Source organism: Symphalangus syndactylus, chromosome 20, assembly GCF_028878055.3.
Source record: "Symphalangus syndactylus isolate Jambi chromosome 20, NHGRI_mSymSyn1-v2.1_pri, whole genome shotgun sequence".
Taxonomy (NCBI): Eukaryota; Metazoa; Chordata; class Mammalia; order Primates; family Hylobatidae; genus Symphalangus; species Symphalangus syndactylus.
This window is the reverse complement of record NC_072442.2, coordinates 46,845,828-47,327,336: the sequence shown is the minus strand read 5'-3', so window position 1 is coordinate 47,327,336 and position 481,509 is coordinate 46,845,828. Positions and strand designations below refer to the sequence as shown.

The following is a 481,509-nucleotide window of genomic DNA, read 5'->3' as shown; positions in this document are numbered from 1 at the left end:
CCTTCCTTTTTTCCTTCCTTCCCTCCCTCCCTCCCGCCTCTTTCTCTCTCCTCTTGCAAAAAAGAGTAAGCAAAGACATAATATCAATATATTCATTTACCTCAAGGACTGAGAATAATCAATTTAGTTCATGCAACTGTGATTCTTCTTGTCATTTATTCAAGAAACTTTGAGATTCATTCCCATTATAGCTAAACATTCTTGACACTGGAAATATAAATATAAATAACTCACAGTCCCCACCCTCAAAGGTTTATAATAGAGTAGGAGAAGAGAAACAGTAAACAAAAGTTTTTAAGTATGACATAGTGAAATATATATATTTGGTCTTTGATCTCATTTCCTCGTATACACTTAGAATCTCCAAAGTGATATCTTCTTGTATGCAAACAAATTGACCGGTAGCTTCAGGATGGGGGCTGGCAGCAAAAGACCAAAGCAGGATTAGAGGGTTGGGACTTTTCATCGCCACCCCCCAAACTCCCAGGAGGTAGGAGGAGCTGAAGATTAAGTTCAGGGACAGAAAAAGCTGTACTCGAAAATTCAAGGCCTTGAAAATGCAGAATTAAGCTTGAATATGAAAGGGAATAATAGACCCAGTGCTTTGGGAGGCTGAAGCAGGAGGATCCTTTCAAGCCAGGAGTTCAAGACCAGCCTGGGCAAGGTAGGGATGCCCCGTCTCTATAAAAAAAAATAGAAAAATTAGCTGGGCATGGTGGCACATGCCTTTAATCCCAGCTACTTGAGAGGCTAAGCTGGGAGAATCATCTGAGCCGGGGGAGGTTGAGGCTACAGTGAGCCATGATTGCACCATTGCACTTCAGCCTGAGTGACAGACCCAGCACTTTGGGAGGCCAAGGCGGGTAGAACGCGAGGTCAGGAGTTCAAGACCAGCCTGGCCAAGATGGTGAAACCCCATCTCTACTAAAAATACAGAAAATAGCCAGGAGTGGTGGCAGGTGCCTGTAATCCCAGCTACTTGGGAGGCTGAGGCAAAGAATTGCTTGAATCTGGAAGGCAGAGGTTGCAGCGAGCCAAGATCATGCCGCTGCACTCCAGCCTGGGCGACAGAGTGAGACTTCGTCTCAAAAAAAAAAAAAAAAAGAATAGGTTTCCTGTGACCAATTTCGGTATTATTTATTTTTAGCCAAACTTACTGACCCCGAATGACCAGTTTAGATAAATCGTGGTCCTGGGATGGAACACAAAAAAGTGGAATTTTACTAGAAAAGGAGAAGGGGGATGGCTATTGAACGTTGATGTTGTGTTCAATATAGTAAGGGTTTTTCATTTTTTTCATTTTGTTTTTTGAGACAGGGTCTCAGGGTCTTGCTCCGTCTCCCAGGCTGGAGTGCAGTGCAGTGGCATGATCATAACACTGTAGCCTTGAACTCTTCAGGCTCAAGTGACCTTCCCACCTCAGCCTCCCGAGTAGCCAGGACTACAGGCATGCACTGCCACACCCGGCTCATTTTTCAATTTTTTGTAGAGATGCGATCTCATTATGTTGCCCTGGCTTGTCTCAAACTCCTGGGCTCAAGCAGTCCTCTGACCTTAGCCTCCCAAATCACTGGGATTACAGAGGCAAGCCACTACACCTAGCCTGAACTTTCTTATTCTAAGGATTTGCAGAGTTTCTGTTTAAGCCATTATCTTCAAATAATTGTTTTAATTTCTTTTTAATCCTTATGTAAAATATCTTATTTATTTTCTTTCTTTCTTTTTTTTTTTTTTTTGAGACGGAGTTTCGCTCTTGTTGCCCAGGCTGGAGTGCAATGGCACGATCTTGGCTCACCACAACCTCTACCTCCCAGGTTCAAGCGATTCTCCTGCCTCAGCCTCCCGAGTAGCTGGGATTACAGGTATGTGCCACCACGACCTGCTAATACTGTATTTTTAGTAGAGATGGGGTTTCTCCATGTTGGTCAGGCTGGTCGCGAACTCCCAATCTCAGGTGATCTGTCCATCTTGGCCTCCCAAAGTGCTGGGATTACAGGCATGAGCCATCGTGCCTAGCCCTATTATTCTTTTTTTTAATTTTTAAAAAATTGAGATGGGATTTTGCCATGTTACCTAGGCTGGTCTCAAACTCCTGAGCTCAAGCAATCCTGCCACCTCTTTCTCCCAACGTGTGGGATTACAGGTGTGAGCCAGCGTGCTCGTCTCTTTATTTTATTTTATTTTATTTTATTTTATTTTAATTTTTTGAGAGAGAGTCTTGCTCTGTTACCCAGGCTGGAGTGCAGTGGTGTGATCTCGGCTCACTACAACCTCGACCTCCCAGGTTCAAGCGATTCTCCTGCCTCCCTCTCAAATAGCTGGGATTACAGGTGCCCACCACCACGCCTGGCTAATTTTTGTAGTTTTAGTAGAGATGCGGTTTTACCATGTTGGCCAGGCTGGTCTTGAACTCCTGACCTCAGGTGATCTGCCCACCTTTGCCTCCCAAAGTGCTGGGAGGGCGTGAGCCACGGTGCCCAGCCTTGTATTTTGTTTTTCTTTTTAATCTGTCTTGATTTTGCTTCCTTCCTAAACAGTTTTGGCTTCGTGATCACGTAAACCAAGAGTCACAAACTGAAATGCCATCAAGGGGCCAAGCAGTTAACAAAATTCAAGTCATACAGGCTCAATGTCTTAGTCACCCCAGGCCACAACAGAATACCATAGACTGGGTAGCCTAATAATACAGATCATTTTCTCATGGTTCTAGAGGCTAGAAAGTCCAAGATCGAGGTTCCCAAAGGGTTAAGTTTCTGGTGTTGATGCAGGGCAGGTAAGTCCCAAAACTGGGGCTTAGACTAAGAAGGTTCTTGGCTTCACCCAGGAAATAATTCAAGGGCAAACCGAAGGTGTTAGAGGCCAACTTTTTTTTTTTTCGAGACAGGGTCTCAATCTGTCACCCAGGCTGGAGTGCAGTGGCTCACTGCAGACTCTGCCTCCTGGGTTCAAGTGATTCTCCTGCCTCAACCTCCTGAGTAGCTGGGAGTACATGTGTGCGCCAAAACACCCAATTAATTTTTTTTGTATTTTTAGTAGAGATGGGGTTTTACCATGTTGACCAGGCTGGTCTCGAACTCCTGGCCTCAAGTGATCCACCCGCCTCAGCCTCCTAGAGTGCTGGGATTATAGGCATTACCCACCGCACCTGGCCTAGATGCCAACTTTTATTGAAGCGGTAGCCTATAGAAACAGCAGAGGGACTGCTCCTTGCAGAGCAGGGCTACCCTATAGGCAGTGTGACCAGAGTAGCAGGTCAGGGCAGTTCTGCAGTCATATTTACATTGACCTTTAATTATATGCAAATTAAGGGGTGGACTATACAGATGTTTCTAGAAAAAGGCTGATAACTTCTGGGTTGTCAAGTTGTTGCCATTGAAAGCGGTGGTAGGCTGAGCACAGTGGCTCATGCCTGTAATTCCAGCACTTTGGGAGGCCAAGACAGGTGGATCATGAGGTCAAAAGTTCAAGACCAGCCTGGCCAAGATGGTGAAACACTGTCTCTACTAAAAATATGAAAATTAGTTTGGAGCGGTGGCAGGCGCCTGTAATCCCAGCTACTCGGGAGGCTGAGGGAGGAGAATTGCTTGAACCCGGGGGGCAGGGCTTGCAGTGAGCCAAGACTGCGCCACTGCACTCCAGCCTGGGCGACAGAGTGAGACTCCGTCTGAAAAAAAAAAAGGCAGGTGGTGGTGGTAACTCTGGGTTCTGCCATGGAAACGGTAAACTGACATGACGCACGGGTGAGCATGTCTTATGGAAAGCTGCTTTCACCCTGTCCCTGTTTCAGCTAGTCATCAATTTGGTCTGGTGTCCAAGCCCCATCTCTGGAGTCCAGTTCCACCTCCTACCTCAGCGTGGGCTTTATTACCTGGCTTGCCTTCTTGACGTGGCCTCATGTGGCAGAGAGAAACCTAGGGAGCTCTCTGGGTTCTCGTCTCATAAAGACACTAATTCTATTAGATCAATGCCCAGCTTTATGACCTCATTTGACCTTAATTACTTCCCATAAATCCCTTTTTTTTCGAGACAGAGTCTTACTCTGACACCCTGGCTGGAGTGCAGTGGCATGATCTCGACTCACTGCAACCTCTGCCTTCCAGGTTCAAGCAATTCTCCTTCCTCAGCCTCCTGAGTACCTGGGAGTACAGGTGCGCACCACCATGCCTGGCTAATTTTCGTTTGTTTTTTTTTTTGAGATGGAGTCTTGCTCTGTTGCTCAGGCTGGAGTGCAGTGGTGCAATCTTGGCTAACTGCAACCTCCGTCACCTGGGTTCAAGTGATTCTTCTGCCTCAGCTTCCCGAGTAGCTGAGATTACAGGCATGCGCCACCATGCCCTGCTAATTTTTGTATTTTTAGTAGAGACAGGGTTTCCCCAAGTTGGTCAGGCTGGTCTCAAACTCCTGACCTCAGGTGATCTACCTGTCTTGGCCTCCCAAAGTGCTGGGATTGCAGGCATAAGCCACCATGCCCAGCCCAAATTTATTCTTGAAATAACATTTTAAATGAATAAAATAAAGGATGTATACTCAACAAATTAGGAACAGAAGGAAACTTCCTCAACCTAAATAAAGAGCATCTATTAACAACTCATGGCTAATAGTTCTTTTTTTTTTTTTTTTTTTGAGAATGAGTCTCACTCTGTCGCCCAGGCTGGAGTACAGTGGTGTGATCTCCACTCACTGCAAGCTCCGCCTCCCGGGTTCACGCCATTCTCCTGCCTCAGCCTCCCGAGTAGCTGGGACTACAGGTGCCCACCACCCACATCTGTCTAATGTTTTGTATTTTTAGTAGAGATGGGGTTTCACCATGTTAGCCAAGATGGTCTCAATCTCCTGACCTCGTGATCCGCCTGCCTCAGCCTCCCAAAGTTCTGTGATTACAGGCATGAGCCACCGTGCCTGGCCGGCTAATAGTTCTTTTTTATGAGACAGAGTCTCACTCTGTCACCCAGACTGGAGTGCAGTGGTGTGATGTCTGCTCACTGCAACCTCTGCTTCCCAGGCTTAAGCAATTCTCTTGCCTCAGTCTCCCAAGTAGCTGGGATTATAGGCTCATGCCACTAGCACCAGCTAATTTTTGTATTTTTTTGTTTGTTTTGTTTGTTCGTTTGTTTGTTTCTGAGATGGAGTCTCGCTCTGTCGCCCAGGCTGGAGTGCACTGGTGTGATCTTGGCTCACTGCAACCTTCGCCTCCTGGGTTCAAGTGATTCTCCTGCCTCAGCCTCCCAAGTAGCTGGGACTACAGGCATGTGCCACCACACCTGGCTAATTTTTTTTTTTTTGTATTTTTAGTAGAGATGGGGTTTCACTGTGCTAGCCAGGATGGTCTTGATCTCCTGACCTCGTAATCTGCCCGCCTCGGCCTCCCAAAGTGGTGAGATTACAGGTGTGAGCCACTGCACCCAGCCTAATTTTTATATTTTAAGTAGAGATGTTTTTATTAGAGGTGGGGTTTCACCATATTGGCCAGGCCGGTCTTGAACTACTGACCTTAAATGATCCACCTGCCTTGGCCTCCCAAGGTGCTGGGATTACAGGCTTGAGCCATTGCATCTGGCCCCACAGGTAATACTTAATGATGAAAGACTGTAAGTGTTTCTCCTAAGATCAGGAAGAAGACAAGGATATTCACTCTTGCCACCTCTACTCAACATTATACTTAAATTTCTAGCCAGGAAATTAGCAAGAAAAAGAAATAAAACCATGCAAATTGGAAAGGAAGAAATAAAACCATCTGTGTTTGCATATGACATGATCTTGTATGTAGGAAATTCTAAGGAATCCACAAAACCGTTAGAACAAGTAAACAAATTCAGCAAAGTTGCAGGTGTAAGAGTGATATAAAAAAAATTGACCTGGCGCTGTGGCTCACGCCTGTAATCCCAGCACTTTGGGAGGCCTAGGTGGGCAGATCATGAGGTCAAGAGTTTGAGACCAGCCTGACCAACATGGTGAAAACCCATCTCTACTAAAAATACAAAAATTAGCTGGGTGTGGTGGCGTGCACCTGTAATCACAGCTATTCGGGAGACTGAGGCAAGAGAATCGCTTGAACCCGGGAGGCAGAGGTTGCAGTGAGCCGAGATCACACCACTGTACTCCAGCCTGGGCAACAGAGAGAGACTGTCTCAAAAAAAAAAAGTAAATAAATAAATAAATAAATTGTATTTCTGTACAGTAACAATTAGCAAGCTGAAAATGAAACTAAGAAAATTCATTTACAATATCGTTTACAAACACACACTTAGGAATAAATTTGACCAAAGTGCTAGACCTTTTTCTTATTTATTTATCTTTTGGTTCCTAAAGAATCCACACCAAAAACAAAATAAAGCAAAATCTTAATAGTAATAAATTAATTTTGCAAAGTTGGAGGATACAAGATCAACGTACAAAAATCAGTTGTTTATTTATTTTTTAAGAGACAAGGCCACACTATGTTGCTGAGGCTAGAATGCAGTGATCATTTACAGGCAAAATTACAATGCACTATAGCCTCAAACTTATGGCCTGAAGCAATCCTCTTGACTCAGCCTCCCAAGTAGCTGGGACTACAGGTGGTGCACCACTACACCTGGCTCAGTTGAATTTCTATACACTAGAAATGAATAATCCAAAAATGAAATTAATAAAACAATTCCATTTATAATGGCACAAAAAAAACCCACTTAGGAATAAATTTAACCAAGGAAGTGCAAACTACAAAACATTATTGAAATTAAACTTAAATACATGAAAAGACATTGTGTGTTCATGGATTGAAAGACTTACTACTCTTCACATAGCAATGCTTCCCAAATTGATCTACAGACTCAACACAATCTCTATCAAAATCCCAACTATGTTTTTTGCAAAAATGGACAAGCTGATTCTAAATTCACATTAAATTGTAAGGAACTTCAAATAGACAAAACAATCTTGAAAAATAAGAACAAAATTGGAAGACTCACACTTCTTGATTCAAAATCTAATTCAAAGTACCCATAGTTGAGCCCCTGGGCACTGGCATAAGGATTGACATATAGATCAATGGAATAGAATTGAAAGTCCAGAAATGAGTGCTCACATTATGGTCAACTGATTTTTTTTTTTTTTTTTTTTGAGACAGGGTCTCACTCTGTCACCCAGGCTGGAGTGCAGTGACCAAGGCTCACTGCAGCCTCCATCTCCCGATCCCCCTGCCTCAGCCTCCTAAGTCACTAGGACCACAGGCATGTGCCACCACGCCCAGCTAATCTTCTTCTTCTTTTTTTTTTTGAGACAGAGTTTCATTCTTGTTGCCCAGGCTGGAGTGCAATGGCGCAATCTCGGCTCACCACAACCTCCGCCTTCTGGGTTCAAGCGATTCTTCTGCCTCAGCCTCCCTAGTAGCTGGAATTACAGGCATGAGTCACCACGCCAGGCTAATTTTGTATTTTTAGTAGAAATGGAGTTTCTCCATGTTGGTCAGGCTGGTCTCGAACTCCCGACCTCAGGTGATCCACCTGCCTTGGCCTCCCAAAGTGTTGGGATTACAGGCATGAGCCACCATATCTGGCCGGCCCAGCTAATCTTTTCAATTATTATTTTTAGAAATGGAGTGTCCCTATATTGCCCAGGCTGGTTTTGAACTCCTGGGCTCAAATGGTCTTCTTACCTTGGCCTCCCAAAATACTGGGATTACAGGCGTGAACCACGGTGCCCAGCCAAGGTCAACTGATTTTTAACAAATATGCCAAGACAATTCAATGAGAGAAAGTGTAGAAAAAAGAGTCTTTTCAAACAATGATCCTGGGACAACTGGATACCCACACACAATAGAATGAAGTTGAACCCTCACCTCATATTATCTACAAAAATTAACTCAAAATATAACAAAGCCTTTGTTTATAAAACATTTGTTAGACTGAAAAGTAGAAAATTCTTTTTTTTTTTTTTTTTTTTTAGATGGAGTCTTGCTCTGTTGCTCTGTTGCCAGGCTGGAGTGCAGTGGCGTGATCCCAGCTCACTGCTGCAACCTCCACCTCCCGGGTTCAAGCCATTCCCCTGCCTCAGCCTCTGGAGTAGCTGTAACTACAGGTGCGCACCACCACGCCCAACTAATTTTTTGTATTTTTTTTTTTTTTTTTGAGACCGAGCTTTGCTCTTGTTTCCCAGGCTGGAGTGCAATGGTGCGGTCTTGGCTCACCACAACCTCTGCCTCCCGGGTTCAAGTGATTCTCCTGCCTCAGCCTCCCAAGTAGCTGAGATTACAGGCATGTGCCACCATGCCCAGCTAATTTTTTTGTATTTTTAGTAAAGACGGGGTTTCTCCATGTTGATCAGGCTGGCCTCGAACTCCTGACCTTAGGTGATCCACCCACCTTGGCCTCCCAAAGTGCTGGGATTATAGGCGTGAGCCACCGTGCCCAGCCCAATTTTTTGTATTTTTTTAAATAGAGACGGTGTTTCACCATGTTGGCCTTAGAGGAAAACATAGACATACATCTTTATGACCTTTGGATTAGGCAAGTTTTCTTAGATATGACACAAATGTTTAACACAGAGCTCCCATATGACCCAGTAATTCCATTCCTAGGTATATATGCAAGATAAATGAAAACGGAAAAACTTAAAACACACACACATACGGCGAAACCCTATCTCTACTAAAAATTCAAAAAATTTGCTGGTGTGGTGGCTTACGCCTGTAATCCCAGCACTTTGGCAGGCTGAAGAAGGTGGATCATTTGAGGTCAGGAGTTTGAGATCAGCCTGGACAACATGGTGAAACCCCATCTCTACTAAAAATACAAAAATTAGCTTGGTGTGGTGGCACATGCCTGTAATCCCAGCTACTCGGGAGGCTGAGGTAGGAGAATCTCTTGAACCCAGGAGGTGGAGCTTGCAGTGAGCCGAGATCACACCACTGCACTCCATCCTGGGCAACAGAGACTCTATCTCAAAAAAAAAAAAAAAAAAAAAGAAAAAGAAAAATTAGCCGGGCATGGTGACAGGTGCCTGTAATCCCAGCTACTTGGGAGATTGAAGTGGGAGGATCAGTTGAACCTGGGAAGCAGAGGTTGCAGCGAGCCGGGATCGTGCCACTGCACTCCAGCCTGGGCGACAGAGTGAGACACCGTCTCAAAAAATAAAAATAAAAATAATACACACACACATATACACATACACCTCTTTATTTCTTCAGCGAGACCTGAAGATATATATCCATAAGAACAGGATGCTATAAAAAATGAACAATAAGAAAACAAGAAAACTATCGTAAATTAGAAATATGATAGCCAAGGCTGGGTGCAGTGGCTCACACCTGTAATCTCAGCACCTTGGGAGGCTGAGGCGTGTGGATCACTTGAGGCCAGGAGTTTGAGACCAGCCTGGCCAATATGGTGAAACCCTGTCTCTACTGAAAATACAAAAATAAGCTGGGCATGGTGGCCCGCGCCTGCAATCCCAGCTACTCAGGAGGCTGAGGCAGGAGAATCACTTGAACCCAGGAGGCGGAGGTTGCAGTGAGCCGAGATCAAGCCACTGCATTCCAACCTGGTTGACAGAGTGAGAACCTGTCTCAAAAAAAAAAAAAAAAAAAGCCAAAATTAAAAATTCAATAAAAAATTTGAAGGTTGAAGAAATCTCTTAGAATGTAGTATTTAAATTCTTTCTTTTTCTTTTGAGACAAGGTCTTGCTCTGTCTCCCAAGCTGCTGTGCTGTGGTGCCATTCTAGCTTACTGCAAGCCTCAAACTCCTGGCCTCAAGCAAGTCTCATATCTCAGTCTCTCAAAGTGCTGAATTATAGACATGAGCCACTGCAGCTGGCCAGAATGTAGAATTTAAAAGGTGTTGAAAAATAGAAAAAAATCAGAAAATTGGAGGATTGAGGCTGGTTGAAGGCAGAGGCAGGAGAATAGCTTGAGCCCAGGAGCTTGAGTATAGCCTGGGAAACACAGAAACCCCATCTCTACAAAAAAAAAAAAATTACTTTTTTTTTTTTTTAAGAGAGAGTCTTGCTCTGTCACCCAGGCTGGACTGCAGTGGTGCGATCTTGGCTCACTGCAACCTCCACCTTCTGGGTTCAAGCAATTCTCATGCCTCAGCCTCCCATGTAGCTGAGATTATAGGCATGTGCCACCACACCCAGCTAATTTTTGTATTTTTAGTAGAGACAGGGTGTGGGGGGGTGTTGGGGGAGATGGGGCATGGCAGGGAGGGGATGGCAGCTTTCACCATGGTGGCCAGGCTGGTCTTGAGCTCCTGGCTTCAGGTGATCCTCCCACCTCAGCCTGTAAAAGTGGGATTACAGATGTGAGCCACCTCACCCAGCATTTTTTTTTTTTTTTTTTTTTTTTTAGACAGTGTTGCTGTGTCCCCCAAGCTGGAGTGCAGTGGCACAATCTTGGCTCACTGCAACCTCTGCCTCCTGGGCTCCGGCGATTGTCATGCCTCAGCCCCCCAAGTAGCTGGGATTACAGGTGCACACCATCATGCCTGGCTAACTGTATTTTAGTAGAGATGGGGTTTCACCATGTTGGCCAGGCTGCTCTCAAACTCCTGGCCTCAAGTGATCCACCTGTCTCAGCCTCCCACAGTGCTGGGATTACAGGCCTGAGCCACTGCACCAAGCCCCAGCTCCAGATTGTGAGTTTCAGAGCCAGGCTAGATAGGATTCAGACTCAGATCTATGAGATTTCTGCTGCTCAGGCTGTTAACCAGTGACTCGTGGTCATTTTTTTTTTTTTTTTTTTTAGGCAGAGTTTTGCTCTTGTTGCCCAGGCTGGAGTGCAATGGCTCAATCCTGGCTCATTGCAACCTCCACCTCCCAGGTTGAAGCGATTCTCCTGCCTCAGCCTCAGCCTCCTGAGTAGCTGGGATTACAGGTGCCCACCACCATGCCCGGCTAATTTTTGAATTTTTAGTAGAGACGGGGTTTCACCATGTTGGCCAGGCTGGTCTCGGGCTCCTGACTTCACGATCCGCCCACCTCGGCCTCCCAAAGTGCTGGAATTACAAGCGTGAGCCTCTGCACCCGGCCTGACTTGGGGTCTTTTGAGATTATTTCTGATGTCCCATAGACATTTCAAAAGCAAAATGTCAAAAGCTACACTTGCCTCTCAAACCTTCATTCTCTCAGTGTTATAGACACCCTCCTTCCCATCTTCCTTCGCTTCCACGGGTCACTCAAAGCTGAAGACCTGCAAGCCATCTCAGGATCCTGTCCTGTATCCCATCAACACTCACCACACCCTCTCAATTCTGGCTCCTAAATACCCCTTGGATTTGGCCTCTCCTCCCCATTCCCCACTGGCATTGTTTTATTTCAGGTCTTTATGATTTCTTGCTTGGGTTTCTGCAGCAGCCTCCTAACTGCTCTCCCTGACTCCAGTCTTGCCCTCTCTGTTCCATTTTTCATATTGCACACAGGGTGATTTTTCTAGAATGTAAATGTGACCACATCTCTTGCAGGCTTAAAACCCCTCAAAGGTTCTTCACCTGCTCAAGGCTGCAGCACACACCTCCCAGCGCAGCTCTGCAAGTTGACCCCGCCCTTCTTCTCCATCAGTGGTTCTCAGAGTGTAGCCCTCCAAGCAGCAGCATTCTGACCCGCTGCATCAAGATCTCTAGGCTTGGAGCTTGGGGGACTATGTAAACAAGGCCAGTTTTTTGTTCGTTTGTTTGTTTGTTTTTTGGAGACAGGGTCTCGCTGTGTCACACGGGCTGAAGTGCAGTGGCTTGATTTTGGCTTACTCAATCTCCACCTCCCAGGTTCAAGTGATTCTCCCGCCTCAACCTCCTGAGCAGCTGGGACTATAGGTGTGCACCACCACACCCAGCTAATTTTTGCATTTTTAGTAGAAATGAGGTTTCACCACATTGGCCAGGCTAGTTTCCAACTCCTAACCTCAAGTGATCCGCCCGCCTCAGCCTCCCAAAGTGCTTGGATTACCTGTGTGAGTCACCACGCCCAGCCAACAAGGCCAGTTTTTATGCACATTTAAGTTTGAGAACCACATTGCAGTTAATCTCATCTGGTTTCCTTTCTTGAACTCCATGCTTTAGCCTCATTGAACCATCAGTTTCTGGAAAGTGGTATATTACCCCTCACCTTCTAGAATTTGCACATGCTATTCTCTGCCCTTATCCCATGGCAATGGCTTTGTCTGCTTTTATCCATATTCCCCACCTCTGTGGAAACCAGAAGGCAGGGGCACCACCTTATTCATCTTTACATCTTTAGGGTCTTGGACCTGACATACAGTAGGTGCTCAATAACTATTTGATTTTTCTCTCTCTCTTTTTTTTTTAGAGACGGGGTCTCACTCTGTCACCCAGGCTGGAGTGCAGTGGCTCAATTATGGCTCACCTCCCCCTCAACCTCCTGGGCTCAAGCAATCCTCCTGCCTCAGCCTCCCAAGTAGCTGAGACTACAGGCACTCACCACCATGGCCAGTTAATTTTTAAGTTTTTGCAGAGATGGGGGTCCTGTTATGTTGCCCTAGCTGGTCTCCAAATATTGGCCTTAAGTGATCCTTCCACCTCAGCCTCCCAAAAGCGCCACTGCACTCCAGCCTGGGCGACAGAGTAAGATTCCATCTCGAAAAATAAAAATAAAAATAATACACACACACATATACACATACACCTCTTTATTTCTTCAGCGAGATCTGAAAATATATATCTATAACACAAGAACAGGATGCTGCCGGGCGCGGTGGCTCACGCGTGTAATCCCAGCACTTTGGGAGGCCAAGGCGGGTGGATCACGAGGTCAGGAGATCGAGACCACAGTGAAACCCCGTCTCTGCTAAAAATACAAAAAAATTGGCCGGGCGTGGTGGCGGGCACCTGTAGTCCCAGCTACTCAGAGAGGCTGAGGCAGGAGAATGGCGTGAACTCGGGAGGCGGAGCTTGCAGTGAGCCGAGGTTGCGCCACTGCACTCCAGCCTGGGCGACAGAGCGAGACTCCGTCTCAAAAAAAAAAAAAAAAAAAATAAATAAATAAATAAAAATAAAAATTAGCCGGGCATGGTGGCGGGCGTCTGTAGTCCCAGCTACTCGGAGAGGCTGAGGCAGGCGAATGGCGTGACTCTGGGAGGCGGAGTTTGCAGTGAGCCGAGATTGCGCCACTGCACTCCAGCCTGGGCGACAGAGCGAGACTCCGTCTCAAAAAAAAAAAAACAAGATGCTATAAAAAATGAACAATAAGAAAACAAGAAAAACTATTATAAATTAGAAATATGATAGCCAAGGCTGGGTGCAGTGTCTCACGCCTGTAATCTATTACAGGCATGAGCCAGTGAGCCTGGACATTCAATAACTATTTTCTTAATGAACATTGAGGGTGAGATGAGCAGAAACCTAACTGCTGAAAGCAGGCGACATTCAGCTACCAGGATTTATGAGGGAGAACACAGCAAACTGTGCTATTACTTAGGAATACCTAGAGTCAATGTATATTTATTTTCATTTTACTCTAGCCCCACTGGTGATCTCTGCCCAGTAATCTAACCAAATTGATGACAGTGGGAATGAAAGGAAATCATAGATATGTATTATTGTAAAGGAAAATAAATGCAAATGAATGGGTACGGGGACAGTCTGTACAATTCAAGATCTCATCTCTTTGTGTATATATATATATATATATATTTTTTTTTTTTTTCAAGACAGGATCTTAGCACCTACTATTTGCAAGACTCCCCCTATGTTAACCTTTATAGCAACTCTGGGAGGGATGTTTTGTTATTGAGAGAACTGAGAGACAGAGGTCATTAAATATTTGTCCAAGATCCTACAGCTGCAACATGGTAAATGCACTGCTATTGGAACTTCCTGTTAAGTGAGTTCCATGGCCCCAAACTGCATGCCCACCCATGTTGCTCACAGATTGGTCACAATGTGGCTCACAGTCATAGACACAGGTGAATGGATCAACCATTATTTTTGATAATGATTCTGGGGTATCATCTTTGACTCAAAAACACAAACTGTTATTATTATCTATGCAGTCTACAGCCCTCTGCTCTACCAGCTGAGCTATCAAAGAGTGCACAAGCTGTTATTATATCACAAGATTTTTTTTTTTTTCTTGAGACAGGGTCTTATTCTGTGGCCCAGGCTGAAGTAAAGTGGCTCGATGGCGGCTCACTGCAGCCTTGAACTCCTGGGGTCAAGCGATCCTCCTACCTCAGCTTCCCAAGTAGCTGAAACTATAGGCATGCACCACTATGCCTGGCTGACTTTTGTATTTTTTGTAGAGACGGGGTTTCGCCATGTTGCCAGGCTGATCTGCAACTCCTGGGCTCAAGCAGTCTGCCCACTTCACCCTCCCAAAGTGCTGGGATTTCAGGCTTGAGCCACCGTGCCCAGCCCACAAGATCTAAACGCTACTGTTGAAGCAAAAAGACCTGAAGACAGAATTTGCCCTCCTAATATAAGCCCATGGTAACCTGAAGCTCCGTCACCCTAACTCTCATCACAGTGTATTGTAATTACTTGTTGAAGATGAAATTTGATTTTCCTTTTTGATGTTACTTCTCCAGCACAGTACCTGGTATGTGGAAGGCACTCAAACTAGGGCCAACCTGGTGCCAGCTAACCTGGGACTAGTGCAAGCTCCTGAAATTCACCTGGTCAAGGGACACATGTTCACAGGATCTCCTGGGGTTGTGTCACCAAAAAAAAAATAAAATAAATAAATTCACCTGGTGTCTCTAGTCACCAAGATTTTCTCTAAAATGCCACACAGAATTCTATGTATGGAATTTTTTTCTTTTCTTCTTTCTTTCTTTCTTTCCTTCTTTTTTTTTTTGAGACAGTCTGTCACCAGTCTGGAGTGCAGTGGAGTGACCTCGGCTCACTGCAATCTCCGCCTCCCGGGTTCAAGCGATTCTCCTGCCTCAGCCTCCCGAGTAGCTAGGACTACAGGTCCGTGCCGCCACGCCCAGCAAATTTTTGTATTTTTAGTGGAGACGGGGTTTCACCATGTTGGCAAGGATGGTCTCGATCTCTTGACCTTGTGATCCGCCCGCCTCAGCCTCCCAAAGTGCTGGGATTACAGGCGTGAGCCACCGCGTGTGGCTAAGATTTTTTTAAAATAAGGAAAGTTCAAGTTTACTTTAGATACCATAGTTTAGAATTTAAACTCTTGTCCTTACTTTGGAATGTCATTTTAGATACCTATGTGATTGAGGAAAAAGACATTGTAACTGATCTTATCCCCTTTAAAAAAAAACCAGCTAACCATTATTCATTTAGTCTTCTGTACATTGTGTGAAATAAAATATAGAAGACTAGGGGACAGTTTCTGCCCTCAAGGAGCTTTATGTGTTTTTTTACATGCGTTTTTTTTTTGTTGTTGTTGTTTTGTTTTGTTTTTTTGTTTGTTTGTTTTGACAGGTTCTTACACTGTCACCCAGGCTGAAATGCAGTGGTGAGATCTCAACTCACTGCAACCTCTGCCTCCCAGGCTCAAGTGACCCTCACCTCAGTCTCCTGAGTAGCTGGGACTACAGGCATGCACCATCATGCCCAGCTAATTTTTTTGTGTGTGTTTTTGTAGAGACGAGGTCTCGCCATATTGCCCAGGCTGGTCTCGAACTCCTGGCTTCAAGTGATTCACCTGTCTCAGCCTCTCAAAGTGCTGCGATTACAGTCACGAGCCACCTCACCCAGCCAGTCAGGCTCTTAAAAAATCCATCATACGGGCTGGGCGCCATGGCTCATGCCTGTAATCTCAGCACTTTGGGAGGCCGAGTCGGGTGGATGACGAGGTCAGGAGATCGAGACCATCCTGGCTAACACGGTGAAACCCCGTATCTACTAAAATAACAAAAAATTAGCCGGGCGTGTTGGCGGGCGCCTGTAGTCCCAGCTACTCGGGAGGCTGAGGCAGGAGAATGGCGTGAACCCGGGAGGCGGAGCTTGCAGTGAGCCGAGATCGTGCCACTCACTGCAGGCTGGGCGACAGAGTGAGACTGCGTCTCAAAAAAAAAGAAAAAAGAAAAAAAAAATCCATCATATGTATGCACTAATTTAATCTTCACAACAACTCTAAGGGGTAGGAACTATTTTTTTGCCCCATTTTACAGATATGAAATGAGGGCCTGTGTTGAAGGTGTTTTCTGGGGTTGATTTAAATAGACTTAATAAATTCAGAAAAAAGATTCTTAATTGATAAAGGTTTTTTATTTTTTTTGAGTCGGAGTCTCGCTCTGTCGTCCAGGCTGGAGTTCAGTGGCGTGATATCGGCTCACTGGAACCTCTGACTCCCTGGTTCAAGCAATTCTCCTGCCTCAGCCTCCCGAGTAGCTGGGATTACAGGCACGTGCCACCATGCCCGTGGTTTCACCATGTTGGCCAGGATGGTCTTGATCTCCTGACCTCGTGATCTGCCCGCCTTGGCCTCCCAAAATGCTGGGATTACAAGCGTAAGCCACCGTGCCCGGCCTTGGCTTTCATTCTTACTGTCCCATGGTTACCAGAGCCTAAAGAGTTAAGACCTATGAGGCTCTCATAGTTTTTTTTTTTTTTTTGAAACAGGGTCTCGCTCTGTCGCCCAGGCTGGAGTGCAGTGGCGTGATCTTGGCTCACTGCAGCCTCCGCCTCCCGGTTCAAGCAATTCTCTCACCTCAGCCTTTCCAGTAGCTGGGATTACAGAGGCGCACCACGAGCTCGGCTAATTTTTTTTGCTTTTCTATTAGAGATCTGGTTTTACCAACCTGCGCAGGCTGGTCTCGAACTCCTGACCTCAGGTGATCCACTCGCCTTGGCCTCCCAAAGTGCTGGGATTACAGGCGTGAGCCACCATGCCCGGCCTCTCTCATAGTTTTATTATTCTATTTTCCACAGACCCTTCCTCCCTTAATTTTCATGCCTCTTTAATATTCTTTTCTTTTATCTCACTGACCTTCTTTTTCGTCCTCCTACCTTTTACTGTGGGTGTCTTATTACCCTTCTTTGGGAGTTTATCCTTTAGCATGTCATAGACCACTATCTTTAGGCAGAGGACCCTGCATCTTCTCTAGTCCTGATTGTCTACCCTTTCTCAAGTTCCATCACTTCAGTTGCCTCTGGGACACTTTCACTGGGTTTTACAAAACCCTATTACCTGGAACTGAACATATTAAAAGCTAAGATTCCTTCCCAAATCTGCATGTTGCGCCAATTTTCCTGCCCAATTATCTTGTCTGTCCCCTGGTTTTGCGACCTTATTTAAAGATTTAAATCTTTTTTTTTAAATTGGAATCTTGATGAATGGTGCAAAAATCAATGGATACAAAGGATACGCCGAGATATCTGAGTCTTCCGCCCGCTGGTTCTCTAGGCACTCAGTTCCCCTCCCAGGAGGTAACCACTGTTGCCAGCTCTTAGAGTGATTTTTGATTCCTTCTTCTACCGGCTCTATCTCGAGTCCTTCCCTGTCTGTGAGATGTGTGCCCTTTCCTTTCCAGGCCCTAGTGAACTGATATCTGGTTGAGTTTATATATAAATATTTATATGTGTATATTTTATATACATATATAACATCTTTCCCTATGGCCTTCCGGCCTGGAGTTTTCATCACGTCGCTTCCTGGATGAAGGAACCTCGAGGGGTGAGGGGCAGAGGTCGGGGGTGATGGAGAAGAGAACCTAAAGAGGACTTAGGTAGGGGGTTCAGAGTGGCCAACTGGCGTGACGCTCTGTCAGGATTCCTATTCCTATTCCTCCCACCTCAGGCCCCCTTCTAGTCCTCTCATCCAAAAGCCTCTCATTTCCAAGGGCCGAGACGGAGACAGAGACAGCGAGATACACAGAGACAGAGACGCCGAGGCACCAGCATCCCTCTCCCCCTTCTGTCCCGCCCCATCGCCCTGACGGACACCATGGCTCAGCCAATGGCGCTCACGATATGCCCCTGAAGGGCCAATGAACGCCAGAGGAGGGCGGAAGATTCCCCGCCCCCACTTCTAGGCTTGGTTGAACCGTGCAGGTAGGTCCGGGGCTGGGGGAGCTGCCTTTGGCGCTGGTGCCCCTGGGGGTGGGAGCACGAGTGGGCAAAGGTGATGGTGAGGTAGAGGAGGCGGCCCCGACCCGACAAGCTCGAGGGAGCGGCCCGGCTGGGAGGCGGGGGGCCGCGGGGCCCGGGGAGCGGGCGCCGCCGAGGGCCCTGGAAGCGGCGGGGCTTGGGGAGAGGGGACGCGTGTGTGGGGCATGGGGACCCCCGCCCTGCGCCCACTCGTAGGCCTGGGCCGCGGGCTGCCGGCCGAGTGGCCAGGGGGCCTGGCTGCCCGGGGGGCGGGCCGGGGCCGCGGCCGGGGGCGCGGAGCGGAGCTCGGGGCGCCAGGCCGAGCCGAGGTGGGACGGACCGACGCGGAGAGGAAGGGAAGCCGCATCCCGCGGGCCGCCCCTCCTGAAGGGAGCCGGGCAACGGCCGCGGGCGCCCCTGCCCTGAGCCCACCCCGCGGTCTCCCCTCCCTAACAATGGGAATGGGGCAGAAGGAGGCGCCCCACTGCGGGGAGGTGAGGCGTAGGTTTGGGACTGGGGTCCGCGGTGGGGGGAGGTGCGATCTCGGGCTCTCGCCTCTCCGCTCCCTCTGGCTCTGGAGTTGGGGGCCCCTGTGGGGCTCTGAAGCCCGCCTGAGACTTGGGTCAAGAGTCAAACTGCCGCCCCCCGCTCCTCCCCCAAAATCCGGTGAGCGGTAAGGAAAGTGATGCCAAGTCTTCGAAACCTCAGTGACAAACGCATAGCAAGAACACATCCACTCCAGAGGTGTTTATTTTTTATTTTATTTAAATAAGGGTACTTTTCGACATTTATTTTTAACGAAGTGGGTGCTGTTATTTTTGTCCCTACGCGGGCAAGCCTCCATTTTAAGCGAAGCAGTAACTGGTTAAGCTGGAATTATATACAGGCCTAGGACTTGAACGAGGATCCTACCAGAGGTCATTTAGTCCATCCTCCTGCCTCCAGGCAAATTTACCTTCCTCTCACCCTCAAAATTAAGTTGCTCGGTCTGCTTTTAACGATCTCTGGGGAAGAAGGGTCTTTTATTTGTTTCTAGTACTTCAGTCAAGAATAGGTTTTACTTTTCATGTGGAATTGACTCTGAAACTTAAGCATAATCTTGGGACAGTCGGGATGATTAGAGAGGTTTTACTTTACTAGATATAATTAAATGTGGCAAGGGTCTTTTTTTAGATGGTTAGTTAACAAATCACGTTTAGTGTTTATGAAGTACCCTGGAAAATTACTTTATTCTCTCTGGGATTTTGGCTAATTGTTTGATAAGCAATTTTACATTGTCTAAAATACGTGTTACATATTTATTTATCTTCTTATGTAAAGTATGTTTCTACACATATATATGGAGACACACATTTGCCCTTTTCTAAAGGGGACTGTATTTTCTATACTTTTTTAGTGCGATGAGGCAAATAGTACTTCAAAATCCCTGCCCAGGTAGCTTAAACTATTTGCATTGTCTTGATTATTTTTTAGTCTAAATGAAAATCCTCTCTTTCAGATACCTTCTCGAAACAAAAGGTTTTCCTACCTGCTTATACTTGGTAACCGAGGGAATTACTAAGATTTCTTACTCATTTCTGAGTATTGTCTTTATATCCTGACACTATGAATGCTATTTGGATGACTCTTAAGGTAAGATGTGTTATTTTTTCATTACCAGCCTCATTTTATTCATTTTTCTTTAGAATTGGGAATATTGTAATTTTTGAATTTGCTATTCTTCACTTCCTTTACCTGCCATTTCTCTTGCCTCTTGTGTTTGCTTCCTAGGATTGATTGGCTATATCTTACTTTGTATTGCTACTGTTCTTTGATTATCGGTGTGAACGTTTTAATGAAGTTCTCAAATTAACTTCCATTATAATGAAAGGCAGTGATCTTTTTAACTTTAAATTATGGCAAGTTACATAGTTGTAAAATTATGTTCCAATCTTAGGATGGGTTGGCAATGCAAACATCTAGGTCCACTTTTCAAACAGGTACTTTAGAGTCATAGGTACTAGGGTGTGTCCCATTCTTGCAAATCAGTAGCTGATTCATGTGTTACAAAAGATGTGTCATTAACCATTTGTTTACTCTGAAACTTCATATAGTATATTAGAACATTCTAAGACCTGCTGGTTTACACGTCTGACTCTTTCAGAGTCCTCCTGCTGCACCCCAGTCCTTTGTGTGACATTTCATACTATTTTTCTCAGCAGGTAGCACACCAAGTTTTATTTCACAGGGTAAACCTCATTTGGACAGTGTGAACAGATGACCTTTAGATGAAAAAGCTCCCATTGATGTGGTTCTCCAGTCTCTTTGGCTCCTCTAATCTCTTGTACATAGATGGCCAAAGAACTCTCCATTAGGACTAAGCAAAGGGCAGAGCTTAAGACTTAAGTTGGTGGCCTCTTTGATTTTCTTGTGACTAAAAATACATTTAAAAAATAAAATTAAATAAAAACAAACAGAAAAGATGTAAGTAGGGGATGGGAGGAAGGACAGAGAAGGATAAGGAGTCTTGGAAACCCTCCACCAGCTTTGCCTTTCTTCAGAGTTGGATACTAGCTTAGTTAAGATTGTTGTGTGCTAATCTGCCCTGTGGACTTCCAGATTGATGCAGAGGAGAAATCAGACAATAATGCAGTGTGTGTAACCTAAATATCTGGACTTGTGGGAAATCTTAGGTCATGTAGACTGAGTTCTCATCTTCATTTATGTTTCAGCTGCTATTGCTGGATAATGAGTGCTTATATTAATATACAGGAAGCCAAAGTGACACAGTTTTTCCAGCATTCTCCCTGTAGAGTTGGAGGGGTTGCATGGGGAATGCAACCAGAAGTTCTGAACCCGTTAAGAATCGGAGGACCTGTGTAAGAGTGTTTTGACTTAGCAAGTGTTGGGTACCAGTGTTGGTGGCCTCTGTCCTCTTTAGGAAGCAGGCAAGGGGATTGAGATCAATATATTGGATTTCATTTTATAGTTTCCTAGGTTTTAACGAATGTATTTGGTACACAAAGCCCTACTTTTAAAGATATTTCCAATGTTTAAGGTTTTACCTCTAAATCTCTCTGAACCTGGGTTATAATACAGTAACCTCAGAAGTTCTACTAGAGGTCTCTGGCATGGCAGGAATAGAGAAAGGAAATCAGCTCCATACTGTGAGTTACCACCTGTTACTACTTAAGAATGCAGTTAGGTGGCTGCCTTAATTTTATGTTCCTTACCAATCCTTTGCTCAATGGGAAACATCTTCTAAGTGTAAACCAATTTTTGGGGGTAATGTTTTCTTCCTATTTTTATTACTTAGAAACCTTAAAAATTACAGTATTCATCTGATCAGAAAAAAAGGTACTTTTTGCAGGGAGGATAGCATTGAGTTTGTGGGCTGGAAAATAAAAGCGGGGAGAGGGATCTTTATTCTCTTTTTCATTGGTGAATATCCTTAAAACATTTCTAAGATGTAGTTTCAGATTGGAGCTACTTAATTTAAGTAAAAAGAAATGATAGGTTAATTAAAGTGCATATTTTGAAGCCCAAATGTTTATTTTATATAGCTCTTATATTTTGTTTCCAATTATCTTATTGTAGAATGAACTCTGTTGTTCTGTCAGTCATTGCTTAAATGTTAGACTGAGTATGTGCTTGTTTCCATGCGTATAGAAAATAGCGTCACACTCACGCACTCTTCACAAACCAAAATGCCAGAGGAGGCAAGTAACAAGGAAGAATAACTCCAAACCAAAACTCCTCAATTTAAGGCACTTTTGTTAATTAGAAGTTCTCATGGAAATTATTATTTATCCCTTTTTCTCTATGTTAGGAGTCTGTACCTTTTTAAAGCCTGAATATTTCTAGCCACGACTAAGCAATGTCAGTGATGTTACTGGGGTCTAGTTGTCAGGGTTAGGGCTAAGGAGTGGGTGAGATGGGAGAGGAGTAGGGAAAGGAAGGAGAATTGAGTGAGTTGGAGAAAAGAGTGAAATTAAGATGAGGAGGAGAGAAAAGATACAGGGTCTTTAGTGTGTAGCATGGAGCCATCATCAGTTGTCTCAGGTAGTTCTTAGGGCTGCTGAGTGCCTTGTGTGCTAGACTGAACTATGGTGAAATCAAGTAAAAACTTCTTGACAAGCAAAACGAGAGAATTAAAACATAATCTAATATGATATAGAAAGATCTGCAAGGCAGACAGTTAAGTGATAAAAGCAAGATGCAGAAGAGTATGTATGATTTGATACCCTTTGTGTTTTTTGGAAAAAAAAAAAGAGAAAAAGATAATTTGCACTGGTGTATGTATGCAAAAAAAAAAAAAGATCTTCAGGGCTGGGCGCGGTGGCTCACACGTGTAATCCCAGCACTTTGGGAGGCCAAGGTGGGTGGATTACCTGAGGTCAGGAGTTTGAGACCAGCCTGGCCAATATGGTGAAATCCCGTCTCTACTGAAAATACAAAAACTAGCTGGGGCGTGGTGGCACACGCCTGTAATCCCAGCTACTCGGGAGGCTGAGGTAGGAGAATTGCTTGAGCCCGGGAGACAGAGCTTGCAGTGAGCCAAGATCATGCCACCGCACTCCAGCCTGGCCGACCGAGCGAGACTCTGTCTCAAACAACAACAACAATAACAACAACAACAACAACACCACCACAAACCTTTAGAAGAATAAATAAGAAAATGGTGGCACTGGTTACCTGTTAGGTCTAGGAATTGTTCAGGTAGAGGACAGAGTGGGAAGGAGACTTCTCATTGCATTATATCTTTTTACACTTTCTGATGTTTGTATCAGATTTTAAAAATTAAATAGAAAATTAAAAATTTTAAAGAACAGCATCTCAATCCTTCCTTTTCTTCTCTTTCTGTGTTTGGAAGTCAGAGAAATGGCAAGGGTTCTAACTGAGAGAGAATAGTTTTTTTTTTTGTTTTAAGACGGAGTCTCGCTCTGTCACCCAGGCTGGAGTGCAGTGGCGCAATCTCGGCTCACTGCAAACTGCGCCTCCTGGGTTCACGCCATTCTCCTGCCTCAGCCTCCCGAGTAGCTGGGACCACAGGCACCCGCCACCACGCCCGGCTAATTTTTTTGTATTTTTTTTTTTTTGGTAGAGACGGGGTTTCACTGTGGTCTTGATCTCCTGACCTCGTGATCCGCCCTCCTCGGCCTCCCAAAGTGCTGGGATTACAAGCCTGAGCCACCGCGCCCGGCCTAATTTTTTGTATTTTTAGTAGAGACGGGGTTTCACCGTGTTAGCCAGGATGGTCTCGATCTCCTGACCTCGTGATCCGCCCGACTCGGCCTCCCAAAGTGCTGGGATTACAGGCATGAGCCACCTTGCCCAGCCGAGAGAATAGTTCTTGAACAGTGGTTGAGGGGATATTCAAAAGGGCCCATAATCTAGGACATGTGTTCTCTTGGGATCTTCAAGAATTTTGAATTTATAGATGTATATTTCTAGTATTGAACTGCAAAGTCAGGCATTAAAAAATTTAACTTGGTCAGGCACGATGGTTCATGCCTGTAATCCTAGCACTTTGGGAGGCTGAACAGGCAGATCGCTGGAGCACACGAGTTTGAGACCAGCCTGGGCAACATGGCAAAACCCCGTCTCTACTAAAAATACAAAAGAAAATTAGCCAGGCATGGTGGTGTGCACCTGTAGTTGCAGCTACTTGAGAGGCTGAGGTGGGAGGATGGCTCGAGCCTGGGAGGTGGAGGTTGCAGTGAGCTGTGATTGGGCCCCTGCAATCCAGCCTGGGTGATAGAGCCAGACCTTGCCTCTTGTCTCATTAAAGAAAAAAAAAAAAAAAATTAAAATTAACTTGCTCTTAAAGTTTTAGTAAAAAAAGGTTTTCATTGTATATCCCCTTAAGTTAGCAATTACATATAATCTCAGCATTCTTCCTTTTTTTTTTTTTTTTTTTTTTAATGAGACAGAGTCTCACTTTGTTGTCCAGGTGATCTTGGCGCACTGCAACCTCCACTTCCTGGGTTCAAGTGATTCTCCTGCCTCAGCCTCCCGAGTAGCTGGGATTACAGGCGCCTGTCACCATGGCCAGCTAATTTTTTTTTTTTTTATTTTTAGTAGAGATGGGGTTTCACCAGCTTGGCCAGGCTGGTCTTAAACTCCTGACCTCAGGTGATCCACCCGCCTCGGCCTCCCAAAGTGCTGGGATTACAGGCATGAGCCACCGTGCTCGGCCTAATCTCAGCACTCTTAACCGTGTGACTTTGGGTGATTTTCTTAATCTCTCTGAGATTTGGGTTCCTCCTTCATACTGGAAATAATAACACTTACTTCAGAGGACTTTTGTATTATATCTGTAAAGGACATAGGGCAGTGTTTGGCTTAGTGAACTACTACTGTTCTTATCATGATTACTAATTTTTTTTTTTTTTTTTTGAGACGGAATATTGCTCTGTCGCCCAAGCTGGAGTTCAGTGGCACGATCTCGGCTCACTGCAACCTGCGTCTCCCAAGTTCAAGCAATTCTCCTGCCTCAGCCTCTCAAGTAGCTGGGATTACAGGCGCATGCCAGCATGCCCAGCTAATTTTTGTATTTTTAGTAGAGACGGGGTTTCACTATGTTGGCCAGGCTGGTCTCAAACTCCTGGCCTCAAGTGATCCACCCGCCTTGGCCTCCTAAAGTGCTGAGATTACAGGCGTGAGCCACCACGCCAGCTCTTATTGTAATTACTATTAATAATAGCTCCTCATAGCCTAGTAGTGAGAGAGAGGGCTCTGGCTATGTGATATGGGGTAAGTTCATTAACCTCTTAGAACCTTGGTGTCCACACCGTAAAAAGGGTATAATGATAGTACCTAGATCCTAGAGTGGACTTTATAAGGATTAAATGAGTTTTTTGATGCAGAGTGTTTAGAACAGCACCTGGTAGGTACTTAGTAAACCTGAGCTGCGAATTTTCTTGTGACATCTGTTTGCTAAGGCTGCTGCCACAGAGTGACATACGCCGAGTGGCTTAAATAACAGAAATTTATTGTCTCACTGTTCTGGAGGCTAGAAATCTAAGGGCAGAGGCATGCTTCCTCTGAAGCAACTGGGACAGGATCTGTTTCAAGCCTCTCTTCTAGCTTCTGGTGGCAGCATAACTCCAGTCCTTATGTAGAGTTCTCCCTGTGTGTATTTCTTTTGTTTTTTAAAACCGAGTCTTGCTCTGTTGCCCAGGCTGGAGTGCAGTGGCATAATATTGGTTCACTGCAACCTCTGCCTCTCAGATTCAGGTGATTCTCCTTCCTTAGCCTCCTAAGTAGCTGGGATTACAGGCACGTCTCACCATGCCCAGTTAATTTTTTGTATTTTTTGTAGAAACAGGGTTTCACCATGTTGCCCAGGCCAGTCTTGAACTCCTGACCTCAGGTGATCTGCCTATCTTGGCCTCCCAAAGTGCTGGGATTATAGGCATGAGCCACAGCACCCAGCCTAAATTTTGTATTTTTTGTAGAGACAGGGCTGCATCTTGTTGCCCAGGCTGGTCTCAAACTCCTGACCTTAAGTGATCTGCCCGCCTCAGCCTCCTAAAGTGCTGGGATTGCAGGCATGAGCCACTGCGCCCAGCTTCCCTGTGTGTATTTCTCTGTGTCCACAATTTCCCCTTTTTTATAAGGACAAGTCATACTGGGATTAGAGTCCTCCCTGATGACCTCATTTTGACTTTATGACCTCTTTGAAGATCCTATCTCGGTTTTTTTTTCAGAGTTTCTCTTTGTTGCCCAGGCTGGAGTGTAGTGGTGTGATCTCAGCTCACTGCAACCTCCTCCTCCTAGGTTCAAGTGATTCTTCTGCCTCAGCCTCCCAAGTAGCTGGAGTTACAGGTGCTCGCCACCATGCCTATCTAATTTTTACATTTTTGGTAGAGACGGGGTTTCACCACATTGGCCAGGCTGGTCTTGAACTCCTGACCTCAAGTGATCCACCCCCCCTCGGCCACTGAAAGTGCTGAGATTACAGGCGTGAGCTACCGCACCTGGTCTGAAGATCCCGTCTCTAAAATCACATTCTGAGGTACTGAATGTTAGGAGTACTACATATCTTTTTTTTTTTTTTTTTTTTTTTTTTTTTTTTTTTTTTTTTGAGACAGGGTCTCCCTTTGTCATTCAGGCTGGAGTGTGGTGGCACTTGGATCACTGCAACCTCCAGCCCCGTAACCCCCGGGCTCAAGCCATCCTCCCACCTCAGCTTCCCGAGTAGCTGGGACTACAGGTGAGTGCACTACCACATCTGGCTATTTTTTTTTTTTTTGAGCTGGAGTCTTGCTCTGTCGCCCAGGCTGGGGTGCAGTGGCGCATACTCAGCTCCCTGCAAGCTCTGCCTCCTGGGTTCATGTCGATCTCCTGACCTCGTGATCCACCCGCCTCGGCCTCCCAAAGTGCTAGGATTACAGGCGTGAGACACCGCACCCGGCCCACATCTGGCTATTTTTTAGTATTTTTGGTAAAGACGGATCTTGCCACGTTGCCCAGGCTGATCTTGAACTCCTGAGCTCAAGCGATCCTGTGGCCTTGGCCTCCCAAAGTGCTGGGATTACAGGAATGTGCCACTGTGCCCAGCCCCCTGCAGTGCTACATATCTCTTTTGGGGAACACAATTCAGCCCAGAACAGGTGTATGTCATTTATCATGGGTACTAGACCTTCAACACCTACACATAGGAAATGAAAATTTTGGTGCAAATTGATAGCATGACTTAAAGAAGTAGATTATTTCTTTAGCTTCTTATGTATTCATCTTTAACAAGATTTTTGTTTTATCTTTGAAACTTTTTTTTTTTCGAGACAGAGTCTTGCTTTTTTGCCCAGGCTGGAGTGCAGTGGCGCGATCTCGGCTCACTGCAACCTCCGTCTCATGGGTTCAAGCCATTCTCCTGCCTCAGTTTTCCCAGTAGCTGGGATTACAGGTGCCCGCCACCACATCTGGCTAATTTTTGTAGTTTTACTGGAGACAGGCTTCACCATGTTGGCCAGGCTGGTCTCGAACTCCTGACCTCAGGTGATCCGCCTGCCTCGGCCTCCCAAAGTGTATGAGTCACTGAGCCTGGCCTATACTCTTGGTTTTCTTTGCAAACTTTTTTCCTCTTTTGCTTCTAAAAACATTAGTATTTGCCTTCCCTTGACCCTTCCTCTCACCCTGTGCAGTTTCTGAGGAATGCCCTGGATAAACTTGTGCCTCACTTGCCGTCCATATGCCGATGATTTGCAAATGTGTGTTTTTCCAGCTCTGACTAGTTTTCTGATCTCCAATCCCATATATACAGTTGCTTCCTGGACAGCTCTACTTGGATGTCCTATGGGCATTTTATTTTATTTTTATTATTATTACTATTGAGACGGAGTCTCGCTCTATCACCCAGGCTGGAGTGCAGTGTCACGGTCTCGGCTCATGGCAGCCTCTACCTCCCAGGTTCCAGCGATTCTCCTGCCTCAGCCTCCGGGTAGCTGGGATTACAGATGTGCGCCACCACGTCCGGCCAGTTTTTGTATTTTTAGTAGAGATGGGGTTTCACCATGTTGGCCAGGCTGGGCTCGAACTGACCTCAGGTGATCCACCTGCCTCAGCCTGCCAAAGTGCTGGGATTACAGGCATGAGCCACTGCATCCGGCCATCCTATGGGCATTTTAAAATGATCTTATTCACTTCCCCAAGTCCAACGTCTTCCTATCTTCATATCTTAGTGAGCGGTAGTGTCACCCAGCCAGTCACTCAAATCAGGGATTTGAGAGGCCTTTGGATTCCTTCTTGTGCCATTCTAGTCAACACATTCTTGAGATCCTAGCTCATAATGTTTTCCTAGTCATCCTACTTCTCCTTTTTGAGTCCAGACCTTCGTCGCCCTTTTGGCTGCATGATCTTCTGTTGCCTTGTAATCATTCTCCTTGACTGCTTTCTCTCTTCCAAGTCGCTGCCAACATGATCCTTGTAAAATGCATGTCCAAGCATATGATCATATCCCTCTTCCACCATGGCTCTCCTAGCTTTGAAGGTAGAGTTGAAATGTTTTGCCAAGTCATCGCTCCACGTCTTCCTGAGCATCCTGTATGCAGTAGTACAGACTGCTTGTGCCCAGTTCCTTCTGTGTACCCTGTTGTTCCTTGCCTCTGGGTCTTCACACAAGCAGTTACCTCTGCTTAAGATGGACTCTACCCTGTTCTGGAAACTTCCTTCCCCTAGTCTTTAATAACAGTAGTGGCTGGTCCAAGTATAGTGGTGTTTACTATTAATTGATCACAGCCAGTTACAGATTTCTTTGTTCCTTCTCTACTCCCACTGCTTCACTTGATTAGCCTTAAAAAAAAATAACAGTAGTGATAATAGTAATAACAGTAGTGATAATAGTAATAACAGTAGCTGACACTGAGTGCTTCCTCTGGACCCAGGTATTATCACTTTATGATCGGAGTTCATAAAGAAATACAAATGACCAAGAAGCATATGAGAAACATTTTTATTCTGATAAGTAATCAAAGGAATGCAGATTAAATGACATACTATTTTTTTACCTATCAGATTTGCAGTTGACTGTGCTGTCAAAGGTGGTAAGGGGACAATCTCTGAAACTGTTAGTGTGTGTGCATGTGTGTGTGCATATGCAGACCTAGCACTTCTATTGTACTGATTGCTGGTTTGCTCCACTTTGATCCCAGCTAGTCTCTAGGTTCTTTGAGAGTGAGGACTGGCTCTTGTCTTTTATCCTCACTGCTTGCTGTTTTTTTTTTTTTTTTTTTTTTTTGTTTTGTTTTTTTTTGAGACGGAGTCTCGCTCTGTCACCCAGGCTGGAGTGCAGTGGCGCAATCTCGGCTCACTGCAAGCTCCGCCTCCCGGGTTCACGCCATTCTCCTGCCTCAGCCTCTCCGAGTAGCTGGGACTACAGGCGCCCGCCACCACGCCCGGCTAATTTTTTGTATTTTTAGTAGAGACGGGGTTTCACCGTGGTCTCGATCTCCTGACCTCGTGATCCGCCCGCCTCGGCCTCCCAAAGTGCTGGGATTACAAGCGTGAGCCACCGCGCCCGGCTTTGTTTCTTTTTTTGTTTTTGTGACGGAGTTTCGCTCTTTGTTGCCCAGGCTGGAGAGCAATGGCGCAATCTCGGCTCACTGCAACCTCCGCCTCCCAGGTTGAAGTGATTCTCCTGCCTCAGCCTCCCAAGTAGCTGGGATTATAGGCGCCTGCCACCACGCCCAGCTAATTTTTGTATTTTTAGTAGAGACAGGTGTCACCATGTTGGTCAGGCTGGTCGCGAACTCCTGACCTCAGGTGATCCACCCCCCTCAGCCTCCCAAAGTGCTGGGATTACAGGCGTGAGCCACCATACCTGGCCATCACTGCTTGCTCTTGATGGCACTTAGTAAATGAGTGTTAAAGACTGTATTGCTGGACTTGGGACACGCATCTTTAGGAGGGTATCAGTGGAAAAGCTGAGAGTCACATGCATTTGCCAATCGTGGCCTTACCCTTTGGATCTATTGGTCCCAGTCTGATAAGTGCAAGCAACTTTGGAATAAGGATTGCCAAGAATTAAGATTTTTAATAATCTTTCTTTGAATGTTAAAGGGCAGAGGTGTTTTTGTTGTTTTTGCTTTTGGAAAAAGAACTAGTTTGCTGACCACCCAGTGTCATTTGGTAATTTAGAATGTTTTCACATAGTTAAAGTATAGGGAAATGAATATTTAGGCCTGTGGTGTTTATATATTTAGGCCTGTGATGTTTATATATGCCAGGTAGTATATTTGGCAGGGAATTAATTTCTAGAATTGTTTGTGACATTAGTTCTTACATATTAGTTTTTTTTTTTTTAGATGGAGTCTCACTCTATCGCCCAGGCTGGAGTGCAGTTTTGCAGTCTCAGCTCACTGCAACCTCCACCTCCTGGGTTCAAGCAATCCTCCTTCCTCAGCCTCCTGAGTAGCTGGGACTACAGGCACGTGTCACCACGCCCGGCTAATTTTTTTTTTTTTTTTTTTTTTTTTTTTTTTTTTTTTGAGACCGAGTCTCGCTCTGTCCCCCAGGCTGGAGTGCGGTGGTGCGATCTCGGCTCACTGCAAGCTCCGCCTCCCGGGTTCATGCCATTCTCCTGCCTCAGCCTCCCGAGTAGCTAGGACTACAGGTGCCCGCCAACACGCCCGGCTAATTTTTTGTATTTTTAGTAGAGACGGGGTTTCACCGTGTTAGCCAGGATGGTCTCGATCTCCTGACCTCGTGATCCGCCCGCCTCGGCCTCCCAAAGTGCTGGGATTACAGGCTTGAGCCACCGCACCCGGCCTAATTTTTATATTTTTAGTAGAAACAGGGTTTCACCATGTTGGCCAGGCTGATCTTGAACTCCTGACCTCAGATGATCCACCCATCTCGGCCTCCGCAAAGTACTGGGATTACAGGCATGAGCCACTGCGCCCCGCCTAGTTCCTGCACATTAGAAAACGTTTGGGCCGGGCACAGTGGCTCACGCCTGTAATCCCAGCACTTTGGGAGTCCGAGGCGGGCCGATCATGAGGTCAGGAGATTGAGACCATCCTGGCTAACACGATGAAACCCCGTCTCTACTAAAAATACAAAAAAAAAAATTAGCCGGGCGTGGTGGTGGGTGCCTGTAGTCCCAGCTACTCGGGAGGCTGAGGCAGGAGAATGGTGTGAACCCGGGAGGCGGAGCTTGCAGTGAGCCGAGATCGTGCCACTGCACTCCAGCCTGGGCGACAGAGCGAGACTCTGTCTCAAAAAAAAAACAAAAAAAACAAAAACAAATAAAGAAAACGCTTGTCTCTCTTGCCTTCTCCATGACAGCTCTGTTAAGTATGAGTTTAGATACACAGTATTTTCTTTTTTTATTACCGTGTATAATTTGTATTTGTACTGGCCGGGCGCGGTGGCTCAGGCTTGTAATCCCAGCACTTTGGGAGGCCGAGGCGGGCGGATCACGATGTCAGGAGATCGAGACTACGGTGAAACCCCGTCTCTACTAAAAAATACAAAAAATTAGCCGGGCGTAGTGGCGGGCGCCTGTAGTCCCAGCTACTTGGAGAGGCTGAGGCAGGAGAATGGCGTGACCCCGGGAGGCGGAGCTTGCAGTGACCCGAGATTGCGCCACTGCACTCCAGCCTGGGCGACAGAGCGAGACTCCGTCTCAAAAAAAAAAAAAAAAAAAGTTTGTATTTGTAGCAAATTTGCAGCCCAGAAGACAGGCAAGCGTATAGTTCTAGCCCACGTTTTATTTTTACTGGGCACTTGATGGTGGTGGTAATTTATCGGTCAGCAGGGGGAGCTGCAGTTGCTGATATTTAAGTGATTCCATCTCAACTGGTTTTCCACAGTTTGTCAGCCAAGAGAAAGAAAAGTTTTGCTGGCAAGGAACATGATCAGAGTTGATAAGGAAGAAATACAAATGACCAAGAAACATATGAGAAACATTTTTATTCTGATAAGTAATCAAAGGAATGCAGATTAAATGACATACTATTTTTTAACCTATCAGATTTACAGTTGACTGTGCTGTCAAAGGTGGTGAGGGGACAATCTCTGAAACTGCTAGTGGAGTGTGCATTGGGCCTAGTTTTTTTGGAAGATATTTTGGCAACATATATTGGCAAAGTTAAAAACGTTCTTTAATTCAGTAATTGCGCATCTAGGAATTTATCCTAAGGGGGAAAAATTAAGATATATAGAAAGATTCGTGAACAAAGGTGTTCATTGTAACATTATTCATATTAGTGAGAATTGAGAATAAACCTAAATGAGCAGCAAGATTTATAGGAAAATAAATCATGGTATATTTAAGGATGAACATTTACAACCCTGGAATAGTATTTGAAAGAATTTTTCTGGCCGGGTGTGGTGGCTCATGCCTGTAATCTCAGCACTTTGGGAGGCCGAGGCGGGCAGATTATGAGGTCAGGAGATCGAGACCATCCTGGCCAACATGGTGAAACCCCATCTCTACTAAAAATACAAAAATTAGCTGGGCATGGTGGCACGTGCCTGAAATCCCAGCTACACAGGAGGCTGAGGCAGGAGAATTGCTTGAACCAGGGAGTTGGAGGTTGCAGTGAGCTGAGATGGTGCCACTGCACTCCAGCCTAGTGACAGAGCAAGTCTCTGTCTAAAAAAAAAAAAGAATTTTTAATGTCTTAGGATGTTGAGTAAATGATAAATGAAAAATTCAGGGTGCAGAGCTATATAAGGAGCATTCGAAGTGTATAAAGATAAGGAATGTATATATGTTCTTGTATAATATGTATGTATATATTACACACACATACATACCGAGGTAAAAGAATGGAAGGAAGTCTATACCAACCAGCCTCCTTGAGTCTGTCTGTCAGGGGTCCATCCAACCAATTGTTCTATCTAAATTGGCACCAAGTGATGTTTTCAGGTGAAATATTGTTATCTGTTAAGATGTTAACCTCAGAAATTTAGGGCCTCACGTCTGATAGCACTTCTATCCTGTAGGACCTGAATGGACCTAATATACATACATTTATCCATGCACTTGAATCTATTTTTAACTTGTAGATTGTGGTAACACAATCCACAAGTTTCTTTTATCTGTTATAGAAAGACTTTTCAAGCATAAAAGGTGAATAAATTAGTATTTACCGTATTGATACGTTTTCTGATTTTGATCACATTGCCCCTTTGCTTTTATGTTTCTCAATTGAAGATGCTTGACTTTTTAATTTAATCTCCAGTGAAACTTCCTTCCTGGATCTTTGTCAGCATTGCTTTCCCTTTCTGGATTTATGATAACTACTCAGAACTGCATTTTAGTTATAACTACACTGTGATTTGGTAGAAGGATAAGCAAATATGTTCTATTTACAGCAAGCTTGTCCAACCCATGACCCACAGGCCGCATGCGGCCCAGGACAGCTTTGAATGTGGCCCAACACAAATCTGTAAACTTTCATAAAATATTATGAGATTTTTTTTGTGATTTTGTTTTTTAGCTCATCAGCTATTGTTAGTTTAGTGTATTTCATGTGTGGCCCAAGACAGCTCTTCTTCCAGTGTGGCTCAGGGAAGCCAAAAGATTGGGCACCCTTGATTTACAGTTTTTTCCTAGTAGGATTTGGTCCTCCCTCCCTCCCTTTTCTTTTTCTTTCCTTTTTTTTTTTTTTTTTCACATAGAACATCACATTGTCTTTAGGGAATATTCTATAATTATTCAAAAATTCCTTTTTTGACTGGAAGGCATGAGTCTTTTAAGTATAGCTTAGATTTTTTTCCTGTAACCTTTTCATTTGTCCATGCTGTAACATACCTGCAATTTCCTCCCATGTAATGTTTTAACTCTCATATCTCAGTGGGCTCTTAGAGGTAATCCAAGGTAAGAACCACCATTTTAGTTAGGTCTGATGGTTAGAAAGCTTGAGTTGAAACGTGCCCTTCTGGAATTGCCACTTTGGGCCCAATTTTGTCTACACAGGAACTGCTTAGAGCAAGTCTGGTTTGTCTTCTGCTAGATAACCCTTCACATATTTAGACAGCTTTTATACTTGCCAAAGCATTCTCTAAGCTGAATATGAATCTTAGTTTTTGCAAATGTTTCTCATTTCATATATTTAGAAACCCTTTCCATCTCTCCGTTCCCTTATTTTTCCAACTCGTGTGGTATTTCATTATTAGGAATCTCATCATCCCATCTGCAAAATGGGGAATTCTCTGTATATTTTTTGTACAATATATTAAAATGTTAAATATAGCATTTCTAAAAAATTTTTCAATCTTCTGTTTATACTTCTTCATTTGGGGAAGTACCTCAGCATCTACCTATAATTTTCTGTGTCTCAGTTATGTCCAGTCTATAGTAAATGTTCTCATCCTGTGACCACTCAGGTCTTTAAAAAAAAACTTTAATTTAGAATCTTATCAAGAGTTTTGTGAAAGCTCACATAAATTATATTCACATATTTATTTTCTTTTTCTTTTTTTTTTTTTTAGACGGAGTCTCACTCCGTCGCCCAGGCTGGAGTGCAGTGGTGTGATCTCGGCTCACTACAACCTCCGCCTCCCGGGTTCAAGCGTTTCTCCTGCCTCAGCCTCCTGAGTAGCTATGACTACAGGCGCACACCACCACAACCAGCTAACTTTTGTATTTTTAGTAGAGACGGGGTTTCACCATGTTGGCTAGGATGGTCTCGATCTCCTGACCTCATGATCCACCTGCCTCAGCTTCCCAAAGTGCTGGGATTACAGGCATGAGCCACCGTCACCCAGCCACACATATTTATTTTCTCAGAGAATTTGGGTGAACTGGTGTGGTGTGATTTCCACTTTTAGAATCCATGTTGTCTTTTCCTCAGAAGGTTATTCATGCTGATATGTCTTCTGAGCCCATCTTTATTAGAGATTTGCCAGTTTGGGCAGTTTGAAGTTGCAGCCTACTTGAGTGGATGGGAGTTACTTTGATGACAGCATTTTTTTGTTCATTTTGGTTCAGAACATACTTATTGAGTACCTAATATGCCAGAAGTTGAGCAAGGAAAATGTTGATAAAGGAAAAGTGGATTCTATCCTCCTGGGATTTAGAGAAGGTCACTCATATGACCGTCAGCTAATATGTTCTGCCCTGCAGTTTAATAATTTATACTTAAATGCCTTTAAAACACAGAGAAGGGGCCAGGCATGGTGGCTAACGCCTGAAATCCCAGCACTTTGGGAGGCCGAGTTGGGTGGATCACTTGAGGTCAGGAGTTTGAGAACAGCCTGGCCAACACAGTGAAACCCTGTCTCTACTAAAAATACAAAAATTAGCTGAATGTGGTGGCACACGCCTGTAATCCCAGCTACTTGGGAGGCTGAGGTGGGAGAATGGCTTGAACCCTGGAGACAGAGGTTGCAGTGAGTCGAGATGGTGCCACTGCACTCCGGCCTGGGCAACAGAGCGAGACTCTGTCTCAAAAAAACAACAGAAAACCCGTAGAGACTATTTTGGGTCTTCATGACTACCTGACATCTGACATATCAGTTTGAGGAATTTAGTATATTTAATGATGCATTTGATTCACTATTAGCGATTTGTATGCTTTAGAGAGTAATTTAGATAGCTTTTCCCCTCTACCTTCCCCAGTAAATATTGAAGTAAATAAGAATTATATCATATCAGCTGTCTTGCTTTTTATCAATCCCATTTATCAGGTGACTCATCCAGTTTTATTTGGCATCTAGCTTTTTATATATTTAAACTGTCTCTTAGGTGACTTTGCATTTTCTTTTTTTTTTGAGATGGAGTTTTGCTCTTGTCACTCAGGCTGGAGTGCAATGGTGCAATCTTGGCTCACTGCAACCTCCGACTCCCGGGTTCAAGCAATTCTCCTGCCTTAGCCTCCCAAGCAGCTGAGACTGCAGGCATGCGCCATCATGCCTGGCTAATTTCTGTAGTTTTTGTTTTTTTTTTTAGTTGAGATAGGATTTCACGATGTTGGCCAGGCTGGTCTCAAACTCCTGACCTCAAATGATCCGCCCCACTTGGCCTCCCAAAGTGCTGGGATTACAGGCGTGAGCCACTGCGCCCGGCCTGCATCATTTTGTTGTAAGGTTTTTTTTTTTTTGAGACAGAGTCTTGCTGTGTCGCCCAGGCTGGAGTGCACTTGCAGGATCTCAGCTTCCTGCACCCTCTGCCTCCAGGTTCCTGTACCCTCCGTCTCCGGTGGGCTGAGCCGAGGTGGGACAGACTGACGCGGAGAGGAAGGGAAGCCGCCTGGCCTGAAGATCCCGTCTCTAAGATCACATTCTGAGGTGCTGAATGTTAGGAGCACTACATATCTTTTTCTTTTTCTTTTTTTTTTTTTTTGAGACAGGGTCTCCCTCTGTCATCCAGGCTGGAGTGCGGTGGCACTTGGATCACTGCAACCTCCAGCCCCCTAAACCCCAGGCTCAAGCAATCCTCCCACCTCAGCTTCCCGGGTAGCTGGGACTACAGTTGCGCACTACCACACCTGGCTATTTTTTAATATTTTTAGTAGAGACGGGGTCTTGCCATGTTGCCCAGGCTGATATTGAATTCCTGAGCTCAAGCGATGCTGTGGCCTTGGCCTCCCAAAGTGCTGGGATTACAGGCATGTGCCACTGTGCCCAGCCCCTTGGAGTACTACATATCTCTTTTGGGGAACAAAAGTCAGCCCAGAACAGGTGTATGTCATTCATCATGGGTACAAGATCCTCAACACCTACACATAGGAAATGAAAATTTTGGTGCAAATTGATAGCATGACTTAAAGAAGTAGATTATTTCTTTAGTGTCTCATGTATTTAACAAGATTTTTGTTTTATCTTTGAAACTTTTTTTTTTTTTTGAGATGGACTCTTGCTCTTTCACCCAGGTTGGAGTGCAGTGGTGCGATCTCGGCTCACTGCAACCTCCGCCTTCTGGGTTCAAGCGATTCTCCTGCCTCAGCTTCCCCAGTAGCTGGGATTACAGGCGCCTACCACCACATCTGGCTAATTTTTGTCTTTTCAGTAGAGACAGGGTTTCACCATTTTGGCCAGGCTGGTCTCAAACTCTTGACATCAGGTGATCTGCCTGCCTCAGCCTCCCAAAGTGCTGGGATTAAAGGCATGAGCCACTGTACCTGGCCTTTTTGTATTTTTGTAGAGATGGGGTTTTGCCATGTTGTCCAGGCTGGTCTCAAACTCCTTAGCTCAAGCAGTGCCCCCACCTTGGCCTCCCAAAGTGTTGGGATTACAGGCCTGATCCCCTGTGCTCAACCTGATGAGATCTTTTCATGTGCTTATTGGCCATTCATATATCTTCTTTGGAGAAATGTCTATTTAAATTCTCTGCACATTTTAATTTTATTTTTATACACCTATTGTTTTTTAGGCAAGGTCTTACTCTGTCACTACGGCTAGAGTGCAGTGGCCAATCGTAGTTTTCTTTTTTTTTTTTTTTTTTTGAGATGGAGTCTTGCTCTGTCACCCAGGCTGGAGTTCAGTGGCGCTATCTTGGCTTACTGCAATCTCCACCTCCCAGGTTCAAGTAATTCTCTGCCTCAGCCTTCTGAATAGCTGGGATTACAGGCACCCGCCACCACGCCTGGCTAATTTTTGTATTTTTAGTAGAGATGGGGTTTCACCATCTTGGCCAGGTTGGTCTTGAACTCCTGACTTCGTGATCCACCCGCCTTGGACTCCCAAAGTGCTGGGATTACAGGCGTGAGCCACCACGCCCGGCCCAATCATAGTTTTCCATAACCTCAAACTCCTGGACTCAAGGGTTCCTTCTGCCTCAAGCTCCTGAGTAGCTAGGACTACAGGTGTGTGCCACCATGTCTGGCTAATTGTTTTTTTTTTTCTTTTTTTTAATTTATTTTGTAGAGACAGGATCTTGCTATATTGCTCTGGCAGGTCTCAAAATCCTTGCCTCAAGGGATCCTCTCCTTCTGGTGTGAGCCACCGTGCTCAGCTTTTGCGCATTTTAAAATTGGATTCTCTTTTTATTGTTGAGTTGTAAGAGTTCTTTAAATATAGTAGATACAAATCCCTTGTGAGATACATGATTTGCAAATATTTTCTCCCACTTATGCGTTGTGTTTTCAATTTCTTGATGGTGTCCTTTAATGTACAAAATGTTATAATTCTGATGAAGCCCAATTTACTTGTATTTTCCTTTGTTGCATGTGGTTTTGAAGTCAAGCCACCAAATGAAATGAAGATTAGCTTTTGTTTTTGTCTAGGAATTTTATTGTTTTAGCTATTACATTTAGGTCTATAATCCAGGTTTAAATTTAATTAGAATTTTTGTGTATGGTGTTAGATACAGTGGTCCAACTTCATTCTACTGCATGTGAATATTCAGTTGTCCCAGCATGGTTTGTTGAAAAGACCATTGTTTGTTTCTTGTAGAGATGGGGTCTTGCTTTGTTGCCTTGGCTAGTCTCGAACTCCTGGCCTCAAGCAATTCTCCTGTCTCGGCCTCCCCAAATGCTGGGATTACAGGTGTCAGCCACAGCACTTGGCTTAAAAAGACCATTCTTTTTTTTTTTTTTTTGAGACGGAGTCTCACTCTGTCGCCCAGGCTGCAGTGCAGTGGCGCAATCTCGGCTCACTGCTAGCTCTGCCTCCCGGGTTCACGCCATTCTCCTGCCTCAGCCTCTCCGAGTAGCTGGGACTACAGGCGCCCGCCACCACGCCCGGCTAATTTTTTTTTGTATTTAAAAAGACCATTCTTTCCTCCACTGAATTGTCTTGGCATTCTTATCGAAAAATCAATTGACTGTCAGCGTAAAGGTTTACTTCTGAACCCACACTTATATTCCATTGATCTGTATGTTTATCCTTATGCCACTACCACACTGTCTTGATTTCTGTAGCTTTGAATTATGTTTTCAAATCAGGAAGTGTGAGTCCCCCAACTTTGTTTTTCCTATTCAAATTTCTTTTGGGTATGCTGGGATCACATTGATTCTGTAGATCAATTTAGGGAATATTGCCATTTTAACAGTGTTATATCTTCTGATCTATTCTCATCCATGAACATGGGATGTCTTTCCTTTTTTTTTTTTTTGGAGACACAGTCTTGCTCTGTCATCCAGGCTGGAGTGAAGTACAGTAATGCAATCACGGCTCACTGCAGCTGTAACCTACTAGGCTCAAGTGATCTTCTTTCCTCAGCCCCCCAGGCAGCTAGGACTACAGGTGCATGCCACCACATCTAGCTCATTTTTGTATTTTTGTAGAGACTAGGTCTTGCCGTGTTGCCTAGTCAGATGCTGAACTTCTGGGCTCAAGCAGTCCACCCACTTCAGTCTACCAAAGTGCTGGGATTACAGGTGTGAGCCATCACACCTGGCCTTTCCATTTAGTTAGGATTTCTTTAACTTCTTTTGGCAATTTTTATATATCTCAGAGTATAAGATTGTCACTGCTTTTGTTAAATTTATTTCTAAGTGTTTTTTTTTTTTTGAGACAGTGTCTCATTTTGTCACCCAGGCTAAAGTGCAGTGGTGCGATCTCGGCTGATTGCAACCTCCGCCTCCCGGGTTCAAGTGATTCCGCTGCCTCAGCTTCCTGAGTAGCTGGGATTACAGGCATCCACCACCACACCCAACTAATTTTCATATTTTAGTAGAGACAGGGTTTCACCATGTTGGCTAGGCTAGTCTCAAACTCCTGACCTCAAGTAATCTGCCCACCTCAGCCTCCCACAGTGTTGGGATTACAGGTGTGAGCCATCGTGCTTGGCTTTCTAAGTCTTTTTTTTTTTTTTTTTTTTTGGGATGCTGTTGTAATTGGCATTTTTAAAAACTTTTAATGTTCAGGTTACTTATGGCTTGTGTATAGAAATACGATTACTACTTATATATTGAGCTTGTATCCTGTAACTGTGTTGGATGTGTTTATTGGCTCTAATAGTTTATTTGTGGGATTTTCTTAGGATTTTCTACATACAAGATTATATCATCTGCAAATAAAGGTAGTTTTACTTCTTTTTTTTTAAGCCTGAGTGATTTTTATTTCTTTTTCTTGCCTATTTGCCCTGGCCAGAACCTTCAGTGCAGTGTTGAACAGAGTGGTAAGAGCGGATATCCTTGTTTTGTTCTTGACCTGAGGGAGAAAGCATTCAAGCTTTCTCCATTAAGTATGATTTTAGCTATGGGGTTTTTGTAGGTATTCTTTTTTGTCCCCCATGGGTATTTTTTATTAGGTTGAAGATGTTTTCTTCAATTCCTATTTTGTTGAGTGTTTTTATCATGAAAGCATGTTGGATTTTGTCAAGTACTTTTTCTGCATCTATTCAAATGATCATGTGGTTTGTATCCTTTATTAATACCGTGTATTACATGAATTGATTTTCAGAAGTTAAGCCAACCTTGAATCCCTGGGATTAAGTCATACTTAGCAATGGTGTATAAGCCTTTTTATATGTTGCTGGATTCATTTTGCTTTGTTGAGGACTTTTACATCTGTATTCATAAGATATATTGGTCTGTAGTTGTCTTATGATATCTTTGTCTGGTTTTGGCATCAGAGTAATAATGGCTTTATTGAATGAGTTGAGATGTGTTCTTGGCTTCATCTTGAACTAATTTTGGTTTAACTTTGAACATTCATTTAGCAAGAGTAAATTCTAATTGCCTAATTACTGAATGAAGATAAAATTAAAGGTATAACTGTTTTTTTGTTTTTTTGAGATGGAGTCTCACTCTGTTGCCCAGGCTGGAGTGCAGTGGTGTGATCTCAGCTCACTGCAACCTCCACTTCCCAGGTTCAAATGATTCTCATGCCTTAGCCTCCCAAGTAGCTAGGATTACAGGCCCCTGCCACCACACTCAGCTAATTTTTGTTTTTAGTAGACTAAAAATACAAAAATTTTATCATGTTGGTCAGGCTGGTCTTGAACTCCTGACTTCAAGTGATCCTCCCAACTCGGCCTCCTCAAGTGCTGGGATTACAGGTGTAAGCCACCATGCCCGGCCTTTTTGTTTATGTTTGTTTTAGAGATAGAGTCTTCCTATGTTGCCTAGGCTGGAGTACAGTGGCCTATGGTTTCAAGCACTCCTCCTGCCTCAGCCTCCCAAGTAGCTGGGACTAGAGGCACATGGCACACCCAGCTTGGTTGCCTTCCCCCCACTCCCCAACCCGTGAGACAGGGTCTTGCTATTTGTCCAGACTAGTCTAGAACTCTTAGGCTCAAGTAGTCTCTCCACCTCAGCCTCCCAAGTAGCTAGGATTACAGGCACATGCCACCACACTTGGCAGTCAACTGTTTAAAAAACATCTATTATTTAACATTCGGGGTAGAGGTTCCAAGTATAGAACTTTAGATCCTTACTGCCTGCTTGGTTCCCTGGATTTTTTCTCCTAGTTTTATTTGGGATACTTACTTCATTATTTCATTTTGGTTATGCCATAAATAACACCCAATTTTAGCATTCCTGGGATGATTTAGCCAAGCTTCAGAAAAGAGGCCAGAAGTAAATGGAATTGGAAGCATAAAGCCACTAAAATTTTTTCATTGTTCTCTGATCATTTTTTAGCTTTGGATTTTTTGATCATTTAACGTATCAATGAGTAGAAAGGATTTTTCTTGACTACCACATAGCTTATAAAGTGACCAAGTATTCTTTCCTTAGAGATTCTGCAGTGTTTAACATTCATTAGGTACTCAGTATGTTTATGAATGAATATATATTAATGGTAGGGCTTTTATAGGGTCTTATTTTACTGAAAATTGAAGATAATCATTCACATTTGGATTACAAGTGTTTGTGTTATGTTATAAACATTTAATGCCCTAGCCCAAATATTAGCAAGCATGGTCATATTTTGGTATTGCCACGGTAGGTATTCTGGGAAGTGTGAGTAGTTGTTTTTTCCTACCCTCTGTGCTGAAGGATTTCTTTCTTTTTTTTTGAGACAGAGTCTTGCTCTGTCGTTCAAGCTGGAGTGCGGTGGCACGATCTCAGCTCACTGACACTGCAACCTCTACCTCCCGCCGGGTTCAAGCAATTCTCCTGCTTCAGCCTCCCGAGTAGCTGGGACTACAGGCGCATGCCACCACGCCTGGCTAATTTTTTGTATTTTAGTAGAGACGGGTTTTCACCATGTTGCCCAGGCTGGTCTCGAACTCCTGAGCTCTAGCAATCCACTGGCCTCGGCCTCCCAAAGTGCTAGTATTAGAGGTGTGAGCCACCACGTCTGGCCTGAAGGACTTCTTATACCAAAGAAGATACAGTTTCATTTAACTATTTTATTTTATTTTTTCTGATGCTGGTTAAAGTTGGTTCATTTGGGACACATTTCATTAGATAAATTTGTGTCTAAATGTGATTGTGAGAATTTGGAATATGGTGGAAAATATTGAATATTAGATTCTACAATTTTTGTCAGTCTAATTCAGAAACAAAAAAGATTGCGGTTGAGAAAATCATAGATGATTTCTTTGTAAATGAGTTACAGAGATAAGACAGGACCTTTAGCATTTCCTGAATTCCAGTCATGTTGTCAGTAACTTACGGTCTCTTTTATAATATTGTACCCATGACAATTTATACGTTAGATTTCCGGTTTTATCTTCTGCCTGGAAGGATTACATTCAGGGGTTTTAGCCATGCATATTTATCTATAAATGGTCTAAACCAGTGCCTCTTTATCTTTCCTTAAAGTACTTTTCAGGGTCTAGGGCTGTTTGGAGCAGTTTGTTACAAGCAGGACATATCTCTCTGAGGACTCCTTTTCTATCTTGAAACAGTGAGAATTTTGCATTTTGCTCTGTATGCATTCCATATCCCATATCCGAAATGCTTGGGACCAGAAGTTTTTTGGATTTCAAATTTTTCAGATTTTGGGATGTTTGCATGTACATAATGTACTATCTTGGAGATGGGATCCAAATCTAAACATGAAATTCTGTTTCATATACACATTATGCACATAGCCTGAAGATAATTTCTTTTTTTACCTTTTTCTTTAAGAGTTGATGTCTCATACTGTTTGTTGCCCAGGCTGGAGTGCAGTAGCATGATCCTACTCACAGCAGCCTAGAACTCCTGGGCTCAAGTCATTCTCCTGCCTCAGCCTCCCAGGTAGCTGGTACTAGCTGGTACAGTTGCACGGTGCCAAGCCCAGCTAATTTTTTTGTTTGTTTGAGATGGGGTCTGATTCTGTTACCCAGGTTGGAGTGCAGTAGCGCCATCTCTGCTCGCTGTAGCCTCCACCTTCCAGGCTCAAGCGATTCTCCCACCTTGGCTTCCTGTGTAGCTGGGACTACAGGTGCATGCCACCATGCCTGGCTAACTTTTTGTATTTTTGGTAGAGAGAGGTTTTGCTACATTGCCCAGGCTGGTCTTGAACTCCAGAGCTCAAGCGATTCACCTGCCATGGCTTTCCAGTGTTGGGATTACAGGCTTGAGCCACTGCAATTGGCCTTAATTTTTTTTTTTTTTTTCAGAGATAGGGTCTCACTGTGTTGCCCAGGCTGGTCTTGAACTCCAGGGCTCAAATGATCCTCCCATCTTGGTCTCCCAAAGTGTTAGGATTACAGGCATGAGCTACCACAACCTACCAGTTTTATACAAAATTGAAAATAATTTTGTTCTTAAAATAAACAGTGTTTCTGATGGTTCAGAGAACCATCAGAAGCAAAGGTGTCACGTGTGGAATTTTCCATTTGAGGTGTCATGTTGGCACTCAAAAAGTTTCAGATTTTGGAGGGTTTTGAATTTTCAGATTAGGGATGGTCAACCTGTAATATATTTGTGTTTATTTTAACAAAAGTACATCTGATTTTACTACAATCCTTGATTAAATTGATACTCCAAAAAAGTTGCTCCTGTATATATTCAGTGGCCTTGGTTACTCCCCATTTGTAGCTGTATGTTCTTGAGCGTACATAGAAACAAGTTCAAGAATCCAAGAATTAGTGGGTTAAAAATAATGTTCTAGGCTGGGCGTGGTGGCTGACACCTGTAATCCCAGCACTTTGGGAGGCTGAGACGGGCGGATCAGCTGAGGTCAGGATTTTGAGACCAGCCTGGCCAATATGGCGAAACTCCGTCTCTACTAAAAATACAAAGATTAGCCGGGCATGGTGGTGCGTGCCTGTAGTCCCACCTACTTGGGTGGCTGAGGTAGGAGAATCGCTTGAACCCAGGAGGTGGAGGTTGCGGTGAGCCCAAATTGTGCCATGCACTCCAGCCTGGCAGCCTGAGCAGAGCGAGGCTGTGTCTCAAAAAAAAAAAGTAATTCCAAGAATGGTATGCCACTTCATTGGAGGAAACAGGTCTGCCATCTTCCAAAGTCCCTAGGTTTGCCATGCCATCAGAATAAGATTTTACAAGTTGCATCATAACTTAGAATCGGCAACTGATGTAAAATAAGTAAATAAATACATATATACATATATATATATATATATTTTTTTTTTTTGAGACAGAGTTTCACTCTGTCGCCCAGGCTGGAGTGCAGTGGTGCGATCTTGGCTCGCTGCAAGCTCTGCCTCACGGGTTCATGCCATTCTGCTGCCTCAGCCTCCCGAGTAGCTGGGACTACAGGTGCCCCCCACCATGCCTGGCTAATTTTTTATATTTTTAGTAGAGACGGAGTTTCACCATGTTGGCCAGGATGGTCTCGATCTCCTTATCTCGTGATCTGCCTGCCTTGGCCTCCCAAAGTGCTGGGACTACAGGCATGAGCCACCGCACCCAGCCTGTAAAAACATTTTTTAAGGTGTGTTTTGCCTTGTACACCTGCTGCCTCCTTTTCTCTTTGAACATGTTTCCTTCTGACTCAGTTTTATCAGGCCCTCCACAACTTGGCTACTCACAGCTGCCTTGAAGTTCTGCATATTTACCTTTATGTTTCCTTTGGAAAAGAACTCAGGTAGTTTCTTGGTACATTTTGGCCAAATTCTGACACTCAACTTTATTATCTGATAAAACGTTTGGGTCCTGCGTAGATTGCTTAATCTGCAAAATCAGTATATTAGAATACTCCTTCTATGTTTGGTCATTGAACTTTCAGGGTTAACCACACATTCTAGTTATTTGAGAATTTTAAAATATTCTAAACTAAAGTTAAAAGCATTAGAATTAACTAAAATTCACCAAAATAATCAGGGTGTGTGTGTGTGTGTGTGTGTGTGTGTGTGTGTGTAAACTCATTGAGGAACTTTATTAAAATGTTCGTATAAAATCCTGGTTAAACTGCTTGCACTAGAAATGAGTGCTGGTAGCTGCTATTAAATCCACCACTGTGGAGAAGAAGACCAACAATCTTGGGTGCTAGATTTTAACAATAGCTGATGGCCTGAGAGAACCTGACTTGTTTCTTTCAGTGATATAATTGTATTCAGTTGAGCTTTAATGTTGTCTTCTGAATTATCCAAAAGTAAATTATTTCTAGACTTACTAGTACATTTAGGTTTAACCTACAACAGTATTGTTCTCATTACTAACACAGTTAAATCAGGAGGCTGCCTAATAATTAGTTTTTCTTTTGTATAAATTATTGGGTCAGTTCTGTGGTGAGATGGTAAAATAATATCTTTATGTAAATCCTGCAGTTTGTATCAGTAGTATGAGGAGGAAAATATCTTGTTAGGTTGGATTGAAATGAAGGAATGCTATGCATTCTTGTAATACTTTGCCATTTATGAAATGCTTTTGTTTAATCTTACTGAAAGTTTGTTTCTACTGGATTCAGTCAGTACATAAAAATACTGTATATTTTGAATCAGTTAAGGCCTCCATTTAATGAAAATAATCTTGATTTCTGAGCTTTGTAGTCATTGTAATCAGTATGAGGATTTTCTTCTACTTGCATTTGGCTAAATCTTTATACTTGTGACACTGTGAAATAGGTAGTATTGTTTAGGTTTAATGCCTTTAGCATGTTTGCACGTCCAGTTCACCAAGTGAGTAGCACTGGTGAATTAGAAGCGGGAAAAGTGAGAATTGAAGACTGAGAGACCCTGATCCCAGCTTTGACGCTTTGGCAGTCTCTTAACTGGCTTCTTTCTGTTGGCCTCATTTTCACACTAATAAAATGTGGTGGCTGAACATATTCCTTCTACATCCTAAATTTTTTGACTTAAATTTCTTAACTTTGGTTTAGTTTACTCTGGCTTTCTATTTAATATTTAGCTGGTTAAATATTAATGTGAGAACATGCCTCAGTTTCAGCTTAAAGATGTTTCTTTCATAATTTTAATATGGGTTTTTACATAGTTTTATGTGTTCATTTCTGTGATATCTAGAATAAATTCTTGAGCTTAATAGGTACTCACTAGATTTTTGTTGAATTAAATGTATTTTAAGTATTTAATGTGGCATTAGATTTATGATTGTAAATAATCGTTCTCAGAATATGTTTTTAGGGAGCTAAAAGTATTTTTATATATAGTGTTATCTAAGTTCATGAATGAAAACATTGTTTGCTAGACTCTAGACAGGGATTTTTTTTTTTTTGAAACAGAGTCCCGCTCTGTCACTCAGGTTGGAGTGCAGTGGTGCGATCTTGGCTCACTGCATCTTCCACCTTGTGGGTTCAAGAGATTCTCCTGCCTCAGCTTCCCAAGTAGCTAGGACTATAGGCATGTGCCACAATGCCAGGCTAATTTTTGTATTTTTAGTTGAGACAGGGTTTCACCATGTTGCCCAGGCTGGTCTCAGACTCCAGGCCTCAGGTGATCCACTTGCTTCGGTCTCCCAAAGTGCTAGAATTACAGGTGTGAGTCACATCCAGGCTTTGTTTTTTTTTTTTAATTAGGTCCAAGTCCTAAGTAGATAGGTATTTGAGTTTTGAATTAGGAAAGAGGTGCTGATTTTTGCTTCACTCAGATTTTAAACTTTAAAGTTTAGAACTGTGGAAAATAGCTTCATTCACTAATAATAATAGTTAAACTTAATAGGTAGGTGGTATTACTATCTCCATTTTACAGAACAGAATACGTACTTTGCCCAAAGTAACACAAAGAATAAGTGAGGGAGGCAGGATTAGAATCTGGGGCTACCTAGGTCCTGTGTGCTTAAGTACTACATTCTACCTTTTTCATTCAGTCAGTTCTTATGATGTGTCTCTTTTGTGCCAGGCCCTGGGCTAGGTCCTAGGTAAGTAACCAAAAAAATGGGTCCCTGTGCTTTTGAAACTAAATGGCCTAGGCTTTAGGACTTGTCCTGAGTTAATATATAATAATTGCTTTTTCTTAAGTGCAAAAAAAGTTATTCATTGTCCTTTTGAGATTAGTTTGGACATATGAGATACTGAATTTGTGAGAGATTATTCCGTTTAGGAATTTCTGGCTTGTTTAGAAAGTCTGCGGTAGGGAAGGTAGAGAGTGCCTTTTTGGAATACGTTTATTATCTATAGATGAGAGTTACAGATCTTAAATTAGAACAACCACAGTTCCTGCCTGCAAGGGCTTTCAGGCTGGCTTGAGGTGGCAAGACTGGTATATGAAAACAACCTCAGAGGAATTACAGAGAGCATTTAACCAAGGGTAATGTAGTGCCAACTCTGTACATTATTGGTTCTTTTTTTGAGACAGAGTCTCCTTCTGTCGCCTAGGCTGGAGTGCAGTGGTGTGATCTTGGCTCACTGCAACCTCTGCCTTCGGGGCTCAAGTGATTCTCATGCCTCAGCCTCCCGAGTAGGTGGACTACAGGTGTGCACCACCATGCTTGGCTACTTTTTGTATTTTTAGTAGAGACGGGGTTTCACCATGTTGGCCAGGCTGGTCTCAAATTCCTGGCCTCAGGTGATCTGCCTGCCTTGGCCTTCTGGAGTCCTGGGATTACAGGCATGAGCCACCGCGCCCAGCCTACATTATTGTCAAGTGAAATGAGTAGATGATAACAGTGGTGTGGTGGAATATAAGAGGATAATATGAGTTGTAGGTGGATTGGAGAGTAATTAACAAGGAATGGTGGTAACGAGGGATGGTCCTCTTTTTCTAGGTAGAGAGAACACAGACAAAGATGGATGGGTACAGAGCTGTGTGTAAGAGGGAATACCTTTTCCTTTTTTCTTTCTTTCCTTCCCCCCTTCCTTTCTTTTTCTTTTTTCTGAGATAGGGTGTTGCTCTGTTGCCCAGGCTGGTTTGCAGTGGCGTGATCATGGTTCACTGCAGCCTTGACCTCCTGGGCTCAAGTGATCCTCCTGCCTCAGCCTCTGAGTAGCTTGGACTACAGGCATATGCCGCCACCCCTGGCTAAATTTTTTTATTATTTATTTTTTGAAGAGATGAGGTTTTGCTGTTTTGCCCGGGCTGTTCTCAAACTCCTGGGCTCAAGCAATACTCTCACATTGGCCTCTCAAAGTGCTAATTATTTAGGTGTGAGCCACCATGCCTAGCCATGGAATGTTTTTTCTGAGGAAGAAATAATAAGATTAGTTATATAAAATATTGTAATCATAAAGTAAGATACAAATACTAAAAAACATTAGAACTCAATCATTGTTTTTTAACTTCATTTATTATATAAGGAACCTAACTCAAATTGGCTTAAACAATTAATAAATGTTTATTGTTACATTGTTCTAATGTGGCTGGAAATCCAGAAGTCATACAAATTGTCAGGATTGGTTGATACAGTGGCTTAATGCTATCACCAAGGACCAACTCTCTATTCCCTTTGATGTTGGTGGCATCTTCAGGCTTGCTGCAAAGGTGACTGTAGCAGTTTGAGGTGTCACTGTCTGAGGAAGAGGGACTGTTTTTTCCTCCATCATTTTTAGGATTGAAGAACCTTTTCTCACAGTTCTCTTTTTGGAGGGTGTCCAGGGGACTTCTACTCACATCTTATGGCCATTCCTAACCAATCATTGGCAAAGAGAATGGGGTAAAACTAATCAGAATAGAGTAGGTATTGGAGAGTCAACATGACTATTCCAAGAGTGATTTGAAATGTGTTGGTGTTTTTATTTTTTTTATCACTTTTCATTTTGAGACAGTCTCGCTCTGTTGCCCAGGTTGGACTACAATGGCATGATCATGACTCACTGCAGCCTTGACCTCCCAGGCTCAAGCAATCCCCTCAGCCTCTGGAGTAGCTGGGACTGTAGGCACATGCTACCACACTTGGCTAATTAAAAATTTTTTTTGTGGAGATAAGGTCTCACTCTGTTGCCCAGGCTGGTCTCCAACTTGCGAGCTCAAGTGATCCTCCCACCTCACCCTCCCACAGTGCTGGGATTACAGGAGTGAGCTGCTGCACCAGGCCTTTTTTTTAAAATCTTTTTTTATTTGTTTATTTTGTATGTAGGTGTTTTCAATCAGCCTTTTGGACATCCACTATTTTTTGGGGGGAAATTTAAAAAAATTTATTTCTCTTCATAAGATTTTTGTGCGGTGGCTCATGCCTGTAATGCCAGCAGTCGAGTCCAGGAGTTCGAGACCAGCCTGGGCAACATAGGGAGACTCCGTATCTATCAAAACAAACAAATAAAAAGAAATGAAAAAAAATAGCTGGGCATGGCGGCATATGCCTGTAGTGCCAGCTACTCAAGAGGCTGAGGTAGGATCACCTGAGCCTGGGAGGCTGCAGTGAGTTGTGATTGCACCACTGCACTCCAGCCTGGGCGACCGAGCAGGACCCTGTCAAAAAAAGAAAAGTAAAAGTTGGTGCCTAGGAAGAAAGATGTCTGATTTTAGATAAGAATATACAACAGGTTGACTGATTTAAGTGCCATAAACCCTGTGAACTCTTGACTCTTGCACTAAGCAATGAGAGAAAGGGGAAGCTGGAATTTATAGTTCCCCCAAATACATGGTTTTAAAAATGAGCATTTTCCAGTTTTCTCCTAATCCATTAGAAAAATATATTTCATATAATCTTGCTTATTTGGTTGCCTAATTAAATCTGACAGTTGGGTCTTAAAAATTTGGAGGAGCAGTAAGATTATTTTGTTATGGTGTGTCTGAATTTAATATTTAAGTATACGCTGCAAAGGGCTTTGCCTTATTTGGTGTTTTTCATTCTGCTAATTTAGATTTCAGAAGCCTCAGATTGGGGCTCTAGTTCGCCATCTATTGGTCCAATACCCTTCTACTGTATTTTGTGGAATTACTATTTATGTGTGTATGTGTGTACAATAAAAAAGTCAAAGTTTTTTCCCAGGGTTGTAAATTAAAAATCCACGACTAAAGACCTCTTTTGGATGTGTATACAAATATTAGTTTATTCTTTGTGTAATTTGACCCTATGACTCCAAACTGCCTGCTTTTGATATTTGAGAACCATGACTATGCTTGAGAGTGTGATTTTAGGAGTATAAATGGAAACTCGCAGAAACCTAGGTGCAGATGTTGCAGGGGCAGGTGAGTTAGTGTAACTTTGTGGGAAGACTAAAACCGTTCTGTAACGACTGTGAGGGTGTTTTTTGATAAGCAGAAGTGACGTATAATACCGGATATTGGTTCTGGTAAGCCACAAAAAAGTGTGAAGCATTTTGCGTCTTCCTTTTTGGTAGTAGAGCATACGTACCCTTATCTGCCTAATTTGATGATTTAATGATTTGAACGATTTTTTCTTCAGTCATTTAAGCTAGTTTTGATGAATCCTAGATTAGTCTTTTAAATCTCAAGATACTGCACTCATCTTTTGGCAACTTTAAAGGGTGGTAGAATTACACTTTGTGTGACACTTTGTATTACATTATGTTTCTGAATTCTTTAAGTCTAGGAAAGGTTCCATTATTTTAAGGTTCTATTTTGGGGACAATATAAAGTTCTGTACTGATAAACTGGTCATGAGAAATGATAAAGTGCCACCACTTTAAACCAACTCTGGTAAGGAGGTGGGAAGTTGGCTTTTTGTTGTGAGATTTGTGTTTCTTTGTAGAGTTCTTTGTTATAAACTTTTAGCATGGCAGTGAAATTCCTTTTGGTGGCGGCAGGAAGCATAAATACTCATTGTGTAATGCCATTTGCCTGTTTTGGCGGATCCGCCAAGCCATGACACCCAAAACAAGACGCGTGTTTCTTCACGAAAACTACAGTTCCCAGCGGGCCCGGCGCCGGCGGGGCCATCACTTCTCCTCTGGCTCCCGGCTGCCCCTTCCCGGGCTGGCCTGGCGCGGGCCCTGGCTGGGGCCTGCGCAGTGACTACGTGCACCAGCCCCCCCCCGCCCCACACCCCGCCCAACTCTGGTGGCTGCGGAGCGCGGTGCTGGGGCTAGTGCCCAGCCGTGCTGCAGTGTATAGAGACTGGCTGCTAGGGACAAAGGGCGGGCGGCGGAAGCCGCTTCACTGGTCAGGGAGCTTTCTGCAGGGTTAGCCCTGGAATAGTATGGTGCCGACGGCCTTACCCTCTTTACTACACAGTGCAAACAGTTCCTCGCTCACGTCCTCTCGCTCCGCGGCGCCGGCCCGCCCTGCCCCTCAACCGGCGAGCCGCACCGCCGGCCCCAGCACGGAGGGAATGTGACGGCATCAGTGCCTCAGGTTAGACTCACCTCGGCCGCAGCGAGGGCTGGCTTCCCCCTGCCGCAGTGCTGCGTGCCGTCGCTGCACGTCCGGGGTAGCTGGGGCCGGGCGCCGCGGCCTCCGCAGATGGAGGTACAAAAACATCGGCCACGGCGAGGAGCCATGACTGAGGCGGCGGCGGCCGCGCCTCCTGGCGGCCCGCGGGGGCGGTGCGGCGGGCGCCCCCTGGCGGCGCGCCGGGGTGGAGCGGCCCTTCGCCGCCGCAGCCGCAGCCGGCGGAGGCGCTGCTGTCCCTCCTCCCCGTGTCCCCGGCGCTCGCCCGCTCGCTCGCTCGCTCCATTCTCCCTCCGCTTCAGATTAAAGGGGGGGAGGGAAAAGGAGCTCGGCCGCCATTTTCCCAGTGCCGCCGCCACCGCCGCCACCGCTTGCCGAGCCGGCGGGAGAACCGAGCACCGTAGCGAAGCCGACTCGTCTCGCCGCGGCGGCGCGGGGGGCGGCTGAAGCGCGCTCCCGGGCTGGAAAGAGGCGGCCGGGGGTGGCGGCCTGGGTGCGGGTTCGGGCTGCAGACGGCGGTGCTTGTTTGTGCGGGGCGGGGGGGCGGCTTCACTCTCTGCCCCCGCCCGCCCGCCCTCCCGGCCGGGCTGCGGTCTCCGGTCGTGCTCGGGCCCCGTCGGTGCGGAGGAAGGCCGGGAAAGGGCCCGAAAGAGAAGAAAAAGCAGCCGCTCCCCGCCGCCGCCTTCCCCTCCCCCTCCGCCTCGCCCCCCCCGCCCGGAAAGTCAGGGCGGCTCCGGGCGTCGGGGGGAGGAGAGCGGCGGGCCCGGGCCGGAGCCGCCGCCGCGCGCCCCCGCCCGCCGCTGGCCCTCGGCGCCCAGGCCGGGGGGCTGTTTGCAAACTGCGCCCATTTTGTGGGGCTGAATCCGCCCGGGCTACGCTCCTCCATCACGTGGTAGGTGCTGCTGCTGCTCCTCTCCTCCTCCTCCTGCTGCCCTTTCTCCTTCTCCTCGCTCTCCCTGTGGCTCCCATTTCTCTCTCTCTTTGTTAGTTGTAACTAGAAAGGCAGGGCAGGGTAGAAAAAACCCCCGGAACTTTAAATGGCCTCTCCGGGCTTCCCCGCTGCGGGTCCGGGCTGGGAGTCGCCCCAAGGGCGGGGGTGTACGGGGGCCCTTCCCCAGCAGCTGCCGCCTCGTTCGCCAGCTTTTCCTTTGGCGTTCTATTTAAAAAGGCGGCCTGGAGAACATGATTTATTCCCGTAAAAGAACCCCCCAAGCAAACTCTGGCTCTCGCCTTGAACTTCTCTTGACTGCAAAAGGCCTTTCTCTGCTCGAAACACACATCTTGGCGCGTTGCACGGTTTGTATCACAACTCTGATTGTTTCATTTATTATTTTTGTTGCCTGTAAATTCAGGTCACTTACGTTTTCAGATGTAGTCTCCCTCAGACGGACTTTTTTTTTTTTAACTAAAGAGGAAGAGGCATTTATTTGCTTTTAAGTGAGTTGGAATCTTAACTGCCTTTTGGGGGGCCTGTTTTCCGGCTGACGGTCTTTTGATTCTTAGCAAATAGTTTGTTTTCCATACGATAAACAACCCTACTCCCGTGTTTTACTTAAAAATCCTCTTGTTTTCCAATGTTGGAATCTCAATGTGGATTTATAGAGAAACGTGTTACTTAACTATTGCTTATTGATTGCTTTAGGGGAGAAGGGGTGACATGATGGCGCCACTTTAAATTGCTCTCTTTCCTTTTCCTCGGTCCCCCCCACCCCCCTTTATCCTGGAGGTCACTGGAGCATTTTCTGTGACTTATTAATAAAACTGTACTTGAGGGTGTTAGAAGCACAACTCGTAGGGGCTGGAGTTTAGCCCTAGGGTCGGCAGACCGACTCCTGCGGTCCCCAAAGTTCCGAGACATCTCTCTTCCTCCAGCCTCGCCTCCCTCCTCTCCATTCACAATCCTGGTGTTGCCATCTCCTTTGTCACGTGGCTAGCAATCATTGTGTTTTTTTGTTTGTTTTGGGGTGTGTGTTTATATTTTTAAATTGCAGCTCAGAGGAACCTTTCCTCTTCGCTTTGGAGAGATCAAAACGTTTTACTTGTTTTAGTTTTAGAGTCGGAGAACATTTTAAAATAAACGATAAAATTACATAATCTTTGCCTTGCATAATCATGATATAGTTATAGATTGCTACTGAACTTCGTCTTGAAAGTCATTTCAAGTATGGAAACTAGTACGTTAGAATATGTTTTCCATTTGTCGGGATGGTCTGTAATTTGTATTTTCTCTGCTTTTTGGGTCAGTTAAAGGACCACTATTTACAAAGGCTTAAGTGGGTGTGTTTTCCCTTTCCCCTTTCCTATAGGCTCTACTTGGTTCCTTTTCTAGCATGCTGTCTGACCAATTTAGAAAATTTCAATTGTCTACAGGCGTTGTCAGTTAAAACTATTTTTTTAACCTATCAACAGTGAATACTTTTGAGTAGTAACTGTTTTCTGCCTAATGCTAAGTGTATTTATTAGCATTTCGGTTTTGATCTAGAAAATTTTTACTTTTAATCCTGTAGTTTTAGAAGTATGTTTATTCCTTTATCTGTTTCTTTTTATCAGTTTTTCCCATAATTGGGTAAATTCCTATTTTATAAAATACAAAGTACATTTCTGGTTTTTTCTACATAGTTTATTAGACATTTTTTCAATTTAAAAAACATTGTGAACTAAGAAACTTATTTTTTTAAAGTAAATATGAAATGTGGTTCTTGAGTATGCATTGATCCTGATTTACCATGTACATTGTCAATGGTTTGGACCATTTTCTTTGCTAACAGTTACATCATGTCATGTGATATGTGCAGTGTGATGTGTAGTTCTAAAAATAAGGCAAGGTAAAAATGCTCATCCCTTGGGAATTTAAAAAATGTATTATAAATGTGGAATAACTACCTTCAGTCATGAAATTCTGAACTGTATTTCCACTAGGTTTATGCAACAAAGTGTGCCGTTCCTTTGACCTTTAGCATATTTGGCGTATTTGTTAGTACCTCATAATTTGAGGTGATTGATTATTTTTTGAACTACTTGGAGGGAAACATTGTTACAAAGTTTCTTAATGTCTGTATTATGGTGAAGGTGCTTGTCACTGATGACCACCTTATTTGAGTATATACCAGTGTCTGTGATTGTGATTGTGACCAGCTAAAAGGATGATCAGTTAAGAATTATTAGAGCCTTTGTGGTAGGGTGGGATTTTCTGTCTTTCCACCTATATGAATCTACTGAAGTATTTTAGAAGTTTTCTTGCATCTTTTCTGAAAGCCGTGTTCAGAACATTCGTATTTGACTTTGGTGCTTTACCAACGTGAGATGTTAAATTTTTGTCTGATTTTCTTTCTTCCTGCCTACACATGTTATTTCTCTGGTTAAACCTGCAGAGCACTTTTTGTTAGGTGAGTGTTTCCTGCTGAGGAAAATTCTGGAAGTTAGAAAATGATTAGGCCTTAGTTCACTTGTGAACTTATATCAAGGTGAGAAGAAAGTGAAGTAACTATACTAAACTTTTTTCTTCACTGTCACTAAGGCTACTCTTCCATCTCTAGTAATGCTACATTGTAACCAGTGTATCTACGTCTTCTGTAGAGTATTGAGTTGACCACAGATTTTAATTGCATTTTAAAGTGAATAAGAAGTTTTAGGTTTGTTCTGTTTGTTATGACCTGATTTGTGTAGTATGTAAACATAGGGGTGTTGTGGTTTGAGAAGGTATTTTAGTATTGAGAGGCTCTGATTAGGCCCCTTTGCGAATAAAGCTTAGTTACCTTGTTATATCAGGCAAGCAATTTTTATTTTTTTTTTTTGAGACAGGGTCTCGTTCTGTCGCCCATGCTGGAGTGCAGTGGTGCCATCTCAGCTCATTGCAGTCTCCGCCTCCCAGGTTCAAGCGATTCTCATGCCTCAGCCGCCTGAGTAGCAGGGACTACAGGCATGTGCCATTGGGACTACAGGTGTGTGCCACCACGCCCAGCTAAGTTTTTTATTTTTAGTAGAGACGGGGGTTTCACTGTGTTGGCCAGGCTGGTCTCAAACTCCTGACCTCAAGTGATCCACCTGCCTCGGCCTCCCAAAAGTGCTGGAATTACAGGCATGAGCCACTACGCCTAGCCTAGACAAGCAATTTTTAAAATGTGCTATAAAACACCAAACTAATCCACACTGGGTTTTCTAAACATAGTAATAGTAAACGCCATGTTTAAAGAGTAATGCTTATTCCTTTTATGTTTTTTCAGCTTGTGGGGAGATGGGTAGGGGCTATTTTTTTCTTCTTAGTGAGTCCATTAAGGCACAGAAATAAGCCGACTTTCTTTCTAGATAGATGTATATAGTTTTACGTTTTATTGTCCCTCTCCACCCCCCAACAAAGGACCTCTCCGTTCCATTCCTTGAGTTTAGAGGGGAGGGACTAGGGTAAACTGAATATGTGGTTGTCTGTTGATTGCCCCAGAGTAAATCTTACTGAGTGGTTTAGAGATTTTGTTTCTTTTTCATTTTAGAGACCAGGTCTCGGGGTCTAGCTGTGATTCCCAGGCTGGCCTGCATAGACGTAATCATTGTGCGCTACAGTTTAGAGTGCCTGAACTCTGGGGCTCAAGTGATCTTCCTGCCTTAGCCTCCTGAGTAGCTTGAGCAACCGGAGCATATAACCTTGGTTGTCTTTTTTTTTTTTTTTTTTTTTTTGAGACAGAATCTTTGCTCTGTTACCCAGTCTGGAGTGCAGTGGCGCGATCTCGGCTCACTGCAACCTCCACCCCTAGGGTTCTAGCGATTCTTCTACCTCAGCCTCCTGAGTAGCTGGCATTACAGGTGCCCACCACCACGCCTGGCTAATTTTTTTCTATTTTTATTAGAGATGGAGTTTTGCCGTGTTGGCCAGGCTGGTGTTGAACTCCTGACCTCAGGTGATCCACCCGCCTCAGCCTCCCAAAGTGCTAGGATTATAGGCGTGAGCCACCAGGCCTGGCCACTTGCTTTTCTTATTTAGAGTTTTAAAGCAGCTTTCGTTGTACTCTTTCTTCATTTTAAATGTTCCCACCTTGATTGATTTGATTATTCTACGTCTTGGGAAGCATATTTTACCTTAGTGCGTCTTTACTTACTTACCTTAAGAAAGGAGTACAGGGCAGGTTCTTAAGTAAAATGGCCCCAGACACCTGGCTTGCCTACTGTGTCAGTGCAAAGAACACTTGGATCATATCTTTTTCCTAAAATTGGACTTCATAACTATTGCTTGGAAGTCTATTTTAAGATTTTTTTTTAGTTCTCATGTTGCTTCTGAAGATGTATGTTTAAATTACAGTTTATATGCTGATAAGTTGCTTATACACCTCTGGGCATACTAAAAGTTGTGCAGAACAATAGTTTATAACACAAGATAAGATTCCCTCATCAGTACTTCCCATTTCCTGAAATGTGAGGTCAAAACTCAGTTGAACCACACTATGGCTGTAGAAGACAGTATGAATTAGAAAAGACAAATATCCACTGTACTAGAGTTCACCAGCGTTTGAAGGCTATCAGAAGATATAGGAGGTAAGTGATATCCTTGGGTGTCACTTGCAGATTGAGGGGAGGATTGTGGGTCATAGGAGATGACTAGTATGGCAGGGGATAACTATTATTATTTGTTTCTTTTTTAAGCCATGCGCCTTTTAGGATGTAGAACAAAATACATAGGAGAAAATAAGCCAAATGGTGTGATTTACCAAAATACCTGGACTCCGAAAAGAGCTGCAATATATATTTTTATTAAGCATTTTCTTGTCTTTGGTAGAATAAAGGTAAAGCTAAAATAGAGTGCGGAAACTGACTTGACCAAAGTAGAAAACACAGTTCATGTTTATGAATCAAAAACAAATGAGTTTGGGCAGTCTGAAAGAAAAAATTAAACATTTTATATGAAGATTTTAAACCTTTATGCAAAGAATCCCTTTAAGATGGAAGAGACCTTTTAAATAGAGGAGACCTTCCCCATTTAGTAGCACAATGCAGCAAAATAGTTGTTTAATAAATGTTACTTTCTGCAGGCCTTGCTTTTCCAAGATTTTAAGCTGCTTCCACAGAGTGTTAACATTTGAAAGCCCTCTACCAGGAAATTATTTAGCTGTGTATTTTATTGTTGCTGACTGTGAACTTGCCCTTTTTTTTCCTGGCTGTAATTTTTTTAGAATTAAAGTTTCTTTACAAGATTTTGAGGGTCAGGAAATGTAAAGTGCAGGTAGATTGAGTGCAGTTTTATGTAAATGTTATTTTAAAAACTTTGGTTCTTGTAACTTGAACCAGGAATCCAAAATGAGATCTTACTCTGAATTTTAATTACAGCAGATTCTGCTCTTATTTGGAAAAAGTTGCTTGAGTGACATCAAACTTAATGGAGTCCCTCGCCTTTTAATTCCTTTTTAAAAAGGGGACAGCTTAAGGTTAGACTTGGTTAAATTCAGTTGGAAGGTAAGTATTAGGGAATAAAAAAGATGAATAGCAATTTTGTTGTTAGGATGTTAAACCCAAAATTGCTAAGAACTCATATCCAGACTTTCCTCTTGCTGCCTGTTATTTGGCCTTTGTGACTGTTTGTTAGCACCTCCACCAGAGGGTGTGAAGGGAAAGAGGCTCAAAGCTAAGTACTGTAGCTAGTTTCTGGTTTCTAGTATAGGAGAGACACTTCATAGAAATACCAGCCTGGGCTGGGCGCGGTGGCTCATGCCTGTAATCCCAGCACCTTGGGAGGCCGAGGCGGATCACCTGAGTTCAGGAGTTTGAGACCAGCCTGGCTAACATGGTGAAACTCTCTACTGAAAAACAAAAACAAAAAAAAACCAGAAAAAATTAGCTGGACGTGGTGGCGCATGCCTGTAGTCCCAGCTACTCAAGAGGCTGAGGCAGGAGAATTGCTTGAACCTGGGAGGCGGAGGTTGTAGTGAGCCGAGATTGCACCACTGCACCTGCCTTCCTGATAGGAAAGTTTCATTAAACTCTCCATATGTTACCATGGAGAACTGAAGCTCTTTGAAGACCTTAAGCATGTCTCCAAATAATTGGACTGTATTTTTTTGCATTTAGTGATTTACTCCTTACCCCTTGCCTCCCAAGAGAATGAAAAATGGATATTAGTATTGACTTAACATTTTATTGGCATTGGAAAAATGTACTTTTAAAAGTCATTAATTGACTTTTCTCTAAAGATATAAGGTAGGTTTTAGTGGGAACTCAGGAATTTGGCCATGGACCCTCCCAGAATAACCTGTTTCCTTTAGAATTCTTTTTTTTTTTGAGACACAGTCTCACTCTGTCCCCCAGGCTGGAGTGCAGTGGTGTGATCTCAGCTCACTGCAAGCTCCACCTCCCGGGCTCACGCCATTCTCCTGCCTCAGCCTCCCGAGTAGCTGGAACTACAGGTGCCCGCCATGACGCCCGGCTAATTTTTTTTTTTATTTTTATTTTTAGTGGAGACGGTTTCACCGTGTTAGCCAGGATGGTCTCGATCTCCTGACCTTGTGATCCACCTGTCTCGGCCTCCCAAAGTGCTGGGATTACAGGCAGGAGCCACCGCTCCTGGCCTCCTTTAGAATTCTTAAAATCTTCCAGAAGTCGCGGATTTTAGGATTGTTCAGGAGCACTTACACCAACCATTAGGGCTTGTTGGAAAGAGATATGATAAAAAGTACGATTTGTTTTCCTCTTTGTCTGTTGTCAGCTAAGGACTGGTAGGAAATTTGCATTCATTGCTAGCATAGAAATAGGATAAACACCATTAATAGTTTGATATCTAGACATCCTTCAGAAAAAAATACCATCTTGAGATGATATCTTGCTATGTTGTCCAGGCTGGTCTTGAATTCCTGGGCTCAAGCAGTCCTCCCACCTTGACTTCTAGAGTAGCTGGTATTACAGGCATGAGCCATGGTGCCTAGCCTATCTGTGTGTGTGTGTGTATTTAATGGGATCATACTTGTTATATGGCTTGATCTTTTTAATTAGGGTTTTTTTTGTATTACAGTTCTTTAGTGAAAGCATTATGTATACATCTTTGAGTACCTATGAGAATATTTCTGTTGGATAGATTTCTAGAAGTGCGGTTGCTGGGTAAAAGTTTGAGCAATTACATTTGTGATTTTGATGGCCATTACCTTTATAATGCTGTGTAACCAAATTTAGTAATAGCTTAAAAAGTGTAGTTAAAAAGTTTCCTAGTCTGGGTACAGGTGCTTGGTCAAGTAAATAACTGGAACTTGTGGTGGGTGAAGTCTATTCTAGGTTCAGTTGATGCCTCTTCTTGTTAGGTGGTTGATCACTTCAGACATCCCCATTAACATCCTAATGGATCTTCATCTGATGGGTTTGGCATAGAATGCTCAGGTTGCTTAACGTGTGTTGGTCTGCTGTCTGCCAGGCATTGTGCTGCTTGTAGGGGACAGAGATAAAACAAGCTATAACCCTCCTTTTTAAGAAGTACATGGTCAGCCAGGTGTGGCGGCTCATGCCTGTAATCCCAGCGCTTTGGGAGGCTGAGGCTGGCGAATCACGATGTCAGGCCTGGCCAACATGGTGAAACCCTGTCTCTACTAAAAAAGACAAAAAATTAGCTGGACGTGGTGGTGGGTGCCTGTAATCCCAGCTACTCAGGAGGCTGAGGAAGGAGAATCGCTTGAATTCAGGAGGCGGAGGTTGCAGTGAGCCAATATTGTGCTGCTGCACTCCAGCCCCGGTGACAATTAGAGGCTCTGTCTCAAAAAAAAAAAAAAAAAAAAAGTACATAGTCTAGGGAAGAAAGAGACAAGACAAAATTGTGAGTTTATATTGTACCATGAGCAATAGCCAGGGTGTCGTGGGGGTGCAGGTAAGAGCCTAGAGGGAGGGACCCCCACCTCAACCTGGGAGTAATGGGGAATGCTTGAAAGAGCATGTGTAACCTTGAGCTGAACCGTGAAAGAGTAGCATGAGTAAAGGTGCAGGGGCATAGAAGAGGCAGGAAACATATGTTTCAGGTGGCTATAGTGAGGACAGGCTGGAGATGAGGTCAAATGTAAAAAGGGGACAGATAATGGTGTGTGGGGAATTTGGACTCATCCTTATTGTAGAGTCAGTGAAAGATTTTAAACGATTAGATTTAGGTTTACCCCCTCCTTTCCTTTTTTCTTCCCTTTCTAATAATCATTTTGGTAGTGGACGCTAGATTAGAGGCTTGCTGAGACAGGAAGAAGGAAGAATAGTTGGGAGATTATTATTGCCTGAATTACTATAGTACATAGTGAAGTTCCGCACTAGGGCATTGGCACTAAGGATGGGATGAATGTGCCTATCATTCTGTGTGTTGCCAACCCTCACCCTCTGTGCACGACCTCACCTTTCAAAATTCAGTCAGTATGTCATCTTTTCTAGAAGCTTCCTTGACCCCTTCAGGTGAAATACAGTACTTTATCAATCTAGGCTACCTTCACACCTAATTTATATTTTACTATCTTGTATCTGGCATTTAGTAGGTGTTTAAATTAAATATTTATGGTAAAAAGTAAGTTGGTGATTTGAGGTCATGATTCACTCAAATAGACAATGTTGAGGAGCAGGAGGAAGTTTTGGATTTGGTGTTGGGGCAGGGAATGGGTTTTGAATATGGGATACTTGAAGTAGTTGTATAGGCAATGCCGAATTCTACTCATTTCTTTCTTTCTTTTTGTTTTTTTGGAGACAGTCTCATTCTGTCGCCTAAGCTGGAGTGCAGTGGTGCCATCTCAGCTCACTGCAGCCTCTGCCTCCTGGATTAAAGTGATTCTCGTACCTCAGCCTTCTGAATAGCTGGGATTACAGGCAAAGACGGGGTTTCGCTGTGTTGGCCAGGCTGGTCTCAAACTCCTGACCTTAAGTGATCTTCCTGCCTTGGCCTCCCAAAGTGCTGGAATTACAGGCGTGAGCCACCTCTCCCAGCCCTACTCCCTCCCTTCCTCCCCTCCCTCCCTCCTTCTTTCCCTCCTTTTCTTCTCTCCCCTCCTCTCCTCTCTCCCCTGTCTCCTCTCTCCTCTCACCTCCCCTCCCCTCTCCTCTTTTGCTTCTTTTGAGACAGAATCTCGCTCTGTAACCTAGGCTGGAATGCAGTGGTGTGATCACAGCTCACTGCAACCTCCACCCGCCAGGCTCAAGTGACCCTCCCACTATGCCCAGCTAATTATTATTTTTTTTAGAGACGGTCTCAGTGCGTTGTCTAGGCTGGTCTCAAACTCCTCCTGGGCTCAGGCGATCCTCCTGCCTTGGCCTCTCAAGGTGCTGGGCTTATAAGTGTGAGCCACTATGCTAGGCCATCATTTAAAAAAAAAAAATTAGTGTTTGGGTGGCTTTTTTAGATGGGGGCTGTGTTGCCTAGGCTGGCCTTGAACTCCTTGCCTGAAGCCATCCTCTTGCCTCCTGAGTAACTGGAAATACAGGCACCTGCCACTGCACCCAGCTCCTACTCATTCTTTAGGTTTCAGCCTAGATGTTCTTTTTTCTGAAAAGCATTTTCTGACTCCACCTACTTCTCAGCCGATATGAGGATTGCCTCCCTTCCCCAAATCACACAGTAGTGTCTGTCTTTACTGCTGCTTGTCATCCTTGTATGTACTTACTGTGGTGCTTTGAATACTCTAGGCATTTTAATATTTATTGGAGATACTCAGTAGGTAGTTGGTGTTCTTTGACTGACTTTCCTCTAAAGACTAAAATTCAGAATTTACTGTCAGGCAGTTAAGACCCTGTCAATTTAAGCCTTAAACTATCTAGTGTAGTAGTTAAAAGCATCGGCTTTAGCATTATGGATCCTGCCCCTGCAACTTCATAGTTGTGTGATCATGGGCAAATTACTTAACTTCTCTGAGCATCTATAAAATGAGGACAGTAGTACTTACCTTACATTGTGATTGTGAAGATTAAATAAGAGAATATATACTTAGCATAGTGGTTGACATAGTAAAAGGCTAATTAATGTTAGTGAACAACATTTGTAATAACCTATCCTGCACTCAGGAATGATTCCTTTAGTAATATAAAGGTTTTTCAGTTAAGAAGCCCTGTTGGCCAAGGAAATTGATAATGGTCTTGTAGGTGACACACATTATCTCTTTGTTTTATAGTAAAAATTTTGTCTGTCCTTCCCCATTGTATTCCACAACAAATCTACTTTTATGTGTAAAATAAATACTTTGCAGTGCATTCCATAATGTAGCTTGCAGTACTTCATCACAGATCACTGTATAGCTGTTCTTTTCCTCTTTCTCTTGAGAAGCTGTACATATACCACCTGATTCATGGAAGTTGTTTTGCGGATCATGCCCCACGTCTTTCCCATTATTTTGATTGTGTCAATTTTTTGATTCGTGTTTCCTCCTTTTTCTCTTCTTAGTAAAATCTTACACTTGAGGGCAACCCCCACGAGGCCTTTTTGACTTCTCTAGTCCAGTCATTTAGGGCTTACAGCGCCATGTACCAAGTTCTCAATAAAGTTAGCACGCTAAAGAAGGGTGCTGTTAAGGAATTTTGCTTGTCTTGGAAATAGAATTAGTTAACAATTAGGGAAAATTCAGATAATTTGAACTGAATGACAGCGATTTTAAGTGCATTATACAATTCAAGCAGGAAGAAAGTGATATGAATTGGAAAAGTCTAAGAAGTTTTTGTGGAGATGCTATGTATTGAAAAATTAGTAAGTTTGGGGACAAAAAAAAATAGAAGAAGGACCTTCCAGGTAGAGGTAGTAACATAGGCAAAGATATGGAGTTGGGAATCTGTGGGGAATTCTGAGTCCGTATCAATTGGTGTACTTGCCCTGACGTTATTTTAAGTTTCATCTTGAAGAATTCGAACTCATTAAAAAGGTGTGAGGGGCCGGGTGTGGTGGGTCACGCCTGTAATTCCAGCACTTTGGGAGGCCGAGGCGGGTGGATCACCTGAGGTCAGGAGTTCGAAACCAGCCTGGCCAACGTGGTGAAACCCCGTCTCTACTAAAATTACAAAAAAATTAGCTGGGTGTGGTGGCAGGCACCTGTAATCCCAGCTGTTCGGGAGGCTGTGGTAGGAGAATCGCTTGAACCTGGGAGGCAGAGGTTGCAGTGAGCTGAGATCGCGCCATCGCACTCCAGCCTGGGGGACAAGAGCAAGACTTCGTCTCAAAAAAAAAAAAAAAAAAAAAAAAAAAAGGTGTGAGGAACTCGTTCAGAGTAGGAAAGAGATGATAAAAAGGTAAAGGATAGTTTGGGGCACTGAGGCACTAGTTAGGAGGCTGTTGTGATAATCTAGACAGGAGCTGATGAGGACCTGGGCTAGATTGATAGTGTTAGAAATATAGAGAGGATATACCAAACCTGAAAAGCTTTGTGAGAAACGAAGGATTTCATCAGAAAGGAGATGAAATTATGAAGGAAAAGAGAGCTTTCTTTCCATTTTTTATAAGCCATCACGTTTTTGTTTGTCATATATTTGGCCTTTTTGTTAAACTTTGGCCCCTTCACATTTCTGGATTTAAGCTTTGGTAGAGACTTTGACTATTACTTTCTGGTTGAAGTTCTCATTGCATCCTATCTGGGTTATTGTGGTAGCTTCTTTATTGGTCTTTACCATCTATAGATGCCTTTTTACTTACTTTTAATCCATCCTACCCAACTGGTCTCTCTAAAGCACAGTCTGATGTTTCACTCCCATTTAAAAAGTGTTTAATGATACTCTGCTGTCATTATTTTTTTTTTGCTGTCATTATTTTATATATACGTGTGTGTGTGTGTGTGTGTGTGTGTGTGTGTGTGTGTATGTGTATATATATATAATTTTTATTTTTCAGAGACTCAATCTCGCTATGTTGACCAGGCTGGTCTCAAACTCCTGGCCTCAAGCAATCCTTTTGCCTTGGCCTCCCAGAGTGCTGGGATTACATGTCTGAGCCGCTGCACCTGGCCTCTGCTGTCTTTGTTTGTTTGTTTTTGTTTTTGAGACAGGGCCTCTCTTTGTCGCCCCGGCTGAAGTGCAGTGGCTCAATCTCAGCTCATTGCAGCCTCTGCCTCCCGGGTTCAAGTGATTCTTGTGCCTCAGCCTCTCTAGTAGCTGGGACTACAGGCACCTGCCATCATGCCCGGCTAATTTTTTTATTTTTATTTGTATTATTTGTTTATTTGAGGTGGAGTCTCGATTTTGTCACCCAGGCTGGAGTGCAATGGTGCGATCTTGGCTCACTGCAACCTCCGCCGCTCGGGTTCAAGTGATTCTCCTACCACAGCTTCGCAGAGCAGCAGGGATTACAGGTGCCCGCCACCACACCCAGCTAATTTTTTTGTATTTTTAGTAGAGGCAGGGTTTCATCACATTGGCCAGGCTGGTTTCGAACTCCTGACCTCAGGTGATCCGCCTTGGCCTCCCAAAGTGCTGGGATTGCAGGCGTGAGCCACTGTGCCTGGCCCCTCCACTGTCTTTAAGTCTGAATTAAGGCTATTTAAGGCTGTCCATTAAGGATCTGGCTTCAAACTGCCTTTCTACCTTCATTCTACTATTTCCTCTATTAAAATGTGCTTTATGTTTTAAGCAAATTGTTAATTTTTTTTTTTTTTGAGGTGGAGTCTCGCTCTTGTTACCCAGGCTGGAGTGCAGTGGCCTGATCTCGGCTCACTGCAACCTCCGCCTCCTGGGTTCAAGCAATTATCCTGTCTCAGCCTTCCATGTAGCTGGGAGTACAGGCGCCCGCCACCACACCAGGCTAATTTTTGGTAATTTTAGTAGAGACGGGGTTTCACCATGTTGGCCAGGCTGGTCTCCTGATCTCCGGTGATCTACCCACCTCGGCCTCCCAAAGTCCTGGGATTATAGACATGAGTCAGTGCGCCCGGCCCAAATTGTTCATTTCTTTTAACCTTCAGAATGTCGCCTTTTCCCACACAGCCTTGCCTTTTCTTATGCCATTTCCTCTCACTAGAATGCCACATTACCATTCTCTTGTCCTAGCCTTTTACATAATGACATTTTAGCTAATTTTCAAGTGTCAGCTAAAATTGCGGCAACTTCATGGACACTTCCCTAATCATCCTTCCTGCTGTTTCTTCCTTTGTGTAGAGTAATGAGGTAATGGCGAAGGAAGAGGTTAGTAGAAGCCACATTATGGGCAAACTTTTCTTCCCCATCTGATTTTTGCTTTTGCTTTCAGTGCAAGTGTGGTTGTAATACTTGTCTTCTTGGCCACCCAGATGACCTATCCCTTCCCCTTTGTTCTCTGAAGCTAAATATTTTTGCAAGGTGGATGCTTCCAGGTTATTCTTGTGTATCTGGAGTCTTGTCTTGGGAATTTACTGGGAATAAATGAGGTTTGCATTTGTGGGTGTGGAGTTAGTTCTGACTTACAGTATTTGAAGCAGCTGGATACGTTTTGCTTTTGAAAGAGTATATATATGTGTGTGTATAATCTTTATCTCTAGGATATGGTTCTCTGTTGGGAGGTGTGATGTTGAAACCCCTAACTCCCATATTTGACATGTCTGGAGACATTTTTGATTGTCATAATTTTCAGAAGGGCACTACTAGCATCTAGTGGGTGGAAACCAGAGATGTTGCTAAACATGCTGCTGCCAGGATAGCCCCCTGTGACAGATTACTCATCGTGAGATGTCAGTAGTGCTTAGGTTGAGAAATTCTATCCTGGAAGTATATTTTTGCTTCACAAGTGCCACTTGTGTTAGGTAGAAGTTTGTCCTTGGACTGATAGTGCAATTTAGAATAATAGAATTAACATAGGAAGGGACCCTAGAGGTCACATATTTGAACTTTATCCCAACTTATATTTCTCACAATGATGTTTCTGCTTGATATTAATAGATGTAATGGGAAAAGGTGCTTGTTAAAAAAGTTTGGTAAAGGTAAACATTTGCATATTCAGTATGATGCAATACATTGTGAGTCTCCATCTGGGAAGTTTTTCCTAAATGTGTTTGCTTGCTGAGTGCATTTAACATCTTCCAGACCCTAAAATATTTCCTTGACACTGAGAGAGAAACTATTGATTATCTAGCCCAACCTTTTATAGCTAAATGACCTTGAATAGGTAGCCTTTTATCTATACAAGCTTACTGCAGAATCTCAATTTGTGTGAGTGACAGCAGGTGTAGCAGCTCCATCTGTATTGATTTGTCAGATTATAGTTTACTAACTGAATGAACTAAAAATTGGGTTATTTGGGGCTTGAATTTTTATTCGGAATATACAGTCTGACTTTATCCCCACTGGTAAATTAGAAATTATAATCTCAGTCCTAATTCTACTGCCCAAGTTGTTATGAGGATTAATCAGTTAATTATAGCTTTTAAGGCTTTGTATTCTTTGGAGAAAGATGATTTATCAAATAGGCTGTTGTGCTGTTTGTTTAGAACTGTTTCCTTTTTTTTGTTTTTTTGTTTTTTTTTCCTTTAGCCCTGAGCTTGCTTCTCTTAAGAACTGCTTAGATTTGACAGTCTTTCCCTGCTTTACATTGTCGAAGATTGAAGCTTTTTGAATTTTGTAGGGGTCAAGTGGGATAGGAATCATTGTTTTGCTCCGTATATTAAATTTAAGAATGTTACTATGGGCTGGGCGCGGTGGCTCATGCCTGTAATCCCAGCATTTTGGGAGGCCAAGGTGGGTGGATCACGAGGTCAGGAAATCGAGACCATCTTGGCTAACATGGTGAAACCCTGTCTCTACTGAAAATACAAAAAATTAGCCGGGCGTGGTGGCGGATGCCTGTAGTTCCAGCTACTCGGGAGGCTGAGGCAGGAGAATGGCGTGAACCCAGGAGGCAGAGCTTGCAGTGAGCTGAGATCACGCCACTGCACACCAGCCTGGGTGACAGAGTGAGACTCTGTCTCAAAAAAAAAAAAAAAAAAAAAAAAAAAAGTTACTGTGATTTTGTTTTACTTGGTTATTGGCTCTTTAAGAATTTCCATTGTTTTCTTTTTGTTTATCTCCATTTTATTGTAGAAGTAATACATGTTTATGGTGGAGACTTTACATAAGCCAAGAAACAAAAGACAAAAGAATCTTACCAATGACTTTTTAAAGCAAAATTGAGATGATACTGTGTTTTGTTTTGTAACTTTTTTTCATTTAATAATGAAGCAAGCACTTTTCCATGTTAGTAAATATAGCTGTGCAATACTACGGTTGCGCAGTATTCCATTGTATGGATATTTAATAATTTAACCGAGTTTTTGGCATTCAGTTTTCTTTTTATTATAAACAACGTCATGAAATATTAAAAGTAAGTCTAGACATAACAGGGAAAAGAGTAAAGTACTAAACTTAGATGGTGGTTTATGGCAATTGTAGCTAATTGCAAACTAGGTGCATTTTTTCTGTGCATTAAAAAGCCATGGAAATTTATTCCTTCTATGTTAGCTTTTTGTTTCCAGTGTAATAAAAGTGCAAATAATACTGGGTGGTTGCGCCAGGTATGTACGTGGCCAAGTAATTGAAAGTGTCTTATTTCATCATCATAGCATCCTTGTGGGGAAGGCTCTGTTACTTGTAGATGAGGAGACTTAAAGAACAGAATAGATAAGTAACCTACAGGAGATGGAGCCAGGATGGGAACTGAGATTTGCTCACTTGAGCCAGTGCTCCTCTTACTTATGAATGTCTTTGGGAGTAACGTTGAATCTTAGCATAGTATTTCAAGTCAATAAAGGGAGAGGGATATGGAGTTAAGTCTTTTTTTTTTTTTTTCTTCACAATGATATTTCTGTGGTATAGAAATCTCAAGATTTAGGAGTTAGGAATGGGAATTTTTTCTGAAAAAGTGGTCACTTTTTCCTGTTCTCTGCAATCTCTCCCCTCCCCCACCCCCTTATTTAGACGATTGTTTTAGTAACTACACTATGCTCTGTATCCTATGGGGATATTGAGACCAAGGAGAAAGTGGAGATCAAATAAACTATTGTCTTTGAAGTGTATATGTTAATGTCAAGTTCATAGACATCATTTCAGAGAAGTCTTGGAGTAGATGGGATTTTTTTTTTTTTTTTTTTAAGGTGGTGTCTTGCCCTTGTTGCCCCAGCTGGAGTGCAGTGGTACAGTCTTGGCTCATTGCAACCGCTGCTGCCTGGGTTCAGGTGATTCTCATGTCTCAGCCTCCCAAGTAGCTGGGATTACAGGCGCTTGCCACCACACTCAGCTGATTTTTGTATTTTTAGTAGAGACAGGGTTTCACCATGTTGACCAGGCTGGTCTTGAACTCCTGACCTCAGGTGATCCGCCTGCCTCGGCCTCCCAAAATGCTGGGATTACAGGCGTGAGCCACTGTGCCCAGCCGGAGTAGATGAGATTTAAGCCGGCATTTTTCTTAAAGTTGTAAGCTTTAAATAATTGAATAATCTCAGAATAACTTTGAGAAGTTTACTACGTAAGCACCTTCTGTGATATGATGTTAATTATGACCCTCTTTTTCATTTGTGCTGGAGTGAGCCTGGGTTTTCCTAAGTTTTATGTAAGTCATAAAGCATATTTGGGCCCTTGCCTGGGTCCTCAGAGGGAAGCTGTTTCCTGCCCTTGCTAAGTCTTACTGTAGTGCTGTCAGGCAGTAGGGTACAATTACTCTTCACATGTTGTATTAATCATCTGGCACTGATAATATGCCTCCTTGCATTGCTCATATCAACTACATATTGACATTCAAAAGAGGAGGAGATTGAATTGATGGGAAATATCTGGTAGTGATTTTTGTTTGTCCATGGGAAAAACCCTTTGCATATTATAAAAGTGACTCAAAATATTTTGAACAACTATATTGGTCCAGCTGTCAACTGGTCTGTAACACAATGTTTAATAACAGGAATTAGTACTGTCAACTGGTCTGTAACACAATGTTTAATAATATATTAGGAATTAGTATTATATTTAAAATTAGAAATGGGAAAAGACAACATAGAATAATTTGTGCCACACAGAATGCTATATGCCAGAAAGCCCACAGGAGAAAACTCCATAAGCCCTGAAAATCTAGTTCATAAAGAATGTTGGTTAAAATACAACCCTGGAACAAGAAATTTTTGGTATTAATAATTATATGAGGCCAGGCACAGTGGCTCACACCTGTAATCCTAGCACTTTGGGATGCTGAGGCAAGCGGATCACCTGAGGTCAGGAGTTCGAGACCAGCTTGGCCAACATGGTGAAACTCCGTCTCCATTAAAAATACAAAAATTATCTGGGCATGGTGACACATGCCTGAAGTCCCAGCTACTTGGGAGGCTGAAGCCGGAGAATCACTCGAACACAGGAGGTGGAGGTTGCAGTGAGCAGAGATCGTGCCACTGCACTCCAGCCTGGGCGACAGAGCGAGACTACATCTCAAAAAAACAAACAAACAAACAAAAACACACACACACAGAGCAAGACAGATTCGACCCATATGTGTATTGGTGCTTTTTGTTTTTTGAGATGGAGTCTCGCTCTGTCACCCAGGCTGGAGTGCAGTGGCGTGATCTCGGCTCACTGCAAGCTCCGCCTCCCGGGTTCACGCCATTCTCCTGTCTCAGCCTCCAGAGTAGCTAGGACTACAGGCGCCCGCCACCGTGCCCGGCTAATTTTTTGTATTTTTAGTAGAGACGGGGTTTCACCGTGGTCTCGATTTCCTGACCTCGTGATCCACCTGCCTCAGCCTCCCAAAGTGCTAGGATTACAGGTGTGAGCCACCGCGCCCGGCATATTGGTGCTTTTATGAATAATGTTTTCTCAGCCATTTATTTGAATATCTTTATGTTAATGATTCAAATTGTCATACTATAAAGAAGCTTACTGTGGTCCTGTAGGGCCTACCATCCTATGTTGGTATTGCTCCAAAGATAAACATTTTTGATTAAATTGGAGATTGCCCTCATTTGGGGCAGGGAGGGTGTGCTTAGTCCAGTGATTTCACAAGCATTTTGGTTTCAGGACTCTTTTTTCACTCTTAAAATTTGTTGAGAACAGCAAATAACTTGTTTTTCTTATAAACTTTGAGAAATTTAAAAAATATTTAATAAGTAATTCAGGCTGGGCATGGCGGCTCATGCCTGTAATCCCAGGAGTTTGGAAGGCTGAAGCCGGGAGTTTGATAGCAGCCTGGGCAACAAAATGAAATTCCATCTCTACAAAAATTCAAAAAATTAGCCGGGCATGGTGGCACGCACCTATAGTCCCAGCTACTGGGAGGCTGAAGCAGGAGGATCACTTGAGCCCAGGAGGTTGAGGCTTCAGTGAGCCAGGATTGTGCCACTGCACTCTAGCTTGGGTGACAGAGCTAGACCCTGTTTCAAAATAATAGCAACAAATGATCTGTCTTGCATTTAAACTTTTTACCCATGCATGATTTCCTGACATTCACTGGACATTTTATTGAACAACTATATTGGGTTATGCAGATCTTCCAAATGTTACACATTACATTATATGGAATCAAAAATTCACATTCATTAATATCGTCACGAGTCTGTTAAATCAGAAATGGCTTTTAAAATATTCAGAAAGTCTGAGTGTGGCAGCTCATGCCTGTAACCCCAGCACTTTGGAAGGCTGAGGTGGGCAGATCATGAGGTCAGGAGATTGCGACCATCCTGGCCAACATGGTGAAACCCCGTCTCTACTAAAAATACAAAAATTAGCCAGGTGTGGTGGCGTGTGCCTGTAGTCCCAGCTACTTGGGAGGCTGAGGCAGGAGAATCACTTGAACCCGGGAGGCAGAGGTTTCAGTGAGCTGAGATCGCACCACTGCACTCCAGCGTGGCGACAGAGCGAGACTCTGTTACACACACACACACACCCCAAATAAAATATTGGGAAAATGTTTAAGTTCATGATTGTTGATACAAGTTTTCAAAAACACTAATCTTTGCTTAAAAAATTCAGATTTTATTATTGGCAGCAAATATCGTCAGTGGTTTTCCTTGAAGTGACAAGTTCACTTTGTTCATTTGCAAGGAAATGTCTGCTAGTGAAGCAGGTTTCAAATAATGTTTGTCAGTAGTTCTGCCAAGTAAAAATCGTGTTCCATGAACAAAGCTCTAGTTCATTTTGCAACTCAGTTGTACTGTGCTTTTTCCTGAAAGTTCATAAAGCAGCAGTGCTTTATGCATACTTTCCCTTTCATCACGAAGAATACTTTTTAAAAATGCACTAAAGGCTCAAGATAATTCATAATTTTTGCTGTTTCATCAAGGACATCTTAAATGGAACTCCCTTAAAAAAAGAAAAACTGAGTGGAGAGTATAATGACTATTAGTATAGTTTGGTGCCTCTGCCTTGATTTGTGCTAATAATGTACCAGCAGTTTTGTTCACCTTTGTACTCTGATTGTAAATGTCAACACAGTGTAAAAGGCAGATAATATTCTAGTATTGCTATGAAAATACCTTGCATTTCACGAACCTCCAAAATAGCCTGTGAGATCCCCAGAAGTCCAGAGACTGCACTTTAAAGAACAGCTGGCTTAGTTCTTTACGTATGTTTCCTTTGGCTCCCAGACCACACAGATCAAGGGGGATCAAACAGAGGCAAATGACTGAGGTTTTTAGCTTGGTTACTAAATAAAAGCAGTGCCGTTGCTTAAGGTAATGAAACAGGATGCAGAATAGTGTGCTGGAAGGAGAAAATGAATTCTGAGCTTCAAGGGGCTTGAGGAACATAGAGGTATGGGAATCTTGATTAGTGCAGCTCAGAAGTTTTTCTTAGGGTTAGGAAGCCTCACCATGCTAGTGGTTGTTGAGAGAGAAGAGGGCAGAAGGGACCTTGTGCAGCACCAGCATTTAAGGGTCCAGGAGGAAGAGAAGAGGAGGATAGTAGAAGGACATTAGGAAAGAATTAGAAGGAGGTCGGTATTGTCCAGTGCTTCAGAGAAGTCAGATAGAATGGGGACTGAGGCTTGACCATTGGATTTGATAATAAGATTACTGGTGACCTTTGCCAGAAGAGTAGGGGGTGAAATCCAGATTATGGAAGAGTGAAGAGTGCAGAGACAGTTATTTATACTATTCTTAGTTTTGGGGTAAAGGGAAAGAGAGATGTTGGGCAATTAAATATGAGAGAGAGGCTGTACTGAGGGCAGAAGATACTTGAGTAAATTCCTAGGCTGAGAGGAAGAAGCCAGTAGAGAAGATATTGATGAGCACTTTGATCTGGAAGAAAAGAAAACTGATGAAACAAGTTGGTATTACAGATGTGGTACAGTTAGCTTTGTAGTATAATCTGTACTTCTAGAGAAGTGAGAAGCTGATGAAAACTGGATTCCCTGGCCAGAAAAATGCACAGACCTGTGATATTTGGCATACTTTTTTTAGTGAACATGGGAATTCCTTACTAATTTTTTTCTGTTTAATTATTGTTTAGTTTGATGTGTCTTGCTTTAAATCCATTTATTTCAACAAGCTTAAAGAGATTTTTTTTAATGCAGATGATTTAATTTTAACAATCTGTGATTTTGTCTGAATCGAACTTGTGTTTTGGCAACTTTCAATCTGTGGTAACAAATGACAAGAAGGGTGCAATTCTTCCTTCTCTTGTGCAGGGATTTTGCCTCCCGCTTTCTCCCAGATGAAAGATATTTGGGTCTCTAGAATAACTGTGGTACAGTTAGCTCCAGAGTGTTTTCTTTCTAGAGGCAGTTTAGACAACCTCAGGTAGTGCTTTTGTTAAAAATATACATGTTTTTAAATGTGCTTGTATTTCTAACATTCTTTTCTTCTTTCTCTTCTAGTCTGTTCTCTGGGGAGGCAGTAAGGGGCCGTGGAGCTGGCCTCGGCCTCGGCATCGGGAGAGGCTGGACTTCCTGTCTCTCTGTGCTGAATGGCTGCGATGGCGCCCGCTCTCACTGACGCAGCAGCTGAAGCACACCATATCCGGTTCAAACTGGCTCCCCCATCCTCTACCTTGTCCCCTGGCAGTGCCGAAAATAACGGCAACGCCAACATCCTTATTGCTGCCAACGGAACCAAAAGAAAAGCCATTGCTGCAGAGGATCCCAGCCTAGATTTCCGAAATAATCCTACCAAGGAAGACTTGGGAAAGCTGCAACCACTGGTGGCATCTTATCTCTGCTCTGATGTAACATCTGTTCCCTCAAAGGAGTCTTTGAAGTTGCAGGGGGTCTTCAGCAAGCAGACAGTCCTTAAATCTCATCCTCTCTTATCTCAGTCCTATGAACTCCGAGCTGAGCTGTTGGGGAGACAGCCAGTTTTGGAGTTTTCCTTAGAAAATCTTAGAACCATGAATACGAGTGGTCAGACAGCTCTGCCACAAGCACCTGTAAATGGGTTGGCTAAGAAATTGACTAAAAGTTCAACACATTCTGATCATGACAATTCCACTTCCCTCAATGGGGGAAAACGGGCTCTCACTTCATCTGCTCTTCATGGGGGTGAAATGGGAGGATCTGAATCTGGGGACTTGAAGGGGGGTATGACCAATTGCACTCTTCCACATAGAAGCCTTGATGTAGAACACACAACTTTGTATAGCAATAATAGCACTGCAAACAAATCTTCTGTCAATTCCATGGAACAGCCGGCACTTCAAGGAAGCAGTAGGTTATCACCTGGTACAGACTCCAGCTCTAACTTGGGGGGTGTCAAATTAGAGGGTAAAAAGTCTCCCCTGTCTTCCATTCTTTTCAGTGCTTTAGATTCTGACACAAGGATAACAGCTTTACTGCGGCGACAGGCTGACATTGAGAGCCGTGCCCGCAGATTACAAAAGCGCTTACAGGTTGTGCAAGCCAAGCAGGTTGAGAGGCATATACAACATCAGCTGGGTGGATTTTTGGAGAAGACTTTGAGCAAACTGCCAAACTTGGAATCCTTGAGACCACGGAGCCAGTTGATGCTGACTCGAAAGGCTGAAGCTGCCTTGAGAAAAGCTGCCAATGAGACCACCACTTCAGAGGGACTTAGCAACTTTCTGAAAAGCAATTCAATTTCAGAAGAATTGGAGAGATTTACAGCTAGTGGCATAGCCAACTTGAGGTGCAGTGAACAAGCATTTGATTCAGATGTCACTGACAGTAGTTCAGGGGGGGAGTCTGATATTGAAGAGGAAGAACTGACCAGAGCTGATCCTGAGCAGCGCCATGTACCCCTGTGAGTAGACCTCATGCATGATAGCATTCTTGAGAAATGTTGGTACAAGGAAGGATGAATGAATCCCCATTATGGAGAGAATGTGATTCTTTGTACATAGGTGTCTAGGTTCCATTTGTTTTTTCCCTGATGTTGGGTAGGTGAGTGCATATACATGCTAGTGAAGAAAGGGAAGATATTTTTGCTGTAGTGTTGTGGTGTTGTAGTCTAAATGGTGGTAATTTCCTTTTGAAGTCTTATTAAGAAAAATAACTAGGAGACATCTTATGTGTAAAATTGTACTAGTACCTCTTTAAGAGTGAATTTAGATTTCTTTTGAAACTATATATAAGACATGATAAGTTAATGGCCTGATTGTTTAGATTTTGTTGTTTCCAGTAAGCAGGGACAAATGCTGAGTTGACCTAGTTACCTTTGTAGGAAATTACAGTTGCTTTTGATTGAACTTTCAGCAGAGAGCATACCCAGTCTTCAATTTTAACACTTGAGATTTTCTTACATTTTAAGGACTGACAATTAGAAAATGCTTCAGAATATTTAATACACAGTCCATTTTCACAACCTGTCTTCCTATTAAAAAAAAAAGCCCATTTTAATCAGATTTGTTAAGCTGAGTTAAATGTATTGATACATTTGGAATAAATTCTTACTGGTTTTTTTTGTTGTTTGTTTGTTTGTTTTTATTTTTATTTATTTATTATTTTTTTTTTGAGACAGTTCTGCTCTGTCACCCAGGCTGGAGTGCAGTAGTGCGATCTCAGCTCAGTGAAGCCTCTGGCTCCTGGGTTCAGGCGATTCTCGGGCCTCAGCCTCCCTGAGTAGCTGAGATTACAGGCACCTGCCACCACGTCAGGCTAATTTTTTTCTCTTTTATAAGTAGAGACAGAGTTTCACCATGTCGACCAGGCTGGCCTCGAACTCCTGACCTTGTGATCTGCCCACCTCGTCTTACTGGTTTTTCTAAATCTGTTGCTTTGAGAAAATTTTACATAAGCTTTTTATGGGTGGCGCTCCAGATTGGCATGGTGGAGACAGACGTTTCACTCCTGTCACTCCCAATTCAGCATCTATGTATTTAAATAAAGCAGTACTATATTATAACATACTTAAAGATAAATGTTAAATAAGTGCATCTATCTCCATAGGAATATCAGACTTGACAGATAGCATGAGGAGTTGGAAAAGGGGGGCAGGATAATTGACTAGTAGATCTTCTTTCATTTCCTCTTTGCTAGAGGCTGGCTTACTAGAGAAGGCTGAAAAGGATGAATATGTGGGAAGAATTGGTGTTTCCTTGACTGTATTAAAAGGTGATTAAGATTTTCACTGGAGTGTTTGGTTGTTGAGACAGCTGTGATTTTTAAAAGTAAATTTTCTGGTTTCCCAATTTTGTTTATATTATCTGCATGGATATTGTATCTGAAATGAAACTTTGTTTTTTTTTATATTTTGAAGGAAGAAATGGATAATTTTTGCTGAATTTCTTCCTTGTAGACCTAGCTCCATTTTCATTTGTTAGTTCACTGTGCTCAAGTTCACATCTGTATTTAGATTTAAAGCAAATGTTTCAGAGGCTTGCTTCTTCCGTAACCCATCTTTCTTTAAATGGATTAGTTGCTTAATTCAGCTTGCTAATATTCATGGCATTATCCCCACTAACTTTGCTGTTTAAATCACTGCTTTAAAAATATCTTGGGTAATGTTAAATATTTTGTGCTTAGAGGTATAATAAACACTGTAGTTAAAGGATTTTAAATTGCATGTACTTATTTTGAGTAACAGAAGAGCACCCAGACTCTATAAGCTTATTGTTTTCAGGATACATTGCATTGAAAACATTTCTGAGTTTTGGTACTGTTGTAGGTAAGTGTTACAAACCAATGAAATAAAAATACCTGAGAATTTTTCTTATTCTATAGGGTAATTCAATGACTTGGAAAAATCTTAAGGCCATTCATTCACTACTTAGTTCTGAGCATTCTTCTCACATAATGGTTTATGGTTTGGAAGGATGTGAAGTGTACAAGAACAGCCAAAGGATGGCTTTTAGGAAACATTTTGGGATCAGTTGAATCCTCTTGCAATTAAATCAACTGAATGATACTTTAAAAAGTTGAATTTTCATGCGTTAGATTATATTTGGGTACCGAAAGTACTCTGAAGTAAATGCTCTCTTTGCACATTGTAATTGTATTTAGGGCCAGGCACGGTGGCTCACTCCTGTAATCCCACCCAGCACTTTGGGAGGCTGAGGCAGGCGGATCACTTGAGGTTGGGAGTTCGAGACCAATTTGACCAACATGGAGAAACCCTGTCTCTACTAAAAATACAAAATTAGCTGGGCGTGGTGGCACATGCCTCTACTCCCAGCTACTCTGGAGGTTGAGGCAGGAGAATCGCTTGAACCTGAGAGGCAGAGGTTGCGGTGAGCCGAGATCACACCATTGCACTCCAGCCTGGGCAAGAAGAGCGAAACTCTGTCTCAAAAAAAAAAAAAATTGTCTTTAAACCAAAACCACCAGTAAAGCATAAATACTTTAAAGTTCTTGTTGAGCAAGATCACCGGGTTGACTCTTAAGGCTGGTATTTATTTAGCCAAGTGTTTGTTGATCTTCTGAGTGTTTTAAAGGTTTTCAGCAGTTGACCAGACAATGAGAATGGAGGCATTGCTTTAATTTAAAAAGAAGAAAAAGTTGTTCTTTGATGCTGAGAAATGAATCCTAGAATGTAGTTAGTTAATTCTTCAGGAACTTGACCCAGCTGGTGAATTTTGGCTCCCCCCACCCCGCCCCCCCCACCCTTCCAGTAGCTGGTCTGTATTTTACTCTTTTGCCCAAGATAAGAGTGGTGGGCTGGGTTTCGTCTAGGCAGCCCTGATGAAAATATTTAGTAGAGGAGACTGTTGGAATGAGCTGTTGTTAAATGATGTTGCTTAAATTACAAGTGGATAGTTCTGTGGAAATTACAATCTCTTTCTTCACTAAGAATTCAGTTGTTTTTTTCTTTCCCACCTCTCAGAGGAGAAACAGTGATCCATTCTGTGTACAGCTAGCTATAGAATGATTAATTTTTCTGTGTTGTTGAATGTTCAGCAAATTGTATGTTTATCATTGTATTATGCTTGACAGTAAACTATATTGCTAAATGAAACTTTAGAGTTTTTTAAATTAATTTTTATGGTTGACTGATTTTATGTCTGGTTTAAAACTCTTACCCTTTTTGTTTTATACTCTTTTTGGAAAATTTTCATGAAATATTTCACATATCTTCCTTTCTTGGTACAGTGGACATATAACTGCTTTGAAAATTCTGCAGTACGTTGGGTTTGATATGATGTCACTAAACAATGATATGTCATCACTGTGGAAAGTGCAGGAATTTAAACTTTATCTCCTTGATTATGAGATTAAGAAGGAAGCTGCGTGCTTCCATAAATATCTTAATGTTTAATTTTTAATTGTAGATGTAGAAATAAAAGCATTTAATTATCATATGTATGTAATGTACTTGCTGAGTTGTGCTTGCTCTTCTTTTATATTCTTTGTTTTTCCCTCTTAGAGTTGTTTTTTTTTCCCTGCAATTTTGTTTAATTTCTGGACCCATTCCACATTTTGCCAAATTTGGTTTTCGTTTTCTGGGTCCTGTGCTTATAAACTTCTATATAGTAAGTACTTGTTGTTAAAATAATATTTTTTTTCCAGAAATTCTCTTAATTGTGCTCTTAAATCAGCAGTGTTCTGGGTACCTGGACCACATTATGTAGGTCTCTCTCTCCTAAGTTTTTTTTTTTTTTCCTTGTTTTTTTTCTCTCCCCGAAGTTTTTTTTTTTTTTTCTTTTTTTTCTCCCAACTGTTAACTCTAGGCTTATCTTGAAGTTCAGTATGAAAATAACCTCGTAAAACATTTCATTGTGATTACTGAAATATTGTTGAGGATATTCTCTGTATTCTGCAATGCCTTCTTTATAAGGACCTCAGCGAGAAAGATGTGCAGCCAAGAATAATTGTATGTTTGTCTAAGCTTTTAGTCTGTTTTTATTACCTGGGTGCTGTAATTGTTCACTAGGTTTCTGTTTTCCTATTGACACCTGGAAGTTTAGAGCTAAGCTTGTACCTTTTTAATAGCTTCATTTTGTTTCCCTATTTTCATGTTTTTATTTCTGGTTGAATTTATGCTAACCTGTGTTTTGTCTAATAGTCTTCCTGAAGTCTGTTTCAGATCAGGGTTGGGTAAAAATAAACTATAGATGCAGTCCAGTGACACTAAAGCGCTTATTTGAATTTTGGATGGTCTTGATTGCAGTGAGTTTTCTCACCCTCGGGAGTTTTTTTTTTTTTTTTTTTTTGAGATGGAGTCTTGCTCTTTTTGCCCAGGCTGGGGTGCAGTGGTGCGATCTTGGCTCACTGCAACCTCTGCCTCCCAGGTTCAAGCGATTCTGCTGCTTCAGCCTTTTGAGTAGCTGGAATTACAGGTGCCTGTCACCACGCCCGGCTAATTTTTGTACTTTTAGTAGAGGCGGGGTTTCGCCATGTTGCTCATGCTGGTCTCGAACTCCTGACCTCAGGTGATCCACCCGCCTTGGCCTCCCAGAGTGCTGTGATTACAGGTGTAAGTCACTGTGCCCAGCTTTTTTTTTTTTTTTTTTTTTTTTTTTAGACAGAGTCTCACTCTTGTCGCCCAGGCTAGAGTACAGTGGCATGATCTCGGCTCACTGCAACCTCCACCTCCTGGGCTCAAGCAAGTCTTCTGCCTCAGCCTCCTGAGTAAGCTGGGATTACAGGCGCCCACCACCATGCCTGGCTAATTTTTGTGTTTTTAGTAGAGACAGGGTTTCACCATGTTGCCTGGGCTGGTCTCAGAACTCCCTACCTCAGGTAATCCACCCACTTTGGCCTACCAAAGTGCTGGGATTGCAGGCAAGAGCCACCGTGCCTAGCCCCTCCTGGGGAATTTTATCCTGGAGTTTATAAAGACCTCATGGTAAAATGAATTACTAGTGTGCTTATAGGTTTTGCTTTTTAGATACTCTGGAATGTTCTATATTGTTGCTCTTGGTCGGGCTTGGTGGCTCATGTCTGTAATCCCAGCACTTTGGGAGGCCAAGGCAGGTGGATCACTTGAGGTCAGGAGTTGGAGACCAGCCTGGCCAACGTGATGAAACCCCATCTCTACCAAAAATTCAAAAATTAGCCAGGCGTGGTGGTGCACGCCTTTAATCCCAGGTACTTGGTAGGTTGAAGCACGAGAATCACTTGAACCCGGGAGGCGGGAGTTGCAGTGAGTCGAAATCTCAGTGCTGCACTCCATCCTGGGCGCAGAGTGAAACTGTCTCTCAAAAAAAAATAAAAATATCTGTAATCCCAGCACTTTGGGAGGCTGAGGTGGGCGGATCACGAGTTCAGGAGATCGAGACCATTCTGGCTAACAGGGTGAAACGCCGTCTCTACTAAAAATACAAAAAATTAGCTGGGCGTGGTGGCGGTCCCCTGTAGTCCCAGCTACTCGGGAGGCTGAGGCAGGAGAATGGCCAGAACCCGGGAGGCGGAGCTTGCAGTGAGCCGAGATCGCACCACCGCACTCCAGCCTGGGCGACAGAGTGAGACTCCATTTCAAATAAATAAATAAGTAAAAATAAAAATAAAAAAATTGTAACTCTTGCTTGAATTTATTAAGAACACACAGATGATGTTGCCAAAGTGGCAATCAAATTGGTTTGTAATTTTTTTACTTTTTATGTATGTTTGTATGTATGTATATATTTGAGAGAGAGTCTCGTTCTGTCACTCAGGCTGGAGTGCAGTGGCGTGATGTAGCTCATTGCAGTCTCTGCTTCCCAGGTTCAAGTGATCTTCCAGCCTCAGCCTCCGGAGTAGCTGAGGCATGCACCAAACGCCCAGTTATCATTTTTCTACTCTTTATCATTTCATAGAGTGGTGGGTTGGGAGGAACATCAGCCAGGATACCCAAGTCTTCTCAGCTAAACCCTTCTCTGCTAAAAACTAGCTATAGGACTAATCATGTAACCATTTTTCTGATTAAAGTGAGGGAGCTGACCCTACGTGACCTTTAGGTCTCAAACTACTTTGAAATGTGACTGTTTATCTTTAACATGAATGGAGCTATTCTCATCACCATTTTTTTGCACTGGGGGAAGCTGAGGCAAAGGACCTAGCAAAGCACTGGTATAAGTTGAAACAAAACAGGTTTCTTGACTTGTGACTTAAAGCTTTGGTTCTTCTAATGCCTTCATTCATTTCTTTGGTTGATTTACTTTTCATAGTCCATTAAAGTGCTTATCTTATTTCTTGATGTATGGGATAGAAATGTGGGAATAATTTGATTGTATTCTTACAGAATTTACTTCAGAGCTGAGTAAACTTTATTTGTTGAACACCTTTCATTTAATGCCCCTTGGCTTTTCTCCTAATCTGCACATGACGTCAAGTGGCAGAAATAGGAACTTGTGTTTTTTTCTTCTATTCCCTTCTCATTTTTTTCCTGAGAAGATATGTAGTTAGTGAAAATCATTCTTAGTGCTTGTTGTGGGATTCTGAAGAAAGGAACTTAGGCATCAGGAATTTGGGGGTTGCCCATCTACCGTAGATATAGTTGCTATAGTGTTTTCTGCCACCTTGTGATTGTTGTTTTTGTTCTGTGAAGTGAACGTACTGTTTTATGGTAATGTTAAAGTAGTCATATAATAAGTACTTACTGAGTGGGTAAATGTGTAAGACACAAGAGATAAAAGATGAATAAGCTAAGTTTGTATCCTCAAGAAGTTTAAAGAGTGAAGGGAGTGAAGAACTTAGTAAGACAAAGATGAATGTTTAGAACAGTGCCTGGCACTTAGTAATGTTAGAAATGAGCCTTGAAGGTTGGCAAAGATTTTGATAGACAGTTTTCTTTTGGTTCTGACCTACTGAGAGGTCAGTATAGGCAGAAGGCACAGGGCACACGGAGAAGACAAGTTGAAAGGTATAGGGCTTTGGTGGCCCCATGGAAATGGGATATGTTGAAGACATAGTATTATAGGTACAGATGATAAATGTAATGTGAGAAGAAAAAGAGATAATTCCAGAAATGATGTAGAGGTAAATTGAATGGGACTTAATAACTGTGATGTGTGGGGGCAATGACGGGAGGGATCATCATAGGTGATTGAAGTTTCAAGCCTGGCTGACTATAGCAGTAGATGGTTACCAGAAGCATTTCAGTACTCAGTTTGCAAAATAATCTTAATAGCTCATGAGAGTCCAGGTTCTTTACTAGAATCTTAAAAATGAAGGTTTCTGTATTCCTTACAAGTTCCAGCAAGTGTTAAAAATGAGGAAATGGCTGGGTGCAGTGGTTTCAGCCTGTAATCCCAGCTCTCAGGAAGTTGAGACAGGAAGATGGGTTGAGCCTAGGAGTTCAAGGCTTGGGTAAGCTATGATTGTGCCACTAAACTCCAGCATGGGTGACAAAGTGAGACCCTGTCTCTCAAAAAATAAAAAACAGTGAGGAAATAAGCTTCCAAATAATCTTCTATAAACGGGGGAGGAGTTGATACGTACAGAGACCCGAAAACCTTCATTGGAGAAGTTTGGATTTGATTAATTCATTCATTAACTCTACATTGAATGCCTGCTACATGCTGGGATGCTAGGGATACAGTGGTAAGAAAGATACAATCCTTGTCTTCCCTCATGGGGAATATAGATTAGAGAGAGATTAATATTTAAGCAGGTAATTACATAGATGATATATTTATGATTGTTGTGGTTGCTACAGGAACAAAGTTCAGAGTGATCTGAGGGTGCATATTGGATATATCTAGTCAGCATGTGGTGGGGATGTGATGGTGAGTCTTCTGAAGGAAGTGACATGTAAGCTGAGACCTGAAGGATAAGAGGGAATTGGTGAATGAGAAGGGGCTTTGCTGCTGATTGAGGAAACAAGACATGCTAAGGTCCTGGAAATGGAAGGTGCTTGACTCTCAAAGAACAGAGCAAAGTGTAGTGTATTTTACAAGTAGTGAGAAATGAGACCAGAGAGGTAGCTAGTTGCCAGATCATACAGATGGCCTTGTTGATTATATAAAGTTAAAATTTTTATTGTGAAGCCATTGACATGGCTTACATGATTTGTATTTTTCAGACCCTGCTTGTGTGGAGAAGGGGAATAGAGGTGAATTTAGGCTAACCAGTTAGCTGAGTGGTGGACTCAGCCTTTGGCAGGAAAGATTTAAGAGAATTGATTATTGGAAGTAGGGGTGATGAGGGCTTGTGACTGATTGCATGTGGTGAGCAAAAGGGAAGAGGTGCCATGGGTGATTCCCAGATTTTTGTTTGGCAGGGGTAACTACATTGGATGGATATGTCAAGATGGAGAAGGAGCAGATGAGGTAGGCATTCATTAATTTTTATTTAAATATTTTCCTTTGTTGGGTATAACTGGAGTGTCCTTTGCAGAGCCCCCGCTTAGGCTCTGTCAGTGTGATAAAACGAACAGTTTTAACTAGAAAAGGGAAAGCATGGGTCCACATTCTGTTATAAATGGATGGTACTTCAATTCATTTCCCCACCTCCCTAAACATGGACCAAAATGGACTAGATTATTTTGCAAGCTGGGTAGAAATTCATGCCTAAGGTCATATCCTTTCATGTTTAGCAGTGAATTATCTTTTTCCAATTTTCTATTGTGCATCTGGGAAAATTATGCTTACATATCCAATGTAAAGAAAACATTGAGTTTATATAGATTTGAAACCAAGGGGGTTTAGTATATAGTAAACATAAGAATAAATCTTACCAGTTTTGATTCTCATTAGTTAAGGCTTTGTGGCAACTGTATCCTGTTTGATTTTATATTTCTCTAAGTGTGAAGAAAGGTTTCTTGCACCATGGTAGACAAAATTGCTTTGAAATTATTTTAAGCCTGATGAAAGTTTCTGTAGGGTCTGCTCTGCAAACAATATACTGAAAATTTGCTATTAAATTGTGAATGTTGTGGTTTGCTCTAGCAGCCTATTTAGTAGCATTGTAGTAATCATGTAGATTATATTCAGAACTCAGGTAAGAGGAATTGTAGAGAAAATTGTTTTGGGGGTGGGGGAAATGGGGAGATTGGGGAATGGCAACCACAGAGAGGTGTCCTAGTTCATTTAAAATCATGTTCTTATAAGTTGTTCTACTTAGGCCTAATAGAATAGAGGACATGTGCCAGGGAATTGAACACCCTTGTATATGTAGTGCCATTTCCTTGCTCTCCCTTTAATTGCTGTTTCCTGTTTGTTTCTCTGGTACTTACGAGAGATGTATCCTGGGAAGAAACAGGGTGGCAGAGTTTAGGGCCTTTGGGACTAAATTAGTCTGAAACCTGAGAACCCAGGAGGATTTTGACCAAACTGATTTGGGTGAGCTAGGAAACAAGGTTTTTTTTTTCTTTTTTGAGACAGAGTTTTGCTCTGTTGCCCAGGCTGGAGTGCAGTGGCACGATCTGGGCTCACTGCAAGCTCCAACTTCCGGGTTCACGCCATTCTCCTGCCTCAGCCTCCCACGTAGCTGGGACTACAGGACTACAGGCGTCTGCCACCACACCCGGCTAATTTTTTGTATTTTTTGTATTTTTTTTTTTTTTTTTTTTTTTTTTTTAGTAGAGATGGAGTTTCATCATGTTGGCCAGGATGGTCTCGAGCTCCTGACCTCGTGATCCGCCTGCCTCGGCCTCCCAAAGTGCTGGGATTATAGATGTGAGCCACTGCGCCCTGCCGGGAACAGCGTTTTTAACCAACTTTGCCTAATCAGACAACAGAGTTGAGACATCCTGGTAGAGAAATAATAGCCTGCATTTGTTGAATTGTTTTTAGCTCTTTAGTTATAAAGAGCGTTTTACAAATTAATTTATGTAATCCTCCAACAGTACAATGAGATAGATAATTTTAATTTTACAGACTCAAACTGCAGAATGGAAAGTTTAAGTAACTTAATGTCAAACAGCTAATAAGAGATCAAGATAATAATCTAGGCTCTTTACCTATCTCCTGGGCATAAGCACTAGCTTTTTTAGTGGAAACAGAATCAAATTGTTCATTAGATTTGGTTGATGAAAAGAGGTCTACCAACCATCATGTAAAATATGGCGTTTATGTTTATATTCAGAAGACTATTATAAATTAATTTGGTAATACATATTTTTTGAGGAAAGGTATAATGGCCATATGTATCTTAACCAGATACATCCTTAAGCCTACAATACCCTATTACTCATTTTCTTTTGTGGAGTAGAAGTTGGATGGGTTATATGGGCGTGGTGCCTCTCTCCTGTAATTCCAGCACTTGGGGAGGCCAAGGCGAGCAGATCCCTTGAGCCCAGGAGTTCTAAAGCAGCCCGGGTAACATGGCGAAACCCCTTCTCTACAAAAAAATAGCCAGGCGTGGTGGCATGCGCCTATAGTCCCAGCTTACATGGGAGGCTGAGGTAGGAGGATTGCTTTGAGCCTGGGAGGTGGAGGTTGCAGTGAGTTGAGATTGCACCACTGCACTCCAGCGTGAGCAGCAGAGTGAGATCTTGTCTTAAAAGAAGTTGGATGGGTAGAGGAGGGACATTTTGCTAGGGCAGACTAACATCTAGGAAGTGGTCGAAGTTATTTTTTTAAAAAAGGAAGAAAAGAAAGGAATTAGTATTTATTGATCACACCTTTCTGTACGTTAGGTGGTTGAGGTTTGGTGTCTTTAAATCTTCCATATGATGGTGATACCCCATTTTACAGTTGAGACCCAAGACTACAGATATGTTAAATAATTTGCTTGTGGTCATACACGTTCTATCTTCTGAATAGAAGATAACTCCTGGAACTGATAGGGAGAGGGCAGAAAAAGGATTCTATTTTGAGAAATGGAGCAACCCGAAGGCCCATAGCTTTGCTGTTTGCTGTAACTCCTTTAGACAGCTCTCTGACCACCCAGTACGTGGGTGGACACCAGCATTGACCAGGCGGGATGGTGAGAAGTTTATATAGTTTTCCTTTACTGTAATAAACACTCTAGAGAAGTGAACTATCAAAGGTTTTTCCCCATCAAATGGCTAAATTAAACATTTTTGACATTCAAAAGGGATGATTTATATCTTATGTGGAAAAGCCCCAAACAACTATTTCCCCAGTTGCTGGAAAAAGAGCTCTTTTGAGATATGAAGGTATTTTATGTTCTTTCTCCATTATTCTTACCTTGTGCTTACAGGTGAATTGTAAGCATGTGCTTTGTGTTTAGTATTTTCCTCAAGAAAACTCTTGCTGGTAAATCTAGTTACCATAGAACTTGAAAGGATATTGAAAGAATAGTTGAGGACTATCCTGATTGGTTTTCATCTGCTTAGTCTGGATTTGTGTCATTTCAGTGTCTGAGTAGGTGGTTTGTGATTAACATTTCACATGTTATTTTTATTGATTTGGCAAGTACCAGAAAACTTGAAGGATGAACTAGACGTTATTTTTCTTAGCATTTGTGGTATTAGTACTAAAAGGGGAGTAATAGAATAGAAAGAATTCTGGACAACTATTGAGAATTGTTACATTTTGTCTTCCTAGGCTCGAGTTCCTCACTTTTAAAATTAGGACTGTACTTTTTGGAAAAATATTGCTTGTTTTGTGGTGGGACCAGGCTGTGATGGGAAAGGCTATCGTCATAGGCATAGGCAGGGCTTTTGCTTTGCTGAGGTATAGTGAGCAGCCCGGTGACCCTCCATGTAGCCTGCATTGCATGCAGTTTCCATAGGGTCCATAGAGGTAGTGCAGAGCTCCAGCAGGCCCACTCACCTGCTTTTCTCATGAGGCAACCTGGGACCAGTGTGTCCCTGTAGTAACTGTAATTTTTTGTTGTGTTCACTTATTGCAGTGAAAAAAAAAATCTGAGCGTAAGGTTCTGAGTGGACCTGGAAAGGGGTGGGTGTTGTAGTGAGAGACTGAAGACAAAGGCCTGTAACAGATGGGTATCTTTTTAGCTTAATCAAGCTATTGCTGGAGTGTTATGCTTCAGAAATAAGTCTCTTGGCCGGGTGTGGTGGCTCATGCCTGTAATCCCAGCACTTTGTGAGGCCAAGGCAGGCAGATCACTTGAGGTTAGGAGTTTTGAGACCAGCCTGGCCAACATGGTGAAACCTTGTCTCTACTAAAAATACAAAAATGAGGCGGGTGTGGTGGCGGGCGCCTGTAATCCCAGCTACTCGGGACGCTGAGGCAGGAGAATCGCTTGAACCCGGGTGGTGGAGGTTGCAGTGAGCTGAGATTGCGCCACTGCACTCCAGCCTGGGCGATAGAGGGAGACTCAGTCTCAAAAACAAACAAAAGAAAAAATACAAAAATTAGCCGGGTGTGGTGACACATGCCCGTAATCCCAGCTACTTGGAAGCTGAGGTGCAAGAATCGCTTGAACCTGGGAGGCGGATGTTGCAGTGAGCTGAGATCAGTCATGCCACTGCACTCCTGCTGGGCGACTGAGCGAGACTGTCTCAAAAAAAAAAAAAAAAAAAAAAAGTCTCTAGTGGAAAACAAAAATTTATCCCAATTCCCCCAACCCCTCCCTCCCTAAAAGCAAAACAATAAAGAAGTTTTGTTATTCTTGCTTTTTTAAAAAGCAAAATAAAATGCTTTCATTATTTCCCAGAAAAGTTGATTTAAAAACTATTGCAGATTATAAAGTTCATTTATGTAGAACAAATAAGGTACTTAATGCCTTTTGCACTGTCAAATATCAAAGGCAGAATTTCAGTTATTGCTTTTTAGGTGCATAAAATTAGCATAGTTGATTGAAGCAATGAAGCATACTTCATTGATTCATTTAGTTGCCTTTCATAGAATTTTACTCCAATAACAAAAAGATCTGGGGTTTTTCTAAAATTTTCTTCTGATCTTGAGAGTTTTCAGCTGAATTGCTACAACTATTCTTTCTCTAGATTTCCAACTGGGTGAAAATGTTTTTCTTTTTAAATTGGCACTCTCCCAGCAGATTTTTCCAGCAAGTATTCTTTGGGCACACCCTGTGCATAGTGAATTTTTCAAGATCCTTTTTCAAAAGGCTGGGAGGACAGGCCAGTCTTCTCTTTGTAAGATGAAAACAGAATGAAGCTTGCTTAAGACTCATTTTGCTTCTGCCCAGCTGTATATGAAATTGATCTCACGCAAATACACTCGAGCATTATCAGAAGTAATTTGACTTGATAGTGTAAGTAGAAAGGCTAATTTTGTATTTGCAGGCAGTTTGATTAGTGCAACAGGTGACCTCCCAATTGAGAATTCTTAATTTGTTCTCGATGATAACTTGATAGTAAGCAGGTCTCAGGTCCAAGAGTTGAGAAATGTGAGGTGACTTTGAAATTTTCAAGGTAATTGTACATTCAAGACATTGACATGATATGTATATATTTGGTTTTACATTTTATTAGGTGCTGAGGTTGTCATTTCTATAATGTCCAAAGCAATGTCAGATTATTTAAGCTTCCATGGTTTACTGTTGGTATTACTAGATGAGATAAATGCCTTTAATTTCATCCTTGAATGGTAAGATTGGCTGACTAATTTATGGAAGGATAAGGTACAGAATTGCTCTTGTGTGTTTCCTAGCAGGCCGGCCTTCCAAAAGCAATAGCTTAATGTTTGTTCCTTTAATAAATAGTACTTAAACAGTGATCAGGGAATTACCATAGTTGGTAATCTGAATGGAAACTAAAATGTGTCATCATTGAGGATAGTCAAAAGTGTCCTTGTGGCAGTCCTAGAAAAGGAGTTCCAGAATTTTCTGAGCAGAGAAAAATATAAACATTTTCAAGGTTCTAATTATTTGGAGACTAGCCTTTCAGGATCATTTATCACCAAAATTAACCTTGCCACCAAAGGGCAAGGAAGCACTTCTCTAGTGGTTAGATCAGGAATGATGAAAACACTTAAGAATTGAAAACTTGGTTCCTGTCTTCAATGAGTAATTTATGTGATTGAATTTTTTTTTTTTTTTTTTTTTTTAATTGAGATAGAGTCTCACTCTGTCACCCAGGCTGGCGTACAGTGGTGTGATCTCGGCTCGGTGCAGCCTCCACCTCCCTGGTTCAAGCGATTCACCTGCCTCAGCCTTCTGAGTAGCTGGGATTTCAGGTGTGAGCCACCACTCCTAGCCTTCCCCTCCACTTTCAAGTAAAAGAGGAAGCATTAGAATTAGATATTGTGGGCCGAGCTCCTTGGGAGGATCCCTTGAGCCCAGGAGTTCTAGACCAGAATAGGCATCATAGCGAGACCCCGTCTCTGTTTCGTTTTAGTATTTTAAATAAAAATTAAAAAACAAGAATTAGGCATTGTGTACTAAGTATTAGATACATGGTACAGGCATTAAATGCTGAAATCTTAGGAGGAAGGAGTGGTTAGAGGGAAGGATTGACTGCTGTGGGGTGAGGTGATAGGAAGACCTGAGAAGAGATGGATCTAGAATTAGGAGTTTACATTCTAGTGCGGGAGTTCTCCATATAAACACTATCAGATACTGACTTTCTGGATGATCTGGAGTATTCTTTGTTAATGTTTTTTTGAAACAGCATCTCGGTCTGTCACCCAGGCTGGAGTACAGTGGTGCCATCTCGGCTCACTGCAACCTCTGCCTCCTGGGTTCAAGGGTTTCTCCTGCCTCAGCCTTCCAAGTGGCTGGGATTACAGGCATGAACTACCATGCCTGGCTAATTTTGTATTCTTAGTAGAGACGGGGTTTCACCACGTTGGTCAGGCTGGTCTCAAACTTTTGACCTCAAGTGATCCACCCACCTTGGGTTCCCAAAAGTGTTGGCATTACAAGTGTGAGCCACTGTGCTTGGCTATCTGCATATTTTTAAACTACTTAGGAGGAGAAGCTTTTTTCTGATATTTACAAGATTTTTTCCCCCAACTTTTGTCATTTGAGTAATAGCTATCAAAAGAAAGGATTGTTCTTAGACTATCTTTTCTTTTTAGAGATGGAGTTTCACTCTATCACCCAGGTTGGGGTGCAGTGGTGTGATCATAGCTTACTACAGTCTAAGACTCCTGGGCTTAAGTAATCCTCCTGCGTCAGCCTCCCAAAGTGTTGATATTATAGGTGTGAGCCACTGCACTTAGCCTGTAATATCTTTTAAATAGTTTTTTTTTTTTTTTAATAGACTGGAACTAGAGTGTGTTATTCTCCTGTTCTGTGTTTATGTGGTTTTTCCAAAAATGAATGTTTTTTAGGCAGGTTTTCTTAACAGAGGCACCATTAACCTTTTGGGCCTAATAATTATTTGCCATGGGAAGCTATTCTGTGCGCTGTAAGGATGTCTGATGGCGTCTCTGGCCTCTATCCCCTAAATGCCAGTAGGACCTTCCCTCACCCTAGTTGAGACAACAGAATGTTTCCAGACTTTATTATATGTGCTCTTTTGGGGGTTGGGGTAAGGTCAAAATAATCCCCAATGCTGGGAGCAGCGGTTCACACCTGTAATCTCAGCACTTTGGGAGGCTGAGGTGGGCGAATCATTTGAGGCCAGGAGTTCAAGACCAGCCTGGCCAACATGGCGAAATCCTGTCTCTACTAAAAATACAAAAATTACCCGGGCATGGTCGCACACGCCTGAAGTCCCAGCTACTTGGGAAGTTGAGGCAGGAGAATGGCTTGAACCGGGAGGTGGAGGTTGCTGTGAGCCGAGATCGCGACACTACAGCCTGGGCAATAGAGCAAGACTCCATCTCAAAAAAAAAAAAAAAAAAAAAAAAAAAAAAGAAATCCCTGGCTGAGAACTATTGGATTAGGGCCTCCTGTACCTATCTTTGAGGGGGCAAGGATGCTACCATCAACTTTTCTGAATGCCAGGAATGCCTTTTTGTATAGTTATTTCACTTACTATTTTGTAACATATTTTAATTGTATAGTAAGCATTGTGTCTGTTTTATGGTAAGGAAACTAAAATTGAGAGATTAGGCTGCCCGTGGTGGCTTAAACTTGTAATCCCAGTACTTTAGGAGGCCAGGACTTTGAGGCCAGTGTGGTCAACATAGCAAGACCCCATCTCCATTAAAATAATCATAAAATAATAAAAGGGAAAGATTAAACCTGGAGATGTACATATAAACCATGTACAATATGGGTTACTTCTGCTCTGATTGTTTACTCCTTCCCCCCACCACACCCTCTTACTTCTTTGTCCCAGCTCTAAGAAAAGCATACAATATCCTTTTCCTGTATTCTAGTACGGTTTAAGGCTTTGCAGTGAAGATGGTTTGGTGAGTCAGACCACCTTTAAAGAGGAAATTCTACCCTTCCCTTCATTCTCTGTCTTTTCATAAATTTTGGTGAGAGCCCGGGCACAGTGGCTTAGGCCTGTAATCCCAGTGCTTTGGGAGGCCGAGGCAGGGGGATCACTTGAGCTCAAGGAGTTCGAGACCAGCCTGGGCAACGTGGTGACACCCATCTGTACAGTAAACCACAAGAGATGAGCTAGATGTTTTGGTTCACACCTGTAGTCCCAGCTACTCAGGAAGCTGAGATGGGAGGATCACTTGAGACTGGGAGGTCGAGGCTACAGTGAGCATTGCAAGTAGAAATTCTTAAAGTGCAACCATGAGGGGGGAATATCCTCCCTCATTTGTCAAGGGACAGATCAGAATGTTAGCATTTCCCCACCTCCCTCATTGCCAGTAACGTATAATTTAAGCATGTGGATTTGCCAGTCAGCTTTCCACAGCTTAGCTGGGGTAGAGAGAGGTGTGCGAACCAGTGCTTTGTTCTTTCTTGTCTTTTTCCCCTTCCTTTTGTACTCCCACTCCTGCCAAACTAGACATCGTTTTATCCTGGTGTGTTCATTAACCTCTACTCCAAAAGTTAAGTGTGGTTAAGGGAGTGAGGTCGATTTCAAAATGCTGCATCTGTTTTAGAGGGGGGTATAGTTGAGTGAAGAACTAGGCACTGAAGCATGAGGGGAGTGTTTTCTCTATAAAGCCCTTACATATCGAGGCATCTGGTGTTCATGAAATAGTCTCTTGTGCTGTTCAACTTTTTTGCTCTTTTCTTACCTGACTTAGACAATTAACTCCTAGGGCTGGGTTTTCCCTCCACATTGCAATTCCTTCAGGGTCAGATTGTCTTAGTTTCTCTTCTTTGTATTGATACTTTGTTTTTTTTGGTGATTCTCATTTCTCCAAATGTAATGAAGTGAGGAGACTCAGACTTTTTCTGGTTTGGTAATCTAGTGTATAAATGACCTGGTCTTTTGATGGTTCATGAAGTCTTTAACTCCGTCATCTCTAAGTAGCCAGCCCTTCCATGTAGTCTTCATTTCCTAGTGTTCCGTTCCTATTACATAAAAGTCATGTACACGAAACGTTTTGTAAACAGCCAGTGGGGTTTTGTATCCCGTGCTGTTCTGTTTTCATTTCTAGCCCACATTTTGGGAATATGTTTCTGTGGCTTTATTTATATATTTACTAGTTAATCCCAGAACATTTATTTCCACAGGCTTTTGATAAAAGATAAAGTTACTAATAAGAGTGTACTATTGTACCGAGTAAAACGACATAGAAAGCTAAAGATTTCCTTGTGCCCATCTTTCTAGAAGGGAAATTTAAAGAGGGCTCTTCCAACTCTAATAGTTTTATGATTATTCATGTCTCCTAAGCCTGATATCTCCCCAAACTAAAATGCGTTGATGAGCTGTGTGCCTGCATGTATGTCTTTGTTTGCACTTTCTTAGTAAATTAACTTACTCAACAAGGGAACTGAATAATACTTAAAAAAAATATCCTTGCAATATGACTAGGAAGTCAAGCCACAGAGCTTCATAGCTAGGAGTATGGCTTTCTTCCCTAAGCCCTTTAGATTTTAAAAAATACTGCTTTAAGTTTGTAATGTTTTATGTCAGATATGCTCATGACCTGGTGCTTCTGTGTCAGCAGATATCTCCATACAGCCAAGAATAAAGAAAGAAAGGGATAGATGGAATGAGTTCCATAGTGATTCTAAGTATCCAGGAATAATTTAAAATTATTTATCACTATGGATTTAAGCATCTGGATTTATTTATTTTACAAATACTTAGCATTTTGTTGTTTTGCTCTCTATCTTGCTAGTCACTTTTTTAAAAGGGCTATTTGGATGAAGGTATAAAAACCGGTAACTTATGAAACCCTAGGTTGGTATCAGTGAATTGGCTTATTACTCAATGTTTGCTTGTTTGACTTCAAAAAGAAAATAATTTACCACCTGTGTCAGTCTGACACCTGCTCTTTTCAAACCCTTTTGGCATGATCTAAATAAATCTCTGAAATTCCCCCCCTCTCCTCTCTCCTTTGTGTCTGTTGTCAGTATTAGTTTCACCTAAATTCAGGGCCTGTCATCCTGTGTAACAGTTGAGGCTAAATAAGGACATTAATTGGTGGAAATGTGTTGCTTCAAAGGCATTTTTAGCAATAAAACTACAAAGAGCTTCATAGTTGTAATATGGCTCTTGATTCGTCTTCAAAAAGTATTCTGTTGTTTTCTTGATAGTTTTAGGTTTTTATAAGTTATTAAGAAGTGAATGTTTGAAATACGTTATTTTAAGTGAAAGATGTTATTTGTGTTCTGAGAGTAAGCTTTAAAATCTCAATGTCAGGTTAGTATTTAAGTGGAGGTAGAGCTACTAGCTTTTGTTTAAAATGTTTTTATGATATAGAATTACTCAGGAACTTGTATATTGATCTGTTTGCCAGCAATGCCAAGTCCCTCAAAATTAGTAGTTTTCAATTTTTGTTTTCTTCTCACTGTAAGTACCTTTGAGGACTCTCACCCAGTTAACATTTGTTGTGTTCAAATTGCATGGTTCTCAACTTTTGCTATACACTAGAATCACCTGGGTAATTTTTTAGACGTCCTGTGGTTGTACCACAGATGAGAAAAAATACACCCTCTGGGATGGGATCCAAGCATCTGTATGTTTAAAATTCACCAGGAGATTCCATGGTGTAGCCAAAGTCATAAATCACTGGTCTAGGATGTTTTTGAGATTAGGGACCGTTTAAAGAAAAGCTGTAGATTTTCCTTCCAGAAACATGGATATTAATGATTCCCTAAAGCCCCAAATTAAGAATCCCTGTTCTAGGAGTAGCTCAACATCCTAGATTTAATTGTAAGCAGTTGGTTTAAGAAATTATGTAAGTTGCAATAATGAATATTCCTCGTCACTCACAAATGTTATTCATCAATTTAAAAATTAGTATGTATCAAGTACTCAGTGTGTTCCAGGCATGATTTTAGTTACAAGGAGTACAGCAGCCAATAAGAAATTACAGTTTTCAGGGAGTTTTATCCTAATAGGGAAGACAGATAACAAGTAAATAATGACCGAAGGCTAGTTAACAAGTGCTATAAAGAGATATAAAAAGGAAAGAGCCTAAGGAGATTGAAAGTGATGGTTATGGGAGAGAGATGTCTATACTAAATAGGGTGGTCAGGGAAAGCCTCTCTGAGGAGGTGACAGTTTGAACGAGATCTGTATGAAGTGTGTGAGCAAGACCTGTGAAGATCTTGAGGAAGAGCATTCAAGGTATAGAGAACACTTGCAAAGGCCCTAAGATGGGACTGAGCCCGGTTTGTTGGATTTTCATCAGGAAGCCCAGGGTGGCAGGAGCATGCATGGTGATCCAGGTATAGAATGAGTGCTAGGAGATGAGATTAGGAGCTCTGTAAGCTGTTGTAAGCATTGATGTTTTAATTTGGTAGAAACTTAGTTATAACTCATTCTTAAATATTTAGCTTTATGCTTAAAATAATTTAGAAATAACCTTGGACTTCCATCTTTTTAGAAATAGCTGGAAGGTTAGCACTCCGTATGTTGTATTACTTCTCTGTGAAAGGATCTACAGTAGACTGAACTTGTCTATGTTATGAGACCACTCATGTCTTTATTCTTTATATTCATAATGCTGAACACAAGATGCTCAACAGTTTTTTTTTTTTTTTTTGACAGAATAGGGATCTTGCAGTTAACTTAGCTGTTCTTAAATTTCTATTTATAAAAGCCATAATGCATAATAATTTACTGTAGTAGTTATTCCTAGTTTTCCCAGGTAGGCAGTGGTAACATCTATTTCACAAGATAAGGAAGGAAGCAGAAATTTAACAACAATGGCAGAATCAGGATGTCAATCTTGTCCTTTTTTCCTTTTCCCACTTTGCCTTGCTGCCCTCTGGGTAATAAGATGGAGACTAATTTTTGAAGGCTTAATTTGTTGAGCCAGTGTCATCAGTTTTTAGGTAACATTTTAATACAGAAAAGTGTGTCTTGGGCTTATTAACAGTGCTGTGTTATGTAAAGGAATTTAGTTGTAGGAATATTTTCTTAGAAACAATAATACCTGTTTTTTTATCTCTTGATTGTAAAGTGCTGTGGGAAATCTAGAGATGACTTGTAAATAAATTCTGCCCACAGGCTCAGGGGATCTAAGATACAATTCACTGTGGTAAAAGATACAAAGCAATCATTGTCACAAAAGATAGAGATTAAGTGCCATAGAAGTTCTGTTGAAGAAGAATTTCTGGGTAAAGGGAAGGAGACTTCTTAGAGGATAGATGGAATTTAGTTCTAGGTGGTAGTGTGGGAAGCAAGGGAGATGTAGGTGTTTAGAGGGAAAGAAGGAAGGACATTCTCTATACAAATTGAGCAAAGGTTTGGAATTAGAGCAGTATAAGGAGCCATAATCATGGAATACAATTTGGAATCTAGTATGGGAAAAAGGAAATGACCAAGGATAATGAAGATTATACTCATGGAGGAAGCCTTTGAGTATCAGGCCAAAGAATGTTGCGTTCTATTTTTTTTTTTTTTTGGTAAGGAAAGTGACTCTTTTTTTTTTAAAATTTTTTTAAATTTTTTTTTTTTTTTTGAGATGGAGTCTCGCACTGTCACCCAGGCTGGAGTGCAGTGGTGCGGTCTCAGCTCACTGCAAGCTCTGCATCCTGGGTTCATGCCATTCTCCTGCCTCAGCCTCCCTAGTAGCTGGGACTACAGGCGCCCGCCACCACGCCCGGCTAATTTTTTTTTTTTGTATTTTTAGTAGAGATGGGGTTTCACCGTGTTAGCCGGGATGGTTTCCATCTCCTGACCTCGTGATCCACCCTCCTTGGCCTCCCGAAGTGCTGGGATTACAGGCGTGAGCCACCGTGCCCAGCCAAGGAAAGTGACTTTTAAATCAGAAATCACATGATCTGTGATGGAATTTAGGAAAGTTGATATTAGTTGGTTGGATTAGCACAATCAACAGACTATGCCCTGTAGGCCAAATGCAGTCTAAGGCAAGTTTTTGTAAGTAAAGTTTTATTGGAACACAGTCATACTCATTCACTTGAATATTGTTTGTGGCTGCTTTAGTACTATAATGGCAAGAGTTATATAGTTGAGACGGAGACTGTCTGGCCTGCAAAGCCTAAATATTTGCCATCTGGCCCTTTACAGAAAAAGTTTGCCAACCCCTGGATTAGAGGAGTGGAGGCAGAAATCCTGTTCGTTGTTGTTCTGGTTAGGGTATAAACCCGTGCCTTCCTGTCAAATGAAATGAAGGCCAGAATTGTGATAGTCCTAGTAGAAAAAAAGAGGCAAGAATGGTTGAGATAAAATATTTTTTTTGAATCTGGTAACTTGATTAGGTTAGGAGTCTAGGGAGAGGGGAGGAATTTTTTTTTTTTTTTTTTAAGTATAAGCAACAGGCCAGATACGGTGGTTCATGCCTGTAATCCCAGCACTTTGGGAAGCTGATTTGGTGAGATTACTTGAGATCAGGAGTTCCAGACCAGCCTGGCCAACATGGTAAAACCCCATCGCTACTAAAAATACAAAAAAAAAAAAAAACCTAGCAAGGCATGGTGTGTGCTTGTACCTAGCTGGTCAGGAGGCTGAGGCAGGAGAATCAATTGAACCCGGGAGGTAGAGGTTGCAGTGAGCTGAGATTGTGCCACTATACTTCAGCCTGGGCGACAGAGGGAGACTCCCATCTCAAAAAAAAAAAAAAAAAAGTGAGTGAAGGAGGATGGTGATTTGGGTTAGAAGAGGCTTTTAATTGTAAGCCATTCAGTGTGCGAACTCGTTAAAAAGACCTTATGTTAAATAATTGGTTCAGAGCGCTGATCTTCAGAGATAGGAATGTTTCCTGTTTTTGATAAACGATAAATTACCCTTGTTTATGATTAGGGGTGGGTTTTTGTCATGGTCCAACCAGGTGATAGTTATGTATGTGAGCATATTAAAATTTTTTAATGTTTAAATTCTAATCCTTAAAATGTGACACAACTGATTTATGTTCCTCCTCTCCCAGTTCTCTTGAAATCATGAGAGTGGCCCTCCTAAAAACTGCTTTCTTTTGGGGGAGCGGTTGTTGAGAAGAATCATGTAACTATGTAAAAAGCTTGTCTGTTTGGTACACTATTTGCTAATGTCAGAAGTGTTAAATAGAAATAAAATTTCCACCATAGTAGCTAATTATTGTTTACTGAGTGTCAAAACTGTGTGCTAATCACTTTTTATAAACCATCGCCTTTAAAGTCTTAAAACTTTTCTATGAAGTAGGACGTTTGTGTTCCTACCTCCTCTGTTTTACCATTGGGAAAACCAGGGCCCAGAGCAAGTAACCACACAAGTTCCACAGCTACCAAGGTCAAGGTTATTTCTACGCTAAACACACATCTTTAAATTTTATATTCATCAACAACCTAGTACTTAAAAATTCAGATTCCTAGGCCTTTGAAGAGTTTTGCCTGTGATTCTATTTTTGATCTTTGTACCACACTTCGAGAAAATACCATCATATAGTCTTCTGTTAACAGCAGTTGCCTTGTGGAGAACACCTAAATTTTACTTACAACTCCTTCCAATGCTGACCCATTTTGATTTTTATAAACATTTTGAAATATTTGTTAAGTTGGTCAAGCAAGAGATAATGTGATTACATAGTATCTTATCAGTTGAGATCTTTCTTTCTCTCTCTCGCTCTCTTTTTTTTTTTTTTTTTTTAAAAAAAGAGTCTCACTCTGTCACCCAGGCTGGAGGGGTTAGTGGTATGATCTCTGCCCACTACACCGTCCGCCTCCTGGTCTCAAGCAATTCTTCTGTCTGAGCCTCCCGAGTAGCTGGTACTACAGGTGCATGCTACCACGTCTGGCTAATTTTTGTATTTTTTGTAGAGACAGGATCTTGCCACCTTGCCCACACTGGCCGTGAACTCCTGAACTCAAGTGATCCGCCCACCTTGGCCTTCCGAAGTGCTGGGATTACAGGCATGAGCCACCACCCCAGTCTGGTTGACGTTTTTCACCTCCTCTTTACAGCATATTCAGAAATTTTAAACCAGTAATACGAAATACATATATTGGTTGATTTTTCTGTTGTATTTTAAGCATATTCACTTTTTAAATCGGATCATATTTTTGCATGCAAGTACTATGGCTTTTTGAGGTCATTCTGATTTGAAACAACACATTTCTTAGTCAATTCATTGGATCTTTACCCCTTTTTAAAATTTTTCATTTTTTGTATGATTTATTTATTATTTTTAGTGATGGAGTCTCACTGTGTTGCTCAGGCTGGGCTCAAGCAGTTCTCCTGCCTCAGCCTCCTGTGTAGCTGGGACTACCTAAGGATGTGCACCACTGTGCCCAGCCAGATCTTCACCTTTTTCAAAAAAAGAAACATCTAAATGTGAAACCTTTTAGGCCTGTCAACTTCTTGTGATAGACGCATACAGAATTTTTCAGCTACTGTCTGCCTATGGGGTAGCCCTACCTTGCAGGAGCAGTCCAAAAAAAATTTTTTTTTTCAATTTAGGATCAGTGTAGAGGAAAGAGCCCTGGACTGTCATAAGACTGAGTACCGGCTTGGCCAGTTAGTCACTTTGTGACCTTGATTAAGGTATGTAACCTATTCAAATTGATTTCCCTCTCTGTAAATAGAGCTGATAAGATGGCTTGCTCTGTTTCCTGTGGTTTTTAAAGAGGATCAAATGAGTGCATGAAAGTTCTCATGAAAACTAGACGCCTATTCAAACATGAGGTGGTGGTATTCTCAGAAGGTCATAGATGAATGGTGCATTTATTTTAGTGCTTTTCACAGTTTAGTCTCAATACCAAGTGCTTACTGAGGGGTTATATGGAGGCACACTAGTTGTCTCTTTAGGAGATGTCTTTAGCTGCTAGAGTAGAGAACAAAAGAATGAGTAAAGAGGCTTCAGAAAAGCTAGTATGGGCTGGTGCAGTGGCTCACACCTGTAATCCCAGCACTTTGAGGGGGCCAAGGTGGGAGGATCACTTGAGGTCAGGAGTTTGAGACCAGCCTAGCCAACATGGTGAAACCCTGTCTCTACTAAAATTACAAAAAAATAGCTGAGTGTCATGGTGGGCACCTGTAATCCCGGCTACTCGGGAGTCTGAGGCAGGAGAATCCCTTGAACTCAGGAGGTGGAGGTTGAAGTGAACCAGGATTGCATCACTACACTCCAGCCTGGGTGACAGAGAGTCACTCCTCTCAAGAAAAAAACAAGGAAAAGCTAGTATGGATGAAGCACCTCCATGCTCATTTCTTAGAGCTTATGTTTTGTTGTTTGATTTCCTAGTTCATAACAGAAGGGGTTTTGTAAGCTGTCCTAGCTTGACAATTCTTTTTGTTTTTTTTTTGTTTTAAAAATGATCTTATAAAATTATTTAGTGAAGGAAAATGTAGACCCCAGTAGCTGCTTAGCTCTTGAGAAAAGGCTGTGTTTCAGTTTAGCACAACAGTGTTTTCAGGAAGATAACTGTTCTTGATAGCTCTCTTTTTTCCAAAATTCTTGATTAAGGTTTGGGGAATTTAGAATTATCTCCAGCTATTAAATTATCAAATTGGTTAAGTAGAGGTAGAAAGTTTATTGCATAAATCAGTAGATTTGTCTTCCAAAGAAGCTTATGAAATAGGGCCAGGAGGTATACCTGTAGTTGAAATATGGGATGGGCCCATAGAGAGTGAGTTGGAAAATGACAGTAAGTGGTTGAACATGGACTTAAAAGCATGGCATACTCTGAAGTCGTATTAGAAAAGTCCTTTGCTTTCATGCAAAACCAGTCTCTGTGGCTTTTCATTGTGTAGATTGGGTTAAAAGCAGAATATAAGAAGCAAGTTTTTGGATGAGATGATAGAACTTATGTAGTACTTGTCTGTCAATCCTAAAAGAATTATTTGTGGCCAAATCCTTTCCTCTAATCACCAAATAAGGAGCTTGACTTCATTCTCACTGTTAAGAATGAGAAACCCAATTTAGAATATCCAACTTCTGGTGAACTTTTAAAAATTAATATATATCTTGATATTTTATCATCTATTGTGTGGCATCCAACTAATGTGAGGTAATCTGGGGAGTTAGAAATGCCTTCCATTTTGTGTGGAAAAGGTGTAGTTGTAAGTTTGGCCTGGGAAGGTTAGTACTGTCTTTGCACATAGAAAGCTAAGGGCAGTATCATCATCATTCGTTTGTGAGGAGGGGACTGCAAAAGCAAAATCATCACCACTAGCCTATTCTAAAGGATCTTAATCCCATTCCATTTTTCAGATTTTTTTAAATTGTGTAGTATCCCCTGGATATAATCTTTTTGGTGAAGGGGGATGTCTCTAATTTCCACATGGTACACCCTGTCATATACAGGTTATGTATCTGGCAGTCTACACCTGCAATTCATGGCTGTTTATAAAATTTCACCAGAACTTGTCCTGACGTCCTTTTACTTTTGTAAATGATTAGAAAAAATGCTGAGCCTGAGTATGTATTTCTGTATTAGGAGTTCATTTAGAGAGTCCCAGAAATTGGCAGAGTTGGTTCAGCTTTCTGTGGTTTAAATTTGAATATGCAATTAGTAGACTGCTGGTATTTCAGAAGTTTGTTGTTGCAGGCCTCTTGTACTGAGGAGGAAATCTGGAATTTCTTTTTCTATTTTAAATTAGCGTTTGTTCATTCAACAAACATTTTTTGATTATCCCTAGAGTTTTGGCACGCGATAGGAAGTCTAGAAGTGTGCATTCTCACCTGGTCTCGCAAGTAATGAGAATTTTGAAACTATACAGGACTTAGAAGGTATACCTTCACTTCCTTCAAAATGATAGCAGTAGTATAGTTATATCCTTCCTTGACCTAATTAAATTTTTTCGTTTTTCCCCCCAATGACAAAGTAATAAAAACTTGTAAAAAAGCAAAGAGCCACAGACATGTGAAACTTGTTTTACCTCTAATGTTACTTGGTCTGTTGTAATGCCACTGTAGAAAATATTCCCGTTGTTTGGGGTAGCATAGGAAACATGTGATTTGGAATCAGACTCCTTTCTAGCTCCATAATTTTACTAGCTCTGTGGTCCTGGGATATCACTCAACCAATCTGGACCTCAAATTTTCTCATCTCTTCTACTGGGAAGATAACAACTTCTTTTTTTTTTTTTTTTTTGAGATGGAGTCTTGCTCTGTCGCCCAGTCTGGAGTGCAGTGGCGTGATCTCGGCTCACTGCAAGCTCTGCCTCCCGGGTTCACGCCATTCTCCTGCCTCAGCCTCCCGAGTGGCTGGGACTACAGGCCTGCCACAATGCCCAGCTAATTTTTTGTATTTTTAGTAGAGACAGGGTTTCACCGTGTTAGCCAGGATGGCCTCAATCTCCTGACATTGTGATCTACCCGTCTCAGCCTCCCAAAGTGCTGAGATTACAGGTGTGAGCAACTGTGCCCGGTCTTTTTATTTATTTATTTATTTATTTATTTATTTATTTATTTATTTATTTTTTGAGACGAAGTTTTGTTTTTGTTGCCCAGGCTGGAGCACAATGGCGCGATCTCAGCTCACCGCAACCTCCGCCTCGCGGGTTTAAGTGATTCTCCTGCCTCAGCTTTCTGAGTAGCTGGGATTACAGGCGCCTGCCACCACACCTGGCTAATTTTGGTATATTTAGTAGAGACGGGGTTTCACCATGTTGGCCAGGCTGGTCTTGAACTCCTCCTGACTTCAGGTGATCCACCTGCCTTAGCCTCCCAAAGCAGATAATGACTTCTACAGAACTGCTGAATGGGTACATATATGTAAATATTCTCACCTGACTTCTGCTTTTGCCTTTATTTCACTGGGAGGTATTATATTTTTGGTGTATCTTACGACCTTTGAGGACTTCTTAGTTTGAGTATATTTTAGCTGTGTGCATAAATGTCTTTACAGTGTACTTAAGGAGTTGGATTTTTAGAAACTTGCCATATTTAGAAATCTATTGGATTGAACATAGTATGAAAAGCAAAGTATAAGTTAATTCCTTTACTATATACTTGTACTATTCTTTTCAAGGACTTTCTGATGCTTGCTGTTTGTGCACATAGGCTTTGCTTTTTGTATTTATTTATATTGTATGAATCTAAGAATAAAAGAGAGTGTGAACAATTCAGAAGACTACAGATATATCTTGTTAGGTTGCTTTCCAAAAGGTTCTCAGTTGTAGTCATACCAGCAGTGTAACTAACAGGTTTTTTGTTTAACCACACTCCAGTTAGCATGGAGGATCCTTTAAAAATATTTAAATTCTATCTTATCCTTTAAAATATTTGCTAAACTGACAGAAAGTACTATCTTTACTTAAATTTGCATTGGGAAAGTATTAGTGAAGTTGAACATTCTCATATGTTGTAATATTTTGTTTTGTTTTGATACAGTCTGTTGATCTTTTGCCTTTAGCTTTCTTTCTCAACCTAAAATAGTAGAAATTCTTCATCCTTCCAGACACTAATAGGAGAATTTTAAATTTCCTTGTACATGTTTTTATGTTTGGAAACTACGCTTTCACCAATATAGTGAAACCTTGTCTCTACTAAAATACAAAAAAATTAGCCAGGTGTGGTGGCACACACCTGTAATCCCAGCTGCTTGGGAGGCTGAGGCAGGAGAATCGCTTGAACCTGGTAGGTGGTGGTTGCAGTGAGCCAAGGTCGTGCCACTGCACTCCAGCCTGGGCACGCAGAGTGAGACTTGTCTGAAAAATAAAGAAAGAAAGAAACTACCCTTTTAATTCTTCAGAGCATTTTTTGTTTCATAATACAAGGAAGTAAGTAAGTCCTCTCTAACCCTCTTTCCCAAAAAGCTGACTAGTATCTCAAAACCACTTAATTTTGTATTACTTTCTTTGGGACTTTGGAAGTTGCATAAGACATACGGGTTAACTTGTAAAGAATATCTTTCCAGAATGTGAGTTGCTGAATTTTTACTATATTCATTTAGGTATTTTTTGTTGAGGATATTACATTCTTGGGCATTTTGTACTTTTTAATTCCTTTTATGAGTATACGCTCTCTCATTGTCTTTTCTTATTTCACACCCAGATTTTCTACAGTAGCTCAGTGGAATATTTTGAGCTTAGTGTAAGATAGACCCTTTGTAAATAAATGTAAAGTATTGCATACAAGAATTTATTTGTCTCAGACCCTTAAGCAGCCCCTATGCTCCCCCAGTGAAGTTGATTTAGATGTGTAGACAACCTTGAGGAAAGTGAAGGGCTCTTAAGCTGTTCTCCTGTTTCCAAGTTTATCTAAATCTAGGGTTCTGTGAAATGATTTAGTCTTCAGTGTGGATTTTGCTCTGTGGGATAGCCTCTGAGTGTAAATGCTTCCTGTCCTGAGACCTACTGGGTTTAATGCATTTGCTTCACCTTGTTTTGTACACTCACAGGTGGGAATATAAAAGGATTTTCAGTTCAAAGAACCAGATGAACAATTTTCAATTTAAAATGTTTAGTTCTTACATAACTTTTTTGTAAAGAGAAATACAAGTACTTTAGTTAATTGTTAAGTACATTGTCTTTTTTTTTTTTTTTAAACAGACACTCAGGATCAATCACTGTTCTGGGAATGCTTTATCTGAATTTCTGATCCTTTATGCATCCTCAGCATTTAACACATAGAGTAGCCCTTGTGTTTAACTTTTTGAGGAACTGCCTGTTTTCCATTTTATATTACCATTTTATATTACCATGAGCAATATATGCAGGTTCCATTCTCTCCACATTCTTGCCAATACTTCTAATTGTCTTTTTAATTATAGCCTTGCTAGTCAGTGTGAAGTGATATCTCATTGTGGTTTTGATTTTAATTTCTCTAATGGCTAATGATGCTGATAATCGTTTCAGGTGCTTAATTGGTCATTTGTATATCTTCTTTGGAGAAATATCTATTTAGATCCTTTGCTCATTTCTAAAGTTATTTGGTTTTTAAAAATTGTTGAATTGTGTTTTTTGTATATATTCTGGAGACCAGTCTTTTGTCAAATAGATGATTTTCATATATTTTCTTCCATTCTGTGGATTGTATTCTCATTTTCTTGATTATTATTTACAGAACTTTTAAATTTTGATATAGTCCAATTTATGTTTTTTTCTTTGTTTCTTTTGCTTTTTGTGTCACAGCATAAGAAATCATTGCCTAACCCAAATTCATGAAGAATTTACTCCTATGCTTTTTTCCAGGAGTTTTATAGTTTCAGTGCTTACATTTAAGTAGGGCTTTGATCCACTTTAAGTTAATTTTCTGTGTGGTGTGAGGCAGGAATCCAATTTTATTTTGCCTGTGGATAGTGGATATTCAGTTGTCCTTGTACCATATTTATTGTAAAGACCTTTTTTTCTCCATCATGTGTTTTAGAATGTAAATTTAGTTGTGGAAACTTATTTGTGGCTTAAAATTTTTTACGGTTGTATAGGTTTTATATTTTTCTTCTTTATGCTACTCTTTATTTTCCAGATATCTGCAGTAAAATTTTGGCAACAAAAATATATATGTATGTATGTGTATGTGCACACCAGAGTGCTAACAATGATTATTTCTGAGGGATGGGATGGGTTGGGATGGAGGAAGGGGGGAAGAGATTACTTTCATTTATTATTTAATACTTTTAAATTTTATTATGAGCTTTTTTGGTGTAGTGAAAAATAGAAAAAGTTTTTGTCTCTCTGGATTATGCTAATTTACTTGAATTATTGTGGTGGCTTGTAGACCAGGACCGAAAGTATTTTTTAAAATATTTGCCTTTTCCCTTCCCTCTCTCCTTTTTCTTCTCTTTTCTTTCCCTTCATTCCTTCCTCTTTTTTTAAGGACAGTGTATTCTGAGAATGCTTTCAGTTGCTGGAGGGTTAGTTTCCAAAGTCAGGGTGCTATTGTAGGAGAGGGAAGGAAACTAACAATCACTTAGTGCCTATTTTTGGTATTATGCTTTTATGTACATAATAATCCTTCACATTTTTACAGTTAGGAAACTGGAGTACTAGACATAATGATTGACTTCCCAAGGTCACAAGGCTTAGTAATTGGTTAAAAGCAAGAAGTAGAGTCAGGTTCATATCACTCCAAAGGCTGGATTTCCTCTGCTTCTCCATGCTGACTAGTACATAATAAGCAATTCATTGAATGCTTGAGTACACATGTGCACATTTAGATGGATGAGTAGTGGCACAGGTGGAGGAAATCTGGTGGAAAAATTGATGTTAGAAATAATGGAAAATGAGTAACTTCACCTTGAGGGAACTAAAAATTTTGAATTCAGTGAGAGCAAGTATTTAATTATATTTGTCATGGTATTTAAAGCATGTTAGTTATTATATACTTTTTTTTTTTTTTTTTTTTTTTTTGCCTAGAAAGATTTTAAACTTGGTTCCAAAATGTGGTCAAATGCCCAAAATGTGATCAAATGCCCTATGAGGATGAGAAAATGATGTCAATACTATGAGTTCACTTTAATAAAGGCTAAGAGGTAAATAGACATTGGTTTCCTGTGATGTCCTAGGTATTGTTCTAGGTTACGGGGATAGAGCATCAATGAAAGACTTCTGGTTTTCCATTTTTCTGCCTTCCTTTTTAATGAATTGACACTAGTTTCTTCCTCAAAACCCAAGACTTCTTAGCAGATTAGAAATTTGTAATGGTAATAGTCTTGTGTCTGATGCCTTTAGGATTGATTCATAAGCCACTGGGGGTAGTTGAGTGAGAATAGGTTTAATGAATTCTATCACAGGATTCCTGGTTAGAGGTGAAATTTGTGTGTGCCTGTATGTATGTTACTTCATGACTTCTAATATTGTGAACTGTACCTATGTTGTTGGGTTACAGTGATGATCCTTTGACTCCAGTTCTTGCTGTCAGGTGCGACCCCTGGATCAGGTGAGGAATACTATCTCATCTTTGTCTTGGACTTAATATTTTTAAAGTACTTTGAACCTTAGCCACATATGTATTCACAAAACTAGATGTGCTGTTGATTTACAGAACTGAAAGCCATTACAGGTGGAGTCTCTGATCTGAAATGTTTGGGACCAGAGGTGTTTTGGATTTTTGAATCTTTGCATTATACAGTTATCCCTCAGTGTTCTTGGATGACTTGTTCCACAAACTTCTGCAGATACCAAATCTGACAGTGCCCGAATCCCTGATATAAGATGGGATAGTATTTGTGTATAACGTATGTACATCCTCCTGTATACTTTGTCATCTCTAGATTACTTATAACACCTAATATAGTGTAAATGCTATGTAAATAGTTGTTACACTGTATTGCTTAGGGAATAATGAGAAGAAAAAGTCTGTATATATTCAGTACAGACATTGTTTTTTTAAATATTTTTGCTGTTTGATTGATTGAATCCACGGATACAGAGGGTCAGCTGTACTTACCAGTTGAACATCCCAAATCTGGAAACCCAAAATGCTCCAATAAATGTTACCTTTGAATGTCATGTTGACACTCAGAAAGTTTTCGATTTGGGGAACTTTTTGGATCTTGGGTTTGGGATGCTGAACTTGTATTTGCATGTGCGGAAAGAGATCAGGAGTCAAGGCAGGAGTCAGGAAATGTGGCTTCTGTTCTTGGCTAACTTGACTGGTGTAGGGCAGATCACTTCACTAGCCTAAGCTGCAGTTTGCTACTGTTCACTCCTGAGGGCAGCTCGAGAGGCTTGAGAACAAATTTTAACACACTACATAGTGCAGACGCCTTTTCATCTGAATTTTTCCTTTGAAGGATGAGTCATTCTTATGAAACAGTTTTGTCTTTTTTTTTTTTTTTTTTTTTTTTTTTTTTTTTGAGACAGAGTCTCGCTCTGTTGCCCAGACTGGAGTGCAGTGGCATGATTTTGGCTCACTGCAAGCTCCACCTCCCGGGTTCACGCCATTCTCCTGCCTCAGCCTCCTGAGTAGCTGGGACTACAGGCGCCTGCCACCACGCCTGGCCAATTTTTTGTATTTTTTTAGTAGAGACGGGGTTTCACCGTGGTCTCGATCTCCTGACCTTGTGATCCGCCCGCCTCGGCCTCCCAAAGTGCTGGGATTACAGGCATGAGCCACTGCGCCTGGCAAAACAGTTTTCAAAACAGAAAGATGGAAGTGACATTATCAAATTAAGTGCACACTGAAAACTTTTATGACAATTGTATCAAGGGGGTACATGTATTTTTCAAGAGATATTGATTGGCTGCTACAGTAAGGATTTTTGCTGGGCTCTGAGGATCATTTTCTAAGTTTGAGGATGCTAACTAAATCATACATAAGTTGTATGTGATAAATATGGGGCAGAAATAGGTATGCACTGTAAAAGTAGTAATAGCTTCTGGTTTAAAGAAGTGGGAGATCATAGCAAGTTGGAATATCTGGAAATATTTAAGAAAATCCTTTAGCATGAAGTACTATTTTGACTATCATTTCAGAGAATGAGGATGAATAGAGAATAAGTGAGTAGGGTAGAAAGGGACAAGGTAAGAGGGCCAAGGGGCAGAATTAAAATTAAGCCAGGGGAATAAGTGTGAATAGGAGTCTGGAAGAGATAAACAATTTTGGGGAGAAGGGTTTGATGCTCTTAGTGCACTTGCTATTTCTGTGTTATACTGTACTCCAGCTCTGCCCTACACTCACCCCAAAGAACAGCAGAAACACGTGTTCGAGAGAAGTGTTTTAATCTGGAAATAATTAGGGAATTACGATTTTTTTTTTGAGGTTTAGCTGCTGTTTGTGGGACTCAGTTCCCGACCCTGAAAGTAAAAGTAACCATGAACATTTTGTTTTGTTTTTTAATTTATATACATTCCAGGAAATACTATTTTAGTATAAGTTGGTTCATAATGGCAGTTAAATTGCCCTTGTGTTTTGCCACCTTGGACAAAAGTGCTTTTGTCTTTCTGGTTTTCTTCTTTTGGTTTTATTTAATTTTGAACCCTGGGAAGAAGGATACTATGTAAATTTAATAAAATGAGTTTTCCTCCCTTTTTGTTTTTTCCTGAATCTTCATGGAACTTTTCTGGAAATGTGGAACCTAGGTGGGACGGGTGACGAGAAAGGCCTGAGAAATGCCAGGAAGACATGAGGACAGATTGGCCTTTGGGCATCCAGTCTACCTAATGTGTTTATGTCATGTATGTTACCGTTGAGGAAGTCAATGCTGATTATGCCAAATTTCTACTTTTTCTGGATCATTTTACTCCTTAGCATTTGTAGGGGAAGACATTTATTTGAGCAGAAGAGGGTAACGATATGGTTCTTCTCTGTATACTACTGAGAAGGATGATTATGGGTATGTGAACATGTGCATGCGTATGTAAAATGAAACCTAATCCAAGCCTTGTGGTGAAAATACTCTGACAGGCTTCAGAGAAGTAAGAGTTTTGATCAAGGAAGGTACATCAACCTATATACCCCTAGATTTTTTAAAGAATGTGTAGATTAGGAATTCTCATTTTAAAATTAAGGTCTTTTTGTGACTTTTACCATGGATTATTATTTTCCCAAATACATGACCCTGTTTGATTAGCATATAGAGTTTTGACCCAGGGAGAGCATGCAGTGCCCAGCTTCTCAATGGTTAACAGCTGTTCAGCCTAGTGCATATCAGAATGTATGTGGGTGTTGAATGATTTTTTTAAACTAGTGTAGGAACACTTGATACCTTCTCAGTAGTTATGTGCATGTTTCTGTAGTTTCCCAAGCTAATATGAGAGATCTTCAAAATGATGAAATTTTATTGAAATCAAATAGATATGTTAAGAAATGGAAATGCTGAATAGAGCCTAGTTTGCTCTACCTGCTCTTTGGCGAATTGTTGGGTCACTGAGACATTTTAAGATAACAATATAGGCCAGGTGCAGTGGTTCACACCTATAATCCAGCACTTTGGGAGGCTGAGGCTTGAGCCCAGGAGGTCGAGACCAGCCTGGGCAACATAGCAGGCCCCTGTCACTACCAAAAAAATAAAAAGCCAGGCATGGTGGGGCATGCCTGTAGTCCCAGCTGCTTGGGAGGCTCGCTTGAGCCAGTAAAGTCAAGGCTGAAATGAGCCATGATTATGGCTCTGTACTCCAGTCTGGGCAACAGAGTTGAGACTCTGTCTCAAAAAAAAAAAAAGTATAGTTGACGGGAAAAAAAACTTTCACCTTTAAAGTCTTGGTATAACTGAATCTTTTAGAATGTCTGCATCAAACCTGTGGATCCTTGGTTGTATCTCTTGTTAATCTGGGTAAGATGGAGAGGTTTCTCATGGACTAGTGTTTGCCAACCTTCCATACTATGTTTTATGTTTTATTGTGGAATATTCAGACCAGTGCAGTGAACCTTCCCATGTGTGCATTGCCCAACTGTAACAGGTGTCTACTCAGAGCTGTTCTTTTTTTTATCTAGACCACCCCTTACTTTGATTATTTTGAAGCCAATTCTGTACAACGTATTATTTCATCTGTAAATATTTAGAATCTGTTTCTAAAAGATAGGCTTTTTTTTTTTTCCCAAGTTATTTCTCCCTGTGCTTCTTCAAAAAAGATTTGTAGTAGAGGCTGTATAGAGGACACAAAAGAGCAGAAATTAAGCACAAGTGATACTGACTTCCAGAAGAGACTATCAGGTAGACCCAGATCCATAAGGGGACAGCAATGAGAATTCATTATTGGAAGATGTCATACTCCAACCCCTACTGGTCTCTACAAGATTTCCAGACCCCCTTACGCTTTGAATACTAAAAGTACCTCAGGATTTAGTTCTCACCATCCTCCTCTTTCCTATCTCTGTTCTTCCTGACCCATCTTCTGCCCTGCCTTTGTTTTTTTTTTTTTGGAGACTGAGTCTCACTCTGTTGCCCAGGCTGGAGTGCAGTGGTGCCATCTTAGCTCACTGCAGCTTCTGCCTCCCAGATTGAAGTGATTCTCCTGTCTCAGCCTCCTGAGTAGCTGGGCAGACAGATGCATGCCACCATGCTCGATTAATTTTTGTATTTTTTTTTTAGTAGAGGTAGGGTTTCACCATGTTGGCCAGGCTGGTCTTGAACTCCTGACCTCAAGTGATCCACCTGCCTTGGCCTCCCAAAGTGCTGTGATTACAGGCATGAGCCACCACGCATGGCCTCCCCGTCTTTTAAGTAACATCCGTATAACAATAGTTCATAATTTATATTTTCAGGTCAGCTCTATCTCCTTTCTGAAGTTCAGACTTAGTATCTGATTGTTAGTCTTGTAAATACATTATAAATGTTTAATGTGTTTATTTTATTTTTTATTTTTTGAGACAGAGTTTTGTTCTTGTTGCCCAGGCTGTAGTGCAGTGGTGTGATCTCGGCTCACTGCAGCCTCCACCTCCAGGGTCCAAGCGATTCTCCCGCCTCAGCCTCCCGAGTAGCTGGGGTTACAGGCACCCGCCACCACACTCAGCTAGTTTTGTATTTTTAGTAGAGACAAGGTTTCTCAATGTTGGTCAGGCTGGTCTCAAACTCCCAACCTCAGGTGATCCGCCCGCCTCAGCCTCCCAAAGTGCTGGGATTACAGGCGTGAGCCACCACGCCATGCCATTTAATGTGTTTGTAATGGAGCTCTTGATTCCTTTTGCTAAAACCCAGCTTATTCCACTGTACCCTTCCATCCCCATCCTTCCTCATGACAGTGTGCAGTAAGTCTAGAAGTCTTCCTTCATTCCTGTCTGGTCACTCCCATTCCTAGTCTTCTACAATATTCTCTAAAATATATCTTGGATCTGTTGATTTCACTCATATCCACAGCCACCATCATCTCTCCTTGAACCAATATAGTAACCTAATTAATTGATAATTGATATCCTTGTATTGACATTTTCCTCCAAAATCTGTTATTTTATATTGCAACAGAAGTGGCCATTTAAAAATGTATCAAGGCTGGGCGCGGTGGCTCACGCTTGTAATCCCAGCACTTTGGGAGGCCGAGGCGGGCGGATTACGAGGTCAGGAGATCGAGACCACGGTGAAACCCCGTCTCTACTAAAAATACAAAAAAAATTAGCCAGGCGTGGTGGCGGGCGCCTGTAGTCCCAGCTACTCGGAGAGGCTGAGGCAGGAGAATGGCGTGAACCCGGGAGGCGGAGCTTGCAGCGAGCCGAGATCGCGCCACTGCACTCCAGCCTGGGCGACAGAGCGAGACTTCGTCTCAAAAAAAAAAAAAAAAAAAGTATCAAATCATTTCTTTGGCTAAAAAACTCCTTCATGAGTTGCCCCCCTGTGCTCCACTTTCAGTTACCTGAAATGTTTCCTTAAAATTTTTAGAATCAAACTTTTAACAACTATTTTATAATAAAGATACCTTGTTATTGTCCTTGAGCTTTTATAAATCTGGAGCCACCTTATTGAGCTGAAAACTATACAAAAGCACTAGGCTCTTGGGAGTAGAGAACGGGAAGATTGGATAGCAAATTGTTTTCTTTCACTTATGTGGTTGCAAAATTACCTAGTCTATATCCATATCTCCATGCCTTGACGTGTGCTTTTTCCTGCCTCATAGCTTTTTTCATAGTATGTTGTCATTTTTTCCTTTCTAGTTGGAGTGAAGAATAGTTTACCACCTGTCTTCTGAGAGTTGCTTTAAAGTGCTAATTTCTGGTTATGTTTCATGGTAAAATCATTGCAGCTAAGGTGGTATGATAGAATGAAAAGAACGATGCCCTTGGGTGGGGAAGTCTGGGCGTGTTCTTGGTATCGTTCCCTCAGAACACTCGGTGGTCCTGGTTTCAGTAAGGTTTGGGATCACATACTACTTGGATTTGAATGTTGATTTTGCCCATTAAAAATTAAGCAGCCTTTGACAAATTACTCCATCCATCTTACACCTGAACCTCAGTTTTTCTTCTGTTAATTGGGGCCCAGCTGGGCTGTTGTGAGGACCTGATGTTACAAGAGTAAAAAGTGGTCACTCTGGTACTTGGCATATAATGGACCCTAAACAAATAGTCTCCATGCTTGTGGTTTTGAGCAGGTCATTTTGTCTCTTCAGGTTTCCATCTGCTTACTTTTATTTGTTTTTTTTTTTTGAGACATGGTCTTTCTGTGTCGCGCAAGCTGAAAGTCCAGTGATATGATCATGGCTCACTGTAGCCTCGACCTCCCAGGCTCAAGTGATCCTTCTGCCTCAGCCTCCCGAGCAGCTAGGACTACAGGCACATGCCCATGCCCAGCTAATTCTTGTATTCTTTACAGAGACAGGGTCTCACTATATTACGTGGTCTCAAACTCCTGGACTCAAGTGGTTCTCCCACCTCGGCCTCTCAAAATGTCGGGATTGCAGGCAAGAGCCACTGAACCTGGCCTCCATTTTCTTTATACGTAAAATTAGAGTGTTTAATTAGGGCAGCAGTTCTCTAACATTAATGGTCATCACAATCACCTGGAGTGCTGTTAAAACACAGATTACTGGGCGCAGACTTGATAATTTATGATTCAGTGGGTCTGGAGTGGAGCCCTAGAGTGTGGGCTTCTAACAATTTCCCAAATGATGCTGATGGTAACTACACCCTGAGAACTATTCGACTGGAAAATTGGATTATTGAAAGGCCCCTGCCAACACTAGGATTTTACTGTTTCTAACTGTAATGATAATAGGCAGTATTTGAGACTATGTGCCAGGCATTGTGCAAAGTGCATTATATACGCTATCTCATTTGGTTCTCCTGGTAATTAGTAGGTATTATCTTCCTTTAAAGGGTTAGGTAAATTGTTGAAAGTCACACAGCTAAATAAATGGGAAGGTTGAAACTGCCCTGACCTTTCTCTTGACCAAATGAATTGCTTCCTTTGGTTTCTCAAGTTTTTAGGACTCCTGTATACTCATTTTCTATTTTTTTTTGTTTGTTTGTTTGAGATGGAGTTTCGCTGTTTTGGCCCAGGCAGGAGTGCAGTGGCACGATCTCAACTCACTGCAACCTCCGCCTTCCAGGTTCAAGTGATTCTCCTACCTCACCCTCCCGAGTAGTTGGGATTACAGGCAAGCACCGTCATGCCCAGCTAATTTTTGTATTTTTAGTAGAGACGGAGTTTCACCATGTTGTCCAGGATGGTCTCAATCTCTTGAGTTTGTGATCTGCCCGCCTTGGCCTCCCAAAGTGCTGGGATTACAGGCATGAGCCGCTGTGCCTAGCCTACTCATTTTACTTTTTACTTATTTGGGTTGGCAAGGGTGGTGGTGGTGGTGGTGTTGCTATCTATGTCTGAGACTGCAAACTGGGAACTGGTATTCAAAACTTAGTTTGTACTGCCTGATTTAGGCCCTTATTATGTGTTTTATTGCTATCTTGCCTATCAGCCCTATCTCCTCGGTCAAATTTGTAAGCTTCTTGAGGATGCGGAGCTTATCTTTTGATTACTGTATAGTGCTCAGCAGAATACTCTTCACATTGCAATAATTCCTATGATGAAGACGATGGATTGTCATTGTAATCATTTTGGCAGGTTCACAGTAGGCACTCAGGTTTCAGGCATAGGGTGTACCAGTTATTTTTGAATAATCATGCCATAGCATTCAAGTTCTTTAGCAGTTTGCAGCTTTTGCACAATTAAGGTATGACAAACGTAATTTTATTGAGGGAAATGCTTACTCAGTGAGCTGAACTTTAATGTAAATTTGAAATGAAAAGGTCCTGTGTTCTGATTTCAGATTTTCAGAAACTGGATGTTAGATGGAAATCATGTTAGCCTTAATACTATGCCTTAAAGTGCTACCCATATTTTATTTGTATTCCCATTCACCCATTGATTTGAACAACCATTTTTATTCATTGTAGAAGGCACTTAAATAAGTATAAAAACCAGGCAAAATTTCTTCTCTTTTATAATACATCCTTGATCATAGATAGAAATTTTGTCACTTCTCTGATATTTAAAAATAAGACGGGTGGCAGTTTGAATATCTATAATGAGGTGAAGATCAGATTGTGCTTGAAAACCAGGACAGAGGGTTTCAAAGTGTAATTGAAAAAGACTGTGGCAGTCTTCTTCATGTGCTGGGTGAATGGGAACATTTGTCAGTTTACTAAGGTTTTGCTTTACTCTTGTGCTTTATAGAATTTCTTAAAGAAATGTGTTTATTTTGCAGTGAGGACTGGTAATTTCATTCCTCTGTACCCCTGTAAGTGGTACAGTGAACCACAGATGTGTTCAAAGTTAGCTGTTGATATGTGATGAGGGAGGGGGAAGAGGAGGGACAAACTGGGGTATTATTTTCTATCTTCTATGTGGAGATTTCCTTGGCTGGAGATGTATTTAGCTGTGCAGCAGTAACTGCTGTTCTGTAGAGTTCTAAGGCAGCATTACAGGGAGAAGCCGTCTTGAACTGACTCTCTAGGTTTGTTGCTATTGTAGTGTTGGGTTAAAAAAAATTCAAGCCATTGGGAAGGAATGTGGTGGAGTCAGTCAAGGTTTCTTGTTTTTGTTTTCGTTCTATCCTTTCCTGAGCTGTTTGAGTATGTATGAAACAACCTTTTACAATTCCAAACCAGGTCCTTTTATCTGTGCTCCAAAATGCCCACTGTGACCCCCATGTGTTAACATGAAGGCTCAAGTTTGTTGATTCTGAAAGTGTTGTTTCTTTAAAAGATTTTTATGTAAATCCTCTACTTTAAATTTTATTGCTGTAAATTGGTGATTCTCAACTTGGGCTGCACATTCAGATCATGTGGGAAACACTTAAAGGGAAAATCCCAGGACCCACCCCTGATTAAATTTTGATTTAATTTATCTGGTGTGGGTCTCCAGCATTCATGTTTTAAAAGCCTCCCTAGTTGATTTTTTTTTTTTTTTTTTTTTTTTTGGAGACAGGATCGCATTGAGTTCAATAGCACCATCTCAGCTCACTGCACCCTCTGCCTTTCTGGGCACAAGTGATTCTCCCGTCTCAGCCTGCTGAGCATCTGGGACTACAGGCACACACCACCATACCTGGCTAATTTTTGTATTTTTAGTAGAGATGGGATTTCACCATGTTGCCCAGGCTGGTCTTGATGTCCTGGGCTCAAATGATCTGCCTGCGTCAGCCTCCCAAAGTGCTAGAATTACAGGTGTGAGCCACTGTGCCCAGCCCTCCCTAGATGATTCTAATGTATGGTCACTATTAAGGAGTACTGCCCTAAGTTCTGCTTTTGGAGAGTCCTATAAATTTCTTAGTAGAAAACAGGTCCACCCCCACCCCTACCCTCTCCCACAAGGGAGAGTTGAGATTGTCCAATCTGAATCTTATTCAAAAGCACAGAAGTATAATCTTATAATTTTGCAAATACTTAGAGTAGGCTTTGAGTTATGTTTACAGTGATCTCCAATCTTCCCTTTAACAGACTTTGCTTGCTAAATATATTTTGTCTGTGTTTTTAAAACACTCCACACTCTGTATGACTGATTTATCAGATTGCTGATACCAGTACCACAAGGACCCAGGGACCTCTAGCTGTGTTTGGTGAGGCAGGTCTTTGTCAATTTAAGTAATCCTGTCAGATGGTGTAGCCCATCTTGTAACTCACGACAAAGCACTGTTGCTCAGATACTGTGAATTATTTTCCTTAATGAGCAGTTTTTATATATGTTCCATTTTCAGACAGGTGGTGCTTTGAGTTGAATTTGCAAGTTCGGTGAAACATGGATCTCTTTTTTTCTTAACTCCCTTTTCTTCTCCTAAGGTGCTTAATTTCCATGCTTGACATCGTACCAGTATTTGCCAGCCAAAATAAATGCCAATATTGTGATTCTGTAGGGAAAGAAGTAGGTCATTTATTAATTCAACTAGAACATACTGCACTGTTCCTTTGTTCAAGGACCTGAATAGGACAAACATGGCCTTTGCTTTCATGGTGGTCAGGTACCTTCTCTGAGGGGATACAGAGATGATTAGATTTTTTCGTTTCATCTCTACATTCTATTCCATTGGCAAATCTTGGCTCCACCTTCAGATTACATTCTGAAAATAAATAACATTCCTCATTTGACTGCTATCATCACCCTAGTCCAAGGTATTATCATCCTTTGCCTGGACAACCTTTGCAGCCTCCCAGTTGGTCTCCTTGCTTCTGAAGTTATTGGTCATTTATAGTGTGTCGATAACACATCCATGTCCCTCCTCAAATTTCTTCAAAGGCTTCCTGTCACACGTAGACTAAAATTCAAACTCCATATCGTGAGCTGCAGGCTCTAGATGATCCAAGTTCTGTCTGCTTTTATTTACCTCTTTGGTGTTGTCTTTATCACCTCTCTTTTGGCTCCCTGTGCTCCAGCCATACTGTTTCTTTTGCTCAACAAGCTAAGTATATTCCTGCCTATCTATTTTCGATTCCTTCTGCCTGGAAAGCTTTAATCCAGATCTCCTGTCAGCTTGGCTCTGTTCTTCACCCTGTTCAGGTCTCTACTACTGTTAAAAGAGGTGTTATTCACTGTCAGCTGTACAAGGACAACTTCACTATCTGTCCTCTTACTGTGTTTTTTTTTTTTTCTTTGCAACACTTGTCACAGTGACATTTCGTATGCACACATATATGCATAACACACTTTTTCTTTGGCTTTTTAATTCTCTTCTTACCTCTGGAATGTGAATTTCCTCCTGTTAGGGGCTTTGCCTTGTTCACTGCTATAACAAATGTACCTTGAAACATATGAGGCATCCAAAAAATGCTTGAATCAAGTGAATAAGATTGTAACTGACAAGTACGGCAAGACACAAAGTTCTGAGAGGGCCTATCATTGAACTCTCCTTTGGTCTCTGCCAGTGTGGCTAGAGCCACAGAGAAAGCAGAGGCTTTGAGTCTGTTTACTAGAGATACTTATGATATAGCAGGGGCCAAGATCAAGCAGAACCTTTTGTGGGACATGTTAAGAATTAGGGAAGCGACCAGGCACAGTGGTTCACGCTCGTAACCCCAGCACTTTGGAAAGCCCAGGCAGGAACATCACTTGAGCCCAGGAGTTTGAGATCCACCTGGGCAATATAGCGAGACTTTGTACCAAAAAAAAAAATTAGGGAAGGGGTGTTTGGGTATCTTTGTAGTTATTGTGATGTTCTATTTTAAATTCATACATATATGAGGGTGAAGTATTAAGTTGCTCTCAAGTCTTACTAGGTGCTGTCACTGGTAACTGGTGTGGGAAATGCTTTATCATAGTGAAGAATTTACAGAGAATTGTGTTCTATTCAGTCATCAGCATTTAACTTTTTATTTTTTGAGACAGGGTCTCGCTCTGTTGCCCAGGCTGGAGTGCACTGGCATGATCTCGGCTCACTGTACCCTTGCCATCCTGGGCTCAAGCGGTCCTCCCACCTCAGCCTCCCAAGTAGCTGGGACTACAGGAGTGTGCCACCACCATGCCTGGCATTTTTTGGTATTTTTTTGTAGAGGCAGAGGTTTACCATGTTGCGCAGGCTGGTCTCAGACTCTTGTGCTCAAAAGCAATCTGCATGCCTTGGCCTCCCAAAGTGTTGGGATTGCAGGTGTGAGCCACCACGCCCATAAAACTGTTTAAAACTGTTTCTTTTTTTGTTGTTGCCGGAGCGGGATCTGGTAAAAAACAGAAAACCTGCCAGATTGTAAAGGAGTTGTAACGTTGCTTTAAAACTATTTCTAACTTGATGTTGTTTTGAAGATGATGAATGTAGGTTTTCCAGCTCATTTTTTATTGTTCTTTTTTTCCTTTGAGTTTGATTTATAAGTGAAATTTAATATCCCCATTATTGGGAAAGGAAGGTCCTGAAGAGAACACAGAATTCAATTTCTTTTCAGAAAATTTTGCTGCTTCAAGCTGTGCTTGGGCTTCTTATCCTTACTGTAATTGTGAGGGGTGAAAATAGTCCTTTGAACTTTTTATGAGGAAAGTGGTGGTGTTCTGTAAAGGACATTTGTTTAAATATGATTGTTATTGGCTTCCATAATCCCTCATTTCATCTGACCTCGGATTAGACCCAGTCTGCCAGTCTGATGAGAGCCAGTTGTAAATTACCTGTTGAATTTCCTGTGGATCCCCTCTGTTGTTCTTTATTAGCTCTATAGTCCAGCTGGATGTTACTGGTTACAGTTTGGCTAATGATCATGACCAGTTTTTGAAGAAGGGATTCCTTATTGGTGGGCAAATTTTGTTGAGTGGTACAGCCAGAAACATTTTTACATTATTCTTTCCTACTTCAGGAGTTAAACATGCAGGCTGTTTATGTATTTGTTTTTAGGGTAATCAAATTTTTTCTTTATAACACTTGTCACACTGACATTTCCTATGCACACATAAAGAGTAACCAGCTATTACACTGTATATTTTGGAGGAAAGTGTTCTGGAAGACCTAGGCGTAAAACTCATTTAATAATGAAGTTGGGGAAATAGATTACGGTTCTTATTAAGAAAAAAAAATTTCATGTTTTAAAGCCTCCCTTTATTTGCCAAAATATTCCAAAATAGAATATCTCCTTGACATGTTATCCAGAACCCAATATGCCTTACCTGTTTGTCATAAAGATTGATTGAGAAAAGCAGTGTGGTCTAGTGGAAAGATGCAGACTTTTACTTTTTTTTTGAGACGTAGTTTTACTCTTGTCACTCAGGCTGGAGTGCAATGGCGTGATCTCCACTCACTGCAACCTCCGCCTCCTGGATTTGAGTGATTCTCCTGCCTCAGCTTCCCGAGTAGCTGGGATTACAGGCGCCCATCACCACACCCAGCTAATTTTTGTATTTTTAGTAGAGACCACGTTTCACCACGTTGGCCAGGCTGGTCTCGAACTCGTGACCTCAGGTGATCTGCCTGACTCGGCCTCCCAAAGTGCTGGGATTACACTGTGCCCGGCCGACTTTTACTTTTTCAACAGCTTTATTGAGGTATATTTTAGAATGCAGACTGTTGAGTCAGACCTGAGTTTGAATTCCTACTGGTACTGATAAGCTGTGTGACTTCAGTCTCTAATATGTAATAGGGTTGAAATAACAGTATTTGCTTTATTGAGTTCATATAAAGATTAGAAAATGATATATGTCAAGTACCAGGCCCTTCAGGTTTCAATAAGAGGTAACTATTTTTAGTATTACTAATACTAGCCTGTAGTATCTCTTTCTGTCCTTTTGGGGTTTTAAAGCTTGGGAATGGAAATGAAATGGACAACAATGATGGTAGAATCTGTTACTACTCAACATAATCATGCTAATTGATCAAAAGAGTACTCTGACATAAGAGTTGGCTTTGTTTTGTTAATGAGCAAGGAGTCCTTATTCTGCCTATTTTATGTTTCCTTTGAATGTAGCTGTCTTGAATAAAGAGTAACCAGATATTACACTGTATATATGATTTGGTATGGCTGGAGATAGGATCCATACACCCCTTTGGTCTTGGGAGTGGTACCCCCTATATGGACAGATGTATTTGGGATCTAGACTCTAGATTTAGGGGGAGTGCCTTTATTTGTATGAAAATAAAAGCCATACCTCAGAGATATCACAAGTTCATTTCTAGATGACCACAGTATTGCAATAAAGTGAATATCACACTAAAGTGAGAGACATGGGCTTTTTCTGTTTCCTATTGTATATAAAAGTTACATTTACGCTATACTGTAGTCTGTTAAGTATGCAGTAGGCTTATGTCATAATAAACAATGGACTACCTTAATTTTAAAATACTTATTGCTAAAAGAAATACCAGCGATCATCTGAGCCTTCATGAAGTGAGCCATAATCTTTTTTGCTGGTGGAAGGTCTTATCTCCATGTTGATGGCAGCTGACTGGCCAGGGTAGTGGCTGCTGAAGGTTAGGGAAACTGTGGCAATTTCTTTCTCTCTCTGTCTCTCTCTTTCTTTCTCTCTTGCTTTCTTGCTTTTTTGCTTTCTTGCTTTCTTCCTTTCTTCCCTTCCCTTTGTTCCCTTTCCTTCCTTTCCTTCCAATTCTCGATTTCTAATTCTAGTTATCTTGCTGTTTCTTCCACATCTGCAGTTACTTTTTCGACCTATGTCTTGAACCTTTCAGTTATCCATGAGAATCAGAGTAAACTTAACTCTGCATCTGTTTCAGTTTTATCACGAGATTGCAGTTCAGTCACATCTTCAGGCACTATTTCTAATTCTAATTATCTTGCTGTTTCTTCCACATTTGCAGTTACTTTTTCGACCAATGTCTTGAACCTCTCGATTATCCATGAGAGTTGGAGTCAACTTCTTCCAAACTCCTGTTGGGGTTGATATTTTGAACTCCTCCCATGAATCATGAGTGACTCAATAGAATGATGAATCCTTTCCAGAATAATTTTCAATTTACTTAGCCCAGATTCATCAGAAGAATCACTATCTATGGCAGCTATAGCCTTACAGAATGTATTTTTTAAATTATAAGGCTTAGAAGTGGAAATTACTGCTTGATCTGTGGGCTGCACAATGGATGTTGTGTTAACAGGCATGATAACAGGATTTATATCCTTGTACATCTCTTTCAGACCTCTCGGGCAATGGTGCATTGTCAGTGAGAAGTAATATTTTGAAAGGAATCTTTCTGAGCATGAGGTCTCAATAGTGGACTTAAAATATTCAGTAAACCATGCTGTCAACAGATGTGCTGACATCCTGGCTTTGTTGTTTCATTTATAGAGCATAGGCAGAGTAAATGTAGCATAATTTGTTTTTATTTGATTTGATGTGATGTGATGTGATTTAAGAGATGGGGTCTTGCTGTGTTGCCCAGGCTGGTCTCCAACTAATGGGCTCAAGCAGTTCTCCCTCCTTGGCCTCCCAAAGTGCTGGGATTACAGGCATGAGCCACTGCACCTGGCTGATGCAGTGTAATTCTTAAGGGCCTTAGATTTTCAAAATGATCAAGGAGCATTGGCCTTCACCTAAAATCACCAGCTGCATTAGCTCCTAACAAGAGAGGCTGTCCTTTGAAGCTTTGAAGTCAAGCATTCTCCTCTCTTTGAAGCCAGGATTTCTCCTTTCTCCTCTCTAGCCACAAAAGTTTAGGATTGCGTCTTCCAATAGAATGCTGTTTTTTCTGCATTGCTGACATGTTGTTTAATGGAGCCATCTTCATTGATGATCTTAGCTAGATCTTCTGGATAACATGCCACAGCTTCTCCATCAGCACTTGTTGCTTCACCTTGCACTTTTAGGTTATTGGAGATGGCTTATTTCCTTAAACTTCGTAAACCAGCCTCCGTCAACTTCAAACTTTGCTTCTGCAGCTTCCTCACCTCTCTCAGTCTTCATGGAATTGAAGAGAATTAGGGTCTTGTTCTGGATTAGGCTTTCAGTTTAATGGAATGTTGTGGCTGGTTTGATCTATACAGACCACTAAAACTTTGTCCACATCAGCAATAAAACTGCTTCTCTTGCTTACTATTTGTGTGTTTACTGGAGTAGCACTTTTTAAATTTTCTCCAAGAACTTTTGCATTTACAAGTTTGCTAACTGGTGCAAGAGGCCTTACTTTCAGCCTGTGTTGGCTTTCAACATACCTTTCTCACAAGCTTAATCACTTCTAGCTGTTAAAAAATATATATTCTTTTTCTTTTTTGAGATGGAGTCTCGCTCTGCCGCCCAGGCTGGAGTGCCGTGGCACGATCTTGGCTCACTGCAACCTCTGCCTCCTGGGCTCAAGTGATTCTCCTGTCTCAGCCTCCTGAGTAGCTAGGACTACAAGCGCGCAATGCCACACCCACATAATTTTTGTATTTTTAGTAGAGACGGGGTTTCGTCATGTTGGCCAGGCTGGTCTCAAACTCTTGACCTCAGGTGATCCGCCTGCCTCCGCCTCCCAAAGTGCTGGGATTACAGGCATGAGCCACTGCACCCGCTCTCTAAAAAAATATTCTTTTCTTTCAGCTATTTTACCAGAAAACATCCGCAAGTGTCTATTTCTAGCTTTTGATTTAAAGTGAGAGCTGTAGACTCTTCCACTTGAACACTTAAAGGCCATTGTGGCGTTACTAATTGGCCTAATTTCAATATTGTTGTGTTTCAGGGAATAGGGAAACGAGGAGAGGGAGAGATGGGAATGGCCAGTCAGTGGAGTGGTGAGAACACACATTTTTATCAGTTAAGTTTTCCGTCTTTTATGGGCACGGTTCATGGTACCTCCAGAAATTACAATGGCAGTGTCAGAGATCATTGATCACAGACCATCATAACAGATAATGAAAACATTTGGACTATTGTGAGAATTACCCAAATGTGTCACATGGACATGAAGTGAGTGCACGCTGTTGGAAGAATGACGCTGACAGACTTGCTTGATGCAGGGTTGCCATAAACATTGAATTTGTTTTTTTGTTTTTTTTTTTTTTAAACAGCATCTGCAAAGTGCGGTGAAGTGAAGCTTTACTTGCTTGATGAGCATAGATTAGTTCAGTTTCTAACCCACTTTTGTAGTTGATAGGAGACCACCCCTAGTATTTCTCAGCCAGTTAATTTCGTGGTACTTTTGTTAGGAATATGATTAAAAGTGTTTCATATTTCCAGTATGAATACTTGTTTAAGTATTTATGGCTGAATGCATCTTTGTCTTTATGATAGAAGCCTAAATATGCTTGTGTCCTACCCATAGATCTGTTCCTAAGTGTGGTATGCTTTGTGGCTGTGTTAGTGGCTAGAAAATAGATGGGGACATCCCGAAGGCAGCAGGCTAGTCTCCTCAAACTGTAGACTTTTTTTTCTGATAGAAGGGCTTGAAGCCTTTAAGAGAGTCAAGGAACTTCTGTGTTTCCAGAATCAGTTACTGATTTGTTGAGAATTGGGGCTTTATTTTTTTAGACTGTAGTTGCTAGCACCTGTATGTCACCTTTAGGAACCTTGACAGATGGTCCCCAACTTACTGTAGTTCAAATTATGGTTTTTCAACTTTATTATCGTGTGAAAACTGGAAACTGTACTTTGAGTACCACAACCGTCGTTTTCACTTTCAGTACAGTCTTCAGCAAATGAGTTATTCATGCTTTGTTATAAAATAGGCTTTGTGTTAGATGATTTTGCCCAACTGTAGGATAATGTATGTGTTCTGAGCACGTTAAGGTAGGCCCAGCTAAGCTTTGATGTTCAGTAGGTTAAGTGTGTTAAATGCATTTCCATCTTACGACATTTTCAAATTATGATGGGTTTATTGGGACAAAATCCCCGTTGTAAGTTGAGGAGAATCTGTACACCATAGTTTATTCATTCAACAAAGTGCTTGTTAAGTCCAGAAACTTCAGTTGCTGCGTTTATTTTCTCGTGGGGTGGGGGGGTCAATAAAATAACAGTAGAATATATATTTGGTTGCAGCAAATGCTATGCAGAAAAAAAGCAGGTAAGAGGGATAAGGAGTACAGAGGAAAACAATGCAGTGATAAATAGGGTCATCAGGGAAGGCCTAACTATGAAAGTGATATTTGTGTCAGGATGTGAAGTCAGCTGTGTGAGCATTTGTGGAAGATATTTTGGACAAAAAGAACAGCCAGTGCCAAAACTTTAAGGACAGAGACTGCCTGGAGGAATCCGGCAAGCAAGCCAGCGTAGCTTCAACAGCAAGTGGTGAAGAGGACACAGGAGGTGAAGTCATAGACATAAAAGGGAACTGAGGTAGGTGGAGACAGGTTGTGTGGAACCTAGTAGGCCTGTTGTGAGGATTGTAGCTCTTGCTCTAAGGTAGAAAGCCATTTCCTGCTTTGAGTAGATGAGTGACATGATCTGATTAGTTTGTGGACAGAAGCAAAAAAAAAGAGTTAGGGGGCTACTATAATAACCTAGTGAGAGAATGGTGTCTTGGGTTCCAGTGGTGGTGGTAGAGTGTGAGAATTAAGGTTCAATTCTGGATATATTTTGAAGTCAGAGCAGGTAGGATTTGCTGATGGGCTGGATGTATGGGTTATAAAGGAGGAAGGAATTTTTGGTCTGAGCAAGTAGATGGAAGGTATTGCTCTTTACTGAGGTGGGAAGACTGGGAAAACTAGGTGGGAGCAGGGGAGAAGATCGGAGTTCAGTTTATGTTACTATGATAAAGATAATGAGATGCTGAAACATTCTCTCTTTGAATCTAGCTGTATTTTTTGGTATTGCATATTTTAAAATTTCATCGTAAGTACATGTTTTACATTTGTCATAATTCAAAACAAAGCGAATCTTGATGTAAATAGACTTTGGTTAATAAGAATATGTAAGTATTGGCTCATTAAGTATAATAAATGTGCAAAGGAAATGGAAGGGAGTGTATGTGGGTACTCTTTCTACTCAGTTCATTAAACCTCAACTTACTTTAAAATATGGTCTATTAATTTAAAAAATTAATCATGTTAACTTACACTGTCATGTTTTCTTTGATCGTTGAGGTCATTTCTGGGGGTCTGTCTTTTATTTAGTGACAGCATGTTGACTTGCCCCTTGCTCCCACTTGTTTCTGACATAATTTCATACCAAGTATATATCCACAGTAGACCTCCTTTCATTCATGGAAATGCACAGCTTATATAAATATATTGTAGAAAATTGTGCTGCTTTTACTTAGACTAAAAGACACAAGAGTCCCCTGTAACAAACAGCTTGAATTTCACTGAGGTTTGTGCAGGGTTCCTGAAACTGTCCTGTTTCAAGAGCTGCCAGATAACCTGATCCTAGAGTGAAACTCACTTTGGCATTCAGATTTTGTCTATGTTGGTATACCTCAACAGTTTAAGATTCTTTTTTAACTTGCATGACTCCATGAAAAAGGTATTTGATGTTTCAGTGTTCGGTTTTGGTAGCTATTAATTATCCCTTGCAGCCTTCCACTCAGAAGTGATACTTTCAGATTGAACATTGTTTCTTAAGTTTTTTCCTTTCCACCCCTCTCTCTCCTTCTTCAGAAATAAAGAAAGCTCTGCATGTGTGTTGGTGTGTTTTAAGTATAATTTTTAATCTGTTTGTGGAACCACAGTAATAGATCCAAGAGGTAGGTAAGATCTTAAATTGAATTTGGTGTTAAATAAGCTGGCCTTTGACCCATAGGCAATGAGTGAGGAGCACCGTTAGGTGTAAGACTAGAAGCAGAAATACTAGGCATTTTAGAGGCCAGGTGAAGGGTGAATAAGGACATTTAGGTCAATTGAAATAGAAAAAGACAGATGTGAAGTGTAAAAGGACTTAATTATGGTAGGAACTTAGTGATTTTGAGCCTGACAGCCTGAGTAGGAAGGTGAGAACATTGACAATAGGCAAGTTTAGAGGAAGAGCTAGTTTTAGATGAAAGATTGGAATTTGTACAAGTTGAATTTTAGATGATGAAGTGTAGTGGTTAAAATTCAGGACTCTGGGCTGGGTGTGGTGGCTCACGCCTGTAATCCCAGCGCTTTTGGAGGCCGAGGTGGGCAGCTCTCTTGAGGTCAGGAGTTTGAGAGCAGCCTGGCCAACATGGTGAAACCTCGTCTCTACTAAAAATACAAAAATTAGCCGGATGTGGTGGTGTGCACCTGTAATTCTGGTTACTCGGGAGGCTGAGGTACGAGATCATTTGAACCTGGGAAGCAGAGGTTGCAATGCACCAAGATTGCGCCTAGGCAACTGAGCGAGACTCCCCATCTCAAAAAAAAAAAAAAAAAAAAAAAAAATTGAGGACTCTGGAGCCAGATTACCTGTATACAGATGTAGATTTTACCTGTGCTTGCTTCTCTGACAAATGACCTAACCCCTTGGTGCCTCTTTTTCTCCATCTGCAGTATGGGGATAGTAGGCACTGCTTTATAGAGTTGTTATAATGATGAAATGACGAAAAGTCATGTAATGTTGTATCACAGTGCCCAGAACAAAGGAAGCATTCAGCAAAAGCTACTATATATAGGATCCAGCTGGAGAAAGCAAATTCATTAGAAAATATTAAGGCTGGTGATACACATTTGGTAGTCATAAAATATTGGAGCTATGTGGGATCTTTTACCACAATTTTTGTTTACCCCTATTATTTTATCCATGAAGTGTAGAAGAGATCATTAAACCTTGAGAAATGGATAAGGCCCACGAGAAGGAATGAAGAATAGAAAATTTGGATTAGCAACTTAATCTAGGATTATTCTTAAATTTAGTGTAGGGCAATGGTTTTCCACCTCTGATAGAGAGAAGCAGTGCACTGACTATTGGTTGTTTATCCATCGGCTTTTCTACTCTTTCTTGCCTCCCTCCCCCATTAATGGAATCTCTAATATTGTTTAACTGTCCTGTAATTGTGTAATTCAAAGGATGCTAGGCCTCTCTCTGGCTTCAGCAAGGAAACTTCATCAAAATGTGGTCCCGAGATCACTAAAGTGTAGTCTTTGGACCATTACCTAGAAATCTGTTAGAAATGTAAATTCTGGGACCGTATTTCAGATGTCCCGAGTCAGAAACTCTGGGGGTGGGGCCCACCAATCAGTGTTTAGCAAGCCTTGCATGCTTAAAGTTTGACCTCTAGTGTAGGGCTTCCAACTGAGATAACTTTAGAATATAAAGCGTCTAATGTAAATGAACTAAGCTCTCAGATTAGGGATGATTTTGAACTGTGGATCATGTGCCATATCTGAAGGGATTGGCTACTGTTTAGCTAATAGTCATTAAGAGGCTTGCAGACCCGGTGCTGGCAGATCTTGAGTTTGTGTGCAGTAGATTTTAAAATGCTGCCAACTTACTGAATTTTTTTGACACACTTGTGAAGGCCAAAGAAAACCCAACTACAAGCAAATAAAACTAACGTCGGGAACATGACCCTCAGTTAGTGCTCTTTTATGTGAGAGTTTAAAAACATTGCGTGTAAAGCTTGCTTCATATCATAGATTATTACCTTAGGTAAAATTTCTAGATGTGGACTTTTTTTGGGGGGGGGGGGGGGGGGGCGGTCATGGGATAATGACAATTTTAAGGCTTTCAAGAAATGTTATGTTCTCCAGAATGAAACTGCTGTTTTGTCGGCAGTGTTCTAAAGCCTAACAGTTAGTAGTTTTTAAAGAATTTCCAATTTAATAGACAAAAAAGACATCCTTGGAATATTTTATTTGGTTGATTTAGTAGTGTATTTCTTTTGTATTTGTCACTTTTTTATATAAAGAAATCTGTAATTCTTTGTGTCTTTTTGAGTTATTCGAAAGGGTTTTTTTGCATTTTAAAAGCATAATTTATTAAAATGCAGATTGTTTTCCCTCGCTTTTTATTTATTTACGTTTTAATTTTTGTGGTTTTTGAATGATAGAAGTTTTAAATTTCTTTAGTCAGCTCCATCAGTCTTTGTAAAATACCCTTTTAAAAGCCCGGGCTTTTCATTGGAATTAGATAGACTCTCTGAAGATCTTTGGATGCTTTGCCAGGCATGCACATGGTTACTGCTGTGAACTATCATGAATAGGATATCCCTTCCTCCACCTGCCACTGCCACCATCACTAATATCTATTTAACAGACATTTATTGAATGTTTACTGCATATATAAAAGGAAACTGTTAAAATGGTGTGGATACATCAGTGAATAAAACAAAGACGAATTCCTACTTTATTGGAATTTACGTTACTGGAAGGAGAGTCAATACACAAATTTCTGAGATCGTTTCTTCACCCAGAAGTCTGGCAGCTTTTAAGGAATGGCTAGAAAGCTTTACTTGGCTGGGTTGCTTCGTCAAGTGCTGTGTGCACATGGCTGTTCAACATGGAAGTCTCAGGGTTATAATATCTCTTACATGAAGTCTCTGTGCTCAGTTGAAGCTGTATGCCCATTTATAACCTGTCCTGGAAAGTCATCTAGTACCACATCCACCATATTCTGTTGAAAGTCATCTAGTACCACATCCACCATATTCTTTTGGTCACAAGCTCCCTCAGATTTGAGGGGGAATTGACAGAAATCTGCCTCTCATTGGGAGAAGTGTCAAATAATTTGTAACCCTTTTTAAAAACATTCCCTCATATATGTTTTTTTCTTCACTTGTAATATAACTTTATACTTTATAAAAATGTAATTTTCAAATATTACTTCAGTATTACTGTTGATTACTGAGATGATTATTATTATTATTTTTTTGAGACGGAGTCTCGCTCTGTCGCCCGGGCTGGAGCGCAGTGGTGCAATCTCGGCTCACCGCAAGCTCCACCTCCCGGGTTCACGCCATTCTCCTGCCTCAGCCTCTCCGAGTAGCTGGGACTACAGGTGCCTGCCACCACGCCCGGCTAATTTTTTGTATTTTTAGTAGAGACAGGGTTTCACCGTGGTCTCGATCTCCTGACCTCGTGATCCGCCCACCTCGGCCTCCCAAAGTGCTGGGATTACAAGTGTGAGCCACCGTGCCCGGCCTTACTGAGATTATTTTGCCATTTAAAATATATTTTCAAACACTCTTTTGGAAGCTACAGATTTATAGATTTTTGTTGTACATTTAAAATAATTCCCTGCCAACAAGCTGTGAAAGGGAAAAGTAATGCAACTTTTATTCACTGTTGGAAAAGTTCTTGAGCTGTATTGGAAAACTGATAAGAAATTGGAGGACTCTAAATGAGGAGTTTTTAAGAGTTAAGGTTAAAGATTGCATTGCACTTAAAAGTAAAGGGAGCCACTGGAAGAGACGGGACAGAAGAGTCACAGGGTTGATAATGAATTGATTTATTATTCCTTCCTGATCTGCTTTTAATATTTTGTGTCTTGATAGAAAACATTATTATAGTTTAATAATGTGTTGTTGTTGTTGTTGTTGGTTTTTGTTTTTTGAGACGGAGTCTCGCTCTGTTGCCCAGGCTGGAGTGCATTGGCGCCATCTCGGCTCACTGCAGGCTCCGCCTCCCGAGTTCACACCATTCTCCTGCCTCATCATGCCGAGTAGCTGGGAGTACAGGCACGCATCACCACACCCGGCTAATTTTTTGTGTTTTTAGTAGAGACGGGGTTTCACTGTGTTAGCCAGGATGGTCTTGATCTTCTGACCTCGTGATCCGCCTGCCTTGGCCTCCCAAAGTGCTAGGATTACAGGCGTGAGCTACTGCGCCCTGCAGTAATGGTTTTTTTGACTGAATGTCTGTTTCCTTTGAGGACTTTACGTGGTGAGCTATTTCTAATAAAATCTAAATTACTAACTATTTAATTTTTGTGAAGTATAAAATCCTATCTCAGTTTGAAGTTGGGTCTAGTTTTCACTCCGCCGTTAAGTTTTTCAGGTCAGTTGACTTATTTATAAGAGGCTTGGTTCTGGGGATTCTTCTCGTGTATGATTCTATAGTTAGTAACATGAGTTATAAAACCAATCAGAAAATGTGCCATAAATGAAAACGTTTCCACCGTGGTTTCCAACTCTGAATGCTCCTTATCCTCTGCTTTGTCACATTGGTAACTACTGTGGTGATAACTTACTGTCCAGCAGTTATGGGGCATTTGCCTGGTGTCTGTATGCAGCTTAAGCATTTTGTGGTTACCCTCTGTGATGACCCTAGGGATCCCTGGGGTAAATGTTAAAAGCGGTCTGTGTATGTTTTTTAAATGCGTTAGTATTTCTGCCTGATTGCAAAGATTTATCTGTTGGCTTTCCTAAAGTTGTTGGATTGTTTAAGCATACTTTTTGAGTAGAGTCAAAGTATCCTGTAGTTTGAAATCACATATAGTTTGCTGAAAACGCATGTATGCATCATGTAATACATATCTAAAGTTATCTTCACTCCTTGAATGTATACTTTCCTTGGGATTTCTGTTTAGCTTTCAGGAGCAGTACAGTGGGGGTGGGGACGGGGGTAATATAGAACTGTTGACACTCTCGATAGCTTTATACTATTTTCTCATCCATAGTAAGGAGACAGAAAATCTGCACTTTCTTTTTGCTCTTTAAAAATTCTTGCTTTACAGGCTGGACACAGTGTCTCACGTCTGTATTCCCAGTACTTTGGGAGGCCGAGATGGGTGGATCACCTGAGGTCAGCAGTGTGAGACCAGCCTGGCCAACATGGCAAAACCCCATCTCTACTAAAAATAAAAAAATTAGCTGAGCGTGGTGGCGGGCGCCTGTAATCCCAGCTTACTGGGAAGGCTGAGGCAGGAAAATCGCTTGAACTCAGGAGGTGGAGGTTGCAGTGAGCCAAGATTGCGCATTGCACTCCTGCCTGCATGACAAGAGCTTAACCCCATCTCAAAATAAATAAATAAATAAGTTTTGGCTTTACAAAAATACCTGTTTGCAAAAGAAAAAATGAAAAAAATTCGTGGACTTTAGTACAAAATTTCAGTGAAATGGACCTAAATCTGGACAGATCTTTAGAGTGTCTAAATCAAAAGGAGAAACTGTTAAAAGAAAAATTGTTCTAAACCTCATCTAAACAGAATCTGTGTGATATAATTCATAACCTCCTTCTGAGAAGAAATGAACATTTCTGTTATACAGTTGTCTGATAAACCTTAATGGGATTAAGGCTTCTGCTGGGGAACCAGTTACCTCCCCACTCAGATGACTGTCATAGTCTAATAACTTTTAACAAGATATTGTCATTTTTAAAAAAATCTATGAATTAGCCATTGCCATTTCCTAATACAGCTCTATCAAGAGTGTATATGTCTTTAAATTAGTATATCAGAGACCTTCTTTCTTGCTTAAAAGATTGTAATAAAATACTGACATGTGGTCCTAACTAAACTGGGAAAAATATTGTAAGCTGTTATCAGCAATGTAGAACTCCTAGGGAGAATTTGATAGTAGTCTAAGAACATTAGAATGAAGTTTTTCTAGTTTTAGTTCCGCATGTTAAAGAATCTTTACCCTTCTTCCTCTTCAGATATTTAAGATTATTTTGATACTTACGCAGCCTGATTCAGTTAGATGTTTTAGTTTTTTTGTTTTTGTTTTTGTTTGAGAGGGAGTCTCGCTGTTGCCCAGGCTGGAGTGCAATGGCGCGATCTCGGCTCACTGCAACCTCTGCCTCCTCTGGGTTCAAGCGATTCTCCTGCCTCAGCCTCCCGAGTAGCTGGGACAACAGGTGCCTGCCACCATGCCCAGCTAATTTTTGTATTTTTAGTAGAGACGGGGTTTCACCATATTGGCCACGCTGGTCTAGAACTCCTGACCTTGTGATCTGCCCTACTTGGCCTCCCATTGTGCTGGGATTACAGGCGTGAGCCTACATACCTGGCCCTGAGCATCTTTTTCTTACCAGTTTGCTTTAACGGTTTGACAGTCTTGACTTGGCTTATGACTCTGGGCAAATCATTTAATCCTTTGGGCCCCATTTTGGGCTCATTTTACTCATTTAAAAATTAAGATGCTTAGAGATAGATAATTTCTAATGTTTCTTTTGGTTTTAAGGTTTTTGGCACTTTCTGAGTGGGTGATTTAGATTCAGATTTGGCCTCATGGCTTAATCAAGATCTTACAAAGTCTATGTGAGTGTTATTGACTAAGGAGTTCTCTTGAAACATCTAAAATGAATTGAGCCTTTCAGGTGTCTACCTATAAGGACTGTACCCCCTCCCACGTAGGTTACATCTGTACATACAGGGTATACTTCATGCAGATGATCATAAATTCATTGACATTTTATAAAGAAAGTGCCTCATAGGTTTTTTGTTTTTTTTTTTAGTCCAACTCATGAGTTTTTTGGATGAGAGAGCTGAGGAGTATCTTGAATGACTTTCTTTGAGCATGATCTACAGTACGATAAACAGTTTGCCCCACTTCTTATACCTGCAGGTAAATTTGAAAGACACACAGGCTTGCATATGCCTAACTTTAACAAAAGTTACTTTTCCCACATACTCTGCATACTACATACTCTTAATTAGTTTTCTGTTGTATTCTTTTCCATTATTTTTTAAATGTTGGGTCACAGCTTAAACTTCTCTCTTGCCATTCATTTGATTGTTAACAGACTGTAACAGCTATTTGGTGGCTTAGCCAAAGAACCTGCAAACACATGGGGCCATGATGGGGCTGAAAGGAAAGATTGACCTTGGAAAGCTTTTATTCTTATCAGTGGTTCATATACAGCAAGGTTTCTTAATGTCAGCTTTACTGACATTTTCTTGTAGGAAACTGTCCTGTGTTGTAGTACGGTTAACGGCATCTCTGGCCTGTACCAAGTACCACCCCCCCCCGTTGTGACAATGAAAAATGTGTTCAGGCATTGCTAGTTTCTTTGTATTCTTTGTAGTCTTCTTCCCACTTAAATTGATGTCTAAAATTATCTGTCCCGGCCGGGCGTGGTGGCTCACGCCTGTAATCCCAACACTTTGGGAGGCCGAGGTGGGTGGATCACCTGAGGTCGGGAGTTCAAGGCCACCCTGACCAACATGGAGAAACCCTGTCTCTACCAAAAATACGAAATAGCCCGGTGTGATGGCGCATGCCTGTAATCCCACCTACTTGAGAGGCTAAGGCAGGAGAATCACTTGAACTTGGGAGGCGGAGGTTGTGGTGAGCCAAGATTGTGCCATTGCACTCCAGCCTAGGCAACAAGAGTGACACTCCATCTCAAAAAATAATAATAATAATAATAATAAATTTATCTGCCCAGTTTACTTTTTTTTTTATTTTTGGAGACAATGTCTCACTGTCACCCAGGATGGAATGCAGTAGTGCGATCTTGGCTCACTGCAACCTCTGCCTCCCGGGTTCAAGCGATTCTCCCACCTCAGCCTCCTGAGTAGCTGACACTACAGGCACGCACCACCATGCCCGGCTAATTTTTGTATTTTTAGTAGAGATGGGGTTTTACCATGTTGGCCAGGCTGGTCTCGAATTCCTGACCTCAGGTAATCTGCTTGCCTCAGCCTCCCAAAGTGCTGGGATTACAAGCGTGAGCCACCACTCCCGGTCTGGTTTTTTTTTTTTTTTTTTTTTTTTTTTTTTTTTTTTTTTTTTTTTTTTGAGACAGAGTTTCACTCTTTTCACCCAGGCTGGAGTGCAATGACTTGATCTTGGCTCACTGCAACCTTCACCTCCTGGGTTCAAGCGATTTTCTTACCTTAGCCTCCCAAGTAGCTAGGACTACAGGTGCACCCCACCATGCCCGGCTAATTTTTGTATTTTTAGTAGAGATGGGGTTTCACCATGTTGGTCAGGCTGGTCTTGAACTCGTGACCTCAGGCGATCCACCCGCCTTGACCTCCCCAAGCCGTGGGATTACAGGTATGCGCCACCGTGCCTGTCTTCATTCTTAATGATTATATAACACTCCCTATAGAGGTGTACAATAATATACTCAGCCGTTCTCCTTTGGGAAATGTAATTGCTTTCAGTTACCTTGATAGTAAACATTATTGTATCGGTGCTCTCGTTTCGGTGGGATCGAATCTTGAAAAGTGGATCAGAGGGCATGAGAATTTTTAATAAGATAATTTTCCGAAAAATAAACTTTTCTGGTTTCTGCTTTTCTTCTGTTCTTTAAGAATGACTCCCAATGCAGTGATTATGCTAGTCTTTACCACACTTTAGATTTATTTTTGTGTGTAGTGTAAGATAGGAATTTCCTCTCCCTTCTTCCCAAATGTGTAGTTGGTTATATCAGTATCAATAATTAAATACAACATTCTTTCCTCTGAGAATTGAGATGTCATCTTTGCATATTACGTTGCTGTGTATACTTGGATGTATATGTTGTATTTTGTGGTCTGCTGATCTCTTTAGTCTAGTTCAAATACCATCCGTATCTGTTGATTATACTTGTTGTATAATGGCAATTTTAATAATTGGTTGGGCAGAGTCTTCCTTAATACTCTCTTTCGGTTGGGCACGGTGGCTCACGCCTGTAATCCCAGCACTTTGTGAGGTGGAGGCAGGGGGATCATCTGAGGTCAGGAGTTTGAGACCAGCCTGGCCAACATGGTGAAACCCCATCTCTACTAAAAATACAAAAAATTAGCTGGGCTTGGCAGCACATGCCTGTAGTCCTATCTCCCTGCGAGGCTGAGGCAGGAGAATGGCTTGAACCCGGGAGGCGGAGGTTGCAGTAAGCCGAGATCACGCCATTGCACTCCAGCCTGGACGACAGAGTGAAACTCCATCTTTAAAAATTATCTTTCAGTGTTTTCTTGGCAATGTTTGAACACTCATTCACATGAACTCAAATTATTGTGTCAAATTTATCATCACGTATTCTGTACCCTTTAAAACCACTTAAGAAATGCATCAGACGTAAAATAACTGCTCCAACTTAATAATTTAAGGGAAAAAAACTACAATTATGATAGGTAGTTATCACAACCAAGAATATGACATGTTCTTGTTATTTGTTTCACTATAGTTTTAATTATTTTTATGTTCTCTTTAGTTATGCATTGAGTGCCTGATACCTAGTGGCACTGCTGTTTTTATAATACTATTTCTACCTATTACTACTGCTTTGTATCTAGGACATAGCTTTTTACTTTCCTGACTGTGCATTTTTATTCATGCTCTATTCGCTGCTTGACCTGCTTTCCCCACCTCCCACCCCAACCTTATTTCTCTCCTTCTTTCAGAACTCAGCACAAATACTTGTGATTCGTTTCTTGCCCACAGTATTCTTTACCATTAGTATTTCTAAATAGCATATATTTGACAATCAAATACTCTTTTTATTTGTTTCAGCATCTTTTCACAGAACCTTAGTGAATTCAGAGGGTCATCTCCCCCCTTCCTCCACTTTGACTTATTTTTGAGAAAATTGATTTGGCAGTAATATTTGTAAATCTGTATATTCCAACTGTTAACAAAAACTCTGGCCGAGAGCACCTATGTCAAGTCTTGGCTCTGCTTGTTAGTAGTGTGATCTTAGACAAGTTACTTAGCCTTATTGTCTTAGTTTCCTTATTATAAAATGGGGCAGTGATGATCATAGTACCCACTTGACAGAGTTTTAATGAGGATGACATGAATTAATATCTGTAATGTGCCAGACCAGTGTTTTGCGTGGAGTAAGCACTTCATTTGTGATTCCTATAATTTCTGTTATTTAATTCTCATGAGGAAACACTAGTAAAATGAAGTAAAACATAAACCTTCTTATTATATGACCACTGTGCTTTCTCTCATTAGACCAGTTAAAAATCTAAGCCTTTAGCATAACTGTATTACCCTTATTCAAGCACATAAAAGATTTTTCCTACACGCTAGGTTTTTTTGAAGGCAAGTATTGCCAGAAAGCTTTTTACGACTTAAGATGAGCAGTTACTGTGGTCACTTGCTCCTGTCAGTAGTCCTAAATTTAGGATGAGTTTATCATCATCACTGTTCTACAGTTGAGGCACTACTGCAGAATAATCTCCCATTGAAGCAGTCTCCCTAGTCACTCTGTCACCCCTCCACATGCACTTTGCTGTGCATGCTGGAACCTGATTCAGAACAAAATGTACTTGGGTCTCCGGTTCCTGTTTCTCAAGTGTGTTTAAGGAGTATACGTTTTTCAAAACAAATATTTGTCATTAGATGTAAGGGCATAGAGTACCTTGTGGTAACGGAGTTAGTTCAACCAGGTATGGTAGTCAGAAGCTGGTAAGAGCAGCAGCAACTTCCCATTTACTGAGCACTTACAGTAGAATGCTAGACTTTAAAAATGTTATGTCACTGAAATCACACAGCAACCCTGGGAGTGATATCTTCCAATTTTTAGGATGGTAAAAATGTCCACCTTTGTGCCCTCAGTCATTCTTTAACTGCAAACTAGCTCGACCTTTGAGGTCTATGTCATTAAAAATTATTTCTTAAGGGTTTTTTTTTGGCGGGGGAGTGGTTTTTGAGGGAGGCAGATTTATATAATATATAATGATGAACATGACAGAATATTTTTTCAATTTGATGTGGAATCGAAATCTGCCAGTAAAACTTAACTATCTTATGTGTATCATATAATTCACGATTCTGTTAGTGGTTTGCAAAAGCATAGAAACTGAGATGTGAGAATTTTGTATTTTACCGTGTGTAAAAGCGGAAACGTTTTTACTCTGGAACATCTGTAGTACCCTCAGCAAGTTTCCATTCAAGTTGTGTATGGTTGGGATTAGACTGGGTGCAGTGGCTCACGCCTATAATCCCAACATTTTGGAAGGCCGAGGCAGGAGAATTACCTGAGCCTAGGAGTTTGAGACCAGCCTGGGCAACATCATGAGACTCCATTTCTATGAAAAAATAAAATTAGCTGGGCGTGGTGGCACACATCTGAGGTCCCAGCTACTGCAGAGACTGAGGTGAGAGTGGTTGCTTGAGCTCAGGTAATTGAGGCTGTAGTGTGCTATGATTGCACCACTGCCCTTTAGCCCGGATGACAGTGCAAGATCCTATCTCCAAAAAAAGAAAAGCTCTCAAATATCTTGTTGGTAGTTTTCACTTTGTGATATAGCTTTATTTTCCCTGGTTTGAGTATACTTGGACTAAAGAGTGTGGACTATAATCGCTTGACTCCCGCTTTCAGCATTAGAGGCCAGAGTTAGTTTTATGAGGTCTGTTGGCACCAAATGAGAAAAGGGGTTAGCTTCAGTCTGGAATTACTTTGGTTTTAATCTTTTGTAAGGAAAGGTTAGGATCATAGTTCCAACCTGTTATCCTGCTTCCTTCCTTCCCTTTGAACAAATATTTGAGTACCTGCCATTTGCTAGGCATTATTCCAAGCACCCAGAGATATTATGGTGAACAAGACAAAAATCTGTTTTCCGGATATGATTCTAGTGGGGGAAACAGACAGTAAGAAAGATAGATAATTAAAAATAATTTTCATGAAGGTTCTATTAATAAAGCCAGGAAGCGGGAAAGAAAGGTGTGTAGGGGGTGTTTGGAGAGGGGTTGCAATTTTATAGGATAGTTAAGGGAAGGCCTTAATAAAGTGTCATGTAAGGAAATGACCTGAAGAAATTGAGGATATCTGCATTAGGAATAGCAAATAAAAGGTCCTGTGGGTGACAACTTGCCTAACATGTTCAGCAAACAGCGGTGACTGGAATGGAATGAGCCAGGAGGAGAACAGGAGATGAGGCCAGAGAGGTAGCAGGGATTGGGTGATAGAGGCTCTCTGAGGCCTTCCAGGGTCGTTGTCAGGACTTGGGTTTTTAGAGATGGTAAACAACTAGGCGAGGTTTTGGGTAGAGGAGTGACATGATCGAACTTATCCTTTTATACAATACTAAGCTGGCTGCTGTGTTCATGATAGTATCCTGAAAGTGGTCAAGGGTGAGAGCTAGAAGCCCGTTTAGGAGGCTCTTGGACTCACCTAGAAAGATTCAACCAAAGTACTAACAATGAAGTGGCAAGAAGTGGCCGAATACTGTATATATTTGAAGACAGTGCCAGTAAGATTTGCCCATTGATTGTGTTTATGAGAGAGAGAGAGAGGTGATGGGGGCTGAAATTAAGGATTACATGGAGGTTTTTGACCTGAACAGATCCATCTAGTTGAAGCAGGTTTGGGATGGCATATAGGAGTTGGGGAGGGGAAAGTATCAACTTCATTTTGATCATGTAATGTTTGAGACACTTTTTAGACATTCAAATAGAAGTGTTGAGTAGGCAGGTAGAAATAGGAATCTGGAGTTGAGGGGAGTGATTTCAGCTGGAGGTGGGAATTTGGGAGTCAGAAACATAGTTGGATACTTAAAGTCATGAGTTTGGGTAAGATCACCTAGGAAGGAAAGAAGATTTAGTGATTTCGCATATGCAGTCTTAAAAGGAATTCAAAAAGACAATAGAAAAGCCAGGTTAGTATGTCTTAAAAGAGAAGTGAAAAAAGTATTTGAAGGAGGGAGTAATCACCTGTGTTGCATACTGCCAATGGATCAAGGGTGGTAAGGACTGAAATGTGGACATTGGATTTAGTACAGTGGAGGTCATTGGTGACTTTGACCAGCAGTTTTGGTGCAATAGTGGGTTGAAACCCTCTGTTAAATAATGAGAAGAGACAAATTAGACATAATGAGTATTTGCCGTAAAAAGAAATTGAGAAATGGGGCAATAACGTTTCCTCTGGCTTCCTATTATTAGCAGACCTCCTGATCCATCCCCATTGCTGTTGCTGCAGTGCTTCCCTGATATTGAAGAAAATACTTCCCTTCCATGGAGGCAGGGAATGAGCCTGTCTGAGATGCTCTTTATTGCTCTCTTGGAAGCCAGGAAATGCCAAACTTGGGTTACCTTCTTTCGATTGGATAGTGTTTATTAGATGCTTTTGTCACTGTGTTGTTCCTTTAGTCCTGGGGCCCTTAACTAGTTTGCCTTTCCTTTTCTACCTTTCAGAGTTTTCCTTTGATTGCCTCTTGTGTTATTTGCAGGATTTATAATTGTGCTTAGAACAAGGATGAGCTGGGAGAAAGAATGAAGTCTACACCACCTTGCCTGTACCAGGGTTTCTTCTATTTATTCACTTTTTTGTTTGTTTTGTTTCCATATCTCCTCAATTCCTTTTTACCACATTTATTTTTAAGAACTAATAAGTTTATTAACAAATTAATTTTTGGTTCAACTCATTTTCTTGAAGATGGGTTCTGTTGCTAAACCTCAGTGTCTTTAAGGACTATTTCTGAAAATATGGTCTCAGCTGGGCGCATTGGCTCACATCTGTATTTCCAGCACTTTGGGAGACCGAGGTGGGTAGATCACCTGAGGTCAGGAGTTTGAGACCAGCCTGGCTGACATGGTGAAACCCCGTCTCTACTAAAAATACAAAAATTAGCCAGGCGTGGTGGCGGGTGCCCATAATCCCAGCTACTCGGGAGGCTGAGGCAGGAGAATTGCTTGAACCTGGGAGGCGGAGGTTGCAGTGAGCTGAGATCGCGCCACTGTACTCCAGCCTGGGCGAAAGAGCGAGACTCCGTCTCAAAAACAAAACAGAACAAAAAAGAAAAGTATGGTCTTGTACATATCTTACGTAAGAACTAAGAGGCTTTTTCTTCATAAAGGTACGTGAGACTTAACTCTCTCAGGCAATTCTTACACTTACTAAAGTTGGAGCATTATTCCTGGAGATTGTACATTGGAACTTTTTTGATTTCTCAATAGCTGACTGGGGGCTCAATGATAATAGCTAGCTAAGCGATGGGGCCAGGATTTGGAATTCAGTGTTCACTGACTCCAGACACCATACTCTTTTCCAATAAACCGTATTTTCAGAGTGAGAAAGAAGATGTTTTTCTATTGGATTTAGTATTAAAATTCTCTCATTCTTTTAGAGATAGCTGGAGGCAAGTTCTCCCTATGGAATATGTGGGACTGGGGTAGGGATGAAAGGGGGACCTTGTCTCAATACACTGTACTTTTCTGCTCCTTCACCCTTCTGTTTTTTGTTTGTTTGTTTTTATGGCAAGGTCTTGCTATGCTGCCCAGGCTGGAGTACAGTGGCGCAGTCTCGACTCACTGCAGCCTTGACCTCCCAGGCTCAAGCGATCCTCCCTCCTCAGCCTACTGAGTAGCTGGGATCCTAGGCTTGCACCACCATTCCTGGCTAATTTTTGTATTTTTTTTGTAGAAATGGGGTTTCACCTGTTGCCCAGGCTGGTCTTGAACTCCTGAGCTTAAGTGATCTTTTTGGTTTTTTGTTTTTGTTTTTTTTTGAGACGGGGTTTCACTCTTGTCACCCAGGCTGGAGTGCAATGGCGTGATCTCACTCACTGCAGCCTCTGCCTCTCGGGTTCAAGCAGTTCTCCTGCCTCAGCCTCCCAAGTAGCTGGAATTACAGGCACCCACCACCATTCCCTACTAATTTTCGTATTTTTAGTAGAGACAGGGTTTCACCATGTTGGTCAGGCTGGTCTTGAACTCCTGACCTCAAGTTATCTGCCCGCCTCAGCCTCCCAAAGTGCTGGGATTACAGGCGTGAGCCACCATGCCCAGCCTCAAGCGATCTCTTTGAAAGAGAAATTAGTATCACATACAGAATTTGAACATTATAACCTCAGTTTGACTTTTGAAAGGAAGAAAAGTAGACAGAAAATTAATTCACTCTGGAGGAGCTATTCTGGAATGGCAGTACTTTGAATAACTGAGAGCCTTTCACTATTTGTCATTTGCTTTATTCTTGAAACATAACAGTCTTATTCTCTAAAAAAGACACAGTAGGCCGTGTGCGGTTGCTCACGCCCGTAATTCCAGCACTTTGGGAAGCCGAGGTGGGTGGATCACCTGAGGTCAGGAGTTTTGAGACCAGCCTGTCCAAGTGAAACCTTGTTTCTACTAAAAATACAAAAAATTAGCAAGGCTTGGTGGCAGGCACCTGTAATCCCAGCTACTTGGGAGGCTGAGGCAGGAGAATCGCTTGAACCCGGGAAGCGGAGGTTGCAGTGAGCCGAGATCGCACCATTGCTCCAGCCTGGGCGACAAGAACAAAACTTTGTCTAGAAAAAAAGAAAAAAGACAGTAACTAGCCTAGTATTTTGCTCAAAATCTTCATGCTCAAATTCCATGTTCAGTCCTACAGGCAGTCAAGAACTGTGAGCCATTTCCATACTTCTTTGTCATGCCATTTTTTCCTCCATTAGAACACTTCAGTTAAGTGTTTTTAAAATATAAGCATTTGAGAATTAAACAGTATAAGGCATCAGCTAAAACTCTCTCATATTGTTTATATTTTTTGCAAATTTACTTGTAAACTACATGTGCGCAGACATCATTAAAAATTGTCGTACAGTTAAAACACATGGTAGTTCCCATAAGGAGGCATGGATAATCTAGTTGGAGACCAGTTATGTATATGACATGACTTGGAAATAATAGCACATACAAATAACAAAATAAGAGGATCCAACTAAGCTTGAAGAGGACAAAGAGTGAATCGTGAGGTACGATGCACAAGGAAAACTTTCCTGGAGAGACGTGGGTTTTAGTGTTAGAAGATGCTTCTGGGTATTTTCCGGTTGGAAATTTGCATAGGGTATGACAAACAATTGCATTTCTTTTATTGTGTTAGGCAGAGTATATAATATGTATATGTTTACCATGTTTGATGAAAATCTGACTGACGGGTATTGAAAGGAGTTTAAAGTACCTTAAATGATTTTTAAAAGATTGAGTGTATTTTAAAACATACCTCAGTCTTAAACATGTAAAAATTTAATGTACAAAAAAAGTTTATCAGCTGACCTACAGAAAATGAAATGTATCAAACTACTAAAGGTTGTTTGTTTGTTTATTTTTGAGACAGAGTCTCACTCTGTCTCCCAGGCTAGAGTGCAGTGGCGTGATCTCGGCTCACTGCAACCTCTGCCTCCTGGGTTCAAGCAATTCTCCTGCCTCAGCCTCCCATGTAGCTGGAACTACAGGCCCAGGCCACCACGCCCGGCCAATTTTTTTGTATTTTTAGTAGAGACAGTGTTTCACCATGTTGGTCAGGCTGGTCTCGAACTCCTGACCTCAAATGATCTACCCACCTCAGCCTCCCAAAGTGCTGAGATTACAGGCATGGGCCAGCACGGCCGGCCTAGAGATGTCAAATTATCAAGTTTAGAAGTATGGGCTTTGTGTTAAAGGCACAGTCAGTAAAATCCACAATGGAAGAAATTCCAAAGGACAGATAGTGCTGTCTCTTCCACAAATTGTGAGGACAGAAAATGAGGAGGAGCATATTATGAGCTTGCCATGTATTAACTAAATGAATTGTGTGGATCTTATTTGACTCTGATTTGGAGAAAACTGAGACAATCCAGGAAATTTAACCAGTAACTGGATATTTAACATTAAGGAATTATTGTTTTTTAGATTATAAAATATATTGGTATATATTCTTAAAGACCTTACATTTTAGAAACATACCGAAATATTTAGAGGTAATGATGGGATGTTGGGAATTGGCTTAAAAATAATTCATAGGGATGGGAGATAGATGGATGTTATAGATGAGGTAGGATTCGCCAAAAGTTGATAGTTGAAATTAGCTGATGGTTTTGTGGGAGTTTATTATCTTTTAGCTTGTATTTGTAAATTTTCATTCAAACAGGGTCTGAGATAAATAAAAGCGTGAGGGAAGATGAGGATTGCTTATATTGTTTTATAAGATTAACATGGATTGCCAGGTTCTGTGTGACCTGGCCCTGTCTACCTGTATCCATTGTCAAGTTGAATGCATTCTTTTCGTTGTTCACTGTTGGAGCTCTAACCACATAACCGTTGTATACATGTTGTTTCTTTGTGACACACCGCAGTTCCACCTAGTATCTTCTGCTCCACATCCCCAAGCCCTACCAGTTTGTGCATCCAAGTCCTAATTTATGCTTTGGAGGTCTGTTTAAATATTTATATCACAAGTCTTTCTAGATCCCCCAGTCTAAATCTGACATTGTTAGGATCTCTTATATTTTATATGATTATTAACATCTCTCTGCCCCATTAAATTGTAAACTTGAGCCATAGTTCTTGTTTTTGCATCCCTAACCTAGTCTAATTCTTGGTAACTAATAGTTGCTTAAATATTTGTTAAATGGAAGGAAGAAAGATAGAGTGAGTTCATGGTGGGCTAAATGCTTGGCTGAAATAAACTACCAAAATACACAAATTTCATTTAAATATTAGAGGTATCTAGTTCAAGCAGTAAGACAAAAGTGCTGTGTTCAATTTCAAGGGTCTGTCAGAATGAATTGGCAGTTTAGATAGAATTGGCTCTGGGGCTGGGTGCTGTGGCCCACACCTGTAACTGCAGCACTTTGGGAGGCTGAGGCAGGTGGATCACTTGAGGTCAGGAGTTCGAGACCAGCCTGGCCAACATGGCAAAACCCCCTCTCTACTAAAAACACAAAAATTAGCCAGGCATGGTGACAGGCACCTGTAATCCCAGCTACTCAGGAGGCTGAGGCAGGAGAATCACTTGAACCCGAGAGGCAGAGGTTGCAGTGAGCTGAGATCGTGCCTCTGCACTCCAGCCTGTGTGACAGAGTGAGATTCCATCTCAAAAAAAAAAAAAAAAAAAAAAAGTATTGGTTCTGGTACATTTGTTCCACATTACTACAGATATCTGTAGAAAGCCGATACAACCTAGGTCATGTGACAGATGAGAATCGGTTAAGACGAAGTATGTATCCGAGTTTTTTCCTGGGTTTTACTTTACAACTAAAATGTGGGATAGTTAACTCTGGACAGTTTGGTTCTCTTCTTTTTTCCTTGTGCTTTATTACCTCCATCTTCTTAAATTTGGGGCTAATGTCATTGATAATGCAATGTCTATTCTAATAGACTACTTTGATTTTTCTGTTTAGAGTGGAACTTTCAGATGACTCTAAAGTTGAAAGCTCAAGAAACTCTCAGAATATGGCTTGTTGCTAACTGAAAACACTTCTGTTTCTTGAATTTATCTGAGAGGTTTTTCTTTAATCTTATTCTATTTTTCTTCCTTTTTTGTACCTTTTTGATATGGAATTTAAATCCATGGTTATAATGACTAAATTGTTGTTCCTGTTTTTTTGTTTGTTTGTTTTTGTTTTTTGTTTTTTTTTTTGTAGACAGAGTCTTGCTCTGTCCCCCAGGCTGGGGTGCAGTGGCACGATCTCGACACACTGTAACCTCTGCCTCTCGGGTTCCAGTGATTCTCCTGCCTCAGCCTCCTGAGTAGCTGGGATTAGAGGCGCATGCTACTAAGCCCGGCTATTTTTTTTTTTTTTTTTTTGGTATTTTTAGTAGAGACGGGATTTCACTATGTTGCTCAGGCTGATCTCAAACTCCTTACCTCGTGATCTGCCCACCTCGGCCTCCCAAAGTGCTGGGATTACAGGCCTGAGCCACCGTGCCCGGCTGACTAAATTGTTATTCTTATCTAATACATACATTTTAGGTTGCACTTAGGATTACCATTATTGTATGGCTATCACAACTTTGTGAAGCAGGTGTTATTATTTCCAGAGGTCAATTTATATGTTTAGGATCACATAAAGTAAGTAAAAGTGAGAACTTGTCTCTTGATCTTTCCTCTGTTTCACACTGCTTTTGAGCTAGGTAGTGAGTACTTGTGAGTGGTTTTTTGTTGTTGTTTTTTCACGTGACTCAGCAATTTTAAGATTTCTCATTCCTGTCCCACAGTGACCCTAACTCTTACCCTGAAAACTGTTAATCTGGCAATTGTACGCTCTGGGATGATCTCAGTTTTATTTGAATCTTTGGGTTTTTAAAAGTTATCTAAATAACCTGGAGATTTCAGAACTTAGATGTCTCAGGATTTCCTGCACACTTGGAAGTAGCACATAATCCTTTGTCAGTTTATCTACCAGTTTGAATGTAGCACTGTGTAGCTCGCTGTGAACAGTCATTTTACTTTAGTTGGCTAATAGAACCTTTGTTTCATTAAAAGGAAAGAATTGAGATGGGACTGCAATCAGAATCAAAGTTGAAATTACCACCATTCAGGTTTTTCTGGCATATTTGTTGCCTTAATGAGATTTTTAAAAATTTATGTTAATACATCAGGGAAGAGAAGCATAATCCACCAGCCCTGTTCTACTGGATTTACATACAAATTTCCCATCTTAGAATAGAATTAGGTGAGTTAATCAGAGACACTAGGCCTGGTAGTTAACATGTGGTGTTCCATGTGGTTCAATGTCTAGCTTTTGGTGTTACTTATCTAATAAATACAAAAGAGTTGATCTATTGATAATCCCTTTTAAACCCATTGACTATTAATAACTTTAAAGAACTAAAAACAAATTAATTTTTAGCCAACATGTAAGCTGAACCCTGAATTTGCAAGGAAAAAAAAAAAAGTACTTTTACTGTGTGGTTTCAGTGTGCTTATAAAGGGTGCTTTTTTTTTTTTTTTTTTGGAGATGGAGTCTCACTCTGTTGCACAGGCTGAAGGGCAGTGTGATCTCGGCCCACGGCAGCCTCCGCCACCTCCTGGGTTTAAGCAATTATCCTGCCTCAGCCTCCCATGTAGCTGGGATTACAGGCGTGCACGACCATGCCTGGCTAATTTTTGTATTTTTAGTAGAGATGGGGTTTCACCATAGATTTCATCAGTGAGAAATCTTAAAATTGTTGAGTCACGTGAAAAAAACAACAAAAAACCACTCACAGGTACTCACTACCTAGCTCAAAAGCAGTGTGAAACACAGGAAAGATCTATATTCTTCTTTTTTTTTTTTTTTAATGAGACGGAGTCTTGCTCTGTCACCCAGGCTGGAGTGCAGTGGCACGATCTCCACTCACTGCAAGCTTTTAGTAGAGACGGGGTTTCACCGTGGTCTCGATCTCCTGACCTCGTGATCCGCCCACCTCGGCCTCCCAAAGTGCTGGGATTACAAGCATGAGCCACCGCGCCCGGCCAAGATCTATATTCTTAGAGTCAACAGAGCATTCTGAATTCTCTGTGGTAATAGTCTAACTGTGTTAAAAGAACTATTAAAGTATAAGTTCATAGCTAATGAAACATTTATGTACAAGAAATATTTCTTATGTAAACCAATACTAGCACATAGCTGGTTAACATTAAGATGTACTATTCATGTGATGTCACAAAAACAAATATTGATACTGCATTTAGGTAACCGAAAAGTAATTCATCGTGTAACATTTTAATGAATTTTTGTATAGCATATGCAGACAAAGCCACTTTTACCAATAAAAAGTTTATAAAAGCAAGGAGCAAAATACGAGTTGAAAAGAATTCCCACTCAGATGATAACTACAGTTATATATAGTGCGTATTTTTGTATGGACTAGGATTTTACTGTGTAGTAAAATCAAACGTTCTAAGGCATTCTAGTGTCCTACTCAGACACATAGTTAAAACAGTTATTTCACTAATAGCACAGAAACAAGCAACAGGAATGAGTTGACTTATCAGTGTTAGAATCATGTGATTTTCTTCGTTATTGATAATGACTATATTAGAAACCAAGTCCTCATTGTATTTAAAGTATCATTCTGCAACCTTAGTCCTGTGTTCTTTCCTGAAGTCTGTATGGTATAACATTAAACATGTCCCTAATGTTCAATCTGTGTCCCTTGTTTTGAGCTGTAAATCGTCAGAGTGATAAATTTACACTTTGAATATTGAGGAGGAAGTCTATCTTTACCTCTGATAAGCTGAGTTTATATAGCTTGTTTTTGTTAAGGAACAAAAGATGTGAAGCTCTTATTCTTGTGTTACTGTTTTGTGGTGCTCTGCTCTGCCCTGCCACTGGAGTATGGTAACATCTTCATATCTTATCCAGACTTGTTAACTGTACACATCTCACGCTTAATAACAGCTTAGCTTTCTGCTCATATTGCTGGTATTTTGAACACAAGATACTTTTTGGACGCTTGAGTTGAGGTTTTCCATTTTTCATTGGAGATGATCAGAGTTTGAGCAGCATTATGGAAGAACAATGTTGTAACAGCTTTCTCCTGGAAATCACTTCGAGTTCTAAACCATCATATCACAGATACACTTGTAAAATGAAACTTGTTCATAAATTGGGAATTGTTAGTATTCCTTAGTGCTGCTTTGCCTTTCTTTAATTAGTTTATTAACCATATTATCCAAAACATATTATCAGGAGGCTCACTTTGTATTGTTATTTAGGTAAATACCTGTGTAGGGGACATAAGACTTTCATTAATATCCAAGAAAAAGTGTATTTATCAAAGTTCTTGTGAACTAAAATGTTTTAAGTAATTTTCCTTTGTATTTTCAAACAAAGGAGCTGCGTGGTTCCTTAAACATTAGAATGCCAGGATGAAAAAGGTTTGAGGGGAGTTGATTGAGGAAAAGTAGTATGATTGACTGGTGTTGGGAGGAGCAGTTAAGGAGGCTGTTGGGGTTGCCCAGTGGTGATAGGTGGGGACCCGGTGTGGTGGTAGTTTTAGGAATGAAAGGAATCTATAAATCCAAAAGATTTTGCAGGATAGAAAGGTGGTAAGCCTTGAAGAGTAAGAAAAGGTGGGAATGAAATATGAGGGTTAACTAGTTTTGTCTCTTTGTGGGTAGGGGGCATTTTTCTTGTTCAAGAATGATCCCTAGGTTGTTATTGATCTCTTGAGATCATTTCCTGGATTTAGGGTAGAGCTAGACCTGCAGCCAACATTGAAGCAGATAACTGTACTTTAAAAGTATCTTTTTATCTTGAAGTGGTTCCATCAAAATTAGGGAACTGTAAAATGTCTTCTTTCTAAAAGAAGAGACATAATTGATAATTATCACAGTGGTTGATTTGAATGGTTTATGTTTGGTCCATACAAAAGTTAAAATACCATTGCTATCCTTGGTCTTAATTATTATGGTATGATTATTAATTCATGTCTTACTCTGTCATGGTCAGATTTGTTCTTTTTTATTTTTGACATTTTGTATTTTGCCCCTGTGGGAGACTGTGTTCAAGTTCACCTATAGTCATAAGTTTTAGTAGTGAGTGTGTGTATCCTGATGGGAAGCGGGGCTGAGGGCAGTGTGACTGCTGCTGCTTTCTGGGAAAATAGTTTTGTGGTAGATTATGAAATATTTAGAGTACAGAATATAGTAGACACCATGTATCCCCAATCTAATATTTAAACAATGTTGTCACATTTCCATCTTTGTTTTTTTACGTGAGAAGTCAAACATTATAGGTAGAGCTAAAATCCAACTTCTCCATCCACTTTCTAGAGATAATGAGGAGCTTGATTGTAAATTTGTTGTGTATCAGTTTTATGCATTTTAAAATATATTCATCACTTACCTGTATTGGTAACAATCCTTATTAATGTTTATTTGTTTATTTGTTTTCGTGCAGCTTTTGCATTCCCCATTGTTGAGATTAGGTCATGTTGATACATACAGTAAATAAATCGCTAGATAGTATTTCATCAAATTCCTTTACTACTTGTGTGTACTTAATCTTGTTTAGTTTTTTTGTAGTTGTTTCATTCAACATTATGTTCTTAGATTTAATCATATTGATAAATGCAGATGTCGTTAATTTTATTTTTATTACTATAGAACTATTAAATGAATAAATTATAGTTTATTTACCAATTTCAGCAGAATTAGAATATAATTAGTTTTTATCTATTACAGACTCTCCTCCAGTGAACCTGTTTCCTCATGCAGTGGAATGTGTAGCTTATGTTCTCAGAAACAGAATTTCATGGCTGGGCGTAGTGGCTCATGTCTTTGGGAAGCTAAAGGTCAGGAGTTTGAGAACAACCTGGACACCATAGCAAGACCCCATCTCTACAACATTTTTTATTAAAAATTAGCCAGTGGGGCTAGGCTCAGTGGCTCATGCCTGTAATCCCAGCACTTTGGGAGGCCGAGGCGAGTGGATTGTGAGGTCAGGAGATCGAGACCATCCTGGCTAACACAGTGAAACCCCGTCTCTACTAAAAATACAAAAATTAGCCAGGCATGGTGGTGTGCGCCTGTAGTCCCAGTTACTCAGGAGGCTGAGGCAGGAGAATGGCGTAAACCTGGGAGGCAGAGCTTGCAGTGAGCCGATATCGTGCCACTGTACTCCAGCCTGGGCGACAGAGCAAGACCTCGTCTCAAAAAAAAAAAAAAAGTTAATCAGGGCTGGGTGCAGTGGCTCATGTCTGTAATCCCAGCACTTTGGGAGGTCGAGGTGGGTGATCCCCTGAGGTTAGGAGTTTGAGACCAGCCTGACCAACATGGAGAAACCCCGTCTCTACTAAAAATACAAAATTAGCCAGGTGTGGTGGCGCATGCTTGTAATCCCAGCTACTTGGGAGGCTGAGGCAGGAGAATCACTTGAACCCGGGAGGCGAAGGTTGTGGTGAGCCGAGATTGCGCCATTGCACTCCAGCCTGGGCAACCAGAGTGAAAGAAACTCTGTCTCAAAAAAAAAAAAAAAAAAAAAGCCAGGTATGTAGTATGCTCCTGATCCTAGCTGCTTGGGAGACTGAGGTGGGAGGATAGCGTAAGCAAAGGAACTCTAGGTTACAGTGAGCTGTGATTGCACCACCATAATCCAGCCTCAGTGATAGAGTGTGAGACCCTGCCTCTCAGAGAAAAAAAAAAAAGAAAAAATCATGATGGGTATACACATTTTACACCTCGCCAAGTATTTTCAAATTATTTTTCAAAAATGGTGGTTCCAATTTTAACTGTTACCAGCAACATATTAATTGCTCTTTTCCATTTCTCACCACCTGTTGGCTTTATCAGACTATGTGTTTTCCCATCCAGATTTCAAACAGCATCTTAATGTTTTACCTAATATTTATATTTTAACCAAATTTTAATGAGATGACACATTTTTATATATTTATTATTTGCCTTTTATGTGAATTTCCTGTTTCTGTTAAGACTGTCTTTTTTTCTTTTAACCCATTTCTGAGAGTTCTGTTACATATTCTGATGTTTCATCATCAGTTATATGTGTTAGATATCTTCCACCAAAATGTAGTTTGCCTTTTAACTTTATTAGATTTTCTATTGTGTATTGAAAAGTAGGTGATATCTTTGTGTCTTATCTAAGAAATGTGCTCCCTGCTCTGAGTCCCGAAGATATTCTTTTAAGTTTGGCTGTTCATATTTAGCAATTTGAAATGTCAAAATTTTGTAATTATATCATGAAGAAGGGAACTAATTTTACTTTTTCTTTTAAAGAACTGGCCAGTTTAGTACTATTTATTGAGTAGTTTAATCTTTTCTGCACTGATCTGATTTTTTAAAAATTTCCCGGTATCTTTTATGTATCTAGTTCTACGTTTTGAGGCTCTCTATAGTTTTGCAGCAAATCTGGCTATCTGGTAATGTGTATTTGCATCATGCCTTCTTCTTCCAAATTTCCTGCTGTTGGTCCTTTATTCCATGTGAACTTTTGGATCTGTTTCTCAGCTTTCATTAAAAATACTGTAGGCAATTTGATTGGAATTTCTTTGGATTTATAGATGTTCATGAGAATCGCCATCCTAAAAAAATGTATCCTACCATTTGTATAGATCTTTATGCTTTCAGGTGTTATTTTCTCTGTAAAGATATTTAATATATCATTAGTTTTGTTGGTGTTATGAATGGTACTTAAAAAATGAATATTTTCTACTTTATTAGTTTTTAAATATTCTTTACTGAACACTTTTGCTGAATTCTTTATTAGTTTTAATAATTCTTAGTGTCAGTTGGATTTCTTGTATAGATTATTCTTAATGTATGTTTATTTTGCATGGACAATTGTTTTATCTCTAGAGAAATTAATGGGATTTCAGAGAAACTGTGTGCCACAGGATCAGGATGCTAGAAGGCACTTCCACTTAATTTGGGAAATACCTATTTGGAAGTTTATATCCATGTGCATCCTGAGGAGCGGGAGGTGTCTGTCTCTCTCTTGGGTTTTTCTTGACACTAGAGTTAGTCTCTGCAAGGGCCTTTAAAAGTTAAATTCCACTCCCCCCCCCCAATCTGGTGTAGATATTACTGCTACTCTTGGATTTCACTCAATTTATTTCCTTTTAGGAGACGCAGGTCAGAATGGAAATGGGCTGCAGACCGGGCAGCTATTGTCAGCCGCTGGAACTGGCTTCAGGCTCATGTTTCTGACTTGGAATATCGAATTCGTCAGCAAACAGACATTTACAAACAGATACGTGCTAATAAGGTAAGGGATAAGTATCTGGTGTTTTTAAATGCTGCTGAAAACTATCAATATCGCTTTTCTCACATCCCCTCCCACCTGGTAACCCCTGTAACCCACTTCTTAACTATTGCAAAGTAAATGGTTTAATGACCTGATATAGTGGTTTAATTTGTTTAAGAACCTGATGTGGCTGCGCGTGGTGGCTCACTCCTGTGATCCCAGCACTTTAGGAGGCCAAGGCAGGAGGATCATTTGAGCTCAGGAGTTCGAGACCAGCCTGGGCAACATAGTGAGACCTTGTCTTTACAAAAAATACAAAAATTAGCTGAGCATGATAGCATGTGCCTGTAGTCCCAGCTACTTAGGAGGCTGTAGTGGGAGGATCGCTTGAGCCCATGAAGTGGAGGTTGCAGTGAGCCAAGATTGTGCCACCACACTCCAGCCTGGATAACTAAGAAAGACCTGTCTCATAAAAAGGAAAACACTATTAGAATATAATGGTTAATTGAACGTGTATTTAGAACAAAACTATGTGGGTATCTGAGCTAACAGGAAACAAGGGGAAAACAGACTGAATAATGCAAGCAAGCCATTGATGTTAACTGTCATATTTGTTAGATTTATATCTGTTAGTTCCCTGTTATAAAAACTGCCACATTTCATAGAACTTAAGATGCTATTGATTGTAAGATGTACCATTATTTTAAGTGCTTACTATTTCAGCAGTGTTCTCCATAGTAGGGTCACAATAGTGAACAAAAATCCTACCTTCACGAAGCTTACATTCTTGCAAAGTATTTCTTATATTAGCTTGGTGTGGCTGAGCTCTATCTTTGTCTAGACCCATGTCTAGAAAAAGTCTATTGCTACTAAAAATAAGGGTCAAAATGCCTTTTTGACCTTAGTACTAGTCAAAGCCTTAAGAAAATGGCTTTACTGTGAACAGTATCCATTAAATTAATTAGTAGGCCAAAAGTTAAAGGTTGATCAACTGATAAAATGAACAGAATGATCAGGGTTTGAAGTAAAAGTTCTGTGGGCTGTCTAATCATTTAAACTTTTATTCTAAAAATGTCACTGCAGACGTTAGCTTCTTTCCAGATTGGAGATACATATATATATATATATATATATATTTATATTTCCCCCTCCCCCCCAAAAGTTCAGTAGAGCATACTTTAATTGAGGACACAGTCCAGAGGGCTCACTTTTTTATTCTTACTAGTTTGTTCCCTTAGGGTAGCATACAAATTAAATCCTGATTTACTTATTTAAAAATTAGCTAGAACAAAACTAATAAACATTCTAGATTTGGTGAATATTTTGCTTTCCCAACTCTTCACAAAGGAAATTTTAAAGTGAGATTTGTAGAACTTGAACTGAAATGGTGACTAAGAATAACTAGGAGGTGACTGGATATGCCTATACTGAGGAGAAAAACACAGTCTTTATCAGAGACACCTCTTCAGTGTCTGTTTCTAGGTTTTTATAGCCAGTAGTTAAGTGGGAATTTCTATATTTGAGAACTAGAGTCTCTTAGTAACAACTGAGATTAGTACAATAGTAGTCATAAGTGTTGCTTCATCTTTTTATATACATTCATAAATATATTATGTGGGTTTATATATGTGTATATGTTATATCATCTTAGTTCCCTGTTATAAAACTGCCACATTTCATAGAACTTAAGATGCTATTGATTGTAAGATGTACCATTATTTTAAGTACAACAAAGAAATTATTTCAGTTAAATTAGGGCATAACAGAAATTGTAAAATGCATCTTGATTTAAAAGTTGTTGACATGTGGGGAGAGTACCTCTTAGAATTGATGAAATACTGTGTATCAATTCTCAGGAAACTTTGAAATTACACAGAAGTATAAAAGACACCCACCCTCCCACCCACCCCCCCAAAAAAACAAAAAACAAACAAAAAAACAAAAACCCAACAGCTCAAAATTATCTCGCTACCAACATTATGGTACATTTTCCTAGCACATAAGTAATTTGTTCAAATACAGTCATGTTGTGTATGTGCCCTGAATATTTCCCAGTTGGTTTTTGGAAAACATTTTTAATGGCTGCATGCTATTGGCTTTCTTTGTTGACTATTTAAGTTAGTTTATTATTAAAATTAAGTATGCCATGATAAATATCTTTGTCTCAGTCAAAGGTATGAATGCTCTTTTATGTTCTTAATGCATACTTTAGAGAAGTATTTTGGCAGCGTCAGTTTATAGTCTCACTAGCTGTGTATAAGAAGATACTCACCTCATTTGGTTCATGCTTTATTCTTCAGCTCATCACTCAGAAGTAATGACAGAGCAGTTTTCAGAAACTTTCAGATATCAAAATATCTGAAAAGTATTTCTAAATATCTGGAAAATAATCTGGAGTTTTGTGTATACCATCACACATTGCTTAACGAAAGGGAAACTGAGAAATGTGTTGTTAGGTGATTTCATTGGTGTGTGGACATCATAAAGTGCACTTAAATACAAGCTGAGGGCTGTGCGCGGTGGCTTACGCCTGTAATCTCAGCACTTTGGGAGGCCGAGGCATGGGAGGCCAAGGTGGGTGGGTCACCTGAGGTCAGGAGTTGGAGACTAGCCTCGCCAACGTGGTGAAACCTCCATCTCTATGAAAAATACAAAAAAATTAGCCAGGTGTGGTGGCGGGTGCCTGTAATCCCAGCTACTTGGGAGGCTGAGACAGGAGAATCACTTGAACCCGGGAGACGGAGGGTGCAGTGAGCTGAGATCGTGACACTGCACTCCAGCCTGGGCAAGGCAGAACAAGTCTCTGTCTCAAATACATACATACTTACATACATACCTACTTAATACATACAAGCTGAGGTAGTATGGCCTACTATTCACTTAGACAATATGGTATATAGCCTATTGCTCCTAGGGTATAAACCAGTACATCATGCTACTATACTGAATACTGTAGGCAATTAGTGGTAAAGGTTTATGTTTTTAAACATATCTAAACATAAAAAAATACAGTAAAAATATAGTAGAAAAGATAAAAATGGTACACCTGTATAGGGCACTTACCATGAATGGAGTTTGCAGGACTGGAAGTTGCTCTGGGTGAGTCGGTGGTGAAGGGCAACTGAATGTGAAAGGCCTGGGACGTGACTGTACACTACTATAAACTTTATAAACACTGTACACCGAGGCTACACTACATTTATTTTAAATATTTTTTTCAATAATAAATTAACCTTAGCTTACTGTAACTTTTTGCTTTATAAACTTTTAAGTTTTTAAAACTTTTTGACTCTTTTGTAATAACACTTAGCCTAAAACACACATTGTAATTGTACAAAAATATTTTCTTCACACCTTATTATCAACTATTATATTCTTAGAGTACATAATTGAATGTGGTATACTTTTTTTTTTTTTAAAGACAATCTTGCTCTGTCGCCCAGGCTGGAGTGCAATGGTGCAATCTCGGCTCACTGCAAGCTCCGCCTCCCGGGTTCACGCCATTCTCCTGCCTCAGCCTCCTGAGCAGCTGGGACTACAGGCGCCCGCCGCCACGCCCGGCTAATTTTTTGTATTTTTAGTAGAGACGGAGTCTCACCGTGTTAGCCAGGATGGTCTTGATCTCCTGACCTCATGATCCTCCCGCCTCAGCCTCCCAAAGTGTTGGGATTACAGGCGTGAGCCACCGCACCCGGCCTGTATGTGGTATATTTCTAATAGCGGCACTGTAGGTTTCTTTACACCAGCATCACCACAAACACAGGAGTAGTGCTTTGTGCTAAGACAGGTATTCTTCAGCTGTATTAAAATCTTATAAGACCATCATTGTATATGTGGTCTGTCATTGACAATAATGTTATTTGGCACATGAATGTATGTTGATTATCCAAGAGTTTAATCATTCAAAGCATATCGTATTAAGCACCATACTTGGACTTGGTAAATTTTTGCTTCTAGTCATGGCTTTGCTACCAGCTGCCTACATGAACCTTCAGAAGAAAAGTCACTTAACATTTCTGAGCTTCAGATTCTTGGTCTGTAAAATACAACATCATAGATAATCTTTTACTTCTCAGAGTTCCGATAGGAAGAATAAAACTAGGTTGATAGTTCCAATAAGTAATGCATCAAGAAAATTCACAGCTTTACTTGTCGTATTTACACATTTCTTCTTCAACAAATGGATTAGTTTCCTAGACTGCCATAACAAACTATCACAAATGGGATGGCTTAAAAAATCAGAAATGTGTTCTCTCACCGTTCTGGAGGCCAGAAGTCTGAAATCGTGGTGTCAAAAGGGCCATGGTCTCTCTGGAGGTTCTAGGGAAGAATCCTTCCTTGTCTTTTTTCAGCTTCTGATACTGTGCTAGTCCTTGGTGTTCCTTGGCCTGTAGCTACATCATTGCAGTTGCTGCCTCCATCTTCACATGACCATCTTTCTCTTTGCATCTGTGTCTAGATTTCCATGTTAGGACACCAGTCATATTGAATTTAGGGCCCACACTAAATGGCTCTTCATAACTTGATTACATCTGCAAAGACCCTTTTTCCAAACAAGGTCATATTCACAGGTTCTGGGTGAACATAAATTTAGAAGAGACAATATTCAACTCGCTCTAACAAGCCATGGAATTTTCCCCCAATGATATATTCACATGCATTTAGTCTTTATGTAACACTATAATTAACAGAAGGTTTTGAGCACTTGTGATATGTCAGGCACTGTGCTAAGCATTTTACTCTCATTCACGATTTTCAAGATAAACAATGGAAGGTCAGAGCAGTCAAGTAGTTTGTTCATGGTTACGCATCCAAGTGAGTGCAGAGCTGAGATTTGAGTATCAGGCTGCAGAGCTGTTGCTCAAGTTAGTAATCACTTTAAGTGCTTGGGTGTTTTTTTTTTTTTGGTTTTTTTTTTTTTTTTTTTTTAGTTACTGAAATGGAAGAAATTTTTTCCTATGTGTTTTGGTTAAGTGGGTTGGTGTTCATGTTTTCTGTGCTGCACCAAGATTTCCCAGTGCTTCCTGGGTTGTGCAGGCCTTTTTTTTTTTTTGAGATGAACCTAGGTGATAGGCTGAATCTTGGTGATAGGCTATTGAGTTGTAATTTGTCTTTGGGTGGGAGATTGGAGGGATGGTGGGGCTTTTCTTTTTCTTTTTAAGGATTTACTTCGTTGCTTGTTAACATTAATTTTATTTGAGTGGCGTATTACCAAAAAAAAAAAAAAAAAAGGTATTTGTGAGTACTGCTAGGTGATTCTAGAATCCAGACACCAGTTTCTGTTCTGTCAGAAGGTAGGTATTACCTTCCAAGCTGTGAAGTGAGTAGCGTCCCTTTTCGGAATAATGTTGCTCTCTGGAGAAAGAATATAACTTCTGGGAACTCCTCTGTACTACTTCTGCATGCTGTTGTGCTCTTTTAATTTTCATAGTTTGTCAGCTTGTTTTTTAAAAAGAAACTCTTCCATGCTTTAGAAGGAGAAAGGAAAACTATATGTACCTTGAGTGTATACTCATTAAAGGTTTACTCATGTATGTTTGTTTAATGATCAGAATAAATCTTCAGAGGCTTGTAAAAGGCAGTGCTAAATTTAAACTCAGGACTTTTTATCTGATTCCAAAGCATTTTTTTTTTCTAACATACTTTGCTGTTGTGTCCTTTTCATCATTTCACTAAAACATGTTTATTGAAATTGCACACCTGGGAAATAAGGGGAAAGAATAGGGACTGAACAGGTTTTAAGAGGCAGGGTCTTGCTCTGTTGCCCACGCTGAGGTGCAATGGCCAGATCATGGTTCCCTGTAACCTGAAACTCCTGGGCTCAAGCTATCCTCCTACCTTAGCCTTGCAAGTACAAGCAGCTGGGACCATAGGCAAGTCCCACCATGCTTGGCTAATTGTTAAAGGGTTTTTGTTTTTTTTTTTAAAGGATGGGATCTCACCATGTTGTCCAGGCTGGTCTCAAACTCTTGACCTCAAGTGATCCTCCTTGCCTTGGCCTCCCAGAAGCACTGGCTTGACTCTGACGTTGTTTTTTAAAATCTCCTCTTCTGACTACTCTTTGAGATTGCACAGCTGTAGCTGAGGATGGAAATGTTATTGAGGATGGGAGGTGGAAGAGCATTGAAACTTTTGAATAGGGAAGGAGTTGAATGGGAACTGCAGAAGCTTAGAACACCTTTCTCTTCAAAATTTTCGTAAAGCTGTTGAGGTTCTCATCTTAATAGGGTTTTTAAAGCGCTTTAGACAACTTATCTTTTCCAGGTAGCCCAGGGTGATTCTTGTGGAACTGGTCTGCAGTGGGGTCACTGGCTTATCTTGAGATGCATGGGGAAGATTGACCTGATAGAGTGATGTAAGGAAGTATGTGAAATTGCCTTTTAGCTGTATTGCAAATGCAGTTAAGAGAGGGTTCATTCACAGAGGAATCACTTAGGAGGTATTAAGGCTGCATGTAACTGTGACCCATTCCAGTTCCTTTGGTCCTTGTGTAAAGCAGAAGCTTGCTTCACTCTTGGAGTTTTCTAGGCCTGTGCAGCCTAAGCGTGATCCTGGCTCTGACTCGGGACATGGTGAAGGAAAAAGAGACTCTTGACCTTTTTCTTCGGCTTCTGCCGGTTGCTGTTTCATAGTACAGTAGCCCTAAGTTTATTGCCACCAGGCTAATGCCACAGCTATTCAACATTGATCCAGTTTAAACCTGGAATGTTAGGGAAGCCCATGTTGGGGTAGCCATGACAGGTGTGGAATAGAACATTATGAAGTTTTCTCAGCTAATGCTAACCTTTCTTTTCATGGTTATTAAACATGAGTAAACTTTATCCCAAATAAATGTTATTGTGGCATATGAAACATTGTATACAGAAAAGGGCAAAGTCATTAAGTGTATAGTTAATGAATAAGTATAGCTCAAAATATATTAAATATATTTCGGGGAATGTTAAGTAATTATGTAGACCTCTGTAAAGCCTCACTTTCATCAGTCTCTTCAGTTAGGTTCTTTTCTCTTCTGGCATCACCTTCTCTCAACTTCTGTTATAGTACTGTCATAATACTTTGACTCTTTGTCTGTTCAAGGCTAGATGAACATAAGCTCCTTATGGTAGATTCTGTTTTTATTTTATTAGTGTGTTTTCACACTACCTTGCACTTGGTAGCCACTCAATAGATGCTACCTGCATGAATGACTCTTACCTACTTGGATGCTTTTTATTTGCTCAGCCTCTTTTTAGCTGTTTTCATCCTTTTTGGTGTGAGGTACGATATTAAATTAGAGGATCCAGTGTTTGGTTTTGAATGCCGTAGTGAACTTACATGTCTTGGGGGCAATGGACAGTGTATGGATAATTGTTGGTTGCTTCAGTGTAACACTTGAGCACATATTTTCAAAAATAGGTTTAATTAAAACTAATGTATATTTAAATGTCCTCTGAACAAATTAAGAGGAGTTCCATTCTTCTGGTTGTGGAAGCTAGAAACCTTGGCAGTGTCTCTTGACTCTTTTCTCTCCTACCTTGTAAGCACATTGGCATAGCTGGTTGATTCTGTCTTTAAATAAACATTCAAGCAGGGGCACAGTGGCTCATGCTTGCAACCCGGCACTTTGGGAGGCCAGGGCGGGTAGATCTCTTGGCCCCAAGAGTTTGCAACCAGCCTTGGCAACATGGTGAAACCCCTTCTCTACTAAAAATGTAAAAAACTAGCCAGGCGTGGTGGCATGCACCTGTAGTACCCCCTCCCACTTGTATCTCTCTCTCTCTCCTGGGCTTAAGTGGTCCTCCTGAATATCTGGAACTACAGGTGTGACATTACACCAGGCTAATTTTTATTATTTTTTTGTGTGTGGAGACAGGGTTTTACCATGTTGCTCAGGCTGGTCCTGAACTCTTGGCCTCAAGCAGTCCTCCTGCATTGGCTTCCCAAAGTGCTGGAATTACAGGCATGAGCCGTCACAACCAACCCCACCATTTCCACTTCTTAATCTCCTCACTATCCTATATTTTGTTATCTTTAGCATTTAATACCTTCTAATGTAGTACATAACATTTACCTATTTACATTGTTTTTCTTTGCCCCAGTATTAGAATGTAATAAGCACTTTGAAGGATGGGTTAGGGGAGAGGGATAGGTCTCTCATTTTTTCTTGTATCCTTAGCACCTAACAAATGCTGATGAGTGGATAAATGATTGATTTAAATGAACAAAAGAGAAATGAAATATTAGTTAGATCCAGCTTTTTGCCCCAGTTCTGCCATGTATTGGCCTGTAGAGACATAAGCTTTGACCTACAACCTCTGTGGGTCTGTAAAATTATGTCGATGAATAGATGGTCCCTACCAAGTTTTATTATACTCTCTTAGGAGAAGGTGTCTTCATAATCTATCTGAGGGTTGTGTTTAGAAATTATTCTGTAGTTTAAGGAAAAATTCTTCCCTTTGGAAAATACTGACTGTGTCCTTACTTTCATCTAACTGAAAAAGAAAAATTGAAGGAGTAATTTTATATCTGATTGTTAGATTTATTTATCTTCTGGCTATAATTATTATAAAGTTAATATTTTCCTGTTAGGAAAAAAATTATACAACTCAACAAATATTTGCTATGCATTTATTTTCTTGGTGTATGACTCTGCTAAGGGACATGGGGCATTTAAATATATTTGTATTTCGTCCACATCTTCAATAAACTAACATTAGTTAACAATTAAAGGCTGGGTGCAGCGGCTTGCACATGTAATCCCAGCACTTTGAGAGGCCGAGGCAGGTGGATTGCTTGAGTCTAGGAGTTTGAGACGAGCCTGGGCAACATGGTGAAATTCCATCTCTACCAAAAAATAGAATAATTAGCTGGGTGTGGTGGCTTGCACCTGTTATCCCAGCACTTTGGGAGTTTGAGGCAAGTGCATTACTTGAGTCCAAGAGTTCGAGACCAGCCTGAGCAACTTGGTGAAACCCCATCTCTACCAAAAAAAATACAAAAATTAGCTGGATGTGGTGGCATGCACCTGTTATCCCAGCTATCTATGGGGTTGAGGTGGGAGGATCACTTGAGCCCGGGAGGGGGAGGTTACAGTGATTCATGACCACACCACTGCACTCCAGTGTGGGTGATAGAGCTTGACCCTGTCTCAACAAACAAGAAACTGAGGCAATAATAAGTGAAATAAATAATGTGGCATAAGATTATGAATGCTCTGGAAATGAGATTTAAATACACAGAATGTAAGATAAAATCACCATGCTTTAGGAGGTCTGGCAGTGTGGATAAAGCAAGTAGGAACTCATTAACCCAGGACATTTTCTTCGAAGGAGGTGGGACTTGTTGAAAATCTCTTTGGAAGGACGAACGGCAATTTGGACTGATAAAATATAAAAATCGGTATGAATAAAGATGAACAGCTCATGCATTAACCTTTAATTCAGTTTTTTTTAACCTTCTACTGACTAATAACCCCTACCTCCAGCAGCAGCAACAGCTTCACATACATTGAAACATTTGTCTAGGAGATGATGAGATTGGTATAACACTAACAGAAATATTTGGGGAAAGTAGTTGGGAATTGATCTTTTAAAAAGTTAGGAACCGGTTATGGGAAAATTTGAATAATAAAATGATTTTTGGCTTGCTTTGTACAGGAAGCAGGAAGGCAGTTTGGGCCCTTAAGCAGGGAATATCTGTTGAATACAACGTTTTGAGAAGGCAGTGGTGTACAAGATAGCTATCTTTTGCAAATAGTTTTTACTTGGACGTGATAAAGTTTGTAAGGTATATTTTATGCTTTTGATTTAGGGAAGAAAATATTTTGAAGCAGAAGTTCTTTTAACCAGAGAAACCTCATTTTAAAGGCTAGGGTTAATGTTTCTTGCTTACTAGTTAATGGCCTTTCTCTTGTTTCTGAGGGGACTCCAATTCTTTTTTTTTTTTTTTTTTTTTAATTTTGGGGTGGAGTTTCGCTCTTGTTGCTCAGGCTGGAGTGCAATGGCGCAGTCTTGGCTCACTGCAACCTACACCTCCCAGGTTCAAGCGATTCTCCTGCCTCGGCCTCCCAAGTAGCTGGGATTGCAGGGGCTCACCACCACGCCCAGCTATTTTTTGTATTTTTACTGGAGGCAGGGTTTCACTGTGTTGGCCAGGCTGGTCTCACACTCCTAACCTCAGCCTCCCAAAGTGCTAGGATTACAGGTGTGAGCTACCACACCCAGCCTCCAGTTCATTGTTGTTGTTGTTGTTGTTGTTGTTGTTGTTGGAGATAGAGTGTTGGTCTGTCGCCCAGGCTAGTGTGCAATGGCGCGATCTTGGCTCACTGCAACCTCTGCCTCCTGAGTTCAAGCGATTCTCCTTCTTCAGCCTTCCAAGTAGCTGGGACTACAGGCATGTGCCACGACGCCTGGGCAATTTTTGTATTTTTAGTAGAGATGGAGTTTCACCATGTCGGCCAGGCTGATCTTGAACTCCTGACGACCTCAGGTGATCCATCTGCCTCAGCTTCCCAAAGTGCTGGGATTACAGGTGTGAGCCACCGTGCTGGGACTCTCCAATTCATTTTTGTTTTGGGCTAAGTGTAGTCATATTCCAGAATAGGTAGGCAGTGCTTGTTTTGCTTCAAGAGAAAAAGAGATACATACTTCTTTTTAAAAAACTGAAATAAAATTCCATTTTTCTTTCTTAATGTTTCCCCCCCCCTTTTCTGCAGCTCGTATTTCTTATTGGTTTTTTAGTTACAGGGACCCCAGGGATGGATCATCTGGTTTAATGGCTCATAAGAGTCTGTTGTATGGCCTAGAGAGCTCAGACTAATAGTCACAATCCCTGGTCCCCCAAATCTATACTTTAGGATGTTCTTTGAGCCCAAACTAATCAAGTCTAGTGTTTTTCAACTTTACGAGTTTAGGACTTACCAGGGGAGCTTTTAAAGAATAGTAGAATATCCACCTCTGGGCATGGTGGTAGGCACCTGTAATCCCAGCTACTCCAGAGGCTGAGGTGGGAGGATTGCTGGAGCCCAGGAGTTTGAGATCAGCCTCGGTAACATAGTGGGGTGGGCGGGGTGGGGGAGTAGAGAGAGAAAGACACCCACCTCCATGTACCCACCATGCCCTGCACCTCTTCCCCCTTAAAAAGGTAGACTACCTGGCCCCACCCCCAGAGGTACTGAGTAGATATTGGACCTAAGCCAGTATAGGTTGATAAGGTTCCCCAGGTGATTCTGATATAAAATTTCCATTAAGAGCTTCTTAATCTAGTTAGATCTCTATTTTTTAGACCAGAGAAAGAGATTGGGAACCCTGATCACTTGCATCCCAGTCTTTCGGTTATATGGTGTCATAGCCTTATTTTTGTCACCTCTTCTTGTATACATGGTGGGATTCATGTGTAGTATTTTGTTTTTTTCATAATAAGGTAACTTCTGCCTTTACCCATCCTGGCTCATTATACCTACAATGGGGAGGACTTGTGGGTTCATTTTTAATTTCTTTTTATGTAAATTGTTTCCTGGAATGAATTTCCAAAGGTCTGAATTTGAAATTCTCAAGCAGGAACTTAATCTGAAGTAATCTTTATGCTTATGAAAAGCAGGTTCCTTTGGGCCAGCTTTTAAGAAGCTCTTGGTTTCTGATAAATTGTAGGGAACTGTTCCACATTTGTTTCATTCAGTTTTGTTTGTGCAGGTATAGTTGGTGGAGTACATGATTAAGAATAGTAGCATTTTCAGCTTAGTCATAAACTGCATTTGTTGGCTACAAAAACTGCATTTGCTGGCTACAAAAACTGCACTGCTGCTGTTAATCTAGTGGAGTCTAGTAATATGGTATAAAATGCCATAATCTGGTAAAGATTTCATATCTGAAAGATATGAATAAAGATGCTAAATGGTTGATGAGCCATGTAGGTCAGAGCAGTCAAGTGGCAGAGAGGGGAGCCTGGGTCCGCCTCTTATTGAAATAACTCTTTGGGAAAACAAAGCTGCTGCTGGTGTAGTTTGTTTCTGAACCATAGGATAAGGAAGAGGGGGCCTCTAGTACACCAATAGTCCTTTTGAGACTAACTCCTAAATTAAATTTGAAATTTATACTGCTCACTTACGCTATTTTTCTCCTCTCTATCCTGCAGGGGTTGATAGTTCTTGGGGAGGTACCTCCCCCAGAGCATACAACAGACTTATTTCTTCCACTTAGTTCTGAGGTGAAGACAGATCATGGGACTGATAAATTGGTAAGTATAAAAGATAGAAAGGGTGAAATGCGTGAGAATTAAGGGTGTTTTGGCACACCGTTTCTTCTCTGTAACTAGGATCCTTGCATTGGCTGAAGGAGGGGAACTGTATCTACTTTTATCACTTTCGGCATTTTAAGATCTGAATTCCTGAATAGGGAACCTTGGGCCCCTCCTGCAGCTGTGTAGCTGACCATAGGATTAAAAGCAGCTCCAACTCTCAAGACGCTACAGCCAGAGCAAGTAGGGCATTAGGGAGTATCATTGGGAATCAGCAGACCTGGGTGTGGCTCTGACACCTGAGACATAAGGTCACCTTTCTGGGCCACTCTAATATATTATAGCCTTTTCATTAAAAGGTTAGACTAGAGGTTAAATTCACAAGAACATTGAAAATGGTCTCTATGGGTGACTCACTCTTATTCTATAATGAGCATTAAACTGTCATTTTCTGTTTTCCTGCTGTATCCTAGCTCTACTGTGATTCCTTCTCTTTCCTGGTTTCTCCCAATACCATAGTTAATTTTCTTTCTGAATTCCAAGAGCACTTGTTCTTTCACTTTTTTACTTTGCCTAAAAGGTTACTGGGTTTTATGAATATTCATATTTCTTGATTTAAGTCTCCATAACTTAATTATAAATTCCAAAGTCCCACAACAATAGTTTATTATTTTGATTATGCTTCAGATAATAAAGCTAGCATGAAGTGATGGCTTTTTAAATGGTGAGTTAAGCAAGCTGTTCTTGTATCTGCAAATAAACTAACCTTTAAGTTATTAATGAAACTTTTAGTGAATGGTCTAATCAGGGTAAAAATTGTTAAATGAGAAAGGAAACATAGATAAATTGGTGTTATGGGTACAGGAAACATGAAACATGAGGCATATGTGATAGAGGAGTAAGTTCTATCTGTATATAGAATTTAGGGATTCCAAACTTTTTTGAGTAATCTCCCTATAGTCATGTTTTCTCTCACCTCAGCACTTCTGAAGGACAGGGCATAACAGTCCTCCATTGTGTTACTGATTCTCATTGTCTTAAAAAATCCACAGTGATTGTGAGATAGTTTGTACAGATTCACTTGTACACATACACTCTTTAGGAGCTTGTTCCTTTCCCTACCCTTCATTCATTTACTTGTGTGTTAAATTGTAAGATTCCTGTGTGTGTATTAAATTGTAGGATTCTTGAAGGTCAAGACTATCTTTCCCTTTGTGTTGGCCATACTAGTTTCTACACTGCAATAGAATGCTTTTTGGATTGAGTAAAATAAATAATGAAAACAACTAAGTATACACTATCACTATTTTGTCAAGGAGAGATTAGCCCTTCGTGAATTATCTACCCTTTATGAGTATATCCATGCTTTCTGAAAAGCGTTCAGAAAGTGTTAGAGAAGACAGGGGCTGGGGGGTGGGGTGGGGGGAGCAGGGACAGTACATTTCCATTGTTTATTATTAGTAGAATGGGCTGCAGAGCATATGTTTCTTAAAAGCTATTGACTTAAATTTTTAAAATACCAAATATTTGCAAAGCTGTGCCTGTGTCAATTGCCAGGCAGTTTTTCTGTATAAGAAGGCAGTATTTAACTTTGCTTGTTTATTCCCCAGGTTTTTTTGTTTTGTTTTAAGTTTTAGGAAAGCGACTTTTCTCAGTTTTGCTTAAAAAAAAAAAAAAAAAATTAGGTTTCCCAGGACAGAGGGCAGCTGTAAGTTTTCATACCCACATGTAACCAGCCTGTTTTCCATTTTGTTAAATTTTTCCCTAAATGGAGGTAGGTGTGTTTATTCCTTTTTTTTTTTTTTTTTTTTTTTTTTTTTTTTTTTTTTTTTTAAAGACAGGCTCTTGCTCTGTCACTCAGGCTGGAGTGTAATGGCACAATCATAGCTCACTTCAGCCTCAAACTCCTGGACTGCCCTTGTTTATTACCCAAAAATATATTTGAAGACTTGTAGTTTAAAAATAATAATGTCAGAGGTATTTTCTGCTATGTTTAATTTTTGTATTCTCATTTCTGAAACTCAGGTGGAATTAACAAAAAAATCAGTATCTTTAGAATTGTCAAAATATAGTTTCAAAACATTAGATATAATTCTTTTCTTTTTTTCTTTCTCTCTCTCTCCTCTGTCTCCTCTCTCTCCTCTCCTCTCTCTCTCTTCTTTTCTCTTTCTTTCCATCTTTTTAGACAGGGTCTTACCTTGTCACCCAGGCTGGAGTACAGTGGTGTGACCTTGGCTCACTGCAGCCTCTACCTCCCAGGTTCAAGCGATCCTCCCACCTCAGCTTCCCAAGTAGCTGGGACTACAGGCATGTGCCACCGTGTCTGGCTAATTTTTGTATTTTTTGTAGAGATGGGGTTTTACCAAGTTGCCCAGGCAGGTCTCAAACTCCTGAGCACAAGCAATCCGCTGGCCTTGGCCTCCAAAACTGCTGGGATTACAGGTGTGAACCACTGCACCAGCCTAGACATAATTCCTAAATATATAGTGATTTACTGAATGACGAGGGAATCATGATGGTGGCCAAACTGTTAGCAGTATTTTAATACCAGATAAAAAGGAAGAATGTAGGAATATGATTACTCAGTAGCATACAAAAGTTATTAATATCCTATAGGACAATAAAGCTGTAACTTTGGACATTGTTTTCAACAAGATGCAAACCAACTTTAACTTGTCAGCGTTTTAAAATAAACATCCAGTAAGACTTCTGGGCCCTAATCAATTATAGATAGTAGGTAAAACAAAGTTAAATAATTTATGGAGAGTCAGATGATTCCTAGGTGGGCTTGTTAGGTAATGTCCCAGTGGTACACTGCAAGGATACATAGTCTTTTTGCTTTATTTCCAAACAGGATGATTGTTTATTGACAGAACCAGTATATATCTGCTTGGGTCTTGAATACAGTACAGATATTACTGAACTAAGTTGTTCTAAAAGGACCCAACCTATGAGCAAAGAACTGGAGACTGAATGCATGGGTGAACCTTTTTTGAGTCATAGAGCAAATCAAGGAATATTTTCTGGGTTAGGTGGCTAATGCCTGTAATCCTAGCACTTTGGGAGGCAGAGGTGTAATGCCACTTATGTAATCTTTTTCAGAAGTTTTATGGCAGAGGTGGGTGGATCACCTGAGGACAGAAGTTGGAGACCAGCCTGGCCAACATGGTGAAACCCCATCTCTACTAAAAATACAAAAATTAGCCAGGTGTGGTGGTGTGTGCCTGTAATCCTAGCTACTCGGGAGGCTGAGGCACAAGAATCACTTGAACCCAGGAGGCGGAGGTTGCAATGAGCCAAGATTGTGCCACTGCATTCCAGCCTGGTCAGAAAGAAAGAGTGTGTATGTTGAAATAGTAGTACAGTCTCCGTATAATTTTCACCCACCTTTCCCCAATCTTAACACATCTTGTCACAATAATCATTAATTATCAGAACCACGAAATTAACATTGAAATTAACATTGAACTTATACAAAGTAATAGACATACTTTATTTGAATTTCTGTATTATTAGTTTTCTTATTACTGTCCTTGCTGTTGTCCAGAATCTGTCATTGCTTTTAGTTTTGGCGTCTCTAAGTGTCCTTCAATATGTGAGAGTTCTCAGTTTTTGTCTTTCATTACTTGGATACAAGATTTCTGGTCAGTTATTTTGTATAGCGTTCCACAAATTGGTGTTTTCTCATTATTAGAGGTTACGCATTGTTTTACAGGAATGCCACAGAAGATATTGTACCCTTCTCTACACCACAGGGGGTTCATGATGTTGACTTGTCTTTCTAATAGTGATGATAGGTTTGTTCCCTTGGTTAAGGTGGTGCCTGACAGGTTTCTCCTCTGTAAAATTAGCATTTTTCCCTTTGTAATAAGCGACAATAGAGAGATAGATTTATTTATTTATTTATTTATTTAGAGATAGGGTCTCACTCTGTCACCTAGGCTGGAGTGCAGTGTCACAGTCACCACTTCAGCCTTCACCTCCCTGGCTCAGCTATCCTCCCATCTCTCAGCCTCCCAAGTAGCTGGGATCACAGGCATGTGCCACCATGCCTGGCAAATTTTTATGTTTTTTGTAGTGACAAGGTTTTGCCATTTTGCCCCGGCTGGAATAAATGACTGTCTTATAGGGAGACACTGTGTAAATATTCTGTTGCTCATTATATTTTTACCCATAATTTTATTGTTCACTGATGGCTTTTTCCTACAGCAGTTATTGCTGTGTTGTTTACTAAAGGGTGATTGTTCTACTTCCTACCTGTATTAAATGGAATTCTGTTAGGAAGAGATGTCTTCCCCCCTCATTTATTTACTCATTCATTCATTCACTCAGTTGTGAATATTAGGATGGATCCATGGATATTTATTTTATTTAATAGATTATAACCTATTACTGTTATACAGTTGCTCAAGTTATCTCAACTTTGGGTGTTGGGCACTCTTTCAGATTGGCTCCTGTGTCCTTTTAGCATGTACCGTTTATATTTTGAAATACTTTCTACTACTAGATGTTCCAGGTTCCTCTTGTATTTTGCCTACTTCAGCTCAGGTTCCTTTTATTAGAAACTAAAATCTGAGTACTAGTTGTGCTCATTGTTATTTCGTAAGTGTCACTGCTTCTAGGATGTCTCAAAAGGCAAAGCAAGGAACCATATGTATCTATGCTCACACATGCATACACACACATCTATATTTCTGTATCTACTTAACCTGTATGTATGTATATATAAAAAACCGTAAGTTCATACCAGTTCAGCACAGCAGGCTTCCCCCTTCCTTATTGATGCTCGTTTAATCCTAGTACCCGTATAGTCTCACAATTGTCATCTAATACCCCTGTGAAAACACATTTACTAACTAGAGTACAATATTTTTGTACAGTATGTTAACTGTTACACAGTCAAAATACAGTTTTCTGAAGTTACGTAGGTTAGTTATTTCCTTCCATCAAATCTTTCAGTATGGTTATGTTGTTTTGTAATACAGTTAGGTTCGTTTGTTACTACAATATTCAATTCTAGCCTTCCCTGTTTTCCCCACCCCGCATTGTTGATTTTTATTTCTGTATGGGAAACATTACTGTGGTTCTAAAAAGCTATACATTCTTCTTTATATCCTTTTCTCACTCAACCTCCTGTAGGTTAGCAATTTCAGTACGTTTTGGATTATCTTTCCTGTATTTTTTTGCACCGATGAGCAGCAGACACGTGTATATATTTTTTAAAATCTTCTTGGATATTTTTTAAAATACTAGGTTTGACGTTAAGGAGGGTTTTGTTTAGCCGAAAGCATTGCTTCTATGGCAATTAACAAGTAACACATTATTTGTGTGTTAGTTTCTGTTTGTAAAATGATCCTGCTCCTTTACCCGTTCCTTACTCATCCTACTTTACAGAAGTGATGAGAAAAACAAGTGTACTATTAAGTGAAGAGCTAATGCTTTCTCCGAAGAAAGGCACGCTAAAAATGTAAGCTATTGCTGTTTCTTTTTACACAGTCCAAGATACATCTTCATTCCATTGGTTTAAGTAGGAATACTCTTCCCTTCTTTGAAGTTTTGCAGTCACTAGGGACAGTGAGTGGTTCATTGGCCTGACAAGGGTTTTGGGATAGAAGGTAAAGGGGTAGATATTGGCCGAGAAATATTTGACCCACAGTGTTAGAAAACACTGACAAGTTAGGTCTTTTATAATAAATTGGGCTATGGATAAATAAGTTGAACAATAAGAAGATGCATTTTTGCATTTGCTATATTTCTTTAAATTCTAGATAGTTATTTTCAAGTGTTGGTAAACATAAATCTTAGGTTTAGGAACCATTGGATTAGTAACAGCATTATGCTAATCAAAACTTTAAAAAAATGAGTTCAAAAGTGTTCTCATGTAATTGTATAGATTTTCTTCTTTTCTCAACCTGCAGAAGCAGGAAAGTGAGGCACATAGCCCCACATAGGCAGAAATTAAAGCCTAGGCAATAACTTGGTGAAAATGGAATTTTCAGAACATTCCACTCCTTGTTTAGTACAATTTTATGGCCATGGTGCTAGCTAATGGACTATTTATAGGCCAGCAATATTTTGGTGAATTTAAGCGAAACTATACTCAGTATCATTGAAATGGGGGTGGGGTGGGCTTGAGACATGAAATCAATCATACAAAGTCAAAAACTATTTTAAGCCAGGAATAAAAGTTAAATTCCTGTCACCCAGTTAGCATTTTCTTTCCATTTTAATGTTTGTCAGAAAGGGAATAAGTAACCAAAACTGAACTGTCGACTTTTCTAGCCAAACGAATGTAATACATTTAAAAAATGACATTGCAAGAAGGTGTGACATGGTATTAATTGAATAAAGTAAAAATACATATTTGCAGGTAGAGTTTAATTTTATTGTGCGCCTTTAAGTGTGTGGCTCTCTGTTTTTACCCCTTAACCCTCTCTACTTTTTGGTAAAACAAATCTAGTAGACATTGGTTCTTAGACCCTAGAAAAAACCACCCCCATAAAAACTATTTAGTCTTAGCTTTTCTTTCGTTCAAGGCCTCTTTGTCACGCTTACTTGATCTGGCCCAGAGAGTGGAGTAATGAATCAGATGCCTGCTTTATGTGAATAACAAATTTGAATCCCATTGCTGTGTTAGTAATTTTATGCTGTACACCTGGCCCTTTCAATCGGGGCGGGGTGGGGGGAACAATTCGGCAACCCTCCTTGCTACCTTTAACTGTAAGATTACTCCAAAAGATAATCCCCTTAGGGCCCTGCTTTGGAGAGGAGGAGATTACAGAGGTACTCTGTCTACCACTTTAGCTTTTCTACTCTTTTCTTTCTGGCTGTGGGATGCGTAAACCCTGAGTTCATCTGAACATCAAATAAAATTCAAATGGAAGCTTCAATGATAATCCCTATTTTCTAGGTAGGAGAGTCTTAAGTTCTTTCATCCTTTTTGCAGTTGCCTATGGGATAGCGGATATCTCAGTCATGCTTTAGTTTTCTAAAAACACTAATGATGTAAACCACTGCAGTAGTAATAATGAAGCTGAAATTAGTATGCGGATTTAATATTTCTGAAGTGTTTGTTAATGTTTCTCTATCCTCTGCGTTTGCAGCCTTTTAGACCTACAGGATAGGAAGTGTTCATTTTTTCTCAAGGGAGAGTGCGTGCGTTTAAGGAGCTAGGTGAAATTACATGTGTTTGTGTGTTACGTTTTTCTTTTTCCAAATGGAACACTATGATTGGGATTAATATTTTAAGCTCTTTGCATTGATGATGGGTTGCAGGACATGTCCAAATGCCTGCTTTTGGATACTAGCTTGATTACAGAATTTCCCAAGATCTTGAGTAGATCCTTCCTGAGTATCCAGTGCTTCCTTTTGTGTGGCTGGGAATGCAGGCCAGCCACAGTCCCTTTCTGATGTTTATGCTCTTGATCTCTGTATACTTCTGTGTTCTTGACAACATCTCCATGTTAATAAGGTGTTCCCTGTTGACTTCAATTTTGATTTGGGGGCTGAATTACTCCAGGAAGATTCAGGTTTCTATAAGAAAATCAATAACATTCATGTTAAAGCTGAATAGCATTTAAGTATATACACCCGAAGACATGAGAAACAAGACAGGCTGTTATAGCAGTAGTAGTTAGCTATATGGATGGTGACATTACTGGTGATTTTACTTTACATATTCTTCTTTAGACTTTCTACAAGAAAGATAAATGTTTTGAAATGAGATTTTGTTAGAGAATGGCAACATTTTATCTTGACAAGTGTCCTTGCAGTTAAATCTTATAATCCCTACCAGAAAAACTTAATCAAATGGAGAGTCAGTCAACCCATTACTTAAACGTAGTGCCTTCTAGAACACGTGGATATATAAATCAAATCACTGCCATAATTTAATGCCAAAATAAAAACAAACAGCATTTTTAAACAGCGTTTTTCTGTTGAAAGGAAACTTTTTCATCTGAACCAGAACTTCTGAAATCTAGAAAACCTGTAACATGCCTGAAGTTATACATCTGTTAGTTAATATCAACCTGAATCTTAAATTCTTTTGATTTTTCTTGTTCTTTGTCATACCATATTTGTTTAGCCTTTTTCAGGTTTCCCCTGTGTAATAAATCCTTACTAGCATTCAGGAGGGTATTTGGTTTTATGGGGGTTTATTTTTAAATAAAACTATTACCTAAAATGTAAAGAAAATTTCAGAATAGTTTTACAACCGTAACACTCTTTGTCTTGTTGTTATCTGTGTATGTATATTTTTAGTCACTACAACTGTATTAAACTGTATTTTTTTCTCTTGAAATCTCTTCTTGCGTAAGAGAAGAAATATCCTTTATGGTTCTTTCTAATATTTTGATTTGGTGTACCACAACTGATAACTATAGTTATAATGCTTATAACTATTGAGCGTGTTTAGATTATTGATAGATATCATTGCAGTGACCACCTTTGTGAATAAGATTTTTGGGGGTGTGTTTGTTGTGTTACTCCTTTAGGGTAGATTTTTAAAAATTGGTTAGAAGATTTTGTCAGAAGATAGGAATATCCTTATAGCTCTTGCTGCTTAATACCGTGTTGCTTTCCAAGAGAAATCTGCAGAGCTTAAGGCAATGTGTCTATACCAGATTTACTATAATTTTTGATAGCATTGACAATTGTTCAAGATGTTTGTGATATCTTAGTAGATGTACAGGATATCCAACAAAAAAGACAGCCTTTTCTCAGTGTTCACTCATTGTAGCATACTTATATGACTTGTCTGTGTATATAGTTTGATCTGTATTTTAGGATAATTTGTATTAAAACTTTTAGATTATCTTCCCAATCTGTTTTTTTTGTTTGTTTTTTGTTTTGTTTTGATTTGGAGACAGTCTCTCTGTCTCCCAGGCTGCAGTGCAGTGGTGTGATTTGGCTCACTGCAACCTCCGCTTCCTGGGTTCACGTGATTCTCGTGCCTCAGCCTCCCGGAGGAGCTGGGATTACAGACAGGCGCCACCATACCCAGCTAATTTTGTATTTTTAGTAGAAATGGGATTTTACCGTGTTGGCCAGGTTGGTCTCGAACTCCTGACCTCAGGTGATCTGCCTGCTTCAGCCTCCCAAAGTGCTGGGATTACAGGCATGAGCCACCACACCCAACCTCAATCTGTTCTTTTTTGATGCTTGTCTAGGACTACTTTCAGGTTCAGTCCTTTGGTGTTTTCTCCTTGGGAGTATAAAGACAAAAAAAAAATCAATATTGAAAAATAGAATTTCAGCCTCAAAATATTTACCTTGGAAGCATTTATAGGAATATTTACCTTGAAAGCTTTTATAGGAAAGAGAACTTCAGCGTGCCCCAGAGTCAGTTCAAGTGTAAGGAGACAGGTTAGGTGTGGTGGCTCACACGCCTGTAATCCCAGCATTTTGGGAGGCCGAGGAGAGCAGATCAGTTGAGGTCAGAAGTTCAAGACCAGCCTGGCCAACATGGTGAAACCCCGTCTCTACTAAAAATACAAAAATTACATGGGCATGGTAGTGTGTGCCTGTAATCCCAGCTACTCAGGAGGCCAAAGCAGGAGAATTGCTTGAACCAGGGAGGTGGAGGCTACGGTGAGCTAATATCATGCCACTGCACTCCAGCTTGGGCGGGAGAGCGAGACATCATCTCAAAAAAATAAAGTAAGGAGTCAAAGACCCATAGCCTTTCTGGGATATTTCAACAATTGCTAGAACTGAGGGACAGCTGCATCTGTTGCTTTATTGCCTTACCTCAGAGGTGCCATATGACTGGCATTCATACTGTTCCTATCCCTTTTGAGCCTAGTAAATATATAATTTGTTTTGAATACTGCAAATCAAACTTTTCATATTCTTTCTCATCTGTTATTTCATTTTATATTCTAAACATATTTGATTTGAATACTCTAAAGACAATAGTTAGTATCTGATAGCATCAGATAATTAGATTCATTGAGATTTTATTAACTTTGTTTTCTGTCAGGGAAAAATGTGTGTATGTGTTTATTTATTTATTTATTCATTGAGACAGGGTCTCACTCTGTCACCCAGGCTGGAGTGCAGTGGCATGATCATGGCTCACTGCAGCCTCTGCCTCCCAGCTCAGGTGATCCTCCTCCCACCTCAGCCTCCTGAGTAGCTTGGACTACATGCACGCACCACCATGCCCAGCTAATTTTGTATTTTTTTGTAGAGATGGGGTTTTGTCATGTTGCCCAGGCTGGTCTTGAACTCCTGGGCTCAAGAGCTCTTCCTACCTTTGCCTCCCAAAATACTGGGGTTACAGTCATGAGCCACCATCCCCGGCCTGTGTGTATATTTTTAAACAAAGCATAGTTTTTAGAAAACAAGCTTCTAGCTTACCCTGTTAGAGTTAAGCAGATATTAACTACATTTAAATTTCCTCTTAGTCATCTTGATACTGATGTTAGTATATCCTTCTTAATCATTAGTTGAAGGCTTATGTTACTGTGTAATTGTTTTGCCAAGCTTCTGTTCCATAGAATTGTTGAGGTCATTTTCCTGTCAATAGGTGCTTACTTTTACTCTGTACATTTGGATTCCTCATCCCTCTTTCCCCCAAAGCAAAAGCTAACGTCATATTCTCCTTCCCTCTGTCAGCGTCTCTCTTTCTCTCTCTCTCTCTCTCTCTCTTTTTAATTAGAGATGAGATCTCGCTATGTTGCCCAGGCTGGTCTCAAAACTCCTGGTCTCAAGCGATCCTCCTGCCTTGGCCTCCCAAAGTGCTGCAATTATAGTTGCGAGCCACCATACCTGACCACTGATTCTCTTACTTTCTTTTTCCTCAGTCATTCAAGTTTTGTTTTTCAAATTGATCATCAGAAGTTTTAGGTGCTTTGTGCAAATGAAGTGGCGGTGCTTTTCAGGCAGGGGTGCTGTTGGGTACATGTTAATTTTTTTTTTCCTTTTTCTTACCTAGATTGAGTCTGTTTCTCAGCCATTGGAAAACCATGGTGCCCCTATTATTGGTCATATTTCAGAGTCACTGTCTACCAAATCATGTGGAGCACTCAGACCTGTCAATGGAGTTATTAACACGTAAGTTTTAGCTCTTCTACTTCCTACACTTAGTAGACTTGTAAAGGTGTTTTGGAGCTCTTAGTTCTCTTTAGCCAGGACTGACCCTGGTTTAAAGAAGTGGAGGCCTTATCAGTAACATTTTTAATCTTCACTGTATAATGAAGCAGTGCATTTTAATTAATTGTGTATTTTCCTTTTACCTACTAAAATGGAGTGGGCATGGAGTAAAATAAAAGACACTACAGTTACTGTGAATTATTATTGTTTTAATCTTGCAGAAATTCCTCAGAAGTGTTTATATTAACCCCCTCTGCTCTAGGACAGATTAGATCTCCAAGGGCTATGTTTGTAAATCTGTATTTATGAAGATTCAAGGGAGAAAACAAAAGATTCAGGGAGATCCTGTACAAGTGAATGATGTGTACAACACCCTTAAAATTCAGGTTTCATAGAACTGATTCTAAGGAAGCCCATTAACATTTGCAGAATTCATCATTTTCTAACCAATTGTAGTTCTCTAGACTTTATTTACTCATATGTTTGATGTAGAGGAGAACTCAGTCACTAGAACTTGAGTTTATTTACTGACTTTTTTATCTTTCAGACGTGATGTAGTTAATGTGCACCAAGAACCTTACAAAAATAAGCACACACAGGTAGATTAGCAGACATCAAGAGGAGACCTGCTTCTGCTCTAGAATGCTTCTTTGTGTCTGAACGTTAGCAAATAGAGTTTGAACCAGTATAAGAGGCTTTGTTTCTTTGTGTTTTCTTGTTGTTGTTTGTTTGTTTCTTTGTGTGTTCTGAGAATACTCTTCCTTCCCCTTGTATAGTCTTCAGCCTGTCTTGGCAGACCACATTCCAGGTGACAGCTCTGATGCTGAGGAACAATTACATAAGAAGCAACGACTGAATCTTGTCTCTTCGTCATCTGATGGCACCTGTGTGGCAGCCCGGACACGTCCTGTACTGAGCTGTAAGAAACGGAGGCTTGTTCGACCCAACAGCATCGTTCCTCTTTCCAAGAAGGTCGGTACAGATGAGAGTTGGTCATTGTCAAGCAGTGAGCCAGATGCTCAGATAGTCTCTTGCCAACTTTAGTGTTTTCTAAACTTGGCTAACCACCACGGTCTTCTGGGGAGCTTTATAAAATACTAGCTTCCTGGGCCCTGTTTGCTCTGGAGTTGGGTGTTGGAATCTTGTTTTCAGAAAACACAAAGCTCCTAGGTGACTCTGCAGCTAGTTTTGAAAACCATTGTCTTGAGCTTTTTAATAGAAATGGGAGAGATTGAAAGTTTTAAGTACTGCCATTAACACTTTGAAGGAGAGTAGTGTGCCCTCTCACCTTCACTGTTGTCACTGAAAATGGCAGTATAGAATCCTTTGCCCTAAAAAAGAATCTTGGCCATGTGCAGTGGCTCAGGCTTATAATCCCAACACTTTGGGAGGCCAAGGTGGGAAGATTGCTTGAGCCTAGGAATTGAATACCAGCCTGGGCAATATAGTGAGACCTTCATCTCTACGAAGTATTTAAAAATTAAGCATGGTGGTGCACACCTGTAGTCCAGCTACTCAGGAGGCTGAGGCAGGAGGATTGCTTGAACCCATAAGGTTGAGGCTGCTTTGAGCTGTATTTGCGCCACTGTACTTAAGCTTGAGTGACAGAGTGAGGCCCTGCCTGAGAAAAAAAGGAATCTTCACTAAAGTTTTTAAATTGATATTACTAAAAAAAAGTTTGTCTTCACAAAGGAAATGGAGATTAATTCACAACTGCAGGGAATTTTAGATTGCTGACTCTTCAAATAGCAGTTGGCTTTATTCCAAAACTAATGAAATAATAATATTCCAGTAAAATTGGTACTATGCAGGAATTAAGAGCATTATCTTTGAAGATGATAAACTTGGGTTTGAATCATGGTACTACCACTTAGTAGTTTGGTAACTTGGTGCATGTTAACCACCCTGACTTCCACTCCTCTCCAAAGCCTCAGAGATCTCACAGGGTTGTTTGAGGATTAAATGAAATATATGTAACATGCTTATTGAGATGTCTGGTTGATAAGTTCCTAGTACAAAGTGGCTGTTACTGTCACCACTTTTGTTGTTGTTCATTCATTCTTTCAACAAATATTTATTGGCTTCCTGCAACAAGCTAAATCTGTGTAGTCACTGGGTATACAACACTAAACAAAACAGACAAAAGTGCTTACCCTATGAAATATTCTAGTTGTTAGAGAAAGAAAATAACAAATGAACTCTGCAGTGTGTCCTATAGCATTAAATCTTGGAGAGAGGCTAGGCACAGTGGCTCATACCTGTAATCCTGGCACTCTGGGAGGCTGAGGGAGGAGGATCACTTGAGTTCAGGAGTTTGAGACCAGTCTGGGCAACATAGTGAGACCCCATGTCTTAAAAAAAAAAAAAAAAAGCCTGCTGTGGTGGCGAGCGCATGTAGTCCATCTGCCCAGGAGGCTGAGGTGGGAGGATCATTTGAGCCCACCAGGTTGATGCTGCAGTGAGCCATGGTTGTGCCACTGCACTCCAGCCTGGGCGACAGAGTGAGTGAGACTCTGTCTTTAAAAAATATATATATATCCTGGAGAGAGAAATGCAATAGAGGAGGGAATAGAGAGTGCTGGAGAGCTCATATAAAGAAGAGGTATATGGATTAGCCCTTTAATGTATTCCAGAGCTTAGGTATTCCTCCTCATTCCTGTGAAAGATGAGGAAAGGATTGGGAAGGGAGTGACCAATAAAGTAGAAGAAAAACCAAGAGTGTTTGGTATATGAAAGGCAAGGGGAGAAAGTGTTTTGGAGAAGGAGGAGGAGGAGGGGTTGTCTGTGTCAGTTGTTACAGACAGGATCAGTAAGATGAAGGCTGAGAATTGAGACCATTGAATTTAGTGGGACGGGGTTGTTGCAGACATTGGTGAGCAGTTTTGGTAGAGGGAAAAAGGTGAATGAAAGCATGGTTGGAGTGGTTTCAGGAGAGAAGGCCACAGAAGGAATTGAGGGAACCATTGTAGATAACACTTTCAAAGAATGTTGCTGTAAAAGAGAGCAGAGAATGGATTTTTTTCTTAAGAGAGCCACTAGCAACATATTTGCTAATGACAAATAAGGGAGATGAGAGAATTGCTGGAACAATTAGTATTTGCATGGTGAATTTTCAGTACTTTCCTTGTTTTATTCTAGTATGCAGTTGTACTGTGTAAGTTTGCCATGTTCTCTTTAAAGAATTGTTAGAATTGACTGTCAGGCGATACCATTTCTTCCTGTCTATTTCTCGGACTCTACCTGAAATATCAAAATAGCAGAAATAGAAAAGAATAGAGTATTTGGCAGGGTTTTCATATTGACATTTCAGTCTTTCTTTTTTTTTTTTTTTAACTAATAGTCGTATATCTCTAAAAGATTTTCAGAGGAGTTGATAACAGGAATGTCAGAAAACAGTATATTACTGTCAAGTGTAGGAAAGTAGCTTTTTGTCAACTCCTTGATGAATTTAACACAGAATGCTTTTACATAAAAAAACAACAACAACAACAAAAAAAAACACCACCTCATGAAAATAAAGCACGCTTCCTCTGTTTTGGCAGTTTACCAGCCACTATGGCATGACATCTAGGAGTCGTATAAAAATTTTCTGAAGTATGTGGTGGCCTCCTGGATTTTGTTCTTTAATATGTGAAGTAGCCAACCTTCTTTTGATCCATGCCTAAGAACGAATGTAGTTTTGAATGTACATCTAAAATTATAAAAGGTAGCTTAGGCAAGAGGCATAAAACTGAATATCCTTTTGTTCCAATGCCAGTTTCTAAAACAGAATTATCCTGACACAAAAGTAAGCTGCATGAAAAATAAGACAGAGAAATTAGTTGACTTTGGGGAATATACCATGTACTAGATCTAGCAGAAAGCTGGAGTTCTTCCAGAGTTGGAGACACACCCCATTCCTTCTGTCTAGGTTGCTTTCTGTGTCTCACATGGCTCCTCACTCATGACATGACCTCAGTGGTATTTGCTGATGAGCAAGCATCTTGTCTTCTGTCATCTTGAATTGCTCGGTTTTCCAGGCAGATTTATTCAACAGCATTTTTGAATGCCCACCGTATTATTCAGAGCAGCCAGATTGCATTGGTAAGGAAAACAAAGCCCTTACCTTCATGGAGCTTACTTTCTAATGACAGCAAAGAAGTTAACAGGTAAATTATGTTCTAATACTGTTAGATGACAGTGAGTTCACTTTATTGTGAGTACAGAGTACAGAACACACAAAGCAAGTGATTAATATTTTTTCCTTACCTGCATCTTAAATGATCTCTACTGCATTCCAGAACCAAATAAAACATACTTGAGGGAACTCACTGAGGATTTTTTTTGTTTTGTTTTTTCTTTGAGATGGAGTCTTGCTCTGTTGCTCAGGCTGGAATGCAATGGCGCGATCTCGGCTCACTGCAACCTCCTCCTCCCGGGTTCAAGCGATTCTCCTGCCTCATTCTCCCGAGTAGCTGGGGTTAGAAGCATATGCCACCACGCCCAGCTATTTTTTGTATTTTTAGTGGAGATGAGGTTCCACCATGTTGGCCAGACTGGTCTCGAACTCCTGACCTCAAGTGATCCACCCGCCTCGGCCTCCCAAACTGCTGGGATTACAAGCATGAGCCACTGCACCCGGCCCAATTACTGTGGGTTTTGGTTTTTTTTTTTTTTTTTTTTGACGGAGTCTCCCTGTTTTGCTCAGGCTGGAGTGCAGTGGCGTGATCTCGGCTCACTGCAACCTCCGCCTCCCAGGTTCAATCAATTATCCTGCCTCAGCCTCCCAAGTAGCTGAGATTACAGACAGTCATGCACCACCGCAGTTGGCTAATTGCTGTATTTTTAGTAGACACAGGATTTCACCATGTTGGCCAGGCTGGTCTCAAACTCCTGACCTCAGGTGATTCGCCTGCCTCGGCCTCCCAAAACGCTGGGATTACAGGCGTGAGCCACTGCACCCAGCCCAATTACTGTGTTTTTAAAGGGCTGTCAGCTTAGTTGAATTATGGCTGGAATATGTCTTAAAATTGAGATGCACATTTAGTGTGGTAACTCTTTTGCCCTTAAAAAGGCTAGCCAGGCATGGTGGCTCATGCCTGTAATCCCAGAACTTTGGGAGGCCAAGGTGGGCAGATCACGAGGTCAGGAGATCAAGACCACCCTGGCCAACATGATGAAACCCCATCTCTACTAAAAATACAAAAATTAGCTGGGCGTGGTGGCACATGCCTGTAATCCCAGCTACTCGAGAGGCCGAGGCAGGAGAATCGCTTGAACCAAGAAGTCAGAGGTTGCAGTGAGCTGAGATCTCGCCACAGCACTCCAGCCTGGCGACAGAGCGAGAGTCCGTCTAAAAAAAAAAGAGGCTGTTGTTATATCACTTGTACTTCTTAAAATCAGTGGCTAAAACAAAGAGTTCAGTAAGTTAAACTTGTTGGGAATAAACAGAAATGAGATCTATCAGTAAATAATAGGAAGCCTTGAATGCCCAAACTGATGATTTGGGTTTCAGTCTATAAGTTTTAATGTTTTGAGCAGAGAAGTGTTGTAAGGTATTTTGGGGGAGATAAATCTGTAACTTTTTTTTGTTTGTTTGTTTGTTTGTTTTTTTGAGTCGGAGTCTTGCTCTGTCACCCAGGCTGGAGTGCAGTGGCACAATCTCAGCTTACTGCAGCCTCCGCCTCCTGGGTTCAAGCAATTTTCCTGCCTCAGCCTCCTGAGTAGCTGGGATTACAGGCACCCACGATGATGCCTGGCTAATATTTGTATTTTTAGTAGAGACGAGGTTTCACCACGTTGGCCAGGCTGGTCTCGAACTCCTGACTTCAGCTTATCCATCCGCCTCGGCCTCCCAAAGTGCTGGGATTACAGGCGTGAGCCACCGCACCCGGCCAATCTGTAACTATTATGTTTGGGATGGATTGGCACAAGAGACTGGAGGTGGAAAGACAGACTAATAGTAGTAATCCTGGAGGAGATAATAGTCTAAGGCCTCTACAACTCTGAATGTGGAATATTTTAAATGTAATCTAAGGAATAACCACTAGGGTCTGGTAAGTGAATATCATAGTAAGGCTCATGGAGAACATGGAGTACTTCCTAAATCATAATTTTATTATAAAATGACGGAATTACTAGTTGTAATTACTAAACAGCCTATATTGCTATTTATTGTGTGTTTCATCACTTTAGGGGTCTAGTATGGTGGATGTTAGTAATTATCTAAGTGAATGAAGAAGCATTCCAGTGGAAAGTTCTTATATGCCATTATGTTCTTTTCCTGGCCCAGTGCCTAAGTGAAGTAGGTGTTTATAACTTAACCTAAACGTACTAAGATTTCAGATTAATAAAGTTATTTCAATAAAATTGGTACCAGCCAATTTTCAAATAGGGTTGCTTTTTATTTTTTAAGTAAAATTATGTTTATAATTAAACCATAAGACAAATAGTATTTTTTTTAAAAAAAAGGAATGTGGTTTTATTAATAATTTACTGCATTGTTCTCATTCTCAATTTACTGTGGACCATTAGAAACTCGTGTGTAGTCTGGCAGCGGAAACCATCAGTGTTTGGAAATGAATGGTTGAAAAGGCTGGGTTTTTTTGTACTAATAACCAGTAGAATAGGTAATAGCTACATTTATTACTAACATACCCTTGAAATTTTTATTGCCCTTTATAGCATTTCTTTTCAATTTTTTTAAAAGTAGCAATTTCCTAACTAATTGACAATGTAGTGGCATCATTGTAGAATTTTGTAGTCCGTGTTATCATAGGGGCATTGCTCTGGGCTAAATTTTAAAGCTGGCTTCCGTAGAATTCCGAGTAGTCCTCCTCTTCTTCCCATTGTATCACACTTGAAGAGTGGCATTTTTGTACAGGGCATTCTCCTATGACTATGACCAGGTTTCGTGTAGACATCAGGGTAAATAAAGGTGTTAATATATAATTCTAGGCCTCCTAGTTTTGATTCCACCTATTTAAATCCAGTTTCATAACACCATGATTGAGGACTAATGAACTAGAATATGAATCAGTATTAAAAGTTAATAATTTGGTATGTTCTTCCTTGACAGAGTGCAATAGACCTTGGAGGCCCAACCAACTTTTTCATACTAGGTAGACATTTGGAAGGGAGCAAGCGTGCCATGTAGAAAATTGTACCTTAGGACATAAAGCTACTAAAAGAATACTCAGAAATCACTCTGTGCTTGGAACAGTTACCTCTAAACTGTTATTAGGGTGATTTATATATACATTATAAAACACATACAAAATAAATTTTGAAAGACTGAGATAAAATAGAAGCTTACACGTTTTATTTCTTCACTCTGGTGGATCTTCAAGAGCCAGTTGTGGGATACGCTTGATTGTGATAGAGTTGCCAAACCTATGAAAATCTTTCCAAATGTTAACAGTGGATGAGTTAGATAACAAATATCAAATGCAAAGCAAAAGCAAATGATTATAACCTGTCCTTGAGCCAAAAGAATTTTTTTAGTGTTGTGGACGAATATGCTATGATTAACAGAAAATGGTGAATAGAGTTTTACTTTGGTATTAATTCCTTCATAAGTATTAAATTGAGTATTTCTTGGGAGTTCCTTCAAAGAGAATTGATAGCATTACAGTATTAATTAAGGGAACACAGGAATTTCTTCATGTATCAAGTATTTTATCTCTATTTTACTATTTTATTGAGATGGAGGTCTCACTGTGTTGCACAGGCTGATTTGTTGTTGTTGTTGTTGTTGTTGTTTGTTTTTTGTTTTTTGTCCCCCTCCCCTCCCCCAAGATAGAGTCTCGCTCTGTCGCCAGGCTGGAGTGCAGTGGTGCAGTCTCTTCATCTCAAAAAAAAAAAAAAAAAGCCAGCTGTGGTGGCAGCTACACAGGTGGCTGAGGCAGGAGAATGGTTTGAATCTGGGAGGCAGAGGTTGCAGTGAGTCAAGATCAAGCTACTGCACTCCAGTCTGGGCAGCAGAGCTAGACTCTGTCTCAAAAAGATAACAATCTGTTTCTCTCTCTTAGTTCCAGCTGAGAACATATGTTGATCAGTTTCCTTTTCTCTCTCTTTTTTTTTTTTTTTTTTTGAGTCAGAGCCTCGCCTCGCTCTGTCACCCAGGCTGAAGTGCAAATGGCATGATCTTGGCTCACTGCAATGTCTGCCTCCTGGGTTCATATGATTCTTCTTCCTGCCTCAGCCTCCCAAGTAGCTGGGACTGCAGGCGCATGCTACCATGCCCAGCTAATTTTTGTATTTTTAGTAGAGACGGGGTTTCACCATGTTGGCCAGGCTGGTTTCAAACTCCTGACCTTAGGTGATCTGCCCACCTCAGCCTCCCAAAGTGCTGGGATTACAGGTGTGAGCCACTGTGCCCAGCCTCCTTTCCTCCTCTTAGCATATCCTGAGTTCTAATTCTAGTCTCCTCACGAGACTGCCAGAAGCATCTCTGTCCTTTTCAGAGACTTTCCACTTAGCTTTGTAGCCTCCTACCATTCACAGCTTCAGCGTTTTCTTTGGGAGAGTGAGTACTTGGAAATGTGTCATGCTTAGTTCCCTGTCCTCTCTTTTTATTGATAATTTGACATTTCAAGTCTCTAGTGTTATCCATTCAGCCCTACAAGACCACCAAAAGCTCTGCTCTTTTTTCTTTTCTTTTCTTTTCTTTTCTTTTCTTTTCTTTTCTTTTCTTTTCTTTTCTTTTCTTTTCTTTTCTTTTCGAGATGGAGTCTCGCTGTTGCCCAGGCTGGAGTGCAGTGGCACATCCTTGGCTCACTGAAACCTCCATCTCCCAGGTTCAAGCGATTCTCCTGCCTCTGCAAGTAGCTGAGATTACAGACACGTGCCACCATGCCTAGCTAATTTTTGTGTTTTTAGTAGAGACGGGTTTTTTGCCATGTTGGCCAGGTTCTTTTCCTCTCTGGAATCTTAGCTTTCAATATTGTCATTATGTCAGCGTTTTTCTTATGTTTTGAGAGAGAGAGAGTGAGAGAGAGTGTGTGTGTGTGTGTGTGTGTGTGTGTTTTAAATCTGGCTTTTCCAATTACTGAGAGTGTTGGTTTGATATAAGCTATTCATACTAGGTGATTTATTTGTTGAGAAAACTTCATTTATCTGATACCTTAGTTTCCCACAGCCTACTTTCTTTTAAAAATTTTATCCCTGTAGCATTATTTTCTTGCCTCTTGGCATATCTAACAATGTTTTATTTATGTTTTAAGCTGAAAATCCAATTAATAATTTTCCCTGCTTGTAGCATGTGGATTATGCCATCTTCCTTTAAAGAGGCTTTGTTTTGCTGGCAGGTAAATTCCTTGTCATTTGTTAGGTCAGGTGAGGAGTTGGACACCTTAGTAGTTTGGCTCCACAACTAAAGCAGGATCTTCTGTCTTGAATTCTCTATGCAACTTTGGCTGGTCACAGTTTAAAAGCCTCTCAGGCTTGTGTTAGCTGTGGAAACCATTTCAGATCACAGCTGCCTAGTTGCTCTTGCCTGGCCTGATAGTTTCACCCTTTGCATGCACCTTTTAATATTTAGCAAACACTCAGAGGGATCTAATGAAGATTTCTAGGGCTCTTTTTTCTGTAAAGCTTCCTCCTCTCAAGAATTCTGCCTTGCAATTTTCAGTTTCCTTAGTCTCTTAATTCTGGTCTAGTGAGAATTTGCTTCCTCAACTCAGTGAAGCTATTATACTCTGCTTCAGATCCTCTCCCTGCCCTGCAGTCTAGAATGTACTTCCAGGCAGAAAACCAGGGCAGTCTTAGAGACCACCCCATTTGTTTCTCAGTGTTATACTGCCTGTTGTCCAGTTTTCTGGTTTATGACTGAAAGGTAAATCTGATCACTATTACTCTGCTAGAAGCAGAAGTCCTGTGGTGTCACTGTTTTCTTTTCCAAATTTTGTTATGAAATTATTCAGATACGAAGTTGAATGAATTTTACAGTGAACACCGATGTAGCTACTCCCTAGATTCTACCACTAACATTTTAGCATACAATCATCTTTCCATTTATTAATCCATCTTATTTTTAGTGCATTTAAAAAACACTGATGTTTTTCTGTCCCTTGTGTTTCTTGAAAACTAGTAGAAACTTGAATAAGTCCAGTTTTAGTTTTGTGAGAAAACACAGGGTGGCCTTATTATGCTTGTATCGGAAGACACGTAATGACTAAACTGTTTGTTATCAACCACTGGACTCATTGTTAAATTGGAAGTTGAAGAATGGTGATACTCTACTTGTATCATTTCTGTTTTTCTTTTATTAGCCAGAATATGTTTATAAAGGGAAAACTGTCCTTTTCAACTATTTGTTTACCCTGAGGTACAGTTTGTACAGAAGAAAGCATGATTTGTTTTTTTTGATTTACCAATTTTCAAAATAACAAATTAGTTTTCTACTATCCTCTAAGGACAGTCACTGAAGTTTTTCATGAAGGGGCTGTGAGTCATTGATTGAAACATATTTGAGGTATTTCAAGCCATTGTAGTCTTTTCTTTATGATGCTAACGTTATCTGATCTTTGGTAGTGGAAGCTCTCTTCAGGCTTGTTCTTGAGTCCTTTTGCTTTGACTGCAGTAGTCTTTGAGAGCTTTGTTCTCACTATTCATTTTTTTTGTTTTCATTTTTTACTGAGTCCTATGTTTACTGTGACTCACTACTAATATTTAATGGGAGCCTGTGCTTTGAATTTTTCTAGAAGGGATGACCGTAATTTGAACCTCATGGTTCTCAATTATTTTGTCCTCACAGGAGACATTTGGCAATGTCTGTAGTAATTATTGATTTTCACAAATTGGGGGAGTAGGGAGGCACATGCACCATGAGGACAGAGATGCTGCTAGATATCTACAGTGCACAAGACTGTCCCCCACAACAAGAAGTGCCAGCTGTTGAGAAATCATGCGGTATACTAATTTAGCTAACATTTGTGTAATGTTTTAACAGTTACAGAGTCATTTGATCTTTCCTACAATCCCATGAAATTGGTATTATCAGTCCTTTTTAACAAGTGAGAAAATTTAAGGATGTCATGTGACTTATCAGTGATCATGTTATATAGTGTTAAGCTAGAATTTTGAAATCAAGATCTTTGATGGTAAATGTTCTATCAAGTTCTCTCCTTAAATATAAATAGCTATACTTACAGTTTTACAAAAGTGATTAAGAGTCGAGAGCCAGACACTATTGTGAGCTATTTATCTTTAAAACAACTCTATCAGGTACTCTCCTGTTAGTAAAGATGAAGACACAGTAACTTGTCTAAGGCCACACAGCTAGTAAGTGGCAGAGTCAAGGTTCAGACCCAGGCAGTCTGGCTCCATAGCTCATACTGTTAACCACTATATATTTCTTCACAATTTTTTTTTTTTTAGATTTGAGTATATTTGTTTTTATATTTAAATCTTTATTTGGGGCCAGGCACGGTGGCTCACACTTGTTATTCCGCACTTTGGGAGGCCAAGGTGGGTGGATTACCTGAGGTCAGGAGTTTGAGACCAACCTTGCCAGCATGGCAAAACCCTGTCTCTACTAAAAATACAAAAATTAGCCAGGCTTGGTGGCGGGCGCCTGTAATCCCACCTACTCAGGAGGCTAAGGCAGGAGAATCACTTGAACCTGGAGATGGAGGTTGCAGTGAGCTGAGATCGCACCATTGCACTCTAGCCTGGGCAACAGAGCAAGACTCTGTATCAAAAAAATAAAAATGAAAATGAATAAATCTTTATTTAGAATTAATTTTGGTGTGAGGCGGAAATCCAGCCGTTTTCTTCTGTATGACCTCTTGATTTTCCTGATTCATTTGTTGAAAAAGTAATATTTCTTTTTTTTTTTTTTTTAACTGATTTAAAAGTATTATTTAGTTAAACAATAAACTCATATATACTTTGGTCAATTTTTGTTTTTATTTCGTTTTTCTGTTTCTTAACTAAGGGCAGATTATTTTAATTACTGTAACTGTAAAACATGTAATAGGCCAGATCACTCCCATGTATTTTTGCTTATCAGAAATTTTGGGGAATGGTTCCTCACATTCTTTCAGTTGTATCTTTTAGATTATTTGTTTAAATCCCCTTTGCCTTGTCTCCCCTCCCCCCTCAAGTCTATTAAGATTCTGCATTAATTTGTAGAATATCAATATCTTTAAACTTTGTGCTTAAGTTTCTTGTTAAACTTATTCCAGGGCATTTTTCGTTGTTACAGTCAAAAATATAATCTTTTTTCCCTTTTATTTTATTTTTTTATTTTTTTGAGAGGGAGTTTTGCTCTTGTCGTCCAGTCTGGAGTGCAATGGTGCGATCTCAGCTCACTGCAACCTCCACCTCCTGGGTTCAAGCGATTCTTCTGCCTCAGCCTCCCGAGTAGCTGGGATTACAGGCGCCCGCCACCACGCCTGGCTAATTTTTTGTATTTTTAGTAGAGACGAGGTTTCACCATGTTGGTCAGGCTGGTCTTGAACTCCTAACCTCAGGTGATCCACCTGCCTTGGCCTCCCAAAGTGCTGGGAATACAGGCGTGAGCCACCGCGCCTGGCCTTTCACTTGTGTTTCTAAATAAAAGTTACTTTGGGCCGGACACGGTGGCTCACGTCTGTAATCCCAGCACTTTGGAAAGCTGTGGCAGGCGGATCACGAGGTCAGGAGATCAAGACCATCCTGGCTAACACGGTGAAACCCCGTCTCTACTAAAAATATAAACATTAGCCAGGTGTTGTGGCAGACGCCTATAGTCCCAGCTACTCGGGAGGCTGCGACAGAATGGCGTGAACCTGGGAGGCGGAGCTTGCAGTGAGCTGAGATCTCACCACTGCATTCCAGCCTGGGTGACAGAGCGAGACTCCGCCTCAAAAAAAAAAAAGTTACTTTGCATACTGACATTTAAAGAAAAAGACATGATGTGAGAGAATGACCTTGGAATTAGTGGTTGAAGAGCCAAGTGCAGAGGCCTGTGATCTGGAAGGTTGCCTGCTATCTTGGAGAAATATATCAAGGAAATCAGAGTAACTGGTAGTGTCAGCTAGGAGAGTAACAAAAAAATGAGGTGAAGTCAGAGAGAGGGGAGAGAGGCGACAAATACTGTAGGACCTTGTGGGAGCCATGCAAGAAGTTTGGTTTCTATTCCTCGTGAGGTGAGAAGTCATTTGGAAGATTATGAGGTTGGTATGATGTGATTGAGATTTTAAAACAAGATTTACACTGATTACTGTGTTGATTGATTTGGAAGTAAGAGCCAGTAGGAGGAGGATCAGTTAGGGGGCTTGAAGAAACCCATTTGAGAAAAGATAGTGACTTGGACCAGATTGAGTGTAGTTGAGGTGGTATGAAGTGGTTGGATTCTGCCAATAGGATTTCATGATTGGGGCCGGTCGCGGTGGCTCACACCTGTAATCCCAGCACTTTGGGAAGCTGATATGGGTGGATCATCTGAGGTCAGGAGTTTGAGACCAGCCTGGCCAACATGGTGAAACCCTGTCTCTGCTAAAGATACGAAAAATTAGCTGGGCGTGGTGGTGCACGCCTGCAATCCCAGCTACTCTGCAGGCTAAGGCAGAAGAATCTCTTTAGCCCAGGAAATCCTTGTTTTTTTTTTTTTTCTTTTAAGAGACTGACTCACTCTGTGTTCCACGCTGGAGTGCAGTGGACATGATCACTATAGCTCCTTACTCCTGGGCTCAAGTGAGCCGCCTCAGCCTCCCAAATAGCTAGGGCTACACGTGCATACCACCTGTTGTGATATTTTTAAAAATTTGTTTTCTTATTGTAAAACGCAATATTGTGTGTGTTCTTGTTGTTTTTAACTTAAATGAATTCGTGCAGATGATTTGGCATCTTGTTTCAGTGAAAGAGTATGCGTGTGTACCCTTAAGTTTGTCTGCAGGATAGATTCTTGGTGTGGATTTGTGCAACATAGGTATGAATTCAAGTTTTCTTTCAAAAATTTTCCAAAATGGCGAGGCACAGTGGCTCACTCTTGTAATCCCAGCACTTTGGGAGGCCGAAGCGGGCGGATCACAAGGTCAGGAGATCGAGACCACGGTGAAACCCCGTCTCTACTAAAAAAATACAAAAAATTAGCTGGGCGTGGTGGCGGGCACCTGTAGTCCCAGCTACTCGGAGAGGCTGAAGCAGGAGAGGCTGAGGCAGGAGAATGGCATGAACCCGGGAGGCGGAGTTTGCAGTGAGCCGAGATTGCGCCACTGCACTCTAGCCTGGGTGACAGAGCAAGACTCCGTCTCAAAAAAAAAAAAATTTCCAAAATGTTTCCTTTAACAGGTATTAAATATATTTTTGACTGGGTGCAGTGGCTCATGCCTATAATCCCAGCATTTGGGAGGCCGAGGCAGGCGGATCACGAGGTCAGAAGAATCAAGACCATCCTGGCTAACAATGGTGAAACCCTGTCTCTACTAAAAAAAATACAAAAAAATTAGCCGGGCGTGGTGGCGGGTGCCTGTAGTCCCAGCTACTTGGGAGGCTGAGGCAGGAAAATGGCGTGAACCTGGAAGGCAGACTTGCACCACTACACTCCAGCCTGGGTGACAGAGCAAGACTCCGTCTCAAAAAAAATAAATAAATAAGTATTAAACATATTTTTATTTACTCCTCGGGTTTTATTAGTACTTTACAGTTTTTAATTTAAAAATGAGATTACTGTTTAAGTTACATGTGTACACATTACCCTTTTGTCAAGTTATAAGTAGGATTTCTACCCTTTATTTTATTTTTTTAAATTTTTAAATTTTTTTGGAGGCGGAGTTTTGCTCTTGTTGCCCAGGCTGGAGTGCAGTGGTGCAATCTTGGCTCACTGCAACCTCTGCCTCCCAAGTTCAAGTGATTCTCTTACCAGCCTCTCGAGTAGCTGGGATTACAGGTGCCCACCACCATGCCCAGTTTTTTGTATTTTTAGTAGAGACGGAGTTTCACCATGTTGGCCAGGCTGGTCTCGAACTCCTGACATCAGGTTATCCACCCACCTTGGCTTCCCAAAGTGCTGGGATTACAGGCGTGAGCCACCATGCCTAGCCTTTTTTTTTTTTTTTAATTTTTTTGAGACAGGATCTTCCTCTTTTTCCCAGGCTGCAGTGCAGTGGTGTGATCATGGCTCACTATAACCTGAAATCCTGGGCTTAAGTGATTCTTCTCCCTCAGCCTCCTGAGTAGCTGGGCCTAAAGGCATGCAATACCATGCTGGGCTAAATTTTTTTTTTTTTTTTTTTTTAATTTTTAATTTTATTTTAAGAGATGGAGTCTTACTGTGTTGCCCAGGCTAGTCTCAGACTCCTGGCTTCAAGCAGTCCTCTCCCACTTCAGAGTTTTGGGATTACAGTTGTGAGCCACCACGCCTAGCCACATCTATTGAGTTTTTTTTGTTGTTGTTTTGTTTTTTTGTTTGTTTGTCTTTGGACTTAGTCTCATTCTGTCACCCAGGCTGGAGTGCAGTGATGTGATCTCGGCTCACTGCAACCTCTGCCTCCCAGATTCAAGCAATTCTCCTGCCTCAGCCTCTCGAGTAGCTGAGATTACAGGCTCCCACCACCACGCCCAGCTGACGTTTCTATTTTCAGTAGAGTCGGGGTTTCACCATATTGGCCAGGCTAGTCTCAAACTCCTGACCTCAAGTGATCCACCCGCCTTGGCCTCCCAATATTGACTTTGACTTAAGTGATACACTCTAGCCATAAAATGTAGTGTTGTTAAATGTTCCATATGGAGAGCTAGTTGATGTCATGGGTCAGTTTCTAGTCTCTCTCTTTTTATTTTTAATTTGCTATACCTACTGGAGTGAGATAATCTCTTTTGAATATTGAAAGTTTCAGTGTAATTTTTGGATCCTAACCAATTTTCCTAAATCCTCCCACTCACCCACTGTGTGATCTCATTTTCATCTCTACCTACTTATTTCTCTTTACCTCAAAATGTCATCCTCTCCAGAAAGCCAGCTCTGATTACATAGATACAGGGATTTTTTTTTTTTTTTTCCCAAAACAGTACCAGTTAATGTTGTCTACACAAAAGTAGCATGCCTAGTTGGTATCACTCCCTTTCAGTGGCTTCTAGTTCTGTGTGATTTGCCCAGTCTAACCTTTAAAAGACCTTATTTGCGTGCCACCTCTCTATATGGTTGCGATAGAATGTCGGGGGAATGTTGATAAAGACCACATTGTTCTTATGTGTATCTTTTTCTTACACAAATCCATAAAAGGCTTTCGAGATGTCTCTGCTGAAAATAAATGGAGCTGTAGTAAATGTTAGAGTTTTTACTAGTAGAGTTTTGATGCTTTTTGTCTTTGTTCTACTACTGAGCTTGCTCCTAGGATGCCTTCTTATAGTGCCATTCAACATGCAAGTTTCTTTTTCCGGGGCTGTGTGTCCAGGTGACTTTATGAGTTAGGCTTTGGCAAATGCCAGACTTGTTCATCCTAACACTAGGGATCCTGCATTCAGCATGACCTGAAGTTTGCTCAAAGTATAAAATTGTAGATGTTCAGTTTTTTTACAGAATTCAATCTTTTGAAGACTTAAATTAGTTCATATTTAACTCTGGACTTACCTAGAGAGGTTATCAGTTATTCTGCCCACATGTGCACAAAGGAAGTTCAATGGAAATAATTTCTATCCCTTTGGAATTAATCTAACATGAAGACTATGAAAGTGAGCATTTGCTGTACAAAATGTTATTTCATTACTTAGGTATGAGCTTTGTAACAGTGGATTTTAGGCCAGGTTAAAGAGTAGTTAATAAGTTACTTTTAAGTTACAAGCTTCAAGGAAGCTTGCCACCTGGCTTGAGACCACCTGAAAGTCTTTTGAAGCGGAGATGTGAAGAGAAGAGGTGTGGTTGGTAATTGAAGGCTCCTAGGTGGATAAATTTGCTGAAGAAAGCATGTCTCACCTGGGAATCAGGAACCAACTGCGTCTTAGCGGACCATCAAGGTCATGAAAGCATGCAGATTTTATAAACTGTTCTCAGAAAGCACAGTTTTAGTATCTTTTTAAACTGTCAGAAGTTTGATACCTAGGTAAGCATTTAGAGCTTCAAGTAGTTAGATTTCATCAATAAAAAGGAAGCAAGTTTCCTTACCCACTTTGAGGGTCAGTGTGTTAGACAAATGGAAATCTTTTAACAAACTAATCAAACATCCTTTTAGTAGTGTCACACAAGTATCTAGAAAGGTCTTCTCAATAACAAATGGGGAGCTAACTTCTCAATAACAAGTGGGGAGCTGGCTTTATATCAGATGCTGAATTGTCAGTTTTGTTTGGCTTTTTTCACAGGTTCACCGGAACAGCACAATCCGCCCTGGCTGTGATGTGAATCCCTCCTGTGCACTGTGTGGTTCAGGCAGCATCAACACCATGCCTCCCGAAATTCACTATGAAGCCCCTCTGTTTGAACGTCTTTCCCAGTTGGACTCTTGTGTTCACCCTGTTCTAGCATTTCCAGATGGTAAGAAAGACCACAGACTAGAAAGTCTAATGAAAGAGACTTGAGAGACTTCTAGGTGAAAGAAAATCAGCCAAGGTCCAGTTACAACTCAGATACTTTCAAGGTACAACTTTTGTCAACCAAGTCTTCGCTTAGAATTTTGCAAAAAGACTGCAACAGATCCACCAAACCAGAAGGTGCCACTAAAAGGTTGCAACTTAATATGAGATTTCCTTCTAACTCTTCAAGTAGCTAGGAGGGATCTGGGCTCAGTTGCCTCTAGCCACAGTAATCTGGTCCAAAATACGCTTAGTATATCTTTAAAAATGTTTTGTCTGGGCCAGGCTTGGTGGCTCACGCCTGTAAACCCAGTACTTTGGGAGGCTGAGGTGGGCGGATCACCTGAGGTCAGGAGTTCTAGACCAGCCTGACCAACATGGTGAAACCGCCGTCTCTACTAAATACAAAAAATTAGCCAGTCGTGGTTGTGCCTGCCTGTAATCCCAGCTACTTGGGAGGCTAAGGCAGGAGAATTTCTTGAACCTGGGAGGCAGAGGTTGCAGTGAGCCAAGATTTCACCATTGCACTCTAGCCTGGATAACAGAGCAAGACTGTGTCTCAAAAAAAAAAAAAAAAGTTTTCTCTGTGCGTGCCATGATACAATGTAGGATAGACGGCAGTGTTCTAGGAGAATATCTTCATACTGGCATTTATGTGGTAATGTGACAGCTTTACAGGGTGTAGATAAGCACAAATCTTCGTTGTTAGCCTGTACTGCCTTTCTAAAGTTTGCCTCCCCTGTTAAATCTCTGTGTCTGACAGCCCTCCTTTCCCACCTCCCTTCCCATACCTGTACCTCTCCCACTTGACAAAAGAAGAGCATTCCTTTTGGCCATATTGAGTCCCACTATGGGTCTTGCCCCAGAGTGTAAAAATCTTGAGGCTGGGTGTCGTGGCCCACGTCTTTAATCCCGTCACTTTGGGAGACCGAGGCAGGCAGATCACTTGAGGTCAGGAGTTCGAGACCAGGTGCAGTGGCTCACGCTTGTAATCCCAGCACTTTGGGAGGCCAAGACGGCAGATCATGAGGTCAGGAGTTCGAGACGAGCCTGGCCAACATGGTGAAACCCCATCTCTACTAAAAATACAAAAATTAGCGGGGCGTGGTGGCACATGTCTGTAATCCCAGTTATTTGGAAGGAGAATCGCTTAAACCCGGAGGCAAGAGGTTGCAGTGAGTCAAGATCACACCACTGCACTCCAGCCTGGGCGACAGAGCAAGACTGTCTCAAAAAAAAAAAAAAAAAAAAAAAAAAAAAAAAAAATCTTGGATGGTGGGGACAACAAATAAAGAGATCATTTCTAAGAGTTCTCAGCACCTGAAGGAGAATCTCCCAGGTATTAAGCAAAAGTTTCCAATTTTAAAAATAAAATAGAGATAACTCAGGAGTTCTATCAACCAAGTCTTCTCTTAGAATTCTCCAAAAAGACTGCAACAGATCTACCAAACCAGAGGGTGCCACTAAAAGATTGCAACTAAGAGATTTCCCTCTAACTCTTCAAGTGGCTAGGATGGGTCTGAGCTCAGTTACATGGTTCTGTTCCTTGTCTGTCTTAGAATAAATACTGAGTTAATATCTAAAGTCTGATTAGCTAAATAAGTTTAAAAGAAGTTATTTTTTCAATTAATGAAGCTAAATATATTTACATGCCAAAGTTTTGATAAAAATGTTTTTAAAGCATATGTAGTATTCAAGCAAATATAATCTTTACAACTATCTGAAATTATGATTTTTAAAAAATTACATATCAAATGGGGGTGCATGAGCAAAAACATTTTAAAACCACTATTCTAGGTGGAAGCCAGCGCTTTCATAATCTGAATTGGTTTCATTGAATTTTCACGTAATCTCATGATCTGTGCCCAGCCTACAGAAGGTAGGAATTGCCTCTCAAATCACTGTGGTGGGTTTTTGTTGTTGTTGTTTTTTTGTTTTGAGACGGAGTCTCACTTTTGTTGCCCAGGCTGGAGTGCAGTGGTGTGATGTTGGCTCACTGCAACCCCCACTTCCTGGGTTCAAGCAGTTCTCCTGTCTCAGCCTCCCAAGTAGCTGGGACTACAGTCGCATGCCACCACGCCTAGCTAATTTTTTTGTGTTTTTAGTAGAGATGGGGTTTCACCATGTTGGCCAGGCTGGTCTCCAACTCCTGACCTCAGGTGATCCACCCGCCTTGGCCTCCCTAAAATGCTGGGATTACAGTCATGAGCCACTGCGCCTACCCTCTTGTGTTATATCAATATGTTAATGAATTATGTTATGGCTGTTTGTGTATTTGCTTTCTGTTATTTAAATTTTAGGGACCAGGCACAGTGGCTCACACCTGTAATCCCGGCACTTTTGGAGGTCATGGCGGGTTCATCATCTGAGGTCAGGAGTTTGAGACCATCCTGGGCAACATGGCAAAACCCTATCTCTACTAAAAATACAAAAATTAACTGGGCGTGGTGGCACACGCCTGTCGTCCCAGCTACTCAAGAGGCTGAGGTGGGAGGTTCAGCTGAGCCCAGGAAGTCTTGGCTGCAGTGAGCCATGATTGAGCCAATGCACTGCAGCCTGGGGAACGGTAGTGAGACCCTGTCTTGGCGGCAGCGGGGTGGGGAAGGGATGGGATGTAATCTCCCTGAGGATAAGGGCTCCATGCTGTTCTTCATAATATCTCCCAGGTAGTGTGTAATATTTTTTTTTTTTTTTAGATACAGGGTCTTGCTCGGTGCTCTAAGCTGGAGTTCAGTGGAGTGATCACAGCTCACTGCAACCTTGACTTCCTGGGCTCTAAGTGATCCTCCCACTTCAGCCTCCTAAGTATCTGGGACTACAAGTGTGCACCACCACAACCTGCTTCCCCACCTCCCACCCCCCACAAAGATGGGATCTTGCCATTATTGCCCAGGCTGGTTTTGAACTGAGCTCAAGTGCTCCACCCATCTTGGCCTCCCAAAGTGCTGGGATTACAGGTGTAAGCCACCACATCCGGCCTGAACTTTTTCTTCAAGGGCCATGTGGTGAATACCTTAGGCTTTGCAAGCCATATAGTTGATGTCAGTTCATGTCACAACTGCTCAACCCTGTCATTGTAGCACAAAAGCAGCCATAGACAATATGTGAACAAATGAACCTGATTGTGTTGCAACAAAAGTTTATTTATAAAAACAGTCATTGCTAACCCTTGAGAGAATCCTTCTAGTTGACAGTTGATCAAACATTAGATAACTATAATCCCCTGTTCTGCATCTGTTCTTCAAATGATTGCATTTCTGGCCACCTAAATCCAGTAGATACCGGGATTTTTGGCTTTTGTTACCAAAACCCCCCTGACTGTGATAAGGATGTGGTGTAATATTCCTGCGGCCATGTGATTTCTTGTAAGAGAAAGGAAACAGAAAACCTGGAACATGTGGATAGTTGGGAGTTGGTGGAGCAATAAATAAACTTGAACACAATGAGTGGAAAACACTAAAACATTTTCCTCTGTGCTTCAGATTCCAGAGTCACTGACTTTTTTTTTTTTTTTTTTTTTTTTTTTTTATGAGACGGAGTCTTGCTCTGTCACCCAGGCTGGAGTGCAGTGGCGCGATCTCGGCTCACTGCAAGCTCCGCCTCCCAGGTTCACGCCATTCTCCTGCCTCAGCCTCGCCGAGTAGCTGGGACTACAGGAGCCCGCCACCACGCCCGGCTAATTTTTTGTATTTTTTTTAGTAGAGACGGAGTTTCACTGTGGTCTCGATCTCCTGACCTCGTGATCCGCCCGCCTCGGCCTCCCAAAGTATTGGGATTACAAGCGTGAGCCACTGCGCCCGGCCAGAGTCACTGACTTTTACCTTCCCTTGCCATTGGACTTACAGCCCATGTAACTGCAGTTACTATTTGTATAGCATTTTACAGTTTGTAGTACTCTTCTCATATTTGTCTCATTTGCTGCTTTCAAAATTCTTTTTTTTTTTTTTTTTTTTTTTTTTTTTTTTTGAGACAGTTTTCACTCTGTTGCCCAGGCCGGAGTGCAGTCATGCAATCTCGGATCACTGCAGCCTCCGCCTCCCAAGTTCAAGCAATTCTCCTGCCTCAGCCTCCTGAGTAGCTGAGACCACAGTCGCATGTCACCACGCCCGGCTAATTTTTGTACTTTTAGTAGAGGCGGGGGTTTCACCATATTGGCCAGGAGGGTCTCGAACTCATGATCCACCCGTCTTGGCCTCCCAAAGTGCTGGGATTACAAGCGTGAGCCACCGCACCTGGCTTTTTTTTTTTTTTTTTTTTTTTTTTTTTTTTTTTTTGACAGAGTCTCACTCTGTGATTCAGGCTGGAATGCAGTGGTGTGGTTTTTGGCTCATTGCAGCATCGGCCTCCCAGGATCAGGTGATTCTCCCACTTCAGTGGGAATACAGGTGCATGCCACCATACCTGGCTAATTTTTTGCATTTTTAGTAGAGAAGAGGTTTCCCCATGTTGCCCATGCTGGTCTCAAACTCTTGGGCTCAAGCAATCTACCCATCTTGGCTTCCTAAAGTGCTAGGATTATAGGCATGAGCCACCATGCCTGGTCCAGAAATTTTGTAAGGTGTTACTTCAGTTTTAGCTCTCAAGGAACAGGCTTGGTAAAACATTGTGGCTTATCTAAAACTATATGGCTAATGGGTTTGAATGCCTTCACAGTTCAGACCCAGATTATCTGATGCCTGTCCTTCCTTTTGCTATATTTCAAGTTCCTTTCCAGACAGATTATTAAGAGGAGGCAGATTTTTACCCTTTTTGGGATTCTGGCTACAGACAGCGCCACCAGGAAGACTTAGGAATGTTTGTTGGGTTACTCTCTGAATTAACTGTTGAATTGTATAGTCTCATACTTGAAGAAGGACAGGAAGCCTGGACACTTAAGCACACTCATTGGATATCAGCTGCTAAACACAACAGTCATTTCTTTGTCAACAGCATTACCACATACAGTTGCAAATAATCTCCCCCACCCTCAAATATACCCAGACTGTGTGTCTGTCAGCTCCTGTTCCATCATTCAGCATGTCTACTAAGAGGTTCTATTTCCTTTGAACATTTTCTGTCCTGCCGACTGCAGGACACTGTAGATCTGACATGAATGCTGCCCTGCCGCATACCTTACACCTCCCACACCATCATTAAAAGCAACTACAGGCAGCAATGAGGGGGAATGGAAAGAAAGATAGGGAACACTCCTCCTTTTCTGGTCTTAATGATTTTATTTTCCTGCATCTAATCCTATTTGTTTTTCTGTCTATGTCTCACACACATACAAAGAGCTTCTAGCTATGGCTCTGGGGTTTGGATGAAAAATTTGGTCATTAAATTCTCCTTATGAGACTATGGAGATATATATATATATATATATATATATATATATATATTTTTTTTTTTTTTTTTTTTACATGTAGGCTCTATTAACTACTGTATTTGCCTATGGATTAATTACACCTCAGTTGGTTGACCTGAAGACCTGATTACCATATCTAATATTATTCCTGTTGGAGTAATTTTGCTTTGACCCAAACAACTGCCACATTCAGAATGCAGTCCATTTGGAAATTGGAAGATTCTCATGGTTGCAGAGATAGCCAACTCCAAAGGGCACAATTCACATAATATCCTGTGTAAATAACACACCCCCTGAAGTATTGGGATTCTCTGTACATCATTGTATAGCAGTAAGTAACAGTGAAGGCTAGCAGCTTGGCATACTACTGTGTGGGTGAAACATTTGTGTGGTAGATTTTACTACTGGGCCACCCTTTACAGCCTCTTCTCTAGAAGAGGTTTTAAAGTGGCAGGATTTCCAACTTTTTTTTTTATAACAAGGTTAAAAATGATTTTGACTCATTAATTCCATATAGTTACATTTATACTAGACATAAAGGCAGAAAATTGTTTGAATGTGATACTTAGCTGTTTTCTGGCCCCATATGACAGATTTTTTGTAAGTAGTTTTAATGCTGTTTCCTAACCAGTTTGTGTAGTTTGTTAGAATGACAACAACCAACTGCTGCTTTTCATCCTGGAGTTGTGCCTTGCACCTTGACTGTACCTCGACTGTACCTCAGCCTCTCTCATTAAGTGTGTGTGGGTGATAGAAATTGAGGGACTGTGTTATAGCCAACTCTGCGCCTGGCCGTGGAAGGTGGAGAGACTAGGGTATAATAACCTGTTAGTGTTCCAGCAGGAAGGGGGCTTTGTTTTATCAAGTCCAGTTAATCCTTAGTTGGAAATGTAGAGGATATATAACCTTGGAGAAAAGCTTGTTAACTTTGTAAAAGGGGCTTAATAAGAGCACCACCTGCTGGCCATGAAGATCTGTGGTATTTTGAGAGAGCTTGCCAAACCCTGCACATGAGGCTACAGCAACTTCCCAGCAGGAGGAAGAAGTGAGCATTACAAAACACCCGGAAAAAGTGTGCCTGAGAAAATGGTGGAAAGTAAGGAGCCAGACAGCCAGGTGAATCATGGAATGTCAGACCCTAGTCATCCTGAAGTCACAGTCTTCTCATTCATCTTTCATTTTGTTTGAGGAAACAATAACTTAAGGATGACATTAGTAATTCATCTTTTTTTCCTGTTATTTACCTGATAAGGGTCTGCACCCTTTTCTCTGAAAACAGCAGTTTACCTATGTGGGTATGGAATGTAGGAGACCTCTGGCTGAATGGATCTCTGATGTGTTCTCTTCCATTTCATATCCCTTTTTTTTGCTTACTTTCAGGTCCTGTATCCAGTCTATTTTAGATTTTTAACTCTTTACAGAACCTAGGTATTATCACTTACTAGTTAGTATGTGAACTCGACCAGCAATTCCTAAGAGATCTCTTTTTTGAACAAGAATCTAACTGGGTTCCTGTTCACTCTTAACATGGAAGCAATTAAAAGGCAACACAGCAAACTTCTAACAAAGTCTAACAGCTGGAGTTTCTTAAACTGTTTATACTGGGTTTAAAGAGGAATTGCTCTTGATTCCACTTAATACATCAACTGGAGAGCACAAGGTAGTGTTCCATGACTTGGGTTCTACAATGTGCCAACTTGCACTTAAGAGCATTTAGTTGAGGGGAAGCGTTTAGGAGTGGAGTTCCAGTTGAAGAGTCATTGACTCAACATGTTAGAGTTGAGAGACTCATAGCAGTCATATAATCTAGCAGTAATAAATAGATGTCCTTTCTTGTGCCTATTCAAATGAATTGATAGTAACTCTCTGGAGTTATTTAATGTATTGTTTGGGAAGAATCTGAGGTCTCTAGTACTACAGGAAAGACAGCTGTGTTTGGAGCGGACGGTTAGAGAATGAATGCTAGAATGTCGCCAGCCCTGATGACTGCCCCACTGCCTCATTTCATAGGTGGAACTAAAGCCCAGCCGAATGATTTGTTCTTGCTCTCTCCTTCTACTCAGAGATAGAACCAGGACCTGAATCCAGGCCTACTTGTTTCTAGTCATTGCTGTTTTCACTATAACCAGGTCTCTCATTTCCCTGTCCATTTTTTTTTCTTGGCTTCATTTTCAGATTTGGGAGAACGATGGGGGAAAATAAAAGGAAAAAATAAAATCTATGCTTTTTGGAGTTCCATTAAATATATATGCAAAATATACACAGCCTTTGCCAAGTGGGAGTAACTCTTCTGCTGACAAAGGGGTATTGTAGGATGGACAGAAGTGACCTCCTCTCCTTTCTTGAGCCTCTTTTATACATTCCAGCTCAGCCCAGCTTCCAGATTGTTCTACAGGGCTGAGTGCTTCTAGACAATGCTTTATTTCCTAGGATTTAGTATAGCTGAGTTTGTTTTTAAGTGTGGAAAAGAGTGATTATGAAAAATGAGAAGACAGCACTGTCCTCAGAGATTGTGTCTTTACACTTGGACAGGTAGCAAATGTTTGTTTTCATTAAAACTTTAATAGTTTTCCTAATTTGTTTCACTGTCATAAAGCCCAGCAGTCTATTCTTAGAGAAGTCATGGAGCTGAGGCTGCTTACCCACTGGGAAAAATCATCCCTGAGAATATTAGCTTTTTTTTGTTTTCCAACTCAGATTTTTATTCCTGTCCTGGAAGGCCTGACATTCAGTGTCATGAAATTCATCATCTATACGATAGGCAGGAGTGGCTAAATTTCTTTTACTCTGCAGAACTGGCTTGGAAAATATTTTGTACTGTTTCTTGGGAGTAATTTGAGAAATAATTGACTTTACTACAGAATCCTCTCCATCCTCTGGATCAGTGAGTAGCCTCAAGGTATATTGTCTAAGAGTATGGGCTTTAGGGTTGTATAATCCTGAGTTTGAAAGTTGGTTGTTACTCGTTAAACTGTGTAACCTTGGACATAGTTAATGTACCTTTCTGCACCTGTTGCCTATCTTTAAAATAAGCATAATGGTGCTTGCCTCATGGAACTGTTAAAAAGATTAAGTGGCACATGCATGATGATAAACACACAGTGCCTGGCAGATAATAATGGGTTCAGTAATGTTAATTTAGACGTCTCTTCCCTGCCTTCTTACCCCCAGTTCAGATTGAGCATATCCTCTGTGCTCTATGGGAGCCAAAACCTCATAAGCTTTTAGAAAATATATTAAACAGGCCGGGCGCAGTGGCTCACACCTGTAATTCCAGCACTTTGGGAGGCTGAGGCAGGCGGATCACGAGGTCAGGAGATCGAAACCATCCTGGCTAACATGGTGAAACCCCGTCTCTACTAAAAATACAAAAAATTAGCCAGGCGAGGTGGCGGGCGCCTGTATCCCAGCTACTCGGGAGGCTGAGGCAGGAGAATGGCATGAACCTGGGAGGCGGAGCTTGCAGTGAGCCAAGATAGCGCCACTGCACTCCAGCCTGAGTGACAGCGAGACTCCGTCTCAAAAAAAAAAAAAAAAAAAAAAAAAAGGTATAAATTTCTAATAGTTCTAGAAGACATGCTATCAGTGACTGGAATTTGTAATTATTTTTGAAAGATGGATAAAGACAAGATAACTGTGGAGAAATAAATAGAAAGATGGCCCAAAGCACATGCCAGGAGTAAGTTGCTGTGGGGTGGGAACTGATTAGAGGAGGTTTTTGACCCAGAATTAAAGGGCAGAAGGAGTAGTGATAGGACCTGGGCATTTGTCTGGGTGATAAATTTGGACTCATTTTGGAATAGCTGGATTAGATTTTCCTTTCCTGTCCTCTTACCCCACCAGAGCCTTCTTCCTTGAAGTAGTGGTGTTTCATTCTATTCTGAAGCAGTGGATAGGGACTCTGGCGGGAACTTCTGAGCATGCCCCAAGTGGTTACCGATTCCCAGGAGGAACTGGGAGGTGAGGAAAAATGTGCTGGCCTTTAGATTTAAATATCCCCGGAAAGCTTTGCAGAAGCCTGAAAACAGACTCACACCGCTATCCATGGTGGTGAAATGTCAGAATGTTGAAAACATAAAAAGGAAAATCTAAAAGTTATACATCAGCACCAGAGGTTCTAGTCAGAGTAATAGGCAAGAAGTAAAAAAGGAATACAGATTGGAAAGAAAAGGTAAAACAGTCTCCATTTGTAGATGACATACTTATGTCTATAGAAAATCCTACTGAATAAACAAGAAAAAGTTTATAACGAAGTGGTTTCACAGGCTACAAGGTCATTATATAGCAGTTTATTGTACTTCTATATACTAGTAATGAAGAACTGAAATTGAAATTTTAAAAGGTACTGTCTTTAATCATTTCCATCTGAGACTTTGTCAGCCTGGCCTTCACTGTCCATATTTCTATCAGTATTTTGGTCAAAACCATTTAACAAGTCTCTAAGAAGTTCCAAACTTTCCCTCATCTTCCTGTCTTCTTCTGAACCCTGCAAACTCTTCCAACTTCTGCCCATCAGAAAACATTAATTCTTAGGAATAAACTTAACAAATTGTATTTAAGACCGGTATGTCAAAAATAACTAAACACTGTCGAGAGAAAATCAAGACAAACGTAAATAGATGGAGAGAGAGATACCACGTCAGTCGATTGAAAGATTCAGTATTGGTGGTGGAACAGATGGAAGTTCTCCCCAAATTGATCTATAGAGTCAGTGTAATACCACAAGTTTGTTGTTGTTGTTTTGCAAAAGCTTAAAAGGCAAAAACCAGACCACCTACAAGTAAGAAAGAATCCGATTCCCTCTTAAATACAGCACCGGATATTAGAATACACAGAAGAACTGAATAGCTTTAAATGTTTGAGAGGAAAATGGTTTAAATCTAGAAATTCCTTTTCTAAAGGAATTGCTCAAGGATATATTCTTGGGAAAAATCGAAGATAATGGAAAGATAAGAAACAGCATAAAAAATTCAGTCCAAAAGATGTTGATTTGTGATATTGAACATTAACCAGTCAGCTAAAAATCCCCGATAATCTCATGATGGGAATTGGTGGAGCCGCAGAGGAAGGAAGGAGAATGGTATGTAGTTCTTATTTGGAGAGAGTATGTAGTACTCAGTACAGTGCCTGATAACATAGATAATGAATATTGTTGAATAATTGCATCCTGATTAACTCTATATTGATAGAAAAGAAGTAGGCTTAAATATGCCTTTAGATCTCTAGAATAGAAACAGGATGTTTTCAAACAGTAAATTCAACAAACAAGGATACAAGAACAAGAACTCCATCAACCAAAACAAAAAGGTGTTTTGTTTTGTTTTGTTTTGTTTCCCCTTGGAACTTGAAAGTAAAAAGCTAAAGTGACCTGCTTGCAAATAGAAGAATGACCTTCAGTAATGTTCACATAAACAGATCTTCCATATGACAGCACTTGCCCTGCCAAGTGTCAGGCCACTGGGCAAATAAAAGGAGGGTGGAGTGTAGGTCTTGAACACTAGAGAGGCCAGATGTTTGGACTAACCTGTAGCATTTTATGCTTCTTGCAGATGTTCCCACGAGCCTGCATTTCCAGAGCATGCTGAAATCTCAGTGGCAGAACAAGCCTTTTGACAAAATCAAACCTCCCAAAAAGTTATCGCTTAAGCACAGAGCACCCATGCCAGGCAGTCTGCCAGATCCAGCTCGTAAGGACAGGCACAAATTGGTCAGCTCCTTCCTAACAACAGCCAGTAAGTGTCAGGGAGCCGGGAAGTCCCCCAGAGTACCAGTGACTTTTCATTCCTTTTATATTCTCAAATTTGTAGTTTGCGTGCATGTTGGGGTTGGGAGAGGCAGTTGACTGATACAAATTCAGCTCACAGTGACTGCTTCTGCTTGTCTTGGATGCTCTCAGATGGACTTCGGGAGCTATTCTAGACACCATGGATCTTGGAGCAAGACCCAAAATGCTCAGTGAACGGCCAGCAATGGCATGGCATTGAGTTCATCTACGGGCAGGTGTCTTCTGTATCCTGGTGACATGTTTCTCTGGTTGTTCTGGGCTCCCTGTGCCTATCCTCGCCATTGTGCAAATTACTAGAAACTTCAGTCCTGAAGGACTGTCCTGCTGCCCTGGGTATACAGCGTTGGCCTAGAGAGAACTCGAGAGCTTGGAACTCGAATAAGAAAATATTTGAGAGGACATATTTCACAGCTCTTTTTCTGTTCCCCTCTTCAGAGCTGTCCCATCACCAAACCCGGCCTGACAGGACCCACAGGCAGCACTTAGACGATGTGGGGGCCGTGCCCATGGTGGAGCGAGTGACAGCGCCAAAAGCAGAGCGCTTGCTCAACCCACCGCCACCCGTGCATGACCCAAACCACAGCAAAATGAGATTGCGAGACCATTCATCTGAGAGAAGTGAAGGTAGGGCCAGGCCCATGGCACCTCTACCTGCAACTGCACCTGCTCAGGGCTTTCTGGGGCAGCCTAGGCTTCTCTTAATTGCCCCCAGCTTTGTTCTTCACTTTCTAGGAAGGCAGAGTAGAGGGACGCTACTGCTTCTAAATGGAGGTCACTTCTTAACTGCTACAGCAACCTCTGCCCTGCCCCTACTTCCCACAACTAGTGTGCTTCACCTTTTTATCTTCTAGGCATAGAAAACATTTTTGCCTTTAGTATGTATTGCTGCCATTCCAAGCTTGTGTTAGAAGTGACACTGGTTAAGATAGCCATGTATTCTCTCTTTTCTGTTGACTTCTGCAGTGTTGAAGCATCACACAGACATGAGCAGTTCGAGCTACTTGGCAGCCACCCACCATCCTCCACACAGTCCCTTGGTGCGACAGCTCTCCACCTCCTCAGACTCCCCTGCACCCGCAAGCTCTAGCTCACAGGTTACAGCCAGCACATCGGTAAGTACCTGTGTGGGGTTGGCCGGACACTCCCTCTGCAGGTCACAGCTCACTCAAATGGCTCCAGAGGACAGTGTGAGGGTGGGTTATAAAGCCCAGGGCATTTATAGGAACTCAGCTCATCGTGACGTATGTATGTATGTCTGTACCATTTTTAAGTCAAAGTCATGGTACTTAACCTTCTCTTGTTTTTCTTGAGTTGTTTTTCATAGCAGAGATGGATTTATGCTGAGCCATCCATAGAAAGCTTGATGCAGGGACAAACTCTTAAGGTGATCTGTGACTATTCAAGATCTGTTGGACTAAGTTTCACACAGGACTCAACAATTCCATGGCCCTAATCCTGTTGGCCCAAGAAGTGAACAAGAGAGGAGGGTTAGAGGGGAGATTCCCATGGGCGTTGGAAGCAGTGTTTGATTTCCTTGGTTTTACTCTCCGAGTGAGTGGAGGTGAAGTACTGAGAATAAACACTAGGCGTGAGGGTACCAGAAGAGAAGGGAAGGGAGAAGGCAGAGTCCATGCTTTTTAGGTATACAGAGCAGAATTACAGATCCAGCAGGCCTCCATGGCAGGACATTTGGCATGCACACACCAGATTTTACGATACCACACTCCATCTGGAAGCAGTTTGCACAGCTATTCCAGACACATTTCCTTTAATTTCATTCTAATATTTTAATTCCTCAAGTGTGCCCTCTTGGAACATACATACCTGTAGCTGCTATGTACCTACTCAGAGGGTCCTTTTTGTATAATTATAATGTAATGGTAAATGTAAAACTCTACAACTGTAATGTTTATTGAACACTTACCGCATGCCAGTGATCAGTGATTTACATGTGTTACATGTTATAATGCCTTTTGAGATGTAGGTTGGTACTGTGGGTTTCATTTTATATGCATGAAAACTGTCAAGGCAACTTGTGAGGGTTATAATTATGATTCAAACTCAGGCAGCCTGACTGTAGAGCCACCTCTTCTACCATTACACTACACAGGCTAAGCCTGGGTAAGGGTATTGCAGAGGCAACTTAGGAAGTTCCTTCAAGAGCCTAGATCAGGAAACTTCCAAGCTCATAAAATGGACTCACTAGGCTCCTGTGATCAGGTGGGAATTCACATTGTTCTCTCTTTGCTGTTACAAATCAATCTTTTCCAAATGGTCTCTTTGCTCTTCCTCTTTCTTTACCCCCCTCACCCACAAATTTTATCTAAATAGGTGTGTAGTGTTCCTATCACATACTCAGTTATCCAGCAGCAAAGGGTTTCAGATAACCAAAGTATTTATAAAAAAGAGTCTAAACTAATTCTGATAGAAAATCTGAACTCAGAGATTCAGGACTTGGTGAGCACTTCAATATTTCTGTGTCTGGAGAATGTTAACTTAGGCCTGGATCACTTGAAATTTTTACCATTTATTGAGTAAAAATTTTGTGTATAGCACTATGCTAACCCCTGAGGCTCTCATTGCCAAGTTTTTTCAAATAAAGACTCTGGATTTATGTAAAAGAAGATAGGCCAGACGCAGTGGCTCACACCTATAATCCCAGCACTTGGGGAGGCGGCTGAGGCACGTGGATCACTTGAGGTCAGGAGTTCGAGACCATCCTGGCCAATAAGGTGAAACTCTATCCCTACTAAAAATACAAAAATTAACTGGGCGTGGTGGCATGTGCCTGTAGTCCTAGCTACTTTGAGGCAGGAGAATCACTTGAACCGGGAAGCGGAGGTTCCAGTGAGCAGAGATCAAGCCATTGCACTCAAGCCTGGGCATTGCAGCAAGACTGCTCTCAAAAAAAAAAGAAAGAAGATAGGCCACATACAGCAGGCTCTCAGTATCTGCGGTGGAGATTGGTTCCAGGACCTCCCATAGATAGCAAAATCTATAGTTTCTCATGTCCCTAATATAAAATGGCATAGTATTTGCATATAACCTATGTGTATGCTTTAAATCCCGTATACTTTAAATCATCTCCAGATTACTGTTAATACCTAATGCAATGTAAATGCTATAAAAATAGTATGCTGTATTGTTTAGGGAATAATGAAAAGAAAAATCTGTACCTTTTCAGTACAGACACAAATTTTTCCCCCCAAATATTTTCAATCCACAATTGGTTGAACCCATGGATACAAAGGGCCAGCTGTCCTTGAAATCAAGTAAAGAAGCCAGAGGACACTGGAGAAAGGTAGGGAGGAGAGCGAGTGTTTCTGTCAATGCTTCCCAAAGGCCAGTAGCTGCATCAGAATCACCTCAGCAGCTTTAAAACACAAAACCAACCAACCAAACACTTCTAAACATCTGATTTGTTGCTGGCTGTGATACTGCATGCCTGTAGCTCCAGCTACTCAGGAAGATCTCTTCAGCCCAGGAGATTGAGTCCAGCCTGGGCAACATAGTGAGACCTCATCTCTTAAACAAACAAACAAATTCTGATTTTATAAAAGAGCGGGAGGAGTCCTAGAACCTTTTTTTTTTTTAAATACTCCTTAATGTTGCTTCTGATAATACAACCAAGTTTGGGAACCAGTTTTATTCTCATCACCTGCTATCTCTGGCTCTAAATAGGAGGTAGTAGTTAATTTAGACCTAATGAGTAGCTGACAGAATAGGGGGTGTGTCTAGGTGGAAGATGAGGTACAGAGCCCGTTGAACCATCCCACAACCTGCTCCAGTATCTTTTTCTCGAAGGTACTAACAACAAGCCCAAGAAGTTTCAGGGAAAGCGTATACCTGTTTCTGCCAGCAGTTTCACATTTATTCTTGACCAAGATACTGGGAAGGCTATCTCTCTTGAGGCTTTCTTAAGATGCATTTCTTGTAGTGGGATGTATAATTTCAGCAGATATCTGGCAGTGGCAGAGGTCTCTGTGTATGAGATCACTAATCCTCAGCTACAGAACTCAGGCAAGATCCCCAAAAGTCTGTTTAACCATTTTGGTTAACCAGATATCCTAAATTTCTGAGGTCAATGGCAGTCATCTGATTTGATAGAGAAAGAAATTGAAGTGAAAGGGCATTGTGGTCATCTGAAGTTATAAATGACAGTGACTGAAACTCTGGCCCAGGAAGTGCTGACTTTTAACATTCTCTGAGAATGTCCTAAGATGATAGGATGAATAAATGGTATCTCACTGTCCAGGAACAGAGGATAGAGGGGTTAGTTGTAGGGGACTTCTTCCTCCACCAATCCCTTCCTTGTGGACTGACCACACTTGGTGGTTTAGGTGTAAATGCAGCCTCTTAGGTGTTTTCCAGCTGTTTTGTTGCCATGGCAGCGTGTTTGTTATGCCACTGTTTCCCTCTGGCCTCTCACAGCTCAGTTGCTAGTCTCTGTTTCAGGATAGGGTATTAACTATCTGGGCAGCAGCAGCTAGTAGACTTTTTCCTCCATCCAAGGGACTAAGCCATTTAGTTCCCTAGTCTCCCAGCTACTGTAGATGCTTACCTCTGCCTCTGATATTCGATCCTTGGAAGTCTTACTTTTCCAAGAGTTTGGTCTTCTCAACTTCCTATAGAAGCAAATTTCCTTTCACCAGGAATGTGAGGTATAGTCAGGTTCTCCTCTTCAGTTTCCCTCCATTCATCTCCTTTGATACAGCTAGAAAGCTCTCAGCTCTTTCCCCAACAATCATCAAAAGAGGGGAAATCACATAAAGACTGGGCAGCTGGTGGGTGCACATTTAGCTGAAGAGTTCCAATCTTTGAGAAGGAGGTGCATTCATGACAACCAAGGTTAGATATCTATTGAGATGGGCCTATCCTTTGGGCCTCTTTCAGGATAAGCTTTCAAGCATTGCTTTTAGGGGAGGGGCCATTATGAGTCTTAAGTCATAAACGGGGATAAAGGAAGGAAATGAGGATTGTAAAAGGAGAGGAGGTTAATAGAGGTGTATATAGAGTAGGAACCCCAACAGTTAAGATCCCAGGTACCCACCCCTATGAAATTTACACACGAGCCCTTGAAGGAAGAGGGTGACCAGTGAGACTTATGAATGGGAATAACTCCTCATGACCACCTAGTATTTCTCTGTGAGGTTTTTTGCTGTTGAAGACTGACTCCTAGGTGGGAGCAGCTGCTATGGTCATTACTCAGCTTCAACCCAAGGACCCAGATGCCTAGTTATTGGTGATCCTGTTTTAAGTCTTAGATGAATGATTTGATGTCTGTAAAATTGTACCTCCCTTTTAAACTTAATTTTTATCTTACAGCAGCAGCCAGTAAGGAGGAGAAGAGGAGAGAGCTCATTCGATATTAACAACATTGTCATCCCAATGTCTGTTGCTGCAACAACTCGCGTAGAGAAACTGCAATACAAGGAAATCCTTACTCCCAGGTAGAAGCTCAGAATAGTTGGCTCCTCTCCCCATTCTTCCTGCTATTGCCCTTTTTCCCTCTTGTCTTCTGACCAAGACTTGGGCCCTAGTCTTTGGTTCTGTCTTCTCATTAAGAGAAATTCTTACCTGATAAGAACGAAATTATTTCTGTATATAGTTCTCTCTCATTCCATTATAGGAATACACCAAACGAACCAGCAGTCACAGCCTGGTAGGCCACTCACTTACTGGTCTAGAGACCGGTTTTGTCAACACATACAGTATGTTTTAAAATACTGAATTTGTTGTCAACATCAAAGCAGGATTTCACATAAAAATCTTTGTTTCCAGCTTTTGTTGCCAAACAGAAGATTAGGCAACCCTGGGTATGCATTTCCATATGGGAGCAATCAGCTGGTCCTGAACAGTGGTGGTCCCCTTTAAACAGGTTTCTTTTCTTGTGTTTGTCACAGTCTCTCAGCCTCGGCCCTACCCTAGGCCACTTCTCTCATTTCTGGCCTTCGTGGGCATTTGAGTAGGTGGCCAATTTCACAGGCCTTGACAGGGTAAGGAGACTGGGCCGTGATAGGGCAGAGCCTACCCGGCAGGGAGCAGTGTCACCCACAGGTGCAGTATTCTCATCCTTGCATGGACACTTTGACTCTGCCCCCAGTTTTAGCCTGCTTACCATCTCATAATTGTCTGTTCTTGGTTTTGCAGCTGGCGGGAGGTTGATCTTCAGTCTCTGAAGGGGAGTCCTGATGAGGAGAATGAGGAGGTAATGGCCTGGTTCTTCTGTTAGAAGAACATGTGTGTACACATGCACACACACATATGAGTGCACACACCCTAAATGGCCTGAAGACTTGTGGGTGTCAAGTGCAAGCTCCTTGTATTCCTTTTGTGACCGGGAAGAACCTAGAATGGGGTGGGACTGGTTCTTAACTCCTGGAGAAAAGAGGGGATCTCTGAAGCTGCTCTATTGCAGATTGAGGACCTATCCGACGCAGCCTTCGCCGCCCTGCATGCCAAATGTGAGGAGATGGAGAGGGCACGGTGGCTGTGGACCACGAGTGTGCCACCCCAGCGGCGGGGCAGCAGGTGATGGGGCAGGCTTGGGTCCCCAGGGCCTGTGGAGAGAGGGTGGACAGGGAGTTTGGGCCCTACTTGAGTCTGTGGAATTGCTACTGCCTCTTGGTTGCTCATCATACCCATCTACTGGCAGTGGCAAAGAGCTCAGAAGTTCCATGGTGTTTGTTGGAACTAGTGGAGATATATGGAACTAGTGGAGACATAAGGAGCCAAGTGCTAGATCCTTGCTGAGAGGTCACTGTTCAATTCTGAATTCCCATGATCTGTGTGGCATTTGGAAGACAGTTGGGGGGCGGTCATGGTGATTCAACCAGGGGAGCTTGGAAGGCCTCACTACAAGTTAACCTTCCTTTGGACAGTGGCTTTGTGATGCCACTTGAAGAAACTGCCCCCCCCCCCCCCTTAACGTCCATCACTACCCTGTCTCCATTTATTGTTAACAGTGGCAGAAACCCTTGGGATTCTCAAGCAGAAAGTTTTGGGAGCTCTTACTTATACTTTTTTTTCTTTGACTACAGTTTTCAAAGTCTACACGAATCTCCCTAACCTCCTGAATTCACTAGGCACTTTGCTATGGACTCACCCCTGGCATTGTTCAGCCATGCTTTTTTCTTGGGATGGTAGATGTTGTATACCTACCCCTCCAAAGAGTAGTGGGAAGAAATGAGAGTTGCTGGATCCTAAGGAAAATCTGTTGGTCTTTGTTTGCCTCAACTCCTCCAGTGGAGATGCTTTTTTCATGCCCTCTACCCCCATAAGTAAACATTTCCCAGGCACTCAGATTTGCATTCCTTGGTGTGCAGGTCCTACAGGTCATCAGACGGCCGGACAACCCCCCAGCTGGGCAGTGCCAACCCCTCCACCCCCCAGCCTGCCTCCCCTGATGTCAGCAGTAGCCACTCTTTGTCAGAATACTCCCATGGTCAGTCCCCTAGGAGTCCCATTAGCCCGGAACTGCACTCAGCACCCCTCACCCCTGTGGCTCGGGACACTCTGCGACACTTAGCCAGTGAGGATACCCGTTGTTCCACGCCAGAGCTGGGGCTGGATGAACAGGTAAGGGACGCAGCCTTTGGGTGGGATTGGCATGGTTGGGGGATGGAACCAGGAAGGGATAGCATCTGCCGAAGAGGGACCTAGCCATCCCCTCCCCCTTTTGAAGGGACAAAGGGCTGCACTTAAATTGATCTCCTCAACGTTCAGTGGAACTGTATTGATCATTGCTAAATGATCAGTACATTTGTCTGGGTACACCCTAGGAGGGGTGTTCTCAGACTGTCCCAGGAACACTAGATAGACTGGTCCTAGGCTCCAGGCCACAAGGTTTGTGGCAGGGCCTTGGAGCAGGAAGCAGGCTGGCTGGGACTGGGTCCTCAAAGAGCAACTTGTCTGCCTACAGTCTGTCCAGCCCTGGGAACGGCGGACCTTCCCCCTGGCACACAGTCCCCAGGCGGAGTGTGAGGACCAGCTGGATGCACAGGAGCGAGCAGCCCGCTGCACTCGACGCACCTCAGGCAGCAAGACTGGCCGGGAGACAGAGGCAGCGCCCACCTCGCCTCCCACTGTCCCCCTCAAGAGTCGGCATCTGGTGGCAGCAGCCACAGCTCAGCGCCCGACTCACAGATGAGCGGGAGACAGGCATCTAAACAGACTCACTAACTATTGGCATTAAAGCTTCAGAAATCTCTGCGTTTGATATTCAAACATCATATGCCGGAAATTTTCACAGTTTTTAGTGAACTTAAGGAATTTAGATCCTACTTTGGTATTTTTTTTTTCTTGTTTTAATTTTTGTTTTGTTTTTGTTTCCATGTTTTCTTGTCACACACCTGAGCACTTCCTCCTGTTGGCAAACAAGTTCAGGATGAGACCCTGCTGGCCTGGTCCTGGCACATCCTCTGCACTGTTGAATCACTGGACTTACCGATCTTAGATGACCACCCCCTCCCTCACACCTGTGGGCAGGGCAGAACAGCCTGGCGGGCAGAGGGCTGCAGTTGAGCATGGCCTTCTTGAGCTAGGGTGGAATGGGGCAGGGTGCTCTGGACTCTTACCCCCTCCCCTCCCATCTGTGGCTTGGCTCCGCTGTGGCCCTCCTGGCTGGGTCCCCTTGGTTTTTTGTGCTGGAACATCCCCACCAGAGCCTCTCTGCCGTAACTGCCAGCTGCTCTCCCCAAGTGCTCAGCCGGCAGAACAGCTTTCCTTTCTCGCCCAGAACTTAAGACCGATTTTTTGTTTCATCTGCATTTGGTCTTCTCTGTTTTGACTCTTTCACTGCAGTAACCTGGCTGTGGCTGCTCAGGTGCCCCTCATCATGCCCCTTGGTACCCTTCCCTGTCTGCTCTCCCATGCCATGTACACACCCACAACCCGTCCTTCCACTTGGAATGTTTTTACCACCTGTCCTGATCTTTGAAGGTAGGGTTAGGACTACTTAACCTCTATTCCCACTCCCCTGCAAACGGGGGATTGTGGGAAGTGAGCAGCCATTTCCCTGTGTCATTTTTTTTTTTTTTTCTCTGATTCACTTTGCCATGTTTCCTTCACATCCAGATCCCTGTCGATGTTAGTTCCACTTTTGGTCTTTCACGCTCCCCTTGCCTGTGGAACATTGTCTGGTCCTAGCTGTGGTTCCCATTGTTCCCCCTTCACTCTTCTCTGTTAACCTTCTGCCTGTCTCCTGTATGATCACGTCACCAAAAAGGGGGAGGGGGGAGAAGACTCTTTTTTTTTTTGGCCATTTTGTAATCGTATAAAAATAGTAGACAACTGCTTAATGGTTGGGGTTTTTTCACAATTTTCAACATGAGTGATTTTTTTTTTCTGTTTGCAAGTTAAAGGGTTTGTCATTGTTTCTTTAAAAAAAAATACAATAATGCACCATATCCCTATGCATAAAGTGCTTCTTCTATTTATAAGGTTGAAAATTCTGAATAACCCTTTTAGCATTGAAAAAAAAAAAACAAAAACAAAAAATGAAAAAAAAAAACCTTGTATTTTGTAAATATTTTCTTTTCCTGCTTTGGAGCTGTGTAATGGCAGCGAAACATGTAGCTGTCTTTGTTCTATAGAAATGCTTTTCTTCAGAGAAGCTGATCTTTGTTAATGTCTTGATTCTGTTCGCAAAGCACAGACTAGTGCTTAAAAAAAAAAAAGAAGGAAAAATTGAAAAAAATAAAAAAAAAAGTTACAGAATGCTGTGTACCAGGCCTTTCGTGACTTACTGAACTGTGTATGCGTGGTAGTGTTGGCAGTTTTGGAGCTGGCTCTCTGGTACCGTTCTTTGGGGTACTCTGACTTGCTCTATACCTTGGAAAATCTCCATTCTGTCTTGTAGGAATGCTGCACGTTCATCTGATGGCCACCAGAGAGAGAATGGTGGTGGCTTTTCATTGAGGATAAGGGCTGCCAGGAGGAGAGGGGATCTGCATTGATCATCTCCTTTTTCTTTTTGTTGAGTGAAAGCAGTTGATCACCTTCTCTCTAGTGAAGTCAGCTGTATGATATTTTCTATCTGTTCTAAGTTGCTCTTTAAAGGAGATTTTGCTTCTCACCGTTAAGTTTTTCTGAGGTTTGGTGGGGGTCAGTGAGATACATAATTTGCTTAGAGCCTGGATTGGTTCTTGCCTGCTGCCTGAGATATAGCATCTTTCTTCTGAGGAGGTTACATGCTTTTCTTTTTCTTTTTTTTATTTTTTGAGATGGGATCTTGCTCGATTGTCCAGACTGGAGTGCAGTGGTGCAATCTTGGCTCACTGCAGCCTGGATCTCCTGGGCTCAAGAGATCCTCCCACCACAGCCTCACCAGTAGCTGGGACTGTAGGCATGTGCCACTATACTCAGCTAATTTTCGTGGGTTTTTTGTGGAGATAGTGTCTCACTATGTAGCCTAGGCTGGTAGGTGCTTTTCTTTGTACAAGATGAATAAGTGGGTGGGGCTGGTTCTCCCTCTGCTCTCTTCTTTGCATGGCAGTCAAGCTGAAACAGCCAGTGAGGCTATCTCTTGTGGCTCTGAAAGCCATGCTTTCTGAGATAGCACTTCTCTTTTGCTGTTGCTGCTTTTGTAGCTGCAGTTAAAATCTGTTTTACTTAAACATCTGCCTGCAGTGGCAAACACATCAGGAAGAGCAAAGAAAAGTAGTAGTTTGAAACAATCTGAGGATTCAGTATCATGACCTTGGCATAGTTACTAAGGAATAATATGATGGATTACTGTTTTGTTTTTGTATTCCTTTGTGGCATTGCTAGGAAGACGCTATCTGGTATCCCTATCTTGGTTTAGCAGAAATAACTCCTCAATCTATAATAAGGTACCAAAGGAAAGAAGAAGGCAGCTCTGTAAACCTAGCAGGAATCTAAGCCATTCATTAAGCTGAGTGGCTTGGTGTTCTGCTCCAGCCCCAGGCCTCTGGACTAAATTTCCAGGGACGAAAGATCCCATAGCCTCATCCCCAACCTTCTCAGGTTTGCATACACTGGTATCGGCCTTGCAAACTGAGTGCTGCATCGTGAGGTCAGCCACAAGGCTTTGTATTGCCCTTTGAATTGGACTAGGATGATTTGCCAGCATCACATTGAGAAGCAACTGCAAATGAGCAGGTCTGAGAACTTTCACCTTCAGGGCCCCAGAGAGAGCTGTTAATCCTGATGGCCAGCTTTTAATAATACTGTCATTTCCTGTTCTGAGCTAAATTCTCTAAGGGTGGGTGGGAAAGAACTTAAAAAATAGACATTCTATATCGCTTTCTTGTCCTTGGAATCCGTGAATGGAGACCTTATTTAATCAGAGTAATAACTTTATTTCCAAATTCACTTTTACAGCAACAGTCAGTGTAAATCGTTTGTTAAAACACACAGATACACTATATAGACATTCACAGACAGAAAGCTAAGCTAAGATGATTTCATGTCCCTCCCCCCACCCTCACAATTACCAAAGAAATCATGGGACTTGCAAGTGCCAGAAATTGTCCTGCTCAACATGGCAAACTCATGGGGCTAAGTCTATTAGGAGGTGAGACTCTAGGCCAGTGCCCAGGGTAACCCTTTTCAAAGCTGAAGAGAAATCAGAAGTCCTATGAAGCCACAGGTCTGTAGATGGGACACGCTGGTGATCACCTCTGCCCTCGCCCCGACCTCGTGGCTTTACTTGGAGAACAAAGATGAGGAGGGTGAAGCGAGTGATATCAGCTGCCAGAAGCACAGGCTGTGTGTCTGGAGCCAGTGAGAGAGGTGGCACAGAGGTGCCAACAGCTTAGAGGGAAGGATGCCAGGGTCTTAGGGAGGCATGATTGTGGGCTTAGGACCCCTGAAAGAGGGCAGCAGGCCAAAGCAACCAGATGTCCATATTCCTACGCCTGCACCCGGCTGGGGAGGGAATGGGGAACTAACTAGCTGCCTGGGAAAGCCTGTCAGTGGAAAAGAGAAACCCCAAGGGCCTCTAACCCCGTGGCTGCTCCCTCCCTCTAGCAAATGTGGTTGAAATCATGAAAAGGGTTACGAGGCAGTTTAAGTGCTGCACCCCAAGATCTCCCTTTGCCCATGTTAACTATCTTACACATTCCTCCCCCCTCCCCCCATAGCACAACAAGCAATAGCAAACAGGATACAGTCTCACCATTGAAGTCAATTTAAATGGAACTATTGATAAAGTGAGTCAACAGCTTGAAGGAGCCGGCATACAGTATATCCTATCTAGCCCACCCAAGGACACTGGCTCTGCAGGTGGGAGAAGTGAGGGAAGGGGAGGAGTGCCCAGCCCTGGGGGGATTGTCCTCATTTAAGGTCACAAGCCAGCGTGCCTTTGCAATTTATCTGCCAGCACTGATCACCCTAAACCATGATCTTAGGCTGGCCCCAAGAGCCTGCCCCACAAGGGGGAGATCCCAGAGCCTTCCGTATAAGGCCCATGGTGCTGAAGAGCAGGGCACAAGAACTTCAGGAAGAGGAACCGAGGTGCATGAAGAAATGCGGCCGAAACTGTTGGCAGTAATGAGGGGGGCATATCTCTAACCACCACCAAATCTCTACCCCACATTTCCTTCTCCTCAGATCCCTTCAACTTAGGAGAATTGCTGGGACTCAGCGAACAGCAGGGAGGTTCTTGGTGGAGAGTTCTGGGCCCAGAGACTTCCTTGCAGGGAAAGCTCTAGCTGCACACTAAGCTGCCAGCCCTAGGGGAGGCCCTGGATTTCCACTGCCAAGTCCCTCAGGGTTGCCTTTAACTGTACCCAAACCAGAAGTGGCAGAATTGAGCCTGAGGCTGCTGAGTTTCTTTAGGCAGCAATGTTTTGCAAAGGCGGCTTCCCTTTTCTCATGGCAGCAGATGGAGTTTGTGCAAGGTCAGCGGGCTGAGGTGCTCTGGTCAAGGCTTTGGGAACAGTGTCTCCTGACTTGTCATCCTTCTTCAGGCAGGCAGCTCGGGCCTCTAGAGCAGATCCAGGACAGGCAATTCATCCCAATCCCTGCTGTGGTCGCAGGGCCCTTGGTGGGAGGCTGGGCTGCCCCTCCAGTGGGTGAGCTTAGAGAGGAACCCAGTCTGAGGGGTGGGCTGAGGCTCACGGAGCTTCTGGGAGCTACAGGTCCCCCCAGCTGGCACTGGCTTCCTTTTTCTTGTGATGCAGGAGTTGTAAGCCTCCTTTGGGACTGCTGTGAGACTTCGGGCTATGACCAGAGAGAACCATCCTCGTGCTGCAAGCCAGACCAGCCACAAGACCTACTCTGTGCCCTGACACAGGGAGCCCCAAGGGGAAGTAGGGAAGGGGACATCATCGCTTCAGTCCTAATCCGGTGCTTCAGGCCTTCTTCACAGCTGAATGGCCTCCTTAGCTGCTAGAATCTGGTCTCTGTTGGGTCCCAGATGCTGAGGAAAGCCTTTCAAAACTTGGGAGGCCCCAGCAGGGTGGCGCCACACAGGCCACATGAGTCCCAGCGTGGGGGTGAGAGACACCTCGTGAGGGTGGGTTAGAAACCTCTTTACAAGCATTTCAAGATACATGCGTCCTTTTTTTTTTTTTTTTTTTTTTTTTTTTTTTTCTTTTCACTATCATAGTCACTCTGGTGAATCCAAGCATAAACAGACAAATCCAACTACAACTCAACAGGGTGCAGATGGGGAGGGCAGGGCAACATCTATGTATATGTTCAGCTGCTCCAGCAGAACAGACAGCATGGCTTCCAGCTGGGACTGGGGGGAAAGAACCATTTCCAAGGGGGTGTGTTCCCCTTTGTCGGGTGCGGAGGGCTGATTCTATGCATGTGGAGCTGAGCAGCGGGCTGGGCTGTCTGGGAGGCTGGCAGCTACAAGCAAGGGTGGAAGTGGGGGACAGCGGGACTGTGGGCCTGCCCTGGGTGCCTTGCCCTTCCATCCTGGTGCCATCACTGACAACCAAGACACCCAGCCTCCTGCTGCGGGCTCAGCACAGGAAGGGGTCAGGCCTTCTCAGGAGAAAGGGCTCTCTCCATGTCAACAAGGCAGAAACACCTAGGGTCACAGCTGAGCAGTGCCCTGGCTCACATCTGTGACGGGAGGAGGAGGCAGGGAACTGAATCAGGTCATGAGATTCGTGGTGAGGGTCCCAGTTGGATGAGTGGAACTGAGAGTGAGAGGCTGGGGTCCCACTCTAGTGCCTTGACTTTGCCTTCCCTTAATTTCGCCCTCACTATGGAGTAGGTGCCTCCCGCAGCCAACCAGGGTCATTACTGAGAAGAGGGGTGGTGAGGCTGGGAATTCGGGACATTGTGACGTGATGAGGGGTATAGGCAGTGACTGGGCTCTCATGGCAGACAACAGCGCAGCGGGGCAGACAGGCGTGACTGCAGTGGCCGTGGGAAGGACAGGGGGCTCGGGACCCACCTCCCAGACCCCCACACACTCCAGAGATGCCGGTGGCCCAGGCTTGGAAACGGGTGGACGTCTCCCAAGAGGCACAAGTCCTTACAAAGAGAACTGATTAGCCCTAAAGTCCCAGGTCTGCAAAGTGGCCAAAATCATGGCGGCAGTTCCAACCTTCAGAACTCAATAAAACAGGGATTCTGTGGAGCAGAGGGAAGCCCCTCAGCTCAGGCCCCCTACCCTGCAGGGAGGGAGGAAGAGGCCAACGCTCTCAGACATCAAGGTCAGTCTTTTCCAAGGAGGTCATCCACGGGGTGCCACCCTCCTGCCAGCTTGCCTTCTCTTTTTACCTGCTGTCCCTTCTCCCACAGGCTGCCCTGCAGAGGGTGGCACACTGACCCACAGCAGCCTCCCTCCGCCCCCCCCCACCCCCGGCCACCAAGGACAGGCGGCCGCTCAGATGCTGCAAGTGGCATAGGCCTTGGCCCTCCCAGCAGCACGGAGGGGGACGTCTACTCTCCAGCATGTGGCTTCCTCTCCCACTCCCACTTCTTGTCCTTCCTCTCCCCTCTGCTCAGCCCCTGCCTTGGCTTCCCCCGTGGCCTCCCGCCCCACCCCAACCCCCATCTCACACACACAAGGTTGACATCGTCTGCCTGTGGCTCCACGAACACACCAAGTTTCAAATCCTTTGTTGCTGCCACTGCCCCTGTGACACCCCCACAACGGAGCCAGAGGTGGTGGGCACCCCCAGTCCCTTGAAATCCCCCAGAAGCAGCTTTCAGAGCCTCTCCTTCTCCCTCTTCTACATGGAGGGGGGAAAAAAAAAGAATCAAAAGGAATTGCCTGAGGAAATGTTGGGTGTGGCCATGTTTTTGAATTTTTTTTTTTTTTAATATTTTATTACTAGCCCACCCATCAATTTGGAAAGATGAAATTTGCTCTTATTCCCATCACTGATTTTGAAGTCCCGAGCCAAAGCCGAGCGACAAAAGCAGGTTAAGTGATTAACCGATTAACCGAACTGCGAGGAGCAGCTGGGGGCAGAGGGCGGGGGCCGGGTCATTATTCTTTTTTTTTCCACACTCTCTCACTCTCTCCTCTGCACGATTATTGACCGCCCCGGGGGGCCTGATCACAAACCCTGCTTGGCCAGGGAGGCAGACACCTCGTCGGCTAGCGTGGCGAGCTGGGGCGAGTCTACCATGTCAATGCTGCCGGTGGAGGAGACATTGCTGAGATGCCGTGGAGACGTGTCCCCAGACACCACTGGCGACTTGTACACGATTTCCGCCCCGTGGTCTGTCTTGGCTTTGGCGTTCTCGCGGAAGGTCAGCTTGTGGGTTTCAATCTGCAAGAAGAGGAAGGGAGGGAGGGTGAGATGAAGTGCCATAGAAAGACCAGCCCTGCCAACTGCCCTGCCAGGCCTGGCCCAGAGTGCCAGGGACTGTTTTTTGTTTGTTTTTGAGACAGGGTCTTGCTCTATCGCCCAGGCTAGGGTGCAGTGGCACAATCTCACCTCATTGCAGCTTCAACCTCCCGGGCTCAGGTGATTCTCCCACCTCAGCCTCCCGAGTAGCTGGGATTACAGTTGCATGCCACCACACCTGGCTAATTTTTTGTATTTTTAATAGAAACAGGGTTTCACTATGTTGCTCAGGCTGGTCTCGAACTCCTGGACGCAAGCAATCCGCCTGCCTTGGCCTCTCAGAGTGCTGCCATTACAGGCATGAGCCACTGCGCCTGGCCAGGAGCTATTGTTTTTATTGTCTTCCAATTGCTAATACCTGTGCCCACTCCTTCCCTGACCTGCCTCCCAGGCACCCAGGTACCCTCCCCAGAGACAGTGATCATTTTAAGTTTCTTGTGTACCCTCCAGAGATATTCCACACATAAACAAACACGTGTGAGTGTATATATCACAGGCTGCTTAGTATTCCATCACCACGGATGTACCAAAAGGCATCTACTCCTCTGTGGATGGATGTGTAGGCTGCTCCCGCCTTTAGTGATTACAGGCAATGGTGTGTATGAACAACCTCAGATAAATAACCCTGTATGAACATCATGTCACACACGTGTTAAGTGGGTCCTAGAAGTGGAGCTCTTAGGTCAAAAGTCATGCGCATTTTATTTTGATAGATATTGCCAGATTGCAAAGGAAAATGTGGAAGGAGAAGCTGGAGAAGATCAAGGATGTCTCCCACAGCCACTGATGCCCAGACATGAGCCACACACATTCCTCCTGTTTGCCAGTGACTGATGAGTTTGGAGGGGCAGCAACTGTGGGCAGCACTGGCAGGTGGGCCACAAAACATGACGTGACAAAGGCCTTTTTATGTGTGGATGGGTGGATGGATGACTGTCTAGCGACTTATCTATCTATCATCTATCTATCTATCTATCTATCATCTATCATCATCTATCTATCATCTGTGTATCTATCAATCATCTACCTATCTGCTTGCCCAGGCTGGCCTCAAATTCCTGGGCTCAAGCAATCTTCCCACCTTAACCTCTGGAGTAGCTGGGACTACAGGCTCATGCCACCGTGCCTGGCTGAAGCCCTTTTGAAAGTAGAGAAACACATGACCTAGCCAGGAGTGCCAAAGGATACCAGGAAACGCAGAAGCAGAAAGTGTTCACTGGAGAAGCGAGCAGTGCACAGTAATTCCTGATGACCCTGAAGTGGTCGACACGGTCATTCTCAGCCCTTTTTGGGTCCTAGGCTCTTTGAGCATCTGGTAAAGCCAAAAATATGTGTGCACATGTCCATCCACACTCACTCACAGCCATTTTCCATATAATTTTAGGAGTCCATGGATCCGGGGTGAAGGGCCCCTATTGCAGGGGGCTTGAATGGGCGTAGAGAAAACCAGGCTCCCATTTAAGCTAGATGCATATTTTGTTCATTTGGGGTCACTACTTTGAAAAAAGGATTGTTCTCTATTACTGTATACTGTATTTTCTTTATCTTTTCTTTTTTTTTTTTTTCTTTTTTGAGACAAAGTTTCACTCTTGTCACCCACGCTGGAGTGCAGTGGCACGATCTCGGCTCACTGCAACCTCCGCCTCTGGGATCAAGCAATTCTCCTGCCTCGGCCTCCCAAGTAGCTGGGACTACAGGTGTGTGCCACCACACCCAGCTAATTTTTGTATTTTTTGTAGAGATGGGATTCGGCTGTGTTGGCCAGGTTGGTTTCGAACTCCTGATTTCAGGTGATCTGCCTGCCTTGGCCTCCCGAAGTGCTGGGGTCACAGGCGTGAGCCACCATGCCTGGCCTGTTACTGTATTTTCTTGAAAGACCATTTAATACAGGCTTTGATAAAAATATTTATATTAATGTTTTTTGAAGTGTTTTTTTGAAGTGTTTTTTTGAAAAGACATTCCTGGGAATGTCCAAAAATCCGCAAACTGAAAGCAACCCAGGAGGCTGGTGGTGTGCCCCACTGCTTGTTAGCAATTTTTCTCAATACACTGGGAAAACGGGACTAACGCTGCGGGGATACCCGGGACCAGGATGGTATTTTCTGAGTAGGGGGCAGGGCCCTGCCCACCCTTCTTGAGCCATCACATGGACGAGTTCGAAACAGAAGGAGTCAAGAAGCTGAGACTCAGCGTGGCTCTAACTCAGGTTCTTAGAGGACTGCAACGCACCAGGAACCTTCCAGAACGTTGTCTTTTTTGGGTCTCACAACCACCCCGGGACGTAGGTACAGCATTTCCATTTCATCTTGCTGAAGGAGAAACTGAGGCTGAGAGGATTTGTGGATCTTGACTGTCCAAGCAGAGTCAAGCCCAGAGCTTTTCCTAACACAGAGAAGCTTCCAGAGACTGTGGGGGGCCTCCCTTCACCCAAGAAATCACTAATGTCCAGGCCCTATCCAGACCCACTCAGTCAGACTATGGGGACGGGGCCAGGCCCAGATATCTTTAAAGTGCCCCGAGGCTGGGAGGCCCTGCCTTAGACCAGGGGAGGCCCTTGGGGGTAGAAACAGCAGAGAAGCTTACTGCTGCCCCAGAAAACTGGGCCTGGCCCCCACATCCCTTGAGGTGGACAGCCTCCTGGTCCCTCCTTGTTTTCTCACTTTGGATAGCGACCCAGCCACTGAAAAGTATCCCTGTGTCCTGAGTTGCACAACCTGAGAGCTCTCGGCCAGCTACGGGCCAGTGCCCTCCCCTGCCTCAGGGCCTGTCTGGAGGTAAGGTCTGCCCCAGGCCACAGTTTGCAGCATCTGCAGCAACGCTGTATCAGCAAACCCTTCTCACAAAACTACATTGTTAGACATTTATCACAAATACAAGATGAGGGTGCCCATCTGTTCAGAACCAGATGCAGTGGCAAGAGGGGAGGGTGGGGACTGGCCAGGGCAGGGGTCTGTCAGCTGCCACTTGAGTGGCCTGGTGGAAAGACGGCCTGGCTGCCACTTCCACCCAACTGGGCCACCACGAGAAGCATACTTTCTCATGCCGACTTGGGTCTCAGATCCTACACCCTTTCTGGGACACCCCTGATATGGTTTGGCTGTGTCCCCACCCAAATCTCATCTTGAATTGTAGTTCCCACAATTCCTACATGTTGTGGGAGGGACCCAGTGGGAGGTAATTGAATCATAGAGGAGGGTCTTTCCCGTGCTGTTCTCATGATAGTGAATACGTCTCCCGAGATCTGTGGAGTTCCCGTGCACAAGCTCTCTTCTCGTCTGCCACCATGTGAGACAAGCCTTTCACCTTCCACCACGATTGTCAGGCCTCCCCACTCACGTGGAACTGTGAGTCCATCAGACCTCTTTCTTTTAAATTGCCCAGTGTCGGGTATGTCTTCATCAGCAGCGTGAAAACGGACTCATACAATCTCTTTTCCCTCCACCACTCCCCAGTCAGCTGCCGGGAGACCCTGAAGGTTGGAGAGTGAGCCACTCCCAGAACTTCAGGTTGGGTGTGGGCGGGAAACCCCAGAGGGTGCTCGGCTGCGCTTCTGCAGAAGAGAAGCAGCAGCTACCAGACCGCATCCTGTGCCAGGCCTAGACAGAGCTCGCCCAGCGCCACACACACCCTCACTGCACAGACACCCACAGCAAGACCTAGAGACTAGAAATTGCTGGGGACACCAAGGCCCCAGCAGCCTCGTGTGGACACTTCCACGACAGGCAGGCAGAGGCTTTGCTAAAATCAGGATTTCAGCATCATTGTTTTGCTCTAAGTGCCTGGTAACCCATTTAGAAAATTAGGTTATGTTCCCATGACTTGTTCTTGGTGCGCCACAGCTGACTGGGGATGTCCACTTCCTTTTTTAGTTGCCTGCAAACATCAGGGCCTAGGACAGTGGTTCTCGCTTTTTTTTTTTTTGAGATGGAATCTTACTCTGTTGCCCAGGCTGGAGTGCAGTGGCACGATCTCAGCTCACTACAACCTCTGTCCCCCGGGTTCAAGCAATTCCCATGCCTCAGCCTCCCAAGTAGCTGGGATTACAGGCATGCACCACCACGCCCAGCTAACTTTTGTATTTTTAGTAGAGATGGGGTTTTACCATGTTGGCCAGGCTGGTCTTGAACTCCTGACCTCAAGCCATCTGCCCACCTTGGCCTCCCAAGGTGCTGGGATTACAGGCATGAGCCACCGCACCCAGCCAGTTCTCACTTTTGACTGCACTGAAGAATCACCTGGGAGCTTTAAAAACTGCAGCGACTTAGGCCGAGCACTGTGGCTCACACCTGTAATCCCAGCACCTTGGGAGGCCAAGGTGGGCATATTGCTTGACCTCAGGAGTTCAAGACCAGCCTGGGCAACATGGCAAAACCTTGTCTCCACAGGAAATACAAAATATTTAGCCAGGCATAGTGGCAGGTACCTGCAGTTCCAGCTACTTGGGAGGCTGAGGTGGGAGGATCACCTGACCCAGGGAGGTAGAGGCTGCAGTGAGCCGAGATCATGCCAGTGCACTCCAGCCTGGATGACAGAGGGAGATTGATATGGTTTGGCTGTGTCCCCACCCAAATCTCATCTTGAATTGCAGCTCCCATAATTCCATGTGTCATGGGAGGGACCCAGTGGGAGGTAACTGAATCATGGGGGCGGGTCTTTCCCATGCCGTTCTCATGATAGTGAATAAGTCTCATGAGGTCTGATGGTTTTATAAATGGGAGTTCCCCTGCACACGCTCTCTTGCCTGCCGCCATGTAAGACATGCCTTTGCTTCTCCTGTGCCTTCTGCCATGATTTTGAGGCCTCCCCAGCCATGTGGAACTGTGAGTCTATTAAACCTCTCTCCTTTATAAATTACCCAGTCTTGGGTATGTCTTTATTAGCAGTGTGAGAATGGACTAATATAGAGACCCTGCCTTAAATACATAAAAATAAATAAAAACAAAAACTCCAGCAACCGAGCTGCACCTGAGACCAATTGGTCAGCCTCTCCAGGTTGGGGCCCAGGTGTGAAACATGCTGAAGCTCCAGGTGATTGAGACAGGCAGTCGAGACCCACTGGATGCTGCTGAGGGCCCACATCCAGCCAGTCAACACAGAAGCCTCTGTTTTCCTCCTCTGGGAACTGGGCCAGCCTTTGTCCACTCAACTTGATTAATGCCCATATACCCAAGGGCAGCATCCAACCCGCCCTGCCCCCTTTACCTTTTTATTTCCTCCGCCAGGGACGTGGGTGATATTGTCCAGGGACCCAATCTTCGACTGGACTCTGTCCTTGAAGTCAAGCTTCTCAGATTTTACTTCTACCTGGCCACCTCCTAGAACACAACACACACAAGAGCATCTTGCCATCATCTTCCGTGGTTCCGTGGACTTAACATACATTACATGAGGTCTGCAGTCTACAGGGCAAAGTGCCAGGGGCTGCTGGGGCACAGCAAAAATTAGATTGGGTGCCATTGCTCTGGAGGGAAGAAGACAATGACAGGACTTCTAGGTTTGCAGCAGGACTTGAACCAGGGCCAAGCAAGTGGTTCCAAGTAGAGACCAGCCTTTAGAAGTAGATAAGACTCTCCTTTAGAATGGTGTTTGGATACAAGTAAGTCCTTGCAAAGCTCTTGAAAATAGTTTGCTTCATCTTTCTAATCAAAGTGTGCATCAAATATTTACACTGTAAACTCTTCTTCTTGAGATACTGCAAAGGTAAATGACAGCTCAGTCCAGGAAAAATTATTCTAAATATACATTGGTTGGCTTCCAGTAAGTAAAGTCTTTTTTTTTTTTTTTTCTTGAGACAGTCTTGCTCTGTCGCCCAGGCTGGAGTGCAGTGGCACGGTCTCTGCTCACTGCAAGCTCTGCCTCCTGGGTTCATGCCATTCTCCTGCCTCAGCCTCCCGAGTAGCTGGGACTACAGGTGCCCACCACCACGTCTGGCTAATTTTTTGTATTTTCAGTAGAGACAGGGTTTCACTGTGTTAGCCAGGACGGTCTCAATCTCCTGACCTCCTGATCTGCCTGCCTCGGCCTCCCAAAGTGCTGGGATTACAGATGTGAGCCACTGCGCCCAGCCCAGTAAGTGAAGTCTTTTCTATATCAACATCCTGTAAACCATGACCCCACAAGACCTTGGAATTAAATTGAATGTCAAAATGCACACTAAATAAGAATGCTTTCAGGCCGGGCATGGTGGCTCATGCCTGTAATCCTAGCACTTTGGGAGGCCGAGGCAGGTGGATCACCTGAGGTCAGGAGTTTGAGACCAGTCTGACCGACATGGTGAAAACCCATCTCTACTAAAAAAAAATACAAAAATTAGCTGAGCATGGTGGCAGGCGCCTGTAATCCCAGCTTGGGAAGCTGAGACAGGAGAATTGCTTGAACCCAGGAAGTGGAGGTTGCAGTGAGCCAAGATCATGCCATTACACTCCAGCCTGGGCAACGAGAGTGAAACTCCATCTCAAAAAAAAAAAAAAAAAAATAGCCGGGCATGTTGGCATGTGCCTGTAATCTCAGCTAGTCGGGATGCTGAGGCAGGAGAATCACTTGAACCCAGGAGGTGGAGGTTGCAGTGAGCCGAGATTGCACCACTGCACTTCAGCCTGGGAACAGAAGAAGGCTCCATCTCTAAATAAATAAATAAGGACCCTTTCTCCCTCCTGACGCTTGACACCATGCCCAAGCATGGGACAAGGCATGAGGAAGAGACAGCCCACAGGACTTTCCAGGGAAAGATGACAAAAGCAGCTCCCAGCCACTCTCACAGCTGGGGTAGTGGCACCATTTGTGGAATACTTTCCACTGGGAGACTAAATCCCACAAAGTGTCCAAGGGAGCCAGAAAATAAGGAGTCACATTCTAGACTGAACTTCTCATGGCCTTCTCTTCCCACAGTAAGGGTTCAAGTAAAAACCAGCCCCGAATAGGGCCTAAGGCAGAAATCCCTGCTCTGGACTCTCGGGGTGGGGTGACAGAATCTATAGCTGTGTCGTCCAATATGGCAGCCACTCTTCCCCAACTGCACCAGCCATGTTTCAAGTGCCACATGTAGCTAGTGGCTACCATGCTGGACAGCACAGATACAGAATATTTCCATCACTGCAGAAAGATGTATACACAGCACTGATTTCTTTCTTTCTTTTTTTTTTTTTTTTTTTTTGAGGCTGAGTCTCACTCTGTCTCCCAGGCTGGAGTGCAGTGGTGCGATCTTGGCTCACTGCAAGCTCCGCCTCCCGGGTTCATGTCATTCTCCTGCCTCAGCCTCCCAAGTAGTTGGGACTACAGGTGCCCGCCACCATGCCCGGCTAATTTTTTCTATTTTTAGTAGAGACGGGGTTTCACTGTGTTAGCCAGGATGGTCTTGATCTCCTGACCTCGTGGTCCGCCTGCCTTGGCCTCCCAAAGTGCTGTGATTACAGGCGTGAGCCACCGCACCCGGCCGACAGCACTGATTTCTACACAGTGTGAGGTGGGGAGGGGAGTAAGCATGGTTCCAGTAGGATCATTTTCTTTTCTTTTTCTTTCTTTTTTTTTTAGATGGAGTCTCACTCCCTCACCCAGGCTGGAGTGCACTGGCGCGATCTCGGCTCACTCAGCCTCTGCCTCCTGGGTTCAAGTGATTCTCCTGCCTCAGCCTCCCAAGTAGCTGGGATTACAGGCGCCTGCCACCATGCCTGGCTAATTTTTGCATTTTTAGTAGACACGGGGGTTCGCCATGTTGGCCAGGCTGATCTCCAACTTCTGATCTCTGGCAATCTGCCCACCTCTGCCTCCCAAGGTGCTGGGATTATAGGCGTGGGCCACCACAGCTGGCCCAGAGCATCATTTTCTATTTAAACAAAGTCACAGAGGGGACATGGCAGTGACCCAGGGTTCCTGTGCTGTAGCTGCTGCCGATGGTGAAGTGTCCCCCATGTTGGCTGGGGACCAAGCTCATACATCCATATAGCTGCACCTCGAGCCTGAGAGGCCCTGTGGACAGCTTGCCGGGAGAACAACGGGTTAGGGCGTAAGGCCAGCATCTCGCCTCCCTCTTCACCTTGAAAAATATATTTTTTTAATTTTTGTGGGTACATAGTTAGGTGTATATATTTATGGGGTTCATGAGATGTTTTGATACAGACACACAATGTGTAATAATCACATCATGGAAAATGGGGTATCCATCCCCTCAAACATTTGTCCTTTGTGTTACAAACAATCCATTTATATTCTTTTAGGTTTTTTTTTTGTTTTTGTTTTTGTTTTTGAGACAGAGTCTCGCTCTGTCGCCCAGGCTGGAGTGCAGTGGCACAATCTCAGCTCACTGCAAGCTCCGCCTCCCGGGTTCATGCCATTCTCCTGCCTCAGCCTTGTGAGTAGCTGGGACTATAGGTGCCCGCCACCACGCCTGGCTAATTTTTTGTATTTTTGGTAGAGACGGGGTTTCACCGCGTTAGCCAGGATGGTCTCGATCTCCTGACCTTGTGATCCGCCCGCCTCGGCCTCCCAAAGTGCTGGGATTACAGGCGTGAGCCACTGTGCCCGGCCGTATTTTTATTTTTATCTTTGAGACGGAGTTTCACTCTGTCACCCAGGCTGGAGTGCAGTGGCAAGATCTCAGCTCACTGCAACCTCTGCCTCCCAGGTTCAAGTGATTCTCCTGCCTCAGCCTCTCGAGTAGCTGGGATTACAGGCGCCCGCCACCATGCCTGGCTAATTTTTGTATTTTTAGTAGAGATGGGGTTTCACCATGTTGGCCAGGCTGGTCTCAAACGCCCACTTCGGCCTCCCAAAGTGCTGGGATTACAGACGTAAGCCACTGCACCTGGCTATCTTTTAGTTATTTTTAAATGTACAATTAAATTATTATTTACTATAGACACCCTGTTGCACTATCAAATACTAGGTCTTATTCTATTTTTTTTGTACCCATTAACCATCCCCCCACCATCCCCTCACTACCCTTCCCAGCCTCTGGTAACCATCCTTCTATTCTCTATCTCCTGGATCCCACAAATAAGCGAGAACATGTGCTTTTTCTTTTCTTTTTTTTTTTTTTTTTTTTGAGACGGAGTCTCGCTCTGCCGCCCAGGCTGGAGTGCAGTGGCGCGATCTCGGCTCACTGCAAGCTCTGCCTCCTGGGTTCACGCCATTCTCCTGCCTCAGCCTCCCGAGTAGCTGGGACTATAGGCGCCCGCCACCACGCCTGGCTAATTTTTTGTATTTTTAGTAGAGACGGGGTTTCACTGTGTTAGCCAGGATGGTCCCGATCTCCTGACCTCGTGATCCATCCACCTTGGCCTCCCAAAGTGCTGGGATTACAGGCGTGAGCCACCGTGCCCGGCCGAGAACACGTGCTTTCTTTCTGTGCCTGCCTTATTTCACTTCACTCCCGCCTCGCCTTGTCTTGGGCAGCATGGCCTGGGCAGGAGCGAGCTGGAGCCACCACGCCTCCTGGGCTCCTGCAAGTTTCACACTCAACACTCTCTTTGATGTAGGTCTACCTAAAAAATCCTTTCCAGCCCCTTCAGAAGTCTGGGGCAGTTCCAGCCTCACCAGGACTCCTCCGCCCCCTGCACCTTCCCGTCCCAACGCTCGCCTTCCACAGGGCTACCTGGTTTATGATGGATGTTGCCTAATGAGCCACACTTGGAGGTCACCTTGCTCAGGTCAACTGGTTTGTAGACTATTTGCACCTGGAGATGAGAGAGGAGGAGAGAGAAGAGGAAAGGCAGAGAGAGAGGAAGACAGAGAGACAAAGAGGATAAAATGGGATTATTTGATTAAGGGCGTAACGCAATGAGAAGCAGCTGTGTAAGCCCAGGCCCTGATTGGACAGTGGTTCCCAGCTGCCATGAGGAGCACACCCTAGTCAGGGTGGAAAAATGTGTTGTCGAAATTCTGCCAACACTGCCCCAGGGGAGCTGGGGACTGTGGGATTGGAGTGTCTTCAATCCCTGCAGAACAAAAGAGCCTCTGGGAAAAACAGGGACCCATTGTCATTATGCAAGACCCAGACATTTGCTCAGCAAACGGGTAAGTGTAAAAAAGTCACTCCCTTTCCTGACATGAAATTGACAGATCACAATCAGACATGAAGGAAAAAGTGATCAATAAGATGAGTATGCACAGCATCTGAAAAATCTTGCTGGAAAGGCAGAACTGCGGTATCTGCTGGGCCTCAAAGAGGAGAGGCGCTGTGAGGGTCGATGGGTGGGCTTTATTCCAGGAAAAGCTTCCACGGACCCTGGAAAGCCCTAGAGCAAAGACCATCAGTAAGCAGGACCCAGCGGAGTTAAGCAGCTCGGATGTGAGAGCCAGCAGGCACCTGCACACTCAGTGTCCTGGACATTCCTGTCTTTAGCAACAGGAACAAAGCAACACCAACAGGGTGGGTAGGTGGCACAGCAGAAACCAACAGATTTAGTGTCTCAGCAAGCTTGAGCGGACGCAGACACACATGAGGAGGCCTGTGGCCTCCAGAGCACCACTCCCTCGGGGAATGATGGCCCTGAGCTGCCAGCTGATCTCAGTCCAAGAACCAGCTCCCCTGGGGTGGGGGGCACGCTGTAGGGACTCCACAGTGGCAGACAGACAGGTCCCCTGGAGGCAGACTTCTATGAAGCCATGGCTGTGTGGGGCCTTGGGGGCGGGTCACTGACTGACATTCCTGGAGTCCCCAGGGCCTCCAGCAGTGGCCTTGTGTGGGGTCACCTGAGGGTGCAAGGGGGCAGCCACCTCACACCTATCAGTCAGCTCCCAAGGAAGCCCTGCCCTGGAGCTTCCTGGGAGACAGCTGGCTTCATGGCTGAAGATGGTTTATCAAGGTCACCAAAAAACAAGGTGCAGGGTGGGCGGTGGTTTCTCCTTCTACTTAGGTCTAAACTGGAACCATCCTGAATTATTTTGGTGTCAGCTGGCATGTGCTCTTTATGGATGGGGAGTTAACTGGGGCAGAGATGGCTGAGGCCCATGTGTGTCAGGGCAGACATGATCTGTGGCAAGGACGTGGGGGGACAGGAAGGGTGGACGGCGCGCGGCCTGGCTTGGAGAGAGCTGTGCTCTGAAGCTGGCGCCGAGGGGGTGGGCCAGGGCCGAGGGAGGTGGGAGGACGTGCTGGTATGACCAGGGCCTCCTTCCCTCTTCCCTCTGGCTTGGGTGAGGTAACTGGTGAGAGGGGGAGGGGGGCTGGGACAGGGACCAGGAAACGGCCAGAAAGGAGTGGATGGCAGTGGGAGCCAGGGCGGTGGTCAGGATACCTGGAGGCCAGGGACGGGGACAGCAGGCCCTGCAGAGCTTCCAGGGTCCAGCCAGGAGGCAGAAGGGTCCCAGGTAGAGAAGGAGCAGGGCCAGCCCACTGGGAAGGGGCCCCCAGGCTGGGGAGAGGCTAGGGCCCAGGCCAGGGATCCAGTGCCCCCAGATGCCAGGGGCTGGCATCTCTTCTCACCAGGAGAAGGGCTTCCAGTGAAGGTGCTCAGAGGGCAGTGCTCAGCCCGGGACATCTGGTGGCTCTCTGCCAGGTCACAGGCTAGACCGCAGACAAGCACAGCGCGGGACACAGGCTAGCCCGCAGGCGAGCACAGCGCGGGTCACAGGCTAGCCCGCAGATGAGCACAGCGCGGGACACACAGGCGGGCCCCAGGGAGGTCCTGGATGTCCTGGGCACTGCAGCATCTTTGGGCATCAGCTACCAGAGGGGTTGGCCACGCAGCCCGTGTGCGCTCTCTCCCCAGCTCTGCCTCAGCAGCACAGCCTCCACCAGGCCACCAGACTCGACTTCAACCGGAAAGCACATGGCCTTCCTCCTCTGGCCAAGCCCACCTTGAGGAAGCCAGAGAACCAGGATCAAAGCTCAAACAGCTGAAAACAGCAATCCCAGGAACAAGGGCCTGGGCGGGGGTGGGGGCGGCACACACCTCTTCTGTCCCCTCACAGCAGACAAACTGCGGGGACAGGAGAGCAGGGCGTGGGAGACAGGAGACACTTAGCAGACACTGGTGAGGAAGCGTTAGTAAGCCCCATGCAGCAGCCGAAGGGCAAGCGCTTGCTACTTGTGGGACTCAAGGGGCCTCAGGGCAGAAGCCGGGATCCAGGTGCTCAGGGCAGGAAGCAGCAGCACATTGCAAGAATAAACCCTCTGGGCTGGATGCGGGTGGCTGCCTCAGGCCAGGCATTTTCTGGAGACAGCCCTCCCCGGAGCCACAGCAGTGTCCGGTACTGCCAGCCAGGGCCAGGTGATTGCTCTCAAAAATCAACGCCTCCCTTGGGGTGGACCCCAAGGGTCTCATACCTCCAGCTCCCCAGGGTGTTAACAGTTTGCTTTCAGCTGACCAAGAGAGCTGGTGGGAGAGGAGCCTCGGGCACCCAGTGGACATAGACCGGCCAGGGGATGATGAAGCCTCAGCTTATCGGGTGGGTCAGTTGCACTTGAGGATCTGAGTCCCGAATCTCACGGAGACACTCCACAGAAGACGCACGGAGTCCTCGGGGACAATTAGAGGGAGCCAAATCTATTTATTTTGAAATTATTATATTATTGTTTTTTGAGACAAAGTCTCACTCTGTTGCCTAGGTTGAAGTGCAGTGGCGCGAACATGGCTCCTTGCAACTTCCGCCAACGGGACTCAGGCGATCCTCCCACCTCAGCCTCCCAAGTAGCTGGGACTAGAGGTGCGTGCCACCACACCTGGCTAATTTTATTTTATTTTTGTAGACACAGGGGTCTCAGTGTTGCCCAGGCTGGTCTTGAACTCCTGGGCTCAAGTGAACCTCCCACCTTAGTCTCTCAAAGTGCTGGGATTACAGGCACGAGCCACCGCTCCTGGCCAGAGGCAGCCAAATCTAAAAGGGCCAAAAGCAGCATTTCTCTGCCACACCTCAACGCTGGGCAGAGGGACCTGTTGCACTTTGGTTTGGCTCTTTGCATCTGGAGTCTCTGCCAGAGGGTGACACAGGCTAAGCATAAGCTGGAGGCTTAGGAATCGGCTCCTGCCTTGAATATGTAGGAGGCGCAGCTGAGCAGGACAATAAGACCTTGGTGTCCACTCATCAGAACAAACGGGTCACCTGTCCACAGTGGAGCCACTCAATGTCAACCTGCCCAGGTGCCGGGGGAGGAGGCGGCAGCCCAGTCTCAGGTGCCACCACCTTCAGCCCAACTTCCAATGGGCTATGGGGCTCCTGGGGACAGGGCTGGGCGTGAGTGGAGGGAGACTTTGATGGGTATTCTCAGCTTCCCAGGCAGCGGCCAGAGAGAGGGTCCATCATCTGCCCTATTCTGTCCACGCAGCCTGAGCAGGCTGGGGGACCCAGAAATGCTGGGACACCCCTTCCTAGAATATGAGGAAGGGGCTTCTGGGAATAGTGGACCATATGGGGGAATGTGGGGAGCCAGGCTACATTCACCCAGGGGGTGCAGCCAGATCCTGAGAGCCCAAGAAGGATTTATTCTATGCAGTGTCTCGCAAGTGTACGCACTCACGCCACTTCCTAATAATTCAAGCCACAGCACGGCGCACGGGACGTGTGAAGGTACTCACACTGCCGCCTCCCGGGACGTGTTTGATATTATCCTTTGAGCCACACTTGGACTGGACGTTGCTAAGATCCAGCTTCTTATTAATTATCTGCACCTTTGGTAGCCAGAAAAAAGGATGAGTGACACGCCACCCTGGACCCGCCTGCTTGCTCGCAAGGATGCCTCCACTTTTGGACTTGGCAGAGGCAGTCTGGGGAGTGACGGGAGGTCGAGTCACACCCCAGGGGAGCTGAAGGGACAGAGAGAGAGCTGCTCTGAAGGCATCCCAGAACTGTGAGTGATTCCCAGCGGGCTTTACGAAGCTGGGATTGCAGGTCCTCAGGGGCAGGGACTCACTTCACAAAAGGATGGCATCATGAGGCCTGAACCCCAGAGGGGAGCGTTCACCAGCCTGGGGTCAAGTGAAAAACGTGTTCGGCCACACTGACGAGTGAGTAATAGGAAGTTCCCCGGCATCTCCACTCACACCTGGCTAGACCCACCGGCACATTCCCAGAGAACTTCCTGCAGGTGTTCTCAAGCCTGTCGGGCATCAGAATCACCTGTGGATTTTTAAAAATATCTCAGACCCCAGCCCTGACCTAGAATTAGAATCTGGAGGAGTCTGGCTTCAGTCTCTCTAGTTTTGAAAAGTTCCCCTGGTGATTCTGACACACAGCCAGGTTTGAGAAGCCCTGACCCCGTAGGCAGGACACAGGCAGCTTTGTGGGGAAGACAAATGTGGGGTGTCCCTTCTCTACGAAGGCTCTGTCCCTGCAAGAGGGGGCAGTGCCTTCTCCTTCCATCCACCCACCAGCCCTCTCCCACCCACGATGCCACCAGGTGCGTAACGGAAGCTGAGCAAATGCTCCCGTGGGGCTTTTTCTCAGCTCTTCCATAAGCGGGGGTGGCCTGGATGGGTCTCCCATGATTGCATTTCTGGAAGGTTCTTTCTGCAGACACCAGGGAGGTGTGAAAATTCAGCATTTTGATGAGAAATGATTTTTACCAATTTGCCTAAAAACTATGAAATAGAAAACCATGGTTTAGGGATTTGGAAAAACTCGACATTTTGTCTGCCAGATCAGTGAGAACGCCTTCCTCACCCGGTGACCTTCCCCTCAGGAACTCTGGAAACAGTGGAAACAGTGTGCTTTGGGTTTTTTGTTTTCTTTTTTTTTCTTTGTGAGATAGAGTCTCACTTTGTCACCCAGGCTGGAGTGCAGTGACACTGTCATGGCTCAGTGCAGCCTCGACTTCCCCGGGCTCAGGGGATTCTCCTACTTCAGCCTCCCAAGTAGCTGGGACCACAGGCACATGCCACCACACCTGGCAAATTTTTTGTATTTTTTGTAGAGATGAGGTCATGCTATGTTGTCCAGGATGGTTTGAAACTCCTGGACTCGAGCAATCAGCCCACCTCGGCTTCCCAAAGTGCTGGGATTACAAGCGTGAGCCACCATGCCTGTAATCTCAGCACTCTGGTTTTTATTCGTCTCAGATGTAAATAATTGCCAAGTGGTGATCCCAGTGAAGGACCAGCCGTGCCAAGGCCGTTTCCAAAATCTTGAAAATGGCACCGAGACCTTGGTGGCTCTTTTGAGAATGCTGGGTGGAGACCACTGCCCTGGAGGTCCCATCAGCCTGGGCTGTTGGGTCTGGGGTTGGAACTCCAGCCTGACTTCTGGTTCATCCTGTTTTCTTCCCCTTAATTTTACTTGTCTGAATCTTCAATATGAATCAATATCTAACTCATTTCCTCATAATCTTTTATGTTCCTTCAAAAGACTATGTATTTTTATTAGAAAATATAACGATTTTAAAAAACAGAGCTCATCAAAGCAAAAACCGTTTTCTTACCACCGTAACACAATCATGATTGCATTTTGTTGTATTTCCTTGAAGCCTCATTTATATATAACTACCCCTGTATACCTATACTTGGTAGAATTATTGTGCACATGCAATTTTGTATCTTGCTCTAAGAAGTGATATCATATCCTAGTCTGGGTGCGGTGGTTCACGCCTGTAATCCTAGCACTTTGGGAGGTCAAGGCGGGTGGATCACCTGACGTCAGGAGTTCGAGAACAGCCTGGCCAACATGGTGAAACCCTGTCTGTACTAAAAATACAAAAGTTAGCCGGGCATGGTGGCACGCAACCTAGCTACTCGGGAAGTTGAGGCAGGAGAATCGCTTGAACCTGGGAGATGGAGGTTGCAGTGAGCTGAGATCGCGCCACTGAACTCCAGCCTGGGTGACAGAATGAGACTTCGTCTCAAAAAACAAAAAACAACAAAAGAAGTGATATCATATCCTAAGCATTCTCTATGGTCTACGGTCATCAGAAGCACTATGTTTAATAATATGTCCCATTCCATTTTGTGAATATTGTTCCCCTGCTATCCAACATTTGTATTGATTCCACTTTGTACTTCAATAATACAAACAGGCCGGGCGCGGTGGCTCACGCTTGTAATCCCAGCACTTTGGGAGGCCGAGGCGGGTGGATCACGAGGTCAGGAGATCGAGACCATGGTGAAACCCCGTCTCTACTAAAAATACAAAAAATTAGCAGGGCGTGGTGGCAGGCGCCTGTAGTCCCAGCTACTCGGAGAGGCTGAGGCAGGAGAATGGCGTGAACCCGGGAGGCGGAGCTTGCAGTGAGCCGAGATGGCGCCACTGCACTCCAGCCTGGGCGACAGAGCGAGACTCCGTCTCAAAAAAAAATAATAATAATAATAATAATAATGATAATACAAACAGTCCTGCAGGAGCTGGATTTGATGCAAAGAAAAAAAAAATACAAACAGCCTCCCATGAACCTCTTTCTGAAAGGAGTTTTTTCCATATGATGGGTTATTTTCATAACACAGAGTCCTAGAATAGAATTTCTGGGTCAAAGTTATAAATATTCTAAAACCTCTCGGTACAACTCTCCACATGGCTTTCTAAAAGGGTTGCATGAGTTTTCGCTGTGAGCCCTGGTGAGAGAGCCAGCCTCACCACATTGCTGCCAGCACTGGGTGTTTACAATATTGTTTTGCTTATTTTTTTGACCAAAATAAAAGAAACTGCATTGCTGGCTTATTCTACATCTCTCCAATCATGACTGAAATCGCTCCTTTAAACCCCTTTTTGCTGATGGGTGTATTTTTTCTAACATACAAATATTTACATTTTATTTTTATTCTTTTTATTATTTTTAAAATAGAGACAAGGTCTCACTCTGTCGCCCAGGCTGGAATGCAGTGGCGCCAACGTAGCTCACTGAAGCCTTAAACTCCTGGGCTCAAGCAATCCTCCTGCCTCAGTCTCCCAAGCAGCTGGAACTACCGGTATGTGCTACCACGCCCAGCTAATTTTAAAAAATTCTTTGTGATGATGGGGTCTCGCTATGTCACCCAGGCCGGTTTCAAACTCCTGTGCTCAAGTGATTCTCTCACCTCAGCCTCACAAAGTACTAGGATTACAGGCGTGAACCACGGTGTCCAGCCTACATTTACTTATTTATTTTTGTTTTATAAATTTTTAATTTTAAATTTATATGGGTACATAGTAGGTGTATATACTTGTGGGGTACATGAGATATTTAGATACAGACATACATTGTGCAATAATCACATCAGGGTGAATGGGGTATCTATCACCTCAAGCATTTATCATTTCTTGTGTTATAAACATTCCAATTATACTATTTTTTATTTTATTATTTTATTTTATTATTTTTTTGAGACAGAGTCTTGCCTTGTCGCCCAGGCTGGAGTGCAGTGGCGAGATCTCGGCTCACTGAAAGCTCCACCTCCCGGGTTCACGCCATTCTCCTGCCTCAGCCGCCCGAGTAGCTGGGACTACAGGTGCCCGCCAACATGCCCGGCTAATTTTTTTGTCTTTTTAATAGAGACGAGTTTTCACCGTGTTAGCCAGAATGGTCTCGATCTCCTGACCTCGTGATCCACCTGCCTCGGCCTCCCAAAGTGCTGGGATTACAGGCGTGAGCCACCATGCCCAGCCGCGGATTATTTTTTAAATAAAAAAAATAGTTTTAATGGAGATAGGGTCTTGCTATGTTGCCCAGCCCAGGTCTCAAATTCCTGGGCTCAAGTGGTCCTCTGGCCTCAGCCTCTGGAGTAGCCTTAGCACCTGTAGGCTTGACGGTCATTTTTTATTCATAACTTTTCACTGAATAAGTCTTAGAAGATTTGCCTGCTTTCAGAAAGGAGTGGGAACGGCTTAGAATTAGAAAACACACACAATAATAAAACAGGAAAATGTAAACAGTAACATTAGAAGAAGGGAAGGGCATCAACACTGACAATTACAAGAGTGATCATTACATTTAACTTTGAGCTTCCTGGAAGCCGAGGCAAAAAGGGAAATGTCATGGGTTACGTAACTCTCCTTATCTGACAAAGAAAACTTACCAGTTTTTCAAGGAAGAGAACTTTGTTTTCTGTACTAATCCATTAAAGAAATTAAACAAATGAATCGAAGGACATTAAGCAATAACTCAGTATCTGCCACATACTTAGAAATGTTTTTTTCAGGCCAGGCACGGTGGCTCACGCCTGTAATCCCAGCACTTTGGGAGGCCGAGGCAGGCAGATGATAAGGTCAGGAGATTGAGACCATTCTGGCTAACACGGTGAAAACCCGTCTCTACTAAAAATACAAAAAAGTTAGCCAGGTGTGGTGGCGGGCACCTGTAGTTCCAGCTACTTGGGAGGCTGAGACAGGAGAATAGCATGAACCTGGGAGGTGGAGCTTGCAGAGGGCGGAGATTGCACCACTGCACTCCAGCCTGGGTGACAGAGCGAGACTCCGTCTCAAAAAAACAAACAAACAAACAAACAAAAACAAAAAAGAAATGTTTTTTTCCATGTGGCTTTTTCTTGTTCTAACCCCACAAAAAAGGCAACAAGCCTTTGTGAGATTTTGCAATAGACACAAGGGTATTTACAAAGCAGACCTGAACTACTGCCAATTGTCACATTAAGTCAACACCCTTTATAGAATCTTAGATTTACAGAAGGGAGAGAAAAGAGGAATGGTTGTCATTATGAAATCAGAATCCTGAAATTTAATTTCTCAGCTACAGTAACATATATATTACACTTCAGCTCTGGATAGACACTGACAAAAACCATCAAGGGAGAGAATGATGTGTTGCAAGCTCCCAATTTTGATCCAGGGAACTCCTAGTCAGGGGAGAAATGTCTGTGGTCAGAGTTTGACCCTGAAGGAGAGGCTGTGGTGAGGTGGGGCTGGGGGTGTGTGTCCACTTGGTTTAATCAATTTCCTGGAGCACCCAAAGCAGCCCTAAGCTCTCCCTAGACCTTGATCTGATTTTGTTTGGGTTCAGGTCTCTCAAGGCTGTTCCAAAGAGCCCAGCCCTCCCTCCCTGGCCCCAAGCCTGCAGCCCCACAGCCCCACAGCCCCGTGCCTCACAGTTGGCTCCCAGGCTGGCCCAGGCTTGGCCTGTCTCCAGCACTGCCTGGTGCTTGCTGTGCTGCGCTTTGCCTCACCAGGCTCAGCAGGCCCAGTGCAATACTCTGCTGGGAATTTAACCCGGGGTGCGCACGGGATGCCCACACAAGCCTTCTCTTCAAGTCCAAGGTGATCAGCTTGGGAACTGACACAGGAAAACCTGTCTATGTCCTGTCAAGTCAGCTGGCCAAGGAAGAGATCAAATAACAGGGTAAAGTCACCTTCAGCATTATTTACACTGTCCTTTAAACAGTGATGAACCCAAGCTCCTTTAAAATGATTTGATTTACACAAGATTTTTCAGAAGCACTGATGTACAGGGAAAGATGCCTGGAGGGTCTCAGAGTTACAGAGCTGTCCTAGAGGAAGGTCCCAGCTTGGCTCTGCCCCCCACTTACTGTGGGGTCTGACATCTCAGCCCAAGCTCACCTGCATCCCTGGCCCTGATCGAGGAGAGGCAAATGATTCCACGTACAAATTCACTGTATTTATTCCACATAAATGCTCTACATAGACGCTTTTTAAAGACACAACTGGGGCTTTGCTATTAAATATAATGTATTTTTAAGGCCGGGTGTGGTGGCTCACACCTGTAATCCCAGCAATTTGGGAGGCCGAGGCAGGAAGATCACTTGAGCCCAGGAGTTCAAGACCATCCTGGGCAACACAGTGAAACCCCATCTCTACAAAAAATATAAGAAATTAGCTGGGCACTGTGGTGCAAGCCTGTGGTCCCAGCTACTCAGGAGGCTGAGGTGGAAGGATCTCTTGAGCTCAGGACTTCAAGGTTGCAGTGAGCTATGATTGCACCACTGCACTCCAGCCTGGGCAACCCAGCAAGACCCCATCTCAAAAAAGAGAAACAAATCAATACACACAGGGAAGGAAGCAGCCACCCAGGCTGCGGCCCAGAACCAAGAAACAGTTACAGCATTCTATCGCCATCTTGTGACCATCTTGAATATTGCACCCCCAAGGCTTTCAAAGCCCCACTGCTCAGGTAGGTTTCTGTCCATCCTGGGCTTCCAGGCTCTGTGCTGCTTCAGGTCTTCACATCCCAACTACTGGCCTGGACATCCTCCGAGAAAGTGACTTTAGCTCCATCTTCTCAGATCCAACCAGGCCCCCCCATGCTCGGGCCCCTGGGCCCTTCCCTGGCCGTGATCCTGCACACCCCCTTCTCCCCGCTGGCAGCCACAGGGTCCCCAGTTCTCCTGATCCTGCAGCCTGGGCCCCACATGAGCAACTTCTCTCTCGCCCTACGTGGCCCCTGGGACTCCTTGCTTCTTCAGCTCTCCTCTGTGTTTCCCAGCGACCCCCCAAGAAGGGCTGCTGAGGCTGGGCCCTCACCCCTGCTTAACCCTCCCCAGCAGATGCCAACAGCCCGCCTGCTTCAGCACTCCCATGGCCACTGCCAGCTGAACTGAGCCTCTCTTCGGGGCCACCCTCCACCACCCTCTGTCCTATCAGATGATGTCCGGCGGCTTGCAGCTGCCCCAACCTCTCTTCTGCCAGTGTGAACTCTCCTAGCACTCAAGCTTCACACCCCTTAGCGCTGAACACACGCCCTCTGCTGCCCCAGCCGCCCCCAGTTCTTTATTTTGCTTTTGCTCTGAAGAGCTCCACGTTGCAGTGTTCCACTATCCTCCTTCAGCTCCTGCACCTAGCACTCTGGGTGGGGGCTGTCCTTTCAAAGGCCACTGAACAGGTCCCAAACAAGGGTCTGCCTGTCTTCTCTGGCTTGCTGACTTGTGCGGGCTGCTCCCCCTCCATGTCCTTCCCTGGCCAAGCTCTCCATCCTACATTCCTCCTGCTGCTGTGACTGGCCCTTTCTCTGCTCACCTGCCCCTGTCCCTGGCCTGGACCCTGGGGGCAAAAGCTCTGAGCACAGAGCCTGGTGCTCAGAGGTGCCCCATAAATGTTGTCTGAATGAATAAAGGAATGAAATAAGGAAGGAACCAGCATTTTTTTTTTTTTTTTTTTAATAGAGTCTCAGTCTCGCTCTGTTGCCCAGGCTAGGGTGTAGTGGTATGATCATAGCTCACTGCAACCTTGAACTCCTGGTCTCAAGTGATCCTCCAGCATCGGCCTCCCAAAGTGTTGGGATTACAGGCATGCACCACCGCGCCCAGCCAGGAGCCAGCTTTTGATGCTGTTATATGTTGTTTTACTGGTTGTGTTTTCTTCATTTTTTTTTTTAAGTTAGGAGTGCAAGGTTGTGTTTTCTGGTTTATTTCTGCTTTCATCTTTGTTTCTAGATTCTTATTTCTTTTCTTGTATTCTTTTTCCCCTCCATTAAGAACCTAATTTATATGCTGCAGTCATTTATTTTTTTAAATAACAAAAGTATTTAAAACTATGAAATCCTTCTAAGTACAATTTGGGGCACCTTAATATAATGTACAGGATTCATTTTACTTTTTTTGATACAGGGTCTCGCCCAGGCCGGCGTTTAGTGGTGTGAACATGGCTCATTGCAGCCCCGACCTCCCAGGCTCAAGCGGTCCTCCTACCTCAGCCTCTGGAGTAGCTGGAACTAAAGGAGAGTGCCAACAGGCCCAGCTAATTAAAAAAAAAAAATTGTAGAGACAGGGTCTCCCTATGTTGCCCAGGCTGGTCTCGAACTCCTGGACTCAAGTGATCCTTCTGCCTTGGCCTCCCCAAGTGTTGGGATTAGGTGTGAGCCACCACACGTGGCCCCAACAAAATGTTTTAAAAGCTGGTCCTTTGTCTCTGTGTCTGGACACACTCCCACTCCCGCAGGCCAAACAGGGCGGGGATGAGCTTGGCAAAGGGGATGTGGGACCCAGGGGCTGGCCTGGCTGGGTCTGAGCTGACGGAGGAGCCAGGCGCTTGGAAACTGCAAATAGGGATAGAGCTGGGACTGAAAGTGGAAAATGAGTCACTGGATCAGGGTGCACAGGAGGCTGCAGTGGTTGAGGTTGAGGGTAGGTGTCAGCAGTAAGAATCCAGGGCCACTGAGTCTCAGCCAGGCTGCACACTAGAGTCACCCAGGGGAGGCCCACCCCAAGATGACAACAGGTCCAGGAAGCTTGGGCACTGGAATGATGTTTAAAAGAATTCCCTCTTCCCACCAGGTGCTCCCTTTTATAGTCAGGATGGAACACTGCCGCCCACGACTCCCGCAAGATCGGCGGGGCCTACGGGCTCTTCCTGCCTGGCACCCCACCCAGCTCTTCCTCCTTCCCTGCAATCTCCACCCCTACCCAGCTGGTGCTCCAGTGCGGCCACCTGATTATCTGCATTTTCCTTTCACAATAATTCCATTTGGGGCCCCAAAGCAATATATGTTCACTGTAGCAAATCCTGAAAACAGAGAAAAGCACAAAGGAGAAAACAGAGAAAAGCACAAAGGGGAAAACAGACGTTTTCCGTTTTTCCCCCGATGATTTGCAGCAATCTGCGGCAGTTTTCAGCCTCTGCAGGTTCCCAAACGTGACTTGGCTCCTGCTCTTTTCCCTTCGGTGTGAGCATCTGTTCCGGCAGGATTGAGCGATTCTTCAGACTCCGCCAGCTTTGCCTCTTTTGTAGCCAAACATTTATTGAGCACTTACTACATGCTGGGCACTACATGAGGCCACAGGGACCCAAAGGTCTCAGCAAAACCTCGTGGAGCCTTCAGGCCAGTCCAGGAGGAGGAGGCCTGACACCCTTCAGCGGGTCATTTTAAAGGCTCTTGTGCGTGGACCCCGTATGACATTTTTCTTTTTCTTTTTTTCCTGGATATTCATGTGTTGGTCTTTGTTATGGCTGAGGTTTGATTTCAGACAATTTTTCTAGGCTTTCCTGGCATTTAAGGGAGGCTGTGACTGTGTCCTCTGCCACTTTTCCACACTTCGTCCCCCAAAATATCTTAAGAAAAGTAAAGTCACCCTTTCTCCTTTAACCCTTTAGTAGATTTGGACGTGCTGTCTCCGCCCAGCGTAGTGACGTCGTAACCTGGAGCCCCGTCTGCCCCTTTCTGCACTTGGCATGAGGTCGCCTGACTCTCACCCCTCATGGGCAGAGGCAGGGCAGCCGCAGGGTGGGAGGGACAGTTCTGGCCCTGAAAAGGGTCTTCGATGGAAAGTTGTCTTCCCTGCCCAGCCCCATTCCTGCTGCTCTCTTCAGAGCTGTAAGAACTGGGCCAAATGGTGCCCACACCTTCCAAGCCAACCTCAGATGAACTCAGGGTCAACAGGGAAGCTACCTCCCATGCTAAGCTGAGGGTTCTGTCTCTGGCAACCTGAATCATCCACTCACACAGAGGCTGAGTTAAATTAACCCCGTATTCAATGAGGGCCAGCCACCTGCACAGTCTCGTGGGGGCTGCAAAAATGCATGAGACTCGGCCTCCACCCTCAGTCATGGCCCAGACTAGGGAGCGGCAGACACATGTTCAGTGTGGTCAGGGTTTACAGGGGCTTTAAGAAGAGAGGGGAATCCAGGAAGACTTCCTGGAGGAGATGGCAACTGAACTTGGGTTTAAGGGAAGGGAAGAGATAAGGAGAGAAGGACGTTCCCCACCGTGGGACACAGGGCAGGGTGTGGCAGAACCCAGGGGCCCCCGGGGGTGCATGGGCAGGGAACCCCAGACGGGGAGCAGCAGATTCAGGCTGGGGGGAAGGGAGCACCTTGTGGGTGCTGCCTGTTATGTGACTTGAGGAGATCCTGGGTGTGCCTGGATGGCAGTCTGGGTGCTGAAGCAGGATGGGGGTGCATGGGTGGGCAATGGGAGAAAAGGCAGGAAAGGCCAGTGAGGGCCCCTCTGGGGTCTTGGGCAGCAGCAAGGCCAGGCACCCTGAAGAATGAAGGTCACAGTGGTCCCAAGATGGGGCTTCTGGAGGCGACTTTCGAGAACTGAATGAGGACTGGAAAGTCTGGAGATGAGGGAGGGCATTGTCCCCAGTGGACGCGCGGGACAGTTTCCCTCAGCTGTGGTACAGGACAGAGGCCCCGGGTCGCCTGTGAGTTGTTTCCCCAAGGTCTCTAACCAGGCCATTGTGGTGGGTGAGGGTCCAGAGAGCCTCTTCCACTACAAGCTCCACATGCCTGAGCAGGGAGAGGCCGGACCTTAATTTAACCCGGATCGTTTGCCATCTCAGGAGGGAGATCCTGAGATGCTCTCTTCCTTCCCTCCCTCCGGTGTTCCAGGGAGCTCTGCCCTTGTCCCCACAGCCACAGGGGAGCCACCGTCTGTCCTTTCCTCGATGAGAGGAGGTGCTCCAGGGCACAGCTGAGTCTTCTCCACCTCTGTGCATGGCCTGGCACGCAGGGGCTCTCAAAAGAGGCTTGATGCACAGAGGCAGGGTCTACACATGCGTCCCCTTTAACCCTACCGTCCATTTCCATCCCAACGGGATGTGACACTGCACTCACAAGCTTGTTCGGGGGCAGGGGGGCTCCTGCATCCGATCCTGGGTGGGGGGAGGTGGCAGGGTTTGAGGCAAGGTGCCCACGTGCACTGGTGGCCACCCTCCCTCCACATGCCCCAGGCTCAGGCCCAAGAGATAAGAAATTCAGAGGTGTGGAGAGCGCCTGGGTGGGGGAGGCAAGCTGACACATAGGCCCAGGGTTCCGGAAAGCCCCTTAGCTCCCCGAGGCCCAGTGCCCAGAAGGCCCAGCACACCTGCAGCCTCAGAGTGAGCCGTGGTCCTTCTCACCCCCAGCCTCCTCTTCACCCTTCCCCAGCTCCCCCAGTGCTGGGTGGCGGGAGTGGGGTCCTGGGCTGAACTGTGGTCCCCGCAAATTCATATGTTGAAGCCCTAGCCCCCCGCCCCTGTACCTTAGAAGGTGACTCTATTTGGAGACAGGGCCTTTAGAGAGGTGATTAAGTGAAAAATGAGGTCATCAGGCTGGGCCCTAAGCCATGGTGGGTTTTTTTTGTTTGTTTGTTTGTTTTGAGACAGAGTCTCGCTCTGTTGCTCAGACTGGAGTGCAGTGGCACTATCTTGGCTCACTGCAACCTCTGCCTACTGGGTTCAAGCGATTCTCCTGCCTCAGCCTCCTGAGTAGCTGGGATTACAGGCACGCACCACCACCATGCCCAGGTATTTTTGTATTTTTAGTAGAGACGAGGTTTCACCCTGTTGGTCAGGTTGGTCTCGAACTCCTGACCTCGTGATCTGCCCGCCTCGGCCTCCCAAAGTGCTGGGATTACAGGCGTGAGGCACTGTGCCCGGCCGCCATGGTGTTCTTACAAGATGAGCATGCGCAGAGCTACCAGGAGCACACACAGAGGGAAGACCGCAGCGGTGCAAGGCAGAGGTGGCTACCCACGGCCACAGAGAGGCCTTGGAGGAAACCCACCCGCCCACACCTGGCTAGTGAGGAAGCATACTGCTGTTCTTTCACTGTGGTGCTTTGTATGTCAGCCCTAACGCACCCAGATGAAGGGCACAGGGACAGGAACGGGGAAAGGGATCCAGGCCAGGCTCCCGAAGTCCGTGCTTCTCCACCTTTAGGAAGCTGGAGAGCTCGCGAGCACCCACTTGCCCCCAGAAGAATCAGCTGATCAAAACAGAACCCCCAATCTCCCCAGAATCCAGAGGAACCCAACCTAAGCAGATGGCCCACGAGTAGAGATGCCCACCTATGGGTGGCAGTGTGTTCTGCCCAGAAGGCAGGTGGGGAACCGCTGTGGGTGCCCCGACTATGAGAGCCTCCGGCCGTGGAGACACAGCCCTGCCATCTCTGTCCGATTAACAGGGGCTGAAGGGCAAGAGAAGAGCCAGAACGTTCTCTCGCCTGAGGAGGGCACTCGCAGTGTAGTGGAGAGCCCAATAAAGAACTGAACTTCCTTGAAGAGGGTCCAGAGGGGACTGTGGTGTTATGCAGGGGTGCTCAGGTGCGGGGAACCCCACACCTCCAGGCGCAGCCCCACAGCTCCAGGCACAGCCGCGCACCTCCATGCGCAGCCCCACGACTCCACGCTCAGCCGCAGCCCTACCCCTCCATGCGCAGCCCTACCCCTCCAGAGGCAGCCCCCCACACCTCCACGCGCAGCCCCCCACACCTCCACGCGCAGCCAGCCACTCTTACCTTCCCGCCTCCCGGCTGGTGCTTCAGGTTCTCAGTGGAGCCGATCTTGGACTTGACGTTCTTCAGGTCTGGCATGGGCACGGGGGCTGTCTGCAGGCGGCTCTTGGCGGAAGATGGCGACTTGGGTGGAGTACGGACCACCGCCACCTTCTTGGGCTCCCGGGTGGGTGGGGTTGGAAGGGACGGGGTGCGGGAGCGGCTGCCGGGAGTGCCTGGGGAGCCGGGGCTGCTGTAGCCGCTGCGATCCCCTGATTTTGGAGGTTCACCTGGGAAGGAAGGAAGGGAGTGAAGCCGGGACTCGGGTGGGTGGGGTCAGAAAAGGCCCTGGGGGCTGCCTGTCCCGCGGGTCCATTCCCAGGCTCACCACTGGGTTAGGCAGGTGGAAGCCAGGTTGGAAGCGCAGCTACAGCAGGTGGCTGCCCTGGAGAAGCATCTCTTCCCCCATGCCTTTTTGCTTAGGGACAGAGACACCCCTTTCCCAGGAAAGCAATGGAAAACCATCAACCACCATCCAATACCCGCTCCCAGAGAGGTGGCCAACTTGGCCCCACGGTCTTTGGGTCAAGAGATGGGCTCCAACAAGCTGTGTGGCCTCTGACAAGTCACTTCCCCTCTCTGAGCTCAGAGGCCTTAATTTGAAAATGGAAATAATTATAATCCCTGCGGCCAGGGTGGCTCCAGGAGGTGGTAGATATGCTTTGCCAACCTCTAATGCAATTCTTCAGGGCCTTTATCCTAAATAAAGGTGACGCAGTGATGGGACCCAGCTGTGCCCTCAAGCCTGGACGCTTCTGACCCTTTCCCCACAGGGTGAATGTTCAGCTGTTCAGCTAGTTCAGGGCTCCTGCCAGCTCCCTGGCTCCTCTGTGGGATATGGGCTTCAGAACAGGATGCCTGCTCCACGCCTGCCTGTCCCTAGCTGTCCACATGAGCCATGCCGCTTCATGCTGCTGTGCCCTGCCGTACAGTTCCTCACCTGCCATGCATAGCAGTTACTAGCGCACCCTTCCAACACCCCGGAAGCTGCTGGGGGGTCTCCTCTCCTCTCCATGCAGATGCTGTCCCTCCCTCCTCTCGGTGTCCTTTACCCTCAAACTTGCTTCTGTTACTGCACTTCCCAGGCCTCTGTTACACTTCACCACTCTGCTATTCTGTCTCATGGGTCCGTGTTTTCCAAAGTGTGGCTCACGGAACCCTGCGTCAGAATCTCCGGATCTTTCAAGGAGGAAAGCGGGACTTGCAAAATGCAAATTTCTCGATCCCCATCAAGAGTGGACAGAGCAGAATCTCTATGGGTGGGGCCTGTAAAGCCTCATTTTTCTCCAGCTCCACAAAGACTGAAGTCTGAGAACCGCAGGCCTCACCCTGTGCCGAGGTGTGCTTAGCTCCCCTGCAGTCTGAGAACTTAGCTTTCCTGCAAGTCCAGAAGCTTCCCGCAGCAATGGCCCTGCCGCTGCCCCAGGCATTTGCTGTAACACATACCTGCTGGCCAGACCTGGAGAAGGGCAGCTCTTTGAAGCACCCATCTAGCCAATGGGCAGCTTGGCCAGTGACGAATAAGCACTAGTTTTCTTTTGTTGTTGTTTTGTTCTTTTGGGGTTTTTTTTGAGACGGAGTCTCATTCTGACACCGAGGCTGGAGTGCAATGGCGTGATCTCGGCTCACTGCAACCTCCGCCTCCCAGGATCAAGCAATTCTCCTGCCTCAGTCTCCCAAGTAGATGATATTACAGGCGTGCAGCACCATGCCTGGCTAATTTTTGTATTTTTAGTAGAGACTTATTTTAGTAGAGACTGGATTTTTGTATTTTTAGTAAAGACTTCTTTAGTAGAGGTTTTACCATGTTGGCCAGGCTGGTCTTGAACTCCTGACCTCAGGTGATCCACCCGCCTCGGCCTCCCAAAGCACTAGGATTACAGGCATGAGCCACTGCGCCCAGCCAGCACCAGTTTTTAGAATTTGACTTCCATGTCTTTTTTTTAAATAATGTTTTTTATAGAGACGGGGTCTGACTATGTTGCCCAGGCTGGTCTTGAACTTCTGGCCTCAAGCGATTCTCCCACCTCAACCTCCCAAAGTGCCGGGATTATAGATGTGAGCCACCGTGCCCTGCCGATTTCCACGTCTTGGATGTTCCTGAAGTAGTAAGCTCTGTGGCAATAGGACAAATGAAGCCTCTTCTTTTCCACATAAGGAAACAACAGATGGGGCCTCGGCCAGGGCCTCCAGGCTCAGCCTCTCTGCCTCCTCAGACCTCCCATCCTCCTGCCTCCCTGACTTCAGAGACCCAGGGTGACCAATGGGCTTGGTGGTGGCGGCTCCAAATCCTTTTCATGCCTCTTACTTACAGAGTGGTCGTGGGCAAGTCACCTGACCTCCTTAAGCCTATGTCTTCATCTGAAAAATAGGGAGACAGCCAGGCATGGTGGCTCATGCCTGTAATGCCATTGTCCCTGAAGTCAAGGAGAGCAGACAGGATTAGAAAGCCCATCAGACAAACACAGCTGCGCAAACTGCACAGGGAAGAGAATTCGGACTGCTCCGTCTTCAGGCTGCGAACCCCGTGTGAACCCTGCATTGCAGAAAAGGGTCCTCCCGGCTCTAGAAACACAAGCCAGTGAACGGCCACACACGCAAACGGAGGCTGCTCCCAGCGAAGCAGGCTCCCAAGTACCTCTCTCAGATTTGGGCCCTACAGGGGGTGGTCTTCTCTGGACTTGCTTGGTCGCTTAAAGAGAAAAATCCACAAAAGCCTCATTATCATCAGGCTTAAACAGGGCCTTAATGAGTCCTTCACGTGGCAGGCACCCACAGCCGGCCCAGCAATGGCCCCATTCTGAAACAAGGTCGAGGGGGCCCAAGGGGGAGGGTCTCTCCACCTGCAGGCAGCCACTGAAGAGCAGGTAAGACCCAAAGGGAAATGCATGACCTTGTTTAAGGTTGTTACAAAGTGTGAGTCCCCTGTAATCCCAGCACTTTGGGAGGCCGAGGTGGGCGGATCACTTGAGGTCAGGAGTTTGAGACTAGGCTGGCCAACATGGTGAAACCCTGTATTTACTAAAAATACAAAAATTAGCAGGGCGTGGTGGCCTGTGCCTGTAGTCCCAGCTACTCAGGAGGCTGAGGCAGGAGAACTGCTTGAATCTGGGAAGCAGAGGTTGCAGTATGCCAAGATCGTGCCACTGCACTTCAGTCTGGGTGACACAGTGAGACTCCGTCTCAAAAAAACAACAACAAAAAACAGAGTGTGAGTCAACTGGCCCAATGTTAAGTGAAAAAAACAGGAGGATACAAACGCTACTTAAAATCCCGTCAACATTCTGGGAATTATCCCTGGATCACATGTATATGATAAAAACACCAGGCCAGAAAACACGAAGCAAAAAGACAAAAACAATGGGCCTTAGTGAACGGCCATCCTTGGGGGTGCCACTGCACGGCATGTGTGCGAGAAATGACACCGCAAAGACACGCAGCAGGTGGTGGGCAGGCTCTGGGCAGCTCCCTCAGGCCAGGGAGAAGCAGAGTCACCAAGATCCAGGCCAGGCTTTGGCCACAGCCCGCAACAAGAGCCATAGGCTGCCCGTGCCACCAAGGAGCAAGTGCAGGTCAGACACCCCTACATGGTGCAGAGTCTAAACCCAGTGGCCTGGAATACTTCACTGGGGCAATGGGAGAGAGAAGTGCTCAGGCAGGCTGTCCCTAATCCCCAAAGAGGACAACTGTTTTTTTTTTGAGACGGAATCTCACTTTTGTTATCCAGGCTGGAGTGCAATGGAACGATCTCAGCTCACTGCAACCTCTGCCTCCCGGGTTCAAGTGATTCTCCTTCCTTAGCCTCCTCAGAAGCTGGGATTACAGGCGCCTGCCACCACACCCAGCTAATTTTTTTGTATTTTTAGTAGAGAGAGGGTTTCGCCATGTTGGCCAGGCTGGTCTGGAACTCCTGACCTCAGGTGATCCACCCACCTTGGCCTCCCAAAGTGCTGGGATTACAGGCATGAGCCACCACACCCAGCCGCGACTGTTCTTAATAGCACCCCTGGCTGCAAAATAACTCGATGGATGCCTTACTGGGTACTCAAAACTGACTGGGTTTTACTCACAGGAGCCCAGGGCAACGGGCCCAGCCTGCGACTGCTCAGCTAAGACCCTCAGGTTTTGCAGCAGACTCCTAAAGTCCCTAGCAAGTTAAGCTGCCCAGGGGTTGAGCCCTGAGTGACGTCACCCATTGTGACTTATCCAGGCTGCTGCTCTGTCTCCAGAGACATTTGTCTCCAGAGTCTCATTTGGGGACTGAAAACATGCCATGCTGGGGCTGCCTCTATGGAACCCTGGACTTGGGGCCAGAGAGGCTCCGAGAGCTGCCACTTGGTAGTCATGTGACTGCATTTTCTTCGGGTTTAAAATGAGCTGGTTAGACTCAGTCAAGCAAACTCTCAGAGGCTCGATTTCTTTCTTTCTTTTTTTTCCTTTTTCTGTATTTTTTTTTTATCATGCTGCAGAATCAGCCTCAATTTCTTCATTGATAAAAAGTGAGGATTCAGGCCGGGAGTGGTGGCTCACGCCTGTAATCCCAGCACTTTGGGAGGCTGAGGCAGGTGGATCACCTGAGGTCAGGAGTTTGAGACCAGCCTGGCCAACATGGTGAAACCCTGTCTCTACTAAAAATACAAAAAATCAGCCAGGCATAGTGGCAGGTGCCTGTAATCCCAGCTACTAGGGAGGCTGAGGTAGGAGAATTGCTTGAACCCGGGAGGTGGAGGATGCAGTGAGCTGAGATCACACCACTGCACTCCAGCATGGATAACAAACGCGAAACTCTGTCTCAAAAAAAAAAAAAAAAAAAAAAAGGTAGGGATTCAACATTTGCCTCAGAAATCAAAAGGACTGAGAAGGAAATGAAGACTCCAGTGCTTAGTAAACTGCAAGCTGCTGACCAGCTGCCAGGGGTTGTTCATTCTCAGTGGCCTAAGGCCTCCTAAAATGAAGGCTGTACCTCTGAGAGCTTCAGCTTCCTCTAAGATTCAAGAGAACATTCTTCTTACCAGAGCTGGGTGGTGTCTTTGGAGCAGGCGGGGTTTTTGCTGGAATCCTGGTGGCGTTGGCCTGGCCCTTCTGGCCTGGAGGGGCTGCTCCCCGCGGTGTGGCGATCTTCGTTTTACCATCAGCCCCCTGTAAATGAAACATGGTAGAGGGGTTTTTCACCATTGGGAAAAGTTACTGCCACCAAGAGTCAACACCAGCCCCACTCCGCCACCTTGACTCAAAATGTGGCTAAGACTGGGGTGACCCTTTGCCTCCTAGATGCCACAAGTGTCTGCTACAACCACGAAGGCTTGCTGGGCACACAAACCCACGGCCCCACCCAAACTCCAAGTTCCCTGAGGACATCTCCTCCCAGAGAAACTGTGTGCCTCAGTTATCAGCATGAGTTGTGCCAAGGCCAGCAGAGCTTACAGCAATGATCAGGTCACTCTCCACTCCATGTCAATCATCGGCAGGACATTATTGCACTATGCATATGCAGACATCCATTTTCTGACTCTAATTATGGATTTATTTGGCTGATGGTGGTTGGCTCCACCAGAGGCCCCTGGAGGCAGTGTCGAACCTGACCAAGGATGCTAAAGAGGGCGAGGTCGTGTTCTTTCATTCTCTCGCAAACAACCCTAAGGCCTCAGGAACTCCTTGGGTGTGCTCAGAGCAGGTGAGCACCTGAGGAGGCGAGCACCAGCATCACTGACAAAGCTGGCAGAGTCGGGCATGGCACAGTCTAGGGACTAGGGCAGTCCCTGGGTTCAGTTACCTAGCAGATGACCCTTAGACATAACACAAACTCAAAAAAGAAACTGACATTAACCAAGGACCACAAGCTAGTTGAGGGGGGAGTGAGCTCACGGGGCAGTGTTGCTATGGCGTGATGCTGTCCTACCCAGATCAGGGCAATCTGGAAGCATTTCTCTTGCCAAAAGCAGGAATGGGCAAAGGAACCCAATGAGAGTAGCAATTTTGGGTTTGTTTTTTTAAAATTTTTTGTGACAGGGTCTTGCTCTGTCACCCAAGCTGGAGCTAACTACAACCTCTGCCTCTGGGGTTCAAGCAATCCTTGTGCCTCAGCCTCCCGAGTAGCTGCGATTACAGGTGCATACCACCACGCCTGGCTAATTTTTGTATTTTTAGTAGAGACAGGGTTTTGCCATGTTGCCCAGGCTGGTCTCGAACTCCTGATCTCAGGTGATCCACCCTCCTCGGCCTCCCAAAGAGCTGGGATTACAGGTGTGAGCCACTGCGCTCAGCCTTAGAGTAGCGATTTCGAAACCAAGGTCCCACCAGGTGTCTTAGGGGCTGCTGCTATGAGAGCCTGTGGGGTGCTGAGAGGGATGGCCCCCAACTCTCTTTTCCCCTTTGCCCAGAATTCTAACTATTTTACACGGTGCTTCTATGTCAGAGCTCATTTGAAGAAAGGTCTTTGAGGCTAAAAAACAAACAACAAACAAACCCCACATTTGCAAACCACAGCAGAGCAGCCTGGTTCTTTTCAAAGGTGGTTTCCTTACCTTGAGTTTCATCTCCTTTGCTCCAGAACTGCCAGTTCGGGGAGTGACAGAAGAGACGTATTTAGGAGAGGAAGGTGGCTCTGGGCACACGGCAGGGCTGGAGGGTTGGATCAGAGGGTCTGAGCTACCAGGAGTGGGGTGTTTGGGGCTAAGGCAAGGCCTATTTTTCAAGGTTTTAGCAGAGGATCGTGTGGATGTCTTAAACATAAACATAAATAAAATCAAAATAAAAGTCAGCACATGGAGGAGGGAAACAAACTGAAAAAAGGACAGTAACTAAAAATAAATAAGGCGGGTAATGGTTGAAAGCAGTGATCTCCAGGCTGTTTGAATCAGGTACCCTTAACATCCCTTTTGATCAGTAAGAACAGGAAAGTGACCGTCCTCCCCAATCATAGTTATTTTTTCTTTTTTTTGAGACAGAGTCTCGCTCTGTCGCCCAGGCTGGAGTGCAGTGGCGCAATCTCGGCTCACTGCAAGCTCTGCCTCTCGGGTTCACGCCATTCTCCCGCCTCAGCCTCCCGAGTAGCTGGGACTACAGGCGCCCGCCACCACGCCCGGCTAATGTTTTTGTATTTTTAGTAGAGACGGGGTTTCATTATATTAGCTAGGTTGGTCTCGATCTGACCCGCCTGCCCCGACCTCCCAAAGTGCTGGGATTACAGGCGTGAGCCACCGCGCCCGGCCCAATCATAGTTCTTACACGACCGACTTACTCAACTCACATCTGACAAAGCCTTTAGAAGAGGACATGAAAAAGGAATGGAAGTTCTAGTATGTTCTTTCTCCAGCCTGTTAGATGTTACTGTGCCCCTGAATTTGGAGACCACTGGTTTAAAGGTGCTTCACATGAATAAGTTGATGGAGATCATCAAGGTACATGAATCTTAGGATGTTACTCAAGAAAGTGTCCCGAAGTGTGTCATGGGGTCTGAAGGGCCTTACTTTCTACTCAACCAAGCAAGGTGCTTTTTTGCCTGCCCATTAACCCATGGCCTCTTCCACCACACTGACAGACTCATATGGCTACAATTAGGAGTGTGCCCACCCCAAGTTGGAAAGATTCTACCTGACTTAGGTTACACCTACCCCCACCACATATGTGCTTTCTGATTAAAGTCTCAAATCAAACTAATATTAACACAATCTGGTGAATCCTAATCTGGCCAGTGTTAACTCTTTTTTGTTTGTTTGTTTGTTTGCTTGTTTTAGAGACAGGGTCTCCCTCTGTTGCCCTGGCTGGAGTGCAGTGGTGCCATCACGTCTCACTGCAGCCTCCACCTTTTGGGCTCAAGTGATCCTCCCACCTCCGCCTGGCCAATTAAATTTTTTTTGAGATGGGGTCTTGCTATGTTGCCCAGGCTGGTCTAGAACTCTTGGGCTCGAGAGATCCTCTCACCTTAACCTCCCAAAGTGCTGGGATTACAGGCATGAGCCACTGTGCAAAGCCTCCAATGTTATCTCTTTTTCTTTTTTCAGTTTGCCAGTGTAAACAACACTGCTAACTTTTGAACCCATTCCACATGAGGAAGCAGCCAGGGACGGGTGTCTGGACGCCTGTCCCCATGGAGGCGGGGCTGGGGTGGGGGGCCTGGAACTGGGATGCAGGATAGATGGTGACTGACACCCACAGTTCGTCCTGCCCATGGGGGATTTCGACAGGTGGGCATGGCCCCGGAGGAGAAGCGGGTGTTTGGAGGGGAAGAGGTTGCACTCTCAGGAAACGAAGTGGGGAGGCTAAGCCTTGAAATGTTTCCGAGAGTGAGTCAGAGCTCAGAGAAGGGTCCTGACCTAGACTTCATTGGGCTTCTAGGGGTGTTATCTTATCGCTTTCCAATTCCCCATGGAAGCGGCCGAGGCCCTCTGTGTGGTCAGGCTTGGTAAGGAGGACCCAGGAGATGAAGTAGCAATGGGAGAGGAGGGACACAGGCTGGGGCTCTGGGGCTGATGACAAGAAAGCAAAGCTGGGGTGGGGGTATTGACGACTCCTCCTTCCCTCGCTGCACACGGCCCCTCTCTACCAGCAGCACTCCCCAACTGGCCGAGGCCCAGGGTAATAGATCTTTCCCCTCCCTAGACTCTGGGCAACTCCAGGGCAGGGATGTTGTACCCATGTGTACTGAATGAATGAATGAAGGAACAAATGAATGCATGCATGCATGAGGCTGGTATTCCCTGCCCCCTGCCCCCGGCACTAAATGTGCACCGTGATTGACAAGCAGCTGTCACTATCACTTTCGGGACCCAGGCCAGCTCTCCAAATCCCCACAGGCCCTTCCGCTGCCTCACTAGATGAGGCTGGGGAGCCCTGACTCTGCAGGCACTTCCGGGAGCAGCCCTCAACACACCACCGAATGCTCAGAGCTATGTGGCAACTGGAGATGCCCTCCGGGCTCCAGTACTGATTAAAATTCAGGTGTTTCAGACAGAATTTATGATGGAAATTTTAGATACCTTTAAGAAAAACAGGTCTTACCTAGAGCCATGGTGGGATTTTCCAGGAAAAATGCCACTGTGCAATTATAGCAGCATTTCCCCAGACACCAAGTCACTGAGAGAGTAAACAATGGGTGAGGTGAAATACTGAGAAGGATGGGCAAAGATCTGGGTGCAGTTTATGCAGTGAGAAGATGCCTTCATTTACTGTCCTAGGGCTGGTTTTCAAACACACCTTCATTTACTGTCCTGGGGTTGGTTTTCAGACACACCTTCTTTTACTGTCAGGGTCTCACTGAAAGTACACTAAGAAAGCTGGAATTAGGAGCATGACTTCATGAACCTGCCTACTGCTCTTCCCTGGGGTAAGTATCAAAACTAATAAATGCTGGACTTTTTACAAGCCTGCCCCAAAATACAAAGCACTTCAAATGACAGCTGTACTTTAGTGACAAATACTCCCCACATTATATATGAGAATGAATCAGACATAAAGCGCAGCTTCTCTGTAAACTTGACCAGCAGAGCTCCGTGGCATCGTCAGCTTACCTTGGCTTTTTTGTCATCGCTTCCAGTCCCGTCTTTGCTTTTACTGACCATGCGAGCTGATAAAATATAAAATAAGAATGCTTGTCACATTCCATTTTCACCGTTCACAGAAAGAGCCAGCTGTGGTGAAGTTGGATTTCTCCGGGATAGGTCCATGTTTGTTTAGTTGGGTCTGGTGGAAACCCAGTTCGTTCTCTTTTCCCTTGAATCTGCTAGACCTCACATTGTTAGTATCAACACAGCACACTGGGGTCATTGATTAGAGCAACCTGGCTAGAGGGGGCGGCAGGCTGGCCGAGGGTGGGACCATGCAGAAGGGATGCAGCAGAAACTGTCACGGGGACATGATGGCATGGAGGCTATCTAAGGAAGGTGCAGTCTCCCTAACCCACAGGCTCCTGCCCTGTTTTTGCCATGGTCAGCCTCACCCCACTGGGACCAGCCCCACTCCACGGATGGGTGTTTTAAAAGCCTCAGGGCCATGGATGTTGGTAGCTCAGCGAGGACCCAGCCTCCTGCAAGATCCAAGGACAGGGGTGGGTGCATTGTCTCCACGCTGCAGCCAGGCTTGGCCCTGGTTCCCTGCGAGGTGCCTGTTCACCCTCTTGGCCTTGGAAACGGCCTGAAGCCACCCGGCTCCCCTGCCCATGTGGCTAGATTGCCAGCAGTCCTGATTCCCACTTTCCTGGCCATCTTACGCTGACCACCCCATCTCCATTCCTGGTCACATGCCTCTAGAATTAGGAGAGCCTGGCAGGGTTGTCTTTGTCCCCTAGTTGCTGATTGTACCCCCAGGGCCTGCCCCTCGCTAATGGTGGCTTTGGCCACCAGCCCCAGCTGCTCTGAGATGAGCCAAGCCCAGCCCAGCCCTGAGCCAGGCCTGGTGGGTTTCTTGCCACTTGCTGGTCTTCGAAGGGCACAAATTCTCACCGCTTTCCCCAATTAGCTACAAACCAGTTACCATCATACATTCCCACAGACAACATCAGCCTTCATCACGCTCCTTGGTGAAACCAACCCACTGACTTGTCTGCCAGCATCAGCGCTAACTCACCCTTCTCCTTCTCTTGACAGTCACTGCTGAAAACTGATCATAGATTTTCTTCTTTGGTTTCAATATCATATTCCCTCTACTCCACGGACAATCAGGTCTCTTGGAGCTTCTCATTGGCTATTGTCACCTGGATTTCTAGAGGGACCAGCAATGAGTATGCCCAGAGATTTTCCAACTATACTATGTGGCAGAATCACCTGCTAAAAGACTCCCAGGCTTACCCCACAACTGGGTCTGTAAGCCTAAAGTGGCACCTGGGAACCTGCACTTTAATAAGAGCCCCAGGCGGATCTGACTCACGTGTTCTTTGTTCTGCCCACATCAACCAGCACCATCCATGGCACAACAAAAGAATCTGCTAAATCTGCTAAATCTGCATTTCCCAAACTTCCTCCAGGAAATGTTAGCAGGTAGAATCAAGTAAGTTTGGGAAACCCACTCTGTGACCTTCTCAGAGGGTCACAATGGCCATTAGTACACTGAAGGCTCTGACAAGTCCTGCGGCAGAAAAGCCTGTTTAACTTAGTTTAGTCTTTTATTTTCTTCCCCCAGTCACTGGGCCATGGAACTCTTTTTCAACCCAAACACACCTATGAACCTCTAGTAGGCCAGCATTCAAGAAAACATCATTTCAGGAAATACTGTAGTAACCTGTCAAGTCAGTTATTTGTTCCCTACTGTTTTGGAATTTAAAAAAGGATATAGGATATATTTTTTTCTCTCTTAACTTTATTTTATTTTTTGAGACAGAGTCTTGCTCTGTCGCCCAAGTAGGGGTACAGTGGTGTGATCTTGGCTCACTGTAACCTCTGCCTCCTGGGTTCAAGCACTTCTCCTGCTTCAGCCTCCCCAGTAGCTGGGACTACAGGTGCCCGCCACCATGCCCAGCTAATTTTTTGTATTTTTAGTAGAGACAGGGTCTCACCATGTTGGCCAGGCTGGTCTCGCACTCCTAACCTCAAGTGATCCACCTGCCTTGGCTTCCCAAAGTGCTGAGATTACAGGCGTGAGCCACCGCGCCCAGCCTCTGTCTTAACTTTTAAACACAGGCTTCTTTATAGCATTTCAAAGTTTTCTCTGAAAGTAAAATCTCATAAAAATTTAACAGATGCTTGCAACTGTGAGCTTCAGTAACATCCATTTCTGGGCTCTGCAAATAACTGTGAAATGCTAAGGGTCCCAAATTTATGAACAAGCTCGCCTTGTGGCTATGAGGTCTCCCGTGGAACACCAACTCTCCTCTCCCTGATACTTGGGACTCTCCTCCCACCAATCCCACCCTGCAGGGCTGCTGTGGTCGTGCCTCCGAGGGCTCGAGGTGGGCCCTGCTCAACCCCCTCCAATGCCAGCAGGAGGATCCCCTTGTCCTCTGCGGAGGGAGGTGGCAGCATGTGGACCAGGGAGATCTTGTGTCTGCTCCTTGTCTTCCTGCCACAAGGCAGAGCAGGTGGGGGCAGGGCGCTGGGCCAAAGGCACAGCATGGGCTCTGGGCCACCTCTGGATGCTGTGTGTCGCCTGCTGTGTGTGCCCTGCACATCTCTGTGTTAGGAGTCCACACTCCAGCACCTCCTGGGAGGTATTGTGGGATGCGGGACAGGCGTGTCTTTCAGAGCCAACCTACCTGGATCCCAAACCTAGCTCTGTCACTTACTACTCATTGGCCTTCGGCAAGTTACTGTACTTCTCTGAGCCTCCGTTTCCTCATCTGCAAAGTGGGGCTGCTTATGCCTACATGGGAGGGTTGGAGAGTTCTAGACACCATGAGGGCAGCCGTCATCCTGTCGGTGGAGGGCACCCACCAACCTCCTGTGGGCTGATGGGCCCTTGTGGACAAATCAAGTGGCCAGAGAGTCAAACAAGGTGGGGAGCATGGGGCAGGGGTGCTGGTGACATGCAGAGTGGCGGGCAAGCGTGAGGCGTGCGTGCGGCCACAGCCTGAGCATGGGAGGAGGCCGAGGGAGTGGAGCAGCTGCACCCAGGTGTCGGTTTAGTGGCGTCCTAGGAACGTCGAAAGCAGCAGGAGTCGGGAGGCCTGGAAGCTCAGTGGCAGTGCCCGCAGCCTGGGAGGCCTGGGAGGCCTGGGAGGTCCCCAAGGAAGGAGCGAAGAAGCTCAAGACACAGACCTTTGAGTTGAGGGACCCGGCTGACGGGCTTCCCCCGCGGAGCAGCAGCAGGCTGCTTTTCAGAGGGCTCTGGAAGGTCAGCCTCTTTTGTGTCCTCTCCCAAAGAGGGGCCCCGGGCCTCTGGCCCCTCTCCAGGGGCCCCTGGAAATGCAGCCCTTCCCAAATGCTCCTCCGAGTGCGCCTGCTCCTTCTGCACGTTGGGTGTGATTTCCACGTGAAACGTGAACTCGGGGGGCGCATCCTGCCCTTCGGCCCGCCCTGCACTGGGCCCGTCGGGCTCTGAAGCTGGGATCTCTGTGGAAACTTTGGAGAGGAAATCCACAGGGAGGGGGATGGCACCCTCCGCTGGGAAGCCTGGGATGCTGGTGGCTTCTCTGGCGGCTGTCTGGGGAGGCCGCCCATCGTGGGCTGGGGGGACCTTGGAGGGAGGGGAGTCTTGTGGGGAGGACTCATCGACGTCACGGTCTTCATCCACCTCCTCCTTGCTCCCCGGCCTCTCTTTGCCCCCTGCCCCCTTCAGCGGCGGCCCCTCCTGGTGCAGGTCTCCCAGAAGCTGGTGCTTGAGCAGCTCAGGGGCGTGGCGGCCGCCCTCTGTGTCCTCAGGTCCTGTCCCCGAAGGCTGGCGTGTGGCCTCTCTGGGGCCCTCAGGCAGGAGAGGAGCCCCAGGCATGCCGGACACGAGCTGGTGGCTCAGACTTGGGGGGCCTGGCTCTCCGAGGAAGCCTTCCCAGACCACCTTACCACTTTCAGGCTCTGTGTGGAGATATGCAGGGGTGGCGGGCTTCGGAAAGGCCGGCCCCTTCTCGGCCCAGTCCCCACCTTTTGGTCCCCACTCCAGGGAGGGCTCCTGAGGGCCTCCTGTTGGAGGAGGCGCTGGGCAAACGGGACGGTGCTGAGGAAGGCTCGCGGTCAGCGGGACGGGAGCTTCTGGCTCTCTCTCCCAGAGGCACGGCTCAGAGACCCCAGAGGCCTCTCCGCAGGGTCCAGGCTGGACGTGAGCGCTAATCTCATTGGCCAGGGGCCTTTCAGGCGCCTTCCTCTGCTGGCCCGGAACTCTCAACTCCTCTGGTTTGAAGAGGCAGCGACAGCAAAAGGTTAGCAAGGGCGCATTAATCGCTTAAGAGAGGGAGCATCATCCTGGACAAAACGACAGTGAGAGGGCATCCCAGGCCCCCTAACAAAGAGATGGGAGCACAGCTCTGGGCTCATCTCATTGCCTTTGCTTGCTTGGAATGACAGGTCTCCTGGTCTAGTCGCCACCAGCTCGCTGGGTGGCTCTCCCCTCTGTGGGCCTCAGTTTCCTCATCTGTAAAGAGGGTTCTTGGACGTGGTGACCTCTGAGGGCCCTTCTGGTGTGGTTGTTATTCCTCTGCCTATGATGGGCTCTGGTTGGGCACAGAGCATGTCACACATCTGGAGCCACCCTGGGCTTAATCTACTGGGAAAGCGGGAGGGCTACAGAAGCTTCTCCTGCTTTCTAGGGAATTTAAGCCTCCCAAAGATTCTAGCCTCTAGATGGTACCTGGTTTGGGTGTAGCGAGAATCCCCTTTCCTCTGCCTACCTCTCACTGTTCCCCGGCCCTCCCGCCCTTTTTTTTTTTTTTTTTGAGACAGAGTCTCACTCTGTCACCCAGGCTGGAGTGCAGTGGTACAATCTCAGCTCACTGCAACCTCCAACTCCCTGGTTCAAGCGATTCTCCTGCCTCAGCCTCCCGAGTAACTGGGATTACAGGCACGTGCCACCACACCTGGCTAATTTTTGTATTTTTAGTAGAAACGGGGTTTCACCATGTTGGCCAGGATGGTCTTGATCTCCTGACCTCGTGATCTGTCCACCCCCATCCCCAAAGTGCTGGGATTACAGGCATGAGTTTTTTTTTCCCTTTTTTCTTTTCTTTTTTTTTTTTTTTTTTTTTGAGACAGGGTCTCGCTCTGTCACCCAGGCTAGAGTGCAGTGGTGCAATCACAGCTCATTGCAACTTTGACTCCAGGGCTCAAACAATCCTCCCATCTCACCCTCCCGAGTAGCTGGGACCACAGATGCATGCCACCACGTCTGACTAAAATGTTATTTTTTATTTTTGTAGAGACGGGGTCTCCTTATGTTGCTCAGGCTGGTCTCGAACTCCTGGGCTCAAGCAATTCTCCTGCCTCTGTGATTACAGGGATGAGCCACCATACTTGACTTCTGCCCCCCTTTTTGGTAAATGAAACCAGTGAAACTAGTGCCCACAAACTCTGCCTCAAGCCCATTCTCTGACAGATTTGGAAAATCCAAAATGTGTGATCATCAAGAATGGAGTCTTTACTGATAGACCTGCCATAAGACTCCTCGAAAAAGAAGCCCCATTCAGATCTATCCAGGTCACTGACCACAGACAAGCCCCTTGCACAGGTGAGGTAGGCCCCCGTGGGAGGAAGGGCTCTGCACGGCAGACAGTGATGGCCCTCAGGACCACTGCTGTCCCCTGGTCACACAGCTTGCTGCACACCAACCCAGCTGATCAAGGGCACACTTCATTTTTTTCTGGTTCATTCATGTGACATTCATTAACCTGGCTGCATATTAAGAACAGGAGAATTACACTCCTTGGTTCTCCTAGTAAGTACCCTTTATGTTTTTTAACTCCTAACTCTTTGAACACCCCATCTAGTCCCAACACAACAACTACGCAACTCACCAGCTCTGCTTTAAACAAAACCTGCAGCCCTGAAGGATTCGGGGGCTTGGAAAAGAAAGAGATTTGGATGAGGTCGGGAAGGAAGGTGTGGTCATGGACACACAAAGGTAACATGTGGGCCCAACCCCACTGGAGGCAGGGTGGTTGCCATGGGCTCATCCCCAAGAGGCCCGGTCACAGCGCAGCAGCACCTCCAGCCTGATACTGGCCATGCTCATGGGCTCCTCCAGTTCCTGTTCCTGGCATCGACAACAGTGCATGCCACACAGCAGGTGGTTAAATCAATGGATCCTGCACAGATCAACTGGTGTCAGGAAAACACTGACTTTGGCTTTTCACAGGCTCTGCAGGTGCCTTATGGGAGCCCTTGGTCAGTCTCTGGAAAGAGCAGCCCAGAGGCAACCCTGAGCCTGAGTGCCAGAACTGACCACAGGCAGGGGCTGCCCCTATGCCGCCCCAACAGGACGGGTCTCCACTGCCTTCCGGTAGGCGCCTTCCTCCTAGAGCTTACTAGAGTGCTCTTGACTGGGGTGTTACTGTACTATGATATAATACAAGACTTTAAGAAACACTATTAAAAAAGAGAAAAGGACCTCAAATGTAAATAGTAAACATACCTTGAAAAGTAATGGATACAGGATTGTACTCTGTGTGTTTGTGTGTGTGTATCAATGAGGAAACTGACATGATTAATTACACCCCTGGAGGAAGAAGCCAGGTTATGAGAATGTTCTTTTTTTTTTTTTTTTGAGACAGAGTCTCACTCACTCTGTTGCCCAGGCTGGAGTGCAGTGGCATGATCTCGGCTCACAGCAACCTCCACCTCCCAGGTTCAAGCAATTCTCCTGCCTCAGTAGCAATTCTCCTGCCTCCTATTCCTCCCCACGTAGCTGGGATTACAGGTGTGTATCACCATGCCTGGCTAACTTTTGTATTTCTAGTAGAGACAGGGTTTCACCATGTCAGCCAGGCTAGTCTCGCACTCCTGGCCTCAAGGGATCTGCCTACCTTGGCCTCCCAAAGTGCTGGGATTATAGACATGAGCCACTGCACCCAGCCTGGTTGGGAGAATGTTCTATTGATTCCCTAGGATGCTAGGAAGTACTCAGCAAATATTAAATGTAGCAATTCTCAGGGGTTAGGAGGAGATCGAGATAAATGAGTATTGTAAACATAGTAGTCCAGGTAAGTTAAGCCCCCATGCCCTCTTCAGGAGGCCTGGTCTGTGGACGCTTACAGAAGAAAAGTGCACCCCTCATACACAGGCCTTCCCATAGCTTACTCTCAACACACTGCAGCTCCATCCTGAAACACCTTTTTCCATCTTACTAATAGGTACTTTATCCCTCCATGATTCCAGGCTGCTGTCAGAAAGCTTAAAATTCAGTGAGCACAAAAGTCAAGTTCCCAGCAAAGATGGTGACCTGGGCTTTTTTTGTTGCATGGAATACGTTCTGGGGGCATGTAGACATCGCCTGCACTAACAATCAGTAGAAAAAACTCAAACCCACTTCTATTTATGAAAAGCAATGATTTCTAGAGGTCATACTTTATCAAAGCCTCTAGTTTTACCTAAGCTGAAAAACATGACCTAAAAGAAACAGGAGCCAGTTTCTAGTTAATTTCACACATCGACTGAGGTTCTTCTCTTATAGCCACTGTCCCTTCTAATAGTTTTTGAAGCTCTTTGTTAGCCTGAGAACGAAAATGTGCCTTTCTGTGCCATGTGAGATGAGAAACGTCAGCCTGCTATAGGCTGTGACCTCTCTGGGGGCAGGAATGTGTAGTTAGGCCTCAAAATATCCTCAATGAGGCAGAGTCTCCTACAATCAGATGGCCTCAGAGGCAGATCCCATCACTTGGGAGAAAAGAATAGCGTCTTTGCAGCCCTTTTGCAATCTAGAAGCTTCCACATTTTACAGTAGGCTCTCAAGTTCATTTATCTAGCAAATGACAGAAAACAAGCCCAGCCCACGTTATATCAGTACCACAGGTCTCCCATTTCCTAAAGTTAGGAATCTCTAGGATTTTTGAAGTTCTCAAGATATTTATGATAAATGATCACACAAAGCTGTCTTTCTTGAACATAGCAGTTTGGTTCCTGAGAAGAAAATCATAATAAGGGTTGAAGGCTGCACAGAAGAAAGTTTACAAGCAATCGCTTGGGGATGACATGGTTAAGGCCTTGCTCCTGGATCGGCCAGAGGGCAGCCTGCAGCAAGAATCACCTGTCGCATATATTTGAGTTTCTTTTTTTTTTGAGACAGACTTTCGCTCTTGTTGCCCAGGCTGGAGTGCAATGGCGCGATCTCGGCTCGCTGCAACGTCCACCTCCTGGGTTCGAGCGATTGTCCTGCCTCAGCCTCCTGAGTAGCTGGGATTACAGGCACCCACCACCACGCCCGGCTAATTTTTTTATTTGTAGTGAAACAGGATTTCACCATGTTGGCCAGGCTGGTCTCAAACTCCTGACCTCAGGTGATCTGCCCACCTGGGTCTCCCAAAGTGCTGGGATTAGAGGCGTGAGCCACCGCGCCCAGCCTAGAGTTTCTGTTAGACATTCATTCTTAACTCTCAGGCTGGACAAGGCTAGCATCTTTCAGAACACTAAATGCCTTAGGAATTGCCCAGAAATGGTATTAGAAAAAAACCACTAGGGCTCTTTCTGTATCTGAGTAGCCAACCTTTGATAAGAACCAACTCCCTAAAATCTCCTGAACTTGTGAATTAGGGCTCAGGTCCAAATGATCTTTTCAGGGCAGAGCCCACCCCATGTCCCTCCTCCCAACCCCCAAGTCATGGCAGGTAATTCCAGTTCACTGACCTTGGGTCACGTGACCAGCAGCTTCGTCTTCCAGGCTGGGGGTGTCTCCAATGCCTGCTTCTTCAGCTGGTGTATGTGTCAGCAAATGAAGCGGGGTAAAAGTAAGACAGTTATTGTTTACTAGAAACCAAGATCTCTGTATCTTTGAGTATTTTCCCTAAAACATTCAGGAAAGTCACATCCCAAGAATACCAAGGTGCCTCAGCTCTGGCTTCTCTGCAAATGTCATTGCTGAGGGTGCTGGTGATAAAAGTTCACTAAACAAAATGCACAGCACCCACATGCAGGTGTAGCTATGACCTAGTAGGAAAGACTTTCTCCACTTTGGGACCGGGGTCCTGAATGCCACATTCAACAAGGACACACAGGCTGAGTGAGGTCAGAGAAGCAATTTGCTGCTGAGCCATGGTCGTGGAGGCTGTGTCTAAACAGTGGCTGCTGGGAAGTTCAAGGAAAGACTTTGCCTGGGTTGCGGAGTCAGGCAGATGGGGTTCATATCTAGGCATCAGCATTCATTCAACCTCTCTGAGCCTCCATTTCCTCATCTAGAACCCCAAGATGAAGATACTAGTTTGTCTTGTAGAAGGATGGTGAGGGTTAGTAAGAGAATTTGTGTGAACACGTTTGGCCTGGTGCCTGGCATATGGTAGGTGCCCCAAAATGTTACATTTTCTTCCTCCCAACTTCTGGGCAAATGCCTTTCACAGAATGCCCTGAATGGGTGCTACTTGGTAAGAGGGAGGCTGGCAGTGCTGGTGAGCAGCTTTTGGGGTTGTCTTGGGTTCCTGTTTAGGAAGCCACAGCTCACCCCAAACAAGAAAGACTGAGAAAGTTCCTGACCACATTAATAGTACCAAAATCAATAGGCTTTAAAAACACCTATTTCTGCAACATAAACAACAGGACACTGTTACAGGACAATGCACGCAATTGTCCAGAAGAAAAGTTTATAAGGCAAGTTGGCCACGTTGACATGCATTGACCTCAGGCCACCAGAATCACCAGCATTTCCTGAGGACAATGACAGAGGCCACTGCCTCTGAGAAATGCGTACATCTTGCTGGCTAGGCCATCAGTCTTATCTCCCAGGCCTGCAATGAGTCAGTCACTCTCTGCACCTAAGACAGGAATGCCGGATCCCCACCGCTGGCCAGCACAGGCCTGTGTGAAGGGTGTAGGCAAGGGAGAGAAAGGTTCTCGAGTTTCCTGGCAGCCACGTGGTAGCTTCAGAAACACCCAGGCCATTGGCTGTCCCCAGGCAGCTGCTGAGGGGATGGGAGGGCGGGCAATGGGCTCATGGGGCTCCCATCACTAGCACTAGCATGACACAGACACCCTCCGGGTCCATCCAGCCAACACTGCGCTGCCCACGAGGCCCAGTGGCGACAGTGCCTTGTCATGTGACAGTATCGCTGAGCAAGTGTTGGCTCAAATGCCTGGGCACAACTCTGAGTGCAGATTCGGCCTGAGTTTCTGACAAGGTGATGGCAATGGCAGAAAGGCTCAGAGCGACAGCAAGTTCAGCTAAATGCCAGAGTCCTTGAGACAGAGGGCGTGAGGAGGCTTCCCCAGACACGGTCACTGCCGCGGCACTGGGTGAGTCGCCTTGCTGTCACACACAGTGCAGAGCTGCGATAGCCAGGCCTGGCATGAGTCAGAAATTGGAGGCTGTGCTGTCTTTGCCACCCCTTGACCCCAGAGAGGGAGCTGCTTGGAAACACCATGGAGGGAAGGAGGGCATGGTGGAGGTTGGGCCTCATATCACTGCTGGCCTCTCTGTACCCTGGGGAGTGTTTTACAAGAGCCAGGAGGGCCCTGTGCCCTCCAGCAAGGCAGGATCCTGCAAGGGGGTGGCCACACTGCACCCCAACTGGATGGCCCATGGGGAGTTTCACTGGAGCGCCAAGAATATAGCAAACAGGATAGGCCAGAGCGAGGTGCCAACTAAGGTCTGCATTGGCAGTAGCTGAAGACACATGCACCCAACTCTAGAATCTCCCCACCACACGGAGGGTGTAAAGCGATCTTTAGGAGGATTTCCTTGGAGAGAGTGGCTACATGGCCACCCCCCATCATAGTCCCAGCACAACTGTTTCAAGGCAATACATTGAGGACACCTAGTATGTGTCCCCTCTGGTTAGGGACCTGGTGGACTGTGGTCAGGTCCCCACCAAGGAACACTAGAGGATGGAAGATGGGCTGGCTTTGCCTTGGGGGCAGAGCAAAGGACAAATGCTGCAGCCCTGAGAACCGTCCGCACACCCACAGCTTGCTTGCCAGCGTATTTCCCGTGGGCCCCATGGGGGCAGAGGTCAGAGTGCGTGGGAGCCTCAGATCATATCTAAGAGGTGGCAGCCCGCAGGACCTCAGAGGTGAGGCTGCAGCCAGATCTTCAGACTCCCACGGGGCCGAGGAGATGACATGGCCACCAGAGTCCAGCGCAGCAGAAGGGCTCTTCAGGGGAGGATAGCTGGAGATGGCAGGCTGGGGGAAGAGTCTAGAAGAATTCAAATAAGGTCCCCATGGAGAGAGAGAGAAAGAGAGTCTCCTTGAAACCTCTGCAGGGAGTGTGACGCAGCTCACACCAGGACCAACTCAGTAAGAACATTCCTGTTTCTCTTACCCCTCCCCTCCCCGCCAGCCCCCGAGGGGAATGGCTGCAACTTTGAATGGAGTTAGAAGCTTTGACTGTCATGTGGGACTGGGTGTTCTAATTATTTAGCCTTTGCACACTGTTTTGCCACTGTGGAGACTAATGTACTTTCAACTACTTTGGAGTGATGGAAAAGTCAAGAGTTGGCTAGAGTTTTCATTCTGGGCAGGGGAGGGATTTCCCTCAGTGAAATAACTGTGAAGGGAGAGGAGGAGAGAAACTCAAGTTCCCTGTGATCTCATCCCGTGATCATGCCACAGTCTTCAAACGTCCTTCACGTTCAACGATGAGGCTCTGCCCCAGCTTCGAGGACATCCCCTCTGCCCATCTCAGGGGATCTCACGGATCAAGTCACAAAGCAGAAATGCACTCAGAAGGGGCAAGGGTGGGGCTGCTCTCAACACACAGAGCCCTAGAGAACGCTGCAGGCTTCCCCAGTAGCTGCAGGGAGCAGCATCTTTAGGAAGGAAAGGAAACTCTTTTCTGGGCACATCTTCCCTGCTCTCCACTGCTGGTGAAATCCTGTCTAGGCCTCTTCTGCATTTCTTGTTGGGCAACTGGGTACCCTCCAAATCACCAAACCAATGGCTGGCATCTTTACGTAAGTGCAGTGAAGAAGACATGAAGGAAATGACTCCAGGAGCTCCAGGCTGTGCAGGCATTTCCTAGGGCCTGGTGGGCTGAGCCACTCTTGGGTGACTGTAGCCTTGAGCCCAGCGCCCTGTCTGATTGATTCCCCATCACCCATGTTGACAAGGCATTCCCGTCATGCCTGTTCTACACGAATACGTTTGAAAAGGAGACAAGAGTCCCAGAACTGGATGCTAGATCACATGTCTCAGCTCCTCTGGGACCACCTCATTAAGATCACCAAAAGGTGTGGTCATCTGCACCCTCTGTGTGCTCAGATGATCTTAGGGTCCACCCCTTGGGAGGTGACCCTGTGCTGGGCAGTCTGAGCAGGAGGGTGGACTGACCTCAGGTGTCAAGAAGGCATGGTTCTGCCACCACCTGCCCCAGAAAACCCTGCAGAGAACTCTCTGGAACTGATGCGCTGACTGAGGCAAGATGAGGAGCATCTAGAAGAAGTCCACAAAGCCCTAAATGCTCTGAGAGGCTGGCAGGCAGCCAGGGAGGTAACCGGGCACCAAGGCATCGAGCTGCTCACAACCCAAGATTCACAGGAGCCAGAATCCACCCATGTTCCTGCCCCACAGGAGGATAAACACGCAAAGCGCCCTCACTTCTGTCGCAGGTCAGCTGGGGCACCCAGCAGGGCCTTGACTGTCTGGGGGTCTCTGGGGCTCACCCTCACCTGTGGTTCCTTCTGGGATCTCCGTGTGGGGCTGGGCGGCAGCCTGCTCACCGGGAGCTCTCTCATCCACTAAGGGCGCTGTCACATCTAGAAACCACCGAGAACCACCTTAGATGGGCCAGAACGAGCCACACCCAGCCCCTCACCTTTGCTTCTTGCGCAGGAGCAATGCAGGGAGGAGGAGTGAGGAGGGGATCAGCCATATGCCAGAAAGCAGCCCTGAAGCAGGGCCCGGAGCCCCTGCTGCCAGCTCCCCAGGAAGCACACTGACATGCTGCTGAGTGGTTCTGGCTCATGAACCGCCCAGCCCATCCACCAGGAAAGCCCGGCAGCCCTGTGTAAACGCTGCGGTGAAACAGACTGCTTATGGCCCCAGGTATTTTAAAAGAAGAAATACTGAAAACCAGATGATTGCTCACAACTATTTGATCCTTAAGGTGAGAATTACGACTAAGACAGCACAGGGACTCCGGGTTAGTGCGGGGGCCTACAGTTTTGCTGTGAGGCTTTGGGCAAGTCCTTGGTCCATTTTGATTGGACGGTTTCCTCATCTGCAAAATGGCAGTGTCATCTCTAGGTGATTTCCAAGACTTCTCCCAGCTCTAACCCCTAAATCCAAGCCCATGACCCACAATTCAAAAGTGCAGAGTCCCTTGCATGGCAATAAATAGGTCCGGTCCTGTCCAGAGTCAGGCATTTGACTGTCAGATGGGTCCACCTTCACAGCAGAGGCAGGAGGGAAAGCTCAGCTACCAGGAGCTGCTGTCAGTCTCTCATCAGGTAAACACTTCCAAATCAGCGTTCCTCCCAAGCAATGCCCTGGCACACTCCCAGGCCTTTCCGGGTACCCGTAAGGAGTTGTCAGCTTTGAAGGCTTTCCAAGTTCAATGAAGGACATTTTAATTATGGTTGTCTTGGGTGCAGGCGGAGCAACCAGGCAAGATCCCAGCCCCAGCAGGGCTCCCTCCACCAGGGGTGGGAGCCAATGCTCTTGAGTCTCATGCCTGCACAGGGTCCAGACGGCATTGAGACTTGTTTGGGAGATTCTTCTAGAATCCTGTTGAGGGAGCACTGAGAGCCAAGGCTTGGGAAGCTGGCATGAGGTCTGGCATCGTTTTGTAGATTTTCTCAGGAGGGCAGGCAACTTGTAAAACCGTCCCAACAAGATAAGCAGGAAGTGTCTTGCGTCACTGGCTCTAAGAAGGAGCCAAGAGAATCTGATCTGGATATTCTCATGAGGCTAAGAACCTCAGCGGCAAGGCCCCCGCCTGCTGCGTCCTCTAAAGCTGTAGCATTATACCAAGCAAGAGGCGGGCACTTGACAGCCACCGTCCAAATTAATCCAAAGGTGGATGCTTGGGGAGACACTTGGGCCAGTTTTTCACCCCAAGACACAAGATCTGAATGAATGTGCAGAGCCTGAAGAAGTGCTGAGAAAGGAACCTTGAACCTCCATGGGGAGGATGGAAAGATAGAGGGGCAGATACTGCCAACTAGTGACTCAAAAGCCATTATTAACGTTCTTCTCCCTTGGTTTATTCTGCTAAAGAGGCTGGAAGGCAAAATGCTCAATGTCCCAGCCTTGCTTGCAGCAAGGGGTGGCCGTAAGACCCAGCTCTGGCCGATGAGACATAAGTGGAAGATTGCCACTTGCAAGAAAACTTCTGCTTTCCTAAGGGGACACATTTAGTTTCAGGGCCCTTTTGGCCACTTTACTTTGCAACTTGTTCCTGCTTCAAAGGCAGGTGTGATACCTGGAAGTGCAGCAGCCACTTTGTAACCATGAGGCAACAATCCACCCACTAAAGATGACAGAAAATAAAGACAGGAGAGCATCAATGACCCTTGAGGTGCTGGCCAAGTCCAGACATCTGATTATATGAGAAAAGTAAACCTCTTCATGTAAATGCCACAGTTAGTTGGGGTTTCTGTTTCTTACAGCCAAATGCAGTCTTGACTGACACAGATGGGAAGCAAGAGAAGATGGTCAAAATCAGGACTGAGGAGCACGTCAGGAAGTATGTGAGGTGCTAATAAGCTAGATGCCAAGTGTCTGGAAAGGACAGGTTAGGAGAAGGGCTGGAACAAACACCGTGGCCAAAGTCCAGAGGCCCAGGCCACACCCAGAGCCCCCAAAATGAATGATACTAAACCAAGATCAGATGTGCACTGACCTGCCCCTTCCCTCAGCCAAATGGCTGCTCTGGGACCTACTGGCCCCTGAAGAAAGAGAGAGGAGGAGGCTTTTGAAGGGGGTGCGGGAGGACAATCGTATGGAGCGGGGCTTTGTGGAGCTGTGCGCGGGACTCTCCAAGGGTGGCTGCCTCCAGAACACATACAGGATGAAGGTGCCCACACTCAGCACCAGCAAGCAAGGCATCGAAGCAGGGCTCAGCTCCCGCCACACTGTCCTGCAAAGCACCGAACGAGTGAGCACATCTTTCAGCCAGGGGGAGCAGCAGATGCAGCCAGGAGGGAGGCTCAAAGCACGGCTAAGCGCAGGCTGGAGGCATGGAGGGGGCGTCTGAAGGGGGGCCCACCTTCCGCTGTTGGAGTGCTCTTAGCATCAGAGGTTTCAGAGCCCGGTTCCTCAGATCCGTCCTCAGCGGGGGTCTGCAGGGGAGATTCTGGAACACACACAATGAGCCCTCAGAACGGCGGCCTCTCTCCAGTGCCCCCTTTTGATCTCAGGAGGAACTGGGGAGCAGTGTCTTGTGGAGTTGAAAATCGCTCCCCGTGGAAACAGCTGGAACACGGCCTTGCGACAAACCCACAAAGGGGACCAACCCCACCTCCCTCCCTGCCAACACGACTGTGCCCCACACCAGGGCCATCAGACGAGGACACAGGTGATGTGCGTTTGCTCCTGGGTGAGAGGAGAAAGTGCCTCTTAACCCGCTAATTGTGCCACCTGAGGCAAAGATTTATCTTCCATTGGTCAACGGGCAGCAAATACCAGAAAGCCGAGCTACGCATGAACCTTCTGCTTTGTCATTGCTATTAATTAACAACAAGTAGACACCTGGAAAAACACTCAGCGATCCAACCCCTTCCTTGGAAAAGGAGCCAGCTCAGGGCAGACATGGTGCTTACTTCTAAGTGGACATTGGGTGGTGTTTGGACGCCACCAAGCTCCTTTCATAGAAAGATCTCCAAGGACTGATGGACAAGCTGTGAGTTACACTTGAAATGGCAGCCATCGGTACCTACAAGAAAACTGTCCTTTCAGAATGGGAAGCCTGGGCAAGAGAGGCCCAAATGATCACAGTGGTTGACAGTCACACCCTCCACCAAGAATGTCCTTAGTAAGGCAGCTTTTGTTGGTTTAATAGAAAGGAGAAAACTACCTCCTCCTCCTAGAAGGGCTGAATTGTCCCTTCCCTGTGGCACTTTGGCCACTGGGAGTCCATCTGTCCTGGTTATTTTATGGGCTTATCTATCAATGCATCATGCAGTATCCAGGGCTGAGCAGGTCAAGGCCTTACACTCTGGAAGGTTGAGACTTCTTGAGAGCCGGATGTATACAGAGCTGAGTGCTAGGTACTGGGAAGGGACAAAATGCTCAGAAGATACAGCCTGTGCTCTGGGAGCACACACTCTCCTGAGGGAGGAAGGATGGCCACACAGAGTAAAAGACTCCAGGGCAGGCCCATGGCCAGCCAATAGGGTCCTCCTGGAGATGCCCCACCAGGAAGCAGGAGTTACAGGCTAGAGAGCATGGGACCAAGGGGCAAGATGGCTGGGTTCAAGTCCCAGTTCCACTTCTTTCTGGTCAGGTGGCCTTGGACCTGCCTCTCAGGGCCTCCATTTCCTCATCTGTAAAATGGGTGAGATGACCTCAACTCTACCTGCCTCCTCCTAGAGCTGCTGGGAGAATCCCATGAGTGAATGTTGGTAAAAGCACCTTCAAGTCATGAGGATTTATACATGTGGATCTAGTTCTCATTGATGTAAAGGAGGCAAATGTTTATGGGGGCAGCCCTGGCCTTCCCTTCAGTTCTGTTCCACCTGGGCTGTCCACAGGGGACCATCGTGGTAAATCATGGCTCAAACCATGATGGGTGGATGGATGGATGGACGGATGGATGAATGGGTGGATGGATGGGTGGATGATTGGATGAATGTATTATTGTATAGATGACTGGATGGATGGGTGAATTACTGAATGATCAGATGGATATATAATTGGATGTATAGTTATATGGATGGATATAGAATTAATAATTTATTAGGTGGATGTATGAATGTATAATTGGATGGAGTTATAATTGGATGTATAATTATATGGATGTGTATATGTATAATTGAATGATTAGATGCATGTATGAATGTATAATTGGATGGATGTGTAATTGGATATATGACTGGATGATTAGATGGATGGATGGATGGATGGATGATGGATGGATGGATGGATGGATGGGTGGATAGATGAATGGATGGATAGATGGATGGATGGGTGATGTGTAGATGATTGGATGTATGTATGATTGACTGGATGAAGATATGGGTGGATGGATAGATGGATGAATGGATGGATGGATGGATGGATGGATGGATGAATGAATGGATGATGTATAGATGATGTATGTATAATCAAATGGGTAATGGGATGGATGGATAATTGGATGAATCGATGGAAGAATGAATGATGTAGAGATGTATGGTTAGATGTATGTATGATGGATGATTGATGGATGGAAGGAAGGACGGATGGATAAATGGATAGATGGATGAGCTGGTGATGTGCAGATGTATGAATGGATATATGTATGATTGGATGGATGATAGGAAGGATGAAGGAAGGGATGGGTGGATGGATGGATGAACGGAGGGAAGAATGGATGATGTACAGATATATGATTGGATGTATGTATAACTGGATGGATGATGGGATGGATGAAGGGATGGATGGATGGATGGGTGGGTGCGTGGGTGGTGTATAGATGACTGGATGTATGCATGATTGGGTGGATGGAGGAAGATATGGGTGGATGGATGGGTGGATAGATGGATGGATGTGATGGTAACATGTAAAGCTTCCATCAGAATTTCTGAATTCTTTGCCAGTACCTCTTAGTCATCTTCCCTCAGCTCCTCCTGTGCCTGGCACTGCATGCCCAGAAAAGCCTCTCCAGTCTTCCCAGTGGTGTCTCAGCCATCACATCAATGGTTCCTCAGCTCTCAGCTCAGTGAATTCACTCCCCTCTGTATGACAGAAATTCCTTACTCTTCATGCACATGGTGTCTGAATGGGTTTCCTCTGCTGTCAAATTGTCCTATTCATGGCTTAGACTCAACTCTGGAAGACTGGAAGATAGAGCCTCTAGAGAGTCAGGCAGATGGGGCCCAAATCCTGGCTCCACCACCTATTGGTTGTGTGAGGCTGAGTGAATTACCTAACCTCTCTCTGCCTCAGTTTTCTCCCCCATATAATGGGCATAGTAGTAGCTCCACTGGCTCACAGGGCTTCTGTCAGCATGAAACTGTTGAATGCTTATTTAAAGCACTTTGTACCACGCCTGGCAGATGAGAAACCCCCGATAAGTGGCAGTGATTATTTTCAGTCATTATCATGTCACCTTGGTTGAAGGGCCCAGTGTACCACTGCTCATGCTCACCAGCAGGAACTTGAGTATTTTATTTTATTTGGTGCCAGTGGTGGTGATGCAGATATGGAATTGACTGCGAATCCTGGAGGGCCCCTAGCAGATAGCTGACATTGCACCACATGGACAAAGTGGCTCTGGTCATATGAGGAAAAGTCAAGCATCACGCTGTAGTCACATACCCCATCAAGCACATGGGGACTTTTAGTCTGGAAATTGCAAACACTCCCTCTGTGGCACAGACTGCTGAGGGTCCACCTGGTGTCCATTCTCTCTACCCTCCTTGGGAACAGAGCCCTGATATGATATAGGACAGAGCTGTGCCCAGTTAAAAGGCCACATCTTCCAGCCTCCTGGGCAGACAGGGGTGGCTGATGAGAAGCTAAGGGAAGTCATTGGATAGGAAGTCCAGGAAAATGTCTGGATGGGAGGAGCTCAGCTGAGAGGGTCTCCCTTTGTGTCCAGCTCCCCTTCCTCCTTTTCCAGGGGCCTTTCTGAACATGAGACATCTTGAACATGGAAGTCACATGCTCAGAATGGTAGTTGTGTTTTTTTTTTTTCTGGCTGTATGAAAAGATCATTATCAGTTCACTGGCTGTGCAAAACAGGCTGGGTACCAGAATTGGCTTGTGGGTCATAGTTTGTGGTGCCCTGCTTTAAGGAATGGCTCTGGGGCCTCAGTGGGGGACAGGATGAAGGGCAGAGGGTGTAAAGGTCTCAGGGCTGCTGTTGCAAAACCAAGGTTTGTGGTGAGGAGGTCTGTGTCGGATGGAATGGAGGTGAGGTCCCTGGGTGCTGTGGAAGGTTGTGGGAGGAACTGGCCAGGGTCATGATGGACAAGTTGATGGTGGTGCCACCAACAGCAGTAGAGAAACCAGGAATGGCCCAGAATGGGGGAGTACAGAGTTTGGTTTTTACTTGTTAGGTTTTGGGTGTGGCTTGGGCATTCAGTGGAGTTGTCCCTTGGGCGACAGGAAGGCTCTGTTGAACTCCGAGAAAGGCACTCCACCTGGTGGGGGAGTCATTTAGAGTCAGTTTCAGGATGGGGCTGGTTCTGTGCATGAAGCAGAATGAGAAGATCAAAAAAAGGCAAGTGGAGTTCAAGTGCACTGTGCGATCAGACATCTCACGCCCTTTGTTAAAACACTGTCCCTGGACACCTGGCCCTGGCTGCACCCATCCCACAAAGAACAGCTAATCCTGAACAAGCTTCCAGCACGAACATAGCTCCTTGGTCCTGGAGCTTTTGCAAAAGCCTGCAAACTGCCGCAAGAAGGCTTTGGACAAATGGTGAGGCAGTATCACACAGACTTCTGGGTTTTGTTATTTTTCAGCAGCCTTGACTGCCAGGGCACAGGGGCATCTATATGGGCATGATGGTCCCCCTTTCCCCAATCTGTCCCCAGCTTGAGCCCTACAGTCCTTATCATTTGCATTGGTCTCCTTGTTAAATTCCTTGGAAGTAGTGAAGGAGGAAGAAGCCCCATTTGCATGTCTTATCTGGAAGGCATAACAAGTTAACTCATCAACACCTTTTAATTCATTAGGGTGCGCTAGTTTATAGGTAACCAACTTTCATCTACTTTTCAGCTCTCTTGGGCAGGTATCCAGCCATATTTCAACTCTTAGCATCCACTTAGACACTCTTTGTTCTGGTATTTAACGTGTAGTTTCTTGTCTTCTGTCACTTATTTAAAATGTTGTTAGTAAAGTGACACCTTCTGCCAAGTCAAACCTGTCATACCCGACATCAAAACAGCTCCTTGTAAGCTTTCAGTAGCAAGAATTAATTTGATGAGGATTATGAACACCTTAAGTATTACTTGCTTTCTTGGAAAGTATATTCTTTGGGTAAGCAAATTATCTTCAAATGCTTTCCTTTCAGAGCAATTTCAAAAAGGTTGGCAATTTAGATTTTGCATTTTTATATACAGTATATATAGTGCATATATATATACACACACACATATGTTTTGGCATAGAACTTCTGATCATGTTTTATGTGAAAGCTTTGAATAGTTTTAGCAAACATATTTTAGGCAACTCAAACACTAACTTGGTGAACTTGTCCTCACTTTACACATTAAATTTAGTTTTCTCTTCAGAAAATAAGAGTGGTAAAACCCACTTCTTTCCTGGACTTTATTTCATTTTTGTTTTTTGAGACAGGGTCTCGCTCTGTTGCCCAGGTTGGAGTGCAGTGGTACAATCACAGCTCACTGGAGCCTCAAACTCCTGGGCTCAGATGATTCTCCCACCTCAGCCTCGCAAGTAGCTGGGGCTACAGGAGTGTGCCACCACACCTGGCTAATTTTTGTATTTTTTGTAGAGACGAGATTTCACCATGTGGCCCAGGCTCATCTCAAACTCCTGGGCTCAAGCAATCCACCTGCCTCAGCCTTCCAAAGTGCTGGGATTATAGGCATTAGCCACCACACCTGGTCTCCTGGAGTTAATTTTAAACGAACTTGTTATTTTGGAACAGTTTTAGATTTACGGAAAACTTATGTAGTACAGAGGGTATACCCCACATCCAGTTCCCTTGTTGTGAACATCTTACAGGATCATGGTACATTTGTTGCAGCATAATACATATTTTAAACTGACTCTAAGCCAGGCTGCCCTGCCTCTAAATAGAATCTCATTTTTCACTGGCACAATTCATATGAGGCGTATGTTGTGATCCTAACTTGGATTCCACCCAAGAGAGTTTAATAACTGAAGTTCCAAGGGAGCTTGGTGGAAAGAGTGACAAGGGGGAAATATGGTCGATGTGGGGCTGCAGCCATGGACCTGCTCAGCAGCCCATGGTCTGAGCATGAGGCTCCTTTGTCATCTGTGAAGCGGACGTCATCCACCCTCACGGGCTGTTGTGGACATCACCTGTTGCCAACAGTAGAGTGCTACAAAAATGTCCCAATTAGCATTCTGAGGTAGTTCCCTTATAAGTAGGGTGGCATTTACTATCACCCAAATCAGGACACTTGAAAGAGAAAGCAGCACTATTTTTTTTTTTTTTTGAGAAAGAGTTGACTGGGCACGGTGGCTCACGCCTACAATCCCAGCACTTTGGGAGGCTGAGGTGGGCGGATTACCTGAGGTCAGGAGTCCAAGACGAGCCTGGCCAACAGAGTGAAACCCCGTCTGTACTAAAAATACAAAAACTGGCTGGGCGTGGTGGTAGGCGCCTGTAATCCTAGCTACTTGGGAGGCTGAGGCAGGAGAATTGCTTGCACCCGGGAGGCGGAGGTTGTGGTGAGCCAAGATGGTGCCACTGCACTCCAGCCTGGGCGACAGAGCGAGACTCCTTCTCTCTCTCTCTTTTTTTTTTTTTAAGACAGAGTCTCGCTCTGTCGCCCAGGCTGGAGTGCAGTGGTGCGATTTCGGCTCACTGCAACCTCTGCTTCCCAGGTTCAAGTGATTCTCCTGCCTCAGCCTCCCGAGTAGCTGGGACTACAGGGGCCCAACACCACACCTGGTTAATTTTTTTATTTTTAGTAGAGACGAGGTTTCACCATGTTGGCCAGGCTGGTCTTGAACTCCTGACCTTGTGATCCGCCCACCTCAGCCTCCCAAAGTGCTGGGATTACAGGCATGAGCCACCGCACCCAGCTGAAAGCAGCACTATTAATCATGACGCAGAACAAATGTGCTGGCATAGGCTGGGACACTCACACCCCGGTCCCAGGCACCTGGTGAGAGAACTCTTCATCTCTCTTTGTCAGGAAAAGAGGCAAAATCTGGCCCCCAATCCCAGTTTCCTCCAGCAGCACCAACTGCCAGGGGAGCAGCTGGGAGAAAGTGGTTTCAACAGGCTAACCTTCCGGGTTGAGGTCTTGGGGGCTACCACCCCTCACTTAACACATCCTGAGCACCAGGGTGGGGCAGGGACAGGGTAGTGTTGCGGGATGGAGAGGAGGAAGGGATGAGAAACAGCAAAGAAAGAAAAAGATGGAGTGGGGAGAGAAGGAGAGGGAAAGCGGGAGTGGGGGAAGTGGGAGAGGAGGTGGAAAAATTCAGTAGAGGGGGACGCAGTGAGGAAGGGACTGACAAGGATTTATTTATTACTATTATGATTTGACATGGGGGTCTCTGTCGCCCAGGCTGGAGTGCAGTGGTGGGATCTTGGCTCATGGCAACCTCCGCCTCCTGGGCTCAAGTGATCCTCCTGCCTCCGCCTCTTGAGTAGCTGGGACTATAGGTGCATGCCACTATGCCCATATAATTTTTAAAATTATTATCTGTAGAGACAACGTCTCACTATGTTGCCCAGGCTGGTCTGGAACTCCTGGGCTCAAGGGATCCTCCCGCCACAGCCTCCCAAAGTGTTGGGATTACAGGCATGAGCCACCGCGCCCCGCCTCTAAGAAGGATTCAAAGGAGAAAACAGGGGGTGGGGGGAGGGGAGGAGGGATAGCATTAGGCGATATACCTAATGTAAATGACGAGTTAATGGGTGCAGCAGACCAACATGGCACATGGATACATATGTAACAAACCTGCACGTTGTGCACATGTACCCTAGAACTTAAAGCATAATAAACAAAACAAAACAAAACAAAAAAACAAAGGAGAAAACAGATCTCCTAGCTTGGAGCCTCTCAGGTGCCCTCCCTGGGGAGCTGAATCTGGCAGCACTGGCTGGAGCCGTCAGAAAGCACATTTCCATCTTCATCACCACGTGATGGCTGACCTCAGGCAGGGAGGCTGGGCCGAGCTGCATTCCCCTCTCCCTCTCACCTCCTCACCCAGAGCTTCTGGAACACCTCTGAGCAGCCCCCGCTCCGGCAATATGCCCATGTCTTCCTTCACCTACCCCCAACCCACCTGCACCCACTTTCCTAATTCCCAAATTCCTCACAATCCAACACCTTCCCTGATTCAACAGATAGAAATCTGAAACGTGCCTCCCAACCAGTCCTGGAACCTCTCCAAGCTGGGATGGCCACTCCGTGTGTGAGAAAGCTGGTGATCCCAGCTTCCCACACTCAGGGGACCTCCCAGAGACCCCACCCACTCCAGCAATCTTCCTGAATAGACATATCCAGCAGAGGTCACTTCCCACCTCGGAACTCCACGGCTTCCATCCACTACCCATACCCCGGGCTGCAAGGTGTTTTCTTATTTGTAGCATTAAAAGAGAAAAGTAGACTGTTTGCCATTTTGCCTCCTTAGAAATGGGTATGGAGGCAGAGACTGAGTCCATCCTGCCCTTGGGCTGCACTGTGGGCTGTTGCTGTGAGCACTCACTGCCAGCGACACCCGTGGAAAGAAGGGCTCTTTGTAGCACAACCCAGCGCTGAGACAGCCTGGACCAACCTTGAGACAACCTGAGACAACTTGGTCCAACCCCTGGACCAAGCTGGCACTCCAGCAGTGGGTGAAGGGCCAGCATGGGGAGAAAGAGGCCAGAGCTGTGTGCTCTGTGGGTCCCCAACCATGTGGTCTGACAGTGAAATGAAACACATTTCATTTGGAAAGAGAGAGGAAGAGGCGAAGTCGATTTGGCCAAAAGACGGTATTATAGAATGTTTAGAAGTTGATGTCGTTTATTAATGTGGCTACAGTAAGAATCCCAGGGCTAACCAACTCTTGCTAAAGAGAGAGGCCAGTCAGGCCTGATCTAAGTAAGAGATAAAAAGCCATGTTTAAAGTCACATATTTTACATGCTAATCAATACCATTGATTTATAAGCTAACAGGTGTGGCTAATGCCTCAAAAAGTACCCTGTATTTGAGAGATTGTCAGGCCCTACAATCTCTGTCCCTACATTCACTCATGTGGGTAACTCAAGGTAAATTTCTTTCTTTCTTTTTTCTTTTCTTTTTTGACAGGGTCTTGCTCTGTTGCTCAGGCTGGAGTGCAGTTTTATAATCACAGCTTACTGCAACCTTGAACTCCTGGGCTCAAGTGATCCTTCCGCCTCAGCATCCTGAGTAGCTAGGACTATAGACGTGCACCACAACACCCGGCTAATTTTTAAATTATTCTAGAGACAGGGTCTTGCTATGTTGCCCAGGCTGGTCTCAAATTCCTGGCCTCAAGGGATCCTCCTGCCTGGGCCTTCCAAAGTGTTGGGATTACAGGCGTGAGCCACCGTGTCTGGCCATTATCTCACTGCTTGAGTTATCTTGGCCCACTCAAATTAATGAGGCTCCACTCTACTGACAATCTAAGACAATAATGTATTTAAAACTTCTTTACAATTCTGGATGCAAACTGTTCCTGCCACCCCTTGGTTTGCAGTGATCTGGGCCTGCTGTGCATGGCTGTCCACTAACCTTTCAGGCCAGCGTCCGTGTCACCCTCTTGGTCTTGGAGCATGGTGTAGCCCCCCTGATCTTTCCTGTCCCCCAACCCGTACGTCCCAGCGTGATCTTCCATCACATCGAACTCCTGGCGAGGCTCAGCCATCCTGGTTCAACGCTCACCTGGGGAAAGAAGAGGGGAGGATAAGTCCTGAGGAGTGTTAGGGGGCAGAGTGGGGGTGAAGAGAGAGAGGAGCCTCTCCTCCCAGTTCATGGCAGGCAGATCTCAGCTTCCCTGCTACCCTCTCCAACAGGTGGCCGCCCATCCTCATCCCGTGCTCCATATTCTTGCCCAAGCGTTATTTATGTTTATCTGCTTGCTTAATTTACCAACACCGCAGCAGTTCATATTCAAAACCACCAGGTGAGGGCCAGGCATGGTGGCTCACGCCTGTGATCCTTGCACTTTGGGAGGCCGAGGTGGGTGGATCACCTGAGGTCAGGGGATCGAGACCAGCCTGGCCAACATGGTGAAACCGCATCTCTACTAAAAATACAATAATTAGCCAGGCATGTGGCAGGTACCTGTAATCCCAGCTACTCAGGAGGCTGAGGCAGGAGAATCAATTGAACCTGGCAGGTGGAGGTTGCAGTGAGCCAAGATTACACCACTGCACTCCAGCCTGGGTGACAGGATGAAACTCTGTCTCAAAACAAAAACAAAACAAAACAAATAAACCCACCAGGTGAGGCAGGTCAGATGGGCCCGACTTATTATTCCCAGGTCTCTTTCCACTTCATTAAAAAAATCAATGCTGCTGCCTAGCAGTCTGCTCTTTCTCCTTAATGGTGAGGGCAGGACTGAACAGGAGAGGGATGGCATCAGCAGAGCCTGTCTGGTAAGGAAAGTGAGGCACAGAGAAGTGAAGGGATGGTTCAATCAGATGTCAACTGGCAGCAAAACCAACTCTTGACTCATCGGGGGTGTCCTGACTCCTCCAGCTCCGAGCTTGCTGACTTCCTGGAGTCAGGCTATGGCCCCCATTCACCACACTGGCACCCACCAGGTCCCCCAGGTGTGCGTTCCAATGGTGGCTCTCCTGGTGGGCTGAGAAGCACCGCACAGGGCCCAGTAGGGGCATGAGGCTTGGGATCTGAAGGGCAACACACACCCTTCTTCCCCAAAAGTCCCAGCAGGGAGATGCCACTTCAGCTCAACAGAGCCGGATAGAAACCACCATTTGCTCACACTTTGTCCTCATCTTTATTGTGAATTATTATTATTATTATTTTAAAAATAATTCATGACTTTGAATTTATGAACTTTTTATTTATTTATTATTTATTTATTTATTTTTGAGATAGAGTCTCGCTTTGTTGCCCAGGCTGGAGTGCAGTGTCGCGATCTCTGCTCCCTGCAGCCCAGGTTAGCTAGCCAATTCGGGTTGCCCCATTCAACCTGCAGCTAAAGCTTTGTGAACACTAAGAAGTTTAATGAGCACAGTGGTTTTGTTCTTTGGATTTGATCTATTCCTTTCAATGACCAAGTTTCTCCTCTTGGAACATGGTGGACAGAGGTGTGAAAGTAAAAGTAAAAATTGGATGTGCTCGCTTTTCTTACATATTTGCATATTTTCATATTCATAGCTCATGGCTATAGGAGGCCTGAATTTTTTTTTTTTTGGCCCCTGTGAATAATCCAGGATAAATGCTTTGTGGGTTTTCTTTCGGGGAGTGGGGATGGGGTCTCACTATGTTGCCCAGGCTGGTCTCAAACTCCTGGGCTAAAGTGATCCTCCCATTTCTGCCTCTCAAAGTGTTGGGAGTACAGGCATAAGCTGCCACCATGCCTGACTCTATTCATATTTTGAGTAAAATAGTACTTTGCTATTTCTTGAAGAGAAAAGTAATACAATCTTATTTTAGAAAACGTATTTATACAAAGCAAGACGAGAAGAGAAAATCATCCCTCTGCCCAGAAACGATTACTGTTGACATCCTGCCATACCAGACTTTGACAATCATGGATTCAGCTTTTGGAATTTTGGTCCATCATAAGTGACGTGAGATTCCAGGACAGGCGGCACATGCCATCTGGCTGAGGAATAAATTTGAACCCCTCTTCCTCTATGGTGGCTGTACGGGAATGAGGCACTTAGTAGGGAGTGAGCCCAAACCTCCTGGCTGCCCTGCCCCATCCTAACACGGCTCTGCTGTTCTCAGTCCTCCAGGGCACACGGTGACTCTGATGAAGAGGCAAAAATGCCACTGCTTTGTGAAAAATGGCCTTGAAGCAAAAGAGAACATTTTGATCACATTTGAAAAGGCAGATACTTTGTGGTACCAGGGCTTGACTTCTGATGAATGTATAACAGGAAAGATCAGGCACTTGTGCAAACGTCTGTTTTCATGAATCTGTGGATTTACAAAGGTTTGGGAATGTATGTCAAGGATCTGTGATATTTCCTTCTAGCCTTTTATTCTATGCATTAAAAAATATAGTTGCAATTATGCTACTTGCTTTTTTCACATAAGATTATAGCATGAGCATTTGTTGGTCACTAAAAGCCTTTGTAAACATCAGGGGCAGTAACTACCAAAGTTTCCTTCCCACATATGTACCATATTTTCCTAACCATCCCCTAATAGTTAGCACTGAAATGGCCTCAGATGTTCCAATATTACAAATAATGTTGCATTAAATATCTTTTTGAAAAACTTTGTCCATAATTTTTCTTTTTTAGATAGAGTTTCACTCTTGTCACCCAGGCTGGAGTGCAGTGGCGCAATCTTGGCTCACTGCAACCTCCGCCTCCTTGCTTCAAACGATTCTCCTGCCTCAGCCTCCCGAGTAGCTGGGATTACAGGCCCCAGCCACCATGCCTGGGTAATTTTTGCATTTTTAGTAGAGACAGGGTTTCACTAGACCTCAGGTGATCTGCCTGCCTCGGCCTCCCAAAGTTTAGGGATTACAGGCATGAGCCACCATGCCCGGCCGACTTTGTCCATAGAATTTTGAGAAGCATCACCAATTGCTTTTCAAAGAAGATCGGGCTTTTTGAGGGTGTTGTGGCTGTAGACACCAATTGCTTCTCAGATGCGGTGCAAGTGGGTATGAAGTGTGAGTCTTGTCAACACTAAGTTAATCATACACCTAAATAAATGCCAAGAAATTTTTGTGCTTATAGATGAAAGATGATGTTTTACTAATGTAAACTATGAACTTGGGTGATAATGATATGTTAATGAGGATTCATTGGTTGTAACAAGTGTACCACTCTGGTGCAGGACGTTGGCAGTGGGGGAGGCTGTACGTGGAGGGCAGGGAACATACGGGAAGTCTCTATACCTTCCACTCAGTTTCACTGTGAACCTAAAAGTGCTCTAAAAAACAGTCTATTAATGTTTTTTTTAAATGATATCCTAGTGTTGTCTAAATATGTGATGTTTTAATTTTTTTTGAGATAGAGTCTCGCTCTGTCACCCAGGCTGGACTGGAATGGTATGATCTCAGCCCACTGCAACCTCTGCTTCCCGTGTTCAAGCAATTCTCCTGTCTCAGCCTCCCGAGTAGCTGGAATCACAGGCGTGTGCCACCACACCTGGCTAATTTTTGTATTTTTTGTAGAGACAGGATTTCACCATGTTGGCCAAGCTGGTCTAGAACTCCTGATCTCAAGTGATCTGCCTGCCTCGGCCTCCCAGAGTGCTGAGATTAAAGGTGTGAGCCACTGCACCTGGCCTGATGTTTTAATTACTAGTGAGATCAGCATTTTTCTCCTTACTCTTTTTTTTTTTTTTTTTTAAGTCAGGGTCTCACTCTGTTGCTCCAGCTGGAGTGCAGTGGTGTGATCTTGGCTCACTGCAGACTCTACCTCCCGGGCTCAAGTGATCCACCCACCTCAGCCTCCTGAGTAGCTGGGACTACAGGTGCGTGCCATCACACCCGGCTAATTTTTATGACTTTTGTAGAGGTAGGGTTTCACCATGTTGCTCAGGCTTGTGTTGAACTCCTGGGATCAAGTGATCCGCCTGCTTCAGCCTTCCAAAGTGCTGGGAGTACAGGCATGAGCCACCGCGCCGACCCACTCTCATTCTTTTTGCTTGTCTGTTTAGGTCTCAGTGCTCATTCTAATGACTTGTGTGGGCTCTTGATTTATGAATAACATTAACCCTTGACCATATTTGTGGCAACTATCTTCTCCAGTTGGTTGCCTTTTATTTTGGTTTCTGATGGTTTTTGATGGGCAGGGTTTAATTTTTATACAATTAAATCTGTTTTCCTTTGTGATTTATTCCATTGCTCTATGGTACAGAAAGATCGTCCATTTTCTTCTATGTTTTTAGTGGTCTAATTTTTTATATTTAATTTATTAATTCGTCTGGAATATTTTTAGGTTTAAGATGGAGTGAGGTTGAAAAGTTTCTCCCCAAATATAACAGCAAAAGTCAATGGACCCAGGCCTATTTGTAGACCAATCTGCCCTCTTCCCCAGGTGAATGCATCATGTACTCTGTGCCGTTTATCTGTCAATTTTGGTGCTAGAGCCTCCTGATTTAAGCTTTGGATCTCAAGTCTTATTCTCTAGGTGGGCTCAGATATAATTTTCTTTTTCAAAATTATTTGACCTTCTTGTAAGTTTTGTCTTCCAGATGTACTTTAGAAAATTTTTTTTTCCTGCAAATTCTCAAAGTTCCATTGGGATTTCGGCTGGAATTGTATTATAGGCCAAAACTATAAAAATTGCTCCCTTCATGATATTTAGTTTTCCCACCCAAGAGCACAGTATGTTTTTCCATTTTGTTCTGGTTTCTGAATCTCTCAGTTGGGGGCGGAATGTAGTCCCACACCCTTCTTGCGACGGCCACGTCTCCCTGGGCTTTATGTTGCTATTGTGAATGGGCCTCTCCCCGTCAACACGTGGATGATTAATTAACCAGGGCTCTGGGGCTCACAGCAGAGATGTGGCTGGGGCACCAATCATGGCAGGGGTGTCAGTGCAGGGGCTGCCACAGTGGCAGTGGTTCCATCAGAGGTTTCCAGGGAATGAACAGCAGAGCCATTTCCCAAGCCTCTTTTGATCAGATAGATGTGATTCCCTCAGTGGGAAACCTCTCTCCGTGAACTTGTGAAAAGAAGCTGCTAGAGTTCGCCAACAGACACATGAAAAAATGCTCATCATCACTGGCCATCAGAGAAATGCAAATCAAAACTACAATGAGATACCATCTCACACCAGTTAGAATGGCGATCATTAAAAAGTCAGGAAACAACAGGTGCTGGAGAGGATGTGGAGAAATAGGAACGCTTTTACACTGTTGGTGGGACTGTAAACTGGTTCAACCATTGTGGAAGTCAGTGTGGCGATTCCTCAGGGATCTAGAACTAGAAATACCATTTGCCCCAGCCATCCCATTACTGGGTATATACCCAAAGGATTATAAATCATGCTGCTATAAAGACACATGCACATGTATGTTTATTGCAGCACTATTCACAACAGCAAAGACCTGGAACCAACCCAAATGTCCAACAATGATAGACTGGATTAAGAAAATGTGGCACATATACACCATGGAATACTATGCAGCCATAGAAAATGATGAGTTCATGTCCTTTGCAGGGACATGGATGAAGCTGGAAACCATCATTCTCAGCAAACTATCTCAAGGACAAAAAACCAAACACTGCATGTTCTCACTCATAGGTGGGAATTGAACAATGAGAACACTTGGACACAGGAAGGGGGATATCACACACCTGGGCCTGTTGTGGGGTGGGGGGAGCGGGGAGGGATAGCATTAGGAGATATACCTAATGTAAATGACGAGTTAATGGGTGCAGCACACCAGCATGGCACATGTATACATATGTAACAAACCTGCACGTTGTGCACATGTACCCTAGAACTTAAAGAATAATAAAAAAATGACCACTAAATGCCTGGATAAAAGGAATTAATAAATTTAATGAAATACTGTCTTTTGTGAATAGTGCCGCAACAAACATACGTGTGCATGTGTCTTTATAGCAGCATGACTTATAGTCCTTTGGGTATATATCCAGTAATGGGATGGCTGGGTCAAATGGTATTTTCCTTTGGGGAAAAAAGTGGAATGCATGGAAGAATCTCCAAGCAGCCATTTCCCAAGCCTCTTTTGATCAGATAGATGTGATTCCCTCAGTGGGAAACCTCCCTCCAAGAACTTGTGAAAAGAAGCTACTAGAGTTCGCCAACAGACACATGAAAAAATGCTCATCATCACTGGCCATCAGAGAAATGCAAAAAATGATTTGCATCCACCCTGATCCCGGGACAGGAAATGCTCGTAGGTTCATGGACCTTCTGATTAGACTCGGTTGCAAGAGTCACTGCACTGCATTGGCTGGGCTAGGTCAGCTGCCCCATGCTAATGCTTTGGGACCTACCTGCCATGTTAAGAAAGACAAGCCCATTTTCAGGAGCATCCTTGAGGCGCTACTTGACATAGGCAGAAAATAGGACCCAGAAAGATGTCCCTGGAGAGCAAACTGAAGTGACTCTTCTTAGTCTTACAACCCACACTGACTGAGCACAAGAACGCCAGCTTCGCCAGGTAGGACTTGCAGGGTCACGCAGTGCTATAGCCCCAGGGCCTGGCAACAGGTAGTGCTCACCCAGCACCTGCCAGAGAAGGGGCGCTTGCTCCATGCAGGTGCCTTGCAGGCATCTCTGTGACCCTTCAGGGCAATCCTTGAGGTAAGTGTCATCATCATCGTCATCATCATCATCATCACAGATATTATGATTCCCAGGAGTCTGGGAAGTTACCTGCCCCAGGTCACACAGCCAGTACGAGGCAGACAGAAATGCAAAGTGATGTTCCGCTGCCCCTCACTGCCCATTCCTTCATTCTGGACCATGAAACATCCCCCAACTTTTTACCTGAGATGTCAGGGTGCAGGTCTGGGGTATGGAAGAAGCAGTGGCCAGGTCTCACACCCAACAGCTGGGTGACCAAGCCACTTCTCTCAACCTTCAGGTTCTTTGCCCCCCAAACCATTTGGTGACCCCGGGGCTCCCTTCTTATGCTGACATTGTATTCTGTGTTGGTCCATAGGCTGAGTAGCTGGGACCACAGATGTGTACCACCATGCCTGGCTAATTTTTTGTATTTTTTGTAGAGATGGGGTTTCACTACGTTGCCCAGGCTGGTCATGAACTCCAGGGCTCAAGCGATCCACCTGCCTTGGCCTCCCAAAGTGCTGGGATCACAGGTGTGAGCCACAGCACCCAGTCTAAATTTTTATTTTTTATGAACCTTTATTTTGTGTGGGTTTTTCAATGGAGAGATACTCTACTTTAGCCTGTGTCTTCTAACTCAGGAGCCTGGGGCGGGGTAGTGGTCAGTGACAGGAGAGCAGGAGGCCTCCAGCCCTGGCCAGGTGAGAGGAAGGGGACCCAGGCATCCTAGCCAAGGACCTGGCTCCTTCCTTTCCGTCCCATCTCTGACCCCTGCTGCCCACCTCCTCCAGAAGGGCAGGATGCTTTCTCTGGAAGAACTGGATGAACGATATCTAAACCAACAGACAAATGGCACAGCTGTGCCTCTTGGCCTGGGACTCCCATGCAAAAATAGTGAATTGAAAAACACATAAATAAGCATGCCCTTGAGGTGGCTACGCAGCCTGGACCAGACATGTCATCACCCACAGATCCCTGTAATCTAACTGAGACACACAGACAGGAAAATACACTTGATCTTAGCCAAAAGGCCCAGAAGCGATACACAGACAGGAAAATAAACACACCAAGGCTGTTTTCCTCAGACCACTTGTTTTCTTCTTTTCTAAATCCATCAGCCTTCCTTCCTCTCTCTCTCTCTCTCTTTTCCTTTCTCCTTTCCTCAATCCTGTTTTCTCAGGCAGTAACTTGGATGCAGTGGGGTGGGAGATAAGGAACACATTTTAGGGGAGGCACTAAAGTTGAGTGAAACCTGAACACTAAAATGGGACATTTTTTAGGGACCCTTGGAAAGGTATTGCCTCCTGAGTCCGTCCCTGCGGTTTTTTAGCTAAATTGAGGCCCTGGGAGGGGAAGGGGCTAGCTGAGTCACTCTTGGTGCCTTCTTCAGAATCACACCCTCCCAGCCTCAATTCATGCCTCGTAGGGAGACACAGGAGGCATGGAAATATGGGGGGGTGGGGGCAGACAAAGAAAGGGAAAAGTGTCTGCAGGGTTGAGAGAGAGACAGAGATGAGAACAAAGATGACAGTGCAGAGTAAAAGAAGACGCTGGAGGGCGAGGGGGTGAGGCAGGGGAGGGATGAGCCATAGAATCGAATCATGAATCCAATCACTGCTGCCGCTCCCATAGGCTTTTCTCTTTTCAAACAATTGTTTTTGATTGACTTAAAATTCATGCAACATAACCAATGATTTAAAATGAATGATTCAGTGGCATTTAGTACATTCACAATGTTGTACAACTATCACCTCTATCTAGTTCCAAAACATTCTCACCAAACCCAGAAGAAAGGCTGGACCTCATAGACACCTGCTCCCCCTTCTCCCCTTCGCCAGTCCCCAGCTGCTCATCTACTTTCTGTCACCATGGATGTATCTCTTCTGGATATTTCGTATAAGGGAAGTCATACAGCACGTGGCTTTTGGTGACTGGCTTCTTTCACTGTGAATCCAGATCTTGGCAAGGCTCTGTGCTTCATTCCTTGGGTAATGGGAGGGATAGTCCACATTGGTTTATTCATTCATCCATTGATGGACACCACAGTCTTTTAATAAGTGAAAAGTGTGGAGCCGGGTACGGTGGCTCACACCTGAAATCCCAGCACTTCGGGAGGCTCAGGCAGGGAGATAACTTGAGGCCAGGAGTTCGAGACCAGCCTGGCCAACATGCTGAAACCCCGTCTCTTCTAAAAATACAAAAATTAGCTGGGCATGGTGGCACGTACCCGTAATCTCAGCTACTCGAAAGGCTGAGGCATGAGAATCACTTGAACCCAGGAGGCAGAGGTTGCAGTGAGCCTAGATCGCGCCACTGAACTCCAGCCTGGGCAACAGAGTGAGGCTGTCTCAAAAAATAAATAAATAAATAAATAAATAGATAAATAAATAAATAAAATTTTAAAAATTAAAAGTGTGGGAACTAGACAATATGGACCTTTTTATTGTGACTTTTCTGACAAGAGTGGAGATGGGGTGGAGGGAGAAGGGTGTGTGTGCAGGAAGGGGAGTGTGTGGCCAAGGAAGGAGCCTGGCAGGGTCCCAGACAACCTTCACCCTCTTCCTCATTTTGCCAAGGCTGGGCCTCCAACAACCCCCAGGCCCTCAGGGACAGGGATGTGCAGGTGAGACCCTGGGTCCTTTTTGCTCGCAAAGAATACAGTCTTCCCAGCAGAGTTCACATCTTCTGTGCAGCTTACCTGAAGGGACAGATTTGGCTGTCCTCTGAGGTGTTGTGGGGTGGATGAGAAGCCCCAGGCATCTCGCCCACCTCTGAGGTGACCCTGGGAATCACTGGGGAATGCTGCTTGCTGTTAGGAACATGTCTGCCATTTTCCTGGGCACCTGCCCATGACAGCGCATCCAGGCTCACTGTAACCTGTGAGGTGGGCAGGATGGAGTCCCTAGGTGGGTAAAGGACTTGAGGGGTAGAAACTTGCCCAAGGCCACCGAGCCCCAGTGACCCAACTCCCCCCAACACACACCCCTGCCCTCAAGGCAGGATTCCCGACAGCTTTGCCCCTCTGCTCCCTACGTCGTCACCTCCTCCCCAACCAAATCTCTGCTTACAAAATCCAACTGGCTGCTCTCTCAGGAGAACCTCCCTAGGGATTCTTAAAGCCCCAGCTTTTGCTCCTAGTCTGTCTGGCAGGTCTGTAGGTTTCCCACAATCTGGGGCTGTTTCTTGCTGCAAGGAGGTGAGGACCAATCTGCCTTCCTCCACCTGCCACCATCCTTGCCACTCCTTCTAACTTTCTTACTCAAGGCAGTACAGTTTGGTAATGATAACTCAGGTTCTAGAAAGCTCCTTGGGCAAGGGAGGGGGACCAGTCAACACCCCTTGCCAGTTTTGGATTATTAATAACATGTTTATTTCAGCCCTGAGGATGAGCCACTCACAGGGGCTTCACAGAGAGGATCTCTGTAATGCTCACAACCACCCCGTGAGAAGGAATGATGAGGAAACGGAAGCTCAGAGACGTTCAGAAACCTTTTTAGGGTCACACAGCTAGTAAGCAGAGAGCAAGGCTTGAATTCTGATATTTTGATGCTAAAACCCATCTCTACGCTACTGTATCAAATGGGTGCCTTCCCAACAGAGCATCCCCTTTGGGAAAGGGGAGTTGACGTTCATTTCCCAGGCCCTGCTGGAGTCAAGAGTCCAGGGGCTCAGGGGAAGCCCGAGTCGGGCTGGTCTCCCACACCGAGGGCGCATCAAGCTGGGGACCTGGACCCAGCTTCCAGTCTAAATCCGACAGCCGTGGAGCGGCCCCAGCGGGTGTCTCAGGCTGCGCTGCGGCTCTCGCTAGGGGGCAGCCAAGGAAGGTCCCGGGCTCCGCCGCCGCGCACCCGGCGCCCGCGGTGACTCAGCGGAATCGGCCCCTGGCCCGCGGTTCTGGTCTGGGGAAAGCGTGGTCCCCCTTACCCCTTCAGTTAAAAACCCAGACTGGAATCAAGGACAGGCAAGGCTGCACGGCCTTGTGAATATACCGGAAACATTTTAAAAGAGTGACTTTTATGGCATATGAATTATATCTCAATAAAGCTATTGTTAAAAACAAACAAAAATCCCCTAAATGGATCTCTCGCAGGTAACTGAAGATCAAGCAGAGATAAACCTAGAATCCAAAAATAACCTTAACATGTGCTTTGTTCTCCAAGGTAATTTTTGGCTTCTGCACTTTGTCTTTCCTTTGCTCTGGTCTCCTGTTCTGCACCACCAGGAATTTTCCAGCACATTTAGGCGGAAAGCAGGATTTCTCATGATAGGAACCATGATTGAAGCATTTCCAGTTATTGCCTCATTTAATTCACACAACAAACTATTATGCTGACAGAATACAGCTGGGGAAACTGAGGAACAGACAGGTTGAGTAAGTTGCCCAAGGTCACACAGGAAGTATGTAATGGAGCCAGGCTTCAAAACCCAGACATCCTGGCACCAGCAGCAGACCTGTCAGGCCAAGTGACAGCGGAGATTAAATCAAGCAGTGACTGGTAACAGCTAAGGAATATAAGGGCTGGCCCAACTGAACTAAAGCTCTTGTTTCCTGGGAGAACTTTCTCCTTATTCACAGTTTGTTCGTGAATGCTTATGGTCCAGCTGTTTTGCTTTAAGGTATAAAGATAAATGATAGGGCAGGCATCCTAGTCCTGGGCCTAGGTGAAGGCTAGAGCCTGCAGTCTCTCGGAAATCCCTCTACTCCAGGAGCGGGGAGCGAGTGCAACTAAAGGAAAAGAGAGCCCAGGAGGGTTGGGTGCGGTGGCTCACGACTTTTTTTTTTTTTTTTTTCCTGAGACGGAGTCTCGCTCTGTCACCCAGGCTGGAGTGCAGTGGCGCGATCTCGGCTCACTGCAAGCTCCGCCTCCCGGGTTCACGCCATTCTCCTGCCTCAGCCTCTCCGAGTAGCTGGGACTACAGACGCCCGCCACCGCGCCCGGCTAATTTTTTGTATTTTTAGTACAGACGGGGTTTCACCGTGGTCTCGATCTCTTGACCTCGTGATCCGCCCGCCTCGGCCTCCCAAAGTGCTGGGATTACAAGCGTGAGCCACCGCGCCCGGCCGGTGGCTCACGACTTAATCCCAGTATTTTGGAAGGCCAAGGGGGGCAGATCATTTGAGGCCAGGAGTTCGAGACCAGACTGGCTAACATTAAGAAACCCTGTCTCTACCAAAAGTACAAAAATTAGCCAGGTGTGGTGGCAGGCACTTGTAATCCCAGCTACTCAGGAGGCAGAGGCAGGAGAATTGCTTGAACCTGGGAGGCGGAGGTTGCAGTGAGCCGAGATCACACCACTGCACTCCAGCCTGCGAGACAGTGAGACTCTGTCTCAAAATAAATAAATAAAAAATAACAACAAAAAAACCTAGTCATTAAATGGTTAACTATGGTTAGCCCTAGGGAATGGGAATGGGGAAGAGTGGGATCCATTTTTTTCGCTTATTCTATGCTATTTTGATTTATTTCAATGAGTATAGATAATTTGAAATTTAAACGAAAACTAAACAGTATTTTTTAGAAGTGGGGTGATTTTGAGAGAAATGTGGAGGGGTTAGGGGAAAGACGAGGACAATGGAAATGGAAAGTTGGAGCTTAGATGAGAACCTCTGTCTAAGGTAACTGGAGGTCATCAAGTCAAACATACTATAGATGAAGCAACAGCAAGGCCAGGCGCGGTGGCTCACGCCTGTAATCCGAGCACACTGGGAAGCCGAGGTGGGCAAGTCATCTGAGGTCAGGAATTCGAGACCAGCCTGACCAACATGGTGAAACCCCGTCTCTACTAAAAACACAAAAATTAGCTGGGTGCGTTGGTGGGCGCCTGTAATCCCAGCTACTGGGGAGGCTGAGGCAGGAGAATCGCTTAAACCGGGGAGGTGGTGGTTGCATGCAGTAAGCCGAGATCGTGCCACTGCACTCTAGCCTGGGTGACAGAGTGAGACTGTCTGAGAAAAAAAAAAAAAAGAAAAGAAAAAAGAAAAAGAAAGAGATGAGGATGCTTAATAAACACCCTTGTGAGGCTGGATCTTGGTGTCTCGGATGCTAAACATACTCTTTCTGTGGCAGCTGGTCCCCAACTTTGAGCTTCTAAGAAGGAGCTGTGTCTTCTTTTGTGTCCCCTCCTCTCTCCTGCCCACCATAAGTGGCGCCCAGCACACAGGCAGCCACTGGGAGGTGCTCGGTAAGACTGGCCCCCGAAGAGCTCTGAAGTGTGAGCTTCTGGTCACATCGCATCACACCACAGAATGTTCTGGAACCAAATTGAACTACTACTAATGAAAGACCCAGATTTCAAGCAGAACTGCCAAATTAAAGAGAGAAGATAAGGAGCGTACAGAAAGGAAAGACTCATGCTGGCAAGAAGAAACTGAAATAATTCCGGGCCTTAATCCAAGGAGAATAATCAACGATTGTATGAGGGCATAGATGAAGGCTGCTTTTTGGGAGGAGGTGGTGCCACTGTGTGCACACGGATGGTTGCGGCTGATGTCAGTTGGCTAATGCTCACTGTCATGAGAAAATTCCCAGATTGTGTCTGAGAGGACAATTTTGGTTTTGACCTAAGGTTTCTGGGTTTGTTGTTTGTTTGTTTTAACTAAAAGCTTCTCTCCTCCATTGTAACTACTGGAATAGCCAATAGTGCTTGTAAATCTGTCATGCTTGGATGGCCTTTGTTTTTAGAACTACTATAGTTCTAAAAACTACCCCATTTTTCATATATATATATATATATATATATATATACTTTTTTTAGACAGAGTCCCCCTCGGTCACCCAGGCTGGAGTGTGGTGGTGCCATCTCAACTCACTGCAACCTCTACCTCTCAGGTTCAAGCGATTCTCCTGCCTCAGCCTCCCAAGTAGCTGGGACTACAGGTGCCCACCACCATGCCTGGCTAATTTTTGAACTTTTAGTAGAGACAAGGTTTCACCATGTTGGCCAGGTTGATCTCGAACTCCTGACCTCAAGTGATCCACTCACCTCAGCCTTCCAAAGTGGTGGTATTACAGGCATGAGCCACTGTGCCTGGCTTGATACTTTTCTTGATCAGGCAACGGCCTTCAGTGAGGATGGCAGTGGTTGTGTGAGACAAACTGATGGTGCTCCTGCCCCTCCCTGTGTCCACGAATGTCCCTGGTCACCAGTTTAATCTGCCTGAAATGAATCCCCTGAACCCAGAGCCCCAAGTAGATGAGAAGGAGTTTCCTCTGATGTCAGAATCAAGAAAACCAGAGCAAAAAAAACCACCTTTCTTGGGCAAACCACTCTTATTCTTTAAAGGAGTAGTAGGGGCTGGAGAGAATGTATTTTATAAAAGCGATTTATAGTCCTTATTTAAAAGTCAAATACAAAATTATAAAAGAGGAAAGCAAATGAACCACTGTAATATCTTAGGGCACATCCTTGCAGACCCCTCTCCTATGCACACATGTAATTTTCCCTACATGGCACCATATTACACCAGTTGTTCTGCAGCCTACTTTATTCCCTTAACAATATGCTGGTATTAACAAGCTTTGTCTTTTTTTCTTTTTTTGAGATTGAGTCTCCCTCTGTTGCCTCGGTTTGAGTACAGTGGTGCGATCTTGGCTCACTGCAACCTTCGCCTCCTGGGTTCTAGTGAGTCTCCTGCCTCAGCCTCCTGAGTAGCTGGGATTACAGGTGTGCACCACCACGCCCAGCTAATTTTTGTATTTTTAATAGAGATGGGGTTTCACCACGTTGGCCAGGCTGGTCTCGAACTCCTGATCTCAAGTGATCCGCCTGCCTTGGCCTCCCAAAGTGCTAGGATTACAGGTGTGAGCCACCATGTCCAGCCAATAAGCTTTGTCTTTTGGTTGACCTCCAATGGGTATAATCTGTAGCATCGCTGTTGAGAGGGGGTCCCTACCTTCCAGCTCTAACAGGCAGCAAATGGTCCACAAACCAACTCAACATTACCCTTAAATATGCTAGAGGGGGAGGGATTGGCTTTTACATCTTACCTCCCTTTTTAGCCACGCATATTCTTCCCTTAATAACAGGAGTAAATATTTCTATAGCCAGGCACTGTTACACATTTATCTTGTTTAATCCTCACAGCCACATAGGTGCAAGGGGCTGTTATTATCTTATTATCCCCATTTTACACATGATGTGCAGCTGCCCAGGCTGAGGAAAGACACCTGTGGCATTGCATCTGCAGTCCCAGCCTTCGGTGGCACTGGGTGGGTTTGGAGACCTCCACCAACCAATCATGAAGCCCCACTCGAGGCCCTAATGTAGGAGGAGCCACTCCAACCGCACCTTTGGGGGTACACAGGCCCTCTTTCCTCCATTTTACAGCTGGGAAAACCAAGGCAAAGAGAGGCTGAGGAACCTCTAGTGGACCCAGAGAGAGTGAGGAGAGAGTCTGGCGAGAGGTGATTTGCTGGAGAGTTCAGCTTTACAGTGGGAAGTCTGTTGGGAGTTAGAGTCGGGAGGGATGGTGGGACTGTCGCAGCAGCATCACGGCCACTCTCTGAGGATGAATGGTCCTCCTTACAGTCAGGGCGTTACCTCAGCAGCACCTCCGGGTGCTGTGAGGCCTCTCAGAGGCACCCTTGGGTCACTGGCCAAAGAGCATTGTGGGTTCTCGGAAGCACCTGCTCTTCCATCAGCCGTAATCCGGACTGATGACCAGCTGTTAGGTTGTGGTTTCTGAATGTACGCTGTGAACGATGCACTGCCTTGGCCTCATGGCAGGGGCTGAGGAGGCCTGCTCTACCCTGCACCCCCACCTGGGCCCAAAGCTGAGCTTGAAGGGCCCCCTGCTTGGCTTCTCCTTGGACCTGGAGTTCACCCATGAAGCCAGGCCCCATGATGTGGAGATGCCACGTGCGCATCTATCCCCATGGGTGCACGGAGAGGCCACTCGCTCCCGACCCCTCTCCTGGAATGCACCACATCCAGCCTTGTGAGTGGATGGGTGTCTGGACTCCCTGGGCCCCTGGGTTTGGAGGTGGAGGCTTTGGCTTCACGTCTTCCTGAAGGACACCTGTTCTCGGCTCAGCTCTCTCCATGGATTGGGGTGGAAAAGTAACCTGGACTGGAGTCAGAAGCCCTGGTGGGGTCCACTGGCTAGCTGTCGAGGCTGGGCCAGTCACTTGCCCTCTCTGAACTGCAGATTCTTCATTTGAAACATGGGGATGATGACACTCCTGTCTCACAGGGTGGCTGTGAATATCACTGGAAAAAATGCATGGGAAAGGTGGCACTTGAACAAGCAGTGATGTTCTGGACTGATGCGAGGTGCTGAAGTCATGACGTGTGAGTGGAGAGGGAGACTCCTGAAGATGGAGAAGAGGAGGCTGGACCTGAGGGAGAACAGCAGGAGCCAGCAGGAGAGGCTTTGTCCCAGCCTCTGCCCTGATGGTGATGGGGTGACAGCAGGAAGAGGTGAGGGGCAGCTCTGGGTCAGCCCTGGAGAGGAGAGAAACAAGGGGCAACTTCTGGGAAGGTCTCAGAAGTAGTGGAGCGAAGGTAAACTTCAAAAGGAGAACCAGAGAGTCTGTTCCTCATTCCTTCCGGCGCTGGAACCCATACAATGTGACAGGCAAGCACAGGGAAGACAGGGAAGGCGATCTGGGGGGACAGAGGGCCTGGCACTTTCTGCGCTGAAGTCTCAGCTTTTGGGGAACGCACCCAGGAGCAGTGGGGTAGGTGGGAGTTTGAAAGGCCACAGAAAATTACCAGAAATGGGCTCTTTTTGCCATGATAGTTCATTAGATGGGGACAACAAGGAAGACAGGGAGAGGAGAGGAGGATTAGGAAGAAAAGGTGATAGTTTTTAAGATGTTTTCACTTCTAATTTTTGAGTCTGAGGTCACACTCTGAAAGTCGCAGGGGAGAAGAGGATGGGAATTCTGTTGGAAATCAGCAGTTGTCTGTCAGTAATGAACGACCTGAGCTCAGTACTGTCTTGGAGGGACAGAAGATAAACAGTGTCCGCTGAACACATGTAAGAAGTGCCACACTGCTGGGCATGGTGGCTCATGCCTGTAATCCCAGCACTTTGGGAGGTTGAGGTGGGCAGATCACTTGAGGCCAAAAGTTCGAGATCAGCTTGGCCAACACAGCAAAACAACATCTCTACTAAAAGTACAAAAAATTAGCTGGGCATGGTGGCACACACCTGTAATCCCAGCTACCCGGGAGGCTGAGGCACAAGAATTGCTTGAACCTGGGAGACGGAGGTTGCAGTGAGCCGAGATCGTGCCACTGCACTCCAGCCAGGGTGACAGAGTGAGATTCTGTCTCAAAAAAAGAGAAGTGCCATACCAGGGCAAGCATACGCATCTCCGAATTCTGTCTGACAGAGACAAAGTGCCCCCAGACACTTCCGCATGGAGGCATTGGGGCCCGAGATAAGCACAGTGCAGTGCAGCGCGTCAGACCAGGCTGCCTGGAGTCCACTCCGAATCCTTCACTCAGGAGCTGTGCGACTTTGGGGCAAGTCACTCAACCTCCCAGAGCCTCCTTTGTATTGTCTGTAAAATGTGGCAATTAGATGAGTTAATACATGTCAAGTGTTCAGAATCATCGCTGGCTGTCGGTGAACCCTACTTATGGTTACCATCGTTAAAACTTTATCCATTAATTTAGCCAAACCTTTCTGTCTCCTGTTTGTATTTTCAAACTAAGCTTTTCAGGGTAAAGGGCCCCACCCCATTCTGGATCCTGGTATTGGGAGGGCTCTGCCTAGATTTGCATTATAATAGTGCCCCAGTCCCCGTCTGAGTTTGGAGAGGCGCCTGGAGCTAGTTCTAGATTCAGAGTCCACCAGCGGGGAAGCAATGCTGGGAAGCAAAAGAAAGACTGTGGAAGGCTCTAAAGGCTCTTGTTTGACAGTACCCACGACACGTGGTGCCCCTTGGCCCTCTCGATGCAGCCTCCAGCCAGGCAGGGCAGATGGCAGACCCTGTGAGATCATTCCCTGGTCCCGTGACACCCTGGGGACAGAGCCAAAACCGTGTCCTGGCGCACCCTGGGCAAAGCCAACTGCTTTGTAAGGAGGAAGAAACGTACACGCTGGTCTAGAGAGGTCCATGCATCAAGTGAAAATAGTAGTTGCAGAAATGTGCATGTACAGAATTTTTATAAATAAGAAAAGAATACATATATGTGTAGTCAAACAAATAAACAAACTAGAGTATATATGCCCAACAAGGACGTTCTCTGAGAAGAGAAATACAATTAGGGAGATTTTCCCTTATTAGTGTCTACATTTTTGTCTCATTATACTGTTTTATAGACATGTATTATGTTTACAATCAGATGAAAAGCAATAATATGTTCTCATTTTGACAAAACAAAATGCTCTCGTTACAGAGTCATGTTCCACTGAGGATCTGTTCCACAGTGCCCTGTGGGTCTAGGTCAATTTAAATGGACATAATCAGAATTTGGATCAGGAAGAAAACAAAGTCAGAAGCACACACCTAGGTTCTGGGCCCAAGAACGTGATTTCAGAACAAGCAGCCTCTCTCAATGCCAAATGTCCATTATCCAACAGAAAGGCCAAAGAACAGCCTGGACAACATTTATGTCCTGAAACAGAAATTAGTCACATACCAGGAAGGAAGGAAGGAAGGAGGGAAGGAGGGAAGGAGGGAGGGAGGGAGGGTGGCAAGGAAGGAAGGACGGAAGGAAGGAAGGAAGGAAGGAAGGAAGGAAGGAAGGAAGGAAGGAGAAAAAGCTGGCAAGAAAGAAGCACAAAGAGTGTAGACACAGAAGAGGAAATGAAGTTCTGCTTGGAAAATGGCCAAACTCTATACCCCTGGGGTAGAAGCCAGGGGCAGGGGGAAGGAGGGGTCTCTGAGAGTCATTAAAGGGAGACCCAGGAAATGAAAAGTCTGCCTCTGTGCTATGCCCTCCACACCCACCTGTGTCTGAGAGGCTTCTGGGTCTTCCAAGAGCCTTAAGAAAAGACCATCAAAATCATCAAGGAAGACTAAAACCACTGAATTGTAACTCGAAGTGGGGGAATTTTATAGAATGTGAATGATCATCTCAATAAAGATGTCTTTTAAAAGTTGCAAAGGAGGCTCAAACTTAAATTTATTTTCTTTTGCTCCATCTAAAAATAGAGATGCCCTTCAGTTTTCCCGTAGGTGGGAGTTGTGGCCTCCCAGCTGGCCTGCAGAGGCTGGTTTGGTCAGGCCTCAGCCTCTCCGGTCTCCTGTTTTCCAACAGGAGCCCTCTGGCTGGCTAGAACAAGGAAAAAGCAATTGACCCGAGGAACTCCTTGTACACAAGTCTCCTCTCTGCTTGCCAATCTGGCTGTGGCTCAAACCTCATCACTGGGGAGAATTTGTGTTAAGGCACCAAGGTGGCTTCCTGTTGTTTATGCAATCTCAGAAGCTTTTGGAAAGGACTTTAAAGAAAAAAGCCCCTTGATAGCACCTAAAGTGGTTACCTAGCTCTTCTGGAATCCTTCCAATGACAAGGAGCTCATCACCTCTTAAGGGGGCTCATTCTATTTTCATCCTCTTTGATTGACAGAAAATTTTTCTATCTATAGCTAGAAACTGTGTCCCTGAGACTTTGGCAAATTGATCCTGCTCAGTGCCCTGGAGCCACACAGAACATGCCAGTTCTTCATCCCAGGGGGCCCTTCACAGATTCAACTATCCCACATCCCCTGTCATCTCCTCTTCAAGCTGAACATGCCCAACTCCTCCAACTGTTCCTTACCTGGGCTGGATGGGCCACGGACTCGAGTATCGGAACGAACTCTAGGCTCCAGTAACAGCAATCATGACAACGATGACATCATTTGAGTGCTTACTCTGTGTAGCCACTTGGGATAATTCAACAAATCCTCACTACGCCCTATGGGGGAGATTCTGTCCAGATTCCCCAACTCACAGATGAGGACTCTGAAGCACAGACAGGTGAAGTAACTTGCCCAAGGACACACAGCTTGTCAGTGGTGAAGCCAGGATTCGGACAAGATTGGGCAGGTTCAGGATGGAATGGCTGTAGACAAAGCTAGTGTTTAAGCCAAAGGCAGGAGGACATTTCACGGAAGACACCCAGATTAACGCAGAAAACAGTTGCTTTCCAAAGCATCAAACCCATGCATTTGATATTGCAGGTCAAATGCAGTTCTCTGTTTACTTAGAAAATGGCATTCTCTGCCATAAAAATATAAAGCTTGTAGTATATAGGCTGTCTTTGTCCCCTTTAATAGATTTTACTACTCTCTTTTCTCTTTGAGTCCCCAGTACAATTCTAGGGCATTGCATTTGTGCTTCCAAAAGTAGGGGGGAGGGGGTAATTATCTGATTCCTTCAAGTTACACAAACGATGAGCAAAAATATGCTAAAGTGAGTTAGGTCACTAAGTACATGTCTCTCCACAGAAGGAGAATAAGAATGTCAGAATCCGTAACAAGCTCAGAGGGAACACGTTACGTCAAGAGAGCCCCCCAGCCAGTGCAGGTCATGTATGAAATCCTGGATTCTCAGACGTGGCCCCAAGGACACTGGGGAGTGGCTGTTCCTTCTCTGTGACTTGGTCCTCGACGCTCAGGCCGAAGTCACATCACACACATGATTATCTGTTATGGATCTGCCACCTACACTTCAACTCCTCAGTTCAAGAGAAAGAGCGAGTAATTAGAAACCTCCTCGTAAAAGCCCATTTACAATTCAGGAGCACTGCAATTTCCTTTCCATCCTTGCAGCTTATCATTTGCATAGCACTTTCCAGGGAGCCATGAAATATGGATTTATAAGAAGCATCCAAAGGACAACAAACATCTAAACACCTCAATCCAGTGATTTACAGGCATGTGCTAGGCAAAAAAAAAAAAAAAAAATACAAAATGAGATACGATGCTGCAACACTGCTGCTAAAGGAGCTGATTAGGAAAATCTGATAAGATATCAAGTTCAATGTGACCATTTAGTTACTCATCCCACGTCATTTAGTTACTCATCCCACCTCTTCCAGATCTTGCTGTAAAGTATTAATTATTAAATCTTCTCTTAAGGCCGAGTGCAGCGGCTCATGCCTGTAATCCCAGCACTTTGGGAGACCAAGGTGGGAGGTTTGCTTAAGCCCAGGAGTTCAAGACCAGCCTGGACAAAATGGTAAAACCCCATCTCTACAAAAAAAAATTAAAAAATTAGCTGGGGCTGGGCATGGTGGCTCACACCTGTAATCCCAGCACTTTGAGAGGCCGAGGTTGGTGGATCACTTGAGGTCAGGAGTTTGAGACCAGCCTGGCCAACATGGTGAAACCCCATCTTTACTACAAATACAAAAATTAGTCAGGCGTGGTGGTGCACACCTGTAGTCCCAGCTACTTGGGAGGCTAAGGCACAAGAATCACTTGAACCCAGGAGGCAGAGGTTGCTGTGAGCTGAGATCGCACCACTGCACTCCAGCCTGGGTGACTGAGTGAGACTCTGTCTCAAAAAAAAAAAAAAAAAAATTAGCTGGGCATGGGGGCTCACACCTGTAGTTCCAGCTACAAGGAAAGCTGAGGTGGGAGGATCACCTGAGCCCAGGCTGCAGTGAGCTGTGATCATACCACTGCACTCCAGCCTGAACCATAGAGTGACACCTTGTCTCAAGAGGAAAAAAAAATCTTAATTAAAAAAATGAATTTTCATGTAAAGTAGCCTTTCAGAGACAGGCTCGTCCTAATCCCCAGAACCTGTGAATATGTTACTATACATGGCAAAGAGGAACTGGGGTTGTAGATGGAATTAAGGTTCCCAGTCAGCTGCCTCTAAAATAGAGAGATCATCCCAGATTATCAGAGTGAGCCCAAAGTAATCACGAGGGTCCTGGCATGTGGAAGAGGGAGGCAGAGAACTGGTGTCAGAGCAAGGTGATGTGAGGACTCATCCCGCCATTGCTGGCTTTGAAGATGATTGATGGAAAATTTTTCTGACTATAGCTATAGAAGATCATGAGCCAAGGAATGCATGAAACCTTTAGAAGCTGGAAAAAGGAAGAAAATGGATTCTCCCCTGGACCCTCCAGAAAGGACCGCAACCTTGCCAAAACCTTGATTTCAGCCCAGTGACACCTATGGAGGGCTTCTGGCCTCCAGAACTGTAAGGTAATACATTTGTGTGGGTTTAAGCCACTAAATTTCTGATGATTTGTTATAGCAGCAAATAGAAAACTAATACAGTTGATTTCATTAATGTGGACTAGCACTTTAATGACAACTTGATTTTGGGGAAAGGAAGGAAAGAAATGGACCTGGATGGCGCACCTGCCGTGTGGCCGCATTATGCAAGACTCCAAGCCATTTACCACCCTTGGTCCCCCAAGCCTGCCCAGTAAGGTGGGTATGGCAGCACCCACTTGCAGCAGATGGCTCTGAGAATGTCCAAGAGGCTAGGGTGCTTGTCTAAGTCCTCAGCTGGGAAAGTGGCAGGGCCAGGATTGGAGTCAGATTTGTTTGCCTCCAGAGTGCTTTCTATTTAGGGGCAGGCTTCCTTCCTTTATGCTCAAGCAAAATGGTACAAAAGCCCACAGAGCATGCATTATCTGGTTGTGCACACTGAGGGCCCCAGAATGACAGCCACCTCCTCTCCCCACACTCTTCTGGGCTTTCCCTTCCCTTCTTTTCTTTCCTTCTTTCTTTCTTTCTTTCTTTCTTTCTTTCTTTCTTTCTTTCTTTCTTTCTTTCTTTCTTTCTTCTTTCTTTTTCTTTCTCTCTTTCACTCTCTCTCTTTCTTTCTTTTTTTTTTTCTTTTTTTGAGATAGGGTCTCAGCTCTGTTGCCCAGGCTGGAGTGCAGTGGTGCAATCACAGCTCACTGTAACCTCAAACTCCTGGGCTCAAGCAATCCTCCCACCTCATCCTCCCAAGTAGCTAGGACTACAGGTGCCCACCACCACAACCGGCTAATTACATTTTTTCTTTTTGTAGAGATAGGGTCTTGCTGCATTGCCCAGGCTGGTCTCAAACTCCTGGCCTCAAGTGATCCTCCTGCCTCAGCTTCCCAAAGTGCTAGGATTGCAGGCACGAGCCACTGTTTCTGGACCCCTCCCCTCCCTTCTCTCCCATGTCAGCACCTACCAGCTTCCTAGAGAAAGTGGGGATGGAGATCAGGGCAGAGGTGAGAGGGGGCCTCTCCTTTCACAGCTCTGGTACTTCTATGGCTCCAACCTGTGCACAGTGCAACCAGGGGTGGGGGCACAACGAAAAGAAAGCAGTGCACATTGGCCTGTGCTGCAGGGGAGTCAGACTCCTCAAACGTGCGCCACACTGAAGACAGCTAACTGACGAGCTCTCATATCGCATACATATTTGCAGACTCTGAGTACGCATAGGACGGGGAGTGGGGAGCTCCTTTACCACTTTGAGCCATGAATTAGACAGAAGAGCCATCCTCTCCAGGTGGAGAGAGATGGAATGGGACTTTGCACACTGCTGTATGTCCCCGGGCATGCACGCTGTGTGTATTTGGGAGGCATATGTGGCTCTCACAGCCTCCTGGGTGTTCAGGAACACACCTGCGGTTGGCCTGAAACAGAAGAAGGCTTTGGAAGATGTCCAGATGTGGATCGTTAATGATGCCATTGGGGGAAGGCCTCTGCCTGCTCAAAGGATAGAATCCAGTTAATTAAGAGCAATGCTTTGTGCTTAAAAGGCACAAACTCAGACTCATCCATTAGTCTCTTCAGTTAAGATCACTTTAAATCAAAATTGCCAAGCTGGGGCCACAGGAAGCATCTATTATTAACGAACAGAGAAAAGTGGACTCCCAAGTGATAGGCTCGCCAATTCCAACACACTCAGGAGTGGACTTGGGAGCTGCTTCAGACATGTCCGCTGTGTAATAAAGTTTAGAGCAGCTTTCCATGCTATAATGCACAGAATGCATTATTGATGCTGTGCTTGGAGGCTGCGTGAGTGTCCCATGCCCACGCATGTGCACATATGTCCTCTAATCCTACAGGCAGCCCCAGGATACCTGTGGGCAGGAGAGTGGGCGAGGAAGGAGAGAATGACATAAACAGGATGGAGCGACCCATTTTCTCAGCTCTGGCTGAGCAGTTGGGAAGACCTTGAGGACCAGGCCAGTGGGCAGATTATGAGGAAGGCATGAACTAACCCCCACCAGGGACCTAGAAACAGCAGCAGAGGTGGGCCATGCCCTTGGATATATTCGGTCTGGCCAGGAAGCTATCTGTGCAAATACTGAAGGACACAGGGGTAATTTCAGAGCAAAGTGACCCCTTGGTCAACACAAGTTATGGAACTCTGCCTACCTACCACACGCATGGCTTCATGCTGAGCAAAGGGACAGACAACATGCTCTCTGCCCTCCGGGGGTTGGGTTTGGGAGTGGAGACAAAGAGATACACATGGTCCAAGGCCATGGGTAAGAAGAGAGAAAGCAGATCGTCCTGAGCCCCAAGTGTCTGTGATTCTCTGAGCTAAGTAAGGAATCAGTGCCAGAGACAGAGGTTGCTGGAGCTGAGAGGAGACATAGTCAAGAAGATTGGAGAAAGCTCTGTGGAGAAGGTGAACTTGAGCTAAGACTTGAAGGGAGGGCAGGCCTGAAGGGATGAAACAGCCTCCTCTGTGCTAGAGAGAGGAGTGACAGGGCCATCATCAGGCAAAGGGGACATTACCAGGCAAAGAGACACCATTGGTCAAAGGGGATGGTGGAGACAAGACATTCTGGAGGAGCCCGGATCAGAGAGATTTGGGGCCAGGAGCCAGCATCAGGGGACCGGCTCCCTAAGGAACCATGGCACCACTGGCTCTCAGTTGGAAATTAACAGCAGATGAAGCGCATGCATCCTGAAGTTTTGGCTCTGGTGACAGTGGTGGAGCTGTTAATTCTTGGAGTCCAAATTCCTGCACCTCCTCTGAGTTCCGAGGGGGTGGGGAAGGTAAGTAAATGGACCCCAGCTGCGTGCCCACCTCTGACTGGCTTTCTGGGGTGATCCTTGGACCAGGAGTCCACAGAAGGTTATGTAATGAAGCTGTGAAGAGGCTGTGGCCAGGACTGCATTAGGAAAGGTTGCTGCAGAACAAAGCCTTGTGAGAGAAATTAGGGGGCTGGAGAGGGGAGGAGGGAAGAGAGAAGTTGGGGTGGAGGCTGAGGGAACAGCCAGCATCCCAGCCCCCAGGAGGGGCTGCCCAGACTCTCCCAAGGGAATGGAAAGGCATCTTTGGAGGGACAATTCTCAGCACACCATTAGCTGTCAAAAGTCAGCAGGCCCTACCATGGTTGATTTTCAAATTCTGGTGAGGGGCTCTTGGATATAGCAGCCCTCCCCAGAGAGGGCTACCCTGGGTCGGCACAGACCTTTCTAGTGGCTTGGACATCTTTCCAGCCAGAAAAAGACAAAAACATGCATATAATTATCTAAACAGAAGTGCTTCCTTTGCTTTTCCCAATTATTAACCAGTGGGTGTTAAACTCAGTAGGATCAGAGGTCCTTCTAAGAGGGGGGAAACTCAAAAAGGCCATAGGTCCAGGGTCCACCTTCTGTCTAGCAAGGAAAAGATGATTCCACTTTGCAGACAAGGTAACAGAGAGGCAAGCCCCGTGTGCAAAGTCACCCACCTAGTCAAGGGCAAAGAAGACATGGAATTAGCTTCTGTCTCCTAGAGCAGAGTTCCATCGGCTGCACCACCGTCTCAGGCAGCAGGGTTCAGAATTTTTAAGAAGTGATGGCTTTGCATTGACATGGTTACGTGCGCAAGTCCACGCCTGCTTCTGTGCTGACTGCAGTCTCTAACTAGCCAGTGGCTGTCAGCTAGCAAAACTCCAGTGACAGAGGAGCCCGCAGGACATACGTTCTCAACAAAATGGCTGATGATGCCATTTGGGCAACTGTCCAGCCAACATTTTTTTAAAGTTAAATTAAAACCCACACAATAAACAACTCTCTGGAAAAAAAAAATACACACATGCGTAACTTTGATTCAACATACTATATTTAAATATCCTAATGACCGCTAATGATTGAAATTTATTTTTTACTTATTTTTTTGAGGCAGGTCTTGCTCTGTCAGCCAGGTTGGAGGGCAGTGGCGTGAAAATAACTCACTGTAGCCTCAAAGTTCTGGCTCAAGCAATCCTCCCACCTCAGCCTCCCAAGTAGCTAAGACTACAGATGAATGCTACCATGCCTGGCTAATTTTTAAAATTTACTGTAGAGACGAGGTCTCGGACTCCTGGCCTCCAGTGATCCTCCCTCCTCAGACTCCCAAGGTGCTGGGATTACAGGTGTGAGCTCCTACACCTGGCCCATGACCATAATTTAAAGAAACACTTCAAGAGTGCAAAATATAAACAACAAATGGAAGTCTCTTTCTTAATTCAGAGTAGATCAATTGCAGGTAGCTGGAGATGATGATATCATTCTTCTAAGAAAAATCTGCTAGAATTTAACTCAAATCATTCTCATTTCAACCTTCTCAAACGTAACATTTTATTGCTTGTTATTTTTTAAAAGTAAATATAACAGCAAAAAAAAAAAAAAAACATCAGAAAACATTTCAGTGTGCAAAGACACGTGGAGCATTGAGAGAGTCAGGACTCAAACCCAGAGAAGCTTCTTCCTGTCTGGGAAGAAGGTCAAGTGACTGGGGACCTAGCAGATGACCTAATCTTCCCTGAACAAATGGCATCGTGTGGCACTGGCCCTCAGTTTCCCCAGTCCCCAAAGGATCGACAGAGATATTCTTCAGCACTACCAGGACAAGGGTCCGGAACATGATGCGGGGGGCCAGGTGAAGGGAGCAGCTGCCTCTGGACAAGTAATAAGGGGCTGGACTGTCTCTAGAGAGTTCAAAAACAGGGCTGGGCACGGTGGCTCACGCCTGTAATCCCAACACTTTGGGAGGTCAAGATGGGCAGATCGCTTGAGGCCAGGAGTTTGAGACCAGCCTGGGCAACATGGCGAAACCCTGTCTCGACTAAAAATACAAAAACTTAGCCTGGTGTGGTGCCCTGTAATCCCAGCTACTCGGGAGGCTGAGGCACGAGAATCACTTGAACTGAGGAGGCAGAGGCTGTAGTGAGCTGAGACCGCAGTCACTGCACTCCAGCCTGGGTGACAGAGAGAGACTCTGTCTCAAAAAAAAAAAAAAAAAAAAAAAAAAAGGGAGAGAGAGAGTTCAAAAACAGTAATAAAACCAACTAATAGTTAGTCTGCTTTTTATTAGCATCATGTGCCAGCAATCCTAAACAATGCCAGTGAGAAAATACTCCTCCCTTAAAAAATATTTTTTCCTGGTCTAAGGGTTTTTTTTTTTTGAGACAGAGTTTCACTCTTGTTGCTGGGGCTGGAGTGCAATGGTGTGATCTCGGCCCACTGCAATCTCTGCCTCCTGGGTTCAAGAGATTCTCCTGCCTCACCCTCCTCAGTAGCTGGGATTACAGGCGTGTACCACCATGCCTGGCTAATTTTTGTATTTTTAGTAGAGATGGGGTTTCATCATGTAGGTTAGGCTGGTCTCGAACTCCTGACATCAAGTGATCCACCTGCCTCGACCTCCCAAAGTGTTGGGATTATAGGCATGAGCCACTGTGCCCGGCCCTGTTTAAGTTATAAACAATTAGTGCGATCTCAGTGTTAGTAAGGTTCCAATTAGCACTTTAAAAAAGTTATCCTTTAATAAACTTTTTTTTTCTCCACAGAAGTTATTTGGAGAACTCCTAGTTATACAGTTGGCCCTACCATATGTGGAGTCAGCCACACGTATTTGTTTTGAGAGTAAGTTGTTTTTTTTTTTTTTTTGAGACGGAGTCTTACTCTGTCTCCTAGGCTGAAGTGCAATGGTGCAGATCGATCTCAGCTCACTGCAACCTCCACCTCTCAGGTTCAAGAGATTCTTCCCCCTCAGCCTCCCGAGTAGCTGGGATTACAGGCACCCACCATCATGCCTGGCTAATTTTTGTATTTTTGTAGAGACGAGGTTTCACCATGTTGGCCAGGCTGGTCTTGAACTCCTGACCTCTGATGATCTGCCTGCCTCAGCCTCCCAAAGTCCTGGGATTACAGGCGTGAGCCACCGTGCCTGGCAGAGAGTAAGTTCTTAATGGTTCAGAATTTCCAGCTTGCTTCTGGTGCCATTTGCATTTTCGATCTCTGTGAGAATACATGTTCCTGTATTAAGCAAGTAGATTCTAAGCACAGACAATGGTAGGACAGTGATCATGAAGACAGAAATTGGAGCTAAGTTACTTCAGTCCTGTCACTCTGTCTGACCACTTGGAGTTTTTGTGTTTCTTTCTTTTTTTTTTTTTTTTTCTTTTTTTGAGACAGGGTCTCAATCTGTCACCCAGGCTGGAGTGCAGTGGTGCAATCTTGCCTCACTGCAACCTCTGTCCCCCGGGGTTCAAGTGATCCTCCTATCTCAGCCTCCTGAGTAGCTGGGACCGCAGGCATGTGCCACCACACCCAGCTAATTATTTTCACCATGTTGCCCAGGCAAATCTTGAACTCCTGAACTCAAGCAATAGGCCTGCCTCAGCCTCCCAAAGCACTGGGATTACAGGTGTGAGCCACAACACCCAGCCTACTTGGAGTTTTTGTATTTAAAATTTAAAACAGTGAGACAGCATGTGAACCACAAAGTGTAATATTTTTGCTTGGTAAATACAAATTTTACTCATAGATGATATATTTTGCTGAGTTTAAATACCATTTTAAGTGGAAATTTATCATTTTAAAATTGCGAATTATATTGTTTAAAGAATTAATCAAGAAAATAAAGCTGTACATCAATGGTACAATACAGTAGTTGCTAAATTATGGGCAACTTTTGCAGACGTCTCACTTTTCTTAAAGTTCACTTAGTAACCAAACAATGATTTACATAAAATATTACATCAGTCTGCAATCAAAGGATCAAAACTCAGAAAGATAAAGCTATTTAATAAATGCTTGTGCTTTTTTCCTTTTTTGTAGTATAATATTTACTTTTTATTTGAAAAAAATCCTGGTGCAATTATATGTACAGAGTTCAACCAGAGAAACATTTTATTATCTGCGTTTCTTTTCTGTACACTATTACAGTCATTTCACTACACGATTATTTCTGATAATCATTTTGTCATATATAGGTGAGGTTGTTAAACAAAGGTCAGCGCTGGGTGTCAAATGGCTGGCTACACCACTATTCCATAACATGGCACACGATGGCTGAGAAACTCCTTCAACATCAGCCAGTCTCAATCATTCATAGATCTGCAAGAGAATGAGGATGACTCTTCCCCCAGACCATCAATTTCCCTGTTAATGCCAATGCCCATTTCTCTCAGGACCACTTCATGCAGCAGCCACAGTGAGCGAATTCTAGGATGTGAAGCTCAACAATACGAAGGTTTGCAGTGACTTCTTGGGGCCGGGATGTGACACCCAGGCAGGACCCGCAGAAGGTGGTGCTCCTGGCAGGTCTGGCCTCCGCTCAGCCCCGGAAACAGAGGCTGGCCCTTGCAGCAGTGACAGCGTGTAGTCCCCACAGCCATGACCTACTTCCTGGTCTGCGAGTGGGGACTGGGCAGCCGTGACAAAGCAAAAATAAGTAAATTGGGAGTGAGCTCAGGCTAGAAAAATTTCTGAACAGCGTTCACCTTTTTTGGGGGGATGACAGGCAGGTGTCATGGATAGATGAAGGGTCTAATCTTAGAAATTAAAAAATTAAGCAGGAGGTAGTGAAAAGAACACAAGCTTTGGAGCTGGAAGATTTGGGTTCAAATTCTGTTTCTGTAATTTACTGGCTGTGTGGCCTGGGACAAGTGACTTAACCATTCTGAGTCTCGGTTTTCTTATTTGTAATATCAGGATATAATCCCACTTCTTCTGGCTGTCCTGCCATGAAGTAAAATCATGTCTGTTTGTTCTCCAGGAACCTGATATCATTTTAGTCCCTCTCCTTTAGCTTTCCTTTTCTTTTTCTTTTTTTGGAGACAGAGTCTCACTCACTCTGTCACCCAGGCTAGAATGCAGTAGTGCAATCTTGGCTCACTGCAACCTCTACCTCCCAGGTTCAAGCGATTCTTGTGCCTCAGCCTCTTGAGTAGCTGGTACCACAGGTGCATGCCGCCGTACCTGGCTAATTTTTGTTTTGTTTTGTTTTTGTAGAGACAAGGTTTCACCATGTTGGCCAGGCTGGTCTTGAACTCCTGGCCTCAAGTGATCAATCTGTCTTGGCCTCCCAAAGTGCTGTCATTACAGGCGTGAGCCACCACACCCATCTTCCTTTAGTTTTCAATAACAACATAAAATATTCTATAGGGACAGAGCCAAAGCATGGTGGGGCTTATGCACCCCTCCTCAGAGCTGGCTTGGTGGTCAGGCCCAGAAACTTCCCTAGGAATGCAGGGTAGGCAAAACCTTACTCAGGAAGGAACTTGGCTTGCCAGAGGGTGGATATTGCAGAAACTGGACACCCATTATCTGCTCCCCTGGGAGCCTGAACTTCAGGGATCCACTAACAGCAAACAAAGGTTAACAGCACACAACAGCCAGGCAATCCTGGCATTTTTAAATAAACACGTGCAAGTTGTGGATAATGAAGAATAAACCATCAGAACATTCTATACTTCAGAAGTAGAAAACTGGATTACAGATGAAAGAGAATAACAAGGAAAGAAGAAAGGTCTAAGCTGTTATTTAAAACAACAACAACAACAACAAAGGTTTTGTTTTTGCTTAGTGGTGGGGCCAGAATTTACTGAGCCCTTCTTGTATATTCCTACTAAACAGGACACAAGCCTGGCGATGACGGCCATTTTTATCACCACCTGGGGAAAGACTACTCAGAGCAAAGTAGAGTCAACACAGGGTACATTCCTGTCAAAGGGTTCTTTGTGACATTATTTGAGTGACTGGATCCAGCTGTACCTAAAGCTGGGTCTATTCCTGAATTTTTCAAATTTGGGAACCAATCAATTATATTATATGAATAACCAATTTCTTTGGGCTTCTATTACTTGCAATTGAAAGACAAATATATCCTAACTAGCCCTGAAACCATTAACTGCCTATTTGTGCTCCATCATCTAATGTGACTTTTCCTTGCCTGTATAATGAGTATAATTACATCCTGCCCAAGCACTGGGCTTGCCCCATGTAAAATGTATGACAGAGCTTGATTGAAATGAAACATGAAATTTCATGAAATATGAAATTAACATATTTTTACCTAGGAAAATATCCTTACCATCCTATCTTCTAGGGAGGCTTAGGGAGATTAATTTTTCAGGGGTTTATTTATACTATTTAAATGTGAAGCACAAGGCAGATGAGTGGTTCTCAAGCTGATGCAACAGAATTCCCTGCAGTGCTTTAAAAATATATCCACTGATGGCTGGGCGCAGTGGCTCATGCCTGTAATCCCAGCACTTTGGGAGGCTGAGGCAGGCAGATCATGAGGTCAGGAGATCGAGACCATCCTGGCTAACATGGTGAAACCCCATCTCTACTAAAAACACAAAAAAATTAGCCGGGCATGGTGGCGAGCACCTGTAGTCCCAGCCACTCAGGAGGCTGAGGCAGGAGAATGGTGTGAACCCGAGAGGCAGAGCTTGCAGTGAGCCGAGATCGCGCCACTGCACTCCAGCCTGGGCGACAGAGCAAAACTCCGTCTCAAAAAACAAACAAACAAACAAAAAATATATATATATGTGTATATATATCTCCACTGATGTCTGGCCCTACCCCAGGGATTTGGATCCAATTGGCCTAGGGTGGAGTCTTGCATTGTGGCTTTAAAAGCTCCTCGGGTGATTCTAATGTGTAGTTAAGGTAGGCAGCCAGAGTGCAGGAGACCACAGCAGTGAGTGACATGGGTACAGTGGTACGGTCCTTGCCCTTGTGAAGGTGCCTTGTGGGGAAGGCAGTGGAAAATCAAGTGAGACAAGTACCACAAAGTCATAGGACTGTAGATGGGGCACCTGTGTAGTGTGGGTGTTGGAGAAAACTTCCCCAAGGAAGTGATGTTTCTGCTGAGACCTGAAGGATGGGCACAAGTTAGCAACATGAAAGGGAGGGGATAGGAAAGAACATTCCAGGGGAATAGCATATGACAAGGCCCCAACAGAAAACTGCAAAGAGTTTTCAAGGAACTAAAAGATGACTCCTAAGGCTGGAAGATGAGGTGGTGCCAGATGTGTGAAGCCACAGGAATTTGGGTCTTGTTTGTCACTGCAGCATAAACCTGTCCTTGTTAAATGAGACAAGTGGTTAGAGTAGAAAGATCGGGGCTGAGTCCTGGCTGGATTCCAGTAACAGGGACATGTTAGGAGGAGATGGAGTCGCCAAAGTGCTGAGGATGCTTTTAAAAAACTGGCTGGGAAAAGGAGAAGAGAGCTAGGGTGGTTGACTGAAGGCGGTATGTTTTGTTTTGTTGTAAAGAGGGGAATTATTTAAACTTTCTACATGCTGGCAAAGAAGGCAGGAGAGGGAAAGGAAAAAACTAAGCACCGTTCCTGAGACAGTGGGAGAGGTGGAGGTATGGGATCCAGACATAGGGTCATGGAGGCCTGGCCTTAGTAGAGTCGCCCAAGATTGCTGCCAGAGAGGTGCCCAGGGTGGACTTTGGCGGTAAACAGAACCATGCTGAATTAGCACACCTGAAACGCTGACTCTGGGCCTCCCACACTTGGGTCAGCAGAGCAAAGCACCTTGACCCTGGGAGTCTTGACTTCTGCTTCTTCTATCCTAAGTCAACCACACCTCAGCGACTACCCCCTTCCCCAACATCTAAGGACTACTGGCCCACAACAGAAAAGAAATGAAATTGCCAAATCACATTGTTTAGATTTCCAGCATTCCAATGGAGGGCTTGGGGTAGACTGGCATGACTTCTTCCTCCAATTTTTTGTTTTGAAAATTTTCAAACTTAAGAAAAGTTGCACAAATAATACAATAAATACCATATTTCCTTCACCTAGACTCACCAATCTTTAACTTGGCAACATTTGCACTCTCTGCATATATAAATATATAAGAATATATGTATGTATGTGTGTGTATATATATGTGTGTGCATATATATACACACACACACACACATACACACACTCATACCACACACGTACTTTTTTCCTGAGCTATTTGAGAATTCGCTGCAGACATCATGATACTGCACCCTTAAGAACTTTCTTGGGGGAAGTAATGCTTCTGCTGGAACTTGGATGATAATAAGTTAGCAAGATAAAAGGGTGGGCATAGAAAAGCCTGTCTCCAAAGAAAAAGTCCATTCCCTCCGGAATCATCACACCACACAATCTGATACTATTATAAGTCCATATGTGAATTTCTCTAATTGTCCAATAATGTTCCTTATAGATTTTTAAAAATTTGAGGGCTGGGTACAGTGGCTCATGCTGGTAACCTCAGCACTTTGGGAGGCCGAGGTGGGAGGATAGCTTGAGCCCAGGAGTTTGAGACCAGCCTGGGCAACACAGTAAACAGCATCTCTAAAAATAAAAAATAAAAAAAATTAGCCAGGTGTGGTGGCATGTACCTGTGGTCCCATCTACTTGGGAGGCTAAGATGGGAGGATCACTTGAGCCCAGGAGGTCAAGTCTGAAGAGAGCCATGATCACGCCACTGTACTCCAGCCTGGGCAACAGAGTGAGACCCTGTCTAAAAATAATAATTGAATAAAATAAATATATAAATAAAAATCTGACCCATGGCTTAGGAAGGATTATATTTAGTTATGTCTGCTACTGTTTAAAAAGACTTTTCTTTTTTTTTTTTTTTTTTTTGACATAGAGTCTTACTCTGTTGCCCAGACTGGAGTGCAGTGGCACCATCTTGGCTCACTGCAACCTCCACCTCCTGGGTTCAAGCAATTCTCATGCCTCAGCCTCCCAAGTAGCTGGGATTACAGGTGTGTGCCACTACACACGGCTAATTTTTTTATTTTTAGTAGAGATGGGGTTTCACCATGTTGGCCAGGCTGGTCTCGAACTCCTGGGCTCAAGTGATCTGACTGCCTCAGCCTCCCAAAGTGGTGGTATTACAGGTGTGAGCCACCTCGCCTGACCTAAAAAGACTTTTCAGCTCCAATTTTAAGCTTAAAATTTTTCTTATTTTAAAAACAACATATGCATGTATTATCAAATACAGGAAAATAGGAAGAGACAGAAGTCCTTACTGATCATGATCCTACCACCAGAGACATCACTATGAATATGTTTGTACATTTCTTTTTTCCTGTGCATTCTAAAACATAGTTAAGATTATGTTAAATATACAGTTATCATGCTCTTTCATGTCAGAAGTGTTTTCTCATGACATTTTAAACCCCATAGACATAATTTTCTAATGGCTACATACTATTCTATCTAACCATTTCCAGAGGTTGGATATTTAGCCAGCTTCTGAGACTTCCTGTTATAAACAACACTTTGATGAACATCCTGGTATATAAATCTTTTGCATGTGACTATTTCCTTAGGACAGATTCCTAGAAGTGAAATTCTGGGTCAAAGAGTAGTAATATTTTTAAGGCTGTTTATGCATACTGACAAGCTGCTTCCTGGCAATTTGTCCAAACTTTTACTCTGACTAGCATTGTATGGGAGCTTCCCTGAGTGAATGCTGCCTTTGAAGTGGGGTCAGAGACTGAGGACCAAGGGGCACAGAGAAAGAAGAATGTGGTCCTCGATGGGAGGACCCATCACAAACCGTCTTGCACAGTGCAAACCCAGGAGAGGGGCTGGAGAAACCACTGCATCCCAGGGCCACCCATTCTACCTGGCCCATGGTAGGCACTCAAGAAATGGTTTGCTACATGAATAAACAAATCCACAAACATATATTTCTGAATTCCTATCATGTGTCAAACACAAGAGACAGGGAGAGAGGAGGAAAAGAAAAGCAAGGGATCATGGGATAAAAAGGGACAGTAGCAGTGGGGTGGACAGAAGTCAGAACTAAATTTACCTCATGCTTTAATTCGGCGAGTTTTCTTAGAAGAGCCTGACCATTGCTTACGTTGAGGGTCTATAGTCCTCCCTTCCCCACAAGACAAAGTCCAACCTAATTCAGCACCAAGATCCAAGCAGCTCGGAAGATATAGGAGGGAAAAATCTGGTGTAGATTAAGTGCCATCCCCCAGCAATGGCCAGGAGACAGCAGCAATGTTACCTAAGAAAGCAACTGCGTCTCTTGCTGATCAGCTAGAGACGAGGGCAGTGTCCTGCCTCAGCAGTTTGCAGCAGACATGCTGTCAGGCCATTGGGATAGTTCTCATAAGCCACTCCTGGTTGTCACCACGATTCCAAGTGGGCAGGAGCAGCCCTATTGACTGAGATGGGCGGCTATGGGTACACACGGGTGTACGTGCGTGATGGAAATGGGTGCTTGGGGCCCTGAGGGTCCCCAGGGGCTGCGTGGTCAGGGAGGGTGGGCATGGTATCACAGTTACCCCAGGGGAGAAGCTGGCTTTCTTCCCATGCTTTTGGCACTGTTTTTTGTTTTGTTTGCCTTCAAAGAGCAAGTGATGGCTGGACAGCAAAGAGGAGTGGAGGCCGGGAGAATGGGCAGCTAGCCCAGCGCTCTCCAATATCTGGGAGTCGACTGCACTCCTGCACTCCCTGTCATCCCTGCTAATGGTGAGGAACTGAGCAAAAGAGCCTCCAGAGTGACAGGTGACTTAAAGTGCATGTGGCTCTACACTTACAATTGAAGTGCTCTTTGGAGATTGCAGATTCTGAACACCTGCTGGGGTGGTGCAGAGGCTGTGTTCTGGTTTTGCCATCTTGGACAGGGGGTTGGGGGTCTGGGGGGCTGCCTTCTCTCCTCTTCCTGCAGCTCTGCTGGGGCCTGTCTCACACTTGTGAGCAGAGTTATGGCTGGATTCCAGGGGAGACAGAGCTTGGTTGTGAAATGTAAAATGAAGGGCTTGTGAAATGTACAAAGAATGTATTTAAGGGTCTTTCATTTTAAATCAAACACTTACATAGCACTTACTACTTGCAAAGCTCCATTCTAAGCACTTTACCCATCTTAATTCATTTAATTCTCTTCTCAACCCTGAAAAGCAGGTATTACCATTGCTCCAATCTTACAGATGAGGAAACTCAGGCGTGGAGAGGTTGAGTGACTTGCCCAAATTTATGCAGTTAGGACCTGGCAGAGCTGCGCTTTGAACCCAGGCTGCCTGGCTCTAGAGTGTGTGAACGAAACTTCACTGCCATATGAACGAAACTGCAGGACAGATGTTCTCAAAGCAAATAACCCTCCCAGAGGTAAGAGTTAGGTACTGCTTCCCCACTGGTTGTATTATTCAAGAAGGGAGCTATTACTAAAAGCTAAAGTGGGTAGGCCAAGGTCGCACGCAAAGCTGATACTTGCTGAGTCAATGAATAGCTGCATGATGTGCAATGAGGTGGAGAAAGACATTAACATGAAAGAATTTGATTATTTTTTACAGGAGGAACCCAGAACCATACAGAACCCTGAGGGCTGGATGGCTCCGGGCATTCCCCCAGTGCCCACAAGTAAATCAGGGACAGCCGGACCCCTTCCAGGGTGCCCTTCCTGGGGGTTGTCTCATGCCCTTGAGTTAGGAGTCAACCCTATGGGATCCTCTGGGCTAAACCAGCCACTGAGGGGCTACTGTTGACCTGGCGATGGCCAGACCAGGGCCAGGGAGCCCTCTGCTCTATTAATCCCCAAAACTTTATCCAGACCCTGCATCCCCTTGTTCTGTAAATGGGTCTAGTTCTCTGATTCTCAAAGGCTCCTGGAGGGCAGGGGTTTTGTCTCATTCACATCAAAATCCTTAGTATCTACAGCATCCAGCATGTGGAGAGAAGGAGGAGAGACTTAGCATTTATTATGTGCCTGTTTCTGGCCAGGAGTCCTACCCCTGCCACCTTACCGGATCTTCACAACACCCCTTAGAGGGCATTCCTCGAAGGGGAAGACATTACCAGCCCCCACTTAGAGATAAGAACACAGGGTCCAAGAGGTTAAGGGGCTTGGCTCAAGGTCACCCAGCTAACAAGTGGCAGAAGAAGACACAAGATGAGTTCTACTCCAGAGTCCAGGCTCTGTCACTCGCCACAGGGCTCCCCGGAAGGCACTGGTGTCACTCGGTCTCTCTGACTTGCCCTTTGCTAACTCCTTTAATTATTTTGCTTGACCTGAGTCCAATTCAGGATTTGTGACTGAGTTTAGTTAACATCATTTTTTTTTGTTTTGTTTCTGGCTCCAGAGGCTTTTCCTGATGGCTCCAAGGACCTGCCCTAGCCTGGTCTGACTTTATCCAGTCTCAACATTGGCCCTATCTTTAGACCACATTTCCATCCCATTCTCAGTGAAAAACCCTGAGTCATGACAGAAGACAACCAATGCTGGAGAGAGGAGGCTTCAGGTAATGCCTGTTCTAGGCATCCTCTCCTTTAAGAAAAATTTTTATATCAAGGTGCCTCAACATAATAATACCTTTACTGCATATAGGTAGAATATAAAACTGACTTGTAAGACCACTCTGTGTGTGTGTGTGTGTGTGTGTGTGTGTGTGTGTGTGTGTGTGTGTTCTCTAGCTAGCCTCCAGGGATGGGACTCAGTTTCTCAGCAGCCCAGTGCCTGGCACAACAGGCATTCAATTAGATGTGCTGGACATTTTCAAATTTTAAGGTATAATTTGTTTGGACACTTTGGCTGGGCATTTTGATAAAACATCCCTAGTTAAAAGATGGCAACCAACAGGCATTAAACTAAAACCACCTTCAAAGGGCAAAATATAAGGCCTTTGTAACAAGAGTCATGGAGTTATGGCTGGCCGTGGTGGCTCATGCCTGCAATCCTAGCACTTCGGGCTGTCTCTATTAAAAACACAAAAATTAGCCAGGTGTGGTGGCACATGTTTGTAATCCCAGCTACTTGGGAGTCTGAGGTAGGAGAATCGCTTGAATCTGGGAGACAGAGGTTGCAGTGATGGCTCTATGGCACTCCAGCTTCACTGCACTCCAGCCTGGGTGATGGAGCAAAAAAAAAAAAAAAAAAAAAAAAAAGACTCACAGAGTTACAGAATCAACCATTCTATGGAGCCAGAAAGAGGCGCCTCAGGGAGAATCTGTGACTCGAGAACACTTGCTGAGGGTCCCGGGCTTAGGTGCTTTGAACTTCGCTAAGGGCAGTCTTCTAGTTCCCTGTTCTTCCCTTCCAGGAGGACAACAGTCAGAATACCCCCAAGACGTCCTTCTTTCCCTAAGGTCTCAAAATCCTTGCCTCAAGAAGTTATTCCTGAAGTCTAGCTTGAATTCCTCCAGATAGAGTTTAAACCAGACAAACAGCCTAGGAACATGTTACAATATTCAGAAACTTCTAATTTAGTCACCATCACTTGCAAATAGGGATATCTCATGGAAATACGATTTCTGATTTATCTTGAAAAGTCAAGATGATCTGGCCACACTGGGCCCGCACTCCTGTGAGGTGGTATCATTGGCTTGGGGGTCTCACCAGTGCCACCCTGCATGGGGGCACCGGGTGACATGATGCTCGATTGAGCTTTCCCTCCAGGCTGGGTGACCAGAGGCCAGGCCCTGTGCGTCTTCCAGGGGATGCTGTCCTGACCCAGGCTGGTGAGGCAAGGAGGGGCTGCGGCTTCCTGAGCTCTCGGAGCTGCTAGTGGGCATGGGGAATGCTAAGCAGCCTCCAGGCTCTGACCAGGTTTGTCTTCTAGGACCCGCTTGCCCAATGGGTGCCAAGACACCAGGTCTGGGTCTGGAGAAGAGAATTCTTCTGCAAGGGATGTTGATGGTCCATTCCGGAAATGGCACCATTTCTGGAAATGGTCCATTCCTGCCCTGCACCAGGCTTTCATCAGTGAGAAACACCCAGAATTTACACCCAAACCTAAAAGGAGAAGCGTAGAAGGGTTCTTGGCCCAATTCTTTTAATTACAAGTCCTACTAGCAGGACAACTAAGGGATTATCCCTAAACTTTCATTTAAAAGTCTGGGGAGGGAAGGAAGGAGTAAAAACTTTGGCAGTCAGATTTTTCTCACCTTCACATTTATTCCTTACTATTAATGACCTGTTCATCATGCTGTATAACAATTGTGCAAAGATGCATACGTTTGCCACTATAATTTGCCATTATAATGTAATAATTAGTAAGTATACATGGTATGCCAGGTGCTAAACAGCAGATGAGAGGCAAGGTGGGTGAAGGCTCCATGCCGTGAGTTTGTGGCTAATGGAACCCCTCATGCTGCTGCTATCCTTCCTGGGCCCGGCAGTTGGATCCTGCAGAGGTGCCCCACTCTCTCAGGGACCTCAGAAATGTCCTCTATGGGTTAGGGATGGCTAAGGAGGGTATATCTGTAGGATTCCCAGGCACTGGGAGGTGTATAGAGGTCACAGGACCCGTGCAACCACCCCAGACCTTGTCAGAGTGCTCCAGTCTGGCATCCACAGAAGGCCAGGGAGGGTCAAGGGGCAGTGCTGAGCCACTGAAAACAGCTACAGAGTTGGAGCTGCCAGGCAGAAGGTGCGCAGCTCAGGAGAGGAGACCCCTTGAGGCAGCAATGCTGGGGCCGGAGGGTCAAGGCTGAGGAGGAGGCCACTGCAATGCCCTGTGTGGCCCTCATGAGCTCAGGGACTGTGGGAAGGTGGCCTAGCCACTCTGAGCCTCAGTTTCCCTGGGAGATAAAAACAGAGACAGTATCTGCAAACTCAACAGGGCATTATGGTGAAGAAATGAGAGGACTCAGGAATATGTTAGCTGTCACAGCCTCAGCCACTGCCAACTCCAGCCAGGCAGCTGGTCAACATTGCCAAGCACCAGCCAGGTGACAGAAGGACAGAGGGCTCAGGGGAAAACCAAATCCATCTCCCCAAACAAAAGAAAAACACAAACAAAAATAGGCACCGGAGCCGCCAGACGTGTACAAAGCCTGTGTACGTACTGCCTGTGGACAGAGCCCAGGAAGAGCACCCTGGCTCCTGTGCTCCACGCCTGCAGCTCATCTGGAAGGTTCCCTGTCTACTGCAGCCAGGTACCCAGGCCAGCCTGCAAAGGCCTAGTAACAGAGCTTGTGTCTAAGATAGAACTTCATAGCTTTGCGCTGCCAGGCCCACCTGGAGCCCCCTTTAAGCCTTCTTTTTTTGTTTGTTTGTTTGAGACAGGATCTCATTCTGTTACTCAGGCTGGAGTGCTGTGGTGCCAGCACAGCTCACTGCAGCCTCAAACTCCTGGGCACAAGTGATCCTCCCACCTTAGCCTTCTGAGTAGCAAGGACTGCAGGTGCATGCCACCCTGCAAAGCTAATTTTATTTATTTTATTTTTTGTAGAGACGCGGTCTCACTATGTTGCCCAGGCTGGTCTCGAACTCCGGGGCTCAAGTGATCCTCTGCCTTGGCCTCCCAAAGTGCTGGGATTACAGGCATGAGCCACTGCACCCCACCCCCTTTAAGCCCTTCTGAGCTTTAAACCCCACCTGCCTCCACTCTGTGCCCAGCAGTGGGGGAAGGTAGGGAGGGGAAGGTAGAAACATGTAAAGGAGGCAGGGTCATCGGAGCCAGCTCTGGGTGTGAGCTCACCATCTTCCACAAGGCCGTTCGTGGATCCAGCCTGGGGAACTGACCACGGTTCTCCACAGGGTAGGGGCAGGTAAGGGGCTGGGATGAGGCTCTGACCTCTGCAGCGTGAGGATGCCAGGGAGGAGGGCGGGCGGGCGCCCCTTCCTCTGGTTATCTGTAGTCCTGGATGCCTCATGTAAGTAAGAACACAATCGGTCCCAGAAGGACTGTCTCTAGAGGAGGCACCAGGGGCCCGGTGGAGGAAGGAGAGGCCGAGGGGAGGCAGGTAGGGAGCAGGCAGGGCTGAGCGGCGCTGCATCAACAGGCAGGGTCAGGGAGACGCAAAGACTCCCAGTCCCACAAGATACCACAGACCATATGGCTCATAAACAACAATTTATTTCTTGCGGTTTTCTTTTTTTTTCTTTTTTTTTTTTGAGACAGTCTCAGTCTGCTGCCCAGGCTAGAGTGCAGTGGGGCGATCTTGGCTCACTGCAACCTCTGCCTCCCGGGCTCAAGCAATTCTCCCACCTCAGCCTCCCGAGTAGCTGGGATTCCAGGCGCACACCACCATGCCCAGCTAATTTTTGTATTTTATTTTAGAAGAGACAGGGTTTCACCATGTTGGCCAGGCTGGTCTCAAATTTCTGACCTCAAGTGATCCTCCAGCCTTGACCTCCCAAAATGCTGGGATTACAGGCGTGAGCCACCGCACCCAGCCAGTGTGAGCTAATTAAGCCTCTTTTCTTTATAAATGACCCAGTCTCAGGTAGGTCTTTATAGTAATGGGAGAACAGACTAATACACTAAGAGTCCCTTTGTAACCTTGGAGCCCATCTCTGGTTCTACAACCTGCCCTACAGGAAGCTCACTACAGCAGGCATGTTTCCCCTTTGCTTCACACACCACAATGGCAGCTTATCACAGTAGGTGCTCAGCAGTGTGGCTAGGGGCCAGCTGCTGGCTGTGCGCTCTGCTTTACACACGCCACTGCTATTCCTTACAGCAGCCCTGAAAGAGAGGTGCTATGATTCCGAACCAGGCTCAGAGAGGTCCAGCTACTTACCCAAGATCACACAGCTAGTAGGGGGCAGCCAAGATCCAACCCCAGCCAGCCCTCCTCCAAAGCCTAGGCCCCTTCCACCACATCTTACCGGCTCTGCAGAGTGGCAGGAAGAGACAGGTAAATGCATCTCATATCCATTTCTTAAGTAAGGCATAGTAACAATAAAATGATTAAAGCAACAGCTGGGGGAAACGCTTCAGTGGCTAAGAACAGACCAGCCAGCTGCAGGGAGAGATGACCAATGACAAGCGCTCTAGCAGTTTTTGTGCTAATAGTGAGATGGACTGACTTTGGAAATGGAAAAGGAAGACAGTGAGAGAGGAAAGGGCCAAAGCGGACAGAAAAATGAAAGATGCTGGCTGGGCGTGGTGGCTCATGCCTGTAATCCCAGCACTTTGGGAGGCTGAGGCGGGTGGATCACCTGAGGTCAGGAGTTTGAGACCAGCCTGGCCAACATAGTGAAACCCCCATCTCTACTAATAATACAAAAATTAGTCGGGCATGGTGGTGTGCACCTGTAATCTTAGCTACTCAGGAGGCTGAGACATGAGAATCGCTTGAACCCGGGAGGCGGAGTTTGCAGTGAACTGAGATCGTGCCACTGCACTCCAGCCTGGGTGACAGCAAGGCTGTCTTAAAAAAAAAAAAAAAGACGCTGAAATCCTCCAGGATCCACAGGGTTCACCCTATGGATGGATCAAAGGGGCTGGCAGTTCTACAGCCCCTTCCCATACAGCATTTGTCATTGGGAACTGTTCCCTCACCCTGGGCAAGAAAAACCTTATTAACTTCACTGACACTTCCCAGCAACAAATGTCGCTTCTGTTATTTAGCACACTGAGGGAAGAGCAAATGGTCCTCTCATGGGCGCCAGGAATGCCCATGCCCCCTCCAGGAATTAGTGGACATTCTCTAGGAAAATTTGCATTAGTTTTTAGGCAGGGGCAAAGATAATTCGAATTCAGCCTGGCTGCTTCAGTGGAAGGAAATTTACCTGGACTCAGAGCCTTCTCTGAGAGATGCATGTTTGTTGTTTTTGCTTTTGTTTTGATTTATTTTTCTCCTTGAGGGCAAGTCCTAGTCATCAGGCATGAGACAACCCTAGCTCTTATGAGAGGTGACCACTCGACCTTAGCATTGGTTACTCAGCACAGGCAGATGTGAACCCTGCAAGGCAGAGCTCGCACTATGCAAAGCAGAATGATTTATCAAAGACACTGAAGCAAGGGTCTCCCAGGAGGAGATGGGCAGGAGGCTGCAGGGAAAGAGTTCTCACTACAGAAGAAAGTGGGAATGCTCTGGAAAGCTGCTGCTGAGGGGACGCGTGTGTAAAACAGATCACACGTCCCCATGACCGAAGTCTGTCATCTGACAGGCCAAACCTTCATTTCTTGGGATCTCAAATATCGATGCTTCCTGGCCAAACCTCTCCCATGAGATGGCACCTCTGGCCGGGTGAGTCTGAGGGCCCGTCTCCAGGTGGCCCAGACACTGGAGGGAGGTGATGTGGGCACATCATCTGCGGGGATCTGCGGGGGAAGGACACCTGTGCTAGCCCAGCTTTGCCATGAACCTGCTGTGTGACTCTGGGGACGTAACTGTACCTCTCTGGGCTTAGTTACCACATTTCTCAAGTGGCTCTGGCATCTGTTAAAATGCCAAACTCGTGGTCCTTAACACCTTGTGATGCTGGCACCTCTCTGCAGACTTTTCTCAATGTAACCTCAGAAGTTGGGGAGGACTGGGGAGAAGGGAGGTCCTGCAGGGAGGAGAAAAGAGAAAGTGGGTGACTCCGCTGAAGGATGTCACACATTTGGGGGCTGCTCCCGACAGTTTTACCTTCCTCTTTGGGCCCCTCCTTTCTCTTCTCTCTCAGTCTCCTTGTCAGATGGTTGATGGGGATCACTGGGAGTTGGGGTGACAGGAAGGCAGAGAGGGGGTTTGGGCAGCACGTGGGAAGTGGGGCCAGGTGGCCTCTCGGGGTTCTCCCACCTCACAGTTCTGGGGAGTTCAGGGTTCTGCAAGCAGAGTGATCCTTAATTAATAAACAGCGGGGCCAGCTCGGGCTCCACATCAGGAAAACTGCAGTCAGCCACGCTGGGCCACCTGCCCTCTGCAGAGCCCACGCAACAGCGCAGTCATTAAAGCTGAACTGAGCCCTCTGAGGACTGGTGGGAACATCTCTGAACACTGAAGTTCTGCATCTGAAAGAGAAGCCTAGGAATGCCTTGCTGCTTCTCTGGGTGTGGAGGCTGCCCCCAAAGAGCAGGGCCCCGGGGCTGTGCTCTCAGTCCCTCGGGAATGTGGGGATGAGCTGAAAAGCGGGAATTCTGGAGGAACCAGAGACCACCATGGTGGGCTGACTGGGACAGGACTGTGGGCAGGGTGTGAATCCGCCCACGGAAGTTACTCTAGGGGAGGCCTCCCTTTCAAACCAGCAGTGCCACCTGGCCCGGAGTGGCTGGGAGGATGAAATGTGGTCATCTGGGTGAAAGCACTAAGAGAAAAGAGAGTGTTCTGGTTGTTTTTGATATAAAAGGATTTGGCATCAAGATCGTCAAATGACATCAGTCAGCCTCACCTCCGGGAACATGTCCACTGAAGTCTCATTGGAAATGCAGGGACCAGGGTGGCTCATGGGCTAGTCTGGGTTGTCACAGACCATGACAAGGAGTAGACACTTCAGCACACTAGCCCACCTCCCTTCTCCTCCTACCCACCCCCTCTGACTCTAGGAGAGCACTCTAAAGTGCTGTGTTCAGTTACATGCCTTATATATGCTGAACACACACACACACACACACACACACACATGCTCACAGACACATTGCACACACACGCTCACATGCCGCACACATGCACCACACACACAACACACATGCTCACACACACCACCCACACAGACACATCACACACACACGCTCACAAACCACACACATATCACAACACACCACACACGCTCACAAACCACACACATATCACAACACACCACACACGCTCACAAACCACACACATATCACAACACACCACACACGCTCACAAACCACACACATATCACAACACACCACACACGCTCACAAACCACACACATATCACAACACACCACACACGCTCACAAACCACACACATATCACAACACACCACACACGCTCAAACATAATCACACTCACACATGCTCACCACACACACATCACATGCTCACACACACACCACACACCACACACACCTCACACACACCACACTCACACATACACACCACATACCTCACACACACACTACACACACACAGACTCACACACATGCTCACACAGCACACACCCCCACACCACACACACACATACACACTCATGCTTACACACCACACACACTCACCTCCATCCCCCCACACTTTGCACGCACACACACACACACACACACACTCCAATCTCTAACATGACAGGGTTAGGCCAGATCAGAGCTTTTGTGACCAGGGACATTCATCATGCCTGCCAGCATCACTTGAGGAGCCTTTTAAAAGAACCCTTCTTCTGGACATTCTCATCCTTTCCAAGTGTGCTGATGCCTGAGCATATACATGCATTTAATCTTTTTAAAAAAGTAATTGGCTGGGAAGGGTGACTCACGTTTTAATCTCAGACCTTTGGGAGGCCGAGGCAGGAGGAATGCTTGAGCCCAGGAGTTTGAGACCAGCCTGGGCAACATAGAAAGAGTCCATCTCGATAAAAAAAAAATAACTGGGCATGGTGGCATGTGTGCCTGTAGTCCCAGCTACTCAGGAGGCTGAGGTGGGAGGATTGCTTGAGCCTGGGAGGTTGAGGCTGCAGTGAACCATGATTGCACCACTGCACTCCTGCCTGGGCAACAGAGAGAGAAACCCTGTCTCAAAAAAAAAAAAAAAAAAAAAAAGGTAAAAAGTAATATTTAAGCATGGTAATACAAAATTAATAGTAGACAAATGGAAATGACATCTCCCTCCACCCAGTTTCTCCCCGCCAGAGGCCACCACTGAAACTGCATTCTCATTCTTCCTTCCAGAGTTAGGGTGTCTCTGTGTGGACTCAGTCGCATGCGCTGGCCTTCCTTGCACGCAGAGGACAGTGCACAGTACCCGCCTTGTTCCTCACTGCTTTTCTCACTGACCCGCAGGATCTGAGGGGCACCCGCAGCAGCGCAGAGGGACCACTCCATTCCGTCAGAGGCCACACTTATTTCACCAGTTCCATCCTGATGTTTTCCAGACTTCTGCATAACAGATGATTCACCAGTGTGTACCCCCATGGATGCCTCTGCTCACATAGAAAGGGTTAATTCTTGGAAGCTGCAGTGCTGTCAAAGGGCATCTGACAGATCAGCCGCCCTCTGCTCCAGGGGTGTGGTCTTCCTCTCCCACCCATGATGCGCGCCAGCCTGGCTGCCCACACCCTCAGATCCTTGAGCAGCAGCGTCTCGCTGTGGTTTTATCAGCAGTCTTTTTAAATTTAATTTTATTTTTTTCTGTCACTTGCCTGGATGGAATCAGCAGTCTTTTTATTATGAGGGAGATCAAGCACCTTTTCATGTTAAATCCCTCCTTTTTTTATCCTTTTCCTGTGAGCTACCTGTTTTTCTCTTTTATCAGGCCTGGATATTTTGGGGCAATGCTGGGCTGTCCTAGTATCCCCTGCCTGTTCCAGTTGACCCAGCCTCCTTAGAGCTCCAACAGTGTGGATTCTGTGAGCATCACGAAAGCCCAAGGGTGGGGGGTCTCTCCAGGTGTCAGAGAGCCAATGGTGAGTGAGAGAACCCCCCACCAGGGCAGCAGAGAAGCCTCATGTCCACCAGTGCCAACAGCCTGGCATGGGGGCAGCCCTCTTTGTACAGGAAAATGGGCCACATTTGTCTTTAACATTTGCTCCTTGTCCAAAGCATTTTAGTGTGTGATGGACATGAAATGATGGAGACAGTGTGCATCTACTTCCCTTGAAAGCTCCTCCAGCGAATCCAGAGCCAGCATCTTCCTGTAGCATTTGCCCCTCCCTCCGTTTCAGGCCTGCGGTAACATCTTCTCCTGCAGAACCTGGGCCCTGCCATCCTGCCATCAAAGGGTGGAGAGCCTGATGGACTGTGAAATTCCCAGGGAAGGTTCAGGTATCAGAAATGCACTGAAGAACCACCTGAGCTCACTCTGTTAATGGCGATATTTCACGTGAAATATCTGGAAGGGTTGGTAACTGATATGGTAACAAATCTCATCTTGAATTCCCACAAGTTGTGGGAGGGATCTGGTGGGAAGTAACTGAATCATGGGGGCAGGTCTTTTCTGTGCTGTTCTCTTGATAGTGAATAAGTCTAACGAGATCTGATGGTTTTAAAAAGAGGAGTTCTCCTGCACAAGCTCTCTCTCCCTCTCTGTCTGCTGCCATCCATGTAAGATGTGGCTTGCTCTTCCTTGCCTTCTGCCATGATTGTGAGGCTTCCCAAGCCACGTGGAACTGTAAGTTCAATCAAACCTCTTTCTTTTGTAAATTGCCCAGTCTCGGGTATGTCTTTATCAGCAGAGTGAAAACGGACTAATACAGTAACTTAGCCTGGAGGTCCTGATTAACAGCTAACGCCTCCACCCTTACACATAGCTTCTGTTTTGTAGTAAGTGCTCAAATGACTGTTGAAAGAAGAAATCACGAACAACTGTCTGACTGCCCTCTCTTTTGTCTAGAGGTAGTACAGTTCAAATTGGTTTGGTGGTACTGTGTTTACAAAGTCCACTTTCTGACAGCTCCAACCAACTTTCTTGAAAATTTCAAAAGCCTCTTTCTTTTTTTTGAGACAGAGTCTCGCTCTGTCGCCCAGGCTGGAGTGCAGTGGCATAATCTCGGCTCACTGCAAGCTCCGCCTCCCGGGTTCACGCCATTCTCCTGCCTCAGCCTCTCTGAGTAGCTGGGACTACAGGCGCCCGCCACCATGCCCGGCTAATTTTTTTGTATTTTTTAGTAGAGACGGGGTTTCACCGTGGTCTCGATCTCCTGACCTCATGATCCACCCGCCTCGGCCTCCCAAAGTGCTGGGATTACAAGCGTGAGCCACAGCGCCCGGCCTCAAAAGCCTCTTTCTTTGGGCCTGGGAACTAGGTTGGCCAAATAAAATACAGGAGACCCAGTTAAATTTAAATTTCAGGTGAACAACAAGTAATATTCTTGGTGTGTGTCCCAAACACTGCATGGGGCATACTTACTGTTTTTGATTCCTGTGGCTGCTGTAGGAAATGACCACAAACTTGGTGGCTTAAAACAACAGATATTCATTCCCTCACACTTCTGAAGGCCAAAGTCCAAAATCAGGATCACTAGGTTGAAGCTAAGGTGTCAGCAGGACCACACTCTCTCTGGAGCTCCAAGAGAGAATTGGTTCCTGGCCTTTTCTGGCTGCTAGTGGCTGCCAGCAGTCCTTGGCTTGTGGCCACATCACTCCAATCTCTGCCTCCATCACCACATTGTCTTCTCTTCTGTGTTTTCCATCTCCCTCTTCCTTCCTCTTACAAGGATGAGTGTGACTGCATTTAGGACCTGCCTAGATAATACAGGATAATCCCCTCATCTCAAAATCCTTAATTTAACCACATCTGCAAAGACCCCTTTTCCAAATAAGATCACATTTACAGGTTCTGGAGATTAGGACCTGATATCTTTGAGGGACATTATGCAGCCTATGCCAATTATTTGTTGTTATCTGAAATTCTAATTTACATAAATGCCCTGTGTTTTAATTTGCTAATTCTGACAGCCCTACCTGGGACCACACCTATTAGGAGACAGCAAGGATTTTCCTTCAATTGGTCACCACCCTTCCTCGTGTGGTGGGGAGAGGCCCAGTCCACAGACCCAACCCTGTTCATCAAGATCTTTTATCTTTGAAGTGGGGCTTATAGTTTACAGTGGCATTCCAGTTTTCAGGAGCATCTAAGGCATTTGGCGTAACTTTTGAACAGATCATGGCTAATAGTGCATGTATTCCCAGTTTTAGCATTCAAAACTCCAAATGCAGACCTGTTCCCCTCCACCCTCCAGGAAGGTGGAAAGATGAACAAATAAATATATAAATTATGCATCTGTTCCTCTTTCTGTTCTCAAGTCTCTGTAAGAAAGGCCTTTTTTTGTTGTTGTTTGTTTTTTGAGAACAGGTCTCGTTCTGACGCCTAGGCTGCAGTGCAGTGGCGCCATCATGGCTCGCTGAAGCCTCAATTTCCTGGGCTCAAGTGATCCTCCTGCCTCAGCCTCCGGAGTAGCTGGGACTACAAGCGCACACCTCCATGCCCAGCTAATTTAAAAAAAAAATTTTGTAGAGACAGGGTCTCCCTATGTTGCCCAGGCTGGTCTCGAACTCCTGGCCTCAAGTGATCCTCCCATCTTGGCCTCCTAAAGCGCTGGGATTCCAGGCATGAGCCAGTGCACCTGGCCCTGTTTTTGTCATTTGAGACGAGACAGGTTCTCGCTGTATCGCCCAGGCTAGTTTCAAACTCCTGGGCTCAAGAGATCCTCCTGCCTCAGATTCCCGAGCAGCTGGGACTACAGGCGCAGCCACTCACCAGTGTGGCCTTAGGGTTTTTGTAGTTGATATTGAACTCACCCACTCATCCATTTATTCACTCATGAATCAATTACTGAGTGCTTATTCTGTGCCATGCGCTATGCCCGGCACAGAGGACACAAAGATGAATAAAGCATCTCCCTGCGATGGGCGAGTGAGGGAGGCTGGATCCCTGGGGAAGCCCAAAGAGTGGAATTAGACAACGTTGTGGAAATTAAACACAAATAACGGGCACTAGTGATGTGAAGGCAGCATGATTCCATTTGATGTGAAACTAGAAGGATAGAAACTCATTTACCAATTATCTTTAAATTCTAACAACTATTTTTAGCCTTTAGATGTGGAAAAAATAATTTTTATTACAGGATGTGTTACCTAACTGTCTGCTTTAACATGATGGTGGTTTTCCTCCTTCTGCCTTCTAGATCCCTGGAAATGTGGGTGCATATGAGGCTCCCTCCGCCTCCTCCCACGGCCATATGAGCTGCCGCCTCCTAGGAGAACCTGGCAGGCCGGCAGCACCCCCAGCTCCCCAGTTCAGCCCAGAAGGGGGCTGCTTGGACTCCGAGGTTTCTCCCTTCACCCGTGGCTGCCTCCTGTCCCCATGACTACAGTGTGGTAAGCACTTTTTGGTATAAATTACGCCTCCCTGCAAATATATCTTAGAGGTTTTTTTTTTTTTTTTTTTTTTTTTTAAGGAAAAACCATCTGTTGATTTATTTATCATATGGTATAAATTCTCAAGCTGAAATTCCAGGTCTCTGCCCTATGAAAAACAAAACAAAAGCAAAAACACTTTTTTCTTCGTCTTTGGGGGAGAAAACCAGTGAGGCACTGGCAGTTTAATAAAGGGTAGGACCCCTAGGCTAAAGCAGTGAATGAGAAAAGTAGGGGGAAGACCATGCCCCAGGAAGCAGAAGCCTGGGCGTGAGAAGCACAAGTCTTGGGTTCGAATCCCCTACAGGCCTCAAATTAGCCACGGGACTCCAGGTGCCACTTGACTTCCCTGAATCCCACTGAACCTCCCTGAATCTCAACGTCCTAACCTGTAGAAGAGGGGAAGGAATTTTTCACTCACAGGCTCATGTCAAGAATCAAATGAGATCATATAAACTGTAAAGTACTATCCACTTGTTAATAATTTGGGGAGTGGGGGGACCTCCCAGCACCCTGAAATCACATCGTGTGGGCTACCCAAGTGTGAGGCTACCCCATGCCTGTGTGTTTCCAGTGCCCCCATATCACTCTCCTGTCTCAAACACCTAGAGGTTGACATCCAAATAACAATATTAAAGTGACTCAGATTTATTATTTTTTTTGCAATGGAGTCTTACTCACTCTGTCGCCCAAGCTGGAGTGCAGTGGCGCAATCTCAGCTCACTGCAACCACTGCCTCCCAGGTTCAAGTGATTCTCGTGCCTCAGCCTCCCAAATAGCTGAGATTACAGGTAGTGCACCACCAGGCATGGCTTTTTTTTTTTTTTTTTGAGACAGAGTCTTGCTCTGTCACCCAGGCTGGAGTGCAGTGGCACCATCTCGGCTCACCACAACCGCCTCCTGGATTCAAGTGATTCTCTCCTGTCTCAGCCTCCCTAGTAGCCAGGATTACAGGCACACGCCATCATGCTTGGCTAATTTTTATGTTTTTAGTAGACATGGGGTTTCACCATGTTGGCCAGGCTGTTCTCAAACTCCTGACCTCAGATGACCACCTGCCTCGGCCTCCGAAAGTGTTGGGATTACAGGCATGAGCCACCACACCCAGCCTAATTATTTGTATTTTTAGTAGAGACAGGGTTTTGCTATGTTGCCCAGGCTGCTCTTGAACTTCTGGCTTCAAATGATCTGCCTGCCTCGGCCTCCCAAAGTGCTAGGATTACAGGAGTGAGCCATCACGCCCAGCTGACTTCGATTTTTTATTGGGACTGACCTTCTAATTAGTCCAGATTGGATCAATATTTGTGTATCCAGAAATCCAGGTAGTCCCAAGTGTTCTCTGCACATTGTGGGCCCAGTAGGAGGCAGGGCTTATCCCACTGGAAGGTGGCAGTCTCAGGAGCCTTAGTAGTGGAGCCCCCGTGACATGGGGTCCAGGTGTCGATCTCTCTGTTGCCATTGGGCAGCCCAGGGCACACTGGTTGCATCTGTTCCCCGGGCACAGGGTGTTCATGGTCTAAGGCTATGACCAGCGACAGAGAGATGCCCTCTGCCCAGCTCCTAATTTTGCACTCAGCACTGTGTGCCAAGGTGCCCACACTCTGCAGTTCCCGCTGGGATCCACGGGGGCCTATGCAGGCCATGCTCAGGGCCAGGACTGACGATACTGTCTCCAGGTGGCTCCACCCTTCAGTTTTGGGTGCTTCTAAAACTTTTCTTGAAGAATGACTCAGTACTCACCCTTAATACAATTTATAGGCTGAAATGATCCCTCTGCCTGCTCCACCTGCTCCAAACCTTAATGAAACAGAAACTAGGGTGGGATCTCACATATGGTATCTTCACTTTGTAGCTGGTGGATTTTTTAAAATGTGGAGGAGAAGGTGGGAGGCAAGACCAGAACTGAGAAATGACTCTTGCTTTTAGTTAGAGGGAGGGTGGCTGTGGGAAGTGTATTTCAATGCCATAAAAGTACCCTGTGAGATTGCAAATTCTAAGTAATTCGATATGCATAACCCCAGCCTCAGCTGTGTGAGCTCCTCCCTTCTCTGTTCCCCATCACTCCCCCTTTTCCTGGTCCCACAGTGTGAACCACGTTGGTGTAGACATGGGGAAAGTAAAGTGGATTTTTGAGGAAGGAGGATCAGGCAGTGTAGCCCAACAGACCGGAAAATACAGACTCAGTCTCCTCACCTCCCCTCTCACTGTGACCCTTTTTCTTAACAGCAGAGGGCTGACTTTGTCTGCCTTGCTCAGGGAAACCGCCCCACAGGGAAACCGCCCCACTTTTAATTAAATTTCTCCCTGTAGACGCTGTCTCGGAAGCTGAATGTCATCTTCCCTGGGCTTACCCACCGGGCTCCTCTCATCCACATCTTCCAGCCTCTAGCCACATGGACCCCTCCGGAAAGCGTGTGTGTGTGTGGGGTGTGTGTGAACATTTTTCATGCTTGATGTGAGCCGGAAGAAAAATGAGCTTCTCTATTTGATCAGTGTGGACCTGCCCACAGCACTAAATTTGGTTCTGCCGTCACCAGCGCCATGAAGCAGCAGCCTGGTTTAGAGGCTTGCCTTCGGTTTCACATAATTTCTCCAGGCTCATGTTACATTTGACCCATTCACAGAGGCTGGAGGGCATGGCTTCTCCAGTCCTTAGCACTGAAGACGTGTCTTTTGGCTTCCGCACAACTAGCACAGGCAGTGGAACCAGATGGGGGATGCTCTGAGGTTGCAGAGGCAGGAAGGCAAGCGGGGGAGAGCTTGGGCCTGGACAGAGGCATGATCTGGCTCCCTCCCCAGCTGTGAAATCTCTGAGCCTCAGTTTGCTTCTCTGCAAAATGAGGATAATAATCCCCACCTCGTTGGGACTGAGGATTAACGAGGCAACGGTTTTAGTAGAATAATCCACTGCTGCTATTATTATCAGCATCTTCGTATAGCAAAACTCATTTGGACCAATGGGGAGTGTGTTAAGTTGGTCTGAAGTAGGGCAAAGGAACGATTATAGAATGTTTTAAAGGAGATGTGTTTTTTATTATTTCCAAGTATATAGAGTACTGGAACTGAGTGCTAGGAGGTGGAGAACTGACTTGATTTAAATAAGGAGAGCTCATTTGACAACGGCATGTTTGATTTCTCAGTACCCAACTGTGTTAATAAAGAGGGTTTTGAGCTATCTATGTGCCCAGCTCTGTGACTGGAGAAGGAAAGTCACGTAAGACACAGTCCTTGCCCTCATAGGACGTGCAGCCTGTGGGCAGATGAGTCCTACACAGGAAGCGGGGGCAAGAAGGAAACTGTGAGGCACTGGGGAGCGCGGCGCTGCCACAGGTGAGAGGAAACGCGTAGCCTCTGGACCTTGAGTGCCAAGGCTGGGGAAAGCTTCAGGGAGGATGGACACTGAGGAAGGTCAGGGCGATTTAAATAGTGGGTGGGGCAGGGAGAGAGGGGCAAGGCTGCCATGGGTGAGCAATGGGCAGAAAGAGCACGGTGTCTATGAAGGAGCCACAGGGCAGGCTGGCAGGAAGCGGGAGGTGGGACTGGGCAGGGAGGTGAGCCAAGGTGTGGGGACCTGGGCAGGCAGCTCGAGGCCAGCTTGGCTTAGCAGGCGATGCCCGTGGCAGGACCACACTTGGAGAGGGCCAGCGCAGGTGATGGGGTCGCTCTGGGAAGAATTTGGCAATGGCACGCAAAACGGATTGGATATGAATTTTGGAATTGAAACAGGGAACAACTCATTATCGCTTCCATAAGGATCCGAGGGTGAGATGATAAGGCCTAAAATCATTTTATCACTGGTGAGAGTGTAACTGGAAAGAGAGGGGCAAACTGAGGCAATGCCTGGAAGAAACTGGCGGGTCTGTTCCAGGATGTAGAGAGAGAAGAGCTGAAGGCTCCATGGCTTGCCACATTCGGGACTGGAAGATGGCAAATTCCAGGGACCGAAGTGCACAGACCAGGTGGTAATGGGGGCAGCATTTTACTAAAACGCAAGGTTATGGGGCCACTGGACACCCAGGACTTGCACTCAAACCTGGCCACGCTAGAGAAAAGATGGGCCATTGTCAGGGTGGGGGTTATGCATACACCCTGAAATACCTCCCACCATCCATGCTCCGGAGAAACTCTCCATTCACAGGGTGAAGGCAAACTGACTTCAGCCCTGCTCTGGCTCAATTCAAATTCCAGGTGCAAGCAGTTCAGTTAACGAGCCTGCCCCGTGCCTTTGCCACCAAACAGTTGTCAGAATATTACACCACCCAAGTCAACGCCTGGCTTTAATTTAATCACTCATGCCTTAATCGATTCCTGTCACATGCTAAACACTGTGAGTGGTGGGGAGAGGCTCCTCCTGGGCATAATTAGAACATGAGATTCTGTACCAAGTCCCTGTCTGGTTAGGAAGAAACTGAAAACTCCAGAAAAAACGGAAATGCTCCCAGGAAATTCCATCCAAGGGTCCTGACTTGAGCCCAGAAGGAAGTCCCAGCCCTTCCCCAGAGAAGTCAGCACTGGCAGGGGCTGGAAATCACTTGAGGTCATGCTCAAGGCACCCCCACCCACTGTCTTGCATTCTGGTTTGGGTCTCCTTCCTTCCAAAGAAGGGGACAGACAAGATCAGTGCAGGCTGGGCTGTGGCCACCCATGCATCCCTCCTGGGCACGGACCCTGCTGGCTCAGCCCTCACCCCTAGGAACCAGCTGCACCGTCTGACTGGCGCTAAGGGAGCCAGGTGGCAGCAGCTATACTATTTCAGGTCAGGCTAAAGTCAGCCCACCAAAGACTTCAGATCAGCACCTGACTGCGGCTCCCGGGAGGCATCCCCCAGCCCTGCAGCACTTCTGAGAAGCTCAAAGGAATTCTCTTAAGTTGTTTTATTTCAGTTCTATGACTATGCGAAGAGAAAAAACGCCACATTATCGTCCATTCTGAGGGGGAAGACAGCATAATCTCCATTTCTCAGATGGAAATATGGAGGCATGGGAAATCTTAATCTTGGCCAAAAATCTCTTAGTTGACAAATGAATTCAGGGCTTGGCAACCCTAAGCAGCCAGGGATAACACGGGCCCACAAAATGAGGGAGTGGCTCGCTTCTGGAATTCAGTCTTGCTGGTAACAAACGATAAGATCTTTTTAAAAGTCTTTTTATTTTTATTTTTTTAACTTGGCCCAGATTGTCAACTTATAACATGAATCCTACTGATTAAAAATTTTTTCTTGCATTTCTCATCAGCCATCAAACATTGGTTCATGATTATTTATAGCACTTTAGTGACATTGAAAGGGATTTATTTCAATTTATTCAGTCTTTATTAACACTCCACAGGGAAGAGAGTGCAGCCGCCGCTGGCCTTTTCTCAGGCACAGCTGAGATGCTAAGAAGGGAGGAACTTCACCACTAAAGGAAGAACTGAACCCGGTGGAGAGAAGCCCAGGAGGCAAGTTATCCCTGTAGGATTATCCAGGAAAAATATTAAATAGGTTTTAATAAGGTTCAGGTGAGTTTATGAATGATCACTCCATTATTCAAGCAGATTTAGGGATGTTCTGCAAAATCCTCCGTTTCTAAGCTGGCCTCATGGAGACCAGCAGCAGAGGCAGAGGCTGAGCCGCTGCACTGGGGATTGGGGCCAGTGTGGAATTTCCCCCGCTCATAGGGAGAAGACAAGACAGAAAACGGATGGTGGGAGGGCTGGTGACTCTTCCAAACGACTATTCCTGATGTTTCCTGGCAATGAGCAGCTATGAAAGGGACAGGTTCACATGCGACTACACCATGACTTTTGCTGTGCCCCAATGTAACAGGAGGTTATAGACAACAGTTTTATTTGCATATATAACCTTTGCTTGTCTTATTAACATATTGCTGATTTAAATTCTGATACATTGTCAAAGTAGAAAGCTGTTCAGGTTTTCAGCAAGCCCAGTATAAAAAATGCAGGCATGCAAAAAATAGGTAGTGAATATTCACATTTAAATACATGTAAATATAAATAGAATTAAAAAAAAAAGTTTAGAGACAGGGCCTTGCTGTGTTACCCAGACTGGAGTGCTGTGGGACAATCACAGCTCACTGTAGCCTTGAACTCCTGGGCTCAAGCGATCCTCCTGCTTCAGCCTCCCAAGTAGCTAGGGCTATAGACCCATGCCATCATGCCCAGCTAATTTTTACAGTTTTCTTTTGTAGAGACAGGGTCTTGTTTTGTTGCCCAGGCTAGTCTCAGACTCCTGGCTTCAAGTGATCCTCCCACAGTGCTGGGATTACAAGTGTGAGCCACTGAGCCTGGTCTCATTTATATATATTTATATATATATGTACATAAAACCAAAGAGATTCTTTTTTTTTTTTTTGAGATGAAGTCTAGCTCTGTCGCCCAGGCTAGAGTGCAGTGGCACGATCTCAGCTTACTGCAAGCTCCGCCTCCCGGGTTCACGCCATTCCCCTGCCTCAGCCTCTCGAGTAGCTGGGACTACAGGCGCCCGCCACCACGCCCGGCTACTTTTTTATATTTTTAATGGAGACGGAGTTTCACCGTGTTAGCCAGGATGGTCTTGATCTCCTAACCTCATGATCCGCCCGCCTCGGCCTCCCAAAGTGCTGGGATTACAGGCGTGAACCACCGCACCCAGACTGATGTTGCCCTGAATAATTACCCAGGAAGTCTCTTTTTGAGGGACAGGCCATGGGAGGGGGATAAGGTAAGACAATAGTTTGGTGCCACTGTTCAATTAAGAACAACTGGAAACAGGTACCCCTGAAATGACCTGCAAATCAATGGCAGAACTGGATCCGATCCAGGACAACTCTGTTGACATATGATTTAGAACGCTGGCTCCAATTCAGGAGGAGGAGCTGTCCTTTACGCTGGGGGAGGAGCACCGTCCCAGGGTTCCATGAATTGGTCCTTCCCAGCACTTCGTTCTTGGCATTCTGTGGCGTCTGTAGAGCACATGACAAGCAATTACGAAGCCAGGGGTCTTCTAATATCCTTGCTATCCCAGGGAGGAGGACACAAGCATGAAAGTGCATCCCTGGACTTTCTGTGGTAAAACTGCAGACTTAGATCCCAAGACAACATCACCAGCCTTCTCAGTAAAACAGAAAACTGGGCCATAGGCTGGAAGGAAAACCAGCAGCTGGGACCAGAGATAATTATGTCCCTCTTCTCTTTGATGCCTGGATTTAGCAGTAGGGTGGACGGGGCCAAAGGAGAGGAATGAATGAAACATTATTATCAATGGCTTCAGATTTAATTCTCACTTGCTGATTTAAAACTGTTTTTAGCGTTGGACATTGATCTAAGACTCTTTCCTCAGGGGAGTTAATATAGCAAAGGGAATTTAAACTTATTTTCAGTCTGATGGGGAGGATTTTGTAGTGCCCTCTTAAATTGGGATTCTATGTGAATGACTTCAAAGTGCTGTGCTAGTCCTGGCAGACAGACAGAAGATGGGCAGGGAGAACGCCCACCTTTTACTTATTTAAAAGTTTCCCCAGTAGGTGTTCTTCTGATACCCTGTAAGAGTAAGACATGAAGGTCTGTAAACATGCAAGGCTGGGGTCCACACAGCCTGATCTGCAGTCAGGACTGCCTCTTATCACAGCCAAGCACTTACTAAAGGTCATCTGTGCCCATTCAAAATCTTCTATGTACACCAGACTTGCTATAATAATCACATACCCTAAATAAGGTGCAAGCTGGCCGGGCGTGGTGGCTCACCCCTGTAATCCCAGCACTTCGGGAGGCCGAGGTGGGTAGATCACTTGGGTCAGAAGTTCGGGACCAGCCTGGCCAACATGGTGAAACCCCATCTCTACAAAAACATAAAAATCAGCCAAGCATTATGGTGTGTACCTGTAGTCCCGGCTACGGCGGAGGCTGAGGCAGAATTGCCTGAACCCTGGAGGTGGAGGTTGCAGTGAGCCAAGATCGCGCCATTGCACTTGAGCCTGGGTGATAGAGCGAGACTCCATCTCAAAAAAAGTTAAAAAAATAAGGTGCAAGCTGACGGAGTACAAGTGCAGAGGGAAAGATAAGCTCTTCAAATCATTCAGTGATTTTAAGAAAATTAAGTTGAACGTTTTGGAAAGACTTCATAAAGGTGAGTAATATTTACTATCAAATGGGATGGTAAAGACCACGGAAAAAAAAAAAAAAGTAAAATCCCCAAAGGATTCTGCATTCAGATGACTCCACAATGTAAACCCAAAATCCAAACTGAAATCAGAGGACCCAGACAGTGCATTATTAATGTGGCATAGGCAAAACAGACAAGAAATTTCAACTGGCTGATCCAGACATCAAGAGAAGACCTGAGCCCTGTGTCAAAAGATGGGTGAACGAATTCACATTTATATAGTTTCGGTTAAAGTAAAATCTTGGAAATCTATGTGTATCATTTAAGTGATTTTCTGATATAATGACTTTTTAAAACTGATATATTGTTACTCAGTCTTGATTTAAGGGATAAAAAGGCTTCTTAGGCCTAATTTATTAATTCATAAATGACTATACTTACTGGATACATGGAATCCCTAAGATTCAGTACGCCACAAGTTTGCTTTATTCAACCCTTTTCTACTTTACTCCCAACCAACCACCCTGAAATCTGTTTGCCAGTTTACCAACGTCAGCACTCGGTTGAATTACTTCATTTATAAAATCTCTTCTTTACTTCCTTCGCCTTCCCTGACTGCCATTACTTTCTCGATCAGCCCTCACTTTTTATTCAACGAGTAAACTGGAAAGATCTCTGAACCCGATGTACTAAGCCAGGTCACCCTGCCCGGGATGGCTGGAGGGAGGGCAGGTCGGTTTGGGCTGGTAGAGAGCATGTAGTTTATTCCTGGCATGGAGTGGATTTCAGGAAGAAGATGAGGCAGGGACAGCAGATGACAAATCTCCACTTGCCTGTGGCAAGAGTTCTGTGTGTACATTTAAACATGGGTGTGTGCAATTTTCAGAGGATCCACTTCTGCCCAAACAGTTTGGTGCAGCGGAGCTGGGCAGTTGCCGACTTTTCCTATCTTGATCCCTACTCAGTGTAACAATTTATCTGTACAACTGATTCCATCACCAGGATCTTTAGACCCCTCTGCTCATTCAGCCAATCACAAGCACTTATCCACAGGACACCGCCAATGATGCCATTTACTAAGCAGTTACTATGTGCTTGGCCCTAGTGAGTACTGGGTTAGCTTGTTTGAACCCCATGGCAACCCGTGAGACAGGTACCATCATACTCCAAGTTATGGATGACAAAAAACTCTCCAAGCAGCTAAACAACATGGCTTAGGTCTCACAGTGAGCAGGGAGCTGGGACTTGTGCCCAGGAGGCCCGATCAGAGCCTACCTCCTTAACCATTAGGCCAAACTGCCTCCACATGCAGAACACTGCCCTGCACTGGGGACCTGGGGGAGGGGTAACAGTGCCTGATGAAATATAAAAAAAGCAAAGAAAATTCAGGGAATATACCTGGAAGTTGTTCGAGTTTGTATTTTGCTGAAGCCCAGTCTATCTGCATGCTTACAGAAAGTTTCCTAACCGGAGAACCCAGAAAGCTCAAAACCTGTCCTGGGCCAGCCTCAAATTCCTCCTCACACTCAGTTGGGAGCCATCTGGGCAGGCAGGGAACCTGGCAGAGATGGCAGGAGCATGGCACCTGGAGACAGGAAAGGAATTCTTGGACAGCAACCTCTTTGGCAAGGCAACAGGGGCAAGACAGAGGATTCTCAGGTAGCCCCAAGGCACCACAGTATAACGGAATATTTATTGCAAAGCCTGGGCCCCAGGAAGTGAGAAAAGCCTCCCGGGCCCATCTTTGCCAAAGGATTCTTACATGAGGACTTGCCTATGCCCACCCGACTCAATCCACACCCACAATCTCAGAGCTGGCCTCATCAGTGGGCGCCAACGCTTTCACCTTGCCAAGGTACAGAACCTAAGCTGGGGATCTGATGTCCCTAAACCTCAGAGACTTGACATTGGCCACACTGAATCTACATCTTGATCCCCAGTCTTGATTTCCAGCTTTCCCTGGGTCAATCAAACCAGCTGCCTCGTCATATGGCAGAGCAGTCCAGAAACCCTGGATTAGGGAGAAGAGGTTTAAGGACCTTAGGAAGAGATATTTGTTCTTTGTTTTATAAACAGAGCACCAATGTAGAGTGAAATGCCTTGCTCTCTGTGTCAGGGCCAGATAAGAAATTGAGAGCTTTAACTCCACATCTCCCTAACCTTATTCTGGGTCATGCTCCAATTACAGACTCTTGTAAAAATTCATTTGTGAGACAGTGGTTTTGGAATCAATATTCTACTGGGTCAATGTTATAGATCATATTTGGGTTCCCAGACTAGTCCACAATGGCCAAGTAAACCCACATGTGGCTGAGAGGGGAGGGAACTAGTATCAGGCACCCAGCCCCACCACCCACTGGCTCTGTGACCTTTAGCAAGTTACTAACCCTCTCTGTGCTTCAGTTTCCCCATCATGGACAAATAACAGCACCTGCTACATAGGGGAAGTGTTGTGAGGATTAAATGAGATAATCTTAGCAAGCACTTAGAATAGGGCCTCCTAAAAGACACTCAATGAATGTAATTAAGATAGCGGTGCCATTGTCAATCCCAGCAGTGGTGACATTGGGGCTGGGTCATATTTTGATGTAGGAGACTGTCCTGTGCCTTGTAGGATGTTTAACAGCATTCCTGGCCTCTACCCACGAGATGTCAGTAGCACCCTCCCCGAGTTGTGAAAATAAAAACATCTCTCTAGACATCTCAGTGGCCCCCTGTTGCGAACCATGGTTTTACAGGAAAACAGCTGAGAGTCCCTGCTGGAACATAAGGACTCGTCTCCCTGCTGCAGCCCAGCTCGTGAGGCTGGGGTCTTCTCTTCCCGTCACCTGCTGAGGTGCCCCCCAAACACCAGCTCCATGTCACTAGTGGAAGCACCTAACTCCTGGGCATGGCAAGTTAGGAGTGGCCAGCGGGGTGTTTCTGGGAGTGTGAGGGGGCTTTGGGGGTCTCTGAACACGGTGATGACGAAAGTGGTGGTGGAGGAAGGAGCAGAGTCAAACGCAGTTTCCCACCCGCTTCCCACTATATTTCCCCATTTATCCTTCATGGATAAAATTCACTTGGTATGGACCGAATACCTCTTGTATGTCTAGCACTGTATTAGGCCCCTACGGCTGTTTTTATTTGTTTTTGAGTGATTCTTTTTCAAGGAGGGAGTAAGGAAAATGCTAAATAAATACATCAATAGAAGGCAAGGTCCAGTTGGAAAATTATCACATGTCCAACTGGAAAAATAACACGTGTTCGTACATATAGCCACAGAGCTACTGAAACCACACACATAAATGCTGAGGGAAAGTGGAATAAAACAGTTTCTTTAAATTTTCAACAAATGGACTGTAACAACGGATGTTAAAAAGGCAGAAAGAAAACCACAATCTTATCACATCTCCAGGCTGGCACTGACCTCCAAGGGCATGAGAGTCAAAGGGCACGTTTAATAGGCCACTTTTTCCAACCGGCATAAATGATAACCTTTCCTCAATCAAACCGATTCTAAGTTTTCTAGCAATTTATGGGCAGTATCCATTTCTTCTGTTCCTGTCGGACGAGCAATGCCTGATATTAGAAACCACTTAAAAGCCACGCCCTTCCAGCAGGAACAGTCATGGACTGTCACTCATCCAAAACCCAGCAAAGCCAACAAGCCCCTTCCCCAAATCGTCCAAAGGTGAACCCAAGAGCCAAGCCAGGTTATTGCTGTATAAACATCTGTTAGAGAGGCAAACTTGGCCAAGGAATGGATGAGCTTCAAGAGTCACTCCGGAACTGCGTAGCGGGGGGTAGGGGCGGGGGATACACTTATCTGTTTATCCATTAATTTGTTTATGTAGAGGGAGGATTTGGAGATGGAAAATAAACAATTCTTATACAGTAAATATAAGCAGCCATCACAAAACACAAAATGACATCCCAGAATCAACCGCGGTAGGAAAGACATTTCCCTGTCTCCTGTAGGATGGGTCAGTTAAGGGGGCGAGGGGGATCAGATAGAACTCAAATTGGTCCTGCTGAGCCTGGAGCCTGAGCGCGCAGAGGGGTGAGCTGGGCAGTCGCTGTCGGAGCCCCCATCATCCCTTCCAGCCTGGACCATTCTGAGACGGAGGTTTGGAGTTACAGGTGTGTGACCGCCAGAGGGTGAGAGGAGTCACTCGCTCGGAATGTAAGAGCTCTCGCCTGCTGGGGATGGGGAGGAGTCGTCGATGGCCCCAGGATCCGTGCCCAGACATTTCCAGAGGCGCAGCAGCTGGTTCAGCACCCCACCGTCATCCGCGCAAAAAAGCTGCATCCCTCGAGGTCCTGGAGCGAAGCCATTTCCTTAAAGCGCGCGCAGAGCCAGGATGGAGTTTCCTACGAAGGACCGTCCCCCTGAGGTTCCTCCATTAACAGCGCCCCCGGCCTTGCCACCGCAGCGGCCCCACCAAAGCGCCAACACATTTCAAAATGGAGCGAAATCGCAGAAGCGCGGAGCGCGCTTTGTTCCCAGCATTGGGCTAAATGCTCTCATCCCCACCGGGCTCCCTTTCCTCCAAAGGCAGGACGTGACATCTCTGCTCGAGAGATGGCAATACGCAGCCGTGGCCGCGGGCTCCCCTTTTCCAGGGCCACCCCGAGACCCTCGCTCCATCTGGAAGGGGAATCCCGCGCCCAGCTCTGGGGGCGAGGAAGGAGAGAAGATGCTTGAATCGATCCCTGAGCCGCTCTGCAACCCCTCGCGGCGGGCCCAGCCATGCGAGGAGCCTCGCAGCACCCAGGCTCCAGCCCTCTACGGCACCGTCGAGGAGGGTCGGCCTGGTCCCGGGCGAGCAGCCAAGCCATTCCCCATAAATTCAGATCAACCTGGGCGGCCCGCGTGGAGGATTCAGCTCTTAGATGCTCGTTCGTCTCAGAAGTGCGCCCCCCGCACCAGTTTTCAGCGATAGAATTAACCAGAAAACCGCACGTACCAGGTTCATCACAGGAGGGCGAGGCTCGGATTCGTTGGCCAGGAGTTCCCCTTGCCGCCCCAGACTCGGTTTTGGGGGCGCGGTGAACTTGGACACAGGTGAAATTTATTTAAGATAAATAATATTAATCAGTACGGACATAATATTAATAAAAATACACCCAGGGCCGCCTATCTGAGTGTCTGCGGCCTCCAGGGGCCAATTAGAAAGAGCCTAAGGCGGAGGGGTTGGGGGCTTCCTCCCGTGTCCTCCAGGAGGCCGACTGGGCGCGGCCCCCCCTACCCCAGGGTCCCCAATCTCCGCAGGGAAGGGGTGAGGCCAGCCCCAAGATCCCCTTTCCGGGCGCCTGTGGTTCCCATGGCAATCCTCCCTCTGTGCCCCGTCCAGTGGGCTCAGAAAGATGGGTGTGGCCGCAGCACCAGTAACCTTATACCCCCTCCTCACATTCTCCGGCCAGGCGAAGCAACAGGGCGTAAAGCCGGAGAGGCCCTGCCAGGGCTCCCCACCCACCCCCGGATGGGTAGCCAGCGTCCCTCGCTGGGCAACCTGGTGTGGCGTGGCCCTCAGGACACTTGGGGTGTAGGGAGGGGCGAGATCCCTCTGCCGCCGCCCGCAGCGCGCACGGAGACTCGAATCTCATCCCTTCAGAAGCTTCCCGGCGCCAGCAGACTCCGAGACGAGGCTGCGCGCGGTCACGCCCGTTCCATGCGTGCCGGCGGTCTGGGGGTTGACTCGGGTTCATCGACCCCAGCAAGCCTCGAGATCCAACAATGGGCTCGGAAATGAGGAGCGAAAAAGGAAAGAGAGGCGCGTGGGCGTAGGGGGGAGGTTGGCTAAACACCCTCAGAATAAAAGCCAGAAACCAGGGCTGGGAGCGCAGATCACGTAACCTCTACAGACAAAGCAAAGAGCCCCCTTAGAAGGTGCTGGGCGAACGCCCCCAGTGCTCACGCCCGCAGCAGCAAAACGCCAAGATTTCAGTGCTGATTGCCCCCCTCCCTTTAATGCCAGGCCCCGCCCTGTCCTACGAAGCCCGGCCACCCGGTTTGGCATGGCACCGTAAAGACGTGACACGCTGAAAAAAGATGGCACCTCGCGTTCCGAGGGGGAAAAAAGGGGGGGGTGGGGGCGGGAGTGGGAGGAGGCACAGCCTATCCTCCCCCCTCCTCGCCCACCAGGGTCCACACCCACTGCCGCAGTGAGGGGCGAGCCCTGCGCGCCAGCCCCGCGCCTCCGGCAGGGAGCGCACACGCCGGGCGCCCTGCGCTCCGAGCGCTGAGAAAGAAATCCGCCCTGAGATGCACCTGCAGCCCCGCGCCCATCCGTGCATGGCTGCGGCTGTGCGTGCCGGCGAGCGGAGGCCAGCGGCCGCCGAGTCCATCCATATCGCCAGGCCAGGTGAACCCTGCCTTTGCGAGCGTGAACACTGGGATCCGCGCACTGTTCTCAGGCACGGCGCTGCTCGCGTCTCTGTGCCAGGCGTGCGCAGGGGGAAGGGCAACTAAAGTGACAGCGTCTGGACCCCTCCCCATCTCCTCGATTTCTCCCAGCCCCCAAATGTCCCCTACGGGTTTCTGAAGGAGGAAAAGGGGAGGGGGTCGGCCCTCGCCTAAAATCAGGGGCAGTGAAGGCCCTGTCGGAATCACTGCTCGGGAGGTGTAGGGAGGAGCGTGCAGGGAGTCATCTTTTCTAGAACCCGATCCACATCTTCCTTAGAGCTGATGGCGAACAGCGGCAGGGACAGCGGATTTGATTCGGTTTCGGGGGTCGTTATCGGACCTCTCCCCCCCACACACACACGCACACGCCCATTGCGGCAAAAGGCTGAGGTGGAGAGTGAAGGGCAGCCCCCTCCCCCAAGTCACCGCCGCCGCGCCCCACCCTGCCGGCACAGCCTCCACCTGGGGTCGGCGCGAAGCGGGTGATGAAGACCCTCCAGCACACACATACACGCGCGCACTCACGCGTGCGTGCATCCCTTGCTCAGGTCCCTTTCCAGGCCGCCCTGGCCCCAGCCCCCGAGCAGGGGAGGCAGGGAGGGGCCCTGCGGTGGCCCCGACCGATGCCCGGCGCACGAAGCCCCAGTCTGCGGAGGGGGAGGGCGAGGGGCGGCGGCGCAGGGGTGCACAGAGGCGGACGGCGAGGTAGATTTCGGAGCCGCGGCGCTTACCTGATAGTCGACAGAGGCGAGGACGGAGAGGACAGCGGAGGAGGAGAGGGTGGCTGTGGTGGCGGCGGCAGAAGGTGGGCGGTGGCAGCGGCGCTGCTGTTGGTGCCGGAGCTGGTGGGTGGCGGTGACTGCGAGGGCGCGCGCCGGCGAAGAGGGCGCGTTCCCGAGGCCGGCGGGCGGCGCAGGCGCGAGCAGCGGGAGCGCGAGCCTCCCCAGGGGAGGGGGCGGGCAGCGCGGCCTCCACGGGAGCCTTCTCCTCCGGCCACCAGTGGGCGCGCGCGAGCGCCCTGCCGCTCGGCCGTCCGGCGCCTCCCGGCTCGTTCCTCTCGGCGCTGCCCTTTCGCGGTCCCCCTCCCGCTACGCCTCAGGCCGCGGCGCTGACTGCAGCGCGCACGCGCGTTCCGTGGCGCACGCGCTCTCCCCGCCTCCTGTAGTTGGAGCCTTTGTCTCGTTGGAGGGGTGGGTGTCCTCCTTCGGGCCATGCGGGGTCGGGGCAAGGCCAGTGGCTCCGCCGCTGGGTCCGCTGCCCTTTACTTTCAGTCAGCCTGGGGCGGTGTCCTCTCCTAGAGAGGTCCTGAGCGGCCTTCCACGTGGCCGGCCCCCGAGTCCGTCACCCCTGACCCTCCTAGTCCCGAAACCGCCCCCCTGGCTAAGGTCTCTTTCCCCCAAGCTGCTTCCTTTCTCCTTGCTTTTTTCCCACCTTTTTTGTTACTGACCAAGGTGAATCCTTTCCTTAACAAATCGGCTTAAAGCAAACTAACTCAGTTACAATACAGTAGAACTGTACTTAAAAAAAAAAAAAACATTTGAATCTATGATGTATCCGTTACGTTAGAAAAAAAATCTTAAATTAGACGAATTTCAAATAGTGCTTAACACATCGCAGAGCATTTGCACATAGTTATTTGTATCACGTCTTTTGAAACACCTTTATGCTGTAAGAAGAGCTTGAAGTCTGAATGTTTAAGGGCCAGCTAGAGATTGTCCCCTGGAAGGTGCACCTCAGCCTGAAACTGATCAGTGGTCCTCATTCTGCTGGTCACCCAGGCCCCAGGCTTTGGCCTTAGCTTGGATTTTTCATTTCCCCGACATCAAGTTTAAGCTCTGGCAGTGGGAGAATTTCTATGTATGGGGGTTTAGGGCAGCCATCTCCTAGGGAGATGGGAAGTTGTCATGAAGCTCCAATTTGCATAGCTCTTATATTCTTTTTAAAAAAGTCAACATATGTTATAGATTAATAGAAAAAGCAAGTAAAATGCTTTATTCACACAGTTTCTGGAACTGACCTTTTTCTTTTCTTTTTTTTTTGAATCCATATTAACTTTATTTTTAAACAGAGGGGCATATACCCAAAGAAGTAGGAGTGAGAACCACCGTGGGGGCTTGCTCAAAGCAATCTACCGTAGCCGTCTGACTACAGAATGTCTCATGAGCCAGTGGCCTGGGGATGGAGCTGCCCCTTGATGGTGTACACCTTAGAAAAGTCAGTGGAATTGACCTTTTTTTGGAGACAAGGTCTTGCTCAGGCTGGAGTGCAGTGGCACAATTGTAGCTCACGGCAAGCTTGAACTCCTGGGGCTCAAGCAATCTTCCCACCTCAGCCTTCTGAGTTGCTGGGACTACAGGTGGGTACCACCACACCTGGCTAATTTTTTTTTTTTTTTTTTTTTTAGAGAGGAGGTCTTGCAATGTTCCCCAGGCTGCCTTCTAACTCCTGGGCTCAAGTGATTCTCCCACCTCAGCCTCCCAAAGCATTGGGATTACAGGCATGAGCCACTGCACTCAGCCTGGAATTGACTTTTTTTTGTTGTTGTTCTAACTGCCACCATCCTAGTTCAAGACCTTTATCTTGGTTCTGGACATGTAGGGACCTTAGTGATCTCCTTACTCTCCAATTTCTCCCTATATCAGCTCACCCTGCATCTGAAGTGATCATTTTATTTATTTATTTTTGTTTTTTGTATTTGTTTGCTTTGTATTTTTGAGATGGAGTCTCGCTCTGTTGCCCAGGCTGGAGTGCAGTGGCACAATCTCGGCTCACTGCAACCTCTGTTTCCCGGGTTCAAGCAATTTTCCTGTCTCAGCCTCCCAGCTACTGGGATTACAGGTATATGCCACCACTCCCGGCTAATTTTTGTATTCTTAGTAGGACGGGATTTCACCATGTTGGCCAGGCTGGTCTCGAACTCCTGACCTCAGGTGACCCAAGCTCCTCAGCCTCCCAAAGTGCTGGGATTACAGGTGTGAGCCACCACACCTGGCCTAGATCATTTTAATTATGGCAATCTCTTGCTCAAAAATATGTAAAAGCTTCTAACTGCCTCCTAAATTAAGTTCAACCCCTTAGTTTAGCTTTCAAGTGTACCCCCCATGCCCCGACCCCCCATCATCTGAGCCCTTGTCCTCCCATTTTTTTTCCCACCTACTCTGTAGCCAGCTGAAGTGGCTTGACTAGAACTCTTTCCCACCTCTGTAATTCTGAGGTTTTCCTTTGCCTGCAAAGGTCCTTGTTCTTTCTTCACCCACCGGTAGTCTACCTAACCTTCAAACCCTAGCTCAAATTTTACCAAACCCTTCCCTAATCACCCCAACTGGAAGAGACATTTCCAGTCTCTAGAAGGAGTTCAGCAAAGTTACTCTTCTTCTCTCTGAAAGTGGGAAGGGGGTGGAATCAATATCCATCTGCAGCATTGAAATGTGGTTATTGTCCCCAATAGTTTCCCTTTTTTTTGGTGTGGGGATTATATGTACTTGTCCATTACCATTTACATGATGTAGACATTCCAAATAGGTGCTTCAAGAGGCATTGCAAGGTTCTACCACTTTTACTCTTCCTTCCTGCCACCAGAATGGCGTGGCTCCGGAGAGCTGTTCCTTCAGCTTAGATCTCAGGATGGAAAAACTCGAGGAAGTACATGTCACGTGAGCAAGAAATAAACATTTGGGGCTGGGCGCAGTGGCTCATGCCTGTAATCCCAGCACTTTGGGAGGCTGAGGTGGGTGGATCGCTTGAGGTCAGGAGTTCAAGGCCAGCCTGAGCAACATGGTGAAATCCTATCTCTACTAAAATCACAAAAATTAGCCAGACATGGTCGCGCATGCCTGTGTTCCCAGCTACTCGAGAGGCTGAGGCAGGAGAATCGCTTGAACCCGGGAGGCAGAGGTTGCAGTGAGCTGAGATTGCGCCACTGCACTCCAGCCTGGGTGACAGAGCAAGACTTGGTGTCAAAAAAAAAAAAAAAAAAAAAGAAAAGAAATAAACATTTGTTGTGCAAGCCACCGAGATTTCAGGAGTTGTTACCACAGCAAAGCTGATTGATACAGGAATTAAATGAGGGGTGTGTGTGTGTGTGTGTGTGTGTGTGGGTGTGTATAAAGTTTCTTACACAGCGTCTGACAAATAGTCATTAAACTATCATACTATTATAAATACTATACTATTACACTATTATAAATACTAGTTATTTCATTATCATCTTTGTAATAATGCTTTTGCTATACATTATTTTATTTCTATACGTAAAATAAACTGTAGCAGTCAAATCAACACTCATCTACATTCAAATTTCACGTTTCTCCCCCTCTAAGATAACAGTATAATTGAGAACTGACAGAGACCTAATGACACTGTGGTCCCCTCACACTGAATGGTCACATTTGCCTAAATTGAAATAATGAATGCTAGAAACAATCTTAAGCAGATCTGTCATTTTAACTATATGTGATGTAGAGTTGAATGTTCATTCCACATAATTTAGTCAATGTAGGTAACTAATGGCTCACACTAATTCAGGCCAAGAAAATGCATTCCCTCTCTTTCTTCCTGTCCCTTTCTCTTGCTGAAAGAGAAATCTCATGGCCGCATATGTTACACAAACATGCCCACTTATGTAGGACCACAGAAGGCAGAATAGCAGAGAAGAAAGAAAACTGGAGAGTTGGGTCCTGATCCTAGCCATCTTGTATGACCTTAGACAAATTCATTACCTTCTCTGGGTTTTCAATTCCTTTATTTAATGGTGTTCCAGATGTGGTTAGGACTGAGATCAATATATCTATAGAATTTGGAGACTCTGCCACTAAATCTATTCACAAAGCAAGCTAAACTGTCATAATAAATAGACCCCAAAACATAATGGTTCAAACCAACTCTTCGAGCAGTCTTGGGTGAGTGATCCAGGTTGGTAGCCAGCCTTCTCCGTGGAAGGTTTGGGACTCAAGCTCCTTCCATTTGCAGCCTACACCACCCCTGAGGGACTTGTTGTTTGCTTGTTTGAGGCAGGTTCATCATTTAGAGTCTCCAGTTGGGAGGAAGAGAAGGAGCTTATGGAGGAAACACACTGGCTCTCTTAGAGGCTGGAAGTGGCATCTGATCATGTTCCACTGTTAGAACTTAGTCACATGGCCATCCCTAAGCACAAGGAATACCAATGTATGTAGGAGAGTTGTGGGCCCAGGAAGAAGAGGAGAAAGGATTTGGGTGGAACCTAGCCTCTGCCATATATACTTTTTATGTGGAGTGGGAGGTGTGCTAAAAAGAACCTGGGAAAAGAACCTGAACTTGTCTATCATGAGATTCAGACATATGTGAATAGGCTATGATGTGGGAGGTGGGGAGAGAGGTAGAGAACTAGGAGAGAAGGATAAAAACCAGATTTTCAATTAAATGCATGAAAGAGAAGTCATCATTGGATACTTCTGTGTCAGAGAGTATTTAACCTTTTTTATATCGTGGCACTCTATGGCAATATGATAAAAGCCCTGTCTCAGAAGAATATTTTTAAATGCATAAAATAAGATCTATAAGATTATAATGGAAACTCTTATGTACAGTTATCAAAATATTTAAATGTCTGTGATATCGTATGTGATGGACATGGAGATGGAGATGTGCTTCCCAGATTCCTCTATAGGGAAGGACTTGTTCCAGCCACTGGGAGTGCTGTTGGCAGACAGGCTTCAGCCCTCTGTCCCTTTAGGGATTGTCTCGGCTGCAAGAGTCACCTTGTTGCAGGGAGACCACGCTGAGTGACTGACAGAGGTGGGGGTATAAAGACCCAGTCATGTTGGCCCCACACTGGGAAAGTCTGATGGCCCTTTTTAACTCCAGAGCTCCCCGTGCCAGCCAGGCAGTTGTTGGGTTGAATCACAACTCAACTTCCTCCTCTGCTCGGTCCTCCTTCCTTCCCCACTTCCTCTGGTATTGATTTTCCATTCTAATAAACATTCTGGGCTGGGTGTGGTGGCTCACGCCTGTAATCCCAGCACTTTGGGAGGCAGAGGCAGGTGGATCACTTGAGGTCAGGAGTTTGGGAGCAGCCTAGCCAATATGGTAAAACCCCGTTTCTACTAAAAACACAAAAATTAGCTGGGTGTGGTAGCGCACACTTGTAGTCCTAGCTACTCGGGAGGCTGAGGTAGGGGAATCACTTAAACCCAGGAGGTGGAGGTTGCAGGGAGCTGAGATCGTGCCATTGCACTTCAACCTGGGCAACAGAGTGAGACTCCGTCTCAAGCCCAAACACACAAACAACAACAACAACAACAAAAACAAAACAACACTCTCTATCCTGAACTCTCTGCCTCTTGGAGAACTCAACCCAGAATAGTTGGTTGTTAGGAGTGGTCTAGGAAAGCAGATGATAAGGTGAGTTTTAGAGCTGGATCACTTGCTCCCTGGCTGCCAGCGAGGACTTTATTGCTTGTAGCAGTTGGAGTACAGATAGTCCTTGACCCAAAGTGGCAGTCCAATTGTTAAAGTGGTAAATTGAGATGGTATGCTGGTGGAAGAAAGTGCACTAGCCAGTGTGATATATCAGATGTTTGAGAAACATGTGGAAAATAGTAGCTGAGGACAGCATAACTGGGTGACTACTGAACTTAGGTTCAACCGAATAATCATGCTCCAAAGAAAGTTAAGCTTCTGATATGGTTTGGCTGTGTCCCCACCCAAATCTCATCTTGAGTTGGAGTTCCCATAATCCACACATGTTGTGGGAGGGACCTGGTGGAAGGTAATTGAATCCTGGGGGCAGTTACCTCCATGGTGTTCTCGTGATAGTGAGTTCTCACGAGATCTGGTGGTTTTGTAAGGGGCTTACCCCCCTTTGCTTTTCCTGTCACCACGTGAAGAAGGATGGTTTGCTTTCTCTTCTGCCATGATTGTAAGTTTCCTAATGCTTCCCCAGACATGCTGAACTGTGAGTCAATTAAACCTCTTTCCTTTGTAAATTACCCAGTCTTCGGTATATCTTTATTAGCAGCATGAGAACAGACGAATGCAGCTTCCAAGCAAGGTAGGCCTGCTAAATCAAGGTCAGAGCCCTTGTTGGGAAAGGATGGGACCCTGACATGTGAAACAGGGACATCTGAGTTGATGCCCCTGAAAATCTTGGATTTCCAGATTCTCTTGAATGCTCTGAGCCTGCAGAAGTGCCCTTCCCTGGCTCCTACTCAAAAATGCCAAGGCTTTTTCCCACAGTCAGCAAGGAACCCACCTCCCCTCCTGGCCATGAAATGTAAACTAGGATTAAGTCACAGTATAACTCGGGGACATGATGGGCCTAATAAAGGAGAAAAGGGATTATACCCCAAAGTAGCTGCAAGACCTAACCAGCATACACCAGCAAGAAGCTGGGAAGGACATGTGGGACTGAATGCTGAGGGTGCTTGATCAAGGTGGCCAGAACATGAGATTGGATAAGGGAGACTGTGTTGACTTGGGAGCATTCTATCCCATAATACACAATTTAACATCCTGGCAAAGGCTCCCGGAGATTCTATGAACTCACTCGTAGCCCGCTGGGTGCGGTGGCTCACGTCTGTAATCCCAGCACTTTGGGAGGCTGAAGCAGGTGGATCACCTGAAGTCAGGAGTTTGAGACCAGCCTGGCCAACATGGTGAAACTCTGTCTCTGCTAAAAAAAAAAAAAAAAAAAAAAAAATACTAAAACAAGCTGGGCACGGTGGCGAATGCCTGTAATCCCAGCTACTCGGGAGGCTGAGGCAGGAGAATCTCTTGAACCTGGGAGGCGGAGGTTGCGGTGAGCCGAGATCCCACCATTGCACTCCAGCCTGGGCAACAAGAGTGAAATTCTATCTCAAAAAAAAAAAAAAAAAAAGTCAACAGTAGTGTACAGTGATGTCCTAGGCCTTCACATTCACTCACCACTCACTTGCTGACTCACCCAGAGCAACTTCCAGTCCTACAAGTTCCATTCATGGTAAGTGTCCTAAACAGAGGTACTGTTTTTCAACTTTTTATTTTATTTTATTTTTTGAGATACAGTCTCACTCTGTCTGCCAGGGTAGAGTACAGTGTTGCAATCATGGCTCACTGCAACCTTGAACTCCTGGGCTCAAGCAATCCTCCCACCTCAGCCTCCTGGGTAGCTGGGATTGCAGGTGCATGCCACCACACCTGGCTAATTTTTTATTTTTTGTAGAGACAAAGTCTCACCGTGTTGCCTAGGCTGGTCTTGAACTCATGGGCTCAATGATCTTCCTGGCTGGGCCTCCCAAAGTGCTGAGATTACTGGCATGAGCCGCTGCGTTTATACTGTTTTATACTGTTTTTACTGTACATTTACTATGTTTAGACACATTTAGATATACAAATACTTACTATTGTGTTACTGTTGCTGCAGTACTCAGTACAGTAACATGTTGTACAGGTTTGTAGCCTAGGAGCAAAAGGCTATACCATATAGCCCAGGCATTTAGTGGTACCTAGTGCCATCTAGGCTGTGTAAGTGCACTCTATGACGCTCACATGAAGAAATCACCTAATGAAACGTTTCTCAGAACATATCCCAGTCTTTAATTCATTGCAGCAGCAATAGAAAACAAATCCTGACAGGAAAAAATACATGGGTTTGGGAACCAAGGGTGAAAACTGAAGTGGCCCCATTTACCGACACAGCCTTACAACTCTAAGCTCTTCAGGGTTAGAGGTCCTGGTCTCCCAAAGAGAAAACTTCCACCAAGGGACACAGCACAGTTTTGTTGAACTATCAGCTGTGGCTGCTGCCTGAGCCCTTCTGGTTCGTTATGTCCAGACATCAGCAGGCAAAAGAAAAGTTACCATCTTGGAAGGGATAATTAACTTTAGTCATTAGCAGGAAGTAGAGCTGCAATTATACAGTGCAGCAGGGAGGAACACGTTTGTTACCTGGGCACTGGTTGCTACTCCCTTGCCCAACCATGATTGCTAAGGGACAGCAATTTCTCTTATTTGTCTCTCACGTAGAAGTCCAGAATTAGGAGTCAAAGGCTGTTTTAGAAGCTCCAAGACCATCAGGGAGCTCTTATCCAGCTAAATGGTTTCTCTACCATCCTTAGCATGCTACCTCATAGTCCAAAACAGCTGCCTGAGCTCCAGTCATCACATCTGCATTCTAGCCCCCAGAAAGAAGGAAGAGATGAGGAAGAGAACAACTTTACTTTAAGGACATTTCCTGGAAGTCACATATGACATCCTTGCTAAAATCCTATTGGCCAGAATTTAGACATTACCACATAAAGTTGCCAGTGAGGCTGGAAAATATATTTTTATTACAGGGACTTCTGTCCAGCTAAATACCAGCTACAGGAGGAGAAGGGGACATTGGGGAACAGCCACAATAATGCTAAGAGACCATCATACTTGGTAATTCCTCCCAGTTATCATCAGCAGCTTACTCTTTGAAATAGTTTCATGAAAACACTTTCATAAAAAGGCATTTTCTACTGAAACAGATGACAGCCTTCAAGACTAACATTCCTTTATTTTCTATTGTAAATTCAGACACCAAATTCAGGGCATATTTAGACAGACTGACGTGCATTTGTTTTGCCTAATTGTCTGCTAAGGGTGCTTTAATGAGACACGACAGCCCTCTCTCAAAGCCAATATTGGGAAATATCAATATAAAATACAGCTAAATTAGAGAGTATTAACATTACAGACAAATACTTCACTCTACAAATTGAACCATTACCAGGTTCCCCTAAGCGTCAGTTCTCCTGTTGCAAATGAAATGTGAGTTGATTTATGTGGACATTTTCAACGTCTTAATTATATAATGTGAGGCAGATCCATGCTTTCATTTCCCTGGACTTACCTCTCACTGATTATTGTTTAGACTCACATGTTCCTTTCTGTGTGTCTATTTCCTGGATACCTCCTTCCCACCTGCCCTTCCCTCCATTACCCTGCCAGTGACAACTGCCCCTTGTCCAGGTTTCCTGGGTTCTAGCAAGAAGAAGGTAACTGCAGATGAGGGTTTGAGTTACCCATGACTCAGCAGCATGACTCTATCATCAAAAAAGCAAGGATGATACTGGGGTCCAGAAATAGGGACAAGGCATCACGGATCCATGAGCTCATCTTCTCATCATATTTGGCTTTGTGCAGACACTCTGGATATCCTGGCATAGGGGAATGACAGATAATTTGAAGAGCACCCCAAATACAAAACTTGAAAAGGGTGAGCAGAAATCCCTTTCACATAAACCATGCTATCAGTTGTGAAATCCTACTTTATGGAAGATATAATTGGAAATTTTAAAGTTACCAAAATATTAAGATCTGAGTCAAATCTCATGACCTATAGTCTGGCATTGATACTTATTTTATTTAGATACAGGGTCTCACTCTGTCACCTGGGCTGAAGCGTAATACTGTGATCAGACCTCACTGTAGCCTTGACCTCCTGGGTTCAGGCGATCCTCCCAACTCAGCCATCTGAGTAGCTGGGACTACAAGCATGCACCACCATGTCTAGATAATTTGTGTGTGTGTGTGTAGACAGGTTCTCACTGTGTTGCCCAGGCTGGTCTTGAACTCCTGGGTTCAAGCTATCCTCCTGCCTCAGACTCCCAAGTAGCTGGGACTACAGGCATAAGCCACTGTTCCTGGCTTGGGCTTCATTTTTAACAAGCTGTTCTTTATTCGGAATAAAAAGAATTAGCATCTCTTTTTCTAAGTAATACTAAGTACAACCACTCACTGTTATTAGATTAGTATTCTGGTTTTTCTTTTGAAATCAGAGAGACAGGCTATTCATCTTTCCATCCATTCAACAAGTGTTTGAATGTCCCTGTACACCATGAATACAACGAGGACTAAGATCTCAAGTTTCTTACAATGTAGTGATTTGCAGGTGAGTTATTAATTTATATGCATATATATTTTGTTTGTTTGTTTGTTTTTTGTGACGGAGTCTTGCTCTGTCGCCCCGGCTGGAGTGCAGTGGCGCAATCTTGGCTCACTGCAAGCTCCGCCTCCCACGTTCATGCCATTCTCCTGCCTCAGCCTCTCGAGTAGCTGGGACTACAGGTGCCTGCCACCACGCCCTGCCAATTTTTTGTATTTTTTAGTAGACACGGGGTTTCACTGTGTTAGCCAGGATGGTCTCGATCTCCTGACCTCATGATCCGCCTGCCTTGGCCTCCCAAAGTGCTGGGATTACAAGCGTGAGCCACCGCGCCTGGCCTATTAATTTATATTGGTCTAGCTAGGCATGGTGGCTCACACCTGTAGTCCTAGCACTTTGGGAGGCAGAGGCGGGTGGATCACCTGAGGTCAGGAGTTTGAGACCAGCCTGGGAACATGGTGAAACCCTGTCTCTACTAAAAATACAAAAATTAGCCCAGTGTGGTGGTGCATGCCTGTAATCCCAGCTACTTGGGAGGCTGAGGCAGGAGAATCGCTTGAATCCGGGAGGCAGAGGTTGGAGTGAGCTGAGATTGTGCCACTGCACTCCAGCCTGGATGACAGCAAGACTGTCTCAAAAAATAAGTAAAAAATAAATATTTATATAGATTTCAAGAATTTGGGGATAACTACTCTGAAAAGGCTACATACTGTAGGATTCAACAATATGAAATTCTGGAAAAGGCAAAACTATGGAGGCAGCAAAAAGATCAGTGGCTGCCAGGGGTTAGCAGGGAGGGAGGGATGGATAGGCAGAGCACGGGGGATTTTTAGGGCAGTGAGACTCTTCTGTATGCTAGTATAATCGTGGATACATGTGATTGTATATTTGTCAAAACCTATAGATTGTACAACAGCAAGAGTAAGCCCTAATATAAACTACGGACTTTGGGTTATAATGACGTGTCAAGGTAGGTTCATGGATTGTAAGAAATGTACCGCTCTGGTGGGGGATGTTGATAACGCGGGAGGCTGTATAGAGCAGAGGGTATACGGGGATTTTCTGTACTTTCTGCTCAATTTTGCTGTGAACTTAAAATTGCTCTCAAAAGTAGTCTATGTTTTAAATTAAAAATGAAAAAATAGATGGGCATGGTGGCTCACGCCTGTAATCCCAGCACTTTGGGAGCCTGAGGCGGCAGACAGCTTGAGCTCAGGAGTTCGAGACCAGCCTGTGCAACATGGCAAAACCCTGTCTCTGCAAAAAATACAAGACTTATCCGGGCTTGGAGGCATGGCTGTCCCAGCTACTCAGGAGGCTGAAGTGGGAGGATCACCTGAGTCCGGGAGGTCGAGGCTGCAGTGAGCCCGGATCATGCCATTGCACTCCAGCCTGAGCAACAGAGTGAGAACCTGTCTCAAAAAAAAATTTTTTTTTTAAACATAACGGGAAATCCACAAAAATTGACGGTTAGATACCCCCTGAGAAGCTTCAAATGATCACTTTCAACTATTGTGTGTAGCAAAAATGAAAAAAATGAAATTCTAAGCAATAAATTATACACTTCAATGACAAATGAAAGTCCCTGCTGAGTTCAGCAGATCAGCTTGGAGATTATACTCTGAAGGAATTGTGTTCTATACCTTTTTTCCCCATACAGGAAACTATCTGTGCTTTCAAATACTACTTTTTTCTTTTTTTAAAGAAATACGTTTACACTGATGATTTCTAATATGTACTTTAAAATAGTAAATAAAACCTGTCAGCGCAATGTCTAGCATTTCAAACACGCAATTGCCCTAGAAGAATCCTGGGCCTGAGCAGCTCCAGGAGTTTACTTATCCCTCTGTTCTGGAAAATTCTGAAGCATCAGGCTGCCCAGACTGTTCTCTCAACGCATTGCTGGGTGGGCTGCTGCGTTTCTGTCTGCAACTGGTGGGTCCAAGACACACTGACTTCCTGACGCTCCTCCACGTAGGAATGAACGCAGAGAGTGTCAGTGCTGACAGCTGACACAGCAGGGAAACCCTGGGGGCTCTGAGGTTTCGCTCTTGTCTGGCTTGCCTGGCATCAGGAAATGAGCTGTAAGTCACCCTCTGACAGGCTGTCTCTAGGCTGACACAGTGTCTGTTTGGACACTGCTGTAGTGTAGTGTGGCTGTATATGACTTCCCATATCTTTAGCCTTCAACCCATAGATATCCCTAAATTCACTCATGTCTTTCTCCTATATTCGAGGAGAAATCTCTGTAGAGAAAGTAAAAATATTCTAGTAAAATATTCTCATGCACATAGTAGTCATTGGCTGTACGGAGAATTTAGGGGTTCATATTTATGGTTTGGATCCTCATTATTCATAATTCTAATATTTGCTAATCTTTCTACTTGCTAAAAATGGGTTTGTAACCCCCAAATCAAGGCTCAGGGCACATTTGTCGCTATTCATGGACATGTGCAGGGTGGCAAAGACTTTGCTTGCTCTGAGACGTGTTCCCAGCTGAACTCAAACAAAGCAACACCCTGCCTTCTTGTTCAGCTCTCATACTGTAATGAGTGTCCTTTTCATGGTCTATTTAGTGCCACATATTTTTTGCATTTCACTTTTGTACTTTTTATTGGTGATTTCATTGGTTGTTCTTTTATTTTGTTTTGTTTTGTTTTTGTTTTGTTTTTTTTGATGGAGTCTCACTCTGTTGCCCAGGCTGGAGTGCAATGGCACGATCTTGGCTCGCTGCAACCTCCGCCTCCTGGGTTCAAGCAATTCTTCTGCCTCAGCCTCCTGAGTAGCTGGGATTACAGGTGCCTGGCACCATGCCCGGCTATTTTTTTTTTTTTTTTTGTATTTTTAGTAGAGATGGGGTTTCACCATGTTGGCCAGGCCGGTCTCGAACTCCTGGCCTCAGGTAATCTGCCCACCTCAGCCTCACAAACTGCTGGATTACAGCTGTGAGCCACCATGCCCGGCCAATTTCACTGTTTAAAATGGCCCTCCAATGTGGTGCTGAAGTGCTGTCTAGTGTTTGTATGCTCAAGAAGGCTGTGATTGGGGCAGGCTTGGTGGCTCACACCTGTAATCCCAGTGCTTTGGGAGGCCGAGACAGGAGAATCACTTGAGGCCAGGAGTTAGAGGCTAGCCTGGACAACATAGTGAGACCTGTCTCTAAAAAAAATTTTTTTTAAATTAACTGAGTGTAGTGGCTCACACTTATAGTCCCAGCTACTCAGGAGGCTGAGATGGGAGGATCTATTGAGCCCAGGAGGTTGAGGCTGCAGTGAGCTATAATTGCTACACTGCACTTCAGCCTGGGCAACAAAGTGAGATCCTGTTTCTAAAGGAAAGAAAAAAGTAAAAAAGAAGTCTGTGGTGTGCCTTATAGAGAAAATATGTGCATTAGATAAGTTTATTCAGGTATGAGTTATGGTGCTGTTGGCTGTGAGTTTGATGTTAATGAATGAACAGCATATATTAAATAACATTTTAAAATAGAAATGCACATAAAAAGGTGATGTATTGATCAATTGATGATGATGTTATCAGAGGCCAGCAGGAATCTAATGCTGTATTTCCCCTAGGAGCCCCGGTTCAGCTTTCATTCATTCAGTGTTCATGGTAACTTCGTGGGACATGGCCACTGCAAATCCTTAAAATGGACCATAGCTTGGTGACGAGGGACAAAGCCCTAGAGCAGAGCCCCTTGACAGGGCAGATGTGGCCTCAGTTGGCCAGCTTGGTCTCACTCCTCACCATCCCCACTTTGCTGGCTACTATCCTAACACATCTTGCTCTCCACAGTTCAATGAATCACCAGTCTCTTTCATGCCTTTCACAGGCCCAGATCATTCTCTTATCTCTGCCTGAGTAGTCCCTGTGTCCTTCAAGGCTCAGCTCAGGGGCTCCTTCTCTGGAGGTCTCCCCTCCCTTTTTAGGGTCAGGAGTTGCCGTGGGTGTCCCACTCACCACACTCACCACGCTGGGGTATGATAGCCTGTGAACATACCTATGCCCACTCTCATGCGATGACTCAGAATGCCTGGCCTGTATTTTACTCACCATTGTACCCTCCACCCATAACACAGTTGTATTAGTCCATTCTCACACTGCTATAAAGATACTACATGGGTAGTTTATAAACAAAAGAGGTTTAATTGACTCACAGGTTTGCATGACTGGAGAGGCCTTAGGAAACTCACAATTATGGTGAAAGGCAAAGGGGAAGCAAGGCACGTCTTACATGGTGGCAGAAGACAGCAAAGGGAGAACTGCCAAACACTTTTTTTTTTTTTTCTGAGACAGAGTCTTGCTCTGTCACCGAGGCTGGAATGCAGTGGTGCAATCTCGGCTCACTGCAACCTCTGCCTCCCAGATGCAAGTGATTCTCCTGCCTCAGCCTCCTGAGTAGCTGGGATTACAGGCATGCGTCACTATCCCTGGCTAATTTTTGTGTTTTTAGTAGAGATGGAGTTTCACCGTGTTGGCCAGGCTGGTCTCGAACTCCTGACCTCAAGTGATCCACCTGCCTCAGCCTCCCAAAGTGTTGGGATTACAGGTGTGAGCTACCGTGCCTGGCCCTGGAACTGCCAAACACTTTTAAAACCATCAGCTCTTGTGAGAACTCCCTCACTATCATGAGAACAGCATGGGGGAAACCATCCCCATGATCCAATCACCTCCCACCAGGTCCTGCCCTTGACACATGAGGATTACAATTTGAGATGAGATTTGGGTGGGGATGCAAAGCCAAACCATATCAACAGCCCTGTATGCACAGTAGGTTCTTTGAAAATAGCTGATGAATGGCTGACAGACTGGATGGATGAAAGAACAGCCGGGTGAAATACTTCTGAGAAACAGGTGCTATTGTGGAGCATAGCATAGCCTGGGAGCTCAGTTTATTAGCAACCCAGAAAAGTGTTCAGTTAGCGGGGGTGGGGGGGTCAGGCGGGGGGGAAACAGGTACAGACCTAAGACAAATAGAAGAGATGCATAAACCCTTTTTAGAGGACCTAGCATGGAAAACGGCATTCAGGCTGTCTCTTCTGGCTTTCAAAAAGTCCTGAATCATTGTTTAGACTGAACAGCCTTTTATTAAATAACACTCACTCCCTTTCAAGGTCACTGTCAAGCTTTATTGCCTTCTGAGACGGACCAGAAGGAAACGTGAATGTCAAGGAGCAGGGGGCATCTCTTCGTTTCCCCCTCCCACTCCTGACTTTTGATTACAACTGAACGAGAGGCAAGAGGCCAGTAAGAGATCAGCAAACCCAATAATCCCTCGATAGTGACTTTTTCCTAAGCTACAGGCTGATTCAAACTGAACTGAAGCTGTTAAATTCCTCTTGCCAACAGCAAGGATACAGCACACACACACACACACACACACACCTCACACTTCCCTCCTATTCTTGGGCACATTGCACTTTCCTGGGTGTATATTGTTTGCTGTTTATCTTCTTAACTTCTCCTCCCAAAATCCTTTACCAGCCCCTTTCTGTCTCTTATTCCTTAGGTCCTGTGATGGCTCTTTAGAAGGGAGGCACAGGGCCAGGCCAGGAAATGCCTTTCGGTGCATTCGTGACCTCGTGTGCCTTTCCCCTTCCTCCTCTTTTCCCAGCCATCCTCCAAGCCAGTGATCCCCCCCTGCCTTCTCCTATCATCTGGGCCATCCTGCTGTGCAGCTGAAATCCTCACTCCACTCTGTGTGTGGGGGTGTGTGATGACATCAACAGTGACAAAACGAAAAGCGCAAGAACCCAAGCCCCAGTCTGATAACTTCTGAACATACTCTAGGGACTGCCCTGTTCAATCCTTTCATTTTACAGACAGGGAAACGGGGCCCCAAAGAGGAAAGGCCCTGGGTGATTTAGTGGCAGAGCCAGATTTGAAGTCAAGCTTGATTTGAAGTCAAGCTTGATTTGAAGTCAAGCTTGGTTGACTCCGCACCAAAATAGTGCCTGCCGGGCCAACTTGGAAGTTCTATTAGAGGAGAGTTCTCACCTGGGGAGATTTTGCCCCTGGGACATTTGTTGATGTCTGGAGACATTTTTAGTGTCACTGCTGGGAGGTAGTGCTCCTGACATTTGGAGAGTAAAGGCCAGTGGTAACCCATACCTGGTCCCTGGCCATGCCCAGGGCCCTGTGGCAGCTCACCTCATGGGCCTCCTGCATGCCTCTTACAGGGGCAGCTGTGGCCTCGTCGCTAACCCAGCACTCGGGGGTGGAACTCCAGGCAGATGTTTTGCTTGTTGTGTTTTGGGGATTTATTTGGTTTTTGTTTTGCTTCCCTGACCCCCGAAATGTGAACTTTGCATTACTCTGATCTAGAATTTCTGGACCATGGCACAATTTTAGACCACATACATCTTTGTTTTTTAATTAAAAAAATTTTTTTAGAGACAAGGTCTTGCTCTGTAGCTCAGGCTGGAGTGCAGTGGTGGGATCATAGCTCACTGCAGCCTTGAACTCCTGGGCTAAAGTGATCCTCCTGTTTCAGCGTCTTGAGTAGCTGGAACAACAGGTGGGTACCACCATGCCCAGCTAATTATTTTATTTTTTATTTTTTTTTGAGACAGGGTCTCACTGTGTCACCTAGGCTGGAGTGCAGTGGTGCGATATCAACTCACTGCAGCCTGACCTCCCAGGCTCAAGTGATCCTCCTGCCTCAGCCCCACAAGTGCCGGGCCTACAGGCTTGTGCCACGATGCCCGCTAATTTTTTGTATTTTTTGTAGAGACAGGGTTTTGCCATATTGCCCAAGCTGGTCTCGGCCTTCTGAGCTCAAGTGATTCTCCTGCCTTGGCCTACCAAAGTGCTGGGATTACAGAAGTGAATCACAGCGCCCAACCTTTTATTTTTACTTTTGTAGAGAAGGGTCTTGCTATGTTGCCCAGGCTGGTCTCAGACTCCTGACCTCAAGTGATTCTGCCGCCTTGGCCTCCCAAACCACTGGGATTGCATACATGAGTCACTGTGCCCGGCCAAACGTAAGTCTTATTGTGGGGGTGTCCTGTGTGTTGTAGGATGTGTAGCAGTTCCCCTGGCCTCTACCCACTAGATGCTATAGCACGTCTATCACTTTGGTCTAAATACCTATTCCTTATTCCTCAGTCCTGTCCAGGGCCTCTCTCATAATTGGTACTTAAACCTTTGGCTAATTGCCTTGGCTCTGGGCTCTCCTCAAAGATGCTGTTACCTGGACCTGGTATGAAGGTGGGATTCTGGCATGCAGCGTTGTGGGTACACTGAGTTCTGTGCCAGGCAACAGGGTAACCGTCCAGTGGGTTCACCTTGCCCGCTGACTAAACAGAGCTGATTTCTCAAGACAGGGGAATTGCAATAGAGAAAGAGTAATTCACGCAGAGCCAGCTGTGTGGGAGACCAGAGTTTTATTATTACTCAAATCAGTCTTCCTGAGGTTTCAGGGATTAGAGTTTTTAAAGACAACTTGGTCGCGGGGAAGCCAGTGAGCCAGGAGTGGTGATTGGTTAGGTAGGACATGAAATAATAGGGAATTGAAGCTGTCCTCTTGTGCTGAGTCAGTTGCTGGGCAGGGGCCACAAGATCAGATGAGCCATTTAATTGATCTGTGTGGTGCCAGCTGATCCATCAAGTGCAGGATGTGCAAAATGTCTCAAACACTGATCTTAGGAGCAGTTGAGGGAGGGTCAGAATCTTGTAGCTTTTAGCTGCATGACTCCTAAACCATAATTTCTAATCTTGTGGCTAATTTGTCAGTCCTAAAAAGGCAGTCTAGTCCTCAGGCAAGAAGGAAATTTCTTTTGGGAAAGCACTGTTATTGTCTTTGTTTTAAACTATAAACTATAATAATCTCCTCCCAAAGTTAGTTCAGCCTGTCCCCAGGAATGAACAAGGACAACTTGGAGGCTAGAAGCAAGATGGAGTTGGTTAGGTCAAATTTCTTTCACTGTCTCAGTCACAGGCGGTTTCAACAGGGCCACTCTCCTTTCCTGGCAAGCACAAGGAGCCCGAATTTCCTGGCCCCCTGGGGTTGCCTGGGGTCATGTGACTAGTTCAGACCAATGAGATGTGAAGGAAAGTGACAAACATCACTTCCAGGTTAGAGCATTTGCTTGCTTGTTCGAGGCCCTCCAGAATTCTCTCCGTTTGCTGGTAACTGTGGAAACTCCGAGCTCCCCACTGATCTCACAGAACACGTAGCATGAGTGGAAACCAAACTTTTGTCAAGCCATTGAGATATCAGCATTCTTACTACACAATAATCTAGCTGATCCTGACAACAAGGCGCATACACGGAAATTGGCCCATATTCAAAGAAAACATCCAGTTCAAACCAGTGATTGGCAGCCATTCAAACGCAAAGATTATATAGAGTTAAAGGAAAGCTCATGAAGTTAATTGACATTTTATTGAGTTAAAAACACCAGCAAGCTAAGAAAAACAATTTGTTTGTGTAATGTTTGGGTTGTTTACAAATTCAGAAGGTTCTGCACAGAGCATGAGCACAGTGAGTGCCCTTCTTCCTGCGCTGTGTGATAGGGGATTGGCTCTCCCAAAGCCATAGAGGGGCTTTTGTGTCCAACAATAGCATCTTGGGCCCCACGTGCTTTACTTGTTCATCCACAATAACTTCTTTCTCTTGCAAGTTAGGGCTGGTGACTTTGGGTTTGGAATATGAAAACAAAATTATGAACCAACTAAAGAAGAAAAATTATACTGAACGATTATAAATATAAGGGTGTATTCCTCTTTGAGGAAGACAAGCGTGAAACTCCAAACTAGATTAACCAGGTAGAGTGACCAGTGGCTGAAGGGAACCTTTTACAAAGAACTCCTTTAGCCCTCATTCCCATAGTGCCCTGAAGTGTTTATTTACAGGTCCCGAAATGCCCTAGCTAGTGGTGATGGCCAGAGAAATGTAAAGCTGGGATTCATGACCACTGAAGATCAATCACATGCAAAGATGAAGCATTTTATAGATGAATTCACAAGAGAGAAAAGTTAGATTTAATATTAATATAGTTTAAAAGTATCTATGGCTTAAATTTGAAGCCTTAAAAAAAAGTGAGGCTGGTCATGGTAGCTCCCGTCTGCAATCCCAACACTTTGGGAGGCCAAGGTGGGAGGATTGTGTGAGCCCAGGAGTTTGAGACCAGCCTGGGCAACATAGTGAGACATTGTCTTTACAAAAATTAAAAAAAAAAATAGTAAAAAAAAAGTGAGGCACACCTTACCAGAACTGTTTGTTACCACGTTTTTCTCTGAACTAGTTTGCAAATATCAGATGGAAATCCCTAGGGTTGATTCCCTTATTGCCCGACTACTTACTAACTACCTGGTAGTTAGGATTAGTTAGGTAGTCAGTACTTTTGGATTCCCTTATTGCCTTTGCTTCTTACTAACTAGCTGGTATAACTGGGCAAAATGCTCAACCTCTCTATGCCCATTGCCTTGTTTGTAAGAATGAGGGGGTTGGAATAGAAGACCTCTAAGGGTCTTAGCTCTAAAAAATAACTATGATTCTTCAAGAAGCACCATCCTGGAGAGAAGTGTGAGCCCATCTTTTGTATTCAAATGATGCATTTCTGAGACAGTCGGCCCCCAGATTTGACAGTTTAAAATAAAAGATGACTTTCGTCCGGATGGGTTTGCTGCTGACAAAAGTCAGACTTGGCAGCTCCAAGGGTTCTGGTGCCTTAGAAGTGAATGCCTTGCGGGAGGTGCTGTTGGAGCCGGCACTTGCTCTTGAAGACAGCAACTGGGTGGGGAAGTGAAGCAGGTCGTGTTCCCAAGGGCTCACCTGCCTGCCGAGGAGCCTGTCTTCACACACACCAAGACCAGGCCATGTGGGCTTGTGAAAGGAAAGTTAAGTCTCGGGACCCCCAAATCAGTAAGCCAAAGGGAAAAGTCAAGCCAGGAAGTGTGTCGGACAAACTGCTTCTCATTTAATTCCTAAGTAAGATAGCTACAAAGATTTTTTTAAAAAGCTCCATACCCCCCTCACAATTTGTCCACAAGGAAATTCCTTGTGGGCCTCAAGATCTTTACCCTAAAACAGTTTTGTGGAATTTCACCCTGGCAATGTAAATTGATAGCTTATCTTCACAGGTATGGGACAAAGGACAGAACTCAAAGTCATTCTTTTGCTCACCCAAGACAAACTCATATCCGATTGCTTCCTCTGCCCTATTGTTTACTTAAAAATGCAGATTCACTGAGCTGCATTAAGGCATAAGGGACTATTCCTCTATCCCTCTCATATGTAAATTGTGTATTTGGTGAAAGGCTGATCAAAGACCCCCCAAAATGCAACTGTTTGTCTATTACCTACCTATGACCTGGAAGGCTCCCCGCTTTGAGTTGTCCCATCTCTCCGGACAGAACCAATGTATATTTTACACATATTCATTGATGTCTCACGTATCCCTAAAATGCATAAAAGCAAGCTGTGCCCCGACCACCTGGGGCATGTGTCGTCAGGACCTCCTGAGGCTGTCATGGGTGCTTCCTTAACCTTGGCAAAATAAACTTTCAAAATTGATTGAGACTTTTGGGTTCCCAGGCTGAACATGGGGCAGCGTGGACACCTGTTGTTTTGTCTGCCTGGGACTCTTTTCCCCTTTCTAGAACATAGATGTCCTTGTCTTTAGGAGAAATACCCCTCGGTGGTTCTGGTCAGGATCTTCTACTATGGTGTCCATCCCTCTGGCTGTGCAAGTGAGCCTGTGATCCAAGCTTGGCCGACCCCTGGGATTTTTCTAGTTGGAACTGGAGGAAAAGGCTCCTCTCCTCTCTGATGGCCAAGCTGGGAAGGAATGAACCCTCACTCTGCAGTGGCCATGGTTCCAGCCTTCCAGAGAAAGCCCACCTGAGAGAAACAGAAACAGGAGGGGAGAGACGCCCGATGGGGTTTGAGTCATGGCTGGAGCTTTCCCTGCCCCTCGCCCTCTGCAGTTCATTATGAGCCAACAACACCCCCTCTACCCAAGTGAGTTGCACTTAACCATTTGCATCTGGTGAGTGTTAAGCTGTTGGCTAGGCTTGCGGGAAGAATGAAGAGAGAGGAAGCCCTGCAAGCTGGTCTAGGGGTTCAGCCTGGGGAAATCCAGCTGTGAGCAGGTGAGGGGGGCCTAGCCGTGGAAGGTGTGGCCAGGCTGAGAGACCGCCGGAAAGGGTGGGCAGGATAAGCTACAACTGGCCACCCTGGGGAAGAGGAATGGTTAAAGGATGGCAGATCTCACACAGAAACATAGAGAGGGGAGTGAGAAAGAGAAATGGCCAACAATTTTAAGAAGTTTAGGAAAAAGAGGATGGGTGGAAAACAATGGTGGAGAGAAAGAGAAAGACAAAGAGAGTAAAAGCACAGAGGCGATATGTCATTGTGTGGAGAGAAATTTCTGAGAATACATTTGAGTTTCAGTGCAAGGCTCTGAGAAGCGGCAAGAACAGGAAACTCTACGCCTTAAGTGCATATAGGCAGGGCAGTCCCACCCGGGAGAGAGCAAAACACTGTACTGCAGTGTCTGCTACTCCAACAGGAAACTCGAAATAAATTCACTCTGGGCCTTCGCTACTCTCGGAGTTCTGTTTACCTTGAGATGACCCCCAGTTGCTTAAAGACTCATTCTACCTTATGTTCTATGCTCTAGCAAGATTTGGATTAGACTGAGTTTTGGCTTTGATGATGTGCAGAGGCAGCCCAGCCCCACTCCTCGTCTCCTAACCTCCTCCTTGAGCATTTCAAACCCTCCTGAGGCTGAACCCCTAACTCCTCACTCTGGTCCACAGGCCCTTTCTGATCCATCCCTGCCCTTCTCTCCCACCTTGTTACTCTGCACAATCAGGGAGGCCTCCCTGCAGAGGTGAACTTTAAGCTGAGCTATGCACGGTAAGAAGGAGCCAGCCATCTGAGGCTGTGGGAAGAGCTTGCCAGTGGAGGCGACCACAGGACAAAGGCCCTATGTCAGGAATGAGCTGGAAAATTTGAGGAATAGAGAGAAGCCAGCTGGTTGGACCAGTGTGCTGCGGAGTGGAGAGGGGGAGTGTGGAAAGAGGACATAATAGGACACAACCTCAGCTTCATGGTAAAGAGAAAGTCAGAGCTGGAAGCAGCCTCTCCAGGGGCCCTGACCCAACTCTATTTTAAAAACAAGAAAACTGCATGCCGGAGAAAGTTAGCACCTGTTGGTGGCTCACACCTGTAATCCCAGCACCTTAGAAGGCTGAGGTGGGGAGATTGCTTGAGCTCAGGAGTTTGAGATCAACCTGAACAACACAGTGAAACCCTGTCTCTACAAAAAATACAAAAACATTAGTTGGGTGCGGTAGCACGCACCTCCCAGCTACTCAGGAGGCTGAGGTGGGAGGACACTTGAGCCCAGGAGATTGAGGCTGCAGTGAGCCATGATTGTGCCACTGCACTCCAGCCTGGGCGACAGAGAGAGACCTTGTCTCAAAAAACAAATAAACAAACCCAAAACAACAACAACAAACACTGCACAAATAATACATGAAAGTCTTATTGTTATAAATTTGAAGAATACAGAAAAAGTGAGTCTTCGTCATGACCTCTGCCTGTCCTATCTGTTCCAATCTCCAGTCCCACTGCCCTCTCCAGAGGGAACTCTGGCTAATGGGATGGAGGGGAGATCTTTCCTGACTTTGGGTGGGCACGTACATTTGTATACATACATTTAGAGATGTATGGCTTTATTTGTGCTTTTCCTTTACATCCATAAGATCATACCATATATATTGTTTTGCAGCTTACTTTTTGCTTTGGAAACCGTTGCATTTTTGCTCACATGGCATATGGCATTCTTTCTACCTGCTGCATAGTAGTTCATGGTTAGATACGCTGTATCATTTAACTTTTCCCTGTTGGTGGTCATTTAGGTTGCTCCTGGCTATCACAAATACCCTTGGCCACGTCTCTTTGAATACAAGTGCAAGGATTTGGGGAGGGTGAATACCAAGTTGTGGAATTCCTGGGTCAAGGGGCACACACAGTGAAATGGTAATCCAAACTGCCAAAGTGTTCTCCAAAAAACTTTGTATTAGGTGGCTAAACAGTTTTCTTTCTTTGTTGTTTTCTGTTATTGTTGTTTATCTTTTCTTTTTCAGTAGAGACGGGGTCTCACTATGTTGTCCAGGCTGGGTCTTGAACTCCTGGACTCAAGCAATCCTCCTGCCATGTCCTCCTGAAGTGCTGGGATTTTTACAGGTGCAAGCTACCGTGCGTGGCGTACCTTTTCATTTTGAAATAAGTTTAGGCTTGCAGAAAGTTGTAAAGATACAGTGTTCTCACAGACTGTTTCCCCAGCTTTTCCTAATGTGAGCATCTTACCTAACCACAATACAATTGAGAGGTGAAGCCAGCTGGACTTTCCAGGTGAGTGGGGACTTGGAGAACTTTTCTGTCTTACAAGAGGATTGTAAAATGCACCAATCAGCGCTCTGTAGCTAGCAAGAGGACTGTAAAATGCACCAATCAGTGCTCTGTAAAAATGCACCAATCAGCACTCTGTAGCTAGCAAGAGGATTGTAAAATGCACCAATCAGCACTCTGTAAAACGCACCAATCAGCACTCTGTAAAATGCACCAGTCAGCGCTCTCTAAAATGCACCAATCGGCAGGATCCTAAAAGTAGCCAATCACAGGGAGGATTGAAAAAAGGGCATTCTGATAGGACAAAAACAGAACATGGGAGGGGACAAATAACGGAATAAAAGCTGGCCAACCCCACCCCCCACCGCCACCCCAACACAGCCTCTCCCAGCCAGCAGCGGCACCCTGCTTGGGTCCTCTTCGACGCTGTGGAAGATTTATTCTTTGGCTTTTTGCTCTTCACAATAAATCTTGCCGTTTACTCTTTGGGTCTGTGCCATCTTTAAGAGCTGTAACACTCACCACCAGGGTCCGCGGCTTCATTCTGGAAGTCAGCGAGACCACGAACCCACTGGAAGGAACCAACTCTGGGCACACAATGACCAAAACACAGAAATTAACACTGGAACAATGCTATTAACTAAACTACGGACTTTATTCAGATGTCACTACCTTTTTCACTAGTGTTCTGGTTATTTTAAATTTTACTTTCTTAATGACTAGGAAGATTGAACATCTCTTCATATTTTTTTGACCATCTGTTTTTTTTATGTAAAATGCCTATTCAAATTTTTTGCCCATCATTTTCCCTGTTGGATTATTTGTCTTTTTCTAACGATTGGTAGGGGTTCTTTTCGAACCTCTCCAAGCTTGCACAGCTAATTAGTAGCAGATCTGGGAAGATAACCCAAGTCTAACCTATGTACTTATTTCTGCCATGACGCCCCGTCCTCAATTCTCCTTAATGCTCAGCTGCTTCTCTCCTCCCTGGGCCCGTGTATAGCAGTCCCCAGCTGGACCATTCTTATCAGCATCTGTCAGAGAAGCACAGCAGGCCAGGCCTGCTCACTCCTCATTTCCCTCATTGTTGCTGAGCTCATGTTCAGGATGGATCTTGTCTGGGCATAGCTTGCTTTCTGGAAAGTCTCATCCTCCTGGCACTGAGAGGGGCAGCACAGAATGCTGGCTGCGGGGTCCAAGAATGCGCCATTTGGCTGCTCGTCCCCTCCCTAATTGCCATCTTGGCAACCGTAAAACCTCTTGCACTAGCAGAACGGAAGCTGCAGGAGGGAGTTTGTGTGCGTCTCAAGATCACTGGGCGCCCTGCAAGACCCATCCATCATGGGATGCTCTCCAGGATGCTCCGGCTACCCGTGGGCATTATCTCATCCGCCAGGCACAGCTCCAGAACCTGAAAGGAGCTAGTGGGCAGGGGTAGGCACTGCCATAGTGGGGTACAAATATGGCACCCCTCTTGGCAGCTCTGCTTCCATTGAACCATGGGTTCCCGGAGAAGTGGGGCCATGCCTTATTTTTCAGATGTTCTTCTCGCTCTGGCTGTGGTATGGGGATGACCAGAAACCTTGTCCTTTGTAGTTCTGATTAGGATGGAGGTGGAGTGGGGACACCATTTGTCCCTAGTCTGGTCTTGTGTGTTTGATGGGGAGGGTGGTGTAAGGGGTTGAATAGTGTGCCCCAATCACCAAATAGCTGTCCACAGGAAGCTGTGACTGTGACCTTATTTGGAAAAAGGGTATTGCAGATGTAATTAGTGAAGAGCCTCAAGATGAGATCATCCTGGATCTCCAGGCAGGCCCTAAATCCAATGACAAGTGCACCATGAGAGAAAGGCAGGGGGAGATTTGAAATGCACAAAGGTGGGGAGAAGGTCACATATCAGTGGAGGTGGAAATTGGAGCGATGTTGCCACAAGCCAAGGAGTGCCTAAAGTCACCAGAGGCTGGGAGAGGAAACACAGGACTCATCCCAGAGCCTTTATGGGGAGTAGAGAGCCCTGCTGCGTGCACCTAAATTTCAGACTTCTGTGCTCCAGATGGGGAGAAAAGAAATGTCTGTTGTCTTAAGCCACCTGGTTTGTGGAAATTTGTTATACCGACTGCAGGACATGAACGCAGGTAGGAACCAACCAGGGCACTGAAACTCGTGATTCTTGAAAGGATCCAACCAGTCAACAACCCCAATTCTTCAGTAGCTCGCCCTCCACAATCCCCTTAGAGACCTCGCCCAAAACTACTGTGGGAGATGGATTTGAGGGTCTCTGTCTCCTCACTTGGTGCCCTGTGATCATTAAACTTTCTCTCTGTCAACCCTGCTGTCTCAGTTACTGGGTCTTTAGCACACAGTGGGCATACAAACCTGTTGTTCCTACACCACTTCCTAGCCATCACCCATGCTTCTGAGCCGTGCTGGCCACCAGGCAGCCATGTGGGAGCTCTGGGCAGACTGGAGAGGTGAGCTCCCAATAAAGATAAGAAGAGCAAGTGTTAGATCCGTGACAGAACAAAGGTCCTTTGAGGACAAGTCAAGCAGAAACCAGAAGTTCAGAAACAGGTCAGCCAAGACATGGCAGAAAAAATCAGGGCCCATAAAGGGCCCAGACTTGCCTGAGAATCCCGCCTGCCGCATGTGCCTGTTTTTTATTATCTATTGTTGTGGCTGCTTAGGTGCTATGACAGCAGAGTTGAGGCCACCAAGTCTAAAGTATTTACCATCTAACCCTTTAGAGGAAAAACTTGCCAATCCCTGCTTTAGGGCAATAGTTCTCAAACTTTGGTGCCCATCTGAGTCACCTGGAGGGCTGTGAAAACAAAGGGCTGGGCCCCACCCCCAGAGTTTCAGATTCAACAGGTCTAAGATAGGGCTTCATAATCTGCATTTTTTTTTTTGTTTCTTTTGTTTTTGAGACAGAGTGTGACTCTGTCGCCCAGGCTGGAATGCAGTGGTGTGATCCTGGCTCACTGTAACCTCTGCCCCCCAGGTTCAAGCGATTCTCCTGCCTCAGCCTCCTGAGTAGCTGGGATTACAGGCACATGCCACCATGCCAGGCTGAGTTTTTTGTATTTTTAGTAGAGATGGGGTTTCACCATGTTGGCCAGGCTGGTCTCGAACTCCTGACCTCAGGTGATCCACCCCCCTCACCCTCCGGAAGTGCTGGGATTACAGGCGTGAGCCACCGCACCTGGCCTATAATTTGCATTTCTAACAAGTTGCCCAGTGATGCGCAGGCTGCTGGATCAGGGACCACTCTCGGAGAACCATAGCTCCACAGCCGCACTTCTTACACTTTATTATTTTTATTTTCACTAATTTATTGATTTTTGAGACAGAGTCTCAGTTGCCCAGGGTAGAGTGCAGTGGCACAATCTCGGCTTACTACAACCTCTGCCTCCTGGGTTCAAGTGATTCTCCTGCCTCAGCCTTTTGAGTAGCTAGGATTACAGGCACGCACCACCACTCCTGGCTAATTTTTGTATTTTTAGTAGAGACAGGGTTTTGCCATGTTATCCAGGCTGGTCTCGACCTCCTGACCTCAAGTGATCCTCCTGCCTTGGCCCAAAGTGCTGGGATTACAGGCATGAACCACTGCACCCGGCCTGCTGCTTACACTTTAATCTGCCCATGATTCACCCAGGGATCCTGATAAAATTCAGACTCTGATCTGAGAGAGGTAATTTCCAGGAAGAACAACCTTGTGCTCCAGCAGCCCCTGCCTTCCTCACCCTCCCTCTCCAGCCACAGCTGATTGGACCTGGGGTGGGCACCTGAGTCAGGGACCCATGGGCTCACCCACAGTCAGTGACAGGATGCCGAATAAATAGGGTCCCTAGAGAGTATGGAAGCCAGGTAGATTCTCTCTCAAGAGTCTGAAATGTGGCTGCATAGACACCATTGCCTGTTGGTGGTGACCCCTGGGCTGAGAGGCAATGACGTGGAGTTGGGGGCCAGTGGCACGACGAGACAAGGGCAAAATGGGTGAACAGAGGCAGCCAGCCCAGGGAGGGGAGGAGAGGAAGTGGAGGCCCAGAGATTATGAAGCTCGGCGAGGCAGAAAGCTTTCTAATTCCCAGTTCCCATGAGCCCTGACGGGGCTGTTTGCCCTTCTGTTCTGAGAAATTCCTGTGTCCCTCCAAATATGCTTCTCTTTTGGCTTAAGCTACTTCAAGCAGTTTCTTATTCTTCAAAGCCAAAAAAAGTCTTAAAGAGAATGCATCCATGACCCTCTCCCGCCACCCTCACATCTTGTTTATGTTCATCTCCAGGACCTTGGACAGGGCCCAGCACAGGGGCCTTGGAATGTGGACTGTCTCAGTGGATTCTTGTGCATAGGAATGAGAGGAAGGTGGAAGAAGCTCGTTCCAGGTGAGCAGAGGCACGGAGCGAGGGTGAGCGTGTGAGAAGAGCCACGTGAACAGGATGTATAGGGGCCAGTGGAGGGAAGGCCAGTCAGGAGGGAAGGCTGGATGCAGATGGCCTTAAACACCAGGCTGAGGAGTTGGGGTTGGTTTGACAAATGGTAGGGAGGTGTCAGAAGTCCTGCAGCTGGGTGGGCATGACAAAGAATAGTTGTGCCCTTTTCTTTAACAAGGATCCCGATGGCCTGGGTGACAGATGACATCTTGGGACTGAAATGAACAAATAATAAACCTATGCATGGAACTCTTAGAAGAAAACATCATGCAAAAGCTTACCAACGTCGAATTTGGCAATGATTTCTTAGATATGACACAAAAGGCACGGACAACAGACTTCATAAAAAAGAAAAACTAGACTTCATAAAAGTTAAAGCATTTTGTGCATCCTAAGATACTATCAACAGAGTAAAAAGGCAACCCACAGTATGGAGGAAAATATTTGCAAATTATATATCTGATAAAGGATTAATATTTCGAATATATAGAAAACTTCTAAAACTGAACAACAAAATGACAAACAACCTGATTCAAAAATGGACAAAGTTTTAAAAAGACATTTCTCCATTTAAAAAGACAAATGGCCAATAAGAACATGGAAAAATGCACATTAGAAAAATGCCCATCGAAACTATAATGAGATATTACCTCATACCCATTAAGAAGAATGCTATTAAAAACAAAACAAAACAAACAGAAAATTGGCTGGGTGTGGTGGCTCATGCTTATAATCCCAGCACTTTGGGAGGCTGAGGCGAATGGATCACCTGAGGTCAGGAGTTTGAGACCAGCCTGGCCAACATGGTGAAACCTCGTCTCTACTAAAAATACAAAAATTAGCCGGGCGTGGTGGTGCACACCTGTAACCACAACTACTTGGGAGGCTGAGGCAGGAGAGTGGCTTGGACCCAGGAGGTGGAAGTTGCATGAGCCGAGATCATGCCACCGCACTCTAGCCTGGGCGACCAGAGCGAAACTGTGTCTCAAAACAAACAAACAAACAACAACAAAAACCCAAATCCAGAAAATAGGTATTGATGAGGATATAGAGAAATTGGAACATGTGTGCACTATTGGTGGGGATGTAAAATGCTATAGTCTCTGTGGAAACAGTATGGCAATGTCTTAAAAAATTAAACAGAGGCTGGGCACTGTGGCTCACACCTATAATCCCAGCATTTTGAGAGGCTGAGATGAGAGGATCGATTGAGCTCAGGAGCTCAAGACCAGCCTGAGAAACATAGTGAGACTGCATCTCTGCTTAAAAAAAAAAAAAAAAAAAAAAAAATTAGCCATGCATAGTGATGTGCACCTGTAGTTCCAGCTACTTGGGGGACTGAAGTGGGAGGATTGCTTGAGCCCGGGAAGTCAAGGCTACAGTGAGCAGTGATCATGCTACCACACTCCAGTCTGGATTACTGAGCAAGACCCTGTCTCAAACAAACAAACAAACAAACACCATAAAGCCAGGTGCTCATGCCTGTAATGCCAGCTACTTGGGAGGTCGAGGGAGGATTGCTTGAGCCCAGGAGTTCGAGACCACCCTGAGCAATGCAGCAAGACCCCCATTCCCAATAAATAAATAAATCAATACATAAATAAACAAAAAATTAAACATAGAATTACCATGTGATTCAGAAATTTCACTTCTGGATATATAACCCAAAGAGTTAAAAACAGGGCCTCAGAGATATTGAAAGTAATGGAAAAAACCGCAATAACTTTTGCACTATCTAATATTTGCACACCAATGTTTATAGTAACCCAAGTGTCCACCGACAGAGGAATGAATGGCTAGGCAAAATGTGGTGCATACACACAGTGAATGTTACTCATCCTTAAAAAGGAAAGGAATCCTGCAGTATGCTGCCACATGGATGAGCCTTAAGGCCATTATGCTAAATGAAATGAGCCAGTCACAAAAAAGACAAATTCTGTATGATTCCACTAATATGAGGCACTTAGGGTAGTCAAAATCATAGAGACAGGAAGTAGAATGGTGGTTGCCAGAGGCTGGGGAGGAAGGCATGGGAGTTATTGTTTGCGGGTATAGAATTTCATTTGACAAGATGAAGAGTTCTAGAAATGGATGGTGGTGCTGGTTGCACAACATTATAAGTGTATTTAGCAATATTGCTGAACTGTACACTTTAATAAATTTTGTTATGTGTATTTTACCACAATTAAAAAGATAAAAACAAAACCAAACCCTTATGCATGGGGAAAAAAATGACTGGATGGAAATAAACCAAAAGTTTATAGTAATTGTGGATTTTTTTCTACTTTCCTGTGCTTTCCAGTTTTCCTCTAGAGTACAATCAATAACAGTGGAAAGAAGTCCCTGGAGCCCAGTGCAGTGGCTTGAACTGAGAATACACTCACTGGCTGTTGCAGCCGAGACTCCGGTTCTCACCTCTCTTTCCCTGACTCCCCCATGCCCACCTCTCCCCTGCAGGAAAGAATACGCGGCGGGCTAGGGGGCTTTTGTTGTTGGGTTATGTCCTCATCTTGTCTGCTCTGTGAGCCATTTACTTCTCAGGCACAGCTCTGGGCACAAGGGCAGCCTATGCCACAGATGTCTGTTGAACAGTGGATTTGCGTCTGTCGCTGCTGTAATAAATGACCATACGCCTGATGGCTTCAAACAACAGAAATATATCCTCTCACGGCTCTGCAGGCCAGAAGTCTGGAATCAGGATCATTGGGCCGAAATCAAGGGGTCAGCAGGGCTGTTCTCCCTCCAGAAGCTTTAGGGGGGAATTCATTCCTTACCCCTTCCAGCTCGTGCTGGCTGCTGGCAGTCCTTGGCTTGTGGCCACATCACTCCAATCTGTCTCCATCACCACATTGCCTTCTCCTCTTCCATGTGTGTAATCCTGCTCTCTCCTCTGTCTCTCTCTCTAGCTCTTTTTTTTTTTTTTTTTTTCTTTTTTGACAGAGCATCGCTCTGTTGCCCAGGCTGGAGTGCAGTGGCGCAATCTCGGCTCACTGCAACCTCCACCTCCCGGGTTCGAGCAATTCTCCTGCCTCAGCCTTCCAAGTAGCTGGGATTACAGGCATGCACCACCATGCTCGGTTAATTTTTGTATTTCTAGTAGAGACAGGGTTTCACTATGTTGTCCAGGATGGTCTCGAACTCCTGACCTCAGGTGATCCACTTGCCTTGGCTTCCTAAAGTGCTGGGATTACAAGCATGAGCCACCGCACCCAGTCCTCCATCTCTCTCTCTCTTTTTTTTTTATTGAGATGGAGTCTCACTCTGTCACCCGGGCCGGAGTGCAGTGGTGCAATCTCCCCTCACTGCAACCTCCGCCTCTGGGATTCAAGCTTTCTCTCCTGCTTCAGCCTCCTGAGTAGCTGGAATTACAGACATGCGCCACCATGCCTGGATAATTTTTGTGTTTTTAGTAGAGACAGGGTTTCACTGTGTTGGCCAGTCTGGTCTCAAACTCATGACCTCAAGTGATCCACCTGCCTTTCACTCCCAAAGTCCTGGGATTACAGGTGTGAGCCACTGCGCGCAGCTTCTCCTCTGTCTCTCTCTCTCCCTCTCTCTCTCATAATGGCCCCTGTGCTTGCATTTAGGGCCCACTAGGACGATAGAGGATTATCTCCCCATCTCAGGATCCTTCGCTTAGTCACTTCCGCAAAGTCCTTTCTCCTTTGCCCCCTTTCATGGAAGGTAATGAACACAGGTTCCAAATTTTTGGGGGAGGACATTATTCAATGTGTCACAACTGGCTTTAAGGATTAAGCAAGGTAGGTGGAGACCAGACCCCCTTGGCTCATGCTCTGGGGCTGCCCGGGGGGATGGCCGGGAAGAGAACCTGGGCTGTGATGGGTGAGGGTTCTCAGGTGTGGCCCCTCCTGCCTGAGTTCACTACAGTGTCTGGGTCAAGTCAGGAACTGCAGGCAGGGCCAAGCCTGGGTCCAGGCTGGATGAGGGACTGAGGGTTTTGCTCAGAGAAGTTCTTTTTTCTCTGGACCCAGGGGCCTCCTGCTTTAAGAAGCCCCAGTACGTGGGGGAATTTGGGGGCTTCACGAAGCAGCCTCCGAAAGGCAAACCAGAAAGTGTCTCCTGTTTACGAAGGATTTCTGCGTTAGTTTCCAGGTTCTTGGTTGCCTTGGGCTTGTCACTGGGTCTGCTGTGTGACCTTGGGCAGGCCGCTTTCCCTCTCTGTCCTCAGTTCTGGAAGGTCACTGGAGACTCTGCCAACACCGTTATTCAGACCTCACTGCAATCCCCCAAACCCCACCAATCTTTGCTGCCATTCAAGTCTTTGACAGCCTGGGGAACGCTACTTACAGGCATTTCTCAGAACAAGGTCTCAGGTCAGCCTCAGTGGTTCACGCTTGTAATCCCAACACTTTGGGAGGCCAAGGCGGGAGGACTGTTTGAGCCTAGGAGACCAGTCTGGGCAACATGGCAAAACCCGATCTCTACAAAAAATACACAAAGATTAGCTGGGCATGGTGGCGCATGCCTGTAGTTCCAGCTACGGGGAGGCTGAGGTGGGAGGATCACCTGAGCCTAGGGGGTTGAGGTTGCAGTGGGCTGTGATCATGCCACTGCACACCAGCCTTGGTGACAGAGCAAGACCCTGTCTCAAAAAACAAACAAACAAACAAACAAACCAAACCAAGCCAAACCAAAACAAAAACAAAAACCCAGAACGTCTCAGATTTTAGCAGCCCAAGGTTCTCCCAGCAGCAGCCCCAGCTGTCTGCTTCCCTTCCAGGCCTCGTTCCAGAGGTGTCTCTGAGAATGCTTCCTGTCACCCTCCCCAGGGCCAGGAGGGAAGTGTTAAGCCTGGATCTGACTCCCATACCTGGAAGGGCTCTAGACAAGGCCCCAGCAGCTGCAAGTTGGGTCCACAGAAGAGCGACCCCAAAGATAAAACTAAGCATCTGAAAAGTAAAGCAATGGTGGGTAGGGTTTTGTTTACAAACACAGCGAACAATGATGGCATCCGTGTCCTGAACCTATTCTGTGTGTGTGGATGGGGAGGCGGGGTGCCTGCTGACCTGCAGGGACAAAGACTGGGTCTGGACCTGGGGGTGGGGGTGGGGAGGCAACCATATGGGGAGTCTCCCCATCCCTGGTGTACAAATAGTCCAGGAACCGGGGGGCCTGAGGACACTTATTCATGGTGGTCTGATTCTACGGAGTGGGCTAAGTGTCAGGGCATGGACCGTCTTTAGGCATTAAGGACATTCAGTGATGCTGTTTTGGGCTATTTCATTCAATAAAATATCAAAATAACCTCCTCCAGGGCACCTCACCCTTCTAACAACCCAGATTCTAAAGCGTTAACTTTGAGCCCAATAGGGGCTTCAGAACTCTGCTGATTGCTAGTTTATTAAACATATTTTAAATATCATTACTGATTATAATTATTCCCAAATTCCATGAGCCCCTGCTTGCTCTTATCTTCCTGGCCAGTAGGTGGCAGCACAGGAGCATTCAAGGTTCAGGGTTGCAGGGAAAAAAGGCGCAAAACGTTGGTGGTTCAGTTAAACTGCAGGACCCAGTACGTGGGGGAATTTGGGAAACCTCTTCTTGGCTCTGCGGTGGTGCCCTGCTTACCATCAGGCACCCACCCACACACCACATCCCAGTGAGCGTGGGCAGGGGAGACCATGGGAAGAGGATGACTTCACCTCTGGGGGCTCATTTGGGGAAGACGGCATTTGGGGGTATGTCAAATGCTGTCCTGGAAACTTTTTCCCCAAACCTGGGTCACACGTAATGAGATAATGCATTTATCTGCCCTGCTGTAAGTGCTTAGCCAGTGTTAGCTGTTCATACACATACTTCCCTTCATTTAACCCTTACAACAAACCATTAGGTAAGTCTTAGCAGCCCATTTTACAGATGAGAAAATTGAAGCTTAGAGGGTTGGCTTCTGTTGTCCAGCATCACATGACAAGAGAAAGCAATGTGGGGCTTTGAACCCAGGTCTCAAAGTCTAGCTGTGTTCTCCTTCTAGCTGGCAAGCGGATTGATGCTGAACCTTTATCAAGCAACACACACAGATACTTCTCAAGGAGAATGTGGGGCTATACCTCCCAGGGCACAGGAGTGGGTAGACCCAGAGTTTTCCCGGGGGAGGTGTGATTTCAGAGGAACATGGATCAGAGACCAGGGTGTGTGGAGGGAGGAGCTGTTGAGGATGAGAGCTGGTCCCAGCTGCTGGCCTGGGAGGCAGGACACCAGACTTGCATGTCGTTTCTGCTGTCCCATTGCTGTGTGACCTTGGGCAGGTCCTGGCCCTCTCGGGCTTTCCTTTCCTTATCTGTGGATGAGATCATCTCACAGGTCCTTGCTGGTCCCCACTGTCCCAAAAATCCAGGAGCTCCAGTACTAAACCTTCTCATGAACAAAAGAAAACCAAGCCCATGCCTCATGAAGCTGGTGCTGGGATTAACCAAGGTCACGGACAGAAATGCCAGTTGGCCTGGATAAAATAGCTCGGCCCTGAGGCTGGGCCACCTGAGGCCCTGGGGGTGGCCTTGAGGAGGCTATTCCTGCCCTGGTCCCATCTGAGGGTTCACCTGTCACAGGTGAGGCTGCCCAGGAAGCAGGTGCTGTGGTGGTTAGCGGTGGAGCCAGGAGGAAGCAGCTTGTAGCACGGGGAGCCGGCAGCCTGGGATGCAGGCCTGTGCTGCCTCTGCCAGCCCATGAGATCAGAGCACTCTGGGTGGAGATGGCCAGGGCCTGGGCCCCTGTCTTGCTCAGCCACTAACTGGCCCTTTGTGCCCCCTCCCCTGAAGAGCGCTAGTGAGCCGGGCTAGAAAGCTGAGGTGCCCCCAGGAGGCTGTCCTCAAACCACACTCCTCAGAGCAGCTGGGCAGCGAGTTCTGTCTCGAAGGGGGATCTGTCCCACCAGGAAAGGGGTAGGCCTGCGGGGAGGGACCTTGACCACCCTGTCCTTCGGGGTGGGAAATCCAGGGATCAGCACCCCCACTCCTGTAAGCCCAGGAAAGGCCTGGTGGGGAAAGGCTGGATCTGTAGGGAACCACACGCAGCAGGTCAGAGCCCAGAGGTGTGTGTGTATGTGCACGTGTTGGGTGTGCACAGGTGTGCACAAGGGCATGTGCACGTGTTCAGTACAGGTGCATGTGTGTGGATGTGCGCATGGGTGTATATGTGTGCAGGTGTGGGGTGTGGGGGTGTGTGAAGTGTGTAGCATGGGTATGTGCCCATGTGTATGTGTATGTATGCATATGTGTGTGCATGAGTGTGTGTATATGCACACGTGCAGTATCCTGTGTCCCTCTGGCATTCAGGCAGGGGCTTCCAGCTTTGGGCACCTCTGGCAGGTGGCAGCGTGGTCTAGACGCCTGGAGTTGGCCCTGTCCTCTGGGAAGAGGACTGGCAGAGTAAGAGGAGGCCTCTGAGCAGGAGCAGGGACATTGGGCCATCAGAGGGCACAGCAGCGGCAGCAGGGCAAGATCTAGGAGACTTGAGTCTGTGTCAGGCACTGGGCTCAGCTCCTCACTCATATGGCTTATTACTTACCACAACCCCTGGGGCAGGAGGTGTTATTACGCCCACTTTATGGTAAGGAGACTTTTACATCCTCAAAGTCACACAGCTAGTAAGGGGGACATTCATCCAACCAGTGCATTCATTCAACAGATGTTTTATTGAGCAGCTACTATGTGCCAGGTCCAGTGCATGATGAACAAAACAGGACAAAGTCTGCCTCAGAGGACATGCTAGAGAGTGGGGTGGGGGTTGGGAAGCGTGGCGGTAAGTGAAGTTTGTTGGTTGGTAAAGTTGCTTCAATTTCTCCTGCCCCAGACCAGGATTGGCCAGGGGAGCAAGGTGGAGGTTGAGCCTCCGGGTGTGGTCAGGTGTGCCCAGGGCTCAGGGAGGGGAGCCTGCAGGGCCCCCAGCTGAATGTGCGTGTCAGGATGGGAGGCAGGACCTGCCTTGGGCCCCTGGCACCTTGAAGCCTTGGTCTCCCTCTTCCCCACCTCCTCCTGGCCCAGCCAAGACAAGAGGCTGAAGCCAAACTCTAAAGGTGTTCACCCTGGGGTGGTGGTGGGGGTCCCTCAAAATGGCTGATGCCTGGTCACACCCCAGACCTGTCAACTCAGAATCGGTGGGGCCAGGAATCCAGATTCTGACCTGCAGTCGTGCTTGGGTGCCTCTTTCTAAACCCTCAAGCTGCCTCTAGACCCAGAGTCCTTGCCCAGCCCCATCTGTGAAATGGGCAGAGTTGCTGCAGAGTATTCTTGGGAGGAAGAAGAAAGGTCCTGCCCATCACCTGCCTCCAGCCCCGTCCCCACATTCGTTTCCTGAGCAGGGCAGAAGAGCTTGGAGGATGTAGGGGTGTGTGGGGGGACTCACACAGTTTTTCCAGTTCACACGTAGAAGGCAGCTGTCCCTGTGTCTTAGCTTGGGCTCCCTGGGAATGAGCCCCAGGAGCATGCTGGGTGGGAGGTGCTGGACAGTGGTCTCAGGGGAGATGCCTGCGAGGGAGTGAGACCTGCAGGAAGGTGAGGATGAAGCCGGGCCTCGGGGCCGGTTGGCTGGGGCCCCAGTGAGCTCTCGGGAGCTCTGGAGCTAGGGTGTCCTTCATAGAGGTCCCCGACATTGGTCAGTCCTGGCTGTGGCCACACTAGGGAACCAGCAGGGGGAGGGGGTGGTGAAACTTGGGTGACCAGGACGACTTCCCAGTGAGAAGCAGAGCTGAGAGCTACCTGGGCACCATGATGCCACTGCACCCTGGGCTGCTGTCCACCCCAGGCCTGGCCTTGGGACCCTGTGAGCACCTCAGTTCTGCTGCCCAAACACCGTGCAGCAAGCCGGGGGTTGGGGAAGAGGGGTGGAGGCAGCAGATCTAGGCCGTGTGGGCCCTCACCTCCCCATCAGGTCTGGATGCCGGGAAGGGGGAGGCCTCCTGACCCAGACCCTCCCTGAATCCCCTCTCCTTGGAGGTAGGCAGTGGCTTCCCTGCAGGTCTGCGGAGCTCCAGGCCTGCATCCTCAGAGCCCTCAAACTGTGGATTTCTGGGAAAGAGAAGTTCCTTCATCCTGACCTCTTGCTTTGGGGGATGTGGGGACCGGGGAGCCCAGGAGGCCTCGGCTCTGTCCAGCCCTTCCCATCGGGCCTGGCAGAGGGTGCAGCTGCCCTCGGCAGGCCCCGTGACGCAGGCCAGCAGCAGGGAGGCTGCCCAGGCTGGGGCTGAGCCAGGGCCTTCGGAGGGCCCTCTGTCCAGGCCAGATGGCCACTGCTCCGGTGGGAGGGGCTGCCAACACCTCCGCAGTGGCCTGGCTGAGTTCTCCAAGCCTCCCTTGTCCGGCGGGGCCTTCAGCTGCTGTGTACCGAGAGGCTGCACTTCTTCCCCAGCAAGTGGGGCTTTGAGATGCCCACCACCTGCACTGCCTCCCTGGGCCTCTCTCCCCACTCCAGGACCCACCCAGGCCTGCCAAGTCTCACATCAACACTGACCAAGGCCCTGCAGGAAGCCTGTGAGGTGGCCTGGGCAGCGGGGCCTTCCCTCATAGCATCCCCTCCTCTGCAGTTCAGGCTGGTCAACTCCTCATTCGTTCATTCATTCATTCATCCATCCATTCATTCCTCCAGCAAATAAATCAAGCACCTGTAACACTCCCAGGGCTGTTCTGAGCCCTGAAATTACACAGATGAACGAGATGGGCAAGGCCCCTGCCCTTCCAAAGCTGACCCTCTACTGGGGAAGACCGGAAAACTAAGAAACAGGGTGCCTGGTCGTGTGATTGAGACAGGGATGCTTTAGGAAAGGCTGCCAAGAGGAGGAGCCAGCCAGGCCAAGTTCACGGGGCGTGGTAAGGAAGGGGCAGAAAGATAGTTCCAAGAATAGGAAAACGCACGGGGGGTGTGGTGGGTCTGGCGTGTGCTTGTGGCGGTAGGGGTTTGGAGGGGTGGAAGGGGGCTGTTGGGCTGGAACCCCAAGGCCTTGTAGGAGCTGGGTTTGATTCTGTGAGGCTTTCACTAGGGGAGCAATATAAACATAGCTCACGTGCAGGGGGCTCTTTGGACAGGCGGGGCATTGTGCCAATCTCCTGACATAGGCCAACTCATTCAAACTTCCTAAGAACCAAATGGTAGGTCCTATTATCCCATTTCACACACAAGGAAACTGAGGCACTGAATGGATAAGTCATTTGCTCAGTGAGCTACTGCAAGTCAGTGGTAGGGCTGGGATTCGTGGTAGGCAGCCTGGCTGTAGAGCCCTAACCACTGAACGACACTGCCTCTTGGGATACACTTTCCTCCCCTCCAAAAACACCTCCTCCAGGAAGCCTTCTCACCCCAGAGTTTGTCTCCTCTGATTAAGCAACACATCAGCACCCTACATGGCCTAAAAGCCTGTAGAGTCCTTAGGAGGTCTTCTTGTCCATGCCCCTGCCTCCAGATGGAAATGGTATTTTAAGTCTCATTTTACAGATGAGACTACAGAGACCCAAAGAGGCTTGAGCATTACTTAGAGTCAGTGAGGGAGGCCTTGGTCTCCCGAATTCTTCCACCCTGGCCCCAACCTCTCCAACCCCTCCCGACCTCTTTGAGACAATCCTAAGGTTGTTTCTTGTCTGCCCACCCCTCCCCCTCCCCCTCCCCCAGCCAGACAGAGGCCTTCCCTGTGCCCACCACATGGCGATGCACATAGTAGGGGCATACTCAATGCCTGAAGATGGAATGGGTGGTGCATACAGGAATGTGCTGGGCTTGGTGCTGCTGCCTGGGATTCTTGAGCAGAGATGTTTTGCAGAATGGATGTGAGCTGAGGAGTAAAGGATGCTTAGGAATTTTCTAGTGACTCAGGGAGCCAGGTTGGAGTGTTTTGTCTAGAGAGGGAAGGGCATCCCAGCTGGAGGGAACAGCATATGCAGAAAAAGCGGGTGGGGAGGACAAGGAGTTCTGTTTGACCTGAGCATGGAGAGAAGATGGGCAATGAGCCTAGGGTGGGTGGCAGGGATGGGACGGGGGGCTGTGTGCCAGGCTAAGGAGCTGCCGCTCTGGATTGGGAAGGGTTTGGGCAGGCAGGCAGAGGGGAGTAGCCGCCCAGTGAGCCCTGGATGCAAATCCCTACGTTGCTGCCTGAACTTGTGCAAGTCATAGGCCCTCTTGGAGCCTCAGTTTCCCCCCTTCATTATTTGGGGGTGGTGCCCACTCCTAAGGACCCTCTGAGCCCTGCACACGCTTATTATGTGGTTGCTGCTCTCTTGCACTCCCGACAAACAGAGAGACTCCTTGGGTAGATATGAAATCTCTTTGATGCCCTGATTTCTTGTTGCCATGCATGGCTTTGCTCTGCAATGTTCCACCAGCCCTTTGAGAGGCGTGTGTCCCAGGGCCTCCAGTTCACAAGGGAGCTTGGGTCGACATGCTCTTTCTTACTTTCAAACCCTTCCTCTTGTGGAGTCCCGCCCAGGGCAGGCCAGTGTCGTGGGCCTGGGCATGGATATGGTCCAGCTCTGAGGGCGGGGGCATCAGGGGCATGAGTGGGATCAGCATGGCCATTGGCATCACTGGCATCAGCCCCTCCGAGGCCCCAGGGGGGATGAAGGGCAGCTCGTTAGGATCCAAGTGGGCATCACTCCAGCCCTCGGAGCTATCACTGCAGTCCTCTGGATTGGTGGCTTCATTCTCAGATATGGTGACAATCTCAGTGGTGTCTTCTCCAGGGTTGCTGTCTAAGTCCCCTGCTCCTTGGCTGGTGCCTCTCTCAAGTGTGCTGGCTGTGTGGGCGTCTGCTGCGCCCTCCTGCTTCTGCCTAGAGCCAGCTGAAGGGGCACAGCAGAGCCCAGACATCTTAGCTCTGCCCTGGCCAGTCCAGAAGAGGCTGAGCTCTTGGCGGCAGGCAGCCACAGCCAGGCTGGTGAGCAGGGTGCTGGACACGAGGTAGAGCAAGGCAGGTTGGCCCATCTGCATGAGGACCATGGCCATGAATGTGACCAGCAGGCCCACAGCATAGGCCACGGTGCAGGCCACGAAGTAGACCTGACGGGAGTGGACTTGCACATCGAAGCGGCAACAGTAAGCAACCAGGAAGCCGGGGACCACGATGTCACCGAAGCCAAGGATGGAGAAGGGCTGGCTGCACAGGGACAAGGCGGAGACTCTTAGCCGGGGCACTTTGAGCACCATGGGCAGCCTCTCGTGGCTTGAAGACTCTGCAGGGCCCAAGGCAACCTGCGCCATGATGCTCTCACCGGTTTTGGTGAAGAAGGGGGTGACGAAGACAAAGAAGACATCAAAGGCCAGCAGGGCCAGCAGGAAGGAGGAGCAGTTCTTGAGAGTGGGCAGCCGCACACGGTGCAGGACGAACAGGCAGTAGGAAATGCCCAGTGTGTCCTGCAGGAGCCACGCCCAGCGGTCCTCGTGGCGGTAGGCCATCCAGAAGACTATCACGGTTGTGCACAGGCTCGCCAGCAGCAGCAGAGGCAGCGGCAGAGAGGCCCAGAGACCATGCGGAGGCCTCTGGTATTGCCGCAGGGACAGGCGGCACACCAGGGGTGACAGGCAGCTGTAGAGGCCAATGCCAGCACCCAGGCCAAAGATCCCGATGATGACATAGACAAAGTGGTCATAGAAGAAGTAGAGCAGCAGCATGATCGAGCAGGACAGGGTGACCACCACGCCTGTCATAGCCGGTGTGAAGTCCACTGGGATGTCCTCATTATCTTCCTTCTGGGCTCCCTCAGCTGCTGCTGCTTCCCACGGCTGATGGTGACCACCAGGCCCCCCTCCTCTTCGGGCACGGCGCCGCTGTAGCCGGTTGGCTTCAGTCAGGCCGGCCCAGTAGCCGCCTGCGGCCACTGTGCCCACAGCCAGGATGAAGATGACCAGCATGTTGTAGTCGATGATGGGCTCAGGGGGTGCGTACATGGCCACGCGGACGACGGCCTCCGCACGAGTGTGGCTGAGGATGTCCAGCATGTCAGTGTAGCGGAGCATAGCCACAGGGATGCTGAGGTCTGCCAGGGGCTGGCGGGGATCCTGGGGTGCCAGGGTGGTGTCTGAGCACTGTTGGTCACTGACCCGGCTCACGATGAGCAGCCCGTGGGCACCCTGGCCCTGAGCCAGCCAGCCTTTCGTGTGGAAGCTGCAGTTACCCCTCATGACCATGGCAGTGGTCTGGCGGAGGGGCCGCTGGCTGGGGGAGCCGAGCTGGGCCTGGTGGGGGGAATCCTCGCCCGGGCACCAGGGTGCCTTGGTGCCGTCATACAGGGGCAGGAGTGGGGCGTGGTGCAGGTCCCGGGGGAGGGTGACGTAGTTGGAACTCAACACGATACAGTAGTCCTTGCTCCAATTCTCCGACACCACGTGGGCCACGCCGTACTTTCCCCGGGCCACGGTGCTGATGAGGAGGAGGAAGCCCAGGGGGAGGAGGAAGCCCAAGCACGCCATCTTCTTCAGCTCCTACTGCAACATCTGCGGGCGGCAGCCCAATACCCCTCCCAGGGGTGGGCGTGGCCCTTTGTCACAGAGCAGTCTGGCCACCTGTCCTGGAAACCAGGGCCACACCTACTTAGTCATAAAGCTGTGTGGTCCCCAGCCGAGGGTGCTGCTATGGGGCACAGGGTCCCTCTAGAATGATGCCCCCCAACGCTGGGAGACCAGGGGAGACGTCATCTGGACCCTGCTCTCTACCCAGACCCTAGTGGGGTTAGACCAGGTACTTTGAAATAAAAGGTGTTAGGATGGGGTCTGCAGGCCAGATAGGATTCTGAACCAACTTTTCTCCTTACCCATGGGGAACCCAGGCCAATGTCACTCCTCTCTAGGCCTGTTTCTTTAGCTGTAAAGAAATGAGGACATTGGGCCAGAGAGTTTCTACGGTCCCTCGGAGCTCTGAGCTCAGTAACATTGAGCACTTTTACCGAGGGCTTACTAGACACCAAGTACCCTAGCTGTACCTATTGCACAGCTGCAAGGAGGTGTCATTATAACTGCCTAGCCTGAGGCTGTCCCTCAAAGTTGGTCCCCATTTCTACCAGGCACATGACCAGAATTCACCTCCAACTCCATTCGCAGTTGGGAACGGACAGGTGACCAGGAGAAATTGAGCAAAAATGATGTGAACTCTTTACATCGGGGGCTTAGGCTGACAGACTGCGGGGCTCCTGGTTGACCCTCTCTTTCCCTTTCTCAGGAGTCAGAACAAGGACAGGCCTGTGATGTGTCTGTCTATGACGAGGAGGACAATGTCCTAAGGAACGGAGAGGAAGAAAGTGAAGGGAACCAGGTCCCTGGATTCCATGTGGAACAGTAGCCCAGGATGTGCACTATGGACTGTTACAAGAAAGAGAGAGACATGATCTTCCTTAAGGCATTGATTTATCATGGGTCTCTTTGTTATAGCTACTTAATGTTACCTTAATACACCCACTTCATGGACAAGTAAAACTGAGGCTTGGAGAAGCCCACGTTGACACAGCAAAGAAGGCTGGGGCCCTTGTGCTGCTTAAATGGACCTTGATGTCTCCCAAATGTTTTCATGCTGGATTCTGAGCCACTGTCCTGGCTGCAACTCTGAGGCCGGGAAGACCTCCTGCTGGAAAGAGAACTCGAATACTGGTGAGAGGTAGATTTGAAGCCAGGAGCCCCAGGTTTTGGCTCTGCAGGTTTGCACCCAGCTCTGTGGTGTGTTCTCTCACAGGTCACCCAGGACCTCCTGTCCAGGTTTCTTCAGGCCACCCATGATGGAGTGGATTTGAGGAATGAGGTTTTCAAAGCAGTTAGTGTGGGGGAGAGTAACCCTGGGGCCTCCGGAACCAGAAGGGAGGGATTCGGGGGCTGGAGCTTGGCAGTCCAGGTTCCATTGTCCTCATGTTCTCCCCACTGGCCTGGCCTGTCACTCCAGTCTCTGCATAGGTTGTCACATGGCATTCTCCCTGTGTGTCTCTGTGTCTCTTCACTTCTTTATAAGGACATAGTTAGAATGGATTAGGGCCCACCCTAATGACACCATCTTAACTTGATTATGTCTGCAAACACCCTACTTCCAAATAAGGTCACATCAACAGGTACTGGGGTTTAGGACTTCAACATACCTATTTGGGGGCACAATTGTGGGCAGCCCCACAACACACATGTAATTTTAACCTCTAAGGACTAAGCATGCTGATTTTTTTTTTTTTTTTTTTTTTTTTTTTGAGACAAGGTCTTGCTCTGTTGCTCAGGCTGGAGCGCAGTGGCACAATCTCAGCTCACTGCAAACTCCACCTCCTGGTTTCAAGCAATTCTCCCCCCACCCAGCCTCCCGAGTAGCTGGGATCACAGGTGTGCACCACCATGCCCAGCTAATTTTTGTGTTTTTAGTACAGATGGTGTCTCACCATTTTGCCCAGGCTGGTCTCGAACTCCTGGCCTTAAGTGAATCGCCCACCTCGGCTTCCCGAGGTGCTGAGATTACAGGCATGAGCCACTGTGCCTGGCCAATCACTGATCTTTCTCAAGGACTCTCCTTTTTTTTTTTTTTTTTTTTTTAGACGGAGTCTCACTCTGTCCCCTAGGCAGGCTGGAGTGCAGTGGCACAATCTTGGCTCACTGCAACCTCCACCTCCCAAGTTCAAGCGATTCTCCTGCCTCAGCCTCCCAAGTAGCTGAGATTATAGGCGCCCGCTACCACACCTGGCTAATTTTTGTATTTTTAGTAGACACAGGATTTCACCATGTTGGCCAGGCTGGTCTCAAACTCCTGGCCTCAGGTGATCCGGCCACTTTGGTCTCCCAAAGTGCTGGGATTACAGGCGTGAGCCACCGCGCCTGTCAAGGCCTCTCCTTCTATTACGGGTCCATCTCTTGCAGTCCCACGCTGCTTTCCTTGGGAAATCCACAGGGATGGAACATCATCTCCAACACCAGCTGTGGATTCTTTGAAGTGGAGGGTGAGTTTAAAGGGCCCTGTGAAGTGGTCAGCAAGTGGAACCCATCTGAGATTCTGACAATTCTCTCCCACCCAGTTATTTACACTCGTCTCACCCACACCTAATTTGCCAATATTTTTGGTGACTCATTTTTAAAGTATCCTTCAAAGCATTAGACTGAATTTTCATAAGAAGCATCTCTCCTTGTTAGTGCACTTCTGATTCATCAGTAATATAACATTTAGTTAGAATATGACAGTAATTACAATGACAAGTGAACTGTCAGAAACATATTCGGGAACAAATACAAGTGACTGGCAAACAAACCACCAGCCGGTGTGAGGAGAAGCAGGCAGAGCCCAGGGGAGGAGGCTGCCAGCTGTCCCTTCCGAGTGCTCCCATTTCAAAGGGGAGGTTGGCCAGGAGGGTGGTTAGGAGACGGAGGCTCAGCCTGAAGGCCACAGGAGGGCTGTGATAGTAAAACACTTTCTGGCCCCCCAGCAACGAATGGGCAACCTAGACCCTCACTCAGGGCCCTGTTCTCCATGCAGGGAGTCGTGGATCTTTTAAAAAACAAGAACCAGCACACCCACTTTGTCACAAAACTCAGACAATCACAAGCTTTGTCGAGGATATAGGGAAGTTGGGACCCTCATACACTGATGGTGGGAATGGAAAATTGTGCAGCCGCTGCAGGAAACAGCTTGGCGGTTCCTAGATAAGTTAAACAAAGAGTTACCATATGACCCGGCACTTCTACTCCCGGATATATATCCTGAAGAATTGAAATCAGGCCTTCAAACAAAAGCGTGTACATGCATGCTCATGGCAGGACTATTCATGATAACTTGGAATAGGTGGAGAGAACCCAAATGTCCATCCGCTGATGAATGGAGAAACTGCGGTCTCTCCACACAAGGGAATAGCATTCAGCTGTAAGAAGGAATGACGTTTCGATGCCTGCTACCATGTGGATGGACCTTGAAAACATTATGCTAAGCCGAAACACATTATGCTAAGTGGAAACACATTATGCTAAATGAAGAAGCCAGACACAAAAGGACACATATTGTACGATTAATTCCACTTACATGAAACAGCCAAAACAGGCAGATCTACAGAGGCAGAGAGCAGATTCGTGGCGGGTAGGGGCTGGGGGAGGGGAGAATGAGGAGTGACTGATGGGTATGGGATTTCCATTTGGGGTGATGAAGAAGTTCCAGAACTTTTTCTATCTCAGTGGTGACGGTTGCACGACATTGTGTATTTAAAGTCACTGAATTGTGCATTAACATGGTTGAAACGGGACTTTTTTTTGAGATGGAATTTCGCTCTTGTCCCTCAGGCTGGAGTACAGTGTAACAATCTCAGCTCACTGCAACCTCCACCTCCCGGGTTCAAGTGATTCTCCTGCCTCAGCCTCCTGAGTAGCTGGGATTACAGGCATGCACCACCATCATGCCCAGCTAATTTTTGTATTTTTAGGAGAGACAGGGTTTCACCATGTTGGCCAGGCTGGTCTCAAACTCCTGACCTCAAGTGATCCACCCACCTTGGCCTCCCAAAGTGCTGGGATTACAGGTGTGAGCCACAGCGCCCAGACGAAATAGAGCAACTCCAGTCCCCTCCAGCTGCTCTCTCCTCGGGACAGGTCTCATTTCAGTTCTTCTGGACTCCATCAGACCAGCACATGCCCCAATTTGGGGTTCTGCACAGACACCTCAAGCAGAGCTTGCTCCTGCCCCTTCTCCCAGATCTACCTGTGGACTGGTTGCCCAGGGCCCGGATAATTCTCAGAAGGCTCATTCCTCCGAGACTCTGCCTGGGACCCCACTCACAGAAGGCTTTCGCGGGTATGTTTGATCACTGCTTCTCCAGGTCCCCCATCCCTGTGCCCACCCCCATCCATCAGCCCTGGAATCGCTCCTCTGGTGGCCACTTGGAGCCCTGGTCAGTGCCTTCACATGAGGGGCTGATGCCCCTTGGGGCCATGGCCCCACTGCCAGGCTGAAATCCTGCTCCAAGTCTTCAGTCCCGCCACCCTCCCCACCCCCACTCCAGATTTGACTCCTTTCCTGGAGGGCACCCCCTGCATCTGCGACTTCGCTCCCCACAACTCCCCCTCCCTCCCCCCACCCTACTGCCCCCCTCAGCTACGGCCTGGGCTCTCGAGGTGGCTGCCCAGAGCAGGCTAGGGTAGTGTCTCTGCCTTCTACTTGAGGACCTAGGTGCACCTGGAATATTTATCTTCATCACACAGGGCAGCAGGGCCAGCAGACCCTGGGCAGCGGGTCTCAGGAAGGGTGGGGAAGGGGCCTAGTTCACCTGGCCCCTCACCTGCCCTTGCTGTCCTCCTCAGCAGCTTCCCGGCTGCATATTCTAGAGTGGATTGCCATCCACTCCCTCCCCCTTCCCCTGTGATGAGGGTGAGCCAGGCAGGCCCACCAGCTGCTGCCCCCATGCCCCCTCACCCTAGCTGATGCCTGCTGTGCCCCCAACCTGGGCTCCTTAGGCACCTAAGAGGCCACCACCCCTTCTTCTGCTCCACCTGCCTTGGCCCAGTGGGCAATACGGCTGGGCAGCAGGGATCAGTCCAGGACCCCTTGGAGGGACAGAAGCCGGTAGGGCTGCTATCTGGCGGCCAAAGGTGGTCTCTGGCCTTATCTCCAAATAATGGTCTCACTGGTGTTCCCAATGAGCTGAGAGCTTTGATAAATATCTATGGCCCAGGCCTCTCTTGAGCCTGGTCTGCCAGCAGGACCTGCAGGGGTTGGTGAGCTGAGGGCAGGGGTGGGAGGTGATGCTCTGAGGTAGAGCTGGGATGGGGCTGGGGACGGGAGACTGGAAGCTGGAGCTGGCTTGGAGGCCGGATTTGGGGAGTGGGCTGCCCGAGGCCCATGCTCCGCAGGCTCCAATTCCTTCAGCTAGCTCATCTCTGAATGCTGTTTGACCACAGACTGGGGATGGAAGGATTTCCCCGGGGAGGGGATTGGAAGGGGCAGTGGGGCTGGGAGGACAGCCTTACTAAGAACTCCCACTGCATAGGGGTTAAGCTTCTTGGAGGCCTAGTGTGGCCTCCCTGGCTTTTCATCCATCCGTGGGTGCCATCAGGCAGGTATCTTAACTTCTCTGGGCTTTATTTGCCTTATCTGTTAAATGGGGATAACAGCCCCTGCCTCATAGAGCAGTATAAAGAGTCAATGAGATAAACATATGAGGGGCTAAGCAGCACCTGATGCCCGGTAAACAATCAATAATGATCAGTGTTGCTGTTAGCAAATTGTAGAAAGCATTCCCCTCGGTTTGAAGCAAGTGTGGGCAGCTGAGTTTGAAGTCAGTTGGCAGTTTGGATGAGCTGGCTCTGAGATACACCTGGGCTGGAGGCCAGCGGCACACTCCCTGGCTGGGGTGTAGGGGGGCCCACTGTGGCTGATGGTGGCCCCGGCTGCATTGTTTGAAATTAAGCATCATTTTAAGGAGTTGGGGGGTAGAGGATGTCAGGAAGCTGGGGAAGGAGATGCTGGATCCACAGAACTCTCATTGCTCGGCGGCTGGACACTGGTGGGGCCATCTTTGGGGAAGTCCCATCTTCACGTGGGGCACGTCCCAGATCACAGCGACCCTGAGGCCTCCTTGCTGCCCTCTTGCCACAGAGCTCTTCATTCGCTCTGGCCTCCCAGAACCCAAGCCCCTTCAGTTCACTGAGGGGTGAAAAAAGCCTTAGACTTGGAACCAGACCTTCAATCTCAGGGGAGCTGCCAGGCCTGTTTCCCTGGCTGCAAAACAGGTGGGTGACTACCTCTGTGGGCTAGTTGAGGATTACCCTAGAACTTAAAGTATAATAATAATAATAATAAAAATAAAGGCACACACACACAGAAATATAGAGATGTGAAGCGGGAAATCAGGGGTCTCACAGCCTTCAGAGCTGAGAACCCCGAACAGAGATTTACCCACGTATTAAAAAAAAAAAAAAAAAAAGACAAATGTTACAAGGATGTTTGTGGATGGCAAAGTAATCTACAATACCCACAATGAAGGTATTATTCTATGGATTCCAAACCCACCTCACCCGCTAACACATGGTTTTCCCAATCTGACTCTCCACCCAGTCCTGGTCCCAGGAGAGCTGAGCCATCAGTAGCAGGGGGCTAGGGAAGGAGGCCTGGAGGGGAGGCTGAGGACCTCTGGGCAGGGGCTGTGCTGTCACACTAAGGGACGGGGACGGGGTGGCCTGAACTGGAAAAACAGTGGGGCTTTTCCTCCACTGCTGTTCTGTGCCCATGAGGGAGGATGTCAAGGAGAAATGGGCTTAGATGGGGGTAGCATTAAGGGACCGCAGCCCTTGGGCATGGTGTGGAGAGAAATTCTTCCAGGCATGAGGTTCTTCCGGGTCTGGGAGGGCCTCCAGCGACCTTTCCCCACCACTGCAGCTTGGAGGGTCCCCAGTGGCTCCCCCAACTTTGTGAAGCCACATGTATGTTTTTCGGCTCATCGCACCCCACTCACTCCCACAGGGGCCTCGCCACCCCAAGCCGAACCTGAGCAGAATGGCCCAGATGCCTGGTCTCAGGGCTGCCTTCTCTGCGCCGAAGCCCGGAGCGCACATCTGCCATGGGAGATAGAACTCTGGGCCTCTGGGCTGCAGGTTCTGAGGCTCAGATGTTCCCGGCTGTGCCCTGAAGCAGCCCCTCCGCCCTCAGATTCTCTCAATGGGAGGGGGGCCCCAGGCTCCGTCTGCCTGCCCAGGGATTCCGCCTCCAGCTCTCCAGCTTCTCCGATGACCCCCAGACTTGTCTTGGAGCTGTCCTCTTGGTGGCCTTCCAGAGCCAGAGGCTCTGAGCTTTGTGTTTTTTTGGGGTCCCTGGGGTCCCCCCTTGAGTGGCTGCTCATCTCTCACCCAAGGCCTAGCACAGTGCTGAGCACACAGTAGGTACCCAGAAGGTGCCTGGCAGTGACAGCAGCCAGGAAGCCCACTCAGGAAAGCGGGGTGCGGCCTGGCTGGGCTTATCCACACTTCCTAGTCTGTACCGTCCCTTCCCTGTCTTCCCCTCACCCCCACCCTCTCGGCTCCTCCACCCTTGGGGTGCGCCCCTCATCCCATCCCCACTGGCATTGTCTCGGGAAAGCCTCACCTTCTCACTCCTCCGCCTTCGCTGGGTGACAGGCAGAGTTGGGAAAGCTGTCTCCATTGTGGCCACTGGAGACTCAGGTCACTTTGTCTCTCCAGGCAGCCAGGACCCTTTACTGGGCTTCTCCCCACTCCCCACAATATCCCCCACGTTGCTCTGGAAGCCTCCAGCCTACCTCTGTCATGGTGATCCCTGGGTCCCCCACCCCATCTCTCTACTTCAGGGCACAGAGCTTGGAGAATTGGCAGAGCAGAGTACCCCACAGGGCCTTCAAGGATATCCTTAGCTACCCCCGGGCCCAGGCCCTCCCCAATGAAACCGGAGGTTTCCCTCCCTCAGCAGGAGCTTCGGGGCTCTCGGCACTGCGTCGCCTTTGTTCCTGGTGTCCTGACACTGCAAGCTCTTGTGTGCGCCTGGGTGCACAAGTGCACATGTGCATACACACGCCCCACCCATGGGGCTCTCCTCCCTGGTTAGAGAGACCCAGAGACGAGGCCTGGGCTGCAGTGGGGCCCTGTGTCCAGTTCTGGTGTTCCACCCACACCCCCTGCCCCTCCAATGCAGCGCACACTGGCTTCCACCCACCTGCGCATTGTTGTGCCCGAGAACTCTCTCTGGCCCTCTGTAGCCTGATGTGGGAATGCAGAAGAGTTCATGTCCCCCTGGGAGCAGCCCTCAACCCGCAGCTGATGGGAGATGGTGGATAAATACCCCAGCTCCCTCACCTGTTGGGTGGGATGAGGGAGGGCTTCCCCAGCGGAAGGAAGCTCCAGGCGCCCACAACAGTGCTGGAGTGTTGGTCCTGCTCCAGAGGCCACCCAGGGCTATACAAGCTCTGGCCTGGAGTTGGGAGCACTGAAGCCAGCAAGCCAGGGGAGCCTAAGAGTGTGCCGCCCACCTCAGAGCGGCACTGGCCAGGGCTGGGGCATACCTGTCTCTTGCTCACAGGCTACTGTGTCCCCCTCTAGCCCCCACCTTTCCCCTGCCTTCCTTGCCTGGCTTCACTCCCTGTTGCCCTCTCTGTACTCCCCTTCCTTCGAGTTTGCACAAGAAACCTCAGGGTCTCAGGGATGGCTTCTTGGGGGGGCCCTAGCGGATACAGCTGCATTCACAGCCTGTCCAGTGGCCCAGTGTCCTAATTCTGCTTCCCACCCCTCAGCTCAGCTCCTGCCCGGGGCTGGGACACACTCCCGTCTCCTTTGTTCCTTCCCCTGACCCATGGTATCCCTCCTCTGCATCCCTATCCGTGGTCCTCCTCCTCTCCCTGTAATTCACCTCCTCACAACAAGCTGTCCCTAACTAAGGGGGCCCTGGCCAGACCCACCTGTTCCTCGAAGCCCTCCCTCCTGCCCTCACCCCTCTCCCGGCCCTCAGGGGCTCTCCTGGCACCATCCTTGCCGGGGTGAGAGTGCGGTCAGGTTTCTCAGCGACACAGCAGCCCCTGAAAGCTGGGAAGCGGCCCCCACCTCTGTGAGACACCCTCTCCATCCAGCCCCCTGTGGAGTCCAGGCCTTCACAAATGTTGGTTGAAAAGATAAATATTATTTATACTAGCCACCCGCCTCACAGCCGACACCCTCATCTTCTAGTGCCCCCCAAAGCCCTGCCCTGGCTGTCCAGTCCCTCTGGACATGGGCAGGTCGGTGGGGGCTGCGGCCGGTCCACACCTGGAGTGTAAGCAGCATGTTGTCCCAAGAGCCACTTGGGCAGGGGTCTTCTCCTGGCTGGCTTAGCTAGTGGTCCTGCCCCAGAGGCCATCCGGGCCTACAAGCTCCGCCCCAGAGGCTGGGACTGGGATGCCCCTGGCTCTTGCTCACAGGCCACTCTGCCCCCTCCAGCCCCCATCTTCTCACAAAAGAGGAAAAGGAGCAGGAGGTGACTGGTGTGGGGTGGTTAAGTGAGGGGAAGCTGGCCTGACCTGCAGGGTAGTAAATGTTCGAGGTGAAGGCAGCGAGGCAGGGCATTGCTGGTGGCAGTGCCACAGTGCCAATGAGGTTCTGGAGGCCTGGGGGGGTGACTCTAATGCTGTGGCCGCACGTCTGATGATGACAACTGACTTCTGTCTCCAGGGTTCCTGAGCGAGGGCCCTTGGTTCCCAGTGGTGTCGGAAGGCATCACCGAGGTCCAGAGGCGTCATCGTGCTGAGTCAGAGGCTGTCACGAGTTGCCCATGATGCCCCAGGGCAGCAAATGGCCTCCCCACAGTTGCCGAGGGCAGCCCCAGGCCCCAGTGGGCTGGCCTTCTTGTGCTCTGGGAGAAGACAGCCTTGGAGGGACACGCGTGCTGCTGTAGGTGTCCAGTGCCCCATTTCCATTCATTCCCATGTCCCTTCTCCAGGGAGGATTGGGCAGGGAAGCCAGAGGCCCTGGGCCCAGCCCAGTCCTGTAGGTGACTTTCCACTCATGAGCTAGAGTCCTGCACCGCTGCAGGGGGAGAGCGGCCCCCCAGGCTGTCAGTGCCAGCTGCTCCTGGGGGAGTGGGCATGAGACCTAACAGATCGCCTCCACAGGCAGGGTGGTCAGGGAGCCTGGCCGTCATCCCCCCAGCCACAGCTCTTTGGGGGCTGCTCCATGACCTGCCAGCTCAGACTGCTGTGGACTGCTTGATGCTGTGAAAGCTGACACGGGTGGGGGAGGTGGGGATGGACATGGCGCGGGCCACTCGGGCGCGGATCGAGTGCTTGTCCTGCCACCGGTGCCACCTCTTCCGGATGGCAGAACGGACCTGTGGGCACAGGGAGGAGCACGACATCTGCGCCTGGGGCTCAGGACCCCCTCCCTCCCCTGGGCCACCATGAGCGGCTGTGCAGGTCAGCTGAGTACACGGAAGTCCTCAGTAGGGGACGACACTCACAGCCTTAACGCAGCTGCTTTGCATATTTGTCGGAACAGGTTTCTCAAATGACCTGGGGAAGCGGCACCCTTTTCTAACCCACACGAAGGTGCCATATGGCCTTCGCCATGAAGGCTCCCTGCCCTCGACCCACTCGTGTCCCTGCCCAGGGCTCAGCCCTTCCTAGTTTTCACAGGCTCATCAAAGATGAGCTCTGGCTTCCAGCCTGGTGCCAGCGGCCTCTGAGAGCAAAGGAGGGGGCTGTCACTGTGGGAGTGGACAGGTGGGAAGGGCTGGCCTGGGGCTCCCAGCAACATCCCCCTAGGGACCTAGGAGCAGGGAGGGAGAGAGGCAGCCCTGGGAGGGGAGGAGAAGGCTGTAGACGATCGCCAGCCCCAACAGGCCTCGCAGCCCTGAGCCCCACTGCAGGGCCCCGGGGTCCTCACCTCACTATTGAGAAAACAGTAGAACACAGACACAAAGAAGCCCTGGGGAGGAGAGAGGAGGCGTCAAAGGTCGGCCGCAGGTGTCGCCCACCCGGCCTCTGGGCTGCCCCTTGCTTCTCCCTGGCCTCCTGCCCTCCAGGCCTCTGCTTGGCAGAATCCCCACCCAAGGAGGTGCCGGTGTGCCCCTCCAGGGCTGTACCTGGAAGGATTCCAGGAAGGAGTTGAAGTAGATGAAGACGACCCGGGAGACCTCATCCTCCCCGGGATTGACGAAGAACAGCATGTAGGTGATGCCCAGGAGGGGCAGCAGCACCAGAGTGGCTTTCACAGCCTTCCTGGGGTGGGGCGGGTGGGGAGGCTCCGAGTCACAGCCCACCCCAGGATGGGCTGCCTGCTGGCTCAGCAAAGAGGGCCAGGTCGGGGGAGGGAGTGGCAGGTCTCTGGCACATGAGAGGCATGGGGAGCAGGGGTTTCATCAGGGGGAGGCCTGAGGAAGGCGGTACCCCGTTACCTGTACTGAATGGTCTCAGACGTGGTGGATGCCCGGAGCTTGGTCATGAGGATGCGGACGATGTTGAAAAGGAAGATGAAATTGATCTGCAATTTGAGCACACCAGTGGGCCAGAGTGTGCAAGAGGCTGGGGACCCAGGCTTCTCCGCTCTGGCCTCAGTGCTCCTGCTGTTCTCCCTCCTCGTCATGAGCACCTGCACATCCCTGGCCCATACCCCCTCTTTGGGTGGCCTCCACCTCTAAGCAGAGGGGTTCTTTCTGTCCACTGTTGGCACTGATCGCCCCTCCCCACTGGGCCCTGTCTCTTGCCCCTACCCAGGTTCTTACCAGCAGGACCAGGATCATGGGGCCCTGGTAGATGTAGTCGGTGTACACCCCAGGCCTTTTGCCAAACCAGCACCTAGAAGGCGACAGAGGAAAGGGGAGGAGGGGTCATCTGCATCCGCCTTGATGGCATGGGGAGGGACAGTGCTTGGCCAGGACAGGACTGGGGCTGGAGGCCAGGAGGTAGATGTCCCAATTCCAACCCTGGCAGAAGGTCAAGTCACTTGATCTCACTGCCATGCCTCAATTGTCCCATCTGCAGAACAGACAGCATCCTCTGTGATGAGATACAAAGTTGGAAGCAAGCACCGGGGCAGGAGGTAGACAGTGGGAAAGACTGAGTGGCCGGGAACGGGCATGGGCCCAACACGCAGGCTGCATCCTTGGCTCCTCCTCCCGGTCCCCTGGCTGTGGCTGAGGCCCAGCATGCCCTCTGGGGGGCTGCTGGTGGGAGTGGTACCACACCTGTCACCCAGTGGGCACCCAGCAGTTCGCAATCTCAGCCTGAATCTGTCCAGTCGCAGCCTGAACAACCTTGAGAGGAACATTTGCACAGGTTCTACCTGCTGCAGGAGGTAATTGCTTTGCGTTTTCCCGAGTGTCCCTCCAGCAAGCTCCAGGGAGGCCTGGGGAGTGGGTGGGGACCAGACAAACTGGAAGCCCTTATGTCCTCGTGGGTATGAAGACCCCCAGTGGCTAGATCTCATAAGCCAGAAATTGAGATTTGTAAATGAAACCTTTGGATTTTTTAAAGGTTGGCTACAAAATCGAGTTTTCAGAAAACACCATGCTGGCCACACACAGCTTCTGAAGGCCGGGTCCAGTCCTTGGGCCTCTGGTCTGCAAATTCGTTTCTGGTTTCTCCTACCCAGATCCTCTCTGTTGCAGTGTTGAATTTTCACCACCAGGTGGGGCTTTAGAGCCGCTCAGACTCACTTTCTCCTTTAGCCCAAACAGTTTTTGTTTTGCTTTGTTTTTTTGAGACTCGTGGAGTCTCACTCTGTTGCCCAGGCTGGAGTGCAGTGGCATGATCTTGGCTCACTGCAACCTCTGTCCTCTGGGTTCAAGAGATTCTCCTGCCTCAGCCTTCCCGAGTAGCTGGACTACAGGTGCGCACCACCACACCCAGCTAATTTTTGTATTTTTTTTAGTAGATACGGGGTTTCACCACGTTGGCCAGGCTGGTCTCAAACTCCTGACCTCAAGTGATCCGCCCGCCTCAGCCTCCCAAGGCCTCCCAAGGCCTCAGCCAGCCTGAGTCCGTCAGGAGGGAGTCAGGAGGGAGTCAACCTCATAAACTCGCAAGATAATCTTCCAGGCTCCTCCTTCAGCCCAATGAAGCCGTGCAGGCCCCCTCCCCTCCGTGGGGGAGGAGAGGGCTTGTCACTGTGGTGGAGGCCACTTGGATGCCAGGTCAGTCAGTCAGATAGGTTCTTGGGAACACTTGCTTGGCAAAGAAGGTCCTGGGGCTCCCCTGCCATCCATGTCCACCTTTTCTGCCCTCCTCTCTCTCAGTGGTTCTCAATCTGAGCTGCACATTAGAATCACCTGGGCAGTTTTCAAGAATTCTGGGTGTGGCCGGGCGCAGTGGCTCACGCTTGTAATCCCAGCACTTTGGGAGGCCGAGGCGGGTGGATCACGAGGTCAGGAGATCGAGACCACGGTGAAACCCCGTCTCTACTAAAAATACAAAAAAAAAATTAGCCAGGCGTGGTGGCGGGCGCCTGTAGTCCCAGCTACTCGGAGAGGCTGAGGCAGGAGAATGGCGTGAACCCGGAAGGCGGAGCTTGCAGTGAGCCGAGATTGTGCCACTGCACTCCAGCCTGGGCGACAGAGCGAGACTCCGTCTCAAAAAAAAAAAAAAAGAATTCTGGGTGCCAGGCCACACCCCAGACCAATTACACCTGACTCTCTGGGGGTGAAGCCTGGGCATTGGTACTTTTTGAAGCATTCTAGGTGATTCTAATGTGAGCCAAGATTGAGCTCCACTGCAGCAGAAATCAAGTTTCGAGGCATGACTGGAAACATCTGAGTCCATTTCATAAGGAACCAAAGAACTTCAGAGCTGGAAGAAGCCTCTGAGATCATCTAGGTCCACTTCTATTAAATTCATGGACTCTTTTACTAAGATGTCTTAATATTAATAGAACACTTTTTTTTTTTTTTTTTTGAGACAGAGTCTCGCTCTGTCGCCCAGGCTGGAGTGCAGTGGCGCAATCTCGGCTCACTGCAAGCTCCGCCTCCCGGGTTCACGCCATTCTCCTGCCTCAGCCTCTCCGAGTAGCTGGGACTACAGGCGCCCGCCACCACGCCTGGCTAATTTTTTGTATTTTTAGTAGAGACGGGGTTTCACCGTGGTCTCGATCTCCTGACCTCGTGATCCGCCCGCCTCAGCCTCCCAAAGTGCTGGGATTACAAGCGTGAGCCACCGCGCCCGGCCTAATAGAACACATTTATATAGCATTTACTCTACAGGCCAGGAACTATTCTAAATGCTTAATATAGATGGACTCATATCACCCCACAACAGCCCTTTGAGGCAGTAGCATGTCCATTTTACAGATGAGGAAACTGAGGCACACTGCAGTAATCCGTCCAAGGTCACACAGCTATTTAAAGATGGAGCCACGATTCTGAACCTGGGCAGTCTGGCTCCAGGCTGCTTCCTGTGTAAGCTCAAGGCAGATAAAGGAGGCTGGGTCCTGCTGTCCAGCCCCACCCAGGCAGAGCACAGGCAGGGACCCTCTGAATGAGTCCAGTCCCCAGATCTCTCCCTTTATAGATGCAGAAACCATGGTCCTGAGGGGAAAAAGCCAGCATGGCCAATGCCCGTGGGGAGTGTCACCAAGCTGGGCTGGGAGCCTAAACCTTGGGGTCAGGAAGGGAAAGGAGATGACTTACTTCTCATTGTCGTAGTACAGCTTCCCAATGGCCCAGGCCACAATGATGGGGAAGGGCACACCTGGGGGAGAGACGGGCTGTCACAGAGCCCTCAGCAGGGGCTGGGGATGTGGGCCTGGAGGACCCCAGTGCAGCCCAGGCTCCAGGGGGTCTGGGGTTACCCAGGGTGGATCTCAAACTCACACACCTCCTTCAAGGTGCTCCTACTGCCCGCCACCCCCAAGAGGAGCAGAGGGCTATGGTGCACACCTTACCGCCCCAACCCGACCTCCATCCCTCAGGCCCCCCAGCCCGCTGGACTGAGTCTGAAGGAAAGGGCAGCCCGACGGCCGCTACTGCCCAGGCTGGGGAGGTGGCTGCCCAGCTCACCCCAGCCGATGCAGATGAACATCCACTTGCGCAGCCGGTCGGTGGAGTAGGTGAGCACGATGGCTGTGTGCAGGTAGCAGCCCTCGCCGAACATCCAGAAGAAGTTGGTCACATGGAAGTAGTTGTAGGCGGCTGTCACCAACCTGCACCAGCCCTGCCACCCCACCCCCAACCAGAGATGATGATGGGGGGCAGGGGCGGCACCAAACCCTGGGCCTGGGCCTGGGCCTCCCCCAGGCAGGACGGGGCACACCCTGGGATCCCACTCCTGTTCTGTGGGCTCCTCCTCTGCAGGGCAGGCCCACCTGGTCCCCTCCTCTGACCTGGGCTTGGCCTGACCTGCTCCCCGCTCCCCTGCCAGGACGCACCACGTTGCTCTGGTGGACCTCGGGGCTCATGGTTAGCTGGACCACGAACCAGGTGGCATTGCGCAGGATGAAGGCGGAGATGAGGTTCCAGTGGATGATGTTTCGCAGGCACCGGATGCTCCTGGTGCAGCAGGGCGGGTGGATGATGGGAGCGACAGGAGAGAGAGGATGAGGGGCAGGCCACCCACATCACCCCAGCCCAGATGTGTAGATGAGGAAACTGAGGCACAAGGTGGGGCTGACTGGCCAAGTCACACAGGGAGGTGACAGCAAGGCTCTCCTAATGCCCCATGGAGCCCTTCCTGCCTGCAGCCCACCCAGACATAAGCCCCAGGCAGAGCCTGGCACTCCATGGAGCCTGTGCTCCATGGACCAGGGCAACTGGATTCCTGGCGATGCCCGCTTCCCCTGGGGGTGGCTTCCACTCCCTGCCATTCCAGGATGGAGAGTCACAGGGGTCAGCCCTGCTCCCAGCCTCCAGCCCTGATGCTCGGCTCCTGATCCCAACCATCCCCATCCCCGGCTCTGCCACCTGCATCCTTGGCGGTAGTGCTGGGGCCCAGGTACCTTCGAACCTGAAATGGGGCACCACTCCATGGAGCCCCCACCTCCAGGGCTCCATCTGCCTGTTCACCCCAATGGGTGCAGCCTGGCCTGGGTATGGGTGATATAAGACAAGCTTTGTCCCTCCCCACCATTCCAGCAGCTACTGGGGAGGGGGCAGAGCGGCTCTGCCAGAGGTTCCCAGAGGCCTAAGACTCTCAGATAAGCCAGCCCCAGCCACCCTCTCCCAGCAACCTCCACCCCAACCTAGAGCTGCTCCTCTCACTTCTCCACCCTGCTTCTGCTCTAGGGCCTGGGGACAGGAGGAGGCAGTGCTGGGGTCTTCTCACCTGAGCCGCAGAAAGAGGACAAAGGCCACCAGGAGGGCCACCAGGGAGATACAGTGGCCCAGGTAGTTGATGATGACTGCGACATGGTAGTGCACCTTGCTTTTTTTCTGGAGCAGGAGAGAGGGGCAGAGGTGAGCCTTCTGCTGGATGGGAGCTGCTCTGTGAGGACATCGCCTGGTGGTGGCTGGGATGGAGCGGGTCATGATCTCAAGGGCCACTCCCCCTTCCTGAGCATCTGCTGCGGGTCAGGCCTCGCTGCAGGGCAACGCCGTCCAGTTTGAGGCTCTGTCTGTCCCTGAATCCCATGCTCTGTTCACTGCTCCGTGTTGTGTCAAACTGAATCTCCACACCGCGTGGGATTCCCCACTCCACATGGACCCCCACCCCCCCATGCACAAGCGCACGTGGTGCGCCCTCACACTCGCATCTGCCCATGCTGCCACCCGGTCGGAACACCAGGTGGACCTCTCAGCTGCAGAGACACCAATCTCTGGGGATTTCTCTTCTCCACCCATTTCTGAACTGAGTCACCACCTTCTCGGCTGCCCCTAAATCCCTCCTGCTGCAACGCCTCCTGCTCCTGTGAGCGAGGAGGGGCCGGGCAGCTGCTGGGCTCTGGCATCCACAGAATCAGCAGAAACCATAGAAAAGTCTCATTAGGCTCCATAACTCACTTTCCCGGGCCTTCCCCATCCCTGGCCCAAGGGGATCATCTGTGCAGAGTGAGCAGGATCCTCTCCCAGGACTGTAACACATTCCCCGGGTTTATTTCTTAATGAATTTAATATACTGATGGAGGTCACTGCCCTCCTCTTTACAGCAATCTTGAGTTCCAAGAGTGGGGAAGCCTTCCTATTTACAGAGGATTTTCATATCTGTTATCGTGTTAAACCATCAGGGCAACCCCATGGGGGGAGCCAAAAGGGCATCTGGACTTTATTTTGTAGGAAAACAGCACAGAGGTTATGTTGACGCGCTGGAGGTCGCGCAACTTCAAAACCACCTCTTGCCTGCACATGCAGATTGGCAAGATACGAAGGCTGCAAACAGGTCCCCAGCCCATAATAGGGGACTGGTCAGTCCCCATGCCCCGCTCTCTGCAGACTCCTTCCCAAGAGCACAGCCCCCATCCACACTTTTATAGGTCCCAAGAAGCAGGGCCTAGAAACCAAGAGCTTGACACGAAGTCGAACTCCGAAGCAGTGTGTGAGTGAAGGAAGGAAAGACGGGTGCTGAAAAGCAGGTGGCTTTGAGAAGGGAGGGGTCCCTGGCTGCACCTCCCTCCCTCCCCGTTGCCAGGCTCTGGGGTGGGGCTGAATGATCATGAGGCACAAAAGCGGGTGACATGCAAGTGCTGAGAAACGGTGAGCTCACAATGGCCCTCATCATCCTCTCAGAGCCACCAGGGAGCTACTCCAGACCTTCCTGTTGGAATCACAGAACCCACATGAAACCAGAGATCAAGGCCAGCCCTATCCACCAGGCATCCCAGGAGAAGCCAAGACCCTATGCCCAGCTCCGCCCGGCCACCAAGGCCCTTCTGAAGTGGCATCCTCACTGGGGAACCTCTCAGGTCCAGAGGCTGCTACAGAAGCTGTGTTCTCGGAGCTGGTTTCCAGGCAGAGGCTTTCTGGAACATGGCAGGTAATTACATTAGCAACCCCAGCCTCCAAAGCACTGGGATCCAGGGAGGTGTAAATGAAGGCAGGAGAGAGAGAGACAGAGAGGGGAGTGAGGAGAGGGTACCTATCACCTGTGCAAGTGGGGAGGGTCTCTGAGCGCCTGGCGGCAGATGCCTCAATCCGGAGGCTCCGGAAGATATGCACACATCACAGGCTGTCTGGAGCTGGTATTTAATATCCTTTTATTAAATTTTCCACAAATCCATGCTGAGAAGCCCCTGGGTAATGACAGCATGTGTGGAGCCGAGCATGGCACGACACCCCGGCCTTGTTCACAGGCCCAGGCTGGGCGGGAGGAGCGCAGTGTGCAGGGAGACCCTTCACTGCTGCCTGCCAGGGCCCCTGTCTCACTCCCGAGTCAGGCCGTACCGGGCCCTTGGGGTTGGAGTGGGGAGGAGTTATCTATTAAGCACCTGCTGTATGCTGAGCACTGTGCCAGGAGCTCTGCAGATGCCACTGCTTTTCTTTCCCACAGCTGCCCTTGGAGACTGCTCCTCTCATCCCAGTTCTTCCCGTAGAAGAGACTGAATAATTGGCCACGCCACGCAGCCAGCATCTGGAACCTGGGTCTGCCTGGCTTTGAAATCCCTCTTTTCCCTGTTTCCCAGGGACATTTCTTTTTTTGGGTGGGGGAGGGATGGAGTCTCACTCTGTCGCCCAGTCTAGAGTGGTGCAGTGGCAGGACCTCGGCTCACTGCAGCCTCTGCTTCCTGGGTTCAAGTGATTCTCCTGCCTCAGCCTCCCCAGTAGCTGGGATCACAGGCATGTGCCACCATGCCCAGCTAATATTTTGTATTTTTTGGTAGAGATGGGGTTTTGCCATGTTGCCCAGGCTGGTCTCGAACGCCTGAGCTCAGGCAATCCACCTGCCTCGGCCTCCCAAAGTGCTGGGATTACAGGCGTGAGCCACTGTGTCCGGCCCCCTGGGACATTTCTTGGGGGACAAGCAGGAATTGAAAGCAGAGGCACTCTCTGGGGTGGTCGCACTCCATTTTGGGCCCAGGAGCCTCGGGGGACCTCCTGCCAGGAGGATAGCACCCACGAGGGCTTTTCTCCAAGAGCCCGAGAGGGAGAATCAGGCCAAACCATTCCCGGGGGACAAAGTGTCAGTGTGCCTCCCTGAGCAGTCAGGCCTGGGCTTGGTTCAAGCCCTGTCTCTCATCGGCCACATCAGCATGATGCAACCTGAGAAACAGCTTGAGAAGACAGCTGGAGAGACAGCCTGAGGGATGGCTGCTGATACCCTGAGACAAATACATCCTGCGACACCCAGACAGAAGCCAGTGACACTGTGACATTTCCAATAACAACCAGAGTTCTGGCCAGCAGTATTTAGAGAGACAGCAAGGCCTTAAGAGGCACCCAGGAACACCCTGAGAGGTGGCCAGTGACACCTGGAGAGGAGAGTCAGCAGCACCCCCAGGGACAGCCAGTGACACCCCAACCAACGGCCATGATAACAGCAAAGCAGCTGGGATGTCCGAAGGACAAATGGGCACAGCTACCCCTGGGGCCCTGACCAGCACTCCATCTCCGTCCAGTCTGGAGACCTAAGACCAGCAGGCACCCCGCCCTAAGGAGGGTGGCACAGCGTGGTACTTGGCAGAGGCCACTCTGCTGTAGCCTCAGTGGCCTGAATTGAATAAGGAATTAGTGCCCGGCTGACTCTGACTGGACTCTCTGCAGGACACCACCTCGTCCCAGGCGCTGTGGTGCCAGACCCGTCCTGATGCCTCTCTGGGATGGTGGCAATGAGACCTCCCTTCCAAGCTCCCCACTGGTGCCCACTCCATTCTGGCACCTCCTCTCCACCAAGGCTTCCAGAGCTACTCCTCTTACCCTGCAGTGGGCACTCACTCCAGCCCCTCGATCCTCAAAGGGCAGCCCCTGGCCCAGCAACAGCACACAGAAGAGCATGCAGAGATCTTGGGGAAAGTGGAATGTATGCCCTACGCCAGGCCCACGGAATCGGAGCTTGGTTTTAGGAAAAAGCACCTTTACGGTTCAGAAGCCCTGGTCCAACCACCGCTCACCTCTCCCCACACGGTGAGCAGTGAACCTTGGTCCACAAACCCAGACCCCCAGAGTCCGCTTCATGTCCTACCACAGTGTGCCCTCCCGGGCTGTGCCTGAGGCCCAGGCTCCTGTGCTCAGCAGAGCGTGGGGAAAGGGAATAGAGTGTGTGCAAGTGTCGGGTGGGTGGGGGAAGGTCGGACGTGGGGGAAGGGAGTGAACAGTAGTATGGGGAGGTGGTGGGGGGAGGAGAGGGTGCTGATACGGGCAGCAGGTGTAGGGGTGGTGCTGGGGGCTCAGTGCCATCCCCGGGCCAGCCGTGCATGCAACAGTTGGGGGCCTGTCCCCTGGTGATGCTGGCTGCGGGCAGATCTCCTGGGGTGCCTGGCCTTGGGGTGCCCTCGCAAGTCCCATTTCACAGGCAGACTTCTGTGAATCCATTATCTGCAATACCCCAGGGCGCTGGAGCTTAATTAGGGCTTAGCCCAGGCCCAGAGCTGAGAAACCTACCACTCAATTAATTAGATACTTTCCTCTGCAGTTCTGGGAGGGGTCTGGCGAGGCTGGGGGCTGGCAGAAGGGAATGGCATTTTCACTAATTAAATTAATCGATTACCCAGAGTGCTAGGCACCACGCCAGCAGGGGCTGCAGAGGAAAGAGGTGGCAGAGCCAGGCATGGATGGGCTGGGGAGTGGGGCGGGTCACTTCCCCAGGTGTACACTACAACCTCCCCTGACCTCACAGGCAAGATGAGAGACAGGGGGCGGCAGGTGAATGGAACGTCTCCCATAGGCCAAGACAGGCCAACACCACCCTTCCATCCCCAGAAAGCAGAGATCTGAATTCCTGGCCACTATTTTTGGGAACTTGGTGAGGTTAAGTTGCCTCCTCAAGGTCATGCAGCAGGTTCCTGTTGAAACTCAAACCCTAAGGTCCGTGCTATTCCCACTGCAGTGCAAAGAGGGGGCTGATGAGACCAGGCTCCCGATCCTCTTCCTTGTCCTAACCCTGCTGGTGGACAGAGGGAGAGACCCCTGTCCTGGCAGGGGTGGGCATTGCAGGGCAGGCTGAGGGTGGCTAACCTACTGCCCTTGGGCCTTTTAAGGGTGCTGGGGAAAATGGGGGCTGCCGAGTGTCCCCATCAGCCAACTGAAAAGAAGGGGCTTATATTAGAGCAGGAGAGACAGGTGAACCACAAAGACCCGCCTGACCCTCAGGAGGGTTGAGTGCAGGGCGTGAAGCTGGGACAGACAGTGCGGCCTGCAGCCTGACCTCGTGGCTTAGCTGTGCCTCCTGGACACCATCCCTCTGTGCAATGGCGTGTGGTCCTGAGTCACTGACAGCACTGACCCACTCTTCTGAGCACCAGCCCTGTTTCCTTTCCTCCCACCTCCTCTACTGTGTGCCAGGCTACGGGCTCCCCACATCCCTGAACGGTCTTGCCCACTCCCAACCCCCCCCCCCCCACACCCAAGGCCATCTCCTCTGGCCCAGCTAAGTCTCCTAACCTGGAACCCCACCTCTTTCCCCCAGTCCAGGAGGAGCCCTCCTCCCAATCCCAAGACTTCCCAGGTGGGCTCTCCGTGTGGGGGCTTAGCAAGCTGAGGGCTTTCCCTGCTCGGGTCAGATCATCAGGGAGACTGACCAACCCACCCCAGCCTTGAATGCCACCCAAAGGTCTGGCCTGTGGGATCTGAGATGCCAGGCAGCCCCTCGCCCTGCCAGAGCAGCACCGTGGAAGAACTCAAGATTCTTTTAAGCTAGGCATTGACCTAGCTGCAGCTTCTGGAAGGAGACAGCAGAGACCCGCATTAGCTCAGTGACTTGAGGCCACGAAGCCAGGGGTGGGGCTAACCAAAGCTTGCTGGGCCGGGGTGGGAGCTATAGGTGAAGGAAAGTGATTCTTTCTCCGTTAACTTTGTTTCACCCCAGATACCTGGCAGTGGGCAAAGCAGAGCCTGGGCTCCAAAGCTCCGGGTTCTGGGCTCTGACTTAACTGCCAAAAATACAAAAATTAGCCAAGCATGGTGGCGCATCCCTGTAATCACAGCTACTCAGGAGGCTGAGGCAGGAGAATCACTTGAACCAGGGAGGCGGAGGTTGCAGTGAGCCGAGATCGCGCCACAGCACTCCAGCCTGGCGACAGAGCAAGACTCTGTCTCAAAAAAAAAAAAAAAAAAAAAGGAATCTCCCAGAGCCACGTGACCTTGTGTGAATCATTCCCCTTTTCTGGGCCCCAATCTCCCCATCTGTAATGTGAACAGGTTGCACTAGATTAGAGTTTCTCACTTTTGCCCCATCAGAAGGCTCCCCTGGGGCACTCATGAAAGACACAGATTCCCAGGTCCTCCTCGGACTGTGTGATTTCTTAGGTGTTGGGTGTGGCCCTCGGACCTGTATTTGGACAAGTGCTCTGGGAGATTCCATTTTTTTTTTTTTTTTTTTTTTGAGACAGAGTCTTGCTCTGTCGCCAGGCTGGAGTGCTGTGGTAAGATCTGGGCTCACTGCAACTTCAGCCTCCCAGGTTCAAGTGATTCTCCTGCCTCAGCCTCCTGAGTAGCTGCGATTACAGGGATGCGCCACCATGCTTGCCTAATTTTTGTATTTTTAGCAGAGATGAGGTTTCACCATGTTAGCCAGGATGGTCTTGATCTCCTGACCTCGTGATCTGTCCGCCTCATCCTCCCAAACTGCTGGGATTACAGGCGTGAGCCACCGCACTTGGCCCCACTTTTTTTTTTTTTTTAATGGAGTTTCGCTCTTTTTGCCCAGGCTGGAGTGCAATGGCACAATCTCAGCTCACTGCAACCTCCACCTCCTGGTTTCAAGCGATTCTCCTGCCTCAGCCTCCCGAGTAGCTGGGATTACAGGTGTGCGCCCCCACACCTGGCTAATTTTGTATTTTTAGTAGAGATGGGGTTTCACCATGTTGGACAGGCTGGTCTTGAACTCTTGACCTCACGTGATCTGCCTCTGGACGATTCTTATAACCAGGCAAGTCTGGGAACCTCAAGATGGGAGGGAGAGTCTCCACGGTCCCTTCCAGCTCTGATCTTTAGGCGATGGGATTCTTGGGACTGCTTAGGTCAGTCTCTCTCTTCCACAATCAGAATCCCTGGCCCTCAGACAGCCTGGGGTGTCCCCCCTTCGCCCTTTGACCCCCGCCTTCCTCAGCACCGAGGGAGAAAGCGTCGGGTGGGAAAGGAGACAGGGTGGGAGAGACCGAGGGCAGCAGCAGCTCCAGGATAGACATATTTGTGCCTCTGCCAAATATCACCCTTCAAAGATTATTCATTGTAGCACCGTTTGTAATAACTGAAGACTGAGAATAAAGACTGGTTTAAATAAATTATGGTACATTTTGTGATATTATGCAAATGCAAAAAGAATAAAGATGCTCTTTATGTACTGATATGGAACCATCTCTAAGATAGATGATTATATGAAAAAAGCAAGGTGTAGACAGTGTGTATAATATGCAACATTCAGGTAAAAACAAAAAAGAATACATATACATAATTACTTGTGTATGCAGAGAATGTCTCTGGAAGGACACTTATGAAATTGGCAAAATGGTTGCCTCTGGGAGGGAATCCAGTGGCTGGGGACCGGGTGGGAGGGGACATTGTATTCCCATTTGTACCTTCTGAATTCTGTGTAAGCAGTATCTGCTCAAAAACATTTAACATTTTAAAAGGCTTTCCAAGGGCTTTTTCTTTTTTTTTTTTTTTTTTTTTTTTAGACGGAGTCTTTCTCTGTCCCCCAGGCTGGAGTGCAGTGGCGCGATCTCGGCTCACCACAACCTCCACCTCCTGGGTTCACGCCATTCTCCTGCCTCAGCCTCCCGAGTAGCTGGGACCACAGGCGCCCGCCAACACGCCCGGCTAATTTTTTGTATTTTTTAGTAGAGACGGAGTTTCACTGTGTTAGCCAGGATGGTCTCGATCTCCTGACCTCGTGATCCACCCGCCTCGGCCTCCCAAAGTGCTGGGATTACAGGCTTGAGCCACCGCGCCCGGCCCCCAAGGGCTTTTTCAAACTGCATTGCTATCTCCATCCTGTCCCTGGTTCCCATATAGCCCTGTGGCTGGAATTAGATGTATCTCTCAGGCGTGTGTGGTGGAAAAGGGTGGGACTCCTGTGACCGAGTCTGGTCTCCCTTTGCACCCCCAGGACAGTCCCATGCCCAGTGCAAGTGGCTGCCCGATGAGCACAGGGAGAAGGAAGGAAGGAACAAGGACCCATCTCATCACCATCAGAGCCTGCCCAGTGCCCCATTCGTCCAGCCTGCCCTCGAGGGCGCCTGCTCATGGGCCATTTCCAAGTCGACAGCTCCAGCTCCCCAGTCAGCTTCGCTAGGGCAGGGCCTTGACATTAGCCTCTGGCTCCCTGACTCCAAGTAGCAGGCACAAAACTCTGCTAGGGACCCTGGACCCCCCATCCATATGGGCAGCCTTGTTCGGCTCAGCCTCACCTCCTCATTGAGGATCTCCTGGCACTCGGAGTAATTCACGCGGGCGGCCCAGCTGCCATTGGCCAGGCACTCCCGGTAGCCATTGTCTGGAAAAGGAAGAGAGAGGCAGTGATGGCGGGGCAGCCAGGCCCCTGCCTGACCATCCTGGCCCAGATGGATGCGTAGGTGGATCTGTAGATCGCCAGCACAGGCACCTGCTGGCTGGGTGCTGTGGAGTGAAGCTGGGGAGAGGGGCTTCCTTACCACCCCCATCTTCCTGCCTCTTTCTGCCCATTGGCCTCCAGCAGGGGTTGGTGGCTCCCCCGGCTCTGCCCACTCAAGCTGGCATGATCATGCCCACAGGACTGGCCCGTGGACAGGCTTGGCCAGCTCCCTGGGCTGTTTCTTTGCAAGTCGTTATGTGGTGGCAGATGACGGCTAGGTGCTCTTCTGAGAAATCTCCTTTTCAGGGGTCTTGCAAGACAGCAAAAAAATGGTGAGACCTCATGAGTCAATTTTCATGAGGCTGGGCATGACACAGTGGAAGGGTATGCGGTGACAGCTCACGTGGCAGGTGGCATGACAGGGCTTCTTGTGGTAGAGCCATCTCACAGAGGCTGCCGTGGGAGGTCCTCACTGGCCGTGCTGCACGTGGGGACTCAGAGTTCACGGGGCAGATCTTGGGGAAGGTCCCCATGGTGGCACTTCCCCATAGCGGGCCTGTGTTGGAAGGTCGTGGTCGGTGGGTGGGGGGAACATCCATGATGGAGGTCTCTTGGACAGAAAATGACAGGTGACAGGCATGTGTGGGGAGATGTCATCACTCAGGTCTGCCACAGCTGCTCCTAGCCTGGCCCATGTCACTCAAGGAAGAAGGCAGGAGAGTGGCCCAGGGACATATGGAGGTTTGTGCAGCCACCGGCCTGGACTGTGGCCCAGAACCTGTCACCTTCTAAGGAGATGGGGAGGGGCCCTGTGAGCTGAATTGACGCCTGGCTTTAGGGCCCTGGGATGGGCAGAGCTGCCCAACGTGTTCCCCTCACCCTCCTTCATGCCTACCAGGCTTGAGCTCCAGGGTCCTAAAACTTAGCTGGGAAGGGACAGAGTGAGTTCTAAATTCCATCTCATCTTCTCTCCTGGCAGAAGTCGCCCCACCCCACCCTGTACCCGGCTCTGGCATCAGTAGCTCTAAACATGCTTCCTTGAGTTAATTCTGGCTCTGACTTCAGGCAGAACTGCCTGGCAGAGAAATGAAGCCCTGAGTATCTCCCCTGGAGCCTCCCTCGCTGTAGGCCTTCCTGTGGCTCTCACTGGCCCTTGGGGCTGGAAGAGGGTTGGGAAAGCTGCCGGAGTCCCAGTCCTTGAGTCTGGAGCCCCATGGGGCAGAACCCTGCGAGGATCTAGAGGCTGGGGCCCTGGGACCAGCTGAGCTGCTGCCGTGCTGCATGACTGACCTCTGGGGACCCCTTCTCATTTATAAAAGGAAGGGCTGGACTGGTTGATCCCCAAGGGACAATCCAGCCTGGGAGCTGCCTCTGCTGGCAGCATCAGGACAAGAAGGTGATGACAGGGAGCCCGTCCCGGCCTCCAGGGCTGAAAGGCAGACGTGGCCCCTCCTCCTCTCTTGATCTACTCCCCTCCATTCCCCTCCCTGGTCCCCCTGCTGAGGAGCTGCTCAGCTACAGCTGGCCAGTGGGAGATCTGGCTAAATGGATTTTTAAAGCACTTCCATGTCAGTGGACCGCAGTCTCGGGGAGCCTCAGGCCCTTGGGCAGAGTTGGTGAAGAGGCTGCTGATTCTCTCCTAATTGCCAAATGAGGGATGAGTTACCAGAGGGCTGAGGCTCACCCAGTGGATTTTCATGGAGGTCTGAGGGGAGGGCGAGGCGAGGAACCAGGGGAACCTAGTGTCTCTGCCATGGCTGGGAAGTCCCGGGACCAGAGGCTGCTCTGAAATACCTCCAGGGATAGGGGCTTTGGGACAGAGATCTGGCTGGAAGGGGCCCGGGGGTGGTGGGATGGGGTGGGGTGGTTCTCGAGTTAAGAGGCAGCATGGAGTAGTGCTAAGAGCGTGGCCCCTGGACCCAGACAGCCTAGGGTCAAATCCTGGCACTACCTTCCACTAGCTGTGTGACCTTGGGCAAATCCCGAAACCTGTCAGCTTCCTCCTCTGTAAGTTAGAGCATCTGAATAGCGGCTCCTACATCAAGAGTTGAGTATTTTTAGTTAACATGCACAAGGTGCTTGGAACTGTACCTGGCATGTGATGTTGGCTGTTATTTTTATTATTATTGTCTTGGAGCTGTATTTATATAACCTTACATGAGACTCAGAGCGTGTCACTTGTCCCCATCAAAGGGTACTGGTGGATATTGTGGGAGGAGCCCCCTTTTGTCAACACCCTTGCCCCCCTTGACATGTGGGGGAGAGTCAGGAGTCCCACCAGAGGCTGGGTCACCCAGAGGGAGCAGGCTTTGACGGGGAGAAAGGAGGTGATCCGAAAGAAAGCAGGCCCAACAAGCAGGGAGCCGTTGCCAGGGAGGATGCGACCTCCTTGTCTTTAATTGCTGAGCTGAGCAGTCCTCCCGAAGAATCACGGGAAAATGGATATTTTTGGAAATGCTTCCCATCCCTTTGAAGATCGGATGCAGCAGGAGGGAGGGCATTAGGGAGAAGGCCTAGAAGCCCTGGCAGCAACTCATCAGTAAATGGATTAATTAGTGCTTAATGATGAGGTGCAGCTCTGGGTACCCACTTGCGACTGACTGCACGGGCGTGCTCCACCTCATCTGGCACTGGGGGCATCTGGAAAGGGGTCTTCCAGCCCTGCCCTCACAGACTGACCCCATGTCGAGGGGCCATCACCCCAGCTCCTTTCCTGGGATCACAGAGGGAAGCATGGGGGAGCCTAGAGGGCACCACACTCAATCCTCCCACCCATTCTGCAGGTGGAGAAACTGAGGCCCACAGAAGGTCTGTGCCAAGGGCTCCTTAACCAGCTGTAGATGCAGCTGGAATGAGAATCTAGGACTCCTGGGCTGCCACTTCAGGCAGGGCCAGCAAGTGAAGTGTGTGCCCAGGCACTGAGGGCTGAAAATGTTTATCTGGAGCCTGTCAAGTAACCCTTTGCAACGGGAGTAGAGGGAACTCACGGGTGGTGGCCAAGGCTGTCTGCAAAGGGCGACAGGGCCATGACCACAGACAGCCTGGCTGGCCCCACCCAGGAGCACGGGCCTGACCACAGAGGCCACAGAAGAGTGGATTCCAAGTGAAGGAGTGACCGACTCAGATCTGAAACCTGAGGCTGGGCAGTGGCGCTGGGGAGTGGGGGCAGGTAGGGCCAGACATGAGAATCACTCTGGAAGTGGACATGACAGGAACTGGTGCCTCCTCCCAGAAGCTCCTCTGATGTGCAGATGCTGCCTCCTTCCTAGGGGCTCCAGAAGGACTCAGCCCCCAGCATCGTGAGAGTTATCGTCCCTGGGCTGTGACCCTGCCTCCAGGCTCTGTGACCTCCGATAGGTTATTAGCCTCTCTGTGCCTCAATTTCCTTATTACAAAATGGGCCTGACTATATTGGGGGCTGGCCAACTGTGCACCCCTTGGACTGACCCGGCCAAGAGGCCCTTCTTCCTTTCTGCACTTCCTCCCCTCGGTCCCCAAGCCCCTCCCAGTGTGTCTTCTCCCTCTCCCGAGTCCCTCCCATGGCCAGGACATGGTACAGACAAACGAGGCTGCTAGATCTGGCTGCCCCAGCCTCCTGTCCTGCCCTGGCCTCCCAGGTCACTCCCTGGGGAGTCACTCTCTGGCTGGGTCTTCCCACTCCTCTGCTGTAGCCCCCAACCTTAACCCCCCAAATCCATCTGGTAGAGGAAAGAGGGGCAGGAGAAGGAATTTGGGAGTTTGGAGCTGGAAGACATCTTAGAAGCCAAGCCATCCAGCCCTCTCCATCCTCAGATGAGGGGCTGAGGGCCAGATGAGGGGCCACGATGTGCTGGGAGGCCACACAGTGAGTCTTGGAGTAAACTACATGGTGTCTGGGCTCACCCCTGTGCCCTCTTGGGACTCTGAGTTCAAGACCACCAGGACCCAAGGGTGCACACAGGAGGCCCCAATTGCAGGGATCAGGCCCCCAGCCTCCCCTCAGGTAGGTTAGGGCCCCTGACCTGCAGCTGTTGCTCTCTTGATAAGCGGGGACCTGACTCATTGACAGGGGAGAGCAAATTAATTCTGAGAGTGGCAGGCGAAATAGCAGGGAGCTGCAAAGCCCGGCCGTGGGGGTTTCGGGCCTCCGGGGAGCCAGGTGTTTACATGAGGATCAAGTATCCGACGGACCCTGGGTCAACCCCGTCCTGTCCCCACTCCACCTACAAATCCAGGATGCAAGTTGAGCCCGTGCCTGTGCATCTAAAACTCTGGGTCCCCTGCCTCCTGGCTGGAGGGCCCGGGGTAGGCCTCAGAACCTCTCGACTCAGGGTTCTCATTCACACAGCTGGGGCTCTGATCATTCCTGCCCTGCTTCATGGTATTACAGTAGGCCTAAACAGACTAACCTGAAGCTTAATGGCAGAAGAAGGTGCCAGACAGAGTGGATGCAAACTCCAGCTTCACCCCTTACCAGCTGCCAACGGGGCAAGTTCCCTAACCTCCCTGAGCCCCAGGGGCCTTAGTTATAGGAGGCGTGATAGTGACTTGCAAGGGTGTTGTGAGAATCACCAGTAATGAGCACAGGGCACCCGGGAGAATACAGCGCTGACCTTTGGAAAACAGGGGCGATCCCCACAAGAGGTATTACCATTAACTGTCATCGTCATTCTTACTTCCCCCACCTCCAAGCTCTCCCCATCCTGTCCCACCTCCCAGCAGATGGTCCACCCTCCACTTCTTCCTTACTTGTGGTGTTGTAGCGGACACCATAGAAAAAGGCAGGGCAGGGCCGAACCACTAGCTGCCCTGCAGGGCTGCGGGGCCAGCAGGTGCCAATGAGGTCCACGGATGCGTTGCACTGCAGTCCTGGGGGCAGAGACGGCTGGTAAGGCACAGCAAGATATCCGGCCAAGGCCCCAGGCAGGCAGAGGACATTCCAGAGTTCTGCCCACCTCCCCACTCGTTCCCACTCACACCAACTAGGGACAGGATGACAACAATGACCAGTGCAGAAATGAGCTCATCCTATGCAAAGAAGACACAAGGGGAAGAAATCTGAATCTGATGCTATGGTACTAGGGAGCCAGCATGGGTTCCAGAGCAGAGGAGGAACAGAGATGGCTGGAGGTGGTGGGTGTTAAAAGCTAAGGTCCTGGCATTTAGAGGAAGCCTGGGCATGCTTCTGGTCCCCTGCTCTGTAGCCTAAGGACACTTCTTTTGGTCCCTCACATGGTGATAGCCTGGAGCTCTGAGACGTCACAGGAATACCCTGGAACAGACCCATCCAACCACTGATCCAGCCCCTCACATGTCTCTGCAATCAAACCACATCTACCCTGGCCCTGCAGGGAAGAACCAGCTAAATGAAGTTGGCCCTTCTTCCGGCTGGCCTGTTCCTTCTTCCGGCTGGCTTGTTAACCACACTTACTGACCATATGTCGTGTGTACTTTGTTCTGTGCAGGGCCCTAGGACAGGATTGACGGAGAAGTGAGCTATGGAGAGGAAAGGCAGGGAGACACCAGCTGGGGGAGTGGAAAGGACACTGAACTGGGAGTCTGGGCCCACGGCGTCAGAATGGGCTGCGCCACTAATTTGCTGTGAGATCATAGGCAAGTCACTTGCCCTCTCTGGGCCTTAGTGTCTTGTCTTTATCTATAATAAAATAAAGTGGTTGAACCATATCAGAAATTCTTAATCTCAGCCCAATGGAAACTTCAACAGTTCGCAGAGACCCTGAATGTAATGAAAATATTGGTGTATACATGCATTTTAATGGGGAAATAGGTCCATGGCTTTCATTAGATTCTCAAAGGGGTCTGTGACTCAAAGAGATATAAACATCTGAACTAGAAAGAGGATGTCAAAGGCCCCTTCCAAATATTTGCTTTTTGGAGGAGACAGAGAGAGCGCGCGCGCGAGAGAGGATGTTGGGGCAGAGTTGAGGCCCGGTGACACTTCAGGAGGGGAGGGTGGATATGGCCTCCAAAGGGTGGGGGCTGGCACAGTCCTGGCACCCCCCCTGAGGCTGCCCCTTCTTTCCCTGCCTTTTAGTGCCTCCCTCTGAGTGAGGCTGGCACACCAGTCCTTTTGAGCCCCAGTGTCCCCAGGTTAATAACCTAGAATTGGCACAAAAGTGGACAGACAAGCCAGGGAGGGCCAGGAACCATGAGCCAGCGCGGGTGGGGGCAGCCTCTTCAGGCTTGGGCCGAGGCCTTAGCAGCTGCCAAGCCCTGGCTGGGGCTGCCTGCCATCTCCTCCCCAAATTAGCTTGTCCCCAATCTCTCAGGAAACAGCACTGGGTTAAATTGGCTTCCTTTCCCCGTTGGACTCAGGGCAGTGCCGAGCAGCACTTGTACCAAATGCTGGTTTTTCTTTCTAATCAAAGCTATTCATAGGGCATTTGTGCAAATCAGGACTCAAGGGGCAGAGGCCTTCAGGCCAAGTGGCTTAATTGAAAGAGAAAGAAATCTGGATTGGGGCTTAATGGACACGAGGTGACTGCGGGCCAGGCGGCTGGAGTGGGCCAAGCCCAGGTGCTGTGCCACAGCAGAGTCTCTGTGGATGTTATCACGGAGTGGCGGTGGAAGCAGTGGAGTGATGAAGCAGGGCCATCTGAGGCAAGGGCGTGCCAGGCTGGGATTTTAACCTGTCCTGGACCCTGCTGACAGTGTTGAGCCCGGGCACAGAGACTTGGGGGGAGAGCTGGGAGCATGCGGCCGTGGGGAGGGGAGGATCGTATAGCGGCCACGCCCTGCGGTTTCAAAGCTCTTCTTCATCGATTTCGTCTGATCTTCATACATCTGGCAATGTGACTATTTCCTTTTTACAGATGAAGAAACTGAGGCCCAGGGAAGTCAGGTGACTTTTCCAAGGTCATGGGTCAATGGGTGAAAGAACTAACACTCATAGGCAGGTATTTTGGACTCTAAATCTAGTGCTCTTTCCATTACGCCACATTGTGAGTCAGTCACGGGGGTGAGGGACAGTTAAGGGGACAGCAGGAAGGGAGCAGCGTTTGTTGAGGGCTGACTGTGTGCCAGGCACATGTCAGCTGCATGACATACGCCATCTCATTTAATGGCACCATTGTACCTTCCTCAGTAGCTTGCTCTTTCACTCCTCACTCATTCATCCACAGTATCTAGTGAGCTAGGCTTCAATGTGATGTTCCATGTGGCAGCATCTGGAATGAACACACGGAACACACCCTCTCCGTCAGTGTGGCACCTGCCCTCCCTTCTTCCCTTCCCCGGCCAGTCTTCTTGCGCCTTGCTTTCGCAAGGCATGGAGGGCAGGAAAGGACTGGGCACCAGCCACAGCCAGGACCAGGCCAGGGTTGAAGCAGAAGCCAGCCACTCAGGATGGGCCTTCTGGCCTAGAGGACCTGCACCGGCCACTGCTGGGAGCTCTAAGGGCTCTAACCAAAGGCCTGACCTTGTCCACAGCTGGCCAGGGACATGGAGACCTTCAAGGGGTGGGCAGGTCAGAAGCCATTTGCCTCTCCTCTGTGGTACGGTTCCCAGCCACCTACTATGCCACCATGGGTGCTTATTCTCTCTTGTTTTACAGATAAGAAAACTGAGGCCAAAGTGGTCAAATGGCTTATTCCGAGACAATCAGTAACCAAAGACACTGAGACGGGAGTGGATTTTGAATGCTCATCTTTTGATGCCAGCTCAGGGTGCTGCCCACAGCTGCACAGCTGGCCCTGATCTGGGCAGCTGCCCCTCGATCGTAGAGCTGACTCCAGTTCCCCAGCAGCGCCGCACCTCCCCCTCCCTCCTGGCCCCCGCAGCTCATAAGGATGCGTAGAGGGGGCGCCCGGGACACAGCATCGGTGGCGACCTTTACATTAAGAGCCCAGAAAATCCTGGAAGGAATTGAAAGTCTGTGTGAGACGGGAAGAAAGGGAGAGAGAGGCTGCAAGAACAGGGAAGAGAAGCCAAATGAAGAGGCAAGGAGACAAAAGTTCCCCCTTCCCCGAGTGAAAGGTCAGCGCTCCCGCTGGGTCAGGGGCTTGGGGTGGGGGGTGCGGGGTCGGGGGGGTGCATGGCCAAAGGCGCCAGGGCCTCAGCAGCAGAGTGGAGTTAGAAGGGAGGGCACCTAGAGGTCAAGGGCAGGGAGGAGGCAGCAGGACAGGGCCTCAGGCGCCACGCTCCTGGCCAGTTGGCACTGTCCACTGGACTTTCCGGCCTGGGACTGCCTTGTGGGCTCGGTGCCTTCCCACAACGCCTCGGGGTCCTGCCCTCTCTGGGCCTTAGTGTCTCTGTGTCTGAAATCCCCACAAGGATTTCAGATCGCCGTCCTGCATCCTGCGAACACCGAGTCCAGGGAGGAGGAGAGTGAGGGAGAGTGGGGGGAGGGGGGTCCCTGGGATCCGGTAGGGACAAGGCCTCAGAAGGGAAATCGTGTATAGGACTTGATGGGGAATATTTGTTGGACACTACTATAATATATACCAGGCACTGTGAAAGGCGCTTTGCATGACTTAATTCATGCCACTCATTTAAGCCACCGGACTACAATGAGGGGGAGAAAACAGGCAGAGAGGGAGGGAGGTGGGAGGCCAAGTGGGCCAGGAGAGAGGTGGGGAGACAGAGGAAAGAAGAGGGAGAAGAAGACACTAAGGAAGAAATAGGGAGAGGCAGGTGGAAAGTCAGGACAAGGAGGCACAGAGAAAGATCATTTCACAGGTGCTGGGGACAGAGAGGGTGTCCATCCCCTAGCTGGGAAGGGGAGAAGGCAGGAAGTCAGTTTCTGTGTCACTCAGCTTGATGGCTATAAGGACCTCAAGGACCTTCTGATTCTTGGGCCAATGTCCCCTCCCTCCAGTCCCAGGGCCACAAAAGCCGACCTCTTCTGCTGTCCTGGCAGGTGGAGGTATTTTCCCACTCAGCTGCCATAGTCCTGGGATGAGGAGGAATTTGGACCAGAGTAATCCAGCCTTGCAAATAGCCAAGCCAATTTACCAGCCAGCTGCACAAAGGCAGAGGTGCTGTTTGGTGCCAACGCCTCCTGACAGCTCCCTGTCCCACAGTGCCTCTCCTGGTAAATTAAGGAATAGTGACTTTGCTCTTTCTTTAACAAGTACAGTTGTTTCTCCATATCCATAGGTTTTGGGGAAAAGTGTACTGAACACGTACAGACTTTTTTCTTGTCATTATTCCCTAAACAGTACAGTATAACAGCTATTTATGTTTATATAACGTTTACATTGTATTAGGTATTAGAAATAATCTAGAGATGATTTAAAGTATACAGGAGGGTGTGCATAGGTTATATGCAAATACTACTTCATTTTATATCAGTGACTTGGGCATCCCTGCATTTTGATATTCATGGAGAGTTCTGGAACCAGTCCCCCATGGATACCAAGAGACAGCTGTTATTTACTGACTACCTAAGAAATGTTCAAGGGGCTTGGGATATAATAATGAATAAAATAAATGCCCTGTTCTCATGGTGCTTACATTCTAGTGGAGAAGCAGCAAACACACACATACATTTCTGTTAACCAGTGAGAAATACTATGGACAAAAACTAAGCAGTGCAAAGAGATAAAGGCTGACAAAGGTGCTATTTCAGTGTGGTGGCTTCTAAAGCACTACCATTTAAGCAGATACCTAAAGGAAGTGAGGGAGAAAACCTGGGGGGAAAGTGTTCTCGGCAGAGGCAACTGCAAGTACAAGGGCCCCGGAGCAGGTGTGTGCTTGGTGTGTCTGAGGTGTCAACGTTCCTATCAGTCTGCGGCTCACTCCCTCATTCACGGGGCAGGTAGATGCCTTCAGGGTCTTTCCTGGTTGGGGATGTGGGAGTAGAACCAACCCACTCACCAGCCTTAGTCACCACAGGCCTTTAGGTTGGGGGTGAGCTGCGGGAGTCAAGTGGGCTAAAGTAATGCAAAAACCGGTCCTATATCTTCCTCCTTCCCCACACGTGCACAGAACAAATGCGCGGGGCCTGCATTCTGGTCAGACTGCCTGAAATCCCTGCAAAGGGAGAGCAGAGGACAGGTGGGAGGGCTCCCACGTGCCAGGGAAGAAACCCTGCCAGGTCAGGGTCCTGGGAGGGCTGCTTTAATGAACAGGTAAGAACCCTTTGAAGGTGGCCTATTTAATGCTGTGCACAATCGGGCACTGGCTTCTTCCCCCAAGTAGGTTACACAGTTTGCCTCCCATCAGGCTCAGGGTCCACACGTGCTTGGCAGATCCACCTATAGTGGATAACTTCAGAGGAAGCTGGAACCTGGCACTGTCCCAGTTACGTCGGGTCTCCCATCAGCGGCTTCTGGAGGTGGGCACTTGGCAGCAGCCCTGTGGCTGGGAAGCCCTTCCCCCTATTTGGCTTAAACCCAGGAGGGGGACTCAGCCCAGGCTGTCCAGAGGGGGAGCAGCCAGGTGGCCCAAGGGCAGCCTGTGAAACACACATTCTTGCCCAGTCAGAGGAATGTGCTGTGGGATGAATGGGCAGGGCCTCTGCCTGGGTCCCCTGGCATGGAGAGTGTGGCAGAAACCTGGTCTTTGCTTGGCCACCTCATGGCTGAGCTGCCTTCTCTTTGGATGGGCAGAGAAGAAAGATGCCTGTGTTGGGTGTGTGATCCATCAGGACAAGTGGATGGCCCTCCTGTCCTGCGGGTTTGTGGGCTCATCACTTTTGCCTTCCCAGCAGCTAGTACAGTGCCAGGCATATAGGAGGCATGGAGGAGAATATGGGGCCATGTGCAAACCTAGTGTGGGTATGGAAAACTGCAGGGGTGGCACTGCACCCCTAGACGGCTGACTACACCGGGCCCTGGGCACCCTGGCTCTGAGTGGCCACATAACGCGGTGCTGGTGGCAAAATCTGAAGTCAGGCCCACATGGTTTGTATCTTGCAGCCACTGCTTAGTAACTGCTTAGTGCGTTTGGGCAACTGATTTAACTTCTCTGAGCCTTAGGTTCCTCTACTATAAAATGTGGATAAAAATATTCCTGACTATAGTGTTGTAATGATTGAATGAGATTAAAGCACTTGGAATGGTGTCCAACACACAGTGGGCACTAAATAAATATTAGCTGTTATTATTATTATTATTTGAAACAGAGTCTCGTTCTGTCGCCCAGATTGGAGTGCAGTGGTGTGATCTCGGCTCACTGCAACCTCGGCCTCTCAGGCTCAAGCGATTCTCATGCCTCAGCCTCCTGAGTAGCTGGGATTATAGGTGCCCGCCACCAAGCCCGGCTAATTTTTTATTTTTATTTTTAGTAGAGACGGGGTTTCACCATGTTGGCCAGGCTGGTCTCGAACACCTGACTTCAAGTGATCCGCCCGCCTCGGCCTCCCAAAGTGCTGGGATTACAGGCGTGGGCCACCGTGCCTGGCCTAGCTATTATTAATTATCATTCACTACCTTAAGACCAGAGATGAGAACTGATGACCCCAGGTAATTGTCAACTCAGATTCTATTTGTCTGTGATGTCATTAGTAAATAATTCTGTTACCTCCTGGCATTGTCATACTCATGCCATGATTTTATGAGTCGCCAAGTCTGTGGTCTGCCACATGATAGGCCTCAGCCCTGGGCACCCACTCTCTCCCAGTTCCTGGCGTGAGGTACGTGAAAGGCCCCCCAAAGGCCCTGGCTCAGTGCCAGCTGCCCCGGCCAGACGCCCATCCATCTCGCCCCTCCGCCCCACCCTCACCATCTGTCTCTACCAGTGCCCGTCGGTCTGGGTAGGTCTCCAAGTCAGAAGACAAATGGCCCATTATCAGAGGCCACTGTGGAGGGTGACGGATCGCGTGCCATGCAGCCAGGCAGGCTGGGCTGGGCTGGGGGCACGGGCACGGAGTACAAATCACCAGGGAATGAACGCTATTCATCATGGCCTGCTGGCTCCAAGGACAGGTGACACCTTCGTGGGCTCAGGGATGTCTCTCCTCCTGAGCATAACGAACAAGTTGATAGAGCCTGACCTGGCGCCAGAGCGTGGGGAGGGCTGGGGATAGGCCTTTCCCCTCAGGCCCAGCCTCTGAGCTGCTCTCCTCCCTCCCCATCTCTCTCTCCTAGAACTCCACATTCATGCTCAAGAACTTACTTCCCCATTCCCCAAGCACAGCTTAACTAACTTTGCAGCCAGATGCTCTGGGCTGCCAGTACCTTCTCGGTTTCCCACTCCTCCCTCCTCACTTCTCCCTGGTCCTTCTGCCAAACCCACCTACTGGTCCTTGCTCACCTCCTGCTGTAGCTCACAGCACTGGCTCTTTTCTGCCAGTTCATACTAACAGTGTCTTAATATTCACCTTGAAACTTCCTCCTTCAGGAAGCCTCCCTGGATTTGCATCACCCCTGCCTAGCCTCCCTGCCCCCTCCATCATTATGAGCAATTACTGGCAAGTACCTTCCCTTCATTCCGGCTATACAGTAAGCCTTTTAAAAAAAAGCCTGCTGAGGCTGAGCCCAGATCTGGGCTGCAGTGAGCTATGATTGTGCCACTGCACTCCAGCCTGGGCAACAGAGACCCTGTCTTTACAAAACAATTTTAAAAAATTAGGCCAGGCGTGGTGGTGTGCACGTAGTCCTAGCTTCTCAGGAGGCTGAGAGAGGAGGATTCCTTGAGCTCAGAAGATTGAGGCTGCACTAAACTATGATTGCGCCACTGCACTTCAGCCTAGGTGATAGAGCGAGGTCCCACCTCTAAAACCAAACCAAACCAAACCTAGTACTGGCATGACACTCTACAGTTTACAGTTTGTGAAATATTGCCATAAAACTTAGTGCATTCAATCTCATAAGAGATACTTGGGGCAGGTAACAGCCCCCCATCCCTCTACACTTGGGCAAGGTGAGGTTCAAGAGGGGTTGAGGGTATGCTCATCCCTGTGGCTACCAGTACCTGCCCCTAGCCAGGACATGACCAGGCACCTTCTGTGAGCCAGCACAGGAACCCAGTGTGCCTTCTCCAAGGCCAGGGCTTGTTCCTCTGCCCCCAGCCTCTCCCTAGTGAAGGAACAGCTGGCCAGGAAGCAGCTGCCCTGAGCTGTGGAGGCCTCCTGTCCCCACAGAGCCAGCTTCAGAAATGAAGGCCTCCTGCCTGCCTGCAGACACTTGCGTCTGTTTCTTTGCTAGCATGCGTCTTGCCCTCTGCCTCATCGCACGTGCATTTGTGGATTCGACACCCAGACTAGACTGTGAGCCCCTCTTGTTTCCCCCAGTGCCCTGCGTGGGGCCTGCTGTGTAGTCGGTGCTTCATCAAAGAGTTGGTGTGAATCAAGGAGAGGCTTGAAGACTTAAATAGAAGGTCCACAAGCCTTCCAAAGACACTCAGGTGCAGGGACCCTCTCCATTTTTGCCCAGCAGCAGCCATGCCCAGGACCACACCCAAAGTTTTAAAAGACATGCCCTTGGCAGCCCAAACACCTAGATTTGGGTCCCAGTCACTGCCACGTACTGGCCACGCAGTGCCATGGGGATTATGTAACTCTCCCATGCCTCAGTTTCCTCAACTGTACATATGTTGGGCTTTACACTCTTGTGAGGATGAAATGAGATGATTATGCAAAAGCACTCTGTAAATGGTAAAGTGACACAGATATTAATAATATTTGCAGCCATGCTGTCTTTTCTATTGGAGAGATACAGAGCACGGCGCTGGAGACCACAACCAGAAGCTGGGCTGCCCGTGCTCCACTCAGGGCTCTGGAGCTTACTAGTTCTCTGTGCCTCAGTTTTCTTAGTGTAAAATGGGGACAACAGCACCTACTTCAGAGGGACACTGTGCAAATTGGGTTAATACAGCTCCAGTCCTTGATCAGTGCCTGGCACGGGTTAGCACCGTGGAGTATTACGCCCTGGGCATTTTTAGTCGCAGACTGTGGCAGCCTTTCTTCCTCCCTTGATGCCTCCCCAAGTCACAACTCAGCAGCAAGGGCTGGGATACCTTCCCCTGTGCCCACCCTAAAGCAGGGAAGATAACTACTCACAATCCTTGCTGCAAACTCCTGTGCCCACGGCAGGTGCTACTAACCAACTGCAGCTCTTCCCCACCAACCTTACACCCAACCTCAGGATCCTTCTCAACACGGCACTCAGTGGAGATGTGAAGAATTGCTTGGAGCCGTGGAGAGGAAATGACTCTGCGAATCCTGCCTTGGGGCACGGTTCTGTGTGCAGGCTCTGGGATACCTGGGGTGGGGGGCATTGTGGTGACCAGGAATCTTGCAGGAGGGGGTTGAGGGGACTCACCTGAGATGTTGCTGGTCAGGGACAGGCTCTCGCAGTGCTGGTCCTGGAGGGAGCCAGAGACAGGGTTCAGCCCCAGAAGAAGAAGGGCCTGCAGGCACAGGAGGCGAAGGACACATCAGGCAGGTGCCATGAGCCATGAGCGTGTTGCTCCATCACCCAGGAAAACTGCAGGGGTGACACTGCACCTGCCTGCCTCCCCTCCCGCCCTGTCACACATCCAGTTGCTTCCCAGACACCCGCCCCTCATCTCCTCTCTCCTCCTTCTGGGTCCTCTCCGCCTGGAGGGTCTGGAGTTGCCCTGCTCATGGAGGGGCCTGGCAGGGAAGCTGACAGGATCAGGATCCCGGGCTCCTAGGGAAGAGGCGAATTTTACCCCTAGGGGCTGTGTGCTGCCAGAGGAAGCCACCTCCACCCCCATGGGATCCTGAACATGGTCCAGCAGTCTCCCACCATATATACGTGTGCACGTGCGCACACACACACACCCCCCCTCCCACCGGCCTGCTGACCACCACGGCTTCACAGATCCCATGTGTGCACTCACTTCCCTCCTTTCCTCCAGAGCTGGCCTCTTGTTTTGTGAACTGTTTCCTGGGCCCTCATCCCCGCCTGCCTAATTATCCATCATCACAAATTGTGCCTCACCATTTATCAAGCTCTTGTACATCTGCCATGGCACTAAATTTTCCCTGGGGCTGGTGTGGCTGTGCCTATTTGCAGATGAGGAAACTGAGGCACAAAGAGGTAAGGGATAAATGTGTCTGGAAAGATGGACACCCTATTCTAGGGCAGACCTTTGCCCTTTAACCTCCCTGAAGGCTCTGTGTCACTCTGCTTCCAGAATTTTAGCCCAGTTGGGAAGGGAGTGGCATAGGCCCTATACCTGGAGGGCTGCCCCTTCTTCAACTAAACCCACCCACACAACCATCGCATAACCCCCCTCCCGACAGGGTTAGAGTCAAGAGAGAGGCCGAGTGTCCAGCCCCCCGTTACGCTGTGTTGCCATGGGCAGGTGACTTGACCTCTCTGTGCCTCAGTGTCCTCACCTGTAAAAATGGCCTGTCTCACCCCCTTTAAGCTTACATGATGTATGTATGTAGAAGTCCTTTAAATAGCCCTGCATGCTCTGTGGGGGCAGGGATTTTGTTCATTGCACTCAATTTTGCTGAAGAAATGAATGAATGACATTGTGTTTCTGGTATACAATAGGCACTCAAGAAGGATATGTTAACTGATCTGAACTTGGTGGTTTTTATTTAGTTGTTGGAGAAGAGGTGGCTGTTTCCCCTCGGATTTGATTCAAAAGGGGTTAAGAAGCATGAGTGAGGGGCAGGGAGAGGGGAGCACTGTAACCGGTCCTTCCCTCTGGCTGTGGGGAGCTGGGTGCCCGGCCACCAGCAGAGTTCCCAGACAGGGTGGTGAGCCTGAAGCCCGAGAGGCCTCATGGGAGGCTGCTCTCTTCATCACTTCTCTGCTGTTTCTTCTTGGGGTCTGCTCCTTCTGAGGCCCCCAACCCCATGGCCAGGTGTCTCAGCCCCAGCCCATTTCTGTACCAACTGCAAATTTCACTACAGAGCCTCAGACACAGACCCTTAGCTCTGGAAGCCAGCTTAGGATTTCACAGCAGGAAAATAAGATCGGGAGAGAGGTAGGGGCTTGTCAAGTCCCTTGGTGAGCAAAGCTGCTAGGCTAGGGTGTAGGCTAGAAGCAGGTCGGCGGCCAGCCCAGGCAGCACGCAGCCTTCTCGCGAGGGGCCGGGACTCCACGAGGTGAGTGGAAAAGTGAAGGGAGCATCGAAAATCTTAGTTGTCAAGATACAGAATATTTTACCATAATTATTTTTTTTAAATAAAGATTAACGCCAAAAAATCCGTGATGAGCAAAATATCAAAAACTTTTTAAAGGAAAGATAGGCTCAGTAACAGTGCTGGGCCATGTTGGAGCTTGGGGCAAAAGGGGAAAAAGTCAGTAATGATATTAAAATATTATCTATCATGGCCAGGTGCAGTGGCTCATGCCTGTAATCCCAGCACTTTGGGGGGCCAGATCACTTGAGGTCAGGAGTTCAAGACCAGTCTGGCCAACATGGTGAAGCCCCGTCTCTACTAAAAATACAAAAATTAGCTAGGTATGGTGGCGGGCACCTGTAATCCCAGCTATTCGGGAGGCTGAGGCAGAAGAATTGCTTGAACCCGGGAGGTTGAGGTTGTAGTGAGCCGAGATCGCGCCACTGCACTCCAGCCTGGGCGACAGAGTAATACTCCATCTCAAAAAAAAAAAAAAATATCTATTGTGATTACTGAGGTTGCTGGCACCTCCGTCTGGGGTGGGCTTGAGGAAATGCCTCACTTGCTTCACTCCAGTTGGGCCCTGCTCATGCGCTGTCTTCCCAAGCCAGACTCCATCCCTCCGTCCCTGCCCGCCCCGTACCCTCCAGGGCTGTCCATCCTCTCTTCCCTGGACTCCTCTCCACTCACCCTTTTCAGATCTCAGGACCTTCTCCCTGTCCTTAGAAGCAAACTGACCTGCCTTTTCCATGTTCACCTGCCGGGAATGTTCTCCCTTATCTCACCCCACCCCACCCCACCAGGGCCACCCCCTTTCACGGTACCCACTCCCTCCCACTCCTGTCCCGATGATGAAGGCAGACTCTGCTTCCCTTTCTCCCACATTCCAAGGTCCAGGGGAATAGTGCCCACTCCTCATCAGAGCCTGGTCCCCACTACCCATGACTCACCCACATGGTTCCCTGAGTCAGTAGTGCCTGAGTTTGTAGTGGCTTTGTTCACTCCATTCCCTTGCTGGTACTCTCACAGGGGTCTCTCTGCCCTGGACCAAGCTTCAGGTTCTGAAGCATAACCCCAGCCCCACACCCCCATCCTGTGCTCTGCACGCGGGACACTCAGCAAGATGGCACCAGGGTTAGCCAACTCACGCCTGGGACTCAGGAGTGATGATAACAAACCCATTCAGCTCTCTGGCCTCAAGGAATTTCCAACACTTTATTAATCAGTAATTAAACTTCACAGTCTCCAGAGAGACGGAGAAATATCTTTACCCTCATTTTCCAAGTGAAAACGCAGAAGTAGAGAGAGGAGGAGGCCACCAGGCCAGCCGGTGGCTCTTGCCAGCTAAGCAGAAAGCAAAGTGTCCTCATGACAAAGCTGCACTGCCCGCTCAGCAATCAGCAGGGACCCAGGCTCGGCTCTGTCCCCAGAGAGGGGCAGCTCAGATACTAGGGCCAGAGGCCCCTTCTAGAATAGGACTAGAAATCATCGCTCCTCGTTTCCCACCCCACATCTGCCCACGCCACCTCCCAACACACACATGCACACACGCGCACGCACACACACACACACACACACACACGCACTCTCTCTCTCAAACTAGGGCTCCCAGAGCCAGCTCAGCCACAGGCAAATTAAAGAAACTGGAGACACTGGCCAGGTGCAGTGGCTCACGCCTGTAATCCCAGCACTTTGGGAGGCCAAGGCAGGCGGATCGCCTGAGGTCGGGAGTTCGAGACCAGCCTGGCCAACATGGTGAAACCCCCATCTCTACTAAAAATACAAAAATTAGCTGGGCATGGTGGCGTGCCTGTAATCCCAGCTACTTGGGAGGCTGAGGCAGGAGAATTGCCTGAACCCAGGAGGTGGATGTTTCAGTGAGCCGAGTTCGCGCCATTGCACTCCAGCCTGGGCAACAGAGCAAGATTCCATCTCAAAATAAACAAATAAATAAAATAGACAAAAAAGAAAGAAAAGAAACTGGAGACATCCTATTTGACAATATCAGCCCCATTGCCTGGCATTCCACTTATCCATCTAATCCTTAAGCTGTGCTTCGTGCTCCGGTCTTTCAGATCCCCCACCTTGAAGGCACATCACGTTCTATTCCCATCCAATTACTTATCATCTCCCAGTATCTGGGATCCTTCTCATGTCTGCAACCCTCTGCCCATGCAGTCTGTGCCATCCCCCGCCCCCGGTCACCTGGTCAACTCTGCATTCTTCAGAGGCCAGTTCCAGGGCCCCTCTGCTTAGTAGTATCTGCCCAACCCTCCAAAGCAAAGCAGCTCAGTTCTCCCTCCAATGTACCCCTTTTCCCAGTGCACTCTGTATACGCACTAGACCCTGTGCCCGTGAGGCTCACGAGTAGAGCCCTTAGACCAGCCTAAGTGCACGAAAACCACCTCGGCACAAAGCACTTAGGACCCAAGACACTAATTAGATGGCAAATAAACAGGCTATAAGTTCTTATTCTCGCATCTTAATGTCCTAGCGTGCACAGAGGAGCAGAGCAAATCTTGATTCGTCAGAAAACGAAGCCCAATGCCAGGCAAAGGGCTAGTCTGCCTTTGGCTGCCTAGAACCCTGACACTTGTGTCCCTCTCCTGAATGTGATGGTTCACACAACCATTTTCTAAACACAGAGGACTGGTGTTGCATTATGCAAAGAAAAATGCTTCTTAAAATTCCCAAACCAACCTTTCCTCTCCGGAAAGGTCTGCTCTGTAGCAGAATCTGTGCCCGTGCCACCTCTTGCTCTGCGGAAGGTTTGTGAGGGCTTCTGCCTTATTCCTGAATCACACTTCCGTGAAAAGTCCAAAGATTTCCTGCATTTTTCCTCCCACTATCCACTGATCTCCTCCTCAAGCTCCACTGTGGTTTTCTATCTCCATCAACAGGCAGTTACTGCACTGGTAGGAACAGGCCCCCAAAGTTTCAAGGATGTTGTTTGTTTGCCCTTCAAATGGAGAATTTTTTGTTTGTTTTTTGAGACAGTCTTGCTCTGTCGCCCAGGCTAGAGTGCAGTGGTGCGATCTCGGCTCACTGTAACCTCTGTCTCCTGGGTTCAAGCAATTCTCCTGCCTCAGCCTCCCAAGTAGCTGGGATTACAGACCTGCCACCATGCCCAGCTAAGTTTTGTGTTTTTAGTAGAGATGAGGTTTCACCAGGTTGGCCAGGCTGGTCTCAAACTCCTGACTTCAAGTGATCTGCCCGCCTCAGCCTCCCAAAGTGCTGGGATTACAGGGGTGAGCCACCACGCTGGGCAAAAAACAACAAAAAACAGAACCAAAAAAAAAAAACAAAAAAAACGGAGAATTCTTAACCTGGGGAGCAGGCAGTGTGAAGATCTGCAAATAAATGCAGCTGGTGTGTGTGATGAAAACCATTTTCCTGGGGAGGGTTCTTGGCTTCCTCCACTTCTCACCAACAACTAGCACCCTGAAACAGTGGGAATTATAGTCGAAGCATATGGTAAATGGGGTGAACTGAACATGTCATCTTCTCTGAAATCAAACCAAAGTGCTTTCGGCCTTTCTCGAATGCCTCTTGCTCCTCCACTCCATCACCAGTCCCAGCCACTGGCGCTCCTTTCAGAACCAAGTTTTCAAGACTTCATGTGATTTACTATCTTCCAACTAGTAGAGAAAATCAAAACGGCACTGAAGCTGAAGCTGGCAGAGCACGAGGTTCACTCACTGGCTAATGCCTCACTTCCGTGCACCAGCCTGGCAGCCCCAAGGCTCCAAATAAAACTTGCAGCTCAACTACAAATCTCTCCACTCACCAAAGAGCCAAACCTTCAAGGTTAAAGTCTGAGGCCAAGGGTGTGTGCAGCTCAATTATAGCATCTTGTAAAAGGATTTTCCAAAGATCTAGTGGGTCCCTGGCACGGAAGGGAAAGCAGACTGGGCGGGTATCATGCTCCCATTTTAAATCTGGGGTAGTTGATGTGCCCAATGTCACGTAACTGTTTTTAGGAGCTGGGATTCAGTCAGCAGGTGCTCCTGCTGTCTTTCAAGGAGACGAACCATGAGGAGAGTCACGCCTTCTGGCTGGCCAGGCGCAGGTCAAGACAGCGCCTTGGCAGAGGGGATGGGCAGGGGAGAGGAAAGTGGTGCAGGAGCCTGTGGAGGGGGTGGAGGGCCAGGTTCTGACATGGTCTGCTCCAGCCTGCTGCAGCTGCTACCCACACCCCCACCCCCAGGGCCAGCACAGAATGGGGCTGGAATGAAGCTGCCATCCCAATTCCCAGTGTGATTTTGGTATAAAGGTTAATCACACCCAGAAAATGCTTATTAGAGACCATAAATAACCGTGTTGCTGAAGCTCAGTTTGGTCTTTAAGGCACAAAAGTGCAATTTCCTTTGATGTGATGATTCGGTAATTAACCTTTTGGGGAGGGTCCTGAAGGCCACTGGAGGGAGGGAGGGGTGGCCTGGAGGCAGCTGAGGCATCTCAGGCCTGGTTCCTACAAGTTCCTGGGGAACAGGGAAAAGGGAGCCTGTTTTCCCTCTCCTTTCACAGCTAGCACTGATGCTCAGCTTGGGAGAGTCCCCAGAGCCTCCAGGGGTCAGGGACGGCGCTGGTCTTTGGCAGAGCCACAGCTGGAAAGCCATCCTTCAACACGGTCCCTCACCCTTCTCCTGAGCCCCAAGGCAGTCCTGCCACTGCCTGTGTGGCTTTCGGTGAGGCACCTGACTCCTCTGAGACTCAACTTCCTCATCTGAGAAGTGGGGGCAATGTGGTCTTTCTTACCCACTTCACTGGGAGATGGGCCATTTGGGGGGATTCAGGAGAGCTGCATCTTCAGTGTAAAGTCCCCACAAGCATCAGCAGGGTCATCAGCACGGCTTGGCTGTTCTGGGCCCCTGAATGTGCCTCCACTGCAGAGGGCTGGCCTGGAGCAGCTTTCCTGATGTCCCTTCCAGGCCCTGGGGGGGGCCCCGCAGGCAGGACCTGGCCTCTCCTCATCTTCCACCAGGTCCTTCTGCCTTCTCAGGAAGCCTTGCTTTGGGAAGGAGTTTTTCTGCTTAAAAGGTATGTTGCTTTTTAGGTTTGAAATCCACTGGGTTGAGTGGTGTCTCCAACCCCCTTGGTGGTCTGGGATCCTTCATTCAAAGAGTCCGGGACTAAGTACATGATTTCGAAAAAAGGAAAGGAACTCAGAAGAGATGGGGAAGGACAGACAGACACACACACATACATGACGATGGCAAGATGAGGCACAGACTGAGGGCAGGGGGATCACGGAGTTTCAGATGGGGTCAGCACCGTGGCCATGAGGGCAGGCTTCCTGGGGGAGGTGAGCTGGAGGTCGGGCAGAGTGGATGTGGCTGTCAGAGGGAGGGAGAGGGCCCTCCCAGCAAGGGGAGGGTCCTGAGCTTGTGGGGGTGTGGCAGACTGCCTGCGGAGGGCCTCAGACACTGGGCTGAGATGGATCCAGTCGGCCTGGAGCGCCATGGCAGGTTCCTGAGCAGTGAATTATCCCAGCTCGTCACCCTCATCATCCCAGCGAGACAGCCAACAGTCACCTGTTCCACGGAGGCGGTTCAGCAGGTCAGAGTGAAACCAGGCCTTGTCGCCTTCCCTGGCCTGGGAGACTCTGGCAGACCCTGACTCGAGGCCCAGAGAAGCCCCTGACTCTCCAGTGTGGCCAAGATCGAAGCTCTCCCTGGTGACCCCAGAGGCAAGGGCCCCAGCCCACACTTTCCATCTGCTGGCCAAGGTCCTGGGTCCTGGGGTCCTGCAGGCTCCACAATCCCAATATCCAACCCTTCTGACTCTGCTTTGCTTTGCATTGTGTTCAGGTGGAGCCTATTTTAAGCAAAGGCAAGAGAAGAAAATCTAAATGCGAAAAAGAAATGAGGTCATAAATGAAGATTTCTCTAAAAAGCTGGGTCCGCCGTTGCATTTAAATACTGGGATCTGGTTTGCAGAAATAAAGCATCGGTGCAATCAACTCTTCAGAAACGTCTCTGTACCTCCGGGGGATATATCTGTAATTACAGACTAATTGAATACAAGAGCAGGGCAGGCCCCACATGCAATTGTGTGGTTTCTGCAGAATTTCTTGCTACAGAAGTGCCAAGTGGAGGGGTCAGTGGGGGATAGACTTGCAAGATGTGTACCAGCAGAGGAGCACCCTCATGGGGCATCTTTTTCCCATCCACCCACAGGTGGAGACCAGTCAGAGTAAAACTAGACTAGGGACAGAGGACAGCGATGCCAGGGGTCCTTTCTCAGCCCTCTTGACTGCCCAGGCTTCTCCCCACCCCGCCTCGGGCCTGGCCCTCCTCCCACAGCCTCTTTCTGTGACAGCCACAACCAGTCCCCATCTCAAGGCAAAGAGCCAGTGCTTCCCCTCAAAAGTGGGTGAGCACTGAAAGATTATTTCAGGCAGGAGAGAAATAATTTATTGTTACATTTAATTAACTTAAATTGCTGTTGTACCGAGAAGAAAAAATAGAAAGGAAAATCTCCTGCCTACAGTTAAGGGAGGGGGGATGCCTGGGTGTTCCCCGCCCCCGGTCTTTCTCCCTGGGGCCCCGGCTCAGGGCGCCCCCCGCCCGCCCTCCCTGCTACTTCATGCCTCTGCTCCCCTAAGAAAACCTCGCAGCAGGGCTAGAAATAGTGGGTCACCTGCCTCCCCCACCCCAGGGCAGCAAGGGCCATGAGACCCCAGCTCCAGAGTCACACACGCCCCTCCAAGGTTCCAGATGTACTGTTATAAGCTTGGGTTATAAGCTCCCTGCGGGCAAGGTCTGTGTTTGGCTTTTTTTTTTTTTTTTTTCTGAGATGGAGTCTCACCTTGTCACCCAGGCTGGAGTGCAGTGGCGTGATCTTGGCTCACTGCAACCTCTACCTCCTGGGTTAAAGAGATTCTCATGCCTCAGCCTCCTGAGTAGCTGGGATTACAGGCACCCATCATCACACCTGGCTAATTTTTATACTTTTATTAGAGATGGGGTTTCGCCATGTTGGTCATGCTGGTCTCGAACTCTTGACCTCAGATGATCCTCGGCCTCCCAAAGTGCTGGGATTACAGGCGTGAGCCATCCTGCCCAGCCCGTGTTTGGCTATCTTTGTATCCTCAGTGGGGCCCGATATAGAGCAGGCCCCAACACGTTTGTTGAATGAATAAATGACTGAATGAATAAGTAAGCAGATAGGTTTTCACTTTCTGCCCCCTCTGACCATGGGGTCTCATGATGATTCCAAGCAAGAGACTGTGGGGGGCCTGTTTCATTTTTCTCATTTTCCTCTATTCCTCCTGCTCAGCAGCAGCTCCCTCTCCTCTCCTTGCTCCCCCCACAGCCCCGTGCCTTGGACTCCAGAAGGGTGTGCTAGAGGAAAAAGCACTCTGGGTGGGAAGCACAGGGCTGACTCTGCTGAACTTGCTCCGTAATGGTAGAGAAGTCACCTCCCCACCTCAGTTACCTCATCTGTAAAATGGGGAGGTCACTGTGTTCTCTACATTCCTTTCCAGGTCTGAATATGCCCTGGCTCCAGGATGTACAGGAGAGTAGAAATTCAAATCTCTAAACTTGGGGCTGGAGAGACGCTTGTTGGAATCTTTTATCTTCCCCTTCCTACCTGTGTGACCTTGGGAGAATCACCAAACTTCTCCGAGCCTCATTTTCCCCATCTGTAAATGGGGCTGATAGGGATAAAATATTCATATCCCAAAGCTCCTGGAGAGATTCAACAATATGGTGCACATAAAACAGCATGGGGCCAGGCGTGGTGGCTCACGCCTGTAATCCCAGCACTTTGGGAGGCCAAGGCGGGCGGATCACAAGGTCAGGAGATCGAGATCACGGTGAAACCCCGTCTCTACTAAAAATACAAAAAATTAGCTGGGCGTGGTGGTGGGTGCCTGTAGTCCTAGCTACTCAGGAGGCTAAGGCAGGAGAATGGTGTGAACCCGGGAGGCGGAGCTTGCAGTGAGCTGAGATTGCACCATTGCACTCCAGCCTGGGCGAAAGTCTAGCCTGGGCGAAAGTCTAGCCTGGGCGAAAGTCTAGCCTGGGCGAAAGAGCGAGATTCCGTCTCAAAAAAAAAAAAAAGAAGAAAAGAAAAAACAGCATGGGGCTCGGTGTGCAGGCCACACAAATGGTCACCACTCTGTTACTCAACTTTGCACGTTCTTCCTTCCTGACTTGGCCTTTCTCCCCAGAAGTGCCCCTTGCCCAGCCCCCTGCCCACTCAGGGCATGTACCCCACTTTCCAGCACCACTCTTTCCCAGAAGCTAGCAGCGGTCACCTACAGGAGTGGAGTGTACATCCAGGTCAATGATAGGGATTTGCTAAGCATGGGGGCAAGGGGTGCCCGGAGCATAGCTCCCATCCTCCTTGTCTTCCCTCCATTGCTGCCTCTCTCATGCATTCACTGGCTCCCCGTCTTGGTATGATGTGCTCTCAAATTCACTCATGGATATGTTTTCGTAGCCCATGCCTTCTCGGCCTCCTGCCTCTCTCCTCCGCATCTTAACCACCCTACATTTCTCAGTCTTCCCTGGCTTCCATTTTCCTCCCTCCCTTCTTTCCTTTCTTTCTTCTTCCTTCTTTCTTTCTTCAGCTTTTACTGAAGGCTTGCACAGTGCCAGGCCCTGTGAATTTCTTCATTTAATCCTTCTCGACCCCTGCAAGTCAGAGCCTTTACTATCTCCCCACTGTTCAAACGAGAGACTGGTGCACCCGGAGATGGTAACTTACCCAGGGTTTTGACTGCAGTAACTGGAGGGACTGGGATTGGAGCCATGCTCCTGCCCCTAGGCAGCACAGCTTGTTTCCCTGCCTGCCCTGCCTGCCTTCCCTTCCCTCCTCTTCCTCATCACAAGCCTGGATCCTCCAAAAGACACATGGGTACAGGTTTCCTTTGCCTTTCAAACTCTGGTTCCTGGCTGCAGCCCAGCTCCCCCAGAGCTGGCAGCGGGGACGAGGGGGCGGACACCAGTAGGACCCTGCCAATGGATGGGACTCAGGAAGGGCTCAGTTTGGCTCTCACAGAAGAGGGGAGCCCAGCCCAGGGTTCTGATCCAGTGCCTGCCCCCGGGAGCTGTTAGCTGTGAGTGGCTCCCAGACACTGGGAAACCATCCCTGAGTGGGTGGGAGGCACAGCCGAGGTGTGGGGACAGCCGCAGAGACACCAGCTACGCAGGTGACACTATCAGCTGTGCTCTCGGCTCAGCCGCTCTCTGACAAGTGTAAAGTGAGGGGGATTTCAGTGTCGGCAGAGAAAAGATGTCCTTTATGGAGCCGCGTTTTAAAAGGGATTTAAAGAGGGCCAGGAGGGAAGAGTGAAACTGGTGGCTGGAAATTAGGTTCTATTTTATTGAAAAATGCTAAAGGCTTTGGGGCTGTTTTTCCTGGAGAAGCGACTGCCTTCTAAGGCCAAAGGTCAGTTTAAAGAGCGCTGCTGGACCACCAAACCCCACTGAAGAGAGATATTTAGGGCAGAAATTAGGACTAACCAGACATAAAACAGGCAACGGCCCTGTCCTCTGATTCTTTGCTTGTAAAGGCAGTGACTTAGACAAAATCAGAATTTCCAGACAGTGCTTGACACCTGACCTGGGAGACAGAAAATCCCATTTCTCACACCTCACCCCCAAAACTGGGGTTCAACAGGCCTGTGGGGAGCTCAGGAACCCTTATGTTTTTTAAATGCGTTCCAGTGATTCTGAAGCATCAACAGAAGTGAGGATAACTCAGCCAGCTCAGAGATTCTCACCTGGAGGCCATTTTGCCTCCCGGGGGACGTTTGGTGATGTCTGAAGATATTCTTGGTTGCTATAATCAGGAAGGGGGACGTGCGACTGGCATTTAATGGGTAAAGGCCAAGAATGCTGATAAGCATCCTAAAATGCACAGGCCAGCCCCCACAGTGAAGGATTATCCAGCCCCAAATGTCAATAGTGCTGAGGTTGGGAAGCCCTGGGTTGGAGGGTTGCAATGCTCCATCCCAGCTTTGAAGGCACTTGCCTGCCTGCCCATTATGGGGGCTGGGCAGGGGAGGAAAGTGGCTGTAGAGGGGACCTTGGGAAGAGTGTGGGATTACAAGAGGGAGGCACCTTCAAGGCAGGAAGAGGACCTGGGTTGCCCTCTTCTTGGTGAATGCCCTGTGCGACTTTGGATCAGTCAGTCTCCCACCTCCTGGCCTCAGTCTGCAGGCAGCGGACTGGTGGAAGTGACCTTTCCTGGCCAGATGGGCAGATGGGAACTCCTTCCCCGCACTCACTCTGTCCTGGCCCTGCTGGGTCAGCTCCTCCAGATCTTCTCCTGCAGGGAGTGCACGGGAGATAAAGGAAGGTCTGCCTGCTGATGCAGCCAAAGTTGAGGAATGAGGCAGCCCAGAAAGAGCTCGAACAGCAGCCTCTTCCCAGAGTCAGCGAGCTGAGCTCACCCCGCCGAGGCTCCACCAGAGCCTCCCCAGGGCCGGCACCTCAGAGGCAGGAGGCAGAGCCAGGTCCTGGGCCCTGGAGAAGTGGGGTTCCTTTACCTTGGATGAGTGCAGGGACCAGGGGTAGAACAGCGTGGGGCTAAGTCCTGTGAGCTTTGGGGAACCCACACAGAGCAAGGCTACCCTTGCCCCACTAGGGGCTGTGACCACTGATCATGGGTCCTCAGCTCACCTTGTCACCAAGTGCAGATTGATGAGTGTGACAAGGAGGGGGAAGGGGCCTGCTCAGAACCCGCCACTGGGTAAGGGGTCTGAGTAAACCGAAGAGTTTCCTCCTCCTGGACAAGGGTTCTTCCTTCTTCCGTCGCCCAGCCTTGGCTGCCAGAAAGAGCCACTACATCACTCACATCAATGCAATGGAGACGCACAAGTGCAAGAAGCATGGCAGGAGGGCCAGGCTGTGTGAAGGGTGAACCAGAGATCTGGGCCAGGCAGTGAATTCTGGCCCCAAAGGAGGGATTTAGGCCCTCGCTATTCAAAGGGTGGTGAGGACCGTTCCAACTAGTCAAGTTTGCCAACCTACCAACAATTGGTTCCTGGTCTATAACTTGAGAAGTACAAAACTGGAGAGTAAGCGTTTCATGTGAATCCATCCCTGCGGTGACATCTGAGCATGTAGTCAAGACTCATCTCATCAAACAGGGTCTAGACCAATTCAGATGCTGTCGGACTTGCCAGATGAATCACGTGGTGCAGGCTACACAGCAGGACCACATGCCAGTTGGCCATGGATTGGAAAAATTCATGTGGTCCTTCCCCACAGCTGGTTTGAGAGCCTGCTTTAGCTGGAGGACAGAGTGTGACGCCTGGCTCACCAGGGAAGGCCTCATGGAGGAGGCGGGTCTTGAGTGACAGTTGGGCTTAGTTTTGAGGGGAGTCCTGGGGTGGGACTCCCACCCATGAAAACAGCAGGTCTCACTGACCTTTGGTGGGAGCAGGCCCCTTGCAGCAGCACAGGCCTTTCCTCTTTCGTTCTGCACTGTGGTCGGTCCAGTAAAGACGACACGAAGGTCCAGAAAGGTCGTGTGATTTGCCCAAGGTCACCCATCCAGGAAGTGGCAGAGTCAGCTCCAACCCCAGGCCTCCTGCCCTGTCAGTTTTAGGGACAGTGGTCCTTCCTCCAGGGTGCATGTGAGCCCCACCACTCCTAGGCCCCTACTGCATTTCACAGCCTTGCAGCAGCTTCCACAGTCAGGCCATGAGGCCCCAGCCATCAGAAGAGAAAAGACGCCCCAGGCTGCTTCCCCACATCGACTCACTGGGAGCTGGAGGGGTGGAATGCCAACGGACGGGATCTCACGAAGGTACCAGGAATGCCAGTGCTCTTGGCATCCCTGCCTTGCCTGGCTATTCCTGCCTCATGACTAGGAGAACCAGGACAGCACCAGGGAGGGAACCCCAGGATGCCACCAAGGCCGCCTCCCCAGTCCCCACCCCAGCGCCACAACTCCCTCTAGCAACATCTCCCACCATCCCTGTCCAGAAATGCTCATGAAGCAAAATGCTGCCCTTGCGCGCACGTGGACAACGCCCCCAGTGCTATGGGGACCGGAGGCGGAACACAGGGCAGTGCTGGAATCTTTTAATGTTCCTAAGCCGCGCTGCCGCGTAGCCCTTGATAAACCATTGAGTCACAAATCCACACGCGGAGGCAGAGAGGGACCTATGTGTCTGGCTTGTCACTTGTGTCTTCTGTTGCCATAGCACTTCCACACTCAGACAGACGTTCATCGGGGAGTGGGAGCAGGGAGAGACCCTCCATTTTGTTCAGCATCTATTGTGCACCTACTGTGTGCACAGTTCTGGACTAAGTTCTGGGCTCACAGAGGTTTTGTTGTTTTTTTGTTTTGTTTTATTTTGTAAGGGAATTTTTCTAGTCTAGGCAGAGCTCATAATCTACGGTGGGAACAAGGGCTCAGGTTAGATGTGGGTCACTAGGGGTCCATGTGGAATCTGGTTAGTAGGTGTTTTGAGCCCCCTGTGGGGGGACACATCAAAGAGCTGTAAGACCCCATGTTGCAGGACAGCCCAGGATCCACGATGAGCTAGAGGCTCACACCAGGGGATGGGATGAGGTGAGAACAAAGGAACAACCAGTGAGAGACAGATTTAGACTGGAGGGCTCCCTGGAGGAGGAGGTGGGGACAGTTCAGGAAGACTTTGGTGGACATGACAGATGAAGATTGGCACAGAGAGACTTGGGGGCAGAAGCTCCTGTAAGAGAAGTGTCAGATATGTATATTCTGCTGGGTGGGGGGTGGCAGGGGAGGAAGGAGAACAGTGCGACTCAGGCAGAGGGCCAGGGGTGAGGAGCAAGAGATTAGGGGAACGTCAGGTTCTTTCCCCTCTAGAAGGGGATGGGAGGACTCAGTGGGGTCACTTGTGTGGGCCTTAGTGCAAGAGCAGCTCAGTAAATGGTGCACCTGGCCAGTAAACAGTATACCTGCTTAAAAGAACCTGGGTGGCGTAGGCAAGGGACAGGAGCAGAGCTGGCACAAAGAGGAAGGGGAAGGGCGTGGCTCAGAACAAGACCAAGCCCAGGACACAAGGACCAGCCTCCCTCCAAGGACCAGCCTTGCCCTACCTGTCTGGGAAGATGAAGGAGTGGCTGAGCCTCTCGGGCTCCCAGCCAGGCACCAGCAGCCAAAGGATGCCAGTGAGGCTGTCTAACCTGCTAGTCACTCACCCGGCTAAGCCCGTGGTCCCCGGGTGCCCAGCTGCTCCTCTGGAAGTCAGCCTCCAACCCTGGCCTTGAGGTGGCATCGCACACCTGCCGTGCAGGTCTGGCTGTGCTTAGAGGAGAGGAGAGGTGGTGACCATACAGTGGCTTCTGAGGGGGGTGGCAGGTGCGGGTGTTATGAACACTGCGAAGTAGCTCACTCGCCAGGGTCCCAGCGTGTGTGTGTGTGTGTGTGTGTGTGTGTGTGAGAGAGAGAGAGAGAGAGAAAGAGAAAGAGAGAAAAAAAATGCCCACTGAGAAACACATAGGCCCACAGAGGCAACAGATCCTGTCCCTTCTGCACCCTGCTTCTGGGGAGGAAGAGCAGCCCTGGGGGTGGTGGAAGGGAGTGGGATCGTGACGGCAGCTCCTTTGGGGCATCCCTGTGCTCAAGGCTCTCCTGACAGCTGAGGATGGCTTCGGGCACCCAGGCACCAGGATAGGGATGGGTGGAGGAATTCTTGACAGAAACAGAGAAAGTTTCCAGGAGATGCCACCGCTGGCCTCAGAACCCGGGCATAGGTTCTCTTGGATGCTAGGGAGGAAGTTAAAAGCAAGAATGACCAAGGCAGCCAGGCAGCTCTTTTCCTTCTCCCTCCCTTTTTGCTTCTCTCACTGTCTGTCTGTCTCTCTGCATCTTCTATAAGAATGAAATCATCCACCCTGAGTGAGCCCTTGGGCACCCTGCCAGGCCCGTGCTCTGAGTGCAGTCGGGTCCCCAGTGCAGGGGGCCCGGACCTGTAACGACTGTGCCTCAGATGGCCCTAGCCTCTCCTGAAGCCCTTCCCCCAAGCTGAAACCCCTCCTGGACCCGGTTTGTTTTTCCAGCCCACCCAGCCCAGCCCCTTGTCCCCCAGCCACACTCCTTTTCCCTGTCTCTGTGCACAGGCTCCCCACCCAGCCTGGTACCTCTGGCCTCTGTTGAGCTAGGAAGGGCTTTCTAGAAATGAGCCCTTCACACACCTTGCCAAAGAGGCTGGGAAAACAGCGAGGGAGACATGGATGGATCACAGAGGGAGGGCACTCCCCACTGGAAATGGCAATGCTGCACCAATCACTTGTCCTAGCCTTTCACCCCGGGCAGGTGCCTTTCAGCTCTGTGGGCTTTGGTACTGACCGGGGATGATGACCAATATATTGTCCCAATTCTCCTAAAGCCCCTGACATCCCAGCACTCAAAGGTTCAACTGAGGTTCTCACTGTGCTTCCTGATAGCCCCCACTACCTCTTAAAACTCCAGTGGGTAGACTCTAAAGTATAGCGGTCAGTCTAGAACAAGCCCTGCCTCCCTGGTTCTGCAGCCACAAAGTGACTGGACCAGTCTAGCCAGTTTTTCTGGGCTCTGACCTAGGCGCACTGGCTCCCAACCAGACTGGCTGGGGCTTGGAAACCAGCTGACATGCAGAGGGGGGCAGGTGCACACCCCACAAATCCCATCTCAAAGCACCTCACTCAGGCTGCTCTCTGGGCCAGCAGTGCCAGGCGGGTGAGATGGACAAATTGCCTGTGCTTATAGGGCAGAAAGAACAGCCACAAACATCTTCGTTTGTCCCAGAAACAGTTTTATGGCTGCTGGGTGGACAGTTGCCAAAGAACATGTTTGGCCAAAGCATTTGAATCCGCAGTTCTACGTGAAGGAGACCCATCTTCCAGAGCCAGATTCTGACATGCCTGTTTCATGAAGTCTGCCTCCCTCCCTTCCTGCCATCCATTCAATTTTGTTGAAGTGGATATCATGTACTCAGAAAACAAGTGATTAAGAATCTGTTGTCTAATAGAATCCAGCTAGTTATTTTCAAAATGATTGTTTGCATCAGTGAGTGAATCATTTTGTATTATCCTCCATATATATCTACTTTTACTGTCAGGTTTTTCCGTATCACAGATGTTCAGGTCTGTCCATGACCTTCAAGCTCAGCTGATGGCTGGTGGCTGATCCCTTTTCCCCAGGGACTGTGAAAAGTGCTCTGCAGCAGGAAGAGATTCTATACACCAAATACCCTTCCTCTACCCCCATCCCCTCACCACTCCTCCTTTTGATGGCCTTTCTTAGACTGAGGAAGTTGGTAAGATTTATTAAGTGACTACTATAGCTAATATTTATTATGCATTTACTGTGTGCCAGACACTGTGCAACTGTGCGTAATTTCACACCTGGCATCTCATGGTCATTATGACTATCCCATAAAGTAGGTATTATTTCCCCCACTTTAGACAGATGAAGAAATTGAGGTGACTTGCCCACAGCTTCAGGGCAGAGTAAGGATTAAGCCCACATTTGCTTCATCTGCTGTTCCCACCCATACAAGAAGATGTTGACTGCCACACTGGGTGGGGTATAGTTGGCTATAGAGCAACAAGTCCAAAGACAAGCATTTTAAAAGGATGAAGGCTGGGCACGGTGGCTCACGCCTGTAACCCTACACTTTGGGAGGCTGAGGTGAGAGGATCCCTTGAGCCCGGGAGTTCGAGACCAGCCTGGGCAATATGGCAAGACCCTGTCTCTACAAACAATTTTAAAATTAGCTAGGTGTGGTGATGCATGCCTATAGTCCCAGCTACTCGGGAGGCTGAGGTGGGAGGATCACTTGAGCCCACAAGGTTGATGCTGCAGTGAGCTGTGTTCACACCACAGCACTCCAGCCTGGGCAACAGAGTGAGACCCTGTCTCAAAAAAAAAAAAAAAATTCCTAGGGACTCTGCTGACAGGGACCTCCCTGAATTTAGGTAGGCAAGAATCATTTGTAGCTAACAAATTCATTTGTAGCTAACAAATTCATTTGACTATTAAAACTGCAGCTGAAATCTCAACCTGGCCTTACCTTCAAACTGGGCTCACCCTTCTTTGGTTGATACCGTGAGCGGTTAGGGTAGAATCCGGGCTGGGAGAGATCACCCTATTCCCTCTTTTCACTGAGGAAGAAACGGCCCAGATCACTGTTAGTGACCTGCCCTCCTCCAGACACAGCAAAAGCGCTGAAGTTTCACCGGCTGAGGCTCTACCCTCAAGGGATTCTCCAGATCACTGGGGTGCTGCACTGGCTGTCTGTTGTTTTCTCTTTTTTAATAACCACAGTGGGCTTCAGGGGGAGTTCTAGTCCTTTCTGCATCAGAGATGGCTTTCTGCTAGGGTGGTTTGAGCATCTCTCAGCCTTGTTTTGACATGACATCTGCATCCGGTGGGAACAGAAACGGGTTCTTTCCAATTGTACAAAACCAAACGGAAGAAGCAACAATAAACCCATCCATGAAGTCGACAAACATTTGTTAAACACCTACTACGTGCAACGGATTGTGAGGCTCAGTGCCGTGAAGGGTAAAAGATGCAAAAAATGTCTAATATATTGCATGTCCAAGAGCTGCTAGTTGCTGTTCCTGCATTAACTCATTTCTGCGGAGAGTAGCCACCTTGCAGCTTTTTCTGAAAGCAGACTGTGCCAGGCACTGTTCCAGGCACTTTCCGTGTATTAATTCCTTTTGTCCTTACCTCAACCTCCTGAGTTAGGCATTTCCCCCATTTTATAGCTGGGGACACTGAAGCCCAGAGAGAGTACTTAGGTCCAAGTACCATGTTCCAAGGTCCCTCAGCTTGAGCAGAGCTGGGAAGGGGGAGTGCTGGGAATCCAATCGGTGGCACCCCCCTCTTTCTATGTGAGGTCATGTCCCTAAGGAGTATTTGAAAACACAGACCTTTCACAGAGACATGAGAGATAACAGAGAATCCAGTCCAATATCCCTGTTTACAGACAGATAAACTGTGGCTCAGAGAGGGAAGGTGGCCTACCTGTCATCACACAGCTGATTGGAGGCAGAGCTGGGATCAGAGTCAGATTCACTGACTCCCAGGCTGATGGTCTTTCCTCTTCAATAGCTGCCAAAATTATCAGCCCGGCACCTAACTGCTTCCTTCTAGGCCACACGGGCACTTGGGGTGGTGGCACCTTTGATCCCCAAACTCCTTATGTGTGGCTGAACTCGGCTGGAGGTTGATGCTCTTGAGGAGCCAAATGTTAGAGAGGGTGAGAAATGGATTTTCCACTTGAGCTCGTCCTCACTGGCTCTGGGTGAGTGTTCAACTTTTCCATAATCTACACACTTCTCTCTATGGTTGGTCATTTCAAATCCAAGGGGCTTGGCCTGGCTTTTGGCCCTTCCCTGTCTTTGCCCCCAGTCTGTGGCCAGGCCAGCAGTCCCACACGCCACAGCAGCCCACTGGCCCACCCTGGGCTCACTGTTTCGCGTTCCTCGTGCCTCCTGCCAACGCTCCCCTCGAAAACCTGGCTCCATATCATTTAATCAAAGAAACAACTTGGAAATGGCCCAGATATGCACCGATATAGGGATGGCAAAGTCCATTCACTCACAGGCAACATGCAGACATTGACAGTCTCCTGCAGAGGCTCGGGAATAACGTGAAACAGACTTGGGCTGTGACACTGGGGAGAGAGCTGCCCAACGGCCACAGCTGTGCCCAGACAGGTGCTTGAGAAGGGGACCTGTGGGGGTTATTTTTTAAATGAATTATACAGCAGCCAGATTAAAAGAGTGAGGTTGCAATCATTTTCCATTCTGGTTTTCAAACTTTGCCTATTGCTGCTAAATTGGCTTATATAAGAATAACAATAGCAATAAAACCAGCTCCCTCCTGGGAGCTCACTCTCCTGTTAGAACCCATCCAGAGGCCTTGCCTTCTGCACCCCTCACAGACACTAGGACCCATGTTTACAGCCACACTCCATCTCCCTAAGAGGAGCTGCAGTGGGTGTGTGGTTGACTCCAAGGTGCTCAGGCCCCTGCCCCTCCCTGGGGATAGAGACAATGTCTTGTGTGTCTTCTCCTGACTCATGGCCACTTGTACACACATCGTCTCTCCCCACACAAACACACACTCTGTTTCTCCCCATTCACACACATTTTCCCCCAGGACTCTGTAACCGGTATAGTGTGAGGCCCACCATATAGGCCCCAGGGTGGACCCTTTCCCAACACTAGCTGACTTGTTGGGGACGGAGCTGGATTTGGGATTAACCCTAAATCCCCTAGATTTGTACTCTCATGCTGACAAAACTACCTGAGCTCCCATCTGGCTGAGCTCTAGAGTGAGATTTAAGTGGCTTAGAATATTTTCTGGTAATGGCCGGGCATGGTGGCTCATGCCTGTAATCCTAGCACTTTGGGAGGCCGAGGCTGGCTGATGGCTTGAGCCCAGGAGTTCGAGACCAGCCAGGACAATACGGGGAAACCCCATCTCCACAAAAAATACAAAGATTAGCTGGGTGTGGTGGTGCATGCCTGTGGTCCCAGCTATTCTAGAGGCTGCAGTGCCTAGGGAGGTTGAGGCTTCAGTGAGCCATGATCACGCCATTGCACTCCAACCTGGGTGACAGAGTGGGACCCTGTCTCGAAAAAAAAAAAAAAAAAGGATATTTTCTGGTAAAAGCAAACAAAACAAAGACTTTTATCAGAGTGTCTGGGTTTGAATTCTTTTTTTTTTTTCTTTTGAGACAGAGTCTCGCTCTGTCGCCCAGGCTGGAGTGCAGTGGCGTGATCTGGGCTCACTGCAAGCTCCGCCTCCCGGGTTCACGCCATTCTCCTGCCTCAGCCTCTCCGAGTAGCTGGGACTACAGGCGCCCGCCACCACGCCCGGCTAATTTTTTTTTTTTTTTTTTTTTGGAAAGACGGGGTTTCACCGTGGTCTCGATCTCCTGACCTCGTGATCCTCCTGCCTCGGCCTCCCAAAGTGCTGGGATTACAAGCGTGAGCCACCGCGCCCAGCCTTTGGGTTTGAATTCTGACTTCACTACTCACTGGCTGTGTGACCTTGAACCAGTTACTTAGCCTCTCTGTGTCTCAGGAATAATTCCTACTTCCTAGGGCTGTTAGGAGGACTAAATGACTTAATATTTGCAAAGCAGGTAGAATAATGCCCAGTGAATTGTACGTGCTACATAAATAAAAGAAGAAAAGCAACTATTTAATTGTAACCAACGTTTGAAACCAGCATTCGCTGGCCATTCACTCACTGCCCCACATTCATCTGGAATTTATTGAATGTCTACTGAGTTTATTAGGCCAGGCATAAAGGGCAAACACCCCACCATCTAGTAGGAACAACGGAAATAAAAAGACTTTTTTAAGGAAAACATGATCATTCTAAACAGAGATTTGCACACAATTCTATGAAAGGCCAGAAAAAGAACACTGATCTATTTCCGTGTAAACCTGAAAAAAGAAAAGAAAAGAAAAAAGAAAAGAAAACACCTGCAGTTCAATCCTTTGAATCCATTTAAAAGACTGAATTTGGTCTAACTGGTTTGTGCATTTAGACCAGGCTTCGGTACACGCGAGCCTTTTGGAAAATATTCCCATTCAGTGCCATCTATTCGACCTCTCTGGATGTTTTTCTTCTACCTTCCTCACCTGTCTGTCTCCTCGAACGCCCAGAAAATAATCTGTGAGTTCATCCCCAGCCCTCAGGTAACGGATGGGGGAGGGGATGTGGGTTCATTAAGACCAACTCTCGGTCATTTTAAGAATCAATTTATAAACATTTGGGGAGGGGCAGGATTAGAGAAAAATCTCATTAACTTGTAACGTCTCAACTAAGGAAGCAGCAGCTGCTGCATTTAAAAATCTTGGTGGTTTAACTCAAACCACTTGGTAAGCCGGTATACGTACAGTTGGTTTAATAACTGATGGAAAAATGAAATTCCGCCAATCCGCACCCCTCCCCCAAATCCACCGAAGTCTCTTGAATGTAATCGCTCTGAATGCCCTGAGCCGGGTCAAGCTGGTCTCTATGTTTGTGGCTGGAGCGGACCCTGCGGAGTCCCGAGCCCCGGGTGAGGCGATGCCCAGACTGGCGCGACGCGGGGTGTCCCGGCAGCAGCGCAGAGGCCCACCCGCCTCTCCCGCCGGCTGCAGCTGGCGCGCCTATACTCTGCAAGACCAAAACGCTTTGGAAAGCGCTCGGGGCTGCACAAGTGACGCCTGGAACGAGCAGCGGGCCGGACTGCCGGCCTCCCGGCCCCTCCCTGGCTCACACAACCCGCGGGCCGCCCCCGCCGCCCACGAACTTCAGCCGGCAGACGCTGGACGTGCGGTCTGGCGACTTTCCTAAACTCCAGCGCCTGATCCGCGTCGCAGGGTCGGCCGCGCAGCGCAGGGATCGCGGGTGCCCAGGCTCGAAGAGCGAGCGCCGCGCTCCCGGCCGCGGTCGGGGAACAGGAACTGCCGCCGGAGGCACCGTCTCCTCCCCCGAGACTGCGATATTGATCAAGGGCTCGCAGGCGCGGGCGGCATTCATCTCCCCGGACTCGCAGCTCGCCGCGGAGGGGAAGGGGCGGGACGCGCTCCCAGGACTAGGGCGGGGGTGTGCAGAGTCGGGGAGCTGTGCGGGGGCGCTGGGGCGAGGTGGAAACCCCGCTTCAGAGCCTCCCGTCCCGGGGCCGAGGTCTGCAGGAAGGGCGTGGGAGGTGGAACCTCCCCTCCCCTAGGCGTCTGCCCCAAAGCCTAGAGCGATTCTTGGCGCGCAGCCGGCTACCCAGGTGGGCGGACCCCCTCCTCCGCCAACATCCCGGCGGCTTCGCCACGATTTCTTTTCTCACCTGAGTCTCCCCCTGCCTACCCAACCCTGGCTCCAAAGGGCCAAGAGTTAGGCTGCCCCGGAGCCCAGCCTTCCCGGACCTGAGCACCGCTCTCCCAGCGCCCCCGCCCCCATCACACCCACAGCCCAGCCCCGTCCCGCGTCCGCCAGGGGCCGGGGGCGCCAGCGCTCGAGGGCTGGCCGGCGAGCTCTTACCTTGACGAGCCGGAGCTGCAGGTGCCGTCCCATCCTCGGGCTCGCTCGGCTACCGTCCTGAATGCCCGGGTCCTACGGACATCCCAGAGGGGCCGGCGGGCGGCTGCAGGCTCGGGCGGCACGGGGTGGGCGGCCGGGCTCCTCGGTCGCTGCCTGGTGGGGAGGTGCCCGGCTCGGCGCTCCCCGGCCCCGTGGCCCGGCCCGGCTCTCGCTCGCCCCTTCCCGGGGAAGTCTGGCCGCCGTTTCCCGACGCAGCCCGGCCTGCGGCCGCCTCTTGCCAGCCTCGCCCCCGCCGCCTCCCCCACGGTCCGCGCCGCTCTTCTCCTCGGCTCCCCGCCCCCTCGCCCAGCTCGTCCCCTCCCCTTCCTCCCCCTCCCTCTCCCCTCCGCTCCCCTTCGGTCCCTCCTCCGCGCCTCGCCCCTCGGCTCCCTCCCAGCTCCTCGCCTCCTCCGTTCCCTCCCCTTCCCCCGGCCCGCTCTCTGCGCCCCGCCGCCAGGATCCCCTTTCCCTGCGCCCGGGGTTTGCGGCAGTCCTCAGGGCGCGCTGGCAGCAGTGGCGGCCGCCGCAGCCCGGATAGAAGCCGGGGATGGGGGAAGGGGGCCGCGGTAGAGGATCAGCCTCCCGCCCGGCCGATGTCGGGGCCTGGGAAGTCCAAGGGATCTGGGGGGACTTGGGCCGGGGTGCTCAGGTGAATTTATGAGGGCGAGGCTATTGGGGGCTAGGGAACAGGGCGGTCCCTACTGAGCGGAGCCGCCACGGAACCCAGTGAGGCTGCGACCTGCGTTTGGGCAGTTCCCGCCCTGCGGCTGGCTAGGAGGAGCTCCTCACCGCCCCCATTCCAGCCGCGCCGGGCGCTGGGCCCGACCCCCAGCACCTTTGGCACCGATGTGCCTGGTGCGCGCTGAGACGCGAACGCTCTGCAAGATGAGTCCTTATTCATTCGTTCGTTCCTCCCTTCATTCGTTCATCTTACAAACTGAGTGCCTGGCCACTTTGGTTCAGGCAAGAGGCTGGATCTGGGAACCCTTTGGACCTGGGAGCCCCGGGATGAAAGGGAGACGGCGGTGCCCTGCAGGACAAGCGGGCACTGAACGCTGCCCAGGGGAAAGCCGGGCGCGCATTGCGTTGCAGCGCGGCGAAAGCGGCTAGGAGCCCGCGGGCAGGGCGTGGGGATGACACAGCGCCCCCTCCCGGCCAGCCGAGCCCTCTGGGCAGCGGTGGGCCTCCCCGCCAGACCCTGGGGCCGTCTTCTGAATTGGCTTCGGAGCTCCCCATCCCAGGAAGCAACTCCCAGCCCTTCCAGATGAACAGAACTTTTGACTTCCTCTTCACTCTTCCTCTCTCCTACCAGAGCTGAAAAGGGAGAAACTGGGAGGTAGAGAAATCTTCACTCCACCCGCAGAGCCTAGGCCGCCTGGCCAATGCAGCCCCTATTGGGTACACCAGAGCACCTGGGGCGGCGGGCAGTCAGCTTTGAAATCAAACTGAACCCACCTGCCCTCCACCCTGTGCCCTGCCGTGCCCACCCTACTCCTCCCTCCTACCCTCTTCTCAGCACACTGGGCAAGAGCCAGCGTGTTCATGGGTCCACTGGCCTTCATTTGGAGCTGGAGTTATTTTAGAAGATCATAAGATCCAACACACACAGTTTACTGGTGAGAAAATGGAGGCACACAGAGGGTAAGCCTAGTCCTCCCTCTCCTGATTCCCAGCTCACAGTGCCTGGAGGGCTGGGCCCTAAGGGGGCCTGGGACATTGAAGTGGGGAGGGGCATTGCCCAGGAAGCCAGCTGCTCACATGGCTTATCCACACACCTGGCACTTTCTAGGTGATGCACACAGTCCCGAGTGTTGCAAAACCCCCATTAGGTTAGTGCTCCGGAGCTGGCTGTGACGAGTTGGGCCCTGACTTGCCCCAGCCAACCCCAGAAGGGATGGACATGCTAAGCAGATGGACAACTAACTGTTACCAACAACGGTTAAGTGCGGGGCAGTCTGATGTCGTGCATGTTCTGGAGGCAGATGGCCTGAGTTTGAATCTTGGCTTTTCCACTTACAAGCTGTATAAACTTGGAGACGTATTTAACAATGCCTCAATTTTCTCATCTATAAAATCGGGGTAGAAACGCTACTTCTGAGGGTGGTTGGGGAGTTTGAAGGAGCTGGTATTTGTAAAGAGCTTGGAACGGAGCCTGGCACATAAGCAAGAGCTTAATGAGGGTTAGCTGTAGTCACCAGTACTATCATCATCACCATCGTCACGATGGAGTGGACTGGATGCTCAAGTGTGAGGGGCCACTTGGTCCCACCCTCCAGGCAATTCTTTGTGGGGAGCAGAATTCTTGATCAGAAATTCACCAGCAGCAGTAGGCTGTGGAATCAGAGGAGAAGAAGCCGGTTGGTCCTCTGGTAGCTTTGCCCAGGCCCAGCCAATGCCTCACTCCCTCCCTGGTCCCACCTTGGAGCACACTCTCTAAGGACTAGACGGCTCCAGCTTCTGTGTTTCTCTCTGCTTAATAAACACCATCAAATTTTGCCTCTCTGAGCCCCATTATCCTCCCCTTGACATGATCTTTAAATATGCTAATGCCATTGATTGGACTGCAATCAAGTCTTGCTCTTCCTGACTTTTTTGCCCAGGAGTCAGACCTTCTCGCTTTCTGAAGTGGCGTCTACAGATAGCTCATTTCATCCTGTCTGTGTTGATTTCACTGACTTAACCTCCACCCCACCACATCCCGCTGACGGACAGCTGGGGGGAGGGAGGCTTCTGCCTAATTCCTCGACCTACTTATTTATAGTTTTGGCCTTGGTAGCCTCGGGGGGTTATGAAAGTTTGGCGTTTAACATTCCTTCTGTAAAAAGGTTCAATATCCCCTTTCATTTGTCCTGAAACTACTTCCTTTCACCTTCAAGGGCCTGGCTCTCATCTGCTGGGCTTGGTGAAGACGCTAGTGTCTGCCCTGTCCCTCCCTTCTACACCCTTCCTCCCCTCAGCCCCAGCCAGAGCAGCCTCTGCACACCCTCCTCAGGATAGGCTCCTACTCCATTCCAGCATTCTTTTCCCAGCATGGCCTTTTCCAAACTCTCTTCTCATCCCATCCCTCCCTTGCCTTCTCACCCCTTCCTGTCCAGCCAGCAGCAGAATCAGCTTTCATTCATTTAATCTGCCAGATTTGGAAGAAAGGAGAAATGTGAGGATCCCAAACAGGAATAAAAGACAATCACATGTCCTTCCAAACAGTAGGAGAGACAGATTTGATGTAATGATGGGTGAGACCCAGGGAGGCAGGGCTGAATAGGCACTCCCCGCCTGTGGGGTTCCACTGGCTTAACCATCCCGGGGAGGTTGCTGGTCTGGAACCATACTTCTCAGACAACTGTGGCAAAGAACTGGTTCCATATTTTAAAATTTCTAATCTGTCACAGGCCAATGCGATTGCAAAACACTGCGGGAATGAATTATTAGAAAAATTCAATAAAAGGCCAGATGTGGTGGCTCATGCCTATAATCCCAGTACTTTGGGAGGCCAAGGCAGGTGGATCACTTGAGGTCAGGAGTTTGAGACTAGCCTGGCCAACATGGTGTAACCCTATCCCTACTAAAAATACAAAAATTAGCCGGGCGTGGTGGCATGAACCTGTAATCCCAGCTGCTTAGGAGGCTGAGGCAGGAGACTGGCTGGAACCTGGGAGGAGGAGGTTGCGGTGAACCCAGATCCTGCCACAGCACTCCAGCCTGGGCAACAGAGTGAGACTCAGTCAAAAAAAAGAAAGAAAGAAGAAAGAAAGAAAGAAAGAAAGAAAGAAAGAAAGAAAGAAAGAAAGAAAGAAAGAAGACAAAATGAAAGCCCTGTTTTAAACACTAGCACATCAAATGGACATAAAACTATTCTGTCTAATGGCTTAAAAATGTCAAAATGTAGCTAGGTGCAGTGGCTCACACCTGTAATCCCAGCACTTTGGGAGGCTGAGGCAGGTGGATCACCTGAAGTCAGGAGTTTGAGACCAGCCACCGCACCTGACCCAGCCTCACCAGACTCCCCTCATGCAGTTGCCTCTTGTGTGCCTCTGCCTTGGAATGCCCCTCCCCATTATGCCTTCTTCAAGGCTCATAACAAACATCACCTCCTGCATACAGCTTTCCAGAACCCGAGAAGTTAGCATGAATGTTTCCATTGAGTCCCTTGACACTCTGCCAGTGATGTGGCTGAGGCATGAGCTGTGGATCAAAGTGCTTGGGTCACCACCTCTGCCCTACCACTGCTCTCTAGGACCTTGGGGAGTTGCTTAACTTCAATAAGCCTCAGTTCCCCCTGAAAAATAGGATGATAGCAATAGTTATGGAGATTAAATATGAGCTATGGGTCAGGTGCCATGGCTCACGCCTATAATCCCAGCACTTTGGGAGGCCCAGGCAGGCAGATCACCTGAGGTTGGGAGTTCGAGACCAGCCTGACCAACATGGAGAAACCCCATCTCTACTAAAAATATACAATTAACCAGGCGTGGTGGCGCATGCCTGTTATCCCAACTACTTGGGAGACTGAGGCAGGAGAATCGCTTGAACCCAGGAGGCGTAGGTTGCAGTGCGCTGAGATCACGCCATTGCACACCAGCCTGGGTGACAAGAGCAAAACTCCCTCTCCAAAAAAAAAAAAAAAGTCTAAATGCTTATTCTCTATTTCTGCACTTACCTGGTCATAAACTGGCAACGCAGTTTGCAGACAGGTGCCGGTCCGTAGATCATGCTTGGAGTAGCACTGGTCTGGAATGTTTGTGAAGTATGAGGCTAGGAAAGTGGCCTCTTTAAAATCCCATGAACATTGGGGGATATTGTGTTAATTACTCCATTCATCTGTGCATTCATTCAACAAACATTTAATGAGAAGCAACTAGGTACCAGTCACTGTTGGACACTGAAGCTAATAAAGACAAATATAACAGGGTCCTGGCCCTCAAGATGTTCACAGGCTGGAATGGGAAGCAGCCACTTCGATAAATAATTAAGAGCTAGTGAAATTAGGTCAACAATAGACCAGGCACTGCGGGTGTGGAGGCAGGAATATTAATTCTGCCTGAGACCAACGGGGAAGACTCTACCAAGGAGGGGATGCTTGTGCTGGGGTTTGGAGGCAAAGAGGCAGGTGTTTAATCCCATGTGGCCAACTGGCATTTGATAGAGGAATTAAAATACGTAAAGTGCTTAGCGCAGTGCCTGGCACATAGTAAATGCTTCAAATGTTTGCTATTTTTATTATTCAATATTATGAATGATCGTCATTGTCTGTTACTATTCACCTAGATCTGCCTGGCACTGTGCTTAGTTTGGCATGGGGTTGTGGAGGTCACAATAGGTAATTCAGTTGGGGAAAGAGGTGATCTGGCTTTGAGCCCACCCCGTTTGTCAGAGGAAAGATTTTTCTGGAAGTGGTGGGTTGGGAGCTGGGTATTGAAGGAAGTGGGTATGGACATGTGAGAGAGGGAGACTTTCAAGGCGGGAGGGTCGCTTAGAGACAGAGCCCAGGGAACAAGTATAGGGCAGGGGAGGGGGCTGGTCTGATGGGAACAGGAGATGGGATGAGGCTGGGGGGTTGCAGGGGAGGGGCTGTGGGTTTTCAGGCCTTTGGATAAGGGATGTGATGTTCTACATTCTCTCACTTAGAACAACAGATAATAATAAGTAAGATTTGTCTTGCAATTTGCACCTATGTAGCTCCTTCACAAACATTTTCCCATTTAATTCTTTTAATAACCCCAGGAAGGAGGTATTAACAGCCTCACTTTACAGATGAGAAGGCTGAGCTCAGAGGTCGGTACGTCTGAGCCCAAGGTCACACAGCTGGCTTTGGCACAGACAGGATCGGAGCCTCATGTCCCCAACTCCCACTCCAGATATTTTCCAGTGTACCGTGGAGAGGTGACCTGAGCCTAGCCCTCTGGTGAGCTGGGGTATCACCTATAGGAGGCCCCGGCTCCAGGAAAATGATGCTCTGGGGCTAGTCTTCCCTTTTTGCTTTTCCCAGTGGGTGGGCTAAAGGGGGGAGTGGAGACAAGCCAAAGGACAGAGGTTGGCAGTGACAACAGGTGGGGGCTACAGAGGGCTCCTCCTCCTCCCTCCATGTCTGACTCTGTACCACTCAAGGGTGAGTGAGCTTACCCTGGGCACAATTACCATATTTTGCATTTATTAAGTGTGGCCAAGAGGGCCATTGAAGTTTGTTGCTTTTCTTTTTTTAAGAACATTTTTGGCTGGGTGTAGTGGCTCATGCCTGTAATCCCAGCACTTTGGGAGGCCAAGGCGGGCAGATCATGAGGTCAGGAGATTGAGACCATCCTGGCTAACATGGTGAAACCCCATCTCTACTAAAAATACAAAAAATTAGCCAGGTGTAGTGGTGGGCGCCTGTAGTCCCAGCTACTTGGGAGGTTGAGGCAGGAGAATGGCGTGAACCCAGGAGGCAGAGGCTGCAGTGAGCTGAGATTGTGCCACTGCACTCCAGCCTGGACGACAGAGCAAGACTCTGTCTCAAAAAACAAACAAACGAGAAAACAAAAAAAAAAAAAACACTTTTTAAAGGTGAATTTGAAATAAGAAGAGTTGGGCGAATGAGAAGGCGTCTTGGAAGTGAAAACACATCATAGATGTCAGCCAGAAGATCAGCGTGGAAAGGACCTGCACACATCCACTTATCTTTACAGAGAAGTTGCATCCCTCCAGCCCAGACCAGTGGCTCTCTCCAGGGGGGACGTTTCACAATATCCAAAGACATTTTGAGTTGTCATAGCTGACGGAGTGCTACTGGCATTTGGTGGGTAGAGGCTGTGGTCCAGCTAAACATCCTACAGTGCACAAGACAGCACTCACGACACAGAATTATCTGGCCCAAAATATCCATGTGCTGAGGTTGAGGAATCCCGGCCTTGTCAACAGTGTGGCACCATGGACAGCAGAAATGCAGCTCCTCCGTGAGGTTGTGATCCAGACCCATCCTGTCTGAAGAGGCTAGGGTCCGCCACTCTGCATTTCCTGAATCCATCATTTCTAGAGCACTGGGGCCGTGGGAAGGCACTGGGGCGATGGCCGTGGTGAAGCGTCAGCTGGTAGTCAGGCAGCTAGGACTTGAGACTCTCTGGGCTTTCAGTGTGGATGTTCCTCACCCTGCCCTCCCCTCATCTCTACTACAGGTATAGGTTGTCCCTTTTTTCCCTCTTCGTAAAATCCCACTTTAGAGCTAGAAAGGGCTTTGGTAGAAACCAGCTGCTCTAATAGGTGAGGTGCTATTTTTCCATTTTACAGATAGGTATATTGAAATCTAGAGGTTAAACACACAAGGTATGTGCTTAGCTGATCCCCCAAGAGCTTCGAGCTCCCAGAGGGCAGAGACTGCTTTCCAGTCATCGCTGCAGTCCCAGCCTCTGGCAAAGTCGTATCTCAGCAGGTGCCAAACGAAATGTTTTTGGTTAATGGTCACTTTTATCAGCGGCTTAGGCCCCAGGCTCCTGCCTCCAGGGCAGCGCACTCTCTGAGCACCATCCTCTTCTGAGTCCTGCTCACTACAGCGAGGCACCCCCCTTTTCTGGGATTCAAGGCCACCCTGTCCTGGATGGGAACAGCCCCCTACCCGACCCCAGTCAGGCAGCTATAGCCTCCTGGTGGGAAGACGCAGTGGCAGCCTCACCCAGCCCTTCACTCCTTCCCTCCCCTCCTTTTCTCTCTGGCCTCACAAAGGGCTCAGGGCAGGACAAATCTCCCCTCCAGGCTCTTGGGAGTGTCTTCACTGCCCCTGAGGAAGCCCATGCAAATGGCCACCCTGACCTTCAGTGGCAACTTCTAACTCACAGAGCAAGACAAAGAGAGACCAAAGAGATACATCAACCAGCCGCAACATGTTATGTGGATATTTGGACTCTGACTCTTTTAACAGATTTTAAAAAACAACCAAAAACCTATAAACAGACAATTGGAAATATGAACTCTATTAGATATTTGATGATTTCAGGAATGGTTGTTAATTTTTAAAAGTGTAATGATGACATTGTGGTTATATATTTAAAATGAGTCATTATCTTTTAGAGATACAGACTGAAATATTTATAGATGAAATGACATGATGTCCAGAATTTGCTGAATAATACAGGAAAGGAGGAAGCAGGTGAGGATATTGATGAAATAAGATTGGCTGTGAGTTGTTAATTGTGGAATCCAAGTGATGGGCACATGGAGAGTTTATAATATTTTGCCTATTTTTGTATGCATTTAAAAATCCTACAGCCTGTGAGAGCTGCCTGGGACCACTCAGGGAGCACACAGACCATGGTGTCCAAACCGTTTTCTGTGGAACCCAAGATTCCAAAAAGATGCCTTAGGACTGGTGCTGAAGGTTGGGTGCAGGGAGGGGGTGGTGAAGGGGAGCCCAGGGAGGGGGCTGTGGGGGTGCACTTCTGTTTCAACCAGTTTTATATAGTGGAGTTCTATAGGAGATCTCAATTTGGGAGAAAGGTTCTGCTCGGAAGAGGAAGCAATTTTCCAAAGACCATGTGTGTGGGGGCAGCGCAGAGCCGAGCCCAGGCTCCCAGCTCTCAGCCTCCCTGGCTCTGTACCACACTGCCTTCCCAGGGCATGGCTGCCGCCCCAGGGCCCCTGCCAGACTCAGAGGACCTGCAGTCTAAGTCTGGTGAGCCACAGCAGGATGGGGCTGGGCCACCTGGGGCTCTGCCCTAGGTGGCTGAGGGCATCTGCCTCCCTTGGGCCACCCATTGCTCAATTTTCACAGCCAGGCCTGTGGCTCAGAGCCAGCTTTGGCATTGCTGCCTGCCATCTGGCCAGGCCCCAGTGGCTCAGCTGGATGGGGGCCAGCACCTTCCAGGCATGCCTGAGCCAGGGAAGTGCTGACCAGGGATCAGCCCACTGGCTACACAGCAGCAGCTCATTCCAGAAGAGGAAGGCTTCATGAGCACCCCTTCCCGAGTCCCTCCTTCATGAGAGGACTGGTCTGAGCCTGGCTAGATGGTTCTGCTCCCATGGGGTTGGGGCAAGGGGGTGATAATGGCTCAGGTTATGGTTCCCACCTGCAGGCCAGCTGCAGGAGGAGCACAGAGGGCTCCTAAGTCATGTGGCGAGGAGGGGAGGGAAAGGAGGTGTTACCTGGGAGACGGGGATTCATTAGCTGCATACAGCCTGGTAGAACTTGTGAGGACACAGAGGGAGGATGGGCGTCAGTCCATGGTGAAGGAAGTAGGTGGCTATGCTGGGGATCTCCCATTCCCCTCCACATCCACCCTTCACCCTCCCCATCTGCTCTGTGCTCAGGGCTGTCTAAGGCCTTCGTCACCTTCCCACTCTGGCTGGGCTCAGCCAATAGGAAGCCCAGGCTGCAGCAAGGAGGGTGAGGTTGGGTACTTATCCCTCCAACTCTCTCCCTGTGGGTTGGCCATGGGCTGGCTGTGTCCCTCGACTGAGGTCCTTGCGGCTCCCGTGGCAGCCTCTCTCCATGGCTCTTCTACCGGGTCTGGTAACCTCTCCCTCCCCTTTTCCTTTTGGACCTGACAATGGTCACAGCCGAGTTCCCACTGGCCTCAAGATGTTGCATGTTCCCTCGAGGTCTCCCCACCCTGTGCACATATTTGTAAATAGTCCGTGTAACAAGACCTTCTCAAATTATCCAGATACTAGTGGGCTTGGGCCATCGCTTCCCGCTAAGACCTTGGCGACTGCAGGCCGCTTGGGAGCTGAGTTTGCAAGTGCTAGTGCATGATGAGGCTTTCCTTGCCTGTGATTCCAGCAAACTGGAGGGATGGGGAGGCCACCCCAGGGGGCCTGATGGGATAGTCCCAAGGCAAGAGGGTGAAGGTAGGATGGGAGTCACCCCAAATAAATGAGCAGAGACCCCTGTGGAGGAAATCCAGGTAGAGGACTTACTGATAGGGGTGTCACAGAGGAGACCTGGGAGTCTCCCCTCACGGGAAGGATGCTGTTATGGGGTGAAAGAGGCAGGAGGCAGAGAGGCTCAAGGAAGAAAAGCAGCAAAGGTGGAGCTCTGGCCATGCCTCTCCAGCCGTGCCAACCATACAGAGGGGGAGTGGTGTGGTGCAGACTCCAGAGGTGCGTCCACGCAGGCTGCAGAAGGAACATGTTCTCTGGAGTTTAACAGCACTGGGGGCCCTGAGCCTCTGGCTGCTGTATTCCCATGGTGACTCTCCCTGGCTGGAACAGAATCTCTGTCCACCCCTCCTTCCCAGCCTTGCTCCGGGTCCTCCTGCTGGGAGTCAGAGTGAATCCTGCACACTCCCAAGCCCCCTGCCCTGGGGCTTTTCCTCAAGCTCTGCCTGGAGTACCCTACCTTCCTTCTCTCCTGGATTGTCACACACTCCAGGCCCCTCACTCTCATGCATCAGTTCCCACCTTTTTTAGGGTTGTGTCCCCAAATCTGCCTGCCAGATCTGACCCAGCCATCCCCTTGCTGTGTGGCCTTGGGCACATCATGTCTTCTCTCTGGATCTCGGTTTCCTGGTCTATGAAATAATAGTGGTGCTGAGAGGTAATTAGGGGACCTCTCCTGTCCCTTTCAGACTTGGATGAATCCATGGACCTAAGTCCTTTGTCCTATTAATAAAAGATGAAAGATGCATGCTTCTCTCCTTCATCTTTGTGTTCTCCACAGCACCCTGTAGAGGGCCCCACCAGAAGGACTGGATGGATGGTAAATCTCTCTAGAGTGACCAGGGGCCATTCATTCCTTGGCCCTAATGTGTCCAGAGTTTGTTCCTTCCAGTGGGTTCGTGGTGTCGCTGACTTCAAGAATGAAGCCGCGAACCTTCGCGGTGAGTGTTACAGCTCTTAACGGTGGCACAGACCCAAAAATAGTGAGCAGCAGCAAGATTTATCATGAAGAGTGGAAGAGCGAAAGAAGGAAGCTTCCACAGTGTAGAAGGAGACCTGAGCTGGTTGCCACTACTGGCTGGTGGCGGGGAGGGATTGGGGGCAGGGGGAGGTGACCAGCTTTTATTCCCTTATTTGTCCCGGCCCCTGTCCTGCTAATTGGTTCATTTTACAGAGTGCTGATTGGTCCATTTTACAAACCTCTAGCTAGCTACAGAGCACCAATTGGTGCATTTTTACAGAGCACCGATTGGTGCATTTTACAAACCTCTTATAAGACAGAAAAGTTCTCCAAGTCCCCACTAGAATTAGGAAGTCCAGCTGGCTTCACCTCTCACTAAGTTGATAAAAATATCCCCTGGGAACTTGACATCATTTCTTCCCATTTCCTGGCAAATCCAGCATGTTCTCATTTATAACCTGGTCTCCTGAGTAGACTGTCCCCTGAGAGGTACATCCAGGACTAGCAATAATAGTTATCCTTTAAACGAGAGACTGCCCCACAGTTACCTCTAGGGTGGGAGACTGGAAGGAATAAAAGGTGTTCATTTTATTCCCTTTGGATTTTTTTTATACCACACGTTATTATTGTAATATGAAAGAGTCTTTTTAGAAAAAAAGTTATACACAAAGACTGATAATTTGGGTTGTTTCCAAAGAGGGGAACTGGGTAGCTAATGATTGAGGCAGGGCGAGGACCAGGGAGGAGACTCACTGGTCAACTTATGTCCTTTGGTACCTTTGGAATTTGTACTATGCACATTCATCATCTGCCAAAAAAATAAATGTAGGCCGGGTGTGGTGGCCCATGCCTGTAGTCCCAGCACTTTGGGAAGCTGAGGCGGGCAGATCACTTGAACACAGGAGTTTCAGACCAGCCTGGGCAACATGGCAAGACTCTGTCTCAAAAAAAAAAAAGTATCCAGTCATGGGGGTGCACATCTGTGGTCCCAGCTACTTGGGAGGCTGAGGTCAGAGGATTGCTTGAGCCTGAGAGATCAAGGCTGCAGTGAACCAAGATCATGCCACTGCACTCCAGCCTGGGTGACAGAGTGAGACCCTGTCTCAAAATGGTAAATAAATAAAACTAAATAAATAAATGCAAATTTATGAAATCACCAGCTTGTGTATAGTCCTTCTATAGAGATGAAGCACTTTGACACATAATAGCTCACTTTATCCGCCTCATGCCCCTAGGTAAGTGCTATGATTAACCCTATTTTCAGATGAGGAAACTGAAGCTCATAGAAGATGAAAGGTTTGCCCAGAGTTTCTTAGTTGGTGTGACGTGGCATTGAGGCTCACACTCTGGGTTTCTGATCCTGAAGCAGGCTGCTGATAAGGTTTAGCTTGTCAAATATATTTCCATTAAAAAAAATGAATTGACATTATGATGTACGACTCAGTCTTTGGAAGATTTGTTTATTGTGAGTCGAATTCCCATTAAAGGCGACTGAAACAACAGAGCTCCCCATGCTGCAAAGCTGAGGCCCAGACACGGGGCTGAGGAAGCCCCACCAAACCACATATATGAGAGGCCTCCTCAGCCACCCGTCCCATCTCAACTCCTCACCTGGTCTCCAGGCTCCTCAACTTCTTTGGAAATTTTGCCTTAAACCTCACTCCCTCTAGGAAGCCTTCACCAGTGCCTCCTGTGGTTCTCTCCCTTGCTCAAAGCCAGGTCTAAAGCCCGTTTTCTCTGCTACATTCTGAACTGTCTTGTTCACAGCTACACTCCTGCACACCTCACACTGAGCCCAGCACACAGCAGGAGCTTAATGGACACTCACCAAATGAATGAGTGAACCAATGGCCAGGGCTCTGCTCCTGCCAGGCCACCCTGCTTGTCTCCTTTCTCTGTGATCTGTGCCAATCACACCCCTCATTGGGAAGCAGAGGGGCGGCCACAGGGGATGGCCAAGCACCCCCAGCCCCTGAGGAGTCTGTGCCTGCCAGCTCCATCCGAGGATGGGGGTAGGGAACCAGCTGCCCGTCTCATTAACAGATGAGTGTCCTGAGCTCTGATGGGTGGAAGTGGGGAGTGTCGCAGGAAGGAGGGGGCTGTAGAGGCCTCAAGTGGCTCCTTGGCCATCTCTGAGCAGCGCAGACTCTGATATTAAGCAGAGCTGTGTCAAAATTACTCATTTCTGCATCTGCGCCGCCCCTTATTTCTCGGTGCTCATCAGCACATTGCCTGGCCGACCTCCCCTGCCACTTCTCAGAGGAAGACAGGAGGAGCTGGGGGGAGACTGAGTTCCATCCTCTTTGGAGCTTGCTCAGATTTTCTTTTTTTTTTTTTTTTTTTTGAGACGGAGTCTTGCTCTTTCGCCCAGGCTGGAGTGCAGTGGCGCAATCTTGGCTCACTGCAAGCTCCGCGTCCCGGGTTCATGCCATTCTCCTGCCTCAGCCTCTCCGAGTAGCTGGGACTACAGGCGCCCGCCACCACGCCCGGCTAATTTTTTGTATTTTTTAGTAGAGACGGGGTTTCACCGTGGTCTCGATCTCCTGACCTTGTGATCCGCCCGCCTCGGCCTCCCAAAGTGCTGGGATTACAAGCGTGAGCCACCGCGCCCGGCCGTCAGATTTTCAATGAGCTGCAGACCCCCTCATATCCCGTCATATCCTGCCACCTGCTGTCACCATCACAGCTACCCTGACCACCTTCCTTCCCCAAAATGTCCCCTCCCTGCTGATCGATCTCCACCTCTCTTCCAGCCTCCCTTTCTCCCTGTCTCTGCCCCTCCCCCTCAGCTCAGCGGCAGGATTTCTGCTCCACTGTGAATTGCAGAATTCCTAAGCCCTGGGAAAGCCCAGCCCCACTAATGAGCTAAAGCTGACCTTGTCTCCAGGCTGCAGCAGCTGAATGTATTAACCCCTCACTCCAGCAGAGCCCTCATTGACTTCCAAACCACTTTTGCATCCTTGTGCAGTCAGTCCAATGGAGCCGTTTATTGGGCACCTACTATAGACAAGGCCCTTGGGGCAGGGTGGGGGTGCTGGGGACAAGGTCCTTTCACCTGTGGAGCTGCAACCTTGCAGGAGTAGCTGTAGCATCACCGGCTCCGTGACAGAGGAAAGGTCGCTGCTGTGAATCAAGGACACTGGACTCTGGTCCGAGTCTGGCCACCAACTGGCTGCATGACCTTGATCCAGTCCCTTCCTCCCTGTGGACCTTGGTACTTCTATCTGCAAATAAGGGGTCGGACTTGTTCAGTATTTTCCAAACTGCAGTTTGCAACCCATTACAGGATGGGGAGATAAATTTAGTGTCAGAACCAGCATTCAAAGAAAGAAAAAAACTTAAAGCAACTGCATCAGAGCACGGCACGCAATAGAGGTAAGTATTACACAAAGAAACCTATTGGGCCGGCATGATGGCTCACGCCTGTAACCCCAGAGCAGTTTGGGAGGCCGAGGTGGGCAGATCGCTTGAGCTCAGGAGTTCAAGACCAGCCTGGGTAATGTTGTGAAATCCCATCTCTACAAAAATATAAAAATTAGCCGGTCATGGTGGTGCATGCCTGTAGTCCGAGCTACTTGAGAGGCTGAGACAGGAGGATCGCTTGAGCTCAGGAGGTGGAGGCTGCAGTGAGTTGAGACTGTGCCACTGCACTCCAGCCTGGGTGACAGAGTGAGGCCCTGTCTCAAAAAAAAAAAAACAACTTCTTTTGGCTGCACATCTGTGTGTACATGTTTCCACAGGTACCTGCATGTATGTGTACGTGTGTCTATTTGTGTCTATGGTTGAGTGTGGACTATATGTATATGCACGTATGTTTTATGCACTTGTGTGTCTCTTTGTGTGTGTGCTGGGTCACAACACAGAGTGGATTTCTTACAATGAGTCACAGTCAAAATATCTTGGGAAATGCTGGTGTACATGGTCCTTAAGATTCTTCTGGTTCCAATACTACATCGTTTCAAATGCTGTTAGAAGAGGGACCCTGAGGGGCTCATCCTAGCCACGGAATAGGGAAAACTTCATCAAAGAGTTGGTGGCATTTGTACTTCCTCTCTTTTTTTTTTTTTTTTTTTTTTTTTTTTTTTGAGATAGAGTTTCGCTCTGTCGCCCAGGCTGGAGTGCAGTGGCGCGACCTCGGCTCACTGCATGCTCTGCCTCCCGGGTTCATGCCATTCTCCCGCCTCAGCCTCCTGAGTAGCTGGGACTACAGGCGCTTGCCACCACACCCGGCTAATTTTTTGTATTTTTAGTAGAGATGGGGTTTCACCATGTTAGCCAGGATGGTCTCGATCTCCTGACCTTGTGATCTGTCCCCCTCGGCCTCCCAAAGTGCTGAGATTACAGGCGTGAGCCACTGCGCCCGGCCCATTTGTACTTTCAAAGATGAGTAGGATTTCTACCAACACAGAAATGTAGGGGACAGAGGGGAGAGAGACAGAGGGGAGAAGGGGCAACAGCATTCCAGGTGGAGGCACCATTGTGAGCAAAGGCCGGGAGGTGGGACTGTGTTCTGTCTGTTTGGGGAACAGTGAGTAGTCCTAGGACCCCAGGACAGGGGATGACGTTCTGAGATTGGAAAGCTGGGCTGGGGCCACGTCTTGTGGCGGCCCATGGCTTCCGCTTGGGGGCTTTCCACAGGGATGGTGGAAAGCCAGGTAAGGCTTTTGATATCCCAACAGCCCCAGGAGGAACCCCAGACTCCATGCTTCCCCCTGTTTTCCAGGAAAGGACTTTTAGACTCATTTAGACTAAGGTATGACTGACTGACAAGACTTCATGAACCACCTGTTTCATAGGGGTGGTGGGTGATTTATTATTGGCAAGTGGTTCTAAGGCAGAGGGTCAGAGACTTTGACACATGTGAGCATACTTGGGACACAGTACTTGCCATTGTGAGGGCTCACCATGCCTGAGGATCTAGACAGAAACAGATCAACTTATTTAATCATTCATTTGCAGATAAGGAAGCCGAAACCCAGAGATGTGACTGGTCCAAGGTGTCACAGTGGGCGAGAACTTATTCCTTAGGCCATTAGATTCCCTAATGCTGCACCTTCGGTCCCCTTTGTGCTGCTGCTGGATTGGTGGGGATGCAGAAGGGTGCTGAAGAGGTGGTATTGGGAGGCCTCAGGAGGTGGCTGCCTACTCAAAAAGCCTTACGCTTTAAAACAGCTCAGGCCGGCTCCTGTCCCCCACAGAAGGACCCCGCTCCCTACCCTGCAGGGCAATTCCTTGACAGTCACATTAGTGAAGGCTGGGTTAACTCTTGATGCTCTGCCTTCCAGCACCAGGGCAGGACCTGGACACCAGGGTCATTCCCTCCCTGGCACCTATGGAGACTGGATGCTGAGGAGGGAAAGGTGAAGCCACAGCCAACTATTTTTAGTTCAAGAATTGGTTGCCAGGAACACTGAGCCAACTCCCTGCTGTATATTAGGGATGCGACAGCGGTGTTGTTTGCAGGGTCTAATTGTGAGGATTTATTGTAACACGCAACTTGTCAGCCACTGCTCTGCCTGGGGCGCAGTCTCCTTGTCATTGGAATCTGAGCTATTTCCCAACTCCTTGGGTGCAGGGGAAGGGAATGGGGCAGAGAAGCAGCAGGAGTGTGTGCTGGGACCCTGGACAGCTCACAGCTGACCTTGTACCAAGAGTCCCTCTGCCCAGGAGGGGGCAGAGAGGAGAAAAGTGATGGAGACTGGATTGGAAGCAAAGAGAGAGGGCCTGGGGCTGCCCACTGTTGGGCCCACAAGACTCAACCTTGACTTTCCTTGGGGCTTCAGATCTGGAAGAGGCTCAGTGAGAACAAGCTGACAGCTTTTTCTCTTGTGCATGACAGTGGCATAGGAGGGCATGGGCCTGGGTAAAATGCAAGATAACTTGCATTTTATCTTGCAAGTTAGATGGAAGGAGGACCTCCTTGACTTGAGGGTGATGGAGGCAAAGAGGGGACAGTGTCTGGTCTCAGCAGTGGCAGTGGTCATCCTTCTGCCAAGGGAGGGGGAGACAGATGCAGACACCTAGCAAAGCCTACTATGTGCTGGGCACACTGTGCAGCACCCCGATGCGACCTTATTTAATCCTCTGCAGAGGGGGCCTCTGTTCCCCTTGCATAGATGAGGAAACTGAGGCTCGGGTAGATATTCACCTGAGGTCTCATAGCAGTAAGGAGGCTACAGCTGGGATTTTTACCCGAATGTGTCCAACTTCAGAGCTCTGCTCACCAACCATCATTGACTAGGACCCCAGGAACTGGAAGGAGGGGTCCTCTTTCCCCTTGCTCCTGCATGCCTGCAATTCTGGGACAAAAAGACATTCAGCCAGCCAGCCAGCAAATGTGCCAGGTACTGCGCCAGGCCCCTGGAATATAGGTACCCACCCAGGAAGGGCTGATGTGAAAAGGTCATTTCATCCAGCCTCCTGCCTCACCTCCTCCTCTCCAAAAACTGTGGTCTGCATTTCAAATCACTCGAGAAAGGAAGTGCTGCAACCATCCTTCTTCCCTTAAATAGTCAGGACTATTTAAGAAGCTTCTGATGTCTCAGGTAGGGGATAGGGGAAGGATGGCTTGGACTCTCAGCATCTTGGGGGAAGGCTGGACTCAGGCCTACTTTCCTTATTTAGAAACCCTGGAGTAATGATGCAGAACCACCTTATGGGAATGGTAAATGAGAAAGAGAAGGTTGAATGCCGCCAGCCATGGGTTCAACTTTCCCGAGACAAGCTAACATTGGACTGATCATTATAGCAGGCACCCAGGTATATGATTATTCTTCATAATTATTTTTAGTTGTATAGACTACATTTTAAATAGATAATGCAAACTTGCACATGATGCAAAAATCAAAAGGTGCTTAGGAAATATCCTGAAAATCTCCCTCCCTTCCCTACTCCCAGCCACCTAATTCCTCTCTCCACAGGCTCCAAGGTTATCAGTTTCTTGGTAGATTTGCAGAGATTGTCGATCCAATAAATAAGCAATTACAGCTATATATTATTTTTGTTTTATACAAACGTGCTCTTCTATATCTTGCTTTTTTTCCCACTTAGCAATTTATCTTGGAGATTGTTCCAAATCAGTCCATAAAGAGTAGCCCCCTCTATTCCTTTTTAATGATTGCATAATATTCCACCAGTTGAATGAACCCTGATCTGCCGAACTCATCCCCAGTGACGGGCATTTAGGTGTTTTCAATCTTTGGCTCTTATAAGTAGTGCTGCAATAAATAACCTCATTCATAGATCATATGGCATACAAAAGGTTATATTTATGGCATAAATTCCCAGAAGTGGAGCTGCTGGCCTGTGAACACATACATTTATAATTTTGATACTTATTGCTGAATCTTTCTCCAAATAGATTGCACCAATTTATACTGTCTTGAGATTCCCCAGAAGCAGGACCTGTGAAAAAGATTCAAGGGCAGGTTGTTTATTTGGGAGGTAATCCTAGGAAGTCCCAGTAGGGAGGTGGGGAAGGGGGGCAGTGGAGGGAAGAAAGCCTGGTGACTGGAGCTTAATCCCATTGAGGAATTCAGGGAGGCATGTGGGACCCCCAGCTCAGAGTCATCCCAGTGGAGGGCACGAGGGTAGGGCACTGGTGACATCTGCCATCCCCTCCTCTAGAAACGTAGGGGTCCCTGTTGCCCCACACCTTCACATTGGGAAAATCTGATCATCCTTCCCCTCACACCCCTCCCTGGGCCCCATCTCACCCCAGTGCATGGACAGCCTGTGAAGGGGGCTGCCCACCCCACGGCCCCACCCCAGGCTGACCCCACCCCAGGCTGGACCTGCAGGGTCCCTCCTAGCTGCCAAGCCCTGGGGAAGGTAGAGAGGCACATCTAGGGTCACAAGACCCTAAACGCCCTAAAAGGAAACTACCTGTGGCACAACCTTTGTGCCCATCACCACCCACCCTCCAGGCATCGCACAAAACATGCCCACTCCAGAATTGTTTAACCGATCAAACATAAGATTCTGCCCTTGTCCCCCAGAAGCCACACCCTGCATGTGAACTCCATGTAGGGACAATGCCACACTCACTGGGGGCACAGACATAGATGCTAGGAACCAACCCAGGATGGGGTGAAGGCTCTGCAGGTGGGCAGGAACAGGTCTAGGGGTGGTGTTGGCCCTCGGGGCTCCAGGACCCTCTTCCTGCTCCCTACATCTGCTTTCCCAACCCTGTCCCCACCAGGCTGGTTCAGAGCTCCAGGCTCCCCCTCCCCAAGGCCCGTGAGGAAGACTTGGGAGAAGTGGGTCCTTTAGGGGTCAGCCCTGGCCTCCTTGCCGACTAGGTTCTCTGTGGCCTCCTCTCATCTTCAAGATGCTATCCCTCCACCTAACTTATTTAACTGAGGGCTACTGTCCTCACTAGTGCACTAGCAGTCAGCTTATTTAACTGAGGGCTACTGTCCTCACTAGGGCACTAGCAGTCAGAGACACAGAAGAATAAGAGAAAGCACAATCCTCTATGCAACCAGGCTCAGGGCAGGACCCTACTCAGGGCCTATTAGCCCTTAAAGCAAACCTGCAGCTGCCAGTAACATAAACGTGGTGTTAATGTAGGAACAGAAATGGCCACCCTGACATCTGCTTAACCACGGTGAGGTACTAGCTACAGTTTATCCCCACCTGAGTCCTTTCTTTACTTGACTGTTAACAGAAATGCTGAGAGAAAACCCAGCAATTGTGGCAGCCAGCTCAGGGTCAGGGAGCTGGAACCTAGGCTGGCACACACCCCTGCCAAGCTTAGCTGTTGAACACTGGGGCCAGGCCTGGTGGCTGCCTAGGTCTTAGTTTACTTCTTTATAAAATAAAGATCTTGGACTAATTCAGCTGATAAATGTGCTTTGAGCACCTATTACATGCCAGATGCTAGGGAAACAGTTGAGCAGCACATAATTCCTGCCCTCAAAGAGTTTTCTGTCTAGCAGGGATGGGCACAACCAGCCAACTCCATGTGAAAGAAACAGAATAAAGTGGTGTATAAGGGTCATGGAGGCACAGATAAAGATACTAGTTAATTCTCCCTGGGGGAAAAGTAGGGGAACACCATTCAGTGCCAAGGGCATTTGAAGTGGGCTTCAAAGGGTGAGTAGGAGTTTTCAAGAGAGACCTCAATGACCCCTTCCATCTTCCAGTGTGAATATTCTATTCTCTAGTCCACAGCAACATTTTTAAACTGCACTGTACAAAACTTTGGTATCTTCAAGATGCAAAGTAAGTGCTCTTAATTAAAAAAAGGAAAAGTTACGTGATGGTAGAGGTTTGGGAAGCAGTGAGTCAAAATCAAATAGGTGTCCTTGCTGCAGGACTCCTCAGAGTGGCTCTTACCTGGAAGCCCCATCTCCCCTCAAGGGAGAGCAGAGCTGGACAGGAAGAGGAGCCCAAGACCGGGAGAACACAGACTACCTCCACCTTTTCTCCCTCCCTCCCCCTTCCCTCTTCCTTCCTTTCCTCCCTGTCTTCTTTCCCTCCATTTAGCCATATATCCATCCATCCATCCATCCATCCATCCATCCATCCATCCATCCATCCATTCATCCATCATCTGTTAACTACAAAGGGCCTTGAGTCCCTCCTCTGTACCAGTCACTGTATAATTAACAAGATGTCTGTTGCTAATGAAAGATTCCTTCCGGCCAGGCGTGGTGGCTCACGCCTGTAATCCTAACACTTTGGGAGGCCAAGGTGGGAGGATCACTTGAGCCCAGGAGTTGGAGACCAGCCTGGGCAACATAGTGAGACCTTGTCTCTTAAAGAAAAAAAAAAAAAAGATTTTTTCCTTTCCTTCCTGCCCCCATGATTTCTTTCTTTCTTCTCCCTTTATTCATTCCTTCTCCCCATCACCTTCTCTAACTTTCTGGTCCCTGTCTCTCGTTGGCATGCTCTGAGTGCTCATTACATACAAATTCCAGCTCTGTCCCTCCCGAGGGGACTCTGGGCACAAGGACTTTCAGGGGGAGCTTGATGCCCACTGCGCTTGGTACACCAAGGAGAGCAGACAGGGGTAGCCTGCTCTGTTCTGAGGATAGGCCTTCTGGCAATTCAGTGCTCAGAGAGGTGGAATGAAGGAGCAGGGACACAGGTGGACCCCGAGAAGGAAGTTAAACACTACCACATGCTTACTATGTGCCAAGCACAAGTTAGGGCTTCTACGTATACCAGGTAATTTCCTTGGTCCCAAAATACAGAGAAAGGAGTGTTATTGTCTAGATTATTACCTATGAGGAACCTGAGGCACAGACAGGTTATGCAATGGGTCCAAGGTCACACAGGAGTGAATGGAGACCAGAGGCTATTGACCCCAAAGTGCCTGCCTCTTGGAGGAGTGCCACTGACGTAGTGATGGAGGGAGGCGGCAATGGGCTGGCCTGCTGGGGAGGCCCTTGACTTGAGGCCAAAGACAAGAGTGAGTCTACAGGCGGCTGGTCTGGCTGGGGCTGGGGGTAGCCGCCAGGATGGAGCACAGAGCTGAGACGGGAGGTGGGAAGGGGCTGCTGAACAAAGCTGCGGGCAAGAGGAGCGGGGAGGCTGGCTTCCCAGAAGTGGCTCATCAGAGGCCCACAGACAAAGGCTTCTGGCTAAGGGAGTGGAAGGAACACCTGGGAAAAGGCACCGAGACTGTGCAATGAAAGCTTCTCTGCTTTATCTGCTGCAGGTTATGTTGTGTGTATTGATTTTCTCTTAATAAAATCCATTCCGATTTTTTTAAAAAAAGAATAATGACAATGGATGCCTGTGGAGACAGGAACCTCGGCAGAAATTGTTTAGTATTGGGCACAGCCCATGGGAGGAAGGGGCGGCCCCTCCCCCCTGGGGGAGGAGGGCATTGTGGGTGGGTGAGCAGGTATGAAAAAGACACAGGAGCCAGAAAGGCAGAGCGGACATCTTCAGACCAGTCTCTGCCACTCCTTCGCTCCCACGAGCCCCCCTGAGTGGGAGCAGAGGCCTCTTCCCTCGGCCATGCCTCTGCTGGGACGTCTGCATGGGCTCCAGGCTTCCCTCGGGTTACCCACCTTCCCCTGCCTGGTGCTGGGGCCTTTCCTGCACTGCCTGGCAGCTATTAGACCTGGGGAAGCCACATCACCTGTCTGATGCTTACTTTTCTTGCAAACCAAGGATAATACCACTTTGTGGATGCCTCTGCCTACTCCACAGGCAGTTGTGATAACAGTTTAATTTAAAAAAAAAAAAAAAAAAAGCATTTTGCAGAATCTAAAAGTCTCCCCCAGAGGCAAGGGCGGAGGATGAAAGGCCGTGGATACCCACCACTTTGCAGAATGGGCCTTCTCCCCAGTCAGGTGCCCCCTCACTCACACGTGCCTCCTCCCTCTCCTTCGCACTGGTCCTCATCCTACCCATGTTCTGTTCTGGAAACAGGAGTGGAATTGGCAAGGTGGGACAGTGCCCTAGAGGGGCTGGCTAGTTTCTCTTTGGCCACCTGTCTGTAAATCAAGTAGCTACCACCACAGAGCCTGAGCCAGGGGAGAGTCGAGTCTTCAGGAACAGGTAACTGAACTGTGACAACTTACCCATTGCTATTCTTAAACAGATCTTTTTTCTCATAAAGCAGAGACTTGTTAAAATAATGATACAAACACTTATTTAACTCCTGTCTTTTGCCCATTAAATTTAAGACAAGATCTCATTGGAAGTGAGATTTAATGTAACCCAGATCTCTGAGTACAGATGGGGACCTTCCATCCAATAAAAACTGTTATAAATCTCTGCTTCACTCAGTTCTGGCTTTTCCCTCAGCCTCTCTGGAAATCCTTTAGTTGTCAAAATTCATGGTTCTGGACCTATCCATAAACATTTGCAAACCGTTTGCAATTTTTCTTTTTTAAAGGCCTTTTTGCAGCCCTCTCCCCTGCCATGTCGACGGAGCCATTGACCTCTAACGATCTAGGCAGGACCTCACCTGCCTCCTCTGCACCTTGCCAATTCTTTCTTCCCAGGAAGAATTTGGCCTTTTTAAAAAAAAAAAAAAAATTAAATAATCATGTATCTGACAGATCCACCATCCCAGGTGTACAGTCTCCTTTTAATCAGGAACACTCTCAGGTCCGTGTGATGGCTTCCTGTAAACAAGCCCCAAACCGCTTGTGCAGGGATGAACTGTTCTGCTTTGCCAGGCCTCTCGCACCACATTTTTTCTTTTTGAGACAGAGTCTCGCTCTGTCACCGAGGCTGAAGTGCAGTGGTGTAATCTAGGCTCACTGCAACGTCCGCCTCCTGAGTTCAAGTGATTCTCCTGCCTCAGCCTTCTGAGTAGCTGGGACTACAAGTACGTGCCACCACGCCTGGCTAATTTTTGTCTTTTTAGTAGAGATGGGGTTTCGCCATGTTTTCCAGGCTGGTCTCGAACTCCCAGCCTCAGGTGATCCACCCGCCTTGGCCTCCCAAAGTGCTGGGATTACAGGTGTGAGCCACCGCCGGCCCAGCCTCACCAGACTACCCTCAGGCGGTTGTCTCTTGTGTGCCTCTGCCCTGGAATGCCCCTCCCCATCATGCCTTCTTCAAGGCTCAGAAAAATGTCACCTCCTACATAGAGCTTTCCAGAACTCGACAACTTAGCATGAATTTCCTGTTGCGTCCCTTGACACTCTGCCAGTGATGTGGCTGAGGCATGAGCTGGTGCGGTGGCTCACGCTTGTAATCCCAGCACTTTGGGAGGCCCAGGCAGGTGGATCATCTGAGGTTGGGAGTTTGAGAGCAGCCTGACCAACATGGGGAAGCCCCATCTCTACTAAAAATACAAAATTAGCTGGGTGTGGTGGCGCATGCCTGAAATCCCAGCTACTTGGGAGGCTGAGGCAGGAGAACTGCTTGAACCCAGGAGACGGAGGTTGCAGTGAGCCATTGCACTCCAGCCTGGGCAACAAGAGCGAAACTCCATCTCAAAAAAATAAAAATAAAGGCGGGGTGCAGTGGCTCACATCTGTAATCCCAGCACTTTGGGAGGCTGAGGTGGGCAGATCACAAGGTCAGGAGATTGAGACCATCTGGCTAACACAGTGAAGTCCTGTCTCTACTAAAAATACAAAAAAAATTAGCTGGGTGTGGTAGCGGGCTCCTGTAATCCCAGCTACTCGCGAGGCTGAGGCAGGAGAATTGCTCGAACCTCGGAGGCGGAGCTTGCAGTGAGCCAAGATCACGCCACTGTATTCCAGCCTGGGCGAGAGAGCGAGACTCCGTCTCAAAAAATAAAATAAAATGAAATAAAATAAAATAAAATAAAATAAATATGAGCCATGTAATCAGCCTGGCGGATGCCAAGGGCTGCCCATATGTCAGCTAATTGCAATGGCCCTGGCTATAGATATTTGTCTACCAGTGTTTCTCCCACTAGACTCTGAGCCCCTTAAAGACATGGGCCATGCCTCATTCATCTTGCAGCACATCATCCAGCTCAGGGCCGACCTTAGCCATACAGCCTTCTTTGAATGTTCCAACCCTCCTGGTCCTTTCTGTTTCTCGAAACCCCAGTAGCATTCACTCTACCCCTCTGTATTCATTAGGATTATGTTTAGGTACACATAATAGAAAATCAAAATATTGTGGCTTGAAGGAGATCACAGTTTGTTTGTCTTTCATGCGTCCCAGCAGGTAATTAAGAGATAATAGGGCGTGTCAACTTTAGGATCTCACATCTTTTTGCTCTGCCAAGTGTGACTCCAACTTCATGATCCAAAACGGCAGCACCCATGCTCCTGGCAGCCAATGGAGGAATAGATAGACACTGTCGCTTAGGGAAGGTTCTGGAGGCTCTCACAGGACCTTACCACTTATAGCCATTGGTCAGAACTTAGCCATATGGCCATACCTACCTGCAAAGGATGTTGGGAAATGTAGTGTCTAATCTGGGCAGCCATGTACTCAGCGAAAAGGGGAAAGCCGGGTACAGTGGCTCACGCCTGCAATCCCAGCTACTTCGGGGCTGAGGCAGGAGGATCGCTTGAGGCCAGGAGTTTGAGATCAGCCTGGGTAACATAGCAATCTCTAAAAATAAGTAAATAAAAAGGGGGGAGAATGAATACTGGGGAATTAACAATGTCTACCATCCCCACACAATTTAACACTTAGTTTTACTCTTCCTTTTTAAACAATTTTAAAAAATTTATTAGGATAACATACAATTTACCATCTTAACCATTTTCAAGCATATAGTTCAGTAGCATCAAGTACATTCGCATTGTTGTGCAACCACCTCCAGAACGCTTTGTATTTTTTTGAAATAGGGTCTTACTCCACCGCCCAGGCTGCAGCCTTGACCTCCTAGGCTCAAGCAATCCTTCCACCTCAGCCTCCCAAGTAGCTGGGACTATAAGCACAAGCCACCACGCCCAGCCAATTTTTGTTGTTTTTTTTTTGTTTGTTTTTTGAGACGAGTCTTGCTCTGTCACCCAGGCTGGAGTGCAGTGGCATGGTCTTGGCTCACTGCAACCTCCTCCTCCTGGGTTCAAGCGATTCTCCTGCCTCAGCCTCCCTAGTAGCTGGGATTATAGGCATGTGCCACCACATCCAGCTATTTTTTTGTATTTTTAGTAGAGATGGGGGTTTCACCATGTTGTCCAGGCTGGTCTTGAACTCCTGATCTCAGGTGATCCGCCCCCCTCGGCCTCCCAAAGTGCTGGGATTACAGGCTTTTTTTGTATTTTTTGTTGACGCAGGTTTTCACCATGTTGCCCAGGCTGGTCTCAAACTCCTGAACTCAAGCAATCCTCTCACCTTGGTCTCCCAAAGTGCTAAGATTACAGGCATGAGCCACCTGGCCCAGCCTCCAGAAAGCATTTTATCTTGCAAGACTGAAACTCTACACCCTATACAAATAACTCCCAGTTCCCCCATCCCCCAACCTCTGGCACCCACCATTCTACTTCTTTCTTTATGAATATGAGTACTCTAGGTACCTCATCTAAGTGGAATCATACAGTATTTGTCTTTTGTATTTGTCTTTAGCATAACGTCCTCAAGGTTCACCCAGGTTGTTGCGGGTGTTAAAAATTAATTTCATATAGTCCCGGGAGTGATTTCTGCTGTTCCTTGACATTGGACTTGCCTTCCTACTAGAATTGAAGATCTTCACTCATTTGACAAAATTGCGTTGGAGGATTAATATGTACCAACTGGAATGCCAGGTGCTGGGATGGAGGCTTGGGGCAAATGCAACTTGTCATGCTCCTCTCTGCCCTATAACACCTTTCCAGGGTGTATTGGTTCATATTGCTGCTTCATAAATATTTATTCAATGATTGGAAAGTCATGCTAGTCTACGATCTCGGTGGTTCTTCAGTGTTTTACGTTGGGGACACTCAACCAGGGACCCCACATATCATCTAACTCACTTTCCCTCATGCCTTCTACCTGGCTGGCTTTCAACTTTAGACCTCCTGTCTCTAGTCCCCTCCCATGTTGCCTGAAAGCCCTTTCACTCATCTGTTCTCCACTGCAAGGAGAGAGGCCAGACTTCGCGTCTGCTCTCCACTGGGGCAGAGGAAGGGTCAGAGAGGCAGATGTACCCTTTGGGGAGACCTCCCTCCCACAGCCCATCTCCTCTCTCTGCCTTCTACTCTCAAAAGATGAGTGTAGACTTTCAGGAGGTAAATGTACCTGGCCTTGTACCCAAATACATCTGGCCCTGTATCTGAATGCCATGAGGGAACCTGTTACAATAGAAACAAAGAAACAAAAACAGGGAAAACAAGATTCCTGGCCCTACTCCAAACCTACGGAATCAAAATTTCTGAGATGAGGGACCAGAAATCTGTTTTTTTGTTTTTTTTGTTTTTTTTTTTTGAGACGGGGTCTCGCTCTGTCTCCCAGGCTGGAGTGCAGTGGTGCGATCTCGGCTTACTGCAAGCTCCGACTCCTGGATTCACGCCATTCTCCTGCCTCAGCCTCCCAGGTAGCTGGGACTACAGGCACCCACCACCATGCCTGGCTAATTTTTTTGTATTTTTAGTAGAGACGGTGTTTCACCGTGTTAGCCAGGACAGAAATCTTACTTTCCAAACATTTCCCCTGCTGATTCCACTGCAGTCAGCCCGACACCGGGAACCACTAGAATACGGAGGAGGGAGTCTGTGGACCTGAACAGCCCTAGCTCTAACGTCAATTCCAGCACTTGTTGGCTGTGAAAACTTGGCCAAGTTACTTAACCTCTCCGAGCCTCATACCAATACCTGACTTATAATGTGGTAGTGAGAATTACATAAAATGATGCACAGAAACTTTTTAGCACAGTGTCTGGCATGCCCAGACCCTAATAAATAGGGAGCTGATGTTGCAGTTATTATTACATCTATAATAAGTATTTTTACATCAATAGTAATATCAATAATTATTACATCAATAATATCAATAATTACACGAATAATTATATCAATAATTTATGTAAATTATATAGATATTATAATTGTATATATTATTATAGCAATAATAATTATTATTATTATTACTCAAATGCCTGGCACAGCCCACTCTGAGGACTGTAGTTCTGATGGTTCTGGTGCTGCTATCAGGCAAGGCCCTTAGAGAGAGTGTCTCTAAGTTGAAAGCCAGCTAGATAAAAGACAGCAATGAGGCTATTTGCTAGATGCTGGGCTCAGTGATAGTAAAAGCTCCAGGGAGACCAGGGAGATGAAAGAAAGGGACTTGCCGTGTTAGTGCCATTACCCCATCGCAGCAACATCTGCCACAAGCGCTTACCCTGAGTACTCCAGCCACCACCACCCAGTAGCTGTCTGCAGCAGCAGCAGAGGCTGACAGGAACTTCAGGGCAGGGAAGTCGTATGGAGGAGTCCCTCTGAGCTGGAGTAGGGTCCAGCTGGCACTGCCCCAGAGCCCTGCTCCCGGCTGGGAGGGAGAGGAAGTCAGTCCCTGGAGCAAAGTCCAAAGTGATGGCAAGAAGGAAAGCCATGCTGGGCCTAAGGGATATTCCACGCAGTCTTAGGGATATTCCACGCAGTCTTAGGGATATTCCATGCAGTCTTAGGTCTCAGCGCCAATGTTGCCTCCTCTGGGCTGAGTTCCGGGCTTCCGTGCACATTCCACCTCCATGGCAGCACTGGCCTTTCTGCTCTGATAGTTCCCTGGTCTGCCATCACCACTGGAGGACAGTGACTTAACCAACCTCTGCTAGCACCACTTCACGCTCGGTCTTATACACTTCACTGGCCTCCTTTCCGTTCCTCAAACCTACGGAGCTGTTCCCGGCCCTGGGGCCTTTGCACTTGCTGTGTTCTCTCCTGGTTCCTGGCTCCTGGCTCTTTCTCTTGACTCTTCAGGTCTTAGAGAGCCCTCCCTGCATTGCCCCTGTCCAAAAGAAGCCGCCCAACTGCTCTTCATCACAGCACGCTGTGTATTTCCTTTATAGCGCCTTCACAATCCAGAACCATCTTGCTTATTTATCTATTTACCTGCTTATTGTCTGTCTCCCATGGAGAGGAACGTGTGAGCTCTATGGAGGTAGGAATATCTGTCCTGTTCATCTCTCTGTCTCCAGAACCCGGCTCAGTGCCTGGTGTGGAGCAGGAGCTCAATGCCTCCTGTTGAACAATTTGATTTTCTAGTCATCTCAGTCCGTGGCACCTGGCACGGTGCCAGGAACCTAACGGCTGCCTAAGAAATGTTTATTAAATGAAGAAATGATACCATCAGCCATTCCTGCGTTGGCTCATTACCAGGAATCTTCTTTTTCTTTTCTTTTTTTTTTTTTTTTTTTTGAGATGGAGTCTTGCTCTGTTGCCCAGGCTGGAGTGCAGTGGCGCAATCTCGGCTCACCGTAAGCTCCACCTCCTGGGTTCACGCCATTCTCCTGCCTCAACCTCCCAAGTAGCTGGGATTACAGGCACCCACCACCACGCCTGGCTAATTTTTTGTATTTTTAGTAGAGACGGGGTTTTACCGTTTTAGCCAGGATGGTCTCAATCTCCTGACCTCGTGATCTGCCCGCCTTGGCCTCCCAAAGTGCTGGGATTACAGGCGTGAGCCACCGCGCCCGGCCCAGGAATCTTCTTAGAGTGATCCTAGAGCTAGAAATCCATCTGTTCAACAATATGTATGAAACTACTCTATGCCAGGCCCTGAGCTAGGCTTAGAGGATGCAGCAGATATCAGGACTGAAGCAGACTCCATTCATGGTCTACGTTACAGAGGCGAGGAGGTCAGGTGGAGAGAGGGATTTTTGGGGAGGTGAGTATAGATACTCTCAATACCTTCTTTCCCTGAATTCAGAGATGCTCCCCATGCCATCATCCTCCCGGGTTGTGTTTGTGGGTTTGCCGGCAGGGGGCTGGATGTCGGAAGAGAAGTCAGAGGAAATTGCTCTTCGCTGGCAGATCAAAGCCGTGAAGCTCAGAAACAAAGCTCCCCTCTCCCGATCCCTGTCCCTCTGCTTCCGCCCACCGACAGCCCAGACATCCTGCAATCAGGCACCTTCATTATGAAGACTGATGTTACCAGACAGGGACCTCAGCAAGCTTTTGCTGTGCCTGATTTTGTCGGTAGGAATTTAGAGCCCTTGGTAACCAGATCAACACAGCTCCGTTACTCCCCCCCAATTACCAGCCTGCGGCAAAAGGTTTCTGAGACGGCCTGGAATTCACTGGTCCTGGGTACCTGGGACTGCCAGCTGAATGAGATGGCCAGAGCCCAAGAGTGGGCTCCCCAGCCAATATGGGGACACGAAGAAGCAGGCCCAGAAATGAGGCCAGGTCCAGGGTAGCAGGGAGGCTGGGGAGGCAGTGCGGGACAAGTCCACAAGTGGTGAATGCTTATTGGTATAAGAAGGCAGGGGGCCTGGGAACTGCCCAAACACGGATGCTGGCCATGGAGATGGTGAGGAACCAGAAAGAGCTTCCAGAGACCCTCCAGCCCTGGAGGGTGGGGAACTCCAAGACACAGCCTCCCAAATACGAATGTCAGAGTCTGCTGATTGGCCTGATCCCCTAAATCTCTGAGACATAACCAATCCCACAAACACCCACTTAAGCCAACTCAAATCTACTCTCAAATTGGGGTTCTGGAAAGGAGGCACAAGGGAGCTTTTCCTGTATATTTCAGGGCCACCCCATTCCCATCAGTCGGGACCTCAGCCCTGGGAGTTAGTGATGCCCATGGTCCTGGGGTCCTCTTTGGTTTCCTTCTTCACCCCAAGCAGCCCCTGGAGTCTGGGAGAGGGCCTCTCTCTCTGCCTGGAAAATCAGCCCCAGGCCCCGAAGTGCCAGAGCTAGGAGGGGCCTTGAGCTCTGTGGTCCAACTCCCTCATTAACAGAGAGAAACTGAGGCCTGGAGAAGCCAGAGACCTGCCCAGGGGTGGGTGCTGGAATCTAATCTCATCCCACAGTTCTTTCTATTTGACATGCTGCCCAGCACAGAGGAGGCGCTCTGTATACACAGGTTGAAAAATGGAATGACCCACTAGATGAATGGAAACATGGCTGGGTGGCTGGGCGGATGGTGGATGGATAGGTTGCCTCCTATCTTTAGAAGAGGAGCAAGTACCTCCTCCTGATTTCCTGTGGTGTGGTTAGCTCTGCAGACCATACCTTGGAAATTTATGAATAAACGAAATGATCAATTAGATGCCACCCAGAAATGTATAACACACTACACAGCGGCGACCAAATTGGCTTTAGGAACAGCAAACTCTGCCAGACCAATTTAATTTTCTCTCCTGTGATAGAGTGACGGGCCTCATCAGTGAGGGATGAGAAGGCAGCTGTCATCGATCTTGATCTCAGGGCAGCTGTGGGTTCTGTCCTACATGACATTCTCATCAACTTGCCAAGGAAACACTGTCTGTTGCAGCCTCCACTGGGGATGAATGACTGGCCCCAATGCTTTATGCCCGAGGCCCTGTCCCCATGTCAACTCCCCATGGGCACCTGGCTCCCATTCAGACGCCACCTGTGCACACTTTCCAGCAAGGGCCGGCCCGAGCGTGCTCACACACAGAGAACGGGATAATGTCTGGATGCAGATGTGTACACGAGCATGTGGATAGAGACAGGCGTGCACATGACACACAAATACACACATGTATTTGCAAACGTGTGTGTTATACCAAGGTCAGCCATACATGAGCCCAAGGGGGCCACGATTGAGCTTGAGGAAGTGGCGGAGGTGGGAAAGGGTTAGCCAGGGACAGCGCAGGGCTGAATTGTTGATTGAGTGCAGATCCATGCTCTAGAGAAGTGCCGTCCGATAGAAACAGAACTCCAGTGATGTATATAATTTTAAATTTTCTAGTAGCCACATTAAAAAGTAAACAGAAAACAGATGAAATTAATTTTAAGATATATTTTTGCTCATTATCTTAGCTCAATAGGTCCTAAATATGATCATTTCAACATGTAATCAATAAAAATTATTAATGAGAATGTTATTCTTTTTTTTGCTTTCCTTTATACATACAGCAACCATGGGGGTGCTAATACACGCACAAGGATTTCATTGGATAAGCTAGATCTGCAGTTAGATTTTGTTAAATGTACAGTCTAAAAGGCAGGTTCACGTACCCAAGTTGTTCCAAACATATTTAAAACGGTTTTTGTTGTTGTTGTTTGAGACAGGTTCTTGCTCTATCACCCAGGCTAGAGTGCAGTGGAAAAATCATGGCTCATTGCAGCCTCAAACTCCTGGTCTTAAGCGATCCTCCCACCTCAGCCTCCCAAGTAGCTGGGACTACATGCGTGCATCACCATGCCTGGCTCATTTTTTAATTTTCTGTAGGAATGAGATCATGCTATGTTGTCCAGGCTGGTCTCAAACTCCTGGCCTCAAGCAATCCTCCCACCTTTTAGGCTACCACACCCAGCCTTAAAGTTTTTCAATAACCGAATAGATTATCAGTTTTAAAATCTAGGTTAATGCAAATCAAATTAAAAGTGTAGTTCCCCGGTGGCACCAGCCCCATTCCCAGTGTCCCCAGCCACAGGCGGCAGCTGGTTCCCACAGTGGGCAGCGGGTCGGCAGCCTTGAGGGGAAGGAGGGAAGAGAAAGGGTCAAATGGGTGTGGGTGTGGTGGGAGGCTGGGCTTAGGGGAGGTGGGGGCAGGTAATGGGTGGAGTGGAAGGGGGAGGAGGGGAATGAGGGCCCTGCAGAGCTGGAAGCTGCAGGGATTCCCGATGGCTGCTCCAGAAGCAAAAGGGGGTGGAAAAGAGGCAGAGAGGATGCTGGGGTTGGATGAGCTATTGGTAGCCTCCTGTGGGCATCTCCAGCCCCCAGGACACAGCCCAAAGCCCCTTACCTCTCCAGGAGGAATCCTAGGGCTGCCTATGACCTTGGCCAGCCTCTGCCCACCTCCTTCGCCACAACTCTTCCCACCTCAGTCCCTACCCACAGGTCCCCCTACCTCCACCTGCCATGTGGGCAAGGTATTGCTGCTCCAGCTCCACTGGAGGGTTGGCTGCCCACACCTGGATGGGCCCTGGTGACTTCGGCACCCTCGGCAGAAACAGGGAATGACAGGGAATTGCCTTGGGGTTGGGTTTAGAGCAGGTTCCGGCTTGGGATGTGCTGGATTTGGGGGACCTGTGGGAGGTTCTGAGGAGAGTCCAGCAGGTGGCTGGAAACGCTGGACCTGAGTTCTAGAAGAAAGGCACGAGGGAGCTCTTCCATGGAGGAAGGCACACAGCCACGAGCACACACGGCTCACTCCTTCCCCTGTGCGGCCTCTTCCTTGCCCCGGCCAGTCTCCCCACACCTGCCCCAGAGGTGGTTACCCAGAATCTTTGTCCCATCCCGGGGTTCCCCTAGTTCCCCCCCACCTCGGCAGCAAATCTGCTCTCAAATTGGAGTTCAAAGGGGAAGTGCATTGGTCCCAGGGATGGGAGTGTCAGCGCTTAGGGAGGCCATGGTGGAGAATTCTGGGGCCAGAGGGGGAAGGTGTGGTCTCAAGGAGAAAGGGTTGGGTCAACAGAGTCCCTGGCCCTGGCATATATCCCCCCACCCAGTTCTGGTTATCTGTGGATGTATGGCGCACATAACCCCAATTTCAGTGCCTTAAAACAACACTTTGCTTTTATCATGTCTCACGATTCTGTGGATCAGGAACCTGGACAGGGCACAGAGGGAATGGCTTCTCTCTGCCCCTGGATGTTTATGGCTGAAGCTCAGATGGCTCAAATGGCTGGGAACTGGAATGGGGGGCCAGACAGGTCTCCACTCTCTTCCCCCTACAGTCTCTCCTCGTGCCCGCCTTGGGCTTCCTCACTGCATGGAGGTCTCTGGGTGCCAAGAGTCTCTAGAGTTCCAGGCAGAAGCTGCAAGGTTCTTAGGACGTTGCCTTAGAAATCCTGAACGTCACTTCCGCCACATTTTATAGGTCGAGCAAATCACTAGGGAGAAGCCCTGATTCAAGCAGAGGGGAGGCACAGATTCCACCCCTCAACGGGAGGAGTGACAAGTGACACTGAAAAGGAGAGAATGGAAGGCAGCCATGCTGGGATCACACCACCCCCCGCCACTTGCCACTCACCTGAGGGCAGCAGCTGTGTGTTTTACCCCCTCTCCCATGTTAGTCAACCTGACAACCTTCCTGTCACTGTCACTGCCTTCTGCATGGAGGCCACCGCCTCAGTAACACATCAGAATGCTTGTCCCACCTACTTAACTGGAAATGTAAACCCCTCAAGGTCGAGACGGTCTCTTTTACGCCTTGCTGTCCTGGCTTTGACATTTTGGGTGTTTTGTTTCCTGAATCAGCACTCCTTGACTGGTCTCATCGGTCTTCTGCACCAGATACCCCAGCTCCTCAAAACATCCTTATTGAGTATCCTGGTCCCTGGCCCTCTGGAGTGGAAAGAGGTCTTAGCACCTCACCACCATAGCCCATGTGCTGGCCCAGATGGAGGTGGAGGATGGAGAGGAGCACACCCCAGGGACCGTGGCCATGGCAGGCCTTGGAGCCCTCGGTGCTGGTGGCCACCTGGATTTATGCCTCTCTCGGGAATATGTGCCCTCTTTGTCTACCGGGCCCTCACCACTGCATTTCAGTGTTGTCCTGGCCTTACAACGCAAACTGTGTTAGAGGATTACACTGTTTCTGGGAGAAAATTTAAAAGAAAAGATAAACAGGAAAAAGCAGGGAGGGGACTCATAGTACCTTTAAATAAACCACTTTGTCAAAATATTTCTAAATAATAATGACTAGGATAAATCTACATTCAAGTCCTTGCACAGAAATCCAAGCAGTGGTGTGCTGAGAAGGCGAGGCATCCCGATGTATTCTTGCCCCCGGTGGAATGCCACAGAACAATGAGGCTGGGCGGTGCAGAGCAGAAACTGTTGATGGAAAAGACGATTTCTGCTCAGGAGGGCAGGGGCTTGCCTCTATCTGGATCCTTTTCATTGCCCTACAAAGAATCCTTTCTTCCTCCCAGGCCGCACTAAATAATAACAACTGGGGACTTTTCTCACGCCAACTTCTGAGCCGCTTCAAGTGTCACCTGGTTACCCATAAAATTCATACCTGGAATAGTGTCTTTGACCTTGGGCAAGTGTGCGTGTTGCCTGGCTCTTTCGTGGGATTCCGGGAGAGATCTCTTGGAGAGACGATGTTGAAATGTTGGCGGGTCATGTGTATACCGTGGATTTTGTGGAGTACATGGTTTTTCCTTTTTGCCACTATTAGATTGGGGAAACCGTGTGTTTTTCAGAAGGAGGAGCACAGGCCCCCCTCCCTCCGCATTCCTGGGCACGCTGGCCCAGCTTCTCCAGCGTTTCCCTGCACTACGGGGAGCACCGTGTCCTGCGGGTGCTGCTGTACCTGGGTCTCCACCCACCAGTCTTCCATCCCTGCAGGTCTTGGGTCCCTGGGGTAATTTGCCTTGTCCCCCTCTGGGTTTCTGTGTTCATCTGAACATGCTTCACTGCCCTAGCTTTGACAATTTGAGGACTTCGCCTCCAGAATAGGTGCTCTTCACCTGGTCCCGGTGGCCTTTGGCCACCCAGCCCCTGAGTGTCACTGTGTCTTACTGAGTGGGACAGTGGCAAGGGCCCAGCCGGCTTGGGAATTGGGCTGGATCTGAATTCAGGCTCCACCACTCACTAGCTATGGGATCCAGGCAGGGTATTCAAGAAGCCTGGGCTTCTGTCTGCTCATCTCTAAAAAGGGGCTCATAAAACCCTCCTTACAGGGTTGCTGTGAGGATGACGATGCTTGCATGCCAATGGTCTGGCCCTCTGAAAGTGTCCAATAAATGACAGCTCTTGTTCCTCCCCTCGCCTTTACTGCTGAAGGTGGCAGTGGGCAGTTACTCCACACACCCTAACTATTAACTGTCTGGCCCAGGCCTCTGGAAACAAGCACAACCCAAAGAGACTAATTGAGAGGGGTGAGGGAGAAGTGATCTAGCCATCATGGAACCCCTATGTCTGGGTATTTTGCTGGGAGCTCCAGTTATCTCATTTAATCCTCAAAGACCCCTAAGAGAGAGGCACTACTACTATGATCATTTTAAAAAAAGAGGAACTTGGGGCTCGCGGCAGAAAGTAGGTGTAGACGTAGACGGCTGTAGAGCTGGAATCCAAACCCAAGACTGGAACTGGGACCAAGGTGAAGGTTGAGTTTCAAAGAGCTAAGAAGATAACAGGTGACTGGATTCAGAATCTACCAATCCCCAGAAATACCCTCAGTCTGGAAACAGGATTGAGGTAGGTGGATCCTACAGATGTAGGCAGATTGGCCCTCACTGTAGGGTGGGGCAGGGAGGCAGGCAGGCCTCTGGAGGCCTGTGGGGTCTACGGCACTGTGGCTGGCACAAGTTCTACACATAAGGACTTGTTTATCCACCTGCTATCTCTGCACAGTCTCTCAGAGCAGGGGCATCTGTGCCAGGAGGCAGGAGCAGGAGGCAGTGTGGGGCCAATGGAGAGAGGCCCTTCAGCCTCCGGGACAGCACACCGTGGCCTGTTCAGTCCTTGCCTGCTAGCTGCTTCCCAGTTCCCTGTCCTTCTCCCTTCCATCCTGCAGATACCTCCCCAGCCTCTCTTCTCTCGCCAACTCTCTGTACTTCTGACATTATTCCCTCCTTCCTCCCACTGGGCTCTGAGGCCCAGAGAGGTGCCTCACTGGTCCGGGCACACAGCGGGTCTACTGCCTGGAGATGCCTTCAGACATGCTGAGATTCCGTCCCCTGCCCCGTGTCCTAGCTGGGCTGCTGCCTCATTCTCCCCCAGAGGCGAGATGGCACAGCCTCTTCAATGACAATGTCTGTCCTCCCATTACCAGGAACAGCCTCTCTGACTGGCTCTCATAGAACCTTTGCAGCCTCAGGGGAACATGAGCTATCTCCCATCTCCCCAAGCTGTGAAACTGAAATACAGAAATAAAAGCCTTTCCTCAGGGGCCCTTCATCTCTTGGCAAATCGTGGTTAAGGAGCCCTCTTCCCTTGTCACACCTGCCCGGCTCAGGTTTAAAGCTGAGGGCACAGCAGACAAAGAGGGCAGGACGGGCACAGACCAAGCCACCATGGTGCCTGCTGAGTCTTGCAGTTCCGGCCTGACCCATGATAGGGGTAGGGAGGCAGGCAGGCCTTTAGAGGCCTGCGGGGTCTATGGCACTGTGGTTGGCACAAGTTCTATACATGAAGACTTGTTAACCCACCTGCCAGCTCAGCATAGGGCTCCTGGGCTAGGGGCACCCATGCTAAGAGGCTGGATTGAGAGATGGTGGCAGAGAGAATGAAACGTAACAGAGGGATAAACAAA

General features: G+C 46.8%; 6 protein-coding genes and 2 long non-coding RNA genes across 46 annotated transcripts; 3 read left to right on the top strand and 5 right to left on the bottom strand.

Annotated features, from left to right (window-relative positions):
- Nucleotides 1-17,733: 17,733 nt before the first annotated feature.
- KANSL1 (KAT8 regulatory NSL complex subunit 1) lies at nt 17,734-211,208 on the top strand. 24 transcript variants are annotated; one of them, XM_055257635.2, is made up of 16 exons: nt 17,734-17,944; nt 19,479-19,612; nt 72,571-73,948; nt 149,463-149,604; nt 161,695-161,796; nt 172,736-172,854; nt 173,670-173,865; nt 190,153-190,324; nt 201,256-201,438; nt 201,927-202,115; nt 202,455-202,603; nt 206,817-206,941; nt 207,642-207,699; nt 207,910-208,022; nt 208,817-209,069; nt 209,413-211,208. In XM_055257635.2, exons 3-16 carry the CDS (start codon nt 72,660-72,662, stop codon nt 209,638-209,640), a joined length of 3,318 nt encoding a protein of 1,105 aa, XP_055113610.2. In that variant the 5' UTR covers nt 17,734-17,944; nt 19,479-19,612; nt 72,571-72,659; the 3' UTR covers nt 209,641-211,208. The 24 variants fall into 24 exon arrangements, with proteins under 24 accessions (XP_055113610.2, XP_055113614.2, XP_055113621.2 ...); XM_055257639.2 differs by having other exon boundaries at nt 17,890-17,944; nt 206,820-206,941; XM_055257646.2 differs by having other exon boundaries at nt 17,890-17,944; nt 208,949-209,069.
- LOC129469660 (synapsin-1-like) lies at nt 48,284-51,592 on the bottom strand (the record flags this gene model as incomplete). Its single annotated transcript, XM_055256446.2, has 2 exons — nt 48,284-48,998; nt 50,858-51,592. Coding segments are annotated over 2 exons (828 nt in total), but the record flags the coding sequence as incomplete, so codon positions are not given.
- Nucleotides 211,209-212,788: 1,580 nt separating the features above from the next.
- MAPT (microtubule associated protein tau) lies at nt 212,789-342,453 on the bottom strand. Of its 12 annotated transcripts, XM_055257656.2 has the most exons (15): nt 342,080-342,401; nt 277,382-277,531; nt 268,031-268,117; nt 265,491-265,577; nt 261,523-261,588; nt 256,018-256,770; nt 252,841-252,896; nt 249,856-250,053; nt 248,344-248,470; nt 245,970-246,023; nt 243,296-243,561; nt 230,791-230,883; nt 226,866-226,947; nt 222,479-222,591; nt 212,789-217,198 (listed from the first exon to the last, which is right to left on the bottom strand). In XM_055257656.2, the coding sequence occupies exons 2-15, from the start codon at nt 277,512-277,514 to the stop codon at nt 216,983-216,985; spliced, it is 2,331 nt and encodes a 776-aa protein (XP_055113631.1). In that variant the 5' UTR covers nt 277,515-277,531; nt 342,080-342,401; the 3' UTR covers nt 212,789-216,982. The 12 variants fall into 12 exon arrangements, with proteins under 12 accessions (XP_055113631.1, XP_055113632.1, XP_055113630.1 ...); XM_055257657.2 differs by lacking the exon at nt 245,970-246,023 and having other exon boundaries at nt 342,080-342,389; XM_055257655.2 differs by lacking the exons at nt 245,970-246,023; nt 265,491-265,577 and having other exon boundaries at nt 256,018-257,082; nt 342,080-342,453.
- STH (saitohin) lies at nt 236,564-243,279 on the bottom strand. The gene has a single exon (XM_055257696.2). It carries the CDS (start codon nt 240,621-240,623, stop codon nt 240,144-240,146), a length of 480 nt encoding a protein of 159 aa, XP_055113671.1. The 5' UTR covers nt 240,624-243,279; the 3' UTR covers nt 236,564-240,143.
- A 38,805-nt stretch (nt 342,454-381,258) lies between the features above and the next one.
- On the bottom strand, nt 381,259-383,440 carry SPPL2C (signal peptide peptidase like 2C). Its single transcript, XM_055257676.2, has one exon. It carries the CDS (start codon nt 383,411-383,413, stop codon nt 381,365-381,367), a length of 2,049 nt encoding a protein of 682 aa, XP_055113651.2. The 5' UTR covers nt 383,414-383,440; the 3' UTR covers nt 381,259-381,364.
- Nucleotides 383,441-383,554: 114 nt separating this feature from the next.
- LOC129470181 (uncharacterized) lies at nt 383,555-384,450 on the top strand. Its single transcript, XR_008653167.2, has 2 exons — nt 383,555-383,681; nt 384,159-384,450. It is a non-coding gene; the product is annotated as an uncharacterized lncRNA (long non-coding RNA).
- Nucleotides 384,451-392,529: 8,079 nt separating this feature from the next.
- CRHR1 (corticotropin releasing hormone receptor 1) lies at nt 392,530-445,042 on the bottom strand. 5 transcript variants are annotated; one of them, XM_055257681.2, is made up of 14 exons: nt 444,941-445,042; nt 422,169-422,256; nt 412,693-412,812; nt 407,822-407,907; nt 399,652-399,758; nt 399,326-399,412; nt 398,759-398,879; nt 398,391-398,544; nt 398,022-398,082; nt 395,124-395,196; nt 394,797-394,882; nt 394,485-394,620; nt 394,286-394,327; nt 392,530-393,731 (listed from the first exon to the last, which is right to left on the bottom strand). In XM_055257681.2, the coding sequence occupies exons 1-14, from the start codon at nt 444,971-444,973 to the stop codon at nt 393,591-393,593; spliced, it is 1,335 nt and encodes a 444-aa protein (XP_055113656.1). In that variant the 5' UTR covers nt 444,974-445,042; the 3' UTR covers nt 392,530-393,590. The 5 variants fall into 5 exon arrangements, with proteins under 5 accessions (XP_055113656.1, XP_055113657.1, XP_055113658.1 ...); XM_055257682.2 differs by lacking the exon at nt 444,941-445,042 and adding an exon at nt 422,374-422,415; XM_055257683.2 differs by lacking the exon at nt 399,326-399,412.
- Nucleotides 418,708-429,917, top strand: LOC129470184 (uncharacterized). The gene is made up of 3 exons (XR_008653173.2): nt 418,708-419,659; nt 428,483-428,995; nt 429,358-429,917. It is a non-coding gene; the product is annotated as an uncharacterized lncRNA (long non-coding RNA).
- Nucleotides 445,043-481,509: the final 36,467 nt, after the last annotated feature.

What these genes read in the sequence shown, in the direction of transcription:
- KANSL1 (XM_055257635.2), top strand. Translation starts at nt 72,660, where the DNA reads ATGGCTGCGATGGCGCCCGCTCTCACTGACGCAGCAGCTGAAGCACAC. An exon ending in AACAGATACGTGCTAATAAG is followed by an intron (nt 149,605 to 161,694) that starts GTAAGGGATAAG and finishes TCTATCCTGCAG; the next exon opens with GGGTTGATAGTTCTTGGGGA. An exon ending in AGGTTACAGCCAGCACATCG is followed by an intron (nt 202,604 to 206,816) that starts GTAAGTACCTGT and finishes TTTATCTTACAG; the next exon opens with CAGCAGCCAGTAAGGAGGAG.
- STH (XM_055257696.2), bottom strand. Translation starts at nt 240,623, where the DNA reads ATGACTGAGGGTGGAGGCCGAGTCTCATGCATTTTTGCAGCCCCCACG.
- MAPT (XM_055257655.2), bottom strand. Translation starts at nt 277,514, where the DNA reads ATGGCTGAGCCTCGCCAGGAGTTCGATGTGATGGAAGATCACGCTGGG. An exon ending in CCGGGTCCCTCAACTCAAAG is followed by an intron (nt 252,897 to 256,017) that starts GTCTGTGTCTTG and finishes ATATTTTATCAG; the next exon opens with CTCGCATGGTCAGTAAAAGC. An exon ending in ACGTCCCGGGAGGCGGCAGT is followed by an intron (nt 226,948 to 230,790) that starts GTGAGTACCTTC and finishes TCTCATCTCCAG; the next exon opens with GTGCAAATAGTCTACAAACC.
- SPPL2C (XM_055257676.2), bottom strand. Translation starts at nt 383,413, where the DNA reads ATGGCGTGCTTGGGCTTCCTCCTCCCCCTGGGCTTCCTCCTCCTCATC.
- CRHR1 (XM_055257682.2), bottom strand. Translation starts at nt 422,415, where the DNA reads ATGAGGGGCGGGTGTCTGGGAAGCAACTGGATGTGTGACAGG. An exon ending in GCAACTGGATGTGTGACAGG is followed by an intron (nt 422,257 to 422,373) that starts GCGGGAGGGGAG and finishes CTGTGCCTGCAG; the next exon opens with GCCCTTCTTCTTCTGGGGCT. An exon ending in GCCCCATTTCAGGTTCGAAG is followed by an intron (nt 398,880 to 399,325) that starts GTACCTGGGCCC and finishes CTGCTGCACCAG; the next exon opens with GAGCATCCGGTGCCTGCGAA.